Source organism: Pleurodeles waltl, chromosome 4_2 (assembly GCF_031143425.1).
Source record: "Pleurodeles waltl isolate 20211129_DDA chromosome 4_2, aPleWal1.hap1.20221129, whole genome shotgun sequence".
Taxonomy (NCBI): Eukaryota; Metazoa; Chordata; class Amphibia; order Caudata; family Salamandridae; genus Pleurodeles; species Pleurodeles waltl.
In genome coordinates this window covers 141,074,690-141,644,252 of record NC_090443.1, presented here as the reverse complement: position 1 = coordinate 141,644,252, position 569,563 = coordinate 141,074,690, and the positions used below count along the sequence as shown (strand labels likewise).

Here is a 569,563-nt window from a genome sequence, read left to right as displayed (position 1 = left end):
GTGGTGGCCACAATTAGGCACAATCAGACATAATATTTCCTCCCCTCCCATAGTAGGATGTTTCCGGTGCCCCTGGCGCTCCAAGGATAGGTGGTGATTGCGGCTGTCATAACGATCAGCTGCTGAGTGTGAGCACGGGCCCTCACGAAAGCGGGCCAGCTAGGGCTGGGTGCAGTCTGGAGTGTCCTGCTCACCTTTTTCGCTTCTACACTCGCTTCAACCTGTTCCACTCCTCTCTTCATACTACCATCAAAAAAGGAAAGCATTCAGTTCAAATCCTACCACCCTCTACTCAATCCAGGCCATTGATTTCGAGTTTGACAACCATCATGCGGTTGGGAAGGGTCAGGCTCCACATAGAGGGGAAACCAGGAATCAAAAGAAGGCGCCAAAGAGAAGAAAGCTCACCAAATTAGAAGCTCCTAGGGGTAAGCTTGACCAAACTACCAGCTTCTCACAGCTTTACATGCCTGTTTCACGAAATCTGGCAGTGCTGGAAAGTTTGTATTTTTAAAGGATCCAAAAACTGAAGATATCGAGGGTCTTTAGACACCACTGGCTCCTCTAAAACTTGCCCCTTTGCAGGCTCAGTTGGGAGTATCTTCTGACCAGCTATCAGATTGTATATGATCAAAGCCTGTACCTTTAAAGAGTTATTCAGCACCATGCCTAGATCAGAAGCTAGAGTGCTCCTCTCAAAAGCCAGCACTTATGCAGACTGAGCCGGACCCAAGTCTTGATCAACTATGAGACTCCTATGGAATGAGGGTGGAGTCTAATAAAGCTTTGTTTCAAAGTGAGCAGCAGGCAAATAATATGCTGACCAAGGCCATGATTCACATATCCAGCAGTCATGATCATTGCATTACACACCAGTATGCACAATTGGGCACAACTAAAGTCGACAACTTACAGGAACCACAGCCATTAACTGTTCATCAAGATCAGATGGAGGAATCCAGGGTCTTGTTGTCTAACTCAGCCTACCAACATTCGACTCCAAGGTTGCTGCAAAATCTAGTTACATCTGGCTTTAAAGAGGGTAACAAAGCTATCAATGGATCTGCCACTGACGAGACGGAGGACTCTTGTTTACAATCAATTTCTATAATGAATGATGAGGATCTAGTTCAAGCTTAGGAGCTGAAACACTTAAATATGGCTAATCCGAAAGTGCTGTGCCCTCCCTCCAAGACCAGTTTTTTATACTATCCTCCTGGAAGCAGAAGGAAATTAATCTCACCACTACATTAAAGCCACAAACCACGCCACCTCCACTAATAGAAATTTCAAGTGGCCTGAGCGATTTTCAACGCGTCGTAGGCTCGCCAACTAAGGCGGAGAATGAACATAGTACCACTGTGCACATTCTGTAAACAGCAGTTGTAATTGGATTAAATACATTTAAGATGTAGGATCTTTCATTGCTGAATTCGTATTTAGTAAGTGCCTTGCAAGCTTCAAACACAGCACTTAATATGGAATCAGAAAAATTAGACCTACAGATCGATCTAATGAACGTTATGACAACACACATTGTAGATATCAATCTTAAATTGGACAAGCTAGCCAATAGCCCCTCTACTCAGAAGACTGCAATAGGCCACCCTCAACAAGAAGCCTGGAAATGCAAACCAATTATGTCAAACTGAGTACTCTGCCCCCCATCCTAACAAACATTGGGGATGAGCTAAAAATAAATGGAAATAAATCCTACCAAGCCAGTTATTCCACTATACAAATAACCCAATTTAACCACAATCCTTCTAAATCAGGAAGTGAACTGTCCAATGCTCAATGTTACAGTATATCCTGACCAAGCAGCACCAAACGTGGAGGAGACTTCGGCCGAAACCTTAGCTGATCTAATCTCCAAATCGAAAGAAGAAAGAAGTGCCTCAGCACCATGAGATCTCTGTGATATCCCAGGGATAAAAAAAAACCGGAGAACGGAGGGCTCAACCTGCGACTCCTTGAACAAATCAGGCAGCTGAACGGTGTGGGTCTGCACCTAAGCCATTAACTAAAAGACAGAGGAAACAAGCCAGGAAGGCTAAGAAGAAACCTTGCTGTGAAGACAGTGGCAGTAATTTCTACCCTATATTCACGGTGCAATCAAAGCCGCTGCCCCAGTCCACCCCGCCTCCAAGGTATCTTCAAGTGTCTATGGCATCTGAAGCTTCGCAGACAATGACAACTAATGACTCTATTCAGTTGAACATTGATGGCATACAACTGAAAGCTCCTTCCTCCCTCTCAAAAAAGTCAGTATATAGGGTGGGGTAATCGCAGCCTTCCAGTTCGCCAGTTTCGTAGGCACAGGGAGCTGCATAGGCAGTCCTGACTTTATTAAAACAGCCAGAGATGCAGGAACGCTCTGTGACCCTGACAGTAACCTGGCCAACATCCGCAGATACCAAGCCAACTGCGGAGCAGTTGCCTAGCCTAGTACAATCTATGCAAGGGTCTCAAACGGAGCCTCTATTAACAACACTGAACTAGAGGATGATAAACAGTCATAAGTACTGTGAAGCAAGCTATGGTTATGGGGCGGGCTGTCTTAGTACATTCTATGCAGGGCTCCCAAAAAGAACCTTTGTTAACTATAACAGAATATGTGGATGCCAAACTGTGTGAAACACAGGGAAACAAGCTACAATTACAGGAACACTTTGGCCTTGGGCAAACAAACTCTGCACAACAAGACAATATATTGCTGTCTTGCCCAAAGTGTATGCTATACCGATCAGACCATCCAATCTGGGCCTAAAATAAATGAATCATCTTTAAAGTCCAATATTTCCTTGAGGGTAGTTGCAATTAGCGAAGAGCAGGGATTTGCCTCAACTAAGGTGGCAATTCAAAATTCACAAATCACTTCAGAGGAAATCCATCATTGCTCACCCCAAACCATCTTAGTTTGCTGTCCCACTGTGGACTCTCACGGTGAGCAGCAAGAAGTCAAGCTCTTGGCGAAATCTAGCGTTCATAAAAATGCAGGCTATGGTGCCCAGCCTCAACCAAATTATGAATCTCTAAACAGTTGGGAATCTCAGCAAATTATACTAACCCTGCACTATATATTGCAAAGGCAACGAGACACCCTAAATAGAGGCAATATCTTGAGACTGTTCTCTGAGTTGCGAACTCTTTAGCATATAAAGTCCGCATATCTAATATCAGTGAAATTTCTCCCAAGTGGTGACCCTTCAGGTCCGGAACAAACACTCACCACTTGGAGATCTCAGGAGATTCCCACATTGATTTTAGAAGCTAAACAACAGTTTGAATCATGGGGTATAGCTCTTTCAAAACCACTTACACTATAATATCCGTTTCCTCTACCTGCCATAGCTTTAAAGATAGTGCTCACTTCTGCCTCTCAGGAACTACAAGCGATTGAACCCTGTATAATGTAGCAAGAGAGGAAGGAAACTATGCTGAAGCCTGTTTACGCCTGCATGCCCACTCTGTGTCACATCATGCCAGCAATCTAGTAATTACAGGCCCACAATCAGCAAATGACCCCTATGCAAATTGCCGGTGGGTAGCATCTACTTTAAATGTGCCAAGGAATATCTGACTCCAAAATCATAATGCAGCAAACGTAGAACAGCAGAAGGCTGTAAACATTCTTTCCTGGAACGTTGCTGGGGCAAAAAATATTATTGTAGGTGGTTTTTCATTAGCAATCAGTGGCAGCTCCGAACTGATTATGTTGCAAGAAAAGTGGTTAATTGAGCCCAATTCACCTAGGGGGTTATATGTTACACCACTTTAGTGTCACGAAACCAAATAGATCTGGTAGACCAAGTGGAGGTCTAGCAACTTATGTTTTGACTGTGCTACGTGCAACTGCAGAGCAGTTACTGACCTCGTCTGACGATTTACAGGCTATCAAGCTTAATTTTGATGACAAGTGCCAAGTAGCCCCTCTCGTCATATTTAATGTCTATGCCCATCCACGTAAAGTGTGGAAAGTTCTTCTTTTCAAGAAATTACTGCATAAGATTTCAGAAATACAAAATGCCCACCCAACATGGGATATTTTAATGACGAGCGACTTTAATACAAACTTAATCTATACTTCAGACAATGATGAGCAGCTGGCAGCGTAAAATGCTTTCTGGTCAGTTGTGCCGCAGGCGCCTCATCCCTGGAAGCAACAGGATGTCACTGGCAGGGAACTGGTTGGTGCACAAGAGCACTTGGGTACCAGGGTTCTTAATTGGAGGACTATAGATGATACGCCGCCAAGATTAACACATTATAGTGCGAAATTGGTTTCTATAATTGACTATACTATTGTAATTCCTCCCTTGTGGTCACAGTTCAGGAAGTTTAAAATCAAAACCACCCTCCAAAGTGATCATTCATATCAGCACATGGAATTGAACGTGAATGCTGCTGGGCATACTCCAGTTTTGGTTGACTTCGATAGTCTTGGATCAATCAACTTAAAGCATTTAATTTGGTCACCCTGCTCATTGCCGAAGTTAACCACCAAGACAAAAGTAGTGCCCCAATCCATGACACCTTTGCACATGTCAGCAGTGGAAGTGTGGTCTGCGTTCTTAACTAGACTGCCCTCTTTCAGTTCTATACCTCGATCTGTGCCGACACAGGCGCTACAAGGAACTTTGAGTCTGTCGGAAAAAACTCTAAAGCTGAGAAGGAGGCTGAGGAACGAGCGTAGAAAGATCGAAAAAATAAATGCTACAACATCCATGTTTGAGACAGTAAAACATTTAAGGAAAGTTACAAATCTCAGATACGGTTAAAGTGAAAGGAGAAGCAGGAACATTTCTGGTCAGGACTCTTTTTTAGCTAAATTTAGCCAATACCAGGGCCTTCTGGGCAATAGCATTGACCGGATGTCAAGAGCTATCAATTACTCGTCCATTTCTGAGGAAAATTGGGTAACTTATCTGACCAATATATTTACCAACCAAGAACGGACAGCCGATGTAAACCCCCAGTCAAAGGTGCAAATAAGCTATGACCAGACTTATCTAACCTCTACGAGATATACATCTGAGGTGGTAGCCCAAGTGATCAAGAAAGGGCATAATGATGGTGCGTCCTGGCTCCACACTTGTTTAATCTCTTCATGGCTGACCTGTCCCCAAAGCTGGATGAGATCAATTCATACTCTCCGAAGTTGAGAACTCTGCTTATATCACACCTCTCATATGCAGATGATATTGTTCTACAAGCAAGTTTTTTGTCTGCCTCGATGTGCATCTCCATCACAAGTCAGACTAGAATTTGGCCTTAAGCAGCAGCAGCAGCAGCTAGTAAAGAATTTTCACACAATTAAGACCTGGTTTAAAATTAGGGGAAATCACACGAGCCCATCAGTTGCTGCACTATGGAAATCTGTGGCTAAAGATCCAAACTCGACATACAGTGGTTATTTGCCACGTTCCCTTCAAGAGACGTGCATGTCACACATATGGAATTCTAACATATTGTCGTAGTTTGACTCTTGCTCTCGGCAAGACTACTGGTTTAAGGATGACAGTACTTATGTTTGTAGGCGACTATGCCAGTCCTACAGTCCTACAGTCCTACAAGTCGCAATTGTCGTCCCAACCCTCCTGGCTCACAAGCAGCACCTCAACAAAAACCCAAACAGTAAAAGTTGATTTGTGGCTGCCTTTACGCATGGACCCAAGAGTGTGACATCTCAGGGAGTGTTGTGGTTAAATGGAGATTACCCCTTTCTCACATGTACAACATGTCTCAATCAAACACAGGCAATGAAGGAGATGCAGTAAAGTTTTCAATAGGTTTTATTAACAACACTGCATGGGCTGCAATGATTAGGATAATGAACAGTGCAGAAACAGAACTGTGAAAACGAGAGTCATTAGTACAAAGACCCCCACCATCCTGCAATAACATGAAGTGACATGAAAATATGAAATATGTCCTAATACCCTAGCATGATGAAACTAACCTAAAGAGAGCTAGGTGTGATAAGCCTAATCGCCCAATGCAGTATCCATGAGGAGAGCCCCTCAACCCTCATTACCTTGGAATGAGGTCTTAAGCTCAGACTCAGTGTGGACACTAAGACTGGGTCAGCGTCAAGGTGATGTGCAGCATCGATAGCAGCGATGGCATCTGGTCAAAATCCCTCTGACTATCTGTCTACGTGAGGTGCATTTATACAGATCTGCTTGGACACCTGATGTAGGTCTGTTCCCAAACAATAGATAACAAGACATGCTTGGGATGGCAATTTATGTAAACAATTCCCTTGAAGGCGTGAAGAGGGAAAGTACCTGATGTGAATACCTACAGTTTGTTTATCTTTGTTGCTTGATAGTGACGCCTTAGCGCAGTGACACTGATAACCTGAAACTAAAACATTGGCCTAACTAGAAACAATGCAGCCATCTTGGAAATATATAATTAAATAATTGCGCTAAAACAGAGCAAAATAAGTAGAGTAAAAGTCACTGGTTGACGGAGCAGAAGTCTACAAGCCAGAGGGCTAAGGTAACTCCCGCTTTCCACTAAAACAAGACATGTTTCACAACAATATCATACCCTCTCCTCTGCTGTGCATTAAACAGAGAAGCCAAGCTGAAATCTTTGTTGGACGACAAGCGTAAATTTGTAGCCCTGTCGCACGCCTGGATGGTCATGCATAATTACAGCAGACTGGTCCCAGCACAGTCTTTGAATGCAACATACTCGGTTCACCTGAAACGCCAATTGCTTGCCATACAATTAGGGTCTTTGCCTACATTGGTGGACCAACCAGCATGGAAGAATGGTGGTGAGGATATTGTTAATTTGATCTGCATCTGTCCGGCCCTAGGAGAAGCCCGGTGTCAACTGTTGAAACCTGCTTTTGTTATGTGTAATGAAAGTTCTGGATCCGGCTGAACCGCAGATAAACTGTAAATTGGTGAGATTTTTAACTTTGCATGCTAAGACTCTCACAGGCTGCTTATGATCTCTCAACAACCCTCCTTTGGTTCTGCTTAGGTATGATTTTGAAGGCATGGTGTGATGAACAAGGTGCAGCAAAGTCTGTGCATATTATACCTTCATTGATTAATTTTAAAGCATTTAACAAATTAGCACTTTACAGTGATTTTATTACTTCTCTCACAGAAAACTGTACGCAATGTGCTGTCTATGATTTTTCAACAAGCTTCCTCTGGTTTTGCCCAGACATGATTTTTAAGGAATAGTGTGATGAAGATGGTTTAGTAAGGGCTGTGCTTATTATAACTTCACCAATATTCAATTGCCAAACACTTTTATTTTTATGGTGATTTTAATACTTCTTTCATAGAACATTGTATGTAATGTGTTATAATTACTTTTGCAAGAAATTTGTAATTTATATCTTAATGAATTCAAGCCCTATAGTATTTTATACTGATTTTTTACCTGTAATAGTTTTAGTAGACATATGTAATGTGTTAAGTATATGTTCCGAAAGGTTATCGGGGTCCCTGATAAACTGTGAACTCAAAACAGCAGTCTGAAGAAGTTTTATGTATTGTCTTCTTTGCTAAGATTTTAATTAATCATGCAAATAAAGGCTTCCCACTGGCTTTTCTGCAAGTAGCACCCAAAAGGATTAGTGGAGGATTAATATAGCGAAATATGAGTATAGTAATAGTATTAGTATGAGTTAATTTGAGGGGAGAATATGTGAGTTGGTTAGTTGGATTGAATAGAGTAATGGAGGGATAGAGGAGGGAAGAATCCAGAAGTGTTCATTAGGAGTTTATAGTGATAGGATGAGGCTTGGGATGAGGAAAGGAGAGATGGAGGAGGGAAGGGTCTGTAGAAAGGGGTTGGCGAGATCATAGTAGAAGAAGGGGTTCTGGATGAGTCAAAGGTGAGATAAATGCGGGAGAATTTAGTAGGGTTGTTTGGGAGATCATAGTAGTAAACTGAGGTTTGGGGTGAGCCAGGAGAGGTAGAGGAGGGAAGAGCTTAGGTAGGGTTATTTTGGAGATTACAGTAGAAGAATGGGTTTGGGATGAGTCAGAGAGTGGGGATGGAGGATAGATTGATAGAGGCATAGGGTGATGGGGAGACAGAGTAAAGCTTACGAGAGAGAAACACTTTTTTTCTCTTCTACACTAGGACTAAAGTAATAAATTAATAGATACGTAAATTCATAGTAAAGGAATATATGTGTAAGGAATATAATAATGGATAGAATATATTGAGATTTAAAGTTCTATTGTATAAATACAAACTTTCAAGATTTGCAATATTTGAAAATTAATTTAATTGTGTACTTTTCTAGCATTCTTTTAACTTTCCTCAACATTTCAATAGTGAAATGCTTGCAGATAAATAGTTAAGATAACATTTGCTCATCCTGATAGAAAAAAGGAAAACAGAGATTCAGAAGTATCTAATCTAACAACTAAGAATTATGCAATGACTTATGAGCATGTTAAGGATATAATAGTATACACATATTGATGTATATACACACACACATGCACAAATACATTACATACATACTTATATATACATATATGCACACACATACATTCACACACACACAGGTACACACATATATACATATAACCGTGTATAAAATATACATGTGTTAAATAGGCTTAGAGAGTATGTATACATTTTGTTATTATAAAATAGTTGTTATACATATTTCTTAAAGAAATACACATATCTATCTCTCTCTCTCTCTCTCTCTCTCTCTATATATATATATATATATATATATATATATATATATATATAATCAGATTATAAATGTGTACCAAATCAGGCATATGTAGTCCATTGGTGTTTGGATATGGTGGTTATGAACAAAGAGCCAACTCTTGAGTAGTCTTCTAAAGATGAGATAGTTATCATGAATCTCATATCTGGGCGTAATGAATTCCATAGTTTGGCCGCTTGAACATAGAAGGATGTACCACCTATTGTCTTTTTCTTGAATGGTGGTGTTTTAAGGCGGATACCAATCTTGAGTGGAGGTTTCTTTGTTGAATGTATTTCGTGATTTTATTCCTGATTAAAAGCGGTCCTGTTCCATGTATTACTTTGTGGGTGATACAAAGCAGCTAGATGTTGGATCTTCTGGCAACCAGTAAACAATGTCGTGCCCTCAAGGCAGGGGAGATGTGGGGTTGTGGCTTTACATGTGGTAGTAGCCTGGCAGCCACGTTCTCAATGAGTTGTAGTTTTCTCATAGTAAATAGAGATGGTCCATGGCGGAGGCCATTGGCATAATCCAGCATAGATAGTACAAGCGAGATAGTAGCCTGGTCCTTGTGTGGAAACCTGAGGTGGAGGGAGATGTGTTGCAGAGTTTTAAAGGTGATGAAGCTTGATCTTGCTAATTTGTCCACTTGGGCATTCATTGTTAACTTGAAGTCCATGTTAATTCCAAGGTTTTTAACTTCCTTAGATACTTGAGAAGGTGATCCCAGAACATCAAGCCAGGTGCAGAGTGGGTCAATTTTTTCCATTTGCCACATGTGAGTATATCCGTTTTGGAAGCATTCTGTTTGAGATGGCTCCAAGTTATCCACTGATCACCGGCTCTGAGGCAACTGAAGATTTGTGAGTTTCCAATGTCTTTGGGGCATTCCAATCCAATTGAAGGAGTACATGTGTGTCATCTGCATAGTTGTAGCATGTGAGCTGAAATTCATTGATCAATTCCGGTAATTACATCATGTAGATGTTGAAAAGTATAGGTGAGATGATTGAGTCTTGAGGACCCCTGCTTTTGTGAAGAAGGGTTTGGAAAAGAAAGGGGGAGAATAGTTCTGTTTTGAAGGTAGGATGTGATCCAGTCGAGAGCAGTCCCTTCTATGCCAGCTTCCTGGAGTCTATGAATTAGGGTTTCATGGTTAACAGTGTCAAAGGTAGTTGAGAGGTCCAAGAGAAGGAGTGCGGCAACTCCATTACGGTCGACTGTGTTTTTTAAGATCATCCCAGATGGCGATGAGTACAGATTCAGTGCTTTGTTTTGGGTGGAATCCAGTTTGGTAGTCTGAAAGTGTGGATGTGACAGGTAAGTACTAATGGATACGTAAGTACACAGATTAAGTATACGTTTTCTTTTTTATTTGTCTTTTCCAACAATTGTCTCTCCTTTTTTTTCTTGTTGTATTTAATTTTTCTTCCTCTATTTCTACTTGTCTGTATGTCTGTAGTCTGTATTCTTCCTTTCTTTCTTACCTGTTCCTTATTTCCTCTTCTATGTTTGAGGTTGGCGCCTCAGGGATTGAGAGGTTCGTCCACAGTGAGAGGGAGAGAAAAATAGAAAGCCAGTTTTAACAAGGTACGTTTGTTTTTATGGTAGGTATTGCTCTTTCCTCTCTGGCTATTTTTCTCTCTTTTTGTACTTTTCTGTGCCCCTTTTCCTCCGTGCTTTTTAGTTTCTTGGTGAATCTCTACTATTCTCTTTCTCTGAAGCCCTCTCATTCTAGTTTATTCTGGCTTCTTACCTGCCTTCTTTTGTGGTATCCTGTCTCTCATTTATGTTAGTGTCCCATTTTTCCTACACCCAGGGTCTTTCCTTATTATGTCCTTTCAGTGCTTTGAGTGGTCTTTGTAGTAAATGGAAAAGTAGTGACAGCAAACAGATAGTGCTCCCCATTGAGACTTACGTTTTCTTTTACTTTCCTTCCCTCCCCCTTCCCAGGTCGTGGAACGCACCTGGTGGGGCCACACTCCTCCTGGAGTGTGGCCGGCTCCTTCTCGTGGTCTCCCTCTCACTCTTCCGGATGCGAGGTCCTGTCGCGGTTTTCAATGGTCTTACCCTCGTAGCTGAGAGGTGTAGGGGAACGGTCCTTGTTCCGACGGGTTTTGCTCTGGCCGAGGTAGGGGCGACCCCTTCCGGTAGCCACGGTGCTGTTTGGTATGAGCGAATCACTACAGTCCGTGCCCTCCAGAAGGAGTCCCAGAGGAAAAACCCCAGTAGGGTAAAAAACCTCCACAGGAACTCCCTGAAACGAAAAGGAGGACACCAGGGGATTAGGACCGTAGATCAGGAAGGCAGGAAAACAAGGCAGATCAGGAACAGACAGGATTCGCAGAAGGATATCAAATAGGAGCGTGACTACCACCAAGGAGTGTTGCAACGCAATGGACAAGCAGATGGAATTCCCTTATATACCCCTGGACAGGAAATAGAAAACGGGAAGTAGAACACCACCATCTTGGATTGGGAAAAAGAAAACAATAATGAATTAGGTATGTGTGTTTAACAATGCATGCTGGGCAGAGAGGAAGTGGTAAGCATGCTGGGAAGAGAAAAAGGCAAGTATAAAGAGCCCCAAGTGTAAGGGTTCGGTTTGCCCTAGGAACATCGGTAAGTGGTGGGCAGGAATAAGATGCAAGAAAAATGAATGTAAGCGCATGATGCGCTGTGTGCGGCCATGCCTGAAACCCCCTCGGGGTTTCAGGCTCTGCCGCGTCTGCCTTTATAGCAGAACTTGAAAAAAGGGAAGAGGCGAGCGCCGCGGCCCTCAGACCGGCTCCCTGGAGCCTCCATGGCTCTTGCGGGAGCCGCGGCAACCCCCGCAACCTGGGCGTCCGCCGCGGCGTCTACCGCGACCCGGGCGCCGGCCGCGGCAGGATTAACGTGCCACGCCGCGGCAACCTGAGCTCGCGGCATGACAGGTCCACGTGAGTGCTCGCTGTTGTGCCCTTCCGATTTCCATCTTCTCCGTTGTCGTCTTGCTTCGGTCGCCTTCATACTCCTCGGTGTTTCCTCGTTTTCCGTTCGGTTCTTTCTCCTCATCGGCTCCTCCAACCTCCCTCTCCTCGTCTCCCCGCTGTCATCCTTTTTCTTCCTTCCGGCATCTTCCAGGTTCTTGAGGCTCCGCCCCCAGCACTGCATATCCGGCGTGATGTAGAGGTGTAACCTCTACCCCGGTATGCGGAACAATGCCCCCGGGGTATGTCCGGTCCGGCGCAGCTCTGTGCGCCCCATCACAGTGGAGTTATCAACAATGAAATGTGACATCTGGGCGAATCCTGCTCTTTCTATCAGTTTGCCCAGGAAAGGTCCATTTGTAATTGGTCTGTAGTTCTTCGGGTCATGTGGGTCCAGGTTTGTTTTCTTTAATAATGGGTGTATGTATGTCTTTTTAAGGTCTTCAGGAAAGGTTTCAGTGGTTAAATAATTATTGATGATTCTTCTTACTAGTGTGGCAGCAGAGTTAGATAAAAGAATGTTCTTGAAGATGTGCGCTGGATAAGGGTCAGAAGGGCAGCAGGAAGACCTGCTTGCTTGATTTTAGAAAACGGGTTGGTAATGGTGGTTTTCCTTTGTTTAAATAGGAGTCCATTGTGTCTGCCTTGGTTGTGTAATAATTGCCAGTTTCTCTGTGAATTCTTGAGTAATGGGGTGAGTTCCTTCCATGAATTCAGGTTTTCGAAATTGGTTAAGAATTTTATAAAAATCTTTATTTGCCAATTTAGCATCTTGAATTCTCTCTGAGTAGTACCTTTTTAAAAAACTTTTTTAGTTGATGATTTGTATATTCTGTTAAGTTTGCATAGGTGAAGTTTGTCTTGAATGTTATTTATTTTTATCCAGGTTCGTAGCAGCCTTCTGATTTTTTGTTTTATCTTTTTTAGTCATGTATTTTTCCGAGGTATTGGTTTTCTTTTGTCCTGTTTAGTTTTTTTGAGTGGTATTAGGATCTGGAAAGCTTCCTGTAGCCACTCAAAGTTTTTTAACAGAATTTATTGTGTCAAGATCTGTGTTGGATGTTAGTTGTGTTTCTAAGTCTTAAAAATTTAGTTTGTTCCATGTTCAGTAGATGGCTGTATGTAAGGTGGTCTTGGGTGCATTGATTTGTAATGTTTTATGCTGGAAAGTTAACAAATGGTGGTCTGACCATGTGACTGGTGTGATGCTTTGAACGGTAACTTGTTCTGGGCTTGCAAAAATGACATCCTCAAGGTGTCCAGCGATGTGTGTGGGATTGTGTACAATCTGATGTAGGTTCAATGTGACTAGTCCAGTGGTGATAGTTTTTGGATGAGGCATATTGGGTTTGTCAAACCAAATGTTTAGGTCCCCAAGAATGCATAGGTTTGAGTATAACATTGTAAGGTTTGAAACTGGTTCTAGAAATGTGTCTGGAAATGTTGAATTGTTAGGCAGTGGTCTGTAAAGGACGAGGAAGTCACAGGAGGAAGCTGGTGTAGGCTTGCATCTGGTGATGAGGGCCTCACAACCTTGTTTGGAAATGTTGTCTGTTTCGCTGAGGTTTATTGATTGTTTGAATATAATAGCTAGTCCACCTCCTCTTTTGCCTATGCTGTTTTGTGTGATGGTTTGATAACCTGGAGGAATGGCTTCATGCAACACTGGGGCCATGTCATCTCCCAACCATGATTCTGTTATGAATATTAGGTCAAGTTGTGTGTCAGTGAGCAGGTCGTAGATGTAGTGCTTGTTTTTTTAGAGTGATCGAGCATTTATGAGTAGACAGTTTAGAACTTGTGTTTTGGTAGTGGGGTCATTTTGTTTTGGAGAATGGTGAGCAATATATTTTGAGCAGGTATGTAATTAGTTGTTATAATAACTGTATGAGGTTCGCAATAGTGTTGTTTTTCTATTATGTGTTCCTCATCCAACAGGCTTAGGAGGTTTTCTTTGGTTTTCTTTTCTATGTATGTTGATGGTGGACTTGGTAGCTGGAAGTGACATGTTGAATTTTGTTCTTTTTGTAGAGTAGTCTTGTTGTGTAATAGACAGAGGGATGCAAAGGTGTTAAGAGTGGCATGTTGTTTATTTTGTTTGCATCTGTTTAGGGTGGAAGGAGTATGAGTTAGGGGTGGTGGAGGAACATGTGGATCATAATCTAAGGCTCTAAATTGTGCAATGGATTAGAGGCCTGTGAATGAATGTTGTTGTGTTGGGGTGTATGTGGTAGATGGTTGTGAAGAGTGAGAATTTTGGAGTAAAGTTTGGTCAGGATTTGAATTTTTGTTTAATTATGAGGGTGGGAGTGGTTGTTATAGAAAGTATTACGAAAGTTTGTGTTATTTTGGTGTTCTGATGTGTGTGGTTTGTTTTGGTTTTTTTGGAACAGTGAGAGGAGATATTGATGTAGTGATTTTCTGTGAAGGATGCATATGTAAGTTACTGCTGGTGAGTGGTATTTGAATAGTACAGGGGTGGTGATGTGTTTTGGAGAAGAGTGTATGAGGTGGGTAAGAGGGGATGGACAAGAGATAAGAGTGTATGTGTTAGATTTGATTGCTGGAACAGGTAATATGTGTGGTGGAACAGAGTGTAAGGATTGTGTGGTTGTGTGTAACTAGTAAAAAGATGAGGGTATTGGTGGATGATGTGATGGAAGGCTGAGTGTTGGTTTTGTCATGATAAAATGGGATCTGTAGCAAGATAGTGCTGGTGTTTCGTATGAACAGGGAGTGTGTGTCTGGATAGATTAAAGTTATGTATAATGACGCATTGTATTGTGTGGGTGATATGTGGATGTGTTAGTACTAATGGACAGAGTTGTGTTTGGTGTGTGAATGAAGGTGTCATAATGTTGTAGTTGTGGTGGATATGTGTATAGGTGTGGTTTGTGGAGATTTGTGGTTGTTGTAGAGGTATGGAAATCTCTTTGAAGTTTTTTTGTGGGCCATGAGTTGGATGACTTGATATTGTGTTTGGATGTTGGAGGGTGTGGAGGGATTGAGCTGGTTCCTTTCAAATGGACAAATGGGCAGCATTTCTGGCCTGAGGACCAACCAGGCCCAAACAGGCAGCTGCCCTTGTCCTCTCCGTTCTTAGCCTCAACTCCCGGGCTAAGATGCCCTGAGCCCTAGACTTAAATAGCCCCATTGGCCAAGGGAACCCTAGCCCGAACCAATCAGATTCCTAACCCTAAACTCAAGAGCCAATGGGAGACCTGGCCCTATTAACCAATCAGAACCCTAGCCCTGACAGCTAATCAAAACAGTAACCCTAAACCTTAGTCCAATAGGAACCCTAGCCCTAGTACCAATCGAAATGCAAACCCTAGACTAATACTTCATTAGGAAACCCTAGCCCTAAAGCCAATCAGAACACAAACCCTAACCCAGTGATGCTCAAAGTATGGCCCGGGGGCCACATGCGACCCTCAGGACCTTTAAATACGGCCCTCTGGGCGACAGCAGCACTGGGCTGCCTTCTATTGGACTCAGCACTAACATTAAAAAGATGTTACATAGACAGCAATACTTTAAAGGTTAATTGCAGTCAAAAAACGGAAAAACCAGGTTTGTACTGTTCCACTTACCTTTAGTAACACCTTCATATTTAAAGACAGGAAACGTGTAAAAATAACCTGTAAAAATTACCTTGCAAAACTGTTTCACCTTAATAAATCACATTCTGTCATTGAATTCAGAAGTTTGTTTTTTTATGATAGCTTTCAAACATGAATTTAGAAACAATCCTGCTTCTCCCTCTCTGACAATGCCAATAGTGAGTAAATCTGAACACAGGAGAAGGTACTGTACAGTGAACATCCTGAAGTAATGTATTTTGAGGTCCTCTTATATGGATAATGAAGGAAAGAGGAGGGGAAAATGAATTAAAACAACTGAAGAAGGATCACACAACTATGTCAAATGTGAAAAATAGGATTCATTCCAGATTTTCTGGTTCCACATTGTGCAATTCAATTCAGCCACCACATGTACATGCTTCGCTTCCCCCACCACCACACTGCTGGCATCAGTGCGGCCCTCAGTCACATAACAGACCAAACATTTTTGGCCCTGGGCAAATGTTTGCAAGTGCCCAACTCGCTACCTTGATTATTCGGTGTGCTCTGCTGACTGACGGGCAGGGCTGCGAGTGCAATGTTCTGGGCTCCCTCCCCTCTCTGACCACCCTATCCTGCTGTGAGGCATCCCAAGGTAAGTACCAGGTCTGCCACTTTGCAGTGGCCTCTCAAAAGTTCTTTAAGCTCCATTCAACTGCCTCTTTCACCACCACGCTGCACGTGGGTTTACATCCTTGGGCAGCTCCCCCTGTCAAGCTGTGTTTATTCTACTGGCAACCGGCAAACGCCATGGCTGCCGAGAGGTTGGACCAGAATACCTCAAGCCCTGCATCTGGTGTGTGCCAGGCTTCGCTTCCTTGTGGGAGTCTCACATAAAGCTTGTGAGCGGCTGAGCGATATCTCCCTATTTCTTTGATGCCGTCCTCTGGCAGCCCCCACTTGACTGCCATGGTTGCTGCCCTAATGTGGAAAGAATGGGTGCCAAAATCCGCCGCTGGTAAACCAGCTTTTGCCAGGGTCATCTTTTCCACTGCCGGAAATTGAAATCTGCTCAGGCATTCCCAATTCTTGTGTTTGTACAGTGGGCCTTCTCCTGTTGAGCAGATGGCCCTGTATTCCTTTATTCACTGCACTGGGCATACATCCTTGCTTGACAAGCCTTACAGCTTTACCAATGTTCCTCTTCCTTGCTGATCAATTTTAAACCTCCTCAGTACCACCTCCATGTGCCCAGGGCCCAGCTGCGCATCTTGTGCTTGGAGGCAGGATCTGGCTGCCTCATGTTTCGATGAGGCCCCCAGCTTGCTTACCCTGAGGGCTCCAAAGAAGGCTAGCATGAATGCTGCTTTGAACAACATGACCTCAGAGGCATCCTTACATACTTCGGGCAGGACCTTCAAAAGGCGTGCCAGAGTGTCAAACACAATGGGCTTCCACTTAGCCACCTTCGCCCCTTCCAAGCGCTGCCAACCTTTCATTGCCATCTTCAAGTAGTAGGATGAGGTAGGATTAACTTTGGTGGCAAGCTTTGAGAAGTGGGCTGTTGCCGCAAAATGACCTGAGACGAGGATCTGGATTTGTGCTGATCAAATGCCCACCTCACAAAATGCTCTACAGATCGGACTGCATCCCGTGCATTGTTGAATAATTGCAACCTTGTAACTTTTTACACTGCTTTTCTGTATGCGGCATACCTCTGCGCTGTCTTGGGTGTCAATTCATGCTCTACCAGCTGGGACAGGTCACGTCCACCAGGAACCATAGCTCCACTGGGAAAGGAGTCATGACTCTCTCTGCTGTAGGAGACAGCTTCTTGAACTTCTCCATCTGGAAACGAGAGAGCGCATCTTCTTGAGCATCATTGATCCCCTGAACGTGCCTTGCCCTAACCTTCAAGTTGTTTGATAATTGCAGCTGCACCAGTCTCCTCAGTAATCTAAGGACTAGTGGGTACTTGGCCACCCCGTATTGATGGTGTGCACCACTGCCTGATTATCCAACCATAGGGTCAGCTTCATACTACATAGCCTTGCTCTCCAGATTGTCAGTGCAGCTATGATGGGGAACAATTCTGGAAATGATATGTTCCTCATTTATCCTGCCTCTGCCCACTCCAGGGGCCAACTCTTTGCAGACCATTTGTCTCCCAGAATTGCCCCAAAGCCCAGGCTGCTCGCGATGCCTGTGTATATAGCTAGCTCCCTGTTGGAGACCTATCCATTCCTCCATATGAGCACCCATTAAAATCTTTCAGGAAAGATAATCAAGTCCCCAAATATTGCTTTGCACCTGCACTCAGTCTGACGTGGTGGTGCTTTTTCTTTAATCCTTTTGTCAGTTGCATCAGTCTTCTAGCAAATACTCTACCCATTGGGATGAACCTTGCAGCAAAATTCAATTTACCAATTAGCTCTTGCAGCTCGCCCACTGTGGCTTTCTCTTTCCCTGTCAGGTCCCTCATCTTGCCTCTTATGTCCTGAACTTTGTCCTTGGGATTCCTGTGGTGCCAGCCATGGAGTCCAGCTCTATCCCAGCTGCTAGCTTCTGAAAGGCGCTAGGAAGGTTCCCACACTCCCCACCATTTGGCTTACCTATGAATAAGAAATTGTCTAGGTTTGCTGCCCTGTGGATGTCTTTTGTGTAGGGTCCATTCCGGAGAAGTGGAGTACTTCTCAAAGTATGCGCAGGATAGTGAACAGCCTATGGGTAAAGCCTTATAGGAGTATGCATCCCATCAAACTGAAAGCCCAGGAGGTGGTAGTTATCAGGGTGTACTGGTAAAAGCCTTAAAGCAGATTCTGTGTCTGCCTTCGCTATCAAAGCCCCCCGCCCTGCCACGCACAGAGATCAATCGCGTCACCAACTGCACAGTCTTCAGGGTTGATCCCATCATTAACAGACTCTCCTTCGAGGTATGACAGGTGGTGAATTAGCCTGTACTGGCCTGAGCTAGAGGCCAAAATCCACAGGTAGGCACTTTGCAACAAACACCTCTTTTTTCTTTGAGAAAATGTGACATGTCCACTTTGTGTTTTGAGGCATTTCCTGGCGCGGGCACTAGGCCTACCCACACAAGTGAGGTACCATTTTTATAGGGAGACTTGGGGGAACGCTGGGTGGAAGGAAATTTGTCACTCCTCTCAGATTCCAGAACGTGCTGTCACCGAAATGTAAGGAAAAAGTGTTTTTTTAGCCACATTTTGAGGTTTGCAAAAAATTCTGGGTAACAGAACCTGGTGAGAGCCCCACAAGTCGCCCTGTCTTGGGTTCCCCTAGGTCTCTAGTTTTCAAAAATGCACAGGTTTGGTAGGTTTCCCTAGGTCTCGGCTGAGCTAGAGGCCAAAATCCACAGGTAGGCACTTTGCAAAAAACACCTCTGTTTTCTTTGAGAAAATGTGACGTGTCCACTTTGTGTTTTGGGGCATTTCCTGTCGCAGGCACTAGGCCTACCCACACAAGTGAGGTACCATTTATATCGGGAGACTTGGGGGAACGCTGGGTGGAAAGAAATTTGTGGCTCCTCTCAGATTCCATAACTTTCTGTCACTGAAATGTGAGGAAAAATTGTTTTTTTAGCCACATTTTGAGGTTTGCAAAGGATTCTGGGTAACAGAACCTGGTGAGAGCCCCACAAGTCACCCTGTCTTGGGTTCCCCTAGGTCTCTAGTTTTCAAAAATGCACAGGTTTGGTAGGTTTCCCTAGGTCTCGGCTGAGCTAGAGGCCAAAATCCACAGGTAGGCACTTTGCTAAAAACACCTCTGTTTTCTGTGGAAAAATGTGATGTGTCCAGGTTGTGTTTTGGGGCATTTCCTGGCACGGGCACTAGGCCTACCCACACAAGTGAGGTACCATTTTTATAGGGAGACTTGGGGGAACGCTGGGTGGAAGGAAATTTGTGGCTCCTCTCAGATTCCAGAACGTGCTGTCACCGAAATGTAAGGAAAAAGTGTTTTTTTAGCCACATTTTGAGGTTTGCAAAGGATTCTTAGTAACAGAACCTGGTGAGAGCCCCAAAAGTCACCCTGTCTTGGGTTCCCCTAGGTCTCTAGTTTTCAAAAATGCACAGGTTTGGTAGGTTTCCCTGGGTGCCGGCTGAGCTAGAGGTCAAAATCCACATGTAGGCACCTTGCAAAAAACACTTCTGTTTTCTTTGAGAAAATGTGACGTGTCCACTTTGTGTTTTGGGGCATTTCCTGTAGCGGGCACTAGGCCTACCCACACAAGTGAGGTACCATTTGTATCAGGAGACTTGGGGGAACGCTGGGTGGAAGGAAGTTTGTGGCTCCTCTCAGATTCCAGAACTCTCTGTCACCGAAATGTGAGGAAAAAGTGTTTTTTTAGCCAAATTTTGAGGTTTGAAAAGGATTCTGGGCAACAGAACCTGGTGAGAGCCCCACAAGTCACCCTGTCTTGGGTTCCCCTAGGTCTCTAGTTTTCAGAAATGCACAGGTTTGGTAGGTTTCCCTAGGTGCCGTCTGAGCTAGAGGCCAAAATCCACAGGTAGGCACTTTGCAAAAAACACCTCTGTTTTCGGTGAAAAGATGTGATGTGTCCACGTTGTGTTTTGGGGCATTTCCTGTCGTGGGCACTAGGCCTACCCACACAAGTGAGGTACCATTTTTATCGGGAGACTTGGGGGAACATAGAATAGCAAAACAAGTGATATTGCCCCTTGTCTTTCTCTACATTTGTTCCTTCCAAATATAAGACAGTGTGTAAAAAAGACGTCTATTTGAGAAATGCCCTGTAATTCACATGCTAATATGGGCACCCCAGAATTCAGAGATGTGCAAATAACCACTGCTCCTCAACACCGTATCTTGTGCCCATTTTGGAAATACAAACGTTTTCTTGATACCTATTTTTGACTCTTTATATTTCAGCAAATGAATTGCTGTATACCGGTATAGAATGAAAACCCACTGCAGGGTGCAGCTCATTTATTGTCTCTGGGTACCTAGGGTTCTTGATGAACCTACAAGCCCTATATATCCCTGCAACCAGAAAAGTCCAGCAGACGTAAAGGTATATTGCTTTCAAAAATCTGACATCGCAGGAAAAAGTTACAGAGTAAAACGTAGAGAAAGATTACTGTTTTTTTCACCTCAATTTCACTATTTTTTTATTTCAGTTGTGAGTTTCTGTAGGCAACCCTTGTAGGATCTACACAAGTTACCCATTGCTGAATTCAGACTTTTGTCTACTTTTCAGAAATGTTTAGGTTTCTGGGATCCAGCATTGGTTTCACGCCCATTTCTGTCACTGACTGGAAGAAGGCTGAAAGCACAAAAAAATCATAAAAATGGGGTATGTCCCAGTAAATGCCAAAATTGTGTTGCAAAATTGGGATTTCTGATTCAAGTCTACCTGTTCCTGAAAGCTGGGAAGCTGGTGATTTTAGCACTGCAAACTCTTTGTTGATGCCATTTTCGGGGAAAAAAAACACAACCCTTCTTCTGCAGCCCTTTTTCCCATTTTTAAAAAAAAAAACGAAATTTTCACTGTATTTTGGCTAATTTCTTGGCCTCCTTCAGGGGAACCCAAAAAGTCTGGGTTCCTCTAGAATCCCTAGGATGTTGGAAAAAAAGGACGCAAATTTGGCGTGGGTAGCTTATGTGGACAAAACGTTATGAGAGCCTAAGCGCGAACTGCCCCAAATAGCCAAAAAAAGGCTTGGCATCTGTGGGGGAAAAGGCCTGGCAGCGAAGGGGTTAAAACATTTTATTTGCAACTTCTACAGCACCATATAAACAAAATGTATTTTGTTTATTCTCTGAAGGGGAAAATCCCCAGCTAGAAATGTGAAAGCTCATTCATAGAAAGTAAGAGCAACACTTGCTTTGGCAGGTTTAAAATGGATGAGAGTGCAAGCAGACTGATGCCCAGTAATGTCAATTTGAGTCCTAGTTATGTTAACCCAAACATAGCTAAATGAACATTATTTCCAATTTAAAAAAAACACTTTCTGAAGTACATAGGCTAAAAAAGGTTAGATATTGCAGGAATGGGTACTCGGAGAGTTTATGATTTGTAAGAAGGGGCATGGTTAGTTTACTGAAGTATAGAAGAGAGTATGGAAGATAGGCAGGTATGTGATGAGTAGGGCAGATACAGAGGCACTAAGGCATACAAAGGATTGAGTGTAAGCTGTAAGGAGAGTATCGATCAGGTAAAAAGATGGGAGAGAGAATAGTCCCTAGTTACAAATCAGGTTAATCTGCATGCAGGGTATTTTTAGAATACAGAGTGAAGATGCAAACTGAGAAAATATAGGGAGTAGCAAAAAGGTTTAAGTCTGTGAATATTCTGTGTAATGATTGGTTCATATTGAATTAATGTGGTGATTCTCGACCAGGGGGTCCATAGATCCTTGCATCATCATAATTCTTATGAAGCGCCAAAGACCAAAATAGGCAACTAAGAGCTGTGGAGAACACAAATAAAGATGCTAAAAAAGTAGTATGCTTGGCTTCTTCCGAAAAGGAAGGAGCTGACAGGTTATATTTCCACTGGGAGATACTTCTATAGTATGCTGACAATGCACAGGAAGCCTTTGCCCCCTCACCTATTTCTTTTGCTCTGAGGTGGGGTCAGAAGGCATTTTGCAGTTGATCTCAGCAACTGTTTAGAAAATTGAATAAAATTAGTACATTAGTGATTAGACATACATAAAAAGCAGAATGTAAATTTGGACATTTAAAAACACTGAACATGTGAAGGAATGTGAAATTGGATGGTAAAAACTAAGGGCCTGATTACTAGTTTGGCAGTCCTGGGATTGCCATGGCGGCCACAGTGGTCCGACCGCTGCAGTGTTGGTCTGTCCGACCACCATATTACGATGTTGGTGGTTTGCTAAACTAGAGAATGCTGAAGTCCCACTGACTGACTTGACTGCGGTTGGGGAAAAGCAGCTGTCACAGGGCTGTGCTGTTCCACCTAGCCAACTGTGGAAGGAGAGACCATATGGTGGAATCAAAGTAAATGGGGTGCTAGCTCCCCCATTTCCTTCTTTTTCCTTTAGTCTCCAATGTGGGCCCATTTGTCCAGGGCTCCCCCTTCACGGCAGCAACTTCACCCCGGAAATAAAATACAGGTAAGCACAATTTGCATTTTTCTTCCATTGACTGGACTGGACATATATGGCCCAGTCTCCAGCAATGGAATGGTACATGCACAAACTATTTTTACATATGTGTCATGCATTCGTGTACCTTTTGGTCAATATGTTCTCACCCTTATTGACACAAATGTAAAAATATATCTAATATTGCTAAGCGCGTCCCCCGCCAGTCCACCGCCATCAAGTACACTGCTGCTTAGCCAGCAGTAACATGGTAATATAGCAGGCAGGAGACCGTTGACTGGGTGGTCTTTTTGGGACTGCTGCCTTGGCGGTCTGACTTCCAAACTCGTAATCAAACCCTAAGTTGCTATCCTTAGGTTAAATTGTTTGGTGCAGCACATACTAAATACTCTAGATTAGACATGTGGTGGCCTCAATTAAAGCACTGGAATGCAATGACAAAAAGAGTGCATTGATTAGGAGCAAAAAACACAGTGATATGCTAAATTAGTTTTGATTTTGTGAGGTATATCTGTTTATTTTTATGTACTGTTTTGAGCTTCAAGCCTCAGAAACTTTTTACGCCGGGGTCTCGTCTTCCAGTGAGGGCCCACAGAATTAAATAGGATAAGAATTGCTGGTTTAGCGTATGGTCCTATTGTTTAGGTGTGAGTGAGTAATATATTTTTTTTAATTTAGATTTTTAAACAGCGTCGTCATAAGCCAAAAGGATTTAACAGCATTTTGCATGGAGAACATGAACACAATACAGTTACAGGTGTACCGTAAATAACGATCAACAAATACGGAAAAAGTTGCAGTTATGTTACATTTTGGTAAGGCTCATGCAGGTTAAAAATGAAGGGCAATAAAAAATAAACGACTTAGCATCATTTTGCCAAATAAACAACTTTAGTGCTGTGTAGTACACATGAGGGGGGTGTAGACGCTCTAATTTGTACTATTGTTCCTGGAAATGTTGAATGTAAATGGAATAGGATAGACAGTGGGGCAGCATAACTTTTTCAATTGCATGGAGTTTTAGTTGTGTTGTGTGTGTTCTGTTAGAGTTGTGAGCCTTGAATGAGTTTCCGGATTACCCTGTAGAGCCAGGGTAGAAATATCTGCTGGGAAAAAAGCAGGTTCCAGTAGAAAAATAATTTTGGAGATCTGATCAAAATAAAATGAAGAAAACTGAGACATTAGATAATGGGCATCCTGCTATCCTATGTTGTAGGGTCTAGATTTTATGGGCATTGATACCTCACTCTTCTGTACATGCCGCAAAGCACAGAACAGTGAATTATGGTAAGGTTATCTGGGGTTCTATAAGCTTCAGGACCCTGATATCTATAAATGGACTAAAGCTGCTGTTTAATGGACAACCATATGATGTTTTACACAGATCTTCATGGCTCTATTCTGTGATACTTAAATATGTATTTGACCACTCAGTATACAGCGTACAGCATGATTGTGAATTGTAGTCTCTTGACCAGGTGTTTAAAATGCCAATTCTCACCAGGTGACTGCCTGGCTCAGTAGTCTAGGCATTAAGTGGAACTGTACTTCCACTCTATCTCATCTTTTCGTGAATTGGCAAAGAGATAACTTATGCTTTCTATATTATTTTAAAAGTGTGTAACAAAGCATTGAGTGAAGATACCAGGAGAGAGAGCATATGCAGTGCATTCTACAAGGGGAGGCCTTAGCGCTGGTGGCGCCCGGTGCCACAATCATTTTTGATGCCCCCCCCCCACCATAGCCTCCTCCTTGGATTCCCTCACAAACACCCAGCAAGAGTGCCCCTCATCTCTTCATAGCTCCGCTCTACATATATGTAATTTCTTTTAAAGTGCTGGTAAAGGCTGACTTTACTAATCCACTCAGCTATCTACATAAAATACAGATCTGTTCTTTGCAGCAGGCATATTAACCCCAGATATATTCACACTGTGCACTACTTTATGGCGTGTCAAAACTGCCACTAGACAAAACTCTAATCTTTCTCTCTAGCAGGAACATTAATCACAAGACTTGTCTTGCCATTTTTATTGTTCCCTGAAAGCTGGACTCACAAGGAAGTCTACAGCAAATACTTTTAAATCTTAAGGTATTGCTAAGCACAGAACTCCTGTGAGGTCAGTGCTCCCCCTCCAAGTCAGCGCCCAGTGTGGCCGCACCGGTCGTACTGCCCTAAAGCCGGCCCTGTATCCTGCAACATCCAATAATGAATAATGTATCATTATGTTAGCAATAACCATTTTTATTTACACACAACAAGCTGTTTTGGAACTTATAATTATTCACCAACACCATGGCATTTCATTTTATCAATGTCGTAAGGATGCAGCCATGCAAAACTTCCTATGCTACTTACATGGTGGAGATGGTTGCAGCAGATATGCAGCCCACAAAAATATTCTCAGGATTTGAATATGTGACTCAAATGTTTAACAAAGAACTCTGCAACAGATGTAGGGACCCACTGAGATATATCACTGGTATTTGAATCTGCAGCCCCCAGGTCATGCAGTGTCAGTAGCATTTTTACTACCCTGGGGTAACATATGCCATCTAGAAATAAGTAAAAATTTATTTTTATGCTACATATTAGTGAAGTACCTTTATTAAAAACCTAACACACTACAGGAAGCCCAAATTCTAACTTGTGTTTAATGCAAAATAGCAAGCAACAGAGCAAAATAATTTAAATACAATTGTCATTTCAACTGACCAGAGCTCTCGCTAGAAAACGGTAAATTTTAGCATTGTGCTATAATACTTACATTTTTGGGACAGTTTATTTAGGTTTTCTCTCAAAACAAGTCTATGGAACGTAGTCATCTGAGAGAAAGTTGTTATTCTCAGCAAAAACATATCTAATTAGCTGGTGCCAGTATCTTCCCTCTGATGGAGCTTGCAACCTCCTCGTGGAGAAGCTATTATTCATGAATAGAATACTGAGCTCCCTATTTTCACAAATTCCCTCTTCCAGTTGATAGAACTGGACACAAGGTTACGCTTTACAGAAATCTGCAAATGAACAGCCTTCAATAAAATGGCTTTTGGGACTGCTGGAACCACAACATCTAACAAACATATTTAGAGCTGACAGATACTTGAAAACAATAAAAACAGCATCCATAGTTGTTTATAAAATGTATTGCTACACACTTCGTCATATACATTACCGAGTGGCGTAGCCACTTCAGTACTTATACTTAGGGTGACCAGAGATAGAGAATTTTGGGATTTCTGTCCACTAATAACTTTGCACCCGTTTGATGAATGTTTGTTAAACTCTGCAAATAACCTACCCATATACATTGTTGGAGTCCTGAATGTTTTGTGACGTTTTGTGAAGGGGGTGCAAAGAAAGAAAGGGGGACCTAAAATGGGCTGCAAATCTAATGCATTTTCCTGTAGACTTTTGTATTTTGTGTAGCACGAAAACCGTTTGCTTTTTTTTTATTTTATTTGGCAGTATTGCTGTCAGGGAGACCAGATCCTCGGGGGCTGCGCACGTTCCCCACATGTCCACCACTAGACAGCTCCAAAGCTCCGATAGATATATCACAGAGCCTGAGAGAGTCCAAGTGGGGGAAAAGGGGATTAGGTAGGGAACAGCTAGGAAGGAGACCTGTAGGAAGCAAAAGGTTAAACAACACTATGGTTCTAAGAGTTGTTATACTGTAATCATGGATAACCTAAGAAATGACTATAACTAGACCTCAATAAATCTAGGTACCTGGACAATTCAAGAATGGGTTAATACAATGTTTCATATGAGCTTTTCAGGAAATATCACAAACTGTCTAGAATACAAGAACCTTCATCAATAATGTTTCAGAATAAACATTGCATTTTTACATGAGGGCAAAGGCTATCCGAACATTCCCTGGAAACAACAGGAACTGTATTAGGAACTTAATATGCACAAAGAATGTCGCACTTTGAATTAAGCGTTTCAAAGAAATCCAAAAGCTCAGGATAAGTGTGTGCACCTCAACAAACACTGCAGCACACCAAAGTTTTCAAGGTCATGAAATGATCGCGCACACTGCCGATCTAAATGCCAAGCGTTTTATGCCAGGGTTGAATTGTGCACTCTGCCGATTTAAACAAGAATATGCAAATGCCATGAAATGATCGCGCACACTGTTGCCGATCTGAATGCCAAGGTTTACATGTTAGAAATTAATCGTGCACTCTGCTGATTCGAACAAGAATATGCAAATGCCATGAAGTGATCGCGCACACTGTTGCCAATCTGAATGCCAAAGTTTACATGTTAGAAATGAATCGCGCACTCTGCCGATTCAAACAAGAATATGCAAATGCCATGAAATGATTGCGCACACTCACGCACACAGAGAGTTTCACAACTAGGCCCAAAACTCAAATGTCTTTGAGAACAGGGGTCAGGGGGCCGGCCCGACCTCCGCCTTACTGCCCTGCTCAAGGATCACCAATATAATGAGGGCAGGCCTTGAATATCAAGGTAGGCCTCTGGAACAGGAGCTAAGGAAGTTGCTGCTGCTCTGCACCGGGACCTCTGAATAGTGAGCATGTGGAGCTGGGCTGGCTCCCTTATAAAGTGAAGCCCAGCCCACAAACCACACCCAGTCATGCTGCAGGGAAAGCTTCTAGAAGGTCCTAGAAAGGGACCACACCCTAATTCACTTAGTAAGCCTGTAGCAATACCTTGCAAATGAACAGTTATTGCAAACATCATTAATAGTGCTTTTCAAGGTTAAACTCTGCAATGCAAAAGGTTACCATACTGCATATAAACACAATGCATGAATTATGCTCTTACATAAAGACTGGGTTTTTCTCATTTTTGTCGCCTGTCCTAATGTTGACAGTACTCCCCTCTCCCAAACGCTCTCTAGGGCCTGGTTTGCCTGGGTTAAGACGATGAAAACGTCTCCATAGTCGTGGAGCATGAATGTCAGATGCGGAGACCCATGAGTTGCTTTCAGGGCCGTAACCTTTCCAAGAGGTCAGATCCCATAGGTTACGACCTCTAAGTTTGGAATCCAACACCTGTTTAACTTCGTATTCCAATTCCCCCTGTACTAGAATTGGAGCTGGTTGGGAGCGTACCTTCTGGACTGCTTTTTTCAGGAGGGAAGTATGGAACACCGGATGTATACGTAGTGACCGGGGCAACTGCAATTTATAGGTCACTAGATTAATTTGCTGGAGGGCAGTGTAAGGACCTATGAATTTGGGATTAAACATGTGCTTTTTCTTGAAGTCAATATGTCTTGTAGAAAGCCACACTTTATCACCTGGTTGATACTGAGGTCCTTCACAATGCTTTTTGTCGTAGTGCTTTTTGTATTTTTGTTTAGCTTTTTCTAGATGCTGTTTGTAGGAAGTTGGCTCTGTATGCACTATTTCAAAGTAAGGAATAGTATGCACAGAGTCCAAGGGTTCCCCTTAGAGGTAAGATAGTGGCAAAAAGAGATAATACTAATGCTCTATTTTGTGGTAGTGTGGTCGAGCAGTAGGCTTATCAAAGGAGTAGTGTTAAGCATTTGTTGTACATACACACAGGCAATAAATGAGGAACACACACTCAGAGACAATTCCAGGCCAATAGGTTTTGTTATAGAAAAATATATTTTCTTAGTTTATTTTAAGAACCACAGGTTCAAATTCTACATGTAATATCTCATTTGAAAGGTATTGCAGGTAAGTACTTTAGGAACTTTGAATAATCACAATAGCATATATACTTTTTACATAAAACACATATAGCTATTTCAAAAGTGGACACACTGCAATTTTCAACAGTTCCTGGGGGAGGTAAGTTATTGTTAGTTCTTGCAGGTAAGTAAACCATCTACGGGGTTCAAATTGGGGTCCACGGTAGCCCACCTTTGGGGGTTCAGAGCAACCCCAAAGTCACCACACCAGCAGCTCAGGGCCGGTCAGGTGCAGAGTTCAAAGTGGTGCCCAAAACACATAGGCTTCAATGGAGAAGGGGGTGTCCCGGTTCCAGTCTGCCAGCAGGTAAGTACCCGCGTCTTCGGAGGGCAGACCAGGGGGGTTTTGTAGGGCACCGGGGGGGACACAAGTCAGCACAGAAAGTACACCCTCAGCGGCACTGGGGCGGCCGGGTGCAGTGTGCAAACACGCGTCGGGTTTTCAATAGGTTTCAATGGGAGACCAAGGGGTCTCTCTAGCGATGCAGGCAGGCAAGGGGGGGGGGCTCCTCGGGGTAGCCACCACCTGGGCAAGGGAGAGGGCCTCCTGGGGGTCACTCCTGCACTGGAGTTCCGATCCTTCAGGTCCTGGGGGCTGCGGGTGCAGGGTCTTTTCCAGGCGTCGGGATTTTGGATTCAGACAGTCGCGGTCAGGGGGAGCCTCGGGATTCCCTCTGCAGGCGTCGCTGTGGGGGCTCAAGGGGGACAACTTTGGTTACTCACAGTCTCGGAGTCGCCGGGGGGTCCTCCCTGTAGCGTTGTTTCTCCACCAGTCGAGTCGGGGTCGCCGGGTGCAGTGCTGCAAGTCTCACGCTTCTTGCGGGGATTGCAGGGGTCTTTAAATCTGCTCCTCTGGAAACAAAGTTGCAGTCTTTGTTGAACAGGGCTGCTGTTCACGGGAGTTTCTTGGTCTTTTGGAAGCAGGGCAGTCCTCTGAGGATTCAGAGGTCGCTGGTCCTGGGGAAAGCGTCACTGGAGCAGTTTTCTTCTGAAGGAGGGAGACAGGCCGGTAGGGCTGGGGCCAAAGCAGTTGGTGTCTCCGTCTTCTCTGCAGGGGGTTTTCAGCTCAGCAGTCCTCTTCTTCGTAAGTTGCAGGAATCTGAGTTCCTAGGTTCAGGGGAGCCCTTAAATACTAAATTTAAGGGCGTGTTTAGGTCTGGGGGGTTAGTAGCCAATGGCTACTAGCCCTGAGTGTGGGTACACCCTCTTTGTGCCTCCTCCCAAGGGGAGAGGGTCACATTCCTATCCCTATCGGGGGAATCCTCCATCTGCAAGATGGAGGATTTCTAAAAGTTAGAGTCACCTCAGCTCAGGTCACCTTAGGGGCAGTCCTGACTGGCCAGTGACTCCTCCTTGTTATTCTCATTATTGCCCCCGGCCTTGCCGGCAAAAGTGGGGCCGTGGCCGGAGGGGGCGGGCAACTCCACTAGCTGGAGTGCCCTGTGGTGCTGGAACAAAGGGGGTGAGCCTTTGAGGCTCACCGCCAGGTGTTACAGCTCCTGCCTGGGGGAGGTGATAGCATCTCCACCCAGTGCAGGCTTTGTTACTAGCCACAGAGTGACAAAGGCACTCTCCCCATGTGGCCAGCAACATGTCTCGAGTGTGGCAGGCTGCTAAAACCAGTCAGCCTACACAGGTAGTTGGTTAAGGTTTCAGGGGGCACCTCTAAGGTGCCCTCTGGGGTGTATTTCACAATAAAATGTACACTGGCATCATTGTGCATTTATTGTGCTGAGAAGTTTGATACCAAACTTCCCAGTTTTCAGTGCAGCCATTATGGTGCTGTGGAGTTCGTGTTTGACAGACTCCCAGACCATATACTCTTATGGCTACCCTGCACTTACAATGTCTAAGGTTTGGCTTAGACACTGTAGGGGCACAGTGCTCATGCACTGGTGCCCTCACCTATGGTATACTGCACCCTGCCTTAGGGCTGTAAGGCCTGCTAGAGGGGTGACTTATCTATACTGCATAGGCAGTGTGAGGTTGGCATGGCACCCTGAGGGGAGTGCCATGTCGACTTACTCGTTTTGTCCTTACCAGCACACACAAGCTGGCAAGCAGTGTGTCTGTGCTGAGTGAGGGGTCCCCAGGGTGGCATAAGATATGCTGCAGCCCTTAGAGACCTTCCCTGGCATCAGGGCCCTTGGTACCAGGGGTACCAGTTACAAGGGACTTACCTGGATGCCAGGGTGTGCCAATTGTGAAAACAAAAGTACAGGTTAGGGAAAGAACACTGATGCTGGGGCCTGGTTTGCAGGCCTCAGCACACTTTCAATTCAAAACATAGCATCAGCAAAGGCAAAAAGACAGGGGGTAACCATGCCAAGGAGGCATTTCCTTACACAACCCCCCCAAATGAAAGAGGGTGAGACTAACCTTTCCCAAGAGAGTCTTCATTTTCTAAGTGGAAGAACCTGGAAAGGCCATCTGCATTGGCATGGGCAGTCCCAGGTCTGTGTTACACTATAAAGTCCATTCCCTGTAGGGAGATGGACCACCTCAACAGTTTTGGATTTTCACCTTTCATTTGCATCATCCATCTGAGAAGTCTGTGGTCAGTTTGAACTACAAAGTGAGTACCAAAGAGGTATGGTCTCTGCTTCTTCAGGGACCAAACCACAGCAAAGGCCTCCCTCTCAATGGCACTCCAACGCTGCTCCCTGGGGAGTAACCTCCTGCTAATGAAAGCAACAGGCTGGTCAAGGCCATCATCATTTGTTTGGGACAAAACTGGTTCTATCCCATGTTCAGAGGCATCTGTCTGCACAATGAACTGCTTGGAGTAATCTGGAGCTTTTAGAACTGGTGCTGTGCACATTGCTTGTTTCAGGGTGTCAAAAGCCTGTTGGCATTCTACAGTCCAGTTTACCTTCTTGGGCATTTTCTTGGAGGTAAGTTCTGTGAGGGCTGTCACTATGGATCCATATCCCTTATCCATATCCACAAACCTCCTGTAATACCCAGTCAAGCCAAGGAATGCCCTGACTTGAGTCTGGGTTTTTGGAGCTGCCCAGTCCAGAATAGTCTGGATCTTAGGCTGGAGTGGCTGAACTCGGCCTCCACCTACAAGGTGTCCCAAGTAAACCACAGTTCCCTGCCCTATCTGGCATTTGGATGCCTTGATAGAGAGGCCTGCTGATTGCAGAGCCTTCAAAACCTTCTTCAGGTGGACCAGGTGATCCTGCCAGTTGGAGCTAAAGACAACAATATCATCAAGATAAGCTGCACTAAAGGACTCCAAGCCAGCAAGGACTTGATTCGCCAACCTTTGGAAGGTGGCAGGGGCATTCTTTAAACCAAAGGGCATAACAGTAAACTGATAATGCCCATCAGGTGTGGAGAATGCTGTCTTTTCTTTTGCTCCAGGTGCCATTTTGATTTGCCAGTACCCGGCTGTTAAGTCAAAGGTACTTAAGAATTTGGCAGCACCTAATTTGTCTATCAGTTCATCAGCTCCAGGAATGGGATGGGCATCTGTCTTGGTGACAGAATTAAGTCCTCTGTAGTCCACACAAAACCTCATCTCTCTCTTTCCATCTTTGGTGTGAGGTTTGGGGACTAAGATCACTGGGCTAGCCCAGGGGCTGTCAGAGTGCTCAATTACTCCCAATTCCAGCATCTTGTGGACTTCCACCTTGATGCTTTCCTTAACTTGGTCAGACTGTCTGAATATTTTGTATTTGACAGGCATGCTGTCTCCTGTGTCCACATCATGGGTACACAGGGGTGTCTGACCAGGGGTTAGGGGAAAGAGCTCAGCAAACTGTTGCAGGACCTTCCTACAATCAGATTGCTGTTGGTCAGAGAGGGTGTCTGAATAGATCACTCCATCAACTGAGCCATCCTTATGGTTTGATGAGAGAAGATCAGGGAGAGGTTCACTCTCAGCTTCCTGATCTGATCCTCATCTGTTACCATCAACAGATTCACATCAGCCCTGTCATGGAAGAGCTTAAGGCGGTTCACATGGATCACCCTCTTGGGGCTCTTGCTAGTGCCCAGGTCCACCAGGTAGGTGACCTGACTCTTCTTCTCTAGCACTGGGTAAGGGCCACTCCATCTGTCCTGGAGTGCCCTGGGAGCCACAGGCTCCAAAACCCAAACTTTCTGCCCTGGTTGAAATTCAACCATGGCAGCCTTTTGGTCATACCAAAACTTCTGGAGCTGTTGGCTGGCCTCAAGGTTTTTACTTGCCTTTTCCATGTACTCTGCCATCCTGGAACGAAGGCCAAGTACATAGTCCACTATGTCTTGTTTAGGCTCATGAAGAGGTCTCTCCCAGCCTTCTTTCACAAGAGCTAGTGGTCCCCTTACAGGGTGGCCAAACAGAAGTTCAAAGGGTGAGAACCCTACTCCCTTCTGAGGCACCTCTCTGTAAGCGAAAAGCAGACATGGCAAGAGGACATCCCATCTCCTTTTGAGTTTTTCTGGGAGCCCCATTATCATGCCCTTTAATGTCTTGTTGAATCTCTCAACAAGGCCATTAGTTTGTGGATAATAGGGTGTAGTGAATTTATAAGTCACTCCACACTCATTCCACATGTGTTTCAGGTATGCTGACATGAAGTTGGTACCTCTGTCAGACACCACCTCCTTAGGGAAGCCCACTCTGGTAAAGATACCAATGAGGGCCTTGGCTACTGCAGGGGCAGTAGTCGACCTAAGGGGAATAGCTTCAGGATACCTAGTAGCATGATCCACTACTACTAGGATGTACATATTTCCTGAGGCTGTGGGAGGTTCAAGTGGACCCACTATGTCCACACCCACTCTTTTAAAGGGGACCCCCACCACTAGAAGTGGAATGAGGGGGGCCTTTGGATGTCTACCTGTCTTACCACTGGCTTGACAGGTGGTACAGGAGACACAAAACTCCTTAACTTTCTGGGACATGTTGGGCCAGTAGAAGTGGTTGACTAGTCTCTCCCACATCTTGGTTTGTCCCAAATGCCCAGCAAGGGGAATATCATGGGCTAAGGTCAGAATGAAGTCTCTGAACTCCTGAGGCACTACCACTCTCCTAGTGGCACCAGGTTTGGGATCTCTTGCCTCAGTGTACAGGAGCCCATCTTCCCAATAGACCCTATGTGTTCCAGTTTTCTTGCCATTGGACTCTTCAGCAGCTTGCTGCCTAAGGCCTTCAAGAGAGGGACAGGTGTCTTGCCCCTTACACAACTGCTCCCTTGAGGGCCCCCCTGGGCCTAAGAGCTCAACCTGATAAGGTTCCAACTCCATAGGCTCAGTTCCCTCAGAGGGCAAAACGTCTTCCTGAGAAGAGAGGTTCTCTTTTTGGTGTTGTTTTGCAGCTGGTTTCCCAGCTGGCTTTCCTTTTCGCTTGGTAGGCTGGGCCCTTTTTCCAGACTCCAGCTCCACTTTTTCACCCTGAGCTTTGCACTGTGCCCTTGTCTTGACACACACCAGTTCAGGGATACCCAGCATGGCTGCATGGGTTTTCAGTTCTACCTCAGCCCATGCTGAGGACTCCAGGTCATTTCCAAGCAAACAGTCTACTGGGATATTCGAGGAGACCACCACCTGTTTCAGGCCATTGACCCCTCCCCACTCTAAAGTTACCATAGCCATGGGATGTACTTTAGTTTGATTGTCAGCATTGGTGACTGGATAAGTTTGTCCAGCCAGGTATTGACCAGGGGAAACCAGTTTCTCGGTCACCATGGTGACACTGGCACCTGTATCCCTCAGGCCTTCTACACTTGTCCCATTAATTAAGAGCTGCTGCCTGTAATTTTGCATGTTAGGAGGCCAGGCAGCCAGTGTGGCTAAATTCACCCCACCCTCAGAGACTAATGTAGCTTCAGTGTGACACCTGATTTGTTCTGGGTACACTGTTGATCCCACTTGGAGACTAGCCATTCCAGTGTTAGCTGGAGTGGAGTTAGAAGTGGTAGTTTTCTTGGGACAGGCCTTGTCTCCAGTTTGGTGTCCAGGCTGATTACAGCTACGACAACAGGCCTTTTTGGGATCAAAGTTTTTACCCTTGTACCCAAAATTTGTTTGTGAAGAGGCTCTGGGCCCACCCTCCTGTGCAGGTTTTTGGGGGCCTGTAGAAGACTCTTTACTATTTTTGTTTTTGGATGTCTCAACACCTTTCCCCTGGGGAGGCTTTGTGACCCCTTTCTTTTGGTCACCCCCTGTGGAAGTCTTGGTCACCCTAGTCTTGACCCAATGGTCCGCCTTCTTTCCCAATTCTTAGGGAGAAATTGGTCCTAGGTCTACCAGATGCTGATGCAGTTTATCATTGAAACAATTACTTAACAGATGTTTTCACAAATAAATTGTACAGCCCATCATAATCATTTACACCACTGCCTTGAATCCAACCATCCAGTGTTTTCACTGAGTAGTCTACAAAATCAACCCAGGTCTGGCTCGAGGATTTTTGAGCCCCCCTGAATCTAATCCTATACTCCTCAGTGGAGAATCCAAAGCCCTCAATCAGGGTACCCTTCATGAGGTCATAAGATTCTGCATCTTTTCCAGAGAGTGTGAGGAGTCTATCCCTACACTTTCCAGTGAACATTTCCCAAAGGAGAGCACCCCAGTGAGATTTGTTCACTTTTCTGGTTACACAAGCCCTCTCAAAAGCTGTGAACCATTTGGTGATGTCATCACCATCTTCATATTTAGTAACAATCCCTTTAGGGATTTTTAACATGTCAGGAGAATCTCTGACCCTAGTTATGTTGCTGCCACCATTGATGGGTCCTAGGCCCATCTCTTGTCTTTCCCTTTCTATGGCTAGGATCTGTCTTTCCAAAACCAATCTTTTGGCCATCCTGGCTAACTGGATGTCCTCTTCACTGGGGTTATCCTCAGTGATTTCAGAGATGTTGGTCCCTCCTGTGAGGGAAGCAGCATCTCTGACTATTATATTTGGAGACAGGGCTGGAGTGGCCCTGTTCTCCCTAGTTAGGACTGGTAGGTGGGAATTTTCCTCCAAGTCACTATCTTCATCCTTTGTGTTGCCATCCTCAGAGGGGTGGCTCTTTCAAACTCTGCCAAAAGCTCCTGGAGCTGTAGTTTGGAAGGTCTGGGGCCCATTGTCATTTTCTTTATTTTGCAGAGTGACCTTAGCTCCCTCATCTTAAGATGGAGGTAAGGTGTGAGGTTGAGTTCCTCCACATTCATCTCTGCACTAGACGTTATGGCCCTCATTCCAACCCTGGCGGTTTATGACCGCCAGGGTGGATGTCGCCGGAAGCACCGCCAACAGGCTGGCGGTGCTTCATGTGGCATTCCGACCACGGCTGTAAAGCCGCGGTCGCCCAGCCGGGCCCGGTGGTTTCCCGCCGGATTACCCCCGGCTGGAAGAATACTCCATGGCGGCGCTGCAAGCAGCGCCGCCATGGGGATTCTGATCCCCTTCCCGCCAGCCTGTTTCTGGCGGTTTTCACTGCCAGAAACAGGATGGTGGGAACGGGTGTCGTGGGGCCCCTGGGGGCCCCTGCATTGCCCATGCCACTGGCATGGGCAGTGCAGGGGCCCCCTAACAGGGCCCCAGCATGATTTTCACTGTCTGCATAGCAGACAGTGAAAATCGCGACGGGTGCAACTGCACCCGTCGCACCTCTGCAACACCGCCGGCTCCATTCAGAGCTGGCTTCAATGTTGCAGGGCCTTTCCCGCTGGGCCGGCGGGCGCTCCCTTGGCGGGCGCCCTCCGGCCCAGCGGGAAAGTCTGAATTGACTCCGCGGTCTTTTGACCGCGGAGCGGCCAAGTGGCGGTTCCCGCCAGGCGGGCGGCGCCCGCCGCCCTCCGGGGTTAGAATGACCCCCTATGTTTCTAAAAGTTGGAATACTTTTTAAGAATCTAAAACTAGTTCTAGAATCTAATTCAAACTTTCACAAAACTTTTAAACTCTAAAAGAAATGCTAAACAGGGACTAACACAAGGCCCTAGCAGGACTTTTAAGAATTTAGAAAAATAGTTCAAATTGCAAAAATCAATATCTAATGAAAATTTTTGGAATTTGTCGTGTGATCAGGTATTGGCTGAGTAGTCCAGCAAATGCAAAGTCTTGTACCCCACCGCTGATCCACCAATGTAGGAAGATGGCTCTATATGCACTATTTCAAAGTAAAGAATAGTATGCACAGAGTCCAAGGGTTCCCCTTAGAGGTAAGATAGTGGCAAAAAGAGATAATACTAATGCTCTATTTTGTGGTAGTGTAGTCGAGCAGTAGGCTTATCAAAGGAGTAGTGTTAAGCATTTGTTGTACATACACACAGGCAATAAATGAGGAACACATACTCAGAGACAATACCAGGCCAATAGGTTTTGTTATAGAAAAATATATTTTCTTAGTTTATTTTAAGAACCACAGGTTCAAATTCTACATGTAATATCTCATTTGAAAGGTATTGCGGGTAAGTACTTTAGGAACTTTGAATAATCACAATAGCATATATACTTTTGACATAAAACACATATAGCTATTTCAAAAGTGGACACACTGCAATTTTCAACAGTTCCTGGGGGAGGTAAGTTATTGTTAGTTCTTGCAGGTAAGTAAACCACCTACGGGGTTCAAATTGGGGTCCAAGGTAGCCCACTGTTGGGGGTTCAGAGCAACCTCAAAGTCACAACACCAGCAGCTCAGGGCCGGTCAGGTGCAGAGTTCAAAGTGGTGCCCAAAACACATAGGCTTCAATGGAGAAAGGGGTGCCCCGGTTCCAGTCTGCCAGCAAGTAAGTACCCGCGTCTTCGGAGGGCAGACCAGGGGGGTTTTGTAGGGCACCGGGGGGGACACAAGTCAGCACAGAAAGTACACCCTCAGCGGCACTGGGGCGGCCAGGTGCAGTGTGCAAACACGCATCAGGTTTTCAATAGGTTTCAATGGGGGACCAAGGGGTCTCTCTAGCGATGCAGGCAGGCAAGGGGGGGGCTCCTCGGGGTAGCCACCACCTGGGCAAGGGAGAGGGCCTCCTGGGGGTCACTCCTGCACTGGAGTCCCGATCCTTCAGGTCCTGGGGGCTGCGGGTGCAGGGTCTTTTCCAGGCATCGGGATTTTGGATTCAGACAGTTGCGGTCAGGGGGAGCCTCAGGATTCCCTCTGCAGGCGTCGCTGTGGGGGCTCATGGGGGACAACTTTGGTTACTCACAGTCTCCGAGTCGCCGGGGGGTCCTCCCTGTAGCGTTGTTTCTCCACCAGTCGAGTCGGGGTCGCCGGGTGCAGTGTTGCAAGTCTCATGCTTCTTGCGGGGATTGCAGGGGTCTTTACATCTGCTCCTCTGGAAACAAAGTTGCAGTCTTTGTTGAACAGGGCCGCTGTTCTCGGGAGTTTCTTGGTCTTTTGGAAGCAGGACAGTCCTCTGAGGATTCAGAGGTCGCTGGTCCTGGGGAAAGCCTCGCTATAGCAGTTTTCTTCTGAAGGAGGGAGACAGGCCGGTAGGGCTGGGACCAAAGCAGTTGGTGTCTCCGTCTTCACTGCAGGGGTTTTTCAGCTCAGCAGTCCTCTTCTTCGTAAGTTGCAGGAATCTGAATTCCTAGGTTCAGGGGAGCCCTTAAATACTAAATTTAAGGGCGTGTTTAGGTCTGGGGGGTTAGTAGCCAATGGCTACTAGCCCTGAGGGTGGGTACACCCTCTTTGTGCCTCTTCCCAAGGGGAGGGGGTCACATTCCTATCCCTATTGGGGGAATCCTCCATCTGCAAGATGGAGGATTTCTAAAAGTTAGAGTCACCTCAGCTCAGGACACCTTAGGGGCTGTCCTGACTGGCCAGTGGCTCCTCCTTGTTATTCTCATTATTTCCCCCGGCCTTGCCGCCAAAAGTGGGGCCGTGGCCGGAGGGGCGGGCAACTCCACTAGCTGGAGTGCCCTGTGGTGCTGGAACAAAGGGGGTGAGCCTTTGAGGCTCACCGCCAGGTGTTACAGCTCCTGCCTGGGGGAGGTGATAGCATCTCCACCCAGTGCAGGCTTTGTTACTAGCCACAGAGTGACAAAGGCACTCTCCCCATGTGGCCAGCAACATGTCTCGAGTGTGGCAGGCTGCTAAAACCAGTCAGCCTACACAGGTAGTTGGTTAAGGTTTCAGGGGGCACCTCTAAGGTGCCCTCTGGGGTGTATTTCACAATAAAATGTACACTGGCATCAGTGTGCATTTATTGTGCTTCGAAGTTTGATACCAAACTTCCCAGTTTTCAGTGCAGCCATTATGGTGCTGTGGAGTTCGTGTTTGACAGACTCCCAGACCATATACTCTTATGGCTGCCCTGCACTTATAATGTCTAAGGTTTGGCTTAGACACTGTAGGGGCACAGTGCTCATGCACTGGTGCCCTCACCTATGGTATAGTGCACCCTGCCTTAGGGCTGTAAGGCCTGCTAGAGGGGTGACTTATCTATACTGCATAGGCAGTGTGAGGTTGGCATGGCACCCTGAGGGGAGTGCCAGGTCGACTTACTTGTTTTGTCCTTACCAGCACACACAAGCTGGCAAGCAGTGTGTCTGTGCTGAGTGAAGGGTCCCCAGGGTGGCATAAGATATGCTGCAGCCCTTAGAGACCTTTCCCGGCATCAAGGCCCTTGGTACCAGGGGTACCAGTTACAAGGGACTTACCTGGATGCCAGGGTGTGCCAATTGTGAAAACAAAAGTACAGGTTAGGGAAAGGACACTGGTGCTGGGGCCTGGTTAGCAGGCCTCAGCACACTTTCAATTCAAAACATAGCATTAGCAAAGGCAAAAAGTCAGGGGGTAACCATGCCAAGGAGGCATTTCCTTACACTGTTGAATCAGTTTCTGGGTTTGATGGAGTTGTTGAATAGTTTCCGACACAGCTGGTGTAAGAGAACTTTCTTGAGGAATCGTGATTGGCAAGGTATCAGGATGGTAGCCAAACAAGCCAAAAAAGGTTGTGACACCAGTGGAGGTGTGAAACGAGTTATTGTAGGCTAGTTCAGCTAACCAGAGCATTGATGTCCAGGAATGAAATGCTTTCTCAGCATAAGCACGCAGGTATTGTTTCAATGTCTGATTCAGTCTCTCAGTTTGGCCATCTGTTTGAGGATGATGGCTAGTAGATAGTGTGGATGTAACTTGAAGCGTTTTGCACCACGTTTTCCAGAAGTTGGAGGCAAATTGCGAACCTCGATCGTAGAGAATCATTCTCAGCAGCCCGTGATAACGGACCACTCTATTCAGAAGGATGGTTGCCAGTTCACTACTAAACAGCTGCTGTTTTGGAAAACGCCCGGCTCGGCAATGTTGGTTAACTAAATATAAATTAGCTGGTTCGTGATATCTAATGATTTATCCCAATTCCCCCGTTATCCAGGCACTGTCTTTATTGTCCTGAGGAGGCTGGAATTGTTAAGGCCGAAACGCGTTGACTGTATTCTTCGAGGAGTGACTTTTGGAATTTATGAACTATGAGCTAAGAAATTACGGATTGTATCAGACTTTTTTCTCGGTGATTGCTCTTTCCCACTGAGGCAAGATACGCTCCATGGATAACCGTCATCTCCTCCTTTTGTGACTGCTGGTCATTGAATGGCTTTGCTGATCATATTCATTTTCCTACGGTGCTTTAATAGAATTTTTGATTGATGATTTTTGTGATGTATAATATGTATATATTGTATATTTCTACTAGTTGTATATAAGATTTCCCTGGGTGCACAGGTACCTGTGGACACTATAGTTTAATTGGTTAATTGGTAAATAAAAGAAATTATTTTCTAGTGAATAATTGAGTTTTTCACTGTGATAGTTAAGTTTATATTCATCCCTTCTGGATACCTCTTTGTTTACATTATTGCCTTTGTACCTGATCCAGTGGGTTAATAGGGAACTCCCCTCTTGTTGCCAGTTCACTGGAGGTGGGCAATTTCTTGCAGGCAATGAAATGTCCATATTTCGTGAGAATATCTACCACCACAAGGATTACTGAGTGCTGTTGAACCACTGGTAGACCTGTAATGAAGTCTAACGAGATGTGTTCCCAAGGTCGAAGTGGAGTTGGGAGCGGATGCAACAAACCTTTTGCTTTTGAATGACTTGTCTTGATGCGAGCACAGACTTTGCAGTTAGTGACCATTGTTTTGACGTCTTTTGTCAGAGTGGCCACCAAAAGTAGCGTTGGATTAATTCAAGAGTTTTAGGAGTGCCTGGGTGACCTGCCATAGGTATAACATGCAACCAATGAAATACTAACTTGCGAAGCTTGGTAGTGGGCAGGAACAAACGTGCATCATGGGAAGGTAGTCCTTGCTTGATTGATCTTTTGGGGTCTGCTTGAGCCCATGCCTGCCATTTTTCAATGGTGAAGGAATTACGGATGTCTTCAAAGAAGTCTTCGGTCCTTATGATGCAGTGGACCTTGTCTGGAGCAATGATAGCTCTGGAAGGCTGGATTGTGGGTAACGTGGTAGACTCTTGGCGGAACAAGGTGTCTGCTTTGCGATTATCTTTACCAGGGTGAAAAGTTACCACAAAATCGAACAGCATCCAGCGTAATTGCTGAGGAGTCAAAAGTCTAGCTGAACTCATGAACTGGAGATTGCGATGATCGGTGATTACTGTGATAGTGTACTTGGCACCTAACAAATGATGTCTCCACTCTTTAAAGGCATCACGGATTGCCAGAAGCTCTTTATCAGCAATGACAGTTCCGTTCGGCTTCATTCAGTTTTCGAGACATGTAAGGTACAGGAAGAAATTGACCAGTGTCTTTACTTCGTTGTGACAAGACTGCACCAATTGCCACATCTGAGACATCTGCTTCAACTATGAATGGACAATACACATCAGGGTGAGTCATGACGGGGGCAGTGGAAAAAGCTTCTTTCAAAGTTGAAAAGGCTTTGTCAGCTTCTGGAGACCACAAAAATGTTTCTTTCTTTCTCAATAACTTGGTGATTGGCGCCACTGTCTGAGAGAAATGGTTTATAAACCTGCAATAAAATTTTGCAAAACCCAGGAAGCACTGAATATCTCGAACAGTCTTTGAAGTGGGCCAATCGGATACTGCTTGTACTTTCTTTTCTGCCATGACCATACCTTAAGGGGTAAGGATAACCCCTAAAAACTCAACTGTGGTAACACGAAATTCACATTTGGTTAGTTTGCAATATAGATGATGCTTTCGAAGAACAGTGAGAATCTTCTTGACATGTTGTACATGTTCGGTTTCATTGTCAGAGTAGATTAAAATATCATCAATATGGACTATTGCAAATATGTCTAGATACTCTTTAAGGACGTCATTCAGGAAAAATTTAAACGCTGCTGGAGCATTGCACAGTCCAAAGGGCATGACAGTGTATTCAAAGAGACCATGGGGGTCATTCTAACCCTGGCGGTCGTCGACCGCCAGGGCTAAAATGACGGGGGCACCGCCAACAGGCTGGCGGTGCCCCTCAGGGCATTCTGACCGTGGCGGTTCGGCCGCGGTCAGAAGTGGAAAACCGGCGGTCTCCCGCCGGTTTTCCGCTGCCCTTTTGAATCCTCCATGGCGGCGCAGCTCGCTGCGCCGCCATGTGGATTCACACACCCCATACCGCCATCCTGTTCCTGGCGGTTCGCCCGCCAGGAACAGGATGGCGGTATGGGGTGTCGTGGGGCCCCTGGGGGCCCCACAATGAATTTCACTGTCTGCATTGCAGACAGTGAAATTCGCGACGGGTGCCACTGCACCCGTCGCACCTTCCCACTCCGCCGGCTCCATTCGGAGCCGGCGTCCTCGTGGGAAGGTTGTTTTGCACTGGGCTGGCGGGCGGCCTTTTGGCCGTCGCCCGCCAGCCCAGTGCAAAACCCAGAATACCCGCAGCGGTCTAATGACCGCGGTGCGGTATTCTGGAGGGGGAACTCTGGCGGGCGGCGGAGTTAGAATCACCCCCCATATCTTGTCTTGAACGCAGTTTTCCATTCGTCACCTTCTCTCATTCTGACTAACTGGTAAGCACCTTGTAAATCGAGCTTAGTGTAGATTTTTGCTTTTTTCACTTGATCCAACAAGACAGGAATCAGAGGCAAGGGGTATTTGTTCTTGACTGTGATCTTGTTCAAACCCCTATAGTTAATACAAGTTCGAACATCCCCATTAGCCTTGGGGACAAAAAACAAAGGAGAGGCTGCAGGAGACTTGGAAGGGCGGATGAAGCCATTCTCTAAAAATGTATCTAGGTACTTTCGTAAGTGTTGATTTTCATGTTCTGACAAGGCGTACACACGACAAATAGTAAGTATCGCACCAGGAGTTAGATCAATTTGACAGTCATAAGGTCTATGAGGAGGCAAGGTTTCTGTTTCTCTTTCATCGAACACATCTTCATAGGATGAATACTGCCAGGGCAACTTTACTTCTTTCTCCACTGCAGTGGCTATGTGAGAGTTGCAATGTTTGGCGACTCGAGACGTCTGGAGACATTTCTCATTACATAAGGTGGAAGAGAACACGACCTTCCGTTCTGCCCAGTTAATCTCAGGTTTGTGATGAGTTAACCATGGTAAGCCAAGGATAATTCCATACTGAGGAACACGGATAACATCAAGGATGAGCTTCTCTTCATGTTTGGTTCTTTGATCTCCCCCATCACAGATCACTGACAATGGGACAGTCTGAAGAGTTACTGGGCCTCCAGTCAAGAGTTTTCCGTCTACTGCTTGTATTATCTCTGGAGTCTTCTTCTTGGTGCATGGGATCCCCCATGCGCGAACCAACTGGGCATCAACAAAGTTCCCGGTAGCCCCAGAATCTACGAGGGCATTCTTGAAATAGTTATTTTTCTTTACTTGAACTTTAATGCCCAGCTTGAGATGCCTAGACTGTGAAGGGTCCACGGTGACACCCAAGAGCAACCCTTCTTTACATCTTGGGTGATCTAGTTTTCCGGCTCGACTTGTACATTGGCTGCAATTTTCTGGACAGGACCTCGTTTGCTCTTTGGTTTGATTGGACAATCTTTGGCGAAGTGACCCTTGTGCCCGCAATAAAGACATTGTCCGTTCTTTCTACGTAGGTCCTTTTTGTCTTTGGTCAAAGGTCTCCTGATAGTTCTGATTTCCATGGGTTCCGGGTTCTCTCTTTCCGAGTTCTTGATTCTCTATGATCTTGAAAATGCCAGGACTATTTCTCAGTCTTTTTGCTTGTTCCCCGTCGTTCTGCAAGACGATGATCTAATCTCAAAACAAGGTTTATTAGATCTTGACAATCTGTAGGCTGAGGATCTATCTGGGCAAGAATGTCCTTTAACTCATCCTTTAGTCCTTTGTAGAACAAGGCGGCTTGCTTTTCTTCAGGCCAGGATGTCTCTGCTACCAGCCGATTAAAACTAGCTAAGTAGGAAACTAGATCTTGGTTACCTTGTCCCAAGTCTAATAGTTCACGATCTGCCGACAATGTCACTGTTCTTCGAACAAACACTCGTTCAAGCTCACAGACAAAATTTCTCCAATTGTAAAGCAGGGGACTGTCTTTACGCACAAGAGGGATTGCCCAGGTGGCTGCGTCCCCAGTCAGGTAAAATAACAAGAAGGCCACCCGGGATTGGGCATCAGGGAAAGTGTTTGGTCGACAGGTAAAATGTATTTCCACTTGAACCAAGAAAGATTGCGCTTTCAGGGGATCACCTGAAAACCGTTCTGGAGGAGCCGGGGGATAGCTGAGGGAACGTTGAGGGAAATATTCGTAGGAGGATTACCTCCTGAAGCTTGAGAAGGAGGACCAGGCCTAGACACACCCAAAGGACTTTGTTCCTTCTTTTCTACCCTTTCCTGCAACTGACTCCCTCTCTCAGCTAAGCTGGCTGCTATATCCTTAGAGGACACTACCTCTGCTTGGAGCTGCGTGATAACTTTGACTAGCTCGTCTAATGTGGCCATGCTGAGAACACACGCAAACCAGGAGGATATTAAATTTGTGGGCTCACTATTCTGTCAGGGAGACCAGATCCTCAGGGCCTGCGCACGTTCCCAGCATGTCCACCACTAGACAGCTCCAAAGCTCCGATAGATATACCACAGAGCCTAAGAGAGTCCAAGTGGGGGGAAAGGGGATTAGGTAGGGAACAGCTGGGAAGGAGACCTGTAGGAAACAAAAGGTTAAACAACACAATGTCAAGATATAATCACATTGACTTTCAATAGACTATGGTTCTAAGAGTTTTTATACTGTAATCATGGATAACCTAAGAAATGACTATAACTAGACCTCAAGAAATCTAGGTACCTGGAAAATTCAAGAATGGGTTAATACAATGTTTCATATGAGCTTTTCAGGAAATATCACATACTGTCTAGAATACAAAAACCTTCATCAATAATGTTTCAGAATAAACATTGCATTTTTACATGAGGCAAAGGCTATCCGAACATTCCCTGGAAACAACAGGAACTGTATTAGGAACTTAATATGCACAAAGAATGTCGCACTTTGAATTAAGGGTTTCAAAGAAATCCAAAAGCTCAGGATAAATGTGCGCACCTCAACAAACACGGCACACCAAAGATTTCAAGGTCATGAAATGATCGCGCACACTGCCGATCTAAAAGCTAAGCGTTTTATGCCAGGGTTGAATCGTGCACTCTGCCGATTTTAACAAGAATATGCAAATGCCATGAAATGATCGCGCACACTGTTGCCGTTCTGAATGCCAAGGTTTACATGTTAGAAATTAATCGCGCACTCTGCCGATTCGAACAAGAATATGCAAACGCCATGAAATGAATTGCGCACACTGTTGTCGATCTGGATGCCAAGGATTACATGTTAGAAATTAATCGCGCACTCTGCCGCTTCGAACAAGAATGTGCAAATGCCATGAAATGATCGCGCACACTGTTGCCGATCTGAATGCCAAGGTTTCCATGTTAGAAATTAATCGCGCACTCTGCCGATTCGAACAAGAATATGCAAATGCCATGAAATGATCGCGCACACTGTTGCAGATCTGAATGCCAAAGTTTACGTGTTAGAAATGAATCGCGCACTCTGCTGATTCGAACAAGAATATGCAAATGCCATGAAATGATCGCACACACTGTTGCCGATCTGAATGCCATGGTTTACATTCTAGAAATGAATCGCGCACTCTGCCAATTCAAACAAGAATATGCAAATGCCATTAAATGATCGCGCACACTGTTGCCGATCTGAATGCCACGGTTTACATGTTAGAAATGAATCACGCACTCTGCCGATTCGAACAAGAATATGCAAATGCCATGAAATGATCACGCACACTTTTGCCGATCTGAATGCCAAAGTTTACATGTTAGAAATGAATCGCGCACTCTGCCGATTCGAACAAGAATATGCAAATGCCATGAAATGATCGCGCACACTCACGCACACAGAGAGTTTCACAACTAGGCCCAAAACTCGAATGTCTTTGAGAACGGTGGTCAGGGGGCCGGCCCGACCTCCACCTTACCGCCCTGCTCAAGGATCACCAAAATAATGAGAGCAGGCCTTGAATATCAAGGTAGGCATCCGGAACAGGAGCTCAGGAAGTTGCTGCTGCTCTGCACCGGGACCTCTGAATAGTGAGCACGTGGAGCTGGGCTGGCTCCCTTATATAGAGTCAAGCCCAGCCCACAAACCACACCCAGTCATGTTGCAGGGAAAGCTTCTAGAAGGTCCTAGAAAGGGACCACATCCTAACTCACTCAGTAAGCCTACAGCAATACCTTGCAAATGAACAGTTATTGCAAACATCATTAATAGTGCTTGTCAAGGTTAAACTCTGCAATGCAAAAGGTTAACATACTGCATATAAAGACAATGCATGAATTATGCTCTTGCATTAAGACAGGGTTTTTGCATTTTTGTCGCCCATAGAGCGCGCACTGTCCTGATGTTGACAGTTGCATAGTATGGGGTGCAGATGTTTCTTTGGCGCATTGCTAGCAAGTATAGTCATTATAAGCTGAGTAATAAGGGTTTTTTAGCTATCTCTGTGACCGCTTTAGAACCGCAGTACAACCTCTGTACATAGCAATGACAAAGGAGTCGCTGATTGTTTAATGTGGAGTTTTTCAAAACCTCAGGGCAGCCATGTTGTTCTACACACCAATTTGAGTGTTTTGTAGAATACAGCTTAAAAATGCTCTTGAAAAATTAGTTTAGGTTTCTAATTGTAATTGAACAGAGTTTAATTTAGATGTGATATGTAGCCAATAAAGTCAGGAAATGTATTAATGTGTTTTTAAAAATGTACTGAGTACCACAGTATGACCACCAGGGACTCTGAAGATGTCCACAGTACTGTAATACTATTCTTTTATAAATACCCATATATATATTGATATGTACTTATGGTCTTTTTAGGTTGGCTCTTAAAAGATCCTTTTTTTAAAAATAAATGAGTATTTTGGAATTAGATATGCTGTAGCAGCATTTGGCGGATGTTACTAATGAAGATGTTATTGCCAGTTGCAGTGAAATGTACACCATCTGCATGATAAAGGAATGGATTTGAAAACATAATGCTAGATGATATACGGAGGACATGTTATGATCTCCTAGGAGTGCAGACATGGTTTTGTTGATATGTCTGCCCGTTTTTCATACTTTGCTGCTTTTTCAAGGGAGTACTTCCACTTTATCATTTGTCAAATATTATAGTAGACAAAGTGGGGGTGAGGAAATAAAATAATTTAGGATGTGAAAGTTACTTTCATCTTAGTTTCAGATTTTCTACACTAGTGAGATGCCCAATATAATTACGTCCGAGATTAATTATTATAAAATGTGGATGCTCACAATTAGTAAATTATGAAATAGGATGTAGAATGTTATTCCACACCAAACTTTTTTTAGCCACCCATGTGATCTCAGTATTTGACAAGCCTAAATCTTGCTCAATTCTTCTTTTCTTTGCATACTCTCTAGCCCAAAATACATAACCGTGTCTAATTTTCCAAGCATGAAGCATCTTCTTTGAACACAACCACATACCTTGAGAAAGCACTCAGTAAATGCAGAAAATAAGAGTTCCATGTAGGAGCTTATAATTGTGATCAGTGACCTTCTATGTAACATTATATAGTTATGAAGGAAACAGGATGATTGATTCAAGATGATATTGGGCCTCTTCTGTAGCCCAAAGGGTACTAGAGCAATCTGTTTCTTTGTAGAAAGACTAGACGGTACGTATTTATCCTACTACAGACTAGATATAGCTATTTCAGTACAATATAAGGCATTTGACCTTGTAAACCAATAGACTATACTACTGGAAACGTAGGACAGTAATTATTTGGAGTGTAGTTGCTGGTTAGTTGTAAAATAAAGTCAAAGTGAAACTACCTTTAGTCACATGGCAAAACCTCACCAACATTATGGGTTGTTGTAGATAACATTTGAATGTAACAGAAATAGGTATTGCATTACATTTACCAGTTGACTACAATGATAGCCCAATACTACTAGGATACTGTAAACAGTGTTAACATTACTTGCTTTGATGTATTAGAGCTGCAGCTCAAGTGAAGCTTGGAGATACACTTAATTGTTTAAAACTGTTCATTTTTAGGAAACCTATTGCAATGTTTGCTTTCAAAGGTAAATAACAAAAAAGCGGCATAATATTTATTATAAAATCAATGCTAGATCTGATGTTTTATTTAAACCTAAATATAATTATTACTAACAGTAGTGTTACTTTTGTTTCTCTTTTTTATATAGACATACACGAAAGTCACCGCAATGCCTTCCAAATATTGTCTGAAAAAAAAAAAAATGAAAATGTACTCCATATGTAATGAAGAAAAAGTAGCCACACCTCCAAAAGGACAAACTGGACAATGCAAAAAGTGGTATGAGTAGTATTGCTTCTTTGCAAATTTAGAAAGAAGTTTGCTATGATAATAAGCTTCTGTATGGAAATAATGAACAGAAGCACATTTCTATTTGTAAACAAAAACATACCTACAATAACAAACAGGTGAATTCCAGTTTTTGTATAGTCATACACGGAGGGAGATTATTAGAAATAGTGTCTCTAAGTAGTTTAAAAGCAGATTACTTGGAAATTTCCCGAGAAGTAATCCTTGTTACAAAACCCAAAGTGCTATACTGAAACATAAACAATATGTTCAGATATTTGTGGAAAAAAACCTTTGCAGGGAAAAGAAAAATATTAATTTTAACAGTTAATCACATGACAACACTCAAACGTTTAATTTTAACTTTTAATTATGATAGGAAAAAAAAGGTTTGAATTGGTAGAATTTCTCAGAGGATGCGGAAGAAATATGTCCGGTACTGAACCATACTTTTACGATGAAGGGTCCCATATATATATACTAATTGGGTCCTATCTATAAACAATGAGGGATGATGCTATGAAGTTATGCTTGGATCTGTTGTTGGCTTAGAGAAAAAAGTGACCCAGTTCATGAAGCACTCACAGTTGAATTTTGAGGGAAAAAATGTAAATCCTGTTTACCAATGGAATTGCACCCCATTAATAAATGCTTTGGTTATTTTGAAATTATCAAATGTTTTGCTTTTATTTTAATGTAAAAAGTACACTCGAAAAGCTGTAACATACACTATTTAACATAAACACATACTATAACAAACACATTTTACTTAGTGTTGTTCAGATGCTAGTAACACCAATGTTATAAATATATCCTATCATTTATGCTATCACTTATGACACACCAGGTTGCAAAATAGCATTATCTTTTGTTCATCATGAAACACTGGGAAAAAACACAATTCAAATAGACTGTGAACATATCTCATATACAAATGTGATTGTTAGACTGTCAGTTGGACTGTAAGGTCTAAAGATATTCCCAGTATCTATCTACATTGCTTACCTAAAGCAGTAGATTTCTTCATAAGTCATCAACCATGCTTGGCCGCTTAAAGACAAATCTACTGTAGGTAGTATGCACTGTGTGTACTCCATATTTGACAAATGTTCAAATCTTAATCTACAATTAAAATGTAGTAGTTAGAACAAGAATGTCAGAGTTCATTACGTTTTTTCAGGAATCTGTGTTTAAAAGTTAATTTACTGTTATCACATTCGGTCCATCATGTATTATTTCTTAAATATGTTGTGTAATGACCAGAAAATGTGTGTTCGCCATGGTGGAAAATCATTACGGGACAAGAAATAGTGCATCCAGGTATTGAAATTTGAATAGCAGTATAATCAGTAAATATTGTCAGAGTCACCAGATCCTCGAGGTCTGCGCATGTTCCCAACATGTCCACCACAAGACAGCTCCAATACTCTGATTAGAATGTCACAGAGTCTAAGAGAGTCCGAGTGGGGAAAAGGGGATTAGGTAGGGAACAGCTGGGAAGGAGACCTGTAGGAAGCAAAAGGTTAAACAACACAACATCAGAATAAAATCACATTTAGGTTCATAAAAACTCTCTGTTGAATCTAGGGTTCAATGATACTCAATCCATGAAATAACACTCTGCTGAATCTAGGGTTCAATGATACTCGGAACATGAAATAACACTCTGTTGAGTCTAGAGTTCAATGATACTCAGAACATGAAATAACACTCTGTTGGGTCTAGAGTTCAATGATACTCGGAACATGAAGTAACACTCTGTTGAATCTAGAGTTCTGTGATACTCGTAACATGAAATAACACTCTGTTGAATCTAGAGTTCTGTGATACTCGGAACATGAAATAACCGCCGTTGAATCGAGAGTTCTGTGATACGCGGAACATGAAATAACACTTAGACTGAAAGAACATGAATGGCCTAGCACTAGACTTTAACTAGGCCTCAAGAAATCCAGGTACCTGGAAAGGAATCAAGAATGGTTAATGCAATGTTTCATATGAGCTTTTCATAACATGTCACATAATGTCTAGAAATACAAGAACCTTCTAGAATACTGCTTCAGAACAAACACTGCCTTTTTAACATGAGGACTAAAGGCTGTCTGAAAACCATCCCTGGAAAACAACTGGAATTGTACTAGGAACTTAATATGCACAAAGAATGTCACATTTAGGATTTGTCATCTTCACAAAATAAATATGTGCATATTAAATAACATTACACTTCAAAGTTTTTTGTATGGCCATGAAATGATTGCACACACTGTTACCGATCTGGGAATCAAGTTTTACTTGAGTGAAATGAATCGTGCACTCTGCCAATTCCAACAGGAATATGTAAATGTCTTGAAATGATCGCGCAAGCCTTTGCCGATCCGAACACCAAGTCTAACATGTGGGAAATGAATCGCGCACACTGTCAATTCCAACAGGAATATGTAAATGCCATGAAAGGATCGCGCAAGCCTTTGCCGATCTGAACACCATGTTTGTCATGCAGGAAATGAATCGCGCACACAGCCAATTCTAATAAGAGCATGCAAATGCCATGAAACGATTGCGCAAACCTTTGACGATCCGAACACCAAGATTGTCATGCAGGAAATGAATCGCGCACACAGTGGATTCCAACAGGAATATGTAAATGCCATGAAATGATCGCGCAAACCTTTGCCGATTCGAACACCAAGATTGTCATGCAGGAAATGAATCACGCAAACAGCCGATTCTAACAAGAGTATGCAAATGCCATGAAACGATCGCGCAAACCTTTGCTGATCCGAACACCAAGATTAACCGCAGAGCAATGCTTCACGTACTCTGAAAATTTCAAGAATAGGCCCAAAAATTCAAGAGTTTTTTTAGAGCGGGGTCGGGGGCCCTGCCCGACCACCGTCTTACCACCCTGATCTAGGATCACCAAGACAATGCCGTGCAGGCCTGGAACTTCAAGGTAGGCCTCCGGAACAGGAGCTCAGGAAATTGCTGCTGCTCCGTATCTGGACCTCTGAATAGTGAGCACGTGGACCTGGGCTGGCTCCCTTATATAGAGTCTGGCCCAGCCCACAGACCACACTCAGTCATGCTGCAGGGAAAACTTCTAGAAGGTCCTAGAAAGGGACCACACCCTAACACACTCAATAAGTCTGCAGCAATACCTTGCAATTGAACAGTTATTGCAAACATCATTAATAGTGTTTTTCAAGGTTAAAGACTGCAATGCAAAAGGTTGACAAACTGCATATAAACACAATGCATGAATTATGCTCTTGCATAAAGGCTGGGGTTTTGCATTTTCGTCGCCCGTAAAGCGCGCACTGTCCTAATGTTGACAAATATGTTTTTAATCTTTGTCTTATCGGGAACACTTCTGTGTATCAATACACTTAAATATGCATTTAGTATAGTTAATGCAACTATTGAGACAAGTTAACATCCACAAAGTGTACAAAAGTTCAAAGAGCACAGCTTGGTATATCAATTTCTTAAATTAACTTGATGTACAATCAAGAATAGGATGTTATAGAAAGCTTTCACAATCCATGACTGTTGAGAAAGGATTTAAGCATTAAAAACAATAATGTTCCCAATAGTAGCTTATAGCAAAAACATCATGATGAGGTAAAGTCTCATTTGCTACTATATCAAGAATAGCCATAAAAAATTATTGTGCATTCTGTTGTTCATTTTGTGAGAAGCAAACAGTTCCTCTACAAACATTGACTATATCTCAGACATCACTTGTAGATTGGCACAATTGTTTATTGTACTGGAGTCCGGAATACAAATTACTTACAGTCTTTCCAAAAGTCTTGTATGTGCTTTCCAAAAGTCTGTCTTTCACTAAAGGGCAATATAATAGCAAATCAATATAAGATTACGATAGCAGTTGATCCTATTAGCGTTACTAAACTGGAAGGCTACAATGTAAAGGTTTTTGACTTTTTTTACACTGCTGAACATTTTCCAGAGCCTCATCAGTTCTGAAGTGCTCTTTTCCTTTCGTATATATTTTAGGCTTACACACTACTGGATGCTCATCAAGTGAAGGAGCAGATTTCTGCCTTAAATGTTTATATCTGCTTGCACAAGAAGGGCCTGCATTAATTTTGGTGTCATCCACATCTATATTATATAGTCCTTGTAAAGTTTTCACCAAGCAACACATGCCATAACCTCTTTCAAATCAGTTGTGCCGATATTAATTAATGCATAATCCATGCTTAAACCTTTAGATTTATGTGCTGTAATAACATAAGCAAAATATAATGCAAATTGTTCTCTTCAAATATATATCTTTGATTTATAAAAAATTTGCCTATTGCTAATGCAATGTATTTTTCGTCCTTAATATTGAGAAATTTTACAGTAACAAATTAAATGTCATCATTACTTTTGTATTGTATACATTTTGCTGTACATCCCATTGCTCTGTTCACAAGTAATTTTTCTAAATCCAAATTGCATTGTAAAATAACACAACTATTTTTGCACATAAGTCAGTCTTTTTCTAATCTGGCTGTTCGTGACACCAATTTTTAAATGTTTAATAATTTAGTAGATAATGTTTTTGGTATAGAAATATTTTCTACATGAGTTTCAAAGGAATCTTTGTAAGGTAAATGCATAGTTTGTTCATTTTCCACTGATTAAATTTCCATATTTCAATGATAACATTTTTTTAGGGTTAGCATCAAGCAAACAACAGGTAGTCCTTGTAAAACAAAAAGTGAATGCATAACTTCTCTGGCAGTTTTTAAAGCTGGAAATAAATTGGATATCCTTCTTGTCTGAAGTCAATTTTTGCCACTATGTATAACTATTCCTGGCCTAATATCTTTCAAACCTTTTCCATCTGCTTCTCTCATATTATGTGTAAGACTTTTGTATGCAAAATATAACCAAATATTAACATTACCCATACTATCTTAGGAGTTTCTTGTTTCTTTACCTGTCATGTTTTCAAAAATCGGCTCTGCTTTGACTGGAGTAAGTTGAAGTAAATCGCCAAAAATGATGACCACCAAAGAGATTATCATGTACAGTCTTCAGTATTTCTGTCACATGTTAATGAACAAAAGCCATCATCAAGTTGAATACCATAATAACCTTGTCTATAATCAAAATGTATATTTTTTTTGTTGGCACTCTTTGAAGTTCTTGTGAAGTAATGCTATTTAATTTTAAATATTCCAATGTTTTATTGTGCTCCACTGGTAGTGATAGTAGTCGGTGTAATGTTATTCCTTTAATACTACGTGCTGCAAATCCTGTTGGAGCAGCAACTACATAAAATAAGGTTGAATTGGTATGTTTTTTTAAGGTAAGCTGTTATTAATTTTATAAGGAAACATATCCCGGTACCAGCTTGTCTTGATGTGTACTTTAATGTAGGCTGACATTCAGAACATTTACATAAACTCTCTTTATTTTGCAATCCATGATCAACGTTTGATGTACTCTCCTCAAATATTGCAGGTTGATCTCAATTTAATTATGATAACATGTATTCAAAGTTTCACCGTCCTTACGCATTATATTATTCCCATACCAAATGTTACCTCATCCATAGCTTTTATTCCTTCATTTTCAATTTTTGGTACTCCAAGTGCTTCTGCAGGAGTTATATTAGAAATTTCTTTTGTACTTGTAATTTCATATAACATTTCAGACTGGATTTTTTTTCAACCTAAATTTCTTGGTTCAAAACATCAAAATAAATCTTGTATTCTAGAATTGTTATATTAGGTTTGTAGTAACAAAGTGCTTCCTCATAAAATGCAAATGTTCCAATCAATTCTTCCTCTTTTTGCCATGGTTTAAAAAGCTTTAAAAGTACTAACAAAATACAATTCTTTGTTTGCAGGTTTATCATATGTATGTTTGTGGTGATAAATTAATAGGTTTGGAATGATGTATTCAAAAAACGTCTGATCTCTGCACATGAAATTTCCCACTATGAATATCCTCAACCACATTATTATATCTGTAAGCATGACATTGAGCTACTCCATAATGTGACAAAGTTTCCAATACAGAGTTTCTGTTAGGATATTATGGGGGTCATTATGACCCTGGCGGAAGGCGGAGAACCGGCGGTAAGACCGCCAACAGGCTGGCGGTCTTACTTTGTGTAATTATGACCATGGCGGTTACCGCCATGGTCATCCGCCGGTTCTCCGTTCCGCCCGCCGGGCTGGAGACCTGGGTCTCCAGCCCAGCGGCCGTCACTATACCGCCGGCGGTGTTTGGACCCGTCTTACCACTGTGGATTTCCAGCGGTTTGAACCGCCATGAAATCCATGGCGGTAAGCACTATCAGTGCCAGGGAATTTCTTCCCTGGCACTGATAGGGGTCTCCCCCACCCCCCACCCCACCCTGACTGTCTCCCCTACCCCCCCACCACCCCTGCCACCCCCCAAAGGTGGCAGGGACCCCCTCCCCACCCCGACCACCAACATCACTTCACCCATACCCACACGACACGCACGCAGGCACCACCTACATACTTACATGAACACATGCCGACATACATGCCTACATCCACACACACAGTCATACACACACACCCACATTCAAACATACACTCACACATCCATACAGACATACCCACAGACATGCACGCACTCATTCCCATACACACAACACCCCCGCAGGCATACACGCACTCACACACCCCCTCTACATACACACATGCACACCCCCATGCACCCACACAACACACAACACCCCCACCCCCCTCCCCTCATGGACAATCGACTTACTTGGTCCGACGATCCTCCGGGAGGGGACGGGAGCCATGGGGGCAGCTCCGCCGACACCACACCGCCAACAGAACACCGCCACGGCGAATCACAGGACATGATTCGCTGGGCGGTGTTCTGTTGGGGTGGCGGTGGAGGTGGAGCAACCTCCATTTCTCCGCCTCCCGCCAGTATGGCTGTTGGCAGCTCTCCGTCCGTAAAAGGACGGAGAGCTGCCAACGGCCATAATAGGCCGAGCGGCAAACCGCCACCACTGGCGGTCTTCCGCACGGCGGTCCCTGGGCGGTCTTTAAAAAAGACCGCCGAGGTCAAAATGACCCTCTTAGTGCCTATTAAATTTGTTTTAATAATGTCCTTGTTTTCAGGATCAAAGTGAGCAACATAAAAACGTTCTTGCAAACTTTTTAAAACTCTTCTTCGCAAGAACACTAATTCTAAGCTAAGCTGTGTATAATGAAATAACAAGTTGCTGCGTATGGAGTTGCATACCTCGCAAGTGATGGCAGAGCAGATATGATTCGCATCTCTGGGGCCTGGGTGTCTGGCCATTAAGTCTGATTCTGGCCTGCAAGAGTGTATAAAGCAGGGTAATCCATTTCAAAAGAGCTTGACCCAGTCCCATCCTCTTTGAGAAATGTGAAGAGGAACTGACCCTCATCTGAATTAAAAGCCTTGGACAATTCTAAAAAGACAGCAGCCACATTCAAATCTGGGTCAATTTGTTGTGTAAGAGCAAGACTTTACCGCATGCCACTCTACACCATTCTACTACACTCTATGCCACTCCACTCTACACCACTCTATGCCACTCTTACACTCAGTGACCTTCTATGCCACTCTTCTCCAATGTGTGCCACTGTACTTCACTCTCTGTCACTCTAGTCCACTCTGCACGACTCTAGTCCACTCTGCCCCACTCTACTTCCTTCTACGCCAGTGTGCTTCATTCAGCACCACTTTACGTACTCTACACTATGCCACTCTACTCTATTGTATTCCAGTCTATGCCACTATACTTCCCTCTACTCTACACCTCTCCATTCTACCACACTACACTCTACGCCACTCCTCTCTACTCTACTATAAAACCCTCCACTCTATGTCACTCAATGCCAAAGCACTCTACGCCACTCTACTCTACTCCACATGACACTTTACTCCACGCTACACCACTCCACTGTACACTATGCCACTCCACTCTACAACTCTACTCCACTCTGTCACTCCACTCTACTACACTTTATGCCACCGTACTCCACTCTACACCACTCCACTCTTCAACACTTTACTCCACTCTATGCTATGCTACTCCACTCTATGACACCTTACTCCACTCTAGGCCTCTCTGCTCTGATGCTCCACTCTACGATACTCCAGTCTATAAGGCTATATGCCCGTCTACTCTCTGACACCGAACTCCCTGACACTCTCCAACACGTTACTCAGCTCCACAGTATGACCCTCCACTCTACCCTACTCTTCAACTCTCTAACCCATGTCACTCGACTGCACTCCATGTTACTCTATTGTACATCACTGTTCACCACACTGACACTTCACGCCACTCTTCCATTCTACGCCACTGTACTCCACTCTGTGCCACTGTACTCCACTATGCACTACTCTATGCCACTGTTCTTGATTCAGCAGCCCCGCTAGTCACTCCACACTATGCCACTATACTCCATGCCACTATAGTCTACAACACTTACTCCATTCCACTCTACGCTACACCACTCCACTCTGTGCCACCCCACTCTATGCTACTTTTCATCACTCCACTTTATGACATTCCACAACACTCAACTCCATGATACTCCACTCGACTGTCTGATGCTCCACTCCTCTCTACGCCACTGTACTCCACTCCACTCTACCCCACAGCACTCTATGACACTCTACATTCCTCCATTCTACGAAACTCTAATCCACTCTATGCCACTCCACTCTACAACACTCCATGCCACTCTGATTTACAACACTCTGTGCCACTTCACTCTATGACACTCTACATTCCTCCATTCTACGAAACTCTAATCCACTCTATGCCACTCCACTCTACAACACTCCATGCCACTCTGATTTACAACACTCTGTGCCACTTCACTCTATGACACTCTATGCGACTCAATGACATTCTTTGACACTCCCATAGATAGGGTGGCCAGGTGGCCCGTTTTTTCACCACCAGCCCCTGCAGATTTTGAAAAATTTACCTCATGTCCCAGTTTTTAGAGGGGGGTCGACTGAAAACAGTGGAAGGTGCAGTTTTATGTTTTCCAAAGGAGAGATAGGTTCAGCTCTTTTCAGAAATCAATTTAACTAACAGGTATGATACTGTTGTTAAAAAAATATTTTCACGTTCATAGTGCCTCTTCAGTAACTGTGTGCTGATAAGCGCTGTCATTCTGTGTGATCGGTTGAATTGTTGTCCTTCTATTTTTACGAAATGTCCAGTTTTTTACTTTAAAAACCTGGTCACCCCACCCATAGCGCGTAAGTTTACCATCGGAAATGTAGATTTTCCTAGTTTATGACGGAAAGTCTTAATTTTATTAGAGACACGGAGGCGAGTATTATGCGTTTCTTTTCTCGCTTTAATAAATCAGCAACAGTCAGGAAGAAACTACAAATCCCATAAGGCTTAACACAGACAGCCAATGGGTAAAAAACACATGTGAACCAATAGGAATAGTGCCATGCCATTGTGATGTCACTTTACTGCAAGCAGCCCTCTTTTCTTGCGAATAAAGTCAATTAGTGATGAATAACGGAAATAATAAACAAAGAATAAACAATGGCATAAGAAATGCAAACACATCAGAACAAAAGTCCAAAATCCTGCAAAGGAAGGAATGTTCCGGCAAAACAGGAGGAGACGATCCAAAACTTGAAATAAACGGAGAATTCAGATGATGCGAAGAGGTCCAACAAGGACTCTGGTTGAGTGGTCGAAACTGGTGCTGGAAGAAAGGGAGGGAGAAAATAAAGTTATACTAGAGGTGGGATAATACTCGCCTCCGTGTCTTTAATAAAATTAAGACTTTCTGTCATAAACTAGGAAAATCCACATTTTATGACAAGACCGGAGGCTCCTATTATGCGCGTTTAAAGCATATTAATTACATTCAATGAAACATTGTCAACAGGTTTACAATAAAAAACTTTAAAAGTATTATCATTAGACCAGTCTGCCGATTTCAGAATATCCTCCAAACGAGAGCCTGCCCAGAAGACTTTGGAAGCCATAGCCCCTCTGGAAGAATGAGCACCAAATCTGGAAATGTCAATACCCGCTAAGGACATAATCCATCTCACCCAACGAGCTAATGTAGCAGACGAAACTGGGTTATAGGGTTTCCTGAAAGAGATAAGAAGTTGGGAGGACGATGTTCTCAAATCTGCAGTCCTTTGTTCATAAACCTTGAGACACTGACCTACACATAATTTCAGTTGTTGCGGAAAATAAGGATAAAAAACTGACGATAAGTTGGTCTTGGTACGTCGTACAACCGAAAACAACACTCCAGAGGGAGTGAATTGACGATTGGAGACGTCCAAAGCTTTAACATCTGATAAGCGTTTAATGGAAACCAAACATAACAACATTGTTAATTTAGCTGATAACATTTTTAATGATAAAATTGGATTATCTGGCAAAGAAATCAAAAATGTTAAAACAATATTGACGTCCCACAATTGATTATACTTCGGTAGAGGAGGTTTGGAAAATTGTACTCCCTTCAGTAATCGGCATACCATCGGATGTTCGCCTACCGGTTTCCCATTGACTTGGATATGGTTGGAAGAAATAGCAGATCTATAGAGATTGATAGTGCGGAATGCTTTGCCTTTACTGGCTTCTGCGGGCAAAAAATTAACGACAAAAATTACATCTGCTGAAAAGGGATCAATTTGCCTTCCCAAACACCAGCAGTCCCATAAAGACCAGGCTGCCTTATAGGCTTTTTTGGTGCCTGGGGCCCAGGAATTTGAGATGTATTGAGAAGCCTCCGCCGAAATGACAGGGGAAGATTGGGAATACCTGAGATCTTCCAAGCGGATAGAGTGAGGATATTGTCCACAATAAGGGGATGAGAACGTTGAAGAGGGTCTAGCAGTAAATCTGGGAAGGACGGAATTAGTAAGGGAAAATCTATTGAAAGTTCCAACAGAGTGGGAAACCAAACTTGGGATTGCCAAAACGGGACTATGAGAATGAGAGAGGCATGTTGACGTCTGGCGTGTGCTAGGACCCTGTTGATAATTATAAAAGGGGGAAAGGCGTAGTTGAGGGAATGAGACCAATTTTGTAAGAAAGCATCTGATGCTAAGGCTAAGGGATCTGGACGCCAGCTGTAAAACTGAGGAAGCTGTGGGTTCAGCCGAGGTGCGAATAGGCCTATGGAGAACGGACCCCATAATGATTGTATGGTGTGGAAAACTGAAGGATGAAGTCTTCAATCGCTGGAGTCTCGAAGATGACGAGAATGTCAATCTGCCACAGTGTTGAGAACTCCTGGAAGGTACTCTGCATGAACCGAAAGATGGTTTGAGAGGCAGAACTCCCAAAAACTCTTGGCTAGATCCGCCAGAGGTTTGGATTTTGTACCCCTGAGATGGTTTATGTATCTGACTGCAGAGATATTGTTCATCCTGAGAAGGATTGCACAATGCACTTTGTGTTTTGCTAGGCTTCTGATTGCAAAGGAGCCGGCAAGCATCTCTAAACAATTGATGTGCAATTTGGACTCCTCGGTTGACCATGTACCTCCAGTTGAGATGGGACCACATCGGGCCCCCCAACCTAGATGACTTGCATCGGATTCTAACACAAGATCTGGGGCTGATGGAAAAATACTTTTCCCGTTCCAAGCATCTAAATGGTCTATCCACCATTGAAGCTGTGTGCGTGACTCTACGTCTAAAGGAACGAGGTCGGAATACGATAGCCCCTTCCTCAGGTGTTGAACCTTCAGTCTTAGAAGTGAGCGGTAATGAAGGGGACCTGGAAAGATTGCCTGGATAGAAGAGGAGAGAAGGCCTACAATTCGAGCTAAGGTTCGGAGAGAAATGAGAGAACTGCAAAGAATTTGTAAAATTTCTGATTTTATGGATTTTATTTTTGTCGTAGGCAGAAGAAGGGTAGCCGAAAGAGAACTGATCTGGAATCCCAAGAATTCTGTGATTTGAGAGGGTGTTAGGAGAGATTTTTCTCTGTTTATTATGAAACCTAAGTCTTCTAAAAGAGAGCAAGTCGTTTGTAAGTGGTCTAGAAGAGTTTGAGGAGACTGACTTAAAATGAGGATGTTGTCTTGGTAAATTAATAGCCTTATCCCCTGAGCTCTTAGAAAAGCAACTACGGGCTTCATGAGTTTGGTGAAGCACCGAGGGGCAGACGAGAGACCGAAGGGCAGAGAGGTAAAATGATACGTTTGACCCAACCATTGAAATTGAAGAAATTTTCTGAACTTCGGATGTACAGGAACCACTAAATAAGCATCCTGTAAATCCAGTCTGACCATCCAGTCGTTCTGAAGAAGTATCCATTTTGAAATGCCGGTATACCACGAACCGGTTGAAATGTTTTAGATTGATGACTGGACACATCTTTTTGTTCTTCTTTTGAACCAGAAAAATTGGGCTGATAAATCCCAACGGATGAGGACAAGTGATTGAAACCGCTTGTTTTTGTAACAGAGTGTTTACCTCGAGAGATATCAGATGAACCATTTCTGTGGAACAATGGGGAGGAGGTTGGAAAAAGGTTTGCACTGGAGTAGAATAAAGCTCTATTTTGTAACCTTGCACCGTGTCTATCACCCACACATCTGCGGTAATTGTTAAACAATTTGACAGTAATTGAAGATACGACCCCCTGTCGAGTAAAAACCAACACGAGGACTTACCTGTTGGATTGGAGGCTCTGGAATGTCTGGCAGACCTGGAGCGATAACCTCTGCCATGTTGGGGGTCTGAAGTCCTGCTGGTAGGAACTGTGGTAACCTCTGGAGCCTTGTTTAGCGAATCCGCGGCCGGTAAAATGACCCCTGCCTCTACCGGCCCTGGCAAAAACACGTTGGTGAAACATTTTCCTCATGGACTGTTGAGCTTTGTCCAACGAGGTAAATGTAGCCACGTACTTGCTGAGGTCTTTTATGAAGAATTCTCCAAAAAGTTGTCCATCTGTTTGAATGTGAGGTTGTACGGTCGCCAAGTTGATTAATTTGGGATCCAGTTTAATAAGAAGGCCCTTGTGCTACTCATGAATAAGAGAGGAATTTGCGTTCCCCAGTAGACAGAAGCAGCGTTGAACCCATAACGATAATTCTTCTGGATCTAAAAAGGTACCCTCTAACCTGGCCGACTCAACCAGATCAAATATCCTAGTAAGTGGACCCGTAACGTCCAAAAGTTTGTCCTGACAGGAGGACCACGCTTTGTCCACTCCTTTGCGAGGATCTTTACCCTGCTTAGTAAAGAAAGTCAACATTTGTTGATCAATAGAAGGGGTAATGGTAGCCTTGTTTGGAAGTACAGGACGAGGGCATTCTGACTTCAGCTTGGATCTAGTTTGCTTGTCTAGTGGTGAAAACAATTTTTGAGCCACATAGCGACCCACATGGTCAGCTGGGAACCATTCCGTAGAATTAGGGTGATGAATGTGAGAGGGGTCAAACATGGGAAACCCTTCCGAATCAAAAAGAGAGGGAACAGCTGAGGCTATTTTTGATTTCTTAGGAGGAGGAATGAAAAAAGTATCATCAACATCCTTGTCAGATATATAAGACTCTGAATCCACATCAGGCATGTCCTCACCTGTATCCTGGATGGCGGAAGTAGGAACAGGAAGAACATTACGTTCTTTGAATTTACGTTTGAAAGAAGATTTTGAAGCCATATTATTATACTCCTTGGCAGGAGCCTTGTGAGGAACCACGTCCTCTGGCATGTGTGAGATAGACTCACTCTCCTTCTGCGTCACCACACCTGGTTTTGTTGGTGGACGTTTACTGCATTCCCCCGCAGTCTGGGCCGAAGATTTGGATAACAAATTTGAAAAATTGGTTTCTAAAATTTTTTATAATTTTTGTATAGAGGACGAAACTGCCTGATGGACAGAACTCCTAATGAAATTACAGAGTTTATGCCTAATGTCTTCTAAATCAGTAGAAACACCCTGTTCCATTGTGGAAGTGCCAGGCTCCATGATAGGAAAAAATAAATAAATAAATAAATAAATACTGGAGTTAAATGAAACTACAGAAAAACTGTAGTAAAAGGAAGGAAAATAAAGCTCAGGTAATGTTTCCGTAGAGAAAACTTGTCAGGAAAGCAGGGGGTTAATATAATGAATATGGTTGAAAAAATGCCAAAACCTCTTACTTGTGCGGAGGTTAAATAAATAAATAACGTGTTGGCACAACGAAACGTTGTTGCCAGACAGGGAACAAGATGGAGACTAAATAATGAACGTGCGTGCTTTCCCGAACTGTGTCTTCGCCACAGGAGCAACCCGAATGACGGTTGCTGCCTGAGGCGAAAGAATCTCAGGAATACTGACGTGCGCGCGAAGCGTGCAAGAATGTAAACAAAAAATGAAACGTTCGGCTCAGAACAGCGCGACCGCTGTGTCTGAGCGAACGAAAGCTAACAGAAAATGAATAATTGGAAGCAAAATGCGACAACTTGCCGACAACATGAAATGTGTTCACAACAATAGTAAAAATAAACATAAAACACTGTGTATTCAATAAATACGACATGAGAATATGAAAAAGGCGACTTATCTTGACTGCAGCAGCAAGAAAAGAGGGCTGCTTGCAGTCAAGTGACATCACAATGGCATGGCACTATTCCTATTGGTTCACATGTGTTTTTTACTACGTTTTTAATCCCATTTGCTGTCTGTGTTAAGCCTATATGGGATTTGTAGTTTCTTCTTGACTTATTAAAGAGAAAAGAAACGCATAATAGGAGCCTCCGGTCTTGTCATAAAATATTGTGCAGTATAGCTAAAACTGACAAAGCTAATAGATCCCATAGGCGAGTTCTCTTGTCTTTGCCAATGCTTAATTGTTATGTCCCCAAAAAGAAAGACTGCATCGTGGTCTATAGAAAGTCCGGGGTTTAGGTGTTGAAAACGCAGGACATGGGAAAATGGTCCCTGCAGTTCAAAAGTAGATGCGGGGAAGCAAATATTTGTTGTCGTAGAGGAGTCTGAGTGCGTTAAAAGCCGCTTGCCAGTGATACGGTTGTATTCATAAATTTGCGCAGAAAGTGGACGGGTAAAACATCCATTAAGAGAAGAATTTTAATTGTTTTGCTATGTGAAACTTTGTATACGCGTCTATCGATAAGCAATATAGGAGTACTAAGTCAGGCATGGAAAATGTAGCAAACAAAGATGGCCATTGATTCAGACCACTGATTATGTCCTACCTTTGTTTCCACCTTGTCTTTTTTTTTTCTTCGTCGCTAGGTGGCAGCCATAGTATGGACGGTTATGGGTCTCTGAGCAACAGAATTATCCCACATTAGGAGGGTTTTCGTTGGTCGAGACGGGCGTTTGTGCCCGTAACACATGCAGAAGACCGTTAACTGATTGGTAGACAAGGGAGGACAACCTACTCTAGACGGCGGTGGTTGGTCGCCGTGTATGTCGATCGTCTTCTACCGGCTTCTCGACGGTGACAGTAATTGGTGGAAGTGAGCATGGTACCACCTCCGTGTGGGTTCTCCGAGTTTTTAGGCATCTGTGCTTCTGGCGATGGAGGGTCCCCTACATAAATGGACCAACTACTTGACGGGTAAGGGGCTGGATTGCGCCGAACACGAGGGCAGTGCATGTGGACAAGTGGGTAGAACGACGAAATTCTGAAAAGGGTGGTATATGGTTGTACATACGGTAGAAGGCAAAGGGGACAGGTGTGACTGTAGGGAACATGGATGCGGGAGTGAAAAACCAGCACCAGATGTGAAATGCCCAACCATGGGGCAAACAGTAGGAACAGGTTACTGAAGAGGCGCAACAAAAGAGGGAGGCAGGTTGTAAATACGAGGTAAGACAAGCGTCTCTCTGTTAAAGTAAGGGCTTCAGGGTAGAGTGCGGTTGTAGGGTGCAAGATAGGCATTGGGCAGTTGAGGGCCAGCAGGGTAAGCGAAGCTTGATAGTATAAACGTGGGCTGTTGGAACAGGGGGAGACAAAAAAGAGATAACGCGCCAGGCATTGTCTCCGGATGTTAGGATTTGTATGCTGTGAAGGTTGGTAAGAAAGTTGACCTGTGCTCATTATTGCTGCAGCATGCAAGCTTAGGCAGCATAAAAATGGCTTCAAGGGAATGCCAGATCGCGATTTATGAGATCTATAATGCGTCTGTTGCTTGGTGTATGGGAGAGTCCGGAAAATGTAAGTATTCGCGGGCTCGAAATGTACTAACACAGGATCTGAGTATAACATAGAATATCGCAATAAATAAAGTTAATTTCTCAGACAGATCTATTGTTTTTAAAATGTATGCAGCTTCAATTGACATCGCACTTAAAATTGGCAACAACAAAGGCAATTAGATGTTTTTCGTACCATCGGTTTCTTAGTTGTGACACTAAGCTGTTTCAACAAAACAAACCACAATTGTGACCATCAGTCATTAACCTTTCTGTCCCCTATATATTTAATGCTGTGGAAAGACTCGCGCATGAGCAATAAGGGAAGGAGGGACGCTCGAACAGCTTTCCTTCTGGCAGCAGTTTGTGTCTTCAAAGGAACTTTATCAAATATGCCCTGTGCCTTTAGTGAGATGACGTGATAGACCACCACCCCCACTCTAAAAAAACATTTCAGCACCACTGGCACCATCGCACAGATTCCACCTTCCGCACACTTGGCATTCATACAGGTTAGTTTGAAAGATCATGTTGGAAATGGCCCTTTTTGCAAGGTTATCCCTAACTTTTTACCTCTGACTGCCTGTTTTTGATCCTGTGCTGAATTTCGTTTTTGCTGGCTTTGGGACTCTGGGCACTTTACTACTGCTGACTGGTGCTAAAGTGCAAGTGCTCCTTGTCTAAATGGTATTGGTGATTGATTTATCCATGATTGACTTACTTGATATACTAGTAAGTCCCTAGTAAAGTGCACTATGTGTGCACAGGGCCTGTAAATCAGATGCTACCAGTGGGCCTGCAGCACTGATTGTGTACCCACATAGGTAGCCCTTAAGCATGTCTCAGACCTGACACTGCAGTGTCTGGAGTTTTAATCTGCCATTTAAACCTGGCAAGTGTACCCACTTGCCAGGCCCAAACTTGACCTTTTACTACATGTAACTCACCCCAATGTTAGGCACAAGGCAACCCAATGGGCAGGGTGCAGTGTATTTAAAAGGTAGGACATGTACTGGTGTGTTTTACATGTCGTGATAGTGAAATACTGCTCAATTAAATTTTCATTATTGCAATGACTTTCTCTCTCTTAGGGTACTATGAGGATTGCCTTGAAATATTTTTAAGTGTAATTTCCCCTTTGGACCAGACAAAGAGCTGGAGTTTGGAGTCTCTAAACTCACAATTTAAGGTACATCTTTTGGTGAAGTTGGTTTTAAAATTCCAAGTTTGAAAATGCCACTTTTAGAAAAAGGGCATTTTCTTGCTCAACCATTTTGTGCCACTGCCTGTCTGTGGAATACTTGTCTGGGTCAGGATGACAGTTGGGCTGTATGTGAATTCACTCTGGACAGTCGCACAAAGGGAGCTGAGGTGTGCCTTGTATATATCCTGATGGGTCTTCCTGAGCTAGTGCGATTGGAGGAGCTGATACTTGCACTTGAATAGGGCTGTGCCTGTCCTTACACAAAGCAGTCTCCAACCCCCAGGGATTGTGTCTGGGGGCCACGGCAGGAAAGGCAGAGTCTTGTTCACTAAAAAGACTTCTTTTTGAAGTTTGCCTACTTCAAAGGCAATAATGGGGATAAGTACTGGACTTCGGACCCCACAAAGTTAGAATCCTTCTGGACTGAGGACATTCTGCCAGGAAGAAGAGCTGGATGCTGTAGGAGGGACGGCCACTCTGCCTGCTGCTTGCTGTTTCTGTCCTGGGAGTGAAAGGACTGGACTTTGCTTTCTACATCCTGTTTCCAAAGGTTCTCCATGGGCTTGGACTGAGTTTGCCTCCCGTTAGAAGTCTTAGGGACATCAAATACTTCATCTGCCAGCACCTGGGGTCTCTTGTTCAGAGTCCTGACTTGCCAAGTGGTTCCAAATCCAGTTCCTGGCCCCATGGGAAAGAGTTCTGGTATAATCGAGAAGAAACAAGTGCATCAACTCCAGAGCGACTTCGGAACCCTTGCCGCTGCCAGACTCTGCGCCTGCACCAGAGCCACGGTCCCTGCTGACTACAACGACCGCCGACGCTGCAGTGCCTCCGAAGTCCCTCCACATCGTGAGTCCCGAGTGCCTTGTCACTGACGTCTGTGACATCCGACTCTGCCGCAGCACCTGTGGCCCCCTAGTGTGATCGCGACACCACAAAGTCGACGCTTCACATCTTGACCTGCTCGATCCATCGACCCACGCCTTGTCGTAAGGAACCAACGACTTGCCGCCAGTGAACCCCCCCAACAAGATTAATCTTTGCTGCCGTGGGCTGCCCCTTAACACTAGTGCTCAACACAGTGCACCTCTCCAGATATCAACTCCCATTTTTTTCCCTGTAATCCTTTAATGCTCCAGCTCCTCACCACCTGGCTGACCATTTCTCAGTAACCACCTGACCCTTAACTCACACCGGCTCCCCTGGCCTTTACCTACTGCCACATTAGCCCACCTCCTGTTACTCCCTTTTCGCCGCTGATTCATCTCCCAGTTACGAGACACAGGTAATTTATACTAGTATTGTTTCTTTCTTTAATCAGATGTTTTGCATAGCATTTCAGTGTACTATATTACACTTTTTAAACCTATTTCTTCTGTCTATTTGAATGGCATTAAGCACATTTGCTCTGTATTGCTTGTTAATGTACCATGCTGTATCACTGCTATCAAAATCTGCTGCCAACGTAATATGCAGTGTTTTAGCAGAGAATACATGCAGATAAAGATTGTTGGAAAAATGAGTCCAGCCTCAAGCTGATGTCTGCAAAAAGCTCAAAGAGGTAGAGTAACTCGTGATAGCTGCACTGTACTAATCCCCAGTAACATAAAAACATTTGGAAAGCAGGTTGGGGATAAACTTCCCTGATATTGTCCCAAAATATATGTGACCATTGCATCCCCTAATATAGGTGACTACTGTCCAAATGTTCAATAACAGGGTTAAAAAATTAGGCAATGTTTTAAAATGTATCAGTGGTAGTTAGAGTCTCTCTTTAGCTGGATAGGTAATATTCTGTATGGGTTGAGGAGTCTTTGACTTTCAGAGTTGACATTTCAAAGTTCACAAAATCATGTAAATAGACTTGCAGTTGCAGTACCTGAAAGCCATATTGGTTAACGGGCAAAGTTTCATTTGAATGTTCAGATTACGGTCATCTTGTATACAAATATTGTGCTGTAAATCCTTTTACCACACATATTGTCATTAATATTTGTGTGATAATCACCATACTTCCGCATTTGCCCCTGTAAAAGTAGGATGTGGAATTTGGTACAGTAAGCCCCAAAATCTGCATGTTATGCTCCATCCGTTGTAGTCTTACACAGGTGCTATTTATCTTGCCCAGGAAATTTAAATCCCTGCAGAGTCTTAATAGATAAAAAAAAAAAAAACACACTGTTTTCTTGGCCAACCGTGTTTAGGGACCTCTGTCTCTCCAAACAACCTTGAATCTTAGATGTGTGATGCATAAGGGGATTCTGAGGGTAACACGGGTGGGTTTGGGTAGCAGGTAACTACATTTACTGTCTTTTGGCGAGTCTACTCAGTTCTCCATCATGGCATGGCTAGTCCTGGTGTCTTAGAAGGGTGGCATGCTGTTTCTGCATGAAGTTTTGATCACACCTTGTGTTGGGGTGTGCTTCTGGTCTGCAAACAGGCACTACAGATTAGTTTACTGGCTTACTTTCCAGCAAGGTGGGCAGTGGAGTGTGACACAACTTGAAGATTTGAAGATGTAGGGAATACTCTTCCGGGCTACATGGGGATTTAAAAAAAAAAAATAGGTGGCCCATCCATTTCATGAATGAGGCATCTTTCCGTACTACCTTCTCTGACAAACCGACTATCAGACATTATGCAGCCTAGGTGTTGGAAGGTGGATATTCACTTATGCCCAAGTTGTACTGGCACCACAGGAAGATGTGAAAACAACTCCAGATCATGCTAAGGTTGAATGAAAGGGCTGCATCCTAAGTGAGCATGCCACCTTTCATCAGCCTCAGAGTCTTCAAGTTGACCAGAAGATAGGAACTGTGAAATAATGCATCACAAGGAGCAAACAGTCCAGCAGGACCACAGAGCTTGCAAGATTCTCAGTATACCTTGATGGGATACAGTTAAAGACAGATTATAGATGAGTCTTTTACACCCTAGTTATTGTGAAAATTTGACTTGATATAAACCAGCGTGGGACATCTATGCTGTAGTGAGTTCATAAATCCTGATTTCCTAATCCATGCCCTCATTTTGGCGTTATGGGAGTACTAGTTTTGGCAATGATCTCCTTCAGTTTGTGTGAGGAGTTTCCTATGGAATTAGGGTATTAACGCTGAGAAACAAAACCCTCATTCTGTTGTCAGATGAATGCTCTATAACTGGGTTTCACTGAGAAGTTTGTACTGCATGAAGTTGGACGTGCTGTTAGTGTTGGCAGATAGCTGAAGTTGGACCTAGGGAGGTCAACCAAGGATCACACATTTTGTCTCAGTAGCTAAGAAGTGTCAAAATTCGGAATGTCATTTTCAACAGCAATACAGGAACTGAATTCAATACCCTCACTAAGCATGTGTTGTGACCCTGCACATTTCAGTAAGGTTGTTTAAGCTTATTTTACACCGTCTGTAGTGTGTGCCTACAAATGCATTTAGTGGGCTCATAATTTATTATTTGTGCTACCTTGTTGTGTAGAATGTTTCTGCAGGTAATTTTTTTTTTTTTTTTTTTTTTTTTTAGGTTTTTTTTTATTTATTTTTTTCCTTCTTTTTTTTTTTTGGAGGGAAGATTGGTTCTCGGTGCAAAAAAAGTAAAAGAAACCCTGTTCTAAAACAGGGGCTAATTGTCTTCTGTCTGAGTCATACAGTCTCTAAACCTACAGTGGACCGGGCTATTTTAAGTCTAGCAGAAAAATCTTGAGAGGTTTCTTTCATTGCCCGTGTTTACTATCACACAGAAAGAACCCAAATTCCTGCTTCTTTGATGAGACGAGAGCTGACTGCCTGTTGTCATTTTTTCCATAAAATGTGGTTGTGTCGCTGTCTGGACCATTTCTTTCACTCTTGCCCTTTTCCAGCAGTTTGAGCCATTCTAAGGAGTTTACTCAATGTCTGAATACCTGCTGAAAGACTGCGTTTCAATGACAAAAAAAAAAAAAAAAAGTTTGAAACGCATGTTAGACAAGAGTCTACCAATGGAGCCGCAAATGAACTTAAACTTGGCAAGATGCTTGTTTGCCTCAGATACAATTAAAACATTGAAAACATTTCTCCACAAAAAATACTTCTTTGCCCATCTACACTCTCTAGAGCATATCTTGGCAGACCTAGGCAACTGTAATTCCTTGTTTGTAAATAATTCATTTTTAAAAAATTGGACAAGTATTTGAGGTTCTTATGTGATAAAATTAAATTATTGTGAAGCTTGCAAGACCATATAGTAAAACATTTTACAGCAAGAATCCGGGCTCAATCCTGGTCATTTATTACCTAAAGAGCAGATATTATGAAATTAGGTAGCATATTTAATTTCCTAACCTGACTGTTGATAATAGATGCAACTTTTGTCAACATATTTCTCTGGCTGCCTAAACACATATACAGCTTTTGGAAAATATGTTTTACTGAATCGGGTTGAACTGTCGGCTCAATATATAAACGTTTAACAATAACTGCTTTACCATTTGCAATATGTTTTGCTTTTCCTGCAAGGTGGGTGATGTAGAGGCATGGTTTGTCTATAGAGTCCCTCCCTGATCAGAATTGTCCCCTTCATCCAAATATTTTTTTTGCTGTGGAGTTTACAGGTGCTTTTCATTAATCCATGAGTACATCAAATATATCTCTTCAATGAACACAAACTAGGGAATAATGGGGATCCGGTCTTTCCCCACCTTCATACAATAAATCTCGAGGCAGAACTCATTTGAGTGAATTCTAACAAATCCAGTTGTTATGTGTGTTAACAATGAAGACGGAACGGAGGACCTGGGCGGGGTTTAAATATTCAGATGCATGGAATCAGTTTTAATTTTATTCAGTAAGGATCACGAAAATGCTGTGGCTAGTGTTAGATTTGATAATTAAAACACAGAGCAGTTAGAGACCCAGTCTAATGCAGTGGCTTTATAAGAAAGATTGCCTCAGGAAGGACACTAATCTCATGTGGACTCCATATTTTCACTGTATTTGGTGCAAAGTCATATTTTGGGTCGTCTGAGGTCCAATCTTTTCAGGTGTTCCAATGAAAAGAGCCAGTCTATGGAACAGTGAAAAAGACGGACCTTCAGTATGGAGGCCAGGGTCCTTGGAATAGTCTTTCAGTTACGAAATCCTAAGGGTCAGTCCTTTCCTTTCTGAGATGTGACCGTATTTAATGAGTGCTTTGATGTGACAATGCTCTAGTTCCTTAAGGTATGCCCAACTGCAGATTACTAAACTAACAGAAGTAAAAATATATCTGTGAGGTTTTGAGAGCTGTTCGGACTTGATATTGGCAAGTCCAGAAAGGCTGTTTCTTGAAACCACAGGCTTTCAAAATGTCGGATTGGGCATTGCGGTCAAAGGTGATGTCTTGCATTCATTAAGGAAGAAAAATAATGCAAACACTTGGTGCAGGCTGCTAAACCTAGACATAGGCAGAAATTAAATACAAAACAATATATTTTATGTGAGAGTATTTCACCTTTTGTAACTCTGTTGTGCTAACAAAGAGTAGTACTCACCAGAACACTGGAGTTTTTTTTCTTTAAAACTGCTGAATGTCTACCATGAATTATCCATTAAAAAAAAAAAACATTTTAATGTCTACTTGTATCCCCATGCTTTCTATGTTGTTTTGCCACATAACACCTTTTGAAGTTGAGATGTAGCTTTCTTATGGAGTTGATCCCCACTTACCAGTTTCTAATATGGTGTGCCTTCTTGGGCATTCCTGGTTTTGGTTCCAATACTCTGGTGCCGTGCGGCAGTGCAGATCCAGACAAAGTAAACTTCTTCCACAGCAGGCGAAAAAAGGAACAGAGGGATATTTCTGGAAAGTTATATTAACCCAAAAGTCTGTTCCAGAAGGGGCAACTCCAGGAAGTATTGATGTCTTTCACTTCTCTATCAGGTTCAGGATTCAGAATGTTGTAGTCTGGGCTGCCCTACCTCCTACATGATTATTTGTGGTGAGGATTGGACTATATCTCCAAGTTCAGGATGGTGAGGTTTGGACTGCTGCCCTTGACCAATTCAGTATTCGCAGTGGTTGGGGTTTTGGCTCCACCCACAAGTTCAAGATTAGGGGAATAAACTGTATTCACCACAAAGAAATGAAGAGTGGACAAAACAAACATTATGATATTTGTTTATTTACAGACACTAACTGCTTTTATTCTGGCTTGCTTTAACTTGCATAAACCCTCTTCTGAGGTAGTTTTTCAAAATAATGTTTTGTATACTGTTTAGGCTTTATAGTCCTTCTTTAGTGCTGACTTTTGTGCATTGGTTGCCTCATCAATGAATCCCACAGAGCGCTTTAGGAAAAAAAAAACATTCCTAAATGGGAAATTAAAAAAAAAAAAAAAAAAGTATGTGGAACTGCAATGTTAGAAATGGTGAATGCTTCATTAAGAAGGCATGTACAGCAACCATTTAAGAATGGTTAATATCTGAGAATCCAAACAAGGTGCATTATTTATATCTGTCCTCAAATGTATCTCCCATGGAGATCTATGCCTGTGATGATAGGACAGGAGGCCACTGTGCTAAGAACAGTACTTGCGGACAACTAGGTGGTTTCTGTTCTACATTGCAAATGTCCCATTATAGGTCTTGACTTCTGCTGCGCACAGACACCATGATGGAACGGGCAGCTGTGCCTTGATAAATTCTTTGGACTGATGTGTGCGTGGTCTAGTGTGGACGCCATGCTCCATGTCATCAATTACTCTGTTTCCAGTCCTAGGCTTTCAACTTAGAAATATTTGCTATCTTTTGTGTTGGTCTAATTAGATCAGTAGAGGCAAACCAAAACTACAACACCCAGAAAACATTAGGTTGTCACACAAACGCCCAGAACTGGAAACTGTATCTGTAATGATGTGAAGTGGGGGTGACCACCCTAACGTGGTTGCTGGGTTTGAACACAAACCCATGTATTGAGACACTGATTGCAGTCACAGCACATCAGGAGCATGGCTGTAATAAGATGCAAATAAAGTAATGGAATTAAATCTTACTGCCAGCAGTTTTTACAGTCATTTTTCTGGTCTTCTCTAGGGTGGCAGCCACGCTACTTTGTGCTGGATAGTGGCATTCTGTCGTACTATGATTCACAGGAGGATGTGGGCAAAGGCAGCAAAGGCAGCATCAAGATGGCCGTCTGTGAAATTAAAGGTCAGTGGAACTACCTTTAACTTTAGCCTCAAAAGTATGTAAATTCTGCTGCTCCAGCCTTTCTCTGTCTGCCCTGTTATCCTTATGCCGTACTAATAATGGGACTGATACAGTGAGCTCTGCTCTCTTCCTCTTGTCCCACATTCTTCCTGTTTGGACTGAAAATGCAATACTAAAACTACCAGGTATCCTTTATGTGTACAGTTAACAAAAACCTTTGCAAATAAAGAAAGGAATATAAACAAAATAAATGGGAGTCTGGATTTCTTTTACAAAAAGTAAAAGTCACAGAATGTATTTGTATACAACAATTATATTGAATGCTCATTTCCCCAGGCCAATACAACAAACCTTTCTTTTCCCCTAGCCAAATATTTATACTGAAAATAGAGAAGCCGCAGCATGATTTCTGTAATAGTTTCTAGGTTAAAATTTCACAAGAACGCATTACGTTTTATTTTTCTTACCTTTTATATAAAGTAACTTTTTCGTAGGGTTCAGTGTTCTGAAGTCAAAAAGCAACAATGTAGCGCGTTGTTTGCTTACTCCTAGACATACATGTATTAACCAGAATAAATCGTCCCCCATTAAGTGACAAGCGATAACTATATCGTGAGCCCTCCCACCCAAATCTAACTTCCATGGCATCAATTTGTGGGAACCTTATTTACATAAGTCCAGGTCATACTTTTAATAATAGGGGTGTTGCCAGGTATCTGTGGGGAGTGAGTTACTATAGGAGTTCTTCTCATATATAAACCTCTTTTTGGTCCACTACAAACCCATTTTCCGACTAAAATCTCACTTTTTTCCTAATTAACCTCTACTATCACTAGTTGTTTTAGTCGTGAGCCCCAGTTTACTACTTCTCTCTTGTCCCTCTCTCTGCACTGTCCTTTTTGTGCTGAATCTGTAGTGTTCAGGCTGGTCCTGGTAAAGTTCTTGGGCTCTGATTTTTTCCATCCCATAGCTTTCATCTCTCTGCACTCAAGGTTCAGTATCCATGGTTGGTCCCTTTGCAGTCTTGAGACTCTTGTCTTCCTCTCTCTGGTCCTGTCTTCACCATCATATCTGTGCTAACCAGACTTTCAGATTGCAGACTTTTTTTTTTTTATAATGTTAACAGTCAAGTTGCCTTTAGGTTAGGAAGAAGTGTGCTATAAGTGCACCCCTCCTATCAATATTTGTTTTTGCTCGACAGCAACCTGAAATGCTTTCCAAAGGACCACCTGTACTAAGAATGGTTGTGGTAGTCGGAGGTTCTCATTCCTGCGAATGATAGCTCTGCATGTTTTCCATCCAAGAGCTGCACTCAGTCCGAACTGTCCTTTTTGGTTCCATTGTAGTCTTAAGACTTTCATCCTCCTTGGTGCCCTGACTTTACCACCATACCTGTGCTGAACTAACTTTGCTATTCATGGTTCTTTTTGTAGTGCTTTTACTCCGATTTGTTTTGCTTATGCTGGAGTATTGGCTTAGTGCTGTGGGTTCTGCTGTTTTTCTCTGGGTTTCCCTGTCTGAATCCTCTCCATTTGTGTGCTGAATTTTCAGTGCTAATTGTGATGGCTTATGGTCCTCTCGAAGGCCTGAGTCTCCACCTCAGCATGTTGAGCCAGTAGTGCTGGTGTCATCATCTCTTGTTCTGAACTGTCTCTGAATTCTCATCAAGCATGCATGCTGACTCTCTCCAAATCATCCTGCAGCTCTGCGGCTCTACCTTTTCTCTGTCCCTTTTCGCATCTGAATTTGTCATACAAAATAAATGCTGGTTATGTTTCAGTCCAGGTCTACCGTGTTTGTCTAGCATGCTGTAATAAAGTTTGTTCTGATGGTAAAGCAATACATTTGTTTCTTCCACCCAACTGTCTTCACAGCCAAAAGAAATGTTGAAGGTTTGAAATGAATCATAAGTTTACAAATGGCAAATATGTGTTCCCTTTGGAATGGAAGGCCTTCTCTTCGATCCCACCCTTTACTTCTGAATGTAAAGGATAATTTACCTCCGAATGTAAATGATCAGGCAGTTCCACCAGCAGCATGTGGATTAACGATCTGACAAACTAGTAATGTGTGTCATGGCTGCAAGAATACATGCTAAATGTGAAATGTTTATAAAATTATTTTCTAACATCTGCTGACCATTCACACATGTGACCCATTACTAAAATCGTCTCTTCATGGCACTCTATTGAACAGGGCCATTTGTATTAAACTGGATTTGTGAGGAGGATGCTTTAAACTAGGCTGCTACTTGCAGTGCAGAGTTTTAGCAGTGGTTGAGAAAGATCATTTGTTAAATCCTACAACAGTAATATGTACTTCGTGTCTGCAGATTATGGCATCAGCAGCATCTTGTATTAATATTCCAAATAAAGCAATAACATGGAAACAGAAGTAGCTGTGGCACGAGACCGTTTTCTTGCCTAGAGTTTGTCTACTTTGGGGGAAAGAACAGTTGGGATCGGTTCAGATATGTAGTTTGTGTAGAAGTACAATTCTGGTATTTAACTTGTGTACTTCGAGGAAAGACATCCATTGTTTTTCTACCTAGGCCTTTATTATTGAATGCTTGTGAATTCCCACGAGTGATAGAGTAACCACTCGTCCGGGCAGTCTGGCTGCTCAAAGCTGGCGAAATCTCCAGGCGAAAATGTGGCATAGCTGAGGAATAACTCGCACACTGTATGAGATGCTTATGTCCTCAATATGTTTATAGCAATAAATAAGACCAAAAATTGAATTTAAACAGTACATAATAATACCTATTAATGATACAACAATCATAGTCATCTCTGTCAAAGTGGTAAAGGTTAAGTGATGTATAATCTCATCTAAAGCATCATTTCAACATTAATTGTGTTTATTTCACTAAGGGTGAGGTCATGAGCATTATATTTGGTGTGAAAATTATGGCTGTTGTCTGAGTTAATGGATTGCGATCCTAGCCATAATTTACACATTTCAGTAGTGTTTCTTTTCTAATTTGTAACCAATAAGCGTTTTTTTTTTAAAACTAAAAGGTAAGCTGTGTTGAAGTCAACCTTAACTTTACTTAAAACTTTTGTTTTTATTTCAGTGAATATGTGAATGTAGAGAGGGGTGGATGGGTGGGTAGTTAATAATAATAATAATAATAATAATATTATAATATATATTGGCCAGATAACCAATGCCATCCATATCGAATCTGCCTATTTAATTGTCCGGTGCAGTGCTGCAGTTAAAATGTAATTACTCCCCTGTGTCTCTTGAATTCTCTGCTAGATTTAGTCCACCACACCTCTTGTGACACGTGGCTTTGTGTATTTACTTAACAATCTTTTGTTTCAGACTTTCGGTGACAAGTCTTATTTAATGACCTCTTGGTCTAGACTAGAGCCTTAACATGCCTGAAATGCATATTGTTTTTATAGCCCTATAGAATTTAAAATTGTTCATAGCTCGCCTTTCCTTCCAGTGTTTCATGCTTTACACAGTTCAGTCCTGGCGCCTTTCTTTGTAAGGTTGCTGATGCAGCCCTTGATTGATCTCACTTGCTCACACTCCACTGGGCTGTCTGTATCTGGATACTTTGAAGTGTATCCTCTGTAACTTGGTAGCAGGCCTTTTCCGAAAGTTGCCAAAGCCTGGCCAGCGTCAAATACTGTTTTGTTCATCTGATATAAAAGTGAGTTGTTATAATTTACTGAATTTTAAATACTCTTCTCAAGCAGCCGTCGCAGTCCTGAAGGAGATGGTCCAGCCAGGTGCTGTCTGCTTGCCAAAAGCAGGTGCCGAAAGGGCAGCGGTAGTTTTTTTTTTTTTTTTTTTTTTGGTGGAGACGTATCTAACACTTAATGGGCAGGTTGAAGCATTGAGCCCACAACGAGGAAGTATTTCTTGAGAAAGGTTTGTCTTTTTGTTGCTGGACTTGAGTATCGACATTCCAGTTTAATCGCAAAAGCCCCAGGGTCTTTTTTTCTGAGTGGAATTTCCTGTGTGCTTTCTTTTTGCATGCTTTTATGTTTTGAACTCGGAGGTACACGCAGAAACATTCTAAAAATAGCCTGTATGGCATTTTGATTTGCACTACATATGGTAAATCAGTTTCCCCTCGTTCCCTCATTTTGTGCTACCGTAGCCGACACAGTGAATGTCCTCTCACCACCTGCATAGCTTGTTACTCCAAGCGCTATGGGTGACTCCTATGTGCCAGAATGAATTGTTAGCACTGGCAGGGACCCCCACTCACACACTGAGTCTCCATGACTTGTGCTAAGGTGTGGGGCCCTCTCATTTTCTGTTCTTTGTATGACGTCTATTACTGCAACTCTGCAGGTGCCTCCTTGTCACCCCATGTGACAGCATGACATCTGTTACTGTGAGCTCTGCAGGAAGCTTCTTCTCACTCTGTGCACTTGTATGGCTTGTGCTGATACATGTGATCTTAATCACCCCTTGTACCTGAAAGCCACCCATGCACACCCTAACTCTGTGTAAGCTTTGTGAACCTGCCTAGGGACTGGAGGGGCCTGCATTACACCCCTGTTACTCACCCTGTGCAATAGATGACTTGTAGTATTGTAACCTCTGTAGGGACTTACTTTGCGGCTCCATGTCTGGCCTACTTGTTACTGCATTGCACGCATTTTTTGCACACACGAGGTTAGAATTTGGCACCAATTAACCAGAAGATTAAATCCCCCATTTGATGACTCCCTCTTTTCTTCATTAGGCACATTTCAAAGATCATTGTCCAATGATCTTGTCCCTGCACGCTGGTGCCCTACTCCCTTTAATGACCATGCTCCAAAAATCTCCCACCTCCCTTCAGTCAAGCTTCATTGTACGAAAAGAACGGAGAATGTGAATTGTAAAAGGATGATGGAATGGATGCCCACCAAAACAGCCCCCAGGGCCATGTCGTGTATCCATGTTTGAACCATGACAATGTTTCCTATGAGTCCTGCCTTATGAACCAAGACCTTGCCCGGGGTTTTAAGTACACTCTGCTTTCACACTCATTCATAGCCTCACAAGAGGCCGCATACTGAGTTAGAGCATCACTCCCGCAGCAGTCGAGCATCAGACCTCATGCACAAAAGACAGATGCCTCGAGGGCCTCCACCAACTTTGGGGTTCTGGTTGGCACTGAGAGAAGGCTTCAGATAAGAGGAACCCACCCAATAGCGTTGATCTTTTTCAGCCGCTGTGCCCTACACATCCAAAGGGTGCTAGACAGTCTCTGCTGCAAACAAAGTCTGTGTAAAAGCACCATAAAAACTGGCATTGGTGCCCATAATGCAGTAGACAAAATCTTTGGAAGATCTCCTTGACGTCAAAAGCACTATCGACATTTGCATCCAAGGAATTAGAGCAGCCAGTCCTTCAGGACTCCTCGAGCAGCTCAATGCCAGGCAGAAATGCCTCTTGAATCACCCTACCAATGAGAGGCTCTACCTCCACTACCATGCTCAAGCGCTCCACCCACTCTGTCTCTGCTAGAGTCACCTACGGGGCCCCCAGGCACCTTTTTCAGATTCAGGCAAAAAGAACAGATGATGGACAGAATGCAGAACAAATCAAACATTCACCCCCAGTCACAGATCTGGGTTTAATGCATCAGTTTCTTTTACATGCCATGGCATTCCAGGTTGGACCCAGCCATATGCAAATCAGTCTTGACCCTGTTCCCCATGCGAACAGTCCAGCCCGAACTACTAGGCCAGGTCTTCCCTGGACCAGAAACAAGCATCTTGGGACCGGTTTCGGGGTATCACCCCTCTTCAGCCAGGCTAGCTTGAATCTGGTGGCATAGCAAGCACAGGACCAAAGTCTGGGCTCACCATTCCCACTTAGGGCGACAAATACAAAAAGAATAGATGATGGGCGGAATGCAGAACAAATGAAGCATTTTCCCCCAGTCACTGATCTGGTTTAATCCATCAGTTTTTGTGCTCGCCGTGCCACTCCAGTGTGGACCCAGTCATATGCAAATCAGTCTTGACCATGTTCTCCACAGGAACTGTTCAGTCGGAACTGTCAGGCATCCCCATTGATCAGCTCTTTGATCCAGGTCCCACAGATGACCCCTGTGACAACTACAACACTGACAAACCCTTCCTCCTTTCCCCCTACTCTGACAACACCCTCCAGTTGACCCAGATCTGAACCACTATCCAGTCAGGGCAACCCTGCCTGATGACACTATAGCCTACTATGAGATAATCCAACTGACTGCAACCCATTATAAGGTGGCCATGCAGGTCCTCCACGAGGAACATTAGAGATGCTCATCAAATCGGAGTGGATGGGGCAGTTCCAAACTGTGCTCAAGGGCATGCTTAGTTATGGGCTCTGGGGCAGATTTGTGATGCACCCAGGTGGAGAAAAAATACAAACCCTCACCCAAAGACCCTGTGTACTTCAGGACCATGTTTCTCTGCCTCCCTGGTGAGCCATACCGACTTCAAAAGGGACTCTGCTATGGCTCCAGAGGTGTCTACAGGGTTAACAACAATATGGATAGGAATAGAGGCAGCTCCTCCAAAGAAACCTCTGACCAGACACAGAATCTCCGTCAGGACTGCATGACTATCCTGTGTGAAACCTGCAGGCCTACCACAGGTAGTCAAAGTGGAAAAGGTTTGTTCGCTGTTGCATTTGGATCCTCAAAAGCTCAGTATCCAGTACATGATTTGTTATCTCTTGCACCGCCAGAAGTGATTTTCGCCTATGGTTCTATATGCCTACATCTAATGCCTGCATTTGCCACCTGCATGCAGAACGAGGAACATTTTACTTGTTTAGAATACTAGTAGTCCAGGCATTCTTAGAGGGCCTCAATAGAATTATACCTCCCAGAGTACCGCCCGCCCGCCCGCTTGTGGAACCCTAATGTAGTCCTCACCAGGCTCATGGGTCTGCCATTTGAACCCTTGCCTCTTACAGTTCTTTTTGTGGAAGCTGGCTTTCCTAGTAGTTATAACTTCCCTCAGACGCATCATTGAGCAGTAGGCACTTACCATGCAAGTTACCATGGACAGAGTTGCTATAAGAACTAATGCAAAGTTCCTCCGAAAGTTAGTATCTATCCCCTTTCCACATCAATGAGACCATAGAGCGATCAGTTTTATTTCCTCAGCCAGACATTGTAGCAGAGAGAGTCTTCATAACTTAAACAGGCTCTTGTGTACTATATTGATATGACCAAGCCCTTCCACAAGTCTGACCATGGATTTGTAGTCTCTGCAAAACCTCAAAAAGGCCTTCCCATCTCTAAGACTGGCACAGCTGGATGGATAATCAAGTGTATTTAAACCCACTATTGGTTTAACTATCTGTCCCCCCCCCCCCCCCCCCCTACACTCTACGCATAGGAAAGGGATAGCCATGAGTTTATTGGGTAATATCTTGCCAGCTGACATATACAAAGGGATCATCTGGTCAGCCACCCCATACTTTTACCAAATACTGTTCTGTAGACATCTTTACTCACCATTGGATTGTCATTGGCCAGACGGTCTTAGGGAATTTATTTCAGACATCTGCATCATCCATTGCTTTTGAAGGGTACTGCTTTACAGTCTATGGAGAGCATGTGTATCTACAGCCACTCCTGCTCACTGAAAACCCTGAAAGCATCTGTTCATAGCATGCAGTGCAGTAGATTAGCATGTGCACACCCTCCTCCCTTTGTTTGCTGCTGATCTCTTTTCTTATTACCTGGTTGATACTGCACAGTGCACCTGTCTCACCATGCTATGTTCACTCATCACTTCATACATACTTTCACCTGCTATGTAAATAGCAATCGAACATGGAATCGGAGCCCATGCTCATTAGGAATTACAGTACATCCTGTGACTTGAAAGGCTTCTTCGATGAAAAACTTGCTACAAATGTCCGAGCCCAACGCTAGGTTACTGGAGTATGTAGAATGTATGTATCTACAGCACAACACACCACAAACAGATGTTTAGGGTGTAGTAACGTTTTCCTTCTGTACAGAAAGGTAAAAAACTCATCAATATCACAGACAGCACTCACAATCATGACCACCACCTCACTTTATATTGCATGCAAGTTCTCCTACTCTAATGGTTCTCAACACTGCCACTTCTAGGACACCATCAGAATGCAGACAAAGAACTGTAAAAAAAAGTGAAAACAAGGCACCAGGCCTTTTCCGTCTATGCACAAAGGATTTGTAACAGCATCCTCGTATCAATCGGGGCCTCTTTAAAGTTACTCTAATTTAGGAAAGAGCTGAAAACTCACCTCTTTAAAGAACACTATATGACAATGCATCAGCAGTCCATAAACCAGAAACCTTTCCTATAACTTGTTGATTTTATGCTTATCTTTGACACTGTACAACACTCTGCTCCCTTTTTGGTGAGGTTTGCGCCACGGAAATGCCACATACAACAAATAAATACATACATAAATATCCCACTGCAGAGATGTGAGTAACTTCCATTTCACAGGTTTGAATCTCATAAAGGATTTCAATGCTAGTGGAAGAAGTACCTACAAATTTGGTAATGACCAATATTTAAGCCACAAGATAAATTTCAATTGCTATATTTTGTCTAAATGGTCATTACTAATTGCTTGTGATTTCTCTTTTCCTTAGTACATTCAACTGACACTACACGAGTGGACCTGGTAATCCCTGGCGAGCAGTATTTCTACCTCAAGGCAACAAATGCAGCTGACCGACAGAAGTGGCTGGTGGCTCTCGGCAGTGCAAAGGCCTGCTTAGGAGACAGCCGGACGCGCAAGGAGAAAGGTCAGGAAAAAATGAACACACTTTTATCTTAATCATCTCAAGCCCCATTTTCATTTTGACCTTCTTGAATCACCCAATTTTTTGATGAGAACATCCTTCAACTCTAGGTTTAGAGGTTTTACAGATATATATATATATAATCTCCGGTTGGAAGATAATGTCTCAAAATAGGAGAAAAGAACAGATACAGCTAAAAATGTGCCAGAGTAGTGGAGAATATGCGAAAGTGATAACCTTGGCCGATCATGCACCAGACATAACCCCTGGCATACCAAGACGTTCACTCAATCATATACTGAGGGTGCATTGACAGATGCTCGAACACTCGCAGGCTTGTGGCTTTAGTAAAGGTAAAACAATCACTGTACTTTCACTAACATCTTGCTGTAAAGTACAACATTGAACTTTTGTTGAAGAAAGCATTGATTACATTGGAATTCAGAAGGATGAATGATTGTCAAATCAGTATTCAGCACAGTGCTGCATTCTTGTATTTCTCTCATTACGACTTCGGTTTACATCTTGCGCAGGCAAAACTGATTCTCATTTAGGAACTAGTGATGCGAGTCTTATTTGTGGTGCACGTAATTGGGGGTGTTAAAATGTGCCTAAAATCTTTGGTGCAAGAAAGTGGATGGTCTCATTGAAGGTGCAGAATCACATCTCTTGTCTGTTCATACGTTTTGGGTGAAATCCCCCTGAAAGGGAACTACGGGGATACACTTATAATTATCAGGAATGTTTATTTTTTACTTCTCAGAACAGTAGATCATTTTCTCACTTTTTACCATCCAAATTCTTTCAGTTTGGGAGTTTCAGCTAAACAAAGATTTTACTTTGAAGCTTTTCAACATCTCTGTTGCAGGAGTTGCCCAGTTACCGGGATCGAAGTTCAGTGCTGTTTAAACACTCCACCCTTCCACCAGGCTGATTAGAAGTGTGGGGCACCACCTAGATGTCAACCTAGGTTTTCATTCACCTATAATCAGAAAACATTGTGTTTAGAGGTGCCAGCTAGTTACTTCATAGCATAAAATCAACCCTCGCTTCTACCACGGTTGGTCATCTCTAGCTGAGGAATAATTGCTTTGTAACAGAATATATTTTTAGTGTAGTCCTGCAGGTTTTAGCTCTGGACAGGGTAGCTGATGTTTCAGCCTTCAGAAGGGCATACATTCAAAGCTGTGATAATTTAGTATTGATTTTGAATTGAAAATTGTTAACCGAAAAATATGAGTGATTGGATACTCCTAAGTAATAAAGTGATTTTAACACTCGTGTTGGGTGGCAACTTACTTCTGGGCCACCTCCTTGGTGGTATAAAGATAATATTGGGAACAATTCTATGTGCACCTCTAAAGGGCTGTACCCCTGGATAAATATCCACCACTCTCCAGGGTGGCAGTTTCTGTAGAGTGCCTTTAGAAATGTGGTGGTGTAAGCAGGATTGAAGTGACTTGACAGCCTTCTTTTAGTAAGGAGCCTTGCAGATCTCAGAATGAGGTGCATAGAATAGATTTGCACCCACCATTCACTGTCCTTTTCATGACGACTGCTGGCGAAGTGCAACACAAGTCATGAATGAAAAACCTGATCTGAATACTAATTTAGTCTTCGTATCTGATAGGGAAAGAGACGGGGAGTATCCATTTTCAAGTCTTTGAGATCTCGCCTTGCATTCTGTTTCAGTTTTGTAGTTCCTTAATATACAAGTACGTTTGTTTAGCTACAAATAAGGCAGCAAGGCCAAAAGTGTTAGGACAGGTAAATTCTCTTTGTGGGGACAGACCTTTTAAAGAGAAAAAGGCTTCACTATTAGTAAATGATCGTGAATAGCCAGTACAGCATATTTTTGTTTTTTTTGTTTTTACAGTTGAGGCATTAGTTGAACTGTTGAAGGTCATGGGGCTAAAAGTAATGTGGGCAAACGTGTGACCTTTTGTGCATTTGCTTCCCTGATCGAGGAAAATACTACCTCCATGTACTAGACACTGAACGATTGCATGCACTGCACCAGGGTCAATTTTTCTCTTGATTAGGGAACAAGGTTATCTTTCATTAAGCTTTGAAAACACTGTTATCAGTTGGAGAATTTTATTTTAAAGGAAAAAAGGTGAAATTGAAGTAACAGTACCTTTATTGGGCAAATAATAAGCGATTAAAAGACTTGTCCCAGGACACTATGCTTTGATGGGATTTGTCATCACTGAATGCTACCCTATTGCTATACTTATTGTTTCAGTGTGCTAGAGAAGGATTGCTTGATCAAGAGCTAAATGGACTGCTAAGGAAATTAATGGAAATCTAGAGTAGAGTGCGGAAAAGGGAAATAATTGGACTGAAAAAAAAAACTTGTCATTTTCACCTACTACTGGCTCACATCGATGACCTGCTTATGTTCCTTCATTGCACACCAGAGATGCAGACCTATGCCACAAGTGCCAACCAGAAGCTGACGATGCACAGCACACATCTCAGGTTGTTACAAACGTTTGTGGATGCCCACCAGAAGGTAGAGGTGACCACCTTACAATGAGAATACTCACCAGATGCCAGGGATGGTCTCCAGATGTGTGGGTGCTTTTGTGATACAGTGATGCTCACATGAAGTTGGGGGAGACAGTTCAAAGCCAGGGATGAATGCTAAAAGCCACAAGGTGCATTCAGTTGTCTAGATGACACCAAATGCCAAAGGGAGCTGTCTGTTACCAGAAGTGTAGTCATCAACAGCCCTGAACTAGCCCAATAGGCAGACAGACCCTTTCCACATGTGCATACATAGGCACTGTAGTAGTAGTAGTAGTAGTAGTAGTAGTGACACTAGATCATAGTTCTTGGTAGCCTCATGCTCAGGGATGTTGGACGTCTTTCTCTTATCAACCTCCCAATTCAACCTCAAAGCTCAATTCTCAGTTCATTCAGGTGCAACCGCCTCAATTCATTGGTCTGTTGAACTCTGCAAGTTAAAGAAACTGTCAAACTCTCAAGTTGGGCTTGGTCCTGGGGTGCTAAATTTACACTTGAACAGTAACCCTACAAAATGTGAAAATTAAACATGAGATTTAAAGTAAACCTCAGGATTATGAGCCATAAGTTGCTGGCCCTTGACTCTTTCACCCTCTTTGTATGAGTCCATGGCACAGCAAGCCTGCCGCTGGAAAGCAAAACCATAGTGAATGATTGACTGCACTTTGCATCCACGCTTTAAGGCCTGGATTCACAGTCCTGGTTTCAAAGAGCTGGAGCCACAATGCTATGGCAGCAGCAGCTCTCAGACAGCCCAGGGTGCTTCTGCCACCTTTATAATCTAAACTTTGCAATGTTAGCTGCTGGTGTCGGAGGGCCTCCTGCTTTGCAGTGTGCAGCCATCTCTTGATGGCAGACAGCTGTGAAATGGTGTTCCTTGACCACACATCTCCTTCTGCTGTTTGTTTTGGGAATGAAAGAGGGAAGCAGAAACTTTAACATAGCTGCGAGGAAAAAAAAACCAATAAACTCATAACACCTGGAAAGCCAGGAAAGGAAGAATTCCAGCATAAGTTCAGTCGTGTGACCATATCAGATTTAATGGTTAGTGAATTGAAGGGGGTAAATGTCAGGGAGGCGGTGCAGGCAGGAAATAGGACAGAACACAAACCAGCTCTGTATGTGCCAGTGGATGGCTTGACAGTTCCAAAGCCTCTTATTTTCAAATGTTTTCTTCACACAGTGCTGATTATTTCCTCTACTACCCATAAAACACCTAAAGACAAAACATATGAAGTTATAAAAATAATCATAAAAAATAAAAACTGTTGTCAGTATTACAAACCGACAACCTGCTGCCTCATAAGCCATGCAGTGGAAAGGTAATGAGCTACACCAGTGTCCATTTCACTTTGTGTGAAAGCCTTCAATGTCTCAGTCACATTTCAAACATCTGTAATCTCTTAATTAGGCTAGTAATCATTAACGCATGGGGCAAAAAACACCCTGTTTAAAAAAAAAAAAAAAAAAAAAAATAGATGCATCCTCAATCTGAGATACCTCAGTTTTGGTTATTAAAACATTGTCAGATCATCGAACATGTCTTAGGGTTGTGCATGCATTTGTGCTGTAGGTATGGCTTAGTTAAACTTCCACGATGAGCATTAAGAAACTGACTTTCCTTAGAGCAGAGCTTATGTGCTTACTTTGTCTGAGGCACTGTCAAGCATGACTATATTGGGATATTTCTAAATATACGGAAGCAAATTTTGCCCCAACATGTTCCTAACAACCCTAAACCAACTCACAACACTATGTCAGAGTAACCCAGTACATAACCAAGTCCATCATTGAGATGTCTGAGCTTCGGTGTGCCACAAACTCTGACTCAACATAGGAGGGGTCTGTTTGCCTTGAGAAGTGGTTCCCAAATGCAAATACACAGTAAGTATTTGGGGGGGGGGGGGGAAGAGGAAAGTCTCAGCAGGCTTTTAAAGAACTTTCTTTCACAGGCTGACAGATAAGCAGGATTTGAATGAGCTGAAAGAGTTCTGCTTCATAAAGAGAAGCGTTCTGGCAGTATGCTTTGTATACTTCCAAAGCAGGAGATAGGAAATTGCCTCCTTCATTTTTTTGTTACAAAGTTTGCTGTTGCTCCTGCCTGCTGTGGCAGAACGTTCCTTATTTTGGAGTTGACGGAATAGTCTCTAGATGGGGTATCACATGTACCTGCTTCAGGTTAAAGGTAAGAGTAGAATTACCATCTTGGCTGTCGTCTGTACAGCTCTAATTTTGTCTTGTCTCTATTAACTATAGGACCTTTGCTACTGCAGAAATATGCACATTTATCTAGAAGAGTCTGTAAGCCCAGAGGGGGCATGGAAATCAGAAGGGTATCACTGGCAAATAATACGGTGGCAGTTTTTATTCCACAAGGCTGTGGGCATCATTGTAATGGCTATCTTTCTCACCTGTTTTGAATATGAAGAAAAGAGAAAGGATGTGAAAGATTGGATGGTTGCCCCAACAAATTCCCATCTAACGCCAGCCAAGCTCCTGTTATGGAGGTCACTTGAGATGTTTAAAAGATCAGGGTAATGCCCATCTCCTGAAGAGAGTTCCTTAATATGTGCCTCAGAACATTATTAATCTTCAATCTGCTATTGGTAAACACAACTTACAAAGGTACTCTTCTGATGGATACTTTTAACCGCAGATTCCTTCCCTTAAGATTATCCTCAGGCACCAGATTGGATCTGGAAGATTTTTCATCATAGCCTTACACGCCTGTAGGTGGTGTCCTGTGGGTCTACGTTGACTCTGCTCTTCCCTAGAAGTTATGGCTGGAGCCCAAGTGTGCTTTCAGTTCATTTTTTTTTTTTTTTTTTTTTTTTTTTGTGCACCTCAGTACTTGAATCCAGAGCTTGCACATATTTTTTCTTGTCATTTGACAAACTTTTTTTCTATTCAGGAAATTCAAGTGTGGAAGGGTTACCACCGGTAGGTCCGCCCTTTCCGCCAGCTCTGCCTCCTAAGCCCTCTTGGGGTTCATCTCTTGCATCAGTGCTGACACCATGCCCAGCACAATGATCTATGCTGGTTTACTCCAACCATGCCAGAGATGGCCATCGATCCCATTGTTCTGTCCGGCTCTGAACCAAATCTGCCTTGCCCGGAGCCTCGTTCTCCAATTGTTCTGAGGTGCCTGGCCTCAGAATACTCTTTCTCTGATAAGATCATTGTGTTTTAGCCATGTTGTACACCAGTGTGACTGCTGTTCAGCTTGGCTAAACGTTAGTGGCATTGGGTATATTGGAGTATGGTAGATTGAGGTCGAGTATATTAGAGTAGATTGGGGTAGAGAGGAGTAGGGCAGATTGTGTGGAGTGGGGGTAGATTGGAGTGGGGGAGTTGGATAGATTAGCATGGGTAGATTAGAGTGACATGAGGTAGATTGGAGTGGGATATATTGGGGTAGATCGGAGTGGGAAATATTGGTGAAGAGTCCAGCATAGTGAAGTAGGGTAGATTGGAGTGGAGTGGAGTGGAGTGGAGTGGGGTGGGGTGGGGTAGATTGGTTGGGGTAGTTTGGGGTGGAATGGGGTTGATGTAGGTGAAGTGGGTTAGATTTGCCTGGATTGGGGTAGATCTGAGTGGCAAGTGATAGTATGGCGTGGGTAAGATTGGGTAGAGTAGAATGGAGTGTGGTAAATTGAGGTGGAGTGGGGTAGATTGAGTGGATTTGAATGGGTAGATTGTGGTGGGATGGAGTGGAAGTGGATAGATTGGAGTGGTGTTGAGTTTGGAGTGGGGTGAGATCGATTGGGCAAGTGTGGAGTGTAGCAGGGTAGATTGGGTGGATTAGAGTAGGGGAAATTGGTTTAGAGAGGGGTAGATTGGAGTGGGGTAGACTGGGATGAGGTAAAGTGGGGTAGATTGAGGTGGTGAAGATTGGAGTGGAGTAGATTGGGGTGGAGTAGATTGGGGTAGACGTGTGGGATAGATTGGAGTTGTAAATATTGCGGTGGAGGGAGTAGAGTAGGTGGAGTCAGGTGGATTGGTTTGAAGTGGGGTAGATATGAGTGGTATGGTAGACTGTAGTGAGGGGGAGTAGGGTAGATTTGGATAGAGTGGAGTGTGGTATAGTGGAATAAGGATGATTGGAGTGGTGTGGTGTGGTGTTGACTGGGGCGGAGCGGAGCGTGGTAGACTGGGGCGGAGCGGAGCGTGGTAGACTGGGGCAGAGCGGAGCGTGGTAGACTGGGGCGGAGCGGAGCGTGGTAGACTGGGGCGGAGCGGAGCGTGGTAGACTGGGGCGGAGCGGAGCGTGGTAGACTGGGGCGGAGCGGAGCGTGGTAGACTGGGGCGGAGCGGAGCGTGGTAGACTGGGGCGGAGTGTGGTAGACTGGGGCGAAGCGGCATGGTAGACTGGGGCGGAGTGGCATGGTAGACTTGGGCGGGGGGGGAGTGTGGTAGACTTGGGCGGGGGGGAGCGTGGTAGACTGGGGCGGGGGGGAGCGTGGTAGACTGGGGCGGGGGGGGAGCGTGGTAGACTGGGGCGGGGCGGAGCGTGGTAGACTGGGGCGGGGTGGAGCGGAGCGTGGTGGGTGGGCGGAGCGTGGTGGGGCGGAGCGTGGTAGACTGGGGCGGGGCGGAGCGTGGTAGACTGGGGCGGGGCGGAGCGTGGTAGACTGGGGCGGAGCGTGGTAGGGTGGGGCGGAGCGTGGTGGGTAGGGTGGGGCAGGGCGGAGCGTGGTAGACTGGGGCGGAGCGGAGCGTGGTAGACTGGGGCGGAGCGGAGCGTGGTAGACTGGGGCGGAGCGTGGTAGACTGGGGCGGGGCGGAGCGTGGTAGACTGGGGCGGGGCGGAGCGTGGTAGACTGGGGCGGGGCGGAGCGTGGTAGACTGGGGTGGAGCGGAGCGTGGTAGACTGGGGTGGGGCGGAGCGTGGTGGGCGGGGCGGAGCGGAGCGTGGTAGACTGGGGCGGAGCGTGGTAGACTGGGGCGGAGCGGAGCGTGGTAGACTGGAGCGGAGCGGAGCGTGGTAGACTGGGGCGGAGCGGAGCGTGGTAGACTGGGGCGGAGCATGGTAGACTGGGGCGGAGCGTGGTAGACTGGGGCGGAGCGTGGTAGACTGGGGCGGAGCATGGTAGACTGGGGCGGAGCATGGTAGACTAGGGCGGAGCATGGTAGACTAGGGCGGAGCATGGTAGACTAGGGCGGGGCGGAGCGTGGTAGACTAGGGCGGGGCGGAGCGTGGTAGACTAGGGCGGGGCGGAGCGTGGTAGACTAGGGCGGGGCGGAGCGTGGTAGACTGGGGCGGAGCAAGGAGGAGAGAAGTATGGTAGATAGGGGTGGAGTGGAGTGATATATATTGGGGTAGATTGGAGAGTTCGGTAGAATGGGGAGAGTGAAGTGCAATGAATTGGGGTAGATTGGCTTGGGGTGTATTGAGTGAGATAGGATTGGGGTAGATTGGAGTGGGGTAGTTTGGGTAAGAGTGAAGAGGAGTATATTCAAGTGGGGTAGACTAGAGTGGGGTGTATTGGAGTGAAATAGGATTGGGGTAGATTGGAGTAGAGTTGGATACAGTGGTGTTGGGTAGATTCGGATGGTGAGGGGTAGATTGGAGTAGATTAGAGTTAAATTGATCGGGGTAGATAGGAGTGGGTCGGATTTAGATGGGGTAGATTGGAGTTGTGTATTTTGGGATGGAGTGGGGTAGGGTAGATTGTAGGGGTGAGTTGGGGTGGAGTGGGCTAGACTGGACTGATGTAGATTTGAGTGGCATGTGGTAAACTGGAGTGGAGTGGGGTAGATTGGGTACAATGGAATAGAGTGTGGCAGATTGGGATAGAGTGGGGTAGATTGGGTGGATTGGACCTGGGTAGATTGAGTGGAATTGAGTATTGTAGATTGGGGTGCGATGGGGTAGATTGGGTGGGTTGAGTGGGGTGGAGTGGAGCAAGGTAGCTTTGGGAAGAGTGGAGTGGGATAGAATGGAATGGGGTGGAGTGGGGTAGTTTAGGGTGGACTGGAGTTGGTAGATTCAATCAATCAGTTTTTATTGTATAGCATTACTAAACACCCGTGAGTGTATCAAGGTGCTGGGTTGCAGGGCTCAGTTGAAGAGCAAGGTCTTCCTGAATTCCACCAGCTGGGGCAGATGTACAGTATCTGTATCAGTGTGACGAAGCGAAGGTCTCTGGAAGGTTGGTGGACGTTAGAGTGGTGGTTGATGCATGCTGGTCCTAGGTTGTGCAGGGTTTTGTAGGCGTGTGTCACTATCTTGAATTGCCATCTTTTCTGGATGGGAAGCCAGTGGAGGATCCTAAGGTCTGAGATAGGTCTTTTTGGGTTGCTTGAGGACGAGCCAAGCCGCTAAGTTCTGTGTCTTCTGTAGTCTCCTCATGAGTTCGGTGGTGGTTCCTGCGTACGGTACGTTGCTGTAGTCCAGCCGGCTGGTGACTAGGGCTTGAGTGACCGTTATCCTAGTGCCGATGTGGAGTTAACTGAAGAATCTTCAGAGTATGCGGAATGTGTGGAAGCAGGCGGAGAAGACTGCGTTGATTTGTCGTTTCATGGTGAGCGTGCTTTCAGAATGATGCAGAGGTCGCAGGCATGGTGTGGGAGTGGATCCGAGTTTGGCGGGCCGCCAGGTGTTGTTCCAAGGAGAGGCGCTGTTGCCAAAGATCAGCACTTTAGTCTTCGGTTAATTGAAGAGGGATAACTTGGGGGGAGGGAGGTAGATTGGAGTGGAGTGAGGTGGATTGGAGTGGGGTGGGATATATTGAAGTGGGTTGCAGTAGGGTAGATTTGAGTGGAGTAAATGGGGTAGATTGGGTAAGGATATTTTGAAGTAAGGTAGATTACGATAGCGTGGGTTAGATCTTTAGTTTTTAGTTTTTTGTAAAAATGTTAATTTTTGTTTGCCTTAAACAATAGAAAAAAAGAAGCAACACATAATACAGCATAACACTTGCCAGTGGGCGTAAAAAACAAAAGTATACAGTGACCACCACAGGAATATACCCAGTGCACAGAGCCCCCAAAGACAACAGCAAATGAGGCATGATTTATGATCAGCAAACAGTCTCCCCATGGTTCGTAAATATCATTCAGGGCTCCTGGCTTGGGGCATGGCCAGACTCATTTTTAGGGGGACCCCAGTCCATACTACTCCACCCACCTTACTCTCATATCTTATGAAACTTACGGGGGCATCCCCTGCTATAATAGGTGACCTTTTCGGCTGTCATGTATAGTTCGATTTCTTTCCTCAGTACATGAATGAATGGCACCTCTGAGCCGCCGTGGTCCGGCCACATTTAGCTTAGCCACTAACAGCCCCAGGGCACTACAAAGGAGTTTGAATTGTGGGATGTCAATCTCACTGGGGATCCCCAATAGGGCAAACTTCGAGTTATGTGGAATAATAATCTCCAAAATGGCGTTTAGTTCTTGACTGATCCCAGTCCAGTAAGCATACATAAGGGGGTATTTCCAAAGTGTATGTATGAATGACCCTTTCGCCTTGCCAAAACGTAGACAGGCTGACAAGATTGCCCTCCCCATACCGTGAAGCCTGCATTGATCCTAAAAGATTATATGAAGTATTTTGACCTGTATTAACCACAGATGATTTTTCATAGCCACCTCCCTGGGATGCATCAGTGATTCTTCCAGTCTCATACCCACCTCCCTCTGAGCAAACCCAGATTATCTGGCATATTATTATTTACCATCCTATATGTTTGAGATATCCCTCTCTTCCCCACTTCCTCCATCAGGAGGTGCGCTTACAAGGGAGCATACTCAAGATGCTCCATCTCACCCCACTCCTTGGCTTGGCAGGTGTGCCGTAGCTAAGCTTATTTCATGAATTGGGTCAAGAGCAGGTTGCACTCCTGGTACTCCGATGAAGGGAGGTAAAGGGCATGATGTCCCCAATAGACGATTTATCAATTGTGTCCTAGAACTCAAGTCCCCGGAGTTTTGCCAATTTACCTAACCACTGACACTTGGAAAGGGGCATTACAACCAGTTTCCCTCTTGGCCTTCGGCTATACCATCAAGGCACCTCTTTCCCGCCATAGAGATCCAATTGCCAATGTTAATCAAGTGGGCTATCCAGTAGTATGCCTCAATATCTTGGAGAGTGATCCAACCATTCTAGGGATTGCGTTGCGTTGCAAAGTTTTAAGGGACACTCCAGGCTGACCCCCATCCCAAGTCATCTATTTTGGTAAACCCGGCCTGTGGGACTGGATAGAAGGTATTCTGAAGCACATAATAGCAGTTTAGGGAGTGTTGACGAGCGCAGCCTGTCCTAGTAGGGCGAGGGAAAGTCTCCTCCACCATCTGCGTGAAAGTTTAAAAGTTTTTGATGATAACAATGCTCCCTCTGTGTCATCATGAAGATCCTCAAGTACCTAAAAATATCTGTGGCCACATCCAGATTCTGCCGGAGTAAGGAGGGGTCTATCTGGTCTCAGGGCAGGGGGTGGGGATCCCTGTGGTTTAGATGTGTAATGACTTGAAGGAGTCTTTAAGCTAGGGTCATGGCCAGGATCTTCACTTTGATGTTAAGAAACAAGATTGTGAAATGTGAGTTGCACCGGTCTTTGGGTTCCCCTCCTTGGGAATTACTGTAATGATGGCTCTCCAGAGATCTGGGTGAGCTCCTCCTGCTCTCCCATCTCCTGGAAAAAAAAATCAGAAAGTGTGACCCAATAACCTGGGGTATAATTCATTAAACACGTCCGAAATGCAGTTTCGGCCTAGCACCTTACCCAGTCTTAATTTTGCCGGGGCAGTCTGTTCCTCGCAGAGTGTCAAATCCCCCTCCAGGGTCTCCTGGGACTCCGCATCTAGGACCGAGATGGGAACAGCGGCAAGGAATTGGGTGACAAAATCTAAATCACTGACGGGGCATGCCTTATAAAATGATTCGTTATAACGGGTGAACCCCTCACCTATTTGTGGATCTGTATCTCATGTATCCCCTGTCTGGTAGTAAGTGTATCGACCCAACAAGCCTCCAGTTCTTTTCTACTCAGTCACGCTAAGAGCTTGCCTGCCTTGTTTCCTGTCTTGTATAAGCAGTGTAGTGTGGCTAACATTTGTTTTTTGCCCCTTCCCGTGCCAGGTCTTGATACTCCGTCTGGTTAGCTGTGAGTTGTCGGACAATGAGTGGGTCAGTCTTGGACCTTGATATCACTTCCAGCTGTAGAATCTGGGACACCAGATGTTCCAGTTCTGCCACTTCCTCTCCTTTTTTTTTTTGTGCACTATCAGATTTTGAGCTGTGTCCCAGTGGACAGTCTTATAGTCCTCCCATAGTTTGGTTTTGGAGGAAACAGAACCCTCATTATCGGAGATAATATATTTCATTCTCAACCCTTATACCTCAAGCCACTTCTCGATTCCCTCAGGTTCCATGTATTCAATTTCCACCCATTTGCCTCCTACCTCCAAAGTGTCCCAACCAGACCAACGGTGGCGAGTACTATGACAGACCCCATGTCATGTATTCTGCCTGCTTAACTACCCCCACCTCTCCCGCAGGAGCAAATATGTAATCTAGTCTGGAATAAGCTCTATGGGCATGTATCTTTTTTCACTACAGGTCACTGCACCAGGTCACTATAAGTCATCCCTATGGTAGGCCCTCTCAGCCGTGAGAGCAGGGTGCGGGTACCTGTGTGTGAGTGCACCCCTGCACTAGCATAGGTGCCCCCACAAACTCAACACCCGTTTTCCTGGACTTTGGGAGTGTGGGGACACCATTTTACGCGTGTACTAGACATTGGTCACCACCTATGTCCAGCTATATAATGGTAACTCCGAACCTGGTCATGTTTGGTATCAAACAGGTTGGAATCATACCCCAATACTGTTGCAAGTAATGGAATTATGATTCCATGCCCCTGGGGGTTCCTTCAAATGCTGCCCCTTGCATTGCCACCACCAATCTTACAGGGTTTTCTAGGCAGCCTGGGCTACTGCCACCCCTTAGACAGGTTTCTGCCCTCTTGCTGTTTGATCTGATCAAGCCCAGGAAGGCAGAACAAAGGATTTCCTTTGGGAGAGGGAGGTAACACCCTCTCCCTTTTGAAATAAGTGTGACTTGCTTCGAAGGGTTAGCCTCCCCATGCCACTGGTATGCTTTGAAGGGCACATTTGGTACCCTCTGGCCATAAACCAGTCCACACCAGTTCGGGGACACCCGACCCTCCTCTGGCATGAAACTGGACAATGGAAAGGGTAGTGACCACTCCCCTGTCCATCACCACCCCACTGGTGGTCCTCAGAGCTCCTGCAGAGGGTCCATGGGTTCTGCCATCTTGTTTCCAGGGTTGGCAGGGAACTCTGGGAGCAGGGAACTCTGGGAGCATCTGAGTGGCCAGGCAGGTGACGGCAGAGGCCCCTCCTGATAGGGTGACCAATCCCCCTTTCAGGTCTATTGAGGGCATCTCTCTTAGGTGGGTCCTCAGATTTGGCTTTCAAGACTCCAGTAGGATTCCTCTGCAACCTCCATTTCAACTTCTGGCCACTGGAACTGCGACTGAACCCTCCAGGAACCTTGCTGTAGTCAATGAAGAAGACTCTTCTGCAACTTTGGTGTCCTGGCTCCTGCCAGATTTGCAACATTTCCCTGGCCGTGCATCCTCAGAAGACAGCAGCTGATTAGCCTACACAAGAAGAAGGAATCTCCCTTGGAGTGAAGGAGTCACTCCCCTGCATCCGCAGTCACCTGCTGCAGTGACGACCGGCAGCATGGACCTCCCCTCATCTTAAACTGCGTGGATCCTGCATCACGGGTGATGGTGCAGGGCAGTCCTCTTTGTCCTCTCTGCCAGCTTTCCAACTCTGTTGGAGGTAAGCTCTTGCTTTTCCACACAGGACTGTACCCCTGTGCATGGTAGTCTTTGCAGCTGCCAAGGTTTGTTTGCTTCTCCTCCAAGGGATCTTCAGGCGATGTGTAGCTCCAGTCCCCAGCACTCCTTCCTGCAAAGCACAGCCCTCTGCGTGGTTCTCCTGTGGTGCGGGATCCCTTCCTTTAGTGCTGCATGGGTTCCTTCTACAACTTCTGTGTCCCCGGCCTGTGGGACTCCTGGGGGTGCTGCCTCTGCTCCTGTGGACTCTCTGTGATGCTGAGGGTCCCCAGTGACTCCTCCCGGGCCTTGCTGGCCCCCGGCACCACCACTTTTCCACTAACCGCAAGATTGCCTTTGCCAAGGCTTGTTGGTGGAATTCCTGCACCGATACCAGTCTGCAATCTTCAATCCAGCATGGGACTTCTGCATCCATCATGAACTCTTCTGTGGCTTCAGGGCTGCAGTGCTGACCGGTTCTTCTTCACCATCGACCAACTTCTGCAGGTACAGCTGGGTAGGTATTACTACCCAGCTGGACTCCACTTTGACGTTTGGACTTTGTCCACTCTTTTTACAGGTCTTCTTCTTCATGAGTCCCCCCACTGGTTTCTTGCAGTCTTGTCTGGATGACTTTTTTTTCTTCTTTTCCTTCCTTTGGGCTAGTTTTGGGAAATTCCAGTGATTTACTCCTGCTTTCTTGGTCGCTGGGGGGTACTGTGTTACCTACCTCTGTTGTTTTCTAGTACTCCCAGCTCCCCTCTACACATTCTACTTACCTAGGAAGGGGTCATGTGTTCACATTCCATTTTTTTTTAAGGATATGGTTTGGGATCCCCCTAGGGTCACTATTGGTTATTGCTATTTGTACTCTTTTCTAACCTTTTATATGCCTATTTCTGATTACTAGTGTATATATTTAGCGTATTATTTACCTCCTATTAGGGGGGTGCCCTTCTAGTATTGTGTTCCCCCAAAAAAGTACCTTTATTTTTGTACAATGAGTGTTTTTCTTTCATGTGTGTAAGTGCTTTGTGACTACAGTGGTACTGCATGAGCTTTGCATGTCTCCTAGATAAGTTGTGGCTGCTCATCCTTCTAGACACTGCCTACATTACATCAAGAGGGGATACCTGGTATAAGGTGTAATTACCATAGGTACCCACCACACACCAGGCCAGCTTCCTACAATATTGCTCCACCACGCCCTGCTGAACCTTTTTAGCAACCCATTGACGTTCTAGGTTAAGACTGAGAGACCTGAGTTCAGTTCTCTGAGGGTCTAGACCGTGCAATATTTAATATTGAGTGCTCTGTGTTTATGGGAGATACCTTTGTATATCCCGAATGGACATTCGCTATGGTGATTCTATTCCATCTACAACAGCAGCAAAAGAAAAACTCAATGCTCCACCCCCCCTCCAAAGCCACCCTCTGCCCCCTACTGTTTCCTTCAGTGCCAAACTACATAACCCAGTCAAACTATGTGCAAGGAGAGTATGAGAGGGCTGTTGTCCACCACCCACCCCACCCCAACTCAAACCCAAACTGTAAAAACGCTTCAGAAAATAAGGAAGTGTTTTTTCAACAGCGCCAGAGACTCCAGGTGGGTGGGAATTGGGGAGTGGGTGTGTGTGTAAGAGAAAACACACGTCCCTCAAAGTCTCCATCCCCAGCTTAATGAGCCATCAGCTCATTTGTCCAAAGGGAAGCAGATTTTTGTTTCCCCTTAGACTGAAATGGTGTCCTGCTCAGGGATGTGGGTCCCGTGTGTTTCTGCAATCGCATGGTGAGCAGATGTGAGCCCTGGGATGGCCCATCCGGAGGTCTGCCCAGTTTGGTCTTTTTGGATTCCAAGTGCAACTCCCCTTCAGTATGGGAAGAGACCCCTTTTTTTTTTTTTAGTCTCTCTGTGAAGCAGGCAGTGGAGTCCCCTGGAGGCCCCTTGCTGCTTTCTCGTCTTATCTCTTCCTTATGGATTGTTTGTGTTGGGGCCTCGCTCTCTCCTCCCTCTGGGGGGTACAGAGGCAAGTGGGAGGCCAGGCAGCTCTCAGTGGGTGTACTGTGGGGTTGGGGGGCTCCAGGAGGAGGTTCCTCCCCTAGTGACCTGTGTGCCTGTTCTATTACGAAATGAGGACTGTCCAAGCAGGAGGGTAGCCTCAGCCACTTATCCAAGAAGGTGCCCAAGTTATAACTCTCTCTTCCTCCTGGAAGACCACAAAGCCCAAACTGGTTCACTGCGTGCAATTTTTCAGCATCTTCCAGCCTCCAGACCATAACTTTAGGAAACTGCTGTCACATCTCTCTGGAGTGCCGGATCCACACCCCCCACTTTGGAGATGCTGTTCTTGGCTACCATGACCCTCTTCAAAAACCCTGCGCAGGTCCTATCGCAGGCGAAAGGTCTTGGATCTCACCTCCCCTATTGCCCCATCCAAGGCCTCCCAGGAAGCCTGGATCACTAGAAGCAGTTCCCCATTGTCTGGCCCTGTGTGGGTCTCCACCCCGGGCACAGTTGCTGGGGCTATAGCTTTGCTATAATTGTCCATTATTCCCTGCTTAGGGGGTTTGGGGTCTTTATCTTCAGCCATCATCCATGCATCAACACCCTCTCTTGAGGTAGAGTCAGCACACAGGTCTCACTCGGGTACAGGTGGCCAGGTTAATTGTGGCAGGGCAACAAGTTCCACCAAGTCTCTCTCAGATGAAGGCCACCCCATCCCAGCCTCTATGTAACAATCGGCGGAAAGCAGCAAAGCACAGGGAGAACAGGGACAGCACCGAAGTGTGAGGAGGAAGTCCTTCTGCCAGACCCGAAGGCTCCTCTAGGCCCCCGCTGTCAATCAGCAGCAGTGAAAGTCATTTTTCATCCAAAAAGAGTCCCCAGGTAGCACCAGTCAACTAAGGCTTCTACTCCCAATGGGGTGGGGTGCTGATCATCTGTCTTTCCGTGGACCCATGTAGACATTGTGGCTCCTGCTCCAATTCGTTAGATGAGTCCCCATCTGGGCACGCAGCACCTCCAACCCAGGCTCAGGGCCTGCTTTGCATTTGGACTAGCAATCCTCTTTAGCCTCCCTGGGGGTCCAGAAAAGGCCAGCGGACAGGCAGCTAGGACCCAGGCCTAGTTGCCTTTCTCCTCTGCTGGTCCACAGGTCTACTCTTGGTCCACTGGCCACTCCTTCCCAACCTCTAGCCTCTTCCCAGTGCCCCCGGGGCCTCTATTCAAGGTCTCAATCGGGGGTGCCCAGTCGACCTAGAGTACAGCAGAATGCACCAGTTCCCGTGTTAATCAGGATCCCTACTCCGGCCCTCAGTTGGTGTGTGGCACAGCAGCCTCACTCGTCTGCTTTTGTGGCATTCCAGCCCCGCATCACCTGGGTTGGGACAGCCTGCAGTTCCTCCTCTCTCCCTTGGTGTTTCTCGGTTGACTCTGGGTGGGTGGGTGGGGGCGGGGGGTCAGAAACGTATGGCATAGCCCCACTCACTTAAGCTCTACTGGGGCGGCTGCATTGGAATTGTGGCCCTCATATCGCCCGGCCCAGGTGGACCTCTTGCACCTGGGGTGCTCCACGTCTGTCTGGAGCAGGGGAGGACAAGAATCGGGAAGAGATGCCGGTCCAATCCCACTGGTTGTCTGGGTGTAGTGGCCCCAACTCCGCTACCTCCTTCCTCTAGGCGATGAGCAGCCTTAGCTCCCGGCCACCGCAATTTCCAGCTCTGGGTGACACCACTGCACCTAAACTGGCTCCTCCAGGATCCCACCACCAGGGCCCGATCATGATTCTCTCTGCTGCCAATCAAATGCTTGGTGTGTAAAGAACACGAAGAAATAATTAGATGTCACTGGTATGGCAGGATAATGGTAAAATTGTATTTGAGCCGTCATAACTCACGAAGAGCATGGCTATCCGCCCATCTTGTTGGCGGGGGAGTGTGGTAGATTAGTGTGGGGTAGATTTCGGTAGAAGGAAGTGTTGTGGGGTAGAGTGTAGTGTAGTAGATTGGAGTGAGGTAGATTGTAGAGCACCTTCAGATAATGGTGAACCTCCTTTTATCACTGGGGTTGACATTCAACATGCTGAAGTCATATCTGACTGTTTCATCAAAGCAATCCTGGGTAGAGTGCACTTTCATGTTTTTTCTCCGGGTCAATGAATTTCAGACATTCAGGCTATGATTCCTATGTTTTAGCCTCCATTCTGGTTTCTATGTGAGGATGGCTCCTGCATACTTCTAGTTGACCATTCCAGATGGCATATTTAAGCTGTGCAGTAGGATTTGGAGTCTCAGTTGTCCCAGCACCAAGAGGACTAGTCTGCTTCCATTCGTGTTTCAGAAGAGATGCAAAAGATCGGCAGTGGTGGCGGCTTGACAGCAGTTGAACCAGAGGCAGATCCTTTCCCTACCACCCAGGACTGTTGGTGATGACAGATGCATCACTGCTGAGTTCCAGGTGGTCATCTAGAAGAGGAACAGATCCGAGGACTCTGGTCACGGGTAGAGACCTACCTCCACATAAACTTAGTGGAGTTGCAGGCTGTTAGCTTGATGTTGAAAGCCTTGATACTGTCTGTTAAGGGGACGCTGGTTCAGGTCCTCGTGGACAATACTGCCACCATGTGGTATTGCAACAAGCAGGACAGGGTGCAGTCCAGAGACCGTCACCTCTGGAACTGGCTGGATTGTGAGGGCATCTCCCTAATCGTACACTGCCTGGTGAGAGCTTTAAACAACAGGGTGGAAAAACCCAGCCAGCGATGCCTAGTGGATCATGAATGTTAGCTTCAGCTGGAGGTGGCACAAGATGTTTTCCAGAAGTATGGGGGAACCACGGCACGATCTGTTCTCCACTGACGAGAACGCACTGGGTCAGCACTTTTGCACGTTGGAGTTCCTAAGACTTCTCCCTCTCAGGGATGCATTCTGCCTGCCGAGGAACAGTGGATTTCTTTATGCAACTGGATACAGTGCATTTTTGCGCCATCCCTCCACCACAGCGTGTTCAGGGCATTTGGCCTCAGATCCCGATGGATGTCAGTGAGAGTGGCTCTGAGGCTTCTAGTCAATTGTAATCCTGCTAGTCCACTATGCCAGGTGGCATATGCGGACTCTGTTGTGCAACCTGATGTCTCAGTGGGCCCAGCGCTTGGAGAACCTGTTGGATTCCATCCAGATGTCAAGGTACACTGCAAAGGAGCAGCAGTGGTGGCTCAACCAAAATTGGACTGGCAGCTGACCACTCTCCCTGCCCCACCCAATGCTGATGATGGTGACAGTACACGTTTTCTAAAATTCATTGATTCTGATCAATTGTGCCTATCTTTTCCGTAAATTCAACCTGATTTGTAGGCAAGCTCATGTTAGAGTCAGCCAGTTCCTCAAGTTTGAAGAGAGGCAAACCTTTTTTTCAAATTATGCAAAAGACTGATTGGGCAATAACTGACAATGTCTCATTTATCTCCGTTGTGTATTGAACTTGAGCATTTAAACTTGTGACTAATTTAAAAAAAACTATATCAGTGGGGTTTGTCACATAGCTCATTGAATGAGATCTAAAGGCCATGTCCTTTGTGTTAATTGCTGGCTTGTTTGCCAGCTCAGTGGGAAAGTTTACATGAAACTCCTTCTGTGAAATATCTTCTTGTTGTCATTAAATGAGTGCAAAAGGTTGCAGAATATTTCCTTCCCCTCCGCTCGGAGCAGGGCTGGTCCCTAATTGTTTGAGGCAGCTACAGGCAAGAGGCAGAGCAGTGTGTGACCCAGTCTCGCAGGCTGGCCTATTCTCACAGAACAGCCAGCTGAGTAATACTCTTAGCCTGCTGTACAACCTGTTCAATGTGCCAAGGTTAGAGGCCACAGTGAAGAGGAGGGTTTGTAAGTGAGAGGACACTGCAGATGTTTGAGTAGAAAAAACTCATCATTTCAGGCACTTAAACCCATTGTTGAGGTGTGATTGCAGTTACGTTTTTTCACTCAGCATTTCAAAATACCGCAAAAAAAATGATCCAAAAACTCCACCATAATCTCAAGATTGGAAATCAAGGGAAACGCACATTTCTCTAATCTTTAGCCCCACCTTCACATATTTTAAGCTTCTCTGCTGCTTTTGCAGCAGTTGTCACCAACTTATTCCAAGTCTTCCTGTTCTCTATATTTGTGTTGTGGCTTTGGCTTCTTTGTGTGAATCTTACAGCGATGAAATTTTGGTTTCTGTGCAGTGTGTATACAATGCAGGTCTCCCTAAGTTGTCATCATGATTCCGAGCGCCCTGGTAATTGAAGCATTCCCTCAAGGCTTCACTCTGGGGCTAGTGCCCTCTTGCTTTCCAGCAGACGTTATTTGATCTCCTTGGAGGCCATGATTCTTCAGACATATTGCCAATGTAAGTCCTTATAGTCAATGCGATGAGATCCTGTCTGCACGCTGCAGAGGATGAGGTCCATTTGCTTCTGACCTGTCTTGCGCCACTGGATTATGCCCCTTTGGGCACTGTTCTTCTCGCATCGGTTCACACCACCATTTCAGAATCTTAGAGTGCATTTGATTCTACCAAGGGGGTCTGTATGTGTCTCAGGGTTCTCTGTGCTGTTGCCAACTTCCAGAAGTTAGTGATCTGCTGACCAAGTCCACCAACTGGAGGCACTGCCATCTCACTTGCCACTAAGAAGGCAGCGCTTATGACTTTGTTTTTAGTCCGCACACCAGATAGCCCTCCGTAGGGATGCCGCTACCCTTCACAACACAGACTGCTGAATAAACAGTCATGGGCTTCCAGCTGCCATACCTGGTCTTGGGGCCAAAATGATATCTGATACAATAAAGGTGTTAGTGGCCGACAGTGGAGAGGTTTAGTGGCTCCATGTATTAACTATAAAAGATGGGGCTATGCCATCTCCCAGTTGCATCTGTGAAAAATCTGGCCCTTATGTGCAAGCATGCCTTGGTACTCTAGATGTGCAGGTACATTGTTTTAATCTGCGACAGATCTTAAAAATCTGTTCTAGGTTTTGGTAATTCTGACACCCAGCCCACTTCCTTAAGACCTCCCCAGTTGCTTATGATGCTGAAGAGTTTCTAGAAAGTTCTGCGCATTACCCACATGCCTATTTACAAATTTACTAGGCTTGCATACACTTATAATGGCATCAAAGCCACATATTTGAAGGTGCCTCAAAACATAATAAATGCAGAGAAATGGACAGTGGTAGAGTTCAGCATTAACAAACAGAAGGCAATGTCCTTTCTTAAACTCTTCCATGCACATTATGCTCAACAGAGTTCCACCACAGAACTGTTCCAGCCACTATCCCACATATTTCATCACTAAATAATACTTATTCTAACTTAGCTGCCCACTCTCTGCTGTGGTTCATCTCTAAACAATATTCAACTCAGGCAAATACAATGTTAACCTACTAGTTTGACCAGAGGCAGTGAGAATCACAGAACTGTGGACTGATCAAATTCTGAACGTTTTGAGACCATGTAAATTATATGAATGCAGTTTATCAAAATGCGCTTACCTAGGAGTTACTAGGTTCCTTTCTATAAATACTCAAAAATAGTTAGACCCTACCATTTTTCATGGACACTCCACTTTGAATTATCTGTTCTATGCCCTGTGCTTTCACAGAGTAGTTCGAGGCCATTTTTTCCATCCATGACGCTTGCTCTTCGTATTACTGAAAGTCATTGTGTCCCCAGAAATTCTGTTTTCCCAGGTAGGCCTTAGCTTCTGAGTAATTTGCATTCCACTTGTATACAAGATACACTTTATTGTCAACATTTAAATAGATCATACAGACATCTCCATCTCTTACACCAAGGGCCCTATTTAGAGTTTGGTTAGAGGGATGCTCTGTGAAAATGTGGTTTATAGCCCATCTGCCATGCTCCAAGTGCATTTGGCTATAATACACCTGGAATACGGCTGATACAACATCTACCATATTTGTGAAGGAGTACCTCACCTGCCAAATTCTAAATATGGCCTGACGTCTTTTCGTCACAGTATTTTCAAAAGAGGCTGTCAAAGTATTCAAATGTTTGCCCCTAAGCCATTTTCCAAGGCATTGCTACTTTGCATGAAGCCAGTAATAGAACCATATAAGATGACCTTATTTAACTGCTATCTTCTCCTCTGTTTTGCTTTTCTATTTGGAGGCCTTCCTGTTCAGACTTTTTGGTGAATAAACTAGTTTTTAGAAACCTTATATTAATACAAAATTCCTCAATTCGATGATCCCTTTAGATTTTCAGTGCCTGGCCAAAGTTTGAACAAACTTGTCCGTGTATACAGAAGCCTACATGAAGGAGAAGGACAAATTATTTGGCTGTAGTGGCACTTTTGTAGTGTTAGCTTTTTCTGTAATCATAGGAATCTTGTCTGTCCTCCTCCACATGGATACTAAGGGCCTGATTCTAACTTTGGAGGACGGTGTTAAACCGTCCCAAAAGTGGCGGATATACCACCTACCGTATTACGAGTCCATTATATCCTATGGAACTCGTAATACGGTAGGTGGTATATCCGCCACTTTTGGGACGGTTTAACACCGTCCTCCAAAGTTAGAATCAGGCCCTAAGTGTTTTTGTCATATTTTTCAAAAAGGGTTGTTTTGTCTGCCTTCACAACATAGACTGTTAGCAAAGGCTTGAAGTTTTGAAGTCAAACCAAAATGGAGGAGCCTACTTGTGTGGTTCTATTAAATTATGGTGATGATCATTGACTGCAAAGGAAAGTATATTAAACCTAACTTGAGCTGATACAGTTGGAGAATTATCGTTACAGAAAAATAGCTTGTTTTTCTCTAGCACATTGTCCCATGAATTCCTTCCATCCCTTGCTCGTTCACCTCCACAGACCCTTTCATCTCATAGGCTCCCTTCCAACTTTCAACCACTTTCTTTTACCAGATCTTCTCAACTTCATAGGTCTCCATCTCTTCATTCACCCTTTGTATTTTCAATGTTTTTTTTCTACCTTTCTCTCTTCATTTGCCATACAATCTTGTTGAGTATGTTTTCATTAGCTTTTTCCATGGATAATGATAGTCTAAAACCTTATTCATTCGACTTACCATCACACCCCACTCCGTATTCCTTGATACCTTTCAACCATTTGCTCAAGATCCCTACAAAATGTTCTTCTCTGGGTGCTTTATGCCTTCACTGTGTAAATTTTCTTTAACTCTTATTTTGTTTTTGTTTTCTTTCCTGTAGAAGTCCACCTTGGCAGCGAGTCTCTTACTCGGAAGATTTCTGAACTTCGGTTGTTCTGTGATCTGTTGACACAGCAGGTGCTTGAAGTGCAACAAGCCTCACGTGTGCAAGAGGATGGAACAAAATGTGACTCTGAGGTACAATGATCTCTTGTGAGGCAAGGGTTTTTTTTTGGGGGGGGGGGCGGTTCACCTTAGAAGGTGGTGCATGAATACACTTCCAGGGTGTGGGTACAAAGTGTGCAGTTACCATTCTATTTCTAGTATTTACGTTCGTATTACTTAACTGATGTCAAGATAATCGCATATCCTGTATAGTGAATATGTTTTGTTTTGGTCTTCGGCATCTATGTGGCAGGCAGACACCAAAACGATGGAAACAAAAACATCTCTTGTTGCACTTGAGTCTCTTAGGGGTAGCGAGCTCAAGCAGTCAACTCTAGGCTGGGGTTAGAAACTACGAACGAGTATGAGCCTTTAAATAACATTTGATAACTGCAATGTTCTTTATTTTAGAAAAGGTTCACACTTTGTTCCGGATAACTAAAATATTCTAAATGCACACAGTAAAACCTAGAGATGCTCAGCTAATTCTGGGGCAGCTAACCGCCTCCAAACATGTTTATTGCTCCTTAGCACTATTCGTCATACTATTTAACATTGAGCCCTAGGGCCAGTGTTATCCTCAATGGGAACTTTTGCAACTCGTGTCTCCTATAGAGTGCTAAGGTCTCAGATACTTCATTTTAGGCTACAGGTCCAAGACCCAAACTCATGATCATGTTAGTTTCTGTATTCAGTGAGTTGGTTCCAGTGTTTCAGAAAGAAAATGAACAGGGTTGCACCATATGAACATGGTCGATCCTAAAAGAAGATGCTTATTGCGCAAAAAGACCCAAAGAAATTGTGTCAGCTTTTTAAAAAGTAAATAAATGTGCATGTTGTTTTTCTTTGAAGAAGGTCTTTTGAGTCTTGGAATACACTGGGACTCTTCCCTTATTGGGTAACCTGGTTGGGCACCAACTCCATGTTAGATTGTTTTTTTTTCGCCCTGTCATCAGGTGTACCGACCAGACTCCAACACTCAGCTTGTTTCAATCCCACATGATTAATTTTGGAATACAGAGTTGTGGAAAAAACATTTATTTTGTCCACTTTCTTCACTCTGTGGCACTATGTGGAGACCAATACCCACTGATTGACTTCCCAAATGCTAGTGCACTCATGAACTGCCCAGGTCCACTTGCCCCTTCGAATTGCAAATTCCACACCGGAGAATGCAGATCCTTACAGGGTAATGGTACGGAGACCCTCTGCCCCTGGTGTCATGCAAAGTATTCGTGGCCTGATCATGATGAGGTTTGTAACCTCTGCCTCTTCCTTGAACACGCCTTAAGTGAAGGTTGCCTCTCCTTCTGGTCGAAGAAAACAATATGGTACCTAAGGTAAAAAAAAAAAAAATAATTGGACACACCAAAATAATGCACCAGCAGTTTGCCATTGACATGCCTGACATCTTCGGTGAATAAGACCTTTTTGGCGCCAAGGATGGTAAAGTTACTGGCCTTTCGGACATCCTGCTACATCAGCCGATGAACAGCCCAGAGGACGTCGCTTCCAGCTACTCTCAGCTGGAGGAAGAAGAAGATACTCCCCTTACCTCCAAGGCCAGCAGTCCATGGAATGAAGACCTCCACTAGAGCTGTAAGTAAGGCTGGCTCCACCACCCACACCAAGCATTCCAAGAAGCCTCATGCAAGGCAGAGCACCATTACTAAGCGAGTTGGACCTGGGCAGGCAATGAACAAAGGACTAATCTGAAAAAGAACCCTCCAATGGTGTCAACCCATCCAGGCTGCCAAACTGCAAGGCCGCTGACAAGCTGTGACTTCCAGAGGCCCCTTTAATGCCAGCATTAAAGCCACCTGAGACTTTTAGGTCATTGTTGATGCCAAGAACACCCATGATGACATGCTCCAGACATTCATAGTAGCCAAACCTTCAAAAGCTGTTAGGCAAAAACACCTCTTTATCCAACCCCCCTGCTGGAAGATTTGTGTAAAACACCCCCACAGAAACCTACAGAGAGTGTCTTGGAAGAGGAGACTAGCATTTCAGAAGACACTAGCATTTGAGGCTCCTTTGTAATCTATGCCCAAGAACTATAGAGATGGAGACACAGCCACCGCCTCTTCCACCTCCACGACTCCCTCTCCAACCATGCACACCACCTCGACTGCCTTCTCCACATTCACCAGAGAGCTCTCTACTCTCTTCTTATGACCGTGGTAGTCCTTTTGGCCCTGCCTAGATCTAATACACACCCTTCAAGCCAGGGCCGGCCAACAGAATACCCATGAAGACTACGATGCCACCCCAGAAATCAAACACTACCTCTCCATGTTGATACCACACCTATTGCAATCATCAAGTGCGCAGCCAAATTTCTCAAAGTAGACATGCACGTCCTGTATGAGGAATAGGATTACCTCGTCGAGACGCTGTTGAAATAGAAGCGGCCATTGCAGTTTCTGCCCAACTTGAAGGCCATGCCCATGTTCTCACCAGAGACATTCAGGGAATCCGTGAAAGCCAGGGTAGTAACACACAGGGTGGAGACGTATAAACTCTCCACCCAGTGATCTTATCTTCATCATTGGCCATGTCGCACCCGACTTCCTGATCATACACACTGCCCATAAGAGGATTTCTGCTCAAGCGACAGATGATGCCCTACCACCTGACATGGAGAGCAAGATTCTGAATGTGGTGGCAAGAGGGTGGCCGTAGGAAAGCTATGAAGGTAGCATCTCCCTGATGTTGCAAGGTCTGGACTCTAGATGGGTAACAGTCTCATCTAAGCTATTATGGCGTTTACCTCTTTCTACATCAGGACACCTTTCCAGTATTTGTGTGCTTTACAAATTCCTTGACATAACATAACCTAGGGGTGGTTAGATACTGGTGCATACCTATCTCTGTTAGGCTCCTCTTCCACCACAATAGAGCCCAGTTGGAATAAATGCAGCAACTGATTGAGTATGTTCCTGAAGAGGCCAGGAAAAGGGGAGAGGTGATAGCGTCGCCCGAGAGCTACCATCCATTGCAGCCTAGATGCTACTGACACAGCCTCCTGGGGACGGTGTTTAGCACCAGAATTCTTCTCGGATGCCAATCTGGTTCCATTTTGTGGGGTTTAAGCCAGAGGTTCAACAACATCTTCTCAACCTGCCGGTTCATGGGGAACACGTATTTGGGCCTTGGGTTGATGAGAAGCTAAAGAAGGACACAAATATCAGCAAATTGGTAGACGTCCTTGAAAAGCAAGCTTCCAGAATCTCCTGTCAGTGGCAACAGCCTTGAGGAGGCGTCAGGCCACTGTCTACTTATTCATAGCAGAGGTGGCAGCAGCCCTTCCATCAGTAGAACGTTAGGGGTTACACCAGGGGTGCCTACAGGGCCAATAACAAAAAAGGCAGGGGAGGGACATCTCTGGTAAGGGAGCCTCTGCATCTAAGCACTGAACCCCCCCACCCCCCAGCTCTTAAAAAAAAAAAACAAAAAAAAAAAAAAAAAATGCTAACCACACTTTACTTGCAGGGGGAGATTACAAGTTTTCCTCTGCATATCACATCAGATCAGTGAGTACTGATGGTTGTTTGTCACAACTAGAGCTCTCACAATCCCTCCCTACATCAAACCCTGCATATATGCCTTCAAAACAGAACATCTCAGCTTCTATAAAGTGATTTTTCAATCTGTGGGTTGCGACTCATTGGTTGGTTGCTAGCCAATTCTTTTTTTTTTTGTGGATGCCCATTTCCAGGCTATAAATATGCTTTTTAATTCTGTATTTATTTTGTCACACTTACTGCTGTTAAAAGACAGAGATTAAATGTCAGGCTTTGTTTTCTGACAAATTGCTGCTTATTTTTTTACATGGGGATTGGTGTTTACAAATGTCTCTCACTTTGCAGACCGAGAACGAAATGTAAAGTGAATTATGTCACTGTCTTGCTCGGGTATAGAAAGGGTGTGATGAATGCCATTTTTTTTTAACACAACAAAATGTAAATACTTGTAAATGAACTATACACATATAGAAGTTAGGAAAGCAAACATGTCTTTTTGTAATTCAAAAGTGTTGTGGAAACAAAGATTTTGATGGGATGAAACAAATCAAGATATTTTACTTGGTGGTGCACAATGATAATTATTCACTAAAAACTGATTTCCACACATTTCCATTTGTGTGCAATATAGTTTTATCAGTAACCTGGTTTGTCTGTGCTAATTTAGTGGCTGTTTCAACTGAAAACTTGCTGTCTGTAAATGACAGTGCTGTACCACACAATGCTTTGGTTGCATTAAAAAAAGTGCCTGCCTCATGGTTATTAAAGCTAGCTGGGTCACAAAAGTTTGTCATTCTAAAATTAGGACCGTGGTTCTAAAATGTTTGGGAAGCAGTATTTTAGAGGAAGAGGCTTAAGTGCTACTTCATAAAGGAGCCATAGAAAGAGTAGCCCCTCCTCACTGTGGCAAGGGTGTCTACTCTCTCAATTCCTCATCCCTAAGCAGGATGGCTCCTTGAGGCCCCTCCTATCGGAATATTTCCACATGACATCCCTGCAGGATATTATCCCTCTCTTTCGACACTGCAACAACATGACATCGATAGACCTGAAGGAGTCCTAGTTTAATTTTCCCATCCATCCTCCCCACCTGTGCTACCTCCACTTTGTGAAAGGTGGTAATTGAGGGGCAGCTCTGGCAAAGGAGCCTCCACAGCTAAGGACTAACTTTCAGCCTAGTTGTCGAACCACACTTAGAACTTTCATGTGCCTCCTAGAAATGATGTCCTCCTTTAATTTCATAATACCCCATGCTTGGCTCCACATGCACCTTTTTCAGGAATGCCTCTTTCCTCAATGGTCATAAGTGATGGGTCAGTGGGAAGATCTAGTGTCTGCAGTGGGGGAAGAACAAAGGCCTGAGGAGGCCTTTCTCTGACCATGTTCTCTGTCACCATACATAGATGTCTCTCTTGCTGGCTAAATGAGGCACATCTAGGCAGTATGGCAATACAGGGGGTGTTGTCCCCCATCACCTGGGGCAACACATCTACTGTCTCTCAAGATGCTAGACATATACTTCAATCTCTAGTCTTTTCTTCAAGTAATTGGGTCAAGGTATCCTAATTAGGACAGACAACATGACCGCCCTGTAGTACCTTCAGATGCTGGGTGGCACACACTCCCCAGCACTAGTGCAGAAAACCTGGCATTGGGCTCTCCGACATTGCATACACCTCCTGGTGGCGTACCTTCTGTACCTTGGACAGTGACCGAGCTGCTCAGCAGAATGCATCAACAAGTCTACAATTGGGAACTCCACTTGCAAGTTCTACTCAAGTACTTTTAACTCTGTGGCACTTCACAGCTAGGCTTGTTCGTGGATCTTCGCTTACACTTTTCTGCCTCTCCTATCCTTCTGTATGAGGAACAGAGGATGAGGCAAACATCTTTAATAGTTATCCTGTTGTACTTTGGCCAGACAGCTGTGGTACTCAACCCTCCTCAAGATGTCCATCAGCACCCACAAGAAGCTCCTGAACAGGCAGGCCGTTTTCACATTCCACCAAGGCTTGATCAGGCACCCAGGCTTCAGGAAGCTGAATCTAGCAATCTGACACCCGAAGACTTAGAATGTGGTTACATGTATCTTCTTCAGGAGTTCATGGCTATTTTCTGTGAATCTCGGAGGCCTAACACTTAAAGCTGCTGTGCTTCAAAATGGAAGAGGTTTGTCGACTATTGCATCTTCAATCACCTGGCCCTTTATTAGCTGTTACCCATTTACAAAGGTCAGGCCTCGCCTACACTTCTAAATGGCTGCATCTAACTGACATGGCTGCACATGTGCAAAACAGAGAGCATTCCTCCCTCTTCCACGTCAGAATAACCAAAGTCTTTATTGAAGGCCTCAAAAGGGTCACTCCTCCCAGAGCCCCCTTGCCACTGCATTAAAGCTCAGTGTGGTTCTTCCCAGACTGATAGGTCTCTCCCTTTCAGCCCTTGCACCTGGCTATTCCTCTCCAGGAAAGATTTTTTAAAAAAAATTGTATAATCCTTTTCTTGATTTTTTTTGACACAGTTATATTGACAAAAAAGAAAGGAGAATCATATAGGTACAAATTGACTCGGAATCTGAAGATCATGTTATATAGGTATATTGTAGAAACAGTGTAATTCTCAGAACTACAACAGTTCCTCCCCAAGGTGGTTTCCCCATTAGACCTCAAGACTATAGAGCTCCTAGTCTTTTCTCCTCAACCAGACACTGTAGCAGAAAGAGCCTGTTATACGCTCAATGTGTTCTAATGTATTTCATTGATGGGAGAAAGCCCTTCTGTCGGTCTGATCAATTGTTTGTAGCATTTGCTAAACCTAGCAATAGACCTGCCTATTTCTAAAGACAGTATTGCCAAAGAAATAGTCAAGTGCATCCAAACCTTCTACCAGAAAGCTAAAAGAGCCCTCCCTAGAGCACTCTAAATGCAAGAAAGCAGCAACCTTGGCCTTTTTTGGTAATAATTCGCTCGCCAGAGTCCTAGGGACTTTGCTTCAGACATCATCCAGATGCTAGACACCGCTTGTAGGTGGTACTGCTTTTCATTTTGTGCAAAGCATGTGTATCTATAGCCGCACATGACACAAATGGAAATGTTACTTACCCTCTCAGCATCTGTTTGTATCGTTTAGTGCTGCAGATTCATATGTCCCCAGAAGATTGTGGCTGTACTCGAGAATCTTTTTTTTTTTTTTTTTTCCTTTTTTTTTTTTTAAACTTAATTCCACAATACACATGGTACACCACAATATTCACTCGTAACTTAATATTCATCCACTTAAAAAATAAATAAAAAAAATCTAACATGAATTCAGCACATTTTACACTAAGGGAGTGACATTGCATCCTGTGACTCTAAATAATTTATTTTAAGAAAAACATCTTGCAAATATAGACCTTAAAAGTAGATGACAATAGCATGCATTGTGTGTTTTAATCTACAGCATTACAGACCACGAACCAATGGGATTAGAGGTTAAGTAATGTTTTCCCTCTTGGAATATTCCTGGCGGTTTACAATTGGTGGTGGCCGATCAAGTGTTGGTGGTGGCTGTGCCTTTTGTGCTGGCCGGAATAACTGAAGCCTAAAAGTCTATTAGACACTAAGGGCCTCATTTAGATCTTTGCAGAAGGCAATACTCAGTCACAAACGTGACGGATATCCCATTCACCCTATTACGATCCCATGATATTCTATGGACATCATCAAATGGCGGACGGGCTATCCGTCACGTTTGTGACAGAGTATACCCTTCGCCAAGATCTAAATCAGGCCCTAAGTTACTGATTGGACCTAACCAGAGTTCATACTCCTATATCTCTTGAATCCCTTGGGCCATAAAAATTATTTTCTCATATCGAAAATCTGGATGACCACCTCTAGCTGAAGCCTTGGGGCCCCAAGTCAATAGTTGATGTTAAGATTTCTTAAGACTGCCTGGGATGGCAGGAAAAGTAGGTACAGACATTCTGTAACAGGGGGGTGGGACCCTGGATTGTGCATGCTCACACTTTTCAATACCTGATGGCAGTTGAGCCTGTCCTGGATCCATATGTAATTATGTTTGGTTCGTGGCAACTTGTGACTGCCTTGAATCTCTGAGGTAGTCTTCAACCTGCAAGGTTGAACCAAGTAGTTTTCACAGGTATCTGGACTTTGGCAAAGGTTCTGTGGCAGGGTCCTTATACCTCATCCTGCAGGATGATAAATTCTTCCATTCTCTTCGCCGTTTACCAGCCAGGAGTCTCTGCAGGTCTCTCCCGACTTGAGGCCAGCCTGGAGTGATGTAATACAGTAGCAGTCCAATACTACTTCTTTTTTCCTGAACCAATATGAAGAACCTCCGTTGTGTTTATCGTTGAACAAATGACTGATCAGCCGGGCTATATCACGATGGCCAGGTAATCTGTTCTTTTTGAACTTCATGGCCACTGTGCAATACTCGACAATCGCGTGATGTCTAAGTAGGAAAACCTCTTGGTCCAGCAGACCCCAGACATGCTGGTTATTCTAATAGGATGTTGTGGCTCTTCACAGGGTCTTCGGATCTGCTGTACTTCACAGAACAAATATATAACTGGTTTCCGGGAGGGATACAGGTGATTTGTTCCTGTAGAGCTCCAGTGTGCTTTATGAAAAATATGGACAGCTGTGTGCAATGAAGACCTTCATCTTGTGCAGCTTACACACCTGTTGGTGTCTCTGGGACCCCCAGTTACATAGGACTGCACAGACTTTATCCAGTTAGATGCAATTGCATGAATGTAACCTGAGGAAGAGCTGGTAGGTAATCCCCTTCCTCACATCTGTATAGATAAAAATGCCTGTGCTCAAGTACTAAGATTCACACTGCCACAACTGTACTAAATAAGCATTTTTTGATAGGGCAATAGTCTGCATCACAAGCGAATGCACATTTTGGCTGTGCATTTTTATATCAGACTCTTTCTTGGATGTCCCACACTCGTAAAACGGTAGAACCCCAGTGGACCTGCACGATGATCTTGCACAATGCTAGAAAAACTTGCAGGGCCAGGCAGAAGTGTACAATAGCAGGACAGAACAGTGCTACAAAGTCAAGCTGAGTACTACCATTGTTCTTATAGGTTTTTTCTTACAGTTGTGTACAGTTTCACTTGTATTTTAATTAATGTACTTGAAATCATTTGGAGTTTCTTTTTGTCCATTTTAGCTATCTCCAACGCTACGTGATGTCCTAAGCTTGATTAGAAGATGAACGTCTGTAGAACTGGGTTATTCAACATCACCAGTGATCAACTTCTCTGTATCAGCAAAGTGTAGCACTATTAAAGCCTAGTTTCAAAGAGAATGTTGCCTGTGTTTAGAACTCCTAGCTGCTCGAACAACGTTCTGTGCAATGATCTGTATTTGTTTAGCACACATGAAGGTTTTCCACTCTGTTCTTTTATGTGTGTTCACAAAAACTCTTGTTTCCCATCTAGAAAATCAGTGACACATCCTCCCTGCTCCAGCACACCTGCAGTCAGTTCATCACCACATTGGAAGAATGTATGAAGTTTGCAAACGAAAGCCTATCACCAAATCTCCTCCAGTCCCCAATGGCATCCTCACCGCCTGATTATGTGGGTGCCAAACTACCACACTCTCACAGGGTAAGGAGAGCACTGTCCAATCCCTTCATGTGTCTACTCTTGCATAAAAGTGACCTCTAGTGACAAGGTTTATTGAGCTCCGCCTTCTTGTAATGCTCTAGTTGCCTAGAGTGATGTCAAGTAAAATAAATGTGTAACCATTGCCATCTGTGTTTTGGAGAAGGTCCTGGTATCATAATTAGAAAATGATAGATTAGACCTTGCTAATATTTTGAAAACAGCATTATTGCCTATGAGCTCTAGCCATGTAATCATTCTGGTGGCAGATTTCATACTGTAATTTTCATGTTTGCATTGATGATTTTTAACCACTGTCGCATTGTTCCTTAACTCCAGATCTACGCTGTGGCAATCAGTGATAATTTGTGAGGAGAAACCAAGGAGAAAAAAAAAAAGAGAGCATTATTATAATAACATAAAACATTTTATGCATCCTCTTAATTGAAGACAAGTTCTTGCAGTCCTATGTTGACAGCACAGAATTGGAATTGTATTATTTAGAAGCGAAAATTGATCAGCGTTGTTTGATTTATCTACAGATCAGGCGCTCTCTGAGTCACACAGGTGTGGTAACACCAAACAGGTGAGTCAGTCTATAGTTGGCTTTAATCTGGTCCTGTGGTGTCAACAGGCAGGTGGGGAGAGGGAGCTATATCTGTAGGGATAAATGTCCTTGCCAATAACTAGACTGCCTCAACAGATAAGGCAATTTGAGTGACTTGTCTCTTAAGCATAATGTCAATCAGATACACCTCTCCGCTCTTCGCACAAGCCTATTAGAGGAGCAACATTCTTCATGTCCACTACTCTACAGAGTTTTCCCACCAGTCCCATAAGGGCACTCCAAAGAATTGTTTATGCAACAGTCTATTCTCTGCCAAGTGGTTCTTCCGTCCCGATGCTGTTACTAACCCAATTGTGTAATCGGCACTGTGCCACCTTGTCTCATCATTAGAGGATGAAGGGGGCTCTAATGGCTTCTCGCATCCTCTTGCTCACGTAAGAAAGGCCTCAAAGTTGGCATTAGGGACTAGAAATGCTTCCTCCCCCATTGGACTATAATGATTAGCCACACAGCCCTGTTATGGCCTGAGAAGGTCACTGCAGTGCTGTAAAGGAGCCATGGTTGCCTCAGGGCCTGGCACCACGGGGTAAAAGTTTAAATCCCATCTGTCCCAAATATGCCTTTTTAGGGTCGAGCCTGCGTCGCATGCACTCGCGAGATGCTTTAGGAGTTAGAAAAGGGCTCGGAGCCTCGTTGACGTCACATCAGTTGTCTTTTATTGGTTCGTGGGTTTGCCTGTTAAAATCTACTTGCTTTCATTAGTGGAGGGCACGCATACATCGTGCATTTTCCGGTGGTTAGCCCTCCTCGAGCGCAGCGACCAAGTACTGAAAACATGCGAGGCTCGCTGTTTCCCATCAGGTTTGTGGACTACATTTTATTTTTTTGTTTGCAGCGCGATCTCGCTTGGCAGAAGTCGAGCGCTTTGCATAATATCGACCCTGTTACATAGTTAATTGCACTTTTGCCGGTTACATAGATAATTGCACTTTTGCCGATAGGTTTCATTATGAGTGAACTGTAGCATTGCTGTTTTTTTTTTCTTTCAATGTGGAAAGAAAAGTCGGGTTGGGAGTTTACAACTGTTAATAGCTGTAACTCGGAGAAATGCGAGCCCCTAGTGCATTGCAAATGCTTGTTTCCTGTTGATGTTGATAAAATGAGCACCACAGAGTAATTATTAGCACTAATATAACCTATTATTGAGATGCGAGTCTGCGCAGTTTATGATTTGCGAGATATACAGTCATTATTTTGAATTATTTACTTAACTTATACACACATTTTTTAAAGTGTATATAGCCTTTGTAGACAGATGCGAATCATTGAGTACTATATAAATACATTGCAAACAAAATAAAGCACATTGTTGTAACTTCAAAGAATACAAGGATCAGTATGAGGGAGAAAGATACGGAAAGAGAGAGAGAGAGAGAGAGAGACGGACGGAGTGACGGAAACATTTGATAGTTGTGAAAGAACGGGCTGATGTGTAATGAGTACCTTGGAGATTATGCTAAAAAAAATTGAAAATGTTTCCTGCTTCCATTGGGAACCAGTGTATGGATATCTGTAGCTGAGTGATGTCTTAAAATGTATAAGTTTGGAGGCTACATCTAGAAATTGAGTGCTCAAATACTTTAGTCCCATCTAGGGGATCCACAACAACATGTGAAATTACCACAGTACCTGCTGTTGTCCTACAGTCTCAACGTGCAAATGTATTTTCTGAAAGAGGTAGAGTTGATGTGTTGCTTCTTATTTGGCATAGTGGAAAGTAAAGGTGAGATTGAAGCCCAAGGTGAAGTGCGGGATTTAGCTAAAGTGACCAGAGCAGGTAAAATACCAAGAGGAGAGAGATACTTCCTTTAGCTATTTTTTCCTGTTATGGGAAGTGAATAAACGTTTGAACCGGTGTGCATTTCTGTCTGTTAAATATAAATATACATATATATATGTTCGATGGCATGTGTAGCTGCAGATACACATGCTGTGCACATCCCGCCATCTAGTGTTGGTCTCGGAGTGTTACAAGTTGTTTTTCTTCGAAGAAGTCTTTTCGAGTCACGAGATCGAGGGACTCCTCCCCTTTCGGCCCCATTGCGCATGGGCGTCGACTCCATCTTAGATTGTTTTCTTTCCGCCATTGGGTTCGGACGTATTCCTTTTCGCTCCGCGTTTCGGTTTGGAAAGATAGTTAGAATCTTGGAAAATTCGACGGTATTGTTTGCGTTCGGTATCGGGTTAGTTACAACAGATCGACACCGAATTTGGAAGAGCTCCGGTGGCCCTTCGGGGTTTTCGATCCCCCAGCTGGACCTGGTCGGCCCAACCACGTGCATCTTCAAGGCTAATGGAACGGACCCCATTCCGCTTCTGCCCCAAATGTCACAACAAGTATCCTTACACAGATCAGCATCTGGTCTGTAATTTGTGTTTGTCTCCCGAACACAAAGAGGATACCTGTGAGGCCTGTCGAGCGTTTCGGTCGAGGAAGACATTAAGAGACCGAAGGGCGAGAAGACTACAAATGGCGTCGGCGCCGACAGGACAAAGACACTTGGAGGAGGAAGAAGAAACCTTCTTCATCGAGGATTCGGACTCGGACGAGGTCGATCCCGAAAAGACGCCAAAAAACATGAGTAAGACGTCAACACACAAAACACACGGAAAGTCCAATAAAGCCCAGGGGACGCCACCGCCAACAGGCCATGGCTTAACCCGGAAAGTAGGTGACCGACCATCGGCACCGAAAAAGGGCACGCATGTGTCGAAGGCATCCGACTCCGGTCGAGATACAGGCACAGAGCAGACTCGACCCCGAGAAAGCGGGTCAGAGCAATTTCGGCACCGAGAGGGCGGCACAGAAGCAAGTCGGCATCGAGAGATCGGAACGGCAAAAAATTTTTTTAAAAAAAGTGGCGTCGGAGCCGAAAAAGACTGCCGAAAAAGTTTCCATACCGAAACCTCCGGCCTCGGAACCGAAATCAAGTTCCTACACAGAGGAACAGGGACTGTCCTCACAAATGCAAGGACATAGGTCCGAACAAGAACTAGAGTCAATGGAGCCAGATTACACTCAAAGAAGACTCCACATCCAAAAAGACACAGGGAAGATAAGTACTCTTTCCCCAATTCGGATGAAAAGAAGACTTGCCTTCCAAGAGAAAGACAAGCAGCCACAGGCAAAGGTGGCAAGACAAGTAACCCCGCCACCATCTCCACCACGTTCAACACAACCATCACCGATAGCCACTCCACCACTGATGCAGTCTCCAACTCATACTGGAATGAGTCAGGATGATCCCGACGCATGGGATCTTTATGATGTGCCAGTATCAGATAACAGCCCAGACTGTTATCTAGCGAGACCGTCGCCACCTGAGGACAGTACAGCCTACACACAGGTGGTGTCAAGAGCAGTGGCAAGTGTCAAGAGCAGTGGCGTTTCATAATGTCACCCTGCATGCAGAGCCTGTTGAGGATGACTTTTTTTATTTAACACACTATCGTCCATACATAGCCAGTACCAGAGTCTCCCTATGCTACCTGGAATGCTAAAACACTCCAAACAGGTGTTTCAGGAGCCTGTGAAGGGCAGGGCCATAACTCCAAGGGTGGAGAAGAAATACAAGCCGCCACCAACAGACCCTGTATACATCACACAGCAATTAACACCAGACTCTGTGGTAGTAGGGGCAGCTCTCAAGAGAGCGAACTCACACACCTCAGGAGACGCACCACCTCCAGACAAGGAGAGTCGCAAATTCGACGCTGCGGGGAAAAGGGTTGCAGCACAAGCAGCCAACCAATGGCGCATTGCCATCTCACAGGCATTGCTGGCGAGATATGATAGGGCTCATTGGGACGAAATGCAACATTTTATTGAACACTTGCCCAAAGAGTTCCAAAAAAGGGCCCAACAAGTGGTGGAGGAAGGACAGAGCATCTCGAACAATCAAATACGCTCTGCAATGGATGCAGTGGATACAGCTCTGCTAGGACAGTAAATACAGCAGTGACCATAAGGAGACACGCATGGCTGCGTACATCAGGATTCAAGCCGGAAATACAACAAGCTGTGCTGAATATGCCATTTAACGGACAGCAGTTGTTTGGGCTGGAGGTGGACACGGCCATAGAAAAACTTAAAAAAGACACAGATACGCCAAAGCCATGGGTGCACTCTACTCCCCACAGAGCACAGGCACATTTCGAAAATCACAGTTTCGAGGGGGGTTTCGAGGACAAAGCACGGAACCCACAACCTCACAAACAAGTCCCACTTATCAGAGCCAATATCAGCGGGGAAGTTTTCGGGGACAATATAGATGGGGACAGTTCCCAAAAAGTAGAGGGAAGTTCCAAAGTCCCAAAACTCCACAGAACAAGCAGTGACTTCGACGTCACAAATCCCCAACACCTAACACCAGTGGGGGGGAGACTAACCAAGTTCTACAAACCATGGGAGGAGATAACAACAGACACTTGGGTCCTAGCAATTATCCAGCATGGTTATTGCATAGAATTTCTAAAATTCCCTCCTAATGTCCCACCGAAAACACACAATATGACCAAACAACACATGGATCTTCTAGAACTGGAGGTCCAAGCGTTGTTACAAAAACATGCAATAGAACTGGTACCACTTCATCAGAGAAGAACAGGAGTTTACTCGCTGTACTTTCTCATACCCAAAAAAGACAAAACTCTAAGACCTATATTAGATCTCAGAACATTAAATATCTACATCAAATCAGATCACTTTCACATGGTGACACTGCAGGACGTAATCCCATTGCTCAAACAACAAGACTACATGACAACACTAGACCTAAAGGATGCATACTTCCATATACCGATACATCCTTCACACAGAAAGTACTTAAGGTTTGTATTCCAAGGAGTACATTACCAATTCAAAGTGTTGCCATTCGGAATAACAACTGCGCCAAGAGTTTTTACAAAATGCCTGGCAGTAGTGGCTGCTCATATCAGAAGGCAGCAAATACACTTGTTCCCGTACCTAGACGATTGGTTAATCAAAACCAACACGCAAGAACGGTGTTCACAACACCCAAAGTATGCCATAGAAACCCTCCACAAACTTGGTTTCTCACTCAGCTACAACAAGTCACACCTTCAGCCGTGTCAAACACAGCAATACTTTGGGGCGACAATCAACACAACAAAAGGGATTGCCACTCCAAGCCCAAAAAGGGTACAAGCATTTCAAAATGTAATACAGGCCATGTACCCAAAACAAAAGATACACGTGAAGATGGTGATGAAACTACTAGGCATGATGTCCTCATGCATAGCCATTGTCCCAAACGCAAGATTGCACATGCGGCCCTTACAACAGTGCCTAGCATCACAATGGTCACAGGCACAGGGTCAACTTCATGATCTAGTGTTGATAGACCGCCAAACATACACCTCGCTTCAATGGTGGAACAATATAAATTTAAACCAAGGGCGGCCTTTCCAAGACCCAGTGCCTCAATACGTAATAACGACAGATGCCTCCATGATAGGGTGGGGAGCACACCTCAACCAATACAACATCCAAGGACAATGGGACACTCAGCAGAGACAGTTTCACATAAATCACTTAGAACTACTGGCAGTATTTCTAGCGTTGAAAGCATTTCAACCTATAATAAGCCACAAACACATTCTTGTCAAAACAGACAACATGACAACGATGTATTATCTGAACAAACAGGGAGGAACACACTTGACGCAGTTGTGTCTCCTGGCACAAAGAATACGGCATTGGGAAATTCACAACCACATTTGTCTAATAGCGCAGTTTATTCCAGGGATTCAGAATCAGTTAGCAGACAATCTCTCTCGGGATCACCAACAGATCCACGAATGGGAGATTCACCCCCAAATACTAAACACTTAGGGCCAGATGTAGGAAACTAGCAAATTGCGACTTGCAATTTGTGAGTCCGTGCGACTCGCAAATTGCAAGTCGCAATTTGCTATGCAGAAAGGTGTCTCAGACACCTTCTGCGAGTCGCTATGGGGTCGCAAAGACCCACCTCATTAATATTAATGAGGTGTGTCGCAATTTGCGCCCCCATAGCGACTCTGGGCACTCACGGGGATGGAGGCCTGCTGGGAACAGCAGACCTCCATGTCCGTGACTGCTTTTAAATAAAGCAGTTTTTTTTTTTTTTCCAAGTGTAGCCCGCTTTCCTTAAAGGAAAACGAGCTGCACTTAGAAAAAAAAAACGAAACCTTTAGTTTCGGATTTTTTCAGGACAGGTAGTGGTCCCTTGGACCACTGCCTGCTCTGAATTTTTTTTTTTTGGGTCCAGTCACAAAGGGGAAGGGGTCCCATGGGGACCCCTTCCTGTTTGCAAGTGGGTTACCATCCACTTCAAGTGGATGGTAACTGCGACTCATACGCGGTCGCAAATGGAATTGCATACCACTGTGACTCACAAATAGACCTATTTGCAACAAAAGAAAACTCAAAATGCCAAAACTTCGTATCCAGATACCCACAGGATCAGTCTCAAGGCAATGCGTTATGGATGAGTTGGTCAGGGATATTTGCATACGCTTTTCCCCCTCTCCCACTCCTTCCATATCTGGTAAACAAATTGACTCAAAACAAACTCAAACTCATACTAATAGCACCAACTTGGGCAAGGCAACCTTGGTACACAACACTTTTAGACCTATCAGTAGTACCTCATGTCAAACTACCAAACAGGCCAGATCTGTTAACTCAACACAAACAACAGATCAGACACCCAAATCCAGCATTGCTGAATCTAGCAATCTGGCTCCTGAAGTCTTAGAATTTGGACATCTAGACCTCACACAAGAATGTATGGAGGTCATAAAACAAGCAAGGAAACCAACAAGACATTGCTATGCAAATAAGTGGAAAAGATTTGTTCATTACTGCCATGATAAATAAATACATCCCTTACACGCATCTGCTAAAGACATTGTCAGCTACCTACTGCAATTACAAAAGTCAAAGTTAGCCTTTTCATCCATTAAAATACATCTCACCGCAATTTCAGCTTATCTGCAAATTACGCACTCAACATCACTTTTTAGGATCCCAGTCAAAAAGGCTTTTATGGAGGGTCTGAAAATAATTATCCCACCAATGACGCCACCAGTTCCTTCGTGGAACCTTAATATTGTCTTAACATGACTCATGGGTCCACCGTTTGAACCCATGCACTCATGTGAGATACAATATTTAACATGGAAAGTAGCATTTCTAATTACCATCACATCTCTAAGAAGAGTAAGTGAGATCCAAGCATTTACTATACAAGAACCCTTTATTCAGATACACAAGCATAAAGTAGTTTTACGAACAAATCCAAAGTTCTTACCAAAAGTCATATCACCGTTCCACTTGAATCAAACAGTAGAACTACCAGTGTTCTTTCCAGAACCAGATTCTGTAGCTGAAAGAGCACTACATACAGGGAGTGCAGAATTATTAGGCAAATGAGTATTTTGACCACATCATCCTCTTTATGCATGTTGTCTTACTCCAAGCTGTATAGGCTCGAAAGCCTACTACCAATTAAGCATATTAGGTGATGTGCATCTCTGTAATGAGAAGGGGTGTGGTCTAATGACATCAACACCGTATATCAGGTGTGCATAATTATTAGGCAACTTCCTTTCCTTTGGCAAAATGGGTCAAAAGAAGGACTTGACAGGCTCAGAAAAGTCAAAAATAGTGAGATATCTTGCAGAGGGATGCAGCACTCTTAAAATTGCAAAGCTTCTGAAGCGTGATCATCGAACAATCAAGCGTTTCATTCAAAATAGTCAACAGGGTCGCAAGAAGCGTGTGGAAAAACCAAGGCGCAAAATAACTGCCCATGAACTCAGAAAAGTCAAGCGTGCAGCTGCCACGATGCCACTTGCCACCAGTTTGGCCATATTTCAGAGCTGCAACATCACTGGAGTGCCCAAAAGCACAAGGTGTGCAATACTCAGAGACATGGCCATGGTGAGAAATACTGAAAGACGACCACCACTGAACAAGACACACAAGCTGAAACGTCAAGACTGGGCCAAGAAATATCTCAAGACTGATTTTTCTAAGGTTTTGTGGACTGATGAAATGAGTGAGTCTTGATGGGCCAGATGGATGGGCACGTGGCTGGATTGGTAAAGGGCAGAGAGCTCCAGTCCGACTCAGACGCCAGCAAGGTGGAGGTGGAGTACTGGTTTGGGCTGGTATCATCAAAGATGAGCTTGTGTGGGGCCTTTTCGGGTTGAGGATGGAGTCAAGCTCAACTCCCAGTCCTACTGCCAGTTCCTGGAAGACACCTTCTTCAAGCAGTGGTACAGGAAGAAGTCTGCATCCTTCAAGAAAAACATGATTTTCATGCAGGACAATGCTCCATCACACGCGTCCAAGTACTCCACAGCGTGGCTGGCAAGAAAGGGTATAAAAGAAGGAAATCTAATGACATGGCCATCTTGTTCACCTGATCTGAACCCCATTGAGAACCTGTGGTCCATCATCAAATGTGAGATTTACAAGGAGGGAAAACAGTACACCTCTCTGAACAGTGTCTGGGAGGCTGTGGTTGCTGCTGCACGCAATGTTGATGGTGAACAGATCAAAACACTGACAGAATCCATGGATGGCAGGCTTTTGAGTGTCCTTGCAAAGAAAGGTGGCTATATTGGTCACTGATTTGTTTTTGTTTTGTTTTTGAATGTCAGAAATGTATATTTGTGAATGTTGAGATGTTATATTGGTTTCACTGGTAATAATAAATAATTGAAATGGGTATATATTTTTTTTTGTTAAGTTGCCTAATAATTATACACAGTAATAGTCACCTGCACACACAGATATCCCCCTAACATAGCTAAAACTAAAAACAAACTAAAAACTACTTCCAAAAATATTCAGCTTTGATATTAATGAGTTTTTTGGGTTCATTGAGAACATGGTTGTTGTTCAATAATAAAATTAATCCTCAAAAATACAACTTGCCTAATAATTCTGCACTCCCTGTACATTAGACATCAAAAGAGCGTTAATGTACTACATTGACAGAACAAAACAAATTCGAAAAACAAAACATGTTCGTTGCTTTCCAAAAACCTCATACAGGGAATCCAATATCCAAACAAGGCATTGCCAGATGGATAGTTAAATGCATTCAAACCTGTTATCTCAAAGTAAAAAGAGAACTGCCTATAACACCAAAGGCACACTCAACTAGAAAGAAGGGTGCTACCATGGCATTTCTAGGAAACATTCCAATGACTGAAATATGTAAGACAGCCACATGGTCTACGCCTCATACGTTTACCAAGCACTACTGCGTGGATGTGTTAACAGCACAACAAGCCACAGTAGGACAAGCAGTACTCCGAACTTTGTTTCAAACAACTTTAACTCCTACAGGCTGAACCACCGCTTTTGGGGAGATAACGGCTTCCTAGTCTATGCACAGCATGTGTATCTGCAGCTACACATGCCATCGAACGGAAAATGTCACTTACCCAGTGTACATCTGTTCGTGGCATGAGGCGCTGCAGATTCACATGCGCCCACCCGCCTCCCCGGGAGCCTGTAGCCGTTTGAAGTTGATCTTGAACATTTGTAAATATATCGCTTTAAACCACATTATGTACATACATATTTACTTCATTGCATGGGCATTATTACTATAATACACAACTCCTACCTCACCCTCTGCTGGGAAAACAATCTAAGATGGAGTCGACGCCCATGCGCAATGGAGCCGAAAGGGGAGGAGTCCCTCGATCTTGTGACTCGAAAAGACTTCTTCGAAGAAAAACAACTTGTAACACTACGAGGCCAACACTAGATGGCGGGATGTGCACAGCATGTGAATCTGCAGCGTCTCATGCCACGAACAGATGTACACTGGGTAAGTGACATTTTCCATATATATATTTGTGGATTTGGTTTATTTTTATTGTAACATAAACCACTGCCTTTAAATAGGCAGCATTTTTTAAGATAATTTTTGGTTAATATCTTTTTCTAATCTAAAATGCATTGTGGCATCCTACACTCAGTCTGAGCCATTCATCTTCCATTAACTTGTTTAAGATGTTCTACATTGCGAAATGGTGGTGCAGTCTTACACTACTAGCGGATTACGTGAGCTTCTGGCATTGTTAGCTAATGACCATTTGATGATAGGAGTCCAACACAATTGTTAACCCGTCATTGTCTTCAAGCTCAATTTAAACCATGAAAATGTGTTAATTTTTCCAGACTTGAACTTCACAGCAGGCCATTGTATAGCTAGGTCTGATACCACACTGGACTATGCATTGTATTTGACCTTGTGGTCTCAGAAGTTTGAATACTAGCGTCTTTACTCATTCAATAATCCTTCCTGTAGCGATAAAGTGTGTCTCATTGAATTGGGAAATACACATTATTCTTTGTAGTTTAGATGTAAAGAATGCCTTCAGATTTTATACAAACCTCTAGTCTGTAAAGAAGGATTCAAAAGTGTACATAACATAACTCTTCTATATCGTAGTGGCTCCTTTCACATTCAGAATATGCACCTTCACCATCTGACCGTATGACACTCCCTCCCTAGTAGGACTTTGCACTCGTGCAGTTTAGGCAAAAGCAGCTTCTACTGCCTACTTAAGGCAATTGATGTAATTTGCAAGGACGCTACGTAGCCTACATCAAAGTAAACTTTTCGTTTGCATTCTGGATCCAAGGCCCAGCACCACTTTGGCTAAAGCAGGTTCAAAAGTCGTTCTGGATAAGGACTCTTTTTCTCTTTTTAATTATTAATGCTTAAAAATCTTCCTATTTGTAAGACTGAAGAGACTTGGCCATACATAAGTGAAAATAATTTCTCATATTAACTCCTTTGTCTTACTTTTTCTGTTCCTTCAATCATGCGATTCCTCTTCTATCCACTGCTGTCCATCCTGGTCATAAAACCGTGCTACTGTGTTTGTTTCTTGTTATCGTTACATTTTGTATCTTGTTTTCATTTGTTTTACATGGTGTTTTAAGTTATATTCTGTTGTTGCTTTTTCTATTTTGTTTTAAGTGCTGTCATTCTTGTGAGGCATTTCATACGTCTTTTAAATAGCCACTTAGAGGAGTCCGCGTCCTAGAAGATAGGGTCTCATTGATTTTTAGAACCTTCCACCAAACCATAGACTGCAAGTTGTTCCTCTTGTTGAATGCTAGGTTACAAGCTTAAGTTTGGTGGTGTTGTATTGTTCGTTAGTATATCTGGTATTGCTTGAGATGAAATGTCCCTCCCACGTTTTCACTGTCTGTACTTTCTCTAATTGTATGTTGAAATTTCCAGCTTATGTGTACTAATAATGAACTTGCTCTCGCTATCTTTCACCAACCCGTGATGAGGTGGTTTTGTGTCAGTATCACGGTATTTGTTGTTAATTGTTTGGTCATTGAGTGACCACCTAAGTGTGACATTGCTAGTGTGTCCCTTTGAGCGTAAGACATGCTTTCTTGAGTTTCATAGGACCACCGTTGGTTATGCTGCGTGGTTGGTGTGGGAGTCTGTTGTCCTCAGACTACATAAAGCTTTTCCATTGATGTTGAGTGTCTTCTCAAGGTGCGCAGCTGATGGGTGAGTTGAGGATTGCAGGGACAGCAGTTTCTCCATATCCAGGAAAAGAGCTCACATGTTTGTTCTGACGTGAAGAAGGGCACTATCCTTTGAACACTGTTGGTGCATGCAAGCCTTTGTGTGTACCACATTAACTTTTCTGGCCGCACAAGCCCACATAGTGCTTTTCCCCACTTTATAAGTGCTCTGTAAGATATTTCGGTGTTCCTTCATCTCCAGTTCTCCTTCAGGCACCATTTCTGGAAATTATGGTTATGAAGTCTTGTGTCTCAAATGGGCTCTTGATTAAGCTTACCTTGAATAAACAGGAAGTGGCATGTTTCCCAAATGTTCCAAACCAACATGGCCCCAACACCGTTACATCTCATTCTGTAATGGCAGAATTACTTTCTGAATGTCAATTCCTGTTTCTCATCCTGCCTATTTTGTTATCCCTATAGGAAGAGCTGGAACAGTCAGTGACCTGCATTGCAAAAGCTCTGGTATATTTTTGTTAGCAGGTTCTCTGCCCCTTGATTACTGATTTTTGTTTTTGTTTTTTGTCCCTGATTTCTTTTTTTTTTTTTTTTTCCTCAGTATAGTTAACCCGGTTCTTCTTCAGAGTTCTTATTGTTACTGGATTTCTCCTCCTGTTGAATCTGGTCCTCTTGCACTCTGACTCACGGTTTGTGAGTAGCTGCTCCTCTACTGCTACACCTGTGCTCATCTTCATATGTATCACCCGCTTGGAAGTTAGTTTTATTTTATTTTAATGTTTTTCTTTTTTTTTTTAACTCAAATTTCTTGATAAATAAGTGTTGAGCAGCTACAGGAAGCAGAGGTCTTTAAATCGAACACCTAAAACGTGAAAAAAAAGGTGCCGGTGGGACCTGCCTGAACCGGAACACAAGCAACCCAAGACTGATTTTGTTCTGATTGAGGCTTTCAGTTGGGTGTATCTGGCTCCAGTGCACAGTGAGCACAGAACCCACATCTGGCCACTTCAGCAGTACATCAAACACACAAAAGGTGATGGGAGAAATGCTTGCATTCAGGATGAAACCAGCCTTGGGTTGGTTGTGTTCTGGTTCGGAGAGGACATGGCTTGGTAGTTTGGGCTCAACCCTTCCTATTGGATTGTGGTCAAGACTGGTTTGAATTTGTTTTGCTTGGTTTGGCCCAGCCACCTCCCACCCTCTTCTTCCGCAGCAGTTTCCTTTTTGGGTATGACCATAGCCTTCCATATCTCGACACTGTGCACCTCACGTCGTCTTTCATTTATGAAGAAGAAGAGAAAAACAGTGATAAAGCATAAGTGGAAAAAGAAACTGAAAAAGTCAGATAAAGTGGTGGGGGGGGGCCTGGTGGTGTATGAATAAGGCAGGAGGTGAAATCCAAACTACGCAGCCTTGGTATTTGGCACCCTGTCATTCGATAGTAATAACCGCTGGCATCTGAGCAAAACTAAGGGCCCTGACATTTCTTTATTTTTACAAATTAGGCACTGGCTCTGATCAAATGTCATAAAATTGCTTGCTGGGCACACAGAATAGAAATCCAAGAAATTGGACACTGCACATTTTATAGATCCAACTTGTTTAGCATGCCTTCATTTTTCCTGTTGGGGGAGATCATGGGCCTAATCTACCATTTGCATTCAAAACTAGGAATGTGCAGTTTGCACCCTGCCAAGTTTACGAACGGGGAATGTAATTTGCGATGTGACCAGTATTAAGTAGGTTGGTTGCAATTTGCTGCCCGTTGTGAGTGGCTGCCAGTGTAGGGTTGTAGCTGACTTTTGTCCCTGAATGTGCTTCCGTAAACAGGAAACTTTATTAAAAAAAAAAAAAAAAACAGCCCATATCCTTTACCGCTTTAAAAGCTTTTTTTCTCCTAGTTCTTGGCCTTCTTAGGCTATTTGGGATAGTTGTGCTTAGGGCTCCATAACTTTATCCCCTTAAGGTATTTATGCCTAATTTGCATCCTTTTTTCCCAACATCCTGGGGATTCTAAGGGTAGCCAAGGGGTTGTGGATTCCCCTGGGAGAGTACCATAAAATAAGCAAAACATATATAGAAAGCTGGCTCTGTATATACTATACCAAAAAGAGATATAGTGTTCAGAGCCCAGGGGTTGCCCAAGAGGCAATAATAGATAATACTAATGCTCTATTTGTGGTAGTGTGGTCGAGCAGTTAGGCTTATCAGAGAGTAGTGTTAAGCATTTGTTGTACACTCACAAGCGATAAGTGAAAACACACACTCTGACTTAACTCCGGGCCAATAGGTTTTTATATTGAAAAATATTCTTTCTCAATTTATTTCTAGAACCACAAGATTCATGTAGCAGGTAAGTACATTGAATGAAAGGTACTTTGCATAGTAATACTTAGAACTTTGAATAGAATCAGTATTTTACACAGTTTTCTTAAAAATGGCAAAAAGCTATTAATTTCAAGAGTTCCTGGGGGAGGTAGTAAGGTACAGTTTTTGAGGTAAGTAACAAACTTATGGGTTCAGTCTTGGGGGCATAGGTAGCCCACCGTTGCGGGTTCAAAATAACCCCAAACACCCAGCATCAGCAACACAGGGCCGGTTAGGTGTAGAGGTCAATGAAGAGCCAAAATAATGTGGGCCCCTATGGAGGCGGAGGTACTCTGGTTTCGGTCTTCTTGCAGGTGAGTACCTGTGTCGTCGGTTGGCATGCCATGGGGGTTTGAAAGAGCACTGGAGGGGCCCCAAGTAAGCACATAAACCACACCCTCAGCGGCACAGGGGCAGACGGGTGCAGTGTGCAAACAGGGCGTTGGGTTCTCAATAGAACTCTATTGAGGAACCCGGCGGTCACTTAGGCAAGGTACAGGGGGGCTTCTCAGGCATGCCACCAACTGGGCGAAGGTGAGGGCCGCCTGCTGGTCGTTGCTGCACCGGTGGTTGGTTTCTCTCAGGCCTGGGGGTGCAGTGCTTCTCCAGGCGATGGATGTCTTCGTCACGGGCAATCACGGTCAACGGGGGGTGCTCTGGATTCCCTCTGCAGGCGTCGTTGTGGGGGTACTGAGTGAGGGGTCCCTGAGGGTGGTATAATACTTGCTGAGGCCTTAGGGGACCATCCCTGGCCACAGGGCCCTTGGTACCAGAGGTACCTTTTACAAGGGACTTAACTGGGGGCCAGGGCTGTGCCAATTGTGGAAACAAAGGTACAGTTTTAAGGAAAGAACACTGGTTAGAAAGGTCCCAGCACACTTCCAGTCAAAGCTGGCATCAACACTAGGCAAAAAGTGGTGGGTGACCATGCCAAACTGGCATTTTCCTACAACATAGGTAAGTGAGTTTTTTGGGAAAAATGGGGGGAAAAGTACTGGGATGGGTTTGGGGGGAGGAGGGGATTGCCCTGCAAAGAAGAGTCTGTTTTATCTTCACCAAAAATGGCATCATTCAAAGTCTTGCTTTCTGGAACATGCAGAGCTGAAAAAAACTTTTACTATGGTTTGGGGATTTTTCAAAGCGGTGGCTGATGTTTTTATAGGTTTTCTGCTTTCAACCTATTTCCAGTTTGTGGTGAGAACTGGTGTGAAACGCACAAGTGATCCCAGACGGCTATACATTTCTGAAAAGTAGACAAAATTCTGAATTCAACAAGGAGTCATTTTTTGTAGGTTCCTCAAGGTTTTCCCGAAGAAACTAACTGTTGGAATACAAATGAATGGTGAAAATAAGTAGTAAGAAATAATTTTAACAACATTTTGATTGTAAATTCTTGTCATGATGGCAGATTTACAAAAGCAATATACCATTGCATCTGCTAGACCCTTAGTTGCGGAGATATATAGGGTTAGTAGGTTGTCCAGGAACCCTAGGTACCTATAGCCTCAACTGAGCTGCACCTTACAATGTACGAAGTATAGAGCAGTTCATATGGTTAAATATAGAGTGAAAAATTGTAAATCAAAGAAACCTACGCATTTCTGAAATGGACACCAGATGTGGAGTCTAGGAGCAGTAGTTATTTGTGCATCTCTGAATCTGTGGGTGCCTATACTAGCATGTGATTCAGAGGGCATTTTTCTAAATATCTTTTGTACAATCTAGCTTGGTTTTGGAAGGCAGAAATACAAAGAAATCCAGTTTCTAATAACAAATATTCTACTATTATATGTTCCTACATGTCTTCCTATACAAATGGTTAGGGTGAGTACCTGTAACAGAAAAGGGCTCAAATCATAACGTCGACACATCACATATTTTCACTGAAAACGTACCCTTATTTGCAATGTGGATAGCTGTGGATTTTGGGCCCTTGCTCAGCCGGCCCCTAGGGAAACCTAGCAAACCAGCACATTTTTTAGCAAAAGCTAACCGAGGAACTCTAGTGTGGGGTGACTTGCGTGGCTCTTACCAGGTTTTCTTACAAAGAAGCCCTTGCAAACCTCAAACTTTGAATAAAAACATACATGTTGCCCACATTTCTGGGAGGGAAACTTCTGGAATCTGCTGGAAGCTACAGTTTTCCTATCAACCAACATTCCCTCAAGTCTTCTGATAAAACTGGTACCTCACTTGTGGTGGTGGGCCCAGTTCCTGCAACACGAAAAGGCTCAAAACACAAAATAAATACACCACGATTTTTCACTAAAACTGATGCTTTTTCTTAAGTGTGGGTGGCTGTAGATGTGTGGGAAAGTTCCGGGATCTGTGGAGACTCAGAAAGTTTGCACCACCCACAGTTCCCTCATGTCTCCCAATAACAACGGTTCCCACACAGACGTGAGCAAAATGTGTTTTTTTAAAATTTTGTGTCTTTAATAAAATTAAGATTTTCCGTCATAAATTACTAGGAAAATCTACATTTTATGGCAAGACCAGAGGCTCTATTATGCAAGTTTAAAGCATATCAATAACTACAGAAGAAGCAGTTCTAATAGGTTTACAATAAAAAGTCTTAAAAACATTGTCATTAGTCCAATCTGCCGACCTGAGAATGTCCTCCAAACTAGAACCTAAAGCGAACGCTTTAGAGGCCATAGCTCCCCTGGAAGAATGGGCCCCATACACCGAAGTGTCAATACCCGCTAGGGACATGATCAATCTGACCCAACGGGCCAGGGTTGCAGAAGTAACCGGGTTATGAGGTTTACGAAAGGAAATTAGAAGCTGGGTAGAGGAAGACGTTCTCAGGTTGACAGTTCTTTTCTCGTATTCCTTCAAACAAAGACCCACACATAATTTTGGTTTATCAGGGAAAAAGGGATAGAACACCGAATGTAAGTTAGTTTTGGTGCGTTTGGCGATGTGAAACAATACACCTGAGGGTAAAAACTGACGGGCAGAGACATCTAGAGCCTGAACATCAGAAACCCTTTTGATGGAAATTAGGCATAGGAGCATAGTGAGTTTGGCAGACAGCATTTTTTGAGAAAGACTCAAATTGTCAGACCAAGAAAGAAAGAGATTCAGAACCAATGAAACATCCCAGACGTGGGAGTATTTGGCAGAAGGGGGCCTAGAGAGTTTGACCCCTTTTAAAAGGCGACAAATTAAGGGATGAATCCCAATAGGATTGCCATCAATATTAGAGTGGTTCATAGAAATCGCGGATCTATAAAGGTTGATAGTACGATATGATTTACCCAGTCCTGCCTGAGCCGCCAAGAAATTAATAATCAGATTTAGATCCGCTGAAAAGGGATCGGCACATTTTCCCACACACCAGCTTGCCCAAAGAGACCAAGCTGATTTGTAGGCTCGCCTTGTGCCAGGCGCCCAGGCATTGTTAATGAGCTCTGAAGCGTCTGACGAAATCGGGAAGGACCGCTGGGCAGCCCTGAAATGAGCCAAGCTGATAGTACTAATGATTTGTTGAGAATTGTGGGGCCGACCGAGTGGATCTAGGAGGAGGGACGGAAATGAGGGGAGTAAGATCGGGAAGTCTGCCGCGAGCTCTAGCAGGGGAGGAAACCACACCTGAGATTGCCAAAAGGGGGCTATCAGAACAAGAGACGTCATTTGGCGCCTGACCTGGTTTAAAACCCTGTTGATTAGAATAAAAGGAGGGAAAGCGTAATTGAGGGAATTGGACCAATCCTGAAGGAAAGCGTCTGTAGCTAAGGCCAACGGATCCGGACGCCAACTGAAGAAACAAGGAAGTTGAGAGTTGAGTCTGGACGCAAAGAGATCCACCTGAAAGCGTCCCCATTTTCTTTCGATTTGGTGAAAGACGGAACGGTGTAATTTCCAGTTGCTGGAATCCGAGATATGTCGGGAATGCCAATCCGCGTTGGAGTTCAGAGAGCCTGGGAGATACTCGGCTAGAAGGGAAAATTTGTGGGACAGACAAAACTCCCAGAGGCTCTTGGCCAGAAGAGCAAGGGGTCTGGACCTGGTGCCACTTAGATGGTTTATGTAACGAACTGCAGAAATGTTGTCCATGCGGAGCAGAATGGAGCAACTTGCTCTGTCCTTGGTAAAACTCCGGATCGCAAAGGAGCCTGCAAGAAGCTCTAAACAATTTATGTGCAATCTGGACTCCTCTGCGGACCATGTACCGCCAGTCAAGATTGAGCCACAACGGGCGCCCCAACCGGTGAGACTTGCATCGGATTCTAATACAAGATCGGGCACAGAGGGAAAGATGGATCTGCCGTTCCAGGCCTCTAAATGGGATATCCACCATTGGATTTCGAGTAGAGATTCTTGATCTAGATAGACGAGGTCGGAGAAAGCCAAACCTCGACGAAGGTGCAGGATCTTGAGACGCTGAAGGGCGCGATAGTGAAGGGGTCCTGGGAATATGGCCTGGATAGAAGAGGACAGAAGGCCGACGACTCTTGCAAGAGTTCTGAGAGAAATAGAGTCTTTCTGGAGAATTGAAACCAATTCTCTTTTGAATGCAGAAACCTTGTCCCGCGGAAGAGACAGGGAAGCCGAAACTGAATCGATTCGGAAGCCTAAGAATTCTATTTGTTGGGAAGGAACCACAATAGATTTCTCGAGATTTAAGAGGAAACCCAGCTCTGTTAGGAGAGTGGAAGTGATCTGAAGTTGGGACAGGAGAGAAGATTTGTTTTGATGCATAATAAGGATATCGTCGAGATAGATAATGAGTCTGAACCCCAGAGATCGAAGGAAGGATACAACCGGCTTTAAGAGCTTCGTGAAACACCACGGAGCTGACGAAAGGCCGAAAGGAAGGGAGGAAAATTGATACGTTTTTGAATTCCAAAGAAATTGTAAATATTTTCTGTGAGAAGGATGGATCGGGATAGTGAGGGATGCATCTTGGAGATCCAGTCTGACTAGCCAGTCGCCTTGGAGTAAAATATCCCTGAGATGGATAATAGTCTCCATTTTGAAGTGTCGATAGACGACAAACTGGTTGAAGGATTTTAGATTGATTACAGGTCTTAGCTTTTTGTGGACGAGAAAGATAGAACTGATGAAACCGGAGGGATCTGGAATGCAGCTTTGGATGGCATCTTTTTCTAGCAGTGATTGGATTTCCGAAGAGATGAGAGATGACATTTCGAGGGAGAACCTTGGAACAGGAGGGGGGGTTGACTGGAAAGGTGGAACGAGAAATTCGATGCGATAGCCCTGGACAGTGGAAAGAACCCATGGGTCTGTAGAAATTGACCTCCATTTCTGCAGGAAAAATCGAAGTCGACCCCCCACGGGAGGGCCAGAACGTTGGCTTACCTGAGGTATTGGCCGCTCTGGAGATGCGTTGGCCCCGGTTGCGGAAACCCCTTGATCGTTGGGGATAGAAATGGGGTTTGAACTCTTGGTTGTAATAGGAGGAAGGGTTGGAGTATCCTCTGGAGCCTTGGTTTCTGTATTGGTGGCCGGTAAAGCGACTCCTACCTCTACCGGCCCGGGAAAAAACACGTTGGTTGAAAACCTTCTTCAAAGATTGCTGGGCCTTATCGATAGACGAAAAAGTAGAGACGAAACGACTAAGGTCCTTAATGAAAGAATCACCAAACAGTTTACCATCGGCCTGGATACCAGGATCCCTGGTAGCAAGATTAGCCAACTTAGGGTCCATGCGGAGAAGGAGACCCTTGCGTCTCTCATGGATAATGGCCGAGTTAGCATTGCCCAAAAGACAAAATGCTCTCTGGGTCCAAAGAGAAAGGTCTAAAGGATCGATAGGAGAATCCTCCAATCGAGCCGACTCGGCTAAGTCGAGAATTCTAGCAAGCGGACCGACCACGTCGAGGAGTTTGTCTTGGCACGTGGTCCAAGCTTTGTCAACCCCTTTACGGGGATCCTTTCCATATTTTGTAAAAAATGTGATGAGGGACTCATCGATAGCCGGGGTCACAGTAATGTTAGAGTCCAAAGACGGACGAGGGCATTCAGACCTGAGTTTGGAGCGAGTCTGTTTATCCAAAGGAAGACGTAAGCGGGAAGAAATATATTCAGCCACGTGATCCAAAGGAAACCACTCCGTGGAATTGGGGTGATGAATAAGGGACGGGTCGAACATGGGAACACCTTCGGCATCAACCACACTGGAAGAGGGCACGCTAGAGGAAAGTTTCGAACGTTTGGAGGGGGGAGAAGAATGAGAAAACGTGTCATCGGGATTATCTGACAAAGATAATTCGTCCAAGCCCTCTTCGTCCGTGTCCAAAACCCTCGTAACAGCAATCTTTGTTGGCGCTAATATATGTTTTGACTTTACTTTACATTTGGCATGTGAGCTCGACTTTTTAGAAGAATTCCCCTCCTTAGAAGGAGGCCTGGGAGGAACCAAGTCCTCGTTCTGGTGTGAGGCAAGCTCACTCTCTGCATGTGCGCCTTTCGCTGTTTTAAAAGACGAGATTAATTTGCGTTTTCTGCCTTCCCCCGCAGAATGGGCCATGGGTTTGGACATCATAGATATTACAGAACTCTCGATGTTCTTAGACATCGTAACCATAGATGCTTTTAATGCATTTTTAACTGAGGATTTTATAAATTTGTTCAAGTCCTGTTTAAAAAACTCCTCATTATCCTCAGAATCCGAATTAACAGATGAAGTATCTGTATTCATCTTGCTTGCGAGCTGACAGCCTGCCCAAAGGCGTAATAAAAGGTTTTTGAAGTACTGGGGTAAATGAGGGGTTAATAGAGAGCAAAAACGCTCTATGGAACTGAAAAGCCCTCCCTTGGGCGTGGCCGAGTAGGAGAGAGGGCGGAATTGCTGACGTGAGGCTGGAGAGTCCCAGAACAGCACGGGCCGGGAACAAGAGGACGCCGCTTCGGCAGAATAAGAAGGGAAAACCGCTCCGGAGACGCGAGGGGATGCGCTACCGAAGCAGAATGCTTCGCGGAGCCTCTCCACAGAAGCGAAGCGGTTCGCCTGTCGAACGCGCACTGGGAAATGCGCTGACAGGACGGGGAGCCTACGAATGGAACGCGCGGCGGCGCGCGCTGTATACTTAAACCAACGGTAACACGGGGGGGGAGGGGGTCGGAAAAAACCCGAAATTACAACTTCTTATGCTTGTATAGCAAATTGACACATGAATATAACGATAGGCATGCAAAGAGGAATAAAATTAACCAAATAAGTAAACGCAAGAGCTGAAGAGTGTACTTATCTTGACTGCGAGCAGCAAGAAAAGAGGGCTGCTTGCAGTCAAGGGTACTCTCTATAGTTGATGGTGTATGCTGATTGGCCTAGTTCTTAGTTTCTGTTTTACTCCCATTGGTTAGTCTGACGCTAATCCTCCTGGGAGCTGTAGTTTCTTGACTGCTGCTGTTTAAAATAAAGTAAGAAAAGAACGCATAATAGAGCCTCCGGTCTTGCCATAAAATTAAATTTTTAGCCTCGAGTTTTAAATTGCTTGATATGTACACTGTGTTTTAAAATGTTCAATTGTACATTTAACCACTTTACTTATATACACTTTATTAATCTGTTAATATGTAATTTGTTAAGGCTTCATGGACCTGTAGGGATCCCAGGACCACAGATTGGGAACCACTACCCTAAGCGAAGCAGGAGTCCCTTGGTGTGCTATAGAATAATGCCTGGGAGTGCCTTCATGCTACAGAAATTGTGTGGCCCATAAAAGTATTTGGTGCACAAGTTCCTCAAGGAAGTCATCCTCCAAAAAGACATGGATATAGTGAATAGGTAAAAAAAATTGCTGTATCGACCTCACATACAGCGTTTGCAATGAATGGGTGTAAGGAAATGCCTCCTTGGCATGGTTGCCCCCTGACTTTTTGCCTTTGCTGATGCTATGTTTACAATTGAAAGTGTGCTGAGGCCTGCTAACCAGGCCCCAGCACCAGTGTTCTTTCCCTAACCTGTACTTTTGTATCCACAATTGGCAGACCCTGGCATCCAGATAAGTCCCTTGTAACTGGTACTTCTAGTACCAAGGGCCCTGATGCCAAGGAAGGTCTCTAAGGGCTGCAGCATGTCTTATGCCACCCTGGAGACCTCTCACTCAGCACAGACACACTGCTTGCCAGCTTGTGTGTGCTAGTGAGAACAAAACGAGTAAGTCGACATGGCACTCCCCTCAGGGTGCCATGCCAGCCTCTCACTGCCTATGCAAGTATAGGTCAGTCACCCCTCTAGCAGGCCTTACAGCCCTAAGGCAGGGTGCACTATACCATAGGTGAGGGTACCAGGGCATGAGCATGGTACCCCTACAGTGTCTAAACAAAACCTTAGACATTGTAAGTGCAGGGTAGCCATAAGAGTATATGGTCTGGGAGTCTGTCAAACACGAACTCCACAGCACCATGATGGCTACACTGAAAACTGGGAAGTTTGGTATCAAACTTCTCAGCACAATAAATGCACACTGATGCCAGTGTACATTTTATTGCAAAATACACCCCAGAGGGCACCTTAGAGGTGCCCCCTGAAACTTAACCGACTATCTGTGTAGGCTGACTAGTTCCAGCAGCCTGCCACACTAGAGACATGTTGCTGGCCCCATGGGGAGAGTGCCTTTGTCACTCTGAGGCCAGTAACAAAGCCTGCACTGGGTGGAGATGCTAACACCTCCCCCAGGCAGGAGCTGTAACACCTGGCGCTGAGCCTCAAAGGCTCACCCCTTTGTCACAGCACCGCAGGACACTCCAGCTAGTGGAGTTGCCCGCCCCCTCCGGCCCGGCCCCCACTTTTGGCGGCAAGGCCGGAGAAAATAATGAGAATAACAAGGAGGAGTCACTGGCCAGTCAGGACAGCCCCTAAGGTGTCCTGAGCTGAGGTGACTCTAACTTTTAGAAATCCTCCATCTTGCAGATGGAGGATTCCCCCAATAGGGTTAGGATTGTGACCCCCTCCCCTTGGGAGGAGGCACAAAGAGGGTGTACCCACTCTCAGGGCTAGTAGCCATTGGCTACTAACCCCCCAGACCTAAACACGCCCTTAAATTTAGTATTTAAGGGCTACCCTGAACCCTAGAAAATTAGATTCCTGCAAACTACAAGAAGGACTGCCTAGCTGAGGAAGACCAGAAGACGACAACTGCCTTGGCTCCAGAAACTCACCGGCCTGTCTCCTGCCTTCCAAAGAACTCTGCTCCAGCGACGCCTTCCAAGGGACCAGCGACCTCTGAATCCTCTGAGGACTGCCCTGCTTCGAAAAAGACAAGAAACTCCCGAGGACAGCGGACCTGCTCCAAAAAGACTGCAACTTTGTTTCGAGGAGCAGCTTTAAAGACCCTGCAATCTCCCCGCAAGAAGCGTGAGACTTGCAACACTGCACCCGGCGACCCCGACTCGGCTGGTGGAGAACCAACACCTCAGGGAGGACCCCCGGACTACTCTCCGACTGTGAGTACCAAAACCTGTCCCCCCTGAGCCCCCACAGCGCCGCCTGCAGAGGGAATCCCGAGGCTTCCCCTGACCGCGACTCTCTGAAACCTAAGTCCCGACGCCTGGAAAGGACCCTGCACCCGCAGCCCCCAGGACCTGAAGGACCGGACTTTCACTGGAGAAGTGACCCCCAGGAGTCCCTCTCCCTTGCCCAAGTGGAGGTTTCCCCGAGGAAGCCCCCCCTTGCCTGCCTGCAGCGCTGAAGAGATCCGTTGATCTCTCATAGACTAACATTGCGAACCCGACGCTTGTTTCTACACTGCACCCGGCCGCCCCCGCGCTGCTGAGGGTGAAATTTCTGTGTGGGCTTGTGTCCCCCCCGGTGCCCTACAAAACCCCCCTGGTCTGCCCTCCGAAGACGCGGGTACTTACCTGCAAGCAGACCGGAACCGGGGCACCCCCTTCTCTCCATTCTAGCCTATGCGTTTTGGGCACCACTTTGAACTCTGCACCTGACCGGCCCTGAGCTACTGGTGTGGTGACTTTGGGGTTGCTCTGAACCCCCAACGGTGGGCTACCTTGGACCAAGAACTGAACCCTGTAAGTGTCTTACTTACCTGGTAAAACTAACAAAAACTTACCTCCCCCAGGAACTGTGAAAATTGCACTAAGTGTCCACTTTTAAAGTAGCTATTTGTCAATAACTTGAAAAGTATACATGCAATTGAAATGATTCAAAGCTCCTAATGTACTTACCTGCAATACCTTTCAAACAAGATATTACATGTTAAATTTGAACCTGTGGTTCTTAAAATAAACTAAGAAAATATATTTTTCTATAACAAAACCTATTGGCTGGATTTGTCTCTGAGTGTGTGTACCTCATTTATTGTCTATGTGTATGTACAACAAATGCTTAACACTACTCCTTGGATAAGCCTACTGCTCGACCACACTACCACAAAATAGAGCATTAGTATTATCTATTTTTACCACTATTTTACCTCTAAGGGGAACCCTTGGACTCTGTGCATGCTATTCCTTACTTTGAAATAGCACATACAGAGCCAACTTCCTACAATGGGGGAATGCGAGGCTGCACTAAATTGGGGGGCTACTAGGAGAGCTCTCGTTCTGTGCTTGCTGCCACATGTACCTGGTCTCGGCTGGTCTATTACTTTCTCTTTGCTGCACAGATAGTGCGTGTGAAGGGACATGACAACTTCTGAGCCCATGTTATTCTGCATCTCTGGAAAATGAGTCATCAATTGGAACTCCAACAGAAAAATAGCTTCTAAATTCTACCCCATTTTCTTCTCTCAGGAGCAGTCTCAGTATCTAATCATGCCTCAGAGCTGCCCTACATTACTCAAATTAGGGCCTGGGCAGCAGTCATCCATCTCTTCTGTCTGTCTAGAACCTGTTTAAAAACTTAATTCAAAAACACTTTGCTCTCATGTAGAAGGCAGAATATGAATCTAAACCAGAGTGTGGATGTGTGCATCTCTGAGAAACGTGACAAAATGTAGAAGCAAAAAAAGAAAAAAACCCTCTTTTTTTCAGTGCTGCTGCAGCTTCTCCAAGGACACTAAAAAAGGAAAAAAACAAAGTATTAATTCAGCCTGCCATGTACCCAGTTCCACATATTTCATTGAGCAATTAGTGTAATGCAGCAAGCAAAGTTGCTGCAGTGCGCCACCTGCGGAGAGCAGAACTGCCTCAGATCTTCAGACAAATGGGGTAGTTCTGCTCTCTCCATGTGGTGGTGCTTGGTGTGCTTCCTTGCCCCCCAAACACAGACATAGTGAAAAAAAATTTGGGCCGGCCTTTTTACCATCCCCTGGGGTGTCCCTACCCCGCAACCCTATGGAAAACACAGACGTAAAATATTGAATTTGCCCCCTCCAGGAAGATGCCCGCCCTCACCCCCCCTCCCTCCCCACACACGCACAAAAAAGGATATACAATTGTTGCCCACTTGTTTGTTTTCCCAAGGTGGCCCCACTCGCACACCTAGGGAAAACCTACATTTAAAATATTTTATTGGCCCGGTGGAGGTGTGGGGAGGTGAGGGGGGAGGTTTGGTGGTTTATCAAGGCAAACGACCCCCAAAAACACAGAATATATACAATTTTTGCCTGCCTTTTTATTTTCCCCTGGCGGTCATAACTGTTCAATGGTTTGTAACCGTATTTGCATTTGCAAGCCATTGGCACATTCCTTTCCAAATGGCAAATCAGAGGGGGACACTCCTTTTACACCCCTAATATTTGCAATTTTTAAAAGATCATAAAAGCCCTGTTATGAGTCAGAAATAATTTTCCAACTCCTAAAAGGGCTCTGTAGGTTAGGAAACTCCTGTTCACGGTTGCAAACACTGTGATTTTGTAAATCACACGGTTTGCAACCGCAAAATGGTTTTGTACATCAAGCTTCACATTCTTCCAGTGATCACCAGATAGATGGTGTGTCTCATGTCCTCATTTCAAGTGTAATTTGTCATTTGTATACAAATCATTCAATTTTTCATAATGGAGTCAAACATTCTATTTAGCACAGCTAGTTATAAGGACTTGTTAACTTGTGTCACTTTCAAATAACTAGGCAACAGAGATCAGAGAGACGAAAAGAGTGTGTGTTGTGGGGAGAAGAATGGGTCTGGAAAGGCAAAACAGGATAGAATCCGAGAAAGTCAGAGGTCAAGTTGAGGAGAGGAGGTGATTTGTGAGATTTTGGAGCTATGTTTGGAAAACAAAAGGAGGTGTTTGTAGGAGTCTGGATATGTAAGGTTGAAGAGATTGGGAGGATGTGAGCAATAGAGTGCGTGCTTACAAAGAAGCCCTATGTCAAAGACTGAGGAGAGAGAGTGAGACACCAATCAAGAGTAGAATGAGAAATGTCAGGAGCTGGAAATAAAACACGGAGAGAGATGCTCTTCTCCTCTAGACAGTAATGACTGACAGTTGTCCTTAGAGCATTATGTGTCCTTTCCTAAAGAACACGCCTGCCATGTTGTTGAAGATATCTATTATAGTTTCACATGCTGGGCATTATCTTATCATGTAAGTGCTGAGATCAAAAAAAGCATCTTTGTTTTTAAATGGCACAGAACTTAGATATTATCAGACTCATGAGTGAGATTTACAGCATCGTGCCAGCTATGGTTGTTGGATTTAGGTATTCAGTGGAATTTGTATAGAGGCATTGGGATGTCCAGGAATCTTAAGGAAGGCCATGTTGGGAAATTTTAAAGCTGCAGCTTTGTTGGAACTCCTCTCTTTGTATAAAATGAATCCTAAAAGTGTTCCTTTTTAATTTTATCTTTCTTTGTCCGTGTCATCCCTGGAAAGCTCTCCATTTCATTCCTGCCCTCCGTACCGCTGTCCACATGTGATGGTAGACAAATATTTTGTGCAAAAGCATTTCCCACATAATCACAATAACTTTGTTTCAGGGTTGTGCAGATTCAATGTTCATGGTTTTGAAAATGTGGTAGGATGTAACAGTGGGTTTTTTCAGGCAGTGGCGTTGAGGCGGAGTCCAGTAAAAAAAAAACAGCTTTCTGATCCAGCATCACAGGATCTTCCTGCAGCACTAAAATGTAAAGTTTAATGTGAAAGTAACAGAGTTTGTCAAAAGACAGAAAATTTCCTGTTCAGAAGAGGCGATAACTAACCGAAGCAGGACCATGTTTTAGACGTACTGATGACAGTTCTTAAGGTTGTTCTAATCTTACTAAAAGGCTAGAATCCTTCAACTTCCCACCCTGATAGGACATCTTTCCCAAGCTGCCTGAAAACCTAACAATTGCTTTATCGATTTCATCACTTTAGGTGGCATACCAGAATCTGCATACACACTAGAAGTGGTGTTTATTATCAGTATAACTTGCCCAGCAAACCTCCATCAGAACACAGACCAGAAGACCCCACTGATCGCACTAAATTAGTTTCAGGGAGGTACCAATAGAAATATTCTTAGCTTGGATGTCAACAGAATCACCAAATCCGAATATCTAAAAACAGCAGTTTAGTTAGCATGGTTTCTAATGATAAAATCCACGTATAAAAATATACAAATCCATATTTGGTCTCTCCCTTCAGTTGTCTGGTTCAAATTGGCATAATAGGTGTGACATATGGGAGAGGTGTGTGTGCGATCACATGGTTGAGAGCATTGTGGGAGAAGCCAATTACATCACTGCTAAAACGGCATAATAACTTCACTAGGAAATAGTGGGAGTCTAAACAAATCATCATTGTCAGTGAGGTACAATGAAGTGGGGGTAAGGGTAGAAGGCGGAAGAATTCAAACTCATGGGACTGGGGCAGAAGTTAGTAACAGCTAAAATAATAATTTTGAATATCAGTGGCTTTAACTCCAAAAGTAGGCAGAAGCTGATATGACAATATTTGAAAGATACACCTGCACATATAATAACACTCCAAGAAACCCATTGAACACTGACAGAATGTATCGCAATATTTAGTAAAGATCGTAAAAGCACGGTTGACTTCAACAAGTGGTCAGTATAGATCATTCATGGGTGCAAGAGGTGTAGCCTTCATAGTTAGTAGAAATGCTGGAGCAGAGTTGGTAGAACATAAGGCAGATTTTGGAGGTAGGTGGATAATTGGTAAATTCATATCAAGGCAGGGCACCTTCTCCTGTGCTGGCTATTGTGGTCTGAACTACAATGATACAGAGCCTTTGGGTACTATGGCGATGAATTGGTTGGATTTTCCAGCACTTTTCCTGATTTGTGGAGATCTTAATGTCGTTCTTAATAGCAATTTAAATAAGTCGGCCAGGATAGGCACTACAGGTAAGCGTAAAATTAGAAAGCTCTTAAAGAATGTAATACAAGATTTTGGTCTGTGTGATATATGGTATAGCAGAGCAGGGAAGAAAAATGCCACACTTTCTATTGTAAAAATTATCGGAACTCTTACAGAATAGATTTCTTTCTGGTTGATGTTAATTTGTTGGATAGAGTAACATAAGTGGAGCACATTCCAGCACATTGTTTGGGTTATTGAGCAGTCATGTTGGAGTTAAAATATTTGAGCCCTAACATTAATATGAGATGGACAGTGGATAGTCATTACTTCTGATTCGGAAGTGGTCGACGTGTTGAGACGAGACTGAGCTGTAGTATGATATTAATGCAAGCACAGCAAGTCACAGTGTGGCGTGGGACTCTTAAACCTCATTTGTATGAGGTGAAATTCGAAAGGTGGGGGCCCAAAAAAAAAAGCCTGAAAAAGGGAAGAATCTAAGGCAATTGAGGAGGGGATCAGGCAGCTACTAAAGAATGGGATGGAGGCACTCTCAGACAAGGGAAATAGAGGATAACTTTAAAGTTGGCAGAGCAACAGGAGGCTTTTAAGATGCTGATGGACAAGAGGAGTAGAGGTAGATGTGAGGTGAGCAGTTTAAAGAGTTTTGAATATGGTGAAAAAAGTGGCCGCCTCTTGGCATGGAAGGCGAGGATGAACAGGGGAAGACATTATATTAGAGAGCTGGTAGTGGATGATACGGGTAAGGGGTCTGATCATTTTGATAAGATGGAGGCTTGTGTTTTGAAAGCTTCTGAGACCTTATACACCGTGTCTAGGGCATTAAATTGACCTGAACAGGAGAAATGGTTAGAAAATAAGCAGCTCCTGAGAGTGCCAGCTTCGAATTGTCAGTTTAGAGGATATTTGGGCTGATGGAATATGCTACCAGCTGAATAAAACTAGCTATGGTAAGGCTGCTGGCCCTGGCTCCTTATCTGGCGAATTTTAAAAGGTGATTCAGCATTTACTGTTATGTTGCATTTTCTGTACTGGGGGAAATAGGCACAGCTAAATATCTTTCCATTAAATATGTGGTTTGTACAGGTAATTTTACCAAGAATCAGGCTTTGTTTCTGGTGTGCCATCTATTCCAAGCTTCATTTTGACAATCAACAGTTTACATGTCGCAGTAACAATGAAAGTTGAACTTGACGACCCTGGGGCTGTATCATGTACACATTCTAACCAAGTTATCAGGCTCAGAACTGGTCTACAAACGTTTCTGCTCCTATTATGCTGTCTAAATCACCTGCTTGAAAGCAAAGCACAGTGCAGTGGCCGCTTCATGTTTCCAAGCTGTGCTGTCTGCAGCTTATACACTAACTCGTAGATTTACAATGTTTATGTATGTATGCAGGCGGCACAGTTGCAGTAAAATCAGCACACAGGCCTTTTCTGGGCCTGTGCATGGTTGCTCAAGATGTTCATTATATGGTCATTGTGTATGAGGGGATGCAGCTCATATCTGCGTTCTTTTCAGACTAGCATATTGTAAAAATACAAACATGAGTTATGGGTACAGTGCTCTCCGAGAGGACATAAATGCCGTAAGTGTCCATATGCACAGTAATCTTTGCTGAATGTATGACCTTTCACCTCAAGTGTTTACCATACATGCTTTTACCACCACGCATCTGCCTTTTCCATACATGCCTTTACTACACATACACCTTTGCAAGGTAAGTGTATTTAAGGTAAATTAAAAAATGCACACAAATTTAGCTTTTTTGTAATTGATTTTCTTTATTTGAGGAATCCCACTAACTCTCCCCCCCCCCCCCCCCCCCACACTATGCCCCTACCCGCCCCATAACTAATATATATATATATATATATATATATATATATATATATATATATATAATGTTCAATGGCATGTGTAGCTGCAGATACACATGCTGTGCACATCCCGCCATCTAGTGTTGGGCTCGGAGTGTTCGAAGAAGTCTTTTTGTGTCACGAGATCGAGGGACTCCTCCCCTTTCGGCTCCATTGCGCATGGGCGTCGACTCCATCTTAGATTGTTTTCTTTCCGCCATCGGGTTCGGACGTGTTCCTCTTCGCTCCGTGTTTCGGTTCGGAAAGTTAGTTAAATCTCGGACAATTCTACGGTATTGTTTTGCGTTCGGTATTGGGTTAGTTAAAACAGATCGACACCGAATTTGGAAGAGCTCCGGTGGCCCTTCGGGGTTTTCGATTCCCCGGCGGGGCCTGGTCGGCCCGACCTCATGCGTCTTCAAGGCTAATGGAACGTACCCCATTCCGCTTCTGCCCTGAATGCCACAACAAGTATCCTTACACAGATCAGCATTTGGTCTGTAATTTGTGTTTGTCTCCCGAACACAAAGAGGATACCTGTGAGGCCTGTCGAGCGTTTCGCTCGAGGAAAACGCTAAGAGACCGGAGAGCAACAAGACTTCAAATGGCGTCGACGCCGGCAGGACAACAACACTTCGAGGAAGAAGAAACCTTCTCCATCGCGGATTCGGACTCGGACTAGGCCGAAACCGAACAGACGCAGAAAACTGTGAGTAAAACACCCCTGGCCAAAACTCACGGAAAGTACATAAAAGCCCAGGGGACGCCACCGCCAGCAGGCCATGGCTAAACACGAAAATTAGGTGACCGGCCATCGGCACTGAAAAAGGGCACACACGTGTGGAAGTCATCCGACTCCGGTCGAGATACTGGCACAGAACAGGCTCGACACCGGGTCAGAGCAATCTCGACATCGAGAGAGCGGTACCGAAACGAGTCGGCACCGAGATATCGGCATACCGAAAGGGAAAAAAAGTGTTTTCGGAGCCGAAGAAAACGGTCAAAAAGGTTTCGATACCGAAACATCTGGCCTCGGAGCCGAAACCAAGTTCCTACACTGAGGAACAGGGCCTGTCCTCACAGATGCAAGGACACAGATTTGGACAGGAGCTAGAGGCAGGGAAGCCTGATTACACTCAAAGAAGGCTCCACATTCAGAAGGACACAGGAAAGATCAGTACTCTCCCTCCAATCCGAATGAAAAGGAAACTTGCCTTCCAAGAGAAAGACAAGCAACCACAGGCAAAGGTGGCAAAACAAATAACTCTGCCACCATAAACCACAGCGCTCCACAACCATCACTGGTAGCCACTCCACCAATGATGCAGTCTCCAACTCATACAGGAATGAGTCAAGATGATCCTGATGCATGGGATCTTTATGATGCGCCAGTATCAGATAACAGTCCCGACTGTTATCCAGCGAGACCATCACCACCTGAGGACAGTACTGCCTATACACAGGTGGTGTCAAGAGCAGCCGCGTTTCACAATATCACCCTGCACGCAGAACCAATTGAAGATGACTTTTTGTTTAATACTCTGTCGTCTACACATAGCCAGTACCAGAGTCTCCCTATGTTACCGGGAATGCTGAAACACTCAAAGCAAGTGTTTCACTCCAAGGGTGGAGAAAAAGTACAAACCTCCACCAACAGACCCTGTGTACATCACGCAGCAATTGACACCGGACTCAGTGGTAGTAGGGGCAGCTCGCAAAAGGGCAAACTCACACACATCGGGAGATGCACCACCACCCAACAAGGAAAGTCGCAAGTTCGACGTAGCGGGGAAAAGGGTCGCAGCACAAGCAGCCAACCAATGGCACATTGCTAATTCACAGGCCTTGCTGGCTAGATATGATAGAGCTCATTGGGACGAAATGCAACATTTCATAGAACATCTACCCAAAGAGTTCCAAAAGAGGGCACAACAAGTGGTGGAAGAAGGCCAAGTATCTCTAACAACCAGATACGGTTGGCAATGAATGCAGCAGACACAGCTGCTAGGACTGTAAATACAGCGGTCACCATACGGAGACACGCTTGGCTACGCACCTCAGGATTCAAGCCGGAAATTCAACAAGCGGTGCTGAATATGCCTTTTAATGGACAGCAGTTGTTTGGGCCGGAGGTGGACACTGCTATCAAGAAACTTAAAAAGGACACAGATACGGCCAAAGCCATGGGCGCACTCTACTCCCCACAGAGCAGAGGCACGTTTAGGAAAACACAGTATAGAGGTGGGGTTTCAAGGACAAAACACAGAACCCTCAACCTCACAAACAAGGCCCACATACCAGAGCCAGTATCAGAGGGGACGTTTTCGGGGACAATACATAGGGGGACAGTTCCCTAAAACTAGAGGGAAGTTCCAAAGTCCCAAAACACCGCAAAATAAACAGTGACTTCAGTGTTGTAAATCCCCAACACATAACACCAGTGGGGGGGAGACTAACAAATTTTTACAAAAACTGGGAGGAAATAACAGACACGTGGGTCCTAGCCATTATCCAACATGGTTATTGCATAGAATTCCTACAATTCCCTCCAAATGTCCCACCGAAAACACACAACATGTCCAAATAACACATGGATCTATTACAACTGGAGGTCCAAGCGTTGTTACAAAAAGATGCACTAGAACTAGTACCAATTCATCAGAAAGGAACGGGGGTTTACTCCCTGTACTTTCTCATACACAAAAAAGACAAAACTCTAAGACCCATCCTAGATCTCAGAACATTAAACATTTACATGAAATCAGATCACTTTCACATGGTGACACTGCAAGACGTGATCCCATTGCTCAAACAACAAGACTACATGACAACACTAGACCTCAAGGATGCGTATTTCCATATACCCATACATCCTTCCCACAGAAAGTACTTAAGGTTTGTAATCCAAGGAGTACATTACCAGTTCAAAGTGTTGCCATTCGGAATAACAACAGCGGCAAGAGTTTTTACAAAATGCCTTGCCGTAATGGCAGCCCATATCAGAAGGCAGCAAATACATGTGTTCCCGTACCTAGACGATTGGTTAATCAAAACCAATACGCAAGAACGGTGTTCACAACACACAAAGTATGTAATAGAAACCCTTCACAAGCTAGGTTTCTCACTCAACTACAACAAATCACACCTACAGACGTGTCAAATACAACAGTACTTAGGAGCAACAATCAACACAAAAAAAGGGATTGCCACTCCAAGTCCACAAAGGGTACAGGCATTCCAAAACGTAATACAGGCCATGCACCCAAACCAAAGATTCCAGGTAAAATTAGTAATGAAACTACTAGGCATGATGTCCTCATGCATAGCCATTGTCCCAAACGCAAGATTACACATGCAGCCCTTACAACAGTGCCTAGCATCACAATGGTCAAAAGCACAGGGTCAACTTCAAGATCTAGTGTTGATAGACTGCCAAACATACACTTCACTTCAATGGTGGAATACTATAAATTTAAACAAAGGGCGGCCTTTCCAAGACCCAGTGCCTCAATACGTAATCAAAACGGATGCTTCTATGGTAGGGTGGGTAGCACACCTCAACCAACACAGCATCCAAGGACAATGGGACACTCAGCAGAGACAGCTTCATATAAATCACTTAGAACTACTAGCAGTATTTCTAGCGTTGAAAGCATTTCAACCTATAATAACCCACAAACACATTCTTGTCAAAACAGACAACATGACAACAATGTATTATCTGAACGAACAGGGAGGGACACACTCGACACAATTGTGTCTCTTAGCTCAAAAGATATGGCATTGGGCGATTCACAACCACATTCACCTAATGGCGCAGTTCATACCAGGAATTCAAAATCAGTTAGCCGACAATCTCTCTCGGGATCACCAACAGATCCACGAATGGGAAATTCATCCCCAAATACTAAAAACTTACTTCCAAAGATGGGGAACACCGCAAATAGACCTATTTGCAACAAAAGAAAATACAAAATGCCAAAACTTCGCATCCAGGTACCCACAGGGTCACTCTCAAGGCAATGCGTTATGGATGAGTTGGTCAGGGATATTTGCATACGCTTTCCCCCCTCTCCCACTCATTCCATATCTAGTAAACAAATTGAGTCAAAACAAACTCAAACTCATACTGATAGCACCAACTTGGGCACGACAACCTTGGTACACAGCACTACTAGACCTCTCAGTAGTGCCTCATATCAAACTGCCAAACAGACCAGATCTGTTAACTCAACACAAACAGATCAGACACCCGAATCCAGCATCGCTCAATCTAGCAATTTTGCTCCTGAGATCTTAGAATTAGGACACCTAGACCTTACACAAGAATGCATGGAGGTCATAAAGCAAGCTAGGAAACCAACCACAAGACATTGCTACGCAAATAAGTGGAAAAGATTTGTTTATTACTGCCATAATAATCAAATTCAACCATTACACACATCTGCTAAAAACATCGTAAGCTACCTACTACACTTACAAAAGTCCAAGTTAGCTTTTTCATCCATTAAAATACATCTGACTGCAATTTCGGCTTATCTACAAAATACGCACTCAACGTCATTATTCAGAATCCCAGTCATAAAAGCATTTATGGAGGGTCTAAAAAGGATTATCCCACCAAGACCACCACCAGTTCCTTCGTGGAACCTCAACATCATATTAACACGACTCATGAGTCCATAATTTGAACCCATGCACTCTTGTGAGATACAGTACTTAACATGGAAAGTAGCCTTTCTAATAGCTATCACATCTCTCAGAAGAGTAAGCGAAATACAAGCCTTTACAATACAAGAACCCTTTATACAAATACACAAACATAAAGTAGTTCTACGCACAAATCCTAAATTCTTACCTAAAGTCATATCACCGTTCCACTTAAATCAAACTGTGGAACTCCCAGTGTTCTTTCCAGAACCAGATTCTGTAGCTGAAAGAGCATTACATACATTAGACATCAAAAGGGCACTAATGTACTACATTGATAGAACCAAACAAATTCGCAAAACAAAACAATTGTTTGTTGCTTTCCAAAAACCTCATACAGGGAATCCAATATCCAAACAAGGCATTGCCAGATGGATAGTTAAGTGTATTCAAACCTGTGATATAAAAGCAAAAAGAGAACTGCCTATTATACCAAAGGCACACTCCACTAGAAAGAAAGGTGCTACCATGGCCTTTCTAGGAAACATACCAATGACTGAAATCTGTAAGGCAGCCACATTTACCAAGCATTACTGCGTGGTTGTGTTAACAACACAGCAAGCCACAGTAGGACAAGCAGTATTACGGACATTATTTCAAACTACTTCAACTCCTACAGGCTGAACCACCGCTTTTGGGGAGATAACTGCTTACTAGTCTATGCACAGCATGTGTATCTGCAGCTACACATGCCATCGAACGGAAAATGTCACTTACCCAGTGTACATCTGTTCGTGGCATGAGACGCTGCAGATTCACATGCCCCCTCCCACCTCCCCGGGAGCCTGTAGCCGTTTTTAAGTTGATAAATAATTAAACTTGTACATTTGTAAATATATCACTTTTAGCCACATTATGTACATACATACTCACTCCATTGCATGGGCACTATTACTATATACACAACTCCTACCTCACCCTCTGCGGGGAAAACAATCTAAGATGGAGTCGACGCCCATGCGCAATGGAGCCGAAAGGGGAGGAGTCCCTCGATCTCGTGACTCAAAAAGACTTCTTCGAAGAAAAACAACTTGTAACACTCCGAGCCCAACACTAGATGGCGGGATGTGCACAGCATGTGAATCTGCAGCGTCTCACCACTCTCTGTGCATGATGATGCCCCTTTCCCTGGACTTAGCTCCTACTCATAGATCCACTAGGAGCATGTTGACCACTACATATCAATGTGCAGTGAACAGTAAATTATAGTCATAGGAGGTGATACATCCTCCAAAATGAGAGTGGAAGTATGCCAGGGTGTTCATGGACCTCTTTGATGGTTAAAAGAGCCTATTAAGTGGCTTATTGCGCCCTGCATAGTTTATAGTGGGATCATCTGTCACAGAAAAGTGTTTAGGTGTACAGGCTGCTCTTATACTGCTTTGCCAGCAGAGTGTACCAATGCAGCAAATTCAAGTGTTTTCTGGTTTCTACTGAAAAGCAAATATCCCCTTGAGTGGTGTTTTTCTTCGGTATAAATTGGTTTTAACTAAAACACAGAAAACCTGTGTAATAGGCAGCTTCATCAAAATCTCTCCCGTTTTACATAAAAAAGCGGCTACCTGAAGGATTGAGGGCTCATTTCACTCGAACCAAGGACGCTAGTACTGTAGAAGCAGGCAGAGTACCTGCCCGGGAAATGTCGGGCTGCTTTGTGGGCACAATGCACATATTCGGGAAGCACTATTGCCTTGTCAGTCATGTCCTTTGGGTTGAGCATTTTGCCTGTTGGGTCCTGTGGGACTTTTTGATTTGAGCCACTCCACAGACCCTCCACCAGGAAAGGTACTGTTTTTTTACCTTCTCAGAAGGTGAGGAATCTTCAATTAAAAGTATCCATCAGAAGAACAAGTTACTTCCCTTTGGTAATGCTCTTTCTGGTGGATATTCCTCTAACTGCAGATTCCCCACCGACCTACCGACCTTCCCACCTTCCCAGTCTGTGGACTGGACTCTTCAATCTAAAACCATCCCTACCTCGTGATCTGCACACCGATCTAGCCAGGTTGGAGCTAGGAGCTTCATTTGAGGCTGTGAACAAGCATAAGAAAGAACTGACGTCAGCATGCCTAGATGGTGTTTATAGGCTGCACTGTGCCACCCACTGGTGTACAGGAGTACTGCTCTTGAGTTTCCAGATCCAGTTGAAAGCCTGTGGGATCATTCACAAGTGGAGTAATCTTTGGTTAGATGGAGTATCCTTCAGGAAGCGTGTTACCTAAGTGTAATACCTTGTTCTTTAATTGCACAAAAGTATCTTATCGCATTTAGATTGCTCACGATATTGATACGGGCTCTTTTCCATTTAATTTTACACTGTTACTGTCTGAATGTGACAAATTCTGAGCTCCTGGATACCAGTAATGATAGCAAATAGAAACAAGCATTTACAATGCAACGGGTCTCGTGTTTGCTCATGTTAGAGCTGATCGCGTTGTAAACTCCTAACCCGACTTTTCACCTATCGGGCAAAAGTGCATTTATTTACATGACCCGAAAAAGTGAAATTAACTATGTAAAGTGCTCGACTTCTGCCAAGCGAGATCGCGCTTGTAAATTAGAGAAAAAGAAGTCCACGAACCCGATGGAAAACAGCGAGCCTCGCATGTTTTCTGTACTTGGTCGCTGCGCTCGAGGAGGGCTAGCCACTGGAAAAGGCATGATGTATGTGTGCCTTCGACTAATGAAAGCAAGCAGATTTTATTAGGCAAGCCCATGAACCAATAAAAAACACTGAGGTGAAGTTGACAGGGCTCCGAGCCCTTTTCTAAATACAAAAGCGTCTCGCTGCGATACGCATGCGCGAGCGCATGCAACGCAGGCTCGACCCTAAAAATCAATGTAGGATACAGTCCCAGAATAAAGGTGACTGTTGTGCAACGAATGCCTGCCCCTCTTTGGAACAGAATGCATATCAGCAATTAAAATGTGCCACTTTATACCCATACAATGATTGTCCTGGTGGCCACAGAGCCATGATAAATATTGGGAAGGGGCCAAATGGTGCTCTTTGATTAGGATAATTTGAATGCAGTAGTATTAACATACATATTGTTTTTTCGCAAGGCAACCCGAACCCAATCCCTCATTGGCACCGCGGCAAAAGGGTGGTGTCACTGTGCTACGCAACCTAGAAGAGATGGTGATGTTTCGTTCCCATAAAGGAAGACATGAGGACCTGCCAAACGAGGATCTTGAAAGCAGTTTTCCCGAGGAGGATGAAGGTACAAGAGCTGAGGGTTCAATGACATATTATTACGTGGAACAATTAATGTTTTGAGTAAACTGCGTTGCACAGGGAATGACTGTAAAGTGCTGCATGGCATGGGGATGGAGTGTAATGGATTGGTACAAAAGATGGGTAGAGAATAGAGCATGGCACATGGACAGGGTAGATAATGTTGCATGGAAGGAAGAAGGGATGGTGAGTGGCACGGTACTCGGAACTGGTGGTAAGTGCTGCATGGTCCAAGGGAGGAGTGGAGAGTGTTAAAATGTACAAACTGTGGGCGGGGAAATTAATTAGACTGGACTTTTGCAAAGTAAGTGGATGGGTTGAGAATGCTGTTAAGTACATTTGACAGAGTATGGTACATGGGTAATTTAATAGGTGGATACTGTTGTAATATTAAAGGGATTTGTGGATAGTGTTTGCGTAGAAGAAATAAACACTGAATGTTGCAAGGTACACAGGAGATACACATTGAGACTTGCTGGGCAAAGAAGGTTATTAGAAAATGCTACAAAGCCAGAGGACTGGCTGGGAATTGGTACAAAGTAGTGGTAGAAAAATTACTTGGTACAAGGAGTAGGTGGAAAATGTTATAAGGTACAAGGAAAGGGTGAGGATTGCAATAAGATTGATGGAATGATGCATAGTACAAATGATGAGTTGTAATTTGCGACCTATAAGAAATGGCTGGAGAGTTGTTGGGTTATATAGAAAGCAGAAGAGGGCAAAATGTTGGAGGCGTTTGTTTCCTACTATTTCATCTCAGATGTGCTGTTTCTGTTTGTTTGCCTACTACACTGCTTACTGCTGCTTTTTTTTATTCACATGTCACAGTCGGCAGAGGAATTAGAAGAACATCAAATAGGGCCAGGAGAGTGTGACATACTAATGTGAGAATTGAGTGGTTAATGATTAAACCACAAAAGGCAAATGAGAAGTGGCAGATTAAATTGAAAATATAGTGGCAGATGGCTACACTCTTTAAGTGTAACGGAATCTCATTATCCCTGACCAGGACTTTTGATCCCAAGGGGAACTGTGTTTACAGTGACTCTTTCCACAGAGTAAAATTATTGCACATGAGTTAAGTATTTCCTCTTCAGTATCTCATAAATATGTAGGGTAAATACAGCAATATTTCAAGGACCACGCAAAAAGTTGGAAGATAATGAATTTAAATAGCCTCAAAGTAAACAATAAGTCTGCAATAAGCTTAAATAAAGTGCTATTTGACATCCAAGGAAATTCTCAGCATAGCATTTAGAATCTATTATATTATTGTTCTGGATACTTTGACAAAGTTTGTTCATTAAGATTTCACACATTTTTGCATAGTGTCCTCAATACTAGAATTTTCACAAAACATTGACTTTATATTCTCCAGTTGGTACCACTTTTTAATTACCCAAATATAATCCAAACAAACACAGCACTCTTTCGATGTGTGCTAAGCTTTACAGCACTTACCAGATGTACCACAAACGTTGAGATTTTAACACAGTGACGGTTTATTATAAATTAATCTTATAATTTTTTCCAAATTCCATATAAGGAGGATGGCTTTCTTTAAATGGTATTCGGAAATTACCCCACTACATCCCTTTAATTTTCTTTTTAAACCATTTTACAACCATCTCTATCCTCCTCCTTGTAATACTGCGATAGTCACTACAGCAACCTATATCAGAATGCCCCCACTCACCCGACCAATGAACCACTCCTGTCACTTGCCAGTACGTTTCTTTCCTCTGCCTGAGCCCCCCTCATGGAGAGCACAGTTCAAATCTGTCTGGGTCAGCACACTCATGATGTTTCAGGATCCCGGTATACAGTTCAGTGTCCCGCCTAACCCTGCTGCACTTCCCTACTGATGATCCTGTACATAGGAGACCCTCACCACCACCTTCTCGTTTCATTCACACTAGAGAGCCTTTGTAAAGCAGTAGCATTTCGTCTTTCCAATTCATCATTTGTACCACATTGGAGCCCATATTTACTTTCACAGCTTGGAGAACGAAAGTGAATTTATGGGGTCAGGGAAAAATAAATAGTTCACTTACATACCCAACTCATTATTGCTGTGTGTCCTTTATGTAACCCGTGTTTTTGAAGCTAGCAATTGGTGCTGATATCAGGTATTGTGCAACTATGAGATTGTTGGTGATTCTTTAATTTCCAGGGCATTACAAAACAGAATTTCTGAGTTCAGTACATGGAAAATATTACTTGTAACATCACCTTTGTGGATTATCATTTGAGCTGTTGATGTATAGATTGTAAGCTGTGTGTGATCCGTAGTTAAGACAAGGGGCTATCCTGCATCCCAGAGAAAAATGGGTAAATCACGTTAGTAATTGAAAGACTCAGATTCAGAATTGTTTGAAGCATTCAAAAGTTATCAGGGACCGTAGAATACACATAACATCAAAGTTAAAACATTTGATTTAATCATATCAGATTGTGGCATTTCTTGGATGCAGATCACTGAGACCTAAGCTGCACTCTAGTTGAAGAAGACCCCCTGCATTTGTTAAAATTGGGGATCAAAACATTCACATTTGCTAAGATTTGGACAGTACCGATTATTTTTGAGTGAGCTACAAATCTTTGACATTTCAGAGTTGTATTTTATAATTGTAATGTACTAGTTTGCTATTTTTCAGACAGGGCAAACATAACACTATAACATTACATCTAAAACATTCTGGAGTGTATTACATCATGACATTACTAAACAATTTTGCTTCTAAAATCATTGGCACGTATAAACTTCAGATCTCATTTCTGCATAAAAATAAATTAACAAATACTTCCTACCAGCTAAAAACAGATCAAAGGGTATAATAAATCCTTGTTTGTCTAAAAGATAAAAAATAGATAGAGGGGCAAGACTACTAGTAAGGTGCTAACTAAAAACAAAATATACATTGTTAAAATACCAAAATGTGTGCTAAAATCAAGTTAATTGCTTAGAAATAAAGTTTAGATGATGCAGATAACCAATTAGGATTCTCTAAGAAACGAAGGAAAAGTCTCAGCTTCTACGTTCCTAGTGACTGTGCAAGTTACAAGTGAATAAACAGGGAGCATCAAACTTATTCTGCGAAGACTATTGTGCAAAACTGCTAGTAGAAAGCTTAAAGAGAAACATCTACAATAGTTAAGTACAAGAATAAAGTAGAAGAATAAATTTCAAATGCCCTACTATCAACAGATTATGTAGATTATAATTTCAATGTTTACTGAAGCGACTATACCATACTTTTCATCCCTGTTTAAATATTTTCCAGACTATAAACTACATTACTGGGTAAGTTTTCATACTATGTGATTAGCTTTCATGACAGACAAACATGGGTGTTCGTTTTATTTTAAATTCACCTTTTTTTGTTGTGCATTAGTTGTTGAAAAATTACATGTGGAGCTCTTAGGACATTGTTTTATACCAAACCCATTTGTGTACTTAGTGAATTTAGATTTCGTTGTAGATAAAAGATTAAATTGCCTTACAAGAGTATTCTTCCCACTTTGATTTTTATCATTTTTATAAAGCGCTCATTCGACGGAAGGATAGTACAAAGTGCCGGGGATGTTGAGGAAGTAGAAGCGAGAATACAAGTGAGGACAGTCATTTAGGATTTTCCTCCAAGCTATTTCAGGTTAGATGGGCTTAGTAGGAAACAGCTGTGGGAGGCAGACCATAGCAATCCAATCAGGCAACCTGTGGCAAGTTATTTGTAAATGTTTCCCAGAGATGTGCTATGTAAAGATTTGTGCACCAGTCCTATGGTTTGAAAATCGGTCCATTGATTGCTGGGCATCCAGTAAATTGACATTAAAATTGCTATGAAGTGGTCTGAATCTTTGAATAGTAAATGAGTGAGGCTGCAAAGTTTTGCTGTCCTTGTACCTTTCATAGTGATTTGTCTGGGAGGTTGCAATATTTGCCATTGCAGTACTCCATGTATGATCAGACAACTCATTGAGTCAAGGGCATTTTAGTTGTGAGGTTTAAGTAACGGAAGTATATCTCTCAGGTGACAGATGCAAAAATGCATTTTTGTTACAGAATTATCCCAAAGGATAGGTAACTTGCAGTGATAACTCCCAGATTCCTGACTGGGTTAACAAAGGATGGAGTGAAGGACATAGTGTGAGACCAAATGGAAGAGCAAGAAACGCTGTCCTTTCAGGGAAGATAAGAAGAATCTCAAATGTTTTGCTCCGTATGCAGAGCCAGTTGCCTGTTATCCAATGTTTACCAATTTGGAAGAAGGGGGGTATTATAATGTTTTGTTCTCGTTCTGTTAAGGAACCACAGTTTGTATTAATTACCAGAACTATATCCCTGGCAGTATATTAGACTTCTCTTTTGGTGTTAGTGTTTCTGCTGCAGTGTCTGAAAAATACCAAGGACATTTTCCATAGCAAACACTTGGTTCTATGGTGAATTTGATCGCTGGCATTGTGAGCTCTCCCAATTGCACGAGGGCTGGGAGTTCTTGATTCAAATCAAAGAAGATATTCCTATCTCCTTCAGAGACTTGGGTTGGGGAGGGTAGGTACTGTACATCCATCCGCACTGCCATCTCCAGTCTTCTGAGACATGCAGCTTCGCCATCTTGAGTGTCATTGTCTCCATAAGAATTATTCCATACAGTGTTTTCCAACCCTACTAAGATTTGAATTTCAGAGGTACACCAGTCATGCCTTAAGCTATTGCTTTGGCCTGGGCCTTTTCTCCAATGCCCATTAAATCGTAGGTCATGTATGCAAGAAATAGTGATACTTGAAAACTCCTGTAGGTAGTACATACTTCGCAGATTCATGCAACAAAGTACTGGGTGTTCTAAGGATAGTGTGTCCCTAGTTGAGAGCACTTTCAAGATTTTGTGAGCCTTTGGACCAGAAACGTAAAAGTGCCTTCCAACTAAAGGAGAACCTAGGTACTAATGCACAACCACATTTGGGAGTTAGTGTACCCAGAAGTTAGTGTAAGAAAAATGCAATGGAAGGGAAAAGATTTTCAGGTGCTGAATTCAAACTCTTTCTAGCCATCCTCCAAGAAACTTACATTAAAAAAAAGTCCAACTATTTGCCATTTTTCTGACCATTTAATGAGCAGTTGCCCAATTGGAACAGTCAAATAGTAAATAGTAATACTGATACACAGCACTAACTATGTAAACTTTTGCATGCAAGACCGTCTGTTTCACCTCAGAGTTACTAGTCTTCTACAAGCTTCAACTTTGTTTCTTTCTATCTCCTTTCCAAGCAGCACCATCACAGCCAGTGCAAGACTTTCCTGTACAAACCATTACCAGTGAGAATCACAAATGAAGGAATCTTACGACTACTTATCGTGTCAAATCTTGTGGATGTTTTCCAACCCCGTTGTCTGGTTATGGGAAGGAAGATACACATTCTCTGCAACACTACATAACCGTCCACCTACTGAAGAGTGCACCTCAGCTGTCGAGACCCGACAGTAAGAAACATGTACCATTGTGTGTTGTTGGATTTTCAGAACTTTCTGCTCCCTCACCATGAGGTCAAATGCTGGATCAGGTTCTCTCATTGTCTAAAGGCACCTACCAAGCTTCGATTGTTTTATGCTGGTCTGCTGGCAGTCCTGCACACCATATAGTCATCTTTGGGGGCTGTGCCTTCTCATAAACTGGTGCATGGATTAGTAACGAAGAAGTAGATTTTACCTCCTGTCCTGATCTTTTGAAGATTTTTTTTTTTTCCCACTGATATTATTTTCCCATGACAACCTACATTACATTTTGAGCTCGGGCCATCTGTTACCCCTTATCTGTCTGCACCTTTTCATCACAGTATTGGCTACAAGTTATTTTCAGACTATTGATACAGGTGAACATTGTCGTCCTGAATTAGACATTTGGGATCATGAAAATGGGGAAAGTCCTACTTCACCTGTAATGGTATTTACAATGATCTGTTCAAATGATGGTGGGGACAACCTGATCATTGTGAGGCACTAGCTGCTGTCTTGTTAAAAGAGAAGGGGAGAACGGACCATAAACTTTCTTGAATCAAACACTTCTACTGTTGTGGGACTGTGCATGATTTTGAAGGGTGAAGAGACAAGATGAGAGGCAAAGGTTTATTCCTTGGTCTCACATTTTCTCTAGTGTTTTGATGTTTGGGAATGTCCTTCAGGTAGGAGGAGCCCCTTATTCAGCACTGTTTGTTTTCTGCAAATATTGCACTTTAGGACAGTTGGTGTGATAGTGGTGAACGGGTGTCATTCCATCGAAAGAGGAGCACTACAACTGTTTGGCTTTGAGGTTTGGAAGACTCCTTTTTATGAACTGTTTTGTAACAAATGCATTTTATAGATATATTTTTAATGTGCTCATTACTAAAAATCCTGCCAAAAGATGACTCTAGCTGTACTGTTTTTCTTTTCTCTATTGCTTGGTACTGCAGAAATTCCCATTTTGCCCCAAAATATCATTTACTGTCCATTGAGTGTTTTATTTTGCTTTTGAACTCCCTTTCATTGACTGCCCCTTCTATTTGTGAATGTTTTACTCTGCAGGTAAATGGCCATGGTGCTACTGATGTCAACCAAACAATAAAGGGACTACTGCTCAAGCATCACTCCGACCCAAAACATCTACTGAGCTTTCTCTATTTTTATATTTTTTCTGTGACCTTGAAGGATTGAATGCTGTGCACTGGAGTTCCCCAAGCATGCCTACTTCCAGTTTTTGTAAAGAAATGTATCTCTTGTTTGCCAGCTTGCACTCATTCTTTTTCTCCCTTTTATGTGTAAAAGCACTGGATGCAGGGAATCCATCTTCCAAAACACGCTTAGGGACTATTTACAGTGCCCAGATCTTACCCATAGTAAGAAAATGGATTATATTTTGGGATAAATTACTACCGACCTCGAGGAATATGCACAACCTTTGTTAGGGTGAACCCTCAAAGTCACTAAATTATCTTGAGTCTAACGCCCAGTAGCTATATCACATATTAGATAGACTTCATTTAGGGCAATGTATAAAGTATTAATGCACTACCAAAACAGTAATAAAGTCAAAATGCAAAAATGTAAAAACTCCAAACCAAATTAAAAAATACAGTTTAAGTTATTTGACAAATTGAAACCAAACTGACAAAAATCCAATAAGGGGGACAGGAGGCATGATTTATTTTTTTGTTTAGTTTTAAATAGGAATAGGACCAAGAAGCATAAACAGCCAATGATAGTCAATAGCCGCAGTAGACCGATACCTGGCCTCAGTTTGAGGCTGGCTGCAAGGGAGTGAAGATGTGATACACCAACAAGATTTGTCATTGTCAAAGATTTTACCTTCTGACTTAGTTTTTAAAGTCCCAATCCACAATTAGAGAATACATCTAAAGCCCCCGGGTTCACATGGAAGACAGTTAAAGAATCAGTGTTTCAGACGGAGGCCAGCTGTGCGGTTGCCAGAAAGGACTCTTGCAGCTAGCTTGTTGTATCTCCCTACCTTAATCTGGAAGTCTGCATTATGACCGTTGTGGACCACCTCTTTGTCCTCCGTACAAGGGGGCGCCGGTCCAGCCCTCCTGGGCTCTTCTCAAGTCACATACAGCAGGTCTAGTCATCTTTGGTTCTTCCTCTGGTCCAGGGTGCCTAGAGGTGCCACCGTTATGATTGGTAGTAGCTAGTGGTTGGGAAGTACTCCCTGTAACGTCGTTACCAAGTTCCCTGTGCTAACCCTACCCACTTTTGGCAATTTCAAGATGGGAAAAGTCTTGAGCCACTCAGCTCTGGGAGCTTATGGGTGTGCACGGGGAGTGTACTATGGTAAGCCTCCTGTCCTGCCACATCTAATCCAATTTGAAGCAGCTACTGTACCCATAATAAACCAAGAGGCAGCCATTTGGTGGGACAAAAGTGGGCTTCTTCAGCACCCAGGCAGTGGATACACAAGAATTGTCTTGGAATTATGTTCCCTTCCTTTCAAGTGTGCCCCAAGTGTGTTGTGTGAACCCAGCAGACCTGTCAAGCAGGACTTGATGATTTAATGTAAAAAAATATTCTCATATGCTTAAGCCTTATGAGCTCAAAGGAGTCATCCTTGCCCGTTCAGGTCAACCTGTCAATCACAGTGACTTATTGTATCGCTTCTGGGTAGAATTTCACACCTAATCCGATGACAGTCACTTGGTGGGGGGAAGGAGAGTAAATGCAAATTAGCCTTAAGGAACTTTAGGTAAGGAAAAGATAACTTTCTAAAACTTACTTTTTCTCAAAAAATCCAACTTCACCATTAAATTGGATTTTTAGTCAGTGTGTAAAATAGTTGTTTAATTATTTTTCTAGTTTGTCCCAATCCTGAGATAAACCATTAGGACTTTAATTTGGAAGTCTTAACATTACATTTGTACACACCCTAATTTTGTACCATGCACCTTGCCTTGGTAGGATGCAAGGCATGGGGTGACTTACTAATATTTTTAAAGGATACTTTGATTTGTCACATCGGTTTCGTTCGACAGGGCAAATTGTTTTTCCACTGCTACAGTCAGGCTATGTTTACAGACCTGAAAACATGTTTGCTTGCCACAGTAGTGGTTGGCACAATAGGTGTTGCATTTCACTAGTGCCATTTAATGTACAGGCCTTAGGTACACTCGGCCCAATTTCTTTAGACACTTTGAGGTATGTTAAAATTACTATTTAGAAACATGCTAATTCAACCATGTTCAAAGGGAGAGCACAGTCACTTTACTACAGGTAAGCTGGGGTAAACTGCACTAAGTTCTAAAGTCAGCAAGGGGTTCAGCAAAAGGCAAAAAATCTGGGGTAACCGCGCAGAAAAGGCTGGTTTCCTACATTCAACAATCAGCATGTCTGAGCTTTTACACCTTCATTGGTAGAAAGTAGGTCAGTAGAAGCATTTTGTCATTATGCAGTTTACTGCTGTTTATGTACAGACATTACTCCACCTGGGGAATCCTTTCAGTTGGAGGCCAGGACCAGTCAGATGGCCTTTGTACTAGAGACATGTATAGCCCAATACAGGAATTGTTCCTGAGGTTCTGTTTGAACAGTCATCCACTGAAGACATGAGCATGTACAGGGTTAGACTCTTGACTCACCTACCATCATTCTGAAATTGCTTTTGAAGTTCCACTTGAACCAGGAGATTGCTTCTCAATTTCTTCTCATTTCTCCCTTTTTCCTCCGCTGACAACATCTTGCACAATTTTCTACTTAAGTGTACTTTTAGATTTCTTTTTCCTTGTCTAAACTGGAGTTCTGCATTCGTCAGAACAACCATTTGTGATATACAGGGCCAATGATGTGACCATCCAATGTTGGGGGACACTTTAAAAGTGCAAAGGCAGCTTTGGTGCCGTTTTCCAGCATGTGCCAACCATTAGATAAGTGTTAGATGGCTACACATGGGCTGCCCTATATGCATTTGTCTGATATTAAAGTCTAGAGCAGTGGTTCACAACCTTTCGACTTCTGTGGAACCCCACTTTATCATTACTGGAACCCAGGGACCACCAATGAATCATTATTGGAATTCAGGTACCCCCCCCCCCCCCCCTTGAGTAATTACTAAAAGCTGGGGGCCTAATTTGTTAATATTTAATTTTCTAAGCAATCGTGGACCCCTTGAGGAGGCTTCACGGACCCCAGGGGGTCCCCGGACCACAGGTTGGGAACCACTGGTCTAGAGGTTTCCTGCTGGAGCTGTGCTGAATTTGTTCATGATGCAGAAGAAACATCCTTCCAATGCCTAAGCTTTCTACTCCATTTACATTTCTCAGTTGCTGTTGCATCCATCCAGAGATTAAGCAGGGGACAGAGCTTGGATAGAACATTGTAAAACCATGAAAGCCACATTTATGATGACTGAGTTCATGTTAGTTTATAGTCCCTTTTTCATATCTGACCACCCCCTTCTCCCCCCCCCCCCCCCCACCCCCAGCTATCAGAAAACCAACTGCAGTAGACTCTAGTCCCCAATATGTGTTGCAGACCACTTGGAGTAAATGGTATCAGCTACTTGAGGTTAACCACTTCTCCTACTCCCTAAATAATATTGCCCATTACCATGCTCTCAGGAGAGACATTTTTGGCATCTCAGTCACTTTCGCCCTTTTAGATTTTAAGTGTAGACAAATGACGAGCACCTCTTCTGGACTTGACCCTTATATGGCCATACACGTATCATGTGGCCCAATGTAATCTTTGGCTCCAGTTTTTTTTAGGTTAAGGCCTGCTATGTGTATCACTTTCATTGGTGTTCTCCTTTAAGCCACGTACTCCCATGGGTGAATCAAGATTTCTCATCATGACCTATAGAGTCATCTTTGGTAATCTTCTTTATGGAGCCCTTGATGAAGTTGCTATCCTCCAGCTCTAGTATCTTTTCCAGGACTGGTGGTATGGGATCTATCTATAGCTCTCACTCTCCCTTGTGAAGTATTTGCCCAAGCAGGGCTCACCCCTGGACTCTGACCATAGGACCTTGCACACATCCTGCCTTGAACTTCCTATGATCACATCTTTCAAGTGCTGGCTCAAAATCACTGTCTGGTTGTTAAGCTTCTGATAGATGTCCTTCTTGACCTGGACACAATGATGACCATGAACACTACAAAGACTAATGAATGGGTTTAGTATGGAATATGGGGACATATAGAGAAGTCATTTGAAGGAGGATGAGCTATAGGAATACATACAAAAGATCAGGGTTTCCCTTGACCTTGTCATGGCACCATGGTCTCCTTGGGGCTTAAACTGTGGCAACACTATCCTGTTATCTAGTGACAGTGTCAGAGGGCCAATCTGCTAATTTGTTTCCAGAGAATGTTCTTACTATGGCCAAGAACATTTGTCAAATTATGCTTTAGGTCAAATTCGACAGTAGAAGTTCTGTTCCAGAACCCTTTGTATTTACTGTTGTCCTCAAGCACAATCATTCAATGGTCTATGTGGGCTTTTGCCTTTATAAAGGAACTGCTTTGGTAACCTCAACAGATAATCCAAGTTCATTAACTGTTAGAAAAAGCTGCTATCGGAATGCCTCCTGTTGCCTTAATTAGTGGAAGGTAGTTTCCATTGTGGTGGGTTGCAGCTACTGAATTGAGGGATGAGGTAGGCTTCTGGAAAATCTATTGTCCTCCCTCTCTCAAGGAGTTTACAAGTAGGTTGGCAGACATAACACTCTTTTCCTTGTAGTTGTTGAGCTCCTCCTGGAATCGTGATAATGCAGACAGTGCCATGAGAGGCATGGCTTGGTGAACTTGGGACCACAGAGGGTTGTGAATGGATGTCTTTCAGCAACAGGCCCAAGCTTAGCACCGCATGTCTGAGGAGTTGGTTTAGGGGCAGCTTGGCCTCTTCCATAACAGCTGGGAATACTTGATGAGAGCCAGGAAGTTTTCTTGGAAGATGCAGTGCATAGCCATGTTACTGCAACTTGAAACTAGTTTTAGAAAAAGTCAGTGTTTCCCAGTGCTTTGGACAGAGATCCTCTCTTCTTAGCCTTGTGAGAAAGTCTTGTATTCAGCTGGATTCCTGTAGGATCTTTTTGGTAGTTGTGGATGCGCACAGGAATACAGATGAAATGTTTTTCCCCTTCAGACGTAAGTAGGTGGGTTGCATTTGGAGGGTCTGTGAAGTGTGTTTAACTAGTTTATATGCACTGTTTGGGATATGACTGTTCTGCTAAGTGTACATGCCTTCAATGCCTTAGAATCATTTGCCTCTAATCACCTTTTCAACTGATGTCTTTGTAAACTATTTTTGTAAGATTAACTCTGTTAGACACAACTAAAGCATATAACGTCTATAGCCCCTCAGGGCCAGTGGAGTAGCACATAGCCGTAAAGAAGATAAACAGTGGTTTTAATTTAAACTTGGTGTTCCTCCCCTGGACATAACACTTCAGCAAACACTGTTTTCCAGAGTCTAACTGGGGACGAGAGAACGGAGTGCAGAAGAAAATATGAACTCCCCCTACAAGTGTAACTGCTCCTAGACCCCTTGACAGGGAATACATCTTTGGCTTGCTCCACTTAAGAAGCTACTCACACCCACCACCCTCACACATCTCTAAATCTTCAGAGCTCCACCTTGAACTTATTAGCCATAGTCCAGAACCTGTTAGCTGCCGTCACAATTTAAATCCACCTGACATATTAGGTTTTTCTTCTGTTTGTGTTCTACTCTTAGTTTTAAGGGGAAACTCAGCGAAGCAGTAAAACCATTCATTTACAGGTCCTATTTAGTACTAAACGTGTCCCTCTTCCATGTCTGCACAGACAGGTGCAGATCAGATAAAAACAGCGGTGGCTTCACATCTTTACGTCTGGTACCCTTTCTAACAATTTGGTCTCTCCAGTTCACCATGTACTCCGCCAGCCGTAAAATATTACAGACATTCAGTTTCTTCAAATTAGGGTTAAGCCTGAAAATATTCACCAAAGCATTCCCCATCATGGTCACTTTTTCCTGTGAAATTTCTGGTATTTCAGCCAACCCGGATCCTACTTTAGCCTGCCTGAAAAGCCTCTGGAGATACTTCTGCAGGTACACCCTGGATTCACAGATGTGTCCCCCTTTGCAGTTTATATGGCATTTCCAGCCAATCATCAAGCTTTATGATAGCTGCCACATCATTTTCTCTGAACTAAAGCACCTCCCGGACTTCCATCGCAGAACTGAGCTCTTTCCCATTGCCCTCTATTGAATCCATATTGCCACACAAGTTATTATATTATGTTTAGTGTCAAAATCGGGAAACCACAACCAAAGAGCACCAGCCAGCTTGGTGATCGGAAGCACCTGACAAACATCTTGGACCAGACAGTCCCAAGCTCCAGAAGATGGAGCTGAATACAAATGTAAACAAGGTAAGTACAACATAGTATTTCTTAATGATGTCAGAATACAGATTCCTAACTTTACCTGAACAGATACAGATAGTACGAACACTACATCAAATACTAAACTCTGACGTGCTTTTTACACCTTGCCCTCCGTCTCAGCAACATTGCTGACTTCTAACTACTCTGTGGCAACCTATCCAACTTCTTTGCAGGATAATTTCAAATGCCTACAGCAACTTCAGATACCAACCTAACACCAGAGAATCCATTGCTAACCTACCCACCACCAACCAAGATGACCACCTGACCGAATTGACAACCTTCACCAGAAATGACACAGAGGCAATCATGCAGACTGTCAACTCAGGGGCCCCAGCGGTCCCATGCCACCAACACATCTGCAGCCTGCAAACATCACCAGTCAGCACCACATTGACCCACATCATCGACCCCCTCCATCATGTCCCACACTTTTTAAAATTAATGGAAACCTCCCCCACAAGAAGCTCACAGCTGACCTGAAACAAATTAACTTCCAAACCATCTCCCTGCTTCCCTTTCCAGTCAAAGTGATTAAGAAGGTCATTAACAAGCATCTCTCAACCCACCTCAAACTTCACCATCTTCTAGACAACACACAATCATGATTCAGAAAGGACCACAACACCAAAACAGCACTCATCTCAGTCACCAACAACATTCAAAACATACTGGACGGAGGAGAACAGCGGCCCTCATCCTGCTTGATCTCTCTGTGGCCTTCTACACTGTCTCCCACAACACCCTCATAAGAAGACTCCACAAGATTAGCATACAAGAATCTGCTCTCAAATGGCTCTGTTCCTTCCACACAGGAAGAACCCAGAGTGTCAGGCTGCCATCCTTTACATTAGAGGCCAAGAAACTGATAAGTAGTGTCCCAAAGGGTTTGTCCCTGAGCCCCATCATTTTCAACATTTACATGACGCTACTTGCCAACATCATCTGATCACAAGACATCACTGTCATCTCCTACACTGATGACACCCAACTCATCTAGTCCCAGACAGCAAGACCAAGACCAGCAGAACCAACTGCATGACAGTGGTAGCAGACTGGATGCGAACCAACTGACTGAAGCTCGACTCTGACAAGATGGAAATAATTGTCTTGAGCAACAAGACCTGTCCATGAGATTCCACCTCTTGGCTGTCGTAGCTGGGACCAACACCCACTGACCATGTGAGAAATCTAGGGATTATCCTTGACAAGCTTATCATAATGGCTCAAGTCCATGCACTGTGCTTCTCCTGCTTCCACATCCTATATATGCTGTGAAAGATCTTCAAATGGTTGCCTTTGAGCATCAAACGTACCGTACCACAAGCACTCATCACCAGCAGGCAGGACTACAGCAGCACTTTCTACACTGGAATCTCCAGCCAACTCGGACGCAGACCTCAGACCATCCAGAATGCAGCTTTGACTCACAGTCAACATCCCATGCTGCACACACATCACACCACACCTCAGGATGCTTCACTGGCTCTCCATTCACAAGCTCAGCTTGTTTAAAATTCTCATGCACACAATCAAAGCCCTATACAACACTGGACCGAAATACTTGAACAACCACACACACTTTCACCAACCCACCAGACACCTACAGTCTGCATCACTTACTCGCACACAATCCCCATATTCATAAAAGCAAAAAACTAGAGGTCGCTAATTCTGCTCCATCGCACCCAAGAGATGGAACGACCTCCTTCAATACATCAAAGCCTCCTCCTCCTCACTTCTTGAGTTCTACAAGAAGCTGAACACCTGTCTCTTCATATAAGCACCGTGGGAACACACACATTGCCCAAGCGCCTGGCTACCCTCTCGGGTGGTAAGTGCGCTATACTAATCAACATAACTAAAAATAATAGCATTCTGCCCTTTAAGGGCCCCAACTTTGCAGTGCTACGCATAGCTGTAGACATCCTAGTAATTTTGCTAGCCAGGTTACTGTGCAGGGTCTGAATTGATCAGGGGGGCCTGCTGACTTCCAGGCAGTTTGCATCCCCTTGGGATTCTCCTCTACAGTGCCCACCTTAGTGTATCTTGATGCGGTCCCCCTGAGGGTGAAGAAATCTATTTCTTCTCTTATTACATTTGATAATTATAGCGGGCAGAAGACGGTATAGTGATGCACCCAATCCTGCAGAGGTGCTAAAGGGTGATGAGCGAGTTCCCCTGGAGGTTAAGTGTGGAACACCGAACTTATATTGGTCGAGAAGCATGCCATCCTGGATTCCAGCTGGCTCCTCCCTCGAGTCTCCATTTCAGCCTGCTGAGTCAGTAAAGTTTAGACACCTTCCTGTTCAGGAACGTGCATTTTTCACGGGGCTACACTCTGTTCATAAAGTCCTTTTGCGTCAACATCAACTAGGAAATCTAAGTGCCTATGTTTTCATCTGCTTTGTCTAAGGTTGAGGGGACTCTTTGCAGTTTTGGACCCAGTGTGTTTTTTCACGGTGCTGAAAAGTACAATCTGAAGGAATATGAAGCGTTTGTTGCCTGATTATCGTCTTCCAAATGTTGTTCTGCCTAAGGTCACGTCCGCGTGCAGGTGATCAGAGCCAATGTGACTTAAATGGCTTACCAGAGTGGGTCCTTAAGCAGGCCTCCTGTGTGGATGTTTAGTTTAGTTTAATAGATTTATAAAGCGCATGGCTACCCGAAGGCCTCCCCCGCGCTGAAAGAAGAGGAAGGCATAACCGTGGAAATTTATGCTGGGAAAAGTAGAGTCTTGAGTTTACCTCGAAAAGAGAGTTCGGAAATGTCTGTCCAAAATGATAAGGGGAGGGAGTTCAATAGCTTACTTAGCTGCTTTGAATGTGAAGGACCTGCCTCCCCATCTTGTTTTTTTAGCTCAACAGGTGTTAATTAGAGCAGTGGATGAAGCTCTGAGGGATCTCTTGGGAGTGTAAGGTTTAATCATACCCTTGATAAGCAAAGGTCCCCTATCATAAAGAGCTTGCTGTACCATACATAAAGCTTTGAAATTAATCCTTTAATGAATGGGAAGCCAGTGAAGAGAGGCTAAGGCTGGTTTGGCTGATGCAGTTCTGGGAATGGCCATGAGTAGCCGGGCTGCTGCATTCTGCACTATCTGCAATCTCCTTACTACACAGATGGGAGAGCTCAGGAACAGAACATTCCCATAGTCTAGGCGGGATAATATAAGAACCTGAATAGTAAGACTTCTGGCAAGAAAAGGGAGAGATTTAAAAAAATGTCTGAGCATTCTTATGAGATTGAAGCAATAGGTCGCTAATTTTTTTGCATGCTGTTCCATCGATAGACGGGAATCCAGCCATACTCCTAGGTTTTTTTTATAGTATCCTTTTGGGGTGGGGGGGGCATCTTTTCAATTCTTCTGGAATTGAGATTGAGATGGGAGATGGGAGATTTAAGTAGGGGAAAGTTGCCAACCAACATTACTTCAGTTTTTTTCATCATTTAGCTTGAGCTTACTGTCTGACATCCAATTAGCGATGTCAGTAAGATAGTAGCGCTTCTTGATCAGAGTTTACATTGGTGCTAAAAGAATAAACCAGCTGAGTATCAGCAGCATAAAATATCAGAGAGAGTCCGTAGGGCTCCACAATTTTAGCCAAGGGGGACATATAAATGTTAAAAAGAGTAGGGCTTAGAGAAGTGCCCTGCAGAACCCCACATCAGCTAAAGGAAAGAAGACGACCTGTCCAAAACCTGGAAGATCTACCTTCTAAAAAGGAAGAAAGGCAATTAAAAATAGTGCCTTCGAGTCCTACTTGAGTAATTCTTTCAAGAAGACTTTAATGATCAACAATGTCAGTCAGATTAGTCTCTCCACAAACTCAGTTTGGTAAGGTTTGCCCCGAAGCTTGTTTGGCTAGGCAGTCGTGCTTGGTCAAAACCTGCTCCCCTGGTTCCTTTATGCTCACGAGTATAGAGGGACTTGGACTGGTCATGCCACATATACCACAAATATGGGGTAAAGGGGAGACTGTCTTTTCCAGTGCCTAATTCACAGAGATGAATAAATAGCGTGTCGTTCTTACTCGAGCTTTATTTTCGCTTCAGAATTCTGGACAGCTGTAGTTCTGGTTTTGGCCATTGGGTGGTATTTGTACTCTATTTTCAAGGACAGAACTTTGCTTGGCTAGAAATAGATGCGCTTTTTCATTACAATGGCACACAGTTATACGTTCATCTTTTTTAAGTCACTCACCCAGGGCTTGCTATGGAGAGATATCCCTGCTTGCAGTGGTATAGGTGTTAAGCCAGCTTGATATAAGCTAACACGTATTCTTGCGTTCTGGGTCCTTCCTTCGTGCCTCGTGTATAGCCAGCCTTCAGAATTTAAATAGCTTAGAGCCCAGGCTAAACAGCACAAGAGTGAGCAGTAGACTTGCACCCCAAGCCCATTCGCCCCCCTAAAAAGTAACTCCGTTTTTTTCTTTGCACTGTCGGCGAATTGCATTGTTTTCTTTTGCAGGACAATTGTGCGTAGGTTTACACTGTTTACAAATATAATACTATTTTAATGGTCATGTTTGGAGCGCGTGTACACCACTAAAGGTGTTCGTGGAGCTCAAAGGGTAAAGCAGAATACTTTGAACACATTTATTCTGCCAGTTATGGAGAAAAGAACCATGTTCAAACAGTTTACGGAAAAAATAATTTTCCTTAGAAAGAGGGGAGACGTTTTTTAAGGAGAGGGGGCTAAAACAGAGAAAGTATGGCTCCTTAGTCCGATCCCTGGAGCCTGTGCACAATCGTTAGGACCAGGTTAAAGAGCAGAGAGATAGGACGCCATTAACTCACTTGGTTCCTTCAGAAATAGGGGACTAAAGCCAAACACAACTGTGAAGGAGATCCTGGTCTCCACAATGAGCCAACCTAAAGGTCTGAAGAGCGGGGGCTTAGGCGACAATACATTTCTGGGGGGGACAGCGACAGCCGTGGGGACTTTTCAATTGACCCTATACAAATCACCCATTGTTTGCGACATGCAGACTCCGATAAACATACACAGTCATATAGTTTGGACGTGAAACAGGGAGAAAGGTAGGCATGTTGTCACATTTTGAAAGTATGTTTTATTGTTATTTACTATTACAAAGTATTTAGACCAAAACATGTTTATTAACCTTTCATCTTCATGCACCAAGCAAATAAAGGTAGGAGGGACAAAAAGAACAAAATCTGTGCCCTGCACCAATCATGCCCCTTGCCTCATGCAAATTGAAACCACACTGGAGATCTCAAAAGCGATCAGGTACAATAATTGTAAACTGTACTCTGAAATCGTAGTTCTAATAACTCTTCTACTCATCTGTGCGATCTTCAACAGCTCAGCTACACATCAGTCAAAACTGGGAGCATTTACACTGAAGAAACTCTTGGTGTTACAGGCTAATACATAGGATCCTGTAATCCCTGTACAAGTTCACACCAAACAAATACTCTAATTACTAAAGATGTAATTATTTTATATTGAAAAAATATGCAAAAATCAAAAAATGTTAATGGGAAGTTTTGGCGCTGCGTCTCAGGAGACTAACTTTTCAATGTTTCAGCTTATTTAGGAAAGCTGAATCCTCAGGTCAGATTCTATATTTCCCAAGCGATTTCACTGTTTTTTATTTTGTAGGTACATAAGATCTGACAATGCTTTTTTTCACATAAATATGTGGTGGGGAATATAAGTAAAACCATAAGGGCCTCTCATCTCTCCACAGCCTCTCTGTCACGTGTAATTCATTTGTTTTATAGCACCTGTCATAGCAGTGTAGGGTGTCGGAGCACTTTACAGGGGACTACAAGGTGTAGGATTCACATGTCATCCACACTGGTAGCCATTTTCTAATAGTGCCTGGTCTGGAGAAGCACAAACTCAGGATTCAAAACATAACACAGTGGTTAGTATTGACTTTAATAATAATATATGTCTACACTACCAAACCATTTTTAGCAGTATAAGGAAAATGAAAGAATGGGGAAAATATATATAACTGTCTAAGTAGTGCCATGCAGTTTGCATGCAGCTCTTTGATGGCAGTTCATAGCTTACTGTGCTAGATTATGATTGTAATTTATGAACTGCACTGTAACAAAATAATCTCTGTGATAGAAGTAGTAACCCACTGTGCTATGCACATAAAATTCTGTTCTTTGCATGGTACATGTTCCTTGCAGCAGGCATATTAACCATCTGCACTAGCTTAGATGAGTCAAAACTGCCACTAGATAAAACTCCCATCTCTCTCCAGCAGGTAAATCAATCCGAGTATCAGGTACTGACGTAGACTGTTATCTTGACGCATCTATTTTTGCCGGATAGCTGCTGGATGTACAAGGAACTTTGCAGTTCTTTTAAAACTGCTGCACAAAGGAAGTAATAAATATAAAAAAGCATGTGTTCCTAGAGGCCCCAGCTGGAGAAGTGCCTTCGAGCTGGGTCAGGCCTGTGAATCCCCTTTGAATGTGTCACGGACCCCTGGAGGACCTCAGACTAGAGGTTGGTAACCGCAATAAGATTTTAAGTAGTTTGTGGGGAAGTTGATTGTGTCACCATGTATAATATGGGTTATTGTACTCCCTGCTGTAGATGATAAGGATACTTCAACTCACCACGAAGTTCCATACTTCATAAACAAGCATTGGCAAAGCCAATATGTCTCACCCATGCAGAGCTTTTGGCTTTGCCAATGTGTTTTAGCCATGTTGTAAACTATCATGCCTACTGTTAAGCATGGCTATAATGGCATAAAGGAGAATGACGTGTCATAGAGTGCCGTCAATTGGTGTTGCATAGAGTGTTGAGGAGTGAGTAAAGTGTCGTATAGTGGAGTAGTGTCGTAGAGTAGAGTGTCATAAAGTAGAGCGGCATAAAGAAGAGTGGAGTGGCATAGAGTGGATTAAAGTAACGTGGAGGGGTGTAGCGTGTTGAATAGGAGGTCATTGAGCATTATACGTTGTCTTATAGTGGAGTGTGCCTGTCACCCGAGCACAAGGAAGAAACGTGTGAGGCCTGTCGTGCGTTTCGGTCCCGAAAAACGCTCCGTGACCGGCGAGCCAGAAGATTGCAGATGGCGTCCACGCCGACAGGACACCGAGAGTTCGAGGGACAAGGAGAAGAAGAGGAAGCCTTCTCCATCCATGAATCGGACTCGGAGGAATTCGACGTCGAAGAAACCGTGAGTAAGACGTCGAAGCAAGCACCACACAAGAAAACAGACAAGGCCCAGGGGACGCCACTGCCAACAGGCCATGGCTCAACCCATAAAGTAGGTGACCATCCATCGGCACCGAAAAAGGCCGAACTGGTGCCGAGATCGTCCGACTCGGGTCGAGACACAGGCACGCAGCAATCTCGGGCCGACAAAGATCGACGCCGAGACAGCGGAACCGAAGCTGCTCGGCGCAGAGACAGCGGCACCGAGGAAGATCGACGCCGAGAAAGCTCGACGCCGAAAAAGAAAAAAATCGCCTTGGAGCCGAAAACAAGCAGAGACACAGTTTCGGTGCCAAAACGACCAGCAACCGAACCAACTGCCAGCTCATATACAGAGGAAAAATCACTGTCCTCTCAAATGCGCAAACACAGATTTGAAGAAGAGTTACAGACCACTGATGTAGACCACACACAAAAGCGGATCTTCATACAAAGTGGGACAGGGAAAATCAGCATTCTTACCCCAATCAGGAGAAAAAGGAGACTCGAGTTCCAAACTCAAGAACAAACACCACAAAAAATGGTGAAGAAGGTAACTCCGCCACCCTCTCCTCCACCTGTAACTCACACATCACCGGCACAGACTCCGTCACATTCACCAGCTCATACCACCATGAGCCAAGATGACCAAGACGCTTGGGACCTATACGACGCCCCAGTATCAGACAATAGTCCTGAGTCGTACCCTACCAAGCCCTCGCCACCTGAGGACAGCACAGCGTATGCACAGGTGGTAGCTAGGACAGCAGAGTTCCATAACGTGTTGTTACACGCAGAACCTGTCGAGGATGACTTCCTTTTCAACACCCTCTCCTCCACCCATAGCACCTACCAAAGCCTGCCTATGCTTCCAGGAATGCTAAGGCACGCAAAGCAGATCTTCAAAGAACCAGTCAAGAGTAGAGCGATAACTCCAAGGGTGGAGAAAAAATATAAAGCACCGCCCACGGACCCTGCTTTTATCACCTCACAACTGCCACCAGATTCAGTTGTGGTAGGGGCAGCTCGCAAGAGAGCCAACTCGCACACATCAGGCGAGGCACCACCTCCGGATAAAGAGAGCCGCAAGTTCGACGCAGCTGGGAAAAGGGTCGCAGTACAAGCTGCAAACCAGTGGTGCATCGCGAACTCTCAGGCGCTCCTAGCGCGATATGATAGAGCCCATTGGGACGAGATGCAGCATCTCATCGAGCATCTGCCCAAAGAATTTCAAAAACGGGCAAAACAAGTGGTTGAGGAGGGACAAAACATCTCCAATAACCAAATACGCTCCTCTATGGACGCAGCGGACACAGCTGCAAGAACAATAAATACCGCAGTAACCATAAGAAGGCACGCATGGTTGCGCACATCTTGCTTTAAACCGGAAATACAGCAAGCGGTGCTCAATATGCCGTTCAATGAACAGCAATTGTTTGGACCCGAAGTGGACACGGCAATTGAGAAATTGAAAAAGGACACTGACCCAGCCAAGGCCATCGGCGCACTCTATTCCCCGCAGGGCAGAGGCACTTTCGGCACCTTCCGCAAAACAACTTTCCGAGGGGGGTTTCGGGGTCAAGCCACACAAGCCAGCACCTCGCAATCAACACCGTCTACCTACCAGGGACAGTACCAAAGGGGAGGCTTTCGGGGCCAGTACAGAGGAGGACAATTCCCTAGAAACCGGGGAAAATTTCAAAGTCCAAAAACCCCTACAACCAAACGGTGACTCACAAGTCACTCAACCCCTTCACACAACACCAGTGGGGGGAAGACTGAGTCAGTTTTACAAATCCTGGGAGGAGATAACAACAGACACTTGGGTCTTAGCAATTATCCGACATGGTTATTGCATAGAATTTCTCCAACTCCCTCCAAATGTCCCACCAAAAACACAGAATATGTCAAAACAACATCTAGACCTTCTAGAACTAGAAGTTCAAGCATTACTACAAAAGGACGCAATAGAATTGGTACCATGTACACAAGTAAACACAGGAGTTTACTCACTGTACTTTCTAATACCAAAAAAGGACAAAACACTGAGACCAATCCTAGATCTCAGAACACTAAACACCTACATCAAATCAGAACACTTTCACGTGGTCACGCTACAAGACGTGTTACCACTGCTAAAGCAACAAGACTACATGACAACCTTAGATCTTAAGGACGCGTATTTCCACATACTGATACATCCCTCGCACAGGAAATACCTAAGGTTTGTATTCAAGGGAATACATTACCAATTCAAAGTGTTGCCGTTCGGTATAACAACCGCACCAAGAGTATTCACAAAATGCCTAGCAGTAGTAGCTGCACACATCAGAAGGCAGCAAATACACGTATTCCCGTACCTAGACGATTGGCTAATCAAGACCAACTCCCTAACAAAGTGTTCACAACACACAGATTATGTCATACAAACCCTCTACAAACTCGGTTTCTCCATCAACTACACAAAATCTCGCATTCTGCCGTGCAAAACACAGCAATACTTAGGAGCGACAATCAACACAACAAAGGGAATAGCCACTCCAAGTCCACAAAGGGTTCAAAATTTTCACAAGGTTATACAAGCCATGTATCCAACACAAAAGATACAGGCAAAGACGGTATTAAAACTCCTAGGCATGATGTCCTCATGCATAGCCATTGTCCCAAACGCAAGACTGCACATGAGGCCCTTACAACAGTGCCTAGCATCACAGTGGTCACATGCACAGGGTCACCTTCTAGATCTGGTGTTGATAGACCGCCAAACATACATCTTGCTTCTATGGTGGAACAGTATAAATTTAAACAAAGGGCGGCCTTTCCAAGACCCAGTGCCGCAATACGTGATAACAACAGATGCTTCCATGACAGGGTGGGGAGCACACCTCAATCAACACAGCATCCAAGGACAATGGGACGTACATCAAACAAAACTGCATATAAATCACCTCGAATTGTTAGCAGTATTCCTAGCGTTGAAAGCATTTCAACCCATCATAACCCACAAATACATTCTTGTCAAAACAGACAACATGACAACAATGTATTATCTAAACAAACAGGGGGGAACACACTCGATACAGCTGTGCCTCCTGGCACAAAAGATATGGCAATGGGCAATTCACAACCACATTCGCCTAATAGCACAATTTATTCCAGGGATCCAAAATCAACTAGCAGACAATCTCTCTCGAGATCACCAACAGGTCCACGAATGGGAGATTCACCCCCAAATTCTAAACACTTACTTCCAAATTTGGGGGACACCTCAAATAGACCTATTTGCAACAAAGGAGAACGCAAAATGCCAAAACTTTGCATCCAGGTACCCACACAGGCAGTCTCAAGGCAATGCTCTATGGATGAACTGGTCAGGGATATTTGCATACGCTTTTCCCCCTCTCCCTCTCCTTCCATATCTAGTAAACAAATTGAGTCAAAACAAACTCAAACTCATACTAATAGCACCAACATGGGCAAGACAACCTTGGTACACTACACTACTAGACCTGTCAGTAGTACCCCATGTCAGGTTGCCCAACAGACCAGATCTGTTAACACAACACAAACAACATATCAGGCATCCAAACCCAGCATCGCTGAATCTAGCAATCTGGCTCCTGAGATCCTAGAATTCGGACATTTAAACCTCACCCAAGAATGTATGGAAGTCATAAAACTAGCTAGAAGACCATCCACTAGACACTGCTATGCAAGCAAATGGAAAAGATTTGTTTGCTACTGCCATAATAATCAAGTTCAACCATTACATGCATCTCCAAAGGATGTAGTGGGATACTTACTACATTTACAGAAATCAAATCTAGCCTTTTCTTCCATAAAGATACACCTCGCAGCAATATCTGCATACCTGCAGATTACCCATTCAACTTCACTATTTAGGATACCTGTCATTAAAGCGTTTATGGAAGGCCTAAAAAGAATTATACCACCAAGAACACCACCTGTTCCTTCATGGAACCTCAACATCGTCTTAACAAGACTCATGGGCCCACCTTTTGAACCCATGCACTCATGCGAAATGCAATTCTTAACGTGGAAGGTTGCATTTCTCATTGCCATCACATCTCTAAGAAGAGTAAGTGAAATTCAGGCGTTTACTATACAAGAACCTTTTATTCAAATACACAAAAATAAAGTAGTCCTAAGAACCAATCCAAAATTTTTACCAAAAGTTATTTCGCCGTTCCACTTAAATCAAACGGTAGAACTACCAGTGTTCTTCCCACAGCCAGACTCAGAAGCTGAAAGGGCACTACATACATTAGACATCAGAAGAGCACTAATGTACTACATTGACAGAACAAAAGAAATTAGGAAAACAAAACAACTGTTTATTGCATTTCAAAAACCTCATACAGGAAACCCAATATCAAAACAGGGTATAGCCAGATGGATAGTTAAGTGCATCCAAACCTGCTACCTTAAAGCAAAGAGAGAACTGCCCATTACACCAAGGGCACATTCAACCAGAAAGAAAGGCGCTACCATGGCCTTCCTAGGAAACATTCCAATGAACGAGATATGTAAGGCAGCCACATGGTCTACGCCTCACACATTTACTAAGCACTACTGTGTAGACGTGCTATCCGCACAACAAGCCACAGTAGGTCAAGCCGTACTAAGAACTTTATTTCAGACTACTTCCACTCCTACAGGCTGAGCCACCACTTTTGGGGAGATAACTGCTTACTAGTCTATGCACAACATGTGTATCTGCAGCTACACATGCCACCGAACTGAAAATGTCACTTACCCAGTGTACATCTGTTCGTGGCATTAGTCGCTGCAGATTCACATGTGCCCACCCGCCTCCCCGGGAGCCTGTAGCCGTTTGGAAGTTATCTTCAACATTTGTACATTTGTAAATATATTACTTAAACCTTAGTTGGTACATACTTATTCATTCCATTGCATGGGCACTATTACTAACATACACAACTCCTACCTCACCCTCTGCGGGGAAAACAATCTAACATGGAGTCGACGCCCATGCGCAATGGAACAAAGGAGGAGGAGTCCCTCGGTCTCGGGACTCGAAAAGACTTCTTTGAACAAAAACAACTTGTAACACTCCGACCCAACACCAGACGGCGGACTATGCACAACATGTGAATCTGCAGCGACTAATGCCACGAACAGATGTACACTGGATAAGTGACATTTTCATTATGTATGATGTAAAGCGCTTAGACACCATGCATTGGGAGGAGTAGTGCTATAAAAGAAATAAAGCAAAATAGTGGTATTTAAATTATTTGTGTAAATACTGGGGCAGACCAACACATCGGATATTCTTACAGTGCATACATGTCCCTTATATGCAGAGATTTAACAAAGTGAAAAACATGTCTCTCTTAGGTACCTGTGAAGTAACAGTAATCTTTGTTAATTTTTTTTTAATCTTCATAGCAGCTAAGTGTGAGGCTCCATACAGCTTCCAGCTAGAATGAGCAAACGAAAGGAGGCCTGATGGCCCCTTAATTTCGGCCTTTGTCCTGGTCTAGCAGGAATTTAAAATCAGAAAGACCATCTACCCATGCTGTCCAGAAGGAATGAAAGCGCTTCTGAAAGTGTGTGCAGGCACTACTGAAAATGTGCTGTTACATCAGGACAAATTTTCCATATTTTAGCGGGCCAAACTTCTTGGCAAGGCAGACAGCGAATTGTGCCTTGTAAATACTGCATTTCACAGTGTCTTCTTTCTAGCCTGCAGGAGTCAGGGTGAGTGGGTCTCTGTTCCCTCTTTTGATCTTCCTCATATACACTGCAGGGTTCGTCTTCAAGGTGGCAGTGTTGAGGATGGCAGGATGTAGACAGCAGTCAGTAAAAGTAGCGCTTTTACACACTAATGGCCCTCCGAATCATAAAAGTGAAAGGGGAAATTCTTTAGTCCCCCTATCCCACCGACCCTCATCCCCACACTCCAAACTTTTTTGGGGGGATACACCCCCCACACTTCCTATGCCCATGCTCAAAAGGTTGTTTGCATGGCAACGCCTTGTTGCTCCCAGGATAATTCAAGCCGTAGCATTTTGGCATCGTCTGGAGGCGTTTTAGGAGCACTATAGAGGTACCCATGTACAACTAACTGCCTCAGTTCAGCCTTGAGTTAGTTATGGCCTCTGCAGAAGCCCAACTGGCCACATAGGTTCAGGGCCAGATTACTCGATGGCTTCACATAAATGTTTTATGTATGTGGGGGTTGGGGAGTGCAAGAGGTTATTACAGTGTTACCTGAATACGACCTCTCTACTGATATTGACCATCACCTACAAGTCCTGGGTTGCTCTGTAGTGAGTAAAGTGTCTACTTACTTTTGAATAAAGAAACGGATAACTACCTCTGATTTATGTATTCCAAGGAAGACGCAGTCCCGTCATACATCGTTGTAGCAAGGTTCGTGGTGGTTAAATATGGTATTAAGGATATGAGTCTCCTTAAGTTTTATTGAATCTTAACCTATCTTATTATACATGATTAAGAAGGAAAACAAAGGAATGGGTATAGGGTGATGTTATGATACCACTTCTCTTGACCATTTAGCTATGTTTCTGCCCTCCTAAATTAAGAACATCTCAGGGCTTTCATCATGATCTTCTAGACCCTTCTATCTAACGGTACCCCATCAAACTACCCTCTAGTCTGTGGTGTAGGGAGTAAAAGGAAAGTAACCTGCAAGTAGGCGTAAGCAATAATTCCGACTTCTGACATTGAACTATCAGTCTTGACCTGTGAGAAACCGGCCATGCCCGCACAGAGACTGCGAGACTTCCACATGCCGGAGCACAGTATAATCCAGACCCTGCCATTTAGAAAACGGGAACTTCTTCGTAGCAATCCAGGTTCATGATCACTAGTGCTGTAGTTAGTTGGATTGGAGTAGCGGCAGAATTTTCCCCAGTGTAGTGCCTTCTGTCCAAAGCAGTTTGTGGTGCTAGGTTTGACTTCAAAAAGGAAAATGCTTGTTTTGTATTTGCACCTGTAAGCAGTTTTGTCGTATGTAATGTGGCAGCCTTATTTAGTAACTTTAGGTGTGGCCAAAGCTACTCGAATGGCCTGGGGTTTTCCATTGCAGAAATGCCTTAGAAAGAAGATGAACACCCACAAACCTGTGAGTTTGGATATTCTGAAAATTCTAAAAAGCGCAGATAGCTGAAAGCTGCTGATTCACCAAACATTGGTACAGATTGTGATAGTACTCTAAGCTACACAGAACTTTTCACACAGGTCTGTGCTGTCTGTAAAGTGACATTCAGTGAGCCTTCATAGAACTGTAGTAGATGACATCCTTCCATCTTTGATTTCCCTTTTCAATTTTCATATTGCTGTAAAATACTGATCAATTTTCAGAGGTCATTTATTTTGGTATATGTAGAGCATTTCCACTTGCACTTGGATACTCTCCTGACGGCATGGTTTTTCACTTTCATTAAAACTCTTCAGAGGAACACAGTCTTGTTAGATGTTGCTGGTTGAATGCTGCAGATCCATTCAAATGGTAAAATACCACAATACATGTTCCAGCAGGGCTCAAACCTTTGTAAAGCTCTGTGCTGCTTGGTCCATCTGCTGCCACAACCCTTGTGTATGTTTTTAAAAGTACCACCCCACTGTACTCCCATTAGGATGCTTAGCTCATCGGCCGCACATCTGGTCACCCAACAAGCTTTCAGTCATATGAAAACATATGAAATTTGGAAGTAGGACCTGGGTCCCAGACTGTGGAATGCCCAGAAACCACGCCCGAGAGTGGAGCCCAATTAACTTGTACTTTAGCAAAAGCATGAAAACAGAACGGTTTCACAATATGAACTTTTGCACCCCAGGAGTAGAAACTAAAGAATGTTGCACTGGGCCTCTCCCATTGGAATCCTGTCTTCTTTCCTAGCACCCTGTGTTGTAGTCTGTAATACGCCATTGGTGCTCTAAAGTAGCAGCAATGCCTCAGAAAACCCTATAAGAGATGAACTTATTAACATACAACGTTGGAAATTAGGGGTTTTAATTATTTTATTTATTTTGAGCAAGTTGAGCCTGATCTACAGTAAAGCCTAGAATCGTCACTTTTTATTTAGTACTGGGGTAGGCCCTGGAGTTGAAAGCCAGTTGGAAAGAAGAGAACTCCTTGGCACCAAAAACGTAATGCGCTCAATTTGTGTCCCTTGTTTATTTTCTTTATCCAGAAGTCTATATCGTCAAGCCATTTTTATGATGTTACCTTGCCATCGACATTTGTTTGACATAAATACATCAGGAGAAAAAAGCATATTTTTCTTGTATTGTTTACAATGCTCTTGATATATGTTTGTCACCACAACACCACAGAAAGAAGCTGGCTAGTTTGTAATATGCAAGATGGTATTTATGCAACAAGTAACTGAAAATTGTGTGGTGCCTCCGTGTTCTTTTTTTAATTTTCATATTTCTAAACTATTAGGAATTTATACATTATTGATTACAGTGGATTAGACAATACAGGTCTAATTTCAGTTAGGAAACTATATACACTTGGTTGAGTTGTACAAAATATTATACACAATCAAATAATTTGTTTTGCACCGAAAGCAAACATTAATTTAATACAGTCCCGGCCAAATCCTCGCTGCCTGTGTGTAAATTTGCTTGGGTAGAATATTTAAATGTTGCACTTAGTATAACACAAGTTGGTGCACACGAATGTCTAAGTATATGTTTTTTTGCCAGTACCAGTAATGTTTTAAACCTGCCTTTGGAGGCCACTGTCAGGTTGTTTTCTACTCTCACTGTGAGGTTGCAACAATTACTTTAATTGCTTTCATCGGCCTTCAGATGAAACAGCCCAACTTTTTTGTTGTGCCAATTTGAACATGCATTTATAGTCTCTTACTGAGTGGCACTTTCAGATTTATCTTAAATCAAAAAGGACATAACATCTAAAAAACAGGTCTAAAATGTGCGTTGAAAACTTTTATAAAATTAATTTTATGACAAGACCGGAGGCTCCTATTATGCGTTTCTTTTCTCGCTCTAATAAATCAGCAGCAGTCAAGAAGAAAACTACAAATCCCATAAGGCTTAACACAGACAGCCAATGGGATTAAAAACGTAGTATAACACATATGAACCAATGGGAATACTGCTGTGCCATTGTGACGTCACTTGACTGCAAGCAGCCCTCTTTTCTTGCTGCTGCAGTCAAGATAAGTCGCCTTTTTTATCTCTCTCAAGTCTTTGTCTTTCGTAATTATTGAATACACAGTGTTTTTCATGCCCAGTTACTACTGTTGTGCATAAATTATATGATGCTGGCAAGTTGCCGCATTTTGTTTCCATAATCCTTTTGTATTTACTTTCGCTCGCTCTGACACAGCGGTCGCCCTCTATACAAAAACTATCAAAAAAATTGGAAACCAATTTTTCCAATTTGTTATCCAAATCTTCGGCCTATACTGTGGGGGAATGCAGTAAACGTCCACCAACAAAGCCCGGTATGGTGACGCAAAAGGAGAGTGAGTCTATCTCACACATGCCAGAGGACCTGGTTCCTCACAAGGCGCCTGCCAAACAGTATAATAATATGGCTTCAAAACCTTCTTTAAAATGCAAATCCAAAGAACTAATGTTCTTCCTGTTCCTACTTCCGCCATCCAGGATACAGATGAGGACATGCCTGATGTGGATTCAGATTCTTATATATCTGACAAGGATGATGATGATACCTTTTCCATTCCTCCTCCAAAGAAACCAAAAGTAGCCTCAGCTGTTCCCTCTCTTTTTGATTCGGAAGGGTTTCCCATGTTTGATCCATCTCACATTCATCACCCTAATTCTATGGAATGGTTTCCAGCTGACCATGTGGGTCGCTATGTGGCTCAAAAATTGTTTTCCCCGCTAGACAAACAGACTAGATCCAAGCTGAAGTCGGAATGCCCTCGTCCTGTCCTTCCGAACAAAGCTACTATTACCCCTTCTATTGACCAGCAAATTTTGACCTTTTTTACTAAGCAGGGTAAGGACCCTCGCAAAGGAGTGGACAAAGCGTGGTCCTCCTGTCAGGATAAGCTTTTGGATGTTACGGGACCGCTTTCTAGGATATTCGATCTGGTTGAGTCGGCCAGGTTAGAGGGTACTTTTTTAGACCCAAATTGGTTAACAATTACCGCAGATGTGTGGGTGATAGACACGGTGCAAGGTTACAAAATAGAGCTTTATTCTACTCCGGTGCAAACTATTTTCCAACCTCCTCCCCATTTTTCTGCAGAAATGATACATCTGATATCTCTCGAGGTAAACGCTCTGTTACAAAAACAAGCGGTTTCAATCACTCGTCCTCATCCGTTGGGGTTTGTCAGCCCAATTTTTCTAGTTCAAAAGAAGAACAAAAAGATGCGTCGAGTCATCAGTCTAAAACATTTCAACCGGTTTGTGGTATACCGACATTTCAAAATGGAGACAATTCTCCACCTCAGAGATATACTTCTTCCGAATGACTGGATGGTCAGACTGGATTTACAGGATGCTTATTTAGTGGTTCCTGTACATCCGGAGTTCAGAAAATTTCTTCATTTTCAATGGCTGGGCCAAAAGTATCATTTTACCTCTCTGCCCTTCGGTCTCTCGTCTGCCCCTTGGTGCTTCACCAAACTCATGAAGCCCGTAGTTGCTTTTCTGAGAGCTCAGGGGATAAGGCTATTAATTTACCTAGACGATATCCTCATCTTAAGTCAGTCTCCCCAAACTCTTCTAGACCACTTACAAACGACTTGCTCCCTTTTAGAAGACTTAGGTTTCATAATAAACAGAGAAAAATCTCTCCTAACACCCTCTCAAATCATAGAATTCTTGGTATTCCAGATCAATTCCCTTTTGGCTACCCTTCTTCTGCCTACGACAAAAATAAAATCCATAAAGTCAGAAATGTTACAAATTCTTTGCAGTTCTCTCATTTCACTCCGAACTTTAGCTCGAATAGTAGGTCTTCTCTCCTCTTCTATCCATGCAATCTTTCCAGGTCCCCTTCATTACCGTTCACTTCAAAGACTGAAGATTCAACACTTGAGGAAGGGCCTATCGTATTCCGACCTCGTTTCTTTAGACGTAGAGTCACGCACAGAGCTTCAATGGTGGATAGACCATTTAGATGCTTGGAACGGGAAAAGTATTTTTCCATCAGCCCCAGATCTTCTGTTAGAATCCGATGCAAGTCATCTAGGTTGGGGGGCCCGGTGTGGTCCCATCTCGACTGGAGGTACATGGTCAGCCGAGGAGACCAAATTGCACATCAATTGTTTAGAGATGCTTGCCGGCTCCTTTGCAATCAGAAGCCTGGCAAAACACAAAGTGCATTGTGCAATCCTTCTCAGGATGGACAATATCTCTGCAGTCAGATACATAAATCATCTCGGGGGTACAAAATCCAAACCTCTGGTGGATTTAGCCAAGAGTTTTTGGGAGTTCTGCCTCTCAAATCATCTTTCAGTTCATGCAGAGTACCTTCCAGGAGTTTTCAACTCTATGGCAGATTGGCATTCTCGTCATCTTCGAGACTCCAGTGATTGGAGACTTCATCCTTCAGTTTTCTACAAGATACAATCATTATGGGGCCCGTTCTCCATAGACCTATTCACATCGCGACTGAACACACAGCTTCCTACGTTTTACAGCTGGCGTCCAGATCCCTTAGCCTTAGCATCAGATGCTTTCTTACAAAATTGGTCTTATTCCCTCAACTATGCCTTTCCCCCTTTTATAATGATCAAAAGGGTCCTAGCACACGCCAGACGTCAGCATGCCTCTCTCATTCTCATAGTCCCGTTTTGGCAATCCCAAGTTTGGTATCCCTCTCTGTTGGAACTTTTGGTAGATTTTCCCTTACTAATTCCGTCCTTCCCAGATTTACTGCTAGACCCTTTTCAACGTTCTCACCCCCTTATTGTGGACAATATCCTCACTCTATCCGCCTGGAAGATCTCAGGTATTCCCAATCTTCCCCTATCATTTCGGCTGAGGCTTCCCAATACATCTCAAATTCCTGGGACCCAGGCACCAAGAAAGCCTATAAGGCAGCCTGGTCTTTATGGGACGGCTGGTGTTTGGGAAGGCAAATTGATCCCTTTTCAGCAGATGTAATTTTTGTTGTTAATTTCTTGGCCGCAGAAGCCAGTAAAGGTAAAGCATTCCGCACTATCAATCTCTATAGATCAGCTATTTCTTTCAACCATATCCTTGTCAATGGGAAACCGGTAGGCGAACATCCGATGGTATGCCGATTACTGAAGGGAGTAAAATTTTCCAAACCTCCTCTACCAAAATATAATCAATTGTGGGACGTCAATGTTGTTCTAAAATGTTTGATTTCTTTGCCAGATAATCCAATTTTATCATTAAAGATGTTATCCGTTAAATTAACAATGTTATGTTTGATTTCTATTAAACGTTTATCAGATGTTAAAGCTTCGGACGTCTCCAATGGTCAATTTACTCCATCGGGAGTGTTGTTTTCGGTTGTACGACGTACCAGGATCAACTTATCGTCAGTTTTTTATCCTTATTTTCCGCAACATCCGAAATTATGTGTAGGCCAGTGTCTCAAGGTTTATGAGCAAAGGACTGCATATTTGAGAAGAGCCTCCTCCCAACTTCTTATCTCTTTCAGGAAACCCTATAACCCGGTTTCATCTGCTACATTGGCTCGTTGGGTGAGATGGATTATGTCCTTAGCGGGTATTGACATTTCCTGATTTGGAGCTTATTCTTCCAGAGGGGCTATGGCTTCCAAAGCCTTCTGGGCAGGTTCTCGTTTAGAGGATATTCTGAAATCTGCAGACTGGTCAAATGATAATACTTTTAGAGTTTTTTTATTGCAAACCTGTTGACAATGTTTCATTGAATGTAATTAATATGCTTTAAACTCTCATAATAGGAGCCTCCGGTCTTGTCATAAAATGTAGATTTTCCTAGTTTATGACGGAAAGTCTTAATTTTATTAAAGACACGGAGGCGAGTATTATCCCACCTCTAGTATAACTTTATTTTCTCCCTCCCTTTCTTCCAGCACCAGTTTCGACCACTCAACCAGCGTCCTAGTTGGACCTCTTCGCATCAACTGAATTCTCCGTTCACTTCAAGTTTTGGATCGTCTCCTCCTGTTTTACTGGAATATTCCTTCCTTTGTAGGATTTTGGACTTTGGTTCTGATGTGTTTGCATTTCTTATGGCATTGTTTATTCTTTGTTTATTATTCCCGTTATTCATCACTAATTGACTTTATTCGCAAGAAAAGAGGGCTGCTTGCAGTCAAGTGACGTCACAATGGCATGGCAGTATTCCCATTGGTTCATATGTGTTATACTACGTTTTTAATCCCATTGGCTGTCTGTGTTAAGCCTTATGGGATTTGTAGTTTTCTTCTTGACTGCTGCTGATTTATTAAAGCGAGAAAAGAAACGCATAATACTCACCTCCGTCTCTTTAATAAAATTAAGACTTTCCGTCATAAACTAGGAAACTCTACATTACCCTTAGAGGTGAGGCACAACTTTTAAGTGATGAAGAATAAGATAATTGAATGTTAATTTAGTTGTTTTTTTTTTTTTTTTTTACATACTTCTAGTCATAGCACTTATAAGCCGCCTAGGCACAGAAGTGTAAAGGCGCACCCTGGCAAGTACTCCAGTTTGAAGCTCAAAACAATACTTAGGAATTCAAAAACAAGCATACACATGAAATATTTTAATATACAAAAAAATTACAAAAAACGCTTTGTAAATTTTAGCATATCACTTTGTCTTTTTTGCTCCTAATGCATGCTTTCTTTCCATTGGCACTTAATAGGGCCACAATTGAGACCACCAATCGTCGATTCTGGGTTCTGTTTGCTGTACTAGCACTGTTCCCTCGAATCAAGCTACAGATACCAACTACATTTTTAGCCTCTAATTTAAATTTCCATCAGGCTTATGGAGCATTTAAAATATTTAAATTATACATTGTATGTAAGCACACTTTATTAATTTCCTAATATTATTTCATTTTCTAAACCGTCTGGGGTCCTCTGAGTAGCTGTCCTGGATCCCCGGTGATCCGTAGATCCCAGGTTAAGAACGGTTTGTTTAGAAATCTCAAAAGACAAAGGTTTCCCTCTCTGCAGTTCAATCCGATTCTGTGTAAGGCAAGCTTGTTTTACAATACGAAAGAAGGTCTACCATATCTGTTTTGAAGGCCCTTAGATTTATAGCACCAATTGATTTACTTTCGGAAAAAGAGCACTTTCCACAAAGAATTACATTCTGCATGTAACATGAAAACGAACACCACTTTTTTTTTTTTTTTTTAACAGAGCTGGGGGAACAAAGTAGTTGTAAATTGTGGGTCCATAAATTCTGCAGCCAGTCTCCAGACCAGGAGATAGTACAGAAGGACACCTCGAGGTCTTGTAGAGATGGTTAGAGGCTTGGAATGGATTCAAGGAGAAAGGGTGTTCACTTCATGCAGCCGCAGATGGCGACGGCTCTTCTTATGGCTAATGCAGGCAAATGATGATTTTCATGCTTTGGAGTTCACCAACCTCATGTTACACCCACTGGTCCTTGTGAGGAACTAGGCTTTCAGTCTCAATTTCTGGTAGGCTTCCTTCTACAGGGTACACTTCAGCATTCAGGAGTTTCTTTCCCACCCACATCCCCCACTTCGAAGCAATCTAGGCGCACTTCTAATAGGGATCTTGTTCCAAGCTCAGTCCCCAGCCTGGTAGAAAGGCATCAGTCAGACAGACCCTACATATGTATCTCTGTATCTTCTAATTTACAATGGTGTGCAGGTCCTCGTTGATTACTGTGAATTCCTGAAACACTGAACTGACCAGAGAAGCCATTGCTCTACCACAGGGCTGGCCAGTCATCACCTGTGAATGGTTCAAATGTTAAGGGTTCTTCCCTTCAAAGTATGCATCCCCACTGCATAATCAGGGCATACCAAGGTCATGGACAGCAGACACCTTTCTATGACTGGTTTCAATGAGATCAGACAGTCTGGTCAAATCATTTGGGACACAGATAAGTTGGAAAAAGGGACGGGGTCAAATGCACTTTCAGAGAGCAAGCCAAGTAAATGCAAAGAAAAGAATATCAGATGTCTAGCAGGAACTGAGCCCACTAGTGATGTGGGAGGAGGTACTGTCACTATACGTCTTTCACATGTGTGCAGCTGGGCCCAGGCCCTTTTAGCCCGAAGCGTTCATGCTCTAGAACAGTGCTTCCCAAACCTTTTATACACACAACCCACTTTTCAGTACAACATATGTTCACAGCCCACCTAACTTTTAATTGACATGAGGTAGGCGATTTTGTATTGTAACTAAAGCATCATGTGGTAGCACACTGTAATTTACAGACGGCGTGTTTTCCATTGAAATGATCACCAAATTTGCAAAGCCATACAATTTTACCGATAAAATTATAAAGCACACAAATAATAATGTGTGGAAATCGGGTTTCAGTGAATATTTATTATTCGTGCCTCACAAAGTCAAGGGTCTTGATTTGCTCAGATCCTATTAAAATCACACTTCAGAATTACAAAAATGTGCTTCATTTTTGCTTTTCTAATTGATAAATGTGCGCAGTTCATTTACAGGTATTCACATTTAGTTGTTTTATGAAATATAACCTCCTACAGCCTTTACTTTCACACTTCATGTACCCCTACAAGATTGTCACATAATTAATTTTACTTTTCTTTCTCTGACAGCAAAGTGAGAGCAGTTTGGAAACAGCAGTACTATGTTAAAAAACATACGCAGCAGAAGACACAGTCTGACATTTGATCTCTGACTTAGAAGTGCAACAAATGTGACCATATAAATACTGAATTTAAAGGCCTATTTATTTATTGCTTAGACTTTCGCAACCCACCAAAAATCGGCGTGTGATTCACCAGTGGGTTGTGAGGTTGTGACCCACAGTTTGGGAAGCTATGCTTTAGAAAGACCTTTGTAAGTAATTGATTGAAGCAAGGATACTTGTCATCGCCAGGCATTGTTAGGTAATATTAGGGTGATTATCTGTGTACTCTGACCAAAATAAGTCTGACCAAGGTATAACTGGGTACTCTGGCCAAGGTGAGAACTTAATCGACCATTGTGAATAGAAGGCCTCTTAATGCTCTGCTTTATGACAGTGACTTTAACGAAATGGAAGTGGAACTGCAGGGCCAAATGATTGCCATTGATGCCTGCTGTTGCGACTGTAAGCTGGCGGTCCATAGTGGTCTTTGGGAGGACAGCAGTAAGAGGACGTTGATACCACTGGTTGAAATGATTAAGTTGGTTAGAAAATCTTTACCGAGGGATTTTACTAACCCAAACCTTGAGCAGGAATGCCCAAAATAAACGTAGAACCTAATTATGATTTGCTCCTTACATTAGTAATACTGTACCTAAAATTATTGGCACAGTTGGGTATGGTAACTCCTGGATGCCGTATTACTGCCCTATGCTGAGTTTTGAGCCGGGATTTAAGGAATTATTGCTGGATTTAGTATTTGCAATTTAATTCTTTCATTGTTTCTCTTGTTTCTGGCATTTTCCCTGAACACTTTTGCTAACTTCACAAAATATGCAGAGGGATAAAGGTCAACCTAATCATCTGATTCAGATGGGATATCATGTTACCAAATGATGTTACTCGGTAAAAATGCATTTCATAGTAATGAACTTTGAGCGTTTGAATACTCTGATGGCATCCTTGAGATATTTTATTATTGGGTACTATGGACATCATCTAAAGGTACATAGAACTGATTATTGACGCTTCTCCCTTCAGGCTTTCACTTCTGGGCTGAATGGGGAAAAAAGCTTAACCCGGAGCCTGACGCAGCCTTTATTATTGTTTTCTTTTTGGTGAATGACAATTACCTTGGCGTTCGGTTTAAGTGTCATTTCCAACCCCATCCCTAGGGACTAGACAATCTCTGGTTGGGGAGATAGGGGGGGGGGGGGGAGGGGGGCGGATTGGTATTAAGGATTTACCATCAATCAGTTAACTTCAAGGGGGAAGGGGACAGAGGATCTCTACACACCATAGATTAACTATATAGAATGAATGGGGTAGAGGAGCCCATCCTGGCATTGGACACACTCGCCCCTTACTGGGGCTCAAGAAGGCTGTGAGCCAGCACTCATGGGGCAGATTTAGTAATTTATCCCCAGAAAGCGTACAAGACACCAGGAGCAGGGGTGCTGGCTGTCCTGTATCAGGTCATACACCTTACCCAGGTGTATTGGCTGTCTTTGTCGCATTTACCCCCAATCTGCCTACTCCAAAACTGCTGAAACCACCATTAAACGCCAGGGATTTGAAATTGAAAATAAAATGAATGAATCTGGCAAGCTCTGGCCCATCTCGCATCTACCTGTAAGTATCTCCACTGGCTCAGCGTTTTCTGCTACCTAGGTCTGCTGTGGAGTTTCGAAAAGGTGGATGCAGCTGTTTCAGGAAGGTCTTATAACCCATCTCTCCACTACTTTGGGTATCAGCGGTGAGGAGGAAGTGTCACTAATCGCATAGGTGGTCCTGAAGGTTTGGGTGAGATTGCTTTGGCAGGGGGTCAAGTTAAGAAAGAATATGTTTGTAGATCATGTTTGTTTGCCTCTCAATGTACCTGAAATACACCCTGAACAACAGGAATCCTTTTCCTAAAGAAAAATGTAATATTAGAGCGCAGAGCTGGATGCCTTGGGTAGATGTGCCTCTCTGGCTTCAACCCACCATCTGCATTTAAGATTTCTTGGGACAAGAAGATCAAGCAACTTTTCTCCCATTCTACACCGTAGGAACTACAAAGGATAATTCAGTTTCTATAACTGGGAAATTTACAGGAGTTGTCCTCTTGGCTTATGGTGATGTTCGATTTTCTTAGAGAGAAAAGACTGACAACGGAGGTCTAATTTTTTTTTTTTTTAATTGATCGAGACTTCTAGCACAGATTCCTCACCTTTTGAATACTGCTCAGATGACAGACTTGATTCAGAAACTTTTCAGTAGTACCTCAATGTGCTGTCAGGTGGTGCCATGCCCCTTCTCATTGACGCCTTTCTGCTCCGGAAAGGAAATGCGGGACCATACATCCAACACTCCTGCACGCTAATGTTGTTTCCTCTCTTTCCATGCTAAAAGACACGGATCCGGGGATCTTTTTGTATCTCTCTCAGACGTGTTTTCTCAAAAAATTTCCAGCATGCAAGGGACGTCACCTCCTAAAACACAGGTTTCAAGTCCTGTAAGGACTGTCACAAACCTATATCTGTGACAGATAACCTCACCCTAGTATACCTTTGGTGTCAGACCACCACTCAAAGACCTACTGTGACTGTGGGTTGGTGTACCCGAAGGCAATTCGGTACTGAGAGGCGAAGCTCTAATTGCCAAGCACAAAACTACTCCTTGTCAGAACCAGTGTCTAAAGCCATCAAAGCTGCTCAAGAGGTCGATATTCATTGTGGTTGAAATCATCTAAAAAAGAAGCATAAGAATTTAAAGCGGGATTCTGCCCCCAAGCGCCACTTGCATTTGACTGAGCAGGCGCAGAGATGGCGCCTCACATCTCGATCTTGCTTCGAAGTCAGCCGACCTTAGAACTGATCCCACACTTGTTTCCCACATTTCCAGAGCAGTCATCCACGCCACAAAAAATCAAAGAGTTCCACACGCCATGCTCTAGCTCTTCGGATCCTTAAAGGCGAGAGGCCTTCCATCTAGTGTTCCGCTAGCAAATTCACCCTCTATGCTGTTTAGACCCTTTAAGCCCATCTAGCCTCAGACTCCAGTTCCTACAAGGGTCCCATGCCACGACCTATGCCAGCCCTGGGCTCTTCGGTGCTTATGCTGACTCCATCCACACCACTGGAGGATATTCAGAATGTTCTGACACTAAATTGACACCGGTTCTACATCAGTCGATGTCCTACCTCATTTCAACCGAAATCCCTCTCCCTCACTTGATTTGCCTTCCCAAAAACTCTTTACATTCCCTTTTTGGGTCTGACTCAGATAATAATGACGATGACCTGGGAGACGAGTTACCACAACTCTGATTGATACAAAGACCTACAGGAGGCCTGTGGTCTCAATAGCTCTCTTGAAACGGGCATCCGGTCATGCCCTGGACCTGCCACTGAAGAATCTTATCCCTACTCCATCAAGATATGTAGGACAGCTTAAGTCTTTGACCTCCGACTCCCCTCTGCGGTGGTTAAGGCCAGTGTCTTAACAGAGGTCCTCCAACTGGGGCAAACATCTTCTGATCCATTTAACAAGGCATTGACTGATTCCTTATTGGAGGCTTGGACCAAATCTTGGTCCGGCTCCCCAGTCAGTCAACTGATGGCAAGGTGCCATCGGCCTGCTATATGTGACACTACCTTTCTTTCACAACACCCTTAGGCTGACAGCCTGGTGATGCAGGTTTCCATGAGTTGCTTGAGCTATAACACCTTTTTTTTACCACTCTTCCAGAAAGGGAATCTAAGCAGGTGGAAGCATTATTAAAAAGTGTGTTTTCATCCACCAGTCTGGCCCTCAGGTTCTTTATTGCCAGCTTCTTTTTAGGCCATTTCTCCCACTTACTTTGGGATTCGGTGGCACATGTCCTTCCTGGCGTACCCAAAAACCTTCGGCCTGCTCTCGTTCAGGCAATTCAAGGCCGCTGGGAATCTACCAAGTTTATGATTCATTGTGTCTTAGACAAGGAGATCTTTTGTAAACCAAGCTGTTGGATTTATTATTTGTTTTGTCTTTGGCCCAGGTAAGCTTTACAGTGGACACTTTTTAATGTTATTGATCAGCCCTTTCAGCCTTTCTCTGTTTACCAGACCCAACAATCCTTGTTTACCTGGTGTGATGGGTTTTCTTAAAGGTTTGGCACACGTGTTCCTTCCCATACTGTTTGTGATGCCACAATAGGACCTGCATTTGGTCCTGACATTTCTCATTTGTACTCCTGTTGAGCTGCTACACAGTGGCCCATTATGTATTCTGACCTTAAAGACTGTCTTCCTCCTTGCAATTACTTCAGTTTGTCATGTGAGTACAACCCCTCTACACCACTTTTTACTGGAAACACTTGTGCTGCAGATCAAGGCGGCATTCTTGCCGTTACTGGTGACACCTTCTCACGTTGGGCAATTCATCACCCTTCCAACATTCTTTGCTACGCCTTAGCCCTCAATAAGGGTGGGGGAAGACTCAATTGGCTTGACCCTAAAAGAGTGTCAAGCTTTTACATCAACCACACCAAAGACCTTTGGGTAGACAATCTTTCAGTTGGGTTCTCTGGGGAAAAGAAAAGTAAGGCGGTGTAGAAAAGTACCCTGTCACAGTGGATAGCCTTTTGCATTAAGGTATAGTATTCATCAGAAAGAATGTTACAGAAGGTAAGTAACTTTTTAACCAATTATGCCCAGGTATGCTGGGTGGAGCATGGGTAACTGACATCCAGAATTCCTATTGGCCATGGAGTGCATCAAGGTTGCGTGCTGCTCCCCACACTCTTCTCTCTTTACATGAATGATGTAATTGAGTATCTTGGGCAGTGTATTAATGACTCTTCCCACCTTGAATGGAGAGAAAATCCAAATTCTTCTATTTGTGGATGCCTCATTGCTAATCTCCACATCTCCAATGTGGCTCTAGGTTATTCTGTGATGAAAGAGGACTAGAGATAAACTGTTCTAAAACAAAATATATGGTTTCTGGCAAGTGCCCTCCAAGAACAAAGTGTGTCAAGGTGGGCAGCGAAAACCTTGGCAGGGTATCATGTTTTTATTATTTAGGAATCACCCTGTCGGGCAAGTTAAGCACAGCCCTCAAATTTTAAAGAGCTCCTTCATGTTGTCGCACAGGTCAAATGCAATATTGCAATTCTTCATTCTCAGTGAGTTGTTTCCTTCTTAGTGTCTGGCACAAGCGAGGCAAGATCTTAGCCCAGAGACCACACGTTTAAGTAATTATAGTCCAGATATTCTTCTGATTGTGAGAGGAATCGGTGCTGCGTAACAATTGGGTGAGAAGATGCCCTGTGGAGCGGGGATATTTTTATCTTTCTCTATTTTAGAAGGATCTTTTAAGGCTTTTATTTATTCTTATTGTAACATGACCAATGAACTTGGCAGGGTAAGAACCTAGGCGGGGGTGCTCAAGAGGCTGCAAGGGTAACGCTATCAGATACCAAAAACCCAAATTACGTCATCTCACTCAGATACGTGTGACTACAATGAAAACTAGGGTAGGAACGAGTGCCCTTCGTAGGGAATTAGATGATGTCTAATCTTTTTCTTATAACGTTTTCGAGTTGGTGACTATTATATACGTGATAACAGTTTTTTATTGATTTTTAATACAGTGTAAGTTTGTATTTATTGATTTTAAAAACATGTATGTGCTTTTAAGGCCATATGTGCCGAAATAAAGAATATATATATAACTTGTTAACCAAGATGAAAAGTGTGTGGAATTTGGAAGAGATACTTGCCAGGTAACTCTGTGTATTTCACTTAATTACTTAGCTTTGTAATTAGTGCAGGTGAATTCTCTATTTCTGGAATATATTCTTTATGTACCAGCCTTATAATAAGGACCGTTACTATTAACCATTTTTGTTAATAAAATTAATGTTGATGCAAGCCAGATATAGGTCCAAGGGGGCCTAATATATTTTTTATAGTAACATTGAATCTTCCCCATATGTTTCGTAAGAAAGACTTTTCGTCACTTTTATTTCTTTGTACTGATATACTTTCTGCCATCAAATCATGTAAAGGAATAGCCTTCAATTCTGATAATTCTGTACTCAAGTCTTAAAAACTACAGTCACTGGAACATTCTAAATGTTCACGTAATTACATTTCTGTTTTCAGAGGTAGAGCAGCCTGGAGTGTGTCATTATCAAAATTTCTTTCAGAGCTAACCACTTGTTTGTTCTGTGTTTTGCAATAGTTGCCTTATTTCTGATGGATACTTCTAACTGCAGATTGCTCATTTTGTAAATATTCTCTAGGCATCAGAATCGATCTAGAAACTAAAAAATAGTATTTCTGGACACCAGTAGGTGGCGCTGTATGGCTTTGCACCAACATTGTTTTGCTTCAAAAGTGACGTGTGGAACTACATATAAGCACCAACCATGCGAGTTGATGTCAGTTCCTTTCTCTCTGCACCTTTAGACGCGGGTCTAGAGGTACTACTTGATGTTTTTAGACCCTTTTGTCGAAATTTCTTCAAAGTGTACAAGGGAAATTGTCACCCCCTAGGTTAGGGTTCAACCAAAGGAGGGACTGTCAGAAACAGATGTCTGTGATGGACCCTGACGAAGTAAGCTTATGGTGCCTGGGGGTCAGAGCAGGATTCCAGGACTTATGACAACTGCGCTCATATAAACCTGACGATCATACTCAACAGCACGGTGAGGTTGTATGTCACCAAACATTGAAAGACTCCATGCCATGATCGGTCGAATTTGAAAGGAAGGTGTCAATCCTCATCTAGATGCTGAAGTCTTTGGGTAAGTCTTTCAGACTCCTTGAAGGGAGCAAGGGTGTCCTAATGCCACACCTGTCTCACTCCTGATATCCATCAGAGATGATCCAAAGGATTGTCCCAAAGGACCCTTCAGTTCTGGGTTTGCTGGCGACATCTTAGCAAGTAAAGGCCTCCAGAAAGGCCATGGTGGGCCTTTCCAGCACTCCCCCTCGCCCCTACCCCCAAGGATCTGAAGGTCAAGCTTATGCCAGCAAGTCTGCCCTCTGCGCTGCCTGTGACTCTTGAATCCGATTGGGTTCGCCACCAGCTCCAGTATCTTCTCAGTTCTGCCACCATCCTCTGTGCTTGTTCCCTTTGCATCTACACCAGTGCAGATGCCGGAGAAGGATCTCTAGCCTATTGTGCTATCTGACTTCTAGCAGAATTCACCATGACGTAGACCGAGGCTGCACCTGGCTCCCACCGAAGGGCAGCCATCAGGCAGTCCTTCTGAATCCAGCACTTGTATGAAGATTGTGCCCTACTGTGTGGTATCGATAATCTTTTTGGCACCGACTCAGACAATGACAATTAGGCCCCCAGTATAATGAGAAAAACTGGTATAAAGAACTCCAAGATGCCACTGGCCTGGATGCTTCTCTGATCTTGTGACTCCTCTAGGTCCTCCTAATGAAGAAAGCACATCCTTTGTTATGCAAAGGGCGGTAGAAGTATTAGATCTACAACTTCCAGCAATGGAGGTGAAAATTAAAGTTCTGGCATATGTATACCAGCCTAGTAAAGCCCCTACAGAACCTCTAATGCCATTTAAATAGACCCTTAGGAATATCCTTTTGGGCACTTGGGAAAAACGTGTTCAGGGCTACTAGTAGGTAGGCAGGTTGCGCTGCGTCATTGTGCAGCACCAGGCAACCCAGCCTTAGTTATACAACATCCTATGCCAGAGAGTTTGGTGGTACAAGCATTTATCAGTAGCATTCATTCCAATGCCTTCCTTACCACTCAATTTGAGCATGAGTCAAAGAGACTTCAAACATTTGGCATGTGTATTTATTTTCTTTGAAGTGTGTAAAGCTAGCTGTCTTCTCAGTCGCTACTTCCAGTCTCTATGGGACAGGGTGGCCCAAGTTTTACTTTCAGGCCCAGGTGACCTGTGGGCATCCCTAACTCAGACTATCCCAAATGGCTGTGATAAGCAAAATTTGAGATCTGCTGTGACTTGGACTGAATGACTGTGTAGGAAAGTACCTCTTTTTGAGATGATTACCCCCTGCTGTTGGCTGTTATCTGATGTGATTTCAACTAAAAGGGCACAGGGTTCCTGCTAACCAGGTCCCCAGTGCCAGATCTTTTTCCCCAAAACTGCACAGTTGTTTCCCCAATTGGCAAAACATTTAGCACCCTCTGAAAGACCCTAGTAAATGGTACCCCTGGACCCTGGGGTCTAGGGTTCTAAAGAGAGTCCTAAAGGGCTGCAGCACGAATTGTGCCTCCCTAATGGACCCCTCACAAAGAACATGACAGGCTACCATTGCAGACTGTGCCTCGGTGCAGGCAAATGTGAAAACACAACATGGCTTACAGCCTGTGCGCCATGTCCCCTAATACTGCATGCAATATATTTAAGTAACACCTCTAGCAGTCCTTACAGCCCTAAAGCAGGGTGCATTATACTACATGTGAGGGCTTATATGCAGAAGCTGATATGCCCCTGCTATGTCTTTGTCGTTCCTCAGACATCGTAAGTGACCAGGGAAGCCATTTCAAATACATGTGTGGGACACTGGTCAATAAGAGTTCCCCAGCTACAGGATGGCTTCACTGAAGATAGGATGTTTGGTATCAAACATCTTGTATTGGTGAACCCCCACTGATGCCAGTGTTGGATTTACCAATACATGCCCCCAGAGGGAACCTTAGAGGTATCCTCTGAAACCCTACCAGCCTCTGGTGTGTTCGCTGACCAATTTCTGCAAGCCTGCCACCCAAGACACCATTCTAGATCCCTAGGGTGAGAGCCTCCTGCTCTCAGGAGGCCCAGAACAAAAGCCTGTCTGGGAAGAGGGTGTTACACCCTCTCCCACAGGACTTCCTGCTGGTTAGCCTTCCTAAAATGGCAAACCTCAAAGGGCTGCTGCCTTTGAAATGCAAATCTGTCTCCCCTCACAGGAGAGGAAGCCACCCTCACTGTCCAGAGCCCATTTAACACCTAGGCAGGTGGGAACATTTGCTAGTCAGGTAGGCGTGGACTCCTAGGCCAGTACTACGCCTAAGGTGAACAACTGCAAGGTGGACATGCTTTTTCAGAAGTAGCCATCTTTGTGATGGCATACTTATGAATTCTGGGACAGGGTTATGCCCACTACCCACAGGAAGTGGTCATATAGGGGGCATAGTGGCCCCAGGGGCCAGCAGCCCATTAGCTTCTGCCCTACACACCCATAGCACCCCTAAATTTAGTATTTAGGGGAGCCCCTGGCACCAGAGAAGCAGATCATGAGAACCTAAGAAGACCAGGGGCACCGAAGAGCTGCAGAAGAGGAGAAAAAAAGCAGCTGACCTGGTACCAACCCCGCTGGCCTGTCTTCATCCCTTGTCAAAATCTACACCAAAGTCAACTCGTCCTACAGCTGTGCCTCCAGAAACCCAGGAAGACTGCCTGCCTTCAATAAAGACTCAAGACATCACGAGAACAACGGGCTTGTTTTCTGACAACCTCCAAAGAAGGGACTCTGAAGCCCCTGGAATCACCAAAACCCAACACATGAAGTCACCTCTGCACCCGCCGTCTCTGTCCTGATTTGAAATGGACCACTGGTGCCAACATGGTTCTCCAACCCTCCAGAGTCTGGGCCAATCGTGGTTTTACCCTTCCTGGACTCTCCGACAACTGCAGCCTCTGCATGCAGCCCCTCCTCCACCGCAACTGCTCCAGTAAAGAAAACCTGACACCTAAGACCACCTCTGCACCTGTTGCCCCTGAGCCATGGAGAAGAGGGCTAAAGGTGCCTAATTGTGCCTGAGCATTGTGAGGCCTGAGCCCCGCTGTTGGTTCAGCCCAGTTGGCCTCCTGGCCAGGGCCTGCAGCCTCTTCCTGCAGTGACCAATCTCCAAAGTAATGCATTGGGCACACAACACTGTTTTGCAGTTTGCTGCCCCTGTGCCTCTGAGGGTGTACTGTGGGTGCTGCCTTGGAACTTGCCCACGACTTGCCTTAACCCCAGGAGAATGGTCTTGTAAGTCGCTGTACTCTGTCTGTTTGCAGAACTTGTTTTTCCTTACATAGGATAATTGAAGAAATCAGAAATTGCACTGTGTCCAATTTTTAAAGTGAAAAGAATTCCTATTTAATAACGTACTTACCTGAATGATTTTTCTCTGATGCCTGAACATATATGAAGATACCTGCTATTTTTATAAATTGGTGTGGATCTCCTGCTTGAGCCGTGTCTCTCATATATTAACTATTGTTGTGTATTTGTAGATATCTTGCACTCCTCAGTGTTAAGCCTAGGGCTGCTTGACCACACTACTCCTAATTAGTGCACTTTGGGATTGCATAGCCAGCCTCGTCTACTCACTGGGGAACCCTGGACCCTTTACACGGTCATCCCGTACCACATAAAGTGCCAGTTTCCTACAGACTGCCTAAGTCAGACGATAGATACAATAGAGACAGTTCAGTGCCATGCCTCAGTAAGGTTTATGAACTTCTCCAGGGATGTCCCAGCACCCCTGATGGAGATGTCATTTAATGGCTCTTGCCTCTTGGGTGACAAAGTGGATTTAGTCCTGGAACCCTATGGGTGCAACACCAGGGGAATCTGTCAGATTGGGTTCAGATTTTGGAAGAGACTGCAAGAGATCTGCAGTGGTGGTTAGTGACCTGCGATTTGGTCAGTGGCATACCCCCCCCCCTCCCAACTTCACCCAGATTTGACAGTGGTGAATGATCCATTGCTTCTGGTTTGGGGAGGCAAATTGGGAGTGGTGGAAGCCTCTTGTCTCTGGCTGAGACCTGGCTCCACATCATCCTGTTGGAGCTGTGGGCCATCTGTTTGATGTTGAAAGCATTCCTGCCATCCATCAAAGGGGGGCTAGTTCAGGTGTTCACAGACAACAACACCGTCATGTGGAACCGCAGCATGCATGACGCAGTTGGGTTGTATACCTTGTGCCAATATGCCCTGCGCTTCTGAACGTGGCTGGAACGTGAGGACATCTTGCTTTTCATACAACTCCTGTTAGGATATCTGAGCACCAGGGTGGAAGAACTCACAGCTGTCGATGTGTTGTGGATCATGAATAGCATCTACACCCAGACGGGTTGTTAGATCTCTTACATGAATGTGGAAAACATTGGCTCAATCTATTCTCCACCAGTGAGAATGAACAGTTTCGGAGCTTCTGTGTATTGGAATTTTGGGGGCGTATTTCGCTTGGAGTGGAATACGGGACTCTTGTGCACCTGTCTGCTGATACCACCCTGAGTTCTCAAGAAGATAAACACAGATCGGGCCAAAGTCATCCTTGTGGCTCTCTATTGGGCACAGAGAGTATGGTATCCCAAACTCCTGGGCATAAGCATACATCCTCCGATCAGGCTGCCTCTTCGGGTCGATCTCCTGATGGAGCAGAAGTGTAGGGTCCTGCACCCAAACCTGTGCATGGTCCACCTTCATGCTTGGAGATTGAGAGATGACAGCTGAGGGTTTTTTGATTTTCCCTCTGAAGTTGTGGATGTCATTCTGGCAGCCAGGTGTCTCTTGACAAAATCTGTATAGTCCTGCTGTTGGGACAGGTTTGTGGCTTGGTGTTCAAAAAAGCATGTTTCCCCACTCCATGTCTAACTAGCACAGGTGTTACTGTTTGTCTTGTCCTTGTCCCCGCAAAGCCTGGTTCTGGGCACTGTTATGGGGTATTTGTCAACGATCTTAGCCTTTGTGCCATTGCCAGATCAGCCTTCCCTCTTCAAGTCACCTGTTTTGACTTGTTTCTTGAAGGGTTTGCAGCCCATGTTTGAGCTTGAGGGTTCACTCACCAAGAGCCAAGGCTGATATTACTGTGTTGGCACATGGGGTGCCTGTCCTGGATTTCTGCCATGTGACCAAGATGGCCGCCTGGTTGTCTCCAGCACTGAAAGCTCGCCAATGCCGTGTTTTGGAGCCTTTTTTTTATTGTGACCCATCGATGTGCGTGGTATGGCTGCCTTAACCCAATGGCGCCCTGACCAACCCTCTCAGCCCAGGGCTCGGCTGCATGCATGCAACGCACTGGGGCATTAGCTAATGGCAGCCCAGCACAGGCCTCAGATCCGCACCAGCAGGGACTGCATGCAAACCTGAGGCCGAGGCTACCGAGCCTGGCTAGGCCCCCAACCATCTGCAATGCCATTGGCACTGGAGGGCCATGCATAGGATGTGGCCTGCAGATTGGCAGTAAGTGAAGCAGATTGGACATCTGCTGCCAGGGCCCAGGCGGGTGTGGCAGAGAGCCACCACAGACAATCTTCGATCTGCTGGTGAGTTTGGAATAGCGCATGTAGTGGCCCTGCGGGGACCAGCCCCGCTGCTTGAAAGCTGCCCTCCACCTGCCTGCGTTTTGATTCTGCCCACCAGTGGCCTACCTACCTACCTGAGCGACCCCAGTCGATCTGTGCATCTTGGCCGTGGGAAGGCCTGGAGGCCACACTTGACCGGGTGCGCCTTTGGGAGCTGTGATCACAGTGGAGGGGGTCTACTAGATGCTTATTCCCTTTGCCCTCCCTATATTTATCTGCATCTGCTACAAGATCGAAGTGGGCTGAAGGACCAGGAACAGAAATACCTGGGGGTGCCCCCTGCAATAAGCGCTGCCATATCCCTGATTTGCAGAGCCTCCATTCACTTGCCACTGACATTATAAGCCACATCAATAACTTGGACCCCTGAGTTTTACCTACTGCACCGCCTGCTACACTGGGGGCTCCATCATACCTCTGGTTACATTACTGAAGACCGGGACTTGGAGCATATCCTGCATCGATCTCTGTGACAATACCACTTGCAGACATATTCGGTCTCCCTACCATCCAAGCTGAGATGGGTAGAGGAGGGCCTTACCAGCACAAGCTCCTCTTAAAGCAGCTAAAAAAAGATGCACTGCCAAAATTCCCTTACAGATATGGACAATGGCGTGTCCGGGGATGCTACGTCCGAGCCTACAGACTACACAGCTGGGATAATGGTGGAACTCTTTGCCTGATTCCGATCCATTGATGTCCGCTTTGATACCCTTAACACCAGGTTGGATCGCATGGGCGAACGACTGGACCAGCATACCACCAGGCTACACTATGCTGAAGGGCTCATCTCAGAGCTTGAAGATGGTGCCACATAAATGATGAAGCACCTTGAGAAAATCGAGACACTACTCAAGACTGCCATAGCCAATAACGAAGACCTAGAGGCTAGATCCCGCGCAGTAACATAATAATCATGGGGGTGGTTAAGTCTAGAGATACAGGCCACCCAAACCTGTTTGTAGAACGGCTCTCATGGAGTTAATTGACCGCCAGAGTTCTTCGGAAGTGTTTGTTGTGGAACAAGCTCACAGATCACTTGGCCCATGCCCACCGCATGGTGCCCCTTGGTGCCTTCTCATTGCACACCTGCTCAACTACAGGGACACAGCACAGAGCCTACCCCAGAAGCCTCTTCCCCCTGCATTTCCAAGGCTGCCCCATATTCCTGTTCCCTGACTTCACTGTAGCTGTGCAGGAGGCGAAACACAAGTTTGCGGATGTCAAGAACACTCTCCACAAGCAGGGACAGGTATGGGATGCTCTGTCTGGCCCGATTGTGGGTCGAGACCAATGGAAAGACTCGGATCTTCACAACCCCTGCAGAGGTAATGGATTTCTGCAAGCAGCACGACACCGAGAAGGACCCCTTCTGGCGCAGCACACCAGAGCGCTCTCCTTCTTCAACATCTGCAACCTCGGATTTCTCACCACCTGGCTGAACTAGGACTGTGCATTATTGGTATATAACTTGTTATGCCCGCCTGATTGATGACTCCTGCCATGATAGTATTAATTACTCTTTTGACAGTTTTTCCCATGTGGTTATGAGGGTCTACCAAATAGTAACACACTTTCTTTGCCTAGTATTTTATCACTTTTCATATGAGCCTCGCCTGCTGTGGTGTCGCCCACCCTCAAGGGGTATGCCACCTTGCTAACAGTTGGGGTATGTGTTTGCTTTCTGATTACTATTGGATTCACAAGTTGCCTCGACATCGGGAGTGGGGTGGGACGTTGTATGTAGGTTTGTTTATTGATTGTTCTCTTGCAACGATGGAGCTAATATGTTACTGTATTATCTCTACATATGGAGATCAGACCATGTAGCCTTTTAGATGACTATGACTCCATGGAGCATGGCCTTGGTGGCGGAGATTACTTACATAACTTAGAACGTTAAGGGCCTCAACAACCCCCGCAAGGGCAAACAAGCATTCTCTTATCTAACACGACATGGCATCAGAGTGGTGTTTCTATAGGAAAGCCCCCTTTCACCCTGTGACACATTTACATTTGCCTCTTCCTGGTGGGATAACTGATACTTTATCATACCGTAGCTCTTATTCCAGAGGGGTATGCATGCTAATACACAAAAGCATACCATTCATGCATACGGCCAGCTTTATAGATGCTAATGGAAGATATGTCATAGTTTCAGGCTTAACTGCGGAAAAGCATATGCTTTTGGCAAATCCACTGGACGTAGATGCCTCTTTTTTTTATCATGAGCTTTCTGCACTCCTGGGCTGGGTTGAGGCGGGCTTGGTGATAATGGGTGGGGACTTTAATATGGTATTCAATCCCTTAGTGGACTTCATGGGCTCCAAGGTGGAAGGTAAGCCGTGGGTCATGTGAGTTCTCCGAGATATCATTGACACACACTGGCGAATGCCTGGTGACTACGCAACGATGCAGTTTCGGGGGAACACATTTTAATCCACTCCTTGTGGGGCGTGGACGCAGATCGACTACTGGTTTCTCTCTGTGAACGCAGCCTTGTGGCTGATGGACGAAATGCATCTTCCATGAATGGTATCAGGTCAGCCTCCGGTTCGAATGGTCCTGCGAGTGTCTTGTGGGGTACGCCAGGTACGTCAGTGGTGATTCCCCAGTACTACTCTCCATGACAAAGTTTTCCGGATGGAACTACGTGACTCGATTTTTGAATACTTTACACTTAACTCTGGCTCGTTTGACACACAGGCCATCTAATGGGAGGCCTTCACAGCCTACATCCGCGGGGGTCTGCATTTCAAAACATGCTGGTGTTCTACGCAATATTCACACCCTTCTGGCCCGCATAGATTTTGAACTGTTTAATATTTATAGAGAAGTTTCACAGCTACGGAGTGAGAATCAAATGCACTGCAGATCCGTCCTGATGGATGAATTTTGGGATTTAGCTGACTGAGAGATTGCCTACCTGGAGAAATATGCGCAGGCCAGACGTTATGGGAAGGGAGAGCGCCTTGGCTGCACTCTGGCTCGGCTGCTACATCATAACAAACACAGTGGGTACATCATCAAACTGTAGACAACTGGGTGAGCAAGCAATGACGAGAGTACTATAACTGAGCTTTTACAATATCATGAGCGGCTGTACTCTTCCCGGTCAGCAGGCAGCACCGATGCAACTGTAGACTATCTTGCTGAAATCACAGTGGTCTGGATTACAGATGACCAAAGACAGTTCTTGAAATAGCCCATCATTACTAAAGAAATAGTACAGGCAATAGATGGCCTAGATGGGTCCAACGTGTCTGGGACTTGATGGGCTCACAGGTTCGTTTTATAAAGTACATAAGCTCTTGCTTGCCCTGCACCTCAAGGAGGTATATGCTGAAACCCTAGAAGCCGGAATACTTCGACCTAGTTTTCGGGGAACATCTCCACAAGTGGATTACAATTTGTCCCAGGCCTCTTGCTGTTGGGCATGTACGTGGATGATATCCTGTTCTTTGTGTTCTTCCCTGAGAATAATCTCGTCCCTCTTATACGGAAAATTATCAGATTCGGTGGCCTCTCTGGCCGCACCATCAGCTGGACCAAGTCGGAACTCTTTCCACTCACTAACACCATGACTAAAGGGCAGCTGGAGTATCCCGAGTATTTGTGCAAGGACAGACGACAGAGGTCCTACTCACTGGGCTAGCTCAGAAGCACTGCCAGCGGGACAAGCAACATCAGACCCAGTGGAGCAGGATTCTCTGGATCTTAGGTTTATTCCACATCATACATAAAAAGGACTCATAGATACTCTAAATAGAGGAAACTTATTGCGTCTGTTTACTCAAATTCCTTCTCTTAGGCCTATTGCCTTGGAAGACATCGAATGGGTAAGGTTTGTGCCTCCTGCACTGAATGGAACAAATGAGACCACAAAAACATCATGGAAAACCGCGGCACATAGGACGGCAGTTTGGGAAGCAAGGGAGTTGTTTGCAGACTGGGGCATCGAACTATACATTCCCCCGCTCAATAAATATCCGTATATCCTCTTAAACTCTGCTCCCTTACAAGAACGGAAATCGGTCCTAAGAGGCTCATGTGGGGGGGGGGCAGAATCACACGCTTACACAAGCACGGAAAACTCTGACAATTTTGTCATGGAATGTGGTGGGCCTCAGGAGCATTAGCAGATCTGGTGTGGCCACGTCCTATTTAAATTCCAATGACATTATTTGCATGCAAGAAACCTGGGAATGTGCCCCTTCTCTATTGCCAGGCTATTACGAAATCTTCCAGTCAGCCATGCGCCCCAGCATTTTTGGTTGACGGTCTGGTGGATTATCCATCTTCATCAAACATGCGGTTCGCCTGGTTACTACTGAGCTTAGCATCAACAGCAAAATGGCCCAAGTGATAACAATTAGCGGTGTGAACATTGACCAGCAAAACGTGGAGCTCTATTAATCAACTGCTACATAAATGTTCCAATGAAATCCAAAGCAGCAACAATCGTCGAACTTCTGAAAAGCTTGGAAATGGTCATCTTCAGCCACCCTGGCCACGAAATTATGTTGAAATCACCCAACATAATTCACGGGCTTGATGCAAATACAGAGGACCCCCCCTTTGGATAGAGGCCATCAGCTATTCCAAAACTTCTTTACAACTTTTAGTTTATCTTCAGCCCGACAGGAGCAAAGGGACAATCGGATTGGGTGCCTCCTTCCTCCATCATTCAAGGGTGGCTCTACCATTGATTGCATCTACCTATTGGAAAAGCTCAAGCAGAGTGTCAGCCTTTTTGAAATCACTGAGAGGGCGGAGAGTGACCACAATCCATTGAAATGTACTATCGAACTTCAAGCACAAGCAGCCGAACAGCAGGTAGTCGTAGGGGCTTCAACGGGCATGGAGCAAGTTCATCTGGTTAGAAGGATCAAATGGAGACCTGAAGATGCTTCCAAAATAACCGTATGGCTAAGAGCCCAGCCCCAGGCACCAATTGCATCCCTAGAATGGTGGACGGAGTCAGTGGATGACCTGCATAAGCTGTTGCTGGGCAACTCTCTCAAGTTACCCTGCAGGCCCAAAGAGGCCTAACAACACATATGGGCCACAACTTGCTCGGAAAAAGGCGGGCACTCCGGCAGAGCCCTACGAAGACATAAGAAAAACCCCACACCAGACACAGCGGAGCATGTATCAAACAGCAGAAGTTCCCTTAAGAAACTGATATGGGAGCACAAGGGGGAAAAAGACAGGAAGGAATGGGGAACCCTATTCCAGCTTCTTAAAGACCCAAATCACGCCCTCTTTTGGGACTACGTAAACAAGTTAAGAAATTACCATAAATCAAGAGAGAATAGGGTATCAGAGTATGCATGGGTCACTACTCTATACACAAACACTGACCCGGCTTCAAGTTTCGCCAGCAACAGCTGGGACAGTGTTCAGTACCTTCTGACCCCCCAAAAGCGACAATCTCTCGCCTACAATTCCAACCACCTTTTGCATGAGCATGACAGAGAACGTCATAAAAAGGACCAGGAAGGACGGGGCGCCAGGACCCAATGGTCTACTTGCCACAATGTTTAAATGTGCCCCATCGGACTGGGCAGAGAAGCTGACTGACCTTTTCAATAATGTGTACTGCCTAACCACAGTCCCGGAGTCGTGGAGAGGTTCTATACTGTTTCCAACTTATAAAAAGGGGGACCGCTCTCTAGCAACTAACTATCGATTCATTGCCCTCCTGGATGTGGAGGCTAAAATGTATGCCTGACTACTGTTGGATCAGCTGGAAGCCTGGGTAGAAGAGTGCCAAATCCAGCCTTTTTTCCAATTTGACTTCAGGTGTAGGGGCCTCAACAGTGGATAACATTGTGGCACTTACATACTTACAGCATCAGGCAGTCAACTTCGGTCGTCAGCTGCTATTTTGCTGTTTTGTTGATTAAAAGCACGGCCTTTGACAGGTTCGACGGCGATACATTGTGGAAAAAGGTGTCACTATGTGGCATTCCCACACACCTCCTAAAAGCCATTAATTCACTCTACTCCAATACCTGGGTCCGGGTCTGTACCGGGCCTGGGTCAATATCACGGAAAATAGAAACGAATAGAGGCCTAAAGCAGGGGTGTGTTTTGGCCCTGCTACTGTTTAATTTGTACACTTCAGATCTGGAGAAATACTTGAAAGATAGCTGATGGTCTTACCGAAGTTGGGCCCCACAAGCCTCCAAATAATTCAGAGTGCTGATGAAATTGCGATAATGTACTGCATGAAAACTGGGCTACAGCAATCTTTAAATGCCTTGAATAATTTTAACAAGGACAATCAGTTGCAGGTCAATTACGAAAGTCCTAATATTTGGAAGGTACAAGCATAAAAAAAACTCACAACCTGGCAATTGGTAAGTCAGATCATCTGTACAGCCAGGAAATACAACTACTTGGGGGTGGGGTTCAGAAAAACTCAATCAGACAGAAAGCTGCTGCCATTGCATACAAGCTCACCAAATTGAACAATCAACTTAGAAGTGCCTCGGCTGCCCCAATATAGAGAGTAACAAAGGCGACATTACTACCTGCTCTGCAATATGGTTACCTGGCATTTCCAGGGTCCTTGGAAACCACTATAGAACAGGCTCATTGCAGGGCATATTTAAAAATTCTACAACAACCTGAGTACACACGTAGACTCAGACTGGAAATGGGTCTAAAGTCACAACAAATAGACTTCCAAGCGGGAATCTTGAAATATTACATCAGTCTCAGGAAGACCAACTCGTTTACACTAAAACCACACCTGAGAACAATATTCGAGACCCCTGGCAATCTGTGGCACACGCAATAAAGTAAGGCGCAGAAGACTTTCAAAACAGGCGATTCCATCCAGCTATCAGATTCACTGACTTACGCTGCTTGTAAAATACAAATTAACAAAAGATCAAAGGAACTCTCCTATGAGTCCGACTTATCGTCAGCCAAATCACACACAACTGTGCCCCCGCTAAATGACTCTTATTTGGTTGGAGCCCCTCAACCATACCTCCTAGCAGCAATAAACGTAGGCACCCGGTATCGAATTCTTTACATGTGCACATTAGCTCTCCCAGTTAAGGACTTCAATCCTTCTTGGCCCACACACAGGCATAAAAGCACCTGTAGGCTCTGCTCTTATCACCAAGAAACCTGGCTGCACCTGCTGTGCTGCTGTCCTAGCCTAGCAGTTGAAAGAAGACAATTAATAATACCATTGGCGCTGGCTCAGGGACTACGGTCCTGTATGGAGGTATCTAACCTTTGCTTTTCACACTCCACTCCCTGGGCACTGGCAAGATGTGCAAAATATGTGACAGCACTTAGGAGGTTGCTAGCCCAGGTAGCCGAATGGACACCAGAGCATAGAACTGTCACGCCGCGGCCGCCGCTGCTCCTATGGCGGCCGCGGGCTCAGGTCGCCGCGGCGCAGCATTCCTTTCATGCTGCGGCCTGTGTGCGAGCCTCGGGAGAGGCCGCGGCTGGCGCACAGGCCGCGGGTGAAGCCGCGGCTTGCGCGCAAGCCGCGGGAAGATCAAGGGGCCTGGTCAGGGGTCGCGGCACTCGCCGCGCCCCTTTCTTTAAGTTCTGCCGCAAAGGCAGACGCGGCAGGGCTTGAAACCCCGAGTGGGTTTCAGGCCTGACCGCGCATAGCGCATTTAGTGCGCTTTACATCCAGTCTTCCTGTACTATGAATTAAGCATCTGCTCACCACTTACCAATGTCTACAGGCAAAAGCCGAACACTTGCACATGGTGGTGTTTTTATGCCTGCCTTTTCCTTTCCCAGCATGCTGCCCACTTCCTCTCTTCCCAGCATGCATTGTTTTTCTTTGTTAGGACGCATGTACCTGATTCACTATTATACTCTTTTCCCCAATCCAAGATGGTTGTGTTTCTACTTCCTGTTTCCTACTTCCTGTCTAGAGGTATATAAGGGGAATTCAGCTGCTTGTTCATTGCGTTGCAACACTCCTTGGTGGTAGTCACGCTCTGACTGGTTTCTTCCTGTGAATCCAGTATTTCCTGACCTGTCTTCGTTTCCAGTCTTCCTGTACTCTGGATCTTCAGCTCTAACGCCTTGGTGTCCTCCTTCTGTTTCAGGGAGTTCCTGTTGGAGGTTTTTTACCCTATTGGGGTTTTTCCTCTGGGACTCCTTCTGGAGGGCACAGACTGTAGTGGCTTGCTATTGTCAAACAGCACCGTGGCAACCGGAAGGGGTCGCCCCTACCTCGGCCAGAGCAGAACCTGCCGGAACCTGGGTCGTTCCCCAACTCTTCTCAACTTCGACGGTAAGCCCATTGAAAACCGTGACAAGAACTTTCAGTCTTTCTATTTCTTTACTGTTTTAAGTCTAATTTGTTTTAAAATAATATTGCTTCGCATGAGTTTTGTTACTTGTATTTGTAATGGTTTTAATTAACTGATCAATAATTTGACAAAAACAATGACTAAAGGGCAGCTGGAGTATCCCGAGTATTTGTACACGGAATCTACCAAATATTTGGGCATCATTCTACATAAAAAGAGATGGTCGTTTGGCTGAACTACGCACCAGCCATCAACAAGCTGACCACATAGATTGAGCAGTGGATTAAGTTGCGTCTGTCAGGCTACATCGCACTTAATAAATTGATATTCCTCCCCTATTTGTTGTATGTACTTGCGAACATACCCATCCCCCTCCAAACAGTTTTCCGCCTCATTCAGGTGTCTTTTACTCTGATTTGAATGGGCTGGACGGAGGCCCCTGCTTGGATGGGACATCTTGTTGCTCCCCTGTGAGAGGGGAGGCCTTGGTGTGCCTGACTTGCAGTTGTATTTTCTTGCAGCACAGTGCCAGTTCGCATACCATTGGTATCATACGTATGCACGCCTGCTCTATGTGAAACCGGAGAAAGAGCAGACAAGGAATGTCCTGCTGCCTGCTCTGCTCCCCAAGGGCATTCCAGTGGACCCTCTCTTACATTTAGACATGGTCTATGACCATCTGGGCATGGTGGAAACTCTGCCACCAACTTGGCAGCGATATTCTTTATTCATCCACTCTACCACTGGCATTAAACCCTTGGCTACCCCTCACGCACGAAAGACGTGTCTAGCATAGTTTGTTTCACTGTAACTTACACTCTATAGCCGACCAAAGACATCTGGCAACTACTTTCTGACACTAGACTCTGATGTGTGATAAACCTCCCGTGACAGAACTCTTAGTTACTGCCCTCTTACCATGGGTGCCACAGCACTCCCGACCCGAAGCCCGCCACCAAATGTCCCTTGGACATCAATCATCTGCCATATGCATATGTTTGCAAATATTGTTTATAATGTAACCCTGACTGCTAACTTGTTATTGGTATTCGAACACTGTCTGCTTTTTTTGTTGACTTTTTTTTTATTATTGGTACCTACTGTTATGGTACTGAAAATGACAAAGTTTTTTTAAAAAGGTAGTCTCTACCAGAAAAGACGTAACTGAAGACAAGTAACTTAGTATTTTGTTCGGGTATGGTCATTTGTCTACCATTTTGGGAAGGTTGGGGTCCTCAAGCCATCAAGAATGGCATGGAATATCACTTAATGTATGGTTCCTGCAGTGAAGAGTGCTCCGTTGCAGGTACTCTTGTCCAAGGACGAGCATCTTGATGGAGGCCCTTGACTTGCCTTTTTCTCTTGGGTAGCTGAGGTGCGGCTCTTATGTTCTTGGTTCAGGTGGAGAACACTTCATTTCTTGCCACTGCTACAGGTCCTTATGTGTTCTACGAATCAGCATTCACCAGGTGGCCAAACTTCCTCTTCTCACTCAGCTAGGATATGGATGTTCTCGGGCCACCATCCTAACAGACATGGCCAGCTCGAACAGGCAAACTCAGTCCATCAGAATCCCTGCTGCATACTTGTTAATTGGAGATATCCTTCCCAACTTCAATGTTTGGGAGACTTTGTGGAGTTGGTTTCCCCTTTTGTGGCTTATTTTGGTCAGGATTAAATGGATGACAGTGGCTGCCAGGCAGCGCCCATAACTTGCTGCTCATGCCATGCACTTTTAGACCACACCCCATGCAAAGTCCTACTTGATATGACAAAAATTAAGCAAATGGTACCGAAAAAAAATACGTACAGAAGATGAGGATGAGAAACTAAATAAAATTAAATAGCTCAGGATGCTAGCATCTGCAAAAACTGTAGCTAAGAATGTGAAGTTTAAGTTCTTGCAGTATTTTGTGTTACATCACAGATACCTAACAATCAACAAGCTGCACAGTATGTTCCCAGCAACACCAGTTAGATGCCTTAGATGCGGTGCGGGTAATGGACTTTTACATATGTCGTGGGCCTGCCTCTTGTTGATAACTTACTGTTCAAGTGTATTTGAGGACATAAAAGAGGTAATGGTTTGAGTTTTTAAGGCGTAAAGCAGTGGTTCCCAACCTTTTGACTTCTGTGAACCCCCACTTTATCAGTACAGGAACCCGGGAACCCCCACTGAATCGTTATTGTAATCCAGGGACCCCCACCCCCCCAAAAAAAATGAATCATTACTATAAGCATGGCCCCTAAACTGTTAATATTTTTAAATTTTCTAAGCAGTCGGGTTCCAGGTTGGGAACCACTGGCCTAAAGTGTCTCTGCTTGATCTGATTCCCAAGTCACAGCAACAAAAGATGTCATGATGTCATGTAGATTTGCAAAGCTGTTGTTGGTTAAGAGACAAATGGCAATGCTATGTAAAAGCAACAGTGCTCCACCTTTGCACCAATATAAAAAAGAGCCATTTGAGTGGGTAGAGGCCCAGGCCACCATACTAAGTTACAAAGGAGGGGGGCGCTCTCAACAACAAATCAATGAGTTGGAAGCTTGATGCTATCTCAGGTAATATGGTAAGGTAGAGAGATTGTAATTGTATTTACATAGTGCTTACTACCCCTGATGAGGTGTTTAAGCACCTTTCAGCGAGTATCGCGCTACACTGGAACCCAAAAGGGTTAGTGGTGGATTAGTATTGGGAAATGTGAGTATAGTATTGGTATTAGTGAAGGGAAATATGGGTTAATTTCAGAGGTGGACATGTGGGTCTGTTAGTTTGATTGAATAGAATAATGGAGGAATAGAAGAGGGAAGAATCCAGAAAGTTAATTGGGAGATCACAGTGTACAGATGATGTTTGGAATGAGTAAATGGGAGCTAGAGGAGGGAAGAGTCTGTAGAAAGGGATTAGGGAGATCATATTAGTAAAATGAGGTTTAGGATGAGTCAAAGGAGAGATATGTGAGGGAGAACTTAGTAGGGTTGTTTGGGAGATCATAGTAGTAACCTGTGGTTTGGGGTGAGCCAGGAAGGATGGAGGAGGGAAGAGTCTAGGAAGGGTTATTTTGGAAATCATGATATTAGAAGGAGGTTTGGGATGACTCAGTGGTGATAGAGGATAGATTGAGAGTGGTATAGAGTAAGACAGAGTAGTGCATTGGAGAGAGAGATGTTTTTTCCTTTTCTTTCTCTTGTACAGTAGGACTAAAGTAAAAGCTATATAGATACATAATTACATAGAAAGGGATTATATGTATAGGGAATTTAAAATATAGAGATTTAAAGTTGTATAAACAAACTTTCAAGTATTGCAGTATTTGAATGTAATTTATTTGTGTTCTTTTTATAACTTGTTTATATCTCTTCCTAAATATTTTAATAGTGAAATGCTTGTGGATAAATAGTTAAGTTGTGATATGTAAAGCGCCTATGCAGGGTCGAGGACAGTGTTGAACCTCAAGACTAGATTAGGCAATGTGTTCCTAAGTGGCACACCGAGACAAGTGATTCGATTACCATTTGATAAAATAAACTCATTGGAATTAGGGGTATAATATAAACCATGAAGATGTATTGAGAATAATTCAAGCATTACTGAAGGCAAAGATGTTAGTCAATCAGATTGTATAAAGAATTTGCATAAGATTAAATCCATGCAGCAGTAGAAAGATATGAAGTCAAGGCAGGAATATTCTAAGTCTAGAATGAGAGACAAACCAACAAGGATTCAATCTCCGTAGGCAGAGATTCAGAGGACTGTCTCACCTTCTAAAGTTCTAGTTTATTCAGACATTTTCACTATTGAACTTAATTGAAATTGCAAAGTCCGCATACAGTGAACAAATGTAACAAAAAACTGACAAACCACAATACAGAATTATGAAACGTCATGTAATGCCCCCATTAAAGCACTAGTCCTTAACTGAATATTAATGTGCCCTATTATAACCTAATGACATAGTCACACAAACAACTGAAAGACTTGTAGGAAGGCTTGTAAACAATGATACCAGCAAGAAGAGCATTGCAAGTAGTGCTAGTAGTAATTTTTATTGCATAGAGAAATAAATATTTCCTAACAATAAATACAAAACCACAATAAATTCTTAAAAATCAATGCCAAAATGACAGACCGTTCATACCTGAAGTAAAATCATTTAAATCCTGAAATTAATCAGCGCTGATAGGCTAGATCTAAAAAACGTCATCAATTGGAAATTAAACCAAGATCAGTAGTAGAAAAACAGATTTTGATAGTCTGTCTAATCTTTTTTATGTTGGCTTTGATGAATGCCTCCCTTAAGTATTTCTTCCTTATATCTAAGAAGGATGAGCATAAAAAGATCAATTGCTCAATCCTATATTTCTTGTAACCGCGCAGTCTACAGTGACTACACAATACTAGCTGAGAATTCCAAGTACCTTCAAATTAGAATATTAGGATGTAAAATGGACGTATCTGTATTTTACTGGCAGGCTCTAGCACTAAAGACGGGTAGTGTTGCTTTGGTTTACAAAATGAATCCACAATATAGTCAGCATATTTATAGGACTGTAAAAGGAGAAGATCGTTGAACCCAATGTTGCTCCTTAGGCCTGTCTTTTGTTGTTCTTTGCGGTGTAATCGGGGATATTTTGCAAAATATTAATTGACAGCAGATTATTCTCAGTAATTATTTTTTTCACCACTACAAGGCTTGCGTCCATAAGAGGGTCCCTGGCTTAAGTCAATTCCATGAATATTAGGTTTTTGAAAGTGTTTTCTTTAGCTGTTGAGCAATTGTAGACAAAGTTTAACAGGGCACCATCCTGGAGTATAAATAACAAGGAAAATGAAAGCTCAAGACGAAGCTTGTTACATGAGGTGGATGAATGTAGATTTAATAACGCACTTGTAAGGAAATGCCTCTTTTTGCATGATCACCCACAAAGTTTTGGAGTGATAAAGCTGATTTTTTGATGCTGAGCTGAGGCCTGCTAACCAGACCTATGCCAGTGTTCTAACCCGTTAAATGTATGCTGAAATGTCTACTCCCCAATTGGCATAGGTTAACTTATAAGACCCTAGTAACAGAGGTACCCACAGCATGTATGTTAGTGTCCACCCAGGGCTGCAGTACTGATTGTGCCACTGTGAGTGTGACAAGCACAACATGGCTCCTAGACTGCCACTGCAGACTGGAAGAGCAGGTTTACCACTGCTAGTTCGACTTTGACATTTGAACTTGCATCAAAGTCCAAACCTCCCTCAATGACAAATATATAAAAGTCATGCTTAAGGAAGGCCTATTGAGCCCTAAGGCAGGGTGCTGCATATTATTGAGTAGGCCATATATATTCCTGGGTCCTAACAGTAAAAGCCCCAAATTGTTGTTTTTACTGTGGAAAGGCTAGGAGCCTCATTGACAATTACAGAGTTACAGGCTGACATCACAGCCCTGCTACCTTCTGAATGGGTGTAGGAAAGTGGAGTGTTATGTGGTGCTGGGGGGGGGAATAGTCCTCACCGTGTTATACTCTCACAATAACCCAGTCCTTGGATTCACATTAGTAAATCCTTAGCTCAGTCCTGGTAGGGTGGCTAAGAGCAGTCAGGCTTTACTTTGAGGAACATGTGTTCAGCATTTCAGAGCATCAACATGGATGATAAGTAATTGACATGACTAGAAAGAAATCTGACACCAACTCAAAAATAGAGATTATTTTTTATCTTAATTTAGATGCCAAAACAAACAGAATTGGATCAGTATAACCTGAGTTATAGATTTTAGAAGCAAAATTAAATTACAGCAGAACTGCCATTTAAACATTGCATTGAAGTCCATGGAGAAAATATAATTGGTTGCGAAACGGTACTTGGAAAGCCAGATGCATGGAACCCTTACAGGGTTTAAGTTGTGCACATCCAAGAGCAGATCACAACAGTCAGTTCAGTTTTAACTGGCCCAGGGTGTCTGGGTGCAGAGTTGTCCTGACTTTCTGTGGTGCCGAACGGAACCGGCATTGAAATCAATGGCAGGAAGCCACTGATGATAAAAGGCCACTTGTAGGTCGAGTTGCAAGGAACCCTTACAGTATTAAGTTTATGCGGGTCCTGGGACTAGGCCATGACAGTCAGTCTACTTCTACCTGGACTATGGCGTCCGATTGCAGAGTTATCTTGGCTGTCTGTAGGGCTGAACCGGACTCACGCTGGTGCTGGTTTTACCACTTACACAACGGTGCTGAGAAAGGGATGTAACATCTCAGCTGGGGCTGGGTTGCAGATGTCGGGTGCAGGCAGCATTAAGTGTGGAGGTTAGTTACTGCACAGGTATCAACCCTTGGCAGGGGTAAAGGTACAGAAATCCTTTGGGAACTTCACGGGGTCCAGGGGAGCGATGTAGCGGCCTGAAACTTGGAGGCAGGCAAGACCACAATTCCCAGAAGACACTGGACCATCTGGCTTTTGTCAGTCCCACAGCAGGCTCAATGGCCGGTGAAACTTCAGATCCTGCAAGGATTTTTACCTGCAGTTTGCAGGGGACAAGTGCCACTAGTCCAGCGGAATCTGAGGGTGCTTCTAGCTTCCACAAGGGTCCCTCTGGTCAGGAGTGTCGATTTTCAGCCAAGGAAGAGAGTTGTTCATGAAGTTCCCAGTCTGTTGCCTTGATGCAGTGAGCAAAGTCAGTTTGTCAGTGGTGCAGAGCTCATCTGTGTCCTTCTTTAAAGTTCGTCAATCAGAACTGAGGTTCTGGAGTGTCCCCTAAATCCTTTATTTAGGGACGTTAGGAGTGTGGAGACTAGTGGCCAATTGGCAGCTAGCTCCTACAGCTAATCTACCCCTGAAGTAACCACATTGGATGGAATAGGTCACCTTTAGCTACCAAGAACCCTCTGTTCAGCCACTCCTATATCGCTGATATCACAATTTAGTGCACAGACCAAACTGCTCACCTGAGAGGTGTGGTCAGCCTGCTGGGAGTGTGCACTGTCCTGCGTACCGAATTTCCCGCCGGACCACAAGCAAATGTGCCTGGGGCGGGCTGTTTCCTCTGCTGTGGGACAGCACAGACCGCTATCAGGGGCAGTGAAGTGTTTGAAGCTCATCACCCTGATAGCTCTATTCACTAGTCTACCTAAGGGGTGGGAGGTATGACCTTTTTGTCTCAGCCTTTGTCCCTGACTTCTAAAAGTTGCCCACACTACCTGGCAGGAGGCCAGAGACCTGTCTTAGCAGCAGAAAGTGCTGGAAAAGGCGTGGGCTGACTGGCCAGAGCACAAAAAATGGTGGCAAACAGCTGAGCAACCCCTAGGGTGCCAACTTGGTGCATGCCGGTCCCTCGACACCAGATTTGTGTTGGGGAGAGAAAGCATGTTGTTTGAAACCAAACTCAACATATCTAGTCAGTACCATAATGGAGCTTACAGCCTGGGTCTGCCTGGACTTTAGTCCCATGTTATCCTATGAGCTGGCCTGCATCTATAGTGCGCCTTCATTGAAAGGACACTATAGAGACATATAAGCTCATGCTTACATGCCTGCACCTCAAATATAATGCATCCTGCCTCCTGGGCTGCAGAGGCCTTCCTTAGGTGTGTTATGTTACGTTAATTTAATTTATATAGCACATGGCTGCCCTAAGGCTTCCCAGCGCTTACGGTATTGATCTCACTCAGATAGGTAATTACACACAGGAGTTAAAATAACCAGGTCTTTAAGAGACGCCGGAAACGTAATTCATCTCTAATCTGCCGAAGAGAAATGGGAAGTGAATTCCAAAGTTTGGCGCTCAGGAAAGCCATTGACCGGCCACCCCACTTGGTCTTCTTTGTTGTAGGAATAACTGCTAGGGCTGCGAATGATGACCTGAGTTGTCTACTAGGCTCATAGAACCTCGCTAAAGAGTACAGAAAAGGAGGACCCTTTGCATGAAGGGTTCTGTGAAGGTAACAGAGCGTCTTAAACTTTATTTGTTGCTCTATCGGTAGCCAATGCAGAGCCACCAGGGCAGCCTTGGCCGAATGATGTTTGGGCCGATTATACAGAAGACGGGCCGCTGTGTTTTGTAGCACCTGGAGTCTTTTTATCACATATTTTGGGGAACCCAGAAATAGGTCATTACCATAGTCTATGCAAGAGCTAATAAGCGCCTGGACTATGAGCCTTTTTGCAAGGAGAGGGAGAATTTTGAAGACTTTCCTGAGAAGTCTGAAAATCCCGACACAGGTAGAAGATATTTTCTTTGCCTGCACCTCCATTGTTATCCAGGGATCCAGCCATACCCTGGGCTCTTTATCTGGTTCTTCGGGGCTGGGAGATCTCCTAGGAACTCAAGACTACTTGAAACGAGGGGGAGGGATGTCCCATTATCATAACCTCCATTTTGTCCCCATTCAGCTTTAGCTTGCTTTCCTCCATCCATTTGGAGACTGCCTGTAAGCAGGGACCCATCTGATCTGTGGAATAGTTTTGAGTAGGGGAGAAGGAAACCATAAGCTGCGTATCATCAGCATATGTTACAAGTGACAGCCCGAATTATTCCACTATTCTGGCCAGCGGGGCCATATAAACATTAAAAAGTGTGGGGCTATGGGAGGAGCCCTGCAGTACTCCCCACTGACTTTTCAAACTGTCCGATAGAAAAGAGCGATTGAGGACTTGGAATGTTCTCCCTTCTAAAAAATCGAATAAGCCATTTATGGGGCTTATCAGATATTCCAGGTTCCCTTAGTCTATGGAGCATCATCACATGATCTACAGTGTCAAATGCTGCACTAAGGTCTAATAGGATGACTGCAGATGGCATAACTTGGTCCATACGTTTCTTGACTATTTTATTCACTCCTATCAGCACAGATTCAGTACTGTGGGCTGGCCTGAAGCCCATCTGGGAGGGATGAAGAATGTGGTTTTCCTCGAGGAACTTAGAAAGATGGCCATTAACATGTTTCTCGATGATTTTAGCCGCCGTGGGTAGCATAGAAATGGGTCTATAATTGTTCAGTACCGACGGATCCAAATTGGGCTTTTTGATCAAAGGTTTTACTATTGCGTGCTTCCATTGTGAAGGTAACACATTGTGAGTCAAGGGAAGATTCAGTAAATCTGTCAGAATGGGGACTACCGTATCTCCTCCTTGAAGTAAAATGGAGGGAGGAGCGGGGTCTAAAGGAGATCCGAATTTCAAAGTCCTGAGAAGACTCAGCGTGGCCTTTACATACAGGGCCGGGAACCTAGATAAACAGGGCAGGTTTTCGATTTTTAAGCTACATCTTTCCTGCGGAATGTGGGGTTGATTCGGAAAAGCTGAATATATATCTGTAATTTTCTTTTGGAAGAATGTGGCAAGCTTATTACTGTGTTCTACAGATGCCTCTGTGTTAGGTAATGGGGTTGGGGGGACACTAATTAGTTAAGAATGCCGAATATTTATTTGGGGGAGTTTCCGGTTAATTTTATTTTTGTCTCATAGTAACTGCTTTGGGCTATTTTAATTTGAAAATGAAATTGTCTGATGGCCTCCCTGTATTCTTTCTTAATCATGTTGTCATACGTTTTCCTCCATTTCCTCTCAATGCGTTTGCAGACTCTTTTTTGTTCACGCAAAAGGGTAGAAAACCACGGGACTCTCTTTTTCTGGGTGCCCGGGGACCCTCCGGAAAGTGGGAGAATGGTATCCAAACTATTAGTTAACTAGCTGTCGAAAACTATTGCTGCATTATCGATATTTCCCTGAAGAATGGGTTTAGTTTGTTTGAGAGATTGCGTCCATTGGCTAGTGTTCAAAAGATGCCAGCGCCTACGCGGGTAAGATTTGGCATAGGAGATGTTCACTCTTGTTTTAAGAGTCACAGTCAAATAAATTAGCACATGGTCTGACCAGGCAAGAGGAAATTGGGGGAGAGCTTTTAGTTCTGATAAATTGCTAAAAACCAAGTCAATCGTATGCCCTATTATCGTGCGTGGGCCCTTTGATCAATTGGCTTAGATTCAATGCTTTCATGTCATCTAGGAGAGTCCTGTCTGCAGTGTTAGAGGCTTCGGCTTGGATTTTAAAATCTGCCTGACATATATGTAAGACAGTGCATGGGACTGTGCCACTCATGGTGAGGGCAGAGTCAAAATCAAGCAGTTTGCACTGCTGACAGTCTGCAATAGCAAGCTTGCCATCAGCAATTTGTGTGGGTCGGCTAGGGTAGCACAAGCTTTTGCTGCAGCCATGGGGACCCCTTTGCCACCTATTTTCTGGGTGCCCTGGATACATTTACTAGGGGCTTATAAAAGTTAAAGCTTTAGCCAATCAGGGAATCACCAAGACTACTAATCAATTTAGGGAGAGAGAGCATGGGCACTTCCAGTGCACTAAGAGAGTCCTACACATCAGCATCGGGCACAAAAAGTGGGAGGGGGGGAGGGGTAGCTGTTGGACCTGCCCCTTTTTTGCAAGGTTATCCCTAACTTTTTGCCTTCTTCCTCCTATTTCTTCTGACCTGTTTTTACTGGCTTTAGGACTCTGGGCACTTTACCACTGCTGACCAGTGCTAAAGTGCAAGTGCTCCTTGTCTAAATTATGTTGGTGATTGGTTTATCCATGATTGGCATATTTGATTTACTAGTAAGTACCTAGTAAAGTGGGCTATGTGTGCCCAGAGCCTGTAAGTCGAATACTACGAGTGGGCCTGCAGCACTGATTGTACCACACACATGAGTAGCCCTGTAAACATGCCTCAGACCTGCCACTGCAGTGTCTGTGTGCAGTTTTAAACTGCCATTTCGACCTGGCAAGTGAACCCAATTGCCAAGCCCAAACGGTCCCATTTTACTACTTGTAAGTCACCCCTAAAGTAGGCCCAAGGCAGTCCAATGGGCAGGTTGCAGTGTATTTAAAAGGTAGGATATATAATGGTGTGTTTTACATGTCTTGATAGTGAAGTACTGCTAAATTCGGGTTTCACTATTTCAAGGGCTATCTCTCCCAAAGGGTAACATGGGGATTGCCTTGAAATATCTTTTAAGTGTTATTTCCCATTTGGAGCAGACATAGATATGGAGTTTGGGGTCTCTGAACTCACAATTTAAAAATACATATTTTGGTGTGGTTGGTTTTTGAATTGTGAGTTTGAAAATGCCACTTTTAGAAAGTGGGCATTTTCTTGCTTAACCATTCTGTGCCTCTGCCTAGCTTCTGCATACATGTATGGGTCAGGATGACAGTTGGGCTATTTGTGTATTCACTCTATACTGTCACAAAAAGGGAGCTGAGGTCTTCCCTGCATATCCTGATGGCCCATCACCAGGCTGATGGGTCTTTCTGAGCTAGAGTGGTGTGAGGAGCTGACACTTGCACCTGAATAGGGCTGTGCCTGTCCTCACACAAAGCAGACTCTAACCCCCTGGAGTGTGTCTGGGGCCAGAGCAGGGAAAGGCAGGGTCTTGGTGTTACAAAGGCTTCTCTATGAAGTTTGCCTATTTCAAAGACAGAAAGGGGTATAAGTACTGGATCTCTGACACCAGAGTTAGAACTGTTCTGGACTGAGGACATTCTACCAGTAAGAAGAGCTGGATGCTGCAGGAGGGACTGCCACTCTGCCTGTTGCTTTGCTGTGCTGGCCTGCTGCTTGCTACTTCTGTCCTGGATATAAAAGGACTGGACCTGGCTTTTTACATCCTGCTTCCAAAGTTTCTCAAAGTGCTTGAACTGAGCTTGCCTCCTGTTAAGAAGTCTCAGGGCCATCAAATACTTCACTTATTAGTGCCTGGGCTCTCTTGCTGAGAGCCCAATCTTGCCAATGGTGCCAAATCCCGTTCCCGGGCCCTTGGACGTGAGCCTGGTGCAACCAAGAAGAAACTAAGCACATCGACTCCAGAGCAGCTTAGGAACTGGCGCTGCTCTCCAACTCCGAGCTGCCACCTGCACTGGAGCCGTGGTCCCTGCTGAGAGCATTGACTGCGACGCACAACACCGGTCCAACGCCACCAGAGCACCTCCAAAGTCCCACCACAGTGCGAGTCCTAAGTGCCGTTCACCAATGTCTGTGACACCCGACTCCACCACAGCACCTGTGGCCCCATGGTGTCATCGCGACACGGCAAAGTCGAAGCCTCGCATCTTAACCTGCTGGATTCATCGACCCGCCTTGTCGAAAGAAACTGCTGCCTCGTCCCCAATGCCGCATCACCTCATCTGCAAACATAAGGTACCATCAGTAAGGAACTGATGCCTCACCTCCCGGTAGAAGTAAGGAATCGACACCGCACTGGCTGCAGCGATGCCTCACCTCCCCGACTCAATGCAATATCTTTATGTTCGATGGCATCTGTCGCTGTAGATACGCATGTTTTGCAATAGCTCGCCATCTGGTGTTGGGCCGGAGTGTTACAAGTTGTTTTTTTTTCGAAGAAGTCTTTCGAGTCACGGGACCGAGTGACTCCTCCTTTTGTCTCCATTGCGCATGGGCGTCGACTCCATCTTCGATTGTTTTTTTTCCGCCATCGGGTTCGGACGTGTTCCTGTCGCTCCAAGTTTCGGAACGGAAAGATAGCTAATTTCGGAAGATTTTCGTCGGTATTGTTGCGTTCGGGATCGGCGTAGTTAGATTCAACACCGCATCGAAGATCGAAGAGCTCCGGTGCCCTTCGGGGTAGTTTTTCGATCCCCCGTCGGGGCCTAGTCGGCCCGACCGCGTGCTGAAGAATGCCGATGGAACGGACCCCGTTCCGTTTCTGCCCCAAATGCCACAATAAATACCCCTATACAGACCAACACTTGGTCTGTAACCTGTGCCTGTCACCTGAGCACAGTGAAGACACCTGCGAGGCCTGTCGTGCGTTCCGGTCCCGAAAAACACTCCGAGACCGTCGAGCCAGAAGACTTCAGATGGCGTCCGCGCCGACAGCCCACCGAGAGTTCGAGGAACAAGAAGAGGAAGGTACCTTCTCGATCCAAGAATCGGACTCCGAAGGATTCGACGATACACAAACCGTGAGTAAGACGTCGAAAACCACACAGAGGAAGATTTACAAGGCCCAGGGGACGCCACTGCCATCAGGCCATGGCTCCACCCATAAATTCGGTGACCGACCGTCGGCACCGAAAAAAGGCCCAAACAGTGCCGAGATCGTCCGACTCCGGTCGAGACACCGGCACGCAGCCTTCTCGGGACCGAGAAAGTGCTGGAGACAAGCCTCGACACCGAGATGCCGGTGTGGACACGGCTCGACGCCGAGACAGCGGCACCGAAGAAGATCGACGCCGAGAGGTTTCGGCCCCGAAAAAGAAAAAAGTCACCTCGGAGCCGAAAAAACACGCAGACAGGGTTTTGGTGCCGAAACAAACTGCAAGCGACCCAGCTTCAGGCTCTTATACAGAAGAGCACTCGCTAACCTCCCAAATGCAAAAGCATAGGTTTGAGGAAGAGCTACAATCAACTGATGTAGACCATACGCAAAAGCGTATTTTCTTACAGCAGGGGACAGGAAAAATAAGCACCCTTCCCCCCATTAGAAGAAAGAGAAGGTTGGAGTTCCAAACTGAACAGACACCACAACCAAAAGTGGTGAAAAGAGTTACCCCACCACCCTCTCCTCCGCCCGTGATTAACGTCTCACCAGCACAAACTCCATCACACTCCCCAGCTCACACCACCATAAGCCAGGGTGACCAAGATCAAGACGCATGGGACCTATACGACGCCCCAGTGTCAGATAACAGTCTGGAGGCATACCCTACGAAGCCATCTCCACCAGAGGACAGCACCGCGTATTCTCAAGTGGTGGCTAGAGCAGCACAATTTCACAACGTAAGCCTCCACTCAGAACAGGTCGAGGATGATTTTTTATTCAACACACTCTCCTCCACCCACAGCTCATACCAAAGCCTGCCTATGCTCCCTGGTATGCTCCGGCACGCAAAAGACATCTTTAAGGAGCCGGTCAAAAGTAGGGCTATCACACCAAGGGTGGAAAAAAAGTATAAGGCGCCTCCTACAGACCCGGTTTTCATCACTACACAGCTGCCACCAGACTCTGTCGTTGTAGGCGCAGCTAGGAAAAGGGCCAACTCCCACACATCTGGAGATGCACCACCCCCAGATAAAGAGAGCCGCAAGTTCGATGCAGCTGGTAAGAGAGTCGCAGCACAAGCTGCAAACCAGTGGCGCATCGCGAACTCCCAGGCACTACTTGCGCGCTATGACAGAGCCCACTGGGACGAGATGCAACATCTCATTGAACATCTGCCCAAGGACTTACAAAATAGGGCAAAACAAGTGGTTGAGGAGGGACAGACCATTTCCAACAACCAGATCCGCTCCTCCATGGACGCTGCAGATACAGCTGCACGGACAATTAATACATCTGTAACTATCAGAAGGCATGCATGGCTCCGAACGTCTGGATTTAAACCAGAGATTCAACAAGCAGTTCTCAATATGCCTTTTAACGAACAAGAACTGTTCGGTCCAGAAGTGGACACAGCGATTGAGAAACTCAAAAAAGATACGGACACTGCCAAAGCCATGGGCGCACTCTACTCCCCGCAGAGCAGAGGCAATTACAGCACATTCCGTAAAACACCCTTTCGAGGGGGGTTTCGGGGTCAGAGCACACAAGCCAGCACCTCACAAGCAACACCGTCCAGTTACCAGGGACAGTATAGAGGAGGTTTTCGGGGACAATATAGAGGAGGGCAATTCCCTAGGAATAGAGGAAGATTTCAGAGCCCCAAAACCCCTACTACTAAACAGTGACTCACATGTCACTCATCCCCTCCACACAACACCAGTGGGGGGAAGAATAAGTCATTATTACAAAGCATGGGAGGAAATCACTACAGACACTTGGGTTCTAGCAATTATCCAACATGGTTATTGCATAGAATTTCTACAATTCCCTCCAAACATACCACCAAAAGCACAAAATTTGACAACACACCATTCCAATCTCCTGGAGATAGAAGTGCAGGCACTATTGCAAAAGAATGCAATCGAATTAGTGCCAAACACACAAATAAACACAGGAGTTTACTCACTGTACTTTCTGATACCAAAGAAGGACAAAACGCTGAGACCAATCCTAGACCTCAGAGTAGTGAACACTTTCATCAAATCAGACCACTTTCACATGGTCACACTACAAGAAGTATTGCCATTGCTAAAACTACACGACTACATGGCAACTTTGGACCTCAAGGATGCTTATTTCCATATACCAATACACCCATCGCACAGGAAATACCTAAGGTTTGTATTCAAGGGAATACATTACCAATTCAAGGTACTGCCTTTCGGATTAACAACCGCACCAAGAGTCTTTACCAAATGTCTAGCGGTGGTCGCTGCACACATAAGAAGGCAGCAAATACATGTGTTCCCATATCTAGACGACTGGCTAATCAAGGCCCATTCGTTAATAGAGTGCTCAAATCACACAAATCATATCATACAAACCCTCTTCAAACTAGGGTTCACCGTCAATTTCACAAAATCCAAAATTCTGCCGCGCAAGGTACAACAATACCTGGGAGCCATAATAGACACATCAAAAGGAGTAGCCACTCCAAGTCCACAAAGAATTCAAAATTTCAACACCATCATACAACGCATGTATCCAACACAAAGGATACAAGCAAAGATGATACTACAACTCCTAGGCATGATGTCTTCATGCATAGCCATTGTCCCAAACGCAAGACTGAACATGAGGCCCTTACAACAGTGCCTAGCATCACAATGGTCACAAGCACAGGGTCACCTTCTAGATCTGGTGTTAATAGACCGCCAAACTTACCTCTCGCTTCTGTGGTGGAACAACATAAATTTAAACAAAGGGCGGCCTTTCCAAGACCCAGTGCCACAATACGTAATAACAACAGATGCTTCCATGACAGGGTGGGGAGCACACCTCGATCAACACAGCATACAAGGACAATGGAACGTACATCAAACAAAACTGCATATAAATCACCTAGAACTTCTAGCAGTTTTTCAAGCACTAAAAGCTTTCCAACCAATAATAGTTCACAAATACATTCTCGTCAAAACAGACAACATGACAACAATGTATTATCTAAACAAGCAAGGGGGGACGCACTCCACGCAGTTAAGCCTGCTAGCACAAAAGATTTGGCGTTGGGCAATTCACAACCAAATTCGCCTAATAGCACAATTTATACCAGGGATCCAAAATCAACTCGCAGACAATCTCTCTCGAGATCACCAACAGGTCCACGAATGGGAAATTCACCCCCAAATTCTGAACACTTATTTCAAACTCTGGGGAACACCTCAGATAGACTTGTTTGCGACAAAGGAGAACGCAAAATGCCAAAACTTCGCATCCAGATACCCACACAAACAGTCCCAAGGCAATGCCCTATGGATGAACTGGTCAGGGATATTTGCTTACGCTTTTCCTCCTCTCCCTCTCCTTCCTTACCTGGTAAACAAACTCAGTCAAAACAAACTCAAACTCATATTAATAGCACCAACTTGGGCAAGGCAACCCTGGTACACAACGCTGCTAGACCTATCAGTAGTACCCTGCATCAAATTGCCCAACAGGCCAGATCTGTTGACACAGCACAACCAAAAGATCAGACACCCAGATCCAGCATCGCTGAATCTAGCAATCTGGCTCCTGAAATCCTAGAATTCGGGCACTTACAACTTACCCAAGAATGTATGGAAGTCATAAAACAAGCCAGAAGGCCATCCACCAGGCACTGCTATGCAAGTAAATGGAAGAGGTTTGTTTGCTACTGCCATATTAATCAAATACAACCATTACACACAACTCCAGAACATGTAGTGGGTTACTTGCTTCACTTACAAAAAGCTAACCTGGCTTTCTCTTCCATTAAAATACACCTTGCAGCAATATCTGCATACCTGCAGACTACCTATTCAACTTCCCTATATAAAATACCAGTCATTAAAGCATTCATGGAGGGCCTTAGGAGAATTATACCACCAATAACACCACCTGTTCCTTCATGGAACCTAAATGTTGTCCTAACTAGACTTATGGGTCCACCTTATGAACCCATGCACTCCTGCGAAATACAGTTCCTAACCTGGAAGGTGGCATTTCTCATCGCCATTACTTCCCTAAGAAGAGTAAGCGAGATTCAGGCGTTTACAATACAGGAACCTTTTATACAACTACACAAGAATAAGGTCGTCCTAAGGACCAATCCTAAATTTTTGCCAAAGGTTATTTCACCGTTCCATCTAAATCAAACAGTGGAACTTCCAGTGTTCTTTCCACAGCCAGATACCGTAGCTGAAAGGGCACTACATACATTAGATGTCAAAAGAGCATTGATGTATTACATTGACAGAACAAAAAACATCAGAAAGACTAAACAACTATTTATTGCATTTCAAAAACCTCATGCAGGAAACCCAATATCAAAACAATGTATAGCCAGATGGATAGTTAAATGCATCCAAATCTGCTACCTTAAAGCTAAACGACAGCTGCCCATTACACCAAGGGCACACTCAACCAGAAAGAAAGGTGCTACCATGGCCTTTCTAGGAAACATCCCAATGCAAGAAATATGTAAGGCAGCCACATGGTCTACGCCTCACACATTCACCAAGCACTACTGTGTAGACGTGTTATCCTCACAACAAGCCACAGTAGGTCAGGCCGTATTAAGAACATTATTTCACACTACTTCCACTCCTACAGGCTGATCCACCGCTTTTGGGGAGATAACTGCTTACTAGTCTATGCAAAACATGCGTATCTACAGCGACAGATGCCATCGAACTGAAAATGTCACTTACCCAGTGTACATCTGTTCGTGGCATCAGTCGCAGTAGATTCGCATGTGCCCACCCGCCTCCCCGGGAGCCTGTAGCAGTTTGGAAGTTACCTTCAACTATTTATATATGTATCATCTCAACCTTAAATAGGTGCATACTTAGTCACTCCATTGCATGGGCACTATTACTACAATTCAACTCCTACCTCACCCTCTGCGGGGAAAAACAATCGAAGATGGAGTCGACGCCCATGCGCAATGGAGACAAAAGGAGGAGTCACTCGGTCCCGTGACTCGAAAGACTTCTTCGAAAAAAAAACAACTTGTAACACTCCGGCCCAACACCAGATGGCGAGCTATTGCAAAACATGCGAATCTACTGCGACTGATGCCACGAACAGATGTACACTGGGTAAGTGACATTTTCATTCCTCATTGTTTTCCAAAGTACTGTACATAGGCTCTCTCAGGAGTGGTGTCAGACTTTTTGAAGCGACTCTGTCAAGACGCCATGATAGCCCCAATTGGAGCTATTGTGTCTCTAAGTGCTATATTACAGTTAATCTTTGAAAATATTCATCTTTACTTGTGTATGTTGAATTTTTGTCATTTTGCTCTTGTTTTACTTAGATAAATATTAGCTATGTTTCTAAACTGGCGTGGAGTACTTTTGTGGTGTTTTCACTGTGTTACTGTGTGTATGTGTACAAATTGCCTCTGAGATAAGCGTGACTGTTTGAACCAAGCTACCACGGGGTTGAGCAGGGGTTATCTTAGCTTTGTGGCTTCCTTACCCTGACTAGAGTGAGGGTCCCTACTTGGACAGGGTGCCACCCATCCAACTAGAGACCCCATTTCTAACAGCAACCATACATTAATGAGCACATTCTTACTATGTGCATACGAAAATTGGTACTCTAAGGTATCAAATGAATTGTGGCATCAAATCTGACGTGATGTCCAAGTAGTATTTGTTGTTACTTTTAAGGAAAAACAGCTTTGAGAAAGTTGCCACTCTGTTGTCAAGTTAATCTGTTGGCCATTTGCAAATGCTGGCTACCAGACAGCCTTATTCCCTCTTTGGGAGGAGTGTGCACGGTTCCCAGGCACCTGACGCTGAAGTAAGTGTTACCCCCTCTTCACAGGAAGGCACTCAGGGCGTTGGCCCAGGAGGTGAGCTTCATAGGAGAAGCCACCTTGGATGGGCAAATGGCAACCACAATCTTGAGGGGCTGCTCCTGTGTTCAGGTAGAAATGTCTGGCTGCAAGAACAGAGAGGGGAAACCAGTTGCCAAACTGTTTTTATTGTGGGTTGTGGCCCACAGGTAGCCACACGTCTAGGGTAGAGTGGGGTACCAACATATTGGGAGTGAACACAATAGTGCACTCAGGAATAGCTAAGATGCCACACATAGCTGGAAGTTGTCATAAGCCAGGATAGAGCTTTGTGGACCATGGGCTAGTGACTGCTTCATCCCCAAAGGGCACTTTTGAGGCATAGATATGGCACCCCTGACACCCAGAACCTCGGCCCAGATCTGGATTGGAGAGATGATGGAGAAAGGACTACCTTGCTGCTCCCTGGATCAGGCAAGGGAGGCTGCATCAACAGTAGGACTGCCCCTTCTGCTCTTTGAGCTAGCGGACAGGAGTGCGCCTGTGGTGCCTCGCTCATTGAAAAGTCGCTCCAGAACCCCAGACAGAAACTGTGAACTCCGAGTCATTTGGCTGACTTCCTGTTTCAGCACTTGGGCCACAAAAGCTGAAGCAGCACATTCTGACTAGTCAGTACCCACTTCGATCGACGTGCAGCCAAGACGACCAGTCTCTCGGACCCAGAGAGTTGCCAGCGTCCCTAACCAAAGGAAACTACAGGCCCTACTTTGGCCAGAGACCAGTAGCCCAGACTTAGCTGGACTTCTGCTGGGCCAAAGAAGACTTCAAGGATCATCGACTCCTGTGGCTAAAGCTGCCCCACCTCAACCATAGACTGTAGGAAAGTACCATCTTGCCTGGCATGTAACCCCCATTTTTACTTAAATGTATGTTTGTTTTTGCCTGTGTCACTGGGATCCTGCTAGCCAGGACCCCAGTGCTCATAAAGTGTGCCCTGTATGTGTTCCCTGTGTGGTGCCTAACTGTATCACTCTCGCTCTCCTAACTAGAACCTCAGTGTTATTGCTCTCTCTGCTTTTAAAATTGTCACTGTAGGCTAGTGACTAATTTTACCGATTCTGATTGGCACACTGGACCACCCTTACAATTCCCTAGTATATGGTACCTAGGTACCTAGGGTATTGGGGTTCCAGGAGATCCCTATGGGCTGCAGCATTTCTTTTGCCACCCATAGGGACCTCAGACCACTCTTACACAGGACTGCCACTGCATCCTGAGTGAAATAACGTCCACGTTATTTCACAGCCATTTTACACTGCACTTAAGAAACTTATAAGTCACCTATATGTCTAACCCTCACTTAGTGAAGGTTAGGTGCAAAGTTACTAAGTGTGAGAGCACCCTGGCACTAGCCAAGGTCCCCCCACATTGTTCAGGGCAATTTCCCCAGACTTTGTGGGTGCAGGGACACCATTACACGCGTGAACTACATATAGGTCAATACCTATGTGTAGCTTCACAGTGTTAACTCCGAACATGGCCATGTAACATGTCTAGGATCATGGACTTGTCACCCCGAAACCATTCTGGTATTGGGGGGACAATTCCATGCATCCCCGGGGCTCCAGCATAGAGCACGGGTACTGCCAAACTAACTCTCTGGTGTTTTCTCTGCAGCTACCACTGCTGCCAACCCTCGGACAGGTTTCTGCTCCCCCTGGGGCCTGGGCAGCCCAGTCACAGGAAGGCAGAACAATGGATTTCCTCTGTGAGAGGGTGTTACACCCTCTCCCTTTGGAAATAGGTGTTAAGGGCCGGCCTGAGAGGAGTAGCCTCTCCTGGCCTCTGGAAATGCTTTGAAGGGCGCAGATGGTGTCCTCCTTGCATAAGCCAGTTCACAACGGTTCAGGGATCCCCCCAGCCCTGCTTTGGCACAAAACTGGAAAAAGGAAAGGGGAGTGGCCACTCCCCTGACCAGCACCTCCCCAGGGGAGGTGCCCAGAGCTCCTCTAGTGAGTCCCAGACCTCTTCCAACTTGAATGCAGAGGTGTGAGGGTACAATGGAGACTTCTGAGTGGCCAGTGCCAGCAGGTGACATCAGAGACCCCACCTGATAGGTGCTTACCTCTCTCTGTAGCTGATCCTCCTCTGAAGGCTATTTAGGGTCTATCCTGTGGGTTTCTCGTCAGATAACGAATGCAAGAGCTCACCATAGTTTCTCTGCACTTCTCTTTTCGACTTCTGCCAAGGATCAACCGCTGACTGCTCCAGGACGCCTCCAAAACCGCAACAAGGTAGCAAGAAGACTACCAGCAACATTCTAGCGCCTCATCCTGCCGGCTTTCTCGACTGTTTCCTGGTAGTACATGCTCTGAGGGCTGTCTGCCTTCACCCTGCACTGGAAGCCAAGAAGAAATCTCCTGTGGGTCGACGGAATCTTCCCCCTGCTAACGCAGGCACTAAACTTCTGCATCAGCGGTCCTCTGGGTCCCCTCTCATTTTGACGAGCGTGGTCCCTGGAACACAGGAACTGGATCCAAGTGTCCCGACAGTCCAGCGGCCCTTCTGTCCAAATTTTGTGGCGATAAGTCCTTGCCTCCCCACGCCAGACAGTAATCCTGTGTACAGTGTGAACTGCAGCTGCTAGGTCTTCTGTGCACTTCTGCAAGACTTCCTTTGTGCACGGCATAGCCCAGGTCCCCAGCACTCCGTCCTGCATGCCCAACTCGCTGAGTTGGACTCCGACTTTGTGGAACCCTCTTTTGTTGTGCTGAGAAGACCACCATGCTCAGATCTTCTGAACGCCTGTTCAGTTGCTTCTGCGTGTGCTGTCTGCTTCTGTGTGGGCTCTCTCTGTTGCTGAGCACCTCCTCTGTCTCCTCCTCCAAGGGGTGACCTCTTGGTCCTTCCTGGGTCCTGGCAGCACCCAAAATCTTCAACCGCGACCCTTGCAGCTAGCAAGACTTGTTTGCGGTCATTCTGCGTGGAAACAACTCTGCATCCTCAAGGCACCGTGGGACATCTTCTGACCAAAGGAGCAGTTCCTGGCACCTTCCGTTGTTGCAGAATTTTTGGCTTCTTCCACCCGGAGGCAGCCCTTTTGTACCTTCATCTGGGGTTTAGTGGGTTCCTGCCCCCCCCGTATACTTGCGTGACTCTTGGACTTGGCCCCCTTCCTTTGCAGGTCATCAGGTCCAGGAATCCGTCTTCAGTGCTTTGCAGTCAGTTGTTGCCTTTGCAGAACCCCCTATCTCGACTTTACTGTCTTTCTGGAGTAGTAGGGTAACTTTACTCCTACTTTTCAGGGTCTTGGGGTGGGGTATCTTGGACACCCTTGGTGTTTTCCTACACTCCCAGCGACCCTCTACACACTACACTAGGCCTGGGGTCCCTTTGTGGTTCGCATTCCACTTTTGGAGTATATGGTTTGTGTTGCCCCTAGGCCTATTGCCCCTATTGGATTCTATTGTGTTCTACAGTGTTTGCACTACTTTTCTAACTGTTTACTTACCTGATTTTAGTTTGTGTATATATTTTGTGTATTTTACTTATCTCCTACAGGAGTATATCCTCTGAGATACTTTTGGCATATTATCACTAAAATAAAGTACCTTTATTTTTAGTAACTCTGAGTATTGTGTTTCTTATGATATAGTACTATATGATATAAGTGGTATAGTAGTAGCTTTGCATGTCTCCTAGTTCGGGCTAAGCTGCTCTGCTATAGCTACCTTTATCAGCCTAAGCTGCTAGAACGCTACTAATCTACTAATAAGGGACAACTGGACCTGGCACAAGGTGTAAGTACCCCAAGGTACCCACTATAAGCCAGGCCAGCCTCCTACATGGACTAACCCCAGAAAGATGTCTTTAGACCACACAGCACCCAGATTATTCTACAGCATCCTGTATCCTCTGCATCAGGACCACACAATAGAAGTCTATGGCAGTCCTTGCATAAAGTGTAGCACTTGACTTGAGACTGCTTTGGTTACCAGGTAACTGTCCAAATACTAATTATTTCCACCCCTCCGCGACCTTCTTCCTGTTAATTGGCCACCCAGTTCACTCTGGAATCGAGAAACTCAACTCTTCAAAACTTTTAGAAACTTTCCAAACTTTGCTGTTACTAATGCATGTTTGCACTTTGGACTAAAAAGCTGACATTTATGTTTTACTTAAAAATCTGTATCTCTGGAACCCTACGGACGTTTTTGCTCATCTTGTTGACAAAAAAAATCATAAAAATATCATCAATTTTTATAAATTGGTGGTGGATTTCTTTTGTGTTGTGCTACTTTCTTGTTCTGTTGTTTGGTGCATGTAAATACTTAACACTAGTTTGTTTGTTTAAGCCTTGCTGCTCAAAGCCACAGAGTTGACCTAGAGGCTTTACAAACCAGCCGGAATGAACTCAAGATGGGATCCTGAGTGTATTACATGGTGAGGTCACGCAAATACACAATATAATACACAGCAAGATGCACAGCTCTAATTTCAGACATGTATATTTTATTCAATTGGTAAATTGCTTTTTGTTAACCCCTTCTGTGCGGAGGACAGCTAGCAGCTGCCCTCCGCCACGGTGCTTGCATTCGGAGGACGACTCCCAGCCATCCTTGCCCACGACACAGAAAATCCCACTGGGGCCCACTCCATAGGGGTTCCCTGCTCAAAGAAGCAACCTCAGGAGCTGGTTCTTTTATGCTGATGTCATTTCAATGAAAACAAAAATGAAATGAGCCGATCAACTCATTTCACGTTCTCTGCCTCGATGCTCGCAGGTCTATTTCAGCCCTCCGAGCACCGAGGCAGACAATAAAGGTATAATTTCTTTAGGAAAGGGAGAATCTCCCCTCCCTAGTGGATTCCTGCTTGTGGATCGCCGCAGGAGGATGATCCCCAAGCAGGAACCTACCACTAGACACTAGGGATTGGTGAGCGGCCCCTTGGTCAAGGGATTTTGCCTTCCCCCAGGCATTTTTTCACAATGTTCATAACCCGATTCCCCCCCGGGGTGCAGATGGAGGCAGAAGCGGAAAGATGTGGTTAGTAGGAGTCTCCATGCAAGGGCTCCCATTATCCTTGGTTTGATCCGTTCTTGCCACTGCACTAGCACCACCACGCAAGTAGGGCTGTATTTTTATTGACACAAGTGGGGCAGTGCTTGGTGGTAGGAATTTTTTGGCTTCCTGCTATTCTGGAAGGTTCCTTCACAGAAGTGGAATGAAAATGCATGATTTCAGGCAACGTTGGAGGTTTGCAGGACTTTGTGGTTAAATAAAACCTAATGGCATCCAGGCAAGTCATGCTATCCTGGGTTGCCATTTGTGTCAAATTCGTTTTTTAAATGTACAGGTTGCCTAGGTCTCTCTAGGTGCTGGCTGAGCTGTGGTCCAAAATCTAGAGCTACCCACATCGGAAAAAGAGTGTCAGTTTTTGTTGGAGAATTAGCTACGCCTATGTTGCGTTTTGGGTCATGTCCTGTCTGTTGCGGGCACTACTTCTACCCACACAAGAGAGGTACTGTTTTTATCAGAAGACTAGGGGGAATGCCGGGTGGAAGGAAATTTGTGGCTCCCTGCAGATTCCAGAACTTTCCATCACAGAAATGTGAGGAAATGTGTTTTTTCTTGTCAATGTTTGACATTTTCAAAGGATTCTGAGTAAACAAAAATGTGGTGAGAGCCACTCAAGTCAGCCCACCCTGCATACCCCTAGGTTTAAAAAATGTACAGGTTGGATAGGTTTCCCTAGGTGCTGGCTGAGCTAGGTTCCAAAATTTAGAGGTACCCACATTGAAAAAAAGAGGGCCCGTTTTTGTTGGAAGAATGTGCTGCATCCATATTTCATTTTGGGCTATTCCCTTTCACAGGCGCCAGGCCTACCCACACAAGTAAGGTACCATGTTTATCGAGAGACTTGTAGCAGCATAGACTAGTAGAACATTTGTTATTACCAATTGGATTTCACTGTATTTGTGCCTTTGAAATGTAAGCCACTGTATAAGAAAGTTACATTTTGAAAAATACCCTCCAAATCATACACTGGTAGGATACCTACAGTTTCAGAAATAAAGAAATAACCATTGCTCCTAACTCTATATCTTGTGTCCATTTCAGAAATAGATACGTTTCCTTGGTACCCATTTTTCAGTCTGCCTGTTTTGCTAAAAGAATTGGTCTATTACTCTGTACTTAATCAAAAGCCTTTTTGTGCTGTAGCTCAGGTGTTTGCTCTGGGTAGCTTGGGTTTTTAGAGAACCTAAAAACCCTATATATCCCCCCAACCAAAAGGATCTACTGGACGTAATGGCATATTGCTCTTGTCAATCAGCCATTGTGACAAAAAGTTACAGATAAAAATGTTGTTACCAATGCCCACTTTTTCCTACTCATTTTCAGTTTTATGAAGAAAAAAACAGATACTTTTATCTGGGGCACTTTTTCTGGGTTTTTTTTTTCAAAAAACTCAAAATTGTGTTATTTTTTTTCCTATTTTCTCTGACCCCTGCAGGGGTATATCATTAGAATGCCCAGGATGTTTGAAAAAAAGGACACAAATTTGACGTGGATAGCTTTTATAATGTTATGAAGTCCTAAGCGTGAACTACCCCAAATAACCAAAAAAATGCTGAGCACTGGGGTTGGGGGGCAAAGTCTTGAGGCAAAAAGGGTTAAAGATGGCCGAGGTACAAAAGTGCTGTAATATGTTTGCCCTACATGATGTTCTGTACTTGATCAATAGCTCTCCCTCCATATATGTTACTGAATCATTTGAGCAAATTTACCATAATATTTGCATTCTGTCTCTTCTTCGCAATATGATCAGGTCATGCAAGGATGTTATCCATAGTCAGGCCATAGTCATAGCTACTTACATAATCAATGCTACTACCGTTGATTTTCCCTACGGTTTTTATATTTTTAGTTAATTTTGGCCTTCTGCGCATGATAACTCTTGCTTTCCCCAAATTCATGTTTAAGTTGTTAGCCATGTTGTAGTTGTGATGTTTCTGCAGTTAACTTGGCCAACCAGAGGGGGTTAAAGAAAGAATTGGGATATCATCAGCATATGCTGAATATGAAGTTAGCTTCAGATCAAGTACTGGGGCTAGACCCTCAGGATTGTCAAGATGTAAAGACAAGTCAGCTATACCAGGAGAAATAACACAAAGGTGCTAGAATGCAACATTGTTGGAGACAGTTGGAAGTGGTCCATCTAGGGGAAAGGGAGTTCTCAGGCCACCTTCTTTGGAACCATGCATCTTCGTGGAATCGTACCAGAAAGAGCAGCAAGGTATCATTTATGCCCCAGGTCCTCAATTTCGTCCAGAGTTTACTGCGATTTACAGTATCTGATGCTGATGAAAAGACAGTGAAGCAATCTTAAAGAAAGATGTTTTCTTATAATTGGATTAATTTTTTATTTCAAGGGTAGAGCAACCTAATCTAAATGTGGTATGGTTAAATGGAAGAAAGTTGGAGTTAGTCGCCCAATCGAAGACTTTATTCAGCAGAAACTTACCGACCACCTTCCTTTTGGTGTCTAGGAGTGAGATAAGACAGTAGTTCAAAGATTCGCTGCTACATCCTTTTTATACAGAGCATGAATTATGGATTTTTTTTCGAGTAAAGTAAATAGACTCTGACTCCAGAAATCTGGTTCCAACTTCAGAATTTTGACTGTAATTCCATGTGGACCTGCTGCTATAGAGGATTTGACTTTTATAATCATTAGAATTCATATTAATCTTAAAGTCCTGATTTTCATAGGTTGAAAGAATGATTTTGTCAATGGCACCAGAGCCGTCCAGTTTGTTGATGTGAGCAAACCATTTGTTGAAAGGAGCGCAAAGGTCAGAGGCGGCCGTATGTCAGCCAGTACTGTGCCATATTATATTCCAGAATCCCTCCGTGTCTTTTCACATTGTGGCTACAAACAACTGTGCCCGTAATGTTTCTTGAAATTTTCTATGTAATTATTTTATGTTCATTTTTTGCAATCTTTTCTCCTCCTTAGTCTGTCTATCCCAGTTTTAGGAAGGAACGTTTTTGTTAAAATAAAAAAACAACAACAAAAAAACACTCAGTTGTTTCCGGTGTTATCTTTTCATGGAGATGAAATCAAAACACGTTCAAAAGTTGTTCCCGGTCTTTGAACTAGTTCAAAGCGAGATCGGATTGTGAATTATCTAGATTAGACCAACGAGTGATTAATCCTTGATGTTTTAATAAACTAGTGTTGAGCATGGATTTTTATTAGATCGAAATCCGATTTCACACATACATGCTGCAGTCAACAAACAAAGATGATAATAGTCCGCCCTGAAGTGCTTAACAAGTATTACTCATTTGTAGTGAATACAATAATTTATAACAAATGTCTTTTGCTGCATGTGGTAATGGAAAAAACAATAAAGTATATACTATAAATTAGAAAAAGATGTTTTACACTGTGCCTTAACGGGGTGCTGCGTTGCCTGTGACTTTAATATGATTTATGGTTATCTGTACCTTATAGCGGAGCTAGGGATGGATGTGCCTTTAAGATAATGCAGGGCCATCTTCTGCATCTGTCTCTGAGAAGATGCAGGGCAGATTGTACCTTAAAGAGGGACTAGAACTTGAGGCTGTTCTATGTTTAAGAAGATCCCTGTCTAACAAGATTCAGTGCAATCTTTGCCCTTCAGGGGGTGCGAGGCTGTTCCTGTTTGCAGCGGGTGCAGTGGTAACTGTGCTTCTAGGATTGGGATGGCCTAGTTACTACTGTACATTACTGTACCTTGAGTATGACGTTTGACTGTATGTGTTTTAAGAGGATGCAGTGCTGTATACGTCTTAGATTGTCTCAGGGCTACCAATAAGAGAATGCAGGGCTGGCTGTGTCTTTAATCAGATGCAGGCCTCTATGAATACTCAGGGCTGCCTCCTGCATCTGTCGTTGAGAGAAAGCAGGACTGGCTGTGCCATTAAAATGGATGCAGGGTTATCTGTGCTATTAGTATGATCTTGGGGGTTCTGTGGTTTTAAGAGGATGTAGTGCCATGCGGGCCTTAGAGTGTTGCAGGGCTACCTGGCGCCTTTGCTATTAAGAGCACGCAGGGCTTGCTGAGTCTTCAAAGGGATAAAAGGCTTTAAAAGGTTTGGAAAATAAATAGGGCTCCCTCCAGCATGCGTCTTTAGAAGGATGAAGGTCTGGCTGCGCCTTTAAAGGGAAGGGGTTACAGTGGCGACTGTCCCTTTAATAGATGCAGGTCTGGCTCCCGTTGAACCCTCAAAGAGGCTAGCGGGCTGTGTGTACCTTTAAAGGGATGCAGTGTCGGCCGTATCTTTAATGGGATGCTCGGTCGGCTACGTTGTCCTCATCCTCCTGTCTCTGGCCCGCACGCCAGGGCGTGCCTGTCCCTAAGGAGCCGCCCCGGGGGAGGCTGTGGGCGGGGACAGCGGGAGGGCAGGCTGCCTGCGAATCCCTACTCAGTCCTACTAGGAGCTAAGACAACACCAGGCATAGCATTAATACATTAAGAATATCGCAGAGCGACAGAACTAGCCGCTGCTCCCATCAAAGACCATCATGCCAAGAAGAGGAGGCAAACGTGAGGGACGTTAGGGAGGGCTCTCTTGCACTTGTTTAAAGGGGCAGTGCTTAACACGGGTTTAAAGGGCCAGGCATGCGCACTCGGCCTCGTCCCCTTCTCCTCCCCCTTGTCAATTTCCCAGCGCCTGTAATTAGCCAGCTGGGGACAGCGGAGAAAGGACAGAAGGGCCATCCTCCTCATCACCGGGGGCCGTCGGCTGAGCGGGAGCCCCCCCAGAGCCAGCTCCATTGTGCACCAGGCGGATGGATGGCTGAGAGACCCTGAGGTGAGTGGTGCTGCAGGGAAATGCGACTGAAGAAGATGGGTGAACGCTAAGTGATGCTCTGTGATTGCTGCCTTCCATGACTGAGGACTCAGGATCCACCGTGGGGGGGGGGGGGGTAGAATCCGGTCCGACAGAGGTCTGGAGGTTCAGAGGGAGCAGGTATGTGGAGAGGGAGGTTTTGAGAAATGTCCCGTGATTCCTGCTTGACAGTTATGTGTGAGTGAGGGCGATGAGATGCTGTGTATTTTCTTCATGACATGGCGGGCTGCTAAGAAATGCTCTGTGGTCCCTGCCCGCCATGGCTGGAGGTGGTATCTCCGTGATCTGTGTTGAAGATGGAGAATAGGGAGGCCTGTGGTCACCGCCTGACATGTCTTTGGCCCTTCTTGGAGGGGGTGTTGGATCCAGGGGTAAGAGATGCTCTGTGATTGCTGCTGCCTGCTATGGCTGAGGCTGCGGTGGGGCAGTGGTGTTCTGTGGTGTCTATCTGCCGTGGTCGGGGTGCAAGGGGTTGCAGTCATGCCCACAGTATAGGTGATCTGTGCTGCCCACCTGCCGTGGTACAGGGTATTAGGAGCCCGAGATTGTCTATGCAGCCCATCTGCCATGGTCCTGGATGTTAGGGGGGGGGGGGGGGGGGGCAGAGATGGCCTGTAATACCCACTTGCCGTGGGGCAGGGTGATGGGACAGGAGTGGAGTTCCAAGCTGTACCAGGTGCCGTGCCTCCTCAATGCCCTGCTTTGACCTAAACATTGAAGCTGAAGGTGCGCATGTGCGGGGTCGGTCAGCACCTGCCTTCCCACCAACGTCCCCTCTCGAGTGAAGGAGGAAGGTTGTGTTGGGGCGCTGGCAGACGGTGAGGGTTGGTGAAGGGCCGGATACTGCACGCAGCGTGAGGGGCAGCTCCTCTGAGGGATGGTCTTGCTAGTGACTGGGCCGGGGGCTCTACAATTAAGGACGCGTCTTGAACATGTGCACTAAAACGTGCGTAGAGTGCCCCCCACCCACACATTTACAAAGAATCCCGACTGCAGCTGGCGTACGTGGCGGCTGCTCCGTAACATAACACATCATGGATAAAGCAAACACTCCTGGGGGTTGCAAGATTTAGGAAAGCATATGAAGTATAAGCAGGAACGCCATAGATCCTAACATTTTTACACTCATTGTTCAGAAAACGATCAGTGTTTTTGCATGAAAAGTAGAGGACTTGAATACAGGGCCCGAATGGGGCATTTTTCAGTGTCTCTTTTAATATACTACAGGGTCGACTGCTTTTCTCCTGTGTAGGGGGCGTTTAAATGTATTTGTAAAACGAAAGTTGGGGTCTTTAACACGACTGCATGCTGTAGAGCACGAGTTCTTAGAGGGAGGTGTACCTTGTCTTCCAAACAAGGCAGCTTCTCCTTGTGTGTCCCACAGTAGGGCACGCACAAGACGCGATGAAGCGCATGCACGTCGACGCGCGTGCATTCAGCGATCCACGTGTGCCCACGCCGAGGCTAGAGGAGGGAGAGTCAACAAATAAACAGGGGGCCGGGGCAGAGCCAAGCCAAGGGTCCAGCTCGGATCTTAGCCGAGTCCTGAAAATATTTGCTATGTAAGTCATACAACACACTTGATGTAAAATTTGATAATGTCTCTTTGAAATTTAGAAAAGTGTATTTCTTTAACAGAAACTTTGTCAGCAATAGGGCATACTATAATGCTGCACTGAGAAGTACTTATTAAAAGTGTTCTTTTTCCGCAATGGTAGTCTGAACTCACATATTTGAAACTGCTTTCATACGTGATAATGAAGAAAAAACTTTGAATGCGATAAACCATTTGCCTGATAATACAATTTAAGCAGGGAAGGTGCGATGGTTTTATGGTGTTACTTTTTACAGGTCAGCCAATAAGTGGGCATCTGTTTTTCTTTTCTTATGCCAAGGCTTTGTTTTTACCTCAGTGCACTATTCAAAATATAGTGCACACTCAACTCGAAGGTTATTGGAGCGCTTTACATGAGCACCAGTTAATTTACACAAGGTCACATGCATTGCTTATAGGTATGGGGAGATTAAGTGATTTGCCCAGAATCACAGAATGTTGAGTTGACACAAGGACTCGATATAGCTCTGACCATAAAGCAACATCCTGGCTAAAGGGAGGCAGGCAGAAGCCACATGAAAGCTCAGCTCGCTATGGGCTTGAAGTTTCAACAGGACCTCGAGCTGAGCTAGGCTTCAGGCTTCAGCCTGGCTCGAGTTTTCGAGTAGCTCACCCACCAATAACTGAGACACATACAGAGATGCACACAGAGGTGTGTGCAGAGACACAAAAATGCAGTGACACACAGATCAGCATTAGTGTGCACAGTTGCACATTTATACACATCGGCATTTTGAGGCACATAGATATATAAGTATATATATTTTTTCGATAGCGTGGGTATTATCCAAATAAGTGTTAGAGCACTTTATAGAGAAGTGAGGAGGGGTAGTCTGGGATAGCCTGACTTACAAAATGATGATGATACTACATAATTACATCACAGAGGGAATTGTGAAGTAGGTATATATGTTGGTATGACTGAGCCTAGCGTGATATGAATATGTGGGATAGAGTACCCCTTGTCATACATTATAAGGCTATTGAAAGTCACCAAGGAGATTTGTGACATGTAGAAGAGAAAGGCTGAATGTATGTCAGTGGGTACTTTATTCCTCATAATGTATGATCAAACCATCACCCTCACAACAATTAACTTAAATCCTTGGTGTGTTGATCCGTTATGGAAGAGATAGGGTGTTCACAGCCATGCATAATACAAGTGCAATCTGTAGTGTGAAATTAAACACATCAAAAAGCAGTTATGTATTTGTTGCAGAAATATACTATAATCAGTTTAGTACAAGTCAGATTAAAATAAAAAATACACTGTTTCTCAGATTGTGTAGAAATACATCTTTCCTATAATTACTTAAAGCCAGCAAACAATAAAGATTGCTATAAATGACTCTTTTTTTGCTGATTACTGATCATCTGGAAAAACAGAGCAGAAGAAGGAAAAAACAAGTTTCGTTTTTGCTGTTTAAACATTTGCGGTAAATGTGTCCTGTGTCTTGCCATTCCTCTTGGCTGCTGACTCGGTCACCAGGCTTTGTGGCATCAGAACTCAACTTTAATAAATTATTACAGTAAAGCAACAACTTCCAATTCCAGTGCTTTAAAGGTGATGGAAACTTTTCTAATTGTGCACCTTCCTGGGGTGGGAGCCATTTAAGATTGATCAAGATTGGTATCCGGTGCCTATGGTTTCATGTGTCTGTTACTGATCTCCCACATTGATCTTGTGTATTGAGGAGTGCTCTGAAAGGGCCTACCGTAATTGCATGTAGTCCTTAGAGAATGGCTAACCCTATACTACTCGTGATCATGGTACAATTAATGCCTGTGCTGTCGGTTTCAGGTCTTCTGATTGAGTTAAGCAGTATTAGCTGCCATGTTGGTTATGTGCGGGTGTGTCTACGTTGAGATTGTCATAGGTTGTAATGCCAAGATATTGAGCATACACCTTCCCAGAGGCATACTAAGGTACACACGGGTGCATACTGAGACACAAAACACCCTATGCACATGCACAGATGTACACGTGTACACCTGGAATCCCACTCTCTCACACACACATACACACGTGCACTTTCACACATACACAGGTTCGCAGACTGAAGCATTGATATATAGCAAGTGTGCACTGACTTACATGTGCATTAAAACTCACGCATAGCTACACATTAGTGTATCTACACAGTACCCGTTTGCAAATTGAGACAGGAATGCATAGATACATATAAACATATTGACACCCATATGACCATTGACGTACACACACAGGTGCAGAAAGAACACATGCACACAAACTCACACTAGTGAACACAGATTCACTTTAAAGTATCAGTTTCACATTGAATCACTCACAGTGCTACAACAGTATTTTGAAACACAGTTGCACTTTAAAACACTCAGTTCCAGGTTGAAATGGACAGATGAACACCCATTTATATATACAACGATGCCCACAAATACCCACATATGTACATTGAAACATTGGGCCACACACGTGCACGTTGAAACAGCACTTTGACGTTGAAACACTGACAGTTGCACATCAAAACACAGATGCGCACGTTCACATTAAAACACACACCGATGCAAACTGAAGCGCACACACTGGGCCTCATAGACGCACATGTACACACAGTAGAACTCCCGGACGCACAAAGGCTCGCTGACGCCCCCACCCCGCCCCCGTTAATGCTTGATTGGATCAGGAGCAGCGGATCAGGCCTGGTGAGTCAGTGCCAGCCCAGCCTGGATTAGGTCGATGGCGGTCGGGTGCCGTGGGACGTGGGGGAGACCAGCTGGACTCCTATCCAGGGCTTGCCATGTTGATCAATAACCTTGAAGGATGGAGAAGACATCACCCTTCCCTCCTCCCACCCTCCGTGGCTGGTCCTCTCTGAGTCTGCTTGAGGACGTCAGTCATCCTGGCCCCACCCCCTCGCTGTCCCTAGCCCTGGACAAGGATTCAGATTAAAACCGGTTGGTTTTTAATGCCTTCCCCTTACAGCTCGGATATTCACAGGCTGAGATATGACTGAATCCTACAATAGTTAATCCTACACTCGTCTGTGCCGAGACTCACTCAAGCCTCCTGTAGCCGAGCGCGGAGGCAAAAATGACAATGGCTTGGACGTTATCTAGCGCACTGCTGAAGTTCAAGCTCCCCTTGGCGCTTTCACGACACGTCACTTGGTCATTCTCTAAGTCTAAGGAATTTTAAGGTAGTTCGTCCACCCCTAAATGACGCGCCATTGCCTCTGCAGATTATCATTACTGAAATTGGGTGGGAATGGGGCTTATTTTTTAGCCCTATTTGTATTATGAGTCTTTAGTCCAGATCAATAGTGAGAAGGAAGGCGGGTGACAAAGTCAAACAGTGACAGAGAGAAAGTAGGGGTGAAAAAAATCCTGCAAGACTGAGAAAAGTTTGAGTACATCACGTGCATTTTTTAAAAATAACACATGACGAGAATTACTATTACTCAAACTAACCGTCCTCAGTCTAGTGTCCGTAGAAAGCTGGAGGGCTACGTTGGACTTGTCGGCATTTTTTCTCATAACCTGTAGATCGCTAGCTGCTACAGCCCAGCGTCAGAGTTTTGGTGCTGACTACGGTAGCATGTGAAAACAACTACTGCAAAAAGGTCTTTTGCAAACCATAGACCACAAAACATATTCTATCAAAATCTTAATCTAACATAAATATCTCCATACAGAAATTTAGACCTGTACCCCAAATAACTTTGGGCTGGAAGTAGAAAAGAAAATGAACCAAGTCCTAATATTTGTGCTTGGGGAGTTTGGCCGGATCTTCTAATAACATATGGTGGACATATATGTAGGGAGATATTTCTCGTTGTGATCTTGACAGTCTCAGTTTTAGAGTTTGTGTCTGCAAAAGATGAATTTATAGTCCACTTTTTGCAGTGAACCACTGAATGAAACTTTTCCTACCTCATAATCCGTTTTCTCTTTGATAAGCAATTTTTAGGAGGTCTCACAGATTTAGATAAAATGTAAAGACAGACGCAGACCTACCTGGAGTGGAGAGCACATGGGTACATGCAGCGTTGCACAAGATGAAATAGCCTCTGATTGAAAGGATTACATGCAAAACACTTATCACACTAGGAGTGAGTGACAGATTTGATATGGTGGCTACAGCTCAGAAAGGGTCTCTCAGCCCTGGTCTAAAATATTTGCCAAACAAGTAAGGCAACAACTTGTTTCATAGCAACCTGCACATGAGACAAGATTGCATTTGGGAATCACTAACCTGATCTGATGTTCACGTCAAGATCGCGAGTTGCAACCCGATTGGTAATGTTTGTACTCATGTAGGTGGGAGTCTGTTGGCATAGGCATTTGTACACTAGGCAATGGATTTTGAATGTAAAAACTCGCCATTATCTAGAGAGCAAGCTGGTAACCTCCCAAATGCCTCATGAGATGTTCGAATGATCTCGATGGTTCATACTGAAACCCTGCACCCACCTTATGAGAATCCTATACAAGAAATGTGTCAAAAATTGATTGGTCTAACATTTTCACCATAACAGATTGTGAATTTATCACAACTGTATTTGTAGCATTAATCCGGGCTTCTAGGGAAGCCTCCTAATAGCTAAAAGAGTGCTTCCCTAGACGATATCTTCTCATGAACAAAATTAAAATGTAGGGTCAATGTGGGACTTGTGTGGTCTTGGGTTGCGGCCTTCTCAAGTCCATGGATCATTTGTGCTCCCCTGACACTTGTTGTTTACTGGGCTTCAAATGAGAAGGAAACTTGCTCTTCTCCTCGCTACTGGAGATCCGGGCCACTGTTTGACCTACAGCCCTGGCACCCACCCACATGACCTTACTTTAAAAGAGTGTGAGGCAGTACTTCAAAGAGCCCCCCAAAATTGGATGGCTAAACAGTGATATAACATCATCTTTGACATGATGAGCAATGGCATCTGAAATATGTAACAGCCCTTAATTAGTGTGTGTGGGGGAGGGGGGAATGTGGGCATCTCTTACCTGAACCTATGTCATTTTTGCTAAAATTGAGTTGGGCCGCTGCTCAGCAGCCCCATGTTAGAGGACCACACAGACCTGGCTACCACGCAGCTTCTGTTCAAGGCCATCCTGTGTTTCACTGCTGCTTTGTGTTTAGGGGGATTGCGATGGGCTGAGCAGGGCTCCGGTGAAAGGAAGTCATCCCCAGAGTTTGGCCTGAAGCTGAAGACTGTGTTCTGTGGACTCTTCTCTCATACTGTAGATAGGAACACAGCAGAGAGGAAGGCCCCGGGGGTCTTTTAGTGTCTTCTCAATTTATATATACATCCCAAAAAGGGATTCAAATAGTCTCTAAAGGTCCCAGTAATGTGTCAAAAAGCACCGTTTTTTTTGGTGCTACCTAATGAAAGATATTTTGAATGAGGAGTGCTTTATATGTTTTAGATAGTGTAAGGGAGAAAAAAACTGACAACATACCTTCTCCTTTGCGCACCCAGAATCCGGAACATTTCTGTGTCCATCAGGACGTCGGCTACCTTTCTTCAACTTAGGAAAGAGCTAAAGATGCACCTTTTTAAAGAATGCTGCATCATGACATAGTGACAATATAGTTCTGCAGTCAGAATCTAGCACCCCGCCCCTCTCTACCTAGTTTCACTTTCTGATTATATATCTGCTTTTGATTCTGTACAGCGCTCCACTGTCGCATCTGTCTGCGTAGCTTGAAGTGGAGGGAGACCTGGAAAATGCTCAATGTGTTTAGTTAATTCAAGTAAATAAATACTGTGCAGTACTTATGCAAGAATGTGTCTGTAGGGCATGGGGTCTTAAGAGGAGGCCACTCGGGAGGCTCAGGAGTACCATATACCGGTCCTTCCTCAGAGAATGGGTGGTGAATTTATCAAGCCGTCTCCCACAAGGAGATGTAGAGGTGAACAGCAGTAACAGAATTTGGGTGGGCCTGGGAGAGGCATAGCGGAGAAATGAGTGTTAGAGAAAATACTGAGTTGAACGCAAAAGATCTACTTTGTTGCTGCAGGCACTGAACTGTAAGATCCAGTGGACTTGGTTCTCTTAGTCTGTATACGTATGGGGAAAGGGAGTTCTGCAGGCGTCATGGTTTTAAGTGTTTGCCCTGCTGCAGAATTTTTATCTGCTGAGACCTCTGTAAAAAAACATTTCTGTTGGGTGGCTGCTGGAGCTTGAGAAACCTGCTAGTTGTAGTGCCTTGTTGAGCCCCCACTGCCACAAGACGTCTCCTGACCCAGTAGATACCATCAGAATAATACAGAATATAAAGTGCTTAATAGATATACTGGGCTGGGAGAGAGTGGAAGATCTAGATGCAACTTGCAAATTTTTGAATGTTTGTACCAAAAAGGTTCTGCCCTCTCTGCCTCAAGTCTCTGTCAAGCTTCAGACACTGGTCACCTCTCTCCCATGTGCCACAGACAGCCAGGAGCAACTACAGGTATTGTAGGATGTGTTTAATCTGAGGGTCACTGATTCTAATCCCGGATGTGTCAGCAAAGATAATGTGTAAAGTAGTTTAAAAAGTTATAAAGTCGAATTGCAAAACAATAAAAATTATGAAACCAAATTAAAAAATAGAGTATAATTTAATAAACAAAACAACACCAAAATGAAAAAAATCGAATAAGAGAAACCGGAATTACAATTTTTTAAATGTTTATGTAAAAACAGCTCCAAGAAGCCAAGTGTGTCAATAATAGTAAATGTTCATAGTAAAAAAGAAACTTGACGCAATTTAATAGTGATTGTGAGGGATCGCTGGTCCAATATACTGACCAAGTTTGTCCTGGTCGAAATTCCTGGTCAAAGATTTTACCTTCTGACTTTAGTCCTTTAAGATCCAATCCACCACAGGAGTACCATATTGGCAAAATCAGCAAGATTTGACTGTACTATTGTAATCACTTCTGTTGTCACCACTGTCTGGCACCAACTACAAAAAATATGCAAGATCTGTCATAAGCTCAACTTTGTTACATCACAGACCCTTCCTCATCTATGCCCAGGTGCTCGGTAAACTATCCTTCTACTTCAGCTCATTTGGAAAGAGTATTTAGTTTGTATGGAGTGCTATGAATAACCTTGGTAGGATGAAAGTGGAGTCGATCTCGCCGGGATTCGTATTTGGGACCAGCAGGTTATTGAAGATGTTAGTGATGAATATTTAAATCACTTACACATTGTACCAGAAGAGTCAGTGAACTGTGCTGTCAGCTTATGCTCCGTACATGCCATCTGTTAACGGTAACCGTCTCTTGTTTTTAGATCGAGCGCACAAGTGCGCTGGCGTGTTGTAATATATCTGTGCCCACCGCACGCCCATCACTATCACTCGTTCATGGGATTGCCTTTCAAAAATCATTTATCATTGGTAAATGCTTTAAGTTTGTCCCTCCTTAGTGCAGTTTTGTTACAGCCTTGGCCATCGACCCTGTTACATGGATAATTTCACATTTCTAGATACGTTTGACTGCGAGCGAGCGTCTTTTCCTGTCTCTCCTTTGTGCTCACGCTCATGGGGACTGTGGCACTTTGAATTGGCTTGCTTACGTTCATTTTCAATTTATGTGGCAAGAAAAGTCCAGTTAGGAATTTACAACGTTAACAGCACTAACTCGAGCAAACACGAGACCCATTGCATTGCAAATGCTTGTTATTTTATGCACTGAAAGTGGCATCCTGCGTACAGCGCACATGAATTTGTAGCGCTTTGAAGTCACCCTCCGACTGCACGAGAGTTAACAAGGAATGGAAAACAATGTGCATTATTACACACAGAGAATCGAGAAGGATATTTAGAAGGCGCTGTCACGACAGTAAATAACATGAGTCTTTTCCACAGGAGAAGGGATAATTAAGCTTAGAAATTACTTGACGTGATAATATTTAAACAAATTGGTAGCAACCATAATTATCAAGTTTAAAAAGTGCAGCCACTACTGAGTAAATAAAATGTGCTGTGTATGTTTTTTTTAAAGGTGCAGAGAGATAATGTATTTTTGTGTTCGGATAAGAGTGGGAGATAAGCATCGATCACAGACGCATATGTGTCACTGGCAACCCTTAGCCATCCTAATCTCCAGGTTTAGCACATTTACAACTATGTGTTTTAACAGCCAGGACCCTGGCCTGATTCAGACAGCTTGAGATAAAGAACTTTCCTTGCTACAGCTCTCCCACCACTCCACACAGCTCACAAAAAGGCGGCATCGCCCCCTCTGCCCTCTGCCTCGGCTAAAGGGAGCCGACATCCTTTTTAAACAAGCCCGGTCCAAGCCAACAAGTCTGGCTTTCATGTGTTAAAGCATGCAACCGCATTTCTGCATGCCGGGATTTCCATATGTCATAGGAAATTGAAATAGTATCCTGACATGGCAAAGCCAATATGTCTGGTTTTGAATAGCACACTTCCTGGCTCAGTTCAATATTCTGAAGAAGTTTGGTCCTAGAAATTCACTGGCCCCCAATAATATCCTACTTGACCCTCATAGAACACATATCCGAATCTGGATGTCATTGGTTGAAGTGGCAAATGAGAGACAATGATGCAGGAAAAAAGAGGTGACCCATGTAGGTAGTATTCTGAAATGCATATTTACCAAGGCATAGTGTACAAGAAAGTCAAAATAATGTGAAATTATGCAACAAAATCTGATTATATTAGAAAAGTAACGTAAAATTGTCATCACAAAGAGTTATTGCCAAACCACTGAGTAAGCTCTACCTCCTAGCTACTATAGGACTTACTTATGCTTGGACCTCTGCCAGGCAAGGCCCTTTTAGGCCCGGCTGCAGTGTGCCCAAGGCTCCCGCCTTGCTCTTTCGCTGCTGCTCTCTCGTGCCCTCTTTCTCTCTCCAACCGGCTCCTTTTTCACTCAGGTTAGTCCTTTCCTTTTTGCCTGTTGTCTGATTTTGCCTGTTGCCACTGCTTCTGGCCTCATGTCATTGCTTTGCCACTGCTTTTTGCCTTGTTTATCACTACTTTCCTGTTTTATTCTCACCCCTTTCTGCCTGTTTGCGCCCTCACTCTTGCTCATATCTGTGCTCTTTCCCCTTCACTTTCATGTTATGTAATCTCTCTCACCACCGTACGCGCTCTCATTATAGCGTGTCTACCTTTTTGCACTTCTCTCTCTCTCTTTTTGCTTGCTTTTATTTCTGCCACTATTTGTGTTTTTGCCTGTTTCTATTTTGTGTCACCTTCCCTTCCTTCTTCTTTCCATTTGTGACACCTTTCTCTTTCAGATTGTTTCGTCCTAATAGTTTCTATTTGTAATACTTTTTTAGCCTTTTGTTTGTTTCCATTTCTTCCATTGTCTCTCTCTTCTTACTCTCCTCCTTTTTATCATTTCTCCCACTCCTTCCCTTCTTCCTTTCCCCTCGTGTGCCATACTTCGTTTTCCACCTTCACCTTCCTGCCGTCCACGGCATCTCCCAGCCACATCCACTTCTCTCCTTCTTCCTCCCAAGACCTACTTGATGGCAGACACAACACTGATGCAAGCCAATGGCACCCCGTTTGTGCCCTCCCCCTACCCATGACTACTGTGGCATGACCTTCTGCGCTCCTAACCCTGGCCACCACTTGCCAGCTGCTGCACCACACCTCACAATGCTAAAAGAGTGTTCTACTGTGCCTCCTGCAAGTTCGTCATGCACCCTCCCTCATGCTCCACTTGCCTGTTTTGCATCAGTAGCATTCTATACCCTACTCACCCTCACGCAACTGCACCACCTCCATGGATTCATCCACCAGCTACATGGAACGCCTCCCATTCATACTTCATATCACAGCCAACTTCACCCTAAGCAGAACTGCCTACAGACTGCCAGGACCATGCACCAAAGTCCCTAGCACCATCACGGACCTCATCCTTGACCCCGGCATCATCATCCTCCTCCTCGGGGAACCAAACTTCCACTTGGAAGACTGCGCCAACCCAAACTCAATGGCTGTATTTGGACACCTCAACCTCATTCAACATGTGAGTAGACCCACACCTGCCATTGAATCTGGACCTGATCTTCACCTGCTTCAACATCAGTTGACAAGGCCACACCAATTACCTGGACAGACCACGCCTTCATCAGGTTCAGCAGTCCCGCGCCACCACAAATCATCCACCACTGGACCTGTCTGTCGGAACTAGAGCAACATTCCTGAGGAGAACTGGACCACGGCTCTCTCCACACACTGGCCTGAACACCCCAGGAGCCTGCTGGAATCCATAAAAAATTTCAAAAACTGAATTCCCACTGACACCTTTCCGTCCCCTCAAATGCATCAAAGCCACAATATTCTATCATCAAGCCAGCTGGTACACTGAGGAACCCAGGATGACAAAGTTCCACTGCAAAGAACTAAAGCCCAAATGGATGATGAGCCAAGACATCAAAGACAAAAACACCTTCAAATTCACCCTGAGATCCTACCACCAACAGATCCTGAACACTAGGCACAATGCACTTACAAACCGCATTGACACATGCACCAACAGCATTCTCCATTGTGAAAGACTTCCCCTCACCAGAAGCCATCTCTAATAGTATCAGCCCTCACTGGAGCTCGGCGACAAGCTTTTCAAATTCTTCTGCAGCAAGATAACCTCCAAATACAACTTTGACCATCAACCAGACTCCATAGACCTCGCAGTTCAGATCCCTTTTTGACCAAAGAAACAACAGTGACCTCATAGCTGGTTATCACCTCGGACGAGACCACTACCACCATGAAGTCTACCCATACTGAAGCCTCAATGGACCCCTGGGCCCCTGTGCCTTCACCCCATCCGCCAAGAACTCACACCTATCCTCAATGCCTTCATCTCTTAATCAACTTTACCAGACAGATGAAAACACACCACATCCTCCCACTGCCTAGGAAAAGCCCTCAGCAGACTCATCTACATTCGTTAATTATAGACCAATGTCCCTCCTCCATACCTGGCCAAAGCTCTAGAGAAACTTATCAAAAAATTCCCCATCAGAAAACACTACACAACATTGTCCCTGCCTACTTGAACAGTCACATCTCCTTTTGCAAACCATCCAGACCTCCCGCTTGATTGGACTCCTAATTACACACATCCAAAGCCTTTTGCAGAAGCAGCTCTGGGGTCAGGCCTTTTCCTACATTGCCCCTGAAGCATGCAACGACCTACAACTACATATCAGAGCCACCGCCTCACTTTTGGAGTTCTGCAGGAAGCTGAAGACCTGGCTCTTCGAATAGCCCCACTGCCCGCCCTGGGTGTGATGAGAATCACAGCTATACAGCACCAGGACACCCTCTCGGTTGAAGGTGCACATCATACATACTCATAACATAACTGCGGTATGAAAGTTGTAGTGTCTACTCAATGAAGTCCCTCTAGTATCTTGTGTGCCTGTTGTGTGAGAATTAATTCTTCTGTTGTCCTGTGTGGGTCTGTTTTGTGAGAATGAAGTCCTTCTGCTGTCCTAGACGTGTTTGCTCTGAAAGAATTAGACCTTCTGTTGTCCTGCTGTGTGAGAATGAGACACTCCGGCGTCCTCTGTGTGTCTGCTGTGTGTGAATGAGACACTCCGGTGTCCTGTGTGTGTGTGATGTGTGATAATGAGACACTCCGGTGTCCTGTGTGTGTCTGCTTTGTGTGAATGAGACACTCCGCTGTCCTGTGTGTGTGTGATGTGTGGGAATGAGACACTCCGGTGTCCTGTGTGTGTGTGTGTGATGTGTGTGAATGAGACACTCCGGTGTCCTGTGTGTGATGTGTGAGAATGAGACACTCTGGTGTCCTGTATGTGTCTCCTCTGTCAGAATGAGATCCACTGGTGTCCTGTGTCTGTCTGCTTTGTGAGAATAGGACGCCCTGTGTCCTGTGCGTGTCTGCAGCGTGAGAATGAGGTCCTCTATTATCCTGTTTGTCTGCTTTATAGGAATGAATTTTCTCTGGTGTCCTGTGTGTGTTTGCTGTGTAAGAATGAGACCCTGTGTTCTGTGCGCGTCTACTGTGTGAGAATGAGACCTGTTTTCATGTGTGTGTTCTTTGTTGTCCTGTGTGTGTGCGCTGTGTGGGAATGAGACCCGTTTTCCTGTGTGTCTGCTGTCTGAGAATACGTCCCTCTGGTGCCTGTTTGTCTGCTCTATGACAGTGAGACCGTCTGGGTTCCTGTGTGTCTCGGTTGAATAGAATCGGACCTCCTGCTATCCTACAAGTGCTGGCTCTGTGAAAATGGATCCCTCTGTTGTCATATGTTTGTTGGCTTAATGAGAATGAAAGCCACTGGTATCGTGTGTGTGTGTTATTGTGTTCATCTGCTGTATGAGAAATATGAGATCCTCTGTCGTATTTGTGTATTCTGTGACTCTCTGGTATTGGGTGCATCTGAGATTGAGGTACTCAGTTGCCTTGTGTGTCTATTCTGTGATAATGAAACCCTTTGCTATCCTTTGTGTGTCTGGTGTGCAAAAACGAGCCGCCCGTGGTGTGATGCGTGAGTGTGCTCTGTGAGAATGAGACCTCCGGCTGTCCCATTTGTGTCTGCTGTGTGAGAATGAGACTCCGTTTTCAGTGTGAGGTTTTCTGTGTTAGCTTGAGACTGTTGTTCTCTGTGTATTTCTCATGTATGTATGAGGCACACTGGCTCCGTGTGTTTATTTGGCCTGTACGGGGGAGACAGTACGGTTGCTTGTGTGTGTTTGTGCTTTGCTGAGACCCTCTGGTTTCCTTTGCATCTCTGCTTTATGAGAATGCGGCGCGGGTTTACTGGTTGGTCTCATCAGCAGTTCCCTGTGTGCCCCCTCTGCGAGAACAGAAACCCGCTGGTTACAATGAGAAGCTCTGTGTGTGCGGCGCGCGACACTCTGGTTGCATGTGAGTGCCTGCTCCGTGAGGATGCGGCACTCTGCTTCTCTGGGTGTATTTGCTTCGTGAGAATAAGACGCCCCTGCTCCCTTGTGTGCCGCTGCTCTCTGATAACAAGAAGAGTGAATTGGTGATTCCCGTGCGGGTGGAAGCTGTTTTGTAAGAATGAAGATCTAATTGAACAGCAGAGGGCGCCGTGCTCCAGGTTGTTGTTGCCTGCAGTTGGGCACACGGAGCTTGTTTCTCCCTTGCTCTGTTCCTGAGGGGCCCTGCTCAACCCCCCAGAGATTCGTGGGCTGGAGCCTGGAAAAGAAAGTAGTAACTATGAGTAACTAACCAGCAGAGCACGTATCACTGACGAAGAGGTGGCTTCGGCATTCACAGGCTATGCAGTAAGGCCCTTACAGTGCACTCTCCGAATGAATGTTAATTTTGAACCGCTCACTTTGACCGAATCTCCTCAAGGCGCTTTCATACTTGGTTTCTGCTGGGTTGGCGTGCTAAGAAGACTTAAGAAAATTCTTTGGAATTTCTCCTTCGTCGCACAAAGGACGATTATTCAGGCCCCCGTTATTCCACGCCTTGATAGTGGGAACACGCTATATTTCTGCAATACCAAGGCATCTAGGCAGAGACTTCAACGTATCTAAAATGCCGCAACAAGATTGCTCGGATATCTACCAAACTATCTTTAGCCCTGAGCTCACTGGCCTAACCTCCAAAGGCTCCCCATAGAGAGAGGTGTTCAGGGCGAAGGCCCGCGACCACCGGGAGCTCAGAGTGGCCGGAGCGGAAACCCAACCGCGGCCCTGAGCACAGCAATCGCGCCAAAACATGGCGCGCTAAACAAAAAGAAAAAGGTGGCGAAGGCACCCCTCCCCCCCCCAAATCTATTCTATTCTATTCATAGGCCAGCCTAGTGGGTCGGAATGCCAGGAGCTGCTAGACGCATTCCAATCCTTAGCAACCACACTGGGCGTACCGCTGGTGGAAGACAAAACCACAGGCCCATCCACAAAACTAATATTCCTAGTGATAGAGTTAGATTCTGAGGCAGGCACATCCAGCATGCCAGTGGACAAAGTCACAGACCTCCAAGGTACCATCAAACGGTTATTGGGGAAGCAGAAGGCCACATTGGGAGAGCTACAAGAGCTCATAGGCAAACTTAACTTTGCTGCTAGAGTAATCCCCGCAGGCAGAGTATTCTCCAGGCGCCTCTCGCAGTTGACTAGGGGGCTAGAGAAGAAACACCACCACGTACGTCTGACAGCTGGGGCCAAGCAGGACCTGCAGACGTGGCAAGCATTTTTAGCAGATTTTAACGGGACCCTTATATGGAGAGAAGGCTGGGTCTCCACCAGGCAAATAGAGCTTTTCACGGACGCGGCTGGCAGCATAGGTTTTGGGGCAATACTAAAAAACAAATGGTGCGCCATGAAATGGCCAACAGACTGGTTAAGGCAAGGCCTAAACAAAAACATCACACTAATGGAGCTATTCCCCATTGCGGTGGCACTAACAATCTGGCAGGAGCAGCTGAGAAACATGAAGCTCACACTATGGTTAGACAACCAGGCAGTAGTACACGCCATCAACAGAGGGTCGTCACAGTGCCCGGCTATCCTAAAACTATTGAGACATGTGGTGCTCAGGCAGCTGGAGGGTAATTTAGAACTAAGAGCTAGGCATGTGCAAGGGATCGCAAACTCTAAAGCTGATGCCCTCTCTCGTTTCCAGATGGGGAAATTCAGGAGATTGGCCCCGGAGGCAGAGAAAGAAATGACCCCGTTCCCACGCAGCCTATGGGGGCTGGTAGAGGGGATTTAACGACGTTAATAGCCCACGCATTGGCGCCTAAAACGGGCAGGCGCTACACGGCGTACGCAACCAGGGTACTGACAGTGACAGGTCTGAAGTCTTGGCATCACCACGAAGAATCACAGAAAGCAGTTGAACGGTTCATACAATGGGCATTCTTGCTGAAGAAAACAAAATCATGGGCCCAGGCCCACCTGACAGCAGTAGCACACTTCAGCAAACTGGCAACAGGCAGGGACCCCACTAACTCCCACTACATAAAATCGGCTATGAAAGGGTGGCGCAGATTGGAAGGGCCAGCAGTGGACAAAAGGCATCCCATAGATTACAGGATGCTGAGGCAACTGTTAGGAACACTAGGGGACATATGCCGCAACAAGTTTGAATGTACCCTTTTCAAGACAGCGTTCTCACTAGCTTTCTTCGGGGCGTTCAGGATAAGTGAGCTTGTGGCGCCAGCAAAAGCAGGCTACGAGAAGGCAGGAATTCAGAGAAATGACGTGCACATAGGCCACAGGCAGATGCAAATCATACTAAGGAAATCCAAAACAGACCAACTGGGAAAAGGGGCAAAGATAGAGTTGAAATGCATAGATGATCCGGAAACATGCCCAGTCTGCAACACCCAGGCGCTTCTACAGATCACCCCCGAAACACAGGGAGCACTCCTAACACACGAGAATGGGGAATGCCTGAGCCTATTCCAATTCAAATCAATACTCAGGAGGGCAGTGGCCATGGCAGGGCTCAACACCCACGACTTCAGCACCCACTCATTCAGGATAGGGGCGGCCACCACAGCAGCCCGCCACGGCATGTCAGAGCCAGGCATCAAAGCAATCGGGAGATGGCACTCCAGCGCCTACAAGAGATACATCAGGGAAAAGCCAGGGGGTAATGACCACTGAGTGGACCAAAATTCACACCGCAAATTTCCCCTTCCACCCACAGGTGCTCATAAAACGGCGTGGGTGGTCGGTCACTCCTTCATTCACAGAACTAAATCCTGGTGGGAAGCAACGGGCAGCACAGGCAGGCAACGCCCACTGGGGACAAACATAAAATGGTTCGGTTTCCCAGGCATGAAGTGGGAGCATTTCATGGACAGAATCAACAAGCTCCTGACCTCCCAGCCCCCAGCCCCCGACGTGCTGGTGATTCACCTAGGGGGGAACGAGCTGGCGCAGATGGGAAGGAAAAGCCTGATGGAATCCATTAGGTCAAATCTCACAGCAGCAGCCAGACGCATGGGGGGGACCGCATTGATCTGGTCAGAAATCATCCCCAGGCAGCAATGGAGGGGGGCCATATCAACAGGGGCGCTGGACAGATCAAGGAAGAAACTAAATGTCACAGCCAAAAAATTTTGCATCCAAAACGGCTGGGAGAGTGTCAGACACGGGCTAATCAACCTTCAAAGACCAGAATACTTTGCAGCAGACGGGGTACACCTATCCAGGCAGGGGATAGAAGTGTTTTGGGACAACCTGTGGGCCGCATTAAGGCTCGCCGGCTGCAACTAGCTCGAACGAAAGGGGGAGCCGCCCTTGGGCGGTAACCCAAAGGGCGGCGTGGCGGAAAGAAAGGATAAAAGAACTACAAAGGCCACACCCAGCGCCGCGGGGTGGCAAGGCTACTTACCTTGGGATGCCTCACGGCAGGGTAAGGCAGTCAGGGGAGTTACTCGGTAACACGGCACTCGCAGCCCGGGTCCAACTGGAGAGCGGGACACAAGGACCAAAACAAGGTAGCGAGCTAAGCCTAAAACCAAAATACGAGTACCCTCCTAGTTAAAGAATGACGGACAGCGTGGGAGAATGATTGAAAACAAAGAGCAAACGGCATGCCATAAGAATCATCGTCTAAATGAGAAAGTTGTTAAGGAAAGCATGTAACACAAATGTATCAATGGTATAATGATTTATTGCCCTTAACAGCTAAACCTTTGATTGATTTATGACCCTCATAAAAGAAGGGCTGACATGCTGTAATTAACCTCTCAATAAACTGCGGCCAATATATTCCCAAAAAACTACGATCTGTGGTATCTTTTGCGGATTGGGCCGTCTGGAGGGGTTTAGTTCAAGGCGCTTTGCACGACTCGTGGAGCCGTGAATATAGCACTGGCCCTCGCGTTCTCAACCAACTGCCCTACCAGACCTCCTAGACCAGTCTGCCCTTGGTTGCACACATCAAGCTGACGAGACAGGGAGGTCGACCGTATTCTGCCCCCAGATTGTAGAATATGTTTCCGTACACTCCGAGGGTCCTGTGCTAGCGCGTGCATGTAGTATCCTTCACAGCCTAGTAGCAGGCGCGCTGGGGAGCACCTCTGGGGCAGCCATGCGCAATACAAACGTTTTGAAAATAACATTTCCGTTGCTGATCAGAGCATTTCGCAGCAAACCCACGCAATGTTCACTATCCCTGCTCAGCATTCTCGCCCATGGTTGGTGCCCCAGAGAAACCCTGAAAATCGGAACGATTGACCCATTGTCCACACCCGTGTCTGTGTTCTAGGGAGGAACACAGGGATCGGCCTACGGAGCCTTCTGCACCGCAGGAAACGCAGAGTGAGCCTGAAGCCACCCTTCAGCAGTGTCACAACCACGAAGGATACAACTTCCCACTTTGGAAGAACAAAGGGAGGTTCGGAGTGTGTCCTCGATCAATCCCTGCCATCCCCGCTGAGACCACCTGAAGGGGCCAGCCCAGCGCTGCCTGGCATTGTGACTTGTAGGGACATGTTTGCAGGCGCACCCTGAAACAGGTGTCCCGGCCCTCCCATTCGATGGGGTGAGTTGAGTTCGCGAGAGATAAATGGATCTGCGACCCGATATCAGTGTGAAGCATAATCACATCAAATGCTTTGTGAATCGGACCCTTTTGGTTTAAGGTGTTTGTCCTTGCAATTCGTAGCGCCCTATGTACAACCTCCGACTATGCACCCTTCGGTAATCCCAGCTCGTGATTGCCCCGTTGTCCTAAAAAAAACCTCCCGACTCCCATTCGGTGCTTAATTTGTGCTTGTTGATTCCGGTGCTGAGCACCGGCACTTGTTTTTGAGGGCCGGCGCTTAGTCTTCTGCCTCAAGCATTTGCTGCGTGCAAAAGACACATATGGGAAAGACGGAGGAAGGGAAAAACGAAAAAGCGTCACAAAGGGACAAAGTAGAATTCTGCTAGAGTGAACTGAAGAGGCAGGGAGCGGCTTTAAATGGATTGAACAGGCCCGAGATGGCTTAGGGAATACGCCGCCTCAGTATTCCCTGTTCCCACATTTAATTGCAGCAGCTGCGTGTTTAAGAGAGGGATTTGGGCACAGGCACGTTTTTATTTACAAATTAAGCACTGCCCCCTTTGTGATCTTGGGGCAGGTTTTAACTATCTTCCTAATCCACGTTTACATTGCCGTTATTAGTGTGTGAATCTAAGCAACAGAATTCCTTACGCATGTGCTGGATTGGGGGGTTCGGTGGTAATGGGTGAGGGGAAGACTTCCTGTCGAAGGATTTCATATTATGGTAGTGCTTGTGATGGAATGAGTTGTCATTCCATTTCAGTGGTTTTACTCCAGGGACATTTGTGTTCCTGTTGCGCTTCATCCTAGAATGCCACTGGGCACCATGCTTGCGGCACTGGTCTTGTATGGTATCCCATGGTGGGCCCCAGGTTTCAGGCCCTGTCTCTATAAGAAGCCTTTAGGTTGGATTCCTCCAGTGTTTTTCAGGACCAGGTCTCTGAAACGTGGATTTTATGTGTCACACAGCAGCCTACTCTGATGCCAGGAGACCGCTCACTGCCTTTCTGTGGCTTGAAGCAAGTGTGTAGGGGCTTGGCAAGCTCGGCAAAGACATTAGCACCTCTAGCTGCTGGTTGCATTATGGTCCCTTGCAGCATCTCTGAAAAAGACTTCAGATTCAAAAAGCTTCCATTGTGGATAGGTTTGTGAAGCATGTGGTTGGTGAAGAGGAAATTCAGGTGCAAGAGGTCATTAAAGGCTGGTATTCCGCCTTCAGTGGCATGTCTAGAGGCAGAGTGGGAAGACTGTCCTCATGTGGACACCATTTGTGTTCTGATGGTCATGGGTGGGCTTGTAGCCCTGCACCGAGAAGCCACCTGATCCATGGTGGGGACAGATGAGTCCTTGAGGCAGGCTCCAAGCATGGGCCTTCAAAAGCAAGAGGAGAGTGTTATTCTTCTGGGAGAGGCCTCGTGTTTGGTTGGATCATAAATGCACTTTCATTTCAGTGCTGTAAGGGAGAGCAAGAGGGGAAGAAGAATCACATTCTGATTTGAGAAGGGGTAATTCCCTTTGAGAAAGAGAGATGTAGGATTTGCTCCAGGAGATGGATGAATTTCTGAAAGAGTTGAATTCTTGATGGTGATGGCAGGATGATGCTAAGTGAAGAGTGAGCTGACTCTCAGGACAATAGGGTCATTCTCTGACGAGAGCTCATACACGCATCAAAGGGATGAAATCTTTTTTCAGAGGATGGATTGTGGAGCAGAAGACATTCTGGCCCACGTTGCAGTGGAAGACTTAAAGTTTCCTTTTTGGTTGGTGTTTGCCATTGCTGATATCACCATTTCGAATCAGTGGCCTTTCCACCTCTCTTCTTTCAGTCTTCTTGGTGGGGTGGGGGGGTCCTCCAGTGGTCATCTCTATCTGCGCCCTTTATGTCCACCTCTGGCTAAAGTGAAAACATGTAGTGACTTGACATGTTACAGTTGCAATTATGTCATCCAGGTCATGCTGAGGCTTATGGCCCCTTATAGAAATCTATCAACTCTTGCTGGCTACTCTTTTTGGGAGGTACTACAAGACGTTGGTAGGTATGTGACTGAGACCCTCTGTAATGTGAATCCCAGTAAAACTGAGTGATTGGACATAATACACAGATATGTTCTCCATAATTTGACCTCAGTCACAGGAAAAAATGTCGGTCACTTTGGTGACCCTTTCACCACCACATAACAGTAGTGGTTCAGAACTGTCAGTTTACCTAAGGATTTTGAGAGAGATTTTTTTAATTCCTTCACTTTGCCAAACCTGCCCTTCCATCTGGCGCACGGAAAACGTTCTCTGGCTAGAACAGAGAAATTATGATAATCTGCTGTCTGTATCTTTTCTCTAAACCAGTTGCACTTCTTCCCATCAACAGCAGTCTTGTGTGATCTCTGTTAGCCTGCTGCGGCCCAGAGAGTCCAGTTTAAGACCCTCTAGTGACTCCACAGGACCTTCTCTATTTAAAGCCTGACATTACTTGCTAAAAGGTTTGTTAAGTTAAAGGCTCTGGTCTCAGCTCCCAGCCACAGTATTCAAGACAAACTGCAGGAAGACACTGGGTCTTTGCCTCCGTTGACTATGAGAAGCACCACCCACCACTTGTTTCCGAAAACAATTCAGACCTTGATATTTCGAGGTTCGTATCCCTCATGGATTTCTCAAGAGCGAGGTACTTCCCTCCGGTTCATCTTTGGTGCCAAGATGTCTTTATTGGTAGAAGCTCGCCTCTTATAAACGCCATAACACAGACAGATAGCAATACCAAGGTTACTTGATAAGCACAATAACCATTTTTAGATGTTCCTTGGCGCTGGACCAAATAACTTAAGAAGAGGTGTTCAGAGATGGGGAGGAGAAGGTGTTTTTTTTGTGGATAAAGTAGAATATTCTGTGGAGAAAATAGGAAGAATGGGGGCATTTTGGAAGTAGGTGGGGCATTAATGAGAGTAAAAACAGAACATTCTTAGGGGAGAAGATTGGAAAATCTGTTGGAGATCGCAAAGCATTTTACGAGAAGGTGGGTTTTTTTGACAGAATTGATACAATCTTGAAGAAGACAATGTATTCTGGGTCAAAATTGGGTGTTCTTTGAAAGATTTATAATTTTAGGAGAAGATTGGATATTCGGGATAAAATAGGGTATTCCAAGGGAGAATGCATATTCTTCCAGGGAGAGACAGTGCAGAACGTTCAGAAGGGAAAAGTAGAACTTTATTAGTGAAAAGGAAAGACGTTCTGTGTTAAATGTTGGGTCATTCTGTGGAAGGGAGATTACTCTGTAGAAGCTGTTTTGGTTAGATGGAAGGGAACTGTAGAGAAAATACTCGAACTCCTGTAAGTATTCATCTATATTATGTGCATGGGTGATAGCACACTCAGTGTGGGGTACTCTGAAGTGGTGGTGAAAAATGTCTTAAGCAGCCGCAATGTTAGTAAGGTTACACAAGATACAGATGTCACTTGGTGTAGAAGAGTCAGTGTAATCTCACTCCAGAACTGTTAAGTCTACTACAGCTTATAAAATTAACATAAATGTTTTGACTATTGTTTTTTTCTGATCTTCAGAACAAGATCATGGCATGAAACATTTGTCATGGGATAGTGTCAGAGATAGGAGAATTAGTTAGGGGTTCCACGCAGAATAACACATGTGGCTAACTTCTGTGAATTTGTGCAATTATCACAGAGGGCAGGTGGGAGGGGCTCCATGTTACAATCTTGTTAACTTGAAAAGATTCAAGTAGTGGTGGAGCAGGTCAGGAGCTCTAAGGGAGGAAGAGCACATTTTAGTGACTAGCCAAAGCTTTTTGAAGGTGGATTTTGGGCAGGTTTGGATAAAGTAGAGACATTATGAGATGAATGAGGCACTCTCGAGAAGAAGGGTGACACTCTGGGAAAGAAGGCAGAACTTTCTTGTGGAGAAGGTGGACATTTCAGGAAAGAAGGGGAGAAGAGTACCTTAAGTGAAAAAGAGAGGGCATTTTAAAGGAAGAAAGTGTGGTATTTTTAGATGAACCATGGACATTGTAGGAACGAATGGTGGACATTTTGTGGCGAAAATGACTTTAGGAAACTCTCTTAAGACTACAGGGAGTGCAGAATTATTAGGCAAGTTGTATTTTTGAGGATTAATTTTATTATTGAACAACAACCATGTTCTCAATGAACCCAAAAAACTCATTAATATCAAAGCTGAATATTTTTGGAAGTAGTTTTTAGTTTGTTTTTAGTTTTAGCTATGTTAGGGGGATATCTGTGTGTGCAGGTGACTATTACTGTGCATAATTATTAGGCAACTTAACAAAAAACAAATATATACCCATTTCAATTATTTATTATTACCAGTGAAACCAATATAACATCTCAACATTCACAAATATACATTTCTGACATTCAAAAACAAAACAAAAACAAATCAGTGACCAATATAGCCACCTTTCTTTGCAAGGACACTCAAAAGCCTGCCATCCATGGATTCTGTCAGTGTTTTGATCTGTTCACCATCAACATTGCGTGCAGCAGCAACCACAGCCTCCCAGACACTGTTCAGAGAGGTGTACTGTTTTCCCTCCTTGTAAATCTCACATTTGATGATGGACCACAGGTTCTCAATGGGGTTCAGATCAGGTGAACAAGGAGGCCATGTCATTAGATTTCCTTCTTTTATACCCTTTCTTGCCAGCCACGCTGTGGAGTACTTGGACGCGTCTGATGGAGCATTGTCCTGCATGAAAATCATGTTTTTCTTGAAGGATGCAGACTTCTTCCTGTACCACTGCTTGAAGAAGGTGTCTTCCAGGAAATGGCAGTAGGACTGGGAGTTGAGCTTGACTCCATCCTCAACCCGAAAAGGCCCCACAAGCTCATCTTTGATGATACCAGCCCAAACCAGTACTCCACCTCCACCTTGCTGGCGTCTGAGTCGGACTGGAGCTCTCTGCCCTTTACCAATCCAGCCACGGGCCCATCCATCTCGCCCATCAAGACTCACTCTCATTTCATCAGTCCATAAAACCTTAGAAAAATCAGTCTTGAGATATTTCTTGGCCCCATCTTGACGTTTCAGCTTGTGTGTCTTGTTCAGTGGTGGTCGTCTTTCAGCCTTTCTTACCTTGGCCATGTCTCTGAGTATTGCACACCTTGTGCTTTTGGGCACTCCAGTGATGTTGCAGCTCTGAAATATGGCCAAACTGGTGGCAAGTGGCATCGTGGCAGCTGCACGCTTGACTTTTCTCAGTTCATGGGCAGTTATTTTGCGCCTTGGTTTTTCCACACGCTTCTTGCGACCCTGTTGACTATTTTGAATGAAACGCTTGATTGTTCGATGATCACGCTTCAGAAGCTTTGCAATTTTAAGAGTGCTGCATCCCTCTGCAAGATATCTCACTATTTTTGACTTTTCTGAGCCTGTCAAGTCCTTCTTTTGACCCATTTTGCCAAAGGAAAGGAAGTTGCCTAATAATTATGCACACCTGATATAGGGTGTTGATGTCATTAGACCACACCCCTTCTCATTACAGAGATGCACATCACCTAATATGCTTAATTGGTAGTAGGCTTTCGAGCCTATACAGCTTGGAGTAAGACAACATGCATAAAGAGGATGATGTGGTCAAAATACTCATTTGCCTAATAATTCTGCACTCCCTGTATATTGTTTTTTTAATGTATTTCTTTCCTTTTAAATCGGCTTTCTGTTCCCTTAGCTCCAATATGCTTCTGTGGTGGACATGGACTATATAATAAATCAATTTACATCAAGATGGCCATAGTCGATCTCTCTTTGCTGAAACCTGAGCTTACAGTTTTAGGGACGATGTAATGCGGTGGGTTTGTTCATTTCTGTAAGGTTATATAGCATTCAGTTATGCCCCCCAGTGTTAGTGGAATGGAGATGTTTCTCCAGAAACAACCGCCCCCCCCTCCCCCAACAAACACACCCCACCCGGCTCATTCCTACCTTACTGCTCTGCCAAGAACAACCCAGGCCACGGTCATTATCGCATCAATAATGCCCAGTGGGGCTCGATCTTGCACTTGCAGCCTCCCCAGCCTTTCCCTGACCGATTTCTGTGGCTATCCGAGAGCTCCGACTGGGCTAATGCAGGCACGACCTGAAGGAAAAACCCATTATCGTCCATTAGGAAGAGCACGAGCTGCTCCCAGGAGAGGCTGCAATGTCTGTGGAAAAGGGGGAGGGGAGGGGAGGCGGGTCTGAACACCCGCTTGTGGATGGAGAGAAAGCAGTGGATATAATGTTATGCAGCACTATTTTTATATAGCGCGTCGTCTGACATTTACACTGCCTCGTGGAGCTGTTCTCTCCTAGATAGGCTGGGGATAGGTTGTCCCAGTGGAACGTGGTGCTGTGAGAAAGGGGGGCGAGGGATTGGGGGTCCGGTGTCTGCGTGCTCACTTTTTTTTTTTATTGTATTGTCGGAGTCTGGTGTCCCCTTTGCCTTAATGTGTCCTTCCACTCCATTGTCACAGTGGCATAACGAAACCGGAAGTCCCCCCATTCCCTGCACAGAAGATGGAGGGCCCCCCACCCCCACCTGACTCACTCGGGCCAGGTACTGTCCTTATAGGGCCCCCTGGATCTGCCCCCCCTTTTTTTACGCCCCTGCTTTGTCATTGACTTGCGAAGGATGGGTTTTGTTATTGTTCCTTTCCTGTGTGTAAATGTAATCCTTCATTGAGAATCGGAAAAGTAAGCCTACAAGTACTGGAATAGAAAGACACACAGGCCAGGATCGGAGCCTCGCTCCTGGCACGGTACAGGCGAAGAGCTGTGGTCCGGACTGGCCTCTCACCACTGCCAGCTTTTCCTGGCCGGCTGCGGCCGCTTTGTCAACAGGGTGAGTCGCCATCACCCAGCCAAGCCCCTACCGTCCCCCTGTACCAGCGTCCCGCTCTTTGTTCCTTCCGGTGCGCCTCCAGGCCCTGGGCTGACTTTGGCACGCATGTCGCTGTCACCTGCATCGTAGCTCACCACGCGCAGAGCAAACCCGTCACATACACACACTCCCCTCGTGTGGGTTTCTGTTGTAGAAAGGAGTGCGGGTGACACGGTGAATCCCCAGCCCTCTCAAAGGATAGCTGGGCACGCGGCTGCCATTTTAGGTATAAAGAATCTCGACGATGGTGTGAAAAGGAGGACATGTGGGTGATCCAGAAGGCAGTATTTAGGGCGATAGCCAAGGAAGGCGAGTGGCGAGAGGAGTTAGTTGAAAAGTAGGGATATGAGAGGGAGGGAAAGGAGGGAGAGGTGTGGGCGAAAGGGATGAGATTATTCAGCTGCGCTAGGAGAGGAATTGATTTAAAGCGAAGAGAGTTGGTCCCCAGAACACTCCATTGGCTGGCGTCCGGACGAGCTTTCCCTCAGACACCAACACGCGCACGACGAAGTACACGGCCAGTAGTAGACGCTCTACGCACAGTTCTCGGACAGGAGTACTGTCTTCCCTTAAACACGGAGAAAAGGTGTACATTGGTTAGTGACAGCAGCAGTGAATATTTGCCTGAACTAGTGGTGTAGTAAAAGTGATGACAGCCCTAATGTAAGCTCCAGGATGACGATTAAGAGACAGACATGGGATGGGGTGCAGTACGACCTAAATATCCACGAACACGATTGGTAATATAGCAGCATTACTGCCGGCTGGAGCCCGCGTCACGCGAGAAACTGGTTCAGCATCACAGAGTGAAAATCACCTCACGCTCCAGGGCTGCTGCGTGAGCTGCGGAGGCCGAGACAGTTTACCTCGCGGCGCTGAGTAAACCGCAGAAAAAAGGACACTTTACCTCACGGTGCAGTCTAAGCAGCAGGGGTGAACTGCAGACGCAGAGACAGTTTACTTATTAGCGCTGCTTGAACTGAAGAAGCAGAGGCAGGTTACTTCACAGCGCTGCGTGAACAGCAGAAGAATGGACAGTTTACTTCCCGGCACTGCTTGAACTGAAGAAGCAGACACAGTCTACCTCACAGCTCTAATGAACAGTAGAGACAGTTTACTTATCGGCACTGCTTGAACTGCAGAAGCAGAGATAGCCTCACGGTTCTGGATGAACCGCAGAGACAGTTTACTTCCTGGTGCTGCTTGAACTGCAGAAGCCGAGGCAGGATACCTCACAGCGCGGTGTGAACAGCAGAAGAATGGACAGTTTACTTCCCGGCACTGCGTGAGATGAAGATGCACTGACAGTTTACTTCATGGTGCTGCGAGAACAGCAGAGGTTTACTTGATGGCACTACATGAACATCAACAGAGGCATTTTACCTTATGGTGATCCTGGAACAGAAGCAGAGGCAGTTCGTGTTTTGGTGCTGCGTGAACAGCAGAATGAGAGACAGCTTACCTCAAGGCATTGTTTGAAAAAGAAAAGCAGAGACAGTTTACGTCCGTACGCTGCATGAGCAGGAGATGCAGAAACAGCTGACCTCATGATGCTGTGTGTAAAGCAGACGCAGATACAGTTGTATTAGAAAAAACAACATTTCGGTCGGGTAATATCAGAATACACATTTATTTAGACGCACGTAGGTAGTGTGTTGAGCAGTGGAGAACATCAGCCACCAGACTCCTCCTGAGACTGAAACAATATAAACAAATCGCCATGGTTGTAGGTCTTCTGGTCCCCCTCAGAGGAGGCCTGTACACATATTATTTTCCCGCTTAACAAGCATGCAACATAGTTTCAGCAAGGCCTCCTGCAATTAGAAACTGTTCCAGCTTCCCAAAATATGATAGTAAAATGCTTAACAGTTCAGCCATGGAACAGTGATGTATGGTAATAGATTTGTGGATATATAGCAAATGTCTTAAATCACAAACTGCTATTCGCATTCTTCCATGGTTGACAGGGATGAAAAGTGACCTTGCACAGATATTCTTGGTGTTGAAGAGAAGAATACAGCTCAGCAGGTCCTTCTGCGCGCGCACACACACATTTTATCATCACGGGCACTTTCGTGTTTTTCATTATCTCCCAGTTTACCTCATTGTGGCCCCGGTACAGAAGTTGAGACCTTTGACGTTATGGGTCTGTGTGAACTGCGGAAGCACAGACTACCCCCAACGCTGAGTGAACAGCAGAAGCATGGACAGTTTATCTCCAAACACAACGTGAGCAGCAGAGGGAGAGGCAGTTCACCTCAGGGCGCTTCCGGACAACAGAATCATGAACAGTTGATGGTGCTGTGAGAACAGCAGGACCAAGGATAGTCTACCTCGCTCTTAGCATTGTGTGAACGCACACAGTTTACCTCCCAGGGCTGCGTGAGCAGCAGAGAAAGTTCGCCTCCCGGCGCTACTGGAACAACAGGGCCAGTTTACCTCACTTACCCCAAAGAGCGGCATGAACAGCAGATAATTTACCTGGTTTACCTCACTGTGTTGGGTGAACACTGGAAGTATAGGCATTTTACCTTACACCCGAACTTCTCATTCTCTTGACTGTTCCCGAGGTGCTCGTTGAAAAGAAGAAAGTGGGATCTGCTCGAGCGACGCGCATTTACACCGCGCTCGCCGTTTGTGCATCGCGTGTTTATGCTGTGCAGTTCGTTCATCTTGTTTGTTTGAGAAGCACATTGCGAGGCAGGTTCAGGTTGTGATCGTCGGCAGCACCCCAATGCTCATTCTTGTGATGCCCCTCCAAATAACGCTCCATTGTGTGACCCGAGTTCACGCAGTCCACGTTGTGTGATGCACGTACGGTCCTCGAGGCTTCGTGTGAATTTCCACCTCAGCTCCGCGATCCCGCTTCTGCTCTGTTGTGGCTCAAGCGCGCAGGTCTTTGAATAAGACGATGTAAACTAGCCGCCTCACCAGTAGGTGGTGCTAAATGACAGGCGAAGGTCTAAAGAACTAGCTTGTTTCTTACTGGATGCTGGGAGTTTGTTGTGCCCGGAACAGCAAACGTCCTTATACCGTTCATGCGCAAACGGAGCCAGTTGCCCCGCCTTCCGGGCATTCGGTATAAAACAGGGCGTTTACCAGACAGACAGTTTACCTCACGGCTCTGGAAGAACAGCAGAAGTAGAGAGCTGACCGCACGGAGCTGTGTGAATAACAGAGACTGCCGTGCAAATCATTCTGCGAAACGCTGAGTGAAGGAAACGGTCACGGGAGGAACTTCTGCTCTGCCCATGCCTCTTTCTCTTCTGTGCGGTGCTGGGCCGCTGCACTGCTGGGGCTTAGGAGTCAATGTTAGGAGGGCCGACTGCCCGGCACATTCAGTGCAAGAAGCGGTCTCGGCCCTCTGCCTGCACACTCACTGCCGCTGTGTGACCTTGGACACTGAATATGCAGAAATGGTGCTGTTTTTCCTTGGACTCTTGACGTGTACTGCCAGAGACATCTTAAGAATTTTGGGGGCCCCTGTTTGCAACAGCTTTGAATTTATGATCCAGTTTCAGCAATTTCATGCCCTCATTGGCACAGGCACTGGTCCAAATTCTAAATGTGTTTACATCTAATATTCGGGGATAGTAAGTTTTTTTTTTAAAGCTGTATCACGGTAGCAGCTCACTAATATTACTCTAAATAATCTCTGTGACACACTCCTATTTCGCATATGTGAGGTCCTGTTTTGATCTGAAAAATAAACCTCTATATGGCTGTTGCATGAAACATAAACACATTTCTCTGCAAAATGTCTGTAATAGACTCACACTCATCACCCACATTCAAAATAGATTAAAAATTGAGATTAAAGTATCTAAACAATCTGTGTAAGAATTACACAGGGGAAGACTCTCTGTACAGACATGGCTTTGTCAGGATAGCCCCTGAAATGCTGGAGCCCTCGTCCAGAGCCAACTTTGCCCATGACTCAGAACATCTCTGTGTACTGCAGCCCAATGTTGTGGGATTAGAGGTGGGCGAACCATCAATTTATTGGGGCCCTGAGAGCCCGTGCAGGGGCCAAACCATGAAAATATTTGGCAGATCACTCATGCAACAAACAGCATGTTAGAATATGATGTGGTGTCTTACATTTTTTTTTTTTAAAGTGTATTTCTTCATCATGTAAAGCATTTCACCTTTATACATCAGGTTATGTCTCTGCATTGAGAAGTGAGAGTTTTTTAAAAATAAACTGAGAACTATATGCCCCCCACCCGATGACATTGCTTTTAGTGAAGAAAGATGCAGTCATTTGTCATGCATGCCCTACATGAGACCTAGGTTCTTATTATAGAAGGAGCAACATAACATCCTTTTTTTTGGCTGTTTTATAAGTACATAGGAGTGCTTCACCACAGTAACAGACTACATTACATGTTTTATTTTTTCGGCACCAGGAGCTTTGTCTGATTCACACGATGCAGAGCCAAGGTTGGGATTCAAAGCTGAGTCCTCTTTTTTCTTGGTCGGCAGTAAAAATGTGGCTTGTTTTGCCCTCGGCAGCTGAAGTCACAAGGTCACATCACTTCATATGAAAACTTGGGTCAAGATTCCAAGAGGACCTCGAGCTGAGCTAGGACCAGGTATCTGGCTTAAGCTTTAGTGGCTTGCCCACCTATACTTGGGATTCATGATGTCTACTATTACTGCTTTATCTAATAATAGTGCTACTGCAGTTGCATGGTTTCGGATTAATATGCGAACTAATGCAGGCCTGAACTCCTGCTGAGTTCATATCCTGTCATATTGACTCATGTCATAAGTTTTACTGCAGCAATATGGTATTTTATTTTTTATTGTTATCCATTTATTGGTTCTGTGAGCTTTTAGAATGCTGACCTCGCCACATCACCAGTCATTGTCTTTACATCAGTATTGGAGATAATCATAGCATAAGGGAACGTTGAACCCTAGCTGATGCCCAATAGTGGACCAAGATCCTTTCAGTGAGAGTCGACCGAGGAAAGAAAAAGGGAAACAGTTGTACGTAAGAGGGGAAATCAACAAGATGCCTTTAGGACTTGACAGTGGTACAGTAGCATAGTGGCCTGACTAGTCTCTGGAGGTAGTGATTTCTAGGTCTTAGGGCGTGGTAGGTGAAGTCTTGCTCCATAGCTTTCTTTATTTTGAGCTTCTCGTATATTTAGGTGGGACATGTGTTACTTCTAGTGTGTTTGGAGTACGAGTGTTGTCTACGATGGCTTGTTTACAGAGAGTGGGTAGGATCTTTATTCAAGTTCTTAGAGGGAGACATTACGGAACGACTTACAGATGAGTGTTTAGACTTCTTCCTTCGGGTGATCAAACAGGTAAGTCAATTCAGTGCTTTAAGGTTTGGATTTTGACAGTGCTGCTGTCAAATTTATCATTTGTTAACAATATACATGGGTGCTTTTGGTCCACCTTTTCAACCATTGGCTTTCTTAGAGCAGCCTCTCTCAGCCATGGTTTTGAGACTTTGTCAGCCAATTGGCTTATCAGTGTCTCATCTAATAGCTGTTTGAATTAAGCCTTACGCCTCCACTGAAGTTCTTGCATTGACCTGCACAACGGACTACATTACATCTTTATTTCGCTTTGTCTGCTCCTACTAGCTTCCTCTTGTGTCTCTCCTCCTAATGTGCTAACGCTGCATGCATTAGCACATACAATCCAGACCTGCTCTTCCAGTCCTTATTTCTGATAGGATACGTGAGGCTTTGAGCAGTCGTCCTTGTCTATCAATGAAGGTGTTAATGTGCCAATGGCCAGCTCTATTACTACTGCCCTGCAGTCTTCATTAGGGATTATTAATATTAAACCCTGATTGGGGGCCACAGGGCAGGCAGAGACTTTGGGGCCCCAACCATGGTGGGGGAGGTTGTCTGCCACTGGTGCCTTGGGGGTATGCCCTTCTTTGGCTCTGAAAACTGGGACAAGAACAACCCTTTCCACACACGACGCAGGATAGTAAGGAAGACCAGTCCAAATCTTCTCGGGGAGTTAGTATGCAGGCAGGTGTTCAGAATTCAACAGTCAACAACAGACAAAATAACATATTGTCAATCTCGGTGCTTATCTTACTGTTAAAAGAAAGTACTCTTGATTTTGGAGCAAACAGGATACACTCAGTTCAACAGGAATCAATTAATGGGTTGTAATTGTAACTGAGGGCTTCAGTTAACCTCCTTACATTACACCCCTCCCTACTCTAGGAGCTTTATAACCTTTATCATCCTGGTCTGCTATGGACACGAACAATAATACAAAAACAGGTGCATATTATTTCAAGTTACCCTGATCAGATGTGCAACGCAGTTCAACATCTTTCACCCCTTTGTGTTCTCTCGGGCAAAGTTTTTAAGTCCAAGGGGCAGACTGTTCAGCGTATTCTAGTCTTTCATTCCACTCACAGGCTAAAACTTGCTATAACCTGCTGGATGGCATTATAGCTTTAGCAGTGCGATTGGTGCACCCTCTCTCACACCAGCAGTTGCACTGATGTTGGGACCATCGCATCAGTTCCACATTGGAAGAGGGACTGTCACAAGGCGTCAGCTCAGTAAACTTGTGCATAAGCACTCGTCTTTACGTGGCAGTCTTTCCAGGCTGGGTGTAGACTGTGATACCTGCGGCCTCTAGGTCGAGTCCTCTGTGATGGTGTCTTCAGCAGTTGCAGCCTTTGGAACAATCCGAGTTTTTATTTTGGTGGTGATGCAGCTCCTTTTCACGATATAAACAGTGACAAACCCAGTCCCTCTAGCCTATGACAGATTGACAGAAGACAAAATGTCACTTGTTTTTGAAAAGTCTTGATGTAGGTCACTTGTTTAGCGAGGTGAGGGGACCCCGTTCGCAGCACAAGTTTCTCTCTTTTGTAGTCAGCTTTCCTCACACTGAGTTCACGCTGGGCTTCTCTTGGGCAGCCTATCTCTCTCAGAATGCAGTCAGATTCAAGGCACTATGCCGACCACCAGCCCCTCCAGAAGAAGGGCAGGCATTAGGGGATGTACCCCTCCCCCCCCACTTCTGTGAGATTGACTGCCAGCAGATCTGTTTGCACAGCAGCTATTCGAGTACTTTCCGGAGTACTCCCAGACCTGCCAACTGACACAACACCCCAGTATGTCACACAATATTGGCTCCCTTCACATAGGCACCTGGTGAGGAGTCAATATGACATGGATGCTGGGAAATCAAACTGAAAGCCACTGCAATGAGTGGCTTTCCAGCTCCTCTTTCAAGGCTTTGAAGAGCCCATGTCCATTACTGGGTGGGAAACCACCCCAGGACATAGGCACCAGCCTCAGCAAGCTTTTTTATTACAATTTTGGACGACCAGATTTGGTTGGGCAGGAGGGGGCAAAAGTGCCAAAGGTACTTTTCAGCATGATGTCCTGCTCCCTCCTCACACATGACATTTTTTTAGTTGACAGATCTGCACTTTTTCCTTGATCATAAAGAATTTGGAAGTGGAAAAAAGTAGGGTGGTGTGGGAACATACTTTAATATACACTTAACAGAATGTATTTGGATCCTCTGTCTACAATGTCACAACTGGTTTGTGTTGGTTCTCTTTCATATGTCATTTTCTGACTATGTCTCAGAAACAGCCTTTGTGTGAGGTTCTGACTTTCACAGCAGGTAGCACGTGGCTGGACCCAAACAGAACTGTTGAAAATAAGGGCATAAAGAAGCTTGAGGCCTTCATACCCGGCTGTCATCAGACTTTCTGATGCATCAATCGGGTAAAGATGAAAGAGCAGCCATGCCTAGAAGCATTCTCATCTTGAAACACAGAATCTGCAGTCCCACCCCTAACATGGACAAAATGGCAGTGCTCAGAAATAACTAATCAGCAGCCCTTGCTAACAAGGTCCTTACTGAACTTCTTAAGGCAGGCTGGTCTCCATCCTCCCTCACAACTGGGTCCTCACCCTCCAAACATAGGAATGAAGGTTGCAATAAACTTCCACTTTATGATGGAAACTGTCCTCTTCTTCCATCTTATGCCATTCTAAACCAGAGCCATCCAAAATAGATCATACTGGCTCCTGTACTCAGACTCATACTACACACTGAGTCCTACTACTATATATGTGCTACCACTTACTACATACACACTACCCACACATGCAGTCAAGACGCACGTCAGCGTAAGGTTGTGTGGATTCACATAGCAGAGATTTACACAAGAGGGTTCACAAATAACTGTACACTAACACCACTGCTTAATGTGATGCACCTGGGCATTGGCCGAGGTCTTATGCATATTAAGAGGGCACGGTTGGTGTGCTCCTCAGGTCACAGAATAGTTTTGGACTTCGCATTTCCAGTGCCAGATCTAGGCCTCTATGCACACGCTAGATTAGTGTGATTCCAGTGCCCAAAAAAAAGTTAGGATACCAGTTTCACATGCAGTCTGGCACTCAGGGATGGAATACATTGCTGTTTACCATGCAGGAGACATTTATGTCCCAAAAAGTAGTTATATTTTCTAATTAGGGGTCACTGACAGAAGGCTTACCCAGATATTCTTGACAGGTGATGTGTGTATCTTCTCTCCATTAGTGGTTGCACTTCTGTGGGGGCCCATGGCAGCAATTTCACACCAGAAGAGGGACTGTTACATGGAGTTGTCTCTTCAAGCTTGTGCAGCAACTTTCCAGGCTGGGTGTAAACTATCTGAGGTAGCTGTAACTTCTGGGTCAAGTCCTCCATGATGGTTGGTCTTAAGCAGTTGCAGCCTCAGGGACGATCAGAGTTTCCATTTCCATCTCCTCTTATCGATACAAACAGCAACACACTCAATTCTTTGGCTCATGAGGGATTGCCTGAAGACAAAGTGTTCTTAAAAAACCTTGGTGTAGTTCACTTGTAACTGCTTAGAGACGGAGGGCTGCTTCACATCAAAGGTTGCTCCTGGCTTTCTCTCTTTTGTAATCAGCTTTCTGTAGGTGTTCCACACACTGGGTTGATGCTCGGCTTCTCCTGGCCAGTCTATGCGCTCATATGGCCAGGCACTCATCTTTACTCTCTCAGCAGACAGGCAGGCAGGCGTCAAGGCTCTAGGCAGGCCCTCAGCCCCTCCAGTAGAAAGGGCAGGTTTAGGGGATGTCCCCTCACTTCTGAGGGGTTGGCAGTTTTCAGATCTGTTCACACAGCAATTTATGAACACTCTACAGAGCACTCCCAGCCTATCAACTCACACGGTGCCAGTGTGTCACACGGTATCAGCTCCCTTCACACTGGCACCTGGTGAGGAGCCAATATGACACGGTGGAAGGAAAATGGGCTAGAAACAACCGCAAAGAGTGGACTTGCAGCTCGTCTATCAAGGTTTTGAAGAACCTATGTAAGCACAGGTGACGTTAGAGGTAAGGGTTGACATGTAGAATGGTTGCAGGGACTTTGCGTACAAGACCAGTTTCAACATAAACCCAGAGAAGATAGTTTATGAAGCCGGTGCTGGAAATGAGCCCTAAGGCTATATGAGAAATTGTTTTGTTGGGTTGAAGACTCAGAGAAAATGAGCTAAATCAATTTCGTGTCACCGCAAGGTCTGTTGTGATCTTCGTCGTGTAGTCCGGAGCAGCAGCCCTATGTAGAGCCGTCATCTTCTGCATGTGCGTTAGGGGCTTTATTTTGACCCGCACCTTTGACATCACCACTGACTTTGGGTTCCTGTGACGGCTTCTGTCGGTGTCATGTGACCTTGAAATAATGTGTATTTATACGGAGGGTACTAGATCTGACAGCGTGGTTGAGTGGCGAGCTGCTGGAAACCGTGCATTCATGTAATGTGCACAACTGCTGCGTATGAACCTGTGGTCACGTGATGCGCACCGCTGCTGCAGCATCACCTTGTATTTATGTGATGCGTGTTATTGCCGTGATATGACCTTAAAGTTACATTCCTGTGATAAATACCACAGCTGTGGTTTGGCCCCTTGTGTATGTGACACGTGTACCTCTTGCCGTATGGTGGTGTGTGTGTGTGCTGTGTATTACTGCTGCTCTATAACCATATGTTCATGTGTTATGTGTACTGCTCCAGTATCCATGTGATGTGCGTTACCACTGCAGCCTGACCCTGTATTCATGTGTTGCGTGTGCTAGAGTACGTGATGTGTCTTCCTACTTCCGTATGACTCTGTATCCGCGCGATATGTAATATGGTTGACCTGAGACCAGGTACTCGTGTAAAATGAGCAACTGCGCCATTATTACCACCGACTCACTAACATTTGTGACTGCCGTCCTGGACGGAAGTCGAATGTTCAAAGCATGTTGCGACACCATCGACTCCTGCTGTGTCCTTCTGCCTCTTCGCGTGCTTGGACTCATGATGGGCGCTGCTTCTGCCCTAAGACCCGGAGCCCAGATGACGGCGCAGCTGCCCGGTGGCCTCGGACCTGTGAGATCTGATGCTGCGGGTTTGCCTTCGACTGGGAGTCAAACCCCTGGCCTAGCCTCTGGTGAACTACAGTGGCGTAACGAAACTTGAGGGGGGGGGGGGCAGCAAAGTACATGGAGGGGCTCACCTCCCCTACCTGGCCAGGCGCTCTCGGGCCAGGTGCCCGCCGCCCACGCACTGTGTACTGTGCTAAGGGGGCCGTCACCGCACCGCGGGGGCCTTTGTTACGCCTCTGATGCCCTAGGCGAAGTGACATTTTTTTAGGATTGAAAGTAAGACGCGTGTTCTTTGCCGCCCCCTTCCACGGAACACACACTGCGGTCCTCTTTCTCTGCCTAGTATAATAATCTGGAATTTGAAAGACGTCACTCCCTTATTTTACGACTCCTCCGGAATTAGGATGACATTTCATAACCCGTGTCTCTAATCGTGTTCGTCTTCCTTCCTGCGCTCTGTGTCTGCATGTGTATGGTAGCGCTCTTAGGTCTCCGATTTGGGCTTTTGGCTGCAGTAACGGGAATGTACCCACTTCCCGAACCGTGGCATTTCGGCCTAATGTTCTGTGCAACAAGTGGCAAAACATTAGAGACCTCATGGGTCCCGTGCACGTATCCTGTGCTTAAGACCTCCCTCTGGCAGATGGGGAGCGACAATCGACATTTACGAAGGACTAATGCCACAGCAGTGGGGTTCCCGACTTGGCCTCTGTACCTGAGCGCATGTTCAGGAACGTCGGGCCCAGGGGTCCGAGGCGCAGCTGGAAGACGGCGTGACCTCGGGAAGAGGGAACGGTTACTGTGGCCAGATGTTTGGCCTCTCCCTGTGCCTAGGTCACATTCTGCACTATGACCGTTCCCATCTGGGCCTGGGGTATATGGGCTCCTTGAGCCTGCTTTTGAAGAAGCTCGCGCCACGAATCCCCTGGCAGTCAGATTATGTGTTGTTGTGCAGGAGTTGCTTTAAGGGTATAAACGCTTTACATTCTCTCAAGGGTTAGGCTCTTTGGTTTATTTTAAATGTGACGAGGAAGCCATTCAGAGTACAGACACTTTCCAAACTTTTAAATACACGGCACTTCATTAAAATAATGCACGCCTCTACTCATAGGTGTAAACGTGCTTATGTTCAGCAGTTAACACTTGCGAATATTAAGTGAAACGAAGAAAGTTATTACATTCTGAGCAGGGCGCAACAAAACCTATTTTTCTGCTCGCCCTCCCAGTGGCACCCCAACTCATTAACACCCTCCTGAGAACGCCAGCACCCTCCCTAGCAATGAAACCAGCCCTCGATTTTTAAAGGCATCACATATTTTTCACTATTGAACAACAAATATCAATCCTTTGAAAGTTAATATAAACGACTTTATGAACAGTACCACCTTAGGTTGCCACACCCACCTAAGGGAAAATTCATTAATGTGATTTGATTTTCCATTCACGGGTGTGCTGTAGGGGTCGCCTGGGATCTCGGTAGCAACCGCTCTGGCTTTCCTAGCAACCTGCGTGCTTTCGAGCCGCTCCGGTTTTAAACGAAAGTTCTCTCTGGCGCTCATGGGACCGGTGGCAGAACGATGACATTCATCGTTCACATCCGGGGCTTCCGCAGCAAAGGCCATAATGCGCTGGCCACTCGGAGTTGAACGGTTACTCTTAGCCTCGCATTTCGATTCTTTGCATGTCTCCTGTCTACTGGTGTGAGATTTTGAAGCTGTTTATTGTTTTCTCGCTAGACTTTCTTTAATTTCATTAGCGTCAAATATTGTGCACCTATGATATCATTAAGACGATGCATCTTCTGCCACCTTGTGAGGCTGGTCCGGTTACAGCAGGCTTCCAACAAGATTCTTGTCGCTCGCTGGCAGAACAGTGGGAGGCGGTCCTTAATGTGCTGTCCTCGCTGCTCACACACCGAGGTTGACCAAACTTAGCCTTGATTCCACTATTCGCACAAGCTCAAGGTTTAACCTCACCAGCGGTGCTCTGGATGCGTAACTCGAAGCACAATACTCTACAGGTAACAGAAACATAACTTGAGGTCGAGGCTAAGGCAGATGTAAACATAGAAGTAAGTATTCACCAATCATCACTAAAAGGTTAACTGGGAAAAAAGCAGTGATTTGTGACAAGATCGCTTTACTTGCTAATTTAAAATAGTCCAATTAGGATAAAACATAGCCCAATTAGTATAAAAATATTGCTTAACCATAAACAATGGTAAAAAGTGTTGCACATCAGAAGGAGCAGGTTATAAAAATCTATGTGTCCGCCAGGATGCCTGAGCGAGTCCAGGTCCTCACACAGACTAGAAGAGCTGGCTAGGGGTCCTGAAGTGATGGTGTCCCGCCAGAGACCCTGGGGTAAGTTGCCTTGAGGTGCACTCTGGAACTTCTTTCACTAGTAGGCAGTTTTATAGCTGGGCTTCTAAGGTTGGCTCAGGTATGCTTCAGGTAGGCTGGTCTCACTGCACTTCCTTCACGCTATAAGCTTCTCTATTCTTTATCAATGTATGTCTCACTCGTTTGGCTTTGAAGATGCTGATCCTAATGTGATTCTAATGTAAGCATGAATATGTATATCGGTGTGAGTATTATGTAGTGCAGATCTAACTATAAAGAAGGCACTGCATAGCACTGGCCATTATGAGTGAATATTCCGGATGGGAACCTGTATGAGGGTCAGTGGTGGTCCTTGCAGTGGATTTTGAGCTCCTACAGGTGAGGGGAAGTAGTTAAGGATTCTTGGTGAAGAGAAGGAGGCTTGACCTGGTTTTCTCTTAGCTTCTTCGTTCCAAGCTTGACAATGTCTCGACTTCTTGTGCAATGCAGGCCCCCTGCAGTAGTAAGTGTTTTAGTCAGATATAAACCTGCAATAGTGATTTGTAGATTACGCAGTGGACTTTGAGGTGATGCACGGCTGTAGGGGTTATTTAGTTCCTTTAGGGAGTAGGTGATATGGTTGCATTTCTGCTGTGCTTTTATGTTACGAGCTGCTGCATGTAGGATACCATTCCATAAGGAGGGGGGGTCAACCGGTGGCCTTTTTGACCTAGAAAAGCCAATGAGGAATATATTGTCCCCATCAAAGTCCGAGAGTACCAAGGTTTTGCCTGTCATTTTACAGCAAATTTCATGAAAGTAGAGTTTTACATTCTTAAATAATCCGGTTTGCACGAAGATATTTTGGGTTTCAATGTGGCTACAACCAGGGTTCTCCCAAAGTTGTGTTTTGTTAGTCTACTCACTGGTTCACTTTGAGTCTTGAAGGAGAGGTTTTGTCTAGGGTGAATCAGAGTTACTTGCCGTTTGCAGTAAGGGTTTGAATTCATGTGCTAATGTATGTATGTGATACGAGGCAACCATTTCTGACGGCAACAGAGCTTTCTATGAGGTCAACAAACACATCAAGCTTTGTGATGGATAGGCACTCTTTAACCTAGGCTTGTTAAGTGATGGTGCAAAGAGACGTTTGGTGCTATTCAGATTAAAGTTCAGGTGTTCCTGACATCTAGCTCTTTCAGAGGATAATAGAGGTCGTTCAGTGTTGCCAGAAGCGGAGATTTTCAGGTAGGTCTGATCCAGGATATCTCATTCATCAAGAGATTAGCCACCTGCCAAACGAAATCCATATACTTCAATGAGATTTCCAGAGCCCACAAGCCAAAATCTACAACCTTGGATGTCTTATGGGGTGGGGGAGCAAGAGGTAAGGGTAATAGTATTGTTCACTGCACATTTCTAAAGCCAGACCTGTCCTAAACTGGGTCTTGTCAGTAGCAAAAGAAAGTTATGTTTCTCCGATCCCAGATCAGATGAGGTACACATGCAGGTTGCGGTTGCAACTGTGCTATCGCAATCCATAAAATAGTTTGCTATCTGGTGAAAAATTAGGTTCTGAGTTCAGGTGGTTGCATTGTGGAGAAACTGAGAGATCAGAGTGGGTAATGTAATATCGATTAGTGCGCTAAACAGAATTGTTTCTTGGCACAAGTATTATCCATCATTATTATTAAAAGTATATATGCTTATTGATGTGTTTTTGCGGTACTGAGCAGATATTGTACAACAGGTCAACATATGGCAAATCCTGCACCAATTTCACACACAGATTTTCTTTGATGTAATTTGTAGCATGCAACAATGACTTATGCATATGAACAATTAGTTTATTACAATACATATCTTGAATGCAAATTTTGACCGTAAAAACACAACTGATCTGAATTCTCTCAACATAGAGATTGTGTTGATGAGAAGTACTATGATATTCCTTAAGAACAAGATATTCCTTCAGAACAGCCCCACTCTGTTCAATGACAACGTGACCCCTTCACCAGCGTCATCCGCGCCCACAGGAATCAACATCATATCCTATGCTGATGACACCCAGCTTATACTCTCCCTCCCTACCGATATGCCAAACACCCAGAACAGTTTCTCCACCTGCATGACTGACGTCACCAGATGGATGAACACCAAGAGCATCAAGCTCAATACATACATGATGAAAGGAGTGATCTTCTGCAAAGACACCTCGCTCTGGAACTCCATGTTGTAGCCTGCTGAACTTGGAGCCACACACCTCCTGACAACCCACGCAAAAAAAACTCTGAATAATAATCAACCGGCCATATGAATGCAGTCTGCATCTCCTGCTTCCACACACTCAAGATGCTTAAGAAGAGCTTTAAATACTCCCTACCAACACTCTCAGAACCGTCACCCAAGCCCTGAACACCAGCAATCTGGACTCTGGCAACCTACTCCATTCTGGAGTCAAGACTAAACAGACCAGAAGACTCCAAACCATACAAAACCCAGCAGGCAGACTCACTGCACCCTCCCAACCCCACACTCACATCACCCCCACCTCAACATGCTCTTCAACCTCCTCATGCACACTTACAAATCCCTACACAACACTGGTCCAACATACCTGAACAACTGCACACATTTCCACAAACCTACCAGACACCTTCGCTTAGCCGAACTCCTAGTTGCACACAGCCCAGCATACGCAGACCCGCAGCCGGCGGTCATACCTTCTGCCTAACTACTAAAGCCTGGAATGAGATGCTTGTGCACATCAGAGCCTCCTCCTCAGTTTTTAAATTCTTCAAGAAACTAAATACTTAGCTCTTTACCAAGCCCCCAACTCTGGCTCGGTCCATACAGCTCCTGCTTCAGTGCCAGGAGGTGTGCACTATACAAATACATATAACATAACACACCTAAATTGTCTCTTCTTCAGCACTTACAAATATATTCAGTGTGGTGGGGTGCCAGCTTTTTGTGGATCGAGCTGATGGAGTTATCATGCTCAAGATTTTGCATTGAAATTAGTGAACTTACATAATAAGATAGAGGACCTTTAATATTTACCTGCTAACGTACCTCAGTGTTATTTGTAAACCCTGGGAAACGGAAAATGTGTTAATTGATGATTTTCAAAACGCTTATTTTTTTTGCTCTTACTATAGTAGAACTATAAGTTGGAAGGCCTGTTTTCTTTTGAAAGCAATCCTTGAGCAAGTTATTTGGTGTTCAAGCAAATAATAAACTAAAGTGAATTTCAGCCAAATCTGAGACTTGGTCACATTTTAGATCTCATCTCGGTCTCTATAAAATTGTAGAACTTCAGTTTGTCATCTCCATTAGAGCCTGTAACATATTGGTTAGTGCTTCGATTTAAAAACCCTTCAGTTTTTCAGACTAAAATGTGCTCACTTTGTAGCAGTTCCACAAAATGGCCCTTAAAATGCCCTTGTCTTTTTTTTTTATTACAACCTGACTTGTACATTTGAAATGGAAGGCAGAATTTGAAATGTATTTTGTTTTAGACCAAAGGCCCTAGTATTAAAGCTCTTCACACACCTGTGCAAAATCTAAGCAAGTAGTAGTGCACACAAACTATCCACAAATTAGACCCCACCCCTCGCACATCCTTCATATGTTTTGTAGACAAGCCAACAGGACACTTTTGGAGATCGCGGAGAAGCACTCTTAGCTCATTGCTAAGGTGTCTCTGTGAGTATATTTCAATTTCCAAATAAATTCTAAGAATTTGCAGGATGGTGACCAAAACCTTGAGTCACCTTCATATAGGTCATTTATGTTAAGACAGCACTGTACCAATATTGGAGGATTTCCTGCCTGAGTGAATTTTTTCAGAAACATTTCTTATTATGTCTGTATGTCCCTAAAATATTCATCCTCATTAACTATTTAAATGAAGTTGAGGCATAAAGAACATGGCTCTGTTATGTTGACTTGTTGTAAGCCCATCTTTGCGACAGATTTGGATAGTCTGAACTATAAAAATATTTATAAGTCTGATTTGTGTGATCCATCCCATAAATTATATTTTTGGTGAACTAGACTTGCCATATCGTTAGTTTCTTTTCTCTGTATGTTTTATTGAAAGGCCTCTTTTTACCCACATCACTAATGGTAGCTGTCGAGAGAAAGGGACCTCTTCTCATACCCATCCATTCTTTGTCCCTTTAACAGCTTGTTCCCTCGTCCTCTCTTTTATCCCTATTTCCTCCCCTCCAAGCCCCAGCATTTCTGTGCCAATTTCCACATCACTGTTATACCCTCTGGTATCCTTTGTGACTTCCTCTTCTTTTGTGGGCCACTATAGGTATAAAAGACGGACTATTTCAACCATTATCCACTTTTTTCGATCTCGCCTGCTAGACAGCACAGGCTGTCAGTTGGTGAAAATACCTTTTGTCAGCTTACAGTGGACTTAGAGCCCGCCCCTTGCTTACCATTGGTTGGCTTTACTGTCACTTATTTGCTTGTTTTCATTTGTTAGCTTGTCTGGGCTTTCCTACCTCTTCTCATGTTTAACCGTCCCCCGGAGCATTGATGCATTACTTTTGTCCTTCCACTGCTTGCTTTTCAAGTACTAATTTTTACTTTTGGGTTAAAATCGCCATGAGTTTGCATGTGTTTTCTAGTTGTCTTCCTCGCGTACTTCTCTCCCCTGGCCAAACCCTGTGAGGCTCTGTCATCTCTGTGCTTCTCCCCCACCCCATCATGTTGCACTTGCCCGTTGTGTACTTCAGCCCACTTCTTTTTATTTGCTCTCAGCTGTTGCTTTTCCCCCAACAGTGCCATCCAGCTTGCTTCTCCCTGCCGCTCTCTCCATGTTTCTTCCCACTACCCTAGCTCTCTGTGTGGCTTCCCGCCACTTGCATCCTTTGTGATACTTCTCTCCACTTGCGTCCTTTTTGATGCATTCCCCTCCTGCACCCTGAATGTTGTTCCCCTCACCAATGTTTTAAGAAATTGCAAACGCTTTTGTGCTACTTTTGTTTTTGTTTACCGATTACAACTGTAAATAAAAAAAAATGTGTTGCACGTGCCTACAAAGTGACACCGCTGCCGCGTCATAGCACCTTTTTTGGCTAGTTTCTTTTAGCCCTGCTGCACAGCATAGAAGATGCCGTACAGCATGACTAAAAACTTTAACAGAGCCGATAGGTCCCAAAGATGAAACCAATATGCTATATCAATGCTTGCTTTATCTTGGCCCTTACAAAGCTTTAATAGTTGTATTGACAATTTTATTATTTTCGGGACCATCTCTGCTTTCAGGATCATTATATTTATTTTTTACCCTTGACGCAGGATTGAATACCACATTCATTATTTTCCATCTTCTTATCAACTTGGTTTCATTTTCTTTTGTTCCATAACATGTTTAACTAAATATACATATTTTTAAATAATATTTTAGAAGTTATCTGTATATCTAGGGTCTTTTTATGCTCCCAGCCAAGTATTCAATACTAAACCTGAATTTTTAGCTGTTTTTTTTAAATCCAGGTATCCTGTCATCAAGCTCAGTTCATCAACAATGTTGGCGGTTTTGGTTTCTTAGAATGCCGTGGATCCAAAGGGCATTCGGATATTCGCCGTAAAATCAAGTGGGACTAGCATCTGTAGGTAGGCAGTTCTGTAGAAAACAAAAAACAATTTTGATTATTCCCAGATATAGAAGGTTTGTGTGTGGCTAAAGCCACAGAATGACTGATTAAGGACTGGGACTTAACAGAACGAAATTGAAGCAAGGAATGGAGCCACTGATTAAAATAATAAAAAAACTTGGAAATGTTTATTGCATTACTTCAATATTATTGATAAAACGGATAGCTTCTGTTGCTGCAAGAGATATCTAAGCAATCAAATGTAGCGCATTAAATGGAAGCATACAAGTGCTGGGCCTCACTGTCCACGGTACCTGTTTGATCCTGAGAAGTGCCAGTACTTTTCTATTAAATGTATTGTAGCAGTGTTGAGATACTCTCCCTCTTATATTAAGGAAGTCCAGGTACTCAATACCAGACAGTACCTGCCCACTTACTAAACTGATTTAATGGAAAGTTTGTTTTTCCATTGTGAGGAAGAGTTGGACAGACCTTCTCCAGACTTAAACAAGAGTTAGGCTGCTCCTGTCTAGGTATGAGGTTGAGTTTGGTTCTGCTCTGTTAGCTTCTGAGTGATAGCTGAGTTGCCCTGTGCTCTGACATTTTGAGGCCGTATTACACATAAGGTGCATGGAAGGTGTGCCTGGTGCAAACAAGGAGAATGCTTATTATCAGAATGACTGTGCTACCCCCAGGGCAGCCGCAAACTTGTGATACCGCGGGGCCAGCGCATTAGAGTGAAATACAGAGCAGCTTTGAAGCAGCCGCTCTGTGTTTCACTCTACAGGAGGCAACCCACAGGCAATTTTCAAAGGGTTGAATGATCCCCTTGCAGGCAGGTGCGGTGAGTGACTGCACCCGTCTGCAAGAGGATGTCTGGGGGGGTCCATAGGACCCTCTGTTCCCCCTCCAGAGGGATGCCATCAGAGGGTGCAAAGACAGTGAGCCATCTTTTTGTGGCACACTGTCAGTGTTTCTCATGGTGGCTTCATTGCCTTTGTGTGTCAATAATGTAATGGGCACAGAGGCAAAGAGATTCCCTCATTTGCACAGAACCACGCCCCCATGCAAATGAGATCACACCCTCTGATGAAATTGCTGGTGCTATATGTGCGCCATTACTATCTGTATTACAGAAAGGGCTGTACAAACATCTGTGGCCCCTTTTGTACTGACAAAGTGCCCTAGGGGCCACACAAAGCAGGTGCAAACACCTGCTGCACCCCCGGCACTTTGTATAATACAGCCTCAGGTATGTTCAGAGCTTTCTGATATGCAGAAGGTTGATTTATGCAGATTAGATATTGAGAATTCAGTTGGCTTTTCAGTCATGAAGAAATACAATTTTGCTTGCTAGGTTGGTGGAGTGACATTCTCTTTGCTGTTTGGCACACTCACTGCATTCAGGAGCTGTGGTGCTGAGGCATGATGTAAGATGGGATGGGTGGGTGGGTGTGCCGCCTCTTTGTGTGGTTGAACGGCCAGTCAGCCCCTGGAGAGAAGGACGCACGCTTTTGCAGGTTCTAGTTATAATGTTTGCATGGTTTAAGCACCATCATGAGTGAGTGTCTGTCTGCAGCTAAGCATCATGCAGGCAGTTGCTCTGCAGATTTCCCTCCTATCCACCGAGAAGCCAACAGGAGGGGTCTACACTACTTCCAAGCACTAACCCACAATCATGACTGGTTCTCTGGCAAGCCAACATTTAGTTTTCCCCTCCTATTGGCAGTTGCTGAGCCGGGTTCGTCATTGATTGGGTAGGAGCTTGGCTTTGGGCATTGTTGCCAGAAAATGTCGAGAGGCAGAGAAAGCAAGACCTAGACTTTAGCCTTTGCCCTTATTTGAATAGCAGCCCGAGGCCGACTGTGTTGGAGAAGGAACTTCCTGTCACTGCTCATTTCTAGAAAAACGATGTGTTTGACAAGTTTTACTCCTTTGGAAAAAAAAAGTTTAAAATTGTTGGGTTTGTTTTTCCAGACAAACACCCCCTATAGCAATGGTTCGATAATTAGCTTCTACACGTACTTCCGTTCAGCAAACCTTCAAAGAATTCGTGCATCACCCTATGGTAACAAGAGTATAACATGAGTGAAATACTGTGAGGGCTTTTCCTCCGTCTACTCTTCCATCGAACGTGTGCATTGTGTGTTGGTCGAAACCCCCTATCCCTGAAAAAAAATGGGAGAAAATGCTTCCGTTGCACATCGAAGAGATTAGAGGCCAGATGTAGCAAAGGGTTTTACCCATTCTGTGTCTATGGGAAAATGTGTTCGTACATATGGCCCTAGGTTCTTAATCATAGTACAAACTCATAAAAGCCGCTGGCAGCATTATTTAACCATTATTTGTTTAATGTTTTAGTATTCAGTTTACAGAAACCTAGATTTGTTAGGTTCCTTTTTAATGTGCCAAAACCCCAACCACTGTATATCGTGCCAGAAACGGAATCACTTTTACAGTGTTCAAGCAGTGTTTGAGGGAAAGATGTAGAGTTGCATTAAGAGATACATCTGGAAAGTTTCCCTTGCCTTCAGGTGATTTTAAAAGTTACATTAGTCATTAAACCTTCCAACGTCTAGTTTTCATAAAGATATTTGCTTTTTTGATTGTACATAAAGTAGTTGGCATTAGCAAGATGTATGCAGCTGTGGAAAGTGAAGGGTTGAGAGGTTGTTGCTGGAAAGCATTTTGCACAGATAACCCCTCCCTATATTCTATTTGATTTTAAAATGTCCTGTCCGTATCACTGACTTTCCGTGCCTTATCAGTCTTACAATGCTACAGTATTCCGCATTTTAAATAGTACAATATATGTATTTGATATGATGAGATTCATATTGCTAAGCATTCCCATGATCCCTACTCCCATTTTTAGGTGGCGCATAGCAGCGCGCAAGTGCTGCTTTTCCGACGTGTTGGTATCTATGTGGGTTCCAAACCACGCCCATCACTTTTACTTGTTCGTGGGCTTGCCTTTCAAAAATCCTTTGATGACATTGGTAAATGCTTTAAGTTTGTCCCACCTTGGGACGGTTTTGTTACCGCCTTGGGGACTGATGCTGTTACATGGATAGTTGCACATTTGCTGATATGTTTGACCGCAAGCAAACTTCTTTTTCCTTTTGTGTCTCACCTCCGTGCTCACGGCGGCCGTGGCACTTTGAATTGACTTGCTTATGTCAATTGTTTCACTCTACATTTTCAACTTATGTGCCAAGAAAAGTCCATTTCGGAATTTACAACGCTAATCGCTAGATCTCGAACAAACACGAGACCCATTGCATTGCAAATGCTTGTTTCCTATTTTTCAGGAAAAATTTTATAGAGACTGTAAATCTTTATGTGCTGTACTTGTAAGTACAAAGCAACATCACAGAACATAAATATTTAAGGCATGAATAAGATAATTGAAAGTGTACCTTGAAGTTTAATGGTGTGATTTATACATAAAAATATCGCCATAGCAATTACAATTACATTGGAAATCAAAATAGGATGCCCAATTCATTAATCCCTATTGTTGATGTAAATTGATCTATGTAACAGTTAATTCAGTGAGTTTGTTGATGGTGGTGGTGGTTGACCCACAGATGGTTTCTATTAGACCCATCATTTGGTGACCTAGAATTCTAATACTGAAGGCAAGTACAGTAGTTAGATTATTCAAAAGATGAAGAGAACTTTAATTTTATATTGTTTTATATTTTTAACAGTAGGTTTAGTAGTTTTTTTTGGTAGCTTCAGCCCTTAAGGTAGGTAGCAATAATGTTTGTGGTTCTAGTTGTTCTGTAGGTGGCAATGGTGTTTATTGAGAGCGTAGTGTGTTGTTGGTGTTTGAGGTGAAAGCATACAATATATGTTGTAGATGGTGTTTTTTTGCTTCTGAGACATTGCATATATACTGCTTCTGTGGCGGTGACCACTTTTGCAAACTATTGTGCCTTAAAGGCAATGCAATGGCCATGAAGTTCAGCTACGAGAGAGCAGGCTTGGAAATGCAACCCCTAGGTGCCTCGTTTTGAAGGGGTTGGTTGCTTTACAGACCCTATCGTTTTAACAGAAAGAAGCAAGTGAGCCTTTGCCATTTCAGGAGGACCCTTTATGTGCAACGTGAACTACTACAAATTAGCTCTTTGTAGATGGTTTGATAGGGATTTTCAAAAGTGTCAATGGATGCATTTTAAGGAAAATAGTAAGTGATATATTTTACAAAGAGTTGTGGAAGAGAACACTCTTGGATTATAAATACCTCGAGGCCTGTTGCAGTATCCACAATCGTTATTCTCTCACCGCAGGCAATATATTGAGGAACTCGTGAATATTGTGGCAGTGACCATTACAGTACACGTCTAGTGTCAGAAAATAAAATGCAGAATTGCTGGTATCCTGTGTTTGGGTCCTGCCACTGTGTATGTGTGGCTCAAATATTCCCTAACTGATGCACAGATTTAGAGGGCTGTCCAGGAGGCCATGGGCAGACAGGGCCATCATGGTGCTTAGGGGTGATCTCTAGCTGCCTCCAGTGGCGGCCACCGCAAATGTCAAGGGGACGGGCAATAAAAAAATAAAAATAAATGAAACATACCTTTCCCACTGACTCCTGCCGCCTTGCTTCTCTGCTCCTGATGGTTGGTGTCCCAGCATTTGCTGGGACACCAGCACAGGCTCCCCAGCAATCCTGTTGCTGCTTTCATGCTAAACATAGCATGAAAGCAGCACCAGGATTGGTCTGAGTGGCTCGGACTGCCGCTCAGACACAGCCCTGGGGTCTGTGCACTTTCTTCAGTCAGGCTGTTAAACACAGCTGGGCTGGAGAAACCTAAGTGCGCATGTGTGTTTGGCCGGCCTGAGACAGATGGCGAAACACAGATGCGCACTTAGATGCACTCTCTCCTCCCTCCCATGAGCCAGCCCCGCTCCTCCCTGCACTGCTGGCTGAGCCAGTCGATGAAAAATAAAACGATAGTCAACTATTGTTTTATTTTTCATCTCCTGGCTCTTGGCCAGGAGGGCAACGCTACTCCGCCGTTGCGGAGGAGCCGCCCCTGGCTTCCTCACCAGCCACCAACCAGATGTTGTATAGCTGAAGGTTTGCCCTTTAGGCAGTGGCATCATATGTTGTGACCAGGCGCACACTGAGTACTTAAACAATGTAGTTGTTGCACTGAGTGGTCTCAAGCAGACATCGGTCAGTTAATGGCAGTTCATAGATTCTGTAGTTTGTGCAGCTAGTGCTCCGAAGAAGCCATCTGGCAGCCTCTGCTGTGACATGAGTTCTGAAGTGCTGTGGTTTGTATATTTAGTGATCTGAAGCTGCCCGGCAGCAGCACGATTACTTTACAATAAAACAGAAAATAAAGGGGAAAATAACTTTGCATCTTATGCAGTGATCAAAGGTGATTTGCATAACGCTTGATATCCTTTGCGGGGTGCCTAAGAGCATTATCTAGTGGATGCCCCATGAGGAAGTGCTTGCTTGAATGACTGCTGTACTTGCAGTGAGGGTGTGTGGGAAGTATTTGGTGATGTGCGTGTGATTGATGATTGTGGTGCCCTGACACTGTCTTGGATCAAGGCGTTGAGCAGTGCGATGGACTAAAGATGAGCTGGAGATAGAACATGCGCAGAGTACATTAGATGTCAGCGAGGAGTTACTACGCAGGTCTCTTTGGTCTTTTTAGGTCAGGCAGCTGTTTTTCTGACGTGTTTGTATGTATTTGGGCTTTTACCCAAGCCCACCTCATGACCATCAGTACCACTCATTCGTGGGCTTGCCCTTCAAATATCCTACCTTGGGGAGGTTTTGTTACCGCCTTGGCTATCGCCCCTGTTACATGGCTAATTCAATTTTGCCGATAAGTTTCACTACGCGAACTTCTTTTTCCTTTTGTCTGTCTCTTCACGCTGATGCTCATGGCAGCCGTGGCGCTGTGAATCAGATCGCTTATGTGAAACTGTTTTACTTTTAATTTTCAGTTTATGTGGGAAGAAAAGTCCGGGTAGGAGTTTACAATGCTAATAGCTCTAACTCGAGAAAATGCGAGACCCTTCCATTGTAAATGCTTGTTTTCTTAGCTACCGGACATACAACCCTCGTCTTGTGCTGGATACCGCAGTTAAGACAGCCACTCAGTAAATGTTATAGGGACTAGAGAGAGGATGGTGATCTGACCGAATGGCCTTCTTTACTTTATAGTCACCCGTCATGCAAACTGAATTTAGAGTAGCTTCAACTATCCAATCATGAAGCGTCTGCAGCTGCTTTGAATGTTATGTAATAAAGTTATTAAAAGCATATTGATGCTGCTGCTAATCCTTGCCACTATCCAAAATCCAGGGGGCTTGGCAAGTTGTTGAATTTGAAAAGTCATATCAACATTGGAAAGAATTTCCGAAAGTGTAGCGTAATGCTTGTTACTGTTGGTCACATTTTCAACCTTTTCAGTGTTCAGTGTTAGTACTCCATTTCCTCCTTTTTGTTTTTTCTTTAAATTATGTTGCAGTGGTATTTTCAGCCAAATGAGTTTTTGTTCAGTTTTGGATGCTTGGTATGTTAAAAAAAGGGACAGTAAAGGTGCTTCATTCAGCATCTTTTCTGGAAAACATGTATATGTTGCAATGTGTTCTGGTATCTCGCAAGTATACGGACATATTCGTTTATGAATTCGGAGACAGTAACCATGACGAAGAACTAGGATTACATAGAATATAACGTTTCCATCTGGTCGCTTCTGTGTTTTGGAAGCAGTATCTGATTATTTCGCATTGTATATGTACACGTATCCCTGAATCGTCACGTGGATTTCTACTGTGTAGGTATGTACAATGTGGTGCTTCCCTAGATTGCGCTTTATTAATGAACTCCATAAAATAATTCCAGTAATTTTCAATGGGAGTGCGAATGTAGTTTTAGGTATGTACGGGCTTGTGAGCGGTTTGGTGATATTTCTTTATGGTACGTATATATCCGCCCCAGAGCTCTCGATTTAACACCACTGGAGCGCCGAACCCCTACTCTTCCCTGAAGGTTCCTCTCGGTGAAGCAGTCTTCAGTGTGCGCGAGAGAGATGTAAAAACTCACATTCTCAGCCAGTCAGCTTCATGCTCACTGTGGGTGAAAGAAAAGCCTGTGAACTGGCGTGTGAGTGAGTGAAGGAATGCGCCAGGACAGCGGCGGCGCGTGCCACGAGCACTGACGGAACGAGCGCGAGGGCTGCGTGAGCGCGCGCACTGGCCGCAGGACAACGGAGGCCATTTGTTCAATGTCGAATATTATATAAACTACGGAAGTACGGCGCCACCCATCTCTCTGGGTTCCCATTTCTGGCACAATCTTTCCGTTTTTTTAGCACTGTGTGACAAATAGATGTGGTTAGTTTCGCGTAAAGTCCATGGGATCTTAATTTCGCATACTGTTTTGAACGTCAACGTTGTTTTCATTCCATTGGGCTGGACTGCTTGAAGACTTTGATAGCTGTGTCCAGTGTTGGTCCATGAAGGCCCGAGCGATGATAGATTGACAGGATATCCAATGACTATGTAAATTAATGACATTTAAATGTATCTTTTGATGATAGTTACTTGTATTAAGTTTGCAACCCTATCTTCTTAGTATTTGTGTATCGCTCAGACTCTGCAGGTTCAATTGAGTTTTTGTGAAAGTTTTCTTTTAACTTAAGGTTCTCTGCAGAAGGACCCCTTCCTTGCCAATCTTTGTCAAGTGGACAAGGTGATGACTGTTTTGTCATTGGCAGGGTTCCTTATATTGGAGAGTCTTTGTAGTGCATTCAAGTAGCATGTGCTTGTACACCAGAGGTGGCTTGTGAGTGGTAGACTGCTTAAACAGAGTACACCTGTGAGCACAGACTAAAGAAGGTGAGACAGGAACCACTAAAGAGGTTTGCAGAGAGAAACGCAGGACACAGAATAGATAGCGCTGAACCAGGAGCAGCTCACTAGGCCAAATCTATCAATACTGACGTTGAGTGATTGAGCACCATGGAGCCTGTTGAGTAGCAGTGCACAGGAGAAAGGAAATCGTTTTTTTATAAAGGTTGGAAGGTCCTCCCCGACTGCAGGAGCCAATCAGGGGGTAGGCATGAAAAAAGCAAAGTATTGCCTATAGGTATCTTTTCAAGATTCCATGCTTGCCATGCCGTTGTTGGCATGTTGCCCTAGAGCAAGAAAGTGATTGTAAGTCGGGGAGGCTGAGTTGAGCCTGGGTAGGAAAGTGAATCAGAGCAGCCACCTCCAGAATATGGAGCCACAGTACGTCCCCACAGGATGTAGGTATCAGGTCTAGGTGCTCAGTTGCACCAGAAGTGATCAGGTGGGAAGAGCCATCAGAACAGGACACACGAAGGGTGGCCTGAAAGAGTTTATCATGAGACCCATCAAGAGATAACCAGGTACTTATCCCAGCTGTATTATGAGAAGTGCCTTCACTTAATTCTTCCCCAATATTCTCATGCAGAGGGCTTCTGGGATTGGTCTCTGGAAGAGTGTTCGATGGACATGAAATTTCTGCCCAGACCTTTACACCGTGCGTATTCACTTAAGTAATGGAAGTGGTGGTGGCTTGTGGGTTGTGTCAAGGTATGCCGGTATCAATGTCAAGCCAAAAGGAAAAAAGTCACAGTACTCCCAATCTAACGGTAGGTGGCAGGAGAGTGCACCTCATATGAATTCACAGTACTGCAAGTGCCAAGGCGTTTGTTGCTTTTTTTACAGCACATGATGCCATTGCAAATGTTGTTTATTGGAGCATTCCTGGATGCTTTGTCTTGAGAAAGGCTTTTTCCTGTCCGAAAGTCACATCGAACATGATATTCTACTTTATGGCTCATCCACCGTGCTGTGGTGGTGTCTTAGAGTGCCAGGCATCTGCGTGTGGGTGGAATGTTATGCTTTTCTCACAGAGAACAAAGTTATTTCAGCTGATGTTATACTGAGAGCAGGAGAGGACCTGACTCCCTAGTGTAGCAGCCATCCATAGATTTCCTTATGGAAGGTCTTCACCCCATTCCCAAGGACTGTCAGCGTAACTGTCATTTGATTCTTCCACCTATGGCTGTAGGCTTTAGTGTATTGGCCCTATAACTTGTGGTCTGAAGAATACTGGCCCCTGCTTATAAATATTCTGGAACTCGTGATCTTAATCTAAGCAGTTCCTTTGTGCCATTGAACTTTGATTCACCTCACCTCAACACAATGGTATTATTTCATGCCAACAAGTAAGGGAGTACCAGCTCTGTCCAGTTCGACAGACGTGCAGTGGGGATGCAAGTGTTTTTTCTGCAGAATTTACCTTTTACCCACAACACATCTTGATATAGTTGTAATTTCCGTGCCAGTCTTGTGCTCTGTTGGAATTGGCACAGCGTAATGAAGTGGTCCCTCTTCTCTTCTGCTTATGCTCTCATCCAAGGCAGGAGCATGTCCTTCAAGTGCTGAGGTCCATTCAGTGGTTTCCCCTACAGATCAGTATTGCCTATAATACACCATTATACACATGGCAGTTTACTCAAAACACAGAATTCTTGGCCTCGAACTTCGCCTTATATTACCATAGTCGACTCTTAGGATCTGTCACTCGCCTTCTCCTTCTGGTCCCCAAAGCAAAATCCGTCACATATGCCCTAACTCTTTTTGCATAGCTGTATCTAAATTCCGGAATTTCTTTCTTTGCAGCATTGAAACCTAATTTGGCATTTTAACAAGTATCAATCATTCGCATTTATAAAGCGTGCTACTCACCCATTAAGGGTCTCAAGGCGCTGGGGGGGGGGGGAAGGTCAGTGCTCAAAGAGCCAGGTCTTGAGCTGCCTTCTGAAGGAGAGGTGATCAGGTATGGCACGAAGGTGGCTGGGCAGAGAGTTCCAGGTCTTTGCTGCCATGAAAGAGAAGGATCTTCCTCCGGCGGTGGCTTTGCATATGCGGGGGACGGCTGCCAGGGCTTGTCCGGTCGAGCGTAGCGTGCGGGGAGGGGTGTAGAAGGAGACGCGGTTGTTGATGAGTTTGGGTCCGAGGTTGTGCAATGCTTTGTGTGCGTGGGTGAGGAGTCTGAAGGTGATCCTCTTGTTGACTGGGAGCCAGTGGAGTTTCTTCAGGTGTCCGGAGATGTGGTGGTGGCGGGGTATGTCCAGGATGAGTCGTGCGGCCGCGTTCTGGATCCGTTGAAGTTTCTTCTGCAGCTTGATGGTGATGCCGGCGTACAGAGTGTTCCCGTAGTCCAAGCGGCTGGTGACGAGGGCGTGGGTGACGGTCTTCCTGGTGGCGATGGGGATCCAGCGGAAGATCTTGCGGAGCATGCGGAGGGTGTTGAAGCATGCTGAGGTCACTGAGTTGACCTGTCTGGTCATGGAGAGGGATGAGTCCAGGATGAAGCCGAGGTTGCGTGCGTGGTTGGTGGGCTGGGGAGTGCTGCCTAGGGCGGGAGGCCACCAGGAGTCGTCCCAGGCGGTGGGAGTAGGGCCGAGAATGAGGACCTCCGTTTTCTCTGTGTTCAGTTTCAGCCGGCTGTCTGTCATCCAGTTCGCTACTTCCTTCATACCGTCGTGTAGTCTGGTCCTTGCTGAGGTGGGGTTGTTGGTGAGGGATAAGATGAGCTGGGTGTCGTCGGCATAGGATATGAGGTCGAGTCCGTGTTTGCGTGCGATGTTCGCTAGGGGGGTCATGTAGACGTTGAAGAGAGTGGGACTGAGGGAGGATCCTTGGGGTACGCCGCAGATGATCTCCGTGGCTGTAGATCTGAAGGGGGGGAGGCGGACTCTCTGGGTTCTTCCGGAGAGGAAGGAGATGATCCATTCCAGGGCCTTGCCTCTGATGCCGGCGTTGCTGAGGCGGCGTATTAGGGTACGGTGGCAGACAGTGTCGAAGGCCGCAGAGAGGTCCAGGAGTATGAGGGCCATGGTTTCTCCCTTGTCGGTCAGGGATCTGATGTCATCCGTGGCTGCGATGAGGGCGGTTTCGGTGCTGTGGTTAGCTCTGAAGCCGAACTGTGTGGGGTCGAGGGAGTCGTTGGCTTCCAGGGTGGTGGTGAGTTGGGCGTTGACGATTTTCTCAATCACTTTAGCGGGGAACGGTAGGAGAGAGATTGGCCGGAAGTTTTTGAGTTCGGTGGGGTCTGCTGTAGGTTTCTTTAAGAGGGCGTTGAGCTCTGCGTGTTTCAGCTCTCTGGGAAGGTGGCGGAGGTGAGAGATGCGTTGATGACGTCCCGGAGGTGGGGGGCGATGATGTTGTCGGCTTTGTTGTAGATGTGGTGTGGGCAGGGGTCGGATGGAGATCCAGAGTGGATCGAGTTCATGACGCGGGTGGTTTCCTCGGTGGTGGTTGGGGTCCAGGTGAGGATGGTGGCGTCGTTGGTGGTGGGTTCCGGTGGAGGGTTTGTGTTGTTTGTGGTGAAGCTGTTGTAGATGTCGGTGATCTTGTGGTGGAAGAAGGCTGCGAGGGAGTCGCAGAGGTCTTGTGAGGGAGGGATGGAGTTGTTTTCTGCGTCGGGGTTGGAGAGCTCTTTGACGATTCCAATAGTTCTTTGCTGTTGTGGGCGTTGTTGTCGAGTCTGTTCTGGTAGGCTGTTTTTCGTGCGGCGCGGAGGCGTTGGTGGTGTTGGCGGGTGGCGTCCTTAAGGGCTGACATGTTCTCTTCGTTCTGGTTGAGGCGCCATGTCTTCTCGCGGGTGCGGCATTCTTTCTTGGAGTCCTTGAGGTCGGGGGTGAACCAGGAGTTTTTTTGTGGTTGTTGGTGTTAACAAGTGTTAACAAGTAGTCTTCCTTCTTTTGTAATTGCCTACATCTCGCTGTGTTGTCTCACCCATTAGATTCTTCATAATCTCTTTAAGACTGTGTAGGACCAATTCCATGCCAATTTTTCAGGATAGCCACCCAAAGATTTCGGATTAGCAAGGTACTCACAGAAAAAAAAGAGCTTCAACAGCTCGTCAAGGGTAGAAAGTCCTTTATAAAAGCAAATACAGTTGCACACATGTAGCTGCGCTACATCTTATCTGGGTTTTACACTTGCAGGTTTCACTCAGACTGTGGCCAAATACGAATTGTGAGGTGTATTAAAAAGAGCACTGCTGGAAAACTATGAACATTTAGTAATCCTGATCATTCTTAAAAAACTACCACAAAGAAACTGGAGCTTAAGAACTACTTGAAATGATTTCTTGAGAGCCCACGACTAATCAATCCATCTGCTCAACAGTAACCAATAACCACTGGATTAATCCTAACCCTGGGCTCAGGATTAGCGTGTCACATGTAAAGCACTGAAGTGCCTGGCCTAGAGTAAAAAGTGCTGTATAAATGTGTCTACAATACAATTGAATCATTTTTTTAAACAAACTTTTATTGGTTTTCTACCTTAGTTCAGCTCAGCTCACAACGCACAGTTCAACAGCCTTTTCACATAAATCGGAAATATAGACATATGTCGAATTTCCAGACCTGCAAGTGGAACTGCATATTCATATATATTATTAACAGTATTGGAGAACAACAAATCCCTCCCCCTCCTTCCCCCTCCCCACCTCACTTCCATCAATAAGTATATGAGTAAGCCATCTATGTTGCCGGTATCGATGTGCCACTCAGGAGTACCTCTACTAGAAAAAGGGAGGGGGAAACATATGTGATCTGTTTACAAACGCCCCCACCCATTGTGGGCCTTATGTGGGGAGAGTGAGGTCAAACAAAGCAGCTCCTTGGTTCAGTGTTAGGTTAAGCCTCAACCTATCAATTCTCGCTCCTCAGTCAGCCTCCCTAAGGGACACTGCTCTCCTCGGTGCTCCTAATCCTGTGTCTCACTCTGGGCTCTAAACGCCTCTACTAGTGTGTCCCACTCGAGAGATATTGGTTTCCTTCTCAACCCCCTGTATTCTTCTCTCCTAAGAGCTGAGCTTTTAGCCTGGCTCCAGCGTAAAACTTCCTCTCTCCATGAGTGGATGGTTGGTGCATGGGGGGGACTTTTAGCGCCTCGTTAGTTGTTGTTTCGCCAATAGCATAGCCAGATTCAGGAATCAAGAAGTTACCTTAGAGCCACGTGTGTTAGGTTGCCACCCCAGGAGGAAATAAGAAGGCGCCAGTTCCACTGTCACCTCCGTGATCTCCATCAGAGTGGCTCTGATAGCAGCCCAGTACTGTGAGAGGGACGGACATATCCAGAGCATATGGAGAAGGTTGGCATCAATGGTATGACACCGAGACAATTGAATCAGTTTATATAGAATCTTAATGGAATGTATTGACTTAGCGGGTATCCCGAAAATCTGGCAAGGATCTCACTCTGTATGCCAGATATCCTTGGCATAAACGTAGGCAATAAACTGAGCCGAGCTTAAGATGAGCAAGCACAAACGGAACAAGGCCTCAGTGCAGGTATTCTTGGATTCTAAACATATTTTCTTGCTTTGCAAAGTGCTTGTGCTCTTTCCGTGGTAGGGTGGTAAGGTAGGATGTAAAAGAAGATGGATCTTTGAGAATCGTTGCACTCAGTAAGTTACTCTGCATGTGACAGCATCTCTGCAGTTATTCTTTGTTACTGGAGCTCAGGATTCTATCCTGGACTCGGGTACACATCTTTCTCCCCCGAGGGTCTGGGCATGTTTCGGCTCTAAGCAATAAGGCCAAAAGGTCCAGAGCTTTAAGCAGGACTAAATACATTTGGTGCGTGGTGTAATGTCATTCTTTTATTGTTTGTCAACCTAATTATTAATTCAGTCAGGACACATACTACACACAGACATACATTGAATGCAAAGGGCTGGATCAATCTTTCCCTTGACGCACTCGTCTTGGGCCCCGTGAATTTTCCAGATGTTATCCTACATAGGAGGAGTGAGGGACATGTCCTTATAGTCACACAGTAGTCAAGGGTGTAATATCACCTTTAGCACCTATGTGGGCCTCCTCTCCTCCCCGATGGTGCAATATATTTTTAAAACATGTTGACTTTTATGTAGGGTGTAGAACCATTATTTCCACAGGCAGCCCTCCATTAACATTTTTAATCATACCCGGAACACAAGTAATAATTGGAGGCCTAGGTTTTCTGAGGCATTTGTAAACAGACCCTGGCAGGATAATATCTAAAGTGCTCCCTGGAATATGGTTGAGCTCATTCTGGCTGTTAGGCACCAGGATGAGATCTGATGATGGGTGTGTGAGGATCTAACAAATACATGAAAAAAGGTTGTGGAATGGTGAGAATTAACCTCATTTTTACTTAGGATACCTTGTTGTGATATTTGTAAACATCATGTAAACGGTAACGTCTTTAGGGCCCTCAAGAAGAGAAGCAGATTTTCTAACCCGCTAATCTCCAATGACATATCATTCTGCAGTTTAGTGGCCGCCACTAGGAAATGCACGGTACACAAAATTTACATTTCATTTGGAAAGACTGGGACACTCTCTTTGTCCTCTTTTTAACGCTTTATTTTTCCCTTCCTCCAGCATTCTGTTTTCCCTGCTCTTTGGCCCTCCTGGAGTCCTTGCCGACATCCTTGTGCTGGACAATCACGTGCCAGCTCTATGTGCTCTATTTAACTCCCTTTTTTGTGCGGGAGAAAGGTGGCAGGCAAGCAGGCCCCCGCACACCACTTCCATTCGGCAGCGACCCTCTTTCCTGATTTGTGGGAGCCCTTTCTTTTACGCTCTATTGCTTCTGTTGCAGCCATTTTGCCTGCACGTGTGAGGAAAAGATCAAGGGGTGTCCTGCCGCTCATGTCTGGCGAACACACGGCCAGCCCCAGAGCCATGGAACCACTCTGCAGCATATTTTATTAATAATGTTTGGGTGGTTTTCAGCATCTCCCTGAGTGATGGGCTGCCTGGCTCCAGACACTTAGAAGGCAGACACTGCAAATTTCCCACCTATAAAAACAGCGGCCAATGGAAAGACATCTTGGCCCCTTAAAGACACTAGTGTCCAATGAGGACAGGCTGCCGGGTAAATAAGTTATGTCTCTGTTCACTGACTGGTAAGCGCTGGGTCACACTCATTGCTGATTGGCCAACGTGTTCTGTGGAGAAAGAGTTGCTAGCACATGTAGAGAGGCAGAGAGGGACTGCAGCATGCTGCGCTTCTATTTTTTTTTTAACACGTGGTGAAGGAACTCTGTCTCGTTCCATTCCACGTGTTTAATGTATTTGTGGGTTTATGTAACAGACAATTCTGTTAGCTTTGTATATATCTAGACATTGGAGAAGTGAGAACAGGTGGTGTCTGTTTTCCAAAAGTGCACTGCACGCCTGACCACTAGCACCTGTGCTATCTGTGTACGGGAGTCAGAGTTCTACATAACTAAAGAGCTGACCTGTTATCTATAATATGGAAACTTCCACAGTTGGCTTACCGCCCCATTTGTGCCCTTTCTAAGCAGCAGGAGTTGAGCAAGCATTGGCAAAGCCAATAGGTCTCGCCTATGCAAGAACTATTGGCTTGGTCAATGTGTTGTAGCTATGTTGTTCACCAGCGTGGCTGCTGTTCAGCTTGGCTAAATGTTAGCGGCATACAGAAGAGTTGCAAGGAGTGTCATAGAGTGGAATGGCAAAGATTGTAGTAGAGTGTTGCAGAGTGGAGTGGCAGAGAGAGTTGTGTATTGGTCTGGCATAGTGTGGAGTTGTGTAGACTGGCATACACTGGAGTGGCATAGAGTAGAGTGGACTGATGTTGAGTGCGTTGGTGTAGAGTGTTTCAGAGTATAGTGGTGTAGAGTGCAGTGTCATTGAGTGCAGTGGTGTTGAATTCAGTGGCGTACACTGCAGCATCATAGAATGCAGTGGCATAGCTTAGAGTGGTGCATAGTAGAGTGCAGTGGTGCAGAGTGGAGTAGTGCATAATGGAGTGGTGCAGAGTGGAGGGGAGCAGAGAAGAGTGCAGTGGCATAGAGTGCAGTGGTGTAGAGTGAGGCAGATTGGAGTGGCATAGAGTTGAGTGATGCAGAGAGCAGTGGCACAGAGTAGCGTCAAAGGACATAGAGTGCAGTGGTGTAGAGTGCAGTGACAAAGAGTGGTGTAGAGTAGCGTAGAGTGGTGCAGAGTAGAGTATAGTGCCATAAAGTGCAGTGGCTTAGAGTGGAGTAGTGCAGAGTAGAGTAGCATGGTTTAGTGGCAGAAAGTGCAGTGATGCAGAGTAGAGTGACCTTGTGTAGAGTGCAGTGGTTAATAGCAGAGTAACATAGAGTGCAGTGGCATAGAGTGGAGTAGAGTGGCGTAGAGTGCAGTGGTGTAGAGTAGATTGTTTCAGAGTAGAGTGATGTGATGTAGTGTGGCGTGGTGCAGGGTACAGTGCAGTTGCGTAGAGTGGCATAGTGTAATGGCATAAAATGGTGTAGAGCGCAGTAGTGCAGATTAGATTAGAGTGGTGTACAGTGAATTGGAATAGAGTGCAGGGGCATAGAGTTGAGTGTTACAGAGGAAACTGACTTGGTGTAGAGTGAATTGGCATATACTGTAGTGTTCCAGAGTGGCGTACAGTACATTGGCAAAGAGTGGAGTTGTGAAAAGTAGATTGATGTGGCCTACACTGGAGTGCTACAGAGTGCAGTAGTGTAGAGTAGAGTGGTGAAGAGTGCATTGCCACAGAGTAGAGTGATACAAGTAGAGTAGAGAGGCGTAGCGTAAAGTGCCGGAGAGTGCTGTGGCATAGAGTGGAGTGGTGCAGAGTAGAGTAGAGTGCAGTGGTCTGGAGTGGTGCATAGCAGGGTGGAGTATTCATGGTGTGGTTGCACACTGCCATTACAGACAACACATTTTCAATTGAAATGACTGTTACTTTTGCACAGACACACAGTTTTACTAATAAAACTATGTAGTGAACAGACGGAAATGTGTGGAAATTGCATCACCTAGTTTAATGATTCATTTTAATCATATTAAAGTATTTGTTTCCAACACACTTCAGAAATAACAAAAATGTGCTTAATTTGTTTGTTCATAATTCTGATATATTCTGAAATACTTACACAGTTCATTTAAATATTGTGTGCTAGAGAAAACTCTACCCCCGGTATCCAGAAAGATTGTCACATAAACCCTCTCACTTTTAAGTCAGAGAAAGAAAATTGAACAAGCACAAATGTGACAACAGAAGATCAAGATTTAAAGGCCTGTTAACAGAAAGCAAGTTCATGGAAGAATACAGAAAACACAGTTTAGGCAATGAGAGGGACAAACAGAATCTGGAGAGCCTAAAGCAAATAAAGACAGCAAATTGAAATCCAGAAAGTGTGAGGTACAAACCACAAAGCCTATGGTAATCACGGAGCAGAATGCATTCATAGGTCAACTTTCTGAAAGCCCCCAAGATTCCTTTAGTGGCAACCTAAAAACCGGTGAGCAGAGCGGAGCTACAGCAAATACGTACTGCTGACCTAGCCTGGGCTACCACCGCTGGCTACCCTGCTGTACTACATTGACTGAGACATGAGAATGTGAACACAGTAGTAATCCAAAGACTTTAGTACGTATTGAAGAACTCTGAAAACAAACTGCATAATCTGGTATTTGTTTTGACGCTGTAGTGTTTATGGTTCTATCTCCACAGCCACAAGTAATAGGTATTATGCACTGTTTTAATTATAGTAATTAAGTATTGTAATTAAGTAAGCCTTAACTGCTCAACCACATCTACCACAAGCGAGTAAAGGAACACAAAGATGTCATAGATAAGTTTTTCAAGCAAGAGTATCCAATGCCCTGGGACAGTGAGGAGAAAAATATAGTGCTGTCTAGGCTCTTCTTGTTTTTGGTATTCAGTACTTGGGAGCACAATGTGCCATTAGTATGGTGTTGTAGCATCTTTCTGTAGTTTGTGGTATGACTTTTCAAATGTTTCCATCATGTGGTATGTATGAGTGGAGGGAGCCTGTACTGTTGCTACTTGTATAGTTCTTGCTTTTCTTTGGCCACTTTCAGGAGCAGTACAGTGTAAGACAAGAATGCTAAGAGCCATAAATTATGCTTAGTCTGGGGAGGTTTCCCTTGTACCTTGAATGTTTTTGTGTCCCCTGTATTCCTCTTCCATAGGCCTCCACCTTCCTTTCATTCTAAGAAAAGGCACTGAGTAACTGCAGTAGCACCAGCAAACTAAATGAATGCACGTGTGACTTCACCTTGCACCCAGGCATGTCTCTCGTCAGGCCTCTGTGGCTTTCCCATTCTCTGATAGGGTTTCTTCACTTGTAGAGATTAAACACACCCACATGTTCTCATTGAGGAGATCCTCAAACACCCCCTGTTTTTCCAAATCAACCTTTTCTTTTGACTGTGTCTTAGCTTGCCTGCATCCACTACAGACTTTATTGTCACTTATGAGTACCTTTAAGGAATGCAGGTCTCCCATGCCGCTTAGTGGCTTCACAGGGTGTTGAGCCCTCCATGCCCATCGAAGGGACTTCAAGGAGCTCAGCTCCTTCCAGGCTGCTCAAGAGAAGCAACTAAGGAGAACCTCGCCTTTTAGTCTTCTGACATCCATTCTTCTGTATAGGGGTCAGCTCTAGGGAACGCCTGTCATGGGCCTAGATTATTTGGGTCTCAGCTTTGTAGCAGTTATGTACAGCAGTGCGACTGCTGTGCTGCACGGGTGAAAAGTTACAAGACAAAAAGCACTATGACGCCACCAGGGCTAGCTGCAGCGTAACGCTTTTGTATTGCTGGAGGGAGGGAAGGGTGGAAGGCAGCATGGAAGGAGGGCGAGGCAACAGGGGGACAGCTGGAGGAAGGAAGCACTATGACATGGCCACCAGTGTCCACCTCATAGTGCTTTTATGACAGGTGCTGGGCACCACCCACGACAAGAAGGATTGTAGGTGCTGAGACACAACACAAAGAAGGAGTGGGAGGATGGGTGCAGCATGCACAGCTCAAGAGAGGGCAGAAGCAACGAGGCAACTTGGAGAACATTAAGCGGGGGTGTGGGAGCAGGAAGACAATAACGACGAATTGAGAGGGGAGCCAAGAAGCAACACAGACAACTAAAGGGAGAGGCTGGGAGCAAGGAAGCAATGTGGTCAACGGGAGGGAGAGAATGAGAAAAACAGACGACACAAACAGGTGTGGGTGGGAGCAATGAGCCAGCTTGGACAACTGAACTGTGGGAGCAAGGAGGCAACACAGACAACAGGAGGGTGGATAAACAATCTGGGTTAGGGGAATCAAGCGAACCTGAACAAATAGAGGAGGGATAGTAGGTGAAGGCAGTCACATGGACTGAGGAGGGTCACAGAGGGGGGGAGAAGTAAATGTGGGGGCCAGCTCAAATAAACAAGGCCTCTTGTAGGGTGCTCAAACACAAAGAAAAAAGTTGCACCTAAAATAATTAGTTGTGGAAGAACACAAGTAATGCCTCTGTGCTCCAGCTGAGGGAGAAACACAGGAAGAGGAAGCAGCTGACAAATCAGAAGCAAGCAAACGAGAGTGATAATGAAGTCAACCAGTGGTAAACAACTGGCAGTCTCTAGGCTCACTGACAGAAAACAAAAGGTCCTGAAAAGACAGCACATGCACTGTCTACGCGAAACCTCAAAATGAAGTAGAAGGCTCTGGAAGTTCAGCGGTGGAGTCACAGAGTAGTTAGATTGATGCCAGAAGCAATCATCAGTCCTGTAGGGACTCCAGTAAGCATCAGATGAGAGCTGTGTGGACTCCAAACAATATTCAGTGAAGAAGATTGCAAATACATAGGACAATCCGGACTGTCATCTGAATGAAACAATGCAAATTCCCTAAAACTGGGAAACGCTCACACTTATTAAAAGTAAAACAAGGGGTAATTTCTGGGTTATCATTCTGGCTGCATGAAATATAATCAATCAATAAAACTGTTTTCAAAATATTTTGGCGCATATACCATGACTATAGCTCCGGTGTGAAGCATCGTAAGCAAAAGGTATGAGATATTTCCATTACCAATCAAGTTGAGGCAGCTTTCCTTCGTTGTTTGTTCTCCATGTTATATACGCTGGCTGGCTGCTCTCGCTTAAATGTTTCATGGGCCCTCTTTTGATGTTATTACATCAAATGTAATGCATTATTACTTCATGGGAAACTGGCTACTTGAAAGTCATACGGGCTTCTTTATGATTCTACAAAGGGATTGCCAAATACTTCTCAAGGTTTTGAAGTGCATTTTTGCAAGGGTGGCTATGTTTTCTCAACACTGCTTTCTCTGCTCCAGTGCTGACACAGAGAGGTAGCTGCCACACTACATTATTTTGGAAAAATACAAACCTTATTTTCGGGTATTCATCTATACTTGCAGTATAAGTAAAAGCCTTTGTGGTTGGTATATCAGTGTACCGTGTGATGTAACAGTCTGTAAAACGCCCATGTTATGTTGTAACACTTTTAAAGTTGTATTGTTACCCTGTATATCCTGTACTTACAGACCCCTGACTTGTTCGGAGCTCAAGTCGCCTTTACACGGTGTGTGTGTGCATTCACTGGAAACACTGTGTAGACAGAGATCAAGATAGATGCAATGATAGATGCAGGAAAGGCCTGATGGGTTGGCGTGTGAAAGACAGCAACACTAGGCAGGCACTGGACTGTGCCACACTGACACACAGTGGGCGCCTTTGTGCAGTCAGTGCCCAAGGATCAGCGAGGCTGCTCTCGAACTTGGTCCCGCTTGGGATCTGTTATCACGATTCTGGGAGGTGGGGAGCGTGGTGTGGTCCCTGAGGTCTGCTTCACCGTGGCACTCCACACACAGATCGAAAGAATGCAACTGGTCTTTCTACCGCGTTTACTCAGACCCGAGGCCCCTAACAATATACAGAGTTTTTAACAAATTCAGAAAGAATCCTGAATCCTTTGCAGATCGCACTTGTTAAGCAGCTCTTGCTTGCTAAACACAACCAACTACTACATCAAGAGTCCCCTTTACTCTTTTCAAAGTCAAACCCAGAATGGTAAATTGTGCCCAGATTCTGGAAGTGCTTTCAGACATCACAACTGAGAGAATGCACTGTGCAAATGCACTTAGCATAGCATATGTCCCTTCACTCTGCATTGCGCTGTTTTTGTTTGAACAGAAGCCGCACTGCCTGTACCAGAATTCACCGAGGTGTCTGTTGACCACCTACAGCGCGAGTCCTTCAACCAGTCACATCCAGACATTTGGCTTGGGTTGCAGGAGGTGAAAGGTAGCAAAAACTTTTCACTATAGAAAACCTTTTCATCTCGCCCAGAGTATACTATTGATGGTGTTTCATTAAGGAATAAATACATGTGAATGGACTGATGAGCATTAGCACCAAACCATTACCTTAAAAGAAATAATAGCGACATGATTTATTTACTCACGCTTAGTATAAAGTGCTTGTTTTGAGTGTGCCTCCAGTTTGTTTTTATCTCAGTCATTTTTATGCTTAAATATATTTAATTACAAATAAAAGAGAAGTAACGTGCAGATAAAGAAAATGGAGCCTTCATTTTTTGTCCTAAATTTCTGTTCGATAACATTAGCTGTATATATAGTTTTTACATATGCAAAAGCAGTTAGGGGTTGCGTCAGAGCACTAATAAAAACACAGCTTGATCACAGATTTTAGACTTTGTCACAGATGTATTTTTTAACCTATTACCGACAAAGACTTTGTGAGTTGATCTATAAATGTGACGCACAGATATATCTTAGAAAAGTAACCACTTCATGTGCTGCATCATTACACTCGTTCATTTATTTGCTATCTGATGGATCAAAGCTCAATATTAGTCTTATTTTAACGAAGCTCACTATCAAACTAATGAATATGATCAATATTTTATCATCTTTTTATTTTTTTAAATTAAAAACAAATGTCCCTTGTCTGCTGCAGCCCCCCGAAATAACTTTTCAGTCCACTGCGTTTTGATGAGAATTTGAAATCTGGCCTGCAGAGGAAAGGGCCCTCAAAAATAAAATAAAAATTTGAGTGGTTTGGGGCCAGCCGATACGTTAAAACAATCACTGCAAAAGCCAATGGGTCTGGCGTTGACTGGCAGCATTTTAGCTTTGTCTGTGCTTGTTTTGTTTTGTACAGTTTTATTGTTTTGGAATCTGTTGGTCCCTCGTCATTAAAAAAAAACATGCAAAGATGTTGTCACGACAGTCCTTGGCACAGAAGGGACCTAGGTTGTGTGTGGATCTGCTTCCTCCAAAGGAGCACAATGTCAGTCAGAGTGAATCTGGCCAGTGGATAAAGAGGGCTGAAGCATTGCCCCATGGTTTATGCTGGTAGTGTGCTGATGAAAAAAAGGTCACTGACACAACAACAGACTAATGTATGAAGGGGACTGCCTGTAAGCCCCCGTAAGTAAGTATCTTGTACATAATATTGGAGTGGCCGACCCACAGGCCCGGGGGTGGGGTTATCTTGTCTACTGGGTGTAAAACGTAACCATGTAAAGCGGTATGCAATCTGCATACATCTTTCCAACTGTTCTTATTTCTAATTGTTCCAGTTAATGCTGACATTTGTATGGTGAATTATGTATTTGTTGCACTGGAGCGCGACAGAAAGCGCACAGGGATTGTGGGCTGCACGTGGGCTCTTTCTCTCGTCCAGACTGCGGCCTGAGCACCTAGGACAGTCCCAAAGACCCCCTGCAGCCGGGGCATTGGCTGGAGTAGGAGGAGTCTGAGGTGAGTGGGGGAGGCAGAGAGCCGCAGGCCGCCCCGGGTTGCGGGAATGGGGCTGTCGGCCAACGCCAGGCTGAATCGGATTTATCCCTTTAGAAGAGAGCTGTAAATTGTGTCTGGCAGGGGCAGCGAAGCAAGAGCTCTCAGACAAATCCCTTCCTGGAAGTGATGCAGGCGGCAGGTGGGAAGGAGGGGGGCAGAGAAATGACCGTGTGCAGGAGCACAGCGGAGAGGAGGGGGCGGGGTTGTTCCACAGCCAGGCCAGCAGGCAGAAAGTGTACTGTCCCTCCGTGAAAACCCAGTGCAACTGCCTCTCTGCAGTGAGCTTTCACTTTTAGATTATGTTTAATTAACATGCTTCCCCCCTCCACCCCCGCCCGCCATTTATCGTCCAGATCAGGACATTGGGCTCAAATCTTCGGAACACTTATAGAACTCCAGCAGATCTCCCCAAAATTAACAATCACTTTTAGAACACCAATAATAGTTCTAATTTTTCATGTCTAATGACGTTGTGCGGCTCCATCTTACTAAGCGTCAGTTTCTCAGCCCTGGAATTTAGTATTACAAATAATTGTAATCAAGTGCTTTAAGCCCATAGGCTCCACTGAAATGAACCAAGACTACATCGACCACAATGCATTAGTTGGATTAGCCAAGCTTAAGGCTGGCAACTGCCTTCCTGGTGAAGCAAAGTCACACTGTGCCTCGAATGTCCCTGGTGCACAGACGGACGTCTATAAATTGTGGGGAGGAGGACCTTGTTTTATTCCTGCGGTCTGACACTTTTACCCGTTGTTCAGAAACAGCAGCTGGTAAGGTACGTGGGCACTGTCTATAGACGCTGCAGGCCATGCAGCACTGCAAATTCTAAGAGATACCGGGTACTTCAGATGTTAAGCGACATAAGTCATTGGAGATATTACAGGACAAAGGTCACTGCAGATGTTGTGGATCATGGGAAAGATGTAGGGAAACACCATATGCTATATAGTCTAGAACAGTGGTTCCCAACATTTTTACTTCTGTGGACCCCCACTTTATCATTACTGGAACCCGGGGACCCCCACTGAATCATTATTGGAATATGGGGACCCCCCACTGAGTCATTACTGAAAGCTGGGAACCTAATCTGTTTATATTACTTAATTTTCTAAGCAGACTTGGCCCCCCTGAGGAGGCTTTGCAGACCCCAGGAGTACCCGGACCACATGTTGGGAACCACTGGTCTATAGATGTTGCTGGCCATGTGGCATAGCAGATGTTAAATTCTTGGCAGTGAAGGTGTTATGACATGAGTCTTTGCAGAGTTTTGGGACACAAACTTTTTGCAGCACATCAGGCAGTGCAGATCTTGTGGAAAACGAAGCACCATAGATGCACAGGGAATGAATCACTGCAGATGTAGAGCAACATATTTATGTGGAAGTTGTAAGATACCTGATGTGCAGGACAGTCAGATGGTGCAAGGCAGAGGGCACTGCATTCGCTGAGGTCATTGGCAACTGCATATGTTGAGGACATGGATCACTGCTGATGTTGAGGGACGGCCATGAATGTAGATGTTGAGAGACATGGATGATTACAGATGTTTAGGAACACTGGTCCAACAAACGTTGGGGCCCAGACCAATTTAGATTGTAATTGTATTTATATAGTGCTTACTACCTCTGACGAGGTGTCGAATCGTTTTTCGGCGAGTGGTGTGCTACTTCTGAACCCAAAAGGATTAGTGGTGGATTAGTATAGGGAAATAGGAGTGCAGTATTAGTATAGGGAAATATGAGCTAATTTGAGCGGTGGACATGTTAGTCTGTTAATTGTATTGAATAGAATAATGGAGGGATAGAGGAGGGAATAATCCAGAAAGATCATAGTAGTTAGCTGAGATTTGGGATGGGTAAAGGAGAGATGAAGGAGGAAAAAGACTGTAGACAAGGATTAGGGAGATAATAGTAATAAAATGAGGGTTGTGCTAAGTCAAAGGAGAGATACATGAGGGAGAATTTAGTAGGGTTGTTTGGGAAATCATAGTCGTAAACTGAGGTTTGGGGTGAGCAGGAAGGATAGAGATAGAAAGGATTATTTTGGAAATCAGTTGTAGAATGAGGTTTCAGATGAGTCACAGGTTTGGGATAAAGGATAGATTGATAGAGGTATATAGTGGGACAGAGTAGTGAATTGGAAAGAGTGATTTTTTTTTTTAATCGCTTGTACAGTAGGGCTAAAATAATAAATGTATAGATACATGATTACATAGAAAGGTAATACATGTATAAGGAAGATAATATATTGAGATTTAAAGTTGTCTTGTATAAACACAGACTTTCAAGTGTTGCAGTATTTGACGTCAATATATTTGTGTACTTTTTATAACATTATTTTTATCTGTTGAGGAACACGCCACTGTAAATGCTGAAAGAAAAGGAATCACTGCTGTTGTTGAGAACATGCATCACAGTATATATTTTGGAAGACTTGGGTCCCTATAGATGTTCAGTACATCCGTGATCACAGAAGTGGAGAGATGGCCAACTGCAGCCGTTGAGTGCATCACCGACCACAAATGTGGAGAGGTGGGGCCACTGCAGATGTTGAGTACATCAGTGACCACAGATGTGGAGAGATGGGGTCACTGCAGATGTAGAGTGCATCAGCAAACACAGATTTGGAGAAACGGGGTCACTGCGGATGTCGAGTGCATCGGCAACCTAAGATTTGAAGAGATAAGGTCACTGCATATGTTAAGTGCATCAGCGACTACAGATTTGAAGAGACTGAGTCACCGCAGATGTTGAGTTAATTAGCGACCACAGATGTGGAGAGACAGGGTAACTGCTGATGTTGAGTGCATCTGCCACAACAGATGCAGAGCGACATGGTCACTGCGGATATTGAGTGCATCAGCGACCACAGATGCGGAGAGACAGGGTAACTGCGGATGTTGAGTGCATCTGTCACCTCAGATGCGAAGAGACATGGTCACTGTGGATGTTGAGTGCATCAGCGACCACAGATGTGGATACACTGGGTCACTGTGGATGTTGAGTAAATCAGCAACCACAGATGCAGAGAGATGGGGTCACTGCAGATATTGAGTGTATTAGCGACCACAGATGTGGAGAGACTGGGTCACTGCAGATGTTGAGTGCATCAGCTATCACAGATGCGGAGAGACTGGGTCACTGTAGCTGTTTAGTACAAAAGTGACCAAAGATGCAGAGAGAGGGGATCACTGCAGATGTTGAGTACATCAGCGAGCACAGATCCAGCGAGACGGGGTCACTGCAGATGTTGAGTATATCAGCGACCACAGATGCGGAGAGACGGGGTCATTGATAGTGCTGAGTGCATCAGCGACCATAGATGCAGAGAGATAGGGGCAAAACAGATGTTGAGTGCATCAGCAACCACAGACGAGGAGAGACTGGGTCACTGCGGATGTTGCGTGCATCAGCGACCACAGACGCAAAGAGATGGGGGTCACTGCAGATGTTGAGTGCATCAGCGACCACAGAAGTGGAGAGACTGGGTCACTGCAGATGTGGTGTGCCAGCAACCACAGATGCAGAGAGAGGGGGTCACCGTAGCTGCTGAGTATAAAATTGACCACAGCCACAAAGAGACGGGGTCACTGCAGATGTTGAGTGCATAAGTGACCACAGATGCAGAGATGGGTCACTGCAGATGTTGGGTATATCAGCGACCACAGATGCGGAGACACGAGGTTATTGCAGATCTTGAGTGTTTCAGCAACCATAGATGCAGAGAGATGGGGGTCACTGTAGATGCTGAGTATAAAAATGACCACAGATGCGGAGAGACTGAGTCATTGCACATGTTGAGTGTATCTGTGACCACAGATTTGGAGAGACTGGGTCACTGCAGATGTTGAGCGCATCTGCAACCACAGATTCGGAGAGACAGGGTCACTGATGATGCCGAGTATAAAAGTGACCACAGACATGGAGAGACGGGGTCACTGCAGATGTCGAGTACATCAGTCACCACAGATACAGAGAGACGGGGTTGTTGCAGATGTTGAGGGCATCGGTGACCACAGATGTGGAGGGACTGGGTCACTGCAGATGTTTAATGCATCAGCAACCACAGATACAGAGAGTCAGGGTCACTGTAGCTGCTGAGTATAAAAGTGACCACAGATGCGGAGAGACTGGGTCACTGCAGATGTTGAGTACATCAGAGATCACAAGTGCTGAGAGACGGGGTCACTCCAGATGATGATTATATCAGCGACCACAGATGTGGAGAGATCGGGTCATGCAGATGTTGAGTGCATCAGCAACCACATATGCAGAGAGAAGAGGTCACTGTAGCTGCTGAGTATAAAAGTGAGCACCGATGCAGAGAGATCGGGTCATGCAGATGTTGAGTACATCAGTGACCACAGATGTGGAGAGATGGGGTCACTGCAGATGTAGAGTGCATCAGCAAACACAGATTTGGAGAAACAGGGTCACTGCGGATGTTGAGTGCATCGGCAACCTAAGATTTGAAGAGATAAGGTCACTGCATATGTTAAGTGCATCAGCGACTACAGATTTGAAGAGACTGAGTCACCGCAGATGTTGAGTTAATTAGCGACCACAGATGTGGAGAGACAGGGTAACTGCTGATGTTGAGTGCATCTGCCACAACAGATGCAGAGAGACATGGTCACTGCGGATATTGAGTGCATCAGCGACCACAGATGCGGAGAGACAGTGTAACTGCGGATGTTGAGGGCATCTGTCACCACAGATGCGAAGAGACATGGTCACTGTGGATGTTGAGTGCATCAGCGACCACAGATGTGGATACACTGGGTCACTGTGGATGTTGAGTACATCAGCAACCACAGATGCAGAGAGATGGGGTCACTGCAGATATTGAGTGTATTAGCGACCACGGATGTGGAGAGACTGGGTCACTGCAGATGTTGAGTGCATCAGCTATCACAGATGCGGAGAGACTAGGTCACTGTAGCTGTTTAGTACAAAAGTGACCAAAGATGCAGAGAGACGAGGTCACTGCAGATGTTGAGTACATCAGCGAGCACAGATCCAGCGAGACGGGGTCACTGCAGATGTTGAGTATATCAGCGACCACAGATGCGGAGAGACGGGGTCATTGATAGTGCTGAGTGCATCAGCGACCATAGATGCAGAGAGATAGGGGCACATCAGATGTTGAGTGCGTCAGCAACCACAGACGAGGAGAGACTGGGTCACTGCGGATGTTGAGTGCATCAGCGACCACAGACGCAAAGAGATGGGGTCACTGCAGATGTTGAGTGCATTAGCGACCACAGAAGTGGAGAGACTGGGTCACTGCAGATGTGGTATGCCAGCAACCACAGATGCAGAGAGAGGGGGTCACCGTAGCTGCTGAGTATAAAATTGACCACAGCCACAAAGAGACGGGGTCACTGCAGATGTTGAGTGCATAAGTGACCACAGATGCAGAGACGGGTCACTGCAGATGTTGGGTATATCAGCGACCACAGATGCGGAGACACAAGGTTATTGCAGATCTTGAGTGTTTCAGCAACCATAGATGCAGAGAGATGGGGGTCACTGTAGATGCTGAGTATAAAAATGACCACAGATGCGGAGAGACTGAGTCATTGCACATGTTGAGTGTATCTGTGACCACAGATTTGGAGAGACTGGGTCACTGCAGATGTTGAGTGCATCTGCAACCACAGATTCGGAGAGACAGGGTCACTGATGATGCCGAGTATAAAAGTGACCACAGACACGGAGAGATGGGGTCACTGCAGATGTTGAGTACATCAGTCACCACAGATACAGAGAGATGGGGTTGTTGCAGATGTTGAGGGCATCGGTGACCACAGATGTGGAGGGACTGGGTCACTGCAGATGTTTAATGCATCAGCAACCACAGATGCAGAGAGTCAGGGTCAATGTAGCTGCTGAGTATAAAAGTGACCACAGATGCGGAGAGACTGGGTCACTGCAGATGTTGAGTACATCAGAGATCACAAGTGCTGAGAGATGGGGTCACTCCAGATGTTGATTATATCAGCGACCACAGATGTGGAGAGATCGGGTCATGCAGATGTTGAGTGCATCAGCAACCACATATGCAGAGAGAAGAGGTCACTGTAGCTGCTGAGTATAAAAGTGAGCACCGATGCAGAGAGATCGGGTCATGCAGATGTTGAGTGCATCAGCAACCACATATGCAGAGAGAAGAGGTCACTGTAGCTGCTGAGTATATCAGCAACCACGGATGCAGAGAGACAAGGCCGCTGTAGATGAGGAGAACATCTGGGACCACAGATATGAGAGACAAGGTCACTGCAGATGTTGAATGCATCAGGGACCACAGATGTGGAGAGATGGGGTCACTGTAGATGTTGAGTGCATCAGTGACAACAGATGCAGAGAGATGGGTCACTACAGATGTTGAATGCATCAGTGACCACAGATGTAGAGAGACGGGGTCACTGCACATGTTGAGTACAAAAACGACCACAGATACGGAGAGATGGGGTCACTGCAGATGTTGAGTACATCAGTGACCACAGATGCGGAGAGAGAAGGTCAGTACAGATGTTGAGTACATCCTTTACCCCAGATGCAGAGGTGGGGTCACTGCAGATTTTGAGTGCATCAACAACCACAAATGCAAAGAGATGGGGGAGCTATAGATTTTGAGTGCATCAGTACTCTTTTCTTTATACATTCATGACCTTCCCTCAGTATTAAGGAACACCCAAGGTTTTCCGCCTATGATCGGAGGCCCTTCAATCGCGAGTCTTCTCTATGCGGATGACATTGTGGTGTTGGATCTCATCCCGAAAGGTCTCAACAGGCGGCTTACATGATGTCTCGAAAAAGCATCACTTAAAAATGAATGTGGTAAAATCTCAAGTGGTATGCTTCTTGGGGAATAAATCCCGAAAAAAATTAAGTTTACATGGTCTGTGGGTCAGCAGAGCTTGAAGAGGGTGAAATCCTATTTCTTTCTGGGAAAAAATGTATCCTGTTCCCTTACTGATCGAGACCACATAGATAATAATATCAGCAAGGCTCTGTCGCAGTTCCATGGGATATTAGCCTTTTATAATGCTGTGGGTCGGCGGCATTTTTCTTACTTACTCTCTGTTTATCAAGCAAAAATTCCGTACACCCTTCTGTATGCCATAGAACAAATAGCAATTACAAAATGGGAGTTTTTGAACAAGATAGAAGGATGGATTTTAAGAAGACTGGTCTCCTGTAATAATTCGGTTTCGGTGTCAGCCTTAAGGCTAGAATTTGGCATCAAGAGTATTTATACACAGGGCCTAGCTGCGGTAATTCGGAGAGCCTTCTGCCTAGCACAGAGTGCGGAGTCTTCTTTAAGATTCTTAGCATATAAAGAAATATTTGGCTCATTAAGAGATAAATCTCAGTTTTATAGAAATTTTAACCTTGCTATGCAACAACTGCAGCTAGATGGTTACTCGTTTCTATCTCAACTCCCCTTGTCTTTTAAAACGAGCCTAAAAGAGGCTACTAGGGGCAAAAGCTTCTCTTTGGACATGGAGTTTGGTAAAAAAAAAATGGAGGCTTAGGACTTTAACTAGCTCAGCACTTTTTAATTATCGGCAACCCTATTTACGGTGGAATTTACCTCATGGAGTAAGACGTTTTTTCATATTGTTGAGATTCAATAGATTACCTCTCAAAGATGTAACTGCTAAGTGGGATGGATCCTCGAATATTTGTGATTTCTGCCAGCTGGGGATACAAAACTTTAGGCATGTTCTATTTGTTTATCCAAACTTAGTTGAGCTAAGGAAAAAATGGTTGAAACCATTATGTGCTAATCTTAATATATGTTCACCAGATGAGATATTGAAATTTATATATATTCCTCCGAACGAAATATTTTGTTTGAGGATTTTTAAATATTTGTTAAGTCTTTTTTAAATCTTTATTGAACTTATCTCTCTTCTGGTGGACACACTGAGGTTGCTACAATCTTAAAGCTCTATGATATTTTACAGCGTGAGACGCATTGTTTTTGAGCTCTTCTAGGACCTATCTGTTCTGTCGTATGTACTAAATCTTTTGTGGACTTGTATCTAATTCCTCTTTAATGTTGGGTCTCATACCATAATGCTAGGCTTTGAATTTTATATGTGTAATCAGGTAGAGGGGGAAGCAAATTAAAGTGATCAAACGATAGGCTTTAGTGATGGTTGCCACTTTCTATGGAAATATGGTATGATTTCTTAAGTTACAAGTGATGGGTAGAGAGCTGATTATATTGTACTGTAAAGACAACCTTGTTTTCCTCTGCTCCTCGCTTTTATGTATAGTATTTAAGTTAATCATTTGGTATGGATTTTATTCTTTTTTTTATCTTCTGTGTTGTAGATGAATGTACATGTGGACCTCTTTGGAGTTTCAAATCGTGAAATAAAATTGATTGAGTGCATCAGCGACCACAGATGCGGAGAGGCAGGCTAACTACAGATGTTGGTTGCGTTAGTGACCACAGATGCAGAGTGGGGATCACTACAGGTGCTGAATATATCAGCATCAACAGATGCAGAAAGAGGGGTCACTGTAGAAGTTGAGGGAAGTGATCACTGCAGAGGTTTAAGGACAGGGTTACTGGAGATATGGCAATGCTGAGGGACAAAGATAACTGTAAGGTATTGTGAGCTGCTGTGCAATGTAGATGTTATGGAACATAGGTCATTGCAGATGTTTGGGACATGAGTTGTTGTAGATTTTGCTGGACATTGGCACTGTAGATCTGTTTTGCTTTCACTTATCTTATGACCGAGCTGACAACTTCTCTGGAATGCACTTCTTAGTTTAAAGAAGACATTTATTATTATTACTTCACCACGAGGTTCCTGAGAGACGAGATTAGTAGGTTGGAGGCACACGTTTAAAAGTAGTCACAGCAATGAAAGGAAAATATATCAAAGTGCTTCTCAATTGCAATGTACACAGCAAATATATGTGATTATATTATAGCATAACTTCAAAGCAAAGAATAAAAGTCAAAATTCATCACCGCAGGGCCTATCACTCCTCTTCATCTTTCTTATGCCTGCAAGTTGATGACTCCTGTTCAACTGCGAGAAAGGAATTTTCACCCATAGGGGAGGTCAGGCAGCTGACGTCCGCTCCTGACTGAAGTCTTGGAAAATTCCCCTCGCTGCTGCCCAGGGACACCCCTTATAATGAAAAAGCCTGCTAACAGGCCCTTTCCTCTTATCATAGCCGGAAAAGAACAAGTTGGAGAGTGGCCAAGTCTCCAAACCTCGCTCCTTCCCAAGGCTGGGTAGAGAGGAAAACACAAAATATATGCTCTCTTATCACGCCAGGGTTCGGTGTGAACAAAATACGAAAAACACAGCTTGGTCTACCATGTGGAAAAACACAGCTCATCTGCAATGTCTCAACTGCAATTTCTAACGCCACGATAAAGCCCATAGGCAGCTGAACTGAATTCAGAATGTAATGTCTAATGCCACGTTAAAGCCTATAGGCAGCTAAACTGAATACAACATGTAATGTGCTACTGGTGAACATTGAACAATTAATATGCGCAGTGGTGAAACACAAAGTCAGTGGTCAAACACAATTAATGGCATAACAAGATCCTGTGGGACAAGGGTCATAAAAAGATAAAGGACATGCTGCAGATGTTGAGAGGCATATGGCCAGTGCCACTTGAAGACATGAGACATGCAGTGGAATCCTCTGTTGGGGTGCAATTAGGTGCTTAAGAACCCACAGAACCCTCGATAGTTGTTTCCCATTTTACCTTACAGTTCTTCCTAGCAAGTACCTTTAAAAACTATTCAGATAAAAGGATTAAATGTACTGGTATCTGACCATCATATTTTGTACAGCCGGTGTTATACCACATTCAGTATCCAGTTACAAGTATAAGGCGATCACCTGAATGTAAAAGTGAGTTATAGCGAAGAGACATATTATATTAGAACAGGCGTCTCCAACGATTATCTCATGAGCTACTAGTGGCTCATCGTTTACCTGTAAGTAACTGTCGTGCGTGGAGCCCAACATACTAAATTTGAAACTTTTGCTTGGTTGAAATAATATAGCAAAATTGAAAAACATGTACTTCAGACAGATATGCGTGTATTTTCAGAACTCACAAGATGACACTTGGAGAAAAATAGATGAATTTACAAAGTAAACTTAAATCTGACATTTAAGTGATAAATCATGTGACACTGGGGAGACTTATTACTCATTTTATTACCTGGATTGAAGCTATTGCTATTAGATACTATCCATGTAGAGGCATTATCAATAGAAAAAGCATGTTTACGTTACTGCTGGCATCCTTGCTTGATGCTCTGAGGAACTCATTGCTAACAATCTTGCAGGTGGTCACTAATGTAAAGCTTGCCTGAAGTGCTCCCAGTTACAACACCAATAATATCAGTAGCTCGGGATGACTTTCATTCAACATAAGTAGCTCTTATTACAGAAAAGGCTGGAGACCCCTGTATTAGAGACGTTCATATAGTGTGTTTTCTGCCATCAGCAGGGCTTTGCAGCGCTAAGGGAGCCTGTGCCTTCTAAATTTGTTTGGGGAGGGGGGGGCCGGCTTGTGAATACATGCTGTTAGTGGTGGGAATGGGCATGTTCTGTTTGGTGAATGCATCACGTTCAGTGAGATGTGTATGCGTACTCTTGGTGTTTGCTGCAGTCCTGCTTCCGTTTGTTCGAGGTCGCTTGGCAAGCTCAGAGGTCTTCTGTGTGCCATGCAGTCGTCAGTGGCGAGTGGGGCAGTAATGCCAGGGAATGGCATACTTTGGCTGTGTTGGATGTTTATTAGGAGTTCTGTCTTCAAGTGTTCTTTTGTTGCTTGGCATGGGGTGTATCATGAAGGGTAGACCTGACTTGAGCACGATGAGACCCACCTTTGTGGCACGCCTGTACTGTGAGTGCTTGTGTGTGCAATGTTTTTCCTTATGTGTATTATGGGACGTTAAGCCTCCTTCATGACTGAACAGTTGGGCACTCTTGGGGATATGTGAGAGCCATATATCTGCTATACTGTGCTGCTGGATGTAATCGTGTGGTGTGTATTTGAGGCATGTGCTGGTACACCACATAACAGACCCATTTGTGTGATACTTGGGCAGGAAGTCTGAGCAAACTTGTCTAACGTGGCTGGTTGTTGTTTGTGTGTTTTGTTAGTGTGCAGTGCTCCTGGAAGCTCTGAAATAGCAAACTATAGGTACATCATGGCGGTTTTGGGGGTATGTGCTTTTTTGTCTGAGGTGTATGCATAAGGGGTGTAACAGGAGCAAATAAAGTATGACGTTATTTTTTTTTAGATATCTCTCAGTAAGGTACAACGTAAGTTGAGTCGACAGTTAAGTACATTTGCAGGAAGGTAAATCACAAACTGTTTAAAGCTTCAACAGAACACTCCCTGTGTTCTGTTGAAGCTTTAAACAGTTTGTGATTTCTCTTTGCAATACAGTATAACGTGTAAAAGCTCAGTCTATACAACAACTGGCTATTTTCACAATATTTTGTTGAATTATTGTTTTGATGGGAAAGTTCTTTATTATATTTTGCTAGGATTCTCCTTGATGTGGGTTTATTTGCTGTAACAGTATTTGTTGAGTATGTGCAAGGGTTGTCTTGTCCTACTGTGTTTGTTGTGCAATTGTAGCGTTAGCATTGTATGCAGGTAGCAAAGTTCATGGTGAAAAATGAGAATTGTGAATTTAGGAGATGTAATTTAGTATTTACTGCATGTTAGCTATTATTGAACCTCGACTTGGCCGTAGATGTGATGTGGAACAATGAATACGTGAGATATGATCGACCAGTGCCTGTGCCCATGGCACCTGCAGTCTTGGTAAGATATCTGAATGCCACTTCAGACATCTGAGTGTAACCGGAAGAACACGAGTTTAAAACACAGAGGCGTTCACTCAACATATCATCCTTCCGAGGTTCATAAAATGTTATCATGACGTTGGGTAATAGTGAACACATTGTTATCGGAGCATAGAGATGAGCAAATCATAAAGCGTGCTATATGTATGTACTAATTACCGTTAATGTCTCTACCCCATTAAACATCCGGAGGAAATGGTATATGTCGATAGTACTTGGGATACCGAAGGTCTAAGAACGGATGACCACATATGAAGCCATTGAGCGCATACAACCTGCTCTGTATTCAGAGCGACTACATAAGAGCATCACTGCTTGTACTGTGTGTGTTAAAACAGAACAAGACAAGGTGTGTGTGTGTGTGTGTGTACGCGCGCGCGCGTCTGTCTGTTTATCTGTTTATGTTATGGCACGGCTGCTGCATGTCAGGATAGACGTGCATTGGTAGTTGTTGGTACCCTACTAGTAGGAGTACCATGGGTCAGGATAAAACAACATTAGTAGATCTTTGGGGGACTATTATTACATGATAGCAGGGGTACCACCGATCCATTACATGATGGCAGGGGTACCACAGGCGAAACATATTATTATTGAGGCGCATTAGTGGATCTTAGTACTGTAATAGTAGGAGGTCCCGCGGGCCCGAAGTGTGGTGCATTTTTCTGTGGCTGGCCATAGCACTGTAATTATATAACGCACTTCACGTCCAGATTGATGTTTGTTGGCAGGGCTGCGATTACAGAAGGTGCTGCAGGACAGGGTTGGCCTACTTTGGCAAAACTCTGCTTGTGAGAGGGTCTAAGTGTGCGAAGCATGTTGTGATAGAGAGAGTGTGTGTGTGTGGGGGGGGGGTGTGCCGGTCCCCAACTGATAAGTAACAGTGGACCCTATCACGTGGCCCTTAAGCCCGCATGCTAAGTTCAGAACCACAAAGACACTCGTTTTTCAGTAATAATTGGCCCTCGGCCCCTTTTATTAGCAGTCGTCACGTCACTCGTGGCTACCGTGTTGGAGGGGTGTGGGGTAAGACCAGCCCACAGGGAGAGGCTGAAACATTTACTTGTGCAACAGGACACTACAGGCACCACCGGCACACATTAAGCACTGGTGTGAAGAGAACAGGAGTGAATGACACACACTCCAAAAAAGTCCTGCCCCTTCCACAGACCATAGTAAATTTCAATGAACTGTTTGATTAAATAGTTAAAATCACTGGGTATCATTCAAATATTAATCATTTCAACTTATGCTAAAGACTTGTAAAAATTCACAGGCTGCGCGACTCCAAGCGAATCGGATCTCCATACCACTTTAAAATTTGGATTTGTGGGTGCAGCGTGAGGTGCCCATACTACGCGCCAGGTCACGTCATAGAGGTAAATCCGTAGAGCAGTTTGCGGGCGGTCGTACTTGCGGCTTAGGAGACAAAGTCGGTGGCAGAGCAAGATGGCTAAGGGTGCATTGGCAAAGGAGTGGAGCTGCCAACACTTTTATAGCAGGGGCTTTCGTAGGTCAAGACAGGAGTACATCGACGAACCCCTGTGTCGCTGTCAGCACTATGATACCATAGGCTGTGGCAGGCCAGGGTAGAGAGACATTGCCAGAGCAGTGGTGGAGGGGTCGGGGTGTCAGACCTTCGGCACCACAGAGTCGGTATAGAAGTGCATTGGAAGACAAATACGGGGGGTGGCAGCACTTTGATGGCAAAGGCTGTGCCAGGCGGGATAGAGAACATTAACAGTATGGCGTGCGCTTCCTTGACGGCAGAGATCGCGGCAGGACAGAGGTACACTGGTAGAGGTACTTGGTGGTGGCAAGTTCCAGTGCTGTTAACCAGCACAAGGTGCCGCACCTGGAGGAAGCGCGCGAACCAGAAGTGCGCGAGGCAGGTTTTCGCAGCCTCGCCACGTGCCCCGTATTGGTTGGGCCCGTGACAACAGCTACCCCTCCGCTATACAAAGTCCCAAGTTCAGCCAATCCGATGTAATGAAGTGTGACACAAAGTTTCTTCGACAAAGTCTGCCTGAGGCTGCTATTCAAACCGGGGAAGCCTGGCTCGGCGGGGCCGCTCTCTGCCTCCCGACATCTCCCAGCAACACCTTCCCAAGCAATGGCCGGCCAATGGCCGCGGAGGCCGGCTCCACGCCCGCCAGTCGCGTGGGAGAAGTTCTCCCTGTTTGCCAGGCAGCCAGCCGTGATTGGAAGCTTGCATCTGGAAGGAGCCCGGACCCACTGATTGGCTGCTGGCTTGTTGGGGGGAAATTTGCAGCAACTCTGCCTGCGCAGAGCCTAGCAGCAGACAGACCCTCACTCGGGGAGACTATAAAACCACCCAAACATTATTAATAGACTCTGCTTGGGAGTGGCTCCTTCTCTCCAGGACTATCTGCATTCAGCTTTCCCTCCTCCCCTGGCAACACACCGCCTCCCCACCCTACTACCAATCATAGCTGCCAATCAGCAAAGAGAGGGGATGGTTATTCAGTCGCCAATGGAGGCTTCGTCTCCGTGCCCTCAATCCTTTACTATCCGCAGTGTCCTCAGTCTCCCGCCCTATTTGTACTGCTGCAGGGCACCAGTCTGCATACATCTTAAGGCGGCATCACCTGTAAGCCTGCTGCTTGGATTTGGTCTCCCTGTGTTGTATCAGACTCTCTAGGGTGCTGCAGTGGCCCCCTCTCTCAACCCCCAGCTGCCTTTGTCGTGGACAACCCTTGGCCCCAGAGAACCGAGTGTACAGATCCATTCTCTACAAACAGAAGCCTGCACATTCCTTGAAGTCATCATGGCCAGATGGGTGGGTAGGAACAGTGCAATCATGTTCAGCACTAGGCAAAATATAATTTTCCTTGCTGGAGTACAACAAAAACATAGAGCAAGTCAATTATCAGAGCCTTTTGTAATAATTTGGTGCAACCACTAGGTTGCACCCTCAGGCTGCTTTACCTCACCTTTTGGAAGATCTGACCCTGCAGTTCTTACTCAGAAAGGAAGCGGGCTGTAATGTCTTGATGGGTAGGCAGGGCATTTGACGAAGCGGAGTGGGCAAGGCCGCATTGAGGTACAGGCTGTGACATGAAAGAGAGTGTGGTGTAACAGCATTCAGTGGTGACGCTCAAAGAGAGGGACAAACCGCACTGAAGGATAGTGTAGGAAGGTGGCTTTCTTCTAGCATGGTCCCCCCATTTTTGGCCTGTTTGTCAGTGTGTTTTTACTGTCTCACTGAGATCCTGCTAGTCAGGACCCCAGTGCTTGTAGTTTGTGGCCTATATGTCAGTATGTTTTATTATGTTGTCAGTATGCTTGACTGTGTCACTGGAGTTCTGCTACACTGGAGTTCTGCTAACCAGAACTCCAGTGCTTATGCTCACTCTGTTTACCAAATTTGTCAATATAGTTTAATGACTCCATATTCTAATTCTGATTGGCACGCTGTATCCCCTTTATTAGTCCCAAGTATATGGTAACAAGGTACCCAGGTCATTGGGGTTCCAGGAGATCCTTATGGGCTCCAGCATTTCTTTTGCCACCCATAAGGAGCTCATGCAAACACTCCTTCAGGACTGCCACTGCAGCCTGGGTGAAATAGTGCAGACACTATTTCACAGCCATTTTCACTGCACCAGGTAACTTATAAGTCACCTACATGTCTAACCTTGAGTTACTGAAGGCTAGGCGCAAAGTTACTGGGTGTGAGGGTACCCTTACACTAGCAAAGGTGCTCCCACGTTGTCCAGGACCACTTTCCTGGACTCCGTGAGTGCGGGGACACCATTATAAGCGTGCACTACATAAATGTCATTACATATATGTAGCTTCACAATTGTAACTCCGCATATGGCCATGTGGGGTGTCTAAGATTGTGAAATTGAACCCCCAATTCAAATCTGGTATTGGGGGCCAATTCCATGCACCCTGGGGGCTCCACCATAGGCCTCCAGTACTGCAAAACCAGCTCTCTGAGGTTTCCACTACATCCCCAGCTGCTGCCACCTCACAGAGAGGTTTGTGCCCTCCTGGGGATTGAGCAGCTCAATCCCCAGGAAGGCAGAACAATGCATTTCCTTTAGGAGAGGTGTGTTACACCCTCTCCCATTGGAAGTATGTGTTACAGGCAAGTATGTACCCAGAGCTCCTCCAGAGTGTCCCTGGTATTAGCCATCTTGGATTCCAAGGTGTGGGGACCCTCTGGGAGCATCTGAGTGGCCAGTGCCAGCAGGTGATGTCAGAGACCCCTCCTGATAGGTGCGCACCTCTGTAGGTAGCCAATCCCCCTCTCAAGGCTATTTAGGGTGTCTCCTCTGGGTGATTCCTCCGATTCGCTTTGCAAGACTCCACCAGGACACCTCTGCATCCTCTGCTTCAGCTTCTGACCTTTGGGTCAACCACAGACTGCTCCAGGAACCGCTGTAACTGCAACAAAGTATCCAGGAAGGCTACTGTGACCTGCAACTTCAGCTGCAGCCAGCAACTGCAACAGTTTCCAGGTTGTGCACACTCGGAGGACTGCCTGTCTTCACCCTGCACCAGAAGAACTGAAGAAATCTCCCGTGGAGTGGCGAAGTCACTTCCCTGCCCCTCTCTGCAACAACGACCAGTACTCTGGGATTCCTTTATCTGTCGATGAGTGTGATCCTTGGAACACAGGTGATGGACCGAAGTGATCCTGGCTGTCCAGAGGTCCAGCAGTCCAAATTTGGTGGAGGTAAGGGCTTGCCTTCCCGTGCCAGACGGTACCCCTGTGCTTTGTGTCCTCGGCAGCTCCTTGGGCTTCTGTGCACTTCTTCCAAAAGTTCTTCATGCACAGCGTAGCTCAGGTCCCCAGCACTCTATCCTGTGACGCTTAGCTCCCTGAGTAGTTATCCGGCGGCTTGGGATCCTTTTGTGTAGTGCTGCAACAACCACACTTTTTTAACTCATTTGTCCCCGTGTCCTGGAACTCCTGTGGGTGTGCCTGGTCTTCTGAGGGCTCTCTGAAGTGCTGAGAGCCCCCTCTGTCTCCTCAGTCTGAGTTGAGACCCTCAGGTCCCTCCTGGGTCCAGGCAGCACCTCTTTGACGCAAAATGCATTCTTGCGTGAACCACGGCTTGTTGGCGGAATCCAGTGACGCAAACAGCCTGCATCCAACAACTCGACGGGGGATATCTCTTGCACCAGGCAGGAACCCGCAACTATCTTCTTTGGTGCATTTCTGTACTTTTCTTCCAACCGGAGAATCCACTTTTGCACCTTCATCCAGGTTGGCAGGGGCTCCTGTTCTTCCTGGACTCTTCATTGACTTCTGGACTTGGTCGCCTCTCTCCACAGGTCTTCAGGTCCAGGAATCCATTGTTGGTTTCTTGCAGTCTTGGTTGGTTCTTGCATAATCGTTAACCATGATTTCTAGTGTGTTCTGAGGAAACTTACTGTACTTTACTCCTGTTTTCCTGGGCTATGGGGTCAGGTACTTTACTTACCTTTGGTGTTTTCTTTCACTCCCAGCACCCCTCCACACAGTACACTTGTCTAGGGGGGAATCAGACTTTCGCATTCCACTGTTTTAGTATATGGTTTGTGTTGCCCCTAGGCCCATTGCAACCTATTGTGTTTTTCACTGTTTGCACTATTCTATGACTGTTTACTTACCTGATTTTGGTTACTGGTGTATATATTGTGTATAATACTTACCTCCAGTAGGAGTATTGCCTATAAGATATTGTTGGCCTTGTGTCGCTAAAGTAAAGTACCTCTATTTTTGGTAACACAGAGTATTGTCTTTTATTGTGTATAAGTACTGTGTGACTATAGCGGCATTGCAAGAGCTTTGCATGTCTCCTAGTTCAGCCTAAGCTGCTCTGCTACAGCTACCCCTAGACAGCCTAAGCTGCTAGATACTGCCTACATTTTACTAAGGTGCATCACTGGACCTAGTATAAGGTGTAAGTACCTCTGGTACCCACTACAAACCAGGCCAGCTTCTCACAGATAGGTCATGAGAGTGCAGAGGAACACAGAGGACATTAAGAGTGGTCAGTGGGATAACAGCAGGTTGAACTTGACACTGATGGGTAAGTAGATGGGGTGATGAACTGGGACGTTGAGCCCTTCCTACCATACTTCAAACATTTCAGAGTTTTGTATGTAACATTTGTCCCGATTATCAAATTTAATAGTACCTTATTAACATCAGAAGGAAGGAATGCTGAGTTGGCTTTACCGTGAATCAAAAGCATGACCTACCATTCTCATATCTCAGTGTGAATCGTTTAACTCCCATAGTCATCTTCATTGGCTAGATGCTGTATTAATTGTAGGAAGAGAGGCTTCCCTATGACACCCAAAACTGGTTCAGCCATGCACACCGAGGGGCATATAGAAACTGGATGTAAACTAAAGTGCTTCACAACCTTGTCAAGGTTATGAAACATTATATGAATGTTGCAAACTTAGTAGTTATTTTCTCAACCACCCAGAAAGTGCTTTGGTGCCTGCAATAGTAAGATATCATTACCATATATTACTTTGTGCCTGCATCACACAGGCATGTTTGAGTGGCCTCATCACATTTACCTTCACATCTGAACCAGTGAACCATATTGACCCGAAACTATATTAGAGGCCTAGTTCTGCCTTTCTCACCCCATTCTCCCTAGTGGTTCAACCGTGCCTCACACGGGTTGCCCCTCTGTTGGATGGTTCTTTCTTACTTGTGATTAAACTCCACAGAGTACGCCTATTTATGATAAAAGCCACTCTAATCGGTTGGTCCTATTTCCGGTGGTCCTCTGTGCCTCCTGGGTGGAATCATATTGTTCTACTTTCGGTGTTTAACAGCGCCTCCAAAAGGCTGGTCTTCTATCACTCCTCGGTGTACTCCATATAATACTGCCTGCAGCAGGGTTTGTCCTCTAGCGCTCCTTGGTTTAGACTGTAGAATACTCGTTGGTGGTTTAACTGTGCCTTGAATGTGTTGGGTATTTTGTCTCTACTGGTTGTATGCTATGTACTGTAATATTCACATTTCTGTACACCAACTGCACTTTCTACGTATTGCTCTGTCCACCCTTAAAGATAGTAAGATTCCCTCTATTTACACACTCTCTGAATATCCAATGCTAAGACATAGCAATTTTTCGATGCACTGTTTCCTCTTTGTCGTCAAAACTTCATACACCTCTCCCAATAAGCCCCACATGAGCTGAATTTAAAAAAACATTATACAAATACCACTATAATACAACAATATCATATTCTAGATGCCAATTGTCAGTGAGTGCTATTTGTTTTTTTCTTATTGCATTCCAGGCATCCAATGAGAGAAAATAATCTCCTCTCTGGTACCCAAGATACTTTGATTGGATTTTATGCCTTTTTTTATCCCAGCCTAAGCATTAATATATTTAGTGGCAGATATAAAAAGTATGTCATAGCAGTGCATTAGAATGATCCTTGGCCCCGAATGACCCTAATCACTGGCCCCTGCCAGCCACTTTAACGTGTCACAGTGTGTTTCTATGGCTAATGGCAGTGAATGTCCTGTTCATTTACCCGAAGCAAACAGCAACAGTGTAAATGCGATATCCAATAAGCTCTACCAGCCATACCCAGGTCTCTGCAGGGCAAAAGTTGAAATATGATCTGTTTTTACGTTTCTGTCTTGGCTTCCACCCTGATCAAACCAGATTTGTACAATAATTTCCATTATACATGCTGGCTCTATTACTACATTTTTCTTCAGTTAATTTAATCATGTTTAGGTTCGCAGGCATGGAAGAATGACTCACCATGGCCTACTTAAACCATAAACCTCGAATAATGCCAATCCCTAGCATAAGTTGCTGTGGTAGAACATTTTCTGGCTACAAGTGCTTTTCCTTTTTGAAACATGTAACAGTGAATTAATCTTGCATTTCTTCAAAGCGGGTGGCCGGCTTTTTACCATGCGCAGGAGGAGTGGAAGTTTATCCTAAACATGGTCAAGGAAAGCCCATTACCCCAGGTAGAACCTGGGCTAATACAAACGTATTATAGATATATTATCGTAGGGAAAAATCCTAAATTAACTATCTTACCTCGTCCCCATTGCAAGAACCATATTTTCAGTGGACTTAATATATTAACAAAGAACTCATCTAACTCTTACAATTGAAAATATGAATTAAAAACGAAGGGGATTAAAGGTTTATGTATTTTTTTTTTAATTTCAAATAGCCAAATAGAAAAACACACTAAAAATCACCAGTCCGTTGGTAGATAGACATTTACTGAAGTTTGATTAATTCATAGCATTACAACACATTAAATATATGTCTTTCCTTCCTCCTGTACCCCGTAGTTTCTCTTCCTTACATGATCACCCTATAAAAAGCTTGGTTGACTTCTGCTACTCCCTTCACTGGCCTGTCCCTCGATTCTCCAAATGTAAAAGTCACTATTAAAGGCTAATTCTTTATCTGCTAATTTCTGCTCTATTGGCATCATCCGGTTTGCCCCCTCCCACCCTAAATGCTTAATATTAGTGTTTATATGTTAAAATATAATTGTAATACACCTGGAGAGGTACCACTCGAATCATGCCCTAATTTCACAACAGTCTAAATGTGCTCAGTACTAAATATATATGCTTTGGGGATGATTTTCACATACAAGGGGAATTCCCTCTTTACCTTTCCAGGAATGGCCAGGAGGACCAAAGTCCTCAATGCAAAAAGTCAGCCAGTTTGGCTTAAACACGATGTGCATTTATTAGGGGCTGGTTTTAATACACAAGGGGATATTCCTGCTGGTTGCCAAAAAGAACGAAAGTGCTCCATGCAAAGAGCCTGCATTTGACTTTAGCACATTGTGCATAAGTTCGAAGTTCATTTTAAGATACATAGGAGGTTCCACTTAGGCCTTTCCATGATCGCACAAAAGGTCCCAAAGTACTAAATGCAAGCTGTCTGAGTTTGGCTTTACCACACAATCGAGGGATCCCCTTAGCTGGCACCAGTCAGAATACTGCTTTACTCCAGTGATCATTTCCCATCAGAGTTTAGATGCCAGTTCATTAGATGATCAGGCAGCAAAAGTGCGAAAAAGTGCTAAGGGCCTACCAAGCTTCTCTCTTTGGCTGCTTTTCTAAATACATTTTTTTTATGAACCGCCCTGATAGATAGCACGATTTTCCATGTCATCAGGGCAGTTCCTAAAATTAGTGAAAGTGGATGCTGACGCAAAAAAAAATAAGGCTAAGGGAGTGGCTTGGTAGGCACTTAGCACATAATTGAATAACTGCTTCTATCACTGAGTCCATGTGTACTTCTGACTTTGTAGCACCCAGGCCCTATTATCTTCGTTTGCACCAGGAGGTAGTTATTATCATATCAGGCATTCTCTTTCTTTTTTTCTGGCAGCCTTTTATTGACTATATTGTATAACTCGATGCATTTGTGATATTTGGACTCCTCAACTCACAGGTTTGGCTAAATATTTTCCTTGGCCTCCCCGTGATATTTACAAGGCTCAGTTACTTATGTTTCTACATCAGTTGTCAGCGTTTTAAGGTCCAACCGATCCTTAGTGAATCTCAGGATAATAGTTCTGTTGTAGTATCGCTAATTTCTTCTTAATAGTTGGCTCATTTCAATCCTGCCATTAGAGAATATGTTTTCTTCCCTCATGTCTAATGGATTCATGGTGTCCAGCGTATTTGGTGCATGGATGTGGGAATCGGCAGGTAGTCAACAATTAGGGAGAAATTAAAGGGCCTGTAAAAAGTGCGTTCTGAAGTCTAGACTCATCGTCAACAAGAATATGCCGCCATGTTGTAACAGTTTATGGCTCATAACTCTTTGTTGCCGTGACTGCTTTCAGGCGCGCTGTCAGAAGCAGCGACTCTTATCTGGGAGTGGTTAAAGTACCCAAGGACTGGCCATTTACCTGTTATGGCAAATGCGTTATTGGTCTATTGCTTTAAAGATTCATTAACTGGTCCTGTTGAGTAGGGCTTCATCACATGAGACCGCTGACCCGTGACTCTCTCTCTCTCTCTCTCTCTCTCTCTCTACTTGTTTACATAGTGCACATTATTTACTGCAGCACCACTTACCCTCAGTTAGTCATAGAAATGCTACAAAAATATATGATTGAACCCATGCCTTTTTGGGCACCAGATAATCTGGGCAAATGTGTATTCATATAGGTTTTGTGAAGAGTGGTCACTGTAGAGAGCCACCTGGGCTCTCCCATACTTTGTTGCTCTCAGAGGGCACGAGACGGGCGTTAGCCTGAGGTTATAAAATAAAGCAGGGGCTACAGACCTGGCAGTCCCACATGCACCACACCATGTGTAAGTGTATTCTATTCTGAACGAATGGTGGAGGGCCCGTCTACACTGGCGATGACAGCCGGGATCGCTTAAAAAAAACAAGTACGGCAAACGAACCCGCGCCCACGTGCGAGAGCCTGCCGGCGACCCCTCCCAGCTCCAAGGAGGTGTAAACTCCGCACGCCCTGCTCCGAGATCGGCGGCAGCACCTTACCTAACAGGGTGCGCGATCCTCGCTGCTGTTGAGGGTGCAAGCACTCAATGCTGGACCGGGCGAAGCACAACGTGCCTACAGTGCCAGCACGGTACCGCCGCTATCCTGCAGGCAAGGAGTCCTGTGACGCATCCAGGAGGGCGTCTCCCGTGGTGCCTGCGGGGACCTGAATCAGATGCGAGGCAAATCCAGCCTGCTCCGTGATTAGAAGCGTGCACGCAGCCTCAACGCAGGAGAAATCGGCGGAACGACCAAGAACAGCTCTGCCAGCCTGCAGGTGAAGGAAAAAAAAAAAGTAATAAACGAAAAAAAAAAGAAAAGCACAGGCTGCATCTATTCACTACACAGAGGCTCTGCACACTAGCAAAGGAAAAGGAAAACACTGGTAAGCGGACAACTAACGGACAACTATCACCATATGGTGAGCTTGTGTGCCTACAAAAAAATAATAATAAATAAATAAACACAACGAAATAACCATAGCAGAACGCAGCAGAATGAGTGCCCCACAGCAGGACCGGAAGCAGCAACCGGCACCTGCCCCTCCCAGTGCCCACTCTTCAGTAGCCGCATTACACCCGTTTAGCCAGCTAATAGACCCGGCCACATCAGCACTGCTTTGGCGCCTCTGGCTCAGCCGCTTAAATAATTACTTCTGCGCTACAAGAGTGACTGATGTGGCGGTGCGCAGATCACTGATGCTACATATGGGCAGCGACGAACTCCATGAACTCTTTGACTCACTACCCGACACAGGCGACGCAGCGGATTACGGCGCCGCTGTGGCAGCGCTCAACAAGCACTTTGATCCTCCGCTAAACCCTGATTATGATCGGTTCAAACTATGCCAGGCACAGCTAATGGACATTGAGTCGGTAGATATGTTCTACGCCAGGCTAAGAAAACTTGCCAGCATGTGTGTCGGCCTAAACCAACACGAGGAGATCAGGACACAGATCATCCAAGGGTGCAAGTCCAACATGCTCCGGAAACTTATCATGCGCCAACCAGGCATCTCTCTAGATAAAATCTTAATTTTGGCACGCTCCCATGAACTATCAGCCACCCGAGCCGATGCCATGGCCGCAGTGAGGGGGCAATCCCTATCCGCAGCAACAGCGGCACGCCCACCCCCGGTGAAAGAGGAACAGGTGGACGGTATCCAGACCCGCCAAACTCCCATGCGGAGTCCGAACGCCTCGAGACAGGGAGAGGGAGCATGTGGCAGCTGTGGGTATGAGCACAAGTCGTCGGGAGGGTGCCCGACACGAGGAAAATTGCGCGGCAAGAGCAATCATTTTGCCAAAATGTGACGGACGGGGAGAGGCAGACAGTGGGAATCCAGAGAAAAGGCGGCCATGGTGAAGAATGTAAGCAGGGAAGACAACACACCTCGCGGGCAAATGACCACCAAGGTGCCAATCTATGAGGAGGATGAGGAAGAGGACATCTTTGTCATCTCCTTCACAGGATGGAGGCAGCAAAAGAGGTGACTGTCCCCCATGAGCACAGTGAAGATAAACAATACCCCAGCAAGGGTGCTCATTGACACAGGAGCATCAGTCAATGTGATGGACGATACAATGTACCAACAACTCTCTCCCAAACCATGCCTGACTCCCAGTAACACCAAGATTTACAGGTGCGGAGGACGTGATCCGCTTCCCCTGCAAGGCACGATTTAAGTATCGGTAACCAATGAACAACACACCACCTGTGCAAAATTCTACGTGGTCAAAGGAGACCGAGGCACCCTGTTGGGATGCCACACAGTGGAAGACCTAGAACTAGTCTTCTTCGCCCGCCAGGTGTATGAATCGCCCACCAAATCTCTTCTCAGCGAGTTCCCGCAGCTGTTTGCAGGATTGGGGAAACTCAGAGGCAAGTGTGTGAAGCTGCACATCGACCAAGAGGTAACACCAGTCACACTGAGGCACCGGCAAGTGTTCTTTCATCTAAGGCTGGCAGTCGAGAGGGAACTTCAGATGTTGGAGGACCAAGGGGTGATTGAAAAGGTTGATGGGCCCTCTCCCTGGGTTTCGCCATTAGTGATCGCGCCTAAGCCCAAACAGCCAAGGGCCATACGCCCCTGTGTGAACATGTGTCTCCCCAATCGTGCCATCTGGAGGGTGCGTCACATCACACCCCCAATGGACAACATAATAGCGGACCTGAAAGGCGCACAGTGGTTTTCGAAACTAGACCTCAACTCTGGCTACCATCAGCTAGAGCTGAACCCGGACAGTAGGAACATCACCACCTTCTCGACCCATGTAGGGTTAAGACGATACAGGAGGTTGAGCTTCGGGGTGTCCTCAGCAGCGGAGGTGTTTCAAAATGCCATCAGAGAAACATCATCAAGGCTGTCAGGATTTATCAACCTGAGTGATGACATCCTAATCTACTCTGAAACACACGAGGAACACCATCGCCGCTTGAGAGCCACTCTGCAGAGACTCGCTGATGCGGGTCTCACACTTCACAAACATAAGTGTGCATTTTACCAAACGTCCATTAATTCTTTTTTTTTTTGGATACATCTTGTTGAGGAAAGGACTTCAGGTAGACCCACTAAAAGCGGACGCCATCCGCCAAGCCCCGACCCCCCAAAGTGCGACTGAAGTCAGAAGCTTCTTGGGGATGGGGACATGCTGTGGCTGATTCCTACCTCAGTTAGCCACAATGGCGGAACCACTCAGGCAGCTCACAAAGGTGAATCACAGGTAGGAATGGAGCCCTGAAGCAGACAAAGCATTCCATGATGTGAAGGTGGCGTTACTCGATAAAGTGACCATGGCATACTTCGACCCCCGGAAGCGGACAGAAGTGGCGGTGGATTCTAGCCCGGTGGGTCTAGGGGCCGTCCTACTACGAGAACAGTCATCAGTAGTGGGCCACAGTGGCACATGTCAGCAGGGCACTGTCGGCTGTAAAGACCCGCTATGCCCAGATCGAAAGAGAGGCATTGGTGATCCGATGGGCATGAAAGTATTTCCACATATACCTCTACGGCCACCTATTTTCACCTATACCTCTACGGCCACCTATTTCCACCTATACCTCTACGGCCATGAGTTCCAAGTGGACACAGATCACAAACCCTGGTCTCACTATTTGCGGGGACAATGCACCTGACTCCTCCACGGATCGAACGCTGGGCTGTCCTCCTTCAACCCTACCAATTCAGAGTCATCTACAGGCCAGGTGTGAACAATCCAGCTTATCTGTCCATACACCCTTCGACGGGTACACTCAATGAGTCCCAAGAAGGGGATGAGGAGAGCATGGAGAACTTTGTGAGTATGGTTGTCCAGTCGGCCTGTCCTGTGGCTCTAATGGTGACGGACATAGCAGAGGCTGCCGAAAGAGACTATGTGCTCAATCGCGCCAAGGAAGCGCTCAGCAGGAGGCAATGAAAACATTTCCTAGGTGGGGTGAGGACAAGTGACCCCGAGGAAAAGGCTACTATGCAAGGGATGTGGAAAGTGAGGGACGAGTTATCCGTGGGCAGCGATGGCCTCGTTCTATGAGGGCGAAGAATATTACTGCCTCGCTGTTTATGGGATCAAGTGGTGGAGCTCGCTCATCAGGGTCACCAGGGAGCTGCCAAGACAAAAGCGCGGCTCAGAGCCCAGGTGTGGTTCCCTGGCATGGACGCAAAGGTAGACGCTCTCGTGGAGAGCTGCCAATCGTGTATAATCATCTCCATAGAACATTCGGCTTGCCCAATAGTCACCGAACCTCCCAGTTGGAAGCCGTGGTCAAAACTAAGTATGGACTTTTGAAGTTTTCCCGACTGACAGCAGTCATGATTGAGTCATACACTAAGGGGGTCATTCTGACCCTGGCGGTAAAATCCGCCAGGGCCAACGACCGCGGGAGCACCGCCAACAGGCTGGCGGTGCTCCCATGGGCATTCTGACCGCGGCGGTACAGCCGCGGTCAGAAACTGAAAACCGGCGGTGTACCGCCGGTTTCCCGCTGCCCTGGGGAATCCTCCATGGCGGCGCAGGATTCCGACCGCCATCCTGTTCCTGGCGGTTTTGGCCGCCAGGAACAGGACAGCGGTATGGGGTGTCGTGGGGCCCCTGGGGGCCCCTGCAGTGCCCAGGCAGGGGCCCCCATAACAGGGCCCCACAAAGATTTTCAGTGTCTGCCATTCGGAGCCGGCATCCTCATGGAAGGGTGTTTCCCGCTGGGCTGGCGGGCGGCCTTCTGGCGGTCGCCCGCCAGCCCAGCGGGAAACCCAGAATACCTGCGGCGGTCTTTTGACCGCGCAGCGGTATTCTGGCGGTTCCAGCCAGGCCGGCGGCTTCTGCCGCCGGCCGGGGTCAGAATGACCCCCTAAGTTTCCTGCCGTGGAGGTGGTGGTGTTTCTTTGAAAATGTGAAACCGATACTGGACAAGACCTTCGCGTTTTTCAGGCTCCCAGATGAAATCAGAACGGACAATGGCCCCCCTTTTCAGGGACAAAAATTCAAAACATACCTTGACAAGCTCGCAATACACCACAGCAAGGTCATGCAGTACTGGCCCCAGGCTAATGGTGATGTAGAAAGGTTCATGAGGACCCTCAACCGCACGTTGAGAATCGGGGTGGAGCGAAGTGAAGATGGAGAACACTCCTTGCACCAGTTCTTGAGAGCATATAGACAAACACCTCACAGTACGACTCGCTGTGCCCCGGGTGCACTGATGTTCAAGATGCCCCGAGAGATTGCATTCTAGCTGATTCCCAATGGGAGTCGCCAGAGCAGGACGTTGAAGCCACACAACAGCGCCAGTTGCGAACAAACCAAACTTGCGAATGAGAGGAGGAGAACCAGTCATTGTGATCTTCAGGTGGGCGATCGTGTGGTTGTGAAAAACCGATGTCCCGGAGGAAAGTTTCAGACACCATTTGAGCCGGATGTGTGGGAGGTGGTAACGGTCCGAGGATCCATGGTGACTGCCTGCCGGGGAGACAGGGCGAGTGACAAGAAACACGTTGCATTTCAAGTGAGCTGGCACCTCGAAGGTAACCACAGGCCAGGAAGAAGAGGAGGAGGGTTCTGTAGAACCAGAACTTGGAGCAGATGAGAGGACTGATGCACAAGAGGTGTTGCCCCACGCGAGGGCCGATGGGTCTGGTGAAACGGACAACGGGGTGCTGGTCGGTAGGAGTGAGAGGTATCGTCTCCGACCCAATCCTGCACCCAGCAGAAGGCTGAGAGACATCATCTGTTGAGCCAAGGGCTTTTGATTAAAGCCATGAAGCGATGTAGAGAGCCACCCCGGCTCTCCCATCCTTTGTTTCCCTCGGAGGGTACGAGGGCGGGCATTAGCCCGAGGTTATAAAATAAAGCAGGGGCTGCTGACCTGGCAGTCCCACATGCACCGCACCATGTGTAAGTGTATTCTATTCTGAACGAACGGTGGAGGGCGGTCTACAGTCACCACTATAGCTGTTAAGTGTTGCCACCACCGACTTTTATCCAATAGCCTTTATGTTCTAGGGCGTGTATGCGTCTGGCCTGACGATCTCGGACCACCTCCTTAATTATCCAAGGAAGTTCAAAACCTTGGAATCACCATGGGCTCCAAGTTAACTATGAATGCCCAAGTGGACAAATTAGCACGAACAAGCTTCATCACCTTGAAGACTCTACGGCGCATCTTCCCCCACCTCGGATTTCCACACAAGGTGCAAGCTACTATCTTGCTTGTACTATCCAAACTGGATTATGCCAATGGCCTCTACCATGGATCATCTCCATCTATTATGACAAAACTACAACGTATTCAGAACTCCGCAGCCAGGCTACTATTACATGTAAAGCCACAAGCCCACATCTCCCCTGCCTTGAGAGCACCACACTGGTTACCCGTTGCCAAAAGATGCACTTTCAAGCTGCTTTGTATCACCCACAAAGCTATACATAGAACAGGACCACTTTTTATCAGAAACAAAATAACCAAATACATTCAACAAAGAAACCTCCGCTCAAGATTGGCACCCCACCTTAGAACACTACCATACAAGAAAAAGACTATAGGTGGTACATCCTTCTCCGTTCAAGCAGCCAAACTATGGAAGTCGTTACCCCCAACTATAAGAGCCACAGATAACATTCTTGTCTTCAGAAAACTACTCAAGAGTAGGCTCTTTCCTTCATAACCACCATAGTCTAACAGCTATGGACTGCATATGCCTATGTTGATAAATATTTTTTTCTGATTATTTGTATATTCTAGTTATATATAGTTCTTTAGAAAATATGTATTGCTACTATGTCATTACCATAAACTACACACACACTCTTTAAACCTGTTTAACTAAGTATATCTACTCATGGTTTGAATATGTAAATGTATGTACATATATGTGTGCATGTGTGTGTATTCATATGAGTGTGTGTGTGTGTGTGTGTATATATATATATATATATATATATATGTGTGTGTTATTCTATGCTTAACATGTTCATATGTCATTGCATAACTCCTAGATAAGTTGTTATACTAGATACTTATGAATCCCTGCTCTCATCTTATATCACACTTATCTACCCATCACCATATGTCATGTCTCTATCAATCTATCCTCCATTCCCACTCTGACTCATCCCAAATCCATTCTACTACTTTCATCTCCTAAATAACTCTGCCTAAGCTCTCCCCTCCGCTTCCACATCTAACTCACCAAACCTCACTTTACTACCATGATCTCCCAAACAACCCTACTAAATTCTCCCTCATTTATCTCACCCTGCTACTATCATCTCCCTAACCCCTTCCACAGACTCTTCCCCCCTCCATCCTCCTTTACTCATCCCAAGCCTAAATCTTATTACCATATACTCCCAATTAACACTTCTGGATTCTTTCCTCCTCCATTACTCCAGTCAATCTAACAAACTCTCATATCCGCGGCTCAAATTAACTCATAATAATACTAAAACTGTACTCATATTTCCCTATACTAATCCATCACTAATTCTTGTTGGGTTCCGGAGTAGCATGCTACTCGCCGAAAAGTGATTCGATGCCTCGTCAGGGGTACTAAGCACTATATAAATACTATTACAATACAATTACAATACAATACATATGTGCGGAGGGATTTAAACCCAAGCATTTCTAAAAGCATCACACACAACATGGATCAACGTTGCAAAGCTCTCAAGTTTCCTATGTAACACATCAGATGTTCATGCAGGCAATTGGTTTTCTCTGTATTCTGGGATTTACATCAGGACTACTGGTTCCAGGATATTAAATCAGGACTATCGGTCCCAGGATGCACAAAAAAAACCCGGCTGGATACCTGCTTAGCGATAGACCAAGAACACTTGGGAAATCTCACTGGACAGCTCTGATGGTGTGCTATGAGTTTGGAGACAGGGTACAGCCTGAGGGTGTAGAGGCAGCATGTCCGCCCCTGGTTGTAAGTTTAGCGCGTCTTTAGTTTTCCTGTGGATGTAAATGCGGTAGTCTTCCCTTTAACATCCAACTAAAGGGCGCAAGCCTCCCAAATCCGTGTGGAAGAAGCTCAACTAGTCCATGTTTTTTATTGGTGTTAAGGTGCTTGCAGTCCTGATTTTTAAAATAGGAACTTTAGTATAGAAATTAGATTCGATGTTTTAAAAATCAGGACATCAATCTAGAATGCTCATTAAAAACCTAGACTGGGTATGCATAGACCTGCTGAAACTGGGTTTTGAGTAAACGATGGTTTTGTTCGGGGACTAGCTGCCCCGTGCTGGTCACTCTTGGCACCCATAAATTCCCCCTTTGCGAATTGCTTAAAGTGTTTTTTTTGGGGGGGGGTGGCACAGCTGGACACGCCCCTATAGTGTTTAAAATGTGTTTCAATAGGCTGCGTTAACCACACCCTCGGCACGCGCATGTTGTTTTTATTATTCCGCGCACGCGGGCGAGTCCGCACGCAACCGCGCCCGCCGTGGAGTAAGGCCGCTAATATTAGGGCTGACTTCATGCTCGCGGCAGCGGGGCTTCGTAGTCCTTGGTAACGCCGCAGAGCACGCTCGCGCTCCCACAATACTTCCCGCTCCTGGTGTTGGCATTCATGTGATTTTCAGGAAGAGATAAAATGGAAATCATCGTCTCTTGGGACGCATGACGCGCTGTGCGACCATCTCCACCCCCCCCCCCCCCCCCCCACACACCACCCAATATTGTTGGTCTCGCAATGTGCTCTGGCGTGTTTTCTTTGTGTGCCCCTGCCAGTATAACCTCGTCGCTTTTCTCGTCCCCATTTTGTCTCTCTGTCAATGTTCAACGTCTTTATTTCTTGCCTCTCTTCCCTTACCTCTCGGATTCTATCGGTACTGAATATAAATGCCACTTCTCCCTTTTCCAAGCTCCGTACCCTTTCTTTATATCATGTTTGTCATTCCCTTTCACTCCTTCCCCAAACACTCCACTTTTCTTCTGTAGTACGCTGGTCAACCGAGTTAATGATAAATGGGTTAAACAGGCCCCCAAACCCCTCCCCCCCCCACCAGCAGCAGAAGCTGCAAACCTTTCATCAGGAAGGGATAATAAACTAGGTTTATTATCCCTTTTTCATGGTTAAAGGGGTGGGGCCATGGAGGTGCTTTGCAGTGTGTGTTTGGCCGCCATCTCAGGCCTGCCAATCACACATGCGCAAAGGCTCTCTCCAGCCCGCACTGTGTTGCTGGGTTGGAGAGAGCTTCCACAGGCTTCTAGTCTGCATGGGAGCACCCAGCCAGGGCGCTCCCAGCCAACACTGATGCTGCTCAGAGGAGTGTCAGGATTGGCCACAGGGTAGGCTGGGAGCCTGTGCCAGCCTGCAGCGACGACGAGGGAGACAGGAGCGGCGCAGCAACAGGCGAGGTGAGTTTTTATTTATTTATTTTTTAAATTAAATGTTACCCCCCTCCCCTGCGTGTGCTGCACCCGCCCACCCCTTTACAGGTCAGCGAGCAGCTACTGGGGTTAGGATGAGATACAGATACCTGACATGGTGAAACTTGATGTGGTTGGCACCTGCTGCTTTTTTGTATTTTTTGCATTTCAGCACCCTCAAGTTTCCCAGGTCTGTGAGTGTAGGTCTTATCCACTCCATTTTTTTTCTTTTCATTCTGGGACTTGTATGCAGGATTTTATAATGGGGTAAACAGGACTACAACTCCCAGAGTACAAATACGACTGCCTGAGACTCTTGCACATGCAACTGGGAAATTTGAGAACTCATCTATTTCTCTCTGTGTATTGCCAATAGACAGGTCCACTGGAATTATGCGACAGGAGAGGGCCAAGTTATGCGGCAGGGTTGAATACATTATTTGGCAAGAAAAGGCAAATAATGCAGCAAATTTTGTAATAGAATGACTGATTTATTTCGTTATTTTTAAACTTGGTAACACTGTCTGGGCATTAGTTGTGTCTCAGTACCATTGTAATATGCAAATATAGCAACATGGAACAAAAAGGTGACAAGTCCAGCTTTGCAAAGGGCCTTTCTCTGCATGGCAACCGATGTTACTGTATTTTTAGTAACTTTTGTACCGTTTGAGCTAGGAACAACTTTATTTTTACCAAAATCTGCAGATTTATGTGGCATATGATGGATTATGTGGCAAATGCGGCAGATCTATAACTATGCTAAAAACACCGCAGCGGCACAATTGCATAATTCCAGTTTCCCTGCTCATACTGGCCCTGTTGGGTGGCATTCCCACTAAATAGGCTATTTCACCTAGAGGATTGGATAAAGGGCATAATGCTTGGCCCACATACAGACACTGCCAGAGGAAGTCCTAAGGCACAATTTTGCAGATTCCTATTTTTCAGGCAGGCACTGCAGGAGGAAGGTGACAAGGTCACAGAGATTACAGAACGCACACATGATGGAGCTGTAGGGGTGTCGCTATAAAGAGGCAGAACGTAATTAGGTAGCAGCATATTTTCATGATGAGACACTAAGGGAGAGGATACTTCGGTAGTGGAATACTCAAGCGGTGGGATTCACCACTTGAGGCAGAGGCTACATGAACAATAGAGGACATTGAGGTAGAAAATACTTTGACAGCAGGATATTTAGATGGTGGAGTACTTTAGGAAAGGATACAGAGTTGAATCTGAAGTAGTTGATATACTGGTGTGACCGGGTAGCAAGTGAGCAGTGTACAAAGGTTAATGTAAATTGAGATGGTAGGAAAAACAACAGGTATGTAATTTAGTTGACAGGAGGCTGAAGTAGCTTGATTCTGAGCAGGCTGAAAAGTTAGGTAGTGGAAATGATGCTGAGTTAGTGGACTACTGAGGCAGCAGGACAGTTATTTTGTGAGAAATTAAGGTGTTGGGATACAAAAGTATTGCAAGAGCAATGCTATGTGATACTGTGTTAATTAGGCACGTGTGTATCTGAAAATGAGATGTAAGGAAACAAAGGCAGCATGGAACCAGACAACACAGTACTGAGGGGTCAGATACTATGCAAGTCTAATCACAGTATCTGGATAGAGCATTGTATGTCATGTTGGTGTTATCCTCAGGTAATGAGATATCTTGGTTTTAGGGAAACACCATGGCTTGAGACTAAGACAGGGAAATATCCAAGTCGCTGGACACAGACCGTATCATATTGAGGCGGCTGGGCACCAGAGAAGCAGAATTCTTTAGTGGACGGATATTTATGTGGCAGTCAGAACCCCTTTCTGAGGGTATCTGGACACACAGGGGCTGCTGGGCCTTGCCATGAGGGTTGAGGCCCTTTACTCATGATATCCCGGGTCCAGACCTAAAATGGATCCCAAGCAACTGGGCCCAATCCCCCTTCTGCTCTTGATTCTTAGAGGTAAACGTGAATGAGCAGTTTGTCTCCCTTGGGCCATGGGGGAGGTGTGGATACAGATTAGTGGACATAGACGCACAACTCAAAGAGCACACAGCAGTAATAAATCAATGTCCAGTTGAATACTCCCTTTAATAAAGAAAAAAAGCGAAGTATTTTAATTTAATTTTTATCTCTACTTATTTAAAGGAAGAATACGCATTCACTAACAGTAACACATTTCCCTTTTAGGTTCGGGCTCTATAGTTTCAATCGCAATTCCCTGTCTCATTCTTTCCTCACAGTGTGATAGGCGTTGTTCCCTATTCACTGTTAGCCACATCCCAGGAATGCTCAACTAGCAGTACATTTCTCAAGATTCCTCTCTTAATCTAAAAGTCAAATCAAAAGCATCTTAACACTGCAGCACTTTCAGCAGCAAGTACCGTGGGTGCCGGTAAGCCCGAAACAAATCTTACCTGCTCCGGAAGGAGTGAAGCGAGCAGAGTCTTAGAGTGTGCCCTGTCAGCAGGCACTCACAGTAGCTCCAGTCCTGATTAGATGAATTGGCTGCATGCGGAACCGGGGGCTGCACTCAACAGATGCAGACTCTGTCTTTTGCTCCCTCGCGGTTGCGCTCTGCCAGCAATCAGGTTTTCTTGCACTCTTCTTGTGGGATAAGTTGCCATGCTGCTGAGCACCAGATGGTAGTGGGGGTTGATTCTGATGCTCTTGTCCTTGGAGGCTCCCATGGTGTCTTATCCAGGTGACTGGTTGACACCTGTTCTGTATAAGTCAATAAGGACGCTCAATGAAAGACCACACGCCAATTATGAATACAATTTACCTTTACTAGAATTTCAGGTAAATGTATGCATCTAGCACGTCAACAATAGTAGAATAAGAATAGCAATGAAAAGCATCTATTTATATGAGTACACTACAAAGAGCATCTATGCATACAGATATATAAGCAAAGAGTTAATTGACAGATATAAGCTTTGATTAACTGCATATCACAATGCATCACACTATGATGTTCAGGAAGCAAAATATAAATGAGTTGAATACTTCAGATATGCTTTGATTTTACTGCACACCAAAATGCATGTTTCAGTTACTGCAGCAGGCTCACACTACGATGTTCAGAAAGCAAAATATAAACAAGCTGAATACTTCAGATTAGCTTTGATTAACTGCATACCAAAATGCATGTTTCTATTAAGCAGCAAGCTCACACTACGATATTCAGAAAGCAAAATATAAACGAGCTGAATACTTCAGATTATAAACACAGTGCAAGCATAATAATCAATCATAATAATAGAGCCGAGAAACAAAGGCCTTTCATCCCTGTGTGGAACTTAACTTAGTTCACAAAATGCTGGGAAGCCCTCTACCGCCTGCTTGGACCTCTCTCCCCCTCGAGCGTCACAGTCTCTGAACAGCACAACAGGGAGGCAGCGCTGGGTCTGAAGATGACAGTTTTCACAACTCCATCTGCGAGCTTCAAATCCCTCACCCGCACTTCAGTGCTTAAATAACTTGAAGCTTGGATTCTATCTCTTTCTGGCATTTTCTAGCTATGTTATCAGCACTTGTCTCTTGGCTGCTCTGCACTTCCCCAACCTTTGTTTTCATTCCATCTTCTCTCTGTACTCTCGTTCTCAAGGTTAAGACGGAGTCTCCTACACAAACAAGCTTGAAAATAATATCATGAACTTTTCCACGTTGTTCAGGGGTTTCAGCAGGCATCAAGCTCATCTACACTGCTCAAGCTAATTAACCCTTTGCGTCACAATGTCTTCCGCACCTTTCCCTATACTGATCACTCCACCCCTTAGATGAGCGCGATGCATGCAAAACAGATATCCTTTACTTTGACATTCCGCTAGCTAGGTTGCTACTAATACTTGTCAGCGTTATTCTAAGCGCCTGCATCTTAGTATAAAGCTGTTTTGTGCATACATATAGTCTACATAGTATAGTCATTAGCGCAACACAAACAATCAATAACCAAATTAGCGGATGTAACACTATATTTAGCGTCTTCATAGCTCCTAGTGCCCAGCCTAAGAAGATGTCATACCAATGATGCTCAGTTATTTGCTGGATGCATGAAGCAGTGTGCATAAGCTGTTTAGCGTTTATGGTCATCTGGATGGCTGTATCCTTGGTGTATTTAGCTGCCATATCAAATTTAGCAAAGGTAACTTGTGCGTAGTGCCTGATTGCCTCTAATCTGGGTAGCTTAACAACAAGCTAGATGTTCCACTCTAACTGTGCTCGCATTTGCGTTTGTAATGTGGTTATCGTGAACTTAGTCGGTCGGTACAAGATGTGAGTGCTTGTGTCAATAATGCTGGTAATATTGCACATACACATTACTTGCTCTCCGGTGGTTTGTATAAATCCGTTAATAAGTAAGGGATGATTAGTGACATAACATATACTTTCTGTCCCTATCTGATTTAAGTCTGTCCCATTAATAGGATAAGGTAACCATTCACATTCTCCTGGTATTGTGTGGAGACATGGATCTAGCACCCGTCCAATGTGGGTACATACCCACCCCTTGGACCAATCTGCACATCTAGTGGGATCTACAGTGTGATTTGTTTGATCAATCCACTTTTTGTCAGTGTAAGGTATCCACCATTCTTTACCTATCACTACGGGGAGCAATATAAAGGGGCACCATATGTCAGGAGGAAGATCACTTCTTGCTATATCAAAAAGAGCATAACACATTTCTTCCTCACAGTGAAACTGTATGGGCTTTACCCATATTTCCTCAGGCAAATACAATTGTTGTCTCCAATATTCACCCTGAAGCTGTCCCCATTCTGCTTTAAAGTCTGCATACTGTTGATTAACAATGCTTTGCCATAGTATGCACTGGACGCCCTTAGTCACTGTTTGTGTGTTTTGAAAGCTTTTTCTGAATTGTTCATAAGTGAAATTATTATGCCATTGCAAATCGCGATACAACCCACGCAGAACTTTCCATACTTCTTGTGAGTGTGTGGGCCCCCATTGAGAAATTACTTTTATGGCCTCTCCTGTACTATATCTTGTAGAAGATAGCTTATTCCTAATGGCTTCAACATCAAAAGAATTCAGGGCCCCTACCCCGATTCCAGTGGCCCCAGCTATCAAGGACCCTAGATCTCTTCTAATGCGTAACTTTGGCAAGGGCCATGACTGTGGTGTCCATGGTGCACATAATGGATTATACTTTGAGACATTCCCCTTGGCAATATTTATCTGAGACACAATACGATTAATTATGCTTGCATGCAGAGCTTGCTTACATCCTATTCTATATCGAACTATGGAAACATTGCCTAAGTTGCGGACTATGCGTCTTTCGGTTACATAAAACATGAAGGCTGGTGGTTTGGAGTATCGAACTCCTTTGGTTCCATTGTTCATTGTAACAACCGGCATATATCCTGGTAAAGTAACCTGTTTGTCAGAGCAATCATAAGGTTTACACGGGTATGCCTGTGCTGGTGTAAAAGGTACAATGGTATCACAATATTTACATATCATGTTTAGCGTATAATTCAAAGCCTGTACTGTTGCTGGCGTCCCCTGCAACTCGTTTAGTCCGTTGGCATGGTGGATTTGCTGTCCAGTTACCTTCCAGGTCACAGCTTTGGCAGCCCTCCACTTGCCTCCAGGTACCTTCACGTTGCAAAGTGAAACATTTCTGTGGTCATCAGTTACGTTAGCGGCTTGAGGTGCACAAGTGGTATGAAGGTCCGTAACGATATTCTCTGCTACATTCGGTTGGAACCAATGACCGCAAACAGGAACCACGTCATCAACGCAGATGTCATCATTTATGACCGTGTGGTAAGTCTTACTGCAGGTAGAAATACAGGTACATTAGAGTTCTTTAAAAGTACAATATATGTACTCCCACCCCTTGACTCAATATCTCTCCTGCCTCTGGCTTTTTCCCTGGATGGTTCACCCATACTTTTCTTCCTGTGCTTCCAAATCCTCCTTCACCTCACCTCTCTGGGTGTTATCGGGGGGCAGATCTTTCTTCAATGTGGTAGGTATACGCTTGTTCACAAATCAATTGTGCAATTCTGTCATGTGCTGATAACTTTTTTAGCTGTTCTTTCACCAATCCGTTATATCTCTTAATCATACCTGCAGCTTGTGGATAATAACTAAGGTGCACAATCCACCAAATTCCCTGGTCCTGCACCCAGCCCTGCACTGTTTTACCTGAAAATTGTGTGCCCGTATCTGTTTGGATCTCATCAGGTGCCCCAACACAAGGCCAGAGTAGGTGTCCACCATGGTCAATACGTAGCTTTTTCCTCCTTCTTTCGGAAGCGGCCTGATATAGTCCTATTGCCACACCGTAGCAGCTGCAGTTCCTCTTCTGATATGGCCGCTAGGCTTCTTTTGCAGGGGCATTTGTCTAATCTGGTTGCATGTGGGGCACTCCTTTACTGCTTGTTGCATTTGTTCTTTAGTAACTGGAATTTGTCGTTGCTGTGCCCATGCATAAGTGCTATTCTCTCCTAGATGTCCGGATGTTGCATGGGCCCTGTCGCTTCCTCCTTTATGACCACTGTTCGTGTTTTGGCCATTTGATCTGCGGTGTTGTTGAATAGAGATGCAAGTGAGGTATCCGATGGGCAGTGGGCATCCACATGTCCCACATAGATTTCACATTTTTGCCCTTTCTCCCACATCTCTTCCCATAGCTGCTCACATCCCGAAATGGGGGTGCCTTTGATTTTCCATCCATCCTTGCACCATGTCGGGGCCCTGCTTATTAGTCCTTGGTAAGTGGCCCAACTGTCAGTGTACACAAATGTTTTCTCTCCGATGGGGGCTTGTTCGATCACTGCTGCTACCCCCTGCAGTTCTGCAAGCTGGCTTGATCCATTATCCCCTCCTCGCAGCAACATCGTTTCTGTGGCAAGCTGGAATACGACTGTTTGCCAGTGTCTTTTTCCTTGATAGTACCGGGCGGTACTATCTGTGAACCATGCATTTTGCTGTTCTTCTTCAGTGAGTTGCTCAAAAGGCGGGGCTGTCTTAAATGGTGAGGGTTCCATTTCAGAGGGCTCTGGCGCAGGGGCTGTTGCCTGCAAGTCCACTGCCCCTAGCGTATTTTCTTGTAACTTCAACACTCCTGCTGGTCCCGGTTTTGCCCTCTGCTGCATGTACCATTTCCACTTCGCGATGGTAAACTCCTGGGCCCTGCCTACTTTAGTGCCAACCCCTCCTTCTCTTGTCCAACCTAGTAAGGGGACCCATGTTCTTAAGGTGACCAGCCGATCATCAGTTATGCGTTCTGTTTCCACTAATGCCCCTGCTAGCTATTTTCCTAACGAGGTGTAATTGCTCAAGTATGGTGTTATTCTATTTGACCAAAATCCTTGTGGCACCCTCTTTTTTTCCTGCCTCTGCCATAGGCTCCACATCACTACATCACTACATCATCTACATCATCCTGTACTATAATTTCCAGCTCAAATGGGTCTCCTTCTGTGATGGGACCTAACGTAAAAGGATTCTGTAATGCATCTTTTGCTCCAGTGTCCCACAATCTCACCAACCATTTAAACAAAGGCTCTGCAGGCATCTGCCTAAACATACGGGTTATCTCCAACAACTCACTCTGCGTATAATCTCTCACCAAACGAGAATTCTGTATTTGCCCACTATTCACTCCCTTTGATTTGTTTTGCATGAGTGGGCGAACCTCCACTACACTTCCTCTTCCACCTTCAACTTCACCTACACTTCCTTCTCCACTTTCAACTCCACCTAGTTCTGTTACACGTACTTCCACCTCATCCTCCCATTATCTGAGACTGTTCCATCCCAAGTATATGGATCCCGATTTTCTTTGTGTACCAATGCCCTCACTTGCACAGTTGAGAGTATTTTAGGCTTCTGCCTACTCTTCTGTTTGCGTACCAGTGCCCTCACTTGCACAGCTAAGGGCATTTTAGGCTTCTGCCTACTCTTCTGTTTGCGTACCAGTGCCCTCACTTGTACAGTTGAGGGCATTTTAGGCTTCCGCATACTCTTCTGTTTTGCTACTCGTACTGCTAATGCGGTGCACCTTGCCTCCATTTGATCACCCTGAGTCACTGCACTTTCTATGGTCTCTTTCATAAGTAACTGCCTTTCCTGCAAGGCTGCAACCTCATCCCGCAGTTTTGTCTTCCTGTATACCATACGGAGCACAGACAGGAAAAGCCATCCCACTTGCCCTGCCGCTTTCAGCTCCAGCTTCGCCCCTCTTAGTTTCACACTCTCGACCGCATCTTCCACTAAGAGAGGAGTCACTTTCTCATCTAGTGCTTCCCAAAAAAACAGTGCTGCCCAGCAGTTCAGGAGTCCATCCACACCAGAGAACGGGTCAGTTGCTAACCACCCGGGAATGGATCTAGCTTCTGCCCCATTTTTCTTACGTCACCAAAGAGGCATTATTGACTTATACCCCACTCCTGGTACCAAAATGTCTTATGCAGGTGACTGGTTGACACCTGTTTGGTATAAGTTAATAAGGACGCTCAATGAAGGACCACACGCCAATTATGAATACAATTTAGCTTTACTAGAATTTCAGGTAAATGTATGTATCTAGCACGTCAACAATAGTAGAATAAGAATAGCAATGAAAAGCATCTATTTATATATGAGTACACTACAAAGAGCATCTATGCATATAGATATATAAGCAAAGAGTTCATTGACAGATATAAGCTTTGATTAACTGTATACCAAAATGCATCACACTACAATGTTCAGGAAGCAAAATATAAATGAGTTGAATACTTCAGATATGCTTTGTTTTAATGCACACCAAAATGCATGTTTCAATTACTGCAGCAGGCTCACACTACGATGTTCAGAAAGCAAAATATAAACGAGCTGAATACTTCAGATTAGCTTTGATTAACTGCATACCAAAATGCATGTTTCAATTACTGCAGCAAGCTCACACTACGATATACAGAAAGCAAAATATAAACGAGCTGAATACTTCAGATTATAAACGCTTTGCAAGCATAATAATCAATCATAATAATAGAGCAGAGAAACAAAGGCCTTTCAATCCTATGTGGAACTTAACTTAGTTCACAAAATGCTGGGAAGCCCTCTACCGCCCGCTTGGACCTCTCTCCACCTCGAGCGTCACAGTCTCTGAACAGCACAACAGGGAGGCAGCACTGGGTCTGAAGATGGGTTTTCACAACTCCATCTGCGAGCTTCAAATCCCTCACCTGCACTTCAGTGCTTAAATAACTTGAAGCTTGAATTCTATCTCTTTCTGGCATTTTCTAGCTATGTTATCAGCACTTGTCTCTTGGCTGCTCTGCCCTTCGCCAACCTTTGTTTTCATTCCATCTTCTCCCTGTGCTCTCGTTCTCAAGGTTGAGACGGAGTCACCTACACAAACAAGCTTGAAAATAATATCATTAACTTTTCCACGTTGTTCGGGGGTTTCAGCAGGCATCACGCTCATCTACACTGCTCAAGCTAATTAACCCTTCGCGTCACAATGTCTTCCGCACCTTTCCCTATACTGATCACATGGCATCCTTACTCTGTCTACGAGGTGGGTTCAGACACAATCCTTGTTGCTCCCATTGACCTACAGATTACCACTTCTCACAGTTTATGGGCTCCTGCCCAGTCAACACAAGACAGGTACTCCCGGCAGCCCCTCCTGGCATATGGGGTTGCTGCACAGCTGCTACACAAGGCTTCGGCCCTTACCACACAGCAGTCTTTACCATGACAACCCATTTTGGCACACGACATTGCCGCCATGGAGTTACGCAATCTTCGGCCCTTTTCTGCAAGGCAGTCTTTTCCACATCTGCTCTTCCTTGCACACAGCGTCACTACAGTGGTACTGCTCAGGCTTCCACATTTACTGGACAGCAATCTTTTCCACAGCTATCTTCATTGCTGCCCTCTCCTGGCATACATGGGTCACCGACTCAGCTCTGCACAGGGCAAAGACTAGATTAGCGCAGCAATCATTTTTTACAACTCTCACTGGGAGTCCACTCAAACGGGCTCCCTACTGGACCTTGTTCCCTGCAGCGCTGTCCTCTTCCTCACATGGCACATTGGTTTTAATAAGCAGGCGGGCACTAGTGTGCCTGACTCCTGTGCATATGGTCTTGGTTTCCCTGGACGATGTCCTTCACCCAGTAGTGTGACTAGCAGGCCTTGGCCCCCAGTCCTGGCAAAAGGCAGGTGTGCAAAAGGTTAATCCTGGGCTCCCAGCCCTACTCTTGATCATTCTCTTATCAGCCCCATCTCATTCCTTCGATATGTCCAGGTCCCTTCATTGTGATCTATCACTGAATCAAAATGCAATCTTTGATGTATACAGGGGGAGCTTCACCTCCCCCCCCTCGACCGCCTAGCCTGTCCCACCTATTTCACTGGAATGCAGCAATACAAAAACCTGTCTAAAGGGGTTCCTCTACCTCCTCATGTCTTCACCCCTGCAGGACTGAGTCCCCAAAATGGAGCCCAGGATCCTCCAGGCAATGTACCAATACAAGCACACTTGCATTCAGTGAATGCACACAGCACACACACTGTCCATCACTATAACCTCCTTGTATTGTGCCACCACAGGCTCACATAAAATCAGCACACACATACCCTTTGTGTGTGCTGGACAGCACTTTAGCCTTTCTGCATTGTGCCACTTACAGGCACTCATAAACCTAGCACACACATTCACCATGTGCATCATTCATGGACTATACTCCTTGCAGGTACACATACACCCAATACATGCACTCACCATGCATGCTCAGCACTGTTTCCTTCATTCACTGTACTCCTTGAAGGGACACGTACATCCAGTACACGCACACATCATGAAAGCACAGCACTGCCCTAAGCCTTTATTGTACACTTCCAAGGCACTCATGTATCTAGTGCAGATTCGCCATTTCTGTACCTTGTAACACTTCACATCCAACTGTAGTAGGCCAGAGGGCAAGTTATGCACATAGCAGCAGAACTTTAAAAATCGAATGAGCCTTAGGCCTCACTCCCGTGATACAGGTTAAAAAGGACCTGTTCACTCCTGCTGATCACTACACATTACGCTGCCACCACTGCACATGTGCTGCTTTAGCTCCTGGTGAAGGGTGCAGTCTTCCACCACTTATGAAAGTAGAGCATTGGACCCCTCCGGGTCCAACAAGACTGCAAGCCGTGAGACACGCCCATGTCCTGGCACAAGCACGCGATCTGTGTTTGCCTATGACAACAAAAATCAGCATAAGGGATCCAGGCAAAAGTAAAGTTGGACACTCAGGGTAGGAAAAATTATCTGTTACCATGAAGAAGACTTTTCCTCCGAAACAGTGGCACAGTACTGTGGTCGGCTAATGTTGTGACTGTGTATTCATATGGCGATATACTGTTGCAGCCTTTTATTTATGTCAGGATATTGTGGTTGGATGTTATGTGGAGGGTTACTGGCAGTTCATGTGACAGGCTACTTAGACGCTGAACGTTATGTGGTACAATACTGTATTGATTTGATATTTTGGTAGATGGATATTGTTGAGACTGGAAAGTCATGTGGCAGGACACTATACATGTTGAATATTCATGTAGTAAGGTACTGTATTGGCTGACTATGTGGCAGACTATTGTAGTCAGTGGTTATCCGTGTGGCATGATACTGCAGAGATTGAATATTCTTGTGGCAGGATACTATAGAAGCTAAATAGTTGTTTGGCTGTATAATGTAGGGACAGTTTAGTTATATGCTGGGACACTGTAATTGCTGGATATTTATTAGGTGGGATACTGCCTAGGCTTTATATTTAGGTGGTGGGATAATTAAATGGATGGACATTAATCGGCTGAGATACTGTAGAGGCTGTATATGAATGTAGTGATATACTGCAGAGGCAGGTTAATGTAAAGGGCTGGGTACTCATTTAATAGGATACTGTAACGTTGGATATTCATGTGGTGGAATAATGTAGTCACTGGGTATTAATGTGGTATACTGTAGAGATTGTATATTGGTAGGGTAAGACACTGAAGTGGATGGATATTCAAATCGGAGGGTACCATAGAGTTTGGATATTTGTGTGTCAGGATACAAGAGAGGCTGGATAACAGTGCTATGATATGTAATGGCCGGCTATACATGTGGCAGTACTTTCAAGGAAGGATAGTCATGTGGTGGAGATGAATGTTCATGATGTTAGATTCTCTAGTGACTGCATATTCATGTGGTAGAATACTGTCCATTCTGGATATTCAAATGGTAGTATACTCTAAAAGCTGGATATTGGCAGCATACTGTAATAGCTGGGTATTCATGTGGAATGATAATGTGGAGGTTTAATATTCATTTGTTAGGATACTGTAATTTATTGACAGACATTTGATAGGATACCGTGATGGCTAATTTGTCATGTGGCAGGGTACTATAATGGCCGAGTATTCATGTGGCTGGATATTGTGGAGGCTAAACATTCATGTGGTAGGATGCTGTAATTGCTGACCATTTATGTTTCAGAATACTGTTTTGACTAGATTCTGCTGTATGCCAAGGTTGATGCTTCTCAGATACAAAAACAAACACACACACTTCATCACCTGGCACATACACTGCTTCCAATCAGGCATCCCTGGAGGGCTGGATCGGAGAAGCAAAATGAGCACAGAGCCCCAGGCTATACAAAAAGTCTGAAACCAAAAAGGTATAATTACCTTTTAAAAACATTTGTCAATAAGTAGAGGCAAATAAAACAAGCATTTGCAATGTCTCGCATTTAATTGAGTTGGAGCTATTGACATTGTAAATGCATAACTGGACTTTTTTTTGCCTGAACCGATCCAGGGCCTCTTTAATCCATTTACAGCTACTCCTTGACACTTCAGCTCACTATAGCAGCTTTCTGCTTTCTCCCTTTGTGAAGCTTTTTCTTTTTTCTCTTCCTCCCCCTTTCCCATATATGTCTTTGCTTCACAATAAATAATTGAGGCAGAAAAATAAGTACTGGCCCTCAAAAATAAGTAAAAGTACCCCCACAACAGAACCCACCAGCAAAAATTAAGGACTGGTTTTTTTGTACATTGGGCATTGTTTTATTTCTTTTGACATGTTTTTAGGTGTCAACGAGAAAGTTTATTTCCACAGGTATAGGCTTTAACTGCTTGAAATGTATATAGTTGAGTATATAAAGTTGTTTAAAGCATCATGGAAATGTTCGGAAAAGTGACCAAAATTGCAGTTTCATCTCCATTTTGCTGTGTGAAAGGAACGCACACTTAAAACTTGATGGATAGTTTATCTTTAGTATACCCAAAGCAGTAGGAACTACAGTCACTCCTATTTCTGTTTCCGTACTGCTGAAAAACCTTATTTTCTAGTTAAGTTTCATTTAGTGCAGGGACAATAATACGCTTGCATTTTTGCAGTGCTTAAATTGTAAATAAATTGTGCTGGTGCCAAAGCTCTCCGCTGAAACTTGCGTCTACTGCAATGAAATGTAGGTGCACAAAATATTAAAGCAGTGAAATTCTTAAGCGATTTAGGGACTCTTTAATCCATTTGCAGCCTCTCCCTGCCACTTCGGGTTCCAACAGTAACAATAAGGTTTATTTTTTTTCTATCTAAATTTCACTTTCAGCAGGGACAACAGTAGGATTGCTTTTTTTGCAGTGCTTAATTTCTAAATTAAACGTGCTGGTGCCCAAAGCTCTCCGCTGAAACTTGCATCTGCTGCAATGAAATATAGGTGCCTCATCAGTCCATTTTAGCCTCTCCCTGCCAGGTGCGCAGCAGTAACAAGAAACTAAATTTTTTTCTATCTAAATTTCACTTTCAGCAGGGACAAGATTAGGGTTGCATTTTTTGCAGGTCTTAATTTGTAAATAAATGTACCGGTACCCAAAGCTCTACTCTGAAACTCGTGTCTGCTGCAGTGAAAAATAGGTGCACAAAATACTAAAGAAGTGAAATTTGAAGCAATCTAGGGCCTCTTAAATCCATTTGCAGCCTCTCCCTGCCACATCAGCTCCTAGTAGTAACAAGAAGGTTTATTTTTGTTTTGTATTTACATTTCACTTTCAGCAGGGACAATATTAGGCTTGCATTTTTGCAGTGCTTAATGTGTAAATAAAATGTGCTGGTTCCCAAAGCGCTCCTCTAAAACTCACATCTGTTGCAATGAAATTTAGGTGCACAAAACTGTAAAGCAGTGAAATTCGGAAGGGATCTACTGCCTCTTCAATCCATTTGAAGCCTCTTCCTGCCACGTCAGCTCCTTCTAGCATCTTTCTGTTTTCTCTGTTTATGGCACTTTTTTGTTTTTTTCTTCCTCCGTCTTTTCCATATGTGTCTTTTGCTCACATAAATGATTGAAGCAGAGAAATAAGTACCGGCCCTCCAAAATAAGTACTAGTACCCCGCACCGAAAAACACCAGCAGAAGTTAAGCACTGATTTTTTTTGTGAAGGACGTGAAACGAACATTTGAAAATTCTATATTTCTCGTTTGGCGCATGCTTTTTTCCTCACACACAAACGACTAATTGTTTCTAAGTACTATTCAAAAACAAAGAGCTTGTAAGCTTGGTACCTTGAAAAGGGGCATTCTTCAATGCGTGAAACACATGTTTTGAGTTTAAAATGATAGTGTTTGGTGCAAATGCTATGATTAGCGTGAAAATGGCTGACAATTGCAGTCATACATCTGTCTGTGAGTCCCCCAGCAGCCGATAGCTATGGTACTCACCCTTTAAAAGGCACCAGACAGTGCACCTCACAGCAGAGGGAAGAGTCTCCTGGTGTCTTCTGCATTCTCCCCTCCTACCCTTCACTGATAGTACGGGGTGGGGGACATCGCCAGGGTGCAGGCCAGACCACGATCCACACTGTCAATGGACCTCCCCCGAGTTATTGCTTGGGCCCAGGTTTCATGAACACATACATGTTGGTGCCTGTCGAATCCCTGGCCCTTAGGGGGCTCAGCAGGGTATGTGTACCTAAGGATGCTGGCAGGAGTAATTCATCGGCACAGGGTGGTATTCCAGATGTACGGCTGGCTGGATAAAGGCTCACCGTGCTGGTGCCCCCACTTGGCCCACCATGTGAGCTGCTATTGCAATGAATACGTACCGTGGCCACTGCTAGCCAGTGCAGCCGCCTCCTTGGCCCCAGGCATTCATTCTTCCAAAGTAGAGAAGGTCTGGACCTCTAACGTTTTCACTGAAGGTGGTATTCGCTGTGAACCTGCAGCAAGTGATCTAACCTAAAAGGGGCAATCTGTGCGTGCATAATATATGTACTGAGACGGTACTAGGAAAACACTGCCAAGGACTGAGGAAATCTCGACTTCACCCATTTTGAGGGATCAGAAATAGGTTACTTTGGAGACAAGAAATGCTAACAGTTTAGACTGGTTCTTCCCAAAAGGAGGTTTTCCCTAAATGCAAAAAGTGAAATAATGCATTGATACGTTGAATGTGGCTTTAGGTATACCGTTCCATTTAATCCATTATCCTGACATGTGATGGCTTCGCAAGCAATAGGCTGGAAGAAGAGATAGCTTCCATTTTGAAACGCATGTGCAAAGTTTGGAAGCTTCCGTCGTGCCTAATGCTTACATGCATTGCACCCAGTAGAGAGATAAGCAAATTAAACTCAGTGGAATCCAGAATGTAGCCGTTAGATGGGCCAAGCGATAAAATAGCTTAGTTGGTTTAATGCATGCGGTAGGGAGTTAACCAAGTGGAGAATTTAACACTTCTTCGGTCTGCGCCACTGTGAACAAAACAGTGACCTCTTGCTGTCTAATCTGAAGATGGTTGTTAAGGCGAAAAAAGATGTATCGTTACGTGTTTTGTAATGCAGGCCTTGCATAAGAACACCAACTGAAAACATTACAAATATTTTCCATTTTACCCTCTTAAAAAACACGTTCAAGAGGAATGGGACTTGCTTTCTTGCAACCTAAAAATTTGTTTCACTTTCAGCTTCAAAAGGTAACATGTAAAATATTCTTTATTCAAAACAATACCTGGGGCCCTGTTGCGAGTCTGAATTCCTTCCAGCCTGACTCAGCCTTCCATTCCACGGAACTCTACAAATTAGGATCACCGTGCTGTGTACTAATAACACCTCCTATGCATGCACGATTAACCCCAGAAGAGCCCCCTAAAGTGAGACAACCCGCCACGACCCAATCACAGGCAACAGCGCTTATGGGCCGCGTAAAAAGTGTTTGAAACACTCTACAAGGATCCGTAACATGTTACCTTGTAGGTGATAATAGCAGTTTCCAGGCAGAGAGGCAACATTTCCCGCAGCATTACGCGCTCAGCACTTAACCGAACAACAGCCCACGTTTGGTGGAACTTGAGGTCAGAGACATCAGGGAAGGCATGTTTTTCTTTTCTTGTACGCTATGTATCCGGCCCCCAGGGCAGTTCCCTTTCGTGACTTTGCTCCCTATAAATTGAAGTTTCGGCCCGTTAGTGGTCAAATGTAGTAAGGGTGTCGGTTCCAGGCAGATTTGGCCAGCGCGCCGGGGGGTATTAGGGAGACGGCCGAGGCCTCGGGGGCTTCAAGCTGGCTGCCGGTGTCGGGCGACACGCTGCCTTGCAGGGCTTTATACCTGCGGTGTAGGCTCGACCTCAGCGCTTCAGCACCAGGGACAGCGGCAGTGCAACAAGCAACTGATGTTATGGCAAGAGGCGTCGCAAAATACAGAAGAGCTGGACTTCCATAGAGCAGCAGCCTGTCAGCCAAGGTGTACATTTATTTTTTCAAAATCTGCCAAAAGAAAGTGGCACCGCTGACAAATGTTACAGCAAATCTGCTCTAGCGTACCTAATTGGTTACAACGAAGATGCATTTTAAAATATCTTGCAAAGTTAAGACAACTGCTGCAGAGGCCTTTGTAAGCTCAGCAGATTTCAGGAGATTATAATCACAGTAACATTACTCTGGTGATTAATGTAGCTTCGTGAGCGTTCTGTGCCAGGCACAGTCATAGTTTTGACTTATAATGTAGCATAGACAGTCAATGTGCCTGCTGCAAAGCATATCGTGCAACATGCATATCACATATTTGTATCTTATGTAGGTGGGTAAGGGGGCTACTGGTTTTGACGTCCTGATCCTTTTGTTATTTCCAATTCATACATTGCAGTCCTTCTAATATAGCACAGTGAGCTATGAACCTGCGTCAAGCAGCTGCATGAAAAATCCAAGTCATGGGTTTAGACCCGTATTGTTTTTTTTTCTCAATCTGTTGTTATTCTAAGTTTGCATAGCATAGGCCCTTTGGTTAGTGGTACAGTCTTCTTCATACAGACAACTGCAATCACTGTGTTGCCTATTTAATCCTAACTTTGTGTTTCTGCGGACAATGCATTCTTTACATATAAAGTCTACAACTATGAACAGTACGTAACTCCTATACTTGATAACCCTCTTAGTCTCATGTACCATTTCTTTGACATTGATATACACACTTGCATGATTAATTGTCTGTGTGTGTGTGATGTAAAGCGCTCTGACAGCCTATATTGGGATGAGTAGCACTGTAATTATAGAATTAAATAAAAAATAAATTAGTATAAGTGCCATTTCATTATTTGTGTAATAACTCATACACGTAGATATGTCTGGCATTCTTACAGTGCAAGCAAATCTCTTACATAGGGTGGTTGAACAAGGTTGAACACCTGACTCCAAACCAGAGTTTCTCTACAGAACTTGGGAAGTGATAAGCTGAGTGCTTTGTTTCCTTCCATTACATTAACATCCAGGTGTTAGGCTGCAGATGGCTCGCAGTCAGAATGATACTTGAACAAAAGAAGGGCTGATGACCTTTTAAGTGAAGCCTTTATGTGTGCCCAGCTGGAAATGAAAGTACAAAACCCCCCTAGCCATCTGGAGGTTGTTGCTCTGAGCAGAAAGCAAACTACATGCAGGTATTGCTGACATGTGTCCTGGTGCAGGAAAATTACACCAGGACATATTCAGCGTCTTTTGCTGGGTCGTCCGGATCCCACATCCGACTCAGAAACAGCTGCCAAACTGGGAACGGGCGGAACCGTCTCATTCTTGCAGTGGCCCTGAGGCAAATGTTGGTTCAATTTGAAGGCAAAAGCATGTAGGTTACCCTGCGTTTTTTAAATAAAGCAGGTGCCAAATGTAATTATGGATTAAATGGATAAACTTTTAACTAGGGCCACTCGAATAATGTGGTAATAGGAGACAAGTGTATGCAGCAGGATTGACTAAATTATGCGTTGAGATGGCCAATTGTGCAGTGTTACGAGGCGAATTCCGTGGATGAATTACTTAACTATTAAGTCACAGTAACATAAATTAACACTGTCTTAGCGAGAGTTTCAACTTATGAGTATCAGTTTACCAACTATATACAGCAGTCATCACAGAAAGGTGACTCTGTTATCAACAGTCGAAGTGCATTAAAAAAGTATGGGAATTAGATGCTGCATGCAAGGGAGCCCGGTCAGTGAGCAAAGGGACATGGTGAAAGGTGTGGCTAAAACGGAAAAATATTCTTTACAGTTTTTTTTTTTTTGGTCTTTCAGTGCTTGGTAGCTACATATAAAATAATACACAGCTTAAATGAAAAATAAAAAAAACATTAGCTGGAAATGCACTACAGTACATTAAGAAACATCTATCCGTTAATGCACTGCAGAGATCTGCGTGCAACCAGAGAGACTTAGAATGAAATCTTAGTGCAGTGGAGAATAGTGACTTGTGTATTTTTATCGCTACGAGGTCAGAGGCTGTGTCAGAAAGCAATGTGAATATGTAAGTCATTATTTTAAACTTGCAGCACACACAGTAAGATAGACTGCTACAAAATGCACAAAAATAGTTTAAGATACAAGGGAGCTCCTAGAATATAGATTTTAGCAATACCCAGACTGTATGTAATGGAATTTCTTTTACATAACTGTCCCTTCAGCATCTCAGGGGTAGTAAGCACTGTATAAATACAATCAAAAGCACACACTTCACAGCTCAGTTGTTAACTCTTTGTACTATGACTCAAAAAGACTAAACCTTTGTCATCACAAAGCTTTGAGTGTTTCAATCCATTAAAGCCAGTACCTGCTCCCTAGCATCCTTTACACTTGCAGATTAACTTGCACATTTGCATTTCTTTCAGACAAGCAGACACCCTGTCAGGAAGGCTTGTTTAGCTGTCTGTTCGGCTTTGGTTTCACAGCACAGGAGACTCACTGAATGACACTTCAGCTGAAGCATTTAAACTATGGGAATTAACTGCCCAGGACGGGTTGTCTTTTTACAAAAAGTAGGAGAACAATTTATCATAAATCAAACGCCATGCCCCTCCGAACCCGCCCACTTTGACTTCTGTCTGTAACCTTTACTAATGATCTATCACTGCGAGGCATCGAGTGTTGGGCACTTTCCTAAGAACCCTTTGCGATAGAAAGACACTTTTTATTGAAATCTTCCAATTATGCAGCAGGCAGTTTATTTTGCGTGCCTCATTTTGGTAGTGTTAGAGGCATGTGGTTTAATGGATTGCTCTAAATATATATATATATCTTTATGCATAGTTCAGAGGTGTTTATCGTGTTAGTCAAGATCAGCATGCATGCCAGTTACTGAAAGAAAGCAGGATATCAGTACTTTTATGTTAGCAAATACGATATTTTGCTGACCCAGCTATTCTTATTAAAGATCACTTCATCAGGCTGTGTGTGAATGAGGTTTTAATTTTTTTTAAATAACCATGCACAACTTACATAGCAACTAGTCGTATCACTGCTTCTCCCAGCCCTTGTAATTTATAGTGAGACATTCCAGCCAGCCAGGCCTTTTTAATATTCCGCTCTGGAGTCAGGAGTTTGACTTACATTTCCCATCCAAACACAGGGGCACAGTCAAAAGGAATGCATAGTTAATGTCATATATGCTGGATCTTTTAAAAAATACATTATTAGTGTATACTTCTTTATTTTGGTTTCATGTGAAATGTACAAGCATCCCGTTGTGCAGGTCCCCGTTAGCACAGCTACTCATAGGACACTAGAGCATGTAAGGAAATGCAGTGCAGGAGGGTAGGGGGTATTCGTTGCTATACATTTTGACTCCTCTGTGGTAGGTCTTGGGCCGAGTGAGCTACCTGCTTTTGTAAAGTTTCTTCGCACAGAGTTTGATGCCGCTATCTTTGTGGCACCCCTCTGCACGCTGTAGACTCACTCACGCTTGATGGAGGACAAGTACAGTTTGTGTGCTAACCCTCTGGAAACAGTCATTTGTTTACATGAGTGTCCCACTCGTACCCTACCCATGTGCCGGATAACCTGTTCTAGCATAGTAACACGGACAGGTCTTTGTGATTTTGTCAGGTGGTAGGCTTTGCAGCTACAGGTAGTCAACCATCAAGGGAGTACATTTTTGGGAATTCATTAACCCAGTGAACCGAATTCGAATTTAGTACTTTATGCTATGTTGTGAAGCTACCATAACGTTCCTGCCTCGATTCGCCTACAGTGCTGTCCTCTATTCTGCAATTCGGTTAGCATTTTGTATTACCGAATGCTTTTATAAGTTTGGTTTATCTCCAACTTTACATCTTTACTGATAACTCACGTCACATTTTTCAGCACGTTTCACTGCCCTGACACGTGAATACAGAATATATTTGACCATCAGTCATGTGCCTCAAGTAGCACCTTCTTCATTCACAGACAACCCCACTTTGTCATTCATTGTGTTATCCACAACACTTCCACCAGTACCTATTGTTGTACTTCGCCAGGATTTTTCAAGCCTTTGTTTTGGACACCATCATAGTTACAGCCACTGTGTGTCCAGATCATACTCGTCTTGTATTTTAAAGACCTCGTTACAATTTAATTTTATTCTTTAAATACCAAGGGCAGTTACTCTCACTCAGCCTTTGGTCCTGATGAAGAGCTTGAGACTGTTCATTGATTGAAACATTGACACAACCAACTAGACAGTGGGCTTAACTCATATTTAAAAGTTATTTTGTTAGGCCAATGACAGGATTACATATTTCTGGCGACTAATCTCTTGTTTTAAATATTTCACTTTATTTGCACAATGTGTGGGCTTACTAGGGCACAGAGCACTCAAGCTATAAATTCTATTTGTATAATCATGAAAATTAAATCTGCCACAAGTCTTTATTGTCTGCTCATTTGAATCAAAGTGCGTACTGATTACCATATATTTTATGTTGTGTATGCTTATGTCCTGATACATTTAGTCTTAGTCACTGGAGTAATTGTATTTGTGCGACTATGAAGTCTGTGGACGACTATTATGCAAGTGTCATCGAACCATAATTTAATTTCTAAATCCATTTGAATCATCATTTACTGCATATTAAAATAACTAAGCCCATTCTGGTAGATCTGTTTGCCCAATAGCTTGAACTTTAAACAGCATGCAGGGTGGGTGGGAGAGGTTACAGAACTATCAACCTGCAACATTATTGTGGTCACATTACAGACTACCACTGCATGGTCAAGGTAAGAAGATGTGAAGTTAAGAACCTGTAGTTCTATGTGTGGGTGTACTTTAATGATATACAGGTAGTTGCAATTATAGACTCAGTATTGTTACAGGTCGGAATTGTTGAAGTTAAACTACACCGTGTAAAGCGGCCGAATCTTTTTAATCCATCACCCATGCATTGTTTGTTTTTAGTTAGTTGAAGCAAATAATCATATGCACACAGATTACAAACTTAAAAATTCCTTTCACTTTGTAATACCAAAGGCGTGGGTCCGGCGAATATTTAAAAAAAAAAAAAAAAAACACCCAAGTGTATCCTTAGACAGAAAACAGCAGATGAAAACACAAATACAGTGAGATGTGACCTAATAAACCTTCAGTCCAACAAAGATTCGCTTACAACCAGACTGACAGAACAACACGAACCCCAAAGGAGCTAACTGCTGAAGTAGCACAAGAGGCCAGGAGTGGGGCCCGCTGGGCGTGTACTGCGGCACCCCTGCCCCAAGGTTCACTTCCGAGCCCCAAACCAGCATTCCCAGAGAACTTCAGACCTGACCTGCCTATCTGCTGCCGGGTAACGTGAGGTGAACTGCCAGCGCGGGCGCGGGTGTCGGAGCGAGACGTTAGGCGTTCCCTGGACGGCCCGACCTGCAGTGGCACGGACTGGGGCAGCGGGCAGCCTGCAGCCCCGAGGTGCTCTGGAAGAGAGAGGGGCGCACGTGCGTCCGCATAACAATGGCAGGCCGTGCACTGGCGGAGCTGCACGCGGGCCTTAGTGGAAGAGTAGCTGCGGTGCTGCTGGTAAAACTGCGGTGCGTTGCTGGCGCTGTATGCGGGCCCTAGTGGAAGAGTAGCACACACTGCGGGTAAGCTGTGTGAGGACCGTTAGCCACCTCTTCCCAGTGTAGGTACTCTGCCTGCCGGTCTCTGCCAAAGCACATCGGGCCTGAGTTGCTGCAGCCTTTGACCCCCTCATACACACACAGCTCTTCTCAGTGACCCTCAGTTCTGAACTGCAGGATCCCCATGTATTCTCGGTCTTCACCAGCTTCATTGCACTTATTTCCTCACCTACTAACGTAGTCCCTGATAATACTGAAGTACTGGCACCCACACACAGCTCTTCCGTTGCGGAACTGCTCATCCCTGTCCTGGCCCTTTCTGCTCCAGCGGTAGGGTCCTCTGCCCCCTCTATCAGCTCACTTATTCCATACAACGGATCGGAGCTGCAGTCTGGATATCATTCATTCTAAGTGAATGCAGGCCTTGTCCAACCCAGGATCAACTGGTAGGTAGATGTTCTGTCGAATGCATTTCCCAAAATTTGAACTGGATATTTCCGTTTCCTTCGCAAACATTGAAATAACAGATGTTTGAATTGAGGCATCGCGGAGCGAGGATGAAATGAGTGAATGAATCGAGCGAGAATTTGTAAAGCACAGCAGCAGCCCAGGGCATTCCAGCCGTTGGGGTGGATTGTACATTGGCTTCGAAAAGATAGATTTTCAAAAGAAAGTTTAAGGGAACGTCCTGCGATTGGCGCAGTGGTTACTTGGTAAAAACGTATGTGCAGCGGCCCAGATGTTTCTTAAGTACCCGTATCTTGCGCTGTCACAAGCTGGAATGCCTAATACCAAGTCTGCCCAGTCTGGATTCCACTCATGCCTCTTAATGTCTGTTTAAATCTTGTAGGTTCACTCTCATCTCGGTTTTCTCCTTTGGTCAATCTTTCCCTATCGTTCTCGTCCTCCTTTTTTTCTCCTTTTCTCCCTTTCTTTTACTTTGAGTCAAAGTCTGAAGATGAAAAATAAGTCCCAACCTCCAAAAATGAGTGCCAATGCCCACCATCTGCAAACACAGGCAAATACCAAGCACTGTTGGTTTGAATTTTCAAACTTATTCGGAAGTGATCTCTGAGAGCTGCATATGCAAGAGACGGTTCCGGGGTGGCTCCTTCGCAATGGCAAGGGAGTGTCGCCCCACTGGCTGAGCCAGGGTCTGAAAAAATAAAACAATATTTCAGTATTGTTTTATTTTCCAGTTGCTGGCTCAGCCATCATTTGCAGGGAGGGGGTGGGGCTGGTCCATGGGAGGGGGAGGAGAAAGAGTGGAGTCAGTGCACAAAGTAGGCCAGCCAAACTGACATGCGCACTTAGGTTCCTCTAACACAGCCTGGTTGGAGAAACTGCATAGACCCCAGTGCATTGCCCGAGTGGCAGACCAATCCTGATGCTGCTCTCATGCTAGCTATAGAATGAGGCTAGTGCCAGGATTGCATTGGGAACCTGCGCTGGTGTCCCAGGGACTGCTGGGACAGCAACACCATTGATGGAATAGAATCAAGGCAGCCGGCGGTGGCAGCAGAAACAGTTAGGTTTTTATTCCCCCCTTCCCCCGAACCCCTTCCCCTCTCTCCCCAGCCTGTCCCTCCTGTCGAGATTTGCGATTTGCGTTGCCTCTGCTGGACGGTTCTAATTTCAGTCCTGGCAAGATGAGGATGTTGCTGTTTTCCCCTGCAATCCTTGCACTGGAACCCTTGAGTGAACCTGCCCTGTTAGTGCAGCTGTGCACATAGGGGATTCTGCTGGTTTCCCTACAGTCACTGCGATGGAGTCGTAGAGTACCTACTCTGTTTGTGCACCTGTGCACATAGGGAATGCTGCTGGGTCCCCTAAGTCCCCTTGCTACATGGTTAATGGCCTGTTTCCATTACTCCAGTTCACAATGCCGTTTTGTAGCCAGGATCTTTCACTTCCTGTACAGTGGTTGGAGAGGGCTGACTATATCTGAAGGGCTGCACATGGTTCACTGTCTCATGTAGGGTGCTCTGCGCTCACTCCACTCTGGGTGCTACCTGGCTTCCCAACCTCCAGCATGATGACCAGTACACAAAAACTCTGCCAACTGGACGCCGTGTTATTTTTTGAAGTGATTATTTTATTTGTATGATTACTAAAAACCATTGCAATCATATACAAAACAAAGAGTTAAAAGAAAAAGTACACAGACAGTTCATTAAATAGAAAAATGCAAGATTAAAAATAGACTAAGAGGCAAGAGAACTGTCCAAACCATTTACATGTACATTTTACAGAACTTGCTATTGTGAGGGATAAGGAAGGGAGGGGGGTTTAGACAACCGCAAAACCCCACCAGATCTAAGAGTTCTGCATTGTAAGGGTAGCCCACTGTTTTATCATGTTAGCTCAGAAGCCTGGAGTCCGAGAGGATAGGGAATCAATGGGAAGTTAAAGTGCAGGGCAGATTGTCAATCAGACAGAAAAGGTCAGACATATAGCAGCAGTTTTGTTTATCTGCCTGGTTCATACTTCCATCCTCATTGTTTAAGGCCTGCTTAATCAGGCGGTCCACTTGTAAAATGTATTTAGCGAAACATGCCATGTATTGAGATGTCAGCCCATTTAGACAGAACAGGATTGCATGGCAGCAGGTCCTGATACCATTGGCGTTTAAGATGTTTCAAAGGTAAATTTTATGCCAAGGAAGTAGAACTGGACATATGCAAAGTACGTGCAGGAAGTCCTCCCCAGGTTATGAACAAAGCCTGCATCCATTGAAGCTTAAGGGTTGAACCCATTTTGCGGCTGCATCGAGAGAAGGAAGCAGACCAAGCCTGTTGTGGAACACTTTTATTTTTAGGTGCTTTTTTTAAATAAGGCGACCATGTACGGCTGGACAGCTGGATCCTGGTAGGTGTTGATGGTCATCCATGCGTGAGAGCATTGTCTGAATTTAACTTTATTGTTAAGCCAGGAGAGCTGCTTATATTGTTCGTTCAATGCTTGCTTGAAAACTTTGTGGTAGGCTTGCCAGGGATTCCCAACATGCAGATGTTTAACTGTTGCCTCAAGTCTCTCCGACCACATGTTTGAATTTGGGTGTGTGTTAAAACCAATTTCTTGCCATATCAGGGCTTTGAGTGAATTTGGCTTTGCATGCCTCAACAGTGTGGTTTATTTGAGAAAGGCTCCCTCTAGAGCCAGCTCTTAGTCCAAGACTCCAAATTCCATCCTGATTTGAGCAGGCGAAGTACTGTGGGGTAGTAGAAAAATGAGGCGAAAGGCTTTGCTCTGTGCGGCATTCAAGAAGTTAGCAAACTTGCCAGGAAAGATTTCCAAGCCATATGACCGCGTTGGTAAGAACTTTGCCTTGATATGGTAAGCAGTGGACCCCAGGTTGGACTTTGCAGTTTGGTTGACAAGACTTGTAAGAGTACAATTTGAGATGCCATTCTTGGTTCCACGGTGCTTAAGTGCAGACAGTGAGACCAGCGACACTGCAGCTAACGCCTAGATATTTATAGCTGCCTCTTCTGGCTGCTAGACAGTCCGTGCAAGGCCATTGCTTTTTCTTAACTACTTGCTTTCCAAAGATGACTACCTTGGTTTTCTCCACATTCACTAGTAGTTCATTTGCCTTGCAATACTGATGGAAGGAGTTGAACATGTTTTGCAAGCCAGTGCCTGAAAGATTCAATAAGACGATGTTGTCTACATGTAGCAATGAGGTGATTAGCAGTTGGCCCATCTTAGGAGGATGGGAGCTTGTGGAGTCCAGTTGCACATACAGGTCTGCCAGGTATAGATTGAATAAAGTCGGGCCAACAGACAGCCTTGATTGATACCTCTCTTTCTGTTTGAATTTTGGAAGTTACTCTCCTGTTACCGCTGATCATAACCCTGGCCCAGTTTTCAGACTTTAAGAGCTATTTTCCTTTTAGCAAATTTGGCGGAATAGTCCAGTCTTCTACTTTCGTCACAGCCGGTGCCTGTCAACCGAGTCAAATGCTTTGGATAGGTCAACAAAACAGGTATACAGAACTACTTTCTTCCTAGTGTATTTCTCTGCTACAATTGCCAAGGTCGTGAGGTTGTCAGAGATGTTCGATGATAGGCGGAAGCCAGTTTGATTTAGCAGGATTAAGTTTGAATTTGTGGCCCAGGCTTCCATGTTCTTTAGCAGTAAGCCCACACATTTTTTGTGGTAATATCATATGGTGACTGTCTGGGTTCCTGCAGGGGCCCTTATAGGTGGGTTGTATAATTGCCACTTTCCATGAGTCTTGTACTTTATTTTCCTTGTACAGTTTGCATAGTTGGCTGGGTCAGAAAGCTTGGTCATCTTTGAATACTGCTGCAGGAAGGCCATTTGTGCCAGGGGTGCTGCTGCTTCTACAGAGCCGTAGTCTTCCTTCTATCTTTTGTTCCCCAAAGTGTAAAAGGGGTACCTTGAAGCATGTATTTGAGGGTAATTCATCAGCTTTCTCTGACATAGTGTTGCCTAGAGTCCAGTGATTCCTCGCTTGAGTTGAAAAATAATGGATCAAAGCGGCTTGCTGTTCTTTCCCTAACAAGCCTTCACAGTTCTGATCCACTCCTGGTCCATGTGGTCTTGCTTGGTCTCCTATAACGCCTTCTTGTATTTCTTTCTTAATTCTAAAAAAAAAAAACTTCTCAGATTGGTGCTTTCCTAGTGTTGGGACTTTAGAAGCTTGGCTGCTTTGTTGAGTTGCTGCCTGTGTTGCTTTAAGGCCTGCCTGTATCATAGCTTTTTGTCTGTTCCCGGCTTGGGGGGCTGCTTTGGTTGAGGACCCAGTTGTTTTCTCAGTGAAATCAGCATGGCCTCCAAGTTGGAAATCGCAACCGAGTTTACCCCTTGAACTGTTGATAGGCTGGTTTTCTTGTCTCTTATTTGTTCATGGATAGTGTTGACCATCTTATGCATAGGCAAAGGCTCCCTGGGTCCTGTTCTCCAAGATTTTTCATATGATCCGCATACTGGTTGTTATTTGATATTGTTGTAATCTTTGGGTGATGGTCACTCTAATATCTTACCTCTATGTGAAAGTCCTGTATGTGATGAAATGTCACTGTGGGAGCGACAGTGTTATCCAAGGTTGACTTCGTTTTCTTAGATTTATGAGTCATTTATTGAGCAGTTCTCTGGGAAATTTGCCATTAAGGGCCCTCAGCCTTAGGGCCTCCATAACTGTTACAAGGGTGTGATCACATTTGTCGATGGACATGGAGTGTGATACATGTGTTGGAATTCCCAATCTTTGATCCTAGGCACCTTCTCTAATGGTTCACTTGCTGTAGTTGGCCATGTTTAAGTTAAAATCTCCAGTGATGTTCCAGGGAGTATCCCCATACAAAGCTCTTAGTTTTAATAATTTATTTTCTGTGTATTTCTAAACGTTTTTGGACAATATTATGATTGACATAAATGTTTATTCTTATAATGGGAATTGATATTGGTCGTTATGACCAGTTTTCAGTGATAACAACTAACATGTGGGTGGGCTTCAGGTCAAGTTTCCTTGCATTAAAGGATTTGCTGCTCATTGTTATGTAGGTTGAGAAGCCTCCTTTTGTATGATCTTTTGGTTTTACCTTTTCTCCTGGCTTGAGAATTTCTGATACCCAGATAGGGGATTCTCAGCAATATAATGTCTAAATTTTGCAGGAAGTATTCCAGATTTGGATCTTGTGCCAGTTTATTGGCTCCAGTTATATTCCAAGATATTAACTTTGTGTTGCCAAGCTTACTATCGAATGGGCTATGTTTTATCTGGGTTTTCCTTGCATTACAGAATGTGGCCCTGTCCCTGAGCATTCCACCTATGTCAAGACTGAGGGTTAATGGTTTCACGTCTGAAGGTCTCGTCATTTTGTAGACCAGCTACCTTGCAGTATCTTCACTTCGGCAATTGAAAACTCCCTTGATATTGGGGCACAAGCCAATGCTGTGCTCTTGGCACGGTGCAGGACTGAACTCCTGTTATCTGCCGTATTATTTATTGTAGTGGCACAGCCCCCTGTTTCGTTGCTCTTTTGCAGGTTAAGAATAGACAGGTATTTCACACTATTGTGTTCGAGCACTTCAGATTTTGACAATAGCAACTGCACGATCTTCTGATTACCGAAACGTACCTCCGTGCTCTCATTTAGCTAACCCTTTTCTGTGGCTATGAAGGCTACGCATTCTAGATCTTTGCTCTTTACTTGTTCTAAGTCCTGAATTGAGTTATAAATCCTCACTAGGTTACCCCTTTAGAGGACAATCCAGGGACCCTGTGATCTGTACATTGGGCAGAAGATGAGGCTTTGCAAACCCCTGTCCTTTGAGGTCGGCAAGTAGCTAAGCAAATTCTGTTGGCCGCTTGAGACATGCAGCGTAGACGTTATCCCGGCATCAATATAGTTCTTCCGATCTGTCACCATGGGTGATCGGTTAGTGGTTGCTGTATGCTCACCCTGCAAATTTCCTGACAACCATTTGCAGGGCCACTCAGGCCTTAGAACCTGAGGTTGGGTTTCAATGATGGTTGGAACTCTCAGATCCCCTCTTATTCCGCTTGGGGCCCCCCAGCACTGAGATACCTGGGTGATGACCTTGTGGACTTCAGGCTGCTGGCGAACCCCTAGAGTGCACCACTTTTGCACCACCTTTTGGTGTTTCAATATTCCCACAGCGGGAAGAATCCCTTCTTTTGTTGAGTCATCGGGCTGCTGTTTTTTTCCCCCAAGGAGTGAAGTACTCCTGGATTGGCTTGTCTCCTACATTCTCCTTCTGACATGTCCTGTGCAGGGGCCTTGAGGCTGCTCCTCCCTCTGGTGTAAGATCGTTTGTCTCTGGCATTGCGGCTCATGCTGAGGCTTGGGATGGAGCCTCACCTTGCCCCCCTTCGCACAACCTCCCTACTTATACTGATCAGCCTTCTCTCTTTTCATTAAGCTCTGCACCCTGTCATGAGCCACCAGGAGGAGTGAGCTACGGGTCCTTGTGTTTCTCTCTGCCCTTGTTCGGAGGGAGAAACCCGTTTGTTGCTGCTCGTTGCTGGAGGTGACGCTGGGTTATAGTTGCAGTTGTAGTTATAAGTTATAATCATTGTTGTAGACATGTTTGCCAACGTGTCAGGTGACAATGCGGGGGACCTCCTGGAGAGAAGCAAACCAAACCATAGACCTAGTCTGGCTATTTCCGCCCTCTCCGGCTCATTCCTCTGGCTCTCGCGGTAGCGCAGCATCACTTGCCCCGGACAGTAAGGCAGTAGAGGCGCCGGAGGCACTGGAGCACTATGAGCAGTGTGAGGCGTGTGGCAAGGCACACTGTGCCTTTTGTTGCGAAACAAGTCGCAGCTTTGCTGGCCCTTTCTTCTGAAATAGTCAGAGGGACCCGACAAGTCACCTCAATGCTCCCACTCTGCAGCCTCTCTTGCGCAGCCTGTGGCGGCCATGACGTCAGCAACACAATTGTCTCCTTGCCTCTGTGGAGTATGGCCGCGGCGCAGCCTTGTGGAGGCCTTGTCAGGGCTTTTGAGCTTTTGGGGGCACCAGCCCAGTCCTAGTGGCAGCACCAGTCACTCGTCACCCGTCCCCGGCGGCACAGCAGTTCGTCCTGCTGCATTTACCTTGCTGCTTGGCAGTTCACTCCTCCCCTGGCCTGTGCACTGCAGCTGGCAGGGTACTTGTCAACGGGCAGTGCATTCCAGTGACAGCTGTCAACGGGCAGTGCATTCTAGAGACAACTGGCTATGGGCGGTGCATTCTAGAGACAGCTGCCCACAGGCAGTGCATTTCAGAAACAACTGCCATGTTTTCCAGATACAACTGCAAACAGGCAATGCATTCCTGAGACAGTTGGTCATGAGTAGTGCATTACGGAGACAGCTATCCACTGGCAGAGCATTCCAGAGACAGATGCCTACCGGCATTGCATTTCAGAAACAACTGCCCTGTATTCCAGAGACACCTACCCACAGGTAGTGCCTTCCTGAGACAGATGGCCACAGGTACTGCATTTCAGAGACAGCTGCCAACAGGCAGGGTATTCAAGAAACAGTACCTATAGTAAGTGTATTCCAGAGACAGTTACCCACTGGCATTGCATTCCAGAGACAGCTGTCCAAAGGCAGTTAAGTCAGGAGTCAGCTGTCCACTGGCAGTGCATTCCACAGACAGCTGCTTACAAGCAGGCATTCCAAAGACAGCTGCCCACGCGCAGTGAAATATGGAGACAGTTGTCCACAGCGCATTTCAGAGACAACTGCCCATGGGCAGTGTATAACAGAGACAGCTACCTACCAGTAGTGCATTCCAGAAACAGGTTGGCCACAGGCAGTGCATTCCAGAGACAGCTGCCCACAGGTAGTGCATTTCAGACACAATTGCGCACAGGCAGTGCATTCCAGAGACAGCATCCCATGGCTTTGCATTCCAGAGGCAGATGGCCACGGGTAGTGCATTCCAGAGACAGCTGCCAATGTGCAGTGCATTCCAGCGACAACTGCCCACTGAGCAGTGCAATCCAGAGACAGCTGACCACGGTCAGCGCTTTCCAGAGACAGTTTCCCAAGAGCAGTGCATTACAAAGACAGCTGCCCATGGGTAGTGCACTCTAGAGGCAGCTGTCCTTAGTGCATTTCAGAGACAACGGCCTACGGGCAGTGTATTCCAAAGACTGTTATCCACAGGTAGTGCATTCCAGAGACAGATGCCCACAGGCATTGTATTCCTGAGACAGTTGCCCAGTGGCACTGCATTCTGAAGAGAGCAGTGCATTCCTGATACAGTTACCCAGTTCATTCAGGAGGCAGCTGTCCACAGGCAGTGCATTCTGCAGACAGCTGCCAACGAGCAGGCATTCTAGAGACAGTTGTCCAAGTGCAGTGCATTCCAGAGGCAACTGTTCAATATGTATTTCAAAGACAACTGCCCACGAGCAGTGTATTCCAAATACACCTACCCTCTAGTAGTTCATTTCAGAGACATGCTGCCCACAGGCAGTGCATTCCAGAGACAACTGTCCACAGGCAGTGCATTCCAGAGGTAGCTGTCCATGGGCAGTGCACTCCAGAGACAGCATCCACAGGCTGTGAATTCCATGCATTCCAGAGACAGCTACCCATGGGTAGTGCATTTCAGAGATAGATGACACATGCCAACACAAAGTGTATTCCAGGCACAGCTGCCCAGAGGCAGTGCAATAAAGAGACATCTGCCAATAGGCAGTGCATTACAGATAAAGTTAGCCATAGGCAGTTCATTCTGGAGACAGCTACCCACGGGCAATCATTCCTGAGACAGTTGCCCAAGGGCAGTGCATTTAAGAGACAACTCCCCACGGGCAGTGTATTCCAGAGACAGTTGCCCACGGGCAGTGCATTCCAGAGACAGATGTCTGCAGGCAGTTCATTCCAGAAACAGCTGTCCACACGCTGTTCATTTCAGAGAGAGCTGCCAACAGGCAGTGCATTCCAGAGACAGCTGTCCAAAAGGCATTGCATTCCAGAGACATATGTCCACAAGCAGTTCATTCTAGAGATAGCTGTCGACTGGCGTTGCATTCCAGAGAGAGCTGTCCATAGGCAATGCTTTCCAGAAAAGCTGCCCACAGGTTTTGCATTTTAGAGACAGCTGTCCACAGGCAGTGCCTTCCAGAAGCAGCTGCCCAAAGGCATTGCAGCTCCCTGCAAGCTTTATTTATACTTTACAGACAGCTCTTCCAGTTGAGTTTATAATATTTGCTTATATTTGCTTAGCCGCTCACAGACTATGGGCCTCATTACAACCCTGGTGGTCAAAGACGCCCAGGGCTGTTTTGTCGATTGCACCGCCAACAGGCTGGCGGTGCAATCTTGGGCATTACGACCGCGGCGGAAGCGCTGTGCTCGCACCGCCGGGACCGGCGGTTTTCCACCACGTTGGTCCTGGCGGATTTAATCCTCAAGAGCAGCGCTGCTTGCAGCGCTGCCGAGGGGATTACGAGTCCCCCTCCCGCCAGCCTTTTCATGGCGGTAGGAACCGCCATGAAAAGGCTGGCGGAAAGGGGGCAGTGCAGGCTCCCCTCTGGCACAGCCCCATGAAGCTTTTCACTGTTGGCATAGCAGACAGTGAAAAGCGCGACGGGTGCAACTGCACCCGTCGCACCGCCACAACACCGCCAGCTCCATTTGGAGCCAGCTCCCATGTTGCGGGCGTCATCCCCGCTGGGCCAGCGGGCGGAAACTCGGTTTCCGCCCGCCGAGCCAGCAGGGATGTCGAAATGGCCACTGCGGGAGTGCGGCCGCATTGGCGGCCGCGCAGCGATTACAACTTGGCGGGCGGAAGTTGTAATGAGGGCCTATGTGTTCCATAACAAGTGCCCACAAGACAGACCCAGTAATTTTCAGTGGGACCCTGCCCACAAGTTGTGTGTTCCATGGACAGTAGCTTACATGCTGTCTATTCTCTAGGGACGTAGCTATCTATAGATTGTATCTGTTTTCTGGCTTGCTGTACAGGCTCTCTGTGTGACGAGAAGATGCCCATATACTATGTCCTGCAAGCAGCTGCCCAAATGATGTGTAATAGGGACAGGGATGGCTCTAGGGTGGTGTGACTGGTGAAGCCGCACTTGGCACAAAACTGGCGGGCATCTAATGAGTTTAAAAAGCACCTTCAGATGCACAGTTTGTTCTCTGTTTAGGAGTTTTGAGGCAACAATGAAATGTCAAGATAACTCTGGTGATTAATGTTCATGCTGGAGAGAGAGTAGAGTTTTGTCTAGTGGCTGTTTTCACTCATAATAAAGTAACACAGAGGGTTAATGTGCCTGCTGCACAGTGCTTAATTTGTAGATAAAAATGTGCTGGTGCACAGAGCTCCTCTGAAACTTGTGGCTGCTGTATTAAATGTGCGCCCACAGAAAACTGAGGCAGAGTAATCCTGAAGCCATCTTGGGCCTCTTTAATCCATTTACATCCACTTCCTGCCCTTTCAGCTCACTCTTGCAGCTTTCGACTTTCTCCCCTTGTTACGCGTTCGCGTCCCCCTCTTCCTTCCTCTTTCCCTCGGAGTAAATGTTTGAGGCAGAAACATAAGTGCCGGCCCTCAAAAATAAGTGCCGGTGCCCCGCACCGGAAACCACCAACTCAAATAAAGCACTGCTACTGCAAAGAAAATCACCAAACTGTATTTTATGTGGCTCGCTCAGTAGGTTATCACTTTTCTCACAGATCATTTTGTTACTTGCAGTTCATACGTTACAACCCTAATCTAGCACAGTGAGCTATAATGTTTTCGTCAAAGAGCTGCATGCAAACTGCATGGTATGGGTTAGAACGTTAGGTTCCCCCCCCAGTCCTTCATTATCCTATTGTCGCTAAAAAGGGTTAATTTATTCTAAAAAGTAAAGCCAGCCTCAACCACTGTGGTACGTTTTAAATCTTGAGTGCGTGCTTCTCCAGACCAAACACCCTTAAAAATACTACTTACTAGTATTGGTGACATGGAACTTTATAATCCTCATAGTCACATGTAATACTTCCTGTAGACTGATTTACACACGAGTCATTGGCTTTGTATAATGTGTGTGTCATGTAAAGTGCTCTGATACCCTACACTGGTCTGAGTAGCGCTATAAAACAAATGAAATGCATGTGAGAGAAGGTCTCTTGTTAGATGAGGGCACTGATGGAGCGTGATAGTGGAATTCGTGGAGATAGAGGTTTTTGGGGGAGGACGGCAACAAAGACTGTCACACTCGGTGCTACTAGCGCTAAAGCCGGCCCTGCATGGGGGGCCCACTGATAGTTGCCCCAGCCTGCGGATACTGAGGACACTAGTCCTCAGGCTATGTATGCTGCTGGTGCCTTTTTGTTACTGTGAATCGTTTCAACTGGACTCGGGACATTAGTGTCCAAGAAACTGAACACCCAACTGGTCTCTTGAGCAATAGTTTTAATAAGGATATAATTAGCGGCAAAATACCCCACTGGTGTAGTAAACTCCATAGTCGCTGAGATGCATATAGCACAGTCAGTCACGAGACCCGGACTACTCACCTGTCAACCACTTGCCATTAGCAAGTGTCAACTTGAAGATCTCCAGAACCAGAAGGACTACAAAGATGGTTGGAAGGGCTTTCTGGATCTGGGTGCCTAGCCTGAGCCAGTGGAGCGCCTCCATGAACTCGTGTCTAGCTGTGCGCTACAGCGTACACACACTTGAGAATCCATCCTTTCTCCTCGGATCTCTCTTAACTTCTATCCTCTCCTTCAAAGGGCTGTTGTTTGGGGCTGGGGAGCAGCAGTCTGGAGATATTTCCCCTAAACCTTCTCCTGGGTTTTTCTTGTTGCTGCCATCATTATACCTTTGTAGTTTTGTTCGTTTTGCCACATGCCATTGCCATGACTCTCTGATGCTGGCATACTTTTTTACTTTTTCTCTGATTCGCCTCTCATCTGTTTCTTCTCCATCTCCCGCCCACCCTTTCTATTTCCTTTGTCCATCCATCTCTTTCCTCCCCTCTTTGCTCGAACTTCGTTCCCCCACTCGCTCATTTTCTCCATCCCTTTCTCACTCGTTATCCTTCCTCCACTTTTCTCTTTCCTGCGCCACTTCCTCCTTTCTCCCTTAGACTCTCTCTTTTCCCCCTCCATCTCTCTGCTTCTTCTAGCTTTTTCATCCCCTCTCACGCTTTCCTCTGCCTCCCGTGCTCTCCCCTCACTGTCTTCCTCCACATCTTTGCCTCTCTACCCCCTCTCACTCTTAGTTTCTCTCTCCCCATCTCTACCAGTTCCTCATTTCCCACCCTTCCCCAATGGGTTTATCAGGGGATCTGAATTTATAATGGCTTTTCGCTCCTCTTTCAGTGTCTTCAGTGTCTTTGTGTTGGGCACCACCTCAGTCCCCTTCATTCCGCAGGTGCTTAGAAACTAATTCACTGAGGACGTGAAGGGACCCTCCACACAATTGAAATCCACACCAGAGGCAATGTCTTCCTCAATCAGGTACCGGGATGGACTCATTTGTCCACGGAGGTGACATCAGAGCAGAGAGCCAAATGACAGCTGAAGTCACTTTAAGCAGTGACAACATTATATCTGTACTGTACAAGAAACACCAAGCACTGCCCAAAACACTGTCTCAGGGCTATGGGCAGGGGAGGGATTTACCCTCTCTATGCCATGTCAGATTAGTCTTCTGCTCTCTCTGAGTGATCTCACCTCAGTCTTCTGCAATTTTAGGCCGCTTTACATCCATTTTGTCCCGTCTGTAGGGCTTAGAACCACATAAATGTTACCTGAGTCTTGTACCCTTTCTAACATAGTCTTGTGCCCTTTCTAGACTACGTCACCTTAGCCTTTACCGTCTGTAAGCAATGTCACCTCAGTCTTGTGACCTTTACTGGCTGCATCATCATTTCTTGGTTGCATCACTTTAGTATTGTAACCTTGTTAGGCCGTGTCACCTCAGTCTTGTACCCTTTTAGGCAGCATCACCTTAGTTTGTACCGTCTTTAGGTCACGTCAACTTCGTCTTGTGCTGTTTTTAGGCCACATTACCTCAGTCTTGGACCCTCTTTAGGTCAAGTCACCTCGGTCTTGGCCCTCTCTAGGCCGTGTGGCCTTATTCTTGTGTCCTCTCTAAGGCAATTCCCCTTAGTCTTGTGTCTTTTGTAAGTCAAGTGGCCTCAGTTCTGTCTTGTGCTCTTTCTAGGTCATCTCATTCTTGTGCCCCTTCTAGTCCTCTTGACCTCAGTTTTGTAAATCTTTCTAGCCCACATCACCTTAATCATATGCCCTTTCTAGGCCTTGTCACTTTAGTCATGTATGCATCTTTTACTCACTCTCTAAACCATGTCACCTATCTTTTATATCCTCTCTAGGTAGCAACACAAACGTGTTGTATCCCCAGAAGAATTTGGCGATGCGTCTATCTTGTGCTCTCCATAGGCCACATTCAAGAGTTTTTGGGGGCCTCTTTAGGCTCTGCCTCCTCAGTCTTGCACTCTTTGTACCAAATATCACAAACCTAGGGGAGAAAGAAGCAACAGGGGTACATCCACCCTGCTTCTAAAGGTAACATCAACAAAATCCCTCGAGACTGTTTGGGTCCCACTTTTGAGTGGTTTTATTGATTTTTGTGCTCTTTGTAGCCATCGTCCTCTCACTCCTGTATCCTCTGTAAGCCACATCACCTCAATCAAGTACCTTCTCTAGGCAGTGACAAAACAGTCACGAATCCCTTCTATGCCGTGACATTTCAGTTATGTACGTACCTTGTCTGTGCCCTAGAACCCCGTTCTTGTTTTCCCTTTAAGTCTCATCACTGAAGTCTTGAACCCTTTCTGCGCTGTTTCTCTAAGCTGCATCACCTTCTCTTGTACTTTTATTTCTCACGTCAAGTGTTGCTCTGTGTCTTGGCCCTGTCCCCTCTCTATTGTACCCACTTTAGGCTGTCTCCATCAGACCTGCATTTTCCCTAGGCTGCGCTGTGACATTCCTATACACTCTCTTGGCTGTGTTACTGCAATCTTCAACCCTTGTGAGGCTTATCGCCTCCTTCTTGATCCTTAATTCGGCTGTACCCCCTCAGTCTTGTACTCTTCCTTTGCTGTACCACATCACTTGAATACTTTTTAGGTGGTATTACTGCAGTACTGATCGCTCAAGACGCTACGTCACTTCAGACTTTAATCATTTTAAGGCTCTGTACCTTCAGTCTTCTACCTCTCTAAACTGTGTTCCCCAAGTCTTGTACCCTCTCTAGACTGCTTCACCTTAGACTTGTATCCTCTCTAGACTGTTACCTGCAGGCCGAAGCCCTACCTATGCCTCACCATCTCAGTGTTGAATACTCTCAAGGCTGTGTCCCCTCGCTCTCATACTCTCTTTGGGCTTCCTCACCTCATTCTTGTACACTCTCTAAGCCATGTCTCCCCAACCTAGTACCCTCTTTAGGCTTCATCACCTCATTTTTGTACCCACTGTAGGCAGTGTATCCTCAATCAAGTACCCTCTTTTGGCTTCATCATCTCATTCTTGTACCCTCTCTAGGCCGTATCCCCTCAACCGACTACCCACTTGGGCCACCTCACCTCATTCTTGTACTTTCTCTAGGCTGTTTCTCCTCAATCTAGTACCCACTTTAGGCCGCATTACCTCATTCTTGTACCCTATCTAGGCTGTTTCTTCCCAATCTAGTACCCACTTTAGACCGCATTACCTCATTCTTGTACCCTCTCTAGGCTGTGTCTCCTCAATCTAGCACCCTCTTTAGGCCGCATCACCTCACTCTTGTATGTTTATTAAGCTGCATCTCCTAAGCCTCAACCCTTTCTAGGTTGTGCCCCGTCAGTCTTGTATCTCCTCAAGATTGTGACTCTTCGGTTACGCATCTTCTCTGGGCTGCAATACCCTTGTTGTGGAGACCATGAACTTAAACAATAAGCAGTATGTTTCTAAAGTAGAAATTCACTCTGGACATAGTCTGCTGTGGTCACTTCTATGTTTAAGTAGGAATTTAGGCGATAATTTTTATGGGTTTTAGGTGAGGTATATATTCTTTATGAAAAACTGGTGGTAGAATATTTTTAGCAGCTTCTTCCAGAAGCACATTGTCTACACAATGGTGCCTTCCTAAGGATCCTCACTTAAGTCGCTGCGCAGCACAACAACAAGATTTTTTCACTGTGTACTCAAGTTTAATTAAAAAATGTTGGCAATTCAAAATGATTACATCCTTTTTCAAGAGAAATGTATGACCTACAGTAGAATCTTCATTAAACCTCCTACTACCACTTACTACAGCCGATAAATTAAGAATCTCAGGTCATATGTTGCAGGATTCGAAGGGATCAAGGTGGATAGGTTGAGCAGGAGATCCTCATCTAATAGGATCAATATGTAATCACATAATTTCACTAGAAACCACTAAGCATATGCTTTGTGTGAAATCTTGACTGTAGTGGACTCGGTACTTGCTCTATCTTGATAAAAGACTATCGCTGATTATTTGCAGTCCTTTTTCATAATTCGTAAAAGCCCGATACAGCACCAATATAGTTCAGTAACTGACCAAGCTCAGGTAATTCATGTTAAGGGTGGAGTTACTGAGACACATTTCAAGGTATTGGCAACCAATCTTTGCTTCGAAGAAAAGCTTATAAATTTATGTTATTGGGCTCACCAAATCATGAAAAAGGGAATACATTGTTTGGTTCTCTCTGTCATCTTAAAACCATCAAGAGACCTCATCTTTGGATAATACTGAATATTGAAATGGTGGGATTGTCATTAGGGCAACATTTGAGATGGTATCTTTCTGTGGTTCTGTCGTGGCCCCTATCTTGCCAAAGACATGTCTGTTATTAGAAGAGCTTACAGTGCAGGGCTCAGATTGGGATCTGGAATCATGCCTAGGATGGAAAAGCTTGCTTGGTATATAGACATGCCACACTTTCTGGCTCACGTGAAGAGAGTCCTACAGATGATAGGTGTGAGGACAAAGGAAGAGAGAGAAGAGGTTTCAGAGGGCTGGATAGGACATAATTGATCTGTTCGCCCTGTTCAACCTGTCTTGTCTCAGACCTAAAGGCTTCTTATTTCTAGAGAACAAAGTAGTCTGTCTGATTCAAAGTAATCTCCAGTGGTTATGAAGCATCCTGTTTTGTACACAATGCCATGGTTTTTAGCAGCATATTATAAATATCTAGAAGCTCAACCTATTGAGGCAAATCTGTTTCGGTCATCGGTTTACTCTTACTATTTTATTAGCTCCGGCCTGGCTGGGGAGGGAAGGTTTTTGAAGGCTTTTTAGCTGAAAGGTACTCAAGTAGTGTCGAGAGTTGTGTACTTAACTCCGCCCGTCATCAGGAGGTGGTAAACGTCCTGCAATATGGTGTTGCTCAAATCCGGCACCGGATTATGAATGACGCTTGATTACTGTTTCAATCTACCTGCAGTCCACATACTTGTCCATTAAGGTACCCCAAGGAGAATGCACTGCCACAATAGGTTCAGAATGCCTGGATGTAAACAGGGGAGAAAGAGAAGGGATCCTGAACTGAGGGAAGAGACTGGAGCCCTGATAGCTGTAGAGCTCAGGTGAAGCCTGAAGTTATTTAAGACTGTTGATGGGCTGCTGTCTGTCTGGAAATATGATGCCATTTGTCTCCTTTCAAAAGTTGGTCTTCCAGGCTATTCTGCGAGCTTATATTCAATTTTAGACTGCACTGGGGCTTCAAGGAGAAGTATTGCATCTGCTGCCGGCCCCTGTGATTGTGGGCGCATCACTTGCTCTTCCCATACAAGCAATTACTTAACCAAAACAACAGCCGCCAACAGCATGCACTGGCTACATCTTTCACGTTCCTCTTCCCTTCAGAATCTCACCCTTGGCATTCCGATAGAGTTTGAATGTATGGGTGTCCTGTCCACCAGTATCCACTTTCCACTGGAAGAATATTTGCCTATAGCACCAACTTTGGATTGACGTGACAGTGACGGTGGCCCCGCTGCTCCTGTCTCCCAAGGTCTGTATGCCAATGGTGAGTGTATGTGGAAGAGGCAGCACCCTGGCAGTCACTTCCTTCTCTAGCCACTATCGCGGTGCCCCCTTTTTACGTCCAAGATTCCAGGATGTCCACGCTCCCGGCCCCTCTGCCTCTCTCAAAGATGAGATCAGGGGTGTGGGGGGGTCATGGGGAGTCGGGAGTAAGGGGGTGGACTCGATTCACCTCCGCTGCTGAATCCCATCTTGATGACATCAGCATGCACGGCTCGCGGGGGATGCGCGGGGCTACCTGCAGTACCAACCATCTCACCGGCAGTCGGCAGCCCATTGGCCAGCCTCTGGCGAGGGGAGGGGAGGAATTGATTAATAAAAAAATGGAAAAGATCCAGCGAGAGCAGGAGTAGCGGTGCTCAGAAGGCGAGAGTGAGTGTGTCGGTGGGGTTCCCTGCGGCTGGAGAGATGGTGGGAGAAGCGCTCCTGGTCCTGTGGCAGCGGAGCCGCGAGAGCCTGTGACTGGGAGCTCAGTCCAGCAGATGGAGCAGAAATAGAAGCAGGCCTGAAGGAAGGAAGGTAGGGACACTGCCGCCTCTGAGATGCCGACGATGCCGTTGTGTGTGTGCGTGGGTGTGTGGGGGAGTTTGGGCAGCGGGGTGTGGAACGCGGAGAGATGGGAAGGCGCAGACCGTCCTGGGCACGGGTGCTAGAAGCGAGGATGGGCGAGGGGACTGGGACATTGTCATGGGCGGCGGTGACGGGGAGGCTGCGGAGAGAGGGGAGCAGGTGGTTACTGCGAGCGATGCATTTTGTCAGCGGGGACTGGGCCAGCCTGAGATCCGACACAAGGGGGGGGTGGAGCGGCAGTGTGCAAGCATCAGCCCTGTCCTCGGAGGAGCGGTCGGTGCTCTGCCTGCATTGAATGTGACCCAGCTGCTGGCGCGCTTGCCCTTGCTCTTGGAGTGATGCTGCGCTCGGTAGGGATGGGAGAAGGGGAGGACCAGTGGTTGTCTCTAAGCGAGAGTGGCGCGAGAATGGGGCTTCAGAGCACTTCATTAGCGCTTCACCAAGGAAGGGAGTCGCGAGTTCCCCTCTAGAGGCCACGCGATGAAAGATCTTCCTTTTTGGCAAGACCACCAGTCCTCTGACAGCGTATCATCCATACGACAATGAGATACTGGTCACCAATAAATAACGATAAAACAGGCATTTGACATTACTGAAATCATAAAACAGTTTACCAGCAGGCTCAACAAAAATAGATGAAAACTGATTCTAAAATCACAGCCCGAAACATTTAACAAGACCTGTCTTATGATCTCCTAGCGTATTACTTCTTCCTCTTTGCATCATTTCACCAGGTATGTCCGTGTTATACACTCCCGGGTTTTCATTTAACATTCCACTGAATTCTGGAAGCTGGAGCCAAGATCACCTGCAGTAAACGAATGTGTCTCAAGTTCAACTAACAGTGGTTTGTACAAGGAAACACGGGACTAGAGGAACTGGTGAACTCGTTGACATGAAGTCATCTGACAACCATGGTTTGTAGGTCATTAAATGCACTCTTGCCTACAGGTATCAGAAGCCTGGTTAGTTTAATCGATTCCGAGGGTTTTACTAGCATGTTGATTCTCCAGTGGGCTTCTAAGCGCTAGGACCCTCATCTGACAGCGTTCACTCCATACTAACCTTGTTTATCTGTTTGCAAACTCCTAACTTTGTGTGAACGAGGTGGGCCACTCTCAGCCTTGTCGGTATCAGCAGTTGTAGCCTCACCCCCAGCGAGCACCAGGGTTTGACGCTATCCGTCTTGAGTACAGCAGTGTTGTAGTGTAAATGTTTTTAATTACACAACATTGACTGCCAAGGCTTCTCATGTCTCCAGAGGTGCACAGAAGTCACAGCCTTGAAGCAGACGGAAACATACTTAGGGCCAGATGTAGGTAAGTAAAATTTTGCGACTTGCAAATTGCGAGTCATACCGACTCGCAATTTGCAACTCACAAAATTGCATGCAGAAAGGTGTCTCAGACACCTTCTGCGACTCGCTATGGGGTCGCAAAGACCCACCTCATGAATATTAATGAGGTGGGTCACAAATTGCGACCCCATAGCGAGTCCCTGCACTCACAGGGATGGTGGCCTGCTGGAGACAGCAGACCTCCATGTCTGTGACTGCTTTTTTAATAAAGCAGGTTTTCTTTTTCTTTTTACAGCCCGTTTTCCTTAAAGGAAAACGAGTTGCAAAAAGAAAAACTTCTGAAACCATTTGGTTTCGTTTTTTTAGAGTAGGCAGTAGTTCTTGGGGACCCCTTCCCTTTTGCGAATGAGTTACCACCCACTTCAAGTGGGTGGTAACTGTAAGTTGGTTTGCAACCGCATTCGCGGTCACAAAGCAACTCAGCATGGCGATGCGGTCGCAAATAGGAAGGGAACACCCCTTCCTATTTGCGAGTCGCATCCTCAAATTGCGAGTCAGCACCGACTCGCAAATTAAGGATGTGCATCGCATTAGGCCTTTTGCATGTCGCAACCTGCGTTTTTCGCAGTTTGCGACATGCAAAAGGCTTCCTACATCTGGCCATTAGAAGCTTGATTTCATAGTTGCGTTTCTTACTCCGCTCCTGCTTGCATTATTGGTTGGTCTTACTCTTGTGTGCATCAAGTTGTTCACAGTCTATATGTCAGAATGATATCCTGTTGTGGGCAACATGATTGACGTTCTTGTTGACCTGGACAGCTTCGGATGGTGTTATTACATTTGAGCACTGGAATATTTAGTTGTGTTTTTACTCATGTGGGTCTTCTTGGTTTGGATTATTACTCCTGGGTATACACGTTAGTTTTATTCCTACCGTAGAGAGCAACTGTAGTTAGTGTACTTACTCTTAGGGGAGTCACTGGGTTTGTGATTCAATGGGTAAGCATCTACTGCTTCTTGTTCTCTTTAGTTTCTGTCTTTCCTCTTGTGTGCATGTTATAGTTTTTTACTTTTACTTGTGGGTACCAATTACTGATTGTCGATTGTGCTTTTCTGCTCATCATTGGTTCATGTTTGTACTTTGTGAGAATTATTGGGCTGCACTCTTATTGTTAGGCTGTAATTTTTTCGTTTTCTTGTGGATACTATTGTGGAGCTGTTATGTACTTGTCGGTGCCTTTTGTACTTTTCTATTGTGGATATTGGTGATAGCCTTCTTTCTTATGTTGACTCAGTGGGATGGGTTATTTCTTCAGTAGCTTCTAAGGATTAGAGCACTTCTTTTAGGTGGCTTCCTTACACTTGTAGGAAATATTGTGCTAGTGGTTTTTCTTTTGTGAATATCACTGATAAGTGTTCCTCCTGTTGTGTACCTCGTTGGATAGCTTTTTTTCTTACTTGTGTATTGACTGCGGGCTAGTGTCAGCGTCATTGTATATGGTTATCACTCTTGCCGCACCATAAGATATGTTTTTCTTCTGGGTATCATTGATGTGAGTCTTTACTCTTAAGGATATAATTGGGTTTCGATTGTACTGTTGTGGGTGCCATTGGTATGAGCTCTGACTCCTGCTGACGTCTGTTTGGTTCTCAGACATTTATGTGCACCACTGAGTAATGTTTATGCTGCTCAATGCTTAAACTGGAGGGTCTGTTTTCAACTTTGTTTTATGCTTTTACTGCTGTGGGGGCCATTGGTTAGTCTTTCTACTCTTTGTGGTGTTGTTGCTAAACACTCTTACTCTTTTGCTTATCAGTCTGATAATTGTGGCCAACAGTGGTGGTGCTCTTACTCTTGCATGCATTATTGGTTCATACTCCTGCTGGTTATGGGCAAGGATTCTTATTCCTTTGGACTTCCCAGTTAAGTGTTTTCATCTTTGGGCTGTTATTGTCTTTTTATTTTAACTTTGGAGGGCATCACTAATTAGAAGTTTTACACTTTTGACCCCTACTTCTGTTTCAGTTGTGGGCATGTCATTGGGTAGTTTTTTCACTCCTGCTTGTACTATTGGGTTCTTTCTTATAATTGTGGGCATCATCGTCTTGTCACAGTTGGTTATTGGTTAGGTTTTACTGTTGACTTGAATAAAGGATTACCATAAGCTTGTACAATTTGCTATTGTTAGGCATCTGTGCTAGCAATTGCTCTTAAGAGCACGAAGAGTTTGTGTGCGATAGTGATTTAAGCTCTAGAATTAGACTGAGCTCTTTTCTCTGCAGATGGTTGTTGTAGCTGTTCCAATAGAACTTTCTCATTCTGTTAGCTAGATGTGTGCATACTTTTAATCTTAGTTGTTATAGGTGTTGGGGTTTAGCAGCCTGTTGGCTATAGATACTGGGGCAGATCAACATAGCAGATTTTCACGCTGGTACTTCTTTCTGCTGTGTCAATTAATGTTGGTAGTAGGGGTAGCTGCTGACTCTACACAAGGACATGTTGACTCATGAGGACATCTGAAGCCTGTGTTTACTGATGCAGAGACCTCTCAGCCTGCTGGTGAAAGAAAGTGTGACTTGATAGTTTGACTTTCTGTTTTTGCATAGACATCTGGACTTCTCATCCTGGCATGTGTAGGCCCTGGAACTTGTCAGCTCTGGGATTTGTAAGTGATTACAAAGGTACGAGGTTTATTGGTATAGTAACTAATGACCTTAGATTGGTATAAATAAACTGCCCAGGTATCAAGAGACCTGCTCTTAGTGTGGTATTGAAGCACTTCAAGAATTCGGCATAAAAAGCCTTTGGAACTTACCCTGGTATTGAAAAACCTCAGGCCTTAGCAAGACTCGAGACTTGGCGTAGTACTGAAAGTGTCTGAAACTTGTCTTAGTATCTAAAGTCTTCGAGATTTAGGTTGACCTTGAAAGACATTGATAAAAAGAATGCAAGTTAAAAAACAATACAAGTTGTTTCCTTTTATTGAAAGATTCTGAGACTTAGCCCTGTAACAAAATACTTGTTACTTTCACTGAGGCATCTTAAAGCTCTTGTTAGTGCCAGCTTGATGACTAGGTCTCTGGGACTTCTTAGTCTCTTCTCTAAAGACTGGTAGACCTCTCTCCCTCGAGATGGGTTTTTGAATAGACAACTCGATGCCTAAGCGAGTAGGGTTGAAGCCCGCAAATCGTTGCTATTCTTAGTTCTATCAACTGCAGCAGAACAAGGATGCATTTGAAAGCTGAATGAAGCATGTAAATTAAATACAGGATCATTTAGAAGTTTATGTAGTTGCAGAAGAAAAGAGTTTTGGATCATTTTTCACTCATGTACAGCCTGAGGAACGAGGGATGTGTTCTACTTTCTCCTCGTTTACTTCTGGATAGATTAAGAAACAATTGTGTTGGAAACACAGACGCTCGTGCTGTGCACTGCTTTTCTACCACAAAATGTACCCACCGAGGATGCTGTGCCACACGACAGATCTTGACCAGGAGAGCACTTGTGCTACCAGGTGTTCTCAACTGATGCGACTGAATAAACATATCGATCTGTGCTATGTATGTGACAGTTCATCAAACAAGCTATAGCCAAGGCGATTTCCCATCAATTTCAGCACTCACACGAGATGCAGTCTTTTCCCCTCATCCCTTTGCACATCCGTACTGAAGCGGAAACAACTTAGAACAATTTGTTTCCACAATGTTTGCTCGGAGAGTATTCTCCTACTAATGTGCTGAAATTAAGCTGATTATGTGCTGATGATTCCCTGGCAATGTGCTGATGATCTTCTAGTGATGTGCTGATATTCTGCTGGTCATTTCATGGCTTTATAATACTTATTCACAGAGTCAAGTGTATTGCTAACTGACTAGCGTCTCATGATTAGCAAAATACTGACTCTCGTTGCTAGCAGGATACAGGCTCATTAGTTATTAGTCTACAAAATTACTAGCAGAATTCGGCACATTATTAGTATACTGCCTGCACTATAGTATCCAACTTCTTTCACAATACTAATAGGACCACAACACATTACCACAGAATTTCAGAAGTTATAGCACTGCACCCAAAAGCACTCCGAACACCACAGCTGCTGGAGTACTTGAGACATGCAGTTCGGCACACCAGCAAACTCATCGTGATGCTGCACCTCGTGCTTAGTTCTGCCTCTCAGTACCAAAGCACCTTCTAGTACTCTAGAGAACAGTAATTTAGGAACTATCCATGTGAAAGCAATGCAGGTGTTGGACACACCTAACAGGTGATCGATCACCATTTCAGGTAAACCAAAGGCGGCATGGGTGTCCTCTGGGTTTATAATATGGACGTGGGTTGCCCAAACTTCTGTTTGTTTCTTGGGCAGATTCTGGTTCTGGTGGTCCTATACAAGTGTTGGATGGTCTTAAGTTGTCTTTATTGACACCACAGACATGATATGGACTACATCAGGTAATCACCTTCAGTCATGGCAAAGTGGACTGGTGTTTCTTGTCACATGGGATCTGCTAGTGATCATAGATCATGATAATTTAGGTTCAAATTGAGCAGATGCCTTGTAGTGAGTCTCCTCATTCATGTATAGTAGGATCTCAAGAGTGGTTGCAATTTCCATCAGTCCTGAGGGGAACATCCGGAACAATGACTCCGGAACCACACCGTCACTGTTAACGCAAGCGGAAGCACGCTTGCGTTAACAACGACTTCCTTTTCCTCTGCCTTAACCACGCATGTGCTGAACAATGCAAATGCATGTTTAAGGCAGAGAAAATGGGAGTCAGCATCGGGAGAGGACACGGTCAAATAAGTGGGGCTGGTGCAGGGTTGGTGGTCGTTTTTAGGGGTGAGGGGGTGGATTAAGGGCTTGGGGTGGAGGGGAGGTTGGGGTAGTTTTTTTTTTTAGGGGCGGGGTGGGGGGATTGTAGTAGTTCTGGTTTTTAGGGGCAGGGGGATCGGGCAGTTCTGTTTTTAGGAGCAGGGGGTTGGTGTAGTTTTGTTTTGGGGGTTGGAGGGGTCGGGGTACTTTTGTTTTTCTGGGGTAGGGGATCGGGGTAGTTTTTTTGGGGGGTGGGGGGTTGGGGTAGTTTTTTTTGGGGGGTGGGGGTAGTTTGGTGTTTAGGAGTGGAAGTGTCAGGGTAGTTTGGTTTTTGGGGGGTCATTGGTTTTTGGGGGCGGGTAGTTTGTTTTTTTGGGGGTGGGGGTCGGGATAGTTTGGTTTTTGGGTGTGGGGGAATCGGGGTAGTTTGGTTTTTGGGTGTGGGCGAATCGGGGTAGTTTGGGGTGGGAGGTGGGGGATTGGGGTAGTTTGGTTTTTGGGGGTGGGGGTTTGTTTGTTTTTGGCGGTGGGGGATTGGGGTAGTTTGTTCTTTGGGGGTTGGGGGGTCGGGGTAGTTTGGTTTTTGGGGTGGGGGGGTCAGGTCTTTTGGTTTTTGGGGGTGGGGGGTCGGGGTAATTTTGTTTTTAGGGGCGGGTAGTTTTTTTTTGGGGGGTGGAGTTGGTTATTTTTTTGGGCTGGAGGGGGGTTGGGGTAGGTTTTAGGGCTCAGGGTGGGTGGGGGGTATCAGAGTAGTTGTATTTTTAGGGCAGGTGGGGGATGGCATGCGAAAACCATGAATGCCGTTCCACACATGCCTTTACTAGGCATGCGTATACAATGAAAAATCGTTGTAAAATCGTGCGTGGTAAAGGCATTCGTGGAAACAACACGGTCGTTGTTACAACCACTTTGTTCAGGCATACGTGGTTGGTGCATGCGTTGTTCCAATATACATTCATCCCGAGGGGCGATTTTGTTTTCAGTTGGCTTCGGGGTTGACTTAGTAACCTTGTTGTATAGTTTGTAATTTGCGAGTGCCTCATGCTCACACACCTGCTAAGTGCCCAGATACCCTCACCGGTGATTAGAGTGCTCTACAAATCGACCTACTCATTTTTGTGTAACGTCTCTTCTGTAAGTCGTCTAGAGGCATAATCTGAATATGGAAGAAACAAGTATGACTTCTCGGGTATCCCCGTTGGCTATTTCCCCTCCTTCTCAAGCTGCCAGATCACATTCTGTGGCTTTTATGGAGCGGAGTTAGTGCAGTCTAAATCCAGATGAGATGTAAATTATGGTGGTGAATTTGATGGCTGCCTGAATTTGAGCAAGTAGAGCTTGCTGAGCCACTAATTAATGGGTGCAGTGTACTCCATCATCAGGAGCTGTGCACACAGTGAATGCTGTATGAGCAGAAAACAATCTCAAATCACTGCTTTTGTCATATTAGGTCAATACCCAAGTTGACTGGTGATGGTTCCCAATTTAAGAGCGTCAATAGTAGACGAATATCCTTGTGCTAAGCTTTCCTTTTCACAAATCTTTGATTTCTGGTAGATTATTCCAACTAATACTTTTGAAGCGAGTCATGGCTGTAGCTCTGACAAATCTCTGTTTTAGGTCTGGCATAGCTGGTCCCAACGGGGAGTACCTACTCCAATTGGCCCAGCCAACTAAAGTGTTTCCAACAGACGTAGCAAGTTTGCATATAAAATGTAAAGCAGGGATGCTCATTGTGGGTTTATAAGGGCTAGATTCAAACCAGGTGCAAAGTATTTACACAAGAAAAATGTATTGCAAATGAAGCTAAGTGGGAATAATTTATACAATTAACAGCCATCCTAAAATTTCGAGTAGTATTGGCTCCATATTGACCTGTATTGATGCCCCTGCTGCAAAGCTGTACAGGGGAGTGGGCCTCATGGTTCCTGATCTCTGTTGTATCCAATCAATAGTTACAATACCCTTTGGTCACAGGCCACAGTCTTGAACTTCCCATCCAGAGAGATTCAATTCTCTCCATAACCTCCTTTCCTCTTCACTCAACAGGACACATTTCTTTACCCAAGAGGGTCTTATTTGAATACCAGGATATCCTCTTTTGAGAGATGCAAAAGGTGATACTCCTTTAACACTATTAAAAGGAGTGCTGTATGCCCACATCGTCTCCTGCAGAAATGTACTAGCTGGTAACCTTGTGATCTGTGCCCTTTATAAACACTCCTTTGCCACATAATTTATGCTTTCCACTAAGTCATTAGTACGCAGACAAGAAGTGCCCTTTTAGGATGTCGAACTACCATCTCATTAAGTAACTCTTGCATGAGGTTGGAGGTAGTCTGTACTCCACTGACCGTTAGGAGTATTTCTGGAATACCTCCATTGAGAAAGATCCACTGTTAAGAGGTCAATCAGTTCTTCTTTGGTAGCACAGTGTAAACACTGTGTAACTACAAATCATTCGTGGTAGTCTGCTCTAATTAAGACATGATGATTAGGCAGAGCTTTCTGTTTCATAGATCCTATAGAGTCAAGTGCTAGTTGGACCCAAGGCTCACCTGGAATCTTCATGTAAGAAAGAGGAGCTTTCCTGATTTAGTGTGCTTTGTCACTCTCGGCACAGTTGTGACTACACGTAACCTTGTCCACAATCAGATTGTCTGTGCCTGGCCACGAATATTCAGATCACACTTTACTTTTGGTTAGACTACGGCCCAAATTACCCTTGTGTGCCAACGCATTGATATTTTCTTTCAGAGCACAAGGATCAACAATCTTTTTTTCGTATGCATATCACTCTATCCATCATACACAACTCACATCTAACTTCTCAGTATTTAGACAAATAGCATGGAAGATCCCGCATGTTTTGGTCCAACCCTCATTATTGCTGGTTGCTGGTAATTCCATTTCGTTATCATCTTTAATGTATTCTTTCCACTTAGCTTTGCTCACACCTGTGAGTTTGACAGTCAGGGCCATTTCATCAGTCATCCCCCCCCTCCCCCCCCACATCAATAGACTCTGCTTCTATCAGCATATGTGATAGTTCACTATGACATCTTTTGTGCCAGGTAAGTATTCCATACCAGTGTTATATTATTTTAGGCACAGAAGCCAATGAGTGGTTCTTGGTGTGGTTTACTCAGACCCCTTTGTAGTTATAGCAAACACTTAGGGTCTGTGGTGAGTTCTAATAAGAAATGGCAATCCCTGAAGGAAAAACGTTAGAAATCTTGTAACACCCCAGAGCCTTTCTCAAACACAGAGTACATTTTTGGTGGGCCTTCCAAGGAACAGGAAGGAACAGCAATCATTTGCTCATTCCCATCTACTAATTATATGAAGTTGATGACCACTGCCCACCTTTTTGTTGCTTGCATCAGTGGTTAGCATGTTTGGTTTAATAGGGTTACAGTTACCAAAAGCAGGGCCTTTGTAATAGCCAACCTAACTTGTTCAAATACAGATTGGTAATTTACATTCTCTTAAAATGTGTCTGAGTGTTTTTAGGGTAGACAAATACGTACGAAAGACCTAGCACAAATGTTGACAAATCCTGAATAGAACTTGATAAGTCCCGAGACTTAAATTATAATTTGCTTGAAGGGCAAGAGCCTTTGCAATAGCTTCAACTAAATCCAACTTGGGTCTTTTCCCATCACGAAAGATAGTATGGCCAGGTTACTCAACTGACCCTACTCCAGTGCAGCACTGTTCTCTTTTAATGGTTAGTCTGGCTAACCTAGGTCTTCACAGAACCTTTCTGTGTGCCGTCATGTTCTTTTTCAGGTCCCATAAATATTATTATATTGTCAGAATGTAATTTCCCCTACGCCAGGCCAAATGGCATACATATATGATAATAAGTGCCCAACAGCATCACAGAGGATGCCAGGTGACATGATATGGTGTGTAATTTCACCTGTGGTAAGGGGAAGACAAATCAGGGACACTGAAAGAGGTTGCAGTTTTAACTAAATCAAGAAGTTCCTGGATGTGAAGTATTCGAGACCTGGTCTTGAACAGGGCCACTGACGAAATTCCACGCCACCAGCTGATTTCTATTCCTGGCCAGTAGTGAGACCCCCCACAGTGGTTTTTGTTTGAAGTTCCTCTACCCTCAAGTGCAAGGGATACAGACAGAGCGCTCGTTTTCCTTCTCTGTGATGTGCCCCATAACTTGATATCAGCACAGTTCCTCCTGGATCTCCACAGTGTAAGAGTGCAGTGGCCATGGAGGAGCGGAAATTGGCATCCATGTAGGAGCAATGCCGTAGCGAGGCAAGCAGAGATCAGTGTCATTGGGCTGAATTGCAGCCTCACAGAGGATGCAGATAGAGAAGCACTTCAGAGAGGTAAGTGGTGGTATCTGTGGTAATATTCCGTGATAGAAGAAGAGGAGAGATCTTCTAATGCATCGTATTGTTGCAGTACTGGATATGATCCCACGTAGAAATTGTGCCCAGCAATTTATAGGGAAATCCTACTAGTAATTTGTGGACATTTCAGGGTTTTTGGTTAGGTATTGTTCAGGGGTGATGGTTCCGCTGTTTCCACATGGCTGTCATCGCCACTGTTGGCTATTTGTGAAGAAAATCGGCTCTCCGAATGGGGTTGATGAGATGTAATCAACAATTACCAGGCTACTCAGACATACAAAGCTCCTACAGTTGGTTTTACAGTTGATAGCCGTGTATGGATGGAATGTTCCATGGGTGAAAACAAGGGTGGATAAGGGGAGAGGGAAAGTACCATTAGGAATTAGATGTGGAACAGACCTTGATTTTGCACAGCCCTTCTCATTTGGATCTGAGACCAGGCTCCAAATAAAGAGTATTTGTATACTGAGGGCTACTTCTGCTCAAGGAAAACCATAGCAAGATATTAACACATTTTATTACAGTTCAGTAGTGATCACAATTGTCAATAAATCACTAGTGACCACCTAAACATTTCAGGCGGCATAACCAGCAGAAGTGTCAGGAAGTCAGGAAAAGTGTTATCAATTTTATATACCACCACATGGCAAATTAAATAACAGCTGAAGCAGTATGTGCCCTCTGACATGAATGACATAACTACAGCCACAAGTCTCTCCAACTCAGCTTCAATTACCACTCACTCATGAGCTATAAATGTGTTTTGAAAACGCAACCATTTTGTCTTGATCAGCATATCAGTTTCGGAAAAAAAAAACATATTTTTCCATCAAACCTCTTTTCTATTTTGGGCAAACAAAATAACCTCTTCAAATATTTTTTTCTTAAAGAAAATAATTTTTGCCTTCAGAATACTAGCTTTGAGTTTGAGTCCTTATTAGCGCAGGATGCACGGAAATCGTGGGAGATGGCCTCCTAACATCTACCTTCCACGAGAGCTATGCAAACCTCTACTCAAAGCAAACTGTCCCCGCTGAAGCGATGGCCCGTTACCTCAAAGATGCCATATACTTTTGGTGGTCCTTGAATCAGGCATAAACTGTTAGGGGGCAACCATGTTTAACAGGGAGACAGTAAATGCTTAACACACTCGGACAGATACACAAATAATGGTGCACATGTGTATAAAAACACAGAGAAATTCACAGTGAGGCTCTAAAGTGGATCTCGGCTCCCAATCTACTCCCTGCTCTCCTCAGCTCGTGGGCTGATCGTGGCCCCAATTCACAAACTTTCTCTCTGGTTTCTGCTGCAGCACGCCTAAGTGAAACTACTCTGGCACCCCGACTACTGTGCGGCATTCTTCTTTCCTGTCCTATTGTCCACACACATGGTGTAGCTGATAGAGCTGGGCCATCGCCATCTCCAAATTCCTTGTGACTTGTGAGAGTTGATACAGACGGTCATGTAACATGCCTCTGCAGGCAAACTGAGTTGTGCGTTTGTGTGTTAGCATGAGGCTCTCCCACTCAAACAGTCTTGAGAGTCGCAATGATGTCTCCTTTAATGTGCATAAACCATCCGAATTATGTGCTGAGCTAAGCATCACTTTGGAGGGCTACTTCAAGGGTGGTAGTGATCTGCCAGTAGCTCCCTAGCTACTCGTGAGAGGCCCATGTTTTAAATGTTTGTCGCTGGTGCAGTCTACCACCCTGTGGAGAGCTTGAGCATCCAGGACCCCGGACAGTGTCAAGCTGGGCTTCAGACATGATCAGACAGCTTCCAGCTGACGGAGGGAGCTGAATGGTGCGCTGCCCACTGTTATAGACAGTAATCCTTTCTATTAAGTACCGACCAGTGCTATCAAGGACTTGCTGTGCCTTCTCTGGTGAGAAATCACCGACACTCTGTATGATTGGATCTAACAAAGTGTGCAGGCTAGAGTGCCAAACATGTTTTTACATTTTATTTTTTACAAGCCCGATTATTTTCAGTTCTAAATGCTCTGGTGATAGGCCATTCCTGTACTAATTCAGGGATCTGATGCATGGAGAAGGGAAAGCAGTTTTTAGGTCAAGCTTAGCAGCGTGCAAGCACTACTCTTCGACATGTTGTAATCTATACTGTAGGCTTTAATCACGCCCATCACTTTTTCGTTCCTGGGCCTGCCTTTCAAAATTCCCTTGATTTCATAGGTAAATGCTTTACATCTGCCCCGCCTTGAGGCTGCTTTATGCCTTGCAGAATGATCCTGCTACAAGGATTATTGCACAATCAGCCAGATACCTTTTTGTGTGGCGCCCTATTTTTTTCTTCTGCCTCGCTGCTTCGTGCTACGTTTCCGTATGTTGTTTCTTCCTCTTTCTTGTTTTGGGTTTACCACTGTTTCTTAGTGGTGTCTGTGCACAAAGTCTGAAAACTGGAGTGGGGTTCTTTTTACTTTATTCAATAATTTTTTTACAAGGTTCATATAGCGCAAACTTGATCAGAGGAGCACTTCACATGACTACGTGAAGTTTCATATAGCGTAAACTCGATCAGAGGAGAGCTTTACATGAGGACCACTTTACAAGTTTCGAAGTTGAAAAACATATAAACGGGAGCATTTAAAACAGAAATAAACACAACAGTCTGTAAAGCGGCTCTCCCGGCACAGAGGAAGAGCCGATACTACAATGTTCACACACTCGGGAATCTCACCCCATAATGCTTTGCGGGGCATTTCTTTTTTTAAAACATGTTTGCCCATAACTTGCCTTGTGGTGGTCCTAGCACAATGGGACCACCATCAAAATGTTCAGCATGATGCACTATTGGCCCCCAATATAGTAACATCTCCCACCATTCAATGTCTTTTTAAGCTCTCTCATGGCTGGAAATTTTGTTTTATAACTGGTAGTAGTTTGTGTTTTAAGGGCTTTGTTTGTAATGGTATTGCAGGAGGCCTGCTAGGCCTGAAAATGTGTAAGGCGCTACTGTTGACGCAAAATCAGCTAAGCCCAATCTGCTCAGAAACCAAAGACCAGCCTGCTCCTTAGATAAGTAAAGTGGTTTATTATGTGCACACGGAGACTGAACAGCCTAAGAGATCAAGCTCAAACAGTCTGAATAAGGAAGAAATACATGATCTTTTATACCATTAAACCACAAACAAGTGGTGCATTCCATTGGTTCTGGACATTGATGTGTAATCATTTCTGCAAGATTGCTAAAGTTTTTTATCATTAGTTCTTCATAATGCACCATATATTGAGGATAAATCACGGACAAGGAACTTGCATAATATGTCCTATGTGTTTAATATCGTGTGATACATCTATAAACAGAAATAGGAACAATAAGTGCACAGGATGGTACTTTCTAGAAGGAATATTGCTTCAGCTAGAGTGCAATTATATTTCCTGATGGCTGTAGAAATAGCAAGCCTTGCAATATAATGCGTTCCAAGCTACATCAAAACATATCAAAAGCACAGTTCATGAAAGGTTATAAGTTGTTTAACAGAAACAGGCCTAGTTGTCATTGGGTATCACAAGGCCCAATAGGCCTAGAATGGGTCCTAGGAAAACGCAATTCCACATTCCGCCCTCTGCTACTCAATGACAACCTAAATTTCGTGATGGATGGGTGCCATTTCGATATGGTTGTCACCCCTATCTTTGCAATAAGCATTCTTTATAAGTATTGTAAGGAAGGAGGGACAAACCCTTATAATGCTTTGGGGGGCATTCCTTTTACAAAGCATTTTAGCCCATAACTCACTGTGTGGTGGTCCTAGGACAATGGGACCACCATCAAAATGCTCAGCACGACACACTCTTTCTGTCTAGGTCATCACTGGTTCCCCACCCTAGGTTGGGGCCCCAAAATAGTAACCTCTCCCACCATTCAGTGTCTTTTTAAGCTCTCTCATGGGTGGAACTTTTGTTCTACAGCTGGAAGTAGTTTGTTTTAAGGGCCTTGTTTGTAAGAGTATTGCAGAAGGTCTGCCAGGCCTGAAAATGTGTAAGGCACTACGCTCTCTAGGGGCTACATATATGGTTACACTGCATTACTTTCTGCCATTCTGTTTTCATGTCGCTATGCCCTCTAAAGGCTGGCTATATGGTTACATGAGCATGTTTCTTACAAATGCTATTTTTGACCATGGTGTCCTTTAGGGGCTGTACTAAGAATTACAATCAAGATGCTACAATAGTCTCTGCACTCGGAAACTCGCCTCATAATGCTTTGTGGGGCATTCCTTTTACAAAACATTTTTGCCCATAACTCACCGTGTGGTGGTCGTGGGACAATGGGACCATCATCAAAATGTTCAGCGCAACGCACACTTTCTGTCTAAAGCATTTCTGGGTCCCCACACTATGTTGGAGGTGGGCCCAAAATAGTAACCTCTCCTACCATTCAATGTCTTATTAAGCTTTCTCATGGCTGGAACTTCTGTTTTACAGCTGGGAGTAGTTTGGGTTTTAAGGGCCTTGTTTGTAAAAGTATTGTAGTAGGCCTGCTAGGCCTGACAAATGTGTAAGGCACTTGTCCTCTAGGGGCTACATAAATGGTTACACTGCATTACTTTCTGCCATTCTGTTTTCATGTCGTTATGCTCTAGGGCAGTGGTTCCCAACCTGTGGTCCGGGGACCCCTGGGGGTCCGCGAAGCGTCCTAAGGGGGTCCGCGACTGCTTAGAAAATTAAATATTATTAACAGATTTGGTCCCCGGATTCCAGTAATGATTCAGTGGGTGTCCCTGGGTTCCAGTAATGATAAGGTAGGGGTCCACAGAAGTCAAAAGGTTGGGAACCACTGCTCTAGGGGCTGACTGTATGGTTATATGACGATGTTTCTATGTTATTTTTATAGTGGTGTCGTTTAGGGGCTGCTCTGAGCATTACAGTCAAGATGCTACAATATTCGCTGCACTCTGAAACTCGCCTCATAATGCTTTGCGGGGCATTAGTTTAACACATAATTTTAGCCCATAACTCACCACACAACTTGTTCTTTCTGTCTAGGTCATCTTTGGATTGGGGGGCAAAATAATAATTTAAAAAAATATAATATATATTGGAAATATTTTCATTTTTTTGCTGTAGATAGAGGAAGAAGATAAATGGAAGTGCTTTAGTTATATGCAGGGCCACTGGAATTATGCGGCAGAGAGGACCAAATTGTGCGGCAGGGCTGACCAATTTATGTGGCAAGAAAAGCCCAGTTATGCATTTACAACGCCAATAGCTCTAACTCAAACACATGCAAGACCTATTGCATTGCAAATACTTATTTCCTTAGTAAACTGCTGCTAAATGCCAGGGTTTCTGAATACCGAGGCCGCCTTGAATCCACTACTAGCTCCTTTATTCCACCACCCAACACTTCTGTCTCTTTATTTCACTTTTGCAGGTTCCTTTTTATCCCTGTTAGCTTCTCTTTGTCACTGTGTTGCTATCTTTCTCTTACGCTTTATTTCTGCTTTTCCTGATTGTCTCCTGCTGTGGGTCAAAATCTGAAGATTAAAATTAAATGAGGTCCCAAAACAATAAGTATCAATGAGTAATGCTATAGTGTACACTAATGGCACAAACCAAGCACTGAAGCAATTTCTGAAGATCACACTGGTTGGTCAAGTAAAAACAGTCGCTTAGATCTTGCAGCCCATCATTTAAGTCATTGGCTTCATCTCCAGATGTCCGTGGTGTACTATCAAACTTAATTCTTCTGAGCCCCATAGGTAGTGGTGCAACCGTACAAGCCTAGGAAAACCAGAAGCAGGAGCATTGTTTCTAAGTGTGTATTATATAATTGCTTTCATATAGCCCTTACCACCCCTATGTGGGGTGCTGACACGCCTGTGCACGCAGGTAGAACGCAACCCCATGTGGGCGGAAGACTGTTGTCTTTGCTGTGAGTCTATGTGGAAAGTGTTTCCGTTGCATGTGATGGCCACCGATGTGAGGCATTGTGTTATGGAGTCCGAGTTTTGCGATGTGATGAATGAGAAAGTGTGTGTGTTGGGCGGAACTCTATTTTGGAGGATATTTCTCAGGGTGCTGGAGAATGATATTTTGGAGATGTGAGTTCTAACCATTTCTTTAGGTGACAGGTGTGAGAATGAAAGTGTGTGGAATTCAATGGAAGATCGAAAGTGAGGCCATTACGTTAATCTAAAGTGAGAGAGGGAGGATGCTTCTTAAGTATTAGGGAAATAGATAATGATGGGCATTCCAACTACCAGAGGGGTTGGTCTTGCCTTCTCGATAGTAGGGATATCAAAACAGCCAGTATCAGGGTGAAAGGCACAGCCTAATCCATGCATGATTTGAGCATTTTATAAAGCTTCAGGCATTAAAAAGAATGGCTTGAGCATGGGATGACCCAGGAGTTCAATATCGCTGAATACAAATGGGAAAGAAAATAAGCATTGGCAAAACCAATAGGTCAAGCTGGCATTGTAATTTACAAGCCATACCCATTCACTTTTGAATGCTTGCAAACATCTTGAGGAAGCCACCAAAGGTACTTCATAGCAACAGAAGCCAAGTGGTAGGGGAGAAGCACCACTGGGTGTGTTCACTGCGAACAGAGCAGCCATGCATTCCTTTAGTACCTGCCTGGTGGAGGTAGACAGCGACTCTAGCTCAGGCCAGTAGACACGGAGAAGAGCTGCCCGATGCGTTCAAAGTGTGAGCAGCATCCCAGAGGAAGGGGAGGTGAGCTGCTGCATGCACTCAGTGTGTGAGCAGTGTCCCTCCATTGGGGAGAGAAGTCACCAGTCAACGATTAATGCAGAGCTGACATGCTTGCGGAAAGGAAGCAGTGCCTCTTTTGGGCCCTGTACAGTGCTCTGCTGCCTTTTAACTAGGTTTGCACTATATGAGTACCACATACATACTGTGGAGTGGCAGTAGAGAAGTGTATCATTGTGTACTGATTGATAGTCCCTCTCTCATGCCAGCGGTGTCAGAAGGATACACCAAAATGACCAACAGAAAGATGGTGAGATTGACATTCTGCTGAGGATTGATCCATGATGTGATTGCCATTGTCTCACGCCAATGGCTCAAGGGTTCTGAGATGAAAAAGCATATGGCTGAAGGAGGCTGACTCAAAGCCCACTACATGTGGATGGCATTTACATTTTTTTTAAACAAAAGGTATTGGCATTTGACGGGCCTAAAAAGAATCACTGTCTGTAGGGCATAATTCAGAGGCTGACTATATCATTCTCAAGCAACATTAGAGTCTACGTTTGGCCTAATTGGTAAGTCCAGCTTGGGAAATCCTGACAGGCTCAATAACAGAACACACAGACTCCTACTAGCCTATATAATAGCCCTTAATATATCACACCAATCATCACCTAAGCTTCCTTTGGGGCATACCATCTTAGTCTGTTTCCTCTTTGACCAGCATGGCGGAGAGCCATGTTCTCCTTGGATGTGTTGTGTTGGTTGTCTTATAGAGTCATATACTGTCCTCTAGACCAGGCATATACTCAACTAAGGCATTGATCTTATGTATATCAATATTGCTACATGTTATGTTTGAAACACAGTATAGGTAGGTTATTTCAAGAGTCAACAGTGCATCGCCAGTGCATTCTTCCTGTTACTCAAAAAGTATGGTCATTTGATGATGATCATATTGCCTTTTGTTAGTGGTCCCTAACCTGTTGAAGATTTTATATTTGACCCACAAAGCATACACATTTTGGCTGTTTGGAATTCAGAATATTTGCTTTTCTGACTGCTACTTTGGTTTGTTACTAACCTGTTTTAGGATTTAGATTTGGCCCAATGGACACACAAAGTATGGACAGTTGGTAATGGATTTTGTTGGAGATAGTTTGGGTACCTACGTCCTTGTTGAAGGATTCAGGGCTGATTCCCACAAATGTTGGCATAGAAGATAGAGAATTATTTTGGTTTTCAATGAAGGTGATTTTGGTGCTCATTGCCCATGTAAGGTTTCAGAATGGAATTGACAACTAACAAAGAATGGTCAGTCTACGTTGATGAATGATGTTTCTTTTTTGGAGTTGTTTTAGGTGCTTGCAGTGCCCTTACAAAGTTCTGAATAGACTCATGTTCGTTTGTATTGGACGTGATTTTGTTCCCAGCTTCCAGCTGTAGGATTCATAAATAACTCATGAACTACATAAAATCTAAATTATTTATATTAATGATGATGTTTATCGTTACAGGTAATTTTGGCCCTGTCACATAAAAGGCTCCAAAACTTGCTCTTCCTGTCGATGGTCAGAGTTCCACCATGGCCTGCCTTCATGATACTCGCACACCTTCCCCATCTTTTGCCAGCTTCAGCGCCATTTTGTCGGAGAGCACAATCCGCCGATTGGATCCTGAAACTCCAGACTGCACACCCGAGAAGGACCTGACTCCCACACAGTGTGTGCTGCGCAACATGGTTAACATGGAGGGTGGCCACAGTCCTACACCCAGTGAGGACACGCGTGAGGAGTTTGCCAACAGTGTGCTGCAGCTGCACGAGAATGAAACGGGTGGTGGAGGAGGTGGAAGTGGTGCAGTGGCTGCTGTCCACCCAGAGGACCGGCTGGGCCGCTGCCATGCTGATGATGTACGGCTCCAGTGCCAGGCTGGCAGCGGCTTCCTGGATGGACTATTTGGGTGCCTCAAGCCGGTGTGGACCATGATTGGGAAGGCCTACTCCACCGAGCACAAGCAGCAGCAGGAAGGTAGGCGCTGCGCACTAGCCTTCCCTCAAAGCAATTCTTCACAATTGCTCACTCCCAATCCTATCTACTTGTCACTGCCCCATCCACCTACCCTGCCAGACATCACCTTCCATTCATTCTTACAGTTTTCTGATCCCTATTTTTAAACACCTGTCCTCTTAACTTCACATTTTTACCCCTGCAACAACTTCTTTTCAATCCCACTCCACTTTCTTTCCCCTTTAATAACTCCCCCTACATTGGATGCCATCTCCATCGATCCATTCGATCTGCCTGTTTATCAATTTCTATCTCTAATGCTCATCTCTGTATCTATACACTCACCCATGCCGCACAATATTTCCTTTTAACCATCTCTATTATTTCAACAGATTTCCTATCACTTCTGTGCATCTCGTTCTACGCTGCTGTCACCTAACATGCAGTAAATATAGAACACCACTTAACTATATACAAATTTGATTTAATTTTAGTTCGATGTGAGCTTTGTGCTTCCTTCCTCCTGAAATGAAACCTTCTGAGCTAATCTACACCCTCCTCCCCTTGAGATAGTGACTTCCTCTCTGCTCCTCATCTTGAGATAGAAGCAGTGACTGTCTCAACTCTGCCCCTCTTGAGATAAAAGCAGTGGCTTACTCTCTGGTCCTCACCTTGAGATAGAAGCAGTGAATGTCTACACTCTTCTGCCTTCGTGCTTCCGCCTTGAGAAGGAAGCAGTGAGCGACTGTCTCTCTGCTCCTACCTCTTCAAATAGAAGCAGTAGCTCCTTCTCGAATCGAGTCTCCTCTTTCCCGCCCATCCCCGGCTTGCGTCCCATGTCTGGGAACGTTGCAGATCCCAATTTCACGCTGCTTTCATGGGATGTCTAAACTCCTGCAATCCCTCCGTTTTGTGGTTGTAATCCTCTGCATAATGCGATTGGAGTCCGTTATCCCCCCTGAGCCTCTGTCTGCCATGAGAGCTGAGAGGATGGGAGTGTCCCCTCTAAGCCTAAACCCACGGAGCTGGGAGGATATGTTGCATTCTCACCTTACAGCCTAACGCCACTGAGTTGGGAAACCTTCCCTTACCGTCTGCCCCCATCAGAGATAGGCGGCAGAGACTCCAAAGCAGAGAGGTGGTCAGAAGTCTCCACTGTTTGACCCACGAAAGGTGGGTAGTCCTCTCCATAAATTCTATGTCACAAGACCTGGCAGGATGAGTGAAGGCGGCTTTCCTTGATTGCCTATCCCCGGGAGATCTGGGAGGAGGGAGCAGCGTGCCCTTACAGTCAGACTACCCCTCTCCTCTCCCCCACCCCTCCAAAGGTGTGAAGAGGGTCTGCCTCCACTCAACGGCTGGCGGGATAGGGGATTGCAAATGTTTATGACAAATAATTGACTGGAGGTGCTTTTGAAGTGGATTCCTGAGCTACCGGCTGATAGTCAACACGAACTTAAGAATTGTCAAAAGAGACACAATTGTCAACAAACGTTCATAGATTGTCAATAGAGAGTAGCAGGTAGTCCTCAAAAGCTGGTGAGTCCATAAATGGAGAGTCACACGCTGCTCATGTGTGGAGAGTAGTTCATGGAGAGTCACACCCTGCTCATGTGTGGAGAGTAGTCTACGGAGAGTGACAGGCAGCCCTCAAAAACTGATTGATCCATGGTTGGAGAGTAGTTCATGGAGAGTCACACGCTGTTCATGTGTGGAGATTAGTCACTGGAGGGTGACAGGTAGTCTTTTAAGACTGACGCATCCAAACCCTCCCAGTTTAATTAGCTCGTCAGATTAAACTGTATTTCTTCACATGACTTTCAGTCCTTGGCCAAAGCCCTGGTGATCTCTTCACTTGGTACTTGTGGGTCTGCCACCTCTCAAAATTGCCCCTCCAAAATATTTATTTAACACTATGCTACGTTTGATTGTGGTGCAAACAAGTTTGATATTATTACCCTGATTCTGTTTTCTTTTATTTGTTTTATTATTATTTTTACACTGACTTTCGTTGTCTGGTTTTCATACCCAGTTTTATTGGGTTACACATGAAAAGGTTAGTCTGTAAAAACGTCTGTTAAAAAAACATAGACTGTAAATATAAACATAAACTGCCAACAACTCGACCCTATTTTAATATCTGTCTGCACAAATTCCAGCCTGTATCTAATGTATGAATCCACTCCACCACGCACTTCTCACATTTTTTACGGCCTGTTTAATTTAATATTTCCAGCTTGTTTGGGGAGAGCAGATGCTTGTTAGTGAGATTACGTGTGAGCTGAAATTTGTGCAGGAAGCTATTTAAGTGTGTCAAGATTTTGGTACTATGTAGTTAGAGGTGGTGGTTCTCGCAAGAATTATATTTTGCAATCTTGTTTTCACCTGTTACTTTTTAATGTGATCACATCAGAGAAGAAGACCTGACACGCTCACCTGTTACCTCGTACCCTATTAAAGGTTTGTTGCTAAGAGCGGGGAAGCGGGGATTCTGACACTTGTGAGGATAGGGTTAAATATACCTCGCAGAGCAAGCAATATGTCAAAGAGTATCGAGTGTAATGTCCCCCCATGTCATTTCTTGAGGATCCAAGTAATCACAATATTCATTTACTTTCCTTTACATATCCTCATATCCACATACAATCTCATGAAAATCAGAAACTTCGTGATTAGCATCCTGCCAAGTCAAAGCTTCGTGTATTATATACTTTCATTCAGGTTTACTCCAAGATTTATGCAATTTAAGGCATAGCATCCCTATGTTAATTGATCATCTTTCGTCAGGAAATTCCTTTCATTCTTTTGGAATTGTTCCCTCCGTGGATTCACCATCATATTAAATATGCTCCCCCAAGTTCCAACTCGATTTGTTGAGTGCCATAATTATCCAGGGGTTGTATATGCTCACAAATGATGATATTGGATAATTTACAACATCTGCAGTTAAACAAGATCAGCTAACACATTTTTCGCCCATTGAACAGATGGCTCACCTAGGGCTTTTTCAATGCTCCATAATTGTAGGAGACTAAAACTCTCCTTTTTAAAAATAACACACCCGACCTGGCTATTCCTAGGTTTAAATCTTCAATCCATCCTCTGCAGGCTGGTGGGTAGCCATGAGACCTGTTACAAGTTTTTCACCCCTCCGTGATTGTAAGTGGATATTCGCATATATAAAGGAATGAATTGTGGTTACATGGATCCACAAGAAATAACTTGAGGGGAACATTACACGTAATACTCTCTTGCATATTAACTTTTAACAAAGTGCATTTCTTTGAAGGCTCTTAGGTAGGACAATCTACCCTGCTCCAAAGCTTTTGAATTTCAGGTGACCTAGTACAACTCATAACAAATCTTGGAAGTGGTCTGATATTCCAAAACATTGGTATTCCAGCAGGACTTTCGGCAGTGCAGTTCCCTTACCTTTGGAATTCTCTAACAAAACAGTTCATGGTGCATCTCAACATGTACTCTTCCATAAGTTGCTAAGATTTCCTATTTTTTTCAAATGCTTTTTTACAGGACTTGTGGTAGGCCATCTATGATTTTTCTCCGTTAATTTATTCTAGAGTTGCGTGTTGTGCATTATTCCACCATATTGTCTCAAGTAAGGGTTCATATATACATAAATATATGTGAAGATGCAACATTTTGACTATTTCTATAGAGCACATCAAGAAAGGTGATGAACTATTGTTGTCTTATTATAGTTGTAACCGGAGACTTCTCACAGGGCCTTATAGCCTATGTGATAGATACCCCCAGGGGGAACCTCGGCTAGGCCCAGGGCTATGCCCATGGATGTCTCTGTCTGTGAATTAGGGGCCCTGATGCTTTCTTGGCCATCTAAAATACAGGAGGAAATAGTAACTGAAGGAAGTGTCATGGGCAATAGGAATCCGGAGAACTGAATGAACAAGAGCTGAAGAAATAGTAAAGGAGAGAGAGAGAATGTGAAGCCACAAGGAAAGGGGAGAGACAAGAGTTGGAGCATGCAGAGAGGTAATGGGAATCAGAAAGGACAAGATTGCAACCACAACTATTAACAAATCATTGTGGACGAGAGCAGTCAGAGAATGGCTGGGGTAATTCATGAGGGTAAGGAGAGGAGACCAGGTACAGATCTTAAGAGAAGGAAAAGAACGTGGTAATTCATGAGGAGGCTGAAGCAGATCATGAGAGAAAGAGAGAGAGAGAGAGAGAGAGAGAGAGAGAGAGAGAGAGAGAGAGAGAGCAGCAAAGTTGTACGGGAGGGAGACAGGTAATGGCAGGGGTACTGTTTATAAGCAAAGAGGCGATTTCAAGTTTCCCAGATCCAGTCCAGGTTTGCCTTTTTTGTTTTTGCATTTTGCGATTTGGATTCCTAATTTTATAATGGGATCAACAGGAAACCGAATCCCAGAATACAAAGAAAAAATCGGGCCTCAGGAACTACTCATGCATGGAACTGAAAAGTGAAGTTTTCCGATAAAGTCCTTAGTGACAGGTACAACGGCGGGCCGTTGAATTGCAGAATAACTGCAGCCCGGTGGATCGTCAGAAGCAGAGCAACCTTCCTGGCAACCCTCCTTCCTGTTTTGGAACCAGTCCTGGGCACACCCTCTGGTCATCCTCAAAGTCCCAGCACATCACACTTTCAGGCTCAGCAGAATTCAAACAATTCATACGCGGACATGTGTGCTTCTGGGCAGCATCATGAAATGCTGCTGGAGTAAATCAGGAGACACCAGCGCGTAGAAAGGTTTACTACTGGATAGAAAACGAAGGGCAGGCGCAGACTTCTAAAGGGGCGTAACAAACCACGATAGGATGGAGGGGGAGACACGGCAGAGCCGGTCTCGAGGGGGAAGAAGGTGGTGCGCAAGGAAGGGGAGGGTGACTGACTGCCCCGCCTCGAAGGTGGGAGTGGGGGTGAGAGGAAGAGTGGATAATGGAATTAGTGGAGATGGGAAGGCAGAGCAGATAGTGTGACCAGGCATCCCGGATTTGCCGGGACAGTCCCGGTTTTTCACCAACTGTTCCAGCAGTTTTCCGGAAATTTAGCTCATGTTTCTGTTTTAGAGAGGATCGCCTGAAAACTGTGGGAGGTGATTTTTTTTTTCCAGAGAAGAGATCGTTAGCAGGTGTTACCAGAAAGCAATTTAATTAACAGGCATTATACTGGCTTTTAAAATTGCATTTTATTTATGTTCGTAGTGCCTCTTCTGTAATTCTGCGCTGATGAGCGTTGTCATTCTGTGCGCTGGTTTGAAGTAAAATTGTAGTCCTTCTTCTATGTTTGTGCACTGTCCCGGTTTTTGGCCTTAAAATTCTGGTCGCTCTAAGAGCAGAATGATCTGTTCTTCGGGCACTGTAGAAGGGCAAGGGCAAAGTCTAAAGGAAAGGAGAAGAGCGGGTCATTTAGGAAGAAAAAGAAAAGGAAGGGGAAGGGCAGAGGCGGGGAAAGGTTTGGTGTCCTCGTGAGGGGAAGTGCTGGGAGCATGGCGGAGATGAAAGAATATTGTCTGGAAAGAGCGACTGCAAGCAAGGTGAAAGGAGGGGGGCTGTGGGGTGGGGCTTAGAGCATAACAGTGAGGGCAATGAGGCCAGAGAGGGTCGGGGGCTGGAGGAGGGCTGTGCGGGCACTAAACTGCTTTTGTTATAAGAAATGTAGTGAATAATGGATGAGGGGGACCCAGCTGCCTAACTGTCCCCTGTTCTCCCCAGAGAGAGGCAACCTTGCTCCCTGCCTGATGTGACTGCAATAAAAGATGCTGCCTGCAAAGCCAAACTGAGAACTAGGCCATGGAGGATAGCGGCCAGTGAACCGGGGTCTCAGATGAGGCCAGCAGGCCACGGCTTGTTACATGACGAAGATTAAACCAGGCCTGTGGTGTGGCAAGCGTTACACTGAGACATCTGAAAGGATGAGCGATATTGTTGTGTACCGTAGCATTTGTATAGCACTTACTATCACTATGTGGGGTGCTGAATGTTTACCCGCATGGAAAGCAAGCTACCCTGTGTAGGGTGTGTGGTTGAAAGGGTGTTGTTTTCATTTTGAGCCTTATGTTCTTGTGTCATGTGTGATGTCCACAGAGGTGGGATTATCGTGTTATGGGACTCAACACCTGGTGGTGTAACAGTGTGAGTATATGAGAGAGACGCACAGAAATTCTAATAAAGACTAACCATATTAACAACAAGGGCAGCGGGATGCTGTGTGCATGTGTATGCCAACACGGCCGAGCAGAGATACTGTTGAGTTAGTAAAAGGCTACGAAAAGAGCAAGAATGTGAGCTGGTGGCATAAGCCGTAGCCATGCACCATTTTGTTTGTATTTAGTTATTGTTTAACATCATAGACACTGCCTACTTCTGAATAAACAAATTCCATGAAGGAGGAAGGTAGTGGAAGAGCAATTAAAGCTGGCAATATGAGCAGAAACTATTTAAATTTCAAATGGTTCAGATCCCAGCTACTCCTGCTAGACCAAAAGCAGCAATAATTGTGACTAAAGGTTCATGTCCCAAAACCCTCTCAAGCTCACAAATTCTCTGAAAGGCGGACAAGCACTGGTCAAGGTGAGCCCTAGTCACGTCGTGGCTCAGAACCCCACCATACTGGCACCTTGCACATGCACTGATACAAGACAAAGCTCTTGGTAGGATGCTCCCATGACACTTCAAGAGTGAATCGGTCTGCCTCATGTTACTCCGTTGTTCTCCCCCCTTCATGCAACGCTAGTATTGCACTTGGAATCCAGAGACCCCTGTTCTTTCTAGATTACATTAGGAGGCATTCTCCTCACCTTGTAGAATTTCTTTCTGGAACAGCTTCTACTTTCATTATCAGTAGTGAATGACATTCCAGGTTAAAACGAGACAAAGTGGTGAAAGGAGTCTTACCCTGCTTCTGGTATTTTGGCTAGGGCAGCAGTATGGCACCGATTCGGTAGTGCTCAACTTGCTCAGTCTTGAACCAGCTCTTCTCTCTGTGGATATGGCAAGCAAGAAGCCTTGGAATCTCGAAATTGAAAAGGCAAGCAATAAACAAGAGCCTCCGAACCGATAAGCACATTAATAAGGGCTCTGATATCTCATTCAATTGCCTCAGTCCCTGACATTGCAAGGGGAAACCTGGGATTCTGACATAGCAATCTACCTAGGGTCGCATATGGCGAACAGTAATCCAGGACTTCACACAAGGCAAACAGAACACTATAGCCTTTGATGTGCCAAGCAATAAACTAGAAACTCAGGAGCTATCATCTAGATGGCCAGGATGTAAGGTCAGGCCTTTACCTTCCACTTTCATTCTTCTTCTGTCCTTGGTTGTGGAATAATCCCATGGGATTTCCCCTACATTTTCTGATATTATGTCTGTTGTGGAATGCAAGTTTTTGACAGTCCTTTTGCCCTTTCTCATTCACACTGTTCATAGTCGAGAAGTCTGAAGGTAGGGCCAACAGGTCAGAAATCTGTAAGTCATGCGTTTGTAAAAGCAATTTTCTGTGGGGGTCATTAACAGCATGGTTGTGCGTGTTAAACTAAGCAACCTCAAGTATGTTCTACCTTCTTATCACAAGACCATTGAGTCTGATGCACCCAAGGTTCCACTGTTACGTTTTGATTCTTCTGGGTGTCACTAAGAGTTCTCAGATATTGGGGTGGCATAAAGTCAAACCTTTCACATTCTTTTTGGTCTACTTTTTAAATAGACCTTTTCTCTGAAGTTCCATCCCAGCCTCACACTCCCTCTGGGGCAAATGACTAAGTTCAAGAGCTGCCCTGTCCACATCTCCTTCAGTACAGTCCAGCTCAAAAACTGCTAACAAAGCTAGTGCAGTGATCCCTCCAGATCTTTTCGGATGTACGTCATCCTCCAGTACATGCCTCTGGGCAAGCATTTTAGATCCTAATTACAAGTTCAGAGATTAATTCTGGTTTCTATGCAAACACTTGTTTACACCAGGTCGGAACGACGAGTTCTCTCACAATTATCACATCCTTGCACTCTCCCATTACCCTCTGTAGACTCCCGCAGGTCAAACCTGCTGAAAGTTATCGGGAGAACAAAACCCTAAAAAGACAAACATGCACAATTTGGCATGTTAAATACATATCCCACATGTTATTATGCCTGATTTCCAAGTTAAAAAGTCATAATAAGAGGTATTGGCCGCATGTGGATAATACCTCACTCCGGGGTCTATACCACATAAGGTAAATAACTCACACTATTCCGTTTAACTTCCCATTTTTGCAGCTGTGATCGCAAGTTTTTCTTTTTACTCCACATTCTTGGGTATGCTGCTTCTAATAAGGATGCTCTGCTCACTGTCATTTTCAACAAGGGCCTGACATTTAAACGTGCCTCAACCTCTTGTTGATTAGCTCGAAGGCTAACCTGTTGTGCTGTTGTTGCGCTCTGTCACTCAGGAGGTCTCTCCCATGTTGCTTCTCTTCAGTGTGGCACTGCTCCACGTTGACTACGACGTGCTCTATCTCAGGGGCAGAAGCATGGTTTATAGAGATCATAGTGGGCACACCACTTGCCACAAATGTGAGTTCTTTCCTATATCCTGAAATGAATAGTGAGCACGAAGTCCTTCTGCAATGGGAGTGCATGCTTTGCCCACAGTCCTTATTATCAGTACTGGAAGTACAGAGATCAGGCAGATTAAGGAGCGTCACTGGCTTACTTAATGTAGGGGTGTAAAACAGTGCAAAGCCAAAACTCTACAGAACCTGATTTCACCATTGGTTCCAGATAGAGTAGAAAACTTGAATCATTGATGTCAACAGATGTGAATGTAGAGTCATAATTCTGTCTTTTCATTCACAGAATAAGTACACTGAAAATAAGGCACACAAAATATAATAGTAGTATCTGGCTCTCAATTTATGACCTGAAACAGGTACTGTACAGCTGGAGACCACATGCCACATGAAACCATGGGGAGAATATTATTTTATGCACTGAGGGGTATATTTATACCTGTTTTGTGCCGAATTTGTGACATTTTGTTTTACCCAGATTCGGTGCAAAACGTAATCCATATTTATACTTTGGTGCTAGACCCGTCTAGCTCCAAATTTATGGAGTTATAGTCATATTTTGGGCATGGAAACCTACTTTGCATCAATGAGATGCAAAGTAGGCGTCCTGTGCAAAAAATGATATTATGGCCTTAGCTCCATATTTATCCCCCTGTGCTAAAATCACACACGGGAGGGTGGAGGGGTCAAAAAATTGTGCAAAGCTTGCTTTGCACCATTTTTCAACACCTGGGTCAGGGCAGGAGTTAGGGGACCTGTGGAACTATTTCCATGGTGAAACACCATGGAATAAGCCCACAGGTGCCCTCCCCAGGGACACCCCCACCCACACCAGAGGGACAGCGAAGGATGGGGGACCCCATCCCAGGTAAGTATAAGTAAGTACAGGTAAGTATTTTATTTTATTTTTTAAAGTGCCACTGGGGGCCCTGAAATGGGCCCCCTACATGGCACTGGGTGCAATGGCCTTGCTCAGGGCACCCTAGGCCCCTGTGCTGCCCACTGGGGTGGTGGGCATGACTCCTGTGTTTTCTAAGACAGGAGTCATGTGGTATGGATGGTTTTGCATCAGAAAATGATTCTAGGCAGGTTAGTAATTTTTTTTTTACTCTAACCTCCCTAACGTCATTTTTTGGTGCAAAATCCCCTTCTTCCATACCGCCGGCTCCACCCGACTAATGTCATTTCTTTTTATGGTAGCCTACCCTTTGCACCGGCTTGCACCATTCCATAAATATGGTGCATGGCTGGTGCACAGAAATGGTGCAAGCCGGTGCAAAACTGCAATAGTGCAGTTTTGCACCAAAAAGTATAAATCAGGGCCTTGGTTTGTAAGCGGTGTAGGTTGATGATCCAATAAGTACATTGGCACGCCAGACTGTGTCTTTGCACTTGAACAGTGTGTTTTGTCACGTGGGGTTATCAGCCCCGGAGTGGATGTCTTGAATGCTTTTGGTCACAATGGGATGAATTTTACACCGAACTACCACTTGGAGCTGCTGAAAGTGTTGAGGCTAGTAAAGATGACTGGACACTTGCAAATGCTAGGCTGCCTTCACCCGTCCTCCTTAGTCATACCAGGTCTGTGTTTATCATGTTCATCCCAATCAGGGTTGGTAACTGAGCTGTCATTTCTGAGAGTCTTGGCAGACGTGAACAGGGAATGGTTTAAACGCAGGTAGTAGGTGTTTGTTTCTGTTGGGCTGCTACAGCAGTTTTCAGCATGGAGTTAGAGGCAGTTCCTTGCAGTCAGGAGGGATGTGAGCACCATTCAGCCCTATGGGTGAGCAACACAAACAGGCCAGTTGGTGTGTTTCCACTTTCCCCAATTCCTAGGCAAACAGCAGCTCGTACAGGACCCTTGAGGCTTCTGGCACCCAACTTTACAGCCCCCACTTGGGAAGCCCCTTCCACTCCTCTCACCTGTATCAGAAGAAAGTGAAACAATCTTGAGAGCAGACCTCGGGGTTCTGGATGTTGTCAGTCAGGAGCACGCTTTCCTGATTAATCGTTCTGCTAGGCAACCATATTGCGACTGAGTACACCTAGGAGGTACGGCCTGAGACATAGGACCCTTCTTTAATCAGGGTCTTTGTGTATGCGCAGCTCATGCACCTGGCATTGGTTTACAGCTCGGCTTCAGGTACTCTTGCTCTGAATTGTTGTAATTGTATGCCACCATAGAGGAGTACCTGCATTATGAAAGTCACAAACCATGCTCTCAGGGTTGAAAAAACACGTGAGGTGTAAACATGTCTCAACGAAGTACTTTCTGCCTCATCCTAGTAGTGCAGATACTATTGATCATGCACATGGTGCACACCACAAGCAAAATTGTCCCTTGGTGCTTTAATTATAAATCTTAGGATCAGACAACTAAGTGATGGCCTTTTTGTCGACCTCAAAGGATGGTGAGTCGGTGCTGATCTGCCCATGACTATACATCACTGTCTTCTTAATGGTGACTAAAGAGCACCTATAGAGTTTACACGTTATGTGTTTTGTCGAACAGTGGTACGGGCTTTAGCTGTTACCACTCAGTTAATTATGTAAATACTGCTGCGGGCTGTGCTCAGCCTGCATGTCACAGCTTAGTGCCCTTTCCTGGCTAGCACAGCATTTCATCCTTCTGGGCAAGTACTGTTTGGCAAACAAGCTCAGATCATATCTTGGCAGACCTGGGAACCGAGGCAATGAAAACCTTTTTTTGCCCTGGAGTTAACACAAGGGCCGTTGGTATGCAAGAGTCACAACACGCTTCTCGTCACCTTTGCCACAAGATCGGATGCCCTTCTTTTGGTAATGTGGTGGCTTCAGAGCACTGCAAATAGCTGGTGTTAATGTTATCAGAATGAGTTATAGGCAGCAAAACATCCAAGTCTAGCTAGAAACAAGCCAGTGAACTGGCATCATATCCCCCCTCATAGAGAAAGGTCAGCGTTGTCTTATAATAGTGGTGTCTTCGCTGGGATCCCCTTCCACGTAGACGAGCTACCCATTTCCTCTCTGCTTTCATTGAGTAGCACCACTACAGTGTCGTCTTGAGCCACCAATTTATTTTTAAACAACAGTTGAGATATTTTCTTAGGTCAGAGAATCTTTTTCAGAGCATCCTTTTCCCTTAATTACCAAATGATCATGTCAACAGGTACACACTTTAATTATTCACCTTTTTCTCGCCTGGGATTTGAAGTCTTGGTTTACTTTTACCTAAAGAAGCTGGACTGAAGCACAAGATCACAGTGCTTCATGAATGGACATCCCGCTTCTTGAAACACGGTGCCCACACTGGAATGATCTCATCTGTTAACCCTGTGCTCCATTGCAATGCAAACAATGCTATTCAACAGCACTCGTACTTCATGATTGCCGGGGGCATCAAATGAAACTCTGGTGAATCAGAAATGGCATAATCCGGTGGAAGACACCCATGCACATGGTTCACAATCACTATCAGTGAGTCTGACCTTCTTGTCAACCACAAGGACAATGACCCAAGACCATATGAGACAACATGGCTTTCCATTGTAGATAAGAGGACCAGGCCCATGTCTGATCTTCAGGATAGTCACACAAGACCCATTTTCCCAATTAATCTAAATAAAACTCGGCTGATGGTGTTAATGGCTATGCTGAAAATATGGTAAAGATCGGGCTCTACGTGTACACCCATGTCCGTTAGACTGCAATAACCCATGCGTGTTGATACAGCAGTTACGTTGGTTGTATTTGACCTTTGTAGAATTCAATACAGAGCTTGCCGGTGGAGTAATAGAGATGTATTATTGATTGTTGATTGTTTTTCATGATACATTTATGAAAAGACAATTTGCCTTTGGCCGAGTTTTGTAGGGAATTCTGTCGCATACACAGTACAAAAGATACAGTCTCACTGGTAATGTACATGCAGTGAGATCTCTAACAATTTACCTAATATCACCCCAGAATCCAGACCTAGGCAGAAGCTGAGGGTGTTCTTCAGTGACAATTTGCAGACGTCTGGCTTCTTCTGCTGCCTTACCTCTGGTGGCAAGCCATTGAGAAAGCACTGTGGTTGCAGGGTGTGTACATCAACATTATGTAACACGGTCTTTCTATCTAACTACTCGTTGCATTAGGATTTCACCGAAAAAGGATGCATAGACGATGTAGCAGGTTGTTGGAGATATATATATATATATGCACACATATATCCATATCCCTATTGAAAACACTTTGTCATGCTTTAGCAGGGTGATAGCAATGACAATATGTAACATAAAAGCCTGGTGATATGGCCCCATTTTAAGTCTTGGGTTTTATTTATTTTTTTAACACCAGCACCCCTCGATTACAAAAAAGAGTTATATTACTCTGTCCCCCGGTATATTTTGAGGTACATTTGCAGATTGCTGAGTTTAATATGCTATTTATTAACCATTTTCTAGAGTGTCTAGGTGTCATAAGTCAAAGGAGGCGAGGCCTCGTTTGAATTGTGATACCTCTCCCCTCCGTAAACAGTGATTGACTTAAACGGCATCTTACAATCAACGGATCTACGTGTTTATTCCATGCTGATTCTAAATGTGCAGTAGTTATAAACAAATGTATTTAAAAATAACCAAAGAACCAGGGTTACGTATGCGCATGCCCCAGGTTGTTTTCTTTAAAGTGATTCCAGAATGGTATCTTCGAGACAATGAGCTAAACTGTGCTGTGGTAATAACATGGAATTTGTCCTCTGCACTATAAATGTACATATATGTAGATGTGTAGCGCGTGATACGCTATTTATTAACATTATTGAGTGTGGGGATGGGCCATGATTCATGAGAAGCGATTTCTCAAGTGGGTCATGATTCCCCCTCCCTTCCCTCACCAATGATCATAAATAGAATACTAATTACACGCAGCAGATCAGTGTTTATGGTTTATGCACTGCTGTTTTTCATGTACATTAATTATACAAAATGTGTATAACCATATACAGAGGACAAGGGGTTAGCGTTGTGCAGTAAGATACAATCACATTTTCTGTGGCATGGCATTAACATATTATACCATTATAGCGTAAATAAACGTGGCCACAAACGCATGGTATTTGAAAAAATGCAGTAATAAATAAAGATGTACACATATATCGCGTCTGTTACCACACCGATCTCCATTATCCCAGCTTTAGACATTTTCTGGAAATTCTGTCTCCGGCTCTCCTCCTATGGATTACCATTGTGTCTATATGAACATTTGCCTAAATGTCTACAGTTTCCTTTTCATCTAGATGCACAATATGAAAAGCTGTATTCTGTTTTAGTAACGGGATTCCTCACATTACTAACTGGTTCAGAGAATGTACTGGGGTGTGTAGTTGGTGGCTGTTGCCCCTGCTTTCTTGCTTTCTGTCTTGTCCATGTGTAGCCATCTGTAGAGTGGTGATTGCCGTGTTCTGTCTGCTTGCTCGGTGGGCCCTGCCACCAGGGCCTTTGGCTCTGAATCCCCTGACTGAGTTTCTCATTTTAGCTCTGTCTCTGTGGCTCGCAGACACATGGGAGGTCCCCTTTGAGGAGATCCTGGACCTGCAGTGGGTAGGAAGCGGAGCTCAGGGCGCGGTCTTCCTTGGAAGGTTTCATGGAGAGGAAGTGGCTGTGAAGAAGGTGCGAGACATCAAAGAGACGGAAATCAAGCACCTCCGGAAGCTGAAGCACCCGAACATCATCACCTTTAAGTGAGCATTCGTTCCTAGAAAATCGTCATTGCAGGGGACCAATGGCCTCCATCAAGTGGTGACTATGTTGTCTCTCTGTCCAGCTTGTGTACCTTTTTGTTTTACATTACTAATCCATCAGTCCTAAATCCATCTGTCTGTCCATCATCCTAAACCCAGCAAACCTCACATCTGAGTATTTGACGTACACACAATCCAGTCCGTGCCAGATGTATAGAATGTGAGAAATTCATTCTACCGCATTGTAATATAGTAAGACTATTGAGATAAAGCATGAGCCGTAGATTTAGTAGTAGTGTGCACTGAGCGTTTTATGTGGTACTCCCACAGTTCACGCTTTAGTGGCTGCTGTCCCCTGTGTCTCTTGCAAAACAATAACAGACCCTTCGGATTTTCAGCAAACTCTTCCAGACCCTAGCTTTTCATAGGAAACAATGCCCAGGCCACCAATTCCGAGCACCATGTTTACCTTTTGGAGGTCATGTTGCTTTCAGTCAGGCATCACAGCCTTCTTAAAATCTCCACTGAGAGCGACAGGGAAATACCAGCTGTGTACTCTTGCGACCAGGAACTTACCCAACTCTCTTCCAAGATGTACAGGTGTTTTCCCAGTCACTGCCCTACAGGGGGAGTCAGATGGCAAAAGAATATTCCAGGGAAAACATGCAGGTTTTACCAGAAATGTACAAGTTAATGTTCACTGTATGTCACACCACCAGAAATAGGCATCTAGAAAAATGCTGCCTAACCCATGTGACCTGCAGGCTCAGGCACTGACCTGTGACCCTCAAAGTCCACAATATTGGTGTTAACATAGCTATCTCAATTCTGTGCCCGAGGTTAACGAGATTTTGTGCCATACACAATTACAATGTTTTATTAATTTGTTGTACATTCAGGTACCTATTTTCACACTTGGTTTGTTTGGATGAAAGACCCAATCCCACAGTCCTAAACCCACTCTTCAACCTGGAAAGGGCGCTTTCAGATTTCTTTTTCTACACAGATCTTCCTCTGGCACTTGAGGTGCTTTGGGAGTGAATTGGTTAGGGTTTGCTCTAGTTGTTAAAGATTGTAGTTTAGGGTTTGTAATCCTGTTCCCCAAACGTTATCTTCTGCATCCGAGGATCCTGGTTTCAACTGTTTCTTTGCTCTCTTCCAGGGGTGTTTGCACCCAAGCCCCGTGCTTCTGCATCATCATGGAGTTCTGTGCCCAGGGCCAGTTGTATGAAGTGCTCCGAGCTGGGAGGAAGGTCACGCCCTCCATGTTGGTGGACTGGTCCATGGGCATTGCTGGAGGAATGAACTACCTGCATCTGCACAAGATCATCCATCGGGACCTAAAGTCACCAAAGTAAGTATTGCCTCAGAATACCCCAGATACACTGATAGAAGAGCCAAACTTTTGAACTAAAGTTCTTCCGAGGCCTGAATGCACATGATCTGCCTCTCATGTTGGGGTCTGTAGAACGGCATATACTATCCTGCCCCTGATAAGAGTCAGAAACCAGTTTTAACATTAGTTATGGGACTGTCTCTACTCCGGCCAACTCCAATATTGCGCCAGTGCTTCCTCCTGTTGCTCTAGTCGACGCTCTTATTAAACAATTGAATGCAAATGGAGAATGGGCTTCACCATCCTAAGTGGTCCATTAAAGAAACTACAGTCATTGAGTGGGACTAGACACTGGAGCTTTGAATCATCCTTGTGGATAATCCAAGAAAGACAAAAGGTTCACAGGCCTTGGCAACTTCACTCTTTAATGATACAATACATAAGAGTACACTGTTCCAGAAAAAATGTATAATGAACTCCACTAGGCACTTCTATAGCTAGAAGCAAATGCCCTCACACATCCGATGGATGTCATGCTTCATCATAGGGCTTGCTCCTCGTCATACTGGCGCTGCAATGTCTGTCGGGCCTACCACAAGGGGGCACTCTGCCGGAGATCTTAATTGGAGATCCGTGGCGTGGTTTAAAGAAAGTAGGAATTAATTCAACCCTACACACAGAAAAAAGTAGGAGAGAGAAGAGAAGGGTAAAATTGTCCCAAGAACCCTCCAAAAAAACACAATTTATTGATCAACGAAGGGTCTCGGTCAAGGTAAAAGAATGTTAGGTAGTGGAACAGAGATAATGCTCAACCACTCTGCCAGCAAAACACAGTGAAGTCCCTAGTGGAGTTCATTATACATTTTTCCCGGAACAGTGTATTCTTATGTATTGTATCATTAATAGGGAGTCTGTACACTGGACCATTTATCTCCCTGTCCCTCTTTTGATTGTGTAACTTGACTCTTTAACCTTCCAAAAGAGTTCCCTCTATAGAAAGAGAGAGGTTTGACTTGGCATAGGGACTTGACTTCTGAAATGGTGATTTGAAGGACTCTATGACATGCAGGCAACAATTCAGTTGTGCAACTAATTGATATATCAACTAGGTTCAAGATTGGAATAGTATACGTAAGGGCACCTCGTACATCTATCATATGTAATCCCCTCACAACAGAATGTAAGCACAATCTTAGGGCATTGCTGGTGATGCTCCATTATCTAGAACCAATGTTACATTTACTCTGTGGTGAGACGACGGACTTTAGTGCAAGAGGTAGGTCCTCTCTCTATTACTGCAGTAGTTATTTTACCTTTTTATTCAAACTGAAAATTGAGATTAGTCCTCTGTGGCCTCAGGAAGTGCCCAGCTCAGGTTTTTCCTGTTTTCCCTGTCCCCAGCATGTTGATCACCTACGATGACATGGTGAAAATCTCTGACTTTGGCACTTCGAAGGAATTGAGTGATAAGAGCACCAAGATGTCCTTTGCTGGTACAGTTGCCTGGATGGCTCCAGAAGTTATCCGCAACGAGCCCGTGTCTGAGAAGGTTGATATCTGGTAAGACAACATTTTGTTATCCTGGACAACATTAACAGTTCAATGTGTTTTGTTCTTTTTACCAAACAACTTTTTACTTTCTATTTTACTTTGCCTATTCCTCTGTGTTACTACCTAGGATCAAGATCATCCTACCAAATAAGAAACCCGCTCTTGATCCTGTCTCATTTTTTTCATATTCTGCATTCATCAATACCATCATCTTTCTCTGGCTGTTTCCCCATCTTGTATATAGCGCCTCCTATCTTGTTTAAAATAAGCTCTGTCTGTATCCTATGTCACAGTTACCGTGTACTGCATGCATCCCTCACCATGTACTCCACCAGTGCCAGCTGCCATTTCGCCTTCACTATTTACTGCACCATCCCTAAGACTGTCTCTCCCTCTTGCATGACCAAACCCATCTGTGACCAAGATCATCTTCACCATTGACCACAGTCATCCCTAGCCACGTCTCACCTCACATAGTTCACAGTCACCAGCATCCTTTGCCACCTTTGAGTGTCCCTTCTGGAGAGAGGGACAGTCCCACAGTTAGCTCACTGCTCCATACAGGACCCTCTCCTGTGAGAAGCTGGGACTGCAGGATACGGAACTGCTCATTCTACCAGCACGTACGGACTACTCCTTTACAGTCAGTAGTGCTGCGAAAGACCTGATCTGCAAACACTGACACTCCTTTAGCTCTGTAATCTGCCACAGTCCGTACAGTGTCTTCGGTTGTGAAGAGGAGGAAATGCAGGGTATAGGATCTCCTACCGAGTTCTTATATTCCAGTGCCTTGTCTTCGGGGGAGCTGCACTTATTATCTGTGCTACCCTCCCTCGCTTGCTTTAAATGGTCACCAGTTGCTGCAGCGCCTCCTGCTCTCATGGTACCACTGTGAGTCACATGACGTCAGCTCCCTTCACACGGACACCTGCCGAAGAGTCCGTGTTACACGGTGGAAAGGGAGGAGACCTGAAAACCCCTGCAATCAGCTGGATTTCAGCTCGGCTTTATAGCCTCCAAGCAGCCGATGGCATTCAGGGTAATGAAAATACACCTCTCGGAACATACACAGCAGACTTCGTTTTTTGGAGGTTTGTGGGAGGAGTTAATGAAGTGGGGCAGAGGTGCCTCTCAGGCAGTTCTCAGCATGAGGCTCTATCCCCCCTCCAAGACTGCCTCTTCCTCTCAGTTTTATTTTCAAGTTGATAGGTCTGGGATCCAATGGTATGCCCCCCCCCCCCCCCCAAGCTGCCGACTTATATTTTGACACAAGTTCTTCCTTGATGCTGTAAGGAAAGGGACAAGCAGAATATAGGATCCCCATCGTTTTCACACCTGCAGTGATTATTCTGCTGGGAGGAGTTGGACTTTCCCTATATACGACCCCCTCCCCGCCAAAGCACAAACACAGATTTCATAGTTACTCGTGTTCTTACAACACCTTCTCCTGTGAAGAGGAGGACCAGCATTGTATGTGTCTCCTTTGCTCTCATAACGCACCAGTCCAAGCACTGACAAGCAAGGAGAAGCTGGGCCAGCAGGATATGGGAGCCCACCACCCATAGCACTCTTACCCGCTGCAGATTTATACATAGCACTGTCGACCACTCTACCAGCTCCTGGATTCCACTAGATCCCTCTGGTGTGGGCACTGAACAGCTTTAACCCAAGTGAAGCTGAATTACAGTTGGAAGGGATTCCCAGGCGCCCTTTCCAAGGTGGACGCCCAAGATGCATTTGTGTGGACCAAGAGCGGTAGAGGCCAATGAAGGGGATAATGTCTGCCGAGTACAAACCCCAGGGATTTTCTGGACTAAAAAATTCTATCAGTGGAAGAGTTTGAGGACAGACTATACATGCTTAGCTTGGTGCCTGAAGAGTGTGGTAGAGCTCTGGTATACAGAGGCCTGTTTCATAACACCAGGATTCAGTTGTCTCCGTGCCCAGAATAGGGATGGCAGAGAAGTGCACACTCGCCATGCAGGCAAGAGCAGGGCACTATTGGTGTAATCGCAGCAGTAGCTATCTCACAGTGCTCATCCCGTTGGCACTGCTCATGCAGTGGTGAATACCACCATCCCTTCAGAAGGGTGGGCACCTGACAAGTATTGTATTGTTATTGCTGGAATCTTCATTTCAAGGCTAGAAAAACATTAGGAAACCAATCAGAAGCCATTATTTCTCCCCTATGAAATACAAATAAGCAGCAAATACAGAAAAAAAATGCTTCAAACGTATTTTAAGCTATTCTGCTCCAATTTACTATGAAATGAAATAGGAGAAAAATTGTCATGTTACAAATGACTGCAGAGGAATGTACCCAAAATGTGATTCAAGTACAAGAATCTCAAAACACAAATAAATGATTGGTATTTTTCACTTCTCATGATCTCTCCAGAGTGTGGACCCCGCCCCCCGCCTACCTTCTACATTAGGGGTGCCTGCCTTTGCGGACATCTCGTATATCCGCGTGCAGTCCCGGTTTTCAGACGACGCTTGTGAGACATCTATTTCCCGGTTTTTGTGAAGAAGGTGGGGTGGTGCTGAAAATCAGCATCTGCCATGACGGAAGTCATTCATCTCTGTTTCCGGCAGCGAAAGAAGAGGTCTGCTGCGCCTCAGTCCACGCTCTCAGTGGCTGGGTGTAGGGGGCTGGGAGGCAGGGAGAAGGGCGTGCCATTACTGCATAGATAGTATTGTGCTGTACATGCTGAGTTTAAAAGAACAAGAGCTTTCAACATTCAGAACGATCCTGCGCTGGGCACCAAATGGTCATAACTGATAAACGGGACTAACGGTCCTTTGGGTATCAATGGTGCAAGTGGACTGTACAAGTGAAACTAGTTATATATTATATAATTAATATGGATACATTTACAAACAGAGAGCTGAAGCGACCCGCGTATGTTGAGCACTCCAGGCAAAGTACTATTTCGCCAGCTTGAGACTTCCCCGTTCACTGGGAAAAAAAAACAACATTTTCACGCCCTTTTTCCTGTAATGTTGCACCGTCTTTGCGTGGACTCTGCAGTCTAATAGGCACCAATGAGAATGGATCATTTATGTAGGCACTGGTTGTCCTAAATGTGTGGTATCGACCAAGTCTTCCTGGGCACATATGCTGGGCACCCGCTCTGTAGGGGATACGGCGTCTTGAGAGTGGAATGCTGGAGACAGCACATGCAAAACTGGTGCAAATGTTTTTTTGAGGGGACTAGGCCTCACTGCTAACGTCACACTGCGAGATAAGCGTGTAGTGTCAATTCCTGTTCCTGCGGTCAATGGCGTAACAAAAGCCCCGGCGTGCTCCAAAGGGCCTAATCAGCAAAACTGGTAGGTGATGGGTCGGGGAGGATTGGGGTGGGCACCGCAAGTTTCGTTACGCTGCTGCCTGCAGTGACATGGTGTTTAGGAACATGGAAACGGCCAGAATTAACGTAATCTAGAAAGCGGGACTGGCCAGAAAGCGGCAATGTCAATTCCCTCCCACCCTAGCCCTTTATTTTCCTGCCCAGCTGAATCGGGTCTTGTACAAACACACTGTATGATAACCACGAGACACGACTGCTGTACCCTTGCTCGAGGCAGGTGCAGCAAACTACTCTTTCAACCGCTCATCTAACCCATCTGAACACCCACCCACTCATCCACCTGACCATCTTTCAACGCGTAGACCTCCCAATCTCTTCATTCATCCACCTATACATTCATCCGCTCATTCGTCCGTCTCTTCATCCAGCTGCCCACCCAGTCATCCACCCGCTCATCCAGCCACCCACTCATCTATTAAAGCGTGCGCCCGCCGATCTCCTGGTTCATCCACCCATTCATCCGCTCACTCGTCCATCCCTCAATCCAGCTGCCCACCCACGTCGCGCGGCTGCATTAAGGAGCACAGTCATTTCCACCCTTTCCCCGTGCGCTGTCCTGTGCAGCTTCCCCTTCTGTTTTCTCTCTCGGTGGGTGTTCCAGACCCTCTCACTAATTTGCTGTTTGGGCTGAGAGCGATCGGAGTAATGAGGGGGAGTGCGAGGCAGCGGCGGCGCGGCCCCTTCATTACTGCGGCGGGGATCGGAGCGTCGCGCTGGTTGTCTCGGGGGATCTCACCAGTGCAGATGGTGGCTGGACCAGCCCGAGGGCCGACAGGACCCCTGCTGCCAGCCTAGGACCCCTGCTTCCCAGCCTAGGACCCCTGCTTCCCAGCCTAGGACCCCTGCTTCCCAGCCAGGCTTGGCAGGTGCAAGGGAGCGTGGGATCTCGCCAGCGCACTGTGTGCCTAAAGCCGGGTTACAAACAGGAACAGTGTGCCCTGGTACCATAGATGCGCGGGCCCTACGAGCCCCTTCTGTTATACAGTGCCCCAGGGGCACACACGGTTCCTTCCGCCCCGCACGGTGCGTAAGATGGCCCCTGATGTTCTCACCTTCTCGCTGAACTGCGACAGTAGGGCTCTAGGTAGCTCCTCCTGGATACTGACAGATAGCTGTCCTGTGACCTCATGTTGTGTGTGACCCTTTCAGTCAGTCCTGGCTTTTTATCCAACAGCACTTTGCGTTCTTGGGCAGTAGCACAGTACTGATCAAGCCTCAGCAGAGAAAGGGTTGTGGGCAAGACCTTCAAAACTGCTCGAAGTTCACACGTGATGTGGTGAGTGGGAAGCATGAATGAAGTAATTACAGACATCTCCAATGTTAGTGTGGGAGATCATGTGCTCTACCTCTAAATGCAGTTCTTATTTTCCCATGGAAATATTCATTTGATCATTTAGAACAGTGGTTCCCAACCTGTGGTACGGGGCCCCCTGGAGTCCGCGAAGCCTTCTCAGGGGGTCCGTGAGAGCCTAGAAAATTAAAAAATATTAACAAATATTGACACATTAGGTCCCCAGCTTCCAGTAATGACTCAGGGGGGGATCCCTGGATTCTAATGATGATTCAGTGGGGGGGTCCCTGGGTTCCATTAATGTTAAAGTGGGGGTCCACAGAAATCAAAAGTTTGGGAACCACTGATTTAGAACATATCTTGCATGTTTCGCTCAGCCCATCAATATGTCTTTATGTTTTTGTCAATGTACACTTTGTAACTTTTGGTAGTTTACAGAGGTTAAAGAAATATCCTTTGGATTCAGTACTGTGTGAGTGAACAGGGTCCACTTGTTAAGTGACTCTCTGACCTCAACATTGCATCAGATTTGTCCTTCTGGAGAGTGGCATTACTATGTGGTCACCTGGCACATATCTATAGAATGGCAGGATCATATCCAATTTTCAAGATAGCCACTGTTCATGTCAACAATAGTTTAGTGTCCCTGTGTATTTAATATCCCTCTCATCACATGCAGAAGTGAAGCCCCTACTAAAAAAAACATCAGCAGACCCAATTAACTCAAAAATGACTGTTCCATCTCTCTGCTACCCTTCCCCGCCAAGGTCCTCAAGGAAGCTATCAGCCACCAACTCGCAGAGCAACTTCAGAACCACAATCTTCTAGACACCTCCCACTCAGGATTTTGCACAAACCACAGCAACAAAACAGCCCTTCTGGCAGCCAGGGATGACATCAGAACACTCCTGGACAAAGGTAAAACAGCGGCCCAGATCCTGCTCGAACTTTCAGTGGCATTCAACACAGTTTCTCACAACATCCTTATCAGATGACTGCACCACATTGGAATCAGGAGAGACATCCTCAAGTGTATCACCTCCTTCCACACAGGGAGAGACCAGAGAATACGCCTCCTGCCTTTCACTTCCGAACCGAAGTCTATCCTCTACGGCATCCCTCAAGGCTCATTTCTCAGCCCCACCTTGTTCAACAGCTACATGACCCCACTGGCCAACATCGTTCGAGCCATGGACTGAACATAATTTCCGATGCAGACGACACCCAACTCATCCTCTCACTATTCAAAGACCTTCACATCACGGTAACAAACTTCTACAAATGCATGATTAATATCACTGACTGGATGAGAACCAACTGCCTTCAACTCAACACCGACAAGTCTAAGCTATTAATCTTCGGAAACACCTCCCCATGGAATGAGGCCTGGTGGCCCTCCTAACTAGGAACTCCACTTACACCAACCAGCCACCCTGCAACCTTGGCATCATCCTGGACGATAGAATTACCATGAGCAAACAGATCAACAAAGTCTCCTCCTCATGCTTGCTAAAGCTCCACAAGATTTTCAAGTGGCTCTCCATTGACTCGAGACGCACCATCACCCAAGCCCTGATCACCGGCAGACTGGACTTCTGCAATGCACTCTAGGCAGGGATCATTGCACAATTCCTCAGGAGACTACAAACTATTCAGAACCCTCCGGCCAGACTCATCCTCGACCTTTCCAAGCGGCCAACATTACCCCTGCGTCAGAAAGCTCCACAGGCTCCCTGTGCAGAAGAGATGGCAGTTCAAGATGTTGATACATGCCTTCAAAACCCTCCACAACCAAGGACCCGAGTACATCAGCCACCGACTAAATTTCCATCACCCGCCCAGGCACCTACCCTCCACGCCCCTCTTCATTGCCCCCCCCCCCCCCACACACATTATTCACCACAGCAACAGTGGAGGAAGCTCCTTTACCTACCTCACTGCAAAATTCTGGAACAGCCTCCCACTTCACCCTCCCTGCTGGAATTCAGAATAGGGCTCAAGACCTGGTTGCTCGAGTGAGCCCCGGCAGCAACGTAGAGCAGAGCCCTGATACACACATGGAGGATTAACTGCACTTTACAAATCCAGATGGATGGATGGATAGACAGATACCCTGTCACACTAGCATGAGGTCTAGCTTTTGGACAGGGGTGTAGGAGACACAAAATTTCTGGGGGGGACAGGGACAACCTTGAGGTGGGCCTCCTGCACAAAGCTTGCACCCAGAAGGGTTGCCGTGGGGGGGTTGATGAGGGGGGGGGAGGCGGTCGCTTCCAGTCGAGTCCTGTGAGACCGGCAATTCCCTGTCTGCTGGGCCGTTGGCTGCCTATTAGGCAGCAACAAGCTCTGTGCTGCAGTTCGCCTGTGTGAAGTCCTAAGAGGCCTGTACTGCCTGCTGGGCGCAGTGCTTCCTGCCGATTCCCGTGCTGCCTGCCATGCACTGTGCTGCCTGTTGGGAGCTTTCTTTCTAGTCAGGCTGTGTCAGTCTCTGCCCCCCCCCCCGCCTGCCTGTGAAGGCCAGTAAGGCCTATGATTGCTGCTAGGTCCTTGTCTGACTGTCAAGTGGCAGTCTCTGTGCTGCCGGGTTCCTGTGAACTGCTGTGCTGTCTGACAGGGCCGGCCTTAGTGCTGGTGGCGCCCTGTGCGACATTGTTTGATGGTGCCCCCCAGTGACCACCTCTGCCACGGATTCCCTCACTACAATCCATCACAACTCTCTCTCAGATGCATTTCATTAGTTTTATACCACCACTCATACTGGGAAATATCCCTTACAATGCAATCAATGCAATGCAATGCATTGACCATGCTGCCATTACCACAAATATGGGGCTAGCATGGATGTCTTTACCACACATGTCTTTACCACGCATATGCGTGGTTACAGCATAGAGAGCGGTCTAGCTGTCCGGGTGGAACAGGAAGAAGCAGAGGAGAGAGAGGTAAGTAGGGCTGTGGCCGAGTTTAGGGTGGGAGGTCGGGTTCATTTTTAGGACAGGGTAGGGTCGGGGTAGTTTTTAGAACATGGTGGGGTAGGTTTTAGGGTTATGGGGGGCAGGGGCATCGAGGTAGTTTTTAGCGCAGTTCAGGGTAGGTTTTAGGGTTCAGAGTGGGGGCGGGTAGTTTTTAGGACAGGGCAGGGTTACTTTTAGGGCTCAGGGCGGGGGGGGTTAGGGCTCAGGGCAGGGGCAGTTTTAACTGATTGGGCAGGGTGGAGTATGGTATCAGGTGTAAGGGGGCAGGGCGGGGAGAATTTACCACGCATGTTTCTTTACCAAACATTCTTTTACAGCTAAATTCGTTGTAAAGGCATGAGTAGTAAAGACACGGTCGTTGTTGAGACCGCGATGTTAAGGCATGCATGATATACGCATGTGTTGTTCCATCATTCAGCCCTCACACCAGTCTAGGGTGTCAAAGCACTTTACATCACACATACATTACGCAGAGACAATCATCATATATGTGTAAATCAGTGTATATGAAATGTTACATAAGACAGGACGACAAGGTGTAGGTGTCATAGGTCATCCATACTGGTAGCAGGTATAGTTTAAGAGTGGTTTATCTGGAGAAGCGCAAACTCAGAATTTAAAACATAACACCATGGTTGGGGGCTTTCTTTAATAATAAGAATTGATTTGCGCTCAAATTAACTTGTTTTGCAACATTAAGTTAATGAAAAAGTGGGGGGAAATCATAACGTTCTAATCTATACCTTGATGTTTGCATGCAGCTCTTTGATAAGTTCATTGCTCACTGTTCTATATTCAGTTTTAATTTATAAATTGCAGGGGACAAAAAAGGAGCTCTCTGATGTAGGAAGCTGGCCTGGTATGTGGTGAGTACCTATGGTATTATCACCTTATACCAGGTCCAGGTATCCCCTTATTAGTGAGGTGTAGGCAGTGTCTAGAAGCCAGGGCTCTCTAGAGGTAGCTGCGGATGAGCAGCCAAGACTTACCTAGGAGACATGCAAAGCTCATGCAATACCATTGTAGTCACACAGCACTTACACACATGAAAGAAACACGTGTTATGAAAATAAAGGTTCCTTATTACAGTAACACAAACACGAAAAAACTAGATAGGCAATACTCCCAATAGGATGTAAGTAGCACACTATCATATGTACAGCAGCAATCAGAAGTTGGCATAAAAAGCAATAGAAAATAGTGAAAAGCAATAGGCAATACTGAAGGCCTAGGGGGGACCAGACCATATACTAAAAAAGTGGAATGCGAAAGCTGGGTCCCCACGCAAGGAAGTGGAATCTGTAGAGGGGAGCTGCAGGAACTAGGAAACCCCAAAGGTAAGTACCAGAGTGCCCTCCAGTGACCAGGAGAAAAGAGGTAAGTTACTGGTTTTTCCCCAACCCACCAAAAGGACTTCAGAGAAGGATATTGCAAAACGCAGGCAAGACTGCAAGAAGCTAGAGGTGGGTCTTGGAAGAGGAAGACTTGGAAAAGAAGGGGACCAAGTCCAGTTTACGTAGGAGTGTCCGGTCGTGGCAGGAGCCACTACCCACCCATCTGTGGATGCAGGAGTTGCTTGGCCGGGAGATGAAGACGGTCAGCAGTGCAGCACTGGAGCAGATGAAGCGTTCCTAGGTGATGCAGTCGACGTCCCATGCGGGATGAAGAATTGCAGTCAGTCTGTGGTGTGAAAAACCAACCAGCAAGCCTTGGCAAAGGCAAATGTCACAGTAGGACAAAAGTGGAGCTGCCGGGGACCAGCAAGGTCCAGGGGGACTTAACCCATGGAGGGGAGTCCCAGGTGACCCTCAGCAAGGCAGAGAGTCTGGAGAAGGAGAGGCAGCCCCCACAGAAGACCTACAGGCAAGGAGCCCAGGAGCTGCAGAGAGGCCCACGCAGCACACATGAAGAGAGGTCCCATGTCGCAGGTGAAGCACGTTGAGGGCTGTGCTTCACAGAGAAGAGTGCTGGGGACTGGGGTTACATGGAGCCTGAAGATCCCTTGGAGGAGATAACAACAGGCCTTGGTAGCTGCAAGAGACGTGGTGCATGGGGGTACTGTCCTGCATGGGAAGGCAAGGACCTACCTACTCCAAAGTTGGACAGCTGGTAGAGAGGACCAAGGAGACCACTCCAGACTATCACCCCCTGATGCAGGATTCACGCAGCTCAGGAGCAGAGGAGATCCACGCAGCCGGTCGTTGTTGCAGTTGGTGCCTGCAGATGCAGGTAAGTGACTCCTTCACTCCAAGGAATTTTCCTTCTTTCTTCTCATGCAGACTGAAGACTTGCTGCCCTCAGAGGAAGCACAGCCGGGCTAATTGTTGCAGTTGCTGGAAGGAACTGGAGAAACAATGCCGCAGGGTGAAGTCGCTGCTGGAGCTGCAGATTGTAGGTTCCTGTGAAGTCCAGTTGCGGTTCCAGTGGCCAGAAGTCAAAGTAAACGTTGCAGAGGAGTCCTGCTGGAATCTTGCACATTGAATCTGAGGACCTACCCAAGAGGCAAACCCTAAATAGCCCAGAAAGGGGGATTGGTCACATAGCAGGGTGACCACCTAGGAGGGGGCTGTGACGTCACCTGCCTGACCTGGCCACTCGTATGCTCACAGAGGCCTCTGCCCACCTTGGATTCAAGATGGCAGAATCAAGTGGCCACCTGGAGGAGCTCCAGGCACCACCCCTGGGGTGGTGATGGACAGGGGAGTGGTTACACCCATTTCCATTGTCCAGTTTCGCGCCAGAGTAGGGGCTGAGGTCCCTGAACTGGTACAGACTGGTTTATGCAAGGAGGCCCTTCAGAGCATACCATTAGCTTGGCGAGGGTACCCCTCCCAACCCTTGTAACACCTATTTCCAAATGGAGAGGGTGTTGCCTCCCTCTTCCAAAGGAAATCCTTTGTTCTGCCTTCCTGAGCATTAGCTGCTCAAGCAGCAGAAGGAGGGCAGAAATCTGTCTGAGAGGTGGCAGCAGCATGGGCTGCCCGGAAAACCCTAGAAAGCTGATAGGAGCAATGCTGGGGATCCTCTAAGGAGCCCCCAAAGTGCATGGAATCATACAAACAATACTGACAATAGGATTGGGGTATGATTCTGACATGTTTGTTACCAAACATGCCCAGGTTCTGAGTTGCCATTATGTAGCTGGACAGAGGGAGTGACCTATGTCCAGTACACTCGTAAAATGGCGTCTCTGCACTCACGAGGTCCAGGAAAATGTAGCTGGAGTTCGTGGGGGCACCTCTGCTCCTCCAGAGGTGCCCTCACACACAGGTACTTGCACCCTGCCCTCTGGCTAGGAGGGCCTGCCATAGAGGTGACTTAGAGTGACCTGGTGCAGTGACCTGAAGTGAAAGGGTGCATGCACCTTTTCACGCAGGCTGCAATTGCAGGCCTCCAGACATGGTTTACATGGGCTCCTATGGGTGGCATAATACATGCTGCAACCCATGGGGAACCCCTGATCCCCCAATGCCCTGGGTACCATATACTAGGGACTTATAAGGGGCACCAGTACGCTAAATGTGGGGTGTGTGTGGTCCAAACAACCAAATTTAATGGGAGAGAGCACTGGGGTCCTGGTTAGCAGGATCCCAGTGAACACAGTCAAAAGTGGGGTAACCATGCCAAAAAGAGGGTACTTTCCTGCATCTGACAAAAGCAGTAACCCACTGACGTATTCACATTATACAGACTTTGTGATCTGCATGTAGACGTTCTTTGTAGCAGGCATAGTAACCGTGTATGTTATGATGAGTCAAAACTCTGACTAGACAAAACTTCAATCTCTCTTCAGGAAGATCATTAATCACCGGAATTATCTTGAGATTTTTATAGTTGCCTGAAAACTGTTGATGGCAAGGAACACCCAACAGGTGCTTTTAAAGTCAGAATATACTTCCAATCACAGCACCCCCATCCTAAGTCAGCACCCGGTGCAGCGGCACCGGTTGCATCGCCCTAGAGCCGGCCCTGCTGCCTTACCTAGCCTTGTCCATCTCTCAGGCCATCTGGTTCTTCCTGGGACCCGTGCTGTGTGCTAGTCTCTCTGCCGTCTATCCAGCAGTGCCAGGCTCTGTACCACCACAGCCTGTGAAGTCCTGCAAAGCCTGTGAGCTGCCCCAGTGCTGGCTTCCATCCACAGGCCATTGGCAGGAAATGAGATTTACAGACAGCCCTTGGCCTTTAGAGCGGGCTTTCACAAATACCAGGAAGGCTGAGGGAGAGACAGGGGACCGAAATGTTGGGGAGGCAGGATGTCAACTTAGGGGACAATAATTAGCTCTGGGGCAGGCAAGCTGGAGACAGAGGAGAGAAGAGAGTGGTGACAGAAACTGGTGCCCTAACAAACATTGCTGCACAGGGTGCCACCAGCACGCTAAAGCCTGCCCGGCTTATATCTCACAGTAACTCAAAAACACTGTTTTTAGAAAGGGAGATACTCTGCAACACAGCACTGGATTTAAAAAGAAAGGGAGTTACTTGGCAATACTTTATTTAATTACCCAAACCTCTTTACCTTCTCAAATCTTGCTGCTGTCTTCAGGGTTCGATTTTCAAGGGAAGGGTAGGGCTCAGGAGGGACGGGATTCAGACAGCAATCAACAAAGGGCCTCTCTTCTCCCTTTGTTCTCAGAAGTGCAGACTGCAGGCAGCTGTGGTGTCAAGGTGAGAAGGAATCCCTTGGGTGCCTCAGCACAACAAAAGGGCAGAGGGCAAGTGTCCTGGAGGCAGGTCACAGGTCAAGTGCAGGGCCAGTATAGGTAGCGCTTTCACGATGGCCCTGCGAATTACAGAACAGAAGGGAAAATTCTTCTGTCCCCTCGTCCCCCCCACCCTTGTCCCCCGTGTTCCCCCCCACTCCAAAATCTGGGGGGGACATATCCCCCGCGTCCCCCACACTTCCTACGCCCATGCTTTTGGAGACCATTGTCGAGTTCCTCCCAACGATAGATTAAGAAAGAATCCTCAATGTAACCACGAAGGTTTAAGGCCAAAACTAGAATGACTTCTCTTTTTTAAAACTTAAACCGAAATGGGTCAATGTTTCCCTAATTTCACTCTTAAATGGAAACACTCAACGTTTCTTCAGTCTTTCCTGAAATGTGATTTCTAACCGAGCTGATTTATTTTTGTCACGAATATATGTGTAACCGAAACTCATATGTAACACAACTTAATTAACTGGAAACGCGAAACACTTAAAAGTGATCAAAGGGAATCATTTAGCGAATCACAAATTAAATTCATGTGAGAAGGGAACAGCAGTTTGGGGCGCGGCTGAGTGGCTCATACCAGGATCTTAAAACGATTGGCAGCTTCTTCCAGCAGAGACATAACATGCAATCTTCCTGCTTCTAACACCCCTGCCTCTCGGAGGTATCCAAGTGAGTCATCGATGTAAACGTGTTGGGAGTGTGGGCGCCTGAGATGAGGTTTTACCGCCAATAGACTAGTGTTTGAAACGGCAGAGAACACATTTTAAACCACAGGGTCTTGGAGACCCCCGTGCGTGACTCACGCAGCGAGGTTGGTGGCTGAATAAGCGTCTTGGTCGCGGACACCAACCCCAGCTATATTGCAATGATTAGTCGGTCTCCTCTTGCCAGGCCCCATCACAATAAAACTCGGGTTCTCTATTTTTTGCAGTTTTATATAGCGCGATCTCGACCGACGGGCATTGGAGCGCTTTACAAGAGCACCCTTTACATAACACAAGGGCAGATTAATTTTTTTAATGCTCGTGCAGATTAAGTGCTTTTTCCCCTCAGAGTCTCAAATGGTTCCACAGTTCCAAAGTGGGCAGCTCTGGCCCTTACGCCACATTGACTAATTTTTTTATTCAGTCCCTCATTTCAATGTTCTAATTGGACTGAGAACGCCTTTTGTCCGCACTATTCTCCTCGCGAGTGGCTGTTTTCCTATCCTTAGCTGTCAGGCTGTAGCACGAAGAACTTGTGGAAAGGGCATTTCCCCGCCAGCTGGTGGGTTGGAGGGATGCAGGGGCCGTGATTAATTTAACGACGGTCGCTTCGCTGCCCCTTCACGTCTTGGCGCCGGTCGTCTCTGGCGCGCCGCACTTTGGGGACTTCCTTTGAGGGTCCCGTGAGGCCCGCCCTGGTTACGAAAAGGCAGGCGGAAAAATGACGCAACCTGCACACGGCATTGAATATTGCAGGAGCGGAAAAAAATCCTGGAAGATAAAGAATCAAGGAAAACACTGTGATGGGGAAGAAATGGTGGCGGGGCATGGGAGCTGAAGTCTACTCACAGTTAAAGAACAACATAACGCAAGTATTTCCGGGGTATTTTATTTTTCTGGTATCTTTGTTTTGTACACAAGCGCTAGCCTGCAGGTCTGCGTCATGGTTCGTATTTATTGACAGGAGAAAATACAGACTTAGAGATCTTAACAGATATTCATAGGATCCTGTATTTTTAGGTTTGGTGTGAGCCAGAACCTTTTGATTTTAGTATAAATATACATATAATATACTTCCGTATAGGGGCTTTCAGCCAGCCATCTTCGTCTATTGGTCAGTTTTTGTGTCATTCGCATTTTCTTCTGTCCCCCTACAGCATACAACTTGGTCAGTGGAATAGCCCGCTTTAGCAATTGGATACCTGCACTGTGAGTGGCAGCATTCTGCTCTTTTGCAATGAGCAGTTCGGCGCATAAAGTAGGTCTGATTAGTGCCTGGGACTTCTATGGAAGTGCATGCTTTTTGAAACAAGAAACATTTTTAGATCGAAGCCTACCAGACATCTGAGCTGTCTAGATAGCTGAGGACTTCTTGGGGACATTGTGAAAGCTTCCCTGGGAGTGCATTCAGTTGCTTACCATTGGCCTTCTGTTTTTTTAACTCGCAGTCGCTTGCTTTTATTTGCAGGCTGTATTTCTTTTTAGGCTGTCCAGCTCGGGTTAGTCCCTCCCATGGAGCATAGCCTGTTTGCCTGGCTCCTTGTAATCTTTTGCAAGTGCTCACTTTCTGTGAACAGGCCTTTACATTTTGATCTTGTCAGGCTTACAGTGTATTCCAAGACAGAGGTCAAATGTCAGGCTCTGACTTCCGAGGGAGCTTGTTTTTTTACTTCAGAGAGATTTTATGTGACAGTGTTGCTGGAGTTGTGAAAAGAAAATCTTTCGTTCTAACACACAATAAACTTTCTGTCTGTAAATACACTTAGCAGATATTTCTGAATTTATCAGAATTAGAAAAGCATAAATGAAGCACTTTTTTGTAATTTTGAAGTGTGGTGGAAACAAATATTTTAATAAAATCAAGACAAGTCAATACATTAGGTGATGCCATGTCCACACATCATTGTTTGTGCGCTGTATAGTTTTATCAGTCAAACTGTATGTCAGTGCAAATGTAATGGTTATTTCAATTGAAAATGTGTTGTCTATAATGGCAGTGTGCTACCACACTATGCATGCTCCACACTACGCCACTCCACTCTGTGCCACTCTACGGCACACCACTCCACTCTGCCCCATGGCACACCACGGCACACCAGTCTAAGACATGCTTCTCCAGTCTATGCTACTCCATTCTGTACTCCTCCACTCTGCGACATGCCCCTCCGCTCTGTGACACACCCTCCTCTCTTCTCTATGACACGTCTCTCTACTCTATGCTTCTCCAGTATATGACCGGCCTCTCCACACCCCTCCACTGTATTCCCCTCCACTCTATGCCTCAACACTATACAACACTCTATTCTATGACACTCCACTCTGACCCTCTACACTACTCTATGGCACTCCACTACACACCACTCCACTCTACGCCGCTCCACTGTATGCCGCCACGTTCCACATCCCTCCACTCTGTGCCACTCCAATATACAACATTCTACTCACCTCTATGCCACTCTGCGATGCTCTACATAACTCTTTCTATACCACCTTACTTCACCCTACAATATACTGCTCCACTCTGCAACACTCTACTCCACTAAATGTTACACCTCTCTGACACTCTGCTCCACTTTATGCCACTCCACTTTGATAGTCCACTGTATGCTACTGCACTCTAACCCACTCTACACAACTCCCTCTACCCCACTCCACTACAAGCCACTCTGCGCCACTCCTCTCTGCACAATTCCACAGCACACAGCTCCACTGTACGACATGCAACTCAACTCTGATACGCCACTCCATTCTATTTTATGACACGCCTCTCCACGCTACAACACTCCATTCTACACCACTCTACTCTATGCCATTCCACTCTATAACTAGCCATTCACTCCCCTCTGCGCCCGTCCATTCTAATCGACGATAATATACGACACTCTACTTTATGACACCCCATCACACTCTATGCCACTCCACGAATCTCCACTTCACTCCACTCCACTCCACACTGCAAACACTTTATGCCACTCTACTCTGTGACACTCCACTCTATTACACTCTGCAACACTTTACTCCACTGTACGGCACTCTACAGTTCCTTACCCCACTGCACGCTACTCCACCCTACGCCCCTTCACTCTGTGCCCAGGCAGTATGAGCCATCTCAGTCTACGTTCCTCCACTCTGTCACTCCTCTCTACTCCAATCTGCACCACTCTACAACAATGTATTTCAATCTGCACCCCTTCACTCTGTACTCCTCCACCCTATGCCACTGCAGTCTGTAACACTCTGCTACACTCCACAAAACTCTACTCCATTCTACTGTACTCCATTCTGTAACACTCTATTCTGCTCTACAATGCCCTACGCAATTCCTTCTATGCCACTCCTAGCCAATCCACTGTACAACACTACTACTCTCTGACACTACAACACTCTATGCCGCTTCACTCTGACACTCAACTCTAAGATGCTCTACTTCACTCTATGCCACTCCACACTCCTACTGTACTCCAATCTATGCCCCTCCACTCTACAGTCCTCCACTATACTCCACTCAACACTCTACTCCCCCAAAGACTCTCCACAACTCTCCATGACACTGTACTCCACTCTATGCCACTCCACTCTGACAGGCTATGCCACTCTACGCTACACCACTGTATTCCACTCCACTCTACAACACTCTATGCCTTTTCTCTCTACGACACTGTACACTCTCCATGCCACTCCACTCTTCACTGTACCACATGAACTCCACGCTACCCCATGTCACTCCACTCGGTGTCACTCTGCAGCACCACACTTCACTCTACTGTGACTCACCACATCACTCTACGACACTTCACTCCATGCCATTCTAGTCTACCCCACTCCACACCTCTCCACTCTACGACACTCAACTCTATGCCACTCCACTCTACAACACTCCACTCCACTGTAGGATACTCTATATAGCTCTTTCTGTGCCACTGCATGACAAACTACTCCACTGAATGACACTCTGTGCCACTCCACTGTGACATTACAACACTCTACTCCCCTCTGTGCCACTCTACCTGACCACATTCTACTCCACTCTACACCACTCTACTTCACACAACACCACACCACTCTGACACACTGTCAATCTAGGGCAAAGCACTTTACTCCACTATACACATCTCCACACTACCAACACCCTAAGCCCTTCCACTGTAGCACACTGTACTCTCTCCATGACACTTTACGCCACTCAACTGTACGGTACAGCACAACACAGCACTCTACTGCACTCCACAGGACTCAACATTACTCCACTTGGTGCCAGTCTGCGGCACACAGCTCCACTCTATGACAAGCATCTCCACTCTAAGATACGTCACTCCACTCTATGCCCAACCCCTCCACTGTATGCTCCTCCAATCCACGCCACAACACTCTACAACACAACACCCTACTCCACTCTACAACATTCTATTTTACAAGACTCTACTCCCCTCTACACACTCCCCTTTAACACTGCTCCACGCTATGCCACTCCACTTTTCACTACTCCACTTTACCTAACTCTACACCCCTCCACTCTATGCCACTTAACTCTACTCTATGCCACTCCACTCTACAACACTGTACTGCTCTGTAAGATGCTTTATGCAACTCCCTCTATGGACGCCATTCCACTCTGACACTGCTCCATCCACTCTGAAAATCTACTCCACTGTACACCACAACACTCTACTTTACTCCATTTTACACCACTCCAATATGCAATACTACTCCTTTGTCACTCCGCTCTAAGACACAGTACTTCACTCTGCGACACTTGACTCTACGCAACTCCACTCCCCAACACTCTACTCCAAACTACATCCCTCCACTCTGACACTCTGACAATCTCCACAACTCTCCATAACTCTGTACTCCACTCTATGCCACTCTACTCTATAACATTCTACTCTACATCATTCTACTGTTCTCCACTCTACGACACTGTATGGCAGTACTCCTCCACTCTGCGACATGCCCCTCCACTCTATTCCACTCAGCTCTATGACACTCTATTCCACTCTCTATCAGTCCACTCTACAACAGTCTACTTTCTCTACAGCTCTTAATGACTCTCTATTCCACTCTGTGAAACGCTATACAGCTCCAGTCTATGACAATCCACTTTACTCCACTGTGCTCCCCTCAACAAAACTTTACTCCTCTCTAGGCACCTTCAGTCGATGCCCCTCCAAACTATGCCATTCCACCATATGCCACTCCACTCTATGCTCGTCCTCTCTACTCCAGTCTGCGACAATCTACTCCACTCTATGACACACCACTCTACAGCACTCTATGCTATTCCACTCTATAACAATCTATGCCACTCCACTCTGACACTCTACTCCAATCTTTGTGCCTCCACTTCACTCCATTCTGATGCTCTACCCCTTCGTGACAATGTACTCCACTCTTTGGAACTCCATTCTACACCCCTCTACTCTTTTCCACTCTACTTTATGACACTCCATGCCCCTCCAGTATATGACACTCTACTCTATGCCACTCCACTTAACAACACTCTGTGCTTCCACTCTGTGACACTCTACTCAATCCATGACACTGTACCCCACTGTTTTACAGTCTACTCCACTGACTGTCTGTGCCACTTCAGTGTAAGACACTCTACTCTCCTCTACGCCCTTCCACTCTAGGACACTCTACTCTCTTCAAGGTATTCCACTCTGACACTCCACTGTGCAACACTCTATGGTGATCCAGTCTACAACACTCCACTCTGTTCCACTCTTCTCTACTCTGTACCACTCTAGGACACTTTACTCCACTCTACCCCCCTGCACTCTATGCTGCTCCTCTCTACTCCAATCTGCAACACTCTACCCCACTCTGACACCACTCTACGGCACTTTGGCATCCCACTCTACAACACTTTGTGCTGTTCCACTCTGACACTGCTCCAATCTATGCGCCTCCACTCTACCCCCTCCACGTCACTCTATTCTGACACTTTACTCCCTCCACAATGCTGTAGTCTACTCTTTGGCACTCCATTCTACTTCACTCTACTTTACAACACTCTACACCCTTCCACTCTGTGACACTCTACTCCCTCCACAGCACTTCATGACATTGTACTCCACTCTTTTACACTCGATTCCACCATACACCACTCCACTCACATTCTATGCCACTCCAGTGTAAGACACTCTACTCCACTGTACCCCACTCCACTGTCAACACTCTGCTCCCCTTTACACCCTTCCACTCTAGGACACTCTATTCCCCTCATGATACTCAATGACACTACTCCATTCTGACACTACATTGTGCAACTCTTAGCTGATCCCGTCTAGAACTCTCCTCTCTACTCTGCTCCACTCTAACAGTTTGCAACACTCTGACACTGTATTCCACTCTATGCTACTACTCCCTCCACGACACTGTACTCTACTCTGTCAGGCCACTCCCTAGGACTTTATGACTCTCTATGCCACCCCACCCTAAGACTCTCTATGCGACTCCAGTATATGATACTGTACTCCTCGCAGTGCCACTCCTCTCTAGGACACTCTACTCCAATCTATGACCTTCCACTCTACAACATTTTACTCTCCCCACGACACTCTGCCAAATTCCACTCTACCCCATTCCATGACAATCCACTTCACCCTACGCCACTCCACAACACTTTAGGCTACTCCACAACATTCCACTCTACGATACATTACTACCCTCTACGCCCCTCCACTCTGACACTATACTTCCTTCACAACACTGTATACCACTGTATGTCACTTCAGTATATGACACTCTACTCCAAGATTCTCTTCTCTGCTCTACTCTATTCCCGTCGGCCCTCCGCTGTACAACACTCAGCTCTCTCTACAACACTCTACTCCACTCTATGCCAGTGTGTCACTCTACTCCACTGTATGCAACTATTTTAATGACACTGACTCTCGACTCCACTCCACAACATTCCACTCTGCAATACATTACTCCCCTCTACGCCCGTACACTCCACTCTGACACTTTATTTCCTCCACAACACTGTACTCCACTGTATGTCACTCCAGTCTATGGCACTCTACTCCAAGATACTCTACTCTGCTCCACTCTATGTACACTCCCCCTCCACTGTACAAGACTCAACTCCCTCCAGAACACTCTGCTCCACTCCATGCTGGTCTAATTCACTTTACTCCAATGTATCCAACTCCTTCAATGGCACTCTAAGACACTCTGCTTCACTCTACTCCACAACATTTCACGCTACGATACATTACTCCCCTTCACTCCAATCTGACACTTTACTTCCTCCACAACACTGTACTCCACTATATGTCACTCCAGTCTATGACACTCTACTCCAAGATACTATTCTCTGCTGTACTCTATGCCCACCACCACTCCACTGTACAACACCTAACTCCCTCCACAACACTCTACTCCACTCTATGCCAGTCTATGTCACTCTACTACACTGTATGCAACTCCTTCAATGGCACTCTAAAACAATCTACACTACTCCACTCTCTGACACGCTATGCCACTACACTCTGACATTCTTCCCCCTTCCATTCTATGACAATCCACGACACTCTTGACACTCTACACTTTTCTTTGACAGTCTACTCAACCCACGCCAAACCACTCCACTCTGTGACATTCCACTTCACTCAGAGCCACTCCATGCAACTCTACACCACTTCATGACACTCCGTTCTAGAACACTCCTCTCTACTATGACACTGTACTCCACTCCACGCCCTTTCATTCTATGGCACTTTATGCCACTCCACAACACTATATGCCGCTCCACGACACTCAGTTTCGTTCTATGCCACTCCACAATATGCTACGCCACTTCACTCTATGACACTCTTTTCTATGTCACTAACGTTTAGCCATGCTTAGCAACAGCCATGGTAGTTTATAGCATCGGAAAAACACATTGGCAAAGCCAATAGTTCTTGCACAAACAGGGCCTGTTGGCTTTGCCAATGTTTGTTGCTTTAAGCCAGTGTTTATTAGGTCTTGCCTCAACAGCACATTTGGTGTTTCTTCAAGACCGTTTGTTTTCTAACATTGGGCTAAGATGTCACATATATCGTACCACTGGTTAACTTCTTTGTCCCTCTCAGTTGCTTGCTTCTCATTGGTCAGCTGTCATAGACTTCCTCCTATGTGTGTTAGTTCCTCCCCTGGAGCATATCCACATTACTTGTGTCTTTCCACTACTCATTTTTTAGCCGCTACTTTTTTCTTTGTGTTTAAGCACTCTACCAGAGTGCATCTCTTTCAGCTAACTGCCTCTTGTACTTCTCCCTGTATGCCTCCTTCCCTCGGGTATGTTGCTTCATGACCATCACCCACTTTCCCTCCTTCTGTCCCTGTCCTTGTTGTTGCTTGCTGCCAGCCTTCCCACTCTGTTATCCCTGAGCTTGCCAACCACTCTTCATTGTCTATGTGCTGGCTCCCAGCCACTCTCTTTGGGTCCTTGTTATCCATATCCCGCCCTGACTCACCACCCCTCCCACTGTGTTGCCATTCTCCCCCTCCATGTTGCCTTTGCACCCCCTCTCTCTCAGTGGGTTTCCTCTGGTCTCCCACCTTTCAATAAACACAAAAAAAGTGTTATGGTGCTGCCAGCACTGGCTGTCATAGGCCTTTTTCTTTTCAGCCATGCTATGCTGCACAGCAGCCGCGCTACAGTACAACAAGGCTTAAAGACAGTGACAAAGCCAATAGCACTCTTGTGGTGTGAGAACTGTTGGCTTTGTCAATGCTTGTTTTATATTGGCTGACCTAACAATAAAGTTTTACAAAAACAGTATCAAAACAAAATAAGCATTTACAAAGCTAAGAGGTTGGCATTCAGTGCCAGGCTCATTTGGTTTGTCAATACTTGTGTTTAGGTCTGGTCTTAGCTAAGATCTTTTGATATACTAAAATTATATGAGTAATGTATTTAGTTATAATGGCTTTTAAGTAACCCTCTGTATCCTTTAGTCTGCTATTGTTGTGTCAATCACATTTTTCTTCATGCCACTACAGCACAGAGCATGAGGTAGGGGGTCAGCCATTTCAGCCGGGGGCTAACTTTCCTTTGTGTGTGAATGTTCTCCTTGTGAAAGGGCAAAATCCTGTCACTCAGAGGTCTCATCAGTGCCTGGAACTACTTTGACAATATGTGCCTTTAAAGATCGAAGAATTGTTTGCTTTTACTGGTGATATGTATTAACCTAACTGAAATTTGAGAGGTGGTTGGTCCATTATAATGATAAACCTTTGTCAGATTTTTCCCATAGTGTATTGTGAACGTGTTTAAGGTCACTGACTCTTGAATTGTGTTGTCTTTTTTGCCACTTTCTGTCGCCAACCTTCTGTAACTATGGTCACTTATTGAAGGAATGTGAGCACAGACCAACATTTGTAGCTGAGATTATACAAAAAATATGTACCAATCCCTCAAAGTGATGATATGTATTCACCTAAATATAGCAGGCCCAAAGTTGTGGCCACACAGTATATGTTATCTTTTCACGGTCTCCTTCATCCCTCCCAGGTCCTTTGGCGTGGTCCTCTGGGAGCTCCTGACAGGGGAGATTCCCTACAAAGATGTGGATTCATCAGCCATCATCTGGGGTGTTGGTAGCAATAGCCTCCACTTGCCTGTCCCTTCAAGTTGCCCTGATGGCTTCAAGATCCTACTGCGCCAGTGCTGGTGAGTTCCAGGTCCACTACTAATGCCCCACTGAAGCTCTCCCACCTTTGTGAAACTAATGCTCAGTTAACCAGAAATACGTGTGTGGGGGGGAGACGGCGTGGGCATCATGTTTGACCCTTGTGAGTGGGGGGTGTCATCCACCAGGTATATCCTGGGGGTTCCCAGTGAACTCGAGGTAACATGTTGGGTTTGTATTTACGCTATAGGTCATACCAGAATAGCTGTATGTCCTAGTGGAGTTAATTGCTAGGGTCTAAGTGTTAGCCACTGTTCCCCTTTCTCCACCCCTTCCTTCCAATGCCACCATCCAATAACCAGTAACACCCACAATCTGTGTCCTTTACCCAACTGCCAAGCTTGTTTGTGGCATCTAATTCCCCCTCCCAGAATTTTCATTAGTTTCAATGCAATGTTAGGCCTCATATTTGCACGCTAGGGCTTTTCTGTGAAACCTCATGCTCAAAGATTCATTGTTCAGTCTGTTATACCAGCTCCGTTCTTATCCTCGTGGTTCAGTTGTTGGTTTTACTAGCTCTTTAATCTGTATGTCCTTACCCGAGTCCAGTCTGTTAACCCAGCTTGCACCTGGACCCTCTGACCTCAGTAGTCTCCGTTATCCCAGCTCTTACCTGTGTCCTCTTGCCTCAGTGCAGGCCCTGCTATACCAGTGCTCTAGCACTCTACCGTATCCCCTACCTCAGTACAAGTCTGCTCTTTCAGTTCTCCAGCACTTGCCTGTGTCCTCTTGCCTCAGTGCAGGCCCTGCTATACCAGTGCTCTAGCACTCTACCGTATCCCCTACCTCAGTACAAGTCTGCTCTTTCAGTTCTCCAGTACTTGCCTGTATCCTCTCACCTCGGTCCGAGCTCTGTAATTCCATCTCTCCAGCATTCACCTGCATCCTTTTACCCCTGTTACCCCAGCTCTTTATCTCATCCTGTTACTTCATTTTAGTCTCTGTTATTCCAGCCCTCCTTCAGTCTGCTATTCCAGCACTCGCATTTATCCTCGCACCTCAGCCCAGTCTCTTGTTTTTTGCCTCGGCTCGTTAGCACTCACCTGCATCCTCTCTCTTTCCTCAGTTCAGGCTCAGTTATCCCACCTCTTCAGCAAGCGCCTGTATCCTCTTACCTCAGTCCCGTCTCTGCTTTACTGCCATCGATCGCTGTGTGACAGTTCTGCTGACTGTTAGGAGTTTGCATTGATTTTACGCCTTCATATTTACTGTCCTTTCTCATATCCTTAATGACTCTGCCGTACCGGAGACGTACAACTCTTAGGGTTTGTCCAGTGCTGGTCATCTCACTGCAATCTGCCAGTGTATCTCAGTCCCCGATCACTGGACTGATTGCTGTTCCAACGGTGGAAACCCTGCACACAGTTTGTGAATTGTATCTCAGTACAAAGTCAACTGACTACTATTTCAGTACTGGAACCCAAGATAGCACCTCCAGTGCACCTCAGTTCACAGCACAGCACCTTATGCGGCCAATGCACACAATTTCATGCACCTCTGCCAGTGCGCCTCAAATCCCAAGCACAATGGTCAGGGTTGTTCCTAAACACATGGGGCTTTGCCATTGCACCTCAGTCTTAACCTGCAGTACCATTTCTATTCCATCTCTGTCAGTGCACCTGCATATTGAGCTGAAGCCCCCCGTGCTGTTCCAGTATCAGTACCTAGGTACATCTGTATACCAAGGCACATCACCAGTGCACCTCATTCCTAACATGCAGGACTCTAAAATTCGAGTACTGAAATACACATAGAGCCCCGCCAGGGCACCTGCTTTCTGGTGCAGGACCCAGCCATTCAGCAATGTAACGCTCACACAACTCCAACAGTGCACCTTATTCCTGAGTAATCGGGCCCCCTTCTATTCCTTCACAGAGATCCGCATACGGCTCGCCAGGGCACCTCAATTGTGACCCGAAGGACCCCCACCCTGGCTATTCCAGTGACGAGACCAACACAGAGCTGCACCAATGTACCTTATTCCTACCCTGCAGACCCCCTTGCTGCTTCATCGCTGAGTTCCCCACACAGTGCTGCCAGCGTGTCTTGTCCTTCCCTATATGGCCATCAAATATTCTGGTACTGAGACCCACCTACAGCTTGGCCAATGTACTTCAGCCCTGACCTGCAGCACCGTTTAACTGCTTCATTATTTCCACCCAGACCAGTACTTCCTGTTTCCCTCTGATTTTTTTTAACCCTTTCTTTCTTTCAGGAACAGCAAACCTCGCAATCGGCCATCTTTCCGCCAGATTCTCCTGCATCTGGACATCGCCTCAGCTGATGTGCTTTCCACGCCACAGGAAACCTACTTCAAATCTCAGGTAGGGGACAGTGTGGCAGCTGGCTGTGCTGCAGGCTGTAGGCTGCACACCAGGCATTCTCCTGGTGTGAAATAGTGAAATCGTTTTTTTACGTCATCAGTGGAAGGCTACAATTCATCCACAAAAAACCGTGGTGAGCCAGAAATAGTCTAGGAGCAGGTAAAAAACAGAAGAATATGACTGAAAGTCATGAAATCCGGCACCGGAATTGGAATGGACAAGAAAGACATCCAGACATGAGCAAGTGGAAGACCCCAGTCCCATTCTAAGTACACATTAGAGTATTGGTTGCATGCATTGCGGTAATGAAGCATACCCAAAATAGTATGAAAGAGTATCACACTTACTCCCCCCTTATGTTAATACATTACAAAGTGCTTTATTTGCAAGAATGGCCAGGCAGCTGCTGCCAAAGCATCTTTGTAGGGTGCATAAAATAATACAGACTTTAGCATTGTGAGCGCTGAACTTCCCTGGCTGTTTTTATAGTTAATGGTGTTCCTTGTCCTACCCCATCATTGACTTATTTTCACAGCTTCTCTGCGGCCTACTTTATGTATCTTCTGTCTTACGTAAAAAAATAATTCCTGTTCCTAGAAGACTATAGGATTGCAGAGCATTCAGAGCACCTTTGTGTATGTGGGAAGCATATAGATGGGCCCATCGGTCTTTACTTCTGTTTTGTCACACTGTTGGCAGATTGTGGGTTTCTGGTTTTATCTACTTCATAGTTTGTTTCCAGTCAGTGTTAAATCAGTCTGTATTTCTTGAGAACTGCTATCACAAACACACAATGTTGGCACACTAAATCAAACTAATCTTAACTTTCTGGTGTGTGTCTTGGACCTTGGCTTTAAAAGTCCTTCCTCTTTCTGGCCTCCCAGTGCATTGTATGAAGTTTAGTTTAGCTGCCCCGCAGCGTTGTAGGCTGTTGTAACATCAGGTCTAACTGTGAGTCACTGGGGTGTTTTTCCCTAAGGTTTATTTGATATGCTCGAGAGCAGTGTATTGTATTGTATTGTATTGTAATCGTATTTATATAGCGCTTACTACCCCTGAGGAGGCGTCGAAGCGCTTTTCGATGAGTAGCACGCTACTCCGGAACCCAACAAGAATTAGTGATGGATTAGTATCGTTTAATAATGAGTACGTTTTTTGTATTATTATGAGTTAATTTGAGCTGCGGATATGAGAGTTTGTTGGTTAGATTGACTGGAGTAATGGAGGGGTGGAGGAGGAAAGAAATCCAGAAGTGTTAATTGGGAGTATATCCTTCATTTACTCAACCCAAAGGCTTGGGATGAATAAAGGGGGGGCGGAGGGAGAAGAGTATGTGGAAGGGTTAGGGAGAGCATAGTAGCAGGGTGAGATGAATGCAGGAGAATTTAGCAGGGTTGTGTGGGAGGTCACAGAGGTAGAGTGAGGTTTGGTGAGTTAGATGTGGAGGTGGAGGGAAGAGCTTAAGCAGAGATATTTAGGAGATGAAAGTGGTAGAAGGGATTTGGGATGAGTTAGAGTGAGAATGGAGGATAGTTTGATAGAGACATGACATAAGAGTGATGAGTAGATAAGTGTGATAAGATGAGAGCAGGAATTCATAGATATCTAGTATAACAACCCAAAAACCAGGAGCCATGCAATGATCCACGAACATGCCAAGCACAGAAACAACATATACACATACATACACATATATATATATATATATATACATACACACACACTCATGAATACATACACATATGCACATACAAAACATAATTATAATCATGGGTAAAAAAAAATACTTAGTCAGACAAGTTTAAAGAGTGTGTGTGTATTTTATTGTTATGACAGTAGCAATACATATTTTCCAACTAAACTATAAATAAATAGAAATATACATATAATCTGAAAAAAATATTTATCCACATAGGCATATGCAGTTCATAGTTGTTTGAAAAAGGTGGTTATGAAGGAAAGAGCCAACTCTTGAGTAGTTTTCTGAAGACAAGAAAGTTATCTGTGGCTCTTATAGTTGGGGGTAATGAATTCCATAGTTTGGCTGCTTGGACGGAGAAGGATGTACCACCTACAGTCTTTTTCTTGTATGGTGGTGTTCTAAGGCGGGGTGCCATTCTTGAGCGGAGGGTTCTTTGTTGGATGTATTTGGTAATTTTCTTTCTGATAAAAAGCGGTCCTGTTCCATGTATAGCTTTGTGGGTGATACAAAGCAGCTTGAAAGTGCATCTTCTGGCAACGGGTAACCAGTGTAGTGCTCTCAAGGCAGGGGAGATGTGGGCTTGCGGCTTTATATGTAGTAGTAGCCTGGCTGTGGAATTCTGGATATGTTGTAGTTTTTTCATAACAGATAGAGATGATCCATGGTAGAGGCTATTAGCATAATCCAGTTTGGATAGTACAAGCGTGATGGTAGCTTGCACCTTGTGTGGAAATCCGAGGTGGGGGAAGATGCGTCGTAAAGTCTTTAAGGCGATGAAGCTTGTGCGCTAATTTGTCTACTTGGGCATTCATAGTTAGCTTGGAATCCATGGTGATTCCTATGTTTTTAACTTCCTTGGATAATTGAGGAGGTGGTCCGAGATCGTCAGGCCAGACGCACAGAGGGTCATAATTGTTCCAGTCACCACATATGAGTATTTCCGTTTTGGAGGTATTTAGTTTGAGATGGCTCCAGGTCATCCACTGATCAACGGCTCTGAGGCAACTGAAGATTTGTGAGTTTTCAATGTTTTTGGGGCCTTCTAATTTAAGTAGTATTTGTGTGTCATCTGCATAGTTGTAGCATGTGAGATGGAAATCATTGATCAGTTCTGGTAAAGATATCATGTAGATGTTGAAAAGCAAAGGTGAGATGATTGACCCTTGGGGGACCCCTGCTTTTGTGAGGTAGGGTTCAGACGAGAAGGGGGGCGAGTGGATGATATTCGCTCTTTTTTGAAGATAGGAAGTAATCCAGTCGAGAACAATCCCTTGTATGCCGGCTTCGTGGAGTCTTTGAGTTAGGGTGTCATGGTCAACTGTATCAAAGGCAGCTGAGAGGTCCAAGAGAAGTAGTGCAGCAACTCCATTTCCGTCGACTGTGTTTTTAAGATCGTCCCAGATTGCCATGAGTGCTGATTCAGTGCTTCTTCCTGGGCGGAATCCAGTTTGGAAGTCTGAAAGTATAGAATTGTCTTCAATGAATTGTGACATCTGGGCGAATGCTGCTCTTTCTATCAATTTGCCCAGGAAAGGTCCCTTTGTGATTGGTCTGTAGTTGTTGGGGTCTTGCGGGTCTAGGTTTGTTTTCTTTAATAAAGGTCGTATGTATGCCTTTTTCAGGTCTGCAGGAAAAGTTCCTGAAGTTAAAGAGTTGTTGATGATTCTTCTTACAGGTGTGGCAGCAGAAGTAGATAGCAGGATGTTCTTGAAGATTTGTGGTGGGCAAGGGTCAGAAGGGCAACCAGAAGGTCTGCTTGCTTTGACCAAATCCATAAATTCATCCTGGGATATTTGTTTGAAGGACTGTAGAGGTTGGGATGGTTTATTCTTAAAGGGTATTTTAGTAAAGGGGTTGGTGCTGATGGTTTTCTTCTGTTTTAAATAGGAGTCCAATGTGTCTGCCTTGGTTGTGTAGTGAGTTGCCAATTTGTTTGTGAAATCTTGAGTGGTGGGATGACTTCCTTCCATGCATGTAGGTTTTCGAAATTCATTGAGAATTTTATAAAATTCCTTGGTTGTAGATTGAGCATTTTGAATTCTGTCTGAGTAGTATCTTTTTTTAGCTTTTTTGATTGATGATTTGTATATCCTGTTAAGTTTGTGTAGCTGCAGTTTGTCTTGACTGTTGTTTGTTTTGAGCCAGGTCCGCTGCAACTTTCTGATTTGTTGCTTTATCTTTTTACGTTCTGTGTTTCTCCAAGGTGTTGGTTTTCTTTTGTCGTGTTTAGTTTTTCTGAGTGGTATTAGGACATCAAAAGCTTCCTGTAGCCACTCATAAAGTTTTGGTACAGAATTAATTGTATCTAAATCTGTGTTTGCTGTTAGTTGTGTTTCTAAGTGATCCAAATTGAGTTTGCTCCATGGTCGATAGGTGTATGTATGTAAGTGGTTGTGGGGTGTGTTGATTTGTGGAGTTGTCAGTCGGAAAGTTATCAGATGGTGGTCTGACCAGGTGGTTGGTGTGATGCTATGAATAGTAACGAGTTCAGGCTTAGCAAAAATGACATCTAGGATGTGACCAGCGATGTGTGTGGGATTGTGTACAATCTGATGTAGGTTCAATGCGAGTAAGCCAGTGGTGATAGCTTTTGGATGGGGCATATTGGGTTTGTCAAACCAAATGTTTAGATCCCCAAGAATGCATAGATTGGAGTATAGTGTAATAAGGTTTGAGACTGTGTCAAGAAAAGCATCTGGGAAAGTGGAGTTGTTAGGTGGAGGTCTGTAAAGGAGGAGAAAGTTACAGGAGGAAGTTGGAGTAGGGTGGCATCTGGTGAGGAGGGCTTCACAACCTTGTATGGAGATGTTGTCTGTTTTACTGAGGTTCATTGCCTGTTTGAATATAATAGCTAGTCCACCTCCTCTCTTGCCTATACTGTTTTGTGTGATGGTTTGATAGCCCGGAGGAAGGGCTTCGTGCAACACTGGTGCCATGTCATCTCCCAACCAGGATTCAGTTATGAAGTGTGCGTCTGGAGAGTTGGAAATGTGTCGGATAACAACCTTTTATTACCAGAATTTTACAGATTTTGGGGAGTAATATGCTTAGAAGCCTTCCTTTCAGGAGGTGACCTTGCAATGTGTGAAAACTCGCTTTAATTTAGATGAATGCTCCTGGACCTAGTGCTTTACAGAGTATGATTTTATTGTGTGCGATTTTTGCATAATTATAAATTAGCCGCATCTGCCACAAAATCCATCATCTGCTGCATATTAAAAAAAAATGTTTAAAGCTCACACAATTCAAAAGTTACTAAAAATGCAGCAACACGTTTTGACGTACAGCGGAAGCCATTTGAAAAGGTTCACTGGTTGGTTATTGCTATATGTGGTTGTTAAAATGAGGTGCAACCAATGCCCAGACAGTGTTAACAAGTCTAACAAGCACTGGCACAGCCAATAGAGCTCACCTATGCAGGAGCTATCGGCTTTCTCAATGTGTTTTAGCTATGTTGTAAACCAGCGTGGCTAATGTTCAGCATTGCTTAAAGTTAGTGGTATAGAGGAGAGTTGCGTGAAGTTTCCCACAGTGGAATGGCGAAGAGTGGAGTAGAGTGCTGTATACTGGAGTGGCAGAGAGTGTTGTGTATTGGAGCGGTACAGTGTGGAGTCGCATAGAGTGGCATACACTGGAGTGGCGTAGAATTGACTGGCGTAGGTTGCATTTGCGTAGAATGTTGCACTGTATAATGGTGTACAGGGCAGTGGCATTGAATTCAGTGGAATACAATGCAGCGTCGTAGAATGCAGTGGCATGGATTAGAATGGTGCATAATACAGTACAGTGGTGTAGATTACAATGGTGTAGAGTTCAGAGGTTTGGAGCGGTGTGGCATAGAGTTGGAAGATGCAAAGGGCAGTGTTGTTGCGTCGAGTGGTATAGAGTACGGTGCAGTAGTGTGCAGAGTAGTGCTGAGTGGCATTGAGTGCAGTGGCGAAGAGTGGTGCAGAGTAGAGTATAGTGCCATAGAGTGCAGTGGTGTAGAGTGGAATACCATACAGTGGAGTAGTGCAGAGTAGAGTGGCGTAGAGAGTAGTGGCGTAGAATACAGTGATGCAGAGTAGAGTGCAGTGACCGAGCGAAGATGTGTAGAGTGCATTGGTGTAGAATGCATTGTTTAAGAGGAGAATGGCATAGAGGTGAGTGGCGCAGAGTGGAGTAGAGTAGATTGTTTCAGAGTGAAGTGGCGTGGAGTGGTGCAGGGTAGACTGCAGTTGCGCAGAGTGGCATAGAGTATAATGGCGTAGAGTGCCTTGGTGCAGAGTAGATTTAGAGTGGCATATAGTGGTTTCACATACAGTGCAGGGGTAGTGTTGAGTGTCACAAAGCAAATTGCACTGGCGTAGAGTGTACTGGCATAGAGGGAAGTGGCATAGACTGCAGGGTTGCAGAGTGGCGTGGAGTACAGTGGCCTAGAGTGGAGTTGTGTAGAGTAGATTGATGTGGCCCAGACTAAAGTGGTGTAGAGCACAGTGGTGAAGAGTGCAGTAGAGTAGACTGGCGAAGAGTGGAGAGGTACAGGGTAGAGTAGAGAGGCGTAGTGAGAAGTGGCATAGAGTGGGGTGGTGCAGAGGTGTGGAGTGGTGCAGAATAGTGGAGTGGCATAGTCTGGAGTATCCATAGTGTGGTAGCACACTACCATTACAGACCACACATTTTCAAATGAAATGACTATTACATTTGCACAGACAAACAGTTTTACTAATAAAAGTGTACAGTGTACAAACAAAATTGTGTGGAATTTGCATCATCTGGTGTAATGATTTGTTTTGGTCATATTAAAGCGTTTGTTTCCAACACACTTCAGAAATAACAAAGTGTGCTTCATTAGTATTTATAATTCTGATATATTCTGAAATAATTACACAGTTAATTTAAATGTTGTAGCACACAGTTAATTTAAATGTGTGCTAAAATATCCTCTTTCCTACCCACAGTATCCAGTAAGATTGTCACATACATTCTCTCACTTTGAAGTCAGAGAAAGAAAAATAAATAAGCACCCTCTGAAGACACTGCCTGACATTTGACTACAGCCTTTGAATGCAGAGCAAATGTGACAAGAACAAGATTTGAAGGCCTGTTTATAGAAAGGGAGTTCATGGCAGAATACAGTAAACACGGTTTAGGCAATGGGAGGAACAAATGGAACCTGTAGGCCCTAAAGCAAATCAAGCCAGTAAATAGAAAGCCGGAAAATGTGAATTGCAAACCACAAAACCAATGGTAATCAATGAGCGAAATGCATTCCCAGGTCAACTCTCTGAAAGTCCCTAACAAGTCATTAGCAAACCAGACAACTGCGGTGTCTGGTAGGCTGCGACATAAAAATTTCAAAATAATGATGTAATACTATCACAAAATGTGCTGCACTATGTCGCGTTATTTGTCTCTTCTTTCCGCATAATTTACTCAATACTGCCACATAATTTGGCCCTTCCCTCCTGCTTAATTCCAGTAGCCATGGTTATAAGTGCTCACACAGCGTTATTGGTTGAATCTAATGCACTTCAGCCTAACCCATCTCTTAAACTTCGCTATGCCTGCAGGCCTGTTACACATTTGTAATGGAATGATCCTGGGCCCTAACAATGACTTCTGTTGAATCTAACATCCTAATACTGTAGCCAAGTGAAGAGTGTGTACTCGAAGGGGACAGAAGGGGATATTTAAGGGCTTCACTAAACTCCGTTGAACAATAGTGTAGGAAGTTGGCTCTCTATGCACTATTTCAAAGTAAGGAATAGTATGCACAGAGTGCAAGGGTTCCCCTTAGAGGTAAGATAGTGGCAAAAAGAGATAATACTAATGCTCTATTTTGTGGTAGTGTAGTCGACCAGTAGGCTTATCAAAGGAGTAGTGTTAAGCATTTGTTGTACATACACCCAGGCAATAAATGAGGAACACACACTCAGAGACAATTCCAGGCCAATAGGTTTTTGTATAGAAAAATATATTTTCTTAGTTTATTTTAAGAACCACAGGTTCAAATTCTACATGTAATACTTTGCATGAAAGGTATTGCAGGTAAGTACTTTAGGAACTTTGAATAATCACAATAGCATATATACTTTTCAAATAAAACACATATAGCTATTTTAAAACTAGACACAGTGCAATTTGCACAGTTCCTAGGGGAGGTAAGTAATTGTTAGTTCTTGCAGGTAAGTAAACCACCTACGGGGTTCAAGTTTGGGTCCAAGGTAGCCCACCGTTGGGGGTTCAGAGCAACCCCAAAGTTACCACACCAGCAGCTCAGGGCCGGTCAGGTGCAGAGTTCAAAGTGGTGCCCAAAATGCGTAGGCTTCAATGGAGAAGGGGGTGCCCCGGTTCCAGACTGCCAGCAGGTAAGTACCCGTGTCTTCGGAGGGCAGACCAGGGGGGTTTTGTAGGGCACCGGGGGGGACACAAGTTAGCACAGAAAGTACACCCCCAGCAGCACGGGGGCGGCCGGGTGCAGTGTGCAAACACACGTTGGGTTTTCAATTGGAATCAACGGGAGACCATGGGGTCTCTTCAGCGATGCAGGCAGGCAAGGGGGGGGGGGGCTCCTCGGGGTAGCCACCACCTGGGCAAGGGAGAGGGCCTCCTGGGAGTCACTCCTGCACTGGAGTTCCGATCTTTCAGGTCCTGGGGGCTGCGATTGCAGGGTCTTTTCCAGGCGTCAGGATCTGGGAGTCAGGCAGTCGCGGTCAGGGGGAGCCTCGGGATTCCCTCTGCAGGCGTCGCTGTGGGGGCTCAGGGGGGACAACTTTGGTTACTCACAGTCTCGGAGTCGCCGGGGAGTCCTCCCTGAAGTGTTTGTTCTCCACAAGTCGAGCCGGGGGCGTCGGGTGCAGAGTTGCAAGTCTCACGCTTCTGGTTGGAAACGCAGTCGTTTTAAAGTTGCTCCTTTGGAAACAAAGTTGCAGTCTTGGGTGAACAGGGCCGCTGTTCTCGGGAGTTTCTTGGTCCTTCTAGAGCAGGGCGGTCCTCTGAGGATTCAGAGGTCGCTGGTCCCTGGGGAAAGCATCGCTGGAGCAGTTTCTTCAGAAGGGGGGGAGACAGGCCGGTAGAGCTGGGGCCAAAGCAGTTGGTGTCTCCGTCTTCTCTGCAGGGTTTTTCTGCTCAGCAGTCCTCTTCTTCTTAGGTTGCAGGAATCTGAGTTCCTAGGTTCAGGGGAGCCCCTAAATACAGAATTTAGGGGTGTGTTTAGGTCAGGGAGGGCAGTAGCCAATGGCTACTAGCCCTGAGGGTGGCTACACCCTCTTTGTGCCTCCTCCCAAGGGGAGGGGGTCACATTCCTATCCCTATTGGGGGGATCCTCCATCTGCAAGATGGAGGATTCCTAAAAGTCAGAGTCACTTCAGCTCAGGTTGCCTTAGGGGCTGTCCTGACTGGTCAGTGACCCCTCCTTGTTTTTCTCATTATCTCCTCCGGCCTTGCCGCCAAAAGTGGGGCCGTGGCCGGAGGGGGCGGGCAACTCCACTAGCTGGAATGCCCTGTGGTGCAGTAACAAAGGGGGTGAGCCTTTGAGGCTCACCGCCAGGTGTTACAGCTCCTGCAAGGGGGAGGTGATAAGCATCTCCACCCAGTGCAGGCTTTGTTACTAGCCACAGAGTGACAAAGGCACTCTCCCCATGTGGCCAGCAACATGCCTCGAGTTGCTAAAATCAGTCAGCCTACACGGGTAGTTGGTTAAGGTTTCAGGGGGCACCTCTAAGGTGCCCTCTGGGGTGTATTTTACAATAAAATGTACACTGGCATCAGTGCATTTATTGTGCTGAGAAGTTTGATACCAAACTTCCCAGTTTTCAGTGTAGCCATTATGGTGCTGTGGAGTTCGTGTTTGACAGACTCCCAGACCATATACTCTAATGGCTACCCTGCACTTACAATGTCTAAGGTTTTGCTTAGACACTGTAGGGGCACAGTGCTCATGCACTGGTGCCCTCACCTATGGTATAGTGCACCCTGCCTTAGGGCTGTAAGGCCTGCTAGAGGGGTGACTTATCTATACTGCATAGGCAGTGTGAGGTTGGCATGGCACCCTGAGGGGAGTGCCATGTCGACTTACTCGTTTTGTCCTCACCAGCACACACAAGCTGGCAAGCAGTGTGTCTGTGTTGAGTGAGGGGTCCCCAGGGTGGCATAAGATATGCTGCAGCCCTTAGAGACCTTCCCTGGCATCAGGGCCCTGGGTACCAGGGGTACCAGTTACAAGGGACTTACCTGGGTGCCAGGGTGTGCCAATTGTGTAAACAAAAGTACAGGTTAGGGAAAGAACACTGGTGCTGGGGCCTGGTTAGCAGACCTCAGCACACTTTCAAATCAAAACAGCATCAGCAAAGGCAAAAAGTCAGGGGGTAACCATGCCAAGGAGGCATTTCCTTACAAATAGCAAGCAGTAAGAGTATGCTGTGTACAGAACAGCATGGTGTGTTGAGATCTGCTCAAGAGCAGATCACAGTAATCGGAGGGCGATGTCAACTTGTAATCAAAACGACCCAATGCATCTTTATGCCTTTTTTCTTTTTTTTTTTACTTCTGTACATTACACAATTCGGGCACAGGATCATAATGTGAGTTTGCCAAGAATCACAATAAATTTTGCAGTCAAGAGTCGATAATGAGATCTGAACCCAGGACTGTGGGCCGTTAGATCAGAAACATAGCCCCCAGATCACATCTCCTGCCGGAAGACACTGTGCAGCCGAGGGGAATTTTCGTATTATTCTTTTGTATCCATTATGTGAGCTGAGGCTGATGGTTCAAATGGGAGATGGTGGCCCTTCTGTGCACTCGCCATTAAAAACAGCGGTGTCCCAGATTCACTGGGAGCCGAAAACGGAGATGGAAAGGCTTGAGACAATGCTTAGAAACCGCTGGGGATACCTGTCTGCAGCCTTTCCATCTTCTTAGTAACTGGACTGTTCCATTACAGTTGGGGGCCGGTTCTGTGAAAAATGTCCCATCTCTTCCCCAAAAACAGTCACCTGGTCTGAACCGCTAGACCGAAACACACATGAAATAGGTTGTTGTCTCGAGGAGGGGAACGTGACTTAACCGTTGGGGTCTGACTGCGCCTGTCGGTCAGGGTTTGGTTAGTTTGTTTAGGATTTGCAAACTACTTTCAACACCGAGACTACTAAGGGAAGGAATGAAGGCAGGGCAATTAACTGTTGGTAATATCCCAGAACAGGAGTTCAGTAAGGGTGTAATGCTTAGCTCCTCAATCTCATCCTATATCCACAGACACTTAAGACAACTATCGGTGTCTGCTTCCTGTCGACCTCCATACTTTCACTGAAATACATCAAACAGCAGTAGATCTTGCCCACATTCTGCACGTCTGTATCGGCTCTGCTAGTCCCAGCACCCCGTAATGAATTCTTATATGACTAAATCACCGCTTTGGCCCCAGAATGGACCGGTAAATTGCTGGTTCCCTCCACTGAGTTGTTGCCACTTCAGTATCCTTACTTCTCCTGTTTGGTCAAATGGTCCTCATGTCTGGAATTACAGCATAAACAATTGTCATTAATGTCAGAGGAGTCTAAACCTGTGATGGTATAATCAATGGCGCCAGCGCCGTGCTGTGACTTATGTGCAAGCTGTCCAAAGAAGCCATCTTTCACTCTCCTTTTGAGAATGACCAAGCTTAGACTAGTGCATGAATTCAGTCATCCATTTCCCGTTTTGAGCGAGTATGTGATTGTGGCTGCTCCTCTCAGTAGTGGGAGCCGCACATAGATTTACAAAAAACATGCCCTATCCAAGTGACGTAATGTATTTCTCTGGTCAAGACTGAAGTGTGCCTCAACTCAATAAAACTGTCCCATCGCCATACAGTGACTTTTTTCCCTTGCCTTTGACATTTGGCATTTCCAATCAAGAAGACTGAGGTCTGTCTCAAAGTACAGAAGGTTTTTAGGGGACAAGTGGGTGACCCAGGTGACGAAATCTGTTTGCACATAAGTAAATGTTAGTCGGTAACATAGCTTGGTGGGTTAATGCGCACTGTGTGTTTGTGTGTAATCAGTGTCTTAAAAAAAATCCCTCCCTTATGATTACTGTAGCATTATATATTTTATAAAGTGTATTAATGTTGGGAGAGCTAACATTATTCAACACAATATTTAACAAAACAAATTGGAACTGAATCATTCTAGTCAAGTTGGACATATTAACGGATTCCCAAGCACATCCATCACAAATACAAATGCATAAGTTAAGAAGTTGTCACATTCACCAGCACGGATACCACTCATGTTAAACTCCTTATATAGGCCTACACTTAAAGTAGTGTCATTAATTCTAGAGCCACGTACTTAGTTGCCCTCCTCCCAAAAGCAGCATATGAAGGTGTGCAAGGAAGACTAGGGCCATTATCTGATGGAATGGACCACCTCAAATGGCAAAACTGATTTTTGCACCAAGGGCCAGATTTACAAGGCCCTAGTGCTTCCTTGCGCCACCGTAGTGTCACATTTTTTACACTAATGTGCCTCAAGGAGGCAGTTTTCACTGCGCAATATATACAAAGTGGTGCAATGCATGCATTGCGCCACTTTGTGAACCCTTGCGCCACATTCTGCTTGCGTCAGGCATAATGTACGCAAGAGGAGCATTCCGACATTAGGAGGCCCGCAAAAATGGCGCAGTGAAATCTGCAAGATTTCACAGCGACATTTTTGGCATGATTTTTAACACCTGCTCAGAGCAGGCATTATCGCAAGAAAACTGGCGCATCAATATTGATGCTCCAGTTTCTTGTAAATATGGCCCCAAATTTGTCAGGGTTGTCTCAATGCAAATATTCCCTTAGCAGTAAGATCGTACTGTCACGTTCCTGTAATCCAAAACAGGTGTTGTTTTAAGAACACAATGTTGTTGGGAATTAGTCTGGCAACGTTCAGGTTACATAGGCTTGCTGATCTATGTCAAGTATTTTAAAGAATTGCATATTGATATTAACACAAGTCAGTGTAACATGAGCTGCAGCTCGTCGTCAAAGTTATACCCATGCTGAAGAAATTTTGAGGCTCAACCCGAGAGCATGGCAATATTCTGTTACTTTGTGCATGACAATACACACAATGTACTGCCGTAGAAAACTGCACTCAGTTTCTAACAACCTGCGTACATTCCATTGACTTCCAATCCACAAGCGGGCCCGTTTTAACATCCCATGCCATACCTACTGGGGGCTTCATGAACAAGGCCCTCTCTGAATGGCAACAGAATCAATTTCTACACTCCACTCGGCACCTGCGGTCCGCCTCTCTCCTGCTTGTGTACGCTTCACATCCATCACAACACATCTAGAAGTCGCTGCTTTTCATACCTAGCCCCGAATGCCTGGAACGAGCTTCCCTTATCCATGTTCCATACTCTCCACCTGTTCCCTCCGAAACTTGAAGGAAACATGTAAAACCTGGCTGCTTTAATCCACTCCTTGACTCTGTGCTATTCCAGCTATGCTTTTCTTTGAGTTTTCAGGGCCAGCATACTCTTCATGGATGATATGTACATTCTATAAATAACATAACACCCACATGCATGTACACAAACCCACACATAGCATACGCGAGTATCTACTTATACATACACAATGCAAATGCAAACACAAATAATCTGTGCATTTCTAAAGTGGTGCTGTAAATAACTGGTGTTATTCTTACACATAAAAACAAGCTTCTGAAAGGGAGACATTGATGGGTCTATTCATAGAGAGTCTCTCTCTCTCTTATATACAAAGGACTCACAAGATGCACCATAGAATCCGTAGCAGCCGGGCAGTTAGTTGAGATACGTGGTGGTGAAGCATGCGAGAGACATGGTCATACTCGCGACGTTAAGTTGGGCGGGCTATGCTAATACTCAGTCTCGACATTATTTTAAAACTGACTTTAAAATTGGTTCCATCTGGAACTGTATTTAGTTTCTTAGACTGTCTGACCAAAGACTAATCAGTCTCTCAACAATGGCTTTAAAACCCCTTAATCTAATCAATGTCACTGATGCAGTCCTTGTTTATATTTCATGTTTTACTTCATCTTTCATAAACTAAAAGTATTTGCTTTTTTCTATATGTGTATGTAGTTTGTTCCATGCAGATGATGACCCTCGTGTGGTGCATACTGTGAACTGGGTCACATTTAGACATCTGAGTGAGTTCAGGTTGTGGGTGGGTGTTCCTGTGAAGCAATATTGAGAGCTCTGGACCCGAGACTGGGGCAGTGCGGGTTTCTCGCAGTGCCCGTCAGTGGGTCTTTATGGTGTACAGACTACATGCTCACCCAGTTCTTCGCTGAGCAGTCGTCACATATCTTCCAATTGTAATTACCATTTTTGTGAACGTGTGCTAAAGAGGAATACACTGCTGTTGTATCCATGCTCCTTTAATAGACTCCCACCTATATTATCCCACTTAATACACTGGTTATAGTGTACCTGGAGAAAAATATTGTAGTAGAAGGTACATGGTGGTGGTGTAGCCGGAGACACATAGAGGTGGTACTGTAGAGGACTCGTAGCAGCAAACAACACAACTGGTGTAGTAACAGGAGAGACGTGTGCTAATGGTGCAGCTGTGAAAAATATGACGGTGGTATGGCAGCGGAGACGCATGCAGATGGTTTAGCTGCTGATGGTGTAGACGGGGAGACACATGCAGATAAGATGGTTTCACTGCTGGTGGTGTAGTGGGGAGAAGCATGCAGATGGATTAGCTGCTGGTGGTGTAGCAGGGAGACATGCATATGGTTTAGCTGGTGGTGTAGCGGGGGAGACACAAGATGATTTAGTGGGGAGGACATAGATGTTGCTGGAAAGACATGCTGATGGTGTAGCAGTAGAGGCACAAGTGCCATTGGAGAGGCATATTGTGTTGAAGCAGCGGAGATTCCTAGGACCGTGGTGATGAAGTTTGAGTGACACAGTGGTGGTGGAGCAGAAGAGATGCACAGTGGGGGTGTCTCTGAGGCTGCACTTGTTTATGGTGGGGATGTTGAAACTCGTGGTTGTGTAGCAGAGAAGAAAATGGTGGGAGCGTAGTAGAAGAATCATGGTGGTGTGGCAGGAGATATACGTGGTGATTTAATGGAAGACATACGCAGTGGTTCTGGAAAGACCTGAGGTGCTGCAGGCAGAAAGATGAGCTGGGGACACCGGGTGTAGTAGGAGAGATGCGGATCGGCTACCCTCATGCTACCATCTTTGAGAGTGGAAGAAAAGTCAGGAAACCAAGACAGGAGTTGGGCGTCTCCCTCAGGAGCCGGCCGTTCATACAACTGTGAAGGGCAGGCGGTGGGCCTCTACATTAAGAACTTGGCTTTTGTTGGCTTGTTAGAGGTCTGCAGAATGGGCCTGGGATGAGGGACAGGCGATCGACGCCTATCTGAGGGACCTGGCGTTCTTAAATCTGTGTGAGATGCAAGAAACCTATATCCGAGGAGCGGGGCATTAACAGAAGCGTGCAGGCGATGGGGATCTTTCGGATGAGCAGGTCTTTAATAACACTGCGAAGAGATTTCGCAAAAAAGTGCGGTTGAAGTCTACCTGAGTAGCGGCGCGTTAAATAGCAGTAAAAGACGTTCAGTGACTGGTGCGCCCACAGCTCGATCCCACCCCACAGGATTGCCCCTGCAGCATGTCCTCTTGGAGAGAAGGACCTCAAAGATGGTTCTCAACAAGACAGGCCAGTAAGGGTGGGCGTGCCTCCGAAGCTCTACCAGAAATATCTCCCGGCCCGGTCCTCCCTTCAGCAGGCTGCCGGTGAGACGCCTTTAGATATAATATCTGCCGTCCGTGACACTGGGATCCGGAAACGTAGGGCGGCTCGGCGGCCCTTCCCAGCAGACGCATCGCCAGGGACACCACGCGCACTGGCGCGCGTGACGGGCGCGGGGTGTGTGCCGAGCACCTGCAGCCAATCCCGTGCAGCGCGTCCGTGGGAGGCGGGCAGGCTCCGTCACCGTGACGACAGTGGCAAGACAGCCGGGAAAAGGCATGGTGTGATTCCGATCCCTGGGGCTAGCGAAGCAGGCCTCCTCGCCCACATCACTGCCCACACTGCCATCTAGTGGTGGCAGCGCAGTGCACCCAGGCTACAGTCAACTCCTTCAGTGCTGCTTTGAATAGTGTCGGGGCTCCAAGCAAGATATACTGGGGGCGTGTAAATAATAAAACACAGCTCATGTTAGCATGTTATCGTAGACATAAAATCCCAAAAATGTTACGGGTACCGGAAGTGACTTCCCACATCTTGTGACCTCAACGAAAGTAAGTCTTTCGAGGAAATGGTGCTACTTGACTCAAACCCAGACATTTCAATAGTGGTCATGGCTAAAGTTCTAGAATAACCGCATGATTAATCTAATAACAAAACACAGATAAATCTCAATTTTTGATACCACCGCTATTTTAATTAAGGTGTTGCCATTACACGCCAATGGCATAATACCCATTTATCTTTGCCTTTCATAAAAAACAAATATATGCGTTAGTTTGAAGAGGATCATACAGGACTGCAGACGACATAACGCTGGGAGCCTAATTTATTCTTTCCACCAACTATCGTGACTTACTGGTTCCCCTAGTGCATACCTCATAAGGATAAACCATAGGGAGAGGCAAAAAAGAGATTAAAAAACAATAGTACTTAGATCCACATATAAGACGTGGTATGAACAGTTGAGCCTATTCAAAATAGGTACATTCATTTGTAAAAATACATTTGAGTACATTTACCTTAGTAATCTTTGTCTTTCCATGTTGTGGTTTGCCTTGGAAGTCTGTTCGCACCCACAAACTAGTTCGTTTGTGAGCATTCACCAACTCCTGTCATTTTCCCTTTCCAGCCTGGAAAGAGTCATATTTTTAATTCCAGCCTAACTCTGGTATATATCCATTTACACAGTGGAAATGGAAATTAATCACTGCCAAATTTGATGAGGGTTTAGGGGAAGGGGTTTCTCTGCATAAAAATAACTTAAAAATAGTATTTGCTGCAGAATACATTCCATCTCTGTAGACTTCTCAACCACGGAGCCCGGTCTACAGTGGGCTTGGGTTCCATGATTTCTCAAGAAATCCACAAGGAAACCTGCTCCAGGCACAGCTTTCCATACAGAATCCAATCAGATTTGTGATTTCTAAAACGTAGTAAAACTACACTTGGTCATATATTTAAAAATCAGAGTGTACTTTTAGTTTTTTTGTGAATCGGACCCTAAATTGAATGTGATCTGTACTACAAGCTTAAATTATACCTTATTGTTAATACATTTTATTTTGTGATCAACTGTAACACACTAGAACAGAAAAAGCACTGAGGGGAATCTTGTGTTAAAATATATATTTTTTGGTGTAGCCATAATAAAATATAACAACATCTTGTGTAAAAACTTTTTTTTTTAAACTTGTTTAATATTTTATTAAATCATATAAGTGTGAATTGCAGTACTGAAACTGTGTCAGAAGATTTATTGTCACGGCCCCCAGCAGCTGCTGCAGAAAGTGAACAGTGCTCGTCAGAACACTGTTTGCATTCCCCTCTTGGCACTGCCTTTGCGACCTATAAAGAGAGGTTTTAGTATAGTGCACCTCCTGCATTCATGTATTTGAAGGTGCTCTCGTATATGATAAAAAAGAATGCTCTGTGAAATAAAGTATTTGACTAAGGTCACACAGTTTGCTCCAGCGGGGCAGCCATGACAGATCACAGATTTTCCAGTTTCATACTGTTCAGGTCCACCACTAGATGGGGTATCTCTTTCGGACAATAAATGTTAATGCTTTGTTCATAAACATTGGAAGAGTTTAGGCCTTGGGTGACTGGTGAAATCCACATCTTATTTTTGTCAATTTTGTATTGTGTGCCCCTTTCCAAGTACATAACAATGCCTTACGAAAGACCTAATTATTGTTACACATTTTGTTTGGCACAGGGAGCTTTACAGTGATTCACAGGATGATGAGGTGAGACTAGGATTCAAAACTGGTTCTCCATGTCTGAGGGTCGGCAGCTCATGCCTCTAGACCACATCACCTCCTGCATGCACCCTGCATTAGGACTGTTATGAAGTAGGTCATATATTTTTAGTTGTCCTAACAGTAATCCTAAGTGTTCATATTTACTGTGTAAAAGTTAGTAGCCCCATTGGCAAATACAGGTTTACACTCTGACAGTTCAGTTGTGGTAACCTCTAAGTGGGATCACTAAAGTTGGTACTTCAATATATCAAAATGATCATCACATCAAACATGACTTGATGCCCAAGTCAAATATAATCTAACTTTTGATAAATGCAACGTTTAGAAAGCTGCCACTGTGCTGCCCAAGGTTTCCAGTGACCATTCGCAGATGCTGTCCGCAAGATAGTCTGCTGCCCTCCTGGGGAGAGGTTTGAACACCACCCAGTAGAGGGAATAAAAAAGGACTACTGTTAAAGGAGGTGATACCTCTCCCTGGCAGCAAGCAACACAGGGTGTGAGGCCAAAAGTCGAGCTTCACAATGGGAAGCCACCTTTGTGGGGCAGCTAGTAGCCACATGAGAGGGGCTGCTCTTTTGCTCAGGTAGACAGGTTGGCATCGGGGACAAACAGGGGAAACCAGCTGCCAAACTGTTTTTTCCCTGGGTGTGTAGCTCTCAGGTAGCCACACTTCTAGAGTGGGCTACCAAGCTCCATAAACAACGAGGGGGTCTGTCATCTCAGAAGTGGGTGGCAAGGGCACTTTGGGGTAGCTAGATGCAACACATTGCAGGAAGTCATTATTAGATGTGAAGGTCCTAGTAACCCATTGGCTATAAACTGCTGCACCCCTAAGGGCACTTTCTGAGCATAAATGTGGCATCCCTGACACCCAGACCACAGATCACATCTGAACTGGAGAGAGGACCAATGAAGAACGGCCATGCTGTTCGCTGGACCTGGCAAGAGAGACTGCACTAGTCACTGAGCTGTACCTGTTGATCCTTAAGCTAGCAAAGAGAGGGCTGTGCCTGTAGTACCTAGCTCAATGAAAAGTTTCACCTGAGACCCAGGCAGAAGAGGGGAACTCCCAGAGTCATTTGGCTGACTTCCTGTTACAGCACCAGGATCACAAACGCTGAGCCTGTCCTGGCTTGTCAGTAGCCACATCGTCTGATCTCCACTGATGCCAATCTGTAGTCTAGGAGGCCAAGTCCTGATGCTCAAAAGTTGAGTCTTATTCTGCTGACTCTGGGAGAGCCGAGACAGTCACCCAAGACAGGCACTACCCTTCAGCTAATGGAATCAGTGGTTTTGCTGTGACTGGAGACCTGTAGTCCAGTGGCAACTGGACTTTTACTGGACCAAAGAGAACATGGAAGGACACTGATCCTTGTGTCTAGAGTCACCCCACCTTTGTTGATTTAGTGCTTCTATATGCTTTACACTTGTTCCTTTGTTTAAGCCTGACTGCTCGAAGCCACATCTACCCACGGTTGAGCTAAGGTTTAACAAACAAGCCTGCCTGGACCCAAGTTGGTATTGTGAATGTATTACGTGGTGAGGCCGCACAACACACTGTGTAAAACACCACATTTCTCACAAAGCTCTTTCTTTTTGTGCTTGGATCCAGACTTTTAGTCTTATAACAATAAGATTTTACGTGCAATGTAGTGTCTACCCACAGTGTGGTTCACTTGATGGCTATTTAATAGCTTAGTATTAAAATGAGGTGCATGCACTGAGCGCTCGAAATTGTAGCTTTAGTTGCCAGATAGCCTTAATCACTAATAAATCTCCCTACTGCAATTCTGTTTGCATCAGGAAAAACCCTAACACTGCTGTACAGATTTTCACCCTTCCATCAGATGAAATCTGATATCCTTTCCCTTAATTACATTCCTCGGCTTTGACCCTTCTCTCCTGTTCATTTGTGTACACTTCTCTGGCTAGACAGTGACCTGGCCTTGCCGATTAATAGAAATCAGAAGGGACAGAAGACAAAAGAAGGACAGAGAGGTAAAAAGTATGGTACAGTAAGAGAAGTAAAATAGCAAGAGAAGGAAGATGAAGACAGAAATGAGTTTCAAGATGGGTGAAGTAGGGAGTGACATATGGTAACAAGAGAAAGATGAGGTATCCTGAAAAAAGACAAAGAGGAGTTGAAAAAAAGAAGAGTGAAGTAAAGACAGGGGTATAAATATAAGAGGAAGATTTAGAATGCAGGAGAGAGGGAGGAAGAAGGGAAGGAGAAGTGGGATACCCTAAGGGGTGAGGTAGAAAGAGAAGTGAATTTGCAGTGGTGGCAGAGGTAGACGGGTTGAGAGGTGAGTTAGGGAGGTAGTGTGAAATAAATAGAGAGATGGAAAGTTGCTAGATGTGGTGGTGAGACAGACGGGGCAGAACGAAAAGCAAAGCTCAAGCAAAGAGAGCAGCAAGGAAGAGACAGTGTTGTGAAGGTTAGAAAGAGGTCTGGACAGAAAAAGGGAGGAAGTAAGGAGACAGAGGTAAGGTAGCGACAGAAGTGAGATTGATACTGTTAGAGAGAGAGAGATGGTGAGATGCAGAGAGTGTGATGTAGAGAGAGAGAAACAGAGGTGAAGCAAAGAAATGTATAGAGAAGTGAGGTAGAGAAGGTGAGTTGAAATACAAAATGTTGTTTAGATAGAAATGTACAGTGGAGATTTTTTTATATAGATAGAAAAATAGTGTAACACAGACAAAGCAGTAGTGAGTAAGTTAGTAACGGTGGCAAGGGAGAGAACACTCAGAATAAGTGGAGGTGGAGAGGCGAAGTTGCTAATATATGGTGTGGCAAATTGAAAGGTTGAGTAGTCGGAGGTGTTTAGATGAGGTAGAACAAAAGATGTGATTTAGAAATGAGGAATGGAGCCGGTGCAATAGCATAAGCAGTAGACAGAGGTGAAGAGCTAGAGTTGTGCAGTAAAGAATGAAGAGGTTGAAAGAGAGGAGAAGTAGATGGATGAGAGATGCAAAGAGGGGAGATTGGAACACAGCAGTGAAGTGCGCAGAGGGGGGTCAGGTAAATAGAGGTGAATGAGAGTGAGTGGAGGGGTAGAAGCAGGCATAGAGAGTGGTTGAGAGAGGGAGGCTTTGGGAGACAGGTAGCAAGAGGTGTGATAGATACGTATTCAAAGAGAAATGAGATAGAAGAGAGGTAGAGAGAGGAGAGATATGGACTAGATATAGGACGCCATAGTTATTGGTAGAAAAAGATAGAGAGGAGTAAGGTGAAGTAGAGGGAAATGAGTCAAGAAATCAGGTGAGGCACAGAAAAGGGAATACATGGTGGAAGAGAGGGGTAGGTACAGAAGTGAGACAAAGAGGAGGATTGAGATTTAGTTGTTGGGATAAAGTGAGAAGTTATGTTATGTAGATTTGTACAGCGCTCTATAATCTGAGAGGATATCCTGGAGATGAGACACAACATGGTAGAGCAATAAAGAGAGAACTTAATTAGAGAAAGGTGAAAGATGGAGGGGCAAGGTAGACTAAGGTAAGATTAAGTTAGATGGACGTTGAAATTTAAGAGAGATGTAGGTAGGTTTGAGGAAGGTAGTGAAGAGGTGATGGGTAAGAACAAAGATACGTAGACTCATGAAATTAATTCTCTGAGGCCTTTAAAGTGCAATAATTAATTACATTCTCCTCAGCTGATATAATGTTAAACAATAGTGAAAACGGTGCAAAGTTCAAGTGCATAATCCACACAATGCCGGCCACGCACTCCAGGACAACAGGATGGGCTGACTGAGACATATTATCTCAACCCGTGATCAAGGCATGTCTGCGCCAAAATGCGTTATTTTGTTTTTGGTGACCCTTTGTGCACTGGAATAAACTTCGCTAAAGAAATACACTGCTACCATGTTGTCCTGGAGCAAGGGGAAATCCTTCTTTGACCACTGGCCTTAGGAGCATGGGTCCAGCTTGCTTTCGACCGACAGTTTACTCACTGTTTGAATGTTTTCTGGCCCTGGTATGATTACCATGTGTTTTTGAACTATGTTGTAAGATGGGGGTAACCAAAACACTATTGAGGTTGACTAGTGTTATGGCAGACTTTCAGTTTGTTTATAATTATATAAACTGAGGAGAATATAATTATTTGCACATGAAGGTCTCTGATACTTCATTTCCGGAATGCATAAATGCGATTTAGACATATTGGGGGTGATACTAGATATCTAACAAGAAAAGAGCCCCACAGGACCATGGTTCTGCTTATGGGCATGTAGGGTTTGGTTCTGTTGTACATATTGTCCATATTAAATTATATTAAATGCTGGGAAGAGGGGGGCAGTGCCACCATCACTGAGGATTAGTGGAAGGCATGGGGTGTACCCACTGCCAGTAGCGCCTATCTTTACTGCCAGTTGACAATATAAATATGTAGACTATCTTCAGTATATTCTCAGATTGTTGAGGAATTATGTGTACCCAGAAAAAACAGCCAGGCTAGTGTGCACCAGGTTTGTCCACAACATGAAAAGAACGCTGTCTAGAGAACAGCAATTGATTGAGAGGCAGCATAGGTTGCATTGATGCTTGATATTGCTGCAGGGTGAGCACCGCTGCTTTAAGGAGCCGGTTTTTGGACTTGCATAGATACTGATTGCGGGTTCACCTCTCAGGAGTGCCTCCACCTGTCAGCCTTTGTAAATCCACTCCCACTCTTGCAAACATCTTATATTCACCATGTTTCAATTAAGATTCTTGGGTGATCTTGTGTACGGTTCATTATCCCCACGTCTCTTGTCCTCGACTCGGTCATTAGTTTTGAGGTGAACTCACCTCAGACAAGAAAAAGAACAGAAAGTAAAATGGTGAAACTTTGTCTACAGAAGCGGGGCGGTATAAGGCTAAGCCTACCCTTAGTATTTCCTGGACATACCATGTCCCTGATTATTGGTATGTAGAGTGGGTGGGTTATAATGACTGTGATGAGGACGAGTAGGACTAAGGATTACCAGTAGGTAATCGCGGCATTATCCTCATGTTAGTCCCTGTCGTTGCCTTTAAATATACCAGAGCTTTACTGCCCTGAAATAATTCACAGTTCATTGTACAAGAGAAGTGTGAAAGGATGCTCTGAACATGGCAGGATGTAAACCTACACATCTGTAGTTCTCTGAAGTAAGTTTATAGCTCACTGAGCATTAATAAACATGCATGTGGAGTTTTAATGCCTAGCGCTAACAATAAATCAATCTTTGATATGTATACGCAAATGTATATCTAAGTGACTAGATAAAATGTATCCTGGTGAGTTCTAGACTGTAATATACTGGAAAATTGAACCATTCCTCAAAATTAGGGGGTATCGTAGCGGTGTTACATCACTTCACATAAAGTCACTTCCTATGACATCATGCTGTATACTAATTAATGGTCCTCTTTTTTTGGGAGGACCGGTGCCTTGCCCAGGCCCATCCATGCAGCTCCATATCACTGCTTAGTCTTAGGAGAAATACAGAGGAGCACAGGCACTACGTCGATAATGATAATGCCAGAAGTTAGGAAGAAAGGAAATTGAAAGGAGTAAGAGAGACGATTAAAGTGGGGCCTTTGGGTCCGAGAGAATGAAAGAGGGACGATGAGAGGAAGAACCGAAAGAGTTTGAGGGAGCGGCATGTGGCAGAGAAGGTGCCAGCTGAAAAAGAGGAGGGTGGAAAGAAGGAAGTGGAGCACAGATGGATAGCAGGAGCAGTTTCAGGCCTGACAGATGAAGGAGCTCAGACTGGGGGACTGGCACAGGCTGGAGGAGGCGCAGTGCCTGGTGCGAGAGAGGAGGCTAGGAAGGAAGGGGCGCGGGAAGAGATGGACGGCAGGAGTAGGTTAAGGATTGACAGCAGGGACGAGAAAGTGATGTCCATGGCCTTCTGCCGGCGCAAGCGGCTCCATTAGATTAATTAAGTTTTTCTTCCGCAGCCTCCATTAGCCAAGATCGGGGTCTGCTGCAGCTCTTCGAGTCTGAAGTGAAGGTCGAAGGGACTGGGTGTGCTGACGCAGAGAGGCAGGAGACGTGCTGGGGCATCTAGAAAGGATAGACAGAGTCTGAGCTAGACAGGGAGAGGATGACAAAGAGAAGAGACAGAGAGAGTCAAAATTAGTGGCTGATTGAAGGTCCAGAGTGCTTGGAAAAGAGCATTATCACAGCCACTGTGGTACCATTTTCTTATTCAGTGAGAAAACAGGAATCTTGGGGAGGATCCAGTGCTTAATTTGTGCTTGTGGTTTCCGGTGCTGAGTACCGGCACTTATTTTTGAGGGCCGGCGCTTAGTCTTCTGCCTCAAGCATTTACTGCGAGCAAAAGACACGTGGGAAAGACGGAGGAAGAGAAAAACGAAAAAGCGTCATAAAGGGGAAAAGCAGGAAGCTGAAAGAGTGAGCTGAAGGGGTAGGAAGTGTCTATAAATGGACGGAAGAGACCCAAGGTGGCTTCAGGATTAGCTGACTCAGTATTATGTGCTCGCACTTTTAATTGCAGCAGCCGCATGTTTAAGAGGAGAGCTTTGAGCACCGGCCCCTTTTTATTTACAAATTAAGCAGTGGGAGGATCCCACCCTGCTCCGCCCCCTCCGCCCACTCCATCAGCGCAGGTAGCTCAAGTGTCTGTTCTATTAGACAGGGTCACTTCGGAAACTGACCTCTGCCTGATAAGAATGAATGTTCACTGTAATACTTCTAGCACTGCCACTCAGCCCTTCCTCTAGGCGCTTGAGAACAAGTCTGCTGTGACATAAGACATGTAGCAAGCAAGCACTTTGCATTGCCTACTTTATTCGAACCATCGTTCGTTGCTGATCTTACTTAAGAAAGAAGGTGGTTTTAAGAAAAGAGTAAAGCATGTAATGTAGCTGCAAAGGAGAGAGCCTTCGCTTCCAATTCCTACGTCCTAAAGCTGAAAACCACTGATCTCCAGAGCCCGTGGTTTGCAATGGAGCTGATATGGTAAATTTCTGTCTTTTAGGACCTCCGTGCTGTGATGCTTGGAGCATGTATAAGCAAACCACGAGGCTACTAATTACATTGGGTCAAGAGGAGCAATGGGTGAGCTAAAAACATTAAAAGTTAACCCTGTCCTTGACTTCCCACCAATGCACGTTACTCGGACATTGAGGATGTCATTCTTTTTATTGCCATAATCCAATTAGAGAACAGTACTTACTTTACCAACAAAAGAAGAACATACGGTTTTTACCAGCTCTACAATGTGTGACTAGCCTCTAGAGAGAGAAAGAGGTAGCACGCCATGGACTTGCCACACACCGCAATTAGCCATATAAGATGGTTAAAAAACTGTGAATGGGGTCAAAGGTAAACTTGACCAATAAGAGCTATAGCCATTGAGCGTTTAGCTACAGAAGACGAGCAGCGGATATCTCCTGGAGAGTGTGTGACATTGTACCATACAACGTGAGCGCGTAAGGCTTCTGTTGGGGCTGTAGCTTTTGCTTGTGATGTCGCCAGACTCCTTCCATGCAGCAAACATCCTCCCTATTTAACAGACATACCACGCCGCTGTTGTAGTGCATGGTATTTGTCAATAATGATTTAGTCTAACATATCCCTTTCCTAATTTCTTCAATGCAGCTGAAGACCCTTGCAGTCCGCACACTACAGATCACACAACATACTGTGATTATGGCTGATGACTAATTGCACGCCAGGGTTTCTTTCTTTATAACATATGCATTAGTCATATGTTCTGTTACGTGCAAAACTTAAATTACTGCATCTTTCTTGGGGGAGTTGTCACTTGTTGCTATGTAAACCATGGCAGTATACACAAAATAAAGGGATTAAAAAAAAAGAGCACTTTGTTAGATTCTTAAATTCTGTAAGATGTCCTCATCCCTTTTTCCTATGAAAGCTACAGTTATGTTCCCTGGCAGCCTCACATCCCTGTTCCGTTATAGCACCAGGATACTCCCTTGGAAGCGACAGCTCACGCTTTACAAGTAACGAATTCAATTCAATTCAATTTCATCCATTTACTGCTCATTATCGGCCCCAAAACTATGAGTCCTACATGTACAATCGCAGCGGTTATAATGAAGAGAGTATCGATAGGAGTATTAATAATTGAGTGAAAAAAGGACATGCATGGTATCTTAAAAATGTACGCAGAAAGTGAAGGTACTATATCTGCAGTATAATGCCAAGCCTTCCTTGCCAAGTGACCAACTGGCACATATGATAGAAACAGGATCCTACTACAGCAGATGCATAACTTACGGCCCTCTATAACCTTGTGACTAGTCATCTGATGTAATACCATAGAACAGTGGTTCCCAACCTTTTGATTTCTGTGGACCCCCACTTTAACATTAGTGGAACCCAGGGACCCACACTGAATCATCATGGGAATCCGGGGACCCCCGCCTGAGTCATTACTGGAAGCTGGGGACCTAATTTGTCAATATTTATTAATATTTTGTAAGTTTCTTGGCTCTAGCAGACCCCCTGAGAAGGCTTCGCGGACCCCCAAGGGTCCCCGGACCACAGGTTGGGAACCACTGCCATAGAATACTCTTTCAGTTTCATGACATTTTCCTGCCTGTGAATGTATCCTCCGTCCAAACACTCTTTGTGTGGCAAGGTTCCCAGGGAAATGAGAGGCCAGGCGTCACAGTATTATCTACTTTGTTCATTCATTTCAGTATTGCTTTGATTTCTTGTCAGTAACCTGTTGATAAACTATGATCTAGTGATAGCTTACCGGGATAAGTGCATTTTCCAAGGTTATTTGAGTTCGTGTTCAGTGGCAGAAATGAGGTCACAGAGGGACTGTCATTCTGTTAGCTTGGTTACCATTTTTGAGGTGCTGCTTTCTAGCTATCCGACCTAAAGTCGCTGTGTTACTCATTCTTGCCTCATTGCCGTATTTAACTCCTCTAACAGCCACCTGTTGTTTACTTATCTAGGCCGAGTGGCGAGAGGAAGTGAAACTCCACTTTGAGAAGATCAAGTCAGAGGGAACATGTCTTCACCGCCTGGAGGAAGAGCTGATCAACCGGCGGCGGGAGGAACTGAGGTGAGGGGATGAAGAACCCTTTTGAGAATGCAGAAGGAGTTCCTTTACTTAATTAATAGAAACTGTTCTCTGGGCATAAAGGAATAAAAAAAAGCAGTCTCTTAAACCCATTAGGTGCCATATGTACCTTCCCAGACTGCATTCCAAAATTAAGAAGTCTGTTGTGCTTGAGAACCAAACATCCAGGGGTGGCAGGATGTAGTCAGCACTTGTGAAATCCAGCAGATGACATTATCCATGTGTGCTCCCTCTACACCTTCAGCAATGCCACAGGAGGAGTTGAATGTAAGAATTGTTTTGTATCAGACCAGCATAGAAGGAAGTAGCAATCTCTTTTTAATGTACTACACTCGATCCACAAGCTTCCCCCACCCTAGCTTTGGAGGATGAGGAAAAATGCTGCTTATAAAATGCAAAGTTTGGAGTAAATGACAGGTCCTCCCAAATTTATTGGACCATGACTATCACTTGCCATCCACTTTCTTGTAGCTTGGGTACAAGAGACACGGTCACCACCAGAACCCAGGGACAAAGATCTTCACATGGCAATCCCTACTGTACGCAGTGAAAGAAGTCAAGACCCCCAAAAAGTCATCAGCATTCCTCTCCACAATGTTAAGAAAGGGAGTCTTGCTTCCAAATAAACTCAGTAGACACTCACTGTCACAAATTTCTGACTTCGCACAGATACAAGAATAGTTGACATGTCCCCTTGATAACTTAAGGTCATATCCTAATCGACCTCCCTCAAGTGTTTGATTAAAACTCAGCTCTCCTCCCAGTTTATTCTCACATGTTAAAACAGCTAACTACCAAAGATCTAGGAGGGGGGACGGTTCCAGGTGTCAAATGGAGTAGGCAGCAGGGCATCGGAGCTCAGGGACCTGCGGTCTCATTGGACACCTTCTGCCCATCCTCCAAAGGGGCGAAAGGTGGGGGCTGCATACTAGACCCTTGTGTCAGCAGGGCACTCCCCTCGCCAAGTGTTCGGCGTGGGGGGAGTGCTGGGGAGCCGCAAACGGAGCAGCAAAAACAGGCCGTCCTAAAATGGCAGCCGTCAGCTCGGAGACTCCTGGCGCCACGTGAGCTGTAGTGTGCTGGCGCAGGAGGCCCAATGCGGACATAACCCTACACTGGACCGCAGCGCCGATGAGCAGGGGCGGTTGGTGGTGATGGAGAGTCCTGTGATTCAGAGATTCCTGGGCTCTTCCTTGGACGCTGCGCGGCCTCTGCACGTCACCCTGCGCTGCAGCCCTATGACTTCATCGGAGGTGGTGCGAGCTGAGTAGTGTACCTGGGAGCAGCACACTGAGAGGGGCTGTGAGCTGGGCTGCAGCTACAGCTGCAGGGCAACCTGAGGGAGCACCCAAAGCCCTGGGGACCAGGGAGAGCCACGGAGGAACCAAGTCTACACGGCAGAGGAAGGCCAACATGCTGGATTGAGCTACACTGACACTGAGGACCCTGAATTATCATCCCAAGTGAGCGGGCCCATATCCTAGGAGGGCGAGCATAGGTGAGAGTGCTCTGACCGGCGGAACCTGTTGGAGGGAGCCCCCTGCAGCGAATTGTAGTGGGGGGCCCAGGAGAGACCAGTGGAGGGATGGCTGTTGTTCCTCCACCTTCCTGAGCACCCACCAGGGCGAACTAGAGCTCAGCGGATGAGGACGGGTGGCGGCGAGGGCTAAAGCCCCTCTGTCTGATATTATCGTGGACTCCCATTTGCCAGTGAGTTCCTTCATCCCCTGGGTGCCCCTGTCGGTGAAAGTAGAGGAGTGCCATGTGCTACTGGGGACACAATGGGCCCCGCCTTCAAACTAAGAACTGAGTGAGGCTGTTGCCCGCATTGGGGGGGATACACGTGCAGCACACATTGGAGCACCGTTCCCCCTAGAGCGAACACTTAAAACCTGGTGGTGACTGATACTGCAATGCAACATGGGCAAGGCCCTCAAAAAGAGAGATGGGGATCGGGTAAGCCCCCGGCGGCTGTGAGCAGCCAGTGGTGAGTCAGAGCATGCATTGCCAGCAACAATGGCAATGAGACCCACCACTCCCACACTGCAAGACGTACTCCAGGCCATAGCAGCTTCAAGAACAGCATTGGAGGTCAAAATCAACACTCTGAGCATAGATCTGAGCCTCTTACGTGATGACCATCGTCGTGTGGCAGGAAGAGTCAACACAACGGAACGGGAACTCTCAGAGGCAACCCCTGCATTGGCACTAGCAGGTGGCCGATTGACATCAATTTAACCCCACCTAAAAACACTGGAGATTAAAATAAGATGTGGAGAACAGAGCACGACGTAACAATATCGGGGTGGTAGGGCTTCCTGAAAAAGTTGATGGTTCAGACATGTTGCAATATCTGGAAGACTGTCTCAAGACTGTGGTGGCCCCAGAGAGACTCTTCCCCTTTTTTTGCGCTGAAACAGACCCATTGAGTACCTGCTAGATCATCACCTCTGGGCGCTCCGCCAAGGCCAGTGGTAGCACGACTGCTTGACTTCAAGGATCGAGACTACATCTTACAACAAGGGAAATTGCATGAGAACCTGATAGTGGAAAACAGTAGAGTATCAATATTTCCTGACTTTTCTAGAGAAGTCCAGCCCCAGAGAATGGCTTTTACTACTGTAAAACGGAAATTCAGAGAACTTGGGATCTTATATTCAATTCAGTTTCCTGCACGACTCCGTGTGGTTACTTCATTAGGGGTGGAATTCTTCCCTACACCGCAGGATGCATGGTCCTGGCTGGAACTCTTGCCTAACCAGGGTCCGAGTAGCCCATCCCAGCAGCAGAAGAGGAAACGTCGACCTCGATCCCGCTGGGGTAGACTGCCGGCATTGATTGACCCACCCACAGCAGAGGAAGAACAAAAGGAACATCAGCAGGTGGTTTCGGCGGTCACCTCGCTAGGCGGATCATCATTGAGCCTCATGTCCCCGACCCAGGGAGTAAGCAGGGAGTGGTCTGACTTGGACAGTGAGTCCACTGCTTCAGCCCACTTGAGTGTGGTCATATTGGTGGTCACCCAGGGAACATCGGATTAACTTATCTAGTGAACCTTGTTGGTTCCTCAGTTGATAAACGTCATGGGACACTGCGATAGCAGACACACTGTACCACCACACTACCTGCAATGGCTGACATATAGCATTATATCGCCTAGATCCTACATTGCAGACATAAGACGCTGGGGAGGAGATGGGAGCTGGGGGTACCTGGGGTCAACCTCTGCACAGTGCCGGAACTGTCACACCCTCACAAACTGTAGCCTAAACGATAGACGGCATGAACAAGTTTGATTCTTGGTTGTTTGATGGTTTGGGCGAAGGCATCGCACCTCTTGCCCTGGGGACTGGGAGTTGGGGAAAATGTTATCTAGTTAATGAAAATAATGTTTTGTGCTGCCTAGGTCTGACGCATATTCGAATTGTTGTGAGACGGGTCTTCTTTGAGAAGGGCCCTGCACCCATACACTTCCCAACATGTCCTTTACTACACCCCCAGTGGATACCACACTGAACGTTAAGGTCCTAACATGGAATGTTAGGGGGATGCGCTGGATGGCTAAGCGACAAAGTATTTTCACATCTTACTAGGCAGGGAATCCATATAGCTCTGTTGCAGGAGATGCATTTAGATGCCAAAGAAGGGCACGCCCTCCAACGGCGGTGGAGAGTCCAGGTACACTATACTACTTACTCGGGATATGCCAGGGGGACCTTAGTGTGGATTAAACCCTGGGCTTCCTTATCTCCACACCGCATCCATCATAGACCCTTTGGGTCGTTATGCCATAGTGTAAGGAAATGCCTCCTTGGCATGGTTGCCCCCTGACTTTTTGCCTTTGCTGATGCTATGTTTAAAATTGAAAGTGTGCTGAGGCCTGCTAACCAGGCCCCAGCACCAGTGTTCTTTCCCTAACCTGTACTTTTGTATCCACAATTGGCAGACCCTGGCATCCAGATAAGTCCCTTGTAACTGGTACTTCTGGTACCAAGGGCCCTGATGCCAAGGAAGGTCTCTAAGGGCTGCAGCATGTCTTATGCCACCCTGGGGACCTCTCACTCAGCACAGACACACTGCTTGCCAGCTTGTGTGTGCTAGTGAGGACAAAACGAGTAAGTCGACATGGCACTCCCCTCAGGGTGCCATGCCAGCCTCTCACTGCCTATGCAGTATAGGTAAGACACCCCTCTAGCAGGCCTTACAGCCCTAAGGCAGGGTGCACTATACCATAGGTGAGGGTACCAGTGCATGAGCATGGTACCCCTACAGTGTCTAAACAAAACCTTAGACATTGTAAGTGCAGGGTAGCCATAAGAGTATATGGTCTGGGAGTCGGTCAAACACGAACTCCACAGCACCATAATGGCTACACTGAAAACTGGGAAGTTTGGTATCAAACTTCTCAGCACAATAAATGCACACTGATGCCAGTGTACATTTTATTGCAAAATACACCCCAGAGGGCACCTTAGAGGTGCCCCCTGAAACTTAACCGACTATCTGTGTAGGCTGACTAGTTCCAGCAGCCTGCCACACTAGAGACATGTTGCTGGCCCCATGGGGAGAGTGCCTTTGTCACTCTGAGGCCAGTAACAAAGCCTGCACTGGGTGGAGATGCTAACACCTCCCCCAGGCAGGAGCTGTAACACCTGGCGGTGAGCCTCAAAGGCTCACCCCTTTGTCACAGCACCGCAGGACACTCCAGCTAGTGGAGTTGCCCGCCCCCTCCGGCCCGGCCCCCACTTTTGGCGGCAAGGCCGGAGAAAATAATGAGAATAACAAGGAGGAGTCACTGGCCAGTCAGGACAGCCCCTAAGGTGTCCTGAGCTGAGGTGACTCTAACTTTTAGAAATCCTCCATCTTGCAGATGGAGGATTCCCCCAATAGGGTTAGGATTGTGACCCCCTCCCCTTGGGAGGAGACACAAAGAGGGTGTACCCACCCTCAGGGCTAGTAGCCACTGGCTACTAACCCCCCAGACCTAAACACGCCCTTAAATTTAGTATTTAAGGGCTACCCTGAACCCTAGAAAAATAGATTCCTGCAACTACAAGAAGAAGGACTGCCTAGCTGAAAACCCCTGCAGAGGAAGACCAGAAGACGACTACTGCCTTGGCTCCAGAAACTCACCGGCCTGTCTCCTGCCTTCCAAAGATCCTGCTCCAGCGACGCCTTCCAAAGGGACCAGCGACCTCGACATCCTCTGAGGACTGCCCCTGCTTCGAAAAGACAAGAAACTCCCGAGGACAGCGGACCTGCTCCAAGAAAGGCTGCAACTTTGTTTACAGCAGCCTTGAAAGAACCCTGCAAGCTCCCCGCAAGAAGCGTGAGACTTGCAACACTGCACCCGGCGACCCCGACTCGGCTGGTGGAGATCCAACACCTCAGGAGGGACCCCAGGACTACTCTGATACTGTGAGTACAAAAACCTGTCCCCCCTGAGCCCCCACAGCGCCGCCTGCAGAGGGAATCCCGAGGCTTCCCCTGACCGCGACTCTTTGAATCCTAAAGTCCCGACGCCTGGGAGAGACCCTGCACCCGCAGCCCCCAGGACCTGAAGGACCGGACTTTCGTTGGAGAAGTGACCCCCAGGAGTCCCTCTCCCTTGCCCAAGTGGAGGTTTCCCCGAGGAACCCCCCCCTTGCCTGCCTGCAGCGCTGAAGAGATCCCGAGATCTCCCATAGACTAACACTACAAACCCGACGCTTGTTTCTACACTGCACCCGGCCGCCCCCGCGCTGCTGAGGGTGAAATTCCTGTGTGGGCTTGTGTCCCCCCCGGTGCCCTACAAAACCCCCCTGGTCTGCCCTCCGAAGACGCGGGTACTTACCTGCAAGCAGACCGGAACCGGGGCACCCCCTTCTCTCCATTCTAGCCTATGCGTTTTGGGCACCACTTTGAACTCTGCACCTGACCGGCCCTGAGCTGCTGGTGTGGTGACTTTGGGGTTGCTCTGAACCCCCAACGGTGGGCTACCTGGGACCAAGAACTGAACCCTGTAAGTGTCTTACTTACCTGGTAAAACTAACAAAAACTTACCTCCCCCAGGAACTGTGAAAATTGCACTGTGTCCACTTTTAAAATAGCTATTTGTCAATAACTTGTAAAGTATACATGCAATTTTTATGATTTAAAGTTCCTAAAGTACTTACCTGCAATACCTTTCAAATGAGATATTACATGTAGAATTTGAACCTGTGGTTCTTAAAATAAACTAAGAAAAGATATTTTTCTATAACAAAACCTATTGGCTGGATTTGTCTCTGAGTGTGTGTACCTCATTTATTGTCTATGTGTATGTACAACAAATGCTTAACACTACTCCTTGGATAAGCCTACTGCTCGACCACACTACCACAAAATAGAGCATTAGTATTATCTATTTTTACCACTATTTTACCTCTAAGGGGAACCCTTGGACTCTGTGCATGCTATTCCTTACTTTGAAATAGCACATGCAGAGCCAACTTCCTACACATAGCCATTGGGAAATTAGATGGGCGGGAGATAGTACTTGGGAGCGTATATGGCCCTAACACTGACCAATCAGGATTCCTGGCATCCCTTTCTGAATACCTGGCCTTGTTCTTCATGGGATCTGTATTGTTTGTGGGGTGGACTTTAATTGTATCGCAGATACAACATTAGATAGATCACATTGTCCGCTGCCATCGTCTCTGATTATTCGGACGGTCAACTTCTACCAAGACTGGCAAAGAGAGTTGGGTCTGATAGACTCCTGGCAAACTCACCATCCGGAGAACAGAGACTACTCCTTTTATTCACCAATGCATGACCTGCATGTGCCTCTGGACATCTTTTTGTGTTCACCAGACATATGAGTTGACACAGCTGACTGAATATCTGACCAAGACGATTTCAGATCATAATCCACTATTGTTGAGGCTTGGGTGGTCCGTTCTCCGATACCCACGTGGCAACTCCAACCAGCCCTGTTGGAGGATCAGGCTTTTAAGGACACCATTGGCTCGGATATAACTGGTTATTTTGAGACAAACAAGCATTCAAGAAATTCAGCATTGATCAGAGGACGATGCATCTCAGTAGCCAAAGCTGAACAGCAGTTGCATGAGCTGGAACAGGGGCACCCAGACGACCCCGTTCTTCAGACAACGCTTCTCGCTGCCCAAGAAAAAGTGGCGGTAGCAATCAAGGGACTGCACTTCTACAATTATAAAGCCTACACAGCATGCACACACTCGGAGGGGGGCCGTGTGAGCTCCCTACTGGCGTGGCTGGCAAAACCGGCACACAGAGGCTCGGTTGTAGTTGAACTGACAGAGCCCACAAGTCAAGTTATATACACCCAGGCTGCCTTTAATCAAGAATTCTATAATTATTATGCTGATCTCTATACAAGCAAAGTCCAACCAACTGAGGCGGACATCCAAATATCTTATCACATCTTGCCCTTCCAAAACTTTTGGAACAAGAGGCAGCAGTAATCACGCTCACCGATGTGAGAGCTGCCATCGCCAGTATGGCGCGAAGTAAAACCCCAGGACTGGATGGTCTTCCAGTTGAATTTTATTCCACATGCATGATGAAGCTAGGCCCGAGATCGGTTGAGATGTATGAAGAGGCCAAGAAATATGGTACTCTTTCCGTATCGGCTCGGGAAGCACTGATTATCCCTCTCCTGAAACCGAGAAAACCATCCACTGAAGTCGCCTCTTACTTCCCCTTATTGAAGGGGTCAGTAGACTATAAGATACTGAGTAAGATTTTAGCCACGCACCTATTGCGGCACATGGCACACCTGATCCATATGGATCAAGCCGGGGTTATCCCCTGGCGACATACAGCCACTAACATATGTCGCCTCTTCTCTCTCCTAGATAATGATGCTTACGATAAACAGGAGGCGGTGATCTTCGCTATAGACTTTGAAAAAGCTTTTGATGGGAATATCTCCATGAAGTGTTTTGTAAGGTTTGGCCTGGGTGACCAGTTTGTCGCATAGATCCAGTTGCTTTATGCCGAGGCGAGGGCCATGGTTTGCACGGGTGTCACCATCTTGGAGAGCTGTTGAGTAGAGAGGGGGACCAGGCAAGGTTGCTCACTCTCCTCCCTGCTTTTTGATCTTGCGATTGAGCCTTAGCCTGTATAGCTAGGAAGGGAAGCACCTATAGAGGTCTGAGGGTGGCGGGACGTACCCACTACATTGCACTATATGCTGACGATCTTTAACTCTTTTTGGGAGAAGCAGGCGACGCCCTGCATGGGGCAAGGTGCCTATTGGGGAGGTTTGGCGATATATCCGGGCTCCGAGTTAACTGGCGAAAATCTAGCCTTTTCCCCGTGATGGAAGGCAGAGCAGTTCCCCCGGACCTTGATGAACTACAGTGGGACTGCGCTGCTTGGCTTACTTAGGAGTCTAGGTCTATCATAATAGTCATGACCCACTGGAGGGGAACGTAGAATGGGCACTATGGGGGCTTTGTGGTATTATGACCTTCTGGGAGTCCTTGCAACTGTTGTTTGCAGGGCGGGTTGCGCTACTGAAAATGATAGCCTTACCCCGATTACTATACTTCTTTGCCACTCTTGCGTTGTGGATCTCAAGAGCTTTTTTCAAGGAATTGAACTCTCTGGTGGTTGTATTCCTGTGGGGCACTAGCAGGTAGCGACTGGCACTTGCCGTGCTACAGAGACCGGTGGCAGACGGAGAGCTGGCTGTCCCTGACTTCGAGTCATACTATCTGGCAGGGCAGCGACTTTGGCTGACCCGATGCATGGCCTGCTGTACGATGCCCGAGAGGGAGATCACCCCTTAACCCCAGGCCTTCAGTCATTGGCCAGGGAGGTCCATCTTCTGGGTTCCCCCAGTTGCATCCAGAATTTTGAGTTGGGTGGAAGCAAGAGCGACCTGTATGAAGCTGACTCCCTCTTGCCATTTGAGGACTTTCGCAGTCAATACAATCTCTACCCAGGGCACTTTCTCCTATATAGAGTGCTCACCGAGGCGTTTATCGAACATTGGCAGAAGGGACGGGCAGAACCCCCCTATCTGGAGTATGTCAGTATCTGATGAGTGCCAGGGGCACCCATAAAGCAGTGACATGCCTTTATAGAAAAATATGGGTAGCACTATGCCAACCGCTCACAATCTTAAGCAAAAGTGGGAAGAGGACCTGGGCACCTTAATTACAAACGAAGATTGAATGGAAATACTAACCCAGACTCCCAAGGTCTCCAAAAATGCTTGGTTCAAGCTCATAAATATATATGTCCTGCACTGAGCATACTTGACACCAGGCAGGCTTCGGAGACATTTCAGACTGGTAGAGGCCCGGTGCCTGAGATGCGGTGAAAAAGAGGCAGAATTCTTGCACATGTTTTGGACTTGTCCATCTGTGCGGGAGTTCTGAGGCTCTGTCATTAACTCCTTAAGGGACGTGATAGAATGGGAGGTTCCCTACGATCCTAGACACTGTTTGCTCAGTGGGTATAGGCACATGGCTCGCCATAAGGTGACCAACCATTTCCAGGATTTGGCCTTTTTACTAGCTAAAAGAGAAATAGCGATGATCTGGAAGGCGACTTGTGGTCCCCAGAGGGGTAAATGGAGGAGTGAAGTACTGAAGTGCGCAAAGGCAGAGGAGACAGAGAGGTACCAGAAGGCTATGCAAAGTCAAGGGCTGATGGAAAGAGCCCCTGGCTTGGAGTACACCGGTATATGATTGGGAACGGATGGGAGACACGCCCCAGGACGAGGCACCATCTCCTTGAGGAACACAGGACAACCACTACCACAGAGACAGAAGGCTAACTCCCCAACACCTGACAATCATACAGTGGAAGGCGAAGATAATGGGGATGAAGGAAAACAACTACGGGACACCCACCGCAGCAATAGACATTGGGTGCACTGAGACAGCCTGAAACAGCTAGGCGCACCCGGGGGGTGGGAGGGAGGGCGTTAGGCAACCCTTGTGGGAACACCGACATTGAGAGATGATGGGAGGACAGAAATGCACATTCAGACTGGGAATGTGAGCTCTTCTATGTAGAGGACACCTACAATACTGTGCAAGAATTAATGCCTCATACTCAATATGTGTATCTATACCATTGATGTATGCAATGATTACTGAAATCATAAGAGCAGCCAATTTTAAGTTGTAATGAGTGATGGTCGGATCTCCCAAGGTGCTTAGCATGTTATTAATACAAATAAATAAAATGTGTTTATAAAAAACAACTACCAAAGCTCTACTCAAACAAATCAGAAAGTGACGATGAGCTCCACCCCTCCCAAATCTAGCTGATATACCAGTATACTAACTCATCTGTTACATGTAGGATTAGGTGCAAGTATTGCTTTACAAAGACCTGCATGTGGTTTCTATCCACTAAGTGTTTCCCCTCTGCTAAATCCTTTAAAGATTGCACACATTCTGGTTTCGCTTATCCACTTCTTTGTGTGAGTATTTCTTCTCATTTATTCCTTCTCCATCCTAGCTTGTAATGTAGGGCGTCGGGTTGTTACCTCACTTTGCTTTGTAAGTGTTTCTTTTCTTCGATGTCTTGCTTCATTCTATCCCGTAATGAGTTCTACTCGTCCATGTCTCCCATCACCATCTTGTCCACAGTTTCTACCATGCAGTGTGTCCTCTCTCTCACTACTTTATGGACAAATGGCTTTTGTTTTCCAGCATTTCTGAAAGATATTCTGCATTGAATATTGGCAGAGGAGACTTTACCAGTCTCAAAACCAAGATATCCTCACAGCTCCACACATTCAATGTCCAAACTGTGATGTAATTTTCTTCGGTTAGATCTTGCATTTTAGGGTTGTCAGGTGTTTGTTCCTGTCAGCAGATCCAGGGCAGAATTTCAAGATAGATGGGTGCGTGAAATGTACTTACACTAAATCTCAGTGAGAGTCTGTGATTATCCTGGAAATGTGGGCACCAATTCAGGCCACCGAAAAGAACTTTCATAAAGCTTGTGCAATGGTGTCTTCTTTTGGCCCCTCTCTCACACTAATGTGCTATCTTTAATTACTTTTTATAGTAAAAACCATATACTAGAAAATGTTCTGTTCTAGCACAGCTAGAGAACTGTCATAGATAGGGTGATCTCTCTGTTGAGAAGGGTTGCTTCTATTCTCACCCGCTATATTTAGATGGCAACTGCACATCTCACTAATAACTGAGGTTGGTTGTTTCTTGTGCAGATGGAGTGGGGCACAGCAGATAGGCCTCGGTGTCCATTATTGGCAACACTCAGACTGTTTTATATTCACTCAGCCACCTCTTTTAATAGTACTAATGGACTCAAAATGATGGAGTTGCGCTCTGAGGTTAAACAGGTGTTTACTAGAGTACTTAGAAGCACTAATTCAGTCTTTCCCATCATGTGATATGATGTATATTTTCTGCTCTTGCTGAGAAGGTGTTAAAAATAATTGACTGCATAATCAGGACGTACTCCATCCTATTGAATCTACTGAGAATGACTAGAGTAAGTAAGTATATGTCCAGATATATTCATTAGATTTTGTATTTTGCTGAGTTTTTGACTGCTTAAAACAGAACGTTGTTGGAGATAACTTTGTATTAACTTAATCCGGATAATCCTTTGGTTTGCAGACACTGCTGTTTTAACTATGGAACAAAAGTGAATGTAATGAGATACCAAAGCTTTGAGCCTGAATCTGTAATAGGTGACATTTCTAGAACCAGATCTCTTTGCTGATAACTGAGATCTTGGTGCGAGATTCGAATGCATATAAACCCAATAAAGGTTTGAGCTCCTTCAGAGGACTAAAATGTATTATTATTATTTTTTTAAAGAGAAGGCCATCCTACAATTATCTGAAAATATTTCTTGGAAGCCTTTTCAGCTAAACTTCCTTGGCAATCGATGAACTCTTTTATATCGGAATCTTTGACTACACTGGCTCACTTTTAACTGTTACGGAGAGAAACCACCAGTCACCTAAAAGCAAGACTCAATGCCATTCCAAGGGTGCACATTCTTCAATATTAACTTATGCTTGCCCATGGTGGTAAAGGACTGGTCTTTTTATATGGAGCTCAAAATATATTTCAAGATTAATGCGTTTCAGAAATCATGAAAAGGTCTATGCCCTTCAGTTACTGTGACCACCAAAAAGAGTCTATCCTCACCACCATGTTCTGCAGTCTCTGGAAATCAAGATTGCGTTTGGGTAGCAAACTAAAAAGATTTTCCCAGTCTTCGTTTCTATCACTTTTATTTTAGATTTCACAAAACAAAGATAAACAGGCTATAATCTAACCGAGATGTCTAAAATTTCCAAAAACATTTGAAAACAAAATATTCAGGCCTCCACCCTGAGGGTATTTTTCATAATTTTCGTAAGTATGAGAAAATGACATTCTAAATTAAAGATGCTATCTTTAAGGTTTTAATAGCACATTGTCATAAGACATTTCTGTAGTTTGACAGTAGTAAATGTAAAGGTATTCCCTTTAGTCTAAGCTCTGCCCCTACAGGTCTGACCAAATAAAAAGCAGGGGTTTGAAGTAAGCTGTTGCATTTCCACATGACCGTACTTCAACAGTTCACAATTTGTGGCATCTATAGTGCCCTAGCACATAAAGTTATAACTATAAAGAACAGGGGCAGCGCCAAAAAACACCTGGAAAAGGCGGCATATGAACATGAGGAAGAACAGAGACTCATAGTGGAAGAAGTGATTTGAAAGTACAATTTAATCATATCATTTCATGCTGAAGAAGACTGGAACACCACATTAAGGGTCATCATCGGGACTAAGTAAATAGATGCAAAGCAAGAGCAAATTTCCTGCAAGACCGAGAACAAGCACCATTCAAAATTATTGGTGGTGTTCAAACGGGGCGGGGACAAAAGCTCCTACGAGTTACTCACTAGAAAGGAGCTATAGTGAATGTGAGAAACATTTTTGAAAGCACATCAGATTGGTGAGCGACAGCAGTATTGTGCATCCCAGGTGAAAGTGGTGCCACATAACTGTCACAGCCACGAGAGTCATATTTACTATAATATAGTAATATGCTGAAAGATATATATAGCTAATAATAAGTAAATCTCAGTGTGGAATCACTAGTAAGAGGCTGCTGATAGCAAGTCGTGGATAATAAAAAAATGCATACTAATGTTCATACTTAACAGTGCCTAACGTGGTGGTTTCTACTGCATAATAGTGCATAAAATGACCTGTAAACTTAAAAATTGTTCTCTCATCTTTTCATCATTAACATCACGGACGGTAAAATTAAGAACTCTCCTAAATATTTTTGAAGTCTTTACTGATCATCACAATTAATTTGAACTTTTTCATGATTTGCTGCTATGGTGTTTAGTAAGCCACATCCACAAAAAGTGTGGGGACAAACCAACCAGTTCTTTAATGGCCAACTGACTGATTCCATCTTTCACAAGGGGAGAAAAATGTTGGAAATGTGCACAGGTTTACGTTTCATCCTTTATCCTGATGTATCATTGAACATGGGAAAGAATCTCTCATTAGGCATAATCAGGTGAGTATTTAGTGGAAGCATGATAATGACATTGGAGGCGTAATTCCTGTCGCGGAAATGTTTCCTGATGTTAAAAGAATGAATTTTGTTCCAGTTTGGCCTACATGCAAGGACTTTCTTTTACCTCTTCGCACTTAAGGCTGCATGTATTCCCCACGTAATGTTCACATTACAGTAACTAATGGTACCTGCACTAATTGGTGACATTTTTGTCAGCACCCTCAAACTCTTCTGTTGATTTAAAATGCAACAGAATCTCAAATATTACTTATTGCAGGTATGTAATTCCTCTGTCCTCTACTCTTCGTTGATGTCATATTTCATTCTTTTAACCCTTATTCAGTCCTTCGGGGTGTGTTCTCCCACACCATGGTTTATTCATTGGTGACTTCGTGGATTGTTATTTCCTCACCTGTTGCCCATTTTCTGCTTATGCTTTCCCAACCATATTTATAGCTTTCCCTCTGTAAGACCTCCTCCCACCTTATCCACACTTTATTTCAGGCATGCATTGGATATCCGGGAACACTATGAGAGGAAGCTTGAGCGTGCAAACAACCTCTACATGGAGCTGAATTCGCTGATGCTGCAGCTTGAGCTGAAGGAGAGGGAGCTGTTAAGGTAAGCTCAGTTTATACCACCAGATCCCCCTCCACCAGTTGTCCGGCTGTTTGTACACCAGATCCTTCTTCTGGTTACTCGGCAACAAACTGTCCTAATCCTGACAACGCAGCTGCCTATCCTAAACATTAGAGGAGATGTGGGCCCGAAGAGGCATTCTGGATAGTTGTGAGATTGACAGTCAGTTAGCTCTTCCTGCTGTGCCTCGTGAAACACCCCCTGCACCAGATACAATAAATGCTTCATTTCCACCGAAGTGCGGCTCCTACAGGTGCATCCCTTTAACCTCCACTGTACCCGAGTCCTAAAGCACCTATCTTGATGATGGATCGTAAAACTAGACTCCCACGGTTTGACCTTGGCCTGTGCATTTCAACATCGATGTCTCTGCTCAATGTCAGAGCATATCCTTCATTCACCAACCCATAGTCATGGACGTGCCCCCAATCCTACCTGAACGGTGTTACTTTTCTTGCCTCCAACAAGCACCTTGAAAGTCAGATTCACACATTTACCATCCTTTTAGTTAGCTTGCGTTTCCTTATTACCCCAGGCCTTCTGATCAGTTTTCAAACCATAAGCCTTGGTCCTGGAAGGCTCTCACATGCACACGTCTGTCTTTTCTACATGTTATGTTGATCTTTGTATGTCCCCACAATTACCCTAGTCCCCTCCTTCCCAAAATCAATGTTTTTATTCATTCTTGAGTTTCTTATTATAGAACATAATCGAATGAACTGGTCCATGCTTGTACCACTACTCCCCACTGAGTGGCCATTCTCCATCTTATCTTGGATCTTCCATGCCAGGAATGCAGTGCCACCTCCGATTATTTCTTTTATCCTTGCTATAGCAGATTCTTAGTTAATACCAATGTGAAATGCCTTCTGGAACAGAGATAGTTGGGTTTAGGTAGCCCCAATAACGCAAGATGTCATAGTGGATCAAGCTGGAGGAGGCAGACCACACGCTCCGTGTTAGAATGCAGCAAGGTGCCAACTCTTGACGATAGCCATAGCTTTTGTCCCCAAAGACCAACATGCAGAGAGTTCTAAATTCGATCATTGAGTCTATTGGGAGCCAGGGCTCACTTCAAACGACCATGTTTCTGTAAATTCAGGCGCTCTCTGCCCACTTAGTTAGGTGCCCTTGGTTTTAGGGGATGTGGTGTGCATCACTTCGGAGCTGGAGCAGAGTACCCCCAAACTCATGGATTAGTGGAGCACGAGTGATTCATTGATTTAGAAATATAACGGTCAAAAGTTCCCTAATATAGACCCCCATAGACAACAAATTCCTTTCTCTGTAAGTAAACCTTAACGTGATCCTTCAGCCAGGATGCCATTTAAATTATTTTTGTGAAATCTTAGAAATTAAAAAAATGATTACAGAACTTATTCAGCAAGAGTTGATGGTTTAGTAATTCACTGGTAGTCTTATACACTGTCGTGTGAGGCTGTTCCTGAGAGATACCTTGTCCCAGCAGTGAGACCATTCTTTCATATTATTTATCAGTACTACCTAGAACCTTTTGTAATGTTCCTACCAACCTGTATATGCTACAAACAACATTTTGTTTACATTTAAGTGACAGCTATAAAGTTCACAGTATGATAAAATAGCTTTTTATAGAATTTCTTGTAGAATTTCTTGATCAGAGATTCTTAAAGAGACAAAAAGTTATTTTCAGCTAATACATCGATGGATCGAATATTAGTACTGATTAAACCAACCGAGGGACCACATGCCTTGCAGACTGAGTCATTTCAGCTTACAAAAGTATTGATTCTACCTTGGCTTTATAAGCTGCAAGGTAAGACATTATGGTGTATCTAAAAGAAAGGGAATTAAATCTATCCAGGCTACTTTCTAGCACCCCGTCTATACTCAAGGCATAATCCTACTTCTCTCACAACATATTGCCACCAGTTGAATCTATTTGCTTTGGTGTTTTCTACTGCTGCACCTTTCACAATCATATGATGTTCCTGCATGGCTTATCACTCCACTATTGTGTCATTACTTTGATGTCTGTATGATGTATGCAGTCTGTATGCAATCTATACCATGCCTTCCTTCTTTTCTTTGGGACAAATGTATTTGACGTTTTCTGTCATCGCCAAGCCATAACACTATGAAGCACGTTTTTCATGTATTCTGACAAGGTTTTAGCCCGACCTCACAAACATCATCAATCAAATCAAAATATTCTTTATTTGGTCTTGATTAAAGAAATCATAAAAGATACGTATATAATAACATCACAATAATACATACAAGCACACTGATAAAAGCACTCACTTATGTATAATTAAACAACCAACACATCCAACACAGAAGTACTGCAAAGTGCATCTTATAGTGATCAGCATATCATAATCTAGAACAACATTGATTTCTGCAAATAAAGTGCATTCTTTAAAAAAGTGCCAGCTGCCTTACAGGAAAAAGGGCTTTCCAATTGCTGAAGAAAGATCAGTGCAACTCTGCATTTACTGAACTTGTATTTCCGTAATACTGGTAATAAAAACCTTGTTGTAAATCAAAGGAAAAATTTGCAATAAAAAAAATGCAGAAGAGTTTGTGGGGATGACTCATCGCAGGGGCAGATTAATATACCCGAGGGGGAAAATTGACCTTGGGGAGCCATCTGATTGAGCTGACTCTAAAGCTCCCACATATTATGAACCGTGATTAAATAAGGGGCCACTACTTCAGTAGTTTGGAAGAAGCAGTATTCCCAAACCTGTTGGTTTGATTACTTCCTCCCCCTCTTTAAGGCCTGCTTATAAGATAAATAACAATCTTTAATCCACCCCTTATCCCTCTTTGTGATGTTTTCTGGCTTCTCGAAAATGTGTAGACAACCCAAGGCAAGAGTTGTCTCTCTAATGTACCTAAGCCAAGGATATTGAGGCTGTGTGCGCACAAAAAACACAAGCCAATATGTTATCATGATTTATTCTGGCCTCGCCATTTGACAATATTGAGCACCATAATGACAAAGGAGCTAGATTTGGTTGATCCTCCACATATTCTAGGCCTAACTCCTGAAGAACTACAACATGAGGGGTTGAGGGAGAAACACCAAGGATCCGCCTGAGACCCTATTCTCCTCTCCTTTCATCCTACTGGTATTCCCATAACCCCAACCTCCTGAACCATAGGTCAAGAAGGGGAGGCATTTCTTCCTATTGATCTCAAGAGTGGGTGCAATTAGTTTCCCTCTTATGGTAGTGGCTAGTGAAAAAATGGAGCCAACCACACATGAGTAGTGACTCATTTTGTTCCTCACACAGGAGCCTCAGGTACATGCATCATCAAACATCATGCCTAGATAGGGAAACTGTCTCACTCTGTCAATTAAGTTGTCTACAATTCATATGGATTGAGTTTTACCATTATCAGGATCTTCGTGAGATTAGCCTGGAATTCAAATTTATCCATGAAGCTCACACACCTAGAGAGTACCAGATTTAGTCCATATGCGGATCTGGCAAGCAGCACGGCATCGTCTGCATAGAAGAGTGCGAGCAAGGGCGTATTTTTAACCACTGGCACGTCATTCCCCACTTTGACAAGAGTTTGACTCTAGATCATCTATGTAAAGCAGAAAAAAGTTTTGGGGCAACTATGCACCCCTGACGGAGATCTTGATTAACCTATAGTGTGTAGGGGTGCACTGGCCATTTGCCCCATTTGTTACAGATGCCTTCAAATCCCAATGAAGATGTTGGAAAGAAGTGACCAAATCTGCTTCCAAGCCCAATAAAGATATGTTCCACAATTTGTAGTGATTCACCCTGTCAAAGGTGCTTGATAAATCCATTAACGCCAGCTGAAGAGAGCTGCCCTTGGCCCACTTGTATTTAGAGACAAGTAGACAGAGATTTAAACACTCTTCAACAGTGCCAAGGCCTTTCTCTCCAAGGTCCACTCGAGCAAGCAGTCCAGAATAACGCACCCAACTATTTTTGTGGGAGAACCAAGCAGGAAAATTGCCTGGTAAAATGTAGGATCAAGCGTATTGCCTTTTTTAAAGACTGGTACAATAATGGACCTGCGCCAATGATAGAGGGACACCAACCTTGCACACAAAATTAAAGACATTAGCAAGAAGTTGTGTCCAAATAAACGGAATTTGCCTTAAAAAAGCCCATAGCTATACCATCCACGCCAAGGACTTTGTTTGAGGTGCTGTTAATGATGGCCTTTATGGTTTCATCAACAGTAAAGTTGATGCACAGAGGTAGAGATGCGTGCCCAAGCCCATCCTCAATACAAGGGATACTGGACTGATGTATTTTGCTGAAGTGCTCAGTCCAACTTTCAGGGCCAATGTGGGTTGTCACAGTGTCAGGGGAACCTCCAAAGGAAAAAAACACACACAAACTGATTTCCAAGGCCTGTATGTCCTTGGCCTGGCATGAGACTACCAAGTTGTCCCATCTCTCTTCTCTGATCTCCAACTTCCTATTTTTCCGACCCAAGTTATAAACCTTCCTAAAGGCACTAATTAACCCCAGATCTCTGGGAGACTGCTTCAAAGTGCAATGCAACTTATCATTGGCTATCCTACAAGCTTTATCAAACCATGACTTTGTGTTACCAGCTTCAGTTTTTATAGGCTTTGACAAGATATCCCTAATGTAAAGAATTAGATAAATGAAGCTAGATAAAACTTCTGAGGGCTCGACAACTCCGATGTGCACCCTACCACCAGTTCAGCACACTGTCCAGACTCCTGCTCCATTACTGTGTTCATATCTTCAGAGCGCAGGACTAGCCTGTGGCCTGTATCCTTATTGGCCAATGAACACATGCTCCGCTTATGGGTGCATTCCCTCATTCCAATGGAAATGCAAAGGGCTAAGGGTTTGTGGTCACTATACACAAAAGGGAGAACCTTTCCATCTGAGAGGAAGGGCGGCATACTCAATGACACAAAAACATAATCTTTTACTCACCCTTGCCACTTCCGGTGTACATCGGGATGTTAACAGGTGTCAACGCAGAAATGGCATTGTCCAGGTCAAGTGATAGCAGGAAAGTATACAGTAGTTGCCCTCTCGAATCCATAGCATCTTGAACTATATAGTTTGTTTCGCTGCGCTCTGAGGTAAAAATTGCAGAAGAGAGAGAGGGCAAGGTGCCCACCTTTGTGTTAAAAATCACCTGCCAGTTATAAATTTAGAGGACCTTGTGATTGAACTTGGTTTGATACTAGCTCATCTATCCTGGGAAACAGCCCAGGCAGGATCCGATTACCCCTGCCTGAAAAATCATTGGTATAGAAAGTAACCATTGTGACACCAAGATTTGGACCCCACCTTAATTCAAAGATCTGTAGATATTCACCTTCCGTTGGTATGTGGAATACTTTACCACCAATACCTACTTTAAACCACGCAGCCAGCCCACCCCTTGCCCGTCCCTTACTGGAAGGAGTTTCAACAAGATTAAAAGGAATACCCATCAAAGCAAATATCCTTCTGTGACCAGGTCTCCTGGAAGAAAACAGTATTGTGAGCTCTAACAAGGGCAATCCACTATCAATAGTTAGTTTGGACGACAAGCCAGCAATGGTCCAGCTAAGCAATTTAAGGTCACTTTTGTCTTTAGCAGTGTCTTTGTCTGTAGAAGATTGCATTCGCTCTAGAAGATTGCATTTGCTCAACTCAATCAGGCTTACCCCAGGTGCAGATTGACGGAGGACTATCCCTATATTTTCCCCAAATGCTGTGCGAGGGGCTTATTAGAACCACTGAGTCTAGGGGTGAATTTGGTTGACGTAACAATAAACCTAGAGCAGACCCTCCTTGCGTTAGATAATGTTATCGACATGGGTGTCGCTTGAGGGATGTCCACATGGGAGGTGATCTTTGTAGCCGGCGCCTTGCAGGGTACGCACTCATACTCTCTTTGTCAGTCAATATCCGCAAGATTAGCCAGAACCGCATATTTATTCCCAGGTAGGGGCGGCTTCTGCAGAGTGGTTGACACTGAAATTTATATCCATTTCACAGGGTGGTAGACAAGGCCAGGTGTTGATAAAAGAAGCCTATAGGAAGAATGTTCGTTGTTCCTCATGTTGGTGTGCCTATCCTGGCCAGGAACAAAATTTCCCTTGTAATTGTGAGCCTGGCTGTTTACGATAATGCAGTCAGCTTTGACCTTGTTCACTAATGGTCCGATTCAACCCCCCACCTGAGCACACAAAGAATTTCCACATTAAAGTTACGGGTTGAACCAATGCTTTTGTACTTCCTGTGTGTCACCTTATTTTTTAGATTACGGGTATACTCTGTAGCCCCCCGGTAAAAAGCAGAGAGCATTCGCTAACACATCCAATTACGGGCAAGAGGTACAGGGTAAATGTATCACTGGAAAATGATTCAAGCAAGGTTGTAACCCAGTTACAGCCAATGGGCCACCATCCTTCATTGAGGGCCTAGCGATCCTTGGCTCCTGCCCAGATGGCCCTGCCTCAGAGGTAGCCCCATGTGGAGTACTTACAAGACACCTTTCTTGTAAGCCACCAGCATCAGGGCCATTGATAGTTCTGGCTGAGGTTGAAGACAATGGTACTCCCCTCTGATCAGAAGGCTGGACCTTAGAGGACCGTTGTCAGTCCTCAGATTTTTTAGGTAAGAATATTCAAATGTTTCTCAACATCTGAAAGGCGCTCGTGCCGAGGACCAAGTTTGAGATCTATCTGATCGCTTAACCTCCCATAGAGACTTTCCCAAGGATCCCCTCGAACCGAATGGGACTTTGGTGGCCTGGGAGTGGCTGTCGTTTGCTAAAGTTTATAGCTTTAGACAGAACTTTCCTCCGTTTAGCTGTGGGGGCAATGCCAGGAGAATGAGCAGCCATGATAGCCCCATTTGTGTCCTCCTCCTCGTGTGTCCCTTCCATGACGTTATTACCAGAGGCATGTTCAACCCCAGAAAAGACAACCAACAAACTGTCATTGGGACTACCATCAGCTCGAGCATCACCATAAGACTCTGCCAGAAATTGGGGCATAGGGGTAGAAGGATTGCATAACTCATCCATGAGGGAGAGCCTAGGCTCTGCTAGCTGAATCTCTTTTGAAATAACATCCACAGTACGAAAAAAAAGAAGCTGTCAATGGTGGTATGGAAATGCATCTGGGCAGGCATACCAGCCCCGCCCCAGCAATTGCTTTCCATTTACCCATTTGCGCACAACGAGTTACTGAGGATAGTAAGCAAAACAGAAGCAAGTGGGGCGGGGACAGTGAGCACAGAGAATTAAATGGCACAGTACCTTAGAACACACACAGGATCCTCGGCGGAGCACTGGGTGCTTAATGACAGCAAGCCCAAGAGATGTGGCGCAGCCCAGCCTCTTCTGGGCAAAGACTGGTCTGCCCTTTGCCCAGGCGCGTTGCGCTGCGGGAGGCCATAATGCGTTATAAGCACGTTGGTGCAGATAGGCCCGCCTCCTCCTTTCTTGTGGCAGTGGCTCCGGGCGCTGTGGGTGGTGGCAGCTGTGGACCCTCACAGCGGGACAGGAATGCACAGGACGATGCTCTAGTGGTCAGAGCCCCCCATCCCAATGTTGCACAAAAGTCCTTTTTGGGGAAAAGTTGTTTCTCTTCTCTATAAAGCTTTCTCCAGATTTTATCTTACTATCACTCTTGAATCTTAGCAAACACAGGGCGGTGATCAACTGGCATATGGATGGCTTTCCCTCTTACCCAGAGGAACTATTTTCCTGTATCTATTAGAGATGTTTATGGAGCAGAGGTTTGCAATTCGCTCAAACACAGATTTCCTCGACCCTGTGGGACAGAAGGGAAGCTTCTTGGCACCTGATTAATTTCTGACTACATCACAAAATAAGTCCATGTGAACCAGGTCCTTTTTTATCTTTTTTTATAGCCTTTTAGATAGAGGATATCGAGACTGGAAATATGCAACACAGGGTCACAAACTACGTTTTTTCTCAGTCCCCATATGGCTGATATATCCTCAAGAGTGGGTTGCAGGCTGGGAAGCTTTTCTGTGACAAATATTGTCAGTGCTTTATGACAAGTTTCAGCAAATTGACCAGGGTAACGTAGTTGTATGGCACTTACTCACTAATCACTCCTGGTTTACTTATGATGGCTCTAATACAGAAGCCTCCAAACTGCGGGGCGACGTATGAGGGCAAAAGGACAGCATATAGGGAGGCAAGGCTCTGGCAAGGAGGACAGAAGATTCCACAACCACATCATACTTGGCAAAATGTGCTTTTAAATTGGAACATTGATTACCATTGTAATGATGAGACTGTTAGTGAGAATCTAAAAGTTAAGAATAAGCTTACATTTTGGCCATTGGACACCCTCACTGACCTCTTTCTGTTGGCCCCAAGTAACTTTAAATATTTCAGCTGCCTTGGTCTCAATACATTTTTGAATTCCACCCAATTGATTTATTGTAGGTTTTGAGAGTCTTATTCCAGGGTACCCGCCCCTTTTCTTCTCTGCCGTCAGAATCCACCCCGCCCCTGTCGTCCGATCTCACTTGAAATGGTTGCCTCTCTTGCAATCTCTTACACTACAAAAGTTTATTGTGATAAGCTGTTGAACACTACTGAATATAATGCTTTTGCAGTATATGCCATCAAGTCGTACATCAGTGTTTTAGCTAACTGTATTTGCACATTTTGTCACAGTTATTAAGCAAGAGTTCATAATATCAATCTGTGGAAGCCTGACCAAGATTATTTTACGTGATGAGGGCTCTGCACAAAAAGTTCAAAAGACCGGTGTTAATACGTGAATGACTGGCAGGGAAGTAGTACAAAACTTAGAGAAGTCACTCTGCAGCATAATTTTACATATGAGTGCTTTCTTGCCTCACTATTGAAGCACAGGTCCATCCAATCAATTCCTCATTTGTTGTCCTTTAATTCATAATTATGTGGCACCTTGTTTATAGGAAAAGTGCTGGTGACCCACGCCTTCAGCATTCTTGCCCAAGGAAGGGTAGGAAGAAATTGGTCTGATTTCGCAACTGTCCCATTGTCTTCATATGACATAAAAGAGATCTGAACAACCATATTATGTCTGCATTGGTAACACATGTGCTTGCCTGTTTTAAGGAATTAATTGTTAAGGGCGTTGGGGTAGGGTGGCATTGCGTAGTGAAAGACATTTTAAGTCAGCCAGTCACTGACGTTGGTGGCACAGGTAGAACACTAACCTTACCATCTTCCACCAGGCGTGAACAGACACTGGACAAGAAATACCCGGGAATATTCAAGCACCACTCCTCGCGTTCAGCCCCAGGTGCCGTACTGCATGGAAACACAGTGGAGAAGCTCATCAAGAAGAGAAACGTTCCACAGAAGCTGTCCCCACACAGCAAGCGGTGAGTGAAGGCATGTCTCAGCTTCTCTGGTCCAGAGAAGTGTCATTGGTTACTGAGGCACCTTCACCTAATGGGCAGCATTGGTCCAGATTAAAGTGCCTTAGCTCCTCATGAAACTTCCAAGTCATTCATATGCATTTACTGCAGTCTCATTCTCTATAGTGTATATCTAGGTATAAGATGTATGTGCTGTAAATATAATTTTGTAAAGCAGTGGAGCATTGTAGGGGAGAGAAGAACCGCATAGGTAGGTGGGTGCAGGTTGCCTTACCCAAGAAGGAGGAAGCAGGAAACAGGAATGAGCTCCCAGTAGCCCTGTGAGAAAGGCCTTCCACATTACTTTTTCACCTACATAAACTGCCTGGCCTGACCTATGTGGCATGTCTATTAATTCTCACTCATTTCCACATAACTGTTTTAATATCTTCAAGTACTGAATCTTTTATTTTCTAGATTACAGTCTTAAATGATGCTATCTTGCCACACCATTGGTCTCATACACATGCACAAGTGCACTACCTTAGTATCACTCATGTCCTCTAATTCAGTTTGGTAATATTTTTTTTTATACATCATTTGCCTAATGCATGCATCCAAGTACAGACTCATTTGTTCCCAAACCCACTCTTCTTGTACATGTGAAAAGGTGTTGTGATCAATTCACTGCAACTTTCTCTACCTGTTCAGACTTTTAGAATTGGCGCTGTACTTAAACTTAAAGACCACACTTCAAATTAAAGTGAGTTTTTACAGAAAATCTGAAACATGTAATTTTCTAACTGAAGCAGTATTTATATTTATTTGTCTGAGCTCTGTGTTTGATCCCATATTAGGAAAGTCTCTCAGTAAGAAGAATTATTTCAGGGTCATACTGAGTAAAAAATCTGCTAATTTTGATATTTTCTGCCCACAGGCCGGATATTCTGAAAACAGAAGTTATCCTCCCAAAATTGGACTCCAACATAACCCAAGTGACCATTCCTGTGTGCCAGAAGGGTTCCACATCACCTGGTCGAACACGCCGGGGGAAGCCACGTTACCGGAAAGCCAACACCAAGGGCAGCTATGGAGATCTGGTGAGCATGAAGGCCACAGTGGTCCAGGAAAACACTGCACTGGCCAACAGCCAGCCAGCCAAGGAGGCACCCTCTGCTCAAACTCCTGGACTGAAACACTTTGAGCCATCAATGGCCTTAAGGGAACTCCACCATGACCTCCTTTTGCGGAAAATGTCCTCATCTAGCCCGGACCTCATATCCACCACACTAGAGGCCGATGCCAAGAAGAGCAGCCACAGCCCTGAATCCTCACCTGTCAACGATGAGAACTCTAATGAAACTGAACAGCCGCGTAGTGAGACTCCAAGCGAGGACACTGTCTCCGTTCCCTTCTCCAGCAGCCCAGACTCTCCTTCAGGCAGGGGGGGGGCAGAAGGGGCAACGGCAGGCCCCATGGGAAAGGGCCAAGGGATGCCAACACTTGCTCAGAGACTGCACCCCACTGAGGACAGTGAGCGTGAGCCATGTTCAAGTGGTAACGTTACCAAGGCTGGAAGGACTGGCAGCCAGTACCTGACACCGGCAGAACTCCTTTATCGAGCTGCTGTCTCAAGGAGTCAGGTAAATACCCTTCCAAGTCACCATGTCTGGCAACAAACCATGCCACATGCATTACTTCCTGAGCATGTGGCTCCTTGCTGAAGCCCATCTGTTTTTTTCCATCTCTTAGAAACGCGGCGTATCCTCTGAAGAGGAGGGGGAGGTAGACAGCGAGCTGGAGCTGCCAGACCGACCCAGGTGTGTGTTGATACAATGATGTTCTTTTTTAAACTGGGTAATAAGTTTCATCATGCAGTAATAGCAAGAAGCAAAGTCTGCGCTCTTACGTTTTCCCTGTTTGACAGAGGCTAATCAGGTATCTAGAAGAAGGAATATAAATCTTTGAAGAACACAAAGCAACATTTTATTGCCTAGTTCAAAACTGATGATCACATTAGTAATTTTCAGCTGGTACTTATATAATGCATTCATATTGTATTACATGGTATTGTAACCCAAACCAGTTAAACATGGTTTTGGGACCAGTGACAAAGGCAAGGCTGAGTCAGCCCTGGCAGGATTCAAACTATTACCTACAGGAGACACCCAGACCCATGAGAGGCTGTTTAACCCCCTGGCAACCTTGCCATCTTAACAGAAAATAAATCCTTTCATCCAACCAAATTATTCCAGTCAGAGCAACCTATTTACTAAAGACGTTAACCAAAGTACATTTACCACTAATGACCGCCACCTCTTTTACTCCTCCTCGTCCTAACACTTTTAAAACCTGGCAGACAGTGGATGGCATTTTCCTGGGTCTTTTATGTGTTGCTGAAAACCTATTTATCTGCCAGAGCCAGGCATAAAACAACTGCTTCTACCTTTTTTTTAAATATTGACCCCAAGAGCTTTCCACCCCCTTGTCAAGTTCTTTCTCATGGCCACAAGGCTTAGTTTTATTGTGCAGGACAATTAGAGCCTGATTCATTACAGGGAGGATTAAAGTGAGGACTGAGGTGTATTATTTGGGGTGATTGTGTGACCTCAATGTAATACACTCACAAAGTCGTTTTCAGTCCAGTCACACTTGTTTGTAAAACATTTAGTTAAACTGTAGCTGTGACTTCAAGCAGCACAGCCTAAACAAAGGAACTAGTGTACAGCATTTAGACACACAAAACAGAATAAAAAAGTTACAGAAAACAAAAGGAAGCAGAATCAAGTTTAATATGAGTCAATGTCCCTCAAAGTCGTCCTTGGTTCAATAGAAGTCTAGTTGCAACTGGGCTACTGGTCTCTGATCACAGCAAGTCCAGTGGTTTCCTTTGTTGAGGGCTAGTGTCCATCGTTGGCAACCAATCTGCACTCTGATGACTCTGCTGGATCTGGCAGACAATGGTGCAACTGTTGAGTGTTGAGGGGTAATATTCTTAGCTGCATATCAGCAGTCAGCAGTGATTCGAAGAATGTGGCAACACAGTACAGACCTCTCTTTGCTAGTCCAAGGAGCAGCAGGTGCAGTCCAGTGGTTGGTGAAGCCTCTCTTGCCAAGTCAGGGGTCAGCAGGGCCGTCCTTCTTTGGTCCTCTCTCCAGTCCAGATGTGAGCTGAGGTCGGGGTGCCAGGGATGCAGTATTTATGCCCAGAAAGTGCCCTCGGGGATGATGTCCCTACTAGCCAGAGAGCTACCAGTGTTCCGCTCTCCTTATGATGACTTCCGGCTATGTGCAACATCTTAGCTATCCCAGAGTGTACTATTCTTTACACTCTCAAAATGTATAAACGCTTTGTTTGGTGTTGGGAACTTGGTAGCCCATCCTAGAGGTTTGGCAACTGATTTCCACACTCTTTTCCTGCCACCAGCCTGGCTACCTGAACAAAGTAGCCACCCCTCTCAAGTGTGGCTGTCACATGCCCATCAAAGGTGGCTTTTCCTTTGCAGCTTAGCTTTTGGGCCAACACCCGGCGTGGCTTCCTGTGAAAAGGAGGTAACACCTCTCTTGCCGGCATGCCTTGGTTGTTCTTGTGCTTGGGAGTCGTTCACACTCCCTCCCCAGGAGGGAAGAGGGCTGTCTGGTGGCCAGAATCTGTAAATGGACACCAAAGTTACGGGGCAACAGAATGGCAACTTTCTTAAAGTTGCCTTTTTGTAAAAGTGACATTAAATTGTACTTGGGCATCAAGTTTGGTTTGATGCCATGATTAATTTGACACCTTGGAACACCCATTTTAGTAGTCCCAGTCAGAAGGTCTCAGGGCTAATGTGTAAGCCTGTAAATATTACATGGAAATGGGCTACTATGCGTTCCACAGTAAAATGACAAGTTGAGGCTTTTACTGTAGGATATGTTACAAATATACAGCTTCCTACCTTATGGCTCGATAGGTCTTCTTTAGGGGAGATTTATGTATATGATTAAGGGAAGTGGGGCTTTGCCATTGATTTAATTGGCACAGTCAGACTAGCGCTTTAAAACTGCTCTTCCAGTCTCCAGTAGCAGGCTAGGAGCCGTATTGTACTTTGGTACACTCAGAGTGGCACTATTAGTATTGAAGCGAATTGTGGACACTTTAAATTACAGGCCCTGGGTACCCTTGGTATCATATACTAGCGACTTATAAGTAAATTAACTTATGCCAATTGGGGGAAGCCAATTCAGCATATATTTTTAAAGTGTTAGAACACAGGCACTGAGGTCTGGTTAGCAGGCCTCAGTGCACTCTCAGAGTCAAAAAAACAAAAGAGTCAGGCCAAAACTTTGGCGGTGATGATGCAAAAAGAGGCATTCCCTTACAGTTAGGAAGGGTTGTTTATGTAACCAGTAAATACTGATACCCCAGGGTGCGAGCAGAGGTGAGGTGAAAATCTGTTATTCCATACACCCAACCTCGGAAGGCGCATAAAAAGTGATTCTGTATTTAACACAACGCTTGTTTTACCAAAGACAGACTCTAAAATACAGCAACCACCCACATAAGACTTTTGGTTTCCAGCCATAGAGCAGCAAGTCAAACCCATAAAGAGTGTCGAAAAAAAACCTAAAATTCTGCATTTAATATGAAATACAGCCATTCACCACTACTGGCTATGCAGACATACTCACATGTGCACTGCCACCGATATCTGGGGTAAAACATTTATTATTTATATTCCCACCACTCTCTGGCCTGTGTAGCTGCTGGAGTCAGATTCCATTGTTGACTTCAGATTCTGAATCAAATCCTGACTGAGACATGCTGCCTCTGCCTTATTTGTATTAACTGTTATGCCTGGAATGGGTATGTTAGAGATGGGGTCTCTAGTTGGCAGTCTCTTTGCACCCTGTCCAAGTAGGGACCCTCATTCTAGTCGGGTTAAGGGAGATACCCTCTCAGGTAACTCCTGCTCACTCCCTTGGTAGCTTGGCATGAGCAGTCAGGCTTATCTCAGAAGCAATGTGTAAATCATTTGCACATAACACACAGTAACACAGTGAAAACATTACAAAAGGACACCACATCAGTTTTAGAGAAATAGCTAGTATTTATCTGTGTAAAACAAGACCAAAACGATAAAAATCCAGCATACAGTAATAAAGATATGAATTTTGCAGGATTTAATTTGAAAATACAGTTCCTTGAAGTCATTAGCTCCACAGGGGCGATCATGGCGTCGTGATCAACAAAACCAACAGTTCAAGCCCGCTGCGGCGTTGCGGGCCTGCTACAGTGTCAGGAAGACCCGCAAACAGTACCTTCAGATTTGCAGGGCATCGTGATCCTCGTGAGCTCCAGAGAACGCTGACGTCAGGGGGTCAGTTCCAGGGTCGGTGCGGGGATCGTCAGGCACTTGAAGTCACAAGCATTGCGGATCAAACTCTGGGCTGATGAAGTCAGGAGCACTGGCGTAGATGGCATTGGGGCTGCGGTGCGAAGCGGAACGATGCATTGTGTGGTGTCCATGGGTCATGGTGCAGGCAGCAGCTTGGTGATGGTGTCCAGTGGCATAGATGAGACCAGGGCTGTCGTGTAAAGTGGGGCAGTGCGACGTGCGGTGTCACCAGGTCACGTTCCAGGCAGCGGCGGCGGTGTTGCTGAAGCGCTGTCATCAGTTGGCCCAAGTCGACGGTGCAGCGCAGGCCGGGATCCGTGCGGCGTCCATGGGTTGTGGTGCAGATAGGGGTGCTTGGTGATGACACTGGAGTCGATGGTGCTGGCGTCAGTGGGCCGGGTTTGCAGTGCGGGACGGGATGGTGCTTCGTGTTCCTCACAAACAGCGTCCACAGGCTACGGTGAAGGCAGCAGCAACGGTGTCCGCAGAAGCATCATCATCAGGGATGCCCATAGTGCGGTCTGAGCAAGGCGATGCCAGAGTGCGGGGCCCACAGATCGCGGTGCGAGCAGCGGCTCGGTGAAGTCTGATGACAGGGTTGGTGAGACCAGGGTCGTGTTGTGAAGTAGGGCAGTGCAGCGTCGGCAGGTCACGGTGCAGGCCAGCGGCGTCATTGATGGCATTGCAGTGGTTTTTCTCCTTGAACAGCACAAAACACACAGTTCCAAGTGCTGCAGGAAGAGGAAACTGAAGTCTATGAAATCCCTGAGACTTCCAACAGTGGGCAATCTCTACTCCAAGCCCTTGGAGAACCTTCTTAAGCACGCTACACAGCAAAGTTCACCCTTTGCTCTCTTTTAAGGCAGAAGCTGCAACTGAAGGCCAATTCAGCAAAGCAACACAGCAAAGGGACAGTACTCCTCCAGCTCTTCTCCTTGGCAAAGGTCCCTCTTGATTCCAAAAAGATTCTAAAAGTCTGGGGTTTTGGGTCTAATATTTATACCACTTTCTGAGAGTCTCAGTTGTTTGCAAGATCCTTCCTTGTCCAGGCCAGGCTCCAGACATACACCAATGGGTTGGAGACGGTATTGTGTGAAGGCAGGCACAGTCCTTCAGGTGTAAGTGACCACTCCTTCATCCGCTCTAGCTCAGATAGCTCATCAGGATATGCAGGCTACACCCCAGCTCCCTTTGTGTCACTGTCTAGAGGAGAGATGTAAACAGCCCAACTGTCAAACAGACCCACACAGGGAATCCTCAACAGGCAGAGGTACAAGATGGCTTAAGCAAGAAAATGCCTACTTTCTAAAAGTGGCATTTTCAAACTAACAATCTAAAAACCAACTTCATTAAAAGATGTATTTTCAAATTGTGAGTTCAGAGACCCCAAACTCCATATTTCCATCTGCTCTTAAAGGGAATCTGTTCTTTAAAGTTACTTAAATGCAGCCCCCATGTTAACCTATGAGAAAGATTTGCCTTGCAACAGTGAAGACTGAATTCAGCAGTATTTCACTGTTAAGGCTTGTAACACACATCAGTACATGTCCCACCTTTAACATACACTGCACCTTGCCCATGGGACTACCTAGGGTCTACCTTAGGGGTAGTAAAAGGGAAGGCTTAGGCCTGGAAAGTGGGTACAATTGCCAAGTTGAATTGGCACTTTAAAACTGCACACCTAGACACTGTACTGGCAGGTCTGAGCCATGTTTACAGGGCTACTCATCTGGGTGGCACAATCAGTGCTGCAAGCTCACTAGTACATTTGATTTACAGGCTATGGGCACCTCTAGTGCACTTTACCAGGGACTTACCAGTAAATCAAATATACCAATCATGGATAACCCAATCACAGTACAATTTATATAGGGAACACTTGCACTTTAGCACTGATCAGCAGTGGTAAAGTGCTCAGAGACAATAAACCAGCAAAAACAGGCCTGAAAAAAATAGGAAGAATAAGGGAAAATGTTTGTGGATAACCCTGCAAAAGGGACCATTTCCAACACGGTATTGTTAAGGACAAGGCATAGAGCGAAGCAGATTCAACTTTATACACCCTGCTAAGTATGGAGAAGAGCTTGCTGCCTTCGAATGTCTTACTATAGAAAGCACAGGCGTAAAAGAAGAGGCACCACTTCTCATGCGATGCAAAGTATGAGGCCTGTACTTTAGTCACAGTTGTGAACAACTTTGCACTTTGATGAACTACGTCTAATTAAAGACACTGGCCCAAATGTACTAAAGCTTTTTCCCAGAGACACAAAATGGTTAGAACACTTTCATACATCTGGCCCAAAATTACGCAAGGCAAAGGTGCTGGACACCATTTACAGGGTGTTCTTGGAACAAGGATACACTCTATCCAAACAGGAGGTGCAGGCATTAACCAGACACTACAATCAAACAAGCACGCAAGAACACAAACAGACATTACTTTTTATAATGAGTGTGAGGCAGGTGGAGTGCTAGAGGTGTAACAATCTGCCACTAGACATGAGGCTCAACAGGATTATCTGACATTGTTAAAGGGGCTAAAACAATACCTAGTGAGCCATTGTTCTAAGAAAGCCATAGGTTTGATCTTCTGAGGGCTAGGAGTTGCATTTCGCTGGCAGGCTAATAGACAGCATGACTAACAATAAATAGGGCAACAAGGCCAAGAGTATGAGGCCCCAGTTCAAAGAATGACCTTGTTCTCTTCAACTTTTCTAGTTTCTTAAATATGAAATATCAATCTGGAAAAAGGAGTATTGCCATAAAACAAAAATTGCAATTTCTGCAGTGTAATGGCTAAAGGCAAACATTCATGTTTGCATTCCACAGAAGATCGTATTCTACATTTGCATGCTGCACATTATTCCATCTAGTGGTTACACTGAATAAACAGGGAGTCAGTGAGACTCATGTTGACATCTCTACAGAGGCCCACTCACTTACAGCATCTTCATATGAGCGTGTTTCCTGGTAGAAACTTCTTGCCTAAGTTGACAAGAGGCCAGTTCAGATCACAGTATTTTCCACATCACTCAATGTCTGGTATGGAGGTGTCTGATTAATACACAATTTACAAATGTCTCGAATAATGAAAAACATGACCTGTCGGAGGGATTCCCTGAGTTCCCAAAAAGTATTTTTGAGGCAAGATCAATGGACAGCTTTAGAATTGACTTTAGTGAATGCTTGACCAGCTTGTGGCTCATGCAGTGCCATTGATAAGCACAAATATTATGGAACCCCTACGATTCCAGGAAAAGCCCAAACCCATTGCTGGTGCCCTGGGGAAGACATCCTATTTAACAGCCTCAACCTTAACATGTGCTGGTCTTAGTGCTTGTGACCAACATGTGGCCCAGATAGGTTACGTTCTTCTACTTCAGATGGCATCACAAGGCCCACTTTCTTGAACAGGATCAAGAATTCCTTGAGATTTTGTTCCCAATCAAGCTGAAAACTGGTTGGCATCCAGTTACAAAAAAAACTGTACTCCGTGATTAATGATACATTTTCTGTTAAGACTGTTCTAGCCGCTTCAGTATCTAAGAGTGAGATCTGTTTTGGAGAGCATCTAGGCCAGATGAGCAAGTCGAAGGAATCGTGTTCTTGGTGTATGGCTTAAACATTTCAAGCAGATAGCTGATTTCCAGTGGTGAACTGTGCAGAATCACACACAACTTTTTGTAAAAAAATACTGGACTATATCCTGCTCTTTTGGAACTGAAGACAACCCTAGGATCCATTAGGTCCTAGAATTCCAGAAATGTTTAATTACTAATGGAGGTGCCTCGTACAAGTCAAAATATCAATGAAAAGAGAGACGAAAAGTTGGTCAGGCAATACATTCTAAATCTGAAGACCACAACCACATCACCCACTCCAGCTCCCTCCACCTCAGCCAGCCAGTCCACACATACACATGCTGACTCACATACACAACAGACAGCACAAACCTACCCATACAGGTTCCCTTGCAATGTGCTCGTGTGGACATCATTGTCCAGAGTGAGTGTTCCGCCATTGTGGTGCCAGCATTAATTTTGCATTGAATGATGACACTACAATGACAGTTGTGTATGTGTGCGATATGCTTGTTGGGCCAGTGTGTCCCCAGTCATGTGTGGCACAATTGTGTACCCCACATATTCATGTCACAGTAATTAAAAAAAAAAATACTGTGACTTGTATGTGCCTGTAATGGTCCCGACCACCCCTGCAGTGCCCACCCAACATACCCTGGCAACGCGGCAACCCTATCTTCGAGTCTGGTGACGGATGGGGAGGTCATGTTTCCCCGTGGTTCAAGGACAGCAGTGATGCAAGGTGTTATCCAATCATGTCCAGTCAAAGGTGAGGGTGGAATGGGGAAAAAAGGTGAGTTTCATCCCTTTTCTCCCCCAATCCACCAACATGGAGGTCAAACCACCACGTCTTGCTTGGCGGTAAGGCACATCCACATCTGCAAGGTGGGAAGGAAGGCTGGGGTCCCGATGGCATCCACTTTTCCCTATCTCGCGGTTGACGCGGGCAGTGTTTCTTGGTGGAGACGGTGGTTCCAATGTGGATTTTCGTCTATGGGACTGCCAACATCTAAATAGGGGGGTGGACCATCACGGCGGCAGACGGGTTTTCAGGATATCAATATCTAAATCAGGCCCTAAATGCTAATTCTTTGCTGTGTCCCAGGAAATAATCCTAAATCATAATCATAATAATCCTAATCATAGCAAATGGCAGTCAGTGCCGAGCAGATGTACCCAGAAGACCGGTTGGCTGTGAATTGAACTCAACTTTCAGATAATCTCAGAAATGTCCATGTGCTGCTCGGGCATGGTTTAAAAGTCACCCCTTCATCTAGGCAGTATTAAAAGGTTTGCGAACAGATCTTTCAACTGAAGCAAGTTACCAGTTAAGACTCATATCTGGCATCCAGCAATCAAAAAAGCCAGATGGACCTACAAAGGAAATTTGAAATTCACTACTGGACATTGAAATTCCAGAATGCACCCCAGATTTGTAGCTCAGTAATGCATGGTATATTTTCTGGTTAGATCTTCTGTTTTACCCTGGCCGCCTCCTGGAGGGTTGAGCGTATTCTCTTCTCTGTGCTTTCAGCTTCCCCAGTGAAGTTAAAGAAGGATGGTGGCTCTGAGCAGGACTAGGTAGAAGTACAGTACTCCAAGTGCAGATTATCAAAGCTGTGCCCTTACAATATGGCTGTCAGGGCTGTTTATTATGCCGAGGGTTGACCATATTGACCATAAAGAAAGGCAGAGCCCCTTCTGTAATAGTGAACGCCTTCCCACTTTTGCAGTGACAGTGCATTCAAATGTGGGAACACCCTCACTTGGAATGAGATGTGGTTCCTTTGCAAACTAGAGAATCCCATGTGCTTGTTTACTTTACATGCCTGCATTACTGAAGCAGGTGCATAGCCATCTTGGTCCAGGGATAATCACAACATCTAATACTGTGGATGTTGCCAGCACTTTGTCCCTCCCTTTTTGCTTTTTGAGAGGGTGCATGAAGGGTTCAAGGAACTGGTGCAGAAAATGTTTGAGAAACTGACGGTGCTCAGCGGTCATGCTGCAGATATTTATGTGGAGGTGGCTAGGACTCTGGCCTGAATTCCTCGTGATGGATGCAGTTCATGACTACACCCAATTGGGTGGGATACTTCGGCCCCCCTCAAGGGGTGGTGAGGTTACCTGCACATGGGGACACACTGGCAGTTTCATTCACTGCTCCATGTGTGTCTGTCACACATTTCCTTCGACAGATCACCATTTTTCTGGTGATGGGGGCACAGACCATTTTGGGTGAGATCGTGCACCATTTGGATCCTGCACCTGTAATAACACCACTCGCAGGATTTCCAGCAAGGGAATCAATTGAGAAACAACAATCTGCTCCCGATAGAGGCAGCTTCACCTCCCCGCATGTTGAACCCCACATTCTTACTAACAATGGATATTGTTGACTAGGGTGATGTTCAAAGCAGAAACAAGGAGTAAAGATACTGGGTCTGGCACCATTGTATTCCCTTGGCTCTCCAGTCATTTATTTTCTGCTTGATTATCTCTATTCTTGCCTGACTGGTACAGTATATGCCCAATCGTGTGTAGGGGCGAAGGGGGTTGTGAGAGTTTGCCACCCGACAAGAATCACCGCTTCCTGATTGCTGCATTTTTTTTGTGACTCGCATAGTGCATACTGAATGCCACCAACTGCCATGGTGCATCAGCCCACAAAAGTTATTCAAGTGAAAGCCCAGAAGGCATTATAACTCAACATCAGGCAGTGCCAGTGTTGAGAGATTTAAGGTGGGATGGTTCAACAGAATCCACACTATATGCATCGGTCCCTGGGCCTGCCATTCAGTGACCCTGGTTCACCTAGAGTAGGTCATCTTCTTGGCACACAATGTTGTGTACTTCTTGGTGCCACCCAGGGAACAAAATGAGTCTCCATCCGTGCGGCTAGTGCAACATCTGTGCCACTGAAAGACCCAAAAGGCTTTTCAGTTTTACGGTCTTGACCTAGACTGACCTGGACAACAGGGAAAAGGGAGAGAGAAGCAATCTCCGCCGCATCCTGCCCAATCAGTGAATTCCCAAACCAGCACTTATCACAGCGTAAACACGTCATAGCTGTGGAAAAATGGAGTTATGTACCCACACGGGAGACCGTGAGTGTTTAAAATAACCTTTCTGGTACAGACTATCAGACTGTAAATAACGTGTTGCTATTACACAATTTAATGGTCTTATTATTTTTGAGGGATGAGAGGCTTGATTCCAACTGTAAATTTCACATTCTACACACATCCCCGTAGTTGATGCATTAGTCCACTGAGCTATCTATTGTGCTGTACTATTAGGGGGGGCAGGTTTAATCACTACAAACGTGGTTTGCCACCGACCAAGGGACCAGTTTTTTACCAACATATCCCATATTATTATGCCAAGGCGAGTAAAAAAAAATATTTGAAACATTCAGAAAAACAGTTTTTACGTTGAAATAGAAATTTAGCAAATACCAGTCGTAATCACTTTAAAAATAATCTAGAGTTGTATAAAAAATTCCTAATGAATATTAAAGCAAACTTGGATTGTTATTTAAGTTCCACCTTCCCTCCCCGAATCTCAAAAGATGAAGCTATATATTTTTTGTTTGTAAAACCCGGCAAACCACTTCTTCCCGTTAGAGGGAGCCAGTTTAACACATCCATTTAGGCAGTTCCAGTCTGTTAAAGGAGCTATAGTTTCATTATTTCAAAATGCAGTGTATACAAACTCTGCATTTATAGATATGTGATATCCAATATCAAATCAAATCAGGGTTTATAAAGCGCAACTCCTCACCCGTAAGGGTCTCAAGGCACTAAGGGGGTTTGTCCTATGACTTCTCACTATATTTGCAGTTGAAGGGCAGAAATATATCGTAGAAAGAAGAAAAGCACTGCAAATAGATTTCTTGTCTGCATGAAAATTTGGCTTATTTATTGGAAAAAGAGGAGTTGTCCCTATAAGTAATGGTTCCACAGTCAGGTAAAAAGTATATATATTTTTTAATCGGCCTATCAATAGATCAAGTTGAATTAATTTATTATTGAAAAGATAGTGTTTATAAAAACAACTTGTTGGTAGTAATGTCTCTCGACTGTTGTAGAATTATTTTAAGAAAAGTGAACCGTTTCTGAATGGGAAATGTAACATTTTAAAGCCTCTTGTTAGTATGCATGTCTTCCGTTGCACAGTTTTCCATATAATTCAATTTAAAAATGGCTGCCAAGTTTGCCAGGATCTGGATTTTGGCTTATCACAGGAAACAGTCGGGTCTTGTTACTTTTCCATTTCTATGTATGAAACATCTTGCTTGGTTAATATTTGGACCACTTTGGACTCTCTAAAAGTGTGTATCTCATAACTTCAAGAAGATGAAGTTGGTTTCTTGCTACAACCACGTTTGCCGTGAAAAGAAATAGTAGTACACAATTTCTGATCGATACATCTACTTTCAAATTTTATACATTTTGAATATCCTAGGCACCAGTGTGGAACCAGAAGCTTTTTTCCAGTATGTCTCCCATGCCGATATGAAATGCTGGCACCGCTTTGAATCTTCACACGATACAGGTTGACGTCACTGGAGCCATAAAGCGCCCTGTCTGTGCTTTTTTTCCACAACATCAACACATTCCAGAACTACTCTCCTCAGCCAAACGTCATTCAATAATTCTTTGATTCTTTCTTTCTTGGTGCAGTTTTTGTTGAGATGTCACAGCTGAAAAGATCAGGTTTCTAAGTGTGTAAAGATTGTGAGGGCCAAATGTCCATCACAGACCCTCACAACATCTACTTAAGGTGCCACAGATTGGATCAAAATGTTGACTAGTGTGAATCCTATCAAAATATGAACCCTAGGGTTCTTAAAGAATGGAAAGCCAATATTTTATGAGCAGACCCCAATATAGGAAACACAGTCTTTAGAATTCACGCCTGAGATCGAGATCTAAAGGCTAAGTTTGTGAAAAACTTAAGAGCGCTACCTATCCCTTCCTTCCCCATATCATCCTCTTTCCCACAACAGTAAAGCAGCCCTAATTTGACTCTACTGGAGCACTCTCTACCAATTGGAGAATGGGCGTCCTCTTTTCAACAAAATTGGCATTCTATCACCACAGACCTTTGGGTCTTACAAATTGTAGAAAATGGATACACCCTAGCCTCCCAAGAATCACCCCCTTCTACATATACCCTCTTGGAGATCTTCCCACTGGACAATAAAAAAATTCTCCAACAAGAACTTCAATCCTTTCTACTCAGGAGTGCAGTGGAACTGGTTCCTCTGCAGGAAACGGGAAAAGTATGCTACTTCCTGATCCTCAAAAAGGACAGTGGTCTTCGTCTTTCTAGACTTGAAGATTTTGAACTGGTTTCTCAAGAAGCAGATGTTCAAAATGTTGACCCTAGCTCAAGTTCTCAACTTCTGCTTGCTCTAAATGCAGAAGGCTGAATTGTGCCTGTTGATCTGAAGGGTGCTGATTGCCACATCCCTAACCTGTGACCACACAAGAAGTATCTCCACCTTATGGTAGGATCCATGCACTTTCAGTTTACGGGCCTACCATTTGGCCTAATTTCCACAGCACAATTTTTCACAAAGATGATGACAGTAGTAGTAGCTCACCTCAGCAGAAAGGGAACTTCTGCATTCCACTACCTCGAAGGTTGGCTGCTTAAGGCCAAGACTCTAGAAATGGTGTCCTACCACTTACAGGAGACATCTCAACTGCTGTATTATCTCAAGCCCAAGTCTTGTTGATGGAAGACAAGGGCACAAGCCCTGGTGCCCTTTCAGCACATACTGTTCATATGGGCAGTATTGGACACCCCATCAAATTGAGCCTTCCCTCCAACTCAGAAGGTTGAGGACAGTTAGATTATGATTCCGATGTTTCTGAAAGGAGTGATCATTCCAGTCCTACACATGCGAGCCTCCTGCATTCTGTTGCTCAGACATGCACACTGGCACATAAGGCCCCTTCAATGGTGTCTCCACAGACAGTGGTTCAAATACAATGGAGATCTTCAATCATGCATAAAGATCTCAAGGGACACTGTAGCTGATCTACAATGGTGGAGTGTGGACTACAACCTGACTCAAGGAAGACCATTTGTACCTCTGCCAGTGGTGGCCTCGGTGATCACAGATGCTTCCACCTTAGAGTGAGGAGCTTATCTGGAGAAACTGGAGGTCAGGGGCCTCTAATATCGAGAGGGATAGATGTTATACATCAGTCTGTTAGAATTGCAGGCAATACATCTGGTCCTCAAGGCCTTCCTCTCTCCTCTTCATGGTCTGTCTGTTCAAACAACAGCACTGCAATTTGATATATCATCAAACAGGGAGGGGTGTGATTGCCTCTTCTCTGTAAGGAACTCTACGACCCTGATACTGGGCATAGGGCCATCAGATTTGTGTGGTGGCCAATCACCTGGCTGTAGTGCTCAAAGCGTGAGGAGACGTCTCAGTTGATGTCATCTAGTGGACCACAAGTGGCGTCTTCACCCAGAGGGTGGTCCAGGACATCCTCCAGTTATGGAGGTCTCTTCATGTAGATCTATTTACCACAAACAAAAATGCTCACTGTCTTAAATTCTGTATCCTCCAGTATCCCGTACAGGGAGCATTAGGATATTCATTTAAACACAAGTGGAGTGTTCCCCCCTTCTATATGTGTTTCCTCCCCTGCCCTTAATTCTTCAACTATTGAGGAAGATTCACCGAGACCAGGCCCAAGTAATCATAATTACCCTGGACTGACCAAGAAGGGTGTGGTATGGAGATCGTGTTCACCTTTACCTATACCCTCCTCTCCATCTCACTCATGGGGTGAATGTCCTTTCTCAGTCATAGGGGAAGGCTCTATATCCCAACCCCCAGAGCCTCCATCTATTGACCTGAAGATTGAGTAGGGCAACCAGAATAAATTCTGTTTATCCCCTGAAGTGGTGGACATAATTCTTCCCTCTGGACATCTTTTCCAGTGGTGTAATATTAGCACCTGCAACGCTCAAGGGGCGGGGCCCTCGAAGTCCAGGGGGCCCCCTCAGCACAGTACACTGACTTGGTCTGGGCCTTGGACCAGTTTATTTTATATGCTGTCACTCCTGAGCAATGGCAGTTTGTCACTGTGCGTCATATGTTTGCATGACAGATGCTGCTGCGTGGTCTTGGGTGGGGCTGGGTGGGTGTGACTGTGTTGTGGTCATGCACAGTGCAAACTGCATGTGCATTCACAGTGGAACCATAATTTACAGGACGCCAGCGGTCTGCAATCAAAGCTGCAAGGTGTGAGTACAGTACTTCTAGTAGACTCTATCACATCCACATGTCTTGTTGTCTGTCGTGAGGGCTGCTGTATTTAGGGACCCAGGGACCGGGTTGCCGTTGCAAGGCATTACAATATTTGCAAGGGGGGGGGGCAGGGATGCTTTATTGGAGGGGGTTGCTGCAAGGGTGGGAGAGGGGGAAGGGGTTGTGGTGGTAGTGCTTCATTGTTGGGGTTACTCACTGCAACCACAAACTGAGCCTTGAGGTGTGCGTCTGGTGCCAGAGGGGAGCTCATGTGGTGCAGGGGGAGTCGTAAAACAGGAGAATAGTTTATGATGTGCAAGAGACTGGCCTGAGACAACCACGAAGAGAGATTGTGATGTTCAGGAGGAAACCTGAAATAACAGCGAGGAGGGCTCAGAAGGTGGCATTAGACAAGACAGGAGGGGCGTTCCTGGTGAACACAAGAAGGGCTCCTAGTGTGCGGGAGGGGACCTGAGACCGACAGAAGGAGAGTGCAGTGTGCAAGAGTAAGCTAGAGTCTGGCCTGTGACGAGCAGCTCATGGCGCGCGCACTACCGCCTTCCTCGCTCTTCGCTCTTAGCTATTCACAGCCGTGCTGTGTCTGGCAAACTCTGGGAAGTGAGTGGTGAGGAGGGCCAGAATGGCCAGGATTGGGGGACAGTTGAGAGGCGATATGAAAAGTATTAGTAATCAGCAGTGTTTTAAATGGAAAAATAGAAGTGTAGGTACTCTGTGCCAGAGTACCTGCTTGTTTCTGAGAAGGGCCGGTACTCTCCAATTAAAAGTATTACGTTTTTCTTGAGATGTGCCGGTACTCTCCCTCTCAAAATAAAAAAGTGCCGGTACTCAGTACCGGAGAGTACCGGCCCATTTAAAGCACTGAGCTCTGGCGAGCAGCTCTGGTCAAATTCTCTGTACCATTTAAACTCCTCAGGTCTGGGGAAGCACAACTCCAAGTTTATCAACACAAGGTTCAGTCTGGGAAACCACGTGCCCATCTAACACCACACAGTTCAATCTGGAAATGCACAGCTCCAGGTTTATGCTGATACAATCGGAGGGGCCCCAGTACACCCTGTCGATCTCTCAGGATCCTTACCTCCGTCGGGCCGGGTGCCGTCCTCTCTGGCAGAGCAGAACCTCACTCCGTATCCCCCGACTGCGGGCTCGGCTTGAGCACCGGAACAAAGGGACAGTGTCACCTGAGAGTGAGCACCCTGTCTGCGTCCCTGACACTCTAACCATCTATTGGACCCCCTAATGCAGGCATCTTCTGGAGGCCTACAGGGGAGGAAAGAAGCGCCTTCTGTTCACACTGCACCACAATGAGGCACGGGGGCTGTAGTGTGACCATGCCACAATAATTATAAAGTAACAAAACTTTGAGGCGAGAAGATGCTTTTATCCTGCGCCTTGCTGAAAACGGTTGCACAGCATATTCCTATATATGGACAGAGCCAAACGCTCAATGAGAAAAATAAATCCACAAATTTAAGCTGACCAGGATATGCTTTGTATTAATGCTTGATTCGGTAGTCGGGTACTGTAAAAATGAGACATTTGATGAGGGAATGAAAGCCTCCCACGTGGTCTATCTTCCATGTCAATCTGCACAATATGTACTAGTCTATAACAGGTTAAATTATGATCAACTGCATGCATTTAAAAAAAATATATTTCTCATTCACATAGGAGTTCATTTCTGTCTGTCCCCCCTTATTTTTTACCAGAAAACTGATGAAAATGCCCTGTATAAACTTGGACACTCATGCAGGGGGGTAACCCAATGTAAATAATGTTAGGCCGCAGAGGGTCCTGGAATCCTGAAGTTAAGCGGATGGTAATGATGGAGCACAATGCCCTTGGCCTCCTTAAATTTGAAATACACTCCAGGCATTTTTATCAGCAGTTGGCATTAATGATGATGACAATCCGTCCCGTAGAGCTGTTGGGTGCTGCCATTAATTTGGGGTTTTCAGAGCTGCCTCTGTCATTGTAACCTCCTACTTACTAGCACGTCACGAGATTGAGAGGGCCAGCATGAATCCCACTGAGTGCTTCTCCCCTCCACTCACCATTATGTTAAAATGTAATGAGACGTTTAAGAGTTTCTAATTCCTTCGAAGTGTCTGCTGCTTGCAAAGCAGTTAAGAGGGAGAGAATCGAAGAAATTATTATTTTCTGTTGGAAAGCCCGAGTCCTCTTCATTTGTTTTCTACAGTTTGTGATCCAGAAATGTCTTTTGGAGGCAGTGTTAGGAACAGCTTGCGCTTTGTTCTACTTTGCGTCAAGGAGGAGTGCTGTGGGTGGCCGTTCCCAAGCAACCAGTGTTTAAATGGGCTTCCTGGTACTGATGACTTCACTTCTGAAATCTGAAAGGGAGAGCACCTGCACTTCACAGCACTGTTGCACCACTTTTAATGGGAGAGTACCAGCACTTCTCAGGAGCAAACGTACTCTAGATCATATGGCACTTACACTTTTCGATTTCCATTTTAAGCATTGCAAGCAACCAGCCATGTTTTGTGTGCAAAATCCCTATTTACCTACACATTTGTGGATAGGGATTTGCACCAGAAATATAACCTCCTCAAGGCAGGTGGAAAGTTAGAGAAAGGTTTTTTTTCTCCAAACTTTTCTAACTTTGAACATCTGCTGTACTCTACAGCACATATACAACGGTATATTATAATTTCTGGAGAAAAATAACATGTATAAACATGATTCACATCTGGAGAAGGACGTCAAAGTCACATTTTAAATCCCTGGGTACCATTTCAATATTGAATTGTAGTGAGAGGCTATGGGCTAAATCGTTTACCGGCGTGGCTGTCCCTCCGCATAATTCATCTGGACTTCACTTCTTCAGAAGGGGTGACACCCAAATGTCTGTATATAAGGCTGTATGTGCTTCTAAAGAAAGTTGGGCCCTTCTAGAGAGTCCTGCTGTTCTGGAGGGAACCTCTCCCTGTGTGCATACAGCAGCCTCTCCTGTCTGGCCCACCCTATGTTATGGAAGCGCACAGCCCAACTCAAGCAAACAATCCTACTGCGCAAACGGAAAATGGGATATGGGAGGATGTCCATGTGTGGTGACACCAACCCTGGTGATGCCACGGACAGGATATACAGGTTTCCCTGAGACTCAGCCTGCTGCTTTCAAGGCATAGAATATATCTGGAAGAGGTGCCTTAACCTACTGAGCTATTCTCCCTCTTTATAAACAGTAGTAAGAGAAAAAAGACAGGAGGTGGTTGTTGTAGGAAAGTACCATCTTGCCTGGCATGTTACCCCCAATTTGTTCTTGTGTGTCAGTTTGTTTTTGCCTGGGTCAGTGGGATCCTGCTAGCCAGGACCCCAGTGCTCATAGTTTGTGGCCTATATGTGTTCCCTATGTGGTGCCTAACTGTATCACTGAGGCTCTGCTAACCAGAACCTCAGTGTTTATGCTCTCTCTGCTTTTAAAACTGTCACTGCAGGCTAGTGACTATTTTCACCAATTCTGATTGTCACACTGGAACACCCTTATAATTCCACAGTATATGGTACCTAGGTACCCAGGGTATTGGGGTTCCAGGTGATCCCTATGGGCTGCAGCATTTATTTTGCCACCCATAGGGAGCTCAGACAATTCTTACACAGGACTGCCACTGCAGCCTGAGTGAAATAACGTCCACGTTATTTCACAGCCATTTTACACTGCATGTAAGTAACTTATAAGTCACCCATATGTCTAGCCCTCACTTTGTGAAGGTTAGGTGCAAAGTTACTAAGTGTGAGGACACCCTGGCACTAGCCAAGGTGCCCCCACATTGTTCAGGGCAATTTCCCCGGACTTTGTAAGTTTGGGGACACCATTACACGTGTGAACTACATATAGGTCAATACCTATATGTAGCTTCAGAATGGTAACTCCGAACATGGCCATGTAACATGTCTAAGATCGTGGAATTCTCCCCCAAGCCAAATCTGGTATTGGGGTGCCAATCCCATGCATCCCCGGGGCTCCAGCATGGACCCCGGGTACTGCCAAACTAGCTCTCTGGGGTTTTCTCTGCAGCTACCGCTGCTGCCAACCCTCAGGCAGGTTTCTGCCCTCATGGGTCTGGGCAGCCCAGTCCCAGGAAAGCAGAACAAAGGATTTCCTCTGAGGAAGGGTGTTACACCCTCTCCCTTTGGAAATAGGTGTTAAGGGCTGGGGAGCAGCCTCTGGAAATGCTTTGAAGGGCACAGACGGTGCCCTCCTTGCATAAACCAGTCTACACCGGTTCAGGGATCCCCCAGCCCCTGCTCTGGAGCGAAACTGGACAAAGGAAAGGGGAGTGACCACTCCCCTGTCCATCACCACCCCAGGGGTGGTGCCCAGAGCTCCTCCAGTGTGTCCCAGACCTCTGCCATCTTGAATGCAGAGGTGTGAGGGCACAATGGAGACCTCTGAGTGGCCAGTGCCTGCAGGTGACGTCAGAGGAGACCCCTCCTGATAGGCTCTTACCTGGTTAGGTAGCCAATCCTCCTCTGAGGGCTATTTAGGGTCTCTCCTGTGGGTTTCTCCTCAGATAACGAATGCAAGAGCTCACCAGAGTTCCTCTGCACCTCCCTCTTCGTCTTCTGCCAAGGATCGACTGCTGACTGCTCCAGGATGCCTGCAAAACCGCAACAAAGTAGCAAGACGACTACCAGCAACATTGTAGCACCTAATCCTGCTGGCTTTCTCAACTGTTTCCTGGTGGTGCATACTCTGAGGGCTGTCTGCCTTCACCCTGCACTGGAAGCCAAGAAGAAATCTCCCATGGGTCGACGGAATCTTCCCCCTGCTAGGGCAGGCACCAAACTTCTGCATCACTGGTCCTCTGGGTCCCCTCTCATCTTGACAAGCGTGGTCCCTGGAAGACAGGAGCTGGATCCAAGTGACCCCCGACAGTCCAGTGGTCCCTCTGTTCATATTTGGTGGCAGTAAGTCCTTCCTTCCCCACGCCAGTCAGTAGTTCTGTAAACTGCATGATCTGCAGCTGCGCAAGGATTCCTTCGTGCACAGCACAGCCCAGGTCCCCAGCACTCCGTCCTGCATTGCTCAACTCGCTGAGTTGACCACCAGCTTCGTGGGACCCTCTTTTGTTGTGTTGAGACGACCACTGTGCTCAGATTTCTTGAACGCCTGCTCAAGTGCTTCTGCAGGTGCTGCCTGCTTCTGCGTGGGCTCTCTCTGTTGCCGAGCACCCCCTCTGTCTCCTTTTCCCAATTGGTGACCTCCTGGTCCTTCCTGGGCCCGGGCAGCATCCATTAACTATAACCGCGACTCTTGTAGCTAGCAAGGCTTGTTTGCGGTCTTCCTGCGTGGAAACAACTCTGCATCCTCCAGCACGCCATCAGACATCTTCTGACCAAAGGAGAAGTTCCTGGCACCTTCCGTTGTTGCAGAATCTTCAGCTTCTTCCACCCGGAGGCAGCCCTTTTGCACCTTCATCCGGGGTATAGTGGGCTCCTGCCCCCCCCCCCCCCCCGGACACTTGCTTGGCTCTTGGACTTGGACCCCTTCCTTTACAGGTCCTCAGGTCCAGGAATCCGTCTTCAGTGCTTTGCAGTCAGTTGTTGCCTTTGCAAAATCCCCTATCTTGACTTTACTGTCTTTCTGGGGTAGTAGGGTAACTTTACTCTTACTTTTCAGGGTCTTGGGGTGGGGTATCTTGGACACCCTTAGTGTTTTCTTACACTCCCAGCGACCCTCTACACACTACACTAGGCCTGGGGTCCATTCGTGGTTCACATTCTACTTTTGGAGTATATGGTTTGTGTTGTCCCTAGGCCTTTTGTCTCCTGTCGCATTCTATTGTGTTCTACAGTGTTTTCACTACTTTTCTAACTGTTTACTTAGCTGATTTTGGTTTGTATGTATATTTTGTGTATTTTTACTTACCTCCTAAGGTAGTATATCCTCTGAGATACTTTTGGCATATTGTCACTAAAATAAAGTATCTTTAGTTTTAGTAACTCTGAGTATTGTGTTTCTTATGATATAGTGCTATATGATATAAGTGGTATAGTAGGAGCTTTGTATGTCTCTTAGTTCAGCCTAAGCTGCTCTGCTATAGCTACCCCTATCAGCCTAAGCTTCTAGAACACTACTAATCTACTAATAAGGGATAACTGGACCTGGCACAAGGTGTAAGTACCACAAGGTACCCACTATAAGCCGGGCCAGCCTCCTACAGTTGTGAAATGAAGGGGGTGGGGAGGTGGCATGACTGCAGGCTAGAGCAGCCACCTTTGAAGCTGGGGAACCAGGGTCAAGTCTCGGCGGATGCTCAACATCCTGTGATTCTGGGCAATTCACTTAATCTCCCCGTGCCTAAAAATGAATGTGTCCATCTGTCATGCAATGGTGCTTATGTAAAGCGCTCCATACCTTTGGTTCGAGTTTGCAATATATAAAACTGCAAAAAATTGAGGTTTGCTACTGCCATCATCGCTTCCCTCGTGTATATTGTCACTCAGGTCTGTGAATTTGCAGGTTTGGGTGTGTCTTTCAAGGTTTCAAGTTATTTTTCATCAATGTCAATGCTAATTCAGACCCTAAATAGTTGTTCTTCAGCAATAGGCAGTTCCTGAGACAATAGAACTGCTCCTTCGCATTGTTCTGATCACTGTCTCAGTTATTTAATCTGCTCTTGACAATAACTTTACAGATGGCGTAGTTTACATATAAAGAGTGTTTCTCCCTTTATTAGAATTTTGAGCAAGACAATATAGGAGCATTTAATCAAATGTTGGGGGTTTCAATTCGAAATATACCTGATTTCTTGGTAGCGGGGCAAAGTGGTAGGTGCCGGTGGGGGGAGGGAGGAACGCCATGTACTTTGCAGGGAGTTCCCCCTCAAGTTTTGTTATGCCACTGGTCTTTCCACCAAGATGATTTATTATAGCAGATTGGTTATATTTTTTTAATGGGGATCATTTATCTGATACACTCTGTTTTGATTTACATTTAGTCCAGCAGGGCTATTCAGTTGCAGTAGTTAAAGCTTACTTGTTAGCCCTAACAGCATTCCTGTGTTACTTGATTAACCCTCTTTATTTGAGTCCCCCATTTTCTTATATTTCCTGAAGGGTCTCACAAACAGATACCCAGAATGGGACCTTAATTTGGTCGATACATATTTGATGTATGCTCTTTTTGAACCTATGCATAGTTGCCGCTTGAGATTCCTTTCTTTCAAAGCAATTTTCTTGGTTGCAGTCACATCAGCACCATGTGTCAGCAAAATACCAGCTTTAAGTGTACAACCGCCATTCACAACCTTCTTTCCTGAAAACTGGTATTACAAACTAGGGCTGCCTTCCTGCCTGAAGTGGTTACTCAGTCCCATTTAGGTCAGTCTATTACTCTTTCTACATTCTACCCGCCTCTTCACCCCACCGAGGAGGAAGAAAGACTTCACCGCCTTGACCCTAAAAGACCAATAAGCTTTTACATAGACAGAACCTATGAGTTCAGATTCGACCAACTCTTCGTTGGATACATTGTAAAAATGAAAAGAAAAGCAGCTCACAAAAGGATGCTGTCCAGATGAATCATCTTTTGTGTCCAGATGGATCATCTTGTGTATCAAGATATGTTCCCCCATGGCACACAGTGACCCGCCTGAAGGTATTTGTTCTTATTCTACCAGAGCCAAATCCTGTGCTTCTGCCCTAGCTAGAGGGGTTCTGCTTGTAGACATCTGCTGTTTAGATTCGGAAGTGAGAAGGGATGGACACTTTGACCGCCCAGGTCTTCAAGACTTCTGGGTCTAGTAAGCTGTGCTCCCATCTCTGGGAGTGGTATTGCTTGGGGAATCTGTTTAAAAGGTGAGGAATTTGCAGGTAGAAGTATCTATCAGAAGACCAAGTAGTTAGCTTCGGCTTTTTCTAGTGGATACAAAGTCTACATGCAGATTCCTCAATCGTCACATGGTTTCTACTCCGAGTCAAGTTATAGTCAAGGTTTATGTCATAATTCACATCAGCATAATTCCAGTGTTCTGAATTTGTTAACAGTTATGAGAAATGCACCTGAGTCGGTTTCATCTGTTAGCTTTAAAGGCGTGTTAAAAAATGGATAGTAACTGACACAAGCATGCCGATGGGGCTTTGTTTTCCAGTGACTTCACACAGTGGAGCATTCAGATTTAAATTGGTGCTGGCGCCCTCTATCAGCGTGGGGTGGCTTTTGGGGAAAGGTTTGTGGCTGCAGATGGGCTCTTGGGATGTTCAGAATGTGAGCAAACTCCAGGTAGACTCTGTATCCACTAGATAAAGGGTTACCAAAGGTAAGTAACTTCTTGTTCTTTGGGAGGTGTATAACAAACAGGACTCTTTCTGAATAAAAAGTGCTTAGTAAATCTGGATTAGTTTAGTATACTTAAGTATGTGAGGGCTTTTTTAGGAGGGTAAATTACAACAACTTCCACTTCTTTTGCAGCTGGTCTCAGGGGATGAGCCAACACCAGTCCCGCTCCACCTTCAGCTCTGAAAACTTCTCAGATGGGGAGGAGGGGAACACAAGTGACCACTCGCACTGCGGCACCCCTGATGTGGTCAGCACCAACACAGACGAGCGCCTGGATGACCGCTCCGATGACCTGCTGTCCCAGGGCTCTGAGATCCCGCTGGACATCCTGACACAGTCTGATGGGCTCTCGGAGAAGGAAGCCGTTGTCCAGCAGGTCAAGACCCAGCTCATCACTGAACACAAAGCGGTGGGTCCCAGGGGAAGAATTTCCCACGTTAAGTGGGGCTGATGGGAGACTGGTGACAACACTTTTTGGCGTGGGTTTCTGGGGTGCTGATAAGGAAGTCGTCTTACAAATGTTGAATAGTATCTGGTTGAGCGCCCGTGGGAGTTTTGTTCATTTGCACACAATCCCTTATCATTCAAACGCAGACACCAAAGTAACTGACCGACTGACTGACCGACTGACCGGTTGTTTTTCCTCCACCTACCTCCAACCATGTGCGCGCAGGGGCCGTTTTTGTGGCGGAAACAGTACGCGAGGATGGGCATATTTAATTTAGTAAGCCTTGTCTCGACTGGTGTTGCAGAAGCATCGTCTTCTCTACACAGCGGCAAAGCAGGCTATCTATAAATCAGCCCTTTAGTGTTGTCTTTTTCAGGACGGGCGCACCACTCTCCCAGCAGTGTACCGCATTCTGCCACTTCTGGGTTTGACAGTCGTTGCCCAGCAGTTTGCTTATTTCCATCTGTGTTTTTCTTTTTCTGAACAGTGATGTAAATCTGTCTTTTGACCGTGTGTGCGCAGCAGTGGTATTTGTTTATGTTTCTGCTCTCAAAGCAGTGGCTTAACTGTCTGACTGTCACGCAGTGAAATTGTTTCTATGTATCATGGCTCAGGGCAGGAATGTCACTGTCTTTGTGCTTGGCTGTTAACGCCTACAAATTCCCTCGTGTTGCATTCTACTACCACCTAGTGGCTAAATTGGGATAGTGTAATACACTATTTAAAAAAAACACTGCCCGATTCAGGGGATAAAAACTAAAGTCAAAGCCCATACATATGCTGGACTAAACTTTTACATGTTTTCTTCTTCTTTTTTTGTTTCCAATTTCTCCATCGTGAAAAAAGTAATGTTCGATGGCATATGTTGCTGCAGATACACATGTGTGGCACAGTCCGCTGCCTGGTGTTGGGCTCGGAGTATTACAAGTTGTTTTTCTTCGAAGAAGTCTTTTTGGTCACGGGACCGAAGGACTCCTCCCTCTTCGGCTCCATTGCGCATGGGCGTCGACTCCATCTTAGATTGTTTTTTTCCGCTGTCGGGTTCGGACGTATTCCTTTTCGCTCCGTGTTTCGGTTCGGAAAGTTAGTCAGAATCTCGGAAGAAAGCATCGGTATTGTTCCGTTCGGTATCGGGATAGTTAGGTACATCGACACCGATCATCGGAAGACTTTGGGGTAGTTTCGATCCCCCATCGGGGCCTGGTCGGCCCGACCGCGTGCGACATCGAAGCCGATGGAACGGACCCCGTTTAGTTTCTGCCCAAAATGTCACAGTAAGTATCCTTATACAGATCAGCACTTGGTCTGTAACTTGTGCTTGTCCCCCGAGCACAAGGAGGATACCTGTGAAGCCTGTCGAGCCTTCCGGTCCAGAAAAACACTCCGGGACCGAAGAGCCAGGCGTCAACAAATGGCATCCACGTCGACAAAACAACGTTTCGACGAGGAAGAGGAAACATTCTCGGTTCCGGAATCAGAATCCGGAGACTCCGACGTCGAACAACAGCAACAAACCGTGAGTAAGACGTCGAAAAGTAAATCCATCGACAAACCGAAAGCCCAGGGGACGCCACTGCCAACAGGCCATGGCTCGACCCATAAAACAGGCGACCCGTCGAAGGCGCCGAAAAAGGGCACGCCCATAGCGAAGACACCCGACTCCGGTCGAGGGACCGCCATGGAGCAACCTCGGAGCCGAGAAAGCGGCTCCGAGAGACAAAAACAAGATACCGGCACCGAAAAACATCGGCACCGAGAATCCATGCCGAAAGGAACAAAAATTCTGTCGGTGCCGAAACCGAAAAAAGATTCTCTCTCGGCGCCGAAAAATACCACACCTTCATCCTACTCAGAGGAACAAGGAATAAGTGGCCAAATGCACAGATTTGGACAAGAGCTCCAAAGTGTAGAATCGGACTACACACAAAAGAGACTGTACATCCAGCACGACACAGGGAAAATATCAACCCTTCCCCCAATCATGAGGAAAAGAAGGATCGAACTTCCAAAGGATGACGCACAACCACAAGCCAAAGTGGTTAAAAAAGTCACGCCTCCGCCCTCTCCACCACAGGCATCGCCGGCACAAACACCGCCACAAATGCACTCACCAGCGCAAACTACCATAAGTCATGACGATCAGGATCAAAACGCTTGGGACCTGTATGACACCCCAGTGCCGGACAATGATCCCGAGTCATACCCCACAAAGCCGTCACCGCCAGAGGACAGTACCTCATACTCGCAACTGGTGGCTAGGGCAGCAGAATTCCACAATGTCCAACTGCATTCCGATCCTATAGAGGATGATTTTTTATTTAACACCCTCTCGGCTACACACAGCCAATATCAATGTCTCCCAATGCTACCAGGGATGTTACGGCACGCAAAACAAATTTTTGAAGAGCCCGTAAAATCAAGAGCCATCACCCCAAGGGTGGATAAGAAATACAAACCACCACCCACAGACCCAGCGTTTATTACTTCGCAGTTACCACCTGACTCCGTGGTAGTAGGGGCAGCTCGCAAGAGAGCAAATTCACATACATCTGGCGACGCCCCACCTCCGGACAAAGAAAGCCGAAAATTTGATGCGGCAGGGAAAAGAGTAGCATCACAGGCAGCCAACCAGTGGCGCATCGCAAATTCACAAGCGCTGCTGGCCAGATATGACCGAGCACACTGGGACGAGATGCAACTTCTCGTAGACCATCTTCCCCAGGAATACCAAAAAAGGGCGCAGCAAATAGTGGAAGAGGGACAAACGATCTCAAACAATCAAATCCGCTCTTCACTAGACGCAGCCGATACTGCAGCGAGAACAGTCAACACTGCTGTCACCATAAGGAGACACGCTTGGCTACGCACTTCAGGCTTCAAACCTGAAATCCAGCAGGCTGTCCTTAATATGCCCTTCAACGAGAAACAACTTTTTGGCTCTGAAGTGGACACAGCCATTGAAAAACTTAAAAAGGACACAGACACGGCCAAGGCCATGGGCGCACTCTACTCCCCGCAGAGCAGAGGCTCTTTCAGAAAAACTCCATTTAGAGGGGGGTTTCGTGGCCAACCCACAGACACCACCAGCCAACAAACAAGAACCACACCATATCAGGGTTCCTTCCAAAGGGGAGGTTTCAGGGGATATCGGGGGAGTCAATTCCCAAGGAGTAGGGGAAGATTCCAGACTCCAAAAACACCTCCACCTAAACAGTGACTTTCAAGTCACGCAACCCCTTCACTCAACACCAGTGGGGGGAAGACTAAGCCAATTCTACCAATCTTGGCAACAGATTACAACAGACAATTGGGTATTAGCAATAATCCAACATGGCTATTGCATAGAATTCCACAACTTCCCACCAAACATCCCCCCCAAAACACGCAAAATGTCACCACAACATTTAGAACTTTTAGGACTAGAAGTTCAAGCACTACTGCAAAAGGATGCAATAGAGTTAGTACCAGTACAACAAAAAAACACAGGAGTTTACTCCCTGTACTTTCTAATTCCAAAAAAAGACGAAACATTAAGACCAATATTAGATCTCAGGACACTAAATACCTACATCATATCGGACCATTTTCACATGGTCACACTACAAGACATCATTCCACTGCTCAAACAGCAAGATTACATGACCACATTAGACCTAAAGGATGCGTACTTTCATATACCAATACACCCTTCTCACAGAAAGTACCTACGGTTCGTATTCAAAGGAATACATTACCAATTCAAGGTGTTGCCATTCGGAATAACAACTGCACCAAGAGTGTTCACAAAATGTCTAGCAGTAGTAGCAGCACACATCAGAAGACAACAGATACATGTGTTCCCTTACCTAGACGATTGGCTAATCAAGACCAACACAGTAAAAAAATGCGCAAACGACACCACATTTGTCATACAAACCCTTCACAAACTGGGGTTTTCCATCAACTATACAAAATCACACCTAGAACCGTGTCAAACACAACAATATCTAGGAGCAACCATCAACACATCAAAAGGAATTGCCACTCCAAGTCCACAAAGAGTGCAGGCATTCCACAAGGTAATAAGTGCTATGTTTCCAAACCAAAAGATACAAGCAAAACATGTGCTAAAACTTCTAGGCATGATGTCATCATGCATAGCCATTGTCCCAAACGCAAGACTACACATGCGACCCTTACAACAGTGTCTAGCATCACAATGGTCACAGGCACAGGGTCAACTTCAAAATCTGGTGTTGGTAAACCGCCAAACATACCTCTCGCTTCTATGGTGGAACAGCAAAAATTTAAACAAAGGGCGGACATTTCAGGACCCAGTGCCTCAATACGTTATAACAACAGACGCTTCCATGACAGGGTGGGGAGCACACCTCAATCACCACAGCATTCAAGGACAATGGGATATACACGAAACAAAATTTCATATCAATTACCTAGAACTGTTAGCAGTATTTCTAGCGTTAAAAGCCTTCCAACGCATAATAACACACAAATACATTCTTGTCAAAACAGACAACATGACAACAATGTATTATTTAAACAAACAAGGAGGAACACACTCAACACAATTGTGCCTCCTAACACAAAGAATTTGGCAGTGGGCGATTCACAACAACATTCGCCTAATAGCACAATTTATTCCAGGAATACAAAACCAACTAGCAGACAACCTTTCGCGAGACCACCAACAAGTCCACGAATGGGAAATTCACCCCCAAGTTCTGAACAAGTACTTTCAAATTTGGGGAACACCCCAGATAGATTTGTTCGCAACAAAAGAAAACTCAAAATGCCAAAACTTCGCATCCAGGTACCCACACCGCGAATCACAAGGCAATGCTCTATGGATGAGTTGGTCAGGGATATTTGCGTACGCTTTTCCCCCTCTCCCTCTCCTTCCATATCTAGTAAACAAGTTGAGTCAAAACCAACTCAAACTCATACTGATAGCACCCACATGGGCAAGACAACCTTGGTATACAACTCTACTAGACCTTTCACTAGTACCGCATGTCAAACTACCCAACAGGCCAGATCTGTTAACACAACACAAACAACAGATCAGGCATCCAAACCCAGCATCATTGAATCTGGCAATTTGGCTCCTGAAGTCCTAGAATTCGGACACTTAGACCTCACACAAGAATGCATGGAGGTCATAAAACAAGCTAGAAAACCTTCCACTAGACACTGCTATGCATCTAAGTGGAAAAGATTTGTTTACTACTGCCATTCCAATCAAATACAACCATTACATGCCTCTACTAAAGACATAGTAGGCTACTTACTACATTTGCAAAAAGCAAATCTCGCTTTTTCATCTATAAAAATACACCTCGCAGCAATATCTGCTTACCTACAAACTACTCATTCATCGTCTCTATTTAGAATACCAGTTATTAAAGCATTCATGGAAGGGCTAAAAAGAATTATACCACCAAGAACACCACCAGTTCCTTCATGGAATCTTAACATCGTCTTAACAAGACTCATGGGTCCACCTTTCGAACCCATGCATTCCTGTGAAATGCAATATCTAACCTGGAAGGTCGCATTTCTCATTGCAATCACATCCCTCAGAAGAGTAAGTGAAATACAGGCATTTACCATACAAGAACCATTTATTCAAATACACAACAATAAAATAGTTCTAAGAACAAATCCAAAATTTCTGCCAAAAGTAATCTCACCATTCCATTTAAATCAAACAATAGAATTGCCAGTGTTCTTCCCACAACCAAATTCTGTGGCTGAAAGGGCACTACATACATTAGACATCAAAAGAGCACTAATGTATTACATTGACAGAACAAAGCTAATCAGAAAAACAAAACAACTGTTCATAGCTTTTCAAAAACCACACATAGGAAATCCAATCTCTAAACAAGGCATTGCTAGATGGATAGTCAGATGCATTCAAACATGCTATCTTAAAGCCAAAAGAGAATTGCCTATTACACCAAAGGCACACTCAACCAGAAAGAAAGGTGCTACAATGGCCTTTCTAGGAAACATTCCTATGAGCGAAATATGTAAGGCTGCAACCTGGTCTACGCCTCACACGTTTACTAAACACTACTGTGTAGACGTACTAAATGCACAACAAGCTACAGTGGGCCAAGCTGTACTAAGAACATTATTCCAAACTACTTCAACTCCTACAGGCTAAACCACCGCTTTTAGGGGAGGTAACTGCTTTATAATCTATGCCACACATGTGTATCTGCAGCAACATATGCCATCGAACTGAAAATGTCACTTACCCAGTGTACATCTGTTCGTGGCATTAGTCGCTGCAGATTCACATGTACCCTCCCACCTCCCCGGGAAGCCTGTAGCCGTTTAGAAGTAGATCATAAATCTTAAACATCTGAACATTTGTAAATAATTATTAGAAACTCTTAACGTACATACATATTCACTCCATTGCATGGGCACTATTTATACCAAACAACTCCATCCTCACCCTCTGCGGGGAAAACAATCTAAGATGGAGTCGACGCCCATGCGCAATGGAGCCGAAGAGGGAGGAGTCCTTCGGTCCCGTGACCAAAAAGACTTCTTCGAAGAAAAACAACTTGTAATACTCCGAGCCCAACACCAGGCAGCGGACTGTGCCACACATGTGAATCTGCAGCGACTAATGCCACGAACAGATGTACACTGGGTAAGTGACATTTTCATTTCCTTTCTCCCGCGGTAAGTGTGAGGGTGACCTGTTCCCTTTTAGGTCCTGAAAGGGGAAGTAACTTTCTAACCATTCCCAGGGTTGGAATCTGTCAGATGTCAGTTTTTGAACGCTCACAGACATAGGTGCGTTTGTGTTCATAAACTCACAAGTCTAACCGCGCATTGGAACGCTCACATCGCGCCGTGCACTTGTGGCACAGAAATCTGCAGTTCACAAATCCATTTATGTCTGCCAATAATCTTTTTGTGTATTCATGGCAGATGCAAATGCTATATTTTCAGCCATTTATGCCTTTGTAAATAGTTGTCTTTGACCTCAAGCAGACTCACAGCATCGACCAGAACCCTAAAATAATATCTTATTCAACGCCTTCGATTTCTTTTTCTGCCCCCATGTTTAGTCTGCACACGTTTTCTGTTTTTTTTTTTTTTTTGCAATTTTGGCACAAAATGCTCACTTTGTTGTCACAGCCTGTGCCTGACAGCAATGTTTTTGCAAATGCTGTATCTAATTAGTGGTCACATATTTTTCTTTATGGTTATGTATGTAACTTTCAGCAGACGGGTTAGCCGGCAATCACAATTTCTTGTGGGTTGTATTGAGACTGTGTGGTTGGGTAACGTTGCTCAGAGAAAGCACTCTAATCTAAGCGTACGTAAGTGCAGTGAAATAACCTCGAAGAAGGTAGAAAGCAAGTGTGCAGTGCCTGCCATACAAACATTGGTCACTTAACTACAAGGCTTGTATAGCAGTCCCAGCTCCATCCACGAATTCCAGGGTACAATCCGGTATGACAGCAAGAGATAGATAAAAGAAAAAGGTCCCACGAGTTTCCTCCGATGAGTACTTTGGTGTTCTGTCAGAGACTTTCGCCAGGTCAGATACCGTCCTCTTAAAGTAAGGCACCATCAGGATCCTCAAATGTGAGAGGACTGGTCAGCGGCGGCATCCGGCTGCCCTTGAGTATGATGATGCTTTCTGTAAGATAGTACTGGTAGTGGAGACCACACTCCCTTGAGCTCAGTAGGTGTTGATAGCTACTCATGCCCAGATAGTTTTAAGACCAGCGTACTCGAGGTCCTCTTAATGATGACTTCTTATTCAACATCGGCGCACAAAACCTCTTACGTCAAGACTTTCAAAATCCGTGTCGCCTTCACCACAATGTCAGTTTCGGAGTTCATAAGTAGGAAACTTAAAGGGGGGGGGGGAGAGAAATGGGATCCCTGTATCTTTAGGCAGGGTGGATTATGGCCCATCTCACGCTTTCAGAAGCGCCCTACATTATCTTGTGTGGGGGTTTAATCCACAGCGATGAGCATTAACGCACCAGTGCATTCCAGCAGCAGCGGCTGTGGACCACAGTTGTTTTGCATTAAACATCGGGAACCAGACAGAGCATGGTCGCTTATATCAGTACCACTGAGAAGTAATCCTTACCGAGGTAGCCAAGCTTGTAGCCTGCCCCGCTGCTAGTGTGGGGAATGCCTGGTTAAACCTTCACCGCAATAAACATCGCCAGGCAAAATAATGATCAAGGGCATCATCAATACTTTTGATCAGTGTTTGACTCATTCCCAAATAAAAATATGATTTGACAGGAAAAACACAAAATGTAACTTAACATACCAGACCATCCACACGGGGCAAAGAAGCAAGAGAGTCAGTACCACAAGCACAACAATAAGAACAGTGTTGCTAAACAAAAAAATTAATTACAAAAGAAGTGTAAGACACGTGGGTCACGATAGGGAATTGTATTGTAAACAAACTGGACTTTCAAGAACAAATCCCATCGGAAAGAGCAATGGCAACTGATGTAAAGACGTCAATGTTTTGCAGAACAGACGTTTTAAATACACAAATAAATATCCAGAACACAAAAATCTTGGTGTCCATGGTATGCATATGACCCCAGATTCTGTAATAGTTACCCTTGCAAGGCAAAGAGGTCTTAAACTCAGCCTGTTACTTTCATTCTGTAGGAAACGTAAAGTGACTTCACGCTTAAGGCAAAAAGGTGTGCACCAGGGCACCAGCCACTAGCGCGCCAACAGCTGCCTCTTCGTCTAGCTAATGGCTACTTACAAGAGTGGCGTGTAGCAGAAAACGTAGGCACTGATGGAAAGAAACGTAGGAGCCACAGAGCATTTTTAAGGATGGTACACGTTCTTACCTGGAAACTCCTTTGTTTGGTCCTCACGATAGACCGTAAACTACACAACCAAGAGGACTTTTGGACTATTGTATTATCTAGTTTCATGATGAATGTAGGGAAAATAATGTAATCCTACTTTCAGATATCAAATTCCTTAGTACCATCATGAGCAACATCTTTCACAAAGTCTAACAAGTTTGTCTTCCCATGGTAAGGACACCTGAAGGCTGTTTTTTGAGTGATTGCTTCCTAATTATTTCCCATTGCGTTGTTACATTTCGAGAACTCCCACATATCCAATGTACACAAATGGTAAAACAGCGGGAAGAGTAGGTCTGCTTTTGCACAGTTCAGTGCATCCCTTGTATTAAAGAACATGTTCAAGGATTGGACATTCAAAGTCAGTATCCAGCTATGACCATAATGGCGGACACAGTTCCCTTGGTATGGGTAGCATTTAATGACCATGCATATGTAGGGCAAGTGGAAGTATAGGGGAACTAGCATATTTGTACGTCAATTAGAGCTCCTGGTAGTCCCATGAAATTCATGTTTATGTACCATATTGCTCTGAATGAAATTGTATGATTTCAAAATCACAACGTATTACATTATGAAATAGAGTCACACTTGCTTCACTTCGCAATCCCCCCCGCCTAGGAGGCTGAGTCTCGCTGATTGGCACTACAGTGCACTATAACCCCCACGAAAGTCAACAAGATCACATAGACACTGGTCACACTGAGGCGGCAGCAAAGGATCAGAATGAAATCACTATTTACTTGGAGATTTTTCAGAGCAGTAGGGTGCTTCATCTGCCATTCTGTATTTAACAAGATAACCCTAAAGTGATCGGACTACACCTCCATGTTTCCAGAAAATACAGCTGTGTGGAGAGTTTCCTTGTTTTCTTTGATTAACTGGGCAAAGGCCCCGCCTGACACTGAGTCGTAGAGAGTTTCTTAAGAAAAAAGGTTGAAGGAAGAAAAAATATCTTCATGGGTCCTTCCTAGGTCTCCAAATTCTATTCTTGGCCGAATGAAAATGTTGACGTACCCATTTGTGATGTTGAAGACCATACCACATCTGCTAATAAGGATGGAAGGCAATATTTCTCTTTCAGGTTTAAGGATCTTAGCTTAATGGCACAGCTCAAAGTCTTTAAATGTGCACATTTCGATCGCCCAGAGATTCTTTGGAAGTTATTAGAGGCTGAAAAGGCATTCATTCCAAAAATGTTATACTTTCAGGTAGCAAAAATTTTGTTTTAATGGGAGCTAAAGTTAGGGTTACGCTTCACTGCCTAATTTTTCAGCCAGCGCAAAGATTTGCTGTACCATTTTATGGGAAATTACTTTTTTTTTTTTTTTGCAGAGATCACTCTTGTTCGTCGTGTTTGACTGAACCCTGCCCACTGTTTCCCAGAAATGTAGCATTTCTGAGATCACATTAATCTATATTGCTTAAGGTCTTTTGAATTCTACTTTAAGCAGATCTATTGTTTTGCCAATCGACTTGCGTCACCCATAGTTAGCAGCAAAAAGGTTCCTGCAGACACTTGATTCAAAAAGGAAAATTAGACAATATTGTAGAGACCAAACAGATGTGAAGAGAGCACCAGTTTTTATAGGGCTTTGGCTGGCTGTATGCACTGAAGCCTTATGAAGCATATGTGGATTACAGAATACTTCAGACATTGCCCCCTTGTACATTGTCCTATTGACTTAAACATGTAATGCATCTATCTGTATCTATGTGCACACTGTTGGTGTAGAGTATTGCTTGATAACAGATGCTCATCAAGACCCAAAGGAGAGTAAGGAGCATATCAATATGGTTTACTTTTCCCCTGTTCTAACGCATTTACTATAGACTTCATTCCAGGGCATGTCAATGTATAACAGATCTATGCTGAAAAAGAAGTTACTTTCTCCTTAGCACAATTATTGCAGGATGGTATCGGTTTTAGAAACACACTCGATTGACCGAAGTCCTCACAAGGCAAAGACGAAGAAAAAGAGCTGCTCCGTGGAATAACTGGCAGCAAAAATGATGCCAGGGTACTGGTCTAGAATATCAAGATGTGATCATAGAAAATTATTTTCCTCAGCTGATATCTACAGAGTGTTGTAGAAATGTTTAATTACTATTCCCTATCCAAACACAGTGAGAAAAGTATACATAAGTAACCGATATCAACTTGCAAAATTAGAGTCGACGCTAATTAATCTTTGTGTTTTTTGCTCTGTCCAGCGGTGTACATCTATGTTAGTGGTATGTCTCGCCATAACTTTACATGTGTTTCGATCTGTCTGTGTCTGTAACCAGCAATGTAATTGTTTTATTCTGCCTTTCACTACAGATCGTTCAAGCGTATGAGGATTCTGACTGTGACAGCACAGAACTGGACCACTCTACCTGTGGAGACCTCTACAGATCACCAGCTGTGCCCGATTTGTGATGTAATCGACAGGGATACCGGACACTGTACATAAATTAAATATTTATATAAATATATATATAAATAAGATGGTATGTCTACAGACCTTTGCCATGCCTCCAGCTCAAGCAGTGACTTCAGCCATCATTCAGCCGGGAGGCGGCGGGGACGATCTCTCCGCACTGGGACTGGGTGGAGGCCATGGCTTGGGCACCAGTGCAGGAGCTGATGGGCGGGAGAGGTAATCTGTATGATGTGGGACAGGTGCTACCTCCATCATGACGCTGCATGCTCCCATTCATCTGGTCCGATGCTTGCATAGGGCTTGTGGTCGGAGATCTTAGACCACTATTGTAGTTCTTCATCTGTTTCTCCATCTGGCAATCCCACGAGGTTGGACAAGGTGGCAGGCGCTCCATCTGACCACCCGTTGCTTTCAGGAAGGAAAAAAGCAGCCCTGGCCCCTCTTTGCTTTAATATTTTAATCTGGTTTTGCCTGCACTGGTGCTTCTTATCATAGACAGACTATGCACGGGTGGTGTGGTGGCTCCTGCTGGAACTGTACAATGGTGCACATCATCTCCAGTTTCACAGTGCACACACGAGGTGCTCAGGGTGTGTGCAAAGGATGCATCTGCTCAAAGACTCAGGATGTTCATATACTCAGGGTGGTTGGATAAGAGGTCAAGGAGTGTACATAAGGTACTAAAGTGCAACAGAAGTGTGCAAAGGTACGCAAAGTACAGAAGAGATACTCATTTCTATTCTTCACGCACCACAGGTCAGGATGTGTACAAAGTTACTAATGTTCAGTGTATACTACTAAGGCTCAGTATGTGTACAAAGGCTTTTGAGGTCTGCATGTGTGCAGTAGGATTGCTTGAGCACATGGCGTGTGCCAGACTCGCTTTCACCTGGAATTCATGCTCAGCAGCTGCCATCGCAAACACGTCATGTACTCCACCTCGAAGTCCTTTCACTCGTCATAGGTGCAGTAGAATTCCAAAGCATGGGGCAGCCCCTTCATAACGGTTGGAAAAGTACTGTTTAATGACATGAAAAATTGTAAGTTTAAACTGAAGCATGGATTCCCAGCCATAAGGGACCTACGTCCTGTTTCATATAACCTGTGCATTTGTTCAGTAGTTTGGAAGAAACAAGCTTTTCTGCAGAGATCAAGGCGCTCATTGGTTCACCTAACACCTCATGGCCTACACTGCGATGTGTGTTAAGTATATATGCTTAAGCAACAGTATGATGCAAAAGATGAATTGCTGAGGATGGGCTGTATTCTACAGTGGCCCAGTGAGCTCGAACAGAAATAGCCAAAGATGGTGTAAGGTTCATACAATGGCCCAGTGTAAGAGGAGGCAAAGAAATGCCTGAGCAGGCCCTAAATTCATGAGCGATTCAGTGTACCATAACGGATCGAAATATATGGTGGGTCCTTTTAATTCCTTCCTGTACAATCATAACAAATAGAAATGTCATGAATTGTTCTACAACTCATGAAGTAACAAACACTGACTTCAGTGAATGCTTTTGTCGCTCAAAAAGTCATGGTGTTGATACAGTGTGGCATGTTCTGCTGTTTAAGTACCACGTCTTGAGAGGTAATGCGTGACCACTTGTGTTCTGAATACTCCCAGCAGTGTGTGTTGATTTGTACATCTGCAGGTCACACCGTACATCCCCAAAAGTGCAATACACAGGAGATGGATTTTACATCCATGAACCCGTCCGGCTGGCATGCACACCATTTGCCAAAGCCGCTTGTTTTTCTCAATGGGAGTCAGTTCTCTCAAAGTACGTTTCTGGGGTCTTAAGGACGGCATGCGCCCTCCTTCTTACGTCGGATGAAAGGCTGTAGAATAAAGATCGCCAGAGCCCGACCTCACATACCCATCCTGCACGCACTCTCTGCATCGACTGGGTGCCATTAGCTGAGATGTTCCATTCCACTAGTTAGAAAATATATCCCTGCCTCAAAGCGGAGATGAACCCAGGGGGTCATGAAATGTAGTCGTGGCCTCACTCACTGGTGAGACAGCGAGAGATACTCTTTTTCTTTAGTGCACAACAACCCTTTCAGATCTGGCTGTCTAGCAAAGCACTTAAAGCATGGTAGTTTCAACTCAGACCTGGCCGACAGCTGCCACTGGGTCTTCCTTTGCAAGTCCACACAGTATTCTCTGGTCAAAATGATGGCCCTTTTCACCCATGATGTCTACGAGGAGTAGCATTTGCGACTTGTTGAAACAAACCCCCCATCATTTGCTCATACTACACCACCACCTCCTGCCACTAGCTGCGGCCTTTGTTTTCCACCACGCACACTGTGTCTTCCGCTAGTACTGAGCACTTGTGATCCTTTTAGAGTTAATTCGTGGAGCCATTGAAGAACTGCATGTTGTGTTCTTCCAGCCACCTCACCTCCTGCAAGGGCTCCTTGTACAGTTTTCCAGCCCAACTACACACTGAGCCATGTTCCTTCCGAGATGCATGGGCCCCTGCTAACTATTCTTCCACAAGGGGGTTGGAATGGGCAGCACTGCTGCAGCATGCATTTTGTATGTAGGTTTATGCCATCCATCTGGTGCCCCGGAAGGGGGAACTCACCCGATGCATGCATTTCTAACTAGGTGCTCTCCCATGGATAAGGGGCTGCAATTGTGATCACAGCAGTGCCTCCAATTTAGCCTTTAAACGTTGAACATTCAGCCCATTCACAGCAAAGTGGCCCAGTCTTCTTTCCTCCTTTCTACAGGGTTTGCTATGACTGCCACTGTAGGGGAGGGGATTCGTGAGTGAATGTGAAAAGGGATCCAGCAATATACAGACCGGTGGAGCCTTAGTGACGGAAGATGGTAGAACCTTAAAAGACGATGTGCGAGAGCCCCATCACCTCGAGACCTCTGAGGGATTTTCAGTTCAATCACAGGTGCTATGTACTATGTGAAACATCAAAAGACAAGGAGATTGACTTATGTACACACCCTCTAGTGGTCTGTATGAGATGATGGCTTCAGCTAAGGGCTCCTGCTATCCCTGACGCTAAATCTTTGTCCTGGTATGAGGGGCGACCTTGAACCTAAGAACATAAAGCAGTCATGCCAACAGTTGGTGGGGCTTGATTAAAATGCACCATATGTTTGTGAGACTTGGTTTGAAGGAAGATGCTTTATGTCTGATAGTATCTTTGTTACTCAGTAAGACTCAGACCCTGATGGCTGCATCTCCTCTCAGCCGGAACAAGAGTTCAGAAGTGTCACAAGCTGTATGACAAACCCAACTGAGGAGCATGCCCAAACAGACACTTAGGGGCTGATTTACTAGCCCCTTGTGGCACTATAGCATCTCAACGCCATTGTAGCCACATTTTTAGTGCGTGCCTTATTGCAGGCGTTAAAGTGACGCTCCCATTGTATTCAATGGGCCTCCCTTGCCTTTGGTGGATTAGCTCCATCATTGTTGGTGTTAAACCACCAAAACACCACAATAGAGTCAACATTTTTGACGCTACTGGCCTAACGTGCACCATGTTGTAAATTCAGCGCACACATGGTGTCATTAGGGGGGCACAAGAAAAGTGGTGCATCATCTGCGATGCACAACTATCTTGTAAATATGCCCCACAAGTATCCATTCATGGACTTTGTGTCCTTCAACATAGTCAGCACTTCTCAAGAAATTCTGTTTCATTTTTAAAGGTGGTATTTGGGTCGAGATTATATTTCTTTATGACTTTGAGAATTTCTGACAAAAAAAATGAAGGAACTTTGCATGCTTACTCTTGTAGACATTTCCATTACACTAGTCATTTGGGTTTTTGAGAATTGAGTTTACATAAATATTTGATCACAAAGGTGATTATCATCAATGGGTTAATAAGACTATCTCGCACCCTATGTCCTCTCAAAAGAAGACTTGTTTATTTATGCAGCATTTTTATGTGCCGTTAACTTCCTAAATCATCTAAACTTCCAAAACACTGACAGAATATCACATGCAGAAATTATGAATTATAGCTCTGTCAAAAACGAGCTAATGGTTCAAAAATTGTTAGGGATCTTCCTTCAAGTCATCACGCTCATCAGTTGACACCCAAAGCAAAGTGTTGAAAATCTATAAGTGTTTGGGGGTAACAATGTAGACAAGGCCCTAATTCTCAGGACAAAGATCTAGTGCTTGGGTTCAGCTGACGTGGGAAGGGGCTGCTGCGCCACTTGTTCTGAAAGCTGGATGTCCATCCCCCTTTTGCTATGATGCCCTGCAGAGACAAGCCTTTGTCTCCTGGTGTCCAGGGCAGCGGACACCACTGGTCCTATGGCAGAAGATGGGATCATGTATGTAGTCCTTATAGTTTTGAACAAGAACAAAAGAAAATAATTGTAACACTGCTAGTTGAGGAAACAAAAACACTGATAATTTAAATTAAAATAATTTTGTACTTACGAGTGTTTTGTCTTTTTTTTTCCTTTGCACCCACGTTACCCCTTCCTTCAAGGGCTCTCTCCAGCCTCAATGAGAGAGCCAAGTGCTGCACTGGATGCCACCGGGACACAGAGCAATGACTGATTTCAATCATCACTTGATTGGGTTGTTAATCGGATTGGAAATTAAGTTTAGGTCATATTGTTATGTTTGGAGAAACAAAGCAGAAAATAATTATCAGAACATGCTCTGAAAGCACGCAATCTAGACAATGTCTCAAATAATGACAGAACTTTTTGGAACATGGTCTTTAGAGGAAGTGAATTGCTCAAGTAGTTATGGCCTACTAGCCAGAGTTTGGGGAAACATTTTATGCAACATTTAGACCCCATGTTCTCTTTGGAATCGGCTAATCTCTCCAAACCCCTTTTAGCCAGTGAGAAACTATGTTATATATAATGTACTAAAACAGAAATGTTGGAGGGCTACCTAGTCCTAAAGATTAAAACTCCATCTGTTTTCAGCACAACTGTTCCCGCTCCCCACCCACCTCAGAGATTTATATATTGACACCGACTTCCTACACTCAAACAAATAAAGTATTCAAGACTGTTTCCAATACCTATGAAGCCTTCCTCCACTACAGAGGTCAGTCGTAGATTCCTGTTGGACCTAGCCCTCTCTGAAGGGTCACCCCAAACCTTTTGCCTTCCTCCTCCTCTTTTTCTTACCTCATTTTTGTTGGCTTTACGACTCTGAGCACTTTACCTCTGCTAACCAAAGCTAATGGGGCATGTGCTCTCTCCTCTAAACATGCTAACATTGGATCATACCAAATTGACATATTTAATTTACATATAAGTCCCTAGTAAAGTACACTGCATGACCCCATGGCCTGTAAATTAAATGCTACTAGTGCCTGTAGCACTGATTGTGCCATCTACGTAGGTAGCCCCTTAACCATGTCTCAGGCCTGCCATTACAGAGCATGTGCGTTCAGTTTTAAACAGCCATGTCGACTTTGCAAGTGAAACCTCTTTCCAGGCCTAACCCTTCATTTTTAATGCATATAAGCAGGGACACTAGAATTATGCAGCAGGAGAGGGCTAATTATGCAGCATGGTTCACTAAATTATGTGGCATGAAAAGGCAACTAATGTGGCATAATGCAGCACAGTTTGTATTAGTATTACTTCATTATTTCATCATTTTTAAGCTTAGTAACACTGCCTGGGCATTGGTTCCACCTCATTAGTACCAGTTTAACACCAAAATATTAACAATAGGCAACAGGAGGGTGAGCAGTCCAGCTATGCAAAGGGCCTTACATGGTGTGGCAAGACGCGTTGCTGCATTTTTAGTAACTTTTGAACCGTTTGAGGTAGAAACAACATTTTTGGGGGTAAAATCTGCAGATTATGCAGCAGATGATGAATTAGGTGGCAGCTGGGGCAAATCTATAACAATGCAAAAATCACTGTGGCCCCACAATCACATTATTTCAGTAGCCCTGTATATTAGTCACCCCTAAGGTAGGCCCTGGACAGCCCATGGGCAGGGTGCAGTGTATTTAAAAAGTATGACATGCATTTTTACGTTTTACATGTCCTTGTATTGAAAAACTCCCAAATTAGTTTTTCACTACTGCTAGGCCTATCTCTCCCATAGCTTAACATTGGAATTACATTTTATAACTGTAATTTCCTTTGGGGAAAGGCAGGACCCCCAGATTTGGTGTCTCTGGAATCACAGTTTAAAATCATGGCTATGGTGAAGTCATATTTTAGAATGTAATTCTGGAAAAGCCACCTTTAGAAAGTTGGCATTTTCTTACTTTAACCATTTGGTCCCTTCTGCCTGCCTCCAATACATGTCTGGGGTGGGGTGACAGCTGGGCTTGTGCATTCCCTCTTGACAGCCACACACAAAGGGACATTAGGTGTGACAAATGGGCCATACACATCCTGATGAATAATCCTGGGAAGGATGGTAGGGAGGGGTGGACATTTACATCTGAATGGGCAGTGTCATGGCCCACACAAAGGGCTGCATACCCTCCTGTAGTGAGTCTGGAGCAAGGGTAGGAAGGAAGGACCTCAGTGCACTTAAAATACCCTTCTTTGTAGTCTCCCCTGCTTCAAAGGCATGCCTGAGTATTAGTACATTAGTACTGGACCTCTGCCATCACCAACTCAGTATTCTTCTGGACCTGTGGCTATTCTGCCAGGACGAAGGACTGTTGTGCTCTTACAAGGTCTGCTACACTGCTGCTCTGAAATAACTGCTTTTCTACTGTGCTGACCTGCTGCCTCCTGCCCCCCCCCCAACAAGGGCTAGAAGAACTGGACCTGCAACTTCAACTTGAACACAGTTCCCCATGGTGACTCCAGGGGCTAGTCTGCTGGCTGTCTCTTCTTCTGAAGTCTCAGGGACACAAAAGACTTCCAACTCATCACCCACTGCTCCTGACCTCCAAGAGGTGCCACTCAGGTCCTGCGCCTTTGGAAGTAGTTTTTGTGACCCTGAAATCAAGCTTTCAGGCTTTTCATGACCATGAATGGGCCTGTTCACTCTGGAAATGTGCTGCTCACGCAAAGAATCAGCTCGATGTGCAAAATGTTTGTCTCTTTGCACAGCAAGCATTGCCGCTGGCAACCCTGAGGCTTCAGTCCGCTTGTCCAGAATGCCCAGCCGACTCTTCACGCCTGCAAATCAGAGCCAGTGACACTCTCCTGGCGAACTTTTTCCCCACAAACGGGAGACTTGGCTCAATTCCTGAGAAGGTAAAACTTCATCTGAACTTGTCAGGGACTGTATCCGACCCATGCTCCATCACAATTGGCCTATTCCTTTGGATGTATACCTGCCTATTGCGACCAGATACCCCCAGTTGGCGCTTTATGCTTTTAAGCACTACATCTCAGTTTATTCTTTAAAATTTCAAATCTCGACTTCTACTTGTTGGACTTTTGTTGTTTTGGTCTTGTTTTGCTCATAAAAATCGAATTCATTTTTTATAACATGATGTGGCGTCTCTTTGTGGTGTTTTCACTGTGTAACTGTTTGAGGTGTTGGACAAATACTTTACACATCGCCTTTTATATTAAACCTGCCTGCTCTGTACCAAGCTGCCAGAGGGGTGAGCAGAGGTTAATTTCTAGTGTGTATCTGACTTACCCTTACTAGGATTGTGGTTTCTGCTTGGACAGTGTGCATTCCTCTGCCAACTAGAAACCCAATTTCTAATAATTCCCTTAAGCCCTTCCGACACAAACCCTTTCCAAGTGGCTGCATACACTTAAGAAAAGCCTCAGAGGATGCCGTTTCCTCTGTGTAACAGGGATTGCCTTCTGAAGCTCCCTTACAAGACACTGCGTCCAGACTTGAAACTAATAATTATTGAGAACAAATCTGAAAGCCTGCATGTTTACCAAATAATATTGTAACTACAATTTACCCTATAGTGTTACATGTCCATGGAATTCTCAGTACTACCCCACGGCGAGTTGGCTGCTTAAAACCTACCATCATGTACCAATGATCTCAGTTATGATATGACGTGATTCCACAAGACTGTTTCTAACTCAGAAAGGTTCAACCTATTTGAAGAGAACATGACAGTAGACAATCTTAGCTTGGAATAGTCGTGGTAACCCTTGTTCAGAGCAGCAGAAATAAAGACCCAGTTAATTGTAGATCACATATTCTTTTAGGCTGTGTTGACAAAAGACTTGCTTCATTTCTACTGATGATGTAGTCTTAAGTTTTGCTTCAGTCTTGAAACAACATTTGGTACTGACAGATCCTCTGAGAAAATAAGTACATGGCTAGATCACCAAATTTGGACGCTTGTTTTCAAGAAAGTCAGTATTGATATTCATGCTTTCTCACCTGCATTGGAGCCTTTAATACTGTCCCTAGGCCAGTATTTCTCAAACTGTGGGGAACGACCCAGTGATGGGTCACCAGCTGATTTTTGTCTTTTCACCAAAGTCCAAACAATAAATAAAAATGTGTTTAATTCAAGTTTATCATTCACATTTGGTGGTTCAAAGGCAGAGGTCAAATGGAAGGCTATATGTCTTCTGACAAATTGCTGCTAATGGGGTTGGTTTTACATGTCCTTATCCAACTGCCAAATGAGAGTTTTTAAAGTGAATTATGTGACAATCGTAGTGGAGTATAGGAAAGTGTGATGTCGTTTATAACATAATGTAGATACCCATAGATACCTGTAATTGAACTGTATTTATTCAGGAAAAGCTAAAATGATGCACTTTTTTTGTAATTCGGAAGTGCCCTGGAAACAGAGCTTTTGATAGGAGCAAAACAAATCGGTTTTACCTGGTGATACTATGAACAAAAACCCAATTTCCACACATCATTTAGTGAGCTATTTGGTTTTATCAGGAAAACCATCCATCTGTGCAAAGTTAGTGGCCACTTCAGTAAAAAATGTGCTGTCTGTAAATGACAGTCCTCTACCGCACAATGCTTTAGTTACATTAAAAAAATCACCCCTCCTCATGTCCATTAAATTTAGGTGGGTCTTGAAAGTTTGACCTTTTAAAAAGTGGGTTGGAAACCATTTCTCTAGACCAAGGTGATGATACAAGAAAAAATTCCTACACAAACTTTAGGGTCGTTTGTGAAACCCAGAGGAAGTTCCGACTAAATACTCGCAGATCACTCTTTAATTACTGTCCCTTGCAACCGAGTTGAAGCCCAGTGTAAAAACTCGATAGCATGAATTACCTTAGGCACTCATTTTCTGCCAGCTTAAAAGAAGTGGAACAACGCCTGCAACTAGGATTGACGTCCATTGTACATTTTTTTCCTGGGTTTATGCTTGAAGTTAGTACCAGCTAAAAGCTAGCGGAAAGTGTGAACAAAGAGTTTGCAATTTCCCTGAAAAGAGCACAGCCATTTGCCCATAAACAAAAAGATTTAACTGGCTATCTCTTGTTGGCAGTGGTTGCTGTAGTGCAGAGAGTCTGGTTCACCAAAGCTTCACTTTGGCAGTGGCTACAGTCGGTACAATCTTGGTGCAAACAGGCCCGTTAGCAGTCACAAAGAGCCTAAAAATTATGGATTTTTCCTTTTTCTTCAGAGTACCACTTTAATAGGGACTTCTAAGTAAACTAAGGCCCATATTTATACTTTTTTAGCGCCACATTTGCGTCCTTTTTTGAAGCAAAAACAGCGCAAACTTACAAAATACAATTGTATTTTGTACGTTTGCGCCAATCTTGCGTCAAAACACGACGCAAATGCGGCGCTAGAAAAGTATAAATATGGGCCTAAATGTGTCTGTTGGGTGTAAGCCAATGGTAGCATGTTTAAGGGAGTGAGTCCTAAAGATGACAACATTATTTCTGACAAAACGGAGGAGAGACGGCAAAAGGTTTGGGGGAAGACCATCCTAAAGCTTTCAGGTCTAACACTCCATATCATTAAAACTTGGACCTAATCCTTAGGAGACAGAGCTTTCAATTGGAGGATTCACAATGGTGGCCCTAGAGAATGCAATACGCTGCATTGTCAGTCCCGTTCAGGACCATTGTTAGTCTATGCACAAACTTCGGTAATTGCTTGTATTCAGTATTCCTATCCAAATTTAGAATTATACTGATTGTTCCTCAGCAGTTCTGAACATTGTTAGTGAATATGAAATACAAACCAAACACTAGTCATCCCACATCCCTAACCTATCAGTGTAAAAGCCTCTGTTTGTGATGTGGCATCACATCATTATTCTGTTTACTGCTGAGTCATGTAATACTCCCTGCATATCTGTGAACCATAAGGTGTTTACTTTGGTGTCTGGTGTCCCAAGTGACTGCATACCCCTCAGCATTTAGTTTCTCTTTTCCCTGTTGCAACTATAAAGAGATTTTATACCTTTTTCCTCTTAATAAATGTACGAAGCAGGTGGGGACTTAACTTGCTTAGAACTAGTCTTTGCAACACCAAATTAAAGGCATTTGATTCACTAAAACATAAAGGCAATAGTCATTTGTGACTTCTGAGTTTTGTTAGCACAGAACTGTACAAAGTCAGCTTGAAAAAGCCTTGCAGCCACATGCAACATTTTTTGCTGCAACACATTTTATTAATGTTTTAGGCATGTTACTCAATTGTACAAAAGGGACACTCTCATATAAAAGTAGTATATAAACCCACGTTAGAAGAGCCAACATTAGTAGTTCACAGAAGGGAGTACCTGTTCGTCAAACCAGAAAGATCACTCTGAAATCAGGAGTACAAGTTTACAGTGTTAAGTTGTGCAAACAAACCGCATGTGCTAAGTCTGTAAAGGCAGCAGGAGTAGCCAGGGGGAGAAGGGGGAAGAAATAAACAGGTAAACAAGAAACTGATAAGAAACTCAAATAAACAAACAGCCAGTGAGGTGTCATTTTAGACTAGGAAGGTGCATCCATATGGTGTGGGGGGCATGGTTGGACTTGCAAATATGTACGGCGTGTCTCCAGTTTAGTCAAATGGGGTTCGGTTGGGCAGTTATATCAGTCACGGCTCATCCTTTTGGCCCCACCACCTCATCTGAGGGGGAGAGCATCATCTGCAATGAGTGGGCAGTCCTGCAATATTGGATCCCATACCTGCATGTAATTGGGACTGCGTCTGCTTCTCTGCATCTCCAATTTCAGCAGAGGGCCTTCACATTCAGACATTTTGGATAACTCACGTCTCTACCCCTGTATGGTAGGACCAGTGAGGGACTACGAAACATGGGCAAATGTTGGCACGCTAGGACGAGCTAAATCAATAAATTTAGTGACGATTAACTTGGATTTGGGTTGGCCAACAACGACTGGAAACAGAGAGCCGAAGTCATAGTCAGGATTCGGCCTGTGGCAGCGTTAATGTGTAATACCAAGTCCCAGTAAGATGTGAGGATAAGACAGGTCCATACCATATGGTAAAAGTTGACCCATCTAACTGACATCTTGAGCAGGATGTTTGTGCCCCTGGGAAACATTCTATTGATGCGCTTCAGGGTCAGGTACACCCTGTGAAGATAGTAATATTGAATTAGATTGAAATGGCAGTGCAAGAGGTGTTGGTCAGGTCATCAGCCCAGTCATTGTCCAGCAGTTCTAGACCCATGTCCAAGGCCCAACGTTCAGAGGTGGTAAAGTTTGCATTTGGTTTGAGGAAGAAGAGACCTGTAAAGGAGGGTAATCACATGCATCCATCCAGCCGTGGTGCAGATTTTTCAGGCAGTTATGTTAATGTTGTTCCAGTCCAGTGCCCCATGCTCATCTAAGAGCGACCATTACCGCACCGTAGAGCAAGGAGTTCTGCGGGGTGAGGGCCATCAGATCTTGGAAACTCCGCAGTTGCCCTTTCACATACCGTTCTCCCATAGTCATGCCCCTCTGTTCCCAGTCAGGTAGGCTAGATCAATCACCTTTGTGTGAAAGATGTGGTAGTGTTATCAAGGGGAGAAGCTTGTTTGTGTAGAGAAGTTGTCTCCATGGAACCAAAGGGTAAAGAGTAGGAGACCCTTTGCTACTTTGTGTTGCAGAGGTCACGACACGAGCATGAAGGCCAATAGGGTGGTAAGGGTAGGAATAAATCTCAAAACCTCAGCCGTTTCGCCCCAAGGTCAATCTCTGGGCTGCCCATTTTAATTGATAATAAAGCTTCAGGTCTGGTGCCGCTAATCCCTCCTCATCCTTGGAATGAAACGGGCCCTGATTTAAGAGGGCCTAGTGCCACTCTAGCACCACCTTAGAGTCATTTTTTTTACGTTAAGGCAGCGCTAAGGTGACCTTTTCCCTGTGCAATATTTACAAAGGGGGCTGAAAAATGGCGCAAATAAATAATTGCGTCATTTATTTCAGCACTTTTAACACCTGCTCAGAGCAGGTGTTAAAAGGGAGCACACCATTGTTTACAATTGGCCCCTATGTACTGTTCGGGCTAACCCTGAACAGTACATCAATAGCATCAAATATTTTGATGCTAATGCCCCTTACCCCGCGCCATGGTCTTATATCTTCGATATGGCCCACACATGGTGACGGTAGGGGGGCGCTAAAGGGTGCAGGGAAAGGGGCACTTCACTGGGTGCAGCGCCACTTTCCTTAAATCTGCCCCCATGGTTTGCTCTGGCCTATCCGATGATATTACGCTCCCCAGATGAGTTGGGTCGGCAGGGCATTCACCTCGTTAAAGAGAGATTTAGGGAGATGAATCGGGAGGGCAGCAAAATAAAAAAGGAGACAAGGGAGAAATATCTTTAATGAAACCCCACCCATCACAGACAGCGGGAGGGACAGCTAGAAACGTACAGATTGATGTAGGGAGGGAAGCATCACTCAGATCAGATCAGTTCAGTTTCGGTGTGATAGACGTTGATTCCATAGACTGGAACGTGATCAGCTCCCAGCTGAGAGTCCAACCTCATTTCATAACACTTAGGGCCTGGTTTATGAAATGTTAGCGCTGCCTTTGCATCATTTTTTGACGCAAAAGTGGCGCAAACTTACAAAATATAGTTATACTTTGTAAGTTTGTGCCACTTTTGCATCAAAAACTGACGCAAATGCTAACATTTCATAAATCAGGCCCTTAATTTGGTTGCCATCACCATCAAAGTACAGAATAAAAAATATTTATAAATTATAATTCACAACCATACAAAAATATGAATTACAAGATAAAAACTTTAGTTCAAGACACACACATTTTTATGGTTTCTCAAATCCTCCAATATTGGGTAATAAATATAAGGCCAAACAATTACATAATCACCAGTTTCCATGGTGTGCCTGCTTTTAACGCTGCTCTGAGCACGCGTTAAAAGTGCCGAAAAAAGTGATGCGAAGAAACCTCCAAGATGTCTTTGCACCATTTTTTCAGCCCCCACTATTGGGGGAATGCCCCCTTTGCATACATTATGCCTGGCGCAGGCATAATGTAGGGCAAAGGGTTACAAAGTGGCACAATGCATGCATTGGGCCACTTTATAAATCTGGCACGGCGATTTTAGCCTCTTGGGCCACATTAGGGTAAAAATAAAAAATGAAGCTAATGTGGCACAAGGAGTCCCTATGGGCTCTTAAATCAGCCCCCAAGTTTATAAGGTGGTACAATCAAGAAGAATTGCAAAACTCTTCTGAAACAGATTATCACTTACTTAGAATTAAAATATTACCTCGCTGTATTACTTATTAAGAGCGCGGTAGCGTTTACCAATTCGAAACCCCAATAGGGTGAATTTCCCTACTTTTTTTTTACATAGGGATTCGGCAAACAAATGCGATTTGTCATACAAGGTAACAACAAATTAAGCTAATTAAAAATACCAGCCACATAAAAACTACAAATGTCTAAATTGCTACGTGCAATAGAATGCCACAATTCCCCTTGTAGCCACACCAAAGGGGAGGTGAAAAGTTGCAGAGACCATTTTCAGGCAACAAACCTTGAGATTGCAGCAGTAACATCAATTTCACTGTCAGAGTGCATAAACTACCTTCCCAGTATCATGGTGAAGTCAAACATTTTGCACACTTTTACCATACACAAAGCAAAAAACGTCTAACTGCAAACACAATAAGACCTGAAGTATCAGCTTTCAGACTTCTCATGGCTAGTACATGTTGAGATGTTCCCATATTCAGACAAGTCTGCCGTAACCATTTACAGCAAGATCCACAATACTCGGGGTAGAAGAACAGGATGTGTTACTCTGTCTCAGAAGCCAAGGCACAAGCTGGGCACATATCAGAACATAGATCTTTCTTTCACTTCGAGCTAAAGGCCATAAGAGGTAAACAACCAAAGTGAAATCACACATATTGGCGTTTCACTAGGGGAGGGGTAATGGTATCCAAAAAATCCTCAAACTGTGGATTTAACTTACACTCTAAAAACTGCATAGATAGGTGACCAAGGGTCCCATTTAAGATCTGCAGGTCATGGTCACAGTAAGAGGATTTCAAGGTAACATACATTTAGCGCCTTATTTACAAGGCCCTTGGAGCAGGGCGGCACAGCGAGTGCCTTGCTGCTCCACTCTGCACCACCGGGAAAAGGCAGGAATGCACTGTATCTACAAGACATGACACATTTCTGTCCTCTACCCCTGTGCTGGTGAACAAATTTCTGCCATGCGCCAATGCAGGAACCCTTACACCATGGTGCAAGAGTGCCTGTGTTGTGGGGATGATTGGTTTTGTGCAGGAAGGGACACCTTCCTGCACAAAAACAATCACTGGAGAGAACTTCCCCCTTCTATGTGTGGTGCAGAATGCAGCGCACATAGAAGAGGGGGAAAATGTCAAGAAATAACAATATTTCTCCCCATTGTATCACTTTTACACCACCCCTGGAGTGGCATAGGCTGACGCATTCCCAGGTTTACAAAACCTTGTAAATCTGGGAATGCGTCAAAATCCATGGATGTTGCGTGGGAACACCGTACAACACCCATGGGAACACCTCCGTGGCCCAAAGTAAGGCAATGCAGCGACGTGCTGCATTGCCTTAATCCATATCTACAAGGGCATGAAAAGCCATGCAAAGTGGCTTTGCGAGGCCTTGTAGATATGGGTCAGCAGCCTACACCCCAGTGTATCACAAAAAGTGACACACCAGCATCACAGGTCGCTTATAAATATAGACCTTAGTTTTGTTAGCCTTCAGGTCAAGGCCCTGGCGTTCACAAAAATCCACACATTTTTTTAAGACCTTTTGGAGGCTCATAGGTGTCTTCGAAATAAGCTATGAATCATCAGTAAATGACAATATGGGAAAGTTTTTGCCGTTCAAGACAGGGGAGTCATTATTGCAGGCCATGAGCTCCTGTACCACTCCATTTATGTACAGTATGGGGCAAGCACTCACCCCTGCCATAGACCCCAAGAAATTGGGCCCGCGACTCCCCGTACCGCCAGCCTTTTCCTGGCAGTAAAAGGCTGGCGGTAGGGGGACTCGTAATCCCCTGGGCAGCGCTGCAAGCAGCGCTGCCCTGGCGGTTTAAAACCGCCGGGGCCATTGTGGCGGGAAACCACCGGCTGTGCGACCGCGGCGCTTCCACCGCTGTCGTAATGCCATGGGAAGCACCCCAGCCTGTTGGCAGTGCTTCCGTCACAACAGCTGACCCCCATAGTTTTTGCCTATTTATCAGAGCGTACTTCAAGTATAAAAGAGCAAATCTGAAGACCTGGTCAGAAGTGCTCGTTTTTTTTTAGCACATACCAGATTGCAAAGGGGATAAAATCATCTTGTGATCAATCCAGCTTTGCAGCTTATCAAGTAATTGCCTTGCAAATATTGTTTGTAAGTTTTCAATTAAACTAATAGGCGTATAATTTCAAGGACTACCGGTATCACCCTTCTTAAATACAGGAATAATTTCAACCCCCTTCCATGTAGCAGGGACTCCACCCCCTGCCACAACCCCATTTGACAAGGAAATTATATAACTAACCTACACTTGAGGTTCCGATTTGAATAGGTCTCCCGGTAAGTGATCAGGGCCAACCTATTTGGTATCGAGTGGGTACCAAAGCCCTCTAGTGCTCTGATAGCACTCTTCATGTCTGGGGGCTCGCACAGCATGTAGCAGAGGAGATCGCCTGCATACAATGAGATACAGAGGTGTGGGTCGTCAATCCATTGCCCACGAAAGTGCCCTCTTTGCCCATGCCTTAAAATGTCACTGAAGGTAATCTCAACATAAGTAAACCAAGGCTTTCTCGATATCCACAGAGAATACAAAGGCCTTTGGGTGATCAGCTATTGATGCATGTACTACATGTACCAGTTGTCAGGTATTGGGAAGCGTGCTGCAGGTCCTCATGGGAAAGGCCAGCTACATGGGGGAGTAATCTTTCAACAGTACTTTGCTCAATATCTTATAATCTACATTAAAGAGGGAAGAAGGGTCTATGGAAGGAGACATTGTAATCAGCGTTATCCTTCTTTAGGAGTGAGACAAGCAAAACCTCCTGTTACGATGAAGGAAGACAACTAGAGGATCTGGCTTGTTAAATAATTTTGATAGTATAGGGGCAAGGTTTTCGACATACATTGAATAGAATTGAATGTGCAATTAGTCTGTGCCTGGAGTTCTTCTCTTGGCCAATGCCTCCTATAGGGTCCGTCACTACAGTGGATAGTCTATTTGGTCCGACATCGATGATATAGTCATGTGGCCCCTTGCGTTGCAGGACGAGGGTGGAGGCCAGAGTCAGCTGCAGCACATAAAACAAAGGGTGTGTGTGAATGGGGATCGAGTCATGTGCCATATTGAAATGAGTTCCTAGTAAGCTCCACTGGGAAGGGGATTTCCTTTCAGCCCATGGTGCAGGCCCTCCTTCTCAAGACAGAAGGCAGCAGGAAGCCAGCGGTGAGAGAGGCGCATCAGCCACTGAGCTGCTCCTCCACAACATTCAACTTCTAATAAGGAGGTAATGACCCAAATGGATGGAGCTTACCCGTAATGCACCAATGCCCACACCAACCAAGATTGCTAAGCCTGACTAATCATCAGTAAACCCGATACTGCAAACAAAGAACTGCAAGGACGGGAGGTCTGATCCTGAACGGACAGAGGGCCATATTATACTTTTTGACGCAAAACTGCGCTGGCGCAGTTTTGCGTCAAAAATAATACCGCCGGCTAACGCCATTTTGGTGCGCCGTGCGGGCGTCAAATTTATACTTTGACGCACGGCGGCGCAAACCACAGGTGGGAGTCATTTATTTTGACGCACACCGCAGCGTCAAGTCGTAAAGCAAAATGGCAATAACGTGGCGGAAATGACTGTGGGTCGATATACTACCCCGCAAACCGGATATGCGCCGGTTTTTGATGCAATAGCGTAAAAAAAAAACGCGAACACTGCCATTTCACCAGAGGAGAGCCAAAATGGATCCCTGATGCCACTACAGACCCCAGGAAGATGACAACAGACCAGGAACCAGCCAGGAGGACCCACACAAGAACCAGGACACTTATAAGAAGAAAAGAAAGTGTCGCTTCAGTGCAGAGGAGCAGGAAATTCTGGTTAAAGAGGTGACGGAACATCAGCACCAACTGTTTGTCAACTCAAAATTGCCAATTAGTAGGAGAGAGGCTATATGGCAACAAATTGTTGACAAGATCAACAGTGTGGCAGAAGTACGCAGAACAGTCATCGAGTGCAAGAAACGCTGGCATGACTGCAAGCACAGGACCAAGGAAAAGATGGCCAGGAACAGGAAGGCAGCACTACAGACTGGAGGTGGGAGTCCAGCACACCAGGAGGCCCTGGACCACATGGAGGAGATGGTCGCAGCCATCATCCCTAAGGAGATCGTCACAGGGATTCAAGGACAGGACAGCGCAGACTACCAGGAGACAACGCACATGCAGGGTAAGTCACTTGGGGAATTAAAATGCACTAATGTGAACTGCAACCGGGGGGGGGATACCTACTACACATTGCATGTAAGTCATCATATACATGGAGTGGCATGGGTAAAGGGCCACGGCATGGGGGCATGGCCTGGACAGACAGAAGCTGTGGCACAAAATTACACTACACCAACAACAGTCCCATGGGGGCATGCTGCCATGTCAACGATGGAGCAAAGGGAAAGCCACACCAGGAGGGAAGGGCACAACGTCAAACTGACATCCCGGCACACGTCAGCCACCATACCCCCCACATTAACTAGGGCCCTATTAACAACCTCTAGCCATACCGACAACTGGAATGTAACTGCAACAACAGTTGCCACTACCACCTCTGCTCTGTGTGCAGCTCAAGTAGCCAATGGCAGTAACCTCCCCATGGATCATACACACCTAAATTAGAGGGTTGAGGATGACAACTTCAACAATCCCCTGAAAAAAGACAAAGGCCCCAGTACTGTCAAATGTCAATGCCCATAGTTGTTGCAAACATCAGCCAATGTCAACAACAATAGGAGCTACACAGCACTAAGGACATACCCATGCTGCATATGTGTAGGAGGCTGGCCTGGCTTGTAGTGGGTACGAGAGGTACTTATACCTTGTGCCAGGTCCAGTTATCCCCTATTAGTGTAGAAGAGGTGTTTCTAGCAGCTTAGGCTGATAGAAGGTAGCTATGGCAAAGCAGCTTAGGCTGAACTAGGAGACATGTAAAGCTCCTACTATACCACTGGTGTCATATGCACAATATCATAAGAAAACACAATACACAGATATACTAAAAATAAAGGTACTTTATTTTTATGACAATATGCCAAAAGTATCTCAGTGAGTACCCTCAGTATGAGGATGAGAAATATACACAAGATATATGTACACAAACCAAAATTATGCAGATAATAGCAAAAGGAAGTAATGCAAGCAATGTAAAGTTACAGTAGATTGCAATAGGAGCACATAGGTATAGGGGCAACACAAACCATATACTCCAAAAGTGGAATGCGAACCACGAATGGACCCCAAACCTATGTGAGCTTGTAGAGGGTCGCCGGGACTGTAAGAAAACAGCGAGGGTTAGAAAAATAGCCCACCCCAAGACCCTGAAAGGTAGGTGTAAAGTGTACCTACTACCCCCAGAGAGCTCAGAAGTCGTGATAGGGGGATTCTGCAGGAAGAACAAACACCAGCAATGCAACAACAGTGGATTTCTGGACCTGAGTACCTGTAAGACAAGGGGACCAAGTCCAAGAGTCGCGACAGTGTCGAGAGTGGGCAGGAGCCCAAGAAATGCCAGCTGAGGGTGCAAGGAAGCTGACACCTGTTGGAAGAAGCTTGGTGTTCTGCAGGAACAAAGAGGACTAGGAACTTCCCCTTTGGAGGATGGGTGTCCCACGTCGTGAAGAAGCTTGTAGAGGTGTTCCCACGCAGAAAGACCGCAAACAAGCCTTGCTAGCTGCAAGGGTCACGGTTAGGGTTTTTGGATGCTGCTGTGGCCCAGGAGGGACCAGGATGTCGCCACTTGGATGAGGAGACAGAGGGGGCGCCCAGCAAGTCAGGGAGCCCTCACAGAAGCAGGCAGCACCCACAGAAGTACCTGAACAGGCACTTAGAAGAAAAGTGAACCGGAGTCCACCGAAGTCACAAAAGGGAGTCCCACGATGGTGGAGGACAACTCAGAAGGTTGTGCACTGCAGGTTAGAGTGTCGGGGACCCAGGCTTGGCTGTGCACAAAGGAAATCCTGGAAGAGTGCACAGGATCCGAAGCAGCTGCAAATCACGTGGAACCCAGCAATGCAGTCTAGCGTGGGGAGGCAAGGACTTACCTCCACCAAACGTGGACTGAAGAGTCACTGGACTGTGGTAGTCACTTGGGCAGAGTTGCTGAGTTCCAGGGACCACACTCGTCGTGCTGAGAAGGGACCCAGAGAACCAGTGATGCAGTCTTTTGTTGCCTGCGGTTGCAGGGGAAAGATTCCGTCGACCCACAGGAGATTTCTTCAGAGCTCCTGGTGCAGAAAGGAGGCAGGCTACCCCCAGAGCATGCACCACCTGGAATCAGTTGAGAAAGCCAACAGATGAAGCGATACAAGGTTGCTAGTAGTCGTCTTGCTACTTTGTTGCGGTTTTGCAGGCGTCCTGAGCAGTCAGCGGTAGATCCTTTGGCAGAAGGTGAAGAGGAAGATGCAGAGGAACTCTGGTGAGCTCTTGCATTCGTTATCTGGTGAGATCCCCAAAGCAGAGACCCTAAATAGCCAGAAAAGAAGGTTTGGCTACCTAGGAAGGAGGATTGGCTACCAAGAGAGGTAAGAGCCTGTCAGAAGGAGCCTCTGATGTCACCTGCTGGCACTGGCCACTCAGAGCAGTCCAGTGTGCCACAAACACCTCTGTTTCCAAGATGGCAGAGGTCTGGGACACACTGGAGGAGCTCTGGGCACCTCCCCTGGGAGGTGCAGGTCAGGGGAGTGGTCACTCCCCTTTCCTTTGTCCAGTTTCGCGCCAGAGCAGGGCTGGGGGATCCCTGAACCGGTGTAGACTGGCTTATGCAGAGATGGGCACCATCTGTGCCCATCAAAGCATTTCCAGAGGCTGGGGGAGGCTACTCCTCCCCAGCCTTAACAACTATTTACAAAGGGAGAGGGTGTTACACCCTCTCTCAGAGGAAATCCTTGGTTCTGCCTTCCTGGGCCAGGGCTGCCTGGACCCCAGGAGGGCAGAATCCTGTCTGAGGGGTTGGCAGCAGCAGCAGCTGCAGTGGAGACCCCGGAAAGGCAGTTTGGCAGTACCCGGGTTCTGTGCTAGAGACCCGGGGGATCATGGAATTGTCCCCCCAAAACCAGGATGGCATTGGGGGGGCAATTCCATGATCTTAGACATGTTACATGGCCATGTTCGGAGTTACCATTGTGACGCTGTACATAGGTAGTGACCTATGTACAGTGTACGCGTGTAATGGTGTCCCCGCACTCACAAAGTCCGGGAAATTTGCCCTGAACGATGTGGGGGCACCTTGGCTAGTGCCAGGGTGCCCACACACTAAATAACTTTGCACCCAACCTTCACTAGATGAAAGTTAGACATATAGGTGACTTATAAGTTACTTAAGTGCAGTGGTAAATGGCTGTGAAATAACGTGAACGTTATTTCACTCAGGCTGCACTGGCAGGCCTGTGTAAGAATTGTCAGAGCTCCCTATGGGTGGCAAAAGAAATGCTGCAGCCCATAGGGATCTCCTGGAACCCCAATACCCTGGGTACCTCAGTACCACATACTAGGGAATTATATGGGTGTACCAGTATGCCAATGTGAATTGGTAAATTGTAGTCACTAGCCTGTTAGTGACAAATTTGGAAAGCACAGAGAGCATAACCACTGAGGTTCTGGTTACCAGAGCCTCAGTGAGACAGTTAGGCATCACACAGGGAACACATACATATAGGCCACAAACGTATGAGCACTGGGGTCCTGGCTAGCAGGGTCCCAGTGACACATAAACATACTGACAACATAGGGTTTTCACTATGAGCACTGGGCCCTGGCTAGCAGGATCCCAGTGAGACAGTGAAAACACCCTGACATATACTCACAAACAGGCCAAAAGTGGGGGTAACAAGGCTAGAAAGAGGCTACTTTCTCACACAACCCCCCCCCCCCCAAACAAAGGACAATAAGGCTAACCTTGGCCAGTTGAGTCTTTATTGTCTAAGTGGTGATAAGTGGAGAGTAGCTCTGCAATAGACTGGTATCATCCACTATATGGTTACTTCCCTGTGGAGATGTAAACCACCCTGTTTGGAGTTTTTTAGCTAACCAACAATGTGAAGATATATTTTCAGAGTTCCTATCAGTAAGTTTTAGTTTAGAACAGTGGGAATTGTCCACTGGACCTATTTCTAGTGATGAGAATGCCAGACAGGGATGCTGTCTCAGTAAAGCCATAGCTGGGCAAACACTTTCTCCATATGGCTGTAAGAGAGAACAGGGATGCTGTTTCTCTTTAGTTGGAGCAGGGCAGGGATGCTGTCATATGAGCTCCACACTAGGGCAGGGCTGCTGTCCTAAGTGTTGTGAGGCAGTGCAGGGTTTCTGCACTAAAGTTTCTCTGGGAGGGTTGGAGGGATGTTCCATGTTAACTAAAATGGTGCCCTTTTTCTCACCAATATTAGTTATCCCACAGAGAGGTACTTCCACCTCAGGGAGTACAGCTGTGCCAGCTGATGATTCCCTTGGTACAGGTGCCACCCCAGGAGAGGTTTCTCCCACCACAGGAATGGTATCCTGAATGGCAGGGTGGTTAGGGGATACTGTGATACCCTTTTTACCTGTTGTTGGAGAAGGATCCTGAGTTTTCAGGTCTTTTTCTCTCCTTTGCTTTTTCATTTCAGCTGAAATGAGAGGAAGCAATTCCTCCGGGATACCCAGCATAGCTGCATGGGTAGAAAACTCTACCTCAGCCCAACCTGAGGTCTCTAGGTCATTACCTAATAGACAGTCTACAGGTAAGCTAGGTGACACTACCACCTGCTTAGGGCCACTAACTCCACCCCAACTAAGCTGAACTATAGCTAAGGGAAGAAACGTAGTGGAGTTATGGACATCAATAATCTTGTGCTGTTGTCCAATGATGTGTTGTTCAGGAGGCACTAGGTTTTCAGTCACTAAAGTGATACTGGCACCTGTGTCCCTGTAGGCCTGGGCCTCAACACCATTTATTGAAACTGTCTGCCTGTACTTATCCATTGTAAAGGGACAAGCAGCCAGTGTGGCAAGGCCAGTGCCACTAGGTGTGACAGAAACTGTCTTGGGACTGACTACCCCAGTTTCTATGATGGACCCATAAGTGAACCCAACTACACCCTTACTTTGACTGTTGCCAGCCGTCCCACCACTATTACCACTACTGCTAGGGGACTAGAGTTTGATGTATTAGTGGTGGTTGGCTCAGGGGGTTTACCTGGACAGGACTTATCCCCTTGCCAATTTTTACACACAGAGCACTAAGGCTTTTTAATGTGTGTATGTTGTGAAGAAGAGGAATAATTTGATTTATCCCCACCCCCTGAAGAGTGTTTAGGATTTGAAGAAGGATCTTTGGTTTTACCCTTATCCCCATGCTTATCCTGAGATTTCTCACCATCTTTCTTCTTGCCATCCTTGTCACCCCCTGTATGAACTTTTCTGTTCACTCTTGTTCTGACCCATTTGTCTGCCTTCTTTCCCAATTCTTGGGGAGAGGTCAGATCTGAGTCCACTAGATATTGGTGTAACAAGTCAGACACACAGTTATTCAGAATATGCTCTCTCAGAATAGGATTATACAGGCTTTCATAGTCAGAAACTTTACTGCCATGTAACCACCCCTCCAAGGCCTTCACTGAACAGTCAACAAAGTCTATCCAGTCTTGTGAGGACTCTTTTCTGGTGTCTCTGAACGTAATCCTGTATTGTTCAGTGGTTAAGCCAAATCCATCCAAGAGTGCATCCTTCAAAACTGCAAAATTGTCAGCATCACTTTCTCTAACAGTAAGGAGCCTATCCCTACCCTTTCCATTGAAAGATAGCCACAATATAGCAGCCCACTGCCTTTGGGGGACCCCCTGTACCATAAAGGCCCTCTCAAGTGCAGCAAACCACTTGTCGATGTCATCCCCCTCCTTGTAAGGGGGGATTATCTTGTTCAGATTCCTGGAATCATGCTCTCTAACAGGATTACTATCAGGAATACTGCTGTTGCTGCCACCATGGGGTCCTAACCCCAATCTCTGTCTCTACTTCTCCAGGTCTAGAGATTCCCTATCTAGGGCCAGCTGTTGCTGTTTAAGCTTCAGTCTGGTCTCTTCCACTCTCAACTTTTTGAGTTCCCTTTCTAACATGTTGTCTTCAGGGTGGGTGGGTTGGGAATGCTTGGACACAGAGGATAAACTGGAAACAACAGAGGGAGATCTGTCCCTAACTGACTGGACTCTAACAACCTGACCTCCAGGAATAAAAACATCCCTACTATGATGGGAGCTCCTATTACTACCAGCATTGCTAGGTGGTCTGCTAAGGGGCAGATTTGGAACAGAACCCTCCCCACCTCCCTCAAGCTGATCCCCTGAGTCAGAATGGGAGCCATCTATTAACTTCTCATTTGAAGTGCCTTCTTGGGACTCATCATTCACAATAAGCATGTTATATAGAAACTCTTTTGTGGGGTTCTTTCCTATCACTAAACCTCTATCTAAGAAAAGACTCCTTAGGCTCTTGTAATTTAAATTGTCATATGTAGTATTGACCATTTTAAGAGCAGACGCTACATCAGACATGATAAAGGAAGGTTTAGAGACAGTGAGAAGAAAGAAAAAGTTTCAGAACTTTTTAAAGAACAGAGAAAAAACCTTTTTCTAACTTTTTGGAAACTTTTAGAAGTTTTTAGAGTACTTTTCAGAACTTAGTAAAAAGTTTGAGAGAAGAAAAGCAAAACTTTTTGGTTAGGTGTACATACACTGAACTTGTTTTGTATATTATTCTCTTATGAAAAGTACACAATGACAAAGTGGTAAGTAGTTACAAGTACTTGTCCCACCGCTGCACAACCAATGTAGGAGGCTGGCCTGCCTTGTAGTGGGTATCAGAGGTACTTACAGCTTGTGCCACGTCCAGTTATCCCTTATTAGTGTAGAAGAGGTGTTTCTAGCAGCTTAGGCTGATAGAAGGTAGCTATGGCAAAGCAGCTTAGGCTAAACTAGGAGACATGTAAAGCTCCTACTATACCACTGGTGTCATATGCACAATATCATAAGAAAACACAATACACAGATATACTATAAATAAAGGTACTTTAGGGCAGAAACCTGTCTGAGGGGTTGGCAGCAGCAGCAGCTGCAGTGGAGACCCCGGAAAGGCAGTTTGGCAGAACCCGGGTTCTGTGCTAGAGACCCGGGGGATCATGGAATTGTCCCCCCAATGCCAGAATGGCATTAGGGGGACAATTCCATGATCTTAGACATGTTACATGGCCATGTTCGGAGTTACCATTGTGACGCTGTACATAGGTAGTCACCTATGTACAGTGTACGCGTGTAATGGTGTACCCGCACTCACAAAGTCCGGGGAATTTGCCCTGAACGATGTGGGGGCACCTTGGCTAGTGCCGGGGTGTCCACACACTAAGGGGGTTATTACAACTTTGGAGGAGGTGTTAATCCGTCCCAAAAGTGACGGTAAAGTGAGGGATATACCACCAGCCGTATTACGAGTCCATTATATCCTATTCACACCTCCTCCAAAGTTGTAATAACCCCCTAAGTAACTTTGCACCCAACCTTCACTAGTTGAAAGTTAGACATATAGGTGACTTATAAGTTACTTAAGTGCAGTGGTAAATGGCTGTGAAATAACGTGGACGTTATTTCACTCAGGCTGCACTGGCAGGCCTGTGTAAGAATTGTCAGAGCTCCCTATGGGTGGCAAAAGAAATGCTGCAGCCCATAGGGATCTCCTGGAACCCCAATACCCTGGGTACCTCAGTACCATATAAGAGGGAATTATATGGGTGTACCAGTATGCCAATGTGAATTGGTAAATTGTAGTCACTAGCCTGTTAGTGACACATTTGGAAAGCAGAGAGAGCATAACCACTGAGGTTCTGGTTAGCAGAGCCTCAGTGAGACAGTTAGGCATCACACAGGGAACACATACATATAGGCCACAAACTTATGAGCACTGGGGTCCCGGCTAGCAGGGTCCCAGTGACACATAAACATACTGACAACATAGGGTTTTCACTATGAGCACTGGGCCCTGGCTAGCAGGATCCCAGTGAGACAGTGAAAACACCCTGACATATACTCACAAACAGGCCAAAAGTGGGGGTAACAAGGCTAGAAAGAGGCTACTTTCTCACACAACCCCCCCCCCCCCAAACAAAGGACAATAAGGCTAACCTTGGCCAGTTGAGTCTTTATTGTCTAAGTGGTGATAAGTGGAGAGTAGCTCTGCAATAGACTGGTTACTCCCTTTATCATCCACTATATGGTTACTTCCCTGTGGAGATGTAAACCACCCTGTTTGGAGTTTTTTAGCTAACCAACAATGTGAAGATATATTTTCAGAGTTCCTATCAGTAAGTTTTAGTTTAGAACAGTGGGAATTGTCCACTGGACCTATTTCTAGTGATGAGAATGCCAGGCAGGGATGCTGTCTCAGTAAAGCCATAGCTGGGCAAACACTTTCTCCATATGGCTGTAAGAGAGAACAGGGATGCTGTTTCTCTTTAGTTGGAGCAGGGCAGGGATGCTGTCCTATGAGCTCCACACTAGGGCAGGGCTGCTGTCCTAAGTGTTGTGAGGCAGTGCAGGGTTTCTGCACTAAAGTTTCTCTGGGAGGGTTGGAGGGATGTTCCATGTTAACTAAAATGGTGCCCCTTTTCTCACCAATATTAGTTATCCCACAGAGAGGTACTTCCACCTCAGGGAGTACAGCTGTGCCAGCTGATGATTCCCTTGGTACAGGTGCCACCCCAGGAGAGGTTTCTCCCACCACAGGAATGGTATCCTGAATGGCAGGGTGTTTAGGGGATACTGTGATACCCTTTGTACCTGTTGTTGGAGAAGGATCCTGAGTTTTAAGGCCTTTTTCTCTCCTTTGCTTTTTCATTTCAGCTGAAATGAGAGGAAGCAATTCCTCAGGGATACCCAGCATGGCTGCATGGGTAGAAAACTCTACCTCAGCCCAATCTGAGGTCTCTAGGTCATTACCTAATAGACAGTCTACAGGTAAGCTAGGTGACACTTCCACCTGCTTAGGGCCAGTAACTCCACCCCAACTAAGATGAACTATAGCTAAGGGAAGAAACTTAGTGGAGTTATGGACATCAATAATCTTGTGCTGTTGTCCAATGATGTGTTGTTCAGGAGGCACTAGGTTTTCAGTCACTAAAGTGATATTGGCACCTGTGTCCCTGTAGGCCTGGACCTCAACACCATTTATTGAAACTGTCTGCCTGTACTTATCCATTGTAAGGGGACAAGCAGCCAGTGTGGCAAGGCCAATGCCACTAGGTGTGACAGAAACTGTCTTGGGACTGACTACCCCAGTTTCTATGATGGACCCATAAGTGAACCCAACTACACCCTTACTTTGACTGTTGCCAGCCGTCCCACCACTATTACCACTACTGCTAGGGGCACTAGAGTTTGATGTATTAGTGGTGGTTGGCTCAGGGGGTTTACCTGGACAGGACTTTTCCCCTTGCCAATGGTCTTTATTTTTACACACATAGCACCAAGGCTTTTTAATGTGTGTATGTTGTGAAGAAGAGGAATAATTTGATTTATCCCCACCCCCTGAAGAGTGTTTAGGATTTGAAGAAGGATCTTTGGTTTTACCCTTATCCCCATGCTTATCCTGAGATTTCTCACCATCTTTCTTCTTACCATCCTTGTCACCCCCTGTATGAACTTTTCTGTTCACTCTTGTTCTGACCCATTTGTCTGCCTTCTTTCCCAATTCTTGGGGAGAGGTCAGATCTGAGTCCACTAGATATTGGTGTAACAAGTCAGACACACAGTTATTCAGAATATGCTCTCTCAGAATAAGATTATACAGGCTTTCATAGTCAGAAACTTTACTGCCATGTAACCACCCCTCCAAGGCCTTCACTGAACAGTCAATAAAGTCTATCCAGTCTTGTGAGGACTCTTTTCTGGTGTCTCTGAACATAATCCTGTATTGTTCAGTGGTTAAGCCAAATCCATCCAAGAGTGCATCCTTCAAAACTGCAAAATTGTCAGCATCACTTTCTCTAACAGTAAGGAGCCTATCTCTACCCTTTCCATTGAAAGATAGCCACAATATAGCAGCCCACAGCCCACTGCCTTTGAGGGACCCCCTGTACCATACAGGCCCTCTCAAGAGCAGCAAACCACTTGTTGATGTCATCCCCCTCCTTGTAAGGGGGGATTATCTTGTGCAGATTCCTGGAATCATGCTCTCTAACAGGATTACTATCAGGAATACTGCTGTTGCTGTCACCATGGGGTCTTAACCCCAATCTCTGTCTCTCCTTCTCCAGGTCTAGAGATTCCCTATCTAGGGCCAGCTGTTGCTGTTTAAGCTTCAGTCTGGTCTCTTCCACTCTCAACTTTTTGAGTTCCCTTTCTAACATGTTGTCTTCAGGGTGGGTGGGTTGGGAATGCTTGGACACAGAGGATAAATTGGAAACAACAGAGGGAGATCTGTCCCTAACTGACTGGACTCTAACAACCTGACCTCCAGGAATAAAAACATCCCTACTATGATGGGAGCTCCTATTACTACCAGCATTGCTAGGTGGTCTGCTAAGGGGAAGATTTGGAACAGAACCCTCCCCACCTCCCTCAAGGTGATCCCCTGAGTCAGAATGGGAGCCATCTATTAACTTCTCATTTGAAGTGCCTTCTTGGGACTCATCATTCACAATAAGCATGTTATATAGAAACTCTTTTGTGGGGTTCTTTCCTATCACTAAACCTCTATCTAAGCAAAGACTCCTTAGGCTCTTGTAATTTAAATTGTCATATGTAGTATTGACCATTTTAAGAGCAGACTCTACATCAGACATGATAAAGGAAGGTTTAGAGACAGTGAGAAGAAAGAAAAAGTTTCAGAACTTTTTAAAGAACAGAGAAAAAACTTTTTCTAACTTTTTGGAAACTTTTAGAAGTTTTTAGAGTACTTTTCAGAACTTAGTAAAAAGTTTGAGAGAAGAAAAGCAAAACTTTTTGGTTAGGTGTACATACACTGAACTTGTTTTGTATATTATTCTCTTATGAAAAGTACACAATGACAAAGTGGTAAGTAGTTACAAGTACTTATCCCACCGCTGCACAACCAATGTAGGAGGCTGGCCTGCCTTGTAGTGGGTATCAGAGGTACTTACACCTTGTGCCACGTCCAGTTATCCCTTATTAGTGTAGAAGAGGTGTTTCTAGCAGCTTAGGCTGATAGAAGGTAGCTATGGCAAAGCAGCTTAGGCTGAACTAGGAGACATGTAAAGCTCCTACTATACCACTGGTGTCATATGCACAATATCATAAGAAAACACAATACACAGATATACTATAAATAAAGGTACTTTATTTTTATGACAATATGCCAAAAGTATCTCAGTGAGTACCCTCAGTATGAGGATGGGAAATATACACAAGATATATGTACACAAACCAAAATTATGCAGATAATAGCAAAAGGAAGTAATGCAAGCAATGTAACGTTACAGTAGATTGCAATAGGAGCACATAGGTATGGGGGCAACACAAACCATATACTCCAATAGTGGAATGCGAACCATGAATGGACCCCAAACCTATGTGAGCTTGTAGAGGGTCGCCGGGACTGTAAGAAAACAGTGAGGGTTAGAAAAATAGCCCACCCCAAGACCCTGAAAGGTAGGTGTAAAGTGCACCTACTACCCCCAGAGAGCTCAGAAGTCGTGATAGGGGGATTCTGCAGGAAGAACAAACACCAGCAATGCAACAACAGTGGATTTCTGGACCTGAGTACCTGTAAGACAAGGGGACCAAGTCCAAGAGTCGCGACAGTGTCGAGAGTGGGCAGGAGCCCAAGAAATGCCAGCTGAGGGTGCAAGGAAGCTGCCACCTGTTGGAAGAAGCTTGGTGTTCTGCAAGAACGAAGAGGACTAGGAACTTCCCCTTTGGAGGATGGATGTCCCACATCGTGAAGAAGCTTGCAGAGGTGTTCCCACGCAGAAAGACGGCAAACAAGCCTTGCTAGCTGCAAGGGTTGCGGTTAGGTTTTTGGGATGCTGCTGTGGCCCAGGAGGGACCAGGATGTCGCCACTTGGATGAGAGACAGAGGGGGCGCCCAGCAAGTCAGGGAGCCCTCATAGAAGCAGGCAGCACCCGCAGAAGTACCTGAACAGGCACTTAGAAGAAAAGTGAACCGGAGTCCCCCCAAAGTCACAAAAGGGAGTCCCACAACGCTGGAGGACAACTCAGAAGGTTTTGCACTGCAGGTTAGAGTGTTGGGGACCCAGGCTTGGCTGTGCACGAAGGAAATCCTGGAAGAGTGCACAGGAGCTGAAGCAGCTGCAAATCACGTGGTACCCAGCAATGCAGTCTAGCGTGGGAGGCAAGGACTTACCTCCACCAAACTTGGACTGAAGAGTCACTGGACTGTGGGAGTCACTTGGACAGAGTTGCTGAGTTCCAGGGACCACGCTCGTCGTGCTGAGAGGGGACCCAGAGGACCGGTGATGCAGTCTTTTGTTGCCTGCGGTTGCAGGGGAAAGATTCCGTCGACCCACAGGAGATTTCTTCAGAGCTCCTGGTGCAGAAAGGAGGCAGGCTACCCCCAGAGCATGCACCACCTGGAAACAGTTGAGAAAGCCGGCAGGATGAAGCGATACAAGGTTGCTAGCAGTCGTCTTGCTACTTTGTTGCGGTTTTGCAGGCGTCCTGAGCAGTCAGCAGTTGATCCTTTGGCAGAAGATGAAGAGGGAGATGCAGAGGAACTCTGGTGAGCTCTTGCATTCGTTATCTGGTGAGATCCCCAAAACAGAGACCCTAAATAGCCAGAAAAGGAGGTTTGGCTACGTAGGAAGGAGGATTGGCTACCAAGAGAGGTAAGAGCCCATCAGAAGGAGCCTCTGACGTCACCTGCTGGCACTGGCCACTCAGAACAGTCCAGTGTGCCACAAACACCTCTGTTTCCAAGATGGCAGAGGTCTGGGACACACTGGAGGAGCTCTGGGCACCTCCCCTGGGAGGTGCAGGTCAGGGGAGTGGTCACTCCCCTTTCCTTTGTCCAGTTTCGCGCCAGAGCAGGGCTGGGGGATCCCTGAACCGGTGTAGACTGGCTTATGCAGAGATGGGCACCATCTGTGCCCATCAAAGCATTTCCAGAGGCTGGGGGAGGCTACTCCTCCCCAGCCTTAACAACTATTTCCAAAGGGAGAGGGTGTTACACCCTCTCTCAGAGGAAATCCTTTGTTCTGCCTTCCTGGGCCAGGGCTGCCTGGACCCCAGGAGGGCAGAAACCTGTCTGAGGGGTTGGCAGCAGCAGCAGCTGCAGTGGAGACCCCGGAAAGGCAGTTTGGCAGTACCCGGGTTCTGTGCTAGAGACCCGGGGGATCATGGAATTGTCCCCCCAATTCCATGATCTTAGACATGTTACATGGCCATGTTCGGAGTTACCATTGTGACGCTGTACATAGGTAGTGACCTATGTACAGTTCACGCGTGTAATGGTGTCTCCACACTCACAAATTCCGGGGAATTTGCCCTGAACGATGTGGGGGCACCTTGGCTAGTGCCAGGGTGCCCACACACTAAGTAACTTTGCACCCAACCTTCACTAGATAAAGGTTAGACATATAGGTTACTTATAAGTTACTTAAGTGCAGTGGTAAATGGCTGTGAAATAACGTGGACGTTATTTCACTCAGGCTGCACTGGCAGGCCTGTGGAAGAATTGTCAGAGCTCCCTGTGGGTGGCAAAAGAAATGCTGCAGCCCATAGGGATCTCCTGGAACCCCAATACCCTGGGTACCTCAGTACCATATACTAGGGAATTATATGGGTGTACCAGTATGCCAATGTGAATTGGTAAATTGTAGTCACTAGCCTGTTAGTGACAAATTTGGAAAGCAGAGAGAGCATAACCACTGAGGTTCTGGTTAGCAGAGCCTCAGTGAGAGAGTTAGGCATCACACAGGGAACACATACATATAGGCCACAAACTTATGAGCAGTGGGGTCCTGGCTAGCAGGGTCCCAGTGACACATAACAAACATACTGACAACATAGGGTTTTCACTATGAGCACTGGGCCCTGGCTACCAGGATCCCAGTGAGACAGTGAAAACACCCTGACATATACTCACAAACAGGCCAAAAGTGGGGGTAACAAGGCTACAAAGAGGCTACTTTCTCACAATATGTCAGGGTCCATCTTGTGCCTGGGTCGCAATTTAACATCCCAAATGTCATACTGCTCAGACAGCACAGCATTGAGGGTGAGGACACATGTAACTGGTCACTGACATACACATGCACAGTCAGAGGAGGAAATAGGACACTGATATGACCATCAGGGCAATCCAATGTACCACACATTCCCCTACATCAGCTGTACACATTACCAATGCTGACATCCATAACGTGCCATAACAATGCCATTCATAGTAAACGCTACATTTCAACTACATACAAGTGGATGTGAAAGATCAGAGCATGGGGCAGGTCCAGATTGTTAAGTGTTCTGCTAGTGCCATCAGAGCACCCACAGCCAGTGAAAGTTCTCACCATGAGAATGGATGTAGATGGAGGGTTGAATAGGACAAAAAGGTGGCAATTCACTATTTGGCCAAAACCAACACCTAGAAGAGATGATGCCAACAAGTCTAATAACTTAATAACATACATGTGACATGCAGGTGGGCCATAGGCCTGGGATAATGCCCATCTGAAAGACTGGAGCAATAAACACGAAACAAGATCACAATGTGAATTCATCACAAGGCAGGCATGTCACATCACTAATGCCACAATACAGACACACTAATTGTACCCCGTTTCATTGCAGAGGACAATGGATCTCCTGCGGATTTGCCTGTCCCAGATTACCGTGATGACATGGATGACGAGCTGATAAACATTCCCCAGGAGACCATCCAAAAGGTCCTTGAAACCCTGCAGACCCCACCTTCAGTCACAAGGAGGAGCACAGAACAAGCAGCCATTGCAGAGGATCCACCCACCACCCCAATTGTAAGACCTGCCAGCTCCAATACAGCTGAGGACCAGCTTTGAGAGAACTGTAGTTGGGGTACAACGGGAGCTGGCCAAGGAGGTGCGGTTGGGGATGCAAACTATGGCAGCCAGCCTAGAGGGGGTGCATTTGTGCATGATTTCATCTGCAGATCAGGCAGCAGCTATTCAAGGGCTAACATCTATCTTGCAGGAACTGCAGAAAAGCCTGAAGGAAATCAGCACAGCTGTAATAAAGTTGACCCAACACCTACAACAGCAATCCTGTCAACACGTGCACGAATGCAACATTGAACCCCTCAGGGCCGACCTGGCTGCCTACCATTGTGATGTGGCTGCTATTCTTAAGAATCAGCAGATCCTCCTTGCTGCAGTACTGCCCTTAAGACCTTCACAGGTAGCAGCGACCGGGATGTCTGACTCCACATCTTCTAACACTGAGGTGTGTGTTGCCCCTTCACAACCACCACCACCAAGAACAAAGAAGGCAACACACACATCAGAAGAAGAAGACATGTAACAGTTCACCTTCACAGTGAAAAGTACCCGGAAGCACTAGTCCCTGCCAATTGGCCAACAATTACCAAGGTCCTGCGCTTTGTAACATGCCAGTCTTACAACAACTCTACTTAATTACTGTTCTGCTTACCACTGTATATATTGTCAGACCGCCCAGTGATTGTCTCTCTCTTACTCATTGGCAAATCCTGTCCCTCTGCACTTTCTGAAACATCACCCCAGCATGTCAAAAGCATTTCCATAACCCCTTGTGTAGGATCACAATGTAAGATGTCACTCTAATGGACTCACAATCATGGACAATGTACATATAGCACTACAGCACCTTTCAATAAACAGCACTTACACAACAAATCTGTCTCTGGGTAATGTGACATATCAACTGTGCAGTAGATAACTGAAATGTGCCTACTGTCAAATTATGTAGCTTGTCAATACAACTGTCCTGATATTATGTAGGCAGATAATTCTGCACAGTGCCCATGATTGCATCATACTCTGCCCATCCGGAGGGACATATCTGATGAAGTGAAAAACCATAAAACATCATGCTGTGTTGGACAGAATAATGCTTCCTCAAGGGATATCTAAATCATCAAATAGTGGCAGCAAAATGTTGTCACCATGCAATACTAACACATATAACAGTGCACACAAATCTAAGCAAACACTACAAAAACTGCATGAATGAATCTGTCTGAGTTTACATACAAATAGGTACTCATGCTGAACAGTGTCACAAATGACGTATGTGAGTCATGAAGACAAGAATACAAAAGTGCCTACGAGAACTCATCTTATAAGGGTGTCCTTGATCATCACACTGCAGTCAGACCTAAAACTGTTCCCCCAATACCAAGTCTGGAAGCACTGTTGTGACGTAGAAAACACACCTATCAACAGAAACACATTGTGATCCATATTAACTGTGATTGGTGGTTGCAACGAATCGTGGAAACTTTGCAAGGTAGCTCTGGGGTAGCTGCCAATCTTGTAGCTTAGTTGGGATTTGTTTGTAGCAAAGGACACAAATTTAATAGAACAACATTCATGTACACTAATTCCAAGCCCAGGATCAAGTAGCATTTAACACATACTGTTAAGGGTTAACTATATATTTATTAAATGCTAATCACAGAAGAGGAAACTGAGGGAAAAGTCTTACCTACCCTAATCTACCCTGACTACTCATTACCCACAACTGTCCCTAACTAACCTAAGCTAAACGTACTTATCACATGTAACGAAACATTCTAAACATCCGCCCCCGCCCCCCTTATGAGACGGGACACATGGAGGACAACACATAATAACCTAAACACATACTATCCTATACTGAACAAATATATATATATTGTTTTTTTTTTTTTTAACAAGAACCCCAACATAGCCCAGACACACGTAATAAGTAAAAATAGAAAGAATCAGGACCCCCCCACCCACTAACACTAACTAAACTAACAGCCGGTACTAACCTAACACTAAGCCCCCTAAGCCCACTAAGTATAAGAATAAGGAAAGAGGAGGGAGGGGAGGGAATCATGTCCATATCAAAAAAGTCTAGAGGTTGGCCCTCCGGAGGGTCCTCTGGATGGACTTCACAGGCCGGTTAATGTGGCGAACATCCCGGCTCAGATGGCTTAACTTGCGCAACACACGGTCCATCTTCCGTTCTATGTTGTGGAATGCTGCAGGGTCAACAGAAGGAGCTGGGGCAGTCTGGGTACTGGTGGAGGAGGTCTGTGTGTGTGTGGAGCCAAGGCCAATGGGCTGTCCTGCACCTGTAGTAATGCTGGGGCCTGGAAGTCCGGCAGATGTAGGGACAACAGTCCCAGCTGTAGGTGGGCCCACCTGGCTTGAAGTGGTGGTTGTGCTGGTGGTGGCTGTGGTGGGCAAAGTAGGGCCACCCTGTGGGAAGGCCCTCCATGCCCCCGAGGCCCGTTATGGTGATATCGACGGGCCAGCCTCCTGAACCCCGACTCCACCAGCAGGATGTGCTGGTATCTCATGGCCCGCCGCTGGAACTCACGGACATGGTCTGGAGTCATGTTTGCAGCTGTGAAGACAAATGCAAATAATCTACATTAGGAACTGCATTGTGTGAAATGGCACAAGAAGTCAATCAGACAATACATCTACTGTACTTGTAACAGCTCATATCACAATACAGATCATTGGATGTCCCTGAGGAAGTACATGGCAGGCCAGCCTACAAATGTCACATCACACATAGCACATCCAAAACCTACAAGATGGGTAACAACTGGCATTGACTTGCCATCTGAGTTCTGCCAGTTATCAGCTAACAATCATGCTGCATATCCTCCGCCAATACCTGGGCTACAAATGTCAGTGTACGGAATGCAAAACTAAAGCCGCATGGTCTGCAAGTTGTAACAGGACTTGCCAGTATAGTACCCATGTGCCAAACCTGAGTGTGTATACTAGGTTCCAACCAAACAGTCACTTTTTCACATGTATGTGTTACATACTGGTAGCATCAGTCCTAGGTACCCTATACCAATCCCATGCCTGTGTTTGAGGGTGGGGGGGTGGATAAACAACTATCAATTCCAAAAAACATGGACACCGAGGAGTATATAGAAAACTCCACACGTGTTTGACTCTACACACACACCACAGGTAAGGTCTATCAACAATTAGAAGTCTGCAAACCCTTGACCAATCATAGCGCCACACATGTCAGGAAACGCAGAGCTTGGTACACAACAAATACTTCCAGTAAGGCATGACTTACATCAGACAACACTCATGATCATGATTAGCATGCACACCTAGGCCATTGCACTCAAGTTCCACATACATGTAGCACTACATGTGGAAGTACATGCTGCTAGGAAGTTCTACCTACAGTTTAATAAGTACCTTGGTAAATAGGGAAGCAGAAGCCTTTTGGAAAGCAATTTGCTGTACCAATCTTGGAGAATGTGGGTCTGACAGGCTGACTAAATCTGAGCTGACTTCCAGTGTGACTCTTGTTGATACAAGTGTCATCCACATGACTCACCCCAGTACTCAATGTGGTGCCTGCAGGAATGGCCTACAATCCCTAGATAATACAATAGGATACGCATTGGCCAACTCAAAACATTTGAGAACCTGAAATCCCACTCATGGAACAAGACAAATGATTACCCAACGCATCACACCTTGCTATGCGTTCAACACACACGAGTCCATAACCAGCAAACACAACACATAACAGACATATCAACGCTTACTGGAGTGGTTGGGGTCCTCAAATGTGGCCACCTCTCCCACAGTGTAGGGTGGCGGTCCACCTGTAAGGCATGGAAGGAAGAAATGTGCTCAAAATCTGTGCACTGACCAACAATTTCATAAACATACACAATGTGTAGGCTGAATAAGGAAATGGCAGCCATTCAGACATGATGATACTGCATTTGATATATCACGGCCAACTTGTACATAGCATGGGACTCCTGTGACTGTTACACACATATCTGCACACATGCAGTGGCCCTAACTATCATGTGGTGGCAAACATGCCCGTCATTAGTGACCAGAAAAAAATATGGAGTGTAATCGTCTCATCATGTGCATCCAAGAGAGACATCCAAAGCCTGGTTACTTGAGGACTGCATTACCAGTCAAACAGCCTATGTGGCCATGACACAGTTATTACACATAGGTACAATGTACAGAGGGACAAGGACTTTTGTAAGCCCTCATGTTGTTACAGTTTCTTCATTTGATGTGGCCCAGCTATGGTGATTTGCACCAACCTTGGAGCTGTGAACCCATGTGCATACCTTTGGACTGCCATCCCTAATTGGAATGTGGCACAACTAACTCCAACAAACATTCTAAGATGTTAGCTGAGGGCACCTTACACCTTTTCACAATGTTTTCAAATCCTGATCTGACATGTATCCAAAAAGATAAAGGACCACAATAATCCCTAACATTCATAGAACTTCCGTGAACGCTTTCCTTACACACTCACCAGACTCACATGAGACATATGCCTGGGCCACTTTGCTATCATCAATTGACGTGAAGCCAGCACTCATTTTCTGCATCATGTAGTGATTCTAAAGTCAGTCTAGCTATTGCGTCAACAAAGTTAGCCAATATGTTGGTACATCTTTACTTCTCTGGCAAATGTGGCCTATATAGACATGACTGGCTCCTATTTTGTTTGGTTGTCTGACACAAAGGCAGCACCAATTGACTTCACGGGAAAGTATCCTGTAAGTTTGCTGAGCACGTGCTACCTGACAGCTAGCAATTGTGATCCTTCCCATAGTGCATCAATTATCCCTGTATGTTTCCCCAGCATTACACACAGTCAGCAACTTAGCTGGCAGACATTGTACAAATCATCTGATGTCACTACAGAGTATTTAATCGTGCACATTTACATGATTAGTACTCACCAACAGGGCCACCAATCACGATGCCCAGGTGGACCAAGAGATCCTGCTCCCTGGTGATGAGGTCAGCCCACTGGTGCTTCAGCTGGTGGTCACTCCTCTGGCTGGCATACACACGCTGCAGGTGATGCAGCACCTTTCCCCACCGGATTCTGCGTGCCTCAGTGTGATACCCCTGTATCACCCTGCCTCAATCATCAGTGGCATGAAGTGGCACACAAGCCATATGAAGCCCCCCAACTCCTCTTCACCCATCCTGCCAAGACGTGGCCTACCAGACATTGTAGCAATATGAAAGGGAATAGGGGTTAAAGAAATAGAAAGGGGAAAAGGGGAAAGGGGGAAAGTAGGGGTACAAATACAGAAGAAAAGTAAACTTAACCACTAAAAGAGCCCAACTATCCCCAAACTACCACTACCCACAATAGACTCCCACAAACAACAAAAACACTAGATAAATGGACAAATGTACTCAAAACACAGTAGGACAGTATACGCCAAAAATATTTATTTCACAAATTGACAATAGAGACAGCACACGGGACACAAAAGCACAAAATCAATGGACACCACTCTCTACACAGCCCCACAGTCTAGAAGAATCATAGACTGCAAAGTGAAAGTGAAAGTACACCCACTGTACATGATCTTTAAACAGGATATCCTATTACATCACTTCCTGAATAAAATGTCCGCCCTTTTTAGCGTTATGCATCATAATTTTTTCACGCATACAGTTTGTGCGTCATTTTTTTTTACGCACAGGAGTGAAAATTAGCCCGCATCCAAATAGTAGTAAATAGCCTGTACAATTATCTGGATGCGGCCTAATTTTCACTCCTGTGCGTAAAACAAAATGACGCAAATTCTGTATTGGTGTACAAAAAATGACGCATAACACTAGCAACGTCAAAATTTCAGTGCATGAACTGGTTTTGGGCTTTTTTTCCTGTTTTTATGTTATGTTACATTTGGGACACATCAGATATAGCCTGATGGCACCCACTATGGTGTTGATGGTGTATGTTCACATGTGTGACATCATACTGCAGCGGACCATGATCCGCTACTTCCTTCACAGTATTTTGACTGACGCACTAGATGGCCATATGTGTGGCCTACATATACGTATTGCACAAATTGGCCATGTTTGGCATCAGGAGAGGATAGCAATGTGACGCACATATGTACAATACTTAAATGCCTTTGGCTCAATGTGTGTGCTGTGGCAACTAATGTATTTGTTGGCCAAGTGTGTGTGTATCACATGATGCATTATTGCACATATGCTTGTATGAATGTTACGTCCATGTGTCCAAACCTTAGATGCAAGTCATTGTGGAAATGAGAGAGGACATGTGTTAGTCATACATGTAGCAACATCCGTAATGTGGACTTCCAAGATTTAGGGTAACGTAGACACCACATATGACAAAGCATGCACCAGATAGATGGCAGACGCTTGTTCATGTCAATGGTACACATTTTCAACATCCTATGTCCTAGAGTTTTGGTAACAGCTTCCTAGGCACTAGTTGGTGAATCCCACAGTGAGACATACACATGCATTGAGGAAGTGGGTACCATGTTGTTTGCCCAGACAGACAAAGGTGAATCACCAATGTATGATGACACCACAGTTGAGGTCATATAACTGAGCCACAACTCTCAAGTGGCTGTGGTGGACCAGCAGACGAGGCAGTACGTGTCCACATATTTCCAGTGATCAATTGCACATAGGTGTCTTGTTCATGTGTGTGGTCCAATGTTGATCCTGTATATTTTTGGGGGTGTAATTTGTCACAGTTCGGTCCAGGACTCATCATGAGTCAGTGGCAGCTATTCCTGTATCTACTAAGTATCCTTTGTTGATCAATGTGAGTAAAGTGGATGTGGACATGAGAACCTACATGGGGATGGTCCCACCCTGTCACTAAAGACGTGTAATGAGACAGTCAACAGGGCAACCTTGGTGTGCTGAGTGAGATAATGTCTCAGGTGTCATTACAACATTTGTACACAGGTTAGCCTCTGCAATTCCCACTGCATCTGGGAACATCATAGCCTCTGTGCTGATTATTCTCACAGCTATTCAACACACACGGCCCATCAATATGTTGTGAGCAATGTAATTCTGTGTGTGAACTGTCAGGGTCCTGACGTGTGGATTTTCCATGGACATTATCAGAGATTGCTGGTTCTGCTGGAGGCCCCGTACCCAATCCCTGCATACAGCCGTGGGCCACTGTCACACTTTGTCATTCATGCATAAATGAGACCCAGACAAGGGATGGGCCATGAATTTTGGTTTTCACAGAGGATTTAACTCATATGGTACAGTTAAAAGGCAGATGATGCTATACAATGTATTTGGGTATGCACATGCCCAAATACATATGTAGACACAGGGATACTTTAGTGTGACGCACAGACAGATGTCAGTCTGGCTGACAGAATGCAGGGTGAATCAAAATCCAGCAATTTGACAAGTTACATGTGGTCTGACTAAGACTGTTTGGAGGACGAACTAGACAGTTGACATGTCAAACTGTGTATGTCCTGTGTTTTTGAAGGTGACAAATGAACCCAAGGGCTGTGTTACATGCCTTAATTAGTATCAATGCTTAACGGTGTATTTGACAAAATGGCAACTCCTATGCTGTTCCAGGCATCAGCAGGGGCAGTGCTTGTTGAAATGGGTGGTGTGCATGGAGGTGATCACAGGTGTGGGCTGCATCTGTTTCTCACAAGTCCTGTGGGTGAGATTTGCATTCTAATGGCCAACAGACATTTTCACACGGGAAGCGATCTACAGGTGCTAACAGGGCTAGGAAACTAGAAGCCAGTGTATTAATTGACCTGACGTCCATGCAGTCAGATGTTCTATGACAATGGCATACCATAGGAAAGGGTGTAGCATATTGGATTGCTATTGACAAGCTGTGTGTGTAGAGGAGGGAATATCAGGGTACACATCTTAGTATTCCAGGGACCGCTTCAGACAGGTGGGTTGTGACCAGGTGTATGGGTGTGTTAGGAGTTAGGAAATGGGCTGACATGTACATGGAATGTCATGTGTGCAATGCTGCTCATGTGTGTTGCACTTGCGCTGTCTATGTTCTGCTTCTAGGGAACTCTGGTCACAGATAGTCCTTGCAAATATTGGATGCAGTTGGACTTACTGCTGTCAAGGGTCTGGTCAGACATTCCTGTTACTGATGCAAAAGCACATTGACTGACTCATGTATGAGGCTTGTTTTCCCCTTATTGAGTAATGGTGTCTTAGTTGTGTGCCATATGCTGCGTTGGACCTTGATTTCAACATTTATGTGTGAAATAGGTGTGGTCCTCTGCTATTGGCCTTCAAAGGAGAAATGTACATGATATATGTCATTAACAGTGTGTGTGTATGTGACCATTGTATGTTAGGCATCACATTAGCTCTGGGATGTTCAGTGGCCTAATCAGTATCTCTGCAATGCTCCATGAGGCAACACTCTTATTCTGATAAGTAGACATGAAGGTGTGCAAAAATGAATAGCCAGACCATGATATGGTGATTATTATAGGTGTTTATTTAAATTAGTTAACTTAAGTGATGAAGGTGATTATAATTTAAAATAAATTGTCGACTATATGTTGCCGTCTGCGTATACCAGCGGCCGTGTTCTGTAGTTCCCCCTCATGTTGCAGGCCAGCATCCTCCTCTTCCTCCTCTTCAGGCATGTGTGGCTCTGGTTCCAGGAGGGGAATGTTCCTTTTAATGCAAATGTTGTGCAATATTGCACATGTTAGGATGATCCCACAGACCATCTCCGGCGAATATAGGAGGCTACCACCAGTGATGTCGAGGCACCAGAACCTTGACTTGAGGATGCCAAAGGTCCTCTCAACAATGCTGCGTGTCCTCCTATGTGCGTTGTTGTAGGCACGCTCTGCAGCAGTACTCGGGTTGCCAAATGGTGTCATAATCCATGGCTGGATGCCATACCCCTGATCAGCTGCAAGAGAAAATGAATGGGATCATGTTGATGTAGCTGGCCCTATTGAAATCACCTTTCATGGCAGTAGTTGTCTTGTGTTGTCTGTGACTCTTTTGTGTTATAATGTCGCATCCTAGGCTTGCAGGATGTACCATCTGCATTGTGTTGTTTCCTTGGCTGAACGAGTGTTTGCCTGCTAACCGGTTGTCAGCAATATGTTTTGGGATTTGCAGTACAGTGTGCCCTCCCTAGCATTGTGACTTGTGATACAGGTGTCCGTGTGTCTTCATTGGGGGTGAGATGATAGTTCCATACACAGGTTAAAATTGACAGTGTTGTTAACATGTTCATATCAATGTACCCTGGACATCCCATACCTTTAGACTTATGCAATGGATTAATGTAAAGGTCATTGGGACACTTACATTTTGCAAGGTGACATTTAGGCAACACACTCCACACGTTGTGATCTTTGACATCTTAACATTAGGCTGTACAGTAATTTCAGATGTGTGACAGGTTCAATGGTGACCTAAGAAACATGGCTAGCGATGTCATGACCTCAGTGTGTTCCTGTTCACATGTTGCTGTTGTGGCGTATGTGTTGTGTGTCCTAGAGGGTTGCTGTGCAGTGTGTATATAAGTAGGTTTTTGTACTTACCAACAAGTAGTCCATTGCCATACCGTCCATCCTGGAAGTGTTCATTGATGGTGCAGTGACGGAAGATGAAGGAGTCATGTGCACTCCCAGGATATTTTGCCACGATGTTGGTGATCAATCCCTGGTGATCGACTATGGCCTGCACATTGATGGAATGTGTGTGCTTCCTGTTGCGGTAGAGGTGTTCAGTTGCAGCAGGTGGCACAAGGCGTACATGTGTGCAGTCGATTGCACCAAGGACATGTGGGAAGCCACTGATGAGGTAGAACCCCTGTTTTGTTTCCTGCTGCTTCTGCAGTGTGTTAGGGAAGCAGATGTAGCGGGTGTCAGTCCAATGATGGCATCCAGTACTTTGGGCAAAAAGGCGGAGAATGATGGTTGTGATATTCCGGCAACCAGGGCACCAGTTGTTTGAAAAGAGCCACTTGCCAGCATATGAAGTACGGCAAGCAGCTTGGTTTCTGTTGGGATGGTGCGGGGTGTCAGCAAAGTGGGGGCCAACTGCGATTCAATGTTGCGCAGCAGCTGCTGAATGGCCTGCCAGTTCAACCGGTACCTCTGGATGATGTTGTGTTCCTGTTCTGCCTTCCTACTTATCTCGTATCAGAGCTAACAGAACCTCTCTAGAATGCACTTCTGAGTTCAAAGAAGACCTTTATTGTTGTTAATTCTTCCGCACCCACAAGTTCTTGAGAGACGAATTAATAGACTTCAAGCACACGTTCAAATGAGTAAAAGTAGTCGCAGCAATGAAAACAAAATATATCACAGTATTTCTCAGTTGCAATATACACAGCAGGTTATATTAGCAAAGCATATAAAATCAAATTCTTCACCGTTTGAGCAAGGCGGCAGGGCCTACATACTCAGCTTCATCTTTCTGGGGTCTGCAAGTTGATGACTCCAGTCAACTGCGAGAAAGAGATTATCTACCCAGACGGGAGACTGGCAACTGGCGCCTAGTTCCAGCCTGAAGTCAAGCAGATTCAAATCTAAATTTCTGAAGCCCAGAGTCATCCTTACAAAAGCGTGCCCCCTCCTCTCAGACTCGGGAAAACTACTCAAGCCTTTGGAGACTGGCCAGATCTCCTAGACTTCTCCTCTTCCCAAGCCTGAGCAGAAAGGAAAACACCAAATGTACTCTCTCTTATCAGGTCTAGTCTGGTGTGAAGAAAACAGCTTGGTTCATCTTGTGGAAAAACATAGCTTGGAAAAATACAGCTTGGATTCTCAACTGCAATGTCTGACTCCACGTTAAAGGCAATAGGCAGCTAACCTAAATATCAAATGTAATGTCTAATGTCATGTCAAAGCCAATAGGCGGCTAAACTGAACAAAACATATAATGTGCTGCTGGTGAACATTGAGCAACTAATATGCGCAGTGGTGAAACTCAAAGTCATTGGTCAAACACAATTAATAGCATCACAGTTCCCTGAGGCCCCGAAGGGTTGTTCTGGGGTGGAAAATCCTCTCCTACCTTCTGCGCTGCCTTTGGGGTCCCTGCTGGTGTTGTTGTAGCTGCTTTTGTTGCCGCTGGGCTCTGCGTCTGCGTGCACGCTGGATTAGTATCACCTCCATGTCTCCCTGTTGCTGCTCTGTTGCTCTGCTGTTGCTTCTGTGTGTTCTGATTAAATACAGGTGTGATTGCCCCATTTTAACACCCGCCCTGACCCAGGCGTTAATTTTTGACGCAAATCGGGCTGTGCGTCATTTTCTGACTCCGCCTCCCGGCCGTGCATCATTTTTGCCCGAAAGCATAAATACGACGCACGGCCGTTTAAGTCATTTTTGGGACGGGAACGCCTACCTTGCATATGATTAACGCAAGGCGGGTTGCCGCATCCAAAAAGTGACGCACACGGCGGAATTTTGTCATCCGCGGGCTCAGGTGTCAAAGTTTAAATACGGGGCAACGTTTGCACTGAATGTGCGTCAAAACTTTTGACGCACATTCAGCGCAGACGGAGTATAAATATGCCTCAATATCTCTTTCCAATGCTTCTGTAAGAGGGGCATGGCCATTATATGTGTAACTCGTTGTCTTCTATATTCCACTGCCTTCAGAATTTACAATCTGTGTTGGAATACATTTAATTTATGTTTCCCTGGAGTCATGTGCCAGGCACGCATAACATTACATTGTGTTCCCCAGTTTCTCACATTACATATAGTTTTTGGAGTATCACACCATAATGTTTGCCCTTGTTCTTCCTGTATGATATCCTCCACTATTTTCTCCAATGTACACATTTCAAGTAGTCATGTGCCATAACTCACACTGCATAAATATATTTCTTTGTTAGTAGATCTAGGGTCCAGTGATGCAGCTGAAGATAATGGTTTTCCTCTCTCTCATCCAGTGAACAATCGCTCTTGCAGGAGTCAAACTTTTACTTTTCCCAGAAGAGAAAGGTCCACCTTGAGTCAGTAATTCTCCTTTTATTCAGTAAATGTAACTCTTGCAAGCACTGAAGTGCAGCTCAAGTTGCATTTTACCAGTGTGAAAGACAATGGAAAGGTAGTAATCTCCGAGACCCCTCCAAAGCCATTCCAAAGCTACTTGGGTAGCCACAATAAGTCCCAAGCAGCCATGCACAGTAGAGCACACTCCATTAGAAGCCAATATTTCTTGATAGCTTCTAGAAACCACTCAAATGCTATTCTCACTTGGGCCTCAATGTTACATGTTTAATGCCTTTAGGCCTCAGCCGCTCTGAACATTTAATGTTCAACATATGAGCTCATCTAAACAGATAAAAAGCCTCTAGACCTAAAAATAATTTTGCTCTCTATTTCTAAGCAGTCTTGTACAACTACTTCAATTCAAATGGTCAGCTTCGGCAAAGATTATAATCAACATTCAAAAGCCCGTCTCCATACTATTTGCTTTCTTTTTTTTTATTACTTGAGGTCTAGCCAGACCTAAAATATGGTTTACAATGGCATCAAAAGCCAGAGTGGGAAAGAGGTGAGTCAGAGATGGGGAACAGTGTGGAGAGAGAACGAGAGTTCAAAGGGCAAATAAATATATGGAAAGCCAGGCAGGAAGGGGCATAGAGAACGGTCATGCAACAGCAGCCACATGGATAGGATGTGGTGCGGAGGAGGGATGGACACTGAGTGGGTAATGGCAAGAGAAAAAACAGACAAAGGAAGCTCTGCCAGAGTCTCATCCACTGCATTGGTGTAAACCAATTTGGATAGGTTCTGTTTGACTAACCCATCTTGAGAGGTGAAGGCCTACCTTTTCTGGGCAGGATAACAGTCAGTGCTCCAAAAAGAATAGTGGAGTGGATCCATGAGGCACAATCAAGAGGTCATAGTGAGAACAGCAGAGTATAAGCTGTGGCAAAAAACATAATCTAATGGTTTCCATATGCTTGAATGAAGTGCCCCTTCAAGATAAGCCTGAGGAAATAGGGTTCAATGAGGAAATTAACTACTGGGCCCAACACGCTCAACTCCTACTAACTTACTTTGGCTCCACAAGGCCTGTTAAAACCCCAAGGGATCTTAGAAACATCACTTCTCTCCCTATATCATCACCTGTCTCCCTTCACACCATCGGGAAGCTTGTGTTTCCCAAAAAATACAAAATCAAAAGCGACTCTCAACCACTGATGCTGCTCTATCACAAACCATGGCTACTGTCCAATCAGGTACTAGATCACTCTTTCCATCTTCTGGAATCCGTTTTTTGACAATACTAACCTCACTGACTTCCTACTACCATATAACACGTGTGAGAAAACAGGCTCATCTTCTCAAACACCATCAACTGCAAGAAGATCCAGGACACCAGAGAGCCGAGCAGAAAGACAGCTGCTGATTAGAGTGGACCTCCTAGCCGAGAGAGTAATCTGTCATTTTCCTACCCTTGGAGGGCTTGTGACATTCATTGCACCGGCTGCCAATGACCACTACTCCACCCTCAAGTCACATGGCCCACCGATTTCTGCTAGAG

The 569,563-nt window shown here is 45.0% G+C and overlaps 2 protein-coding genes across 7 annotated transcripts; both read left to right on the top strand.

The window, feature by feature from the left end:
* The first annotated feature begins 63,285 nt into the window (after window positions 1–63,285).
* On the top strand, window positions 63,286–157,915 carry LOC138292397 (pleckstrin homology domain-containing family A member 3-like). Of its 4 annotated transcripts, none has more exons than XM_069230974.1 (8): window positions 63,287–63,421; window positions 72,244–72,360; window positions 80,978–81,133; window positions 103,702–103,838; window positions 112,794–112,964; window positions 113,504–113,547; window positions 151,339–151,496; window positions 156,783–157,915. In XM_069230974.1, the coding sequence occupies exons 1-8, from the start codon at window positions 63,382–63,384 to the stop codon at window positions 156,842–156,844; spliced, it is 885 nt and encodes a 294-aa protein (XP_069087075.1). In that variant the 5' UTR covers window positions 63,287–63,381; the 3' UTR covers window positions 156,845–157,915. The 4 variants fall into 4 exon arrangements, with proteins under 4 accessions (XP_069087076.1, XP_069087075.1, XP_069087074.1 ...); XM_069230973.1 differs by having other exon boundaries at window positions 156,780–157,915; XM_069230975.1 differs by lacking the exon at window positions 72,244–72,360 and having other exon boundaries at window positions 63,286–63,421; window positions 156,780–157,915.
* A 78,587-nt stretch (window positions 157,916–236,502) lies between these two features.
* On the top strand, window positions 236,503–527,851 carry MAP3K12 (mitogen-activated protein kinase kinase kinase 12). Of its 3 annotated transcripts, none has more exons than XM_069230972.1 (14): window positions 236,503–236,741; window positions 394,132–394,644; window positions 408,694–408,877; window positions 410,040–410,231; window positions 411,615–411,773; window positions 434,329–434,487; window positions 436,722–436,830; window positions 463,445–463,554; window positions 477,615–477,731; window positions 486,971–487,120; window positions 488,034–488,739; window positions 488,849–488,916; window positions 511,793–512,069; window positions 523,320–527,851. In XM_069230972.1, exons 2-14 carry the CDS (start codon window positions 394,200–394,202, stop codon window positions 523,416–523,418), a joined length of 2,775 nt encoding a protein of 924 aa, XP_069087073.1. In that variant the 5' UTR covers window positions 236,503–236,741; window positions 394,132–394,199; the 3' UTR covers window positions 523,419–527,851. The 3 variants fall into 3 exon arrangements, with proteins under 3 accessions (XP_069087073.1, XP_069087071.1, XP_069087072.1); XM_069230970.1 differs by having other exon boundaries at window positions 236,505–236,741; window positions 408,673–408,877; XM_069230971.1 differs by lacking the exon at window positions 236,503–236,741 and adding an exon at window positions 375,238–375,384 and having other exon boundaries at window positions 408,673–408,877.
* Window positions 527,852–569,563: the final 41,712 nt, after the last annotated feature.

Bases quoted from the DNA above. Each gene is read 5' to 3' on its own strand.
- LOC138292397 (XM_069230973.1), top strand. From the start codon at position 63,382: ATGGAGGGTCCCCTACATAAATGGACCAACTACTTGACGG. The intron at 103,839-112,793 runs GTACAATGATCT...TTTCCCATCTAG, and splicing joins GAACAAAATGTGACTCTGAG to AAAATCAGTGACACATCCTC. The intron at 151,497-156,779 runs GTACAAGAGCTG...CTCCTTTCCAAG, and splicing joins TTTTCCCGAGGAGGATGAAG to CAGCACCATCACAGCCAGTG.
- MAP3K12 (XM_069230970.1), top strand. From the start codon at position 394,200: ATGGCCTGCCTTCATGATACTCGCACACCTTCCCCATCTTTTGCCAGC. The intron at 408,878-410,039 runs GTGAGCATTCGT...GCTCTCTTCCAG, and splicing joins CCGAACATCATCACCTTTAA to GGGTGTTTGCACCCAAGCCC. The intron at 436,831-463,444 runs GTAGGGGACAGT...TTACTTATCTAG, and splicing joins AAACCTACTTCAAATCTCAG to GCCGAGTGGCGAGAGGAAGT.